At 37.2% G+C, this 576716-nt stretch overlaps 4 protein-coding genes across 23 annotated transcripts; 1 reads left to right on the top strand and 3 right to left on the bottom strand.

The window, feature by feature from the left end:
* Window positions 1-435: 435 nt before the first annotated feature.
* Window positions 436-16245, top strand: Satl1 (spermidine/spermine N1-acetyl transferase-like 1). 4 transcript variants are annotated; one of them, NM_001163543.1, is made up of 6 exons: window positions 782-2611; window positions 6317-6368; window positions 13659-13739; window positions 14182-14283; window positions 15148-15188; window positions 15941-16241. In NM_001163543.1, exons 1-6 carry the CDS (start codon window positions 782-784, stop codon window positions 16109-16111), a joined length of 2277 nt encoding a protein of 758 aa, NP_001157015.1. In that variant the 3' UTR covers window positions 16112-16241. The 4 variants fall into 4 exon arrangements, with proteins under 4 accessions (XP_063135960.1, XP_038955510.2, XP_063135959.1 ...); XM_039099582.2 differs by lacking the exon at window positions 13659-13739 and having other exon boundaries at window positions 440-2611; window positions 15941-16245; XM_063279889.1 differs by lacking the exon at window positions 15148-15188 and having other exon boundaries at window positions 440-2611; window positions 15941-16245.
* Window positions 16246-25922: 9677 nt separating this feature from the next.
* Window positions 25923-91869, bottom strand: Apool (apolipoprotein O-like). Of its 2 annotated transcripts, none has more exons than NM_001393716.1 (9): window positions 91758-91869; window positions 68576-68680; window positions 57481-57600; window positions 53817-53871; window positions 50237-50335; window positions 47194-47285; window positions 39303-39416; window positions 39006-39114; window positions 25923-26485 (listed from the first exon to the last, which is right to left on the bottom strand). In NM_001393716.1, the coding sequence occupies exons 1-9, from the start codon at window positions 91770-91772 to the stop codon at window positions 26397-26399; spliced, it is 798 nt and encodes a 265-aa protein (NP_001380645.1). In that variant the 5' UTR covers window positions 91773-91869; the 3' UTR covers window positions 25923-26396. The 2 variants fall into 2 exon arrangements, with proteins under 2 accessions (NP_001380645.1, NP_001014127.2); NM_001014105.2 differs by having other exon boundaries at window positions 91633-91794.
* A 60912-nt stretch (window positions 91870-152781) lies between these two features.
* On the bottom strand, window positions 152782-529209 carry Tex16 (testis expressed gene 16). 16 transcript variants are annotated; one of them, XM_063279700.1, is made up of 26 exons: window positions 525668-525776; window positions 523924-524002; window positions 522145-522254; window positions 472830-472993; window positions 457635-457673; window positions 444879-445078; window positions 440746-440833; window positions 400488-400529; window positions 390944-391063; window positions 352777-352857; window positions 318329-318438; window positions 316519-317915; window positions 313026-313115; window positions 295358-297807; window positions 241768-242222; window positions 238273-238399; window positions 236648-236696; window positions 228314-228385; window positions 225917-226140; window positions 222740-222813; window positions 204760-204831; window positions 182958-183022; window positions 181579-181679; window positions 162763-162919; window positions 161965-162426; window positions 152782-158842 (listed from the first exon to the last, which is right to left on the bottom strand). In XM_063279700.1, the coding sequence occupies exons 3-26, from the start codon at window positions 522221-522223 to the stop codon at window positions 158478-158480; spliced, it is 7083 nt and encodes a 2360-aa protein (XP_063135770.1). In that variant the 5' UTR covers window positions 522224-522254; window positions 523924-524002; window positions 525668-525776; the 3' UTR covers window positions 152782-158477. The 16 variants fall into 16 exon arrangements, with proteins under 16 accessions (XP_063135770.1, XP_063135768.1, NP_001404217.1 ...); XM_063279698.1 differs by lacking the exon at window positions 525668-525776 and adding an exon at window positions 529078-529203 and having other exon boundaries at window positions 161965-162919; NM_001417288.1 differs by lacking the exon at window positions 228314-228385 and having other exon boundaries at window positions 525668-525777.
* Window positions 190306-191237, bottom strand: Ube2d4l1 (ubiquitin-conjugating enzyme E2D 4 like 1). Its single transcript, NM_001408906.1, has 2 exons — window positions 191051-191237; window positions 190306-190837 (listed from the first exon to the last, which is right to left on the bottom strand). Exon 2 carries the CDS (start codon window positions 190796-190798, stop codon window positions 190355-190357), a length of 444 nt encoding a protein of 147 aa, NP_001395835.1. The 5' UTR covers window positions 190799-190837; window positions 191051-191237; the 3' UTR covers window positions 190306-190354.
* Window positions 529210-576716: the final 47507 nt, after the last annotated feature.

Raw genomic sequence — 576716 nt, 5'->3', positions numbered from 1 at the left:
TGCACCAGGTTGAGAGCAAATAGCCAGAAACTGGAAACAACCAAGGTGTCCCTCAACTGAAGAACGGATAGAAAAAATGTGGTTCATTTAAAAATGGAATGTTATTTGGCTATTAAAAACAAGGACATAGTGAATTTTGCAGGAAAATCAGTGGAACTAGAAAATACCATTCTGAGTAAGGTAACTCAGACTCTAAAATACATGCACTTACCTCACTGATAAGTGTATATTTGCAAAAAGTATAGAAAATCCATGATATACCCCACAAACTGTAAGAAGTTTAACAAAAAGAAAAGCCCAAGTGAGAATGCTCCAATCTCACTTAGAAGGGATAACAAAATAATCATGGGAGGCAGTGTGATGGAGAGACTTAGGCCAGAGAGAGGAGGGGAATCTGGCATTGTGACTTCAACATTATGATGCAGTTCTGTGTGGTGGGGGGAGGGGTAATGTGGTAACACTCTCCCAGGATCATTTTGTTCTTCTTCTTCTGGCCTGTTGGCAGGGAAAGACCAGATGGCAGGCTGAAATCCAGCGAAGCTTGTAGCTGTGGTATCTGGTGAAGTCACCTCCAGTGAATCAGAGGCTTTAATCCTTCTTCAGGTAATCATCTTTGTTTCTCATTCCCATCATGACAGAGGACTATCTCCAAGTCTGAGGTGAGACCAACTGGAAACATCTGAAAGCTTCCCATCACAGTGCTGTAGTCAAAGTATCCTGTTCTATCAAGACTCTTACAAGCCAATCAGTTGTTTACCAGCCGATCATTTGTCAGTCAGTCATGGATCCATCAGGCAAGAACCAATCAGGTATGACTCAGTCAGGTTTAAGCCAACCAGTTATGAGCCCACCAGGCCCAGGCCCATACAACATGCAACAACCAGGGCCAAGCCAACCATACACGAGCCAGCCAAGCATGAACCAACCAAGCACGAACAAACCAGGTGTGACAAGACCAGTCTCATGCCAACTAGATATAAACCAACCAGGCCTGGGCCAATCAAATATAAAACAATCATGGACAAGCACAAACCAACCAGGCATATACAAAACAGACCTGAGCCAACAAAGTATGAGAGAGTCAGACCCAAGACAAGTGGGTATGAAACAATTAAATTCAAGTCAACCAGCAGCCATGAACCAAACAGGTCTATGGCAACCAGGCCCACCTACTCCCAATATGAAACAAATAAACACATGGCAATGGGACCCAGAGTATTCAGGCAGGGGACCACCAGACATGTGGCAAATAACCCAAAATAATCAGGGAACAAAGCAATCAGATACAGTGCAACAAGACCCAAGCTATGCAGGACAGAAACAACCAGACACATGGAAACAGGATCCAGGAATGAAAGAAACAGATTTATGGCAATGGGGGCCAAGCCCCCCAAGTATGAGACAAACAGATGCATGGCAATGGGACCCAGACCACCCAGGCAGCAAACAATCAAATTCATGGCAACCACAACTAAATCCCTCATCTCCCAGACAATTCAACTTGAGACAAGCAAGTCCCACTGATCAAGGTATGAAGCAATCTGATATGTGTCAACCAGGCCCTAGTCAACAAGGCAACAGACAATCAAGCACAGGGCAACAGAGCCCTGGCCAACAATGTACAAGACATTCAGTCACATGGCAAGCAGGTCCTAGCGAAGAAGGAAAGAAACTGTCAGGTGCGTGGCAAGTGGGCCTCAATCATTCAGGTATGGAGCAGTTTAACACATGTCAAACAGGCTTCAGCCAACCGTACAACATGTGTCAATTAGGACCCAGCCAATCAAGCATGAAAGAATTGGACATGTGGCAATCAGGCAGCAGCCAACCAGACATGAAAGATCTGGATGTATGGCAATCAGGCACCAGCCAACCAGGCATGAAACAGATGGATCCATGGCAATGGAATCCCAACTACCTAGTCAAGACACAATCAGACAAATGGCCACCAGGCCCCAGCCCTCTGGATATAAGACAATTGGATTCATGGCAACCAGGTCAATCTGGCATGAAATATTCAGACTCAGGGCCATGGGATCCAAGCCGGCCAGGTATGATACACTCAGATTTATGGCACCCAAGTCTCAGCCAATTAGGCACAAGACAATTTGATACATGGCCACAAAATTACAACATGCCTGGTGTAAGACAATTATACACATGGCATCCAACGCCAAGTTACTCAAGCACAAGACAATCAGAAAAATGGCAAATCTACCCTGGCAACACAAACATGAAACAATCAGATAATTGGGAAACAGTGCCAAGGCAATCAGGAACCACTCAATTAGGGACAAATCAATTAGATACAAACCAACCTGATGGCACCAAATCAAACCAAGGAGTAAAGACACACTCAGTTAAATCTGAACCAAGTCCAAGCAAACCAGAGTTGACAGGTAGTTCATTAGACACTAGCCAATCAGACTTAAGTCAACTAGGCATAAGCCAACCCGGTAAAAGTCAATTAGAGCCAGGTGAATCAAGCATGAGTGAATTAAGTGAACGTCAACAAGGAGTGACACAATCAGTCCGGAAAAAAGATTCTTGTGCTTTCTACATAAGACCTGCTGAGCCTCAAGACTGCCCAGATATCCTGAGACTGATTAAAGTAAGCCTGTATCTTCTTATTACTTGGAAGTTAGTGATGGGCTGAAAGAACAACAGAAATGCATAGTCTAGATTTGGATAATAATAATAATAATAATAATAATAATAATAATAATAATAATAATAATAACTCTGTTCATTATGACACATATACATAATGTTGTCAAATCCTCTAAACCCCTTTAATCATCATTTTCAATAAAAAGCAAGATTATAGTAATTGCTATACCAAAAGACAGTTGTAGTGTTTTCTTTTATATGCAGAATATAAATTGTTTTAAAAAATATATGAGACATTGAGAAGGGAGATAGCTCAGTTGGCAAAGCTTATCTAGAAGACTGTTAACATGTACATGCCGTGAGTCTAAGGAACTGAGTGAATATTTTCTTATGTAATGTTTATTTTAATACCTTTCCTAGAAATCACACCAGTGCAGTGAAGTTGACAATGTAGTAACTATAGTTACAGTGATGGAATTTTGATGCATTGATGGCTATCATTCATGTGATACACAGATGTGTATATAGTGGTTTGCTTTGCGTTTTATGTTCATTTTTTCCAACACATGATTATTTATAAGTTTATAAAAATACTCTTTGAAAATTAATTTATTAGCTTGCCATCAAAATTCCTTAGCTAAAAGGCATCACTAAGAGGCATTGTGTAGCTTTGCATCAACATCATTGTAGCAGAATATAAATCTTTTCCTATGCCTGATCTTAAATATTATAATGTTTTTATGCTTAGAATGTTTTGCAGATACATACCAGACTAAATGACAGCTCCCTCATGGGAAATGTATGATCTTTCCAAGTTTGTACACATATGTTTACATTAAAAATCCAGAATACACTCAGAATATAGTAGTATTAAAGTAGGTGAAGCAAAGCAGTTACTTTTCTCAACAATAATTCTGCAAAATAAAAGTGCTACAACCAGAGTATTTAAATGTAATTTGAAAATTACTAGTATACTCACTGAAAATTTGTTCTGTTTGGGACTAAGCAAACAGATAGATTTAAGTGACTTGTTAATGCTGTGAGACTATTATAAGTTTACCCCATAATTCATTAATCACAATCTAGTGTTTGTGTTTTTACATATGAATTTATATACATGTGACCATTGTGTTACATAAGAGAGTTCTAATTTTCTCCCCTCAAGAAACAAACAGAGGTTCTTTCTTGAATTTCTATAGCAAAACAAATACTGTCTTTGTAGCATCAAAACTTGTCAATATATACCATAACTTGACATTTCGAATCACAGACCTAAGGTGTTTCAAATCTAAGTAATTTCAAAAGAAACCAACCATTACTTACATATTTCAAATAACTTTATCTTAGTCCAAATTTAGACTGTATCAGAATCTTCAATTCTGGGCAAAATTCTGTGGTTTTAAAAAGTTAAATAAAATTGTGGCAAGTTCATAAATACTAAAGATTGGTTTTAAAATGTAACGATTGTTTTTGTTTGTTTGTTTGAGACAAGGTATCTCTTCGTACCTGTAGTTGTCCTAGAACTCACTATGTAGACAAGGCTGACCTTGAACTCATAGAGATCCACCTGCCTCTGCTTCCCAAGTGCAAAGATTAAAAGTGTATACCCTATATCTGGTGTTAAAATCTAATTTTTAAAACAAATCTTATAGCAAAGTTTAAATTTATTTATACTTTCTGTACATGTGTTTGCTTGCAGCCAAGTATTGTAATAAGTAACCAGTTATAAACCTTTTTATTTGAGATTATTATTTATGTTAAATAATTCAAAAATTAGTCTTCTTTGCACACATTAAATAACAATTATTTGATTTAAAAATATTGAAATATCCAAAGTACTAGTGAAATTTTTAATATGGATTTATGGGAAATATACATTTATTAGAACTCTTATACATTAGTGGTGCTATATATAATGTAGTTACCACATAGTTGAATATGTTGTAAAAGTATGGTTATTCATGAACTCTGCTTTTCCTGCTGAGTTCCAACCAACCAATTCCATATGAAGAGCACATCTTTATAAAATGAGTGCTAACTGATATGGAAATAATGTAGTATGTACTGACTATGATATTAATAATGAAGACATGCTTATGCGTAGATTTTTTAGCACCTGGTATTCCCAGGCGGTCTCCCATCCAAGTACTAACCAGGCCTGACCCTGCTTAGCTTCTGAGATCAGACGAGATCAGTGTAGATTTTTTTAAATGAGCAGTTGTTTTGTCTTAGTTATATTTGCTGCTGCTGTGATGAAACACCATGACCAAAAGCAACTTGGGGAGGAAAGGTTGTATTTGGATTACATACCCTACATCACAGTCCACTGAAGGAAATCAGGCCAGAAACTCAAATAGGGCAGGAACTGGAAGCGTGCAGAGGCCATGAAGGGATGCTTGATTACTGCCTTGCTCCTGACTTGTTCAGCCTGCTTTTTGTGTAGGACACACAGCCCAGTGGTGGTAGCACGCCAGTGGTCGCCAACCCTCAACTCCCCACCCCAATCAATTAGTAATTAAGGCCTGAGAGGCTTGCCTACAGACTGATCTTATGAATGCATTGTCTCAATTGAAGTTCTGTCTTCTCAAATAACGCTAATCTGTGTCAAATCAACATAATAACAATATTAGAAGAAAAGTTTTTTAACTATTTAAAGGATATGAAATATGTATTTTCATGTGAATGACATGATTGCTTTTGCTATAGTAGATAGGAAATTGATTCATGAAGAAATTAAGATTTGATTGTTGTCTTTGTTCAGCTCATGTTTAGGCAGTCATTTTGGTGAGACTTCTTGGGTGTAACTTCTTACATTGCAAGAGACAAGCATTATATGGGAAGGTTTGGAGAGAGAAGTGATGTAATTATATTTTAATCTCAAAAGTAAATGAAAAAAAGTTTTCATAAAATTTCCAGCACTAGCAAAATGAAACTTAATCAAGAGTCCAGAAGTTCTCTAAAGTGCATGTAAGAATATCATGTTTGTTTTAAGGGATATTTCGAATCACTGAGCAAAAGATGAGTTATTCAATTAATGGCCCTGAGATGACAGGGTTTGGTGTAATGGTGACATTCTACCTCAGTATTTACACACAGGAATAAGCAGGCAAACAAAGCAAGTATTAAGAATGTAAGAGGAAAAACGTATGATTAATATCCTTACCAAAAACAAAGATACCAAAGGAGAAAAACAATAAATATGTTATAAGTCTACAAACATGAGATACGCACCAAAAAAGAAGGAATTAGGATGTACAAAAATAATAAAGACCACAATTTTAAAAAATACTTTTAAAGTTATACTAGCAAAATCCCAAGCAAACATGTTTCACAATTTTTTTCTGTAAAGTCATAATAAATAAATACTGTGACTGCCCAGAAACAAGTTTTTATTTTTACTTTCCAGGTTCCTGCTGAATTTAAAGCTACTAATCCAGAAAGTTAACATTCACATGACAGAGATATCAAATCTACCATCTGTCTGTCATTTCCCTACAATATGCCTTTCTATAATCTAGCTACCAACTACTTATCTACCTATTTTGCATTACATCATTTCAGATTTTAAATTTCTTCATAATGGAAATCAGATCTGACTTCTTTTTAGCACAACCTAGCATTCCTGTGCATGTAAATGTTCAATAAATACTTCAATGATTATATTTACCAAATCATCAGCTGAAACTTTTTTTTTCTGCTTTGACAGGAACTGGCTACCTATGAAGGCACGCAAGAAAAGGTGTCATTAACAGAACTGGGTAAGATGTTTTGTGTTAATCTTCATGCAGGCAAAAGCAGTGTGGGTGCATGCACACAGGGTGAATACCTAGGCATACAGAAGCAGCTGTCCTTGTTACAAAAGGTGTTCTTATTATTAATATGGATATATATAAGACACAAATTCCATAGCCTTTTCAGTGTTCCAATAATTTTCATTTTGCTTCTTTTTAACATGAAACAGTGCATGCCTTTACAGATGCAGTAGACTGCAAATGCATTTCAAAACAGATAATAAGAGGTTTGGCTTGTCTAAAGTGTTCCTTACATGCACTATATTGGTAGAAGCGTCAAAAAGGTTATTTCATTACATTTGGTAGCTAAAATATTAATGGAGAACGTAGAAAATTGTTATGAATTAGAATTTTTACACAGTAATAGAAGGCTAAAAGATGGTGAAAAATCATGATTGGCAAACACCACATAAAGAGAGTTACTTATTAAACTTTAGAAGAATAAGTGAAGGATAACCATTTAAAGTTGAATACTTAAGAATGTATGTAATCAACTAAGAACATTCTGAAAAATAATTTCTTATGCTCTGTGGAGACTTTTTACTCTTTTTATAGTGGGATATTGTGTTGAAGTTCAGTTTTTCTTATTTTTTTTTTACTACCTGTGCTTTTGTTTTCAACTAGATCTACAAACCAGGGCCACATGTAATGTCTTGAAGGGTTTATTTTTTCATTTTCTTCTAAGAGTTTTCTACTTTTAACATCTACCTTGAGGTCTTTGATCTCTTTCGAGGTATATTTTGAATATGGCAAAAGGTGAGGGTTCAACTTTTTTATTTTATAAATAGAAATAAAGTTTTCACAAAAGAATTTATTGGAAAGTCAGTCTTAATGGTTTTGGCACCCTATATAAGTTTGTGAGTATTTATTTTATAGCCCTGTTTATGTTTGGCTTGTCTACATATTAGGCCTCTTTCCAGTATCACACTGTTTTAATTACTGTAACATTATAGTAAATCTCAAAATTAAGCAACAAGCATCCTCTGACTTTATTCTTCTGTTTTAAAGTTGTTTGGAATATTTTGAGTCCTTTGGAATCTGTACGAAGTTTTTAAAAAGGATGGTAGGTGTGGTGGTTTAAATGAGAATGGCCCCTAGTTTGTGGACTACTGAGGAAGGATTAGGAGGTGTGGTCTTATTGGAGGAAGTATGTCACTGGTGATGGGCTTTGAGGTTTAAAAAGCCTATATCAGGACTGGAGAGATGGCTCAGTGGTTAAGAGGACCCGACTACTCTTCCAGAGGTCCTGAGTTCAATTTCCAGCAACCACATGGTGGCTCACAACCATCTGTAAAGAGATCCGATGCCCTCTTCTGGTGTGTCTGAAGACAGCTACAGTGTACTTATATATAATAAATGAATAAATCTTTAAAAAATAAAATAAAATAAAAAGCCTATATCAGGCCCAGTGACACACACACACACACACACACACACACATTCTCTCCCTCTCCCCCTCCCCCTCCCTCTCCCTCTCAGCATGAGGATCAGGATGTAGTTCTCAGCTACTGCCCCAGTGCCATCCATGCCATGAACCGTGCTCTCTACCATGATGATAATGGACTAAACCTCTGAAACTGTAAATAAGCCCCAATTAAATATTTCCTGTTGTAAGAGTTGCATTGGTCATTGCGTCTCTTTGTACCCATGGATCAATGACTAAAACAGGGGCCTAATAGGCCATTATAGTAGGAAGAGTGTACTGCTGAGAGTGATTTAGACTACGTGAGCCATGATCAAGAGCTGTCAGAGGGAAAGAATAATTGGCCCAGAAACTATTTTGGGGGTATTTTGACAAAGAATATGGGTGCTTGTCCTTTGTCCTAAGAATCTACCTAAGGCTAAGTTGATGAGTTGTGGATTAATGGCCTTGGAAGAGATTTCAAAAGAGCCTAATATTGACTGTGTCACATGGTTATTGGTGATCACTTTTATCTAGATCTGCAATGAAAAGAGTTTAGTAAGGCAAAGAGAAATACAAAATGTGTAGTTTAAAGAGAAAAGGCTCACCAAGAAATATAATGATGGAGTCATGTCTTGTGCTCAAAGAGATGTGAAATTTAAAGAAAGGCATGATTTGAAATGAAATAAAGGAAGTAGTATCCCCACAAGCCAAGTTTCTAACTTTTGCGTAGAAATTAAAGAAAAACTGAAGTTTAAGCAGTCAAAATAATCCATCAAAGCAGTGCAGATATAAATGAATGAGGGGGTGGGTTCCAGCATAGTAAGCAGAAATAGAAATAGGTTCTTGGAGTCAAGAAGAATATAGGAGGACTGTCCATGGTGGTGCATATCTTTAATCCCAGCATCTGGGAGGCAGATGCATGTAGATCTCTGTGAGTTCAAGGCCAGCCTGGTCTACATAGTGAATTCCAGGACAGCCAGGGCTACATAGGAGGCTCTGTTCATAAAGGTAAAAATCTCACAAAATTATAGGAAATGATTATGGAATCTCCCTCTGTGACTAAGGAAAGCTACTGAGAGGCCAGACATGTGGTAGGGGCAGAGAGTGGGAAGGTGTGTCCTGCATTGTGACCTGGAGAGTCCATTGTATGAGGTTGTGAAAGTGAAGCCTGGAATTTAAGACCCCAAGATGTTGGAAATCCCAGAGTCATAAGATACCTACCAAGGAGAGCTGCAAACAGAATGTAGAACCAACCAAAGAGGAAAAGATGCTACAGACAACAAAGTTGAAAGGAGTTGGAGGTTTAACCAGTGCTCTGACATCAGTCATGGAAATGCAGAATTGGAAGTTTGCCCTGCTAGTTTTCAGGCTTGCTTTGGTCCAGCAGGTCCTCCCTATTTTCCCTTTCCTCCCTCTTACAATAATGGACCAATCCTCTAAAACTCTAAGTCTGCAATTAAATGCTTTCTTTTATGAGTTACCTTTGCCCATGATATCTCTTCACGACAATAGAACAATAACTATGACAGTGGACTTTAATGAGCTGCATTGAATATGTAAATAAATTATGTTAATATCAATATCATAACAATGCTAAATCTTATTACTCATAACAGTCCTTCAACTAACTTAAGTCTACTGAAATTTATTTTAGTAATACTTTATATTTTTGAATAGATAATATTACCCCTTTATCCACAGTGATAGGTTCCAAGGACCATGGATGCCTGACATGCAGATAGTACCAAACATCACAAATATACAATAAATTTCCTTAGGTGGACTTAAAAGAAAATTTAATGAAAATTAGATATTGAAAAAAATGATATGTAATAGGACAAACATAATTGACTAGTAGGTCAATATCATTTAAACCATGGGTATGTTCTGACTTTCAGATAGTAAGAGCCCCATTTTCATTTCTGATCTTAATATTTGTACCCTTTCTTGTTCTTTTTCAGTCTAGCCATCAGTTCTGTTGGCTTATTCAAATAGCCAGTTTGGGGGTCCTTAAGTTTTTTTCTATTTTTCTCAACTTATTTATATCTGTTAAAATTGATTGTCTTCCATAGGAAACATCAGGGCTTACGTAGCTTTGTTTACCTCTTTAAGGCATTTATTAAGTTCTTTTCTGAGATTTCATTCTTTCTACAATATAGGAATTTGCAACTACTCATTTCTGTGAGCACTACTATCACTCTATCACTGCATTCAATAAGCTTTTTTGTGATGTTTTCATTTTCAAGTATTTCTAATTATTGTTAGAATGTCATTTTTATGATTTATATCTTCTTCCTGTAGGCATACTTTACCACATCAATGGTTTCAACAAAATTGCATCTTGACTATTTTAAAGTTATTTACGGCAGCAATACTTCCTGGTATTTATTCATTAACTGATCGTCAAGCTAGGAACAGAACCTAGGATCTTTTGCATGTTAGGAAAGTGCTCCATAATTGAGTCACATTTCAAGCCCTTTGATTAAGTTCTTCACTCATTGTTTAAATGTATGAATGATTTAGTTTTCACATATTTCTGAACGTGTGTGTGTGTGTGTGTGTGTGTGTGTGTGTGTGTGTGTGTGTGTGTGTAAAACATACCTGCATTATTTTAGTCTTTTAACTTTTATATCCTAGACACTTGGGAAAAAGTTTGTCTCCATGAACATTGTTTTATTCATGTACATGGTGGCTTGAATGCGAATGGTCTCCATTGGCTCATATGTTTAAATATTTGGTCCTCAGTTGGTAGAACTGTTTGGGAAGGATTGGAGGTATGGTCCTATTGGAGGACCTGTGCCACTTGGGGCAAGCTTTAGGGTTTCAAAAGATTCATACCATTCCCAGTGTATTGTCTCTGTCTCCTGCTTATGGATTAAGATGTGAGCTCTCATGTGCCATGCCACTATGCTTTTTGTTTTGTCATCATTGACTCCAACCCTCCAAAACTTTCAGCTGAATTAAATGCTTTCCTTTTTAAGTTGTTTAGTAATGGTGCTTTAATACAGCAAGAGAAAAGTGACCAAGACAGAAGTCCAGTTGGTCTCTAATATTACCCAGTAATCCATGTCCTTAGTTTCAATCATGTTGCATTATATATTATTTAAATTAGAATATTAAAGTCTCATACTATTATTATATTGCTATGCATTTCTTCCTTCAGTTATATCAATGTTTGTCTCTTGGATATCAGAGTTGTAATTTTTTTACAAATATACATATACATATATATTTTTATAGATCTCTCCCTATACACACACACACACACACACATACACACACACTGTCTTCTTAGTGACTAGATATTTTTATAATATTGCAATGCCATTCTCTCCTCCAGTAATCTGTGATCTTATAATAATATAGCTACCCCTGATCACTTTTACCTACATTTGTATGCTATCTTTTTCCATCATTCCATTTTAATCCTTGTTTCTTTGAATCCAGAGGGTGTTTTTTGCAGAAAATAGCTTGTTGAATCTCTCAATCTCTCTCTCCTGGGTCAGGAATATGGCGCTGTGAGTAAAGATCTGATAACTTGAGTTTGATCCCTAAAACCTAGCATATGGGAAAGAAAGAACTTAGTTTTAGAAGTTATCCTCTGACTACCACTACCTCCACACAAACACACACTCACACACACACACACACACACACACACACACACACACATAAAAATGTAAAAAATAGTATCCGTTATGATCATCATTGTATTTAAACTGAGTGATATTTTTATACTTAATTATTCAAGAGTCACTTTCTGACATTTTTATCATTTTACTCATTTACATTTCAAATTATATCCCCCTTCCTGGTTACCCCTTCACAAACTCCCCCCCCCATCCCTTCTCTCCCCTCCCCTTTCCCTCTATGATAGTGTTCCTCCACCCACTCACCCACTCCCACCTCACCACTTTAGCATCCCTCTACACTGTGGCATCAAGCCTCCAGAGGACTAAGGGCCTCCCTTCCCATTGATGTCAGATAAAGCCATACTCTGCCATATATGCAGCTGGAGCCATGGGTCTCTCCGTGTGTACTCTTTGGTTAGTGGTTTAATCCCTGTGTGCTCTGTGTGGTCTGGTTGGTTGATATTTTTGTTCTTCCTATGGGGTTGCAAACCCCTTCAGCTCCTTCAGTCCTTTCTCTAACTCCTCCATTGGGGACCCCTTGCTCAGTTCAATGGTTGGTTGTCAGTATCTGCACTTGTATTGGTCAGTTGATGGTAGAATGTCTCAGGGAACAGCCATACCAGGTTCTACTTGGCATCAGCAATAGAGTTGGGGTTGGTGTCTGCAGGTGGGATGGATCCCTATGTGGGGCAGTCTCTGGATGACCTTTCCTTCAGTCTCTGTTCCATGTTTTGTCTTTCATTTGGACAGGAACATTTCTGGTTTAACAATTTTGAGATAGGTAGGTGGCCCCATCCCTCAACTTCTGATAGAATCACCATCCCTGACAGCAAGCTACACTACAAAGCAATAGTGGTAAAAACTGCATGGTATTAGCACACTCCTTAATCTCCTTCAATCCTTTCTCTAATTCCTCCAATGGGGACCCCGTTCTCAGTTCAGTCCTTTGCTGCTAGCATGCACCTCTGTATTTGACATGCTCTGGCTGACATTCTCTCTCAGGAGACAGCTATATCAGGTTCCTGTCAGCATGCACTTCTTGGCTTCATCAATATTACCTAGTTTCGGTGGCTGTATCCCCGGTTGGGGTAGGCTCTGAATGGACATTCCTTCAGTATCTGTTCCAAACTATGTCTCTATATCTCCACCTATGAATATTTTGTTCCACCCCTTTTAAGAAGGACTGAAGCTTCTGCACTTTGGTCGTCCTTCTTCTTGAGCTTCATGTAGTCTGTGGATTGTATCTTAGGTAATGTGAGCTTTTGGGCTAATATCCACTTATCAGTGAGTGAATACCATGTATGTTTTTTGTGATTAGGTTACCTCACTCAGGATGATATTTTCTAGTTCCATCCATTTGCCTATGAATTTCATGAAGTCATTGTTTTTGATAGCTGAGTAGTACTCCATTGTGTAGATGTACCACATTTTCTATATCCATTCCTCTGTTGAAGGGCATCTGATAACCCCCTTACTTTAAAGCCCCATTGTGTAATTTCACTTACCTCCACCTATGAGATCAGTGATCACACCCAAGAACTGCCTCCTAATAAACCTGCTTTTATCTACTTTTAATCTGTTCTATATCTGGCATTCCTGAGGGAAAGCAAATGTCTATCATGTGTGTTCCCATAGAAACACAAAGCAGGAGTAGGGTGAGGGCAAAGGGAGGGATGGCTGGAGAGAGGAAGGGAGGGAAGAGAGAGAGTGAGTGAGAGAGAGAGAGAGAGAGAGAGAGAGAGAGAGATTTTCCATACAAGAAGTACAAGCAGGAGTAGATCCATTTAATTTAATTTTAATTTCCTGGATGTCACTTCAGTTGATGGTGGTTGGAATAATGGTTGTCAGCCCCTATGCTTTCATCTGAACAATCTGAATGGAAGTCTAGTTAGAACATAAAAACCTACATTAAGGACGAGATCAAGCAGGCTTCAACAATCTACTCCAGAAATACAAGCTGTCATTCTTTCAGATACCTGCTAGAAAACTCAAAGGGAGATAGGGCAGATATGTGATATCACACTTATGCTACATTTAGGCAAAATAACTGCAGATACTAGCCAGACTCCTAAAAGTTGTAAATGTTAAAACAGTCACTTCCGACAGTTGCTCCTAGCATTGGTGCTGTGCATGCAGGAAGAAGTGGTGCTGCTCCTTGCTATTTTGTCATCTTTGCTCACTTATAAACTTTGATATATTGTATGTGACTTGGAATTTCAGATTTATTCAAGGATGGTTTTGGGGAAAAACCACTTTTCTACTGCCTGGTTGCTGAAGCGCCCAGTAAACAAGCAGAATCAGGTAAAATAAACCTTTTGTCTCTTAGTCTGTAACATATTTTCTGTATCCAAAAACAGAGCTAACAGTTAACAAGTGGAGATTTTGTAAATAGTATTAAGCAGAGGACTACAATGTACAAAACTAGAGTACTTTAAAATAATACTACGTTGTCACTCTAATTATAAAAGTATTAAAATTGTGAGAACAAGTATCAAGGTACAGACTTTTTTTTTTCCTGGAAGTACATAGAGTTTTTTTTCAGACTTTCTTTTAAAGGCTTTATTAGAAGAAATGTGAACTTTCTGTCTATTATGTATTTACGCACTGACTTTGTCCAGCAACCACCTACTGCTTTAACAGTTAAAGCAGCAAAAAATAAACACCCTTTTGTTTTCTATTTGGAAACATGTATTCTTACAACTAAAATTATCAGCCTCTTTGTCCACACTCTTCTCTCTTCCAGGAGTAAAAATTATTGGATTTGCCATGTACTACTTCACTTACGACCCACGGATTGGCAAACTGCTTCACCTGGAGGATTTTTATATCACTGAAGATTATCAAGGTAAACCTACAATCATATTACTTGCAAACAAGAAAAATTTTCTAAGTTACATTCTAATGTAAGGGCTACAGATAAGCCTTTTCACTAGAGTTATGAGTTTTAACTTATTTGGATAACTCATTTCCATTTCTTAAGCATGATCAGGATCCTAGTGCCGTGAAGACAAAATCACAAGTTAGAAAATATTTCATCAATATACTCAAGCAAGCTATGCAGTTCCAACTAATAATTTTTAGATATATTAATTATATGTATATAAGTACACTATATTTGTCTTCAGACACACCAGAAGAGGGCATTGGATCCCATTACAGATGGCTGTGAGCCACCACATGGTTGCTGGGAATTGAATTCAGAACCTCTGAATGAAAATTCAGTGCTCTTAACCACTAAGCCATCTCTCCAGCCCAACTAATTTTGTTATCTGTAAAATAATTTTATGTTTTAGTTTGTTTTTAGTAGACATAGATAAGAAATATGCCCTGTTGTAAGAAAACAGTGAAGGCCAGCATAATGACACACACGTTTAATTCCAGTACTTGGGATGCAGAGGCGGGTGGATCTCAGTGAGTTCGAGTTCTAAGCCATCCAACAAATGATGGTCAGACCCTTTCTCAAGAAAAAGAAAGAATATAGTGACACTCATTTTATTCAGCACAGATTTTTAACATAAAACCAATCTCTTTTGTACTTGCATTGTTGCCAGGCTCCAGTAAAATAAAAGACAATTTAAAGCATATATTTAGAATATATGACAACCATAAACAAAGTTTGATCTTATATTGCTTTAAAATCGAAGTAAATCACAAGTTAAGTAAAAATTCTCAACATAATAGCCTTTCTTTGACCATATCCATTTAACAGGTCTAGGTATTGGGGCTGACATGCTGAAGAAGCTAAGTCAGGTATGTATTATAGTTAGTATTGATAGTCTATATATTATCCTTTTCTTCATGAAGAACTATTTAATGGGCCATATATTAGGTAATTAATCTTATTAATTAAATATACCAAGACTGGTTTAGTCTTGGTATATTTATTGTTGGTAAAATGCTTGCCTTGCAAACACCAAGAGTTAAATTTAATCCCCAGACCCCACAAAAAAGCCAGGAGTGGCAGCACACACTTTTTATGTGGCAAGGTGAGAGGTACACTTGTGTCTCTGGCTGCCACCCTAACCTACTTGGTGAAACTTTAGGCCAGTGAAAGACTTTTTCTCAAACAAAAAGTGGGTAGCACCTGAGAGGTAACATCCAAAGTTGTCCTCTGACAACCACTGCAGGCAGACACATGCACTCCAAATTCCCATCACTATATGCATTCACATGCACAAAACATTTTCATAATGTACTTCCAAAATTTATTAAAGTGGATTTTCAGGCTGAATGCTCAGATTCTATGTTATATTTAATTAATTGTATTCATATATAATGTATAAGCACACTATGTATGTTTTTATCATCAAGGATAAGGTGATTTTAAAATAAAATAGACACACAGTGTGATTTTCAATAATATAAGAGATACTTTTTTGCCCAAAAATACCCATTTCAAAATTGTTATACATATATAATATTATATATAATAAATCTTTAGTAAAATGTGAATGATTACACTGTCGAATAAGGACAATATCTACTTGTTTGTTTTAAAACAGATAGCCATAAACACCGGATGTAGTGGCATGCAGTTTCTTGTCATCATTTGGAATCAGGATTCTGTTGAGTATTACACTCGCCTAGGGGCTTTAGACCTTTCCTGCGAGGAAGGCTGGCATTTGTTCAGATTTAACATGGAAGATCTCCTGGAACTTGCCGAGGAAGAATGAAAATGAAGACTAACAAACAACAGCAACAACAAAAACAGTAACAATTCATCCTAACGTAGGCATCAACATTTGAACGTCACCTGAGAAACAGCACTTTGATATCAAATGTTGTAAAATAAAGCAAGTGAACATAATACTCTTGTAGATATTTTACTTCTAAACAGACTTTTCAAGATACAGTCAATTCTCCACCATTCAAACTAAATACTAATGGCTAGTAAAAGTTCTGATAATCTGCTTGATTGCATCCTTTGAAACCCACTTATATTGGGCTTGGAGTTTTTAGTTACTGTATGTCATCAAATGTACAATGGTGATATTTTCACATTTTCACATGGCTGTAATTAAGCACAATGCTCAAATGGCATTTTCTTAAGGATTTATATTTTATATATGATGAAATACAGCTATTTAAGTAGAAAGAGGTAGGTATGGGGTTTAAAATTTATTTCCTACAGTGAGGCTAATTTCTGAAGACCTTCCTTGTGAAAAACTAGTGATTGCTTATCTTGAACATTCAGTCCCATTGCCTCTTCACTATTGTCCCCTAAGCACATTCTATCTCTGAACATCTAGAGCTCTTTGGGTATACTTAGAGCAGATAGCACATTCAACACTGCTATTGTATTTGTGTGTATCCTGTCTGGTACAGTCACTTTATAGAAGTCCAATTATTTTGGAATAATAGAACCATATAGAACAATCATAAACATGTGATATATGTGTGTGTGTGCGTGCGTGTGCGTGTGCATGTGCGTGTGTGTGTGTGTGTGTGTGTGTGTGTGTGTGTGTGTGTGTGTTATACCCACCAAGGATTTTTATTGGCAAGAAATTACTTATTAAAAGAAATTGTGTGGGTTAAAATACTTATAGATTCTAAGGATAAGGGAATATAATAAATTAATAAATCTTATTTTGGAGAATTGGAAAAAGGTGACACTCAAATTATATTCAAAGTTTGGGTAGGAAACAAGAATGTGGAGTGAAACAAGACAATGGGATATACTGAAAGGAAGCAGCATAGGCAGTAAATATCATAAATGTACATTTCAATGAAGGTGCAGAAGAAGAAACATTAGAATATAAGATAGACTGCTACAAGAGACTTATGTGCTGGCCGCACATTGCATGGAGAGATGACTTCCTTCTCTGGTTCTCTGTCATTGGCTGCTTGCTTCAGTTGTCTTCCTGTTTTCTACAGTCATTCATGTTGACATTTGTTTTAAGTCTGGGTATTTCAGAGACCTCGAAGGATGCTGACATGTGGGAAAGATGCCATATAGAATAAAAAGGAATAAATTCTGATACAAATTTAAAAAAAGAATATAAGATAGAAGTTTTGATTTGATTCTATAAGCAACAGTGAACTACTGAAGTTTCCATTAAGACACCTACAGTTGTTGAATAAAGATCGTGTCTCTATAGGTTCTGGTATAGATATACACACAAATCTTCTGAGGAGACTCTAAGAAAGCAATTACTCTTCCAATGAAAAGGATTTAGGGATTATCCTTTGCACATTGTAGACTTGTACCTACATCTTCCTACTTTAAATAGGCTGCATGCTCCCTGGAGGTACAATAATCAACTTATGACTGAGATGTGCTAGAGATCATTGTGGAAAGTGTAGGTCTTGAAGTCACTAATGAAACACTGTGCTAACCATAGTCCATCTTATTTCTGGCTTTAAATATATTCTTATTGATGAAGATACCTGGTTCATATGCAAACAAAATACATTATGAAGTAAGAGAGAGCAGGATTGATGGTATGCCAGGAAGTTATTTTAACGCCAGGACAGTGATGATGAAGGTATCATAGAATGATGGGATTAGCAAATGGAAAACAATAGATTTGAGAAACAAGAAATAAGGGAAGTAGACAGTGAGTTTTAGGCACAATGACATTGAGATACTTTTCAAATGTCAAATCAATAAAAATGTTCATTAGAGGTGTAGGTTTGCCTAAAACATTGGGGAAAAACTGAGGCTATAATATGAATAATAACAAAGAAGTGGCTGCTCAAGTCAGAAGCTCATTGAATAAAAATGAAAGCATATAGCAGCAAACCATTGAACTGAGAACTGGGTCCCCATTGGAGGAGTTAGAGAAAGGACTGAAGGAGCTGATGGAGTTGCAACCCCATAAGAACAACAATACCAACCAACCAGAGCTCCCAGGAACTAAACCACCATCCAAAGAGTACATACACATGGACAGACCCATGGCTTCAGCTGCATATGTAGCAGATGATTGGCCTTGTTGGGTACCAATGGGAGGAGAAGCCCTTGGTCCTGCCAACCCTCAATACCCACCCCAGTGTAGGGGAATGTCACGGTAGAGAGGCGGGAAGGGGTGCGTTGTTGGGGAACACCCTCATAGAAGAAGGGGGATGGAGGATGGGATAGGGGGCTTATGGCCAGGAAACTGGGAAAGGGGATAACATTTGAAATGTAAATAAAAAATCCAATAAAAATTAAATTAAACTTAAAAAATGAAAGCATATGAAGACTGAGAAGAGATCATAAAGAGTGGAAGCTGAGAAGTCTCATACTTTAAGAGACAGAGCAACAGAAGCATGAAGAGTGACAAGAAATACAGGAGTCAGAGAAACAAAGGCATCAGTGAGTTTCAAGGAGGGAGTGCTGAACAGTGATTAATTACCTAAGAATTCAAGTAGGAATAGAAGCCAAGGTGCTGCAAGATTAAGAAAAGTTAAAACACAGAAAGATAGATAGGGGATTGATTATCTTTTTTAAATTTAAAAACTAAAATTTTCATTATAATAGTAAAGTCAAAATGACAGCATAGAAGTAGTTGGGTATTTAATACTATACCTGAAAACCTAATGCATCAAAGTAGCTCCACTCCTCAGTGAGTTCTCAGATGCTCAGAAAGCATCTTGGTTTTAATGTTATTTTATTGCTGTTGTACTACTACTACTACTACTACTACTACTACTACTACTACTACTACTACTATTATTATTATTATTATTATTATTAACTTTCTTTTTTTTTACACTCCAGATTTTATTCCCTCCTGGTCCACCTTCCGACTGTTTCATATCCCATACCTCTTCCCAACCCCATCTCCATAAGGATGTCCCCACCCACCGACCTCAGAACTCCCTAGGGCCTACAATCTCTTGAGGGTTAGGTGCATTTTCTCTGACTGAACCCAGACCTGGCAGTCCTCTGCTGTATATGTGTTGGAGGCCTCATCTCAGCTGGTGTATGCTGCCTGGTTAGTGATACAGGGTCTGACAGATCTCAGGTTAACTGAGACTGCTGGTCCCCCTAAATGGTTGCCCCCCTCCTCAGCTTCTTCCAGCTTTTCCCTAAATCAACCACAGGGGTCAGCAGCTTCTGTTCATTGGTTGGGTATAAATATCCGTATCTGACTCTTTCAGCTGCTTGTTGCTTCTTTTGGAGGGCAGTTATGATAGGTCCCTTTTTGTGAGCACTCCACAGCCTCAGCAATAGTGTCAGGCCTTGGGGTCTCCCCCTGAGTTGCACCCCACTTTGGGCCTGTCGCTAGACCTCTTTTTCCTCAGTCTCTTCTCCATTTTTGTGCCTGCAGTTCTTTCAGACAGGAACAATTATGGATCAGTTTTTTACTGTGGGGTGGCAGCCTCATCCCTCACTTGATGCCCTGTCTTTCTACTGGAGGTGAGCTCTACAAGTTCCCTCTCCCCACTGTAGGGCATTTCATCTAAAGTCCCCTTTGAGTCCTGAGAGTCTCTCACCTCCCAGGTCTCTGTTACATACTGGAGGGTCCTCCCAACCCCCTTCCTCCAGAGTTCACTTCCTCCAGAATGTTTTCATTCTTCTGCTGGCCCTCAGGGCTTTGGTCCTTTTCCCCCCCACCCAATATCAGATTACGTTCCCCTCCCCCACCCATTCCCTCCCAGATCCCTCCCTCCCTCCCCTATTGTGGTTGATTTCTTCTCCCTCTTAAGTGAGACTGAGGTGTTTACCTGAGGTTTTGATCTTAGCCATTGTGACTGGTGTAAGGGGGAATCTCATGGTCATTTTGATTTCCATTTCTCTGATCACTAAGAACTTTGAACATTTCTTTAGGTGCTTTGCTTCTCAGCCATTAGATTCCTCTGTTGTGAATTAGTTCTATACTCCATTTTTTCATTGGTTTGTTTGGTGTTTTGGTGGTTAACTTCTTGAGTTCTTTATATATTTTGGATATTAGCCCGCTATCAGATGTGGGGTTAGTGAAGATCTTTTCCCAATCTGTAGGTTGCTGATTTGTCCTATTGACTATGTCCTTTGCATTTCAGAAGCTTTCCAGTTTCATGAGGCCCCATTTATCAACTCTTGATCTCAGAGCATGAGTCAATAGAGCTCTCTTTAGGAAATTCCCCCCTGTGCCAATGAGTTCAAGGCTCTTTCCCACTTTCTCTTCTATTAGATTCAGTGTATCTGGTTTTATGTTGAGGTCCTTGATCCATTTGGACTTGAGCTTTGGGCAAGATGACAAATACAGGTCTATTTTCATTTTCCATATACAGACAGCCAGCTGGACCAGCACCATTTAGTGAAGATGCTTTCTTTTGTCCATTGTATGTTTTTAGTTTCTTTGTCAGAGATCAAGTGTGCATAGGTATGTGGTTTTATTTCTGGGTCTTCACTTCTATTCCATCAATCTGTCTGTTTCTGTACCAAGACCATAAGGTTTTATTGTTATTTTTTGGATATTTTTTATTTACATTTCAAATGTTATTTCCTTTCCCGGTCTCCTGGCCATAAGCCCCCAATCACATCCCCCTCCCCATCCTATAAAGGGTATTCCCCAGATATGGATGTCTCCTGAGAGTCAGAGCCAGAACATGTCAAATACAGAGGTGAAACCTCTTGAACTGAGAATGAGACCCCGGTTGGGAAAATTAGAGAAAGGATTGAAAGAGCTGAAGGGGTTTGCAACCCCATAAAAAAACAACAATGCCAACCAACCAGAGCTCCCAGAGACTAAACCACTACCCAAAGTCTATACATGGACTGACCCACATGGCTCCAGCTGCATATGTAGAGATGATTGGCCTTGTTGGGCACCAATGGAAGGAGAAGCCCTTGGTCCTACCAAGGTTGGACTCCCAGTGCAGGGAAATGTTGGGGAGGGGCAGGAAGGGGGGTGGATGAAAGGGGAACACACTTATATAAGAAGGGGAGGGTTGGGGAGGGGTATGGGATAGGGGGCTTATGTCAGGGAATTGTAATATAATTATATCAGTCCCTCTTTCCTTTCCTCCCTCAAAGTTCTCCAATATACCACTCTTTGCTCTTTTTAAAAATGTATGGCCTCTTTTATTAATTGTTAAATTCACATATACATACATATTCCTAAATGCATCAATACAACCTGTCCAGTCTATACCGTTACTGGTTTTCTGGACTGACCACTTGCTATTGGATAACCAGTTGGTGTGCTCTTCCCTGGGAAAGACTTTCTCCAGCTGTCAGCATTCCTTAGTTCCCTGTAGTTCTTTGGATTGCGTTGGTGCCTCCTGGCTTTTTCCTATCTACATTTAGCATGTCTATTGCTGTTGTCCACATTCCACATATCTCTATAATGTATTCTGATCATCTTTATCCACAACTTCCTCCAACTCTTTTGTGCTCCCTACTCAATCTGCCCCCTAATTTCATGCCATGTTTTTTTCTTATTTTGTATTTAACACTGAGTCTACTTAATTCTGCCTATATGCACATGAGTATAGGCAATCCAGTGGGGTATGGACATTCTACCACAGGCCACATGCCAAAGAAAAAAAAAATGACTCTCCCTCTGATAGCACCAATCAATCAGTGGACCATAGATCCTTGAATAGGAGGTAGGACCTCAGCATGGAGGGGAAGGGTTCCCCTATCTATGCTGGAATTTTGACTGACTTGATCTTGTACATGATACTGTCCATTTTAATATTTAAAACACCTGTAGATATGATGTGTATAGGTGTACTGTATCTCTGTTTGTATAGTAATACGTCAGTATAGGTACATTCATGCTACAAGTACATTTCGTGATTAAAACTTGTTTGAGGTATTTCTTATCCTCACTCTTGCATACACCAGGCTAGCCAACACTACACCCCATCTTCCTGTAAGATAGGAGCATTGAGATTGCAGAGGTGCACTGCTGTACTTGATATTACTTGGTTTCTGGGCATTTAGACTCAGTTCTTCATGCATTCATGGCAAGCCTTGGATCCACTAGACCATCTCTCTACCCCATTTTTAATGGTTTTGCACACAAAATATCTTGGTATGCTATGTAATGACATTTTATCCAATGTGAACTTGGGGAAGCACTTTCATTGTCTTGTGTTAACTTTACAAATCCCTGTCTTTTATCGACCACTCCTGAGATGCTGTTACTAACTATACTAGATATGTTGACATTGGATAAGGAAAATTGTTTTAACATGTATTACTGCTTCATAAAGTCTCTTGGTTTAGCAGCACCCTTTAATGGCATTAAATAAGTCATTTCCTAAGTAACAAATTTCTAATTAATTCTACCATTAAAATATCAAATTCAACCATATTTGTAGCATCTGAGCTGTCATCTATCCCCAAAGCATAAAACTTTAAATAAGTGGTTCCACACCCAATTTACGATTTCGCAAATTTGTTTCACTGTTCTCTTATTAGAAACAACTAATTTTAGAACTAGCTCTCCTTTTAAGGTTGTTATATTTGTCATAATCTCTATGTATTAAGAGACTCATTATAAATGAATGGTTTTAATTTGCTAGTAAATAATCTATCACAGAACTACAAGCTACTGCAATACAATAATTCATATGAGTTTGTTGAAAATCCAGACATTTTGGTTCTGCTGTATTGTCCTTACTAGAAGACCTTTGATATGCACCCAATTTTTAAGCATGGTTTTGGATATACAACCTTTTGAGATTATAATCTTTCAAAATTTACACAAATTTCCTACAAATTATGCAGAATGCTTTACTATTCATCTCAACAAAAAATGTTTTATTTTTCATTAACAATCTTCCTTCACTTGTACTTTTTCTATTTGTACTGTCTTCTTTTGAGATATTGTAGAAACCATGATAGAATTAAGAGAGTATGTTTACTACATGTTGACCTCCAGTTGAACCAGCACCATTTGCTGAAAATGCTATCTTTTTTCCATTGGATGGTTTTGGCTCCTTTGTCAAAAATCAAGTGCCCATAGGGGTGTGGGTTCATTTCTGGGTCTTCAATTCTATTCCATTGGTCAATCTGTCTGTCTCTGTACCAATACCATGCAGTTTTTATCACTATTGCTCAGTAATACTGCTTGAGTTCAGGGATAGTGATTTCCCCTGAAGCTCTTTTATTGTTGAGGATAGTTTTAGCTATCCTGCGTTTTTTGCTATTCCGGATGAATTTGTAAATTGTTCTGTGTAACTCTTTGAAGAATTGGATTGGTATTTTGATGGGGATTGCATTGAATCTGTAGATCGCTTTTGGTAAAATGGCCATTTTTACTATATTAATCCTGCCAATCCATGAGCATGGGAAATCTTTCCATCTTCTGAGGTCTTCTTCAATTTCTTTCTTCAGAGTCTTGAAGTTCTTATTGTACAGATCTTTTACTTGCTTGGTTAAAGTCACACCGAGGTACTTTATATTATTTGGGTCTATTATGAAGGGTGGATGTGGAGAAAGAGGAACATCCCTCCATTGTTGGTGGGATTGCAGACTGGCAAAACCATTCTGGAAATCAGTCTGGAGGTCCCTCAGAAAATTGGACATTGAACTGCCTGAGGATCCAGCTATACCTCTCTTGGGCATATACCCAAAAGATGCCCCAACATATAAAAAAGACACGTGCTCCACTATGTTCATAGCAGCCTTATTTATAATAGCCAGAAGCTGGAAAGAACCCAGATGCCCTTCAACAGAGGAATGGATACAGACAATGTGGTACATCTACACAATGGAATATTACTCAGCTATCAAAAACAATGCCTTTATGAAATTCATAGGCAAATGGTTGGAACTGGAAAATATCATTCTGAGTGAGGTAACCCAATCACAGAAAAACACACATGGTATGCACTCATTGATAAGTGGCTATTAGCCCAAATGCTTGAATTACCCTAGATGCCTAGAACAAATGAAACTCAAGACGGATGATCAAAATGTGAATGCTTCACTCCTTCTTTAAAAGGGGAACAAGAATAACCTTGGCAGGGAACAGAGAGGCAAAGATTAAAACAGAGACAGAAGGAACACCCATTCAGAGCCTGCCCCACATGTGGCCCATACATATACAGCCACCCATTAGACAAGATGGATGAAGCAAAGAAGTGCAGGCCGACAGGAGCCGGATGTAGATCTCTCCTGAGAGACACAGCCAGAATACAGCAAATACAGAGGCGAATGCCAGCAGCAAACCACTGAACTGAGAATAGGACCCCCGTTGAAGGAATCAGAGAAAGAACTGGAAGAGCTTGAAGTGGCTCGAGACCCCTTATGAACAACAATGCCAAGCAACCAGAGCTTCCAGGGACTAAGCCACTACCTAAAGACTATACATGGACTGACCCTGGACTCTGACCTCATAGGTAGCAATGAATATCCTAGTAAGAGCACCAGTGGAAGGAGAAGCCCTGGGTCCTGCTAAGTCTGAACCCCCAGTGAATGTGATTGTTGGGGGGAGGGTGGCAATGGGGGGAGGATGGGGAGGGGAACACCCATAGAGAAGGGGAGGGGTTAGGGGGATGTTGGCCCGGAAACCAGGAAAGTGAATAACACTCGAAATGTAAATAAGAAATACTTAAGTTAATAAAAAAATTAATATAAAAAAATAGACACATTAAAGAAAAAAAAGAGAGTATGTTTACTTTAAAACGTTTATCATGTATAAACATGCTTGTGCATGTCATTCACTGCCTTTGTATGCAGGCCACAGGATAACCTGTTAGACTTAGCTCTCTCATGTGAGTCTGAGGGCTCTAACTTGGGTCATCAGGCTTTGGGGAAAATATTTTTACTTGCTGAGCTATCTCTCCAGCTTTTCGTTTATCTGGTTATGAAATTTAACTGACACTGAAGTAGAAAACAAGGTCCTAGCTCATCAACATGTCAGACGCTAATCAGTGAAAAGCAGTGTGTCCATTGTAAAGCATTAAAGGCAGTGTGTTAGGTCTGAAGCATCCTTAATAATCTAACAGTACTTACCCGTCTCCTAAATAGCTGACAGCTAATGGTTGGAATGCTCGTTAAAACATTATCAATAATCAAGGTACTTCACTTCACTTACACATAATACCTTTAGAAAGATGACAGAAGTCTTAGGAAGAAGCTCAAAAGAAAAGGCTGGGTTAGGCTTTGTCTTTTTTTATGCTTTTTGATTGTTTCAAGGTAAATGAGGAAGAGAACTAATCACTAATCACTAAGTGAGGAAGAGAACTGAATGAAGAGAAAGCAAAGACTGAAGGTTAAACGGGATGAAACACCATCCTAAAAAGATGGCAGTCAGGACCCTAAGAGGAAACATTATTCTTAGGAAAGGGTGCAAAGAATGACTGCAAGGAGTAACTTGGAAGTTAGATGGCTGGTTGGGAATGGTTGTATCAGCAATTTTATATCTTTGCTCTATGAAATAGAACACAAAAACAGGGAAGTTTGATGGGTTTAAGGCCTGAGTGGAGTGAAACAGAAAAACACAGCACACAGAAAGCAGTAGCAAAATTGCTACTCAGCACTAAGATTACATTAGTGTACGGTCCACTAAGATGTTTTCCAGCATTCAAGAGTAGTCAAAACAAATAAAACAAAGCTCATGTGCCATAAAATATGGATATTTTATTCCAGCACTAAAAAAAAGTCAAGTGAAAAACATATTGTTCTAGACCCCATTCTAAGTTAACTGGCAATAATTGGGAAAACTGAAGCAGATACATAAATACATACATATATACATACATATATTTTTATATGCATGTTTTTAGAATTCAGTCTTACTGACATTTATATCTTCACTTCATTTTGCTTTCTAATAAATTCTATTACAAGTCATAGAATATACTCCTAGTATTTCTACTACTTCAGTTCCCTCATCAATCAGTTAATATTATTTGTGTTGTATTCATTAATTTATGTTTTTACCATTTGTCTCATTGACCAAACTGTTTATTTGAAAATGTCATGGAAAAATTTCAAGTCACATTCTGTCAGTTACCCGTTCATTATGTGATTTTTTTTTCATCATTGTTTGCAACGTAGTACATCTTGCAGTTCTCTATGTAGCTTCAAGTTCAGCTTCTAGTGCTGTACATATCTTTATCATCTGGATGAGACTGCCCATGGTCCATGAGCTTGGGGTCAGGTATAAACTGTGTAGTACCTATAAAGTATTAAAGTGAAAAAGAAGGTATTTATATTTTGTACTGGGAATATAGCAGTGAACAAAACAATATGAGCCTAACATGGGTGAAATAGACAACAAGGTAAGTAAAATACATAGCAAATCCTTTGATAGTTATATGCTTCACAGAATAAGAAATCATGGAGAGACACATAAAGTATTTGGGTAATTTCCAAGTTTAAATAAGGTGGCTTAGATAAGATTCCTAGAAAGAGGATATTTGAGGAAAGAATTGAGGAAGATGCAGGCATCTATTCTGTAAATAGGTATTGTGGGAAATGGCTTCCAGGATGAGATGGCCACACATGTGAGGATCTGATCCAATATGGCTGGAATACAGTAGAAAAATGGATGTTAATGAGAGACAGGAGAAGACATCAGGCTAGTTTAGAGTCATGGTTAAGATCTAGCCTTTAGTTTAAGTTGATGTGCAATTTTTAAGTAGATGTGTGACATAGTTATACTTAATAAGAGAACAATTTTAAGTAAAAGAGACCATAGAAGAACAAACACAGAAGCATGAATAGCAGGTAAGAAGCCACTGCATTATTCCCTGAAGTACTGAGGGCTTCATGGTGACGACTGTGAGAATGGTAACAAAATAATTCTGCAGGTAAAATAAACAGAATTTCCTAAAGAGACTGACTATTTAACTTGAGAAACCAGAACAAAGGAGCTGACAGTTATTGACATAGGACAACATGTGATACAAGTAGATTTGGGAGAAAGCAAATAAAATGTTAAATTTTGGCTATGTGGAATCTTAATTATGTATTCTACATATGAGTAGAAATATTGGTTATTCAGTACATTTCATAAGAGGCCCCAACTGGTTTATTACAGTTTCAGCCAGATGGACAAGATAGCATTATCTATAGTCAGATAAGTACAAGAAGGGAACTCTTTGGAATACTGTACCCGTTCAGGTTAAGATTAAGACAGAGATATGAACAACAAGAACCAAGAGTAAGTGATAGCATACAGACCAAGTGAGTATGTGGCAGTTTAACCTGTATTCATGGTTATGGATGGATTTCATGGATTTGAGATTGAAAACTGATTTTTAGATTTGGTAATGTGACTTAATAGTTAGCTTGACAGGTTAGTTATGTGCCAGGAAGGTGTAGCTCAGTGCATCACACATGTTTGGGATTAGGTTGATAATATAACCCATACTGCATACTGACCTATGCCAACTAGTTGTGTACACATAGTGAGTGATGTTTCTACAATGGTGAAATCACCTAATGGCAAATTCATCAGAATTTATCCCTGTCGTTAAGCAATGCATGCCTGCATTGTTCACATTTGACAAATAAGGAGATTAATTTATTAATTAATTTAGATATTAATTTGACCAATATTAACTGCTAAGTGGGGGAGCCGGACTGAATGTAGGCATGTTCAATTCCTACAGAGAACTGTATTTTCTGAAAATGGAAGTTAATATAGTAACAATATCACATACTTCCTTTTAGCATTAGGTAAGATGATGGGTTCAGCATGATGCATATACTACCTTGTGCATGGTAAGTAGGCAAGGAACAATCAAATAGTAAAAACATTTCTTTTATTGTTTAGAAAAGGAAGCTTACCTTAGCAACTCAAGGAATGGCCATCCAGTCACCAAAACTAGATAAGATTGATGAAGCTAAAAATGCATGCTGACAGGAACCGGATACAGATCTCTCCCGAGAGACACATCCAGAGCATGTGCAATACAGAGGTCAATGCTAGCAGCAAACCACTGAACTGAGAACAGGACCCCCTTGGGGGGAATTAGAGGAAGGATTGAAAGAGCTGAAGGAGCTTGCAACCCTATAAGAACAACAATGCCAACCAACCAGAGTTTCCAGGGACTAAACTACTACCCAAAGTCTATACATGGACTGACCCTGGGCTCCAACTGCATATGTAGCAGAGAATAGCCTTGTTGGAGCATCAGGGAAAAGGGAAGCCCTTGGTCCTGCCAAGGTTGGACCCCCAGTGCAAAGGAGTATGGTGGGCGCAGTAAGGGAGATGTATGGGGGAATACCCGTATGGTGGATGGGGGGGGAGGGAATGGGGGCTTATGGACAGGAAACTGACAAGGGGGATAACACTTAAAATGTAAGTAAAGAAGTATATCTCATAAAAAATTTTAGAAAAAGAACAAGTTAGGGGTTAGGCTACCTTGTCTTAAGATATCCAAAGTTTAGTCAACAATTACGGGTTAAATTTTCTAGTCTCTTTAAAGTACATGCACCAATTGTTTTAATTTTTAATTTTTTCAATGTCTGAATTATTTTTAAATGATTTTATAATTTTGGGGAGCTATACATTTTTCCCACAGAAGAATTTATTTTCAGTTTTATGATTAAAACAAAGGAGAAATTTTGAACATAATGATTTATAATTTTTACAAGTATTTTCTACTTTATGAAGTGTGACATTTCTATACGGTATCAGGACCAAAGTCTTAATCAGGCCATAAACACTATCCTTGATATTAATACTATTATCCACATAATTGAAATTTTTAATTTGAGGTCCCTTCAGAGGCTTATGATAAAATTCATGACCTATTAAGTAAGACTCAGGAAAGCTGTCATACAGTTACTAATCTCTAAAACTGGAAATCTTATTCAGTCCTAAATCTAGGTGACAAACCTCAAGAACATTATGTTTACATTTTTTATTGCCAACAGAAATCGCAGGTGTTTTCATATTACCTTACAGATTATCTTAAGATTTTCAACTGGTACTATTTAAAAATTATAGTAGGTATTAAATATATTGCTAGATATTATTTTGACATCTATAATAATGTATCAGCACTATTTAATTGTTAATTAGAAAACCCTTTGAAAAGGATGTAAAAAGCAGGGTAAAGAAATGCTAGTTCAGTGCTTGTCAGCCTTGCTTATATGCAGCTTCACTGCCACCTGGTGGCAGCCACTGCTCAACAATGTAAAAAGGGTTGCTGAGCTGTTTGGAATTCTTCGAAAATTTCTTTCAACTTTTATTTTTGAGAATTTTTACTCAAATTTTATCTTTTGAGAATTTCATATATAAGTACTGTATTTCTATCGTTTTCACTCCTTACCCTCTAACTCCTTCCATGTAAACCCCACTCTTAATTCATGACTTCTGTATTGTTACATACACATGAATTTTTGAGTGAAAATTGTGGCTATAGAAATTCTGCCTCCCATCCGTAAACACATCATAGCTCCACTCTTCCATGAGCTGAATCCCAAGTTGGGCCTGTCACTGGACCTCCTTTCACTCAGTCTCTTCTCCATTTTTCTCCCTGTAGTTCTTTTAGATAGGGACAATTCTGGGGCAGAAATTTTAACTACAGGTTAGTAACCCTGTTCCTCTACTTGAGACCAGCAGTCTCAACTAACCCGGACCCCAGAGAGCTCCCAGAGACTAAATTACCAACCAGGAAGGATACAGGCCCCTAGCACATATATAGCAGAGGACTGCCTGGCTTGGCCTCAGTGGGAGAAGACACACTTAATCCATGAAAGATTTGAGGTCCCAGAGAAGGGACCTGGTTGGGGACAGGGAAAGCACCCTCCTTAGAAGCAAGGAGGAGGGGTAATGGGATGAGGAATTGTGGGAGGGAGAACTTGAGTGGGGGCAATGGCTAGAATGTAAATAAAAAAGTTCCGGATTAAATAGACACAGAAATCTAAAGAGACTCTAGGAAGGCAATTACTCTCATTAAACTTCAAACACACACACATGCACACACGCGCACACAAATATACACACACACAAATATACACACACACAAATATACACACACAGCGTAGTCCATTATTGCTCATATGTACACATGCTTAGGGCTGACTCCAAGGGATTAAATAACTTGCCGTGAGGTTTGTCCCTAGAGAAAATAGATTTTAACCTTCTCAGTTGACACTGATTGGCTATTGCTCTCCATCTAGGATGGGGAGAATCTCATTCATGTGCACAATGATATATGATTTTATCTACCTCCATATCTTTCCAAATACGTCCTTTCCCAACTTCGTTATTATTACAAAAGCCAGAAGAGGACATGAGATGACCTGGAAATTAAGTTAACAGTCATGAGCTGCCATATGGGTGCTGGGGAATCAAGCTTGGGTACATTGGAAGAACAATCAGTGCTCTTAACTGCTGAGCCATCCTCCAGCCCCTTTTTTTATTTTTGATAATACACTATGTCCTGTTACTGCTGCCCATATATGCATGTGTTTGGGGCCATCTACTTGAATATAAGAAACTGATCAATAACCTTCATGAATATAGACAATGGATCCTAATCATACCCACTCCCCACTCTCTCCATTCACCTTTTCCTGCTGGCCCCTCTCCTGATATTACCTCTTTCTTTCTTTCTTTGACTCTCTTCTCTCTCTCTCTCTCTCTCTCTCTCTCTCTCTCTCTCTCTCTCTCTCTCTCTCTCTCCCTCTCCCTCTCCCTCTCCCTCTCCCTCTCCCTCTCCCTCTCCCTCTCCTTCTCCGTCTCCCTCTCCCTCGCTCTCACTCTCGCTCTTACCTCCTCTGCCACTGTCTCCTTTAAATAATCCAATCCCATTAATGCTGCCCATGTGGTCATGTCTATGGGGTTATCCACTGGAGTAATGGCAATCTGTGACTAGCCATTCCTCTAACAAAAGTGTTACACAGAAGTATTAGTAGGGATGTGACAAATAATTGTGTCTTTTGCTTCAGATTTACTTAAAGGTATATAGAAATTTCCTAAGGCCTCTAACACCTCTACCTAAGCCCAGGATTTATATTCTTCTTTAGTTTTTAATTAACTGGTTATTTTTTACTTACATTTCAAATGTTATCCCCTTTCCCAGTTTCATGTCCATAACCCCCCTATTCCATTCCCCTCCCCCTGCTTCTGAGGGTGTTCCCCCACCCACGCACCCCTTCCAGCCACCCTCCTTGACATTCCCCTACAATGGGGCATTGAGCCTTAGCAGAACCAAGGGCTACTCCTCTCATTGATGCCCAACAAGGCCATCCTCTGCTACATATGCAGCTGGAGCCATGGGTCTGTCCACGTGTACTGTTTGGATGGTGGTTTATGGGAGCTCTTGGTTGGTTGGTATTGCTGTTCTTATGGGGTTGCAAACCTCCTTCAGCTCCTTCAATCCTTTCTCTAACTACTCCATTGGGGATCCCATTCTCAGGTCAATGGTAGGCTGTGAGTATTCGCCTCTGTATTTGTCAAGCTCTGGCAGAGACTCAGGAGACAGCTATATCAGGTTTCTGTTAGCATGCACTTCTTGGCATCAGCAATAGTGTCTGGGTTTGGTGGCTGTATGTATATGGGCTAGATCCCCAGGTGGGGCAGTCTCTGGATGGCCTTTCCTTCAGTCTCTACTCCATACTTTCTCTCTGTAATTCCTAGGAATAGTTTTGTTCCCCCGTCTAAGAAAAACTGAAGCATAGACACTTTGGTCATCCTTCTTGAGCTTCATGTGGTCTGTGGATTGTAGCTTGGGTAATCTGAGCTTTTGGGCTAATAATCACTTATCAGTGAGTGCATACCATGTGTGTGTTTTTTTGTGATCGGGTTACCTCTCTCAGCATATTTTCTACTTCCATCCGTTTGCCTATGAATTTCATGAATTCATTGTTTTTAATAGCCAAGTAGTACTCCATTGTGTAGATGGACCACATTTTCTGTACCCATTCCTCTGTTAAAGGACATATGGGTTCTTTCCAGCTTCTGGCTATTATAAATAAGGCTTCTATGAACATAGTGGAACATGTGACCTTGTTATAAGTTGGAGCATCTTTTGGGTATGTGCCTAGGAGTGGTGTAGCTGGATCCTCAGGTAGGACTATGTACAGTTTTCTGAGGAACCTCCAGACTGATTTCCAGAATGGTTGTACCAGCTTGCAATCTCACCAACAGTGGAGGAGTGTTCCTCTTTCTCCACATCCTTGGCAACATCTGCTGTCACCTGATATTTTTATCTTATCTATTCTGACTGGTGTGAGGAGGAATCTCAGGGTTGTTTTGACTTGCATTTCCCTGATGACTAAAGATTTTGAACATTTGTTTAAGTGTTTCTCAGCCATTCGATATTCCACAGCTGAGAATTCTTTTTTTAGTTCTGTACCCCATTTTAATAGGGCTATTTGATTCTTTTGAGTAAAAACTTCTTGAGTTCTCTGCATATATTGGATATTAGCCCTCTATAAGATATAGGATTGGTAAAGATCTTTTTACAATCTGTTGGTTGCCCCTTTGTCTTAATGACAGAGTCCTTTGGCTTACAGAAGCTTTGCAGTTTTATGAGATCCCCATTTATCGGTTCTTGATAGAGCATAAGCCATCGTTGTTCTGTTCAGGAAAATTTCCCCAGTGACTATGTGTTTGAGGCTCTTCCCAGCTTTTTCTTCTATTAGTTTCAATGTATCTGATTTTATGTGTTGGTCCTTGATCCACCTGGATTTGAGCTTGGTATAAGGCAGTAAGAATGGATCAATTTGCATTCTTCTACATGCTGACCTCCAGTTGAATCAGCAAGATTTCTAGAAAATGCTGTCTTTTTACCACTGGATGGTTTTAGCTCCTTTGTCAAAGATCAAGTGACCATAGGTGTGTGGGTTCTTTTCTGGGTCTTTAATTCTATTCCATTGATGTACAAGCTGGTCTCTGAACCAATACACTATTTTTTATCACTATTGCTCTGTAACATAGTTTGAGGTCAGGGATAGTGATTCCCACAGAAGTTCTTTTATTGTTGAGGATAGTTTTCATTATCCTGGGTTTTTTGTTATTCCAAATGAACTTGCAAATTACTCTAACTCTATGAAGAATTAAGTTGGAATCTTGATGAGGATTGCATTGAATCTGTAGATTGCTTTTGGAAAAATGGTCATTTTTTACTATATTAATCCTGCTAATCAATAAGCATAGGAGATTTTTCCATCTTCAGAGGTCTTCAATTTCTTTCTTCAGAGACTTTAAGTTTTTTTCATACAGATCTTTCACTTGCTTGGTTAGAGTCACACCAAGGTATTTTATGTTATTTAGGACTATTGTGAAGGGTGTCATTTCCCTAAATTCTTTCTCAGTCTGTTTATCCCTTGAGTAGAGGAAAGCTACTGATTTGAGTTAATTTTATATCCAGCCACTTTGCTGAAGTTGTTTATCAGGTTTAGCAGTTCTTTGGTGCAGTTCTGCGGGTAACTTAAGTATACAATCATATATCATCTGCAAATAGTAATATTTTGACTTCTTCCTTTCCGATTTGTATCCCCTTGACCTCCTTTTGTTGTCTGATTGCTCTGGCTAGGACTTCGAGTACTATATTCTATAGGTAGGAAGAGAGTGGGCAGCCTTGTCTAATCCCTGATTTTAGTGATTGCTTCAAGTTTCTCTCCACTTAGCTTGATGTTGGCTATTGATCTGTGGTATATGGCTTTTACTACGTTTATGTATGGGCCTTGAATTCCTGATATTTCCAAGACTTTTATCATGAAGGGGTATTGAATTTTGTCAAATGCTTTCTCAGCATCAAATGAGATGTACTTTTTTTCCCTTTGAGTTTGTTTGTGTAATGGATTACTTTGAGGGATTTCCTTATATTGAACCATCCGTGCATCCCTGGGGTGAAGCCTACTTGATCATGATGGATGTGTTTTGATGTGTTCTTGGATTCGGTTTGTGAGAATTTTATTGAGTATTCTGCATTGATTCATTTCTTAAGTTTTCTTTTTTGTTGGGTCTTTGTGTTGTTTAGACATAAGTGTAATTATGGCTTCATAGAAGTAATTGGGTAGTGTTCCTTTTCTTTCTATTTTGTGGAATAGTTTGGACGGTATAGGTATGAGTTTTTCTATGAAGGTGTGATAGAATTCTCAACTAAACCCATCTGGTCCTTTATTTTATTTATTTATTTTTTGGTTGGGAGACTTTTACTATGTGCTTCTATTTATGGAACTGTTTAGATAGTTTATCGGGTCCTGATTTAACTTTGATACCTGGAATCTGTCTAGATAATTTTCCATTTCATCCAGATTTTCCAGTTTTATTGTGTATAGGCTTTCATAGTAAGATCTGATGATTTCTTGAATGTCTCAGTTTCTGTTATGTGTCCCTTTTCATTTCTGATTTTCTTAATTTGTTTATTCTCTCTGTACCCTTGGGTTAGGGTGGCTAAGGGTTTATCTATCTTGTTGATTTTCTCAAAGAATCAGCTCTTGGTTTTGTTGATTCTTTCCATAGTTCTTTTTTTTTCTACTTGTTTGATTTCATCCCTGAGTTTGATTATTTGCTGCCATCTAATCCTCTTGGGCATATTTCTTTCTTTTTGTTCTAGAGCTTTTAGGTGTGCTGTCAAGCTGCTGACATATGCTCTCTTCCTGTTTCTTTTTGGAGGCCCTCAGAGCTATGAGTCTTCCTCTTAGCACAGCTTTCATTGTGTCCCATAAATCTGGCTGAGTTGTGCCTTCATTTTCATTAAATTCTAAAAAGTCTTTAATTTCTTTATTTCTTCCTTGACCAGGTTATCATTGAGTAGAGCATTGTTCAATTTCCACGTATATGTGGGCATTCTTCCCTTATTGTTATTGAAGACCAGTTTTAGGCCGTGGTGGTCTGATAGCACGCATGGGATTATTTCTATCTTTCTGTACCTGTTGAGGCCTGTTTTGTGATTTGTTTTATGATATGGTCAATTCTGGCAAAGTTACCATGAGGTGCTGAGAAGAAAGTATATTGTTTTGTTTTAGAATGAAATGTTCTATAGATATGTTAAATCCATTTGGTTCATGGCTTCTTAGTTTCATTGTGTCTGTGTTTAGTTTCCATTTCCATGATCTGTCCATTGATGAGAGTGGGGTGTTGAAATCTCCTACTATCATTGTATGAGGTACAATGTGTGCTTTGAGCTTTATTATGGTTTCTTTTATTCATGTAGATGCTCTTGCATTTGGAGCACAGATGTTTAGAATTGAGAGTTCATCTTTGATTTTTTTTTCCTTCAATGAATATGAAGTGCACTTCTTTATCTTTTTTGATAACTTTTGCTTGAAAGTCCATTTTATTCGATATTAGAATGGCTACTCAAGCTTGTTTCTTGAACTCATTTGCTTGGAAATTTTTTTCCAGCCTTTTACTCTGAGGTAGTGTCTGTCTTTTTCAATGAGGTGGTTTTCCTATATGTAGCAAAATGCTGGGTCCATTTTGTATCCAGTCTGTTAGTCTATGTCTTTTTATTGGGGAATTGAGTCCATCAATGTTGAGAGATATTAGGGACCAATGATTGTTGTTTCCTGTTATTTTTGTTGTTAGAGGTGGAATTACATTTGTGTGGCTATCTTCTTTTGGGTTAGCTGAATTTAGATTACTTTCTTGCTTTTTCTAGGGTATAGTTTCCCTCCTTGTGTTGGAGCTTTCCATCTACTATCATTTGTAAGACTGGATTTGTGTAAAGATATTGTGTAAATTTGGTTTTGTAATTGAACATCTTGGTTTCTCTATCTATTTTTATTGAGAGGTTTGCTGGATATAGTAGCCTAGGCTGGCATTTGTGTTCTCTTGGTCTGTATGACATCTGTCCAGGATCTTCTGGCTTTCATAGTCTCTGGTGAGAAGTGTGGTGTAATTCTGATAGGTCCGCCTTAATATGTTACTTGACCTTTTTTCCTTACTGCTTTTAATATTCTTTCTTTGGGGTATCCAAGGCTTGCTCTGGTGGGGGAATTGGGTTCTGATGATGCCAAATGGCATTGGTTTCTGTTTATTAGGATCTTGCCCTTGCTTCTAGCCATTTGCTTATCTCTTGTGTCAGCTGGTCTTACTGTCTCTGACAGTGGCTTGACCCTCATGTAAGCCTGTGTGTTAGCATTACTGGGAGATCAGCTCTCTCCCAGGGGGATCTGGGTATAGAGCTGTGGCACAAGGTCAGCTCTGGGTGTAGGCAGAGTCCAGAAGGATCCTCTCACTGACTGCCCTTTAGTTTCTGTGTCTTGAGGGCTCTAGGCAGGTTCCTCTTGGGGCATGAATGTGAGAGAAGTGGTGGTCTCACCTGTGCTCTTAGGAGTGTCAGCACTTCTGAGAATCCAGCTCTCTCACAGCGGGATCTGGGTACAGAGAGCTGTAGCACAGGGTCAGCTCCAGGCCCAGGCAGAAACTGGGATTCATATTCTTGTCCACTGTCTGATTAAAGGCTTGCTTTACTCCAATTTCCTAAATTGGCAAGGTCTTCCTATCTTTAGAACACTAATCTTCTGAAATTCTTAAAATATGGAAAGCCCAGAATTTTCTGTGGAATTTTCTGATAATCTGTGGGGTTTGAAGCCTTACTCAGCACTCAAGAGACCTTACTATAAGGCAGGAGGACTGGCGGCAGTTCAAGAATATTGTGGAATGCATATTGAGACCCTGTGTCAGGGGATATGTGTGTGTTCCTGCGAGAGTGAGTGTGTGAGTGAATGTGAGTGTGTTTCTGTGTCAGAGGCAGAGAGAGAGAGAGAAAGAGAGGGAGAGAGGGAAAGAGGAAGAGAGGGAGAACGAGAGAGAGAGACAGAGACAGAGACAGGTAGAGAGAGAGAGAAAGTGAGAGATTAAGACTTAACCCTAACAGCAAATGTGAGAAGTCTTTTCTTTCTTGTGGATGAGGAACCTCAGTTGTGGGTGGGGAAACAAACCTATGTTGATTGGCATCTTGCCCCATGTAATAGAACTATTCAAATACTGAGTGTGGTATTCAGCTTCGGGTCTTCTCCTAAAACCTGTCGTCATAATCACTATTTCCCCTGTCATGGAACTTTGTTTACATGTGAAATGGACAAATGCTAAGTTCTAAAGGTGAGACAATTAACCCTCAAAACTACAGTTACACTGAAATCCTAACCACCAATGTTATTATGGTAATTCGAGGCAAGGGGGGTAATCAGGATTACATGAGGTGAAGGTACAGGCCTTGTGAATGGAATTTGTACCATACGAAGTGTCCTGACAATATGTTTCGTGAGTATATTGTGAGTATACAAGACCTCAACTGCCCAGGAGACAGAAGAATGTGATCACCCTATGTTAAATTGCTCTTTAGTTAGCAGTATCAATCAAGATGGTACCTAAAATACCCTTAAAGCTCTCAATTCAATTAATGTCCCTTAACCATCATGTCCAATTTAAGAAAAATGTTCTGAATACCATAGACTACATTGCTTTCATTTAAGATTAGGAAAGATTGAGCATGGCCAGGTTCTTATAAAGGAATTCTTCTGTCTTCTACGACTCCCCCTTCATTGCTTCATCTGATCCTGATTATCTTCCTGCCTCCTAAGGTTTTGCCATTTGGTAACAGATTTTCTTGGACTAATATTACTGTTACTACTATCTTGCTCTTTTGAGACAGGGTGTTGGTATGTATCTCAAGCTAATCTAGGAACTCACTAAATAATTAAGACCCCACACTAGCCTTCAGTGCACAAACCTTCTTTTTAGCTTCCCAACTGCTTGAATTACAGGCATGACCACCATGCCCTACCACCAGATAGAGATTGAGAGGGGAGTAGGAAGAAGAGGAAATTAGAGAGGAAATTCTGGTTTTGAATTAGAAGAACTATATACAGTGGAAAGAGTTTAGTCTTTGGCATTAGGAAGATGAGAAATACAGCTTTGCTATTGATGAGTTCTATGATTTGAAAGAAGCTGTTTAAGCTCCTGGAGGGAAATGGGAATTATTATCAATACATCAGCAGTGGGATTTTGTTTTGCTTTGTATTGTTGGTTGAATAACAATATTCATAAGTAATCTATATCACAGTGCATGCTTTATAAAGGGTAGATAACAGGACCATTTCCAACTTTCCACCTCTGAATGTGTCATACTTGTTTTGCAATGAAGCAGCTATGCAAATCTGAGACAGACAGGTTTATGTGAATAGACTGCCAAAGTGGTTTTAAACATTTGGCCCCATTCTTTGATCATGATAGGAATTCTTTAGAAAGCATAACTATCACTTGTTGGTCCCACAAAGTATTGATTGCCAATACTGAATTACTGGCAAGGTTGTAATAGTGTTATATGTACTACTTAAAGCTGCAATTTCTCCTGGTACCCGAATTTAATAAAAGCATAGATAGTAAAAACTAAGACTGACAGGAGACTGACAGGTAAATAGCATGAGAAAAGGAAGCCGAAATGCTTTATGCAGGTGAGGCCCATACCTGCCAGTTGACAGAATCCTGAAAGGTACACTTTCCTCCTTCTGATAAAATAACTTTCATTTATAAAGTGATATTAAATGTTTCACTCAATCATACTGACAGTACTGTACCTGCACACATGGATTATTGCTATGTGGTGACTTAAAAAGAAAAATCTCAGGAATCTAGATCCCTCATAACCAAAAATGAAATTAAAAGCAAACATATGAGACAGAAAAAAACATTTGGGAAAACATGTAAGTTCAAAGCATTGACTATAATGCTTTTAAATTATTTAATAAAAATAAAACAAAATTAAAAATTCCAAACCAACCTGAGGTGGATTCTGATTTAATCTTTGTTGCAGAGGCAAGTTCTTTTAGCAAAAACACCGAATGTTCCAGGTCAGGCGTTTTGGCATGGATTTCATCAGGCCTTCCTTCCTGTTTATTAAAAACAGATATTTTGTTCAGAGGTAAATCATTTTAAAGAACATAAACTTATGCTATACCAAGTTACTTTGAGTCTTTCATTTGTTTCCTTTTTATTTCTGATCTATCTGGAGTATCAGTAGGAGCCAAAGCTTACTCAAACAAAGCTTCAATGACAGTCTTGTTTATTTAAACCCTACCTTGGTTTCTTCCTTTGGTTCAGGGAGTAATTCTTTTTCACTGCTTTGTGTCCACATTGACTTAATGGCTTGAAAAATTTGATGGCTTGTAGCGTATGCCTTTTTCCCAGTTATCTAACAAAGAAAAAGTGAGTTAAGTAACATGTTTTTAAAAGCTAAAATAAAACCTTTTAAAATCTGATAAAGTTTATATGAACTCCTAAGTCATAATCAACAATAAAAACATAAATATCTAGTTCACATAAAATAAATCAGTATTTTCAAAATCGTATATGAAAAATGACTAACTCCATGTAAGTGGCTAATAAATATATAATTTCATCTACAATATAACATCAATTTAAAATTATACCTATTTATTTGAACATAATTTTTAGTGTTAGGGATAGAACCCTAGGCCTTGAATATAGCTCTCTGCCAGGGAACCAAACCTCAGCTCTTAATATTTTAAAATTTATTTCTTCAGTGTTGTAGAGGCACTGTTACTAAAAGTTGGATCTGTTTAAGATGAACAACAAAGGGCTTTGGCATAAGTGTACTTTTTGTATTAATTCCTGTAGTCAGCTTGCCAACATAGATATGAGCTCATGTAGTTTCCTCCCTGCCATATGCCCAGGATGAAAACAAAAGCAACTCCCTCTCAAATTTCAAGGACTCAGTATAAGCTTATTTACTACGAGTGCCTTTCTAGAGATAGATCTCATCAACTTTTTTGTCGCCTAACATTTGCCCTGTATCTTTCAGTATATACAAACAGCTCCCCTCCCCATTTCCTTCCATCGCCAGCTCCCACCAATCACTATTCTGTAATTTGCTTCTCTGGGTTTTAACCTCACTCCACTAAGTGACATCATTCAAATTTTGTCATTCTGTATCAAGGCATTACTGATCTGGCCAGGTAGTTTCTATTACAAGACTTCATATTAAGTGAAATTTACATCCACAAAACTCTAGGAAAAAATATTTTGAGTAACTAGATCACTGAGAATGTGATCTAGTTACTCAAAATATGGTTACAGTATACAACAATTAAGGCTTAATAAAGAACTTTACAAGATTATACTTTTGATAAACTTGTTTAAACAATATTTTGTTCTTCAAATTAAAAAGTTTTATTGATTTTACTATATACCTACACTTAAAAAAATGACACAACATGGGTCCCTACATTCACTGCCCAGTATAGAAAAAAAAGAAAGCAGAGTGAGACAGGGACCTAGTATAACTATCCTCTGAGAGGCTCTAACCAGCAGTCAATGGAAACAGATGCAGAGACTCATCCCCAAACATTAGATGGAGCTCAGGGAGTCTTACTGAAGAGTTGAGAGAAAGGTTGAGGGATCCAAAGAGGACAGGGATACCACAGGAAGACCAACAGAGTCAACTAATCTGGACCCTTGGGAGCTCCCAGAGAATGTGTATAAACAGTCTGGACCTAGGCCCCCTAAACATATGTAGCAGACGTGCAGCTTGACCACCATGCAAGTCTCCCAACAAATGGAGCAGGGGCTATCCTTGAACCTGCTGCCTGCCTGCCTGACTGCCTGCAGATCATATGACCCTAAATGAGGTCAGACCTAGTTGGCCTCAGTGGGAGAGAATGTGCCTAGTCCTGCAGTGACTTAATATGTGTGTGTGGGTGAGGTGGGGGTTAGGGGAATGGTGGGGTTGAGGGGGTGGGTAAGAGGGTAGTGTTAGTGTAGGGGGTGACATCCAGAGAGGGGCATTCCCTTAGAATGTGGGAGGACTTGCCTGAAGGGATACTGGGAGGAGAGGAAGGGCTGATGCTGTGTTATAAAGTGAGTAAATAAATAAATAAATTTAAAAATCACACAACATGAGGCCCTACACTCCCTCCCACGTACAGAAAAATAAATAATAGACCATGAAAGTAGGTATAAACAATGATAAAATTAGTATCCTATTTCTTATACACACATACAACTGAAATCATACATAGTTGCAGTGTTTTCGTAGAACACATTCCTAGACATGAAATTTCTGGATTAATAATCATATTAATTTTGATTTAAAAATACTATCATATTGCTCTTCAAAAAGCTAGCAATGTACTTCAGCAATTTACACTTCCACCAAAAACATACTTCTGTCTTCCTACTCTTTTAACCAACAGAAGAATTATGATTCCTTTTGTAAAGTCTTTATGAAGTTGAAAGACAAAAAAATGACTGCTTTAATTTGCTGAATTATTGGCTCTTGAAAATAAAATGTGAAATTTAAGGTATAATTAGCACATCTGCACGCATGTATGCTCAGTTGAAGGAATGTTTATCTAAATTGCATATAAAACCATAATACTACAGTTCTTAGTCCATTTATACATCTTATTCTGTGTACTGCCTTCTCTGCATACCTTTTCTACTTTTCTGACTAGTACTCGTCTCTTATTTATTTATAAGTTCTTAATATATTAAGAATGTTAACTTTTGTTGTATATATTATAGTTTCCCAAGATTTTTCATTTATCTATTAACCTTTGTATAGTATTGTGCTTATTTTTTATTTTATTTTTTTACATATTCACTTTATATCCTGCTCCCTGCGCTCTCCTAGTCATTCACTTCCACAATCCTTCCTCCCACACCCACCCCTTCCCCTCTTAGTAAGTGGAGCCCCCTGGGTATCCCCCACCCTGGCACTTGAAGTCTGCAGAGCTAGGAGCATATTCTCCCACTGAGATCAGACAAGGAAGCCCAACCAGAGGAGCATATCCCATAGATAGGCAAAAGCTTTTGGAATAGCCCCCTTTCCGGTGGTTCAGGATCCTCATGAAGACTAAGCTGCCTATTTGCTAAATATGTGCAGGGAGGCCTAGGTCCAGCCTGATTATGTTCTTCCTGTGGAGTTCCTATCCCCTTTGGATAGGAACCTTCCCTCTACTCTTGATAACAGTCCCCAAGCTCCCTTCACTATTTGGCTGTGGGTCTCTGCATCTGTCTGAGTCAGCTGCTGGGTGGAGCCTCTCAGAGAACAACATGCAAGCCTGATAGTGTTAGGGATTGATGCTTGCCTATTGGATGGGTCTCAATTTGGGCTGGTTATTAGTTGGCCATTACCTCAGTTTCTCTTCCATTCCCTGTGCCTGCATTTCTTATAGACAGTATAAATTCTAGGTGGAAAGTTTTGTGGGTGGGTGGGTGTCTCTATTGCTCCAGTGGAGTTCCTGCCTGGCTACAGGAGGTGGCCTCTTCAGGTTCCATATCCCCAATACTGTGAGTCACAGCCAAGGTCACCCCCACTGATGCTTGGGTTCCTCCTTTATCCCAGGCCTCTGTCTCATCCCATAGATGCTCCCACTTCCCCACCCCTGTAAGTTGCAGATTTCCATTCATTGTCCTGCTCATATTTATATAGTCAAATACATCATTTTTCATCTAATGGCTTCAAGATTGGGGTTCACTTAAGATCTAATTTATTTCAAAATAATTAAAACACACCTCCCTTTTTCCTCTTATGTTTTAAAATAGCATTTTATTTTATGAGTACATCTTTATCCCAGCTTGAATTTATTTATACTTGGTACCTAGTAAAGCTATTTAGTATGACACCACAATTTTAAAGTTTTCCTTTGTATACTAATGTGAAGTATGACCATTATCATATAGAAATTGTTAGTCATATGCATATAATATGTATGTAACAGAATTTAAGGGCATTTTCTTTTATCTTTTGACCTATTTTATTATCTGTACTATAGATTAAAATAGTAACCAACACGTAGTAGGTAGACAAAAACAAACAAAAACCAAAAAGGGGGGGGTTGTTGACTGAACTTCACATTCTACCCACACCTAAGACTTCTGAAAGAACTGAATGTCTGCCATCAGCTAATAATCTTTTCATATAAAAACAGGCTATCTCTGTAAACATATTCAATCAAGGTTTGTATAAAATCCATTCAACATAATTGAGATCAGGTGGCAGTTTTTTTTGTGCACCAAGCTGGGCTCATCTATGTTGTAAGAAATACTTTATGGCTGGATAACATTTCACTGAATATATGTGCCACCATTTCTCTAACCGGTCATCTACTAATACACACTGAGTTTTTTTTTTTCCAATTTGGGATATTATGAATACTGCTACAATGTACATAAAGGTAAAAATCTTATGAAGACATTAATTTCCTTTAAGTATAAACTATTATAAAGAGAAAAGAGAAGCGATTCTAAGAGGCTGGAAGAAATAAAGGAAATATTCGTCAAAGGGAATGAACATTTAACTATAAGACTAAGCAATTGTGGGAGTCTAGTGTATAGCATGGTTACTAACAGATGTGCAAGTTTGATTGTACTAATCACAAAATTAGTAAAGCCCATTACTTGCTTATTTTAATTATTATTAACAATGTGTTTGAATATTTTGCCTGCATATAATTATATGCACTGTGTGCATGTCTGATTCTTGTGACAAAGGGTACATCAGCTCCCCTAGAACCAGAGTAACAAATGACTGTTGGCTGCCACCATGTATGTGGAGGCTGAACCTGGGTCCTCTGTAAGAGCATTCTTAACCACCAAGGTATCTCTCTAGCCAAAATGAAATAATTTTTATAGTAAAAGATACTCATAGAATTTTGAATACCAATTGCTAGCAGTTACTCTTTAATATAAAATACATCTTTTCAAAGTTTTATTGTTAAAATGTCTTCCATAAGAACTTTCATAAAGACAGTTTCATGTACTAGGACTATATTCATTTTTATTGCCTTCCCTTTCCCTCACCCCTTCTTTGAGCCTTCTTCCCTTAGATTCTCTTCTGCTTTCATGTCATACACGTGTGTGCATACACATATCTACATGTCATATATATGAATATATATGTGCTTTTATGCATCAATATACAAATTAGGAGCCAGAAATGAGCGAAAACACTCAATATTTGTCTTTCTTTTGTGTTTGATTTTTGCTTTGTTTTTGTTAGTTAGTTTGTTTGTTTGTCTGTTTGTTTTTGAGACAGGGTTTCTCTGTGTAGCTCTGACTTTCCTGGAACTCACTTTGTAGGCAAGGCTAGCCTTGAACTTATAGATCTGCTTTCATCTGCCTCCCAGGTGATGGGATTAAAACTGTGCACCACCACTGGCTGGCCAATATTTGTCTTTCTGAGTCCAGTTCATTTCACTGAATATGATGACTTATGTCATAATATGACTTTGTAAATTGATTCATAGCCTTAAGTTTGCTTTTTCTCTGCAAAATTCTACATTAATTTCATTTGAAACTAAACAATTAAGTACAACAAAATATGATAAAATATGAGCTAAAATTGTTTCTAGAAAACTTGGATTAAAATGCCTTATAAAGTTTTGAAGCTGAATGCTTAAATATGTTTAACTTCTTTGAGATTCGCAGTTAAAAAGCTGGGAGACATAAATAAAAAATCTAGGTGGATTCTGCAACCATGTTTTTTCAATGATTTAAAATAATTTCACCCTATCTGAAAGAAACTTAATAGGAAATTGAAATGTAATAAGACAGATGTCAAAAAATCTGAACAAAAAAGGTAATACTCAGTGAACAATCTTTCTTTACAATAGAGAAAAGTGAGTGGGGCTAGAGGAAATGGTCCAGCTAGTAAAGTGCTCGCTTTTCAAGCATGAGAACCTTAGTTCAATGCCCAGAACTAACATAAAATGTAGGTGTGATGGTGTCTACTTGTAATCCCCTGGAGAAGCAGAAACATGACAATCCCAAGAACAAACTGACAAGCCTATCTAGCCTAATTGGTGAGCTTCTGGGCAATGAGACATCCTGCCTCAAAGGAAGTGGACAGTGTTCCTGGGGATGGTACTCAAGGTTGTCCTCCAGTCTCCACATGCATGTAAACATATATGCATTATAGATATATACTGCTTTCAATGTTTCAGGTAATTGCTAGGTATCAGTCCTAGAAATATAAAATAAGCAGGGTTTTATTATATACACACATTTTCACACAATTTTAGACAGTGTAAGGGTCAAAGACCTTCTGAATACTATCATGGATCTAATATTAAGAAGCCACATTGTATCTACTTACCTACCTATCTATCTATCTTTCTATCTATCTATCTATCTATCTATCTATCTATCTATCTATCTATCTATCTATGTATATGTATACTCTAATCTAACAAAAATTATATACACAATATATTTAAGAGTCAAAAAATAAGGGATTCAATGCTAGAAATTTTAGTGATTTATTGTAGATTAAATTTAGAATTTATATTAAAATTCAACATTTATTTTCCTTTTTTAAAGTAAAAATGTAAAGTTTTTTCCATTGTTAAAGTAAAATTAAGTTTAGCACTTTTTAATTTAAAATGATATATTCTATACCGTTTGAGCATATTTTCCCACTAAGAATTATTCTTAACTATAATTTACTTATATATTTTTCTAACTATATAATCATGCAAAGATACTAGAAGACTATTCCAACAGATTTGACACTGATATTTGTATTGATGGGAGTAATTTCAGTGGCTACATTTCTTATACCTTTCTTTAATGCTTATATTTAAGAATGAATTGGCATTGTTTATGGAAACACATACACACATCCCCCCCTCCCTTCCTCCCTCCCTCCCTCTCTCTCTCTCTCTCTCTCTCTCTCTCTCTCTCTCTCTCTCTCTCTCCCTCTTTCTCCCTCTTCCTCCCTCTCCCACATACACACACAGAGAAATCACTGTAGAAAGAAGAGTAGAATCAGAGGCTGTAGTATCCAGTGGGAACAGTAACAGAAAAGTAGGGCACCTAAAGCTGAGTATGACTAGATAAGGCAGTCCCTGAGAAGCCTCCTTGGGCCACTGCTTGCTTATCAGAAATGAGAACAATATAAAGGTTAAGCAAAATGAGCTCAAGTTTTCTTTCAGTATCAACATTAATTTGAGAGGCCAATTCTCATGTAAATTCATAGGAAGGAATCTTTTAAAACAAATTCATCACTTTATTCAGCAATTTTCTCAAGTATAACTGGATTTAATGAAGAATGTTCTTTCCCTGTTATAAGCTTTTACAGCCTCATCACATTACAAACTGCAGAGTTCATAATATCCTTGACATTCTCAAAATATTGAATAATGCAGTTTTATCTACATCAACAATTAAAGAGATGTAGTAGTGAGATACAAGTACAGGAAGCCCTTCTCATAACAACATTTAAGTATGAATGGGAATACTAAATGTTGGTAACTAAGGGTAGAAACCAGAAAAGCTGGCATACTACAAAACTCTGCTTCTGAATCTCAATGTGTGATACAAGATACAAGACCTGAGGACCTAGCATTGTGTCTGCGGCTCTGGGACTATCATTGCAAAAAGAAAAGAAATCAATAGAAATTGTTCAAATTATTAGGAAAATTTTAAATTTGCAGCAATTACAATGGCTGGAAGTTGATTTTTGGTTCCAATGGTTTCAAAATTCACTTTTTGTGTGTATTTTTTAATCTCAGAAGTCTTTGCAATCTATTATTTGGATGTTTGTTGTATTGTGTTAATTTTCTTTCTAAACTGAGCAGCTGTCAGCAGGCATAATTTTCTGCTATTAAAAAACAAAAATTTCCTGAATTTTATATAGTTGAACTATGCAGCAGTATTTATCCCCATAAATTCTACTTCTGCCACTAAACTTCATCCATCAACCTGCTTTTATATTACTAAACTACAACTACACAAATTTATCCTATTTATTTGTGATCATCACAAAATTAAGAATAGCATTTTTCCATGTCAAAATGCTAATGTAATTTTGCTAACCCAAGTGTCGATTCCAGCTACATGGCTCTGAAAATCAAATGTTTAAGATGCTGTATTACATTTAAATATGGTCACAATTTAAATATGGCAATTTAAACACTGAAACAGTCTTTTCATTTAAAAGAACTTACCTTTGCAATTATTACTGACTGAGCAGGGTAGCAAACAGTTGCTCCTAATGTGGCCAGTCCCAGTGGATAAGCAATCTTCTTAAACCTAGAACCTATGAAATTTGAACAAATTATTCACTTGAAATACATGCCACCAGAGATTTGGTGTATAAAACTGTAGTTTTTTCTTTGCTCCTCTTTAAGTTACGACCCTATGTTAAATTGCTCTTTAGTTAGCAGTATCAATCAAGATGGTTCCTAAAATGCCCTTAAGGCTCTCAATTCAATTAATGTCCTTTAGCCATCATGTCCAATTTAAGAAAAATGTTCTGAATCTAATACTAATAATTATCTACACAAAGGAATTAGTAATTATCTTCTTTTTTAAAAGATTATTTTTCATGTCCTAAGAAACTTAAAATTATAATTACATTTTTTCAAATATCTAACAAAGCATGATAGCAGAGAATTAATCAGCTACTGTGTTCATCAAAGCAGGTTAAAGTGAAATGGACTCTCTTCTATGTGCCCTTTCTGATTAACACTTAGAAAGGTGAAGGACCCAACTAACCAATCAGCTAAGGACCTCAGAAGGTACATAGCTCCTTCATGTCACTGATTCAGAATACTGAAGTAATACTAATTGCAATTAGCTTGACATAATTAATTCATTTTCAAAAGCATCTTGACTAAGCATCTAAGAGTCATTTTCATATCATTTTTTGACAGCAAAATCTCTTTTAAAAAATTCCAAAGAGAATCTTACTAGGAACTTACTAGGTTCTCACTAGGAGCCTGTCAATTTGAAATTGCTCTGATTAACCTGGGCATAAGGAGTTCTGTATCAAGCCCTGTCACATAGTTTCATCCTCATAGTCATTCGCCCTGAACATTTCCACAAATCCAGCACAATTCTGTATAGCAGTGGGGGACACGGCACTCTTACCTAACTAATGCTTAGCCCCACGAGAACACTGATCCAAAACAATATGCATCTTAGATACCTGTCTGGGTATTCTGGACTCTGAATGAAACCAAGAAATCAGATATATTTTCCTGCCAACGGGAATAAGAACTGTTAACTTTTCAAACAGCTTTTTGACCCCTAGTTTAAAAAGGAAATAGGAATAGATTACGGTGAAAAAATACCTGATAATGTTTGCTAGTGACCTTGCAGTTGGTGATATGTTACATACCTTGGGTTTTTTTTTGTTTTATATTTTTTTCTGTCTGGTTTAATTATTTGTAAAGGAGTCTGTTAAATTCCGGTCTACAATAGACTGAACGTGGGGAAGATAGGTAAGAAGACTGCTTTATGTGGTATGGGAAAGAAAATCTGGGCTAATTAAAGCATATCCAAAACTGAATCTCAGCTCTGTTCCTTCCTCGCTATTTTTGTTTAGTTCTTTTTGTTTATTTGTTTGTTTGTTTTCTTGGTTTTGGGACGGGGTTTCTTTTCTCTGTGTAGTCCTGCCTATCCTGGAATTCACTCTGTTGACCAGACTTGCCTCAAATTCACAGAGCTCCACTTGCCCTTGTCTCCTGAGTGCTGTGATTAAACGTGTGCACCACTATCACCTGGCTCTTTATTTAGTTCTTGGTTTAACAACCCCAAAATGTCAGGATTAGAATCTCTTAACTCATCAATAATTCCCAGAATTATGGTGATATATGACATCTTTCCTTGATGGAAGATTAAAAAATAATATTCACCCTTTCCTTAACTGTATATTAAAAAATCGTTCTGAAAACACCATTCCTATCTGATGAATGTTGATTTCAACTACTTTGGTCAGGTTGAAACCAGAAGTTAACCAGATTTTATCTGAGATACATATTGTATGTCTTCTTCAAATCCTTAACATTGCATACAGTGTTAGTGTAGCACGAGTAAGGAAAACAGTTTTGAGTTAATGTATATCTTTATATTAACATACAATTCTTTAGATTCTTTTGGTAGTATGAATTTCACAACCAATGTTACACGTGCCAATAGCTCAAATTATGACACTGAATAGTGTTCCTTTGTGGGGCTGTGCACTGATTCATTTATCCACTTGGAGGAATACTTAGCCTGTTTCCAGCTTTTTATGATTATTTACAATTGCTGTAAGCATTTGTGTATGGGTGTTTCATTTCTCTAGACTCTTAGGGTTACTATTGCTGCAGCAAAACACCATGACCAAACAGCAAGTTGGGGTGGAAAGGGTTTATTTGCCTTACACTTCCAAATCATTGGTCATCATTGAAGGAAGTCAGGGCAGGAACTCAAACAGGGCAGGGACCTGGAGGCAGGAGTTGATGTCTTGGGGGCTGGGGGGTGGGAGAGTGGTTGCTGCTTATTCTTGTTCTATATGGCTTGTCTGGCCTGCTTTCTTACAGAACCCAGGACTACCAGCCCAGGGGATGGCACAACCTACAATGTGCTGTCAATCACTTGTTAAGAAAATTCCTTTAAGTTCGATCTTAAATGGAGGTATTTTCTCAACTAAGGTTCCCTCCTTTCAGATAACTCTAGCTTTTGTCAAGTTGACAAAACATTAGCCAGCACATCTAGGGTAAGTAAATGCTCTGAAATGTCACTCCTAATTTGCTTGACGAGTATATACTTAACTTTATGAGAATTTGTCAAACTCTTTTCCAGAATTCTTATATTGCTTTGCATTTTACCAACAGAACAAAAGAATTTGAGTAATTCTCCATTCTTTTTTTAAGATTTATTTATTAAATATAGGTACACTGCAGCTGTCTTCAGACACATCAGAAGAGGACATCAGATCCCATTATAGATGGTTGAGCCACCATGTGGTTGCTGGGATTTGAACTCAGGACCTCTGGAAGAACAGTCAATGCTCTTAACCTCTAGGCCACCTCTCCAGCCCCATTATTCTTCATTCTTTACTATAGTTAGTATAGTCAAGTTAAACATTTAAATATAAATATGGTAGAGTCAAGAATCAAAACATTTTACAATAATTTAATCTGATATTATGCAATAAATGTAATGAAGGTAAAATTTAGAATATAATAGCATTGAAAAAGAAAATATATCTTAAAAGCATACCTTTTCTTGCTGAAAGCAAACCTGCCAATCCTGAAGCTGTAATCACTCCCATTTTGGGAAGAAAATCTTGAGGAGGATTCTTCAGATAGACATATGCATCTGAAGATAGCAGGTAAGAACAAATAAGAATGACTATAATTGGACCCTCTATATAGTGTAATACAAGCTAGAGATCGGTATATTAATAGTAGACAATATGATAATAGTAAGTAGTTTACTCTTAAAATAAGTAATACAAAAATTGATATGGACAGCAATTTAAAACCATTCTTATAATACTAACTACAAAATCAAATGTACCTTCCACAGGTCATTTAATACTTATATTCTTTGTGATATACTATTATTATTAGTTATTATCATTGTTAACAGAGCTATGGTGCTAGAAGGTACAACTTAAATATGATTACCATAAAATAAAGTCCTAATTGTTTATGTTTTACATCCCTACAATAAGCAGGTTTCTACTGTTACCTGTTTAAACATTGGTAAAAATCCAGCAAGAATTAAGGATATAAAATTTGAAATTAGATACTTCTTGTCACTATCTACCCAAAACCTCACATTAGACATTGGTTACAAACAAGGTCCAGATGAGAGATGAAATTAGTCAAAAACTACATAAAGTGTAATCAAAAGTCCAGATGCTTCAGTGTTTTATACATTTAAATTGTTTCCAGCTCTCAAAATATACTTTTCTACCATAGTTATTGATGAAAGTCACATACATAATTATGGTCCTCAAGACTGATAAGGGATAGATGGGTATATTGGTGCATATATCAACCCAGCACTTAGGATGATAAGATAGGAAGATGAAGGCAGAAATCAGAGTTCCAGGTGCAACTAAGCTAAGAAATGTTAATTAATATGTTAAATCTTAGTGTACATTAAATAATATTTCAAATAAACTATATTAAGTTTATGATGATTGCTAAAATTTTAGCTCATTTTTCTTTCTGTTGTCCATACATGTTTATTTTGCCAACTGCTCTAGGCAAGGACTATCAGGAAGCTATGTCTGCTGCCAAATGCCATTAAGAAGCTAAAATGCAATAACTTTGCACCATTAGCTTAGACAGTTCAAGATGTGTGCTTCTATGTCATTTCCCAGCAACTGATAGAAAAGCATAATGTATTTTAACAGATAATAACACTTATTTAGACCAATTAGCAAAAGAGGATAAATCTTTACCTTATAAATTTTAAATATACAATGTGGACTTTCAGTTAAAAGTGGTTTGAGTTCATCTGGAATAACAAAAAACCCAGGATAGCTAAAACTATCCTCAACAATAAAAGGACTTCAGGGGGAATCACTATCCCTGAACTCAAGCAGTATTACAGAGCAATAGTGATAAAAACTGCATGGTATTGGTACAGAGACAGACAGATAGACCAATGGAATAGAATTGAAGACCCAGAAATGAACCCACACACCTATGCTCACTTGATTTTTGACAAAGGAGCCAAAACCATCCAATGGAAAAACGATAGCATTTTCAGCAAATGGTGCTGGTTCAACTGGAGGGCAACATGTAGAAGAATGCAGATCGATCCATGCTTATCACCCTGTACAAAGCTTAAGTCCAAGTGGATCAAGGACCTCCACATCAAACCAGACACACTCAAACTACTAGAAGAAAAACTAGGGAAGCATCTGGAACACATGGGCACTGGAAAAAATTTCCTGAACAAAACACCAATGGCTTATGCTCTAAGATCAAGAATCGACAAATGGGATCTCATAAAACTGCAAAGCTTCTGTAAGTCAAAGGACACTGTGGTTAGGACAAAACGGCAACCAACAGATTGGGAAAAGATCTTTACCAATCCTACAACAGATAGAGGCCTTATATCCAAAATATACAAAGAACTCAAGAAGTTAGACCGCAGGGAGACAAATAACCCTATTAAAAAATGGGGTTCAGAGCTAAACAAACAATTCACAGCTGAGGAATGCCGAATGGCTGAGAAACACCTAAAGAAATGTTCAACATCTTTAGTCATAAGGGAAATGCAAATCAAAACAACCCTGAGATTTCACCTCACACCAGTGAGAATGGCTAAGATCAAAAACTCAGGTGACAGCAGATGCTGGCGAGGATGCGGAGAAAGAAGAACACTCCTCCATTGTTGGTGGGATTGCAGACTGGTACAACCATTCTGGAAATCAGTCTGGAGGTTCCTCAGAAAATTGGACATTGAACTGCCTGAGGATCCAGCTATACCTCTCTTGGGCATATACCCAAAAGATGCCCCAACATATAAAAAAGACACGTGCTCCACTATGTTCATAGCAGCCTTATTTATAATAGCCAGAAGCTGGAAAGAACCCAGATGCCCTTCAACAGAGGAATGGATACAGAAAATGTGGTACATCTACACAATGGAATATTACTCAGCTATCAAAAACAACGACTTTATGAAATTCATAGGCAAATGTTTGGACCTGGAAAATATCATCCTGTGTGAGCTAACCCAATCACAGAAAGACATACATGGTATGCACTCATTGATAAGTGGCTATTAGCCCAAATGCTTGAATTACCCTAGATGCCTAGAACAAATGAATCTCAAGACGGATGATCAAAATGTGAATGCTTCACTCCTTCTTTAAAAGGGGAACAAGAATACCCTTGGCAGGGAAGAGAGAGGCAAAGATTAAAACAGACACAGAAGGAACACCCATTCAGAGCCTGCCCCACATGTGGCCCATACATATACAGCCACCCAATTAGACAAGATGGATGAAGCAAAGAAGTGCAGACAGACAGGAGCCGGATGTAGATCTCTCCTGAGAGACACAGCCAGAATACAGCAAATACAGAGGCAAATGCCAGCAGCAAACCACTGAACTGAGAATAGGACCCCCGTTGAAGGAATCAGAGAAAGAACTGGAAGAGCTTGAAGGGGCTCGAGACCCCATATGTACAACAATGCCAAGCAACCAGAGCTTCCAGGGACTAAGCCATTACCTAAAGACTATACATGGACTGACCCTGGACTCTGACCTCATAGGTAGCAATGAATATCCTAGTAAGAGCACCAGTGGAAGGGGAAGCCCTGGGTCCTGCTAAGACTGAACCCCCAGTGAACTAGTCTGTTGGGGGGAGGGTGGCAATGGGGGGAGGATGGGGAGGGGATCACCCATAAGGAAGGGGAGGGGGGAGGGGGATGTTTGCCCGGAAACCGGGAAAGGGAATAACACTCGAAATGTATATAAGAAATACTCAAGTTAACAAAAAAAAAAAAAAAAGTGGTTTGAGTTTGAATCTGGGCATTGCTTCCTAGTAACCTTGGGAACCCAGTTAAACTTTCTAAACCTTAGTTTCCTAATCTGTCAGAGAGAAATCTGTCCTTCCAATAGCAACACTAAGCAGTGTGACAAAGGCTTAGCATAAAATACAGTGTGAAAGAAACAGTAATTGCTTTGTTATCATTAAAAATAAAGTACAGAATCTATCTTCTACACCAGTATAATCAAAATAATGTGGAATATGCTATATTTATATTTTTAAATTTCATACCAAGACAACTTAAAACCATATTTCTAATTATAGATGGTTTACTCACCTACCTTTTCCAATTTGTACTGTATCCATGACCCCATTTTTCATAAAGAGATAAATGCCCTATGCAAAAAGGGTGGTATACAAAAAAAGTTGTGAATTTTGGAAGGGGTTAATCAGTACAACTCTAAGATTACATGTATGTGTTGATTCAGTATTATATTAAAATCTAAGTCCAGACTTTCCTGTGTATTCACTAGGAGTACACTTGCTTACTGCATCGTCCCTTCCTCTCTTGTTTTTCATTTCACTTAACATAGTAATGCTGGTATATTATTTTCATCATAGAAGTGGGTGATATAATACTTTTAAAATAATCAGCGATTTCACAGAAAAGATCCTGAAAATTTTTATAAAGATTTTCATCTTACTTTATAATGGCCTGGAAAAAAAGGGAAGGGACCCTGAATAAATCATGAAATGAAGTATATCTCAGCACGCGCGCGCGCGCACGCACACAGACACACACACTAAACCATCTGACTAATAAGAATGCACTAGCCAGGGCATGATGATTTATAGAGAAAAAACAAACACAGGAAACCTAATGCAGAGCGCTTTATCTCTTCCCTTCATCTTAGTGTGCAATTAGAATGAGAAAAAAATAAATGAGCCATTTATTCCTAAATAGGAACATAAATTCTCCATAAATCAAGCTTATATTAACCCACTGTAGGGATTAACACTTTAAAGCAATGCTTTTTTCTGTTTACCTGTTTCTAACATTCTTGAATGCCAAGATACTATTGTATTCATTGAATATTGGGTGTTATCTCACTTGTATTAGAGGAAATATGAGTGATTTTCTCAGAATCTTGCTGATTATCCCATGCTGAATATTCTATTGTACAAGCTAGGAAACACAATCTAAACATATGACATCCTTATGCATGAAATCATGGGGTGGAAACAAAGTAACAGACATTTTCAATGCAGAAAAACAGAAACAAGTATATTAGATGGGAATGAAAGTAAATTATTAAAATGTCTTAATCTACTAATGTTGTCTCAGTTTAAGAGTGAGCAGATGTTTACCATGGCTTAAATCTCTACAAACTTGCATAAAACAAAGTGCCACTGGGACATTTCTCTTGGGGGACTGTCTTAAATATCACCTGCAAGTGGGCTGTTTAAACCATTTAAGGATTAAGGAAGAAAACTAATTTGTGTTTGGGAAATGTTCCCAAACTGTATTTAAGAATTCCTTTTTACCACTTGGGGGCACTGCTACATCAATTTCTGCTAAAGCAAAGCACAGGTTAGCAGCTTGTATTGAATTCACACTCCATGAAACTACTTTTCACAAAGAAGTCATTTAAATCAGGCTTTTTTGAGGAATAGATTGCGTATTTAGGAGAAAATTAGAGAGGAAAAGTTGTTTACATTGAAGATGAAATGCATTTGAAAGTGCCCTTCATCAACCTATTTGCTTCAGCATATTAACAGAATAAAATGTTCTTTCAGTCTTAAATTGGGTGATAGTTACAATAGCAATTTAAAGATCTCTCAGGAACAATTACCTCACTGAAGACACATCTGAGTACACTATAGAAAATGAGGTCTCAAGAGACCTAAGTCTGAATCATCTAGCTCTTGTCATGTAGCCTGAGGGGCATGACTCAGACCATAATTAAGATATTTCCCACAGAGATCACATTAAGGGTGACTAGTACAACTTGTACCCTGAAAGTGTATGACAAACACAAACTTTCAAAAATAACTCCGCATCAAATGTTTGAAATATCACACGGATTGATCAGAGTTCACTGATTAGATATTTCACCTAAGGATGCTATTTTTTATAAATTTATTGAAACTATTCTTGATGATGATGATTACTGTGCATGCGTGCATATGTGCGCATGAGCATGTGTGTGTGCGTGTGTGTGAAGTCAATCAGAGAACAACATTGTGAAGTCATTTCTTTCTTTCCTCCTTTTATAGGTTCTAGGGATAAAACTCAGGTGACCAGGCTTGCATTGCAAGTGTCTTTATGCACTGAGCCATCTCACCAGCTGCAGCAAATTCTTTTTAAGATGAATACATTAGAATTATATATAATAGAGAATCTGCATCTCCAACATGGTTGTCAAAACAAGATCTTTACAATGATGAAATCTCACAAAGCCCAATCTTAGATAAAGAGCCACGGGTAATTCATTAATGGTTTCTAAGAGAAGGGGAATTAGTGATTTCTAGCAACAAACCCCCTGATAGTTTATTCAGTGCCAAGTAGTCAACCCTAAACACATATACATATAAACAACACTAAATGGACTCAGCAGTGTGAGTGAGTGTGAGTGTGAGTGTGTGTGAGTGTGTGAGTGAATGTGTGTGAGTGTGAGTGTGTGTGTGCATAAGTGTGTGTGTGTGTGTGTGTGTGTGTGTGTGTGTGTGTGTGTCAATAATAAATAAGGGGCCATGAAATTGAGAGGCAACGATGGGAACACAGGAGGAGATGGAGGATGGGAGAGGTTGGGGTGGAAATGATGTCAATACAATATTCGTGTAGTGGTGTAAATATGGTTGGTGCTCATGTATAAAATCATCAGAAAATATTAAAATAAATGTCAAAATTACACAAAGGTTTATAATCAGGCTACATTTGTTGGTAGAGTGAAGCTGATTATTACTTCAGTATTAGAAAAATATTGGTACCACTATTACTAAGACACTCACAGTGGGGATGTTGATTACACAAAACTAAATCTATATGGTGATGCTAATAAAACATCAGTGTGCTATCAGCTTTCATCCCAGCCAACAATTTCTGCTGGGTCTAGTCATCCAGTCACCCTTGACAAGATACACATTAAGCTGTTTTGACCTCCCTATTACATCTCATTTGCCTGATGAATGCCACAGAGTAGCCTCAGACAGTATCACATGAACAGAAGAATCACCTGTTTGAATTCTCGTCACATTCCTAGCCTGAAAATAATGGGTATATACAATGCTACATATTTTAAGCCACTAAATTTTGAGGTAGTTTCTTCTCTTTTCAAAAAAATGCATATATGAATCAAGGCCTAGTCCAAATGTCATCATAGAGGCATCATCCAGCAACCAGGGTAGCAGATGCAGAGACCCACATCCAGGCACTGTAGGAGACAGAGGGGTCAAGTATACCACAAGAACAGGTCCCACAGAATCAACTAACCAAGGCTCATTGGGGCCCACAGAGCTGAACTGACAATGAGGGAGCCTGTATGGGTCTGATCAAGGTTCTCTGCATTTTTGTTATGGTTGCGTAGCTTGGTGTTGTTATGGGACTCCTAACATTGAGAGTTAGGGTTATCTCTGATTCTTAGGCCTGACCCTTTTCCTCCTACTTTACTGCCTAGTCCAGCAATATCAGGGTGTATGCCCAGTCTTATTGTATCTATGTTCAGTGACCGTCCCTGAGAGGCCTGCTGCTTTCTGTTTGTTTGTTTGTTTGTTTGTTTGTTTGTTTGTCTGTTTGTTTGTTTGTTTGTTGGAGACAGAGAAGTTGATCTGGGGTGGAGGGGATGTAGGGAAAGGAGAAACTAGGAGAAACAGAGGGAAGGGAAACTGCAGTTAGAATACAATATATAAGAGAAGAATAAAAGTTCTTTTTAAAAACCCAATCTATGAATAACTGAAACAATTAATAAAAACCTGATATTTAACTACTGCCAAAAATAGACTTACCTTGCACCAGCCAATATAATAAGCAGTTGTAGTACGGATGGAAGTAAATCCCCTTTGTAAATAACCAGGCTGTTCTTCAACATATTTAGAATGGAGAGGTGGTGCAGTATATATGGGGAGCTGGGGGTAGAAAAAAAGTTCATGTAAAAAACTGAGCTGCCTCTTCCACCAGTGTCAAAATAGGAATCATCCTTGACTTTCCTTCTAAAAACAGCTAAAATTGTATATAGATTCTAAACTACAGATACAATATGATAAACAACATAAAAACTTTTAGGAGAACAGAATCAAGTGATATCACATATATGACCCAGTGGGTTGTTTTGTATTTTGTTTATATGACATGGCTTCACTATATAGTCCAAGCTACTATCTAGCTCAAGATACTAAAATGGCCTCCAACTCGTGATCTTGACCCTCTTCTCCCTGAGTCCTAGTATGACAAATATGGGTCTGTACATATTAGTTCTAATCCTAAAAGCTTTAATTAAATTTCGATTACCTGTGTGTTTGCATGCAAAATTATGCACATATATGCAATGGTGTGCATGTGGAGGTCAGAGGACAACTTGTAGGGGTTGGTTTTCTCTATTCACCATGTGGCTTCTGGTGACCTGTCAGTGGCTTGGTGGTAAGGACCTTATCATAGCATTTCTATTGCTGGGATAAATCACCATGACCAAAAGCAATGAGGGAAGGATTTATTTGGCTTAAGCTTCTAGATTGTAGTATTTCACTAAAGGAAGTCAAGACAGGAAATCAACCAGAAAAGGAACCTGGAGGCAGATGATATATAGGCCATGGAAAGGTGCTGCTTACTGGTTTGCTCTTCATGCTTTACTCAGTCTGCTTTCTTACAGAACCCAGAACCACCAGCCCAGGGATGGCACCACCCACAATGGGCTAGTCTATCCCCTATCTATTGCTAATTAAGAAAATGCCTTACAGCCTGATCTTATGAGGACAATTTTTTTCAGTCGAGGTTCCCCCTTTACAAATAACTCTAGTTTGTACCAAGTTGACATAAAACTAGTCAGTACAGACCTTTAGCTGCTAAGCCACCTCACCAGTCCTTAATTCTATGAAAAATTTAACTGTAAAAATCTAGAAACAATTCAAATATTCATCAAGGGAAGAGTAAACAATTAAAATTCATGCAACAAAATATTATAAATTAATGCTAAGTACAAAAAAGTATAATCACATTACTGGGAATGATAGTATATTATATGCCTTTAATCTCCCCACTCAGGAGAGGAGCAGGCAGACCTCTGCTAGGCTGAAGCCGATGTAATCTACACAGTGAGTTCCAAGGCAGCTGGAACTATATAGTGAGACCTTGCCTCAGTAAAATACAAAGTAAAAATCAACTACAGCCACATACGAAACTCAGGATGAATTTAAAAAGCTACTACTAAGCAAAAAGGCAAAAATGTAGAAAATCACATACAAGTATGTCCCATATATATGCAATTCAAATGTGTGTAAACAACAAAAATGCTTAACAAAACAGATAAGGTATCAAAGTGTTTTTGTTTGTTTTGTTTTTTAATTAGTAATTTCATCCCAATTGTTGCCCCCCTTCCTGATCCTCCCCTGCAGAGTTCCTTCCCCTCTCCCTTTCACCTCTAAGAGTACAGGCCTCCCCATATACCTCCCCCAAAACCCTACCCCCAGTATTCCCCTACCCTGGTGCATCAAGTCTCTGCAGGATTAGGCACATCGCCTTCCACTGAGGCCAAAAATGGTAACCCTGTACTACCACTATATGTGCCAGGAGCCTACAATCAGCCTGGGAGCTCTCAGGGTTCAGGTTAGTTGACTAGCCTGTTTTGTTTTGTTTAGGAAATTATGGAGCTGGAGAAATATCTCAGCAGTTAAAGAGCACTGGCTGCTCTTCCAGAGCATACAAGTTCAAATCCCAAAAGCTACATGGTAGCTCACAACTGTCTGTAACTACAGTTCCAAGGAGGATCCAACACCTCCTCTGGCCTCTGTGGGCAAAAGGCACACATCTGGTGCACATACATACATTGAGGCAAATCATCCATATTTACATTTAATAAAATTCAAGAATAAAAATCAAGAGGAAATGATACAAAGACTGAGAATAAAAACAGGAAATCATACTCAGTGGAATCGTGGTTATATCTCCATACAAATTGATAAAAATATGGAGATTTTACCTTTCCTCTAAACTAAGTGGCAAGGATATGGTTTTCCATAATGGTTTTATATTATTGTTATTTATACCTTTCAAAAATCTACCACACTCTAACCAATGTTTAATAAAAATAAATAGAATATAAAAATTATGAAAATAACCAGGTATAAACTTATTTAGGAAAAAAATGGTTTCATACTCAAGATGTAGTAGTACTTTTTGATAGAGGTTGATGAGGAGACTCAAGGTTCCAGAATAACAGAGAAGAAACTATATGACTAATGGTTTTGGATATGATTTACCAAGAACAAACATCAGATAATATGCTAAAAGAGTAGATATAAGAGATACTTATGAAATATAATGCATATGTTAACTAGCTAGAGTTTGGCCCTTCATAATGTATATATGCCTTAAAACATCAGTCTTGTTTTATAATTAAATAGTTCTTTTCGACCCACACCAAGATTAAGGAACTTCTCTTTCTCCTTTCAAACTAAGGCTTGAGTTTAAATTCATCATATTAGCACCTATGTCAGGCATATTATAGAAAGTCCACCCACACAAAAGACCTACATGTGGTAAAATAAGTAAAACTACTAATTTAAATGTTTGCTCATTATAAACGTGTTGTTGTTGTTGTTGTTGTTTTGTTGTTGTTGTTTTTTTTTAAAGGAAATCATGGAGCTGGAGATATGGCTCACAGTTAGGAGCAAGGGCTGCTGTTCCAAAGAATGCAAGTTCAATTGCCAGCAGCCACACAGAAGCTTACAACTGCCTCTCCCCTGTTCTGCCCCCCACAAATGATAATAAAGTATGTCATATTTATGACATCAAGAAATTTAGAAAGTTCCAGGGATATGACTTAAACATGCTGTCTGCTCATTATACTCCCCAATTTCCAATTTTATTAAACATTGATTTTAGTTTTGTGAGGTAGGAGATGAAATTTAGGTTTCTACATGTGCTCTACCACTGAGGAATGTCCCCAGCAGTTATTTAAGGGTTGCATCCTGTGAGCAGGCTAGCTTAGGAATCAGGATCTTCCTGTCTCTGTCTTCTAGGTCAGCTCATTAAATATTCTAGTTCTGTCCACCAGCCACACTAAAATTTGATTATAATTTTATACACCAATATATTAGACTAACAGTTTAAAATGTCTTCATTTGTAATCTACTATAAGCAAAATTTTATGCCCACATTTTCTTAGGTTATAACTAGTGTTTAAAATTATTTACCTTATTAGGCATGAATATTCAATAACAACTAAAAGAATATAATAGAATTGCAACTCTATTGTATAAATTTTAAAGGCCAGCAAATAGGATATTACTGTATATCTTATGGCAAGAACATTCTACCCATGCATTGGAGGCCTTGGACTTAAATACCACTTATTATATTCAATGTGTTTGTATCTAGTTAGAAATTATGGTTAACTAAGCTTAAAAATAACTTTTAAAATAAAATTGAAGGAACTAGAAGTCTCAAATCTGTATTTTTTCTTGCAATTTCTTGGTTAAAATTATGCAAATTGACAATAAAATAAGTAGAATTCATGATATTCAGGAATTTAGAGAAGAAATTTCCAGGGACATTTATGGTTTGGACAGTCATTATAGTGCTCCACAAGTTTCTTGGTTAAAGACAGTTATCTCATGGCCCTGAAAAGTTTTCTATTAAAGAAGGCTTTAATTATGTTCACTAAATAGCACTCAATAAAGCAAGTGCATATTGATCCTTTTGAAACAGATGTTTAACAAGAAAAAGTTAAACCAAGGATTTTTATTCAGCTATAAACTTAACAAAATTAAAATAACCAAAATACCTCATTCACAAAGTATGCTGATATGGTAGAAATTGTATTAATAAATAGATTTAAACAGAGGTTATTGTTCACATTACACAATAAAGTACACTGACATTCTACATGTATATTACATTCTCATCCTTTTGTCATTTGAAATTCCTCAAAAGTAGTACCTGAGTTTTTTTAATATTTCCCAGCATACAACTAGCAAGCTGACTTAACAAATAATTAAATTAATTCTAGTCAAAACAGGCTTGGGAATTCTGTATGCTCTATAACATAGTAAAAACATACCAATTAATTTCAAAACTCAAAAGTATGAGTACTTGTAGATAAGGTGACACACTGGAAAATGCTGCTCTTAGACATCATAAACGATAAGAGTCAGAATAAGAAAAGGCAGACTAAAATTTCAAACAAATAAAGGAAGGCAGAGCATTAGAAATTCTCAAAGTCACATACTGGTTAGTTTTTTCTCAACTTGACACATACTAGAATCATCAGAGATGTGGTGCTTTGAATATGTTTGGCTCAGGGAGTGGCACTATTTGGAGGTATAGCCTTAGAATAGGTGTGCTACTGTGGGCATGGGCTTTAATAGCCTCTTCCTACCTGCCTGAAAGCTAGTCTTTTCCTGTCTGCCTTTAGATGAAGATGTAGAACCCTCAGTTCCGGCTGCACCATGCCTGGACTCTGCCAAGCTCCTACCTTGACAATAATGGACTGAACCTCTGAACCTGTAAGCCAGCCCCAATTAAATACTGTCCTTATAAGAGTTGCCTTGGTCATAGTGTCTGTTCACAGCAGTAAAACCCTAAATAAGACAGAAGTTGGTACCAGGGACTGCGGTATTGCTATGATAGGCCTGACCATGCTTTTGTTTGGCAGAATGTGGATTTGGGGACTTTGGATTTGGAAAGTCATGGAATACTTTAAGTGGGACTTAATGGGTCATCCTAGTAGGAATATGGAAGACTTTGTTGTGAAAGGCCAAACCTACTCCATCTTGGATCCAGCCTCTATCTTGAACAACAACAAAAAAGCCTAAGAAACTGACCTACAGTAGAACCCAAGCTGCACCTAAGTACCAGGAAGGACCCCACAGCTTGTCCTTGGCCAGAGTCACTTCCTAGCTACTTCCTAGCAACAGTTGATCAAAGATGAGTCTGACTGTTTCAGATGTACTTTCAGAATGTTTGTGATTATATACAGTCTTGCTTCAGAGCACCGACCTATTGGCTTATAGTCATTCTATTAGATGCTTGTCAAACTGAACACCTGCTCCCTCATCCCTTCACTGCTCCTGATTTCCTATAAAATCTTGTCCAGCTAAGGGTTTGAAGCTGCTCTGCCTTCCCTTCCTGTCCTGCTATGTCAGATTTGGGTTGGAGGAGAGGCCAAGCCCGAGTTTGTAATAAAAAGACCCTAACGTTATTACAACATAAACAGCTCCTTAGTGGTCTTTTGGGGTTCACTAACAATTCCTGGCACAACATTTTGGTGCATTGGCCAGGAATTCCAAGACCACCAGGATCCAACCCAGATGGATTAATACCTGGAACGTCTGAGTCTGTGAGTGTCTGTCCATGTGTTTATGTCGTCTATGTCTGTCTGTGTGCTTGTGCAGTACCACAATCATTCTGTTCTGAATAATTCTGTAATTCTGTTCTGAAAAGTCCTAAACATCTGTATTTCATGGCAAAAAATGGCAAAAGTGGATGTGGAATCTTCCTGCAATGGATATGCTGGTATGTCATGGCCACAGGGGCTTAGGAGACATTTCAAAGCCCCTGGGGACAAAGTGCCACTGGAGGTAATTTTTCGGAAAGATGGAACAGATGAGGAACCCTGCTAGGGGATGTGGAACCCATAAAGAACTGTGGTCCATCCTGTTTTCTGTTTCCTGTTATGGAAATTGGATTTATGGATGAATTGAATTTAACGGACTGACCATCTTAGCTCTTGAGGACCCACTCTCTTGGCTTAAATGTTTTCTCCCCAGACAATGAGCACAAGTGTTTGCACTATCCCTCTCCTGGTCCTCCAAGAAGTGGAGGAAGATGTTATTTTTCTACCCCCATATTATTCAATCCCTCAGGTGAAATGGCAGCAGCCCCAGGCAGCCCTGCCTTCTGAGGCTGAGTCTGCCATCCTGCCCTAGAGTGCAGCAGGGCTAGTTGGTGAGCAAGGACACCAACCTCATCACCATTGGTCTTTTGCCACTAGTAACCTTTATTTATTGGAGAACACAGAATTCCCCCTTTTCAGACACTCCTTGAGATTTAATTAATCTCTTAGAGACAGTCCTTTTCACCCACCAGCCCACTTGAGATGATTGTGAAGAGCTCTTGCTAGTTCTCTTCACCACAGACAAAGGCCAGAAAACTGGTTCCTGGCCCCACGGGGAAATCCACCCAGATTAGGACTCCAACACTGCTAAAGGTAAGGAGAGGCTAAGTCTTAGCACCAGGCTCTGATTGGCAGGTCTCAAAGCGGCTATGAGACAGCCACTAATTTGACTAAAGATAAGCGAAAGCAGTAGTAGCTCTAGCCTTTATTAACCAGGCAGCACCAGGTATCAGGGAACTACAAAGGGTTCAAGGACTAAAAGAAAGAGCTTAAAAGATAATGGTAGAAAAGTATTTAATAAAGATAGAAAAATAGAAAAAAGACAAGTACAATAATAGAAGACTCTCAATCTGGCAAAGATCCTGTTGGCAGCCATGGCCAAACCAGAGGACTGTAGGAGATGGTCTGAAACAAATGGCTTCTAGAAACTAAAGTGCTTATCAGGCCCTGGCACAGGATCAGTGGCCTACCTGTGTAGGAAACATCTAAAACAACTGGCTTCTACAAAAAGGGGGTAACTAGGGCCCCAAGAACCAAAAACCAATGTAAGAACCAATGTACTTATTGCTAAGAGGAGGGCCACTGGGCCAGGGAATGCCCCAAAAGAAAAAGCATATTCAAGCCATGGCCTTAAAAGATGCCCAGAGTTGGGGCTGGGGATTTAGCTCAGTGGTAGAGCGCTTACCTAGGAAGCGCAAGGCCCTGGGTTTGGTCCCCAGCTCCGAAAAAAAGAACCCAAAAAAAAAAGGAAGATGCCCAGAGTAACCCTAAAAATAAAAGAGAAACCCACCAACTTCCTTGATGCTAATAAAGCTTAACATTCTGTCTTGCTAAAACCTAAAAGATAAAGTCCTTCACCAGTATATAAATGACCTCCTGGTGACAGCAGAAATGAAACAAGAATGTCTTAAAAGACCTAAGACCTCTTGGAGGCCCTGAGAAATTTAGACTACTGAGCCTCTGTTAAGAAGACCCTACTCTGCCAACCATAGGTGACCTCCCTAGGTCCAGGGGATACATATGAAAAGGTCAGAGGTGGCTCTCTGAGGCAAAAAAAATTTTTTTCTACATCAGCTTTTGGGTTGCCAGAAGTGACTAAGCCTTTCCATCTCTTCATGGATAAGAGATCTGAGATAGCAAAAGGAGTATTGACTCAGGTTCTGGGCCCAAGTGCCAGGCAGTGGCCTACCTGTCAAAGAAATCAGACTTAGTTGCCAGAAGCTGCCCTCCACCCCTGTTTAAACATCATTGCAATAACTGCCTCCTGATTAACGGTGCTGACAAACTGTCACTGGGCCAAAGCCTGACCATCACCAGTGCCAGAATGACTCATTTCCATCCTCTCTTTCTAAATGCCCACCCAGAATAACCTTTCAGGCCCCAAACTGGCCTGAACCTAGCTACTCTGCTGCCTGACTCAGATCTCAACAGGTCACTGCATGACTGTGCAGACATTTCGGCTCACATCCATGTTTCATTCAGGATGGACAGAGGTATGCTGGAGCTGCAGCGGTCTCAAACATCAAGATCATATGGGTAGAGCCCAGAAAGTTGAACTGGTAGCTCTAATCAAGACATTAGAGCTGAGAAAAGACAAGAGAGAGACACAGGTAGCCAGTGTGTCTTTGCTACCACTCATGTCCATGGAGCTATTTATAAGGAGAGAGAACTTCTGACAGCAGAAGAAAAGACTATCAAAAACAAAGAGGAAATCCTCTCCCTACTAAGGGCTCTATGGGGGCCTAAAAAGTTGGCCCATCCATTGCTCGGGACACCAGAGAGGAAAGGACCCAGTTTCGGAGGGCAACAATAGGGCAGATCAAGCATTCCATCATGCTGCCCTAGAAATCAGACCACTCTTGCCCTTGACTTCCCTAGATCTGGGGGATCCTATACCTCTTGACCACCCTAAGTATTAAAAAGATGACATAATCTGGGCTAGGAATTTACCCATGTTCAAACATTATAACAGATGGTAGAAAACAGCAGATTACAAGCCCATTGTGCCAGAAGAAATGGGACTACACATTCTTCAGAAGATTCACTGTTCTTCCCACGTGGGCATCCAGAAAATACAAGATTTGCTAATATCAGGATTAGAAAGCTAAGACTGTAACTAATTCAGTGGCTAATGAGAAGAACCCCAGTAATAGGTTCAGAGGCACAAAGCCCAGTCTTTTTCGAGACAGACTCCACAGAGGAAACAGAAGAAAATTTAGATATAAATATTTACTGATGCTTACTGATACCTTTTCAGGTTGGACTGGGGCTTTCTTCACTAAACCTAAAACTAAAATATCCATGGTGACAAAGAAGCTCTTAGAGGACATATTGCCAAACTATGGGCTTCGTCAGATGATAGGGTCATACAGCTTTTGTATCCCAGGTAAGTCAGAGACTAGACAGTATTCTGGGAATTGACTGGAAACTTTATTATGCATATAGACACCAGAGTTCAGGACAGGTAGAGAGAATAAACAAAACCCTAAAAGAGACCATAACTAAGTTGGCCTAAGAGACTGGCAATCACTGAGTTATTTCTCATACCCTTCCCTCTCTATCTGGTATGAAACTCCCCTCACCACCTTTGAAATCGTGTTCAAGATACCCCTCCCCACCCTCATTGTTCTTAACATACAGGCAGAGGTCATCGCTAAATTTGAGGATCGCCAACTATTGGATGACCTCAAAGGTGTCCAATGGGCTCATGAATATGTTTGGCATAAACTTTGTGTTCTTGAGACTCCTAACAGTGGCAGTGGGTGCTAACTCTAATTCTTTAGCCTGTTCTTGGGACCCTTTTCCTCCTACTGTGTTGCTTCATACATCCTTGATATGAGGGTTTGTGCCTAGTCCTATTGTATATTGTTATGCTGTGTTCAATTTATATACCTGAGAGGCCTGCTCATTCTGAAGGGAAACAGAGGAGGCATGGATCTGGGAGAGAGGAGAAGCGTTGGTGGTTGGGTGGCAGGGGTGCTAGGAGGAGTGGAGGGTGGAAAAATGTAGTCAGGATGTAATTCATGAGGGAAGGAAGGAAGGAATGGAGGAAGGGATGGAGGGAGGGAGGGAGGGAGGGAGGGAGGGAGGGAGGGAGGAGAAAATGAACTCAGGATGTAATGCATGAGGGAAGGAAGGAAGGAAGGAAGGAAGGAAGGAAGGAAGGAAGGAAGGAAGGAAGGAAGGAAGGAAGCTAGCTAGCTAAACAAGCCAGGAGGAGCAGGCCAGTATCATTCCCCACAGCTCCTGCTTCAGTTCCTGCCTTGGGTTTCTACCATGAGTTTTCTTCATGTTAGACAGTAAGTTATAAGAATGAAATACACCATTCACTTCCCAAGTTGCTTTTGGTCATTGTGTTTATCACAGCAACGGAGAAAGCAAAATAGGGCAGGGAGTGAGAAGATACCTAAAAAGTATGGAGGGACAGACTCATGGAAAAGAAGCCAAGCTGAATACAGCTCCATGTGCATGGCTTACTGGTACTGGATGAGAAGCAATAGATGCCTCCAAAAAGTAAGCCAGACAATCCTGGTGAAAGAGAAGGAATGCCCTACTTCTAGGATAATCCTAAAAACCTTACATGTCTTTAACACCAGAGGCTCTGATGAGCAATTGACTCCTCCAGTACACAAGACAGCAGTGGAGAAGAATCCCATATGCCACGCTAAGGGCAGGAGTCCGCCACTCTCATAATAAAGAATTCATTGTTTAAAACTGAGCTACCTTAAGCCTGAAAAAAGGGATCAACCATAAATCAGAGAGCTTAGATTTTGTCTGCCATGGCCCTGGGATGAGAGATTGCCCTGGGAAACAGTTGTAGAGAGAAGGCGGTAGTACCAGACACTAGCAATCAGAGGAGTGAAGATGAGAAGAGGCCTAGCTCAGGCTATAAAGTTCACAAAGAGAAGGAAAACCAACCGTCAGCTGCTGGGAACAAATCTCATCAACTGGGAATGACACTGGGGTTTGATAGCTCTGGGCCTAAGTTTAGCAGGTAAATCCATCACTGGAGCCACCACCTATCAGTTATGCCCTGCTATAGACATCAAGAACTGTGAAGCTCCAGTGGTTTACTTGATACCCTAAACAGCATCTCTCCAGCTGAGTAACGAATACTCAGATTTGAATGTACAAAAACAGGCCCTCTGTACAAATTGCAATGCTATGGTTGCTTCTCATATGTAATTGGGAGATACTACCTAACTATGAAATGAGCCACCACAGAGGGTACAAACTGAGTATTTATTGTGGGTCAGGTAAAAACCTGTCAGGCACACAGATTGCAAAGGTAAATGCAGACAGCAGAGCCCCTGTAACGGGAATAAGGACAACTACTTAAATGAAAGCAGATCTGGCAGACAGCAGACGCTTGTCCAATTAAAGCTCCAAGCCAGCATAAATCAGGGAAAAGACAAGAGTGTGCCCATTCAAGAGCTTCCCCCACCTAATGCATATAAGCAGTAGCATCCAATTAAGAGGAGCCTAGAAACAAAGGTGTTCTAACACATAAATGCTATTTTTCAATGTGCTTCTCATTTTCTAAGGCCCCATTCTTAATGATTTCCCATTAAAAAAATCACCATTTTGAAGTAAAAATTCTGTATTTCTCTCTACATATTGTATAATTTAGATACCTCATAACTATTTCTTTAAGCTTATAAAATATGTAAGTGACTTTAAAGATATTTATGATAGATGAAGCAAAAATACTGACATAGTTTTCCATTAAGTTTATATTATGCAAAATTCAGGAACTTTTGTAGACCAATTACCTGTTCTGGTCTCACTAGCTGCTTTTTGGGTTCCTCTTCTTTGGCCAGATGCACATTTATAGATGCATATATCAGACCTGCAGGCATGGTTGTCAACTTTCTCATCTGAAAAAGACATTATCAAAAGACCACTGTAAGTGAAAAGATTCTGTTTTCAATTCCTGGTAAGTATTGTGGGGATTTTGGGAAATACATTAAATATTCAACTATTTCAAATTTATACATTTACACAAAGCCCTTGTATTGCCCCAACTACTGTAGAGTGCAAAGATCTCATTGTCTTCTTCAAAGTCTGATTTTAAATAAATATACACGAACTCTTAATTACAGTCTCCTAAAAGTGGGAACACCACTTGCCTAGTATGTGCAAAGTCCTGGAGTCTAATTCCCTACTACATAAGGTAGCACATGCTTGGAATATTAGCCCTCAGAAGTTAGAGAAGAAAAATGCAGAGCTCAAGGTGATACTTAGTTATATAACAATATATAACAAGTTCAAGGCCAGCATCCAGCATGAGCAACATAAAACAACCTACCTCCCACCTCTCTCTCTCTCTCTCTCTCTCTCTCTCTCTCTTTCTCTCTCTCTCTCTCTCTCTCTTTCTCTCTCTCTCTCTCTCTCTCTCTCTCTCTCTCACACATACACACACACACACACACACACACACACACACACACACATACACTCCTGCACACCTGAGAGGGCAGTGAGATGGTTCAGCAGCTAAAAGCATGTGCAAGTCTGATGACCCTGAATTCAATTCCTGCTACTCATATAATGAAAAGTCAGATGCAGCGGCACACACCTGAAATCCAGCCTGTGGGGAAATGGAAGGTGGAGACAGGAACATTTGCTAGAAGCTCTTAGGCCAGTTAAACCCAGAGTATGCCATGCCTCAGAATCAAGAGAATCCCTGCCTGGAAAAGGCAAAGGAGCATACCAACTCCCACCAGTTGTTGTCCTCTAACCTCCACAATTACACCATGACACATGCATGCCATGGCACACAAATGGCTGCACTAACACACATATACCACACAAGCACACAAACAATCAAAAAGAAAAGAGCAGGTGAGATGGCTCAGCTAGTAAGCATGTCTGCCACCAATCCCTAGGACTCAGACCGTAAAAGAAAAGAACCACTTCCTACAAGTTGTCCTCTGACTTCCACATGAACACAGTGACACATGTAAACTCTGACACACACACAAAATAAAGAAAATGTAACGTAAAACCATGGAAGATTTTGAGCTACCTTGTTAATATTATGCTTTCCTGAATCTTATAGTTTCTTGCAAATTTCCTATGGCTATAAATGTCAGTAAAGCCTACAATACTAGAAAGAGAACAAGAGAGGCAAAAGCAGACTCCAGGGAAGGCCAAGGGTGGGCAAAGGCACAGGTGAGACTTAAGAAATTTGATACAGGAAAGGACTGGAAGTCAGGAGAGAATAGTGGAATAAGTGAAAGGAGCAGGAAATCTACTAAAACACATGCTGTTTGAAAATGGCATGCTATCGAATACCCTGTATGTGAACTTAAAAACATAAAAGAAACACTGGGTCTAGAAAGATGGCTCAGCAGTCAAGAGTACATACTGCTCTTACAGAGGATATGAGTTCGGTTCCCAACTCCCACAGAGGCAGCTCACAACTTCCTGTAACTCAACACCACGGGATGCAGTGCCTGTGGCCTCCTTGAAGACATATACTGATACCCATACCTCATCCCTGCATATATACAATTTAAATTTTAGATGAAGAATCAAAATATCACTTACTTCAGGGCGGCTGTAAAACTAGTTTTTACTTCAAAGCACAGCAGCAAACAATATATAATTTAAGTTAACATATTAAGTATAATTTTGAAGAAAATAAAAAGAATATTAGTTAATATGAAAGAAAATTAACAAGTATAATTCATTTGATTTCTTTCTGTTTAGCATATTTTTTATAAATAACAAAAATATTTTTGTAAAAAATTAATGGGTGGCTGGGAAATGGCTCAGTGGATAAAGCAGTTTATATACAAATATAAAGACTCTATTGCACACATAAAGTAGCTTCAAGAGCCTGAGAGCCAGCATATAATTCCAGCACTCACGACACAAAGTCAGAAGTCTGTAAGAAGAGCTACCTAAATAGATTAGCCAAGATAGTAAGCTCTGGAGCTCTGACTTCAGTAAGATCCTACCTCAGTGAATTAAACATGGAAAGTGATCAGGAAGATACTTGATATCAACCTCTGGCCTACACACACAATGTTTAATGCCACAACTTCTAAGTAACAAACAGTTATATTCCCAGCACATAACAAAAACCTTCAGACTCATGTCTCTTGCTAATTCTGCTATTGTTCCTAGATGTACAATGTACTTCATAATCACCAAGATCACTAAAAATTACATCACAAAGATACTTTATTAAAATTAAGCACGCTTACCTATAAACCTATGGAATTTTGTTACTAAAGCCCTAAGATGATTATTTGAAATAGGCCAAGTCTTATGCTATATAAAAACTATTTTTAAATATCTACCTAGATGTATGTTTTTCCTAAGATAGTAATCCCTAGATATATAGAAAGAGTTTTGAAGTATAATACATGAACACTTTTCTAAAACGAATATTCTTAGAGTAGTTGCATTAATTCATACAATGCAATAATATCATCTAGAATTTAAAATAAATTTATATGAACGGATAATTATGATTTAATACAAAAAATAGATCAGCATACTTCATCCTTTCTGAGCACAAGTTAAAACAGTGAAAAGGGTGTTACTCTATAAAAAAGAGTGGCTGACGGCATAGCACACTGAAACATTAGAACAAAGGTTGGCAAACCTCAACACTGGGACAATTCTGGACTGAGCTCTGAGCTACAAATGACTGTAAAGCATACTGGAAGGTTTATAAAAGGAAGGGAAGCATATGTGACTAGAAACCTTACATATTCCACAAAGCCAAAAGTATTATCTGACCCTTAAATGAAATACTACAGTAATAACAAACACTGTCAATTCCTACTTTTAAAAAAAGACTCGATTTTTAAGTACCGGAAGAATTTAAGTACACTATAAAACTTTATAAGGGAAGGCTGTCATTAAACAAAGAGCATTAAAATTAAAAAGAGGTGCTTTGGCTTTCACAAGAATGAAAGAACTTGAGTTAAAACTATTTGTATCTGCAAAAATAACAATTTGTCAGAGGCAAATTATAAATGATTTTTAAAAAGCTAATGAGAATTAAAACCAGTTTTTCCCTAAAGAGAACAGGCCTTAGGATTATAAATAGCAAAGATAAACAGCATTTAACTCTCTCATTCTGGTACAACTCATCCCTTGGCAGAATTTTGATAACGAAAATAATTGATTCTTGTTATTTGTGATTGTTCTGTTCTATAAAGTAACTAGGAACCGTTGCTTCTAGGGAAAATGCAGGGTTAGCTTCCCATGATTCACCAGTTTCATTTTCATCAATATATAACCTTGTTTCACATTCATTTCTAACTCAAGGCATTTTATTAATAGATTTTATTGACTCATTAAGACTGCCCTCAAAGCCAACAGCACTGTAACTCGACCTTGGATAAAGCTAATCAGCATACATGGAGGAAGAGGAAGCAGGAAACAAGGAAGAATGAAGAGGCAAACCTTATCAAGTAGACACTGTAATGAACATGTACTGGAGTTAAAAGGTGTGATCTGCAATCTCAGTCGTCTCAGTTTAATAATAGGAGAAGCAGTAGATAATACAACAGCTTATGCCAATGGATCTTATAATAGAGGTATACACAAGTGAGATAGGAATCACCAATCTAGACTAGGCCCTATCATCTACTTGGTAAAGTAGTGAAAAAGAGGACAGACTTTAGAGTCAAATTTGAATGTAAATTCGGTCTTTACTCTTTATTCATGATGTGGCTCTGAGAAAGTGAAACTCTGTGTCAATGTCCATATGTCTAATGTCACCTATCACAAAGGAACTAACACAGAGAAAAGGTTCAGTATATATTAGCTCTTGCCATCATCATCATCATCATTGCTGTCATCCTTAGTCTCCTAGCCCATGGCCATGACTCTATAGTCTCATCTAACTCCAGCCAAGTGTAATTGCCTCTGTCAAGTCAAGATAATTTTATTGTCAATCAGATCGCTATCCTGCTTCAAAAAAAAATAAATTGGCTTCCTCTTTGCTAACACACTGCTTAAAACCATTTTTTACCTTTCATGTTCTCTGCACTCTATCTCCAATCTACATAGATAGTCTTCTTTCTCCTAACTCTTATCCTGAGCTTTTTATTGCATGTGTCACTGCGATGACCATTTACTCTCCAAGGAGACTAATAATTCCTTAGGGAGTGATGACAGCTATAGCTAGATAGCTATGACAATTCAAGTAGAAAAGATGTGGGCACAAGTAGGAAATCTGTGAGTTAATTGTTTATCATCTACTTTTGAATGCTTCTCAGCCTTTTGGCTAAAATCAAGTGTATCTTTCACTTGTGGAGAATTTTGCTCATGAAATCCACCATGACATTTTAAAATGTCAGATCTAATAGCACCAGCAAATGCTGTGGGCAGGTTAGAATAGTCTCACTGTTGGAGAAAACTGAAGCTAGCCTGCATTATAATCCGTCCTCGCAGAATTACAAGCACAATATTTAGCCTTTTGATCAATACAATTCAGAGAAGTCATTGGACCTTCCCTTCCTTGCACAATGAAAGAGAAATCATATTTTACACACCTGAGGAAACATGCCTCACTAAGTGCTGGTACCCTAGAATATAGTTATGCAACAAGTACCTCATGCAAACAGCCAGCTGGACCTTCAAATTGAGATTTGTAAAATTCAATTGTGCTTGCAATATTGCAGGTATAAAATGCTTTTAAATATTTGGCTCAGGAACTTAGTGAGTCTATTTCCAGTACCTAATGAGCTGTGACAAGTTGAGATTAGTCATCAAAATACAGGACAGCCATTAGCAGCTTAATAGAATTTTGTACTTTACAGTGCCCTGGGGCTGGTTCACTTGTGAAGGTCTAAAAGGCAAAGGTAAAAATGGTATCATTGAAGGAACATACTGCTGTGAAATAGAAAAATTGTGTTCTAGCCTCAGCTCAGCTCCTAATTTGCTACGAGACCTTTTGTGTCTCAGATTCCCCACTTTTGAAAGGAGGTTGCACTACGAAACATCTTGAGTCTCTCCTAATTATGACACTACATGATGATAAACGACAGTGATAATTTCCAAGTATATAATTTTGCAGCAAATAAGCTATTGTCATACTTTTCCTCAAAAAATAAAAGCCACCAGAAAGTAATTACATTTAGTGATGTTGTACTAATTATATCATAAATTTTATTCAAATAAACATTGAGAATACAGAAGCTAAAGGGTAATTTTAATAATTTAGGAATAAAGGTTACTATTAAAAGAGGTGCCCTGGGAACAAGTATGGGCGGAACAGCAAAAAGACTCACAGAGGGGAGAATACACAGGAACAGCAGGCAAAGAAGGGGGAATGGAAAATGGGAGAAGAATCAACTATAACACACTTTATTTTAAAAGGCACGGTAGTGTTTAATAGCTGTGTGCTAACTTAAAAAATTAAATTAAGGGCCAGAGAGATGGCTCAGGGATTAGACCCAGGTTCAATTCCCAGCACAGACACAGCAGCTTACAACCACTTGTAATTCCACCTCCATGTTTTCTATTGGCCTCTGTGGGTACAAGACACACAAGTACTATACATACATACACACACAAGCAAAATACCCATATATAAAATAAAGAATACTAATATTAAATTATATACACATGCCAAATAAGAACTATTCCCCAAAGTTAATTAGAAAACTTCATTCTGAAGTCCTATTTTCTTTTAAAATTACACATATTTATTTCGTGTGTGTTGTGGGAATGAGTACATGACATGCATATATGTGAAGATCAGAGGATAACTTGTGGAAGACAGTTCTCTCCTACCACGTGAGCCCTGGGGATTGAACTTGGATCTGTAGGTATGAAAGGCAAGTGCTTGGAGCCACTGAGCCACCTTGCTGGACCTTCTATTTTCAGTTTTGATGAGGACAGTAGAGTTTATATGGCAAGAAAAGAAGCAATACAAAGTATCACTTGTATGGACAGAATAGAAATACTCCTCATGACTTGATCAGCAACCTAAAAGTTTTGAAGCATTCAGATCTAGAAGTAGCAATATCTACTACTCACAGCATAACTATTTTAGTTCCAGAACTGTGCCTGAACAAGTATTAGAAGACTTGTTATTCATATCTTATATGTAAAAAGAACTCTCTAGAGCAGATATTTAGGGCACTGGGCACTATAATGAGTTAAAATTAAAATTACTTTAGAAACCAGCTTCTCTGTCCCACTAAGCATCCTTTTAAGATTAATTAAAATATGTCCCTGGTGCTATTTTACTTGGTACCATAGCTTTAGATAGTTTCTGTTACTGAAGACAATTTTATTAAACAGTGCAACTTTAGAGCTACAACAATTAATAACTTGTGATTCTTTCAGAAAGAGATTAAACTATTTTCATATCAATTTTAACTCTATATCCATCCATTCAGAACATGTGTGCATATATATGTATACGTAATACATGCATATTATATACACTATCTCACACACACACACACACACACACACACACACACACACACACACATTGAAAGAGCCAACAGAGCTAGTCATAGTCACTGCAAACAAATATAATGCTGTTATTCTTCTAAAAAGGATGAAGGCAAATATTAAAGATGAGATATTTTATCCTTATATATGAGGGGCTTTCCTAAAAGATGATATATATTTCAGAAAATGGTGATCAGAACAAAAGCAAACATGTATTTTATTTACATTTCTCAGTCTTAAACAAAACTCGGATGCTGTTCTGGGCTGTAAACATAAAAAACAAACTGTCTCCTCCTCCCTCAGAACCTATGTCTGAGGAAACATGCCATCCATTATTTTCTCAGCTTTGAGTCTCCTTTAGTGCTTTCCTTTAGGATTCTTCTGACTGAACTCTGCATCATTATCCCCAAAAGTATCATTTTGAGCACAGATCACTCTTTGTTTTTATTTTAATTTGAGAAAAAGAGAGAAGAGTAGTGCAGGTGCCACAGTGCACACATTGCCTGCCAGAGGACAAGTCTGCAATCTGTTCTCTCCTTCCACCTACGTGGGTTCTGGGATGAAACTCAGGTCAGCAGACTTGCTCTACAAGATTTTTTACCAGATAACTCAATCAACAGACCCCAGAACTGCTAGATAAGGGCGCACAGTGACGCTTTGCACAGCACTTTAATTAGATTTGCTTTTGCATGCTACTCTGAACCTTGTCATTTCCATCTTACATTGAAGCAAATAAATCTTAGAGGCTTTATTGACAATTTATCCCTGGGCTTGTATTAAGGACATGTTTTAGTATGAATTAATGGAAGAAAAGCATTAATTTATTTCATACAAATGTAAGAACCAATATCTAAACTATAAAGCAATTATATCATTTTATCCAGTCTTTGGACATTTAACAATAAATGTCGTTTTCTATGGTAATGATTCACTACTACCTAGCATGTATTTTTTAGAAGACATATGAACCTACATTGTGTTTCTCCCCTAACAATGTTACAGGGACACATAAGCAATTACAATCCTAATCATCTGAAATAAGGAAGGAGAAAATGGGACTTCAAGAAAAAATATTTTCCTTTACTGATATAAAACTTGACCAATACATTTGTTGGATTTTTTTAAATTTTTTTATTTATTCATTTATTCTATATAAGTACACTGTAGCTGTCTTCAGACACACCAGAAGAGGACATCAGATCTCTTTACAGATGGTTGTGAGCCACCATGTGGTTGCTGGGAATTGAACTCAGGACCTCTGGAAGAACAGTCAGTGCTCTTAACCTCTGAGCCATCCCTCCAGCCCCATTTGTTGGATTTTTAGAAAAAAGTCAAAGAGTATGATTACAAAGGAGAGTCATTTTCCTGTTCAGACACCTTGGAAAATATCTTCTTTATAAATATCATTTAAACAAGCATTAAGGAACAGTAACAGCAAGTAGTGACCCAAGACACATGTGTGGAAGTAACATATTTGGAACACAGCAGCTATCTAGAACTTTTAGGCAGAGAAATCCTAAAATCATGAGAACGAGAAAGGAAACAGGACTACATAATTTAAAATATGTTGGCCAAAGAGCTTTCTCTTAAATAATATATTAGTCAAGAAGTGAAAGAAATAACAATAGAAGAACTGACACAGAGCAAATGATGGTTGTGGAGGCACAAAGCAGTGAGAAAATTAAAAAAACAAAAAAACAAACTGCAGTGAGTTAAAATTGGATATGGAATGGCTCTGCTCTCTGGCAGAAGTATGATACTGTGCCATACCTTACTACGACACCTCTAGGCACATAAAGGTTCTCTGAAGATACTATGTTCTGTGTCTGAAGAACACTTAGCATGTTACAGGAAGTTTACATACACTGATTTTATAAATCTTCATGATAATCTAATATAGTTAGTATCATTTAAGGTGCTGCTGGTAAAAGGTTTGGAATTAGAAGTTAAACTGACTTAACAACAACAACCAAAACTTATTCTCCATTACAGCTGGAAGTATAGAAATGGTCAGACTTTTATAACTCATTGGTTCAGGGGCTTATGAAGGACTCAGATTCTGGGATATGAATTTTGGTGAGTTCACTGGATCTCTTTGTCCCTCTTCCCAATGTGGTCACACTGAATAAATCTCCCTTTTCTGCTTTCTACTATTAATGTGACTCTCCTAGTTCATTGAGGACAGGTAGCTGTACCTGGAAACAGAATATGGACTCCCAAACTTCAATAACAAAGCAAAAACTAAAGTGGAACTACAACACATTTTGGGGGTGTCTGTCACTCACAGTACACTGGTCCTAACAGGAGAGGAAAGATGGAAATGCCCAGCAGTTGCAGAGTCATTTTACTGCAAGGACATTTTCCTATCTTTTACTTCAGCCAGCACCTGCTGCTTTTTACCTCCACTTGGTCCAGCAGAAAAACATGGGCTGGAGCCATAGCACAGTGGTTTAAAGTTAAGTCCTGGGGCTGGAGAGATGGTTCAGTGGTTAAGAGCACTGTCTGCTCTTCTAGAGGTCCTGAGTTCAATTCCCAGCAACAACAGGGAGCTTCATAACCATATATAATGAGATCTGGTGCCCTCTTCTGGCCTGCAGGAATACATGCAGGCAGAACACTGTATACATAATAAACTTTAAAGTTAAGTCCTGCTTTTCTTCCAGAGGACTAGAGTTAAGTTCATAGCACCCACATCAAGCAGCTCAAAATGGCCTATAATTCTAGCTCCAAGGAACTGGATGGTACCTTCTAGTCTCCACAGACAACCCACACATGTGTGGTATATACAAATACATATATTTTTTCAATTCCTGACAATTTAAAACTTTGATAATATTGGATATTTGTATTTATTTTTGAAATCATATCTCTCTTTACCACAGATTTATCCAAAAGCTAAAAAATACAAAATAAAAATTGATATCTCACTGCAATTATAAAATCCCCAGTTTGAGAATAAGATTCATATATTTCAAAAATGTTAATGCTTTAATATAAAGGTATTGATATAGAACTAGAATCTAATTCTTGTGTCTAAATCAACAAAAAGTCATCAAACGGATTGTTTTGCTCTTTGTGATGAACTTAAGGCAAGATTTTAAGTTTTGTTAAAATTGTTTTGTTTTCTGCTGTTTGTGTTTCAGACTTGTGACTACTTAGAAAGTGTCTTATGAAAGTCAAAGTCCATTTCAGGATCAACTTATGTCTTTTAAAATGACTACTTTGTAAGCAAAAATTTAAATTGACTCTACTATTGATGCCTAATGTTATCTGTGACTAGAGCACATATACTGTATATCTAAGCTCTATAGTACATAAAATATACAAAGTTAAAAGCATGCAAGGTTCATACATACAAAATAACAGGTGTTATTGCTCAGCACAGTGCCTTATAAACAGTCAAATAAGGGAGGAGAGACAGTAACAGGCTGTAGGCAGCCAGAGCCATTCTGAGCAATGGGCCCAGCAGGCTAGAACATGCACAGCTTTTCCTTGGCCATGAGTCAAGAAATTATCCTGAATAAGAATGAGAGAAAACACATACAGATTATGGTGGAATAACAAGGATATCCTTTCTAACCCTTTCTTTCATTCTGAAAGACTCCTCTGACTAGATAACATAACCCTAAAATGTGTCCTCTACACACCCTGCACTTTTGAACTTAGAAAAATATCTTTTGTTTCTTTCCAGTATCTAATAACTAACAAAGCTTATAATTGACTTGGTCTTTGGCACATATAGCAATAAGCATGATGTGTGTATTTAATAAACATGAATAAATTACTTGATTGGTAGGTAGATGGGCTGTTCCAAATGTCAAAAAATGTCTTCCTATCCACATAGCTTCACTTGTGTTCTAAAGAAATAATCTATACAAACACTGGAATCTTTTCTTGCTGAATTCGGCCTTGCTAATGTTTTTGTCTTCAGTACCATTAGTTGCTGACTCTTGAAACCAACTGGCATGTCTTTAAAATAGATAATGGTGAGCCTTCAGAGATCCTCCCACTCTGGATACAACAGTTTCCTTATGCGTATGGTAGAATGCTAACCTCTTAGTGTCTTACAAATTTAAAAAGGCATCAAAATAGCCATCTGGACAATCTTCCTAATTAAAACACAGAAAAAATTATATATACACTCTGATGATTGGTATTTTGCTATTGTATATGAGGTATACTTGTATATAACCTATCTGTAATAACTAGCACTGTTCCCCAAATTATATGAGATTTTGCATGATTGTCACTGCTATATACTTATTCAAGTAAACCAAAGGCTCTATATTTTGGTTTAAAAATAACTTCTATATAGTGCTTCTGTATAATTATGTTAATTATTGCTGACTGTTTTAAATGTAGCTATCTCATATACATCTTATAAAGATTAACATGCATTAGATATTTGTAAAACTATTGACAATTAATTTTCAAAATAGTTTTACTCTTGATGGTTGTGTTTTCATAAAGCCTAATAGTTAATTAGGGATGTTTACTTGATAGTCATTTTTCTGGAAAGCCATATTAAGCTATTAACATTCTACAGAAGTAAGCTGTGCCAAACGACCCTGAACAGTTTTGAAATGCTAGAACATTACTTGCAAGATAAAGAGAATAACCTTCAAGTATGCCAGAAAGCAGAGCCGCCTCCTCTACTCCAGGTACTTCAAACTGAGCTGAAAGGGTTATTGGCACTAATTCTTTGACATCTGTCACTTACAATTGATGTGGGTGGCATCAATTCAGACAAACCAGAACAATTTTTCCTCTGATTTCATGGGGCAATGGAGAACAAACCACCAGAAGGATAATCAGCAACATCTTCTGAGAATATTATTCAGAAACAAAAAGGAAGCTATAGATACTGAAATAAAGTCACCTTGGCCATGGTAGCACTTTCCCATAATTCCACCATTTGGGAAACTGAAACTGGAGGCCCTTAAGTTTCAGACCAGTCTAAGCCTCATGATGGCACCCTGTCTTAAATGAACAAAATGAAGGTGTTCTGTCAGTCTTCTAAGAGTAACTAAAAGCAAAAAGGTTATTTAAAAATGGTTCTCATGTACTGCTAACCTCCTGACACTAAGTGTGTTTTAAAGCTGCTCCTTACTTACATTCTTTTATTACACTTGTTTCAAAGAGACAAACTCCAAGATGTTAAAACAGAGAGTGAGAAATTTCGACCAGCATGACAGAAGTGAATATATTCTAGAGAAACTTATGTTTCTCAATCTGACTTTCAGAAAACTGAAGCGATGGGCCCCAAAGAAATGGGAATTTCCCTTAGAATCTCATACTAGAAGGAATAAGCCCGTTAGAGGGAGAATTTGTGTCTTGGAAAAAGATTACAAATGTTGTTGGACTACCTTAAATGATAAGAGACTGAAGCCCAGGCAAAAACAGGTCAATGGTGGGCAGGGCCACACCTTCTCTGGAATTGCTCAGATGTGCAAATCCTTGGCCTTCTATTTAAACTTTAATCTCACTTCAGGCCCCCAATACAAACCTTGGGGTTTCTAAGGATCAACATGTAGAGTTTCCCTGGATTTATTTGTCCCTCTTTTTTTTAGATGATAAATACATATAAATAAAGCTTTAATATATGACTTTGCATACAGCTCAAGAGTAGAGAAAATGAAAATTAATAGTAAAGACACATTGAAGAAATCCTTTTTCTGTTTTCCACTATGAGAGACGGGGGGAGGGGGAGAGAGCGCTCATTAGTGAGCTTAGATTCTTGCATCTCTCTGCTTTCTTGCCTACATTTAAATGCCATTTAGAATGTGCACAGAAGCTCTTATTTTCTTGAGATCAAAATATTAGAGGGCATTAACAGTAAGTAGTGATGTGCAGCACATCTTAGGATGAGCATGCTTACAAAACAGTAACTGTGGTCTAATAAATATATTGTGAGGGAAAAGTGGTATATAATTAACATTTTTGAATGCCAACTGTGCATAATAAAATATGTTAATAGTGCAGAAAGTATATATACTATTCTGAAAGGGTCAAATAAGTAAATAGATATAAGCACTCAGTAAGATCCTTTAAAGACTTAAAAAAAAAACACTGTGAAAAGGCTGTCTTTTTTTCCATTAATTTATTTATTTACTCACTAACATTCCAGTTGCAGGCCCCCTCCCTTCTCTCCTCCCAGTCCCACCCTCAAAACCTCCCTCTCTTCCTTTACCCCTTCCTCTTTTTCTCAAAGAAGGGGAAGCCCCCCATAAGTACCGACCCAGAAAAGACTGTCTTTTATTCACTAAGCACATCACTCAGCCAGCCTGTAAAGCCAACAAGTTGTGTATACATTCATTTCACATTTATGGAGGAAAAAGCAAACAACATCAAAACACTTTTCAAGATAGCAATTTCTAAGGTTCTTTCTGAGCTCAATTATCTGTTCGAGCCTACTTCATTTAAATATTCTAACAGCCACAACATAGTTCAATTAGCAAAACTGAAAACCAGAAGAGTGAGTGATGAAGAATGGATTTAACTCCCTAGTCTAAGATGGGTGGGAATTACATGGTACATATGAGATATAATTTGCATAAAAATTAAAGCTCTAGCACTTAAGGCCAATCATAAGATAACCAGAATAAACAACCTAGCTTAATGTGGCTGTATAATTCAATAATAGGACCAGAATAACATATTTTAAACACTGAATATTTTAATTAAAATATTACATAAAAGTACTAAATTATTTTGGAATTTCTAAACATTTTTATGACTGTAAATGGTGGCACAGTAATTACTGCATGGCACTTGAAAATTTATCCTAGATAAATAAGAATCCAAGAAGTACAAAAATAAATATAACAAAATACATACTTGATATACTTGGAATCCTTCAGAAATGGCACATGATTGGCATAACTCAACTTTATTCAGTTTATCATCAAGGTCAGACAAATACTATATACTGTCAAAACCGGCAATTTTATTTTAAGGTCCTGAAGGCCATATTTCACACATATATATAAATGTATGTATTATATGCAGGAAAAAATGTAGGCTCTGCACAGCTCATAGAGATGTAGCAATTGAACACTGGAAGCATTCTGTTTATCTGAATAGACAGTAACACTCAAAGAGATGACTTTTAAGTTGTTGTCAGTTTAGGGTTCATACGTTACAAAATTTCAAAACAATTAAATAAGCAGTATAGGATTGCTAAATTAGTCTTTCTAAACCACTATTTCATTCTCTTGTCACAACAATTATATTCATCTGTGTCCATATACCCTTTGACTATAGCTATATAAATCCTTCCAGGCCTCAAAGACATAAAGCATACTCTTTTCTCAGTGCATAGACTCCCTTCATAGTCCCTACTAGAATGACCCCCAAATCCTACAGCTACTCAACAGAAAATAGATTGCATGCATTTAAAAAGAATAATATAACATTATATTTGTAAGAACAAGATTATTGCTTCACACAAATAGACATTATTCAGTGAGTAGTGGAATATGAGCTAGTCTATCAGAGCAGGATAGAGTTTAGTAAGTGTATCAGCAATGGTGCTTTTGGAGTACCTGCTGGTGCCAAAAGTCAATGACTATTTACTAAAGACAGAATTCACCTTTGCATATAACATGAAAAAGTTCTTGGTAAAATTAATTATACTGTATCAAAATCAAATACATACTTTAATAGACAGTATTTTCTATACAGGCCAATGTACTTTTAGCTAAATCACCAATAATATTTTCATTACTGGGTTTCCTAGGGAAATATACTTATAATATAACTGCTTAAATATTAAATATTGTTTAAATGGATCATATTTTGTGTAGGCCAAAAGAACAGTAGTGAAAGGAGACTGTTGTAACCACTCTAGAAGAAATGAAGATACCTCTCAACTTAAAGATAAAACTACTGAATCAATGAACTCCAAAGAAATGGTAATTTCCCCCAGGAAATCTCATGTTCAAAAAGAAAGAGGCCACAGTCAGGTGGGATACTTGTCACCTAGAAAAAAATTTCACACAGTACTAACAACTTGCTGAAACCACCTTACATAAGACTGAAGGCCAGGCAACAATGAATGAGTCAGTGGTGGGCAGGACCACACCTGGACTGAGCCTGCTTACGTGTGCCTATCCCTTGCCCTATGTTTAAACTTTACCTCACTTCAGGATCCTAAAAAGGGACTCCAGGGAATAACTGGGTGTATTTGTCCCTCTCTTTAATGTGGACTGTGGATACATTGAATAAATCTCCTTTATCTGCCTTCTACTTTTCATTTGTCTAATTTTGATGTTTCCACTTACTCTTTGGGAAATATATCACCACAAAGCTATATATAAACTCTGTATCCGTAGATCTGATTAGAGAACAATGCAGAGTTGTAATTCACCAACCTAGCTCAAGGAAAAGACAGACTCCTCACCTCTTATTAAATGTTGTTCTTCTCCTTTATAACCAATCACTTCCTCTACTCTTTACCTTCCCACTATCATTTGTGCCAAACTGTATTTTTGTCAATTCTTTTTTTAAAACTCTATTTACTAGTTCTTTCTTTCCCAATATCTATCTGTCTTTAAAATAAAGAAGGGAGAACTGTGATTCATTCTGGGTAATTTCTCTACAGGAGTAGTGTGTACGGTCCAGAGGGAAACAAGTGCAGAGGCATACAGGACTGTGGAAATAAGAGGGAGGAGTTGGAACAGGAACAGAAGCTGACTTGAAAAATCAAAAGCTGCTCAGGAATAAACTAATGATTATTAGATATAGATACAATACAAAATGCTAAGTGATTGGTCTTATAAGCAATGGACCTGTAACAGATGTATCAGCGTTTTAAGTATGAGAATTTATATCTCAAAATATAAGATCTCCACAGTATATCTTCTGGTCTGGCTATTCCTATAGCAAAATCCTTCCTAAAACTCATTACTGAGCAACCCTAACCAGTGTATTTGTGACCTAATAAAATGAAATGAGGCAAATACAGTATCGTTCCCACGAAACTTTTTTAAAAAATATCATCTTTCCAGAGAACTACTAAAGCTGATAAACAACTACAGCAAAGTGGCTAGGTATAAAATTAACTCAAATAAATCAGTAACCTTCCTCTACACAAAAGAGAAACAAGCCAAGAAAGAAATTAGGGAAATGACACCCTTCATAATAGTCCCAAATAATATAAAGTACCTCGGAGTGACTTTAACCAAGCAAGTTAAAGATCTGTACAATAAGAACTTCAAGACTCTGAAGAAAGAAATTGAAGACCTCAGAAGATGGAAAGATCTCCCATGCTCATGGATTGGCAGGATTAATATAGTAAAAATGGCCATTTTACCAAAAGCGATCTACAGATTCAATGCAATCCCCATCAAAATACCAATCCAATTCTTCAAAGAGTTACACAGAACAATTTACAAATTCATCTGGAATAACAAAAAACCCAGGATAGCTAAAACTATCCTCAACAATAAAAGGGCTGCAGGGGTAATCACTATCCCTGAACTCAAGCAGTATTACAGAGCAATAGTGATAAAAACTGCATGGTATTGGTACAGAGACAGACAGATAGACCAATGGAATAGAATTGAAGACCCAGAAATGAACCCACACACCTATGGTCACTTGATTTTTGACAAAGGAGCCAAAACCATCCAATGGAAAAAAGATAGCATTTTCAGCAAATGGTGCTGGTTCAACTGGAGGTCAACATGTAGAAGAATGCAGATCGATCCATGCTTATCACCCTGTACAAAGCTTAAGTCCAAGTGGATCAAGGACCTCCACATCAAACCAGACACACTCAAACTAATAGAAGAAAAAGTGGGGAAGCAACTCGAACACATGGGCACTGGAAAAAATTTCCTGAACAAAACACCAATGGCTTACGCTCTAAGATCAAGAATCGACAAATGGGATCTCATAAAACTGCAAAGCTTCTGTAAGGCAAAGGACACTGTGGTTAGGACAAAACGGCAACCAACAGATTGGGAAAAGATCTTTACCAATCCTACAACAGATAGAGGCCTTATATCCAAAATATACAAAGAACTCAAGAAGTTAGACCTCAGGGAGTCAAATAACCCTATTAAAAATGGGGTTCAGAGCTAAACAAAGAATTCTTAGCTGAGGAATGTCGAATGGCTGAGAAACACCTAAAGAAATGTTCAACATCTTTAGTCATAAGGGAAATGCAAATCAAAACAACCCTGAGATTTCACCTCACACCAGTGAGAATGGCTAAGATCAAAAACTCAGGTAACAGCAGATGCTGGCGAGGATGTGGAGAAAGAGGAACACTCCTCCATTGTTGGTGGGATTGCAGACTGGTACAACCATTCTGGAAATCAGTCTGGAGGTTCCTCAGAAAATTGGACATTGCACTACCTGAGGACCCAGCTATACCTCTCTTGGGCATATACCCAAAAGATGCCCCAACATATAAAAGAGACATGTGCTCCACTATGTTCATAGCAGCCTTATTTATAATAGCCAGAAGCTGGAAAGAACCCAGATGCCCTTCAACAGAGGAATGGATACAGAAAATTTGGTACATCTACACAATGGAATATTACTCAGCTATCAAAAACAATGACTTTATGAAATTCATAAGCAAATGGATGGAACTGGAAAATATCATCCTGAGTGAGGTAACCCAATCACAGAAAGACATACATGGTATGCACTCATTGATAAGTGGCTATTAGCCCAAATGCTTGAATTGCCCTAGATGCACAGAACACATGAAACTCAAGAAGGATGATCAAAATGCGAATGCTTCACTCCTTCTTTAGAAGGGGAACAAGAATACCCTTGGCAGGGAATAGGGAGGCAAAGATTAAAACAGAGGCAGAAGGAACACTCATTCAGGATCTGTCCCATATGTGGCCCATACATATACAGCCACCCAATTAGACAAGATGGATGAAGCAAAGAAGTGCAGGCCAACAGGAACCGGATGTAGATCTCTCCTGAGAGACACAGCCAGAATACAGCAAATACATAGGCGAATGCCAGCAGCAAACCACTGAACTGAGAACGGGACCCCCGTTGAAGGAATCAGAGAAAGGACTGAAAGAGCTTGAAGGGGTTTGAGACCCCTTATGAACAACAATGCCAACCAACCAGAGCTTCCTGGGACTAAGCCACTACCTAAAGACTATACATGGACTGACCCTGGACTCTGACCTCATAGGTAGCAATGAATGGCCTAGTAAGAGCACCAGTGGAAGGGGAAGCCCTTGGTCCTGCCAAGACTGAACCCCAAGTGAACGGGATTGTTGGGGGGGAGGGCGGTAATGGGGGGAGGATGAGGAGGGGAACACCCATAGAGAAGGGGAGGGGGAGGGGTTAGGGGGATGTTTGCCCGGAAACTGGGAAAGGGAATAACATTCGAAATGTAAATAAGAAATACTCAAGTTAATAAAAATAAAATAAAATATCATATTTGTGAGAAAGTTCTTCAGCACACCGAGTTAATGATCTATGTATATAGATGGGTTATAAAGAAGAGACTCAGCCTATCTTTCCTATCCATCAAAGAACATCTTACTTCTTTTTTCTGAATTCTGGACTATATCCCTATGTATGCTAGACTATTATCCAGGGATAATAAAGTCTGTGATAATAACAAGTGCCACTAAACTCATCTTCGACTTTAACAGATACACTACTATTTTCTCTAGCTGAAACTGACAAGAAAAAAAGGTAGTAATGCTTCATCTTGGAGATACAGTCTAAGAGCTATTTCTTGGCAGCAACATAAAAGTCTCAGACAAGAGTGCCCTGTTTTAGAGTAATCACCAGTGAGTCACTAACAGAGGACCTGATATATCAGGATGCTTATCAGGATGCTTATTTTCTTCTGGAAATAGTGGGTAAGTGAATCATCTCTAAAACAATAAAATATCATTAAATCTACTAAATGAGAGTCTTTCAGCCACAGTATCATTTATTATACTAGAATATGAAAAGCAATACTAAAGCAATACTTGACTGAAAAAGGAAATCACACACACACACACACACACACACACACACACACACACACACACACACACGTGTATTTTCCTGCAAAACTCAAACTCTTAGAAAAAACTATGGTAACTAAAAAAAACCAAACAACCCAATACAATAAACAGCAGAAATGTACTTGTACAATCTGGCCCTTGTTCATCAGCATTTCAAAGAGTTGAAATTAAAAATAAAAGCCTGTGGAGAAACTATGAGAATGTGCTCTGGCATCTGGGGCAAATGCTGTGTTGGTTTTTATACTGTATGTGTTTTCCCAATAAGACCTGGACAGCTGGAGTTAGGGTGTTTGTCATGACTTTTGATGTGTGTATTCTATCTACCAGGCCAATGCACACCTAAGCTGTAGACTGAAAAACTTCTGGGACTCCAGAATATACAAACAGCCCAACATAGCCCATTTAAAATATGCCCTATGGAACAGAGCAGAGTTCTCTAAAGAAATACAGATAGCCAGAGAGCATTTTTAATTGTTAAGTACCCCCAGCCATCATAAAAATGCAGATTTAAACCACTCTGTAATTTCACCTCACTCCAATCAGAGTGGTCATCATCCAGGGGTGACAGCAAATACTGCTGTGGATGTGAGGGGAAAGGACTCTTACACAGTGCTGGTGGGAGTATAAACTACTTTAGCCTCTTTGAAAACTGGTCTCATGTTCCTCAAAAAAAAAGTAGAAAAAAAATACAAATAGATCTACCACATGAGAAAAAGAAGTATCTATGAAGTGTTCTGCCCCAAGAGTGGTTTCTACATCACACCCACTATCCCCTATGGCTCAAAAACTTCACGAAGGACTGCAAGGTGGGACTATAAAAACCAGAAGACAACTAACCACTAGGAAACATCTTCTGAAGCATATCATAGTACTCATGAATTCAAAAATCCTGTTAGCCCATCTAAGATCAAGCCAGTCAAAATTCCAATAAGGATCAGAGAGAGTCTCCTCAGCCCTAAGGAGGATCCATGGAGAGTTTATGACAGCAGGGAAGGGGAGAGTCAGTTTTCCTCAGCAGTCTAATCCCAAGTATGGAGACCAAACTCCAATTTATAACTCTACACCTATACCCATACTTAATTGAATAGCCTTTATTTCTCTGGGTTATTTAAAAATAAGGCAGAAGGCAGGAGAGCAAGGAAGAGAAGGATGTGATGAAGTTGATGATGATGTTTCCTAACACAGGGCAGAGATGGAGCAGGGGTAGAAGGATAGTTTTTCTTTTCCTTTTTCTTTTATGGAAAAGCTCCCTTTGTATACCAGGCAGGCCTTGAACTCAGTGATCTATCTACCTCTGCTTCCTGAGTGCTGGGATAACAGACATGAGACAGCACATGTGGCTAGGGCAGCTTTTGTTAATCCATGCCATCTATTTTTATACTTGAAAGGGAATTCTCTACAAAAACATCTGCATTCAGATTTTGAGCTTCCTGCTTGAAGGATAATGTAAGACAACATATGAAAGCTCACAAGGGATTTCTTCAGAGGAACTTTTCCTTAGCAAAAGGAAAAGAGTAAAGATTCATGTCATAACCAAATGTCACTGCCAGAGAAGCCTTTCCTTCTACTTCACAGTGGCCTAGTAACACCATGTGTTGCAACACCAACTAACTATTGCATACCAAAAGCACCAGAGCAGTTTCCCATAGAGCACCACAATCCACCAGGCCACTGCTATGGGGTACCAAGCCACCACAGACCACCAAGGCTGAGAGGATAACCAAGAGACAGACATCTTTTGGCTAGTGGCCACACCTCAAATCCCAATGACTCTGGACCTCAGGTGACTTAGACCAATATTGGACTCTGTTTTGTGCTGACCCTCTCTATGGCTAACTCCAATGATTACTGCTGGTGCTGCTGGGCACAACTGATAACTTGCAGGAGACACTGTAGAAGCAATTCAGAGCCTGGACTTGGCACTAACACTGCAAAATACTTATGAAAGAATGGATACCAGGCCATAAGGAAAAACAGCAGCTTAAGGTAATAAGTCTTTCAGAGGTCAATAAGCAAATTCTAATATACTAAGTTGCGGGTGCGTTGAGAACTGACCTGGAACCAAAACCAGAAGTGACAATGCTCAGTCCATGAGGGTAGCCCAGTATCGGGAATCTGAAATACACCTTAACCCTAAATCAGTTTCCTTATGAAATCTAAACAATTATTTGGAGAAATCACCTAGAGCATGTATCCTACCTTGCTAATAGCACTTGAGCAGACAGTCTAATCCTGTCCTTGGCATTGAGCACCACTGGGAATATATGCCAACCAGCGGTACAGGGAGGCTGCCCTCTCTGTTTTCCAATGATGATAGATACTACTGCCTTGACCATTATGACTCTAATCAGGAAAAAGAGTGAGCCTACAACAGATAATTTGTCAAACAAAGAGACATCAGGTACCTTCAGATTCTCCTTTGATACATGCCATGATTGGATAGTCTCTGATAGAAACAGTTCTCTAAAACAGGAAAGGTTGTATGACAGTATGAAAGACTTGTTGCTTCTGAGCTAACAAATCAAACATTATCACTTAAGAAAAAAAAACTTTACAAAAAGTTAAAATAACTTACATCAAAAATATTAATGAAAAATAATTTCTGGTACCAGAAAATGGCTCACAATACTTTTCATTGTCTTACCTGGCCTCTTACTCCCCATTATTATGAGACTTGGTATAGGGCCTTATATAATAAATTGTCTTTTAAAGTTTATCAGATAGAAAATTGGCCTCAGTTAGGCTAATGATACTCAGGAACTAGTATTTACCCCTTAGCCAAGATCCAAAATTTAACAATAACTTTTAAAAAATGGGGAATGAAAGAACTAAGGTAATGCTATCCTGTTCTAACTTCATTTATGTTCACTGAGATAATTCTCAGTCCTTTACCTGATTCACCCAGTGGTCACATCTGTCTTGGCAACACATGTGAGACTTCCAATGGCCTTGACCAGATGGTCCAGATGTATTAGCCAAAATAATTGGCAAGATATATCTAAAATAACTACTATGCTCTGCCATAAGGAATAAATGTTTCAAGGTTATTCTGACCTTCACCTAACTTTCATGTATTGTTCTGGGTTTTGCTTTTAAAATTGTGTATCCCTGAAATTGGGCACCAAGAAACTTTTTCAGAACCACAGCCTGCTCATGGTTTAGCCACCAAGAAAGGATTTAAAAGTTTTAATTAACTTACCAATATGGTTGTCAATAACTATCTCATGTGGATCATTACAGCTGTCAAGGACACTCACTTAGATGTGGCATTTTGTGTTTTCCAAAGGGAGCAAGCATGTCCTACTTGTAGCCTATACACCACAACCTACCCAATACAGAATCGTAAACTATTTAAACACTGTAAAATTATTATGTTGGGCTTTTTTGCGATTTTTCCGGTAACGTGATTCTCCAGGATAAACTTCGCAGAGACAGACAGTATGGGTTGCATTATCAAAAGGTTGGTCAGACATGCCTGCTAGAAAATAAATAAGAATGGACAAGGGCACTTTAGGAATTGTGGAAAGAGCAGGTAAATGGGGCATGGAGAGATAAAGTAAGAAGTTAAGTACCGAGGAGAGGATTCTTGGGTGAAAGCAGAGGAAGCTGGAGAGCAGAGGCTAGGTGAAGTGTTGTTATCTAGAAGGGTAACCTGACCCCTGAGAGCTGATAATGGAATGCCTATAAAGGTTTTAAAGTAGCGGGGCAGAGTCTCATTTTGATGTAAGTACTATGGCAGCACAGGAGAAAATGGATTCCATCAGAGGAATGGAGGGAGTAGAGTCCAGTTATGAGAGTGGTCCATAGTTCAAAAGAATGTATGAGGTCCCAAACTACAGAAATGCAGTTAAGACTGGGAAATATTAAAATCAATGTCCGCTCATTGAATTACGCACACTCTTATAGCCTTCAAGCCTAACAGAGTTATTATACACCTAAAAAAATCATACATGTGTTAAATATTTGTAAACCGATGTTGAAACCCGAGTCAGCTGGCTTGCTTCTTTTACCGCGATTTCTACACAAAATCACCTTTTCTCATTAAATTCCAAAGAAAGTGGTTATTCGACAGGGAATAACACTATGTATAATCCCACACACAGCACAGACTCTGGGACATCTCTGCTCTTGTCTGTTTTGCCCACAGATAATTGTTGAAGGAAGTCCTATTTTCCAGTCTTGGAGCCCCGCCCCGCGCACCACTACAAAAGCCAAAGTTTTGTCTTGTTTTGTTGGAGCGGCTAGTTGCCCCGGCCTTCTCCTCACTCAGCGGGTTACTGGACTAAAGCCCCTGAGGTATAAACAATTAACTGCAGGGGATTAAGGAGGAGGCTAGGCAGGTTTGTTGAGGCTGCAAAGATTAAAGATTCTGATTCTCACAGTCTCACCTCCAGGCCGCCACTTGCTGAGGGGCTCCCTTCATGAGTTACGATAGACGATCCCTTCTACAATTACTGTAATGCTGTGGGCTCAAGCGAGCCGGCAGTGGAAAACTAAGTTTCTTTTCACTTACCCTAAAGGCCGCCATACCTATGACCCTCTCGGTTCAAGTTTTCCAACGGAGAGCGCAGAGGGACAAAGCCGTTCAATATGCCTTGCGTCACCATAGCCCCGCCTTTTTACGCTGGGAGCCGCGGCTCCTGCCCCCGCCCCGCCCTCCTGCTGCTGCTTCGTGGTAGGCGCCAGAGTCTATTAGTAAGCAGTTGTTCAGAGAAAAGGGCTTATCTTTCTGATTGACATTCCAGTCCTCCTTACGTCTAACCTCTCAGAATATTCTCCACACTCCAACTAGAACTTTTTTCCTTAGGTGAATGACTTTTCGTTTATAGGATGTGTCTAGATAAGAACTTAAAACACAAGTTACTGCCTTAATAAACAACCATACAGTCAGTCACAAGAGCATGTCACCACTGCAATCCTTGGGACAATTCAGTTACATTCATTCTAGACTGTCACTAAGCAACAAATCTGTCAGGAAGTTGGTCAGAGTACACTGCAAAACCGAGTGGCATATCATAGAGCACCAGGAGAAAATGACAGAATTTTAGAAAGGCCTAAATGTTATTCAAGAAAATAGAACACAGACTGGCAAGAGAGCTCAGTGTGTCATAGGTACCTACATGCTGCCAAGCCTGACACACTTGGCACAAATTTGGCCCGCAAACACACTCACAATAAATAATATTTATTAAGAGTTTAAAAATAGATGGTATCTGTTGAGAAGGAATGGAGTTTACTAGTTCATGAAGATTGGAGGTGCTGATAGGTTGATTTGAGAAAAGTCATAAGGATTATAGGCAAGCGGTCTATGCAAAAACAATATCAGGGACAGAGAGTGGTAGGTCACAGCAATGAAAAAAACATTGGTTGGTTTTATTCTGTTTTATTGTTTTGTTTTGTTGTTTTTTTTTTTTTTTAGTTGCCTGTATGTTTTCCAAAGGGAGGCAAAGAAGTCATGCAGTGGGGGACAGAGGTAGGGAGAATCTGGGAGGACATGAGAGAGGTAAATTGTGATCACAATATTATAGGTGGAAATTTTTCATTAAAAAAAAGGAACAAAAAGAGAAGTACTTGGAAAGGTTTTAGCATTGCTGTGAATTGATCTAAAATACATTGTAAGATGATGATTCTGATGCTCTCAGGAGACTATATTGTGAGGAGATATATTATTCTCTGTAAGGGCAGAGGCTGCCTGAGGCCTCTGTAAATAATTCTGAGAAAAAGAGTGTCCATAATGTGCCCATTAACTTCATAGTATTATGTAACTTCATTCACTCATTCATTCAATAAGTAAAGTATAAACTATATACTAAGCATTAATGATATACTAAACATATTTGATACTTAAAGAAGATCCCTTTTAATGAATATACAATGAAATATTTTATTAAATGAATAACAATGGTCATGAATAAAAGAATAATTTTTTTGTTTTACACCTAAAGTGAAGGATAGTATTTATATAAAATCAAGTAAATTCTATTACACAAACTATAAAAGAAAAATAAATAATATTAAAATTTTTCATGAATTTATTTTTCTGATGAGAATACAGCTATCTACATATTAGTAAACACAATGAGGACTAGCAAATATTTCAGTTTCTGGTTTTGAGGTTTAACCTATTTTTAATTATGTTATCAGAATCTAATATTTGTGAATATTCAATGGGTTTTAAGTGATTTTCTTTGTTCATAGTTAATTGAGTATACTTGTCAATAATTAATATTAACAAAATTTTCACAATTAACAGTAAAAATGCAGTTTGGAGAAATTGTGAATAAGCATTATAAAATTAGAGAACTTTGTTTTGCTCAAAACTTCAGAAATTGGGGTGGGGGGCAACATCCTTTTGGAGACAGGGGTGGGGTGAAGGGAAGGAATGGGATGGGCAGACCAGGAAAGATCTAACAACTGGGCTGTAAAAAAGATTACAGATAAAAAAAAAAAGACAGCACCAATTTTTAGCAATAGAACTGTGTGGGGGTGGGAATCATTACAGAGCAGAGAGAAAACATATTCTCAGTCTTTAGGGGCTCACAATCAAGCTGAAAAAAAAAAGCAGGTGAATAAGTGCGATATATTCTCAAGCATATGTAACAACACTATCTAAATCCACTTTCCATGGGAATGGCATGCTGCTGAGATGGGCTCTTTGGAAAAACTGCTTTCCTTCCAACCCATCTGGTGTGATTTTGAGGCGGATTTTGAGGAATGCCATTGTTTAGTCTGATGGGAGTCAAAGAGAATGAAGTCTGGAATTTTAATGGGGATTGCATTGAATCTGTAGATTTGCTTCTGGCAAGGTGGCCATTTTTACAATATTAATCCATGAGCATGGGAGATCTTTCCATCTTCTGAGATCTTCCTCAATTTCTTTCTTCAGAGACTTGAAGTTCTTGTCATACAGATCTTTCACTTGCTTGGTTAGAGTCACACCAAGATATTTTATGATATTTGTGGTTATTTCCAGAATTCCCTCAATTTGATTTTTCATTATAAGATTATATTTCTATTTTCAGGTCTTGGAAATTTTTGTTTATTTTCATACACTGTAGGGGTTTCTTTGTGGATGTCTTTAAGGGATTTATTCATTTACTCTTTAACAACGTATATCATCTTCATAACACTGTTTAAGGTTTTTTCCTGTGCTTCATCTATGTTAGAATATTGAAGGCTTGCTGTAGTAGGATTGCTGAGCCCTAGTGGAGACATTTTGTCTTCTTGTTAATTGTCTTTTTATGTTGGTGTCTAGGCATCTGGAATTGTGATGATTATAGGCCTAAGTGCTAATACCTGGTTTTGTCTTTTTTAGGTGGGTGTTTACTTTTTCTTGGTTTCTGCTTGTTTCCTCTCTGTTTTTTAGGAGTGTCTGTTGTCTGGTAGAAAATTCTCTGTGGATGAAATTGGGGAGGGTGTGTGGATCTGGAGGATCAGAAGGAGTGGTGATGATCTGCTGTCACTCTACTCACTTTCCAGGCAAGGGTGGCCTTTGGTTGGCAGGAAGTGACTTCCTGGGGTTGGGTCTTAGGTAAAGAAATGAGTTGGGGAAAAGAGGTTAGAAGGTCAAAATCTATGGGATCCACAGGAGATGTGCACAGGGGGCATAGAAGGCTGGAGCAGATTTTCTGTTGCAGAACTGGGGTTGAGACTGGAGGATTGAGTCTGGAGGACAGAAGTAAAGGTGACGATTTGCAGTCAGTCTACCTGCTTCCTTGGCAGAAGTGAACTATGGATTAGTAAGGAATGCCAGTTGGAGTTGGAGGCTGGGATAAAGCACTTGAGGGAAGTAGATCTACTGGAGATGGAGTAAGGGGAGGCTCCCATGTGCTCAGCTGCAGAACTAGGGGTGAGACCACCTAGGGATTGGATCTGGAGGAGCAAACAGAGAGGTGAAGACCTGTAGTCAGCCTACCTGGTGGTTCCCTGTCAGGATTGTGCCTCTGTTTATTTCCAGTGCCTCCTAAAATACAATCTGCTGCTTATGAGGTCATACAATAGTGTGATAGAAGCTTGCTCCCTGAAGCACACCTGGCATGATATGAAGTCCATATTAAAACAGATTTCTTTAGGCAAATGCTAAGAGGGCCAGTTTGCTAGTATCTACCTTTTTAATCACATGTGAACTGCTTTGTAAAATTTGGAGTACTATAATATTGGAGTACATAATTATCAGGATATGGCCATTACCATGGATGACTGAAGGAAAGTTTGAGTAAACTATCACTGAAGATAAGGATTAGGAGGACTAATAACTAAAATTTTAAATTCAGATACTCTTCTGTCACCTCAATTGTTATCCTTTGAAATCTTTGACTTATACTCACTTTCCGGACTCTCGAAATCCTTAGGCCTTAATATTTACACTAGCTATTTATAGCCTCAGAGTTTATCACAAATATAGCAATTTGAAATAGAAACATTTGTTATCTTATAATTTCTATGTGTCAGGAATTGGAAGTAACATAACGGGATAATTTTGCCTCCCGATGCCCCATGAGGTGGTAGTCAAGTGGGTAGAGCTGAAGTTATCAGAAGACTTGATTGAAGCTGTATTGTCTGATGAGTCACTAAATGGTTGCAAGGAGCTATGAATTATTTGCCATTTCAATTTCTCCATCAAGTTTTTGAGTATTCCCATGTCATGACAACTAGCTTCTCACAGAATAAGTTGTACAAGAGAAAGTGCAAGGAGGAAGTTATAGTGCCTTTTATGTACCAATCATGAATGTCACTCTCTGTCACTTCAACTACATTCTTCGATTTATTAGAAATGAGTCACTAAGTAAAACACCTACACCAGGATAGGGGAATCATATTCTAGCTTTAGATGGGTATAAACACATTATGTTTTGTGTATTTCAAAGGTACCAAAGTTTCTTTTCTTTTTTTATTATCTGTTAGCAACACTGATATAATTTTGTCTTCTAAGTAGCATAGATTCCATGCTATATATCTTCAACAACTTTGTTTGCGATGAACTCAAATATTAAGGCTCCTTGATAGTAGAAAATACTACATACCAATAATGATGATAAATTATTTACTTTCTTCTCTTACAAACCACTCAGTCCAGGCCTGATTTGTAGCTCAACTGTTTTCAGGAACTGAGGCCCCCTTTATCATGTTCAAGCATCCCAAAATACAAACCCATTTTCTGGTTCAAAATAGATTCTCCACTTTCAGCCATTATAATGGATTCCTATTAAGAGACAGTAGAAAATGTGGGAAAATAGAGGACACACCCTCACATTAAGAACATATCTTAGATGTATATAAATCATGTTGTTTCTCCTTAGATTCTACTGTTCATAAACTAGTTCCATGACTGTACTTAACAGATTCTAGCTACGAACGTAAGTCTATATTCTGAACAGGAATACGTTGGCGAAACATTATTATTATTATTACTATTATTATTATCATTATCATTGTTATTATTATTGAAGGGAAAACTAACGACTGAAGTCCTTTCCCAGTGCTTTGTCCTTTTAAGTTGGACATTCAACATAAAATCATCTTCTTCATGAACACAGCTACTGACTTTTTATTGGGTATTTTATGTATTTACATTTCAAATGTTACCCCCTTTCCCTCCTTTCAAATCTCCCTCCCTCCTCCCCTTGCTTCTATGAAGATGCTGCTACACCCACTCACCCACTCCAACCTCAACACCCTGGCATTCACCTACACTGAGAAAATGAGCCATCACGGGACCAAGGGCTTCTCCTATTGATGTCAGACAATGCCATCCTCTGCTACATATGAGGCTGAAGTCATGGGTCCCTCCATGTGTATTCATTGTTTGGTGATTTAGTCCCTGGAAGCTCTGGTGGGGTCTGATTGGTTGATGTTGTTGTTCTTCCTATGGGGTTGCAAACTCCTTCAGCTCCTTCATTCCTTTCTCTAACTCCACTGGGGTCCCCGTGCTCAGTCTGATGGTAGCTGCAAGAATCCTCATCTGTATCAGTAGGGCTCTGGCCTAGAATCTCAGGAGATACCCATGTGAATCTCCATTCAGCAAGCACTTCTTGGCATCAGCAATAGTCACTGGGTTTGGTGGTCGAAACAGATTGGAAAAATATCTTTACTAATCCTATATCTGATAGAGGGCTAATATCTAATATGTACAAAGAACACAAGAAGGTAGACTCCAAAGAAACAAATAATTCTATTTAAAAATGGAGTACAGAGCTAAACAAAGAATTCTTAGCTGAGGAATATCGAGTTGCTGAGAAACAGCTAAAGAAATGTTCAACATCCTTAATCATCAGAGAAATTCAAATCAAAACAACACTAAGATTCCACCTCACACCAGTCAGAATGGCTAAGGTAAAAAACTCATGTGACAGCAGATGCTGACTAGGATGTGGAGAAAGAGGAACACTCCTCCATTGTTGGTGGAACTGCAGACTGGTACAACCATTCTGGAAATCAGTCTGGAGGTTCCTCAGAAAAATGGACACTGAACTCCCTGAGGATCCAGCTATACCTCTCTTGGGCATATACCCAAAAGATGCCCCAACATATAAAAAAGACACGTGCTCCACTATGTTCATAGCAGCCTTATTTATAATAGCCAGAAGCTGGAAAGAACCCAGATGCCCTTCAACAGAGGAATGGATACAGAAAATGTGGTACATTTACACAATGGAATATTACTCAGCTATCAAAAAAATGCCTTTATGAAATTCATAGGCAAATGGATTGAATTAGAAAATGTCATCCTGAGTGATGTAACCCAATCACAAAAGAATGCCCATGGTATGCACTCACTGATAATTGAATATTAGCTCAAAATCTTGGAATGCCCAAGAAACAATATAGAGATTTTATGAAGCTCAAGAAGAAAGTAGAACAGCTACTAAATTTATAGAGTCTCTCTCTCTCTCTCTCTCTCTCTCTCTCTCTCTCTCTCTCTCCCTCTCTCTCTCTCTCTCTCTCTCTCTCTCTCTCTCACACACACACATACACACGCTCAACTTGAACAGATCCCTAATATTTAAAATTAAATGTGACCTAATACAATCTTATTTAATATTTATTATTTTTACATTCTTTTTTTTCCGGAGCTGGGTACAGAACCCAGAGCCTTGTGCTTGCTGGGCAAGTGCTCTACCACTGAGCTAAATCCCCAACCAATATTTATTATTTTTATGTACCTCTTTTTTGCTTTGATTGAACCTAGGCCATAATGCATGCTAGGAAGATACAACTACCACTGAGAAATACTACATCACCACTTTTATTCAATTTTTAATTTTAATGTATTCATATGTTTTAATAAATGATCTATTACTGTTAAGAGATACCATGAATGGAATATTACTCAGCTATCAAAAACAATGACTTTATGAAATTCGTAGGCAAATGGTTGGAACTGGAAAATATCATCCTGAGTGAGGTAAACCAATCACAGAAAAACACACATGGTATGCACTCATTGATAAGTGGCTATTAGCCCAAATGCTTGAATTACCCTAGATGCCTAGAACAAATGAAACTCAAGACGGATGATCAAAATGTGAATGCTTCACTCCTTCTTTAAAAGGGGAACAAGAATACCCTTGGCAGGGAATAGAGAGGCAAAGATTAAAACAGACACAGAAGGAACACCCATTCAGAGCCTGCCCCACATGTGGCCCATACATATACAGCCATCCAATTAGACAAAATGGATGAAGCAAAGAAGTGCAGGCCGACAGGAGCCGAATGTAGATCACTCCTGAGAGACACAGCCAGAATACAGCAAATACAGAGGCGTATGCCAGCAGCAAACCACTGAACTGAGAACGGGACCCCCGTTGAAGGAATCAGAGAAAGAACTCGAAGAGCTTGAAGGAGCTTGAGACCCTTTATGAACAACAATGCCAAGCAACCAGAGCTTCCAGCGACTAAGCCACTATCTAAGGACTATACATGGACTGACCCTGGACTCTGACCTCATAGGTAGCAATGAATATTCTAGTAAGCTCACCAGTGGAAGGGGAAGCCCTTGGTCCTGCTAAGACTGAACCCCCAGTGAACGGGATTGTTGGGGGGAGGACGGCAATGGGGGGAGGATGGGGAGGGGAATACCCATAAAGAAGGGGAGGGGGAGGGATTAGGGGGTTGTTTGCCCAGAAACCGGGAAAGGGAATAACACTCGAAATGTAAATAAGAGACACTGAAGTTAATAAAAATAAATAAATAAATAAATAAATAAATAAATAAATAAATAAATAAATAAATAAAAAGAGAGAGAGAGAGATACCATGACCATGGCAACTCTTATATAGTGAAGTATTTCATTTAATTGGAGCTTGCTTACAGTTTAGAGGTTTAGTGCCCTGTTGTCATGGCAGGGTAATTGGTGGCAAGCAAGCAGACATAGTGCTGGAAGAGATGAGAGTTCTACATCAGATCCTCAAGCAACAGGGGGCTCTGGAGTTGAATAGGCTTTTTGAAACCTCACAACCTTCTTACCAGAGACCTGGGGAGTGAGAGACTCTCAGGACTCCGGGTACAGGGGAGGGGGCAGACTAGATGAAATGCCCTACAATGGGGAGAGGGAATTTATTGACTCCACCTCTAGCAGAAAGACAGGACATCAAGTGAGGGATGGGGTTGCCATCCCACAGTCAAAGCTCTGACCCATAATTCTTCCTGTCTGAAAGAAATGCAGGGATGGAAATGGAGAAAAGCCCGAGGAAAAGAAGGTCCAGTGGCAGGCCTAAAATGGTATCCAGCTCAAGGGGAGGCCCCAAGACCTGACACCATTACTGAAGCTATGGGGCATTCACAAAAAGGGGCCTATCATGACTGCCCTCCAAAAAGCCAACAAGCAGCTGAGTCAGATGCAGATGCGTGCACCCAACCAATGGACAGAAGCTGCTGACCCCTCTGGTTGGATTAGGGAAAAGCTGGAGGAAGCTGAGGAAGAGGGCGACCCTGTAGGAGGACCAGCAGTCTTAACTAACCTGGACCCCTGAGATCTCTTAGTCACTAGATCACCAATAGGGCAGCATACACCAGCTAAGATGAGGCCTCCAACACATATACAGAAGAGGAATCCTGGGTCTGGGGTCAGTCAGAGAAGATGCACCTCCCCACTGTAGGACATTTCATCTAAGTTTCCTCCCTTTAAGTCCTTAGAATCTCTCACCTCCCAGGTTTCTAGTACATTCTAGAGGGTCTCCCTACATCCTACCTCCTAGGTTGTGGGTTTCCATTCTTTCTGCTGGCACTCGGGGATTCACTCCTGCCCTCTCACCCCCAATGCATGATCATGTTCCCCCTTTTAAAATAGAACTTCTGCTGAGGGAAAATGAACTTGCTTTTCATGTATTCCAAAATGAAAAACTACTCCCAAAATCTAGCTAATATCTATACATGTACTAATAATCTTAACTTTTGCTCAGTGACGAGCCTGGGTTGGTGCCTGAGTTCTTCCACATAAGACTTTCTCATTAGTAAGTTTTCAAATTCAAAATAAAGCATGAGATAGTTACAGCATATCATGAGTGATATTTCACTTTCAGGTTTAATGTATGATTCGTTGGCTGTAAAGAATAAATTTCCTATGGTGGTATCTAATAAGTCTAGTGAGGTTTATGGAACTTCTTCAGCATATAGAAGCGTAGCATCATTAAGTTACTATGATAAACATGGCAGAACTGAAATAAAGAAATAGGATTTTATAAGTGGTAAAGGTACTTACTGGTGTGTGTGTGTGTGTGTGTGTGTGTGTGTGTGTGTGTGTGTGTGTACATGCTTGCCACAAGATGCATGTGGAGATGAGATGATGACTTTCAGGCACTGATTCTCTTCTTCCAGGATAAGTGTACTAGTGTATAAATGTAGGTCATCTACTTGGCAGAAAGTGCCTTTACCCACTAAACCATCCTACCAGCCCTTAGCCTCAATTTTTTTTAAGAATTGGTTCATTGAGTGTGAAAATCACTGATTCAACAATGCTGTATGGTTTGAGTTCTTGTTTATATTTTGTGGGAAGATATTTGTTTACTTAAAATGTGACCAGGTCTTACCTTTTTGGTTACTTCAAAAAACTTGTTTTCCCAATATTTGAAATGGCAAAGGGGACCCAGGAATTCTTTTAATTGTCTCTTGGCTTAAAAATGTTTTCTTTTCCTTCTTCCATTCTTCGAAGTCTGTTGTAAGTAAAAGATTTGTCTCCTAAGAATAAATCACAGCCTAGATAACACATTATCTACTGCCAGAATTGTAACTTCCCTTTGTAAGATTTATCTGAGCTAAAATGCTGAATGGGTGTTTGTAATCAGTCTGCAAAGTCGCCTCATCTTTTAAGCATAAGAGAAGATCATACACATATTGGATTGGAAGATTTATACAGATATTTAAAATCTTGAGGTTCATAAAAAATTTAGAAGTATGCCTCAGTAAACCCTTGATGTACTGTTAACTTCCTTTGTTTTTTTCCTAAGGTGAGCACATCAGAAGCTGCCAGAAGTGGAGTCTAAATAGATCATAATTGAAGAAAGTTTTATTGTCAATGAAAGGTACAATTTTCACACTGAAAATAATCTAGAGAGTTGAAATACATACAGGTATGGATTCCAAGGACCAGAGTAGTGTGATGGAATCAAGTGATCTGAACTTCAAAAGGTGCCAGCAGTGGCAGGAACTGCAGAGTCTTTTAAAAAGAGCTAAGATTTTGAGCAAACAGTGCTGGTTCAACTGGAGGTCAGCATGTAGAAGAATGCAGATCAATCCATTCTTATCACCTTGTACAAAGCTTAAGTTCAAGTGGATCAAGGACCTCCACATCAAACCAGATACACTCAAACTAATAGAAGAAAAAGTGGGGAAGAATCTCAAACACAAGGGCACTGGAGAAAATTTCTGAACAAAACACTAATGGCTTATACTCTAAGATCAAGAGTTGATAAATGGGATCTCATAAAACTACAAAGCTTCTGTAAGACAAAGGACACTGTTAGGACAAAACGGCAACCAACAGATTGGGAAAAGATCTTTACCAATCCTACAACTGATAGAGGGCTTATATCCAAAATATACAAAGAACTCACGAAGTTAGACTCCAGGGACACAAATAACCCTATTAAAAATGGGGTTCAGAGCTATACAAAGAATTTACAGCTGAGGAAAGCTGAATGGCTGAGAAACACCTAAAGAAATGTTCAACATCTTTAATCATAAGGGAAATGCAAATCAAAACAACCCTGAGATTTCACCTCACACCAGTCAGAATGGGTAAGATCAAAAACTCTGGTGACAGCAGATGCTGTCGAGGATGTGGAGAAAAAGGAACACTTCTCCATTGTTGGTGGGATTGCAGCCTGGTACAACCATTCTGGAAATCAGTCTGGAGGTTGCTCAGAAAATCAGACATTGCACTACCTAAGGACCCAGCTATACCTCTCTTGGGCATATACCCAAAAGATGCCCCAACATATAACAAAGACACATGCTCCACCATGTTCATAGCAGCCTTATTTATAATAACCAGAAGCTGGAAAGAACCCATATGCCCTTCAACAGAGGAATGGATACAGAAAATGTGGTACATTTACACAATGGAATATTACTCAGCTATCAAAAACAATGACTTTATGAAATTCATAGGCAAATGGATGGAACTGGAAAATATCATCGTGAGTGAAGTAACCCAATCACAGAAAAACACACCTGGTATGCACTCATTGATAAGTGGATATTAGCCCAAATGCTTGAATTACCCTAGATGCATAGAACACGTGAAACTCAAGACGGATGATAAAAATGTGAATGCTTCACTCTTTCTTTACAAGGGGAACAAGAATACACTTGGCAGGGAATAGAGAGGCAAAGATTAAAACAGAGACAGAAGGAACACCCATTCAGAGCCTGCCCCACATGCGGCCCATAAATATACAGCCACCCAATTAGACAAGATGTTTGAAGCAAAGAAGTGCAGACCGACAGGAGCCGGATGTAGATCGCTCCTGAGAGACACAGCCAGAATACAGCAAACACAGAGGCGAATGCCAGCAGCAAACCACTGAACTGAGAATAGGACCCCCGTTGAAGGAATCAGAGAAAGAACTGGAAGAGCTTGAATGGGCTCGAGACCCCATATGTACAACAATGCCAAGCAACCAGAGCTTCCAGGGACTAAGCCACTACCTAAAGACTATTACATGGACTGACCCTGGACTCTGACCTCATAGGTAGCAATGAATAGCCTAGTAAGAGCACCAGTGGAAGGGGAAGCCCTGGGTCCTGCTAAGACTGAACCCCCAGTGAACTAGACTGTTGGGGGGAGGGCGGCAATGGGGGGAGGGTTGGGAGAGGAACACCCATAAAGAAGGGGAAGGGTTAGGGGGATGTTTGCCCGGAAACCGGGAAAGGGAATAACATTAGAAATGTAAATAAGAAATACTCAAGTTAATAAAAAAAGAAAAAGAAAAAGAAAAAGAAAACCATTTGGGGTGCAAAATTTAAAAAAAAAAGGTGTCTGTTCTTGTGTTGAAGAGAACTATTTAAAAATGAGTCCTAATCCTCCTTACAAAGCTCCAATATACTGTTTTTCCCCGAATGTGATTAATATCAAAGGTGAGCCAATGGATCAGGGAGAACAAAGAATGTTCTTTTCAGAGGTAATCAAGATGCACACACTTTCTATTTCAAGCAGTTGTCAGAATACAAAATTCCAACAAATTTAGTTAGAGATAGCATTGATTCTGAGTTACAGTTTGTGAGTACCTCAATTGCACAAAACACAATGCGAATGCACACTGAGCAGTAGCAGAACAGTGGGTTATGGAACAAGGAAACAGAGCAGAACAAAGCTGATTGATTAATGTCAGTGCACTTTAAGGTACTTCTTTAAGAGTTAATAAGCCCGGCCCGCAGCAGCTCTCTGCTCCCAGACCCCGTGGGAAAGAGACCTCACCGCCTGGTCAGGTGGGCACTCCTAAGGCTGCAGAGCAGAAGAGACCACCAACACTGCCCACCCCTGCCCACATCCCTGGCCCAAGAGGAAAATGTATAAGGCCTCTGGGCTCCCGTGGGGGAGGGCCCAGGAGCGGCAGGACCCCTGCCTGAGACACCGCCGGAAACTGAAGGAAACAGACTGGATAAACAGTTCTCTGCACCCAAATCCCGTGGGAGGGAGAGCTAAACCTTCAGAGAGGCAGACAAGCCTGGGAAACCAGAAGAGACTGCTCTCTGTACATACATCTCGGACGCCAGAAGAAAACACCAAAGGCCATCTGGAACCCTGGTGCACTGAAGCTCCCGGAAGGGGCAGCACAGGTCTTCCTGGTTGCTGCCGCCACAGAGAGCCCGTGGGCAGCACCCCGCGAGCAAACTTGAGCCTCGGGACCACAGGTAAGACCAACTTTTCTGCTGCAAGAAAGCTGCCTGGTGAACTCAAGACACAGGCCCACAGGAACAGCTGAAGACCTGTAGAGAGGAAAAACTACACGCCCGAAAGCAGAACACTCTGTCCCCATAACTGACTGAAAGAGAGGAAAACAGGTCTACAGCACTCCTGACACACAGGCTTATAGGACAGTCTAGCCACTGTCTGAAATAGCAGAACAAAGTAACACTAGAGATAATCTGATGGCGAGAGGCAAGCGCAGGAACCCAAGCAACAGAAACCAAGACTACATGGCATCATCGGAGGCCAATTCTTCCACCAAAACAAACATGGAATATCCAAACACACCAGAAAAGCAAGATCTAGTTTCAAAATCATATTTGATCATGATGCTGGAGGACTTCAAGAAAGACGTGAAGAACTCCCTTAGGGAAACACAGGAAAACATTAATAAACAAGTAGAAGCCTACAGAGAGGAATCGAAAACTCCCTGAAAGAATCGAAAAAATCCCTGAATGAATTCCAGGAAAACACAATCAAACAGTTGAAGGAATTAAAAATGGAAATAGAAGCAATCAAGAAAGAACACATGGAAACAACCCTGGATATAGAAAACCAAAAGAAGAGACAAGGAGCTGTAGATACAAGCTTCACCAACAGAATACAAGAGATGGAAGAGAGAATCTCAGGAGCAGAAGATTCCATAGAAATCATTGACTCAACTGTCAAAGATAATGTAAAGCAGAAAAAGCTACTGGTCCAAAACATACAGGAAATCCAGGACTCAATGAGAAGATCAAAGCTAAGGATAATAGGTATAGAAGAGAGTGAAGACTCCCAGCTCAAAGGACCAGTAAATATCTTCAACAAAATCATAGAAGAAAACTTCCCTAACCTAAAAAAAGAGATACCCATAGGCATACAAGAAGCCTACAGAACTCCAAATAGATTGGACCAGAAAAGAAACACCTCCCGTCACATAATAGTCAAAACACCAAACCCACAAAATAAAGAAAGAATATTAAAAGCAGTAAGGGAAAAAGGTCAAGTAACATATAAAGGCAGACCTATCAGAATCACACCAGACTTCTCGCCAGAAACTATGAAAGCCAGAAGATCCTGGACTGATGTCATACGGACCCTAAGAGAACACAAATGCCAGCCCAGGTTACTGTATCCTGCAAAACTCTCAATTAACATAGATGGAGAAACCAAGATATTCCATGACAAAAACAAATTTACACAATATCTTTCTACAAATCCAGCACTACAAAGGATAATAAATGGTAAAGCCCAACATAAGGAGGCAAGCTATACCCTGGAAGAAGCAAGAAACTAATCGTCTTGGCAACAAAACAAAGAGAATGAAAGCACACAAACATAACCTCACATCCAAATACGAATATAACGGGAAGCAATAATCACTATTCCTTAATATCTCTCAACATCAATGGCCTCAACTCCCCCAATAAAAAGACATAGATTAACAAACTGGATACGCAATGAGGACCCTGCATTCTGCTGCCTACAGGAAACACACCTCAGAGACAAAGACAGACATTACCTCAGAGTGAAAGGCTGGAAAACAATTTTCCAAGCAAATGGTCAGAAGAAGCAAGCTGGAGTAGCCATTCTAATATCAAATAAAATCAATTTTCAACTAAAATTCATCAAAAATATAAGGAAGGACACTGCATATTCATCAAAGGAAAAATCCACCAAGATGAACTCTCAATCCTAAATATCTATGCCCCAAATACAAGGGCACCTACATATGTAAAAGAAACCTTACTAAAGCTCATAACACACATTGCACCTCACACAATAATAGTTGGAGATTTCAACACCCCACTCTCATCAATGGACAGATCATGGAAACAGAAATTAAACAGAGATGTAGACAGACTAAGAGAAGTCATGAGCCAAATGGACTTAACCCATATTTATAGAACATTCTATCCTAAAGCAAAAGGATATACTTTCTTCTCAGCTCCTCATGGTACTTTCTCCAAAATTGACCATATAATTGGTCAAAAAACGGGCCTCAACAGGTACAGAAAGATAGAAATAATCCCATTCGTGCTATCGGACCACCACGGCCTAAAACTGGTCTTCAATAACAATCAAGGAAGAATGCCCACATATACTTGGAAATTGAACAATGCTCTACTCAATGATAACCTGGTCAAGGAAGAAATAAACAAAGAAATTAAAAACTTTTTAGAATTTAATGAAAATGAAGGTACAACATACCCAAACTTATGGGACACAATGAAAGCTGTGCTAAGAGGAAAACTCATAGCGCTGAGTGCCTGCAGAAAGAAACAGGAAAGAGCATATGTCAGCAGCTTGACAGCACACCTAAAAGCTCTAGAACAAAAAGAAGCAAATACACCCAGGAGGAGTAGAAGGCAGGAAATAAACTCAGAGCAGAAATCAACCAAGTAGAAACAAAAAGGACCATAGAAAGAATCAACAGAACCAAAAGTTGGTTCTTTGAGAAAATCAACAAGATAGATAAACCCTTAGCCAGACTAACGAGAGGACACAGAGAGGGCATCCAAATTAACAAAATCAGAAATGAAAAGGGAGACATAACAACAGATTCAGAGGAAATTCAAAAAATCATCAGATCTTACTATAAAAACCTATATTCAACAAAACTTGAAAATCTTCAGGAAATGGACAATTTCCTAGCAGATACCAGGTACCGAAGTTAAATCAGGAACAGATAAACCAGTTAAACAACCCCATAACTCCTAAGGAAATAGAAGCAGTCATTAAAGGTCTCCCAACCAAAAAGAGCCCAGGTCCAGACGGGTTTAGTGCAGAATTCTATCAAACCTTCATAGAAGACCTCATACCAATATTATCCAAACTATTCCACAAAATTGAAACAGATGGATCACTACCGAATACCTTCTACAAAGCCACAATTACTCTTATACCTAAACCACACAAAGACACAACAAAGAAAGAGAACTTCAGACCAATTTCCCTTATGAATATCGACGCAAAAATACTCAACAAAGTTCTGGCAAACCGAATCCAAGAGCACATCAAAACAATCATCCACCATGACCAAGTAGGCTTCATTTCAGGCATGCAGGGATGGTTTAATATACGGAAAACCATCAACGTGATCCATTATATAAACAAACTGAAAGAACAAAACCACATGATCATTTCATTAGACGCTGAGAAAGCATTTGACAAAATTCAACACCCCTTCATGATAAAAGTCCTGGAAAGAATAGGAATTTAAGGCCCATACCTGAACATAGTAAAAGCCAAATACAGCAAACCAGTTGCTAACATTAAACTAAATGGAGAGAAACTTGAAGCAATCCCACTAAAATCAGGGACTAGACAAGGCTGCCCACTCTCTCCCTACTTATTCAATATAGTTCTTGAAGTTCTAGCCAGAGCAATCAGACAACAAAAGGAGGTCAAGGGGATACAGATCGGAAAAGAAGAAGTCAAAATATCACTATTTGCAGATGATATGATAGTATATTTAAGTGATCCCAAAAGTTCCACCAGAGAACTACTACAGCTGATAAACAACTTCAGCAAAGTGGCTGGGTATAAAATTAACTCAAATAAATCAGTTGCCTTCCTCTCTACAAAAGAGAAACAAGCCGAGAAAGAAATTAGGGAAACGACACCCTTCATAATAGACCCAAATAATATAAAGTACCTCGGTGTGACTTTAACAAAGCAAGTAAAAGATCTGTACAATAAGAACTTCAAGACACTGAAGAAGGAAATTGAAGAAGACCTCAGAAGATGGAAAGATCTCCCATGCTCATGGATTGGCAGGATTAACATAGTAAAAATGGCCATTTTACCAAAAGCAATCTACAGATTCAATGCAATCCCCATCAAAATACCAATCCAATTCTTCAAAGAGTTAGACAGAACAATTTGCAAATTCATCTGGAATAACAAAAAACCCAGGATAGCTAAAGCTATCCTCAACAATAAAAGGACTTCAGGGGGAATCACTATTCCTGAACTCAAGCAGTATTACAGAGCAATAGTGATAAAAACTGCATGGTATTGGTACAGAGACAGACAGATAGACCAATGGAATAGAATTGAAGACCCAGAAATGAACCCACACACCTATGCTCACTTGATTTTTGACAAAGGAGCCAAAACCATCAAATGGAAAAAAGAAAGCATTTTCAGCAAATGGTGCTGGTTCAACTGGAGGTCAACATGTAGAAGAATGCAGATCGATCCATGCTTATCACCCTGTACAAAGCTTAAGTCCAAGTGGATCAAGGACCTCCACATCAAACCAGACACACTCAAACTAATAGAAGAAAAACTAGGGAAGCATCTGGAACACATGGGCACTGGAAAAAATTTCCTAAACAAAACACCAATGGCTTACGCTCTAAGATCAAGAATCGACAAATGGGATCTCATAAAACTGCAAAGCTTCTGTAAGGCAAAGGACACTGTGGTTAGGACAAAATGACAACCAACAGATTGGGAAAAGATCTTTACCAATCCTACAACAGATAGAGGCCTTATACCCAAAATATACAAAGAACTCAAGAAGTTAGACCGCAGGGAAATAAATAACCCTATTAAAAAATGGGGTTCAGAGCTAAACAAAGAATTCACAGCTGAGGAATGCCGAATGGCTGAGAAACACCTAAAGAAATGTTCAACATCTTTAGTCATAAGGGAAATGAAAATCAAATCAACCCTGAGTTTTCACCTCACACCAGTGAGAATGGCTTAGATCAAAAACTCAGGGGACAACAGATGCTGGCAAGGATGTGGAGAAAGAGGAACACTCCTCCATTGTTGGTGGGATTGCAAACTGGTACAATCATTCTGGAAATCAGTCTGGAGGATCTTCAGAAAATTGGACATTGAACTGCCTGAGGATCCAGCTATACCTCTCTTGGGCATATACCCAAAAGATGCCCCAACATATAAAAAAGACACGTGCTCCACTATGCTCATTGCAGCCTTATTTATAATAGCCAGAAGCTGGAAAGAACCCAGATGCCCTTCAACAGAGGAATGGATACAGAAAATGTGGTACATCTACACAATGGAATATTACTCAGCTATCCAAAACAACGACTTTATGAAATTCGTAGGCAAATGGTTGGAACTGGAAAACATCATCCTGAGTGAGCTAACCCAATCACAGAAAGACATACATGGTATGCACTCATTGATAAGTGGCTATTAGCCCAAATGCTTGAATTACCCTAGATGCCTAGAACAAATGAAACTCAAGACGGATGATCAAAATGTGAATGCTTCACTCCTTCTTTAAAAGGGGAACAAGAATACCCTTGGCAGGGAAGAGAGAGGCAAAGATTAAAACAGAGACTGAAGGAACACCCATTCAGAGCCTGCCCCACATGTGGCCCATACATATACAGCCACCCAATTAGACAAAATGGATGAAGCAAAGAAGTGCAGGCTGACAGGAGCCGGATGTAGATCACTCCTGAGAGACACAGCCAGAATACAGCAAATACAGAGGCAAATGCCAGCAGCAAACCACTGAACTGAGAATAGGACCCCCGTTGAAGGAATCAGAGAAAGAACTGGAAGAGCTTGAAGGGGCTCGAGACCCCATATGAACAACAATGCCAACAGCCAGAGCTTCCAGGGACTAAGCCACTACCTAAAGACTATACATGGACTGACCCTGGACTCTGACCTCATAGGTAGCAATGAATATCCTAGTAAGAGCACCAGTGTAAGGGGAAGCCCTGGGTCCTGCTAAGACTGAAACCCCAGTGAACTAGACTGGTGGGGGGAGGGCGGCAATGGGGGGAGGGTTGGGAGGGGAACACCCATAAGGAAGGGGAGTGGGGAGGGGGATGTTTGCCCAGATACCGGGAAAGGGAATAACACTCGAAATGTATTTAAGAAATACTCAAGTTAATAAAAAAAAAAAACAAAACAAAAACAAAAAAAAAACAAAAACAAAAAAAAAAAACAAAAAAAAACAAAAAAAAAGAGTTAATGAAGATGATCATTCTTTATTATAAGGCATACCAGAATCTCCTGTTGGAGAAAAAGAACTAGTTTACTTGGGAAATCTGTCCGATTCTTTAGTGTGCGACTACACGTTGTTTTGGATTTGATCTGCTGGGTTTTAGACAGCCTCCCACAAAGCCGATTCAAGAGCTGCTCACAGTTTTCATTAATTAATATCAAGTGCTTTGATCAATTTCATATTGTAGATCACTTCTAGGTGTTCGTTGGCTTTTTGCACCCCTATAGAAAGAGACCGAAGAACAAATAAAAGTATTTTCAGGTTTCTTGTCCACCCTACCACATTATTCACAGCCTGATGAGTACAGTAGCAAGGCCAGCAGAGAGTTTTAATCCATGGATTCTGCCACAATTTAACAAAATCACTCTGCTCTGAATACTGTTAGGTCTAATCTTCAATCTGAGTTCACAAATGACTGGAGAGCTCTTACACTTGTCTACTGCAGTATGACATTTCCTTGTCAGCAACGCATCCTTGCTGCTAAAACTTTCAAGAGCTGTGAAGAGTCTGAAATTACACCATACTTATCGCTTAATAAGTGAGCTTGCTATAATTTCATAGATGTTGGGAGAAAATATGAGATTCCTGTTTCAGAGGAAAAAAAATCCTGCTCATGCTGCAGCAGGCAGCGTGAGCTTCATGTTCATGTTCAGTTTCTATTGCCCTCTGGACCCACTAAGATGCAGAGGTAAGCTTAGGTTGATCTGTGTCACAGCTGAACAGACCTGCAATCTTGAAAAGATGTCCTAGCTGGGCCTGGTGGCATACATTTCATTCCAGCAAGGAGTGGATCTCTGTGATTTCAAGACTAGTCTGGTCTGCAAAGAGTTTCTGGCCAGCATGGGTTACACAGTGAGACTTTGTCTTAAAACACATATGCTCGCGTGCGCACACATGCACACACACACACACACACACACACACACACACACACACAAAACCCATCAAACAAAAAGCAACTCCCAGAAAATCTGTAAAATCTTTCAAGAATTACCATTATCCTAGTCAAGAAAGAAAGCTACCATTTTCCACAAATGATATATAGTAAGTTTCTGTACACATTTATCCTTGTAAATATAATGTAGAAAAAAGGTTTTCCAACACCTATAGACATATCATAGAGAATTATACCCTAAAAATGGATAAAATGTAAGATTGGTTATTTAACTCTTTCTGGGAGCACCTTCATGGATAACTTTTCCAGTTTTTTCTGTTGGTTGTTTATTATTGCCTTGGCTTTTATGCCTGTAGTGGGAAGGGATCGTTTCTGATTTATTTTTTTAGACAGAGTATCACTATGTAGTTCTGGATGTTCTGGAACTTACTATGTAAACCAGGCTGGTCATAAACACAAGGAGTCCTTTGCCTCTGTCTCTCAAGTGCTGGTGTTAAAGGCATGTGCCACTAAGTCTGACTTTGGTTTTGAGTTAATGAAGAACAACACTTTTCCCAATGTCCTTTCTAGTCATAGTATTTTAGTCATCTTTATTAAGAGATTCTTATTCCGCTCTTAATTATACGGTAGAAATATCTAATTGCTCTATAGCTAATGACATCAATTAATTCTGAATCTTATTTTGATTTGTCTGAAGTTTTTTTGAAATTTTTGTCATGCTGTTAGAGTTTTGATAATGAGCCTTCTACCCATGCTGAAGTTTGCTAACACACAACATCACGACTTTGAGGGCATCTATTTTTGCAGGGAAGAAGTTTGAGGCTTGCCAAACCTAGGTATTTGTTTGTTTACTTTTTCAGATACTCTTCACAAGGTAGGTGATGATATGCATGGAGTTGCCTCTTATAGCATCTCTTTGTGTGATAAGATGAAGGAAAGTGAACAGAAGTGTAGATAAACTACTACCCTATTTTGTTTTGGACTTATTCTGAAACAACATAAAATAGTTAATAAATGAATGATATATATATATATATATATATATATACACACATATTTGAAAGATCTCTTAAGAAATAACTGAGTGAAATTGTATGTGGTAGAATATATATTTGGTAGTCTTTCATATGTAGTAGAAAAGGCAAAGAAACACATCAAGTATCTCCACCAATATTTTTCTTCTGGATCTGAAACTTACATATTCTAATTTGTGTAACTGTGAACTGGGAAGAAAAAAGTAACTGTGGCAAAGAGACTGATGTACAATGCCATCTATAACTGAGATGTTTTTCTAAAACACATCTTCACTGAAAATTTACTATCCATTCGTGGGAGATTTTCAAACAAGGGATCTTACCAAGCAAAAATCTGAGAAATGTGAAATAGTAAAAGAGAATGCTATGGTACTTTCACAATAACATTCAAATTTCTCTGGCACACAGGGCAATTAAAACATGACAAAAGATAATTTGATAGACAAGAAAAATAGAAGAGTGTGTCAACAGAAGACAATAAACATTGGGTCAATTAGTAAGTGACAATTGGTGACACTAGTTGTCTAATTACATTAAAGGGACCAAAATAGATGGCTTTGAGAGTGAGTAGGAAGCAAGAAAATAAAAATTGACTATGGATTGCCTCTTTAAGCTGTTGGGCTCTGAAGAAGAAAGAAAATGACATTAAAATAAATGTTTCAGTTAAAGTAAGTTTTGAAAGCTTTCATCACATTTATGTGAAATAGATTGAATTAAGAGATAAGAGAAGGTAGAAATAAAAAGAAAATTCTTATAGAAAACACAGGGAGACTCTAGGTCTGTTTTATATATGTTAAAATAAATTAAATTTAAATGACTTTAAAACTACTAAAACAAAGACAGTAATGGCGTCCTTTTAGGAGAGATCCATTATCACATTGTGTAATGTTTCTCATTCAGTTTTCCAGTTCAAGCATTACAAACGAATGCGAAGAACATACCCCAGAGGTGGCTCTGATTATATTTCCTATTTTGGAAGTGATTTCATTTTTGAACAAGATTAATATGATGTCTTGAATTTAAAATGCAGCTATTAATCTAGATGATTCTTTTTTTTTCTGTCTTTACTCACTACATTATCGTTGGAAGCAATTCATCTTCACTCAACGGTGCTTATAGTGCATCTTCTCTAGTTTGTCCATGGAGTAGGCCAATTATCTGACTACAAGACACAAATTATTTCTCAAAGACACTGGCTTACGATGTTAAGGCACTGACAATCTTATTATCCCCCCAAGCCATCACCCAATGCCCTATATTTTTATGGCACATGTAAAGGTGATACTGTGTTAATTGTCCTTATGTACCTGGACAGCAAGTAATGGGAGTTGAGAGTATTAAAAAGATACTTTTACTTGCTTCTTCAGTAGATTATTTTACTAGCAGATGCTATGGCCAGAGGTGTATGACATGTCATAACAATGTGAAAATCAACCTCTGCATCTTGAATTCCCGGCCACTAAGAACAAGATAAAATATGACAAAAGACTTTCCATTTGGGCATCAATAAGAAATGTATACACATCTTTTTCTATTTAGTTACTGGACAATGGAAAAACAATATTTGTTTTTGCTGTGAGAATAAAATAAGGGGCAACTCTTGAACTAATCCAGGAGGAGGTACATAAGTCTCTAGCCACTGGTCCTCAAAATTTCACAAGGCCATTTGTGCTTGAATGGCTATAAAACTCTGAGGTAAGGCTATTCTGTTTGCAGACATGTTTTCCAGATGGAGGCTCTCTTTAAGAGGGCTGTGAAATACTTAGAGCTGAGCTGTATTGGTTAAAGTGGATCAGTGGAGCAGGGTCTTGAGGTTTCATTCCGTAGCTCCACTTCGTGATTAGTCAGCATCCTACACCTGTGACAATGCCTGTCTTGCCTGCTGCCATACATTCTGCACCACAATTGTATCCCTGTGGCACTGTAAAATAAACCCTTTTTCCCAGGGTGTTCTATCAATACAACAGGAAAAGAAACTGAGACAGAAATTCATACTGAAAAGTGATCGTATTGCTGTGATAAACTTGACTGCGTGGTTTTAGGTATTTGGAAGTAGACATGGGGTGAATGTGGAAGAGTTTGTAACTAGGAAAGTCCTAGCATGCTATGAGCAGAATGAAATAGGCAGCTCTGGTGAGAAATTTGGAAAACTAGAGGGCAAAGAAAAGTGTGCATCATGAATTTTCATCCCAAGTTTTAGTGGGAAACTAATAGAAACTGGATTAAAGACCATTCAGGTAATTGGTATTCCACTCATGTTCTAAAAATTTGCATGAGGGTGAATCAAAAGTAAAGGACTGATGTATTTGAAGTATGAAATATCCATAAGATCACATTTGGTCTTTATTGCTTAGGGTTCTTTAAAGGAGCAGTTCTGATAGAATGAAACACACGCGCGCACGCGCGCGCACGCGCACACACGCGCGCACGCGCGCGCACGCGCGCACACACACACACACACACACGCACACACAAACACACACACACACTTTATTAGCTTGACATAAAGGCTTTGGACTGAGCAACAACAATGATTGTTGTATTAGTTTTTGTTTTTGTTTTATTTCATTTTGCTTTGTCAGCTTGTCACAAACCTAGACATGTATGGGAAGAGGCATGTAGACAAGTTTGAATCATTTTCTTTCTTTTTTAGTTTGACCTTACAAAAATAACATTTTATATTATGTTTTCCTTTTATTGGAAATTTTCTTCATTTACATTTCAAATTTTGTCTCTTTTCCAGGTTTCCCCTCCAGAAACCCCCTATTCCATCTCCTCCCCTGCTTCTATAAGGGTGCTCCAACACTCACCCACCCACTCCCTCCCTCCTCCCATCCTGGAATTCCCCTACACTGGGACATCAAGCCTTATAGGATCAAGGGCCTCTCTTCCCATTGATGCCCAACAAGGCCATCCTCTGCTACATATGCAGCTGGAGCCATGGGTCACTCCATGTGCACTCTTTGGGTGGTGGTTTAGTCTCTGGGAGCTCTGGGAGGTCTGGTTGGTTGATACTGTTGTTCTTCTTATGGGGTTATAAACCACTTCAGCTCCTTTAGTCCTTTCTCTAACTCCTCCATTGGGAACCCCGTGCTCAGTTTCATGGTTGGCTACGAGCATCTGCTCTGTATTTGTCAGGCTCTAGCAGAGCCTCTCAGGAGACAGATATATCAGGCCCCTGTCAGTATGCACTTCTTGGCATTTGCAATAGTGTCTGGGTTTGGTGACTTTATATGGGATGGACCACCAGGTGGGGCAGTCTCTGGGTGGCTTTTTCTTCAGTTTCTGCTCCACACTTTGTCTCCTTATTTCCTCCTGTGAGTATTTTATCCCCCCCTCCAAGAAGGACTGATGCATTCACGTTTTGGTTTCCTTCTTGAGCTTCATGTGGTCTGCAAATTGTATCTTGGGTATTCTGAGCTTTTGGTCTAATATCCAATTATCATGGAGTGCATAGCATGTGTGTTCTTTTGTGATTGGGTTACCTCACTAAAAATGACAGTTTCCAGTTCCATCCATTTGCTTAAGAATTTCATGAAAACATTATTTTAATAGTTGAGTAGTACTCCATTGTATAAATATACCACATTTTCTGTATTTATTCCTCTGTTGAAGGACATCTGTGTTCTTTCCAGCTTCTGGCTATTATAAATAAGGCTGCTATGAATGTAGTGGAGGATGTGTCCTTGTTATATGTTGGAGCATCTTTTGGGTATATGCCCACAAGTGGTATAGCTTGGTCCTCAGGTAGTATTATGTCCAATTTTTTGAGAAGCCACCAGACTGATTTCCAGAGTGGTTGTACCAGTCTGTAATCCCACCAACAATGGAGGAGTGTTCCTCTTTCTCCACATCCTTGCCAGCATCTGCTGTCACCTGAGTTTTTTATCTTAACCATTCTGACTGGTGTGAGGTGAAATCTCAGAGTTGTTTTGATTTGCATTTCCCTGATGACTAAGGATGTTGAACATTTTGTTAGGTGCTTCTCAGCTGTTTGATATTCCTCAGCTGAGAATTCTTTGGTTAGCTCTGTACCCTATTTTTAATAGAGTTATTTGATTCTCTGGAGTCTAACTTCTTGAGTTCTTTGTATATATTAGATATTAGCCCTCTATCAGTTATAGGATTGATAAAGATCTTTTCCCAATCTCTTGGTTGCCATTTTGTCCTAACAACAGTGTCCTTTGCCTTACAGAAGCTTTGCAGTTTTATGAGATCCCATTTGTCGATTCTTGATCTTAGAGCATAAGCCATTGGTGTTTTGTTCAGGAAAATTTCCCCTGTGCCCATGTTTAAGAGGCTTTTCCCCACTTTCTCTTCTATTAGTTTGAGTATATGTGGTTTTATGTGTAGGTCCTTGATCCACTTGGACTTGAGCTTTGTACAAGGCAATTAATGATTGGTGAGGTAGGGCAGAACTCATTGTGGGCAGTACTAACACTCAACATGTAGTCCTGGAAAGCATAGAATGCAAGTTCAGCAAACTGTGAGGAAGCAGCCAGTAAGTAGCATTACTCCATTGCTTCTTCACCAACTACTGCCTCCACGTTCCTACCTTGAAATCCTGCCCTTATTTCTCTCATTACCTGAGTTGTCATGTGAAATAAACCCCTTCCTCTCCAAGTTGCTCTTGGTAACGGTGTTCTGTCACAGCAGTACTAAAGTAACTAACATAGTTGCCTCAAACTATAGGGGATAAGGATTTGGTACTCACTTAGTTCATTAAACTGGAGGTCTCTACAACCCCAACATGGCACTTCAGGCTTGGAGACTTTCTGGAGAGCTGCTAGTCTTCAGTCTTAGTTAAAACCCAGAAGTTGGTTCTCATCAATAAAGGAATGTGCAGTAACAGGACAGTAACAGGACAGATTAACTTGGTAGTTAGAGTGAAAGCAAGCAGGTAAGAGGTAACCTCACCTTTCCATGCTATTTCATTTGGCCTGCCACCTGAAGATATGGCCCAGATTTAAGGCGGGTCTCCTTGTCTCAATAATCTGATCAAGAAAAGCCCTCAAAGGAGTGACAAGCACTTCGTGTTTTAGTAGAAGAATGTTCTGATGTTCTATGGTACTGTCTTGAGGGAAGCTCTATAAGGACCTTCATAAGGGAGGGATTTCTACAAGAGAACACGTGTTATAGCTCTAACGGGAAAGTTTTCCCCAATACGAGTGTTGCAACTCTGGAGGAAAAGGTATCCTGCCAGTTGGGAGCCAAGGAATACCACAAAGTCGCAATACACAACAAACTTCACACAAGAGATTCATTTGGAAATATAAAAGAGGTTATCTGCCTCTGCTTCAGAGAGAAGCAGCAGAGAACTGAGTGGGAGACAGGCTTATATAGGGTTTCCTGGGGGTGGAGTTTCCCAGGATGGAGGTTGGTGGTATTTCAAGTCCTGAGCTTGGGGTGCGGTCAGGGATTGGTGGGTTTTTTGAGCTCAGGGTGGGATTTCAAAACTTTGAAGTGTGCTTGGACTTTTTACCCTAAATTCCCCTTTTGTGTTTGTTATTAATAATAATAGGGTTGGGAACGTGAGCGACATTATCATTAAACTATTTCTTCTTGTATGTGGGCATCAAGGATCATGGGAAAAGTTTGATCTTCACCTTCAGGGTATAATCAGGAGTTGCAGGTCTCTGGCTCCTTAGCTGGGGGATGGTAATCCTGTAAAAGCGACTGCTTAAAAGTTTGTTTAGATATCTTTTGGATCTGCTGAAAAAATTCAGACATGAAGTTTATAAGACAGAGCGAAATCAGTAGGATTAGAAAAAGATGGAGAAAAGGGTTAAGAAATACAGTATCCAATTCCATACTGGACTATCAAGGATCCACTGGCCAGGGGCATCAAGCTGTTTCTTAGATTTTTGGAGATCCATCTGGAGTTGTTGAATCTCTTATTATACCCAACTGTTTAACATAAAAGCAACATTCCTCCTAAGGAAGATGCAAAGCTTACCTGTTTCTGCTCCTAGTAAATATAATGAATAATCATGGATTTTGTAGTTCCATGGCAACCATGGATACAATGGACCATATTTGACCCTGGAGTGTAAGGATGGTCTAAGCCATCTTTTGGAGATCCTGGATGAACTGAAAGAAAAACTGATAGTAGATTGTTAGGGAAGTAGTTAGTCCCAATGTTCCAATGGCAACACCAGTGGTACTATCCAGGAGAACTGCAAGAAAGGATGGGCACTGGACCATTCATTTCTCATGTTGTGCCACTATAAACTCTGTGGGAACCAGCAAGGGCTCTTCACTGAGTACCACCTCCAATTTTTGGGGAAAAAACCCATCAGGGCACAAATCTTTGACTAGTCAGTGGGTAGGCAGTGGTAAATAAGTGTCCTGAAGAGAACTGAGGCATTGTGAATATTCAGACATAGGAGCCGATTACTAGTGCTCAGGAGCAGGGTATTATTACAGTCTGAAGAATCCAGTGTACCCATAAGTGTGTCCCAGAGGAGTTAAAATAGTCTGTAATACTAAAGAGAGGGATATGGCATATATAAGGAGTAGCAGTGATATTTTGGCTCAGAGCAGTTAAAGAGTAGCAAGAAGAGTGACTCTAATAGTCCAATGGATGAAACTACAAATGGTGGTCCTGGGTTTGACACAGGAGAGACATACAACCAACATTCTTTAAAGTTGCTAGGCAGTGTTATTCAGTAGCTGATCTGCAATTAGAATGGCCCAGATTTGTCCATTGGTATTTGCAGGACCAATATGGATGACCTGTTTTAAGTCTCTGGGCAGTTTTTACAGGAATTTTCCTGATGGTCATAGAGAAAATAGGCATGGGGGTAAGCTCCAGTGAAAGAAAGGTAGAAAAAGGAGTTATAGGGAACTGAACTGGCCTTTGACAGCTAAACATAGACCAATTTCCTGACCCTGTTAGGACAGGCTGTTGGCTAGAAGTAGGGATCTTTTGGACATTAAATATTTGTATATAAGAGTTACCCTGAACTGTTGTAGAGGAAAAATAGAGAGAACAAGTTTAAATATAATTTTTTTTAATATTTTAGTTTGTTAGTTTGTTCAGAGGCAGAAAGTAGCACCACTGAAAGTCATGCATGCCAATTTTGGCCATTGAATTGCACAGAAGCTAAGCTGTTTATAGTAACAGAGCAATGCATTAATAAAATCTGAGTTCATGGAAGAGAGGAAGGGTCGAAAAATGAACACTGCTAGATGGAGTTTCTATAAACTTTACATGGGAGCTAACAGCCACCAAACTAGATAAGATGGATGAAGCAAAGAAGTGCAGGCCGACAGGAACCTGATGTAGATCTCTCCTGAGAGACACAGCCAGAATACAGCAAATACATAGGCAAATGTCATCATTGAACCACTGAACTGAGAACAGGACCCCCGTTGAAGGAATCAGAAAGGACTGAAAGAGCTTGAAGGGGCTCGAGACCCCATATGAACAACAATGCCAACCAACCTGAGCTTCCAGGGACTAAGCCACTATCCAAAGATTGTACATGGACTGACCCTGGACTCCAACTGCATAGGTAGCAATGAATAGCCTAGTAAGAGCACCAGTGGAAGGGGAAGCCCTTGGTCCTGCCAAGACTGAACCCCCAGTGAACGGGATTGTTGGGGGGAGGGCGGTAATGGGGGGAGGATGGGGAGGGGAACAGCCATAGAGAAGGGGAGGGGGAGGGGTTGGGGATGTTGGCCAGGAAACTGGGAAGGGGAATAACAATTGAAATGTAAATAAGAAATACTCAAGTTAATAAAAATGGGGGAAAAAAAGAGGCAAAAGAGAAGCCCAGGAGGGAATAGAGAAGCTGTGTGGGGCTGAGAGACTGGAGAAACAAGGTCACAGTGGCCTGGAAGAGATTAAGGAAGTTGCATGGCAGGAAGCTCTTAGGGAAATGAGGCAAGGAAAGGGGGAAGGTTCCAATAGAGACCCTGGAAGCTATAGCAGGCTTGAGGAACCAGAGAGAGGACCCTTACCAAATAGGTACGAAGAGATAGATGGTTAGAGCAAGTGAAAGGAAGAAGACCCTGAAGAAGTGAACTCTAGAATTTGGAATCAAATATGATGATATGATGGGTGACAGAAACCAGCATAAACAAATGATCTGAACACATATTAAGAGGGTCAAATCTGCAACTAGGATCAGTTTGAAATGTGGAGATTTTGGCATGGCTGAAAGGTAAGAGTGGCATCCTATACCAATGCTACCCAAAGAGAGAGAACTCAGGAAGGGAGTAGTGTTTGGTAACCATTGTGTGCTAGGAGATGGGCTAGCTTGTGAAAAGACAATGGTGGGTGAGGAAAGGTTAACAATTTTTATTCATGCATAAGAAGTTCAGTTGTAACCAGAGCATGCAGGAAAGGTGCATATCTTTGAATGGTAGAATCTAATTTTTTCAATAAGCATGCAGCATGTGCAAAAGAAGGTCCCAGTTGGTGACCTAGGATCCAGAGGACATATCCTTTCTTTTCTGGAACATAGAAAAGGGATGAGTTAAGACTGGAAAATGTAGGAATAGGGCCTAGACCTTGTTGAACCTTACAAAAAGGCTTGGCAATGGGTACAAATAGGGGTTTGTATGAGGGGCTAAGGGCTGTCTCATACAAGGAATAGGCATGAAGAGAAAAAGAGGAATCCAAGAATATAAGAAACCAGCCAACCCTAGAAAGGATTGAATTTGATCTTTTGTTATAGGGACTAAAAATGACTGAGTTAAGTGTCTTGTGAGTTGGAGTAATAACTAGTCCCAGATAAGTAACCTGAGGTATAAACAGTTGGACTTTAGCAAGTGAAACTTTGCCTCCCTGGATGGACAGAAAGTTTGATATGGTAGCGGTGTTGGTTTGACTAATTTGGAAGGATGAACTACAAAGATCATCATGTTATATAAGCTTGGACTTAGGAAGAATCAAAAAGAATACGTAAGAAACTAGAGCCTGGCCAAAGAGATAGGAACTGTCCCTGAACCTCTGAGAAGTGAGTTTGGGTAGAAAGATAAGTATCAGGGTCAGTCCAAGTCAAGGCAAAGATATTTTGTGAATGGGGGTCCAGAGAAAAGAAGATATTCTTGACGTTTAGGACAGAAAAAAGAGAGGTGCCTGAGGGGATGGTGAAAGACCCCCCGCCATGAGTCTTAACTCAGAGCTGCAACAGGCTTGAATGAGCCCAGGCACGCCCAGATACCTAGGGCCCAGTCACCTTTAAAACTAACAGACCATAAAAGGAAAGGAATACAGAACAGACTAGGAGTACCGGATCTGACTCACAGGCCACCTGGCAGGAAGGGATAAGCCCCTAGCCCCACCCCCCCCCCCCCCCCGACATTCACGACGTCCCAGTCCGCACGTACTCTCTTACCACGTTACAACCTCATTCGAATATGATTCAAACCTGCCAATGTGTGTAGCTATACCTTATTACCTCATCATGTGAAATAACCAATCATATGTGAACATGTCTATATGCCTCGTTTAAATCCACCAATCCCCGTAACTATGCATCTGCTTCTGTAAGCCCGCTTCTGCTTCCCCAAACCCTATAAAAGCCCCATGCTGGAGCTGCTGGGCGCGCAAGTCCTCCGAAGAGACTGTGTGCTCGCAGGTACCTGTGTTTTCCAATAAACACCTCTTGCTGATTGCATCCGAGTGGACTCGGCTTGGTCATTGGGCGCTTGGGTCTCCTCCTGAGGGAAAGGTCCTCTCCGGGAGTCTTCCAATGGTTGAGAGGAAGATATAGGAGATTGGTACTATGGGGTGAAGGTGAATCACTGAAGAGTTGATGTCAGAGATTCTGAGCCAAGCAGTTGGTTGCATTAGGGTTTTTAACCTTGGGATGGCAGTGTTAAACAGAGAAGACATGGGGCAAAGACTTTTTGTTTTGTTTTGTTTTGTTAATGGTCAGAGATAAGAGGGTTAAGTCCCTGGAGGCTTCCGCAGGGACAGTAATTGAGGCTGGGTGAGATATTTGGTGGGGTTTTGTAATTGAATGATGGGGAGGATGGTGTTTACTATAGAGGAGTTTTGAGTGTTCTACACCCTGTGGATCCAACTGGGAAGTCAGTAAAGGAAAAGGGTGTGTCCAATTGTGTGGATTAGAGGAGAGGGAGGAAGGGAATGTTTGGTGAGCCTGGGGACAAGTGGGTGGAAGGAACAAAACAAATAGAGAAACCCATTTTGGCTAGTGTTGTAGTCTGACCACCCCCTAAAATACCTGTAGCCATTTTGTTCCGTGCCTGCCAGCTATTTCATATTATTGCTGTAACTTGGCAACTAATTGAGCCTGACACAGAGAAGTGTGTTGACTCAAGGACATACTGACCCACATGCCCTTTTTTGTTCTTTATGTTCTAGATGTTCTATATCAGGTTTACTAATCTTATATTTTTCCACAAAGCTTTACATAGGAACCATCAACCCAAAGGTCAATATAAACTGTTACATCTAAAATGGCTTAAGTCAGAGCAGACCATCGGGCAGCACTATGAGCTCACTATGCTTTTTTGTGGCTGATATTTAAAAATGCTACTAATAACCCAAAAGCATATGATAATACTCATGCTCTGATCTCAATGTTCTGAAATTCCCCTCTTCACCACCATCCACCACCCCCTTATCTTACTCAGGACCAATCAGCTTAAAGGTTGGCTGATGATGCTTTGCCTAGTGAGCTAACTGCTCCCCTCCTTGCCCTTTAAACTTTTAACCTGGTTTTTCCTATAAAAATTCTACTCTGAGAGCAGACTAACACTGCAATTAGATTCCTGCAGTCCTGAACATCCAATATTCAGGTGTATGTTTAATAAACTATTCTTGCGTAACTAAAATAGAGTACTTACAGTTCGAGCGACAACTCCTGAACCCCAACATATGGTACATTGGCCAGGAATGCCCCTTACCCTCAGACACTCCTCATTTATTGCTAATGAATGACACTAAGACAGCTCCCTCTGTGAGGAGTTCAGTTTCTTGTACCTGTGCAGTTTTTTTTCTTGTTTTGGTTGTTTCTGGTTTGATCTAGCCTTTCAGAAACCCAAAGGAGTAGAGCTGGACTCAGCAATATTTCCAAGGTTCAGAGGATGTCAAGAGATATCCTGCTTCCTCTCTTGTTCCCACTAGGGGAATGCCTGGTTCTGCTTCTGGGTCCTTTTGGTGGGACATCTAGTTCTCTTCCCTTTCTGATATTTGCCCAGTTCTATTTGTCTTTGGTGCTCTGGTCTGTCCATGTCTGTCAGTTTATTTCTGTTGTTTTCTTTTGTTGCTTGATGGTTGCTCTGTGTTTCATATTTTTAAAAAAAGGTAAAACTTTATCTTCTGACAATTCATCCCTTCATTTAGTTTTAGCTCATTTCAAAGATTCAAAAAAAGTCTAAAATGTCACAACAAAACTGATGAACTGCCCTTGGAGCCCTGCAACTATAGCTAGGCATCTAGCACTGCTGGAGAAGTCCTGCTAGGGCTTGATTTGTCTGTACAAATTGCTCCTAAAGGGGCCAGCAGCTTCTTGACTTCTCCTAAAAGAAAGCTAAGGTCTGATTGGTTGGTATTTTTGTTCTTCCTATGGGGTTGCAAACCCCTTAAGCTCCTTCAGTCCTTTACCTAACTCCTTCATTGGGGTCCCTGTGTTCAGTCCAATGGTTGATGGGAACATCTTTATAGAAGCAGGGGGAGAGGGAAGGTGGAATGGGAGAGGGGAGAAAGAAGATAAAATTTGAAATGCAAATACATAAAATATCCAATAAAAAAATTAGATTGCCGGGACCCAATAGTGATGACAGTAGCTGAAATACCCAACAAAGGGGAGAGAGAACCTGTAAAGATCATATCCAGAGGTTAGACATGGCCCCCAGTTGAGGGATGGGACCACCCACTCTTCTCAAAAATTTAACCCAGAATGGCGGCTCCTGTCTAAAAAAAAAAACAGGGACAAAGAGTGGATCAGAGACTGAAGGAAAGGCCATCCAGAGACTGCCCAACTTGGGGATCTATCCCACATACAGTCATCAAACCTAGACACTATTGTGAATGCTGAAAAGTGGATGCTGACAGGAGTCTGATATAGCTGTCTTCTGAGAGGCTCTGCCAGAGCATGACAAATACAGAGGTGGATGCTCGAAGCCAACCATTGAACTGAGCACGGGATCCCCAGTGGAAGAGTTAGAGAAAGGACTAAAGGAGCTGAAGTGCTTTGTAACCCCATAGAAAGAACAAGAATATCAACCAACCAGAGCTCTCAGTGACTAAACCACCATCCAAGGAGTACACATGTAAGGATCATGGCTCCAGCTGCATATGTGACAGAGGATGGCCTTGTTTGGCATCAAAAGGAGGAAAAGCCCTTGGTCCTGTAAAGGCTCTTTCCCCCAGTGTAGGCGACTACCACGGTGTTGAGGCAGGAGTGGGCAGATAGGTGGGGGAGCACTCTCATAGAAGCAGGAGGAGAGGCCATTATGGTGGGTTTTCAGAGGGGAAACTAGGAAGGGGAGGGATACCATTTGAGATGTAAATAAACAAAATAACCAATAAAAAGTTTAAAAAAAGAAAGCTGATAACAGTTTCTTCTACAAAAATCTCTATAACTGTAAAAATTGTGTTTAGCAGGTGACAAGGTGCTCCTCCCTTAAAATTACAATTAGAAAAAAATTAGTTTTGTCTGTCTATACTAAATACATAAATGTGTGTGGGTGACCACTCCATGTTTATTTCTGGCTGGTCTTAAATATATAAAAATATCCACATGTCTTAGTTATAGATTATTGGCTTATAAGTTACTAGCTATAGTTAAAAATCTGTAGCATCAGTAACAAAAAGTAGGCTTAAAACTGGTAACTCATGGTTAGAGTCATTCTAGACAACATGTGACCTGAGCCCAGCCAAGGGAACAGGTCTCTAAAGATACCTTTAAATTGGGATAGTATTTTAGTACAGTATCTGTCCTAAAAACCAGACTTACAAAAGATAAGATTTAAAAACTGTTTCTTTAATAGGATGTTAAAACTACCCCTTCATAGTTCATATGTAAGTACTTTCCTGGTGCCAAACTTTATAACATAACAATAATATACTTGGTATTAATTTTAAAAACACTAAATTATTTCAATTTTTAAAAATTAAAAATTGTTTTTTCTTCTAAAAATTATGATTATACTGTTACAACTGGTTTTGCTTTCCAAAATTATAGTTATGATCTATGACTTATTTTTAAAAGATACTTTATTTTGATATTACAAAAAAACTTTAAAAATTATAGTTAAAGCCGGAAGGGGCGGCACAGGTCTTCCTGGTTGCTGCCGCTGCAGAGAGCCCGTGGGGAGCACCCCACGAGCGAACCTGAGCCTCAGGACCACAGGTAAGACCAAATTTTCTGCTGCAAGAAAGCTGCCTGGTGAGCTTGGGACACAAAAAAGCAGAATTTCTCTAGGACCGGGCACTTTCTGTGTTTACCGGAAGTCCCACACCCGCGGATCCCGGCCCGCAGCAGCTCTCTGCTCCCAGACCCGGTGAGAGAGAGACCCAACCGCCTGGTCAGGTGGGCACTCCTGAGGCTGCAGAGCGGAAGAGACCACCAACTCTGCTCACCCCTGCCCACATCCCTGGCCCAAGAGGAAACTGTATAAGGCCTCTGGGCTCCCGTGGGGAAGGGCCCAGGAGCGGCAGGACCCCTGTGCCTGAGACACCGCCGGAACCTGAAAGAAACAGACCGGATAAACAGTTCTCTGCACCCAAATCCCGTGGGAGGGAGAGCTAAACCTTCAGAGAGGCAGACAAGCCTGGGAAACCAGAAGTGACTGCTCCCTGCACACACATCACGGACGCCAGAGGAAAAAGCCAAAGACCATCTGCAACCCTGGTGCACTGAAGTTCCCGGAAGGGGCGGCACAGGTCTTCCTGGTTGCTGCCGCTGCAGAGAGCCCGTGGGGAGCACCCCACGAGCGAACCTGAGCCTCGGGACCACAGGTAAGACCAAATTTTCTGCTGCAAGAAAGCTGCCTGGTGAACTCAAGACACAGACCCACAGGAACAGCTGAAGACCTGTAGAGAGGAAAAACTACACGCCGGAAAGCAGAACACTCTGTCCCCATAAATGACTGAAAGAGAGGAAAACAGGTCTACAGCACTCCTGTCACACAGGCTTATAGGACAGTCTAGCCACTGTCAGAAATAGCAGAACAAAGTAACACTAGAGATAATCTGATGGCGAGAGGCAAGCGCAGGAACCCAAGCAACAGAAACCAAGACTACATGCCATCATCGGAGCCCAATTCTCCCACCAAAACAAACATGGAATATCCAAACACACCAGAAAAGCAAGATCTAGTTACAAAATCATATTTGATCATGATGCTGGAGGACTTCAAGAAAGACATGAACACACTTAGGGAAGCACAGGAAAACATTAATAAACAAGTAAAAGCCTACAGAGAGGAATCGCAAAAATCCCTGAAAGAATTCCAGGAAAACACAATCAAACAGTTGAAGGAATTAAAAATGGAAATAGAAGCAATCAAGAAAGAACACATGGAAACAACCCTGGATATAGAAAACCAAAAGAAGAGACAAGGAGCTGTAGATACAAGCCTCACCAACAGAATTCAAGAGATGGAAGAGAGAATCTCAGGAGCAGAAGATTCCATAGAAATCATTGACTCAACTGTCAAAGATAATGTAAAGCGGAAAAAGCTACTGGTCCAAAACATACAGGAAATCCAGGACTCAATGAGAAGATCAAACCTAAGGATAATAGGTATAGAAGAGAGTGAAGACTCCCAGCTCAAAGGACCAGTAAATATCTTCAACAAAATCATAGAAGAAAACTTCCCTAACCTAAAAAAAGAGATACCCATAGACATACAAGAAGCCTACAGAACTCCAAATAGATTGGACCAGAAAAGAAACACCTCCCGTCACATAATTGTCAAAACACCAAACGCACAAAATAAAGAAAGAATATTAAAAGCAGTAAGGGAAAAAGGTCAAGTAACATATAAAGGGAGACCTATCAGAATCACACCAGACTTCTCGCCAGAAACTATGAAGGCCAGAAGATCCTGGACTGATGTCATACAGACCCTAAGAGAACACAAATGCCAGCCCAGGGTACTGTATCCAGCAAAACTCTCAATTAACATTGATGGAGAAACCAAGATATTCCATGACAAAACCAAATTTACACAATATCTTTCTACAAATCCAGCACTACAAAGGATAATAAATGGTAAAGCCCAACATAAGGAGGCAAGCTATACCCTAGAAGAAGCAAGAAACTAATCGTCTTGGCAACAAAACAAAGAGAATGAAAGCACACAAACATAACCTCACATCCAAATATGAATATAAAGGGAAGCAATAATCACTATTCCTTAATATCTCTCAATATCAATGGCCTCAACTCCCCAATAAAAAGACATAGATTAACAAACTGGATACTCAATGAGGACCCTGCATTCTGCTGCCTACAGGAAACACACCTCAGAGACAAAGACAGACACTACCTCAGAGTGAAAGGCTGGAAAACAACTTTCCAAGCAAATGGTCAGAAGAAGCAAGCTGGAGTAGACATTCTAATATCAAATAAAATCAATTTCCAACTAAAAGTCATCAAAAAAGATAAGGAAGGACACTTCATATTCATCAAAGGAAAAATCCACCAAGATGAACTCTCAATCCTAAATATCTATGCCCCAAATACAAGGGCACCTACATACGTAAAAGAAACCTTACTAAAGCTCAAAACACACATTGCACCTCACACAATAATAGTGGGAGACTTCAACACCCCACTCTCATCAATGGACAGATCATGGAAACAGAAATTAAACAGTGATGTCGACAGACTAAGAGAAGTCATGAGCCAAATGGACTTAATGGATATTTATAGAACATTCTATCCTAAAGCAAAAGGATATACCTTCTTCTCAGCTCCTCATGGTACTTTCTCCAAAATTGACCATATAATTGGTCAAAAAACGGGCCTCAACAGGTACAGAAAGATAGAGATAATCCCATGCATGCTATCGGACCACCACGGCCTAAAACTGGTCTTCAATAACAATAAGGGAAGAATGCCCGCATATACGTGGAAATTGAACAATGCTCTACTCAATGATAACCTGGTCAAGGAAGAAATAAAGAAAGAAATTAAAAACTTTTTAGAATTTAATGAAAATGAAGATACAACATACCCAAACTTATGGGACACAATGAAAGCTGTGCTAAGAGGAAAACTCATAGCGCTGAGTGCCTGCAGAAAGAAACAGGAAAGAGCATATGTCAGCAGCTTGACAGCACACCTAAAAGCTCTAGAACAAAAAGAAGCAAATACACCCAGGAGGAGTAGAAGGCAGGAAATAATCAAACTCAGAGCTGAAATCAACCAAGTAGAAACAAAAAGGACCATAGAAAGAATCAACAGAACCAAAAGTTGGTTCTTTGAGAAAATCAACAAGATAGATAAACCCTTAGCCAGACTAACGAGAGGACACAGAGAGTGCGTCCAAATTAAGAAAATTAGAAATGAAAAGGGAGACATAACTACAGATTCAGAGGAAATTCAAAAAATCATCAGATCTTACTATAAAAACCTATATTCAACAAAATTTGAAAATCTTCAGGAAATGGACAATTTCCTAGACAGATACCAGGTATCGAAGTTAAATCAGGAACAGATAAACCAGTTAAACAACCCCATAACTCCTAAGGAAATAGAAGCAGTCATTAAAGGTCTTCCAACCAAAAAGAGCCCAGGTCCAGACGGGTTTAGTGCAGAATTCTATCAAACCTTCATAGAAGACCTCATACCAATATTATCCAAACTATTCCACAAAATTGAAACAGATGGAGCACTACCGAATTCCTTCTGCGAAGCCACAATTACTCTTATACCTAAACCACACAAAGACACAACAAAGAAAGAGAACTTCAGACCAATTTCCCTTATGAATATCAACGCAAAAATACTCAATAAAATTCTGGCAAACCGAATTCAAGAGCACATCAAAACAATCATCCACCATGATCAAGTAGGCTTCATCCCAGGCATGCAGGGATGGTTTAATATAAGGAAAACCATCAACGTGATCCATCATATAAACAAACTGAAAGAACAAAACCACATGATCATTTCATTAGATGCTGAGAAAGCATTTGACAAAATTCAACACCCCTTCATGATAAAAGTCCTGGAAAGAATAGGAATTCAAGGCCCATACCTAAACATAGTAAAAGCCATATACAGCAAACCAGTTGCTAACATTAAACTAAATGGAGAGAAACTCGAAGCAATCCCACTAAAATCAGGGACTAGACAAGGCTGCCCACTCTCTCCCTACTTATTCAATATAGTTCTTGAAGTTCTAGCCAGAGCAATCAGACAACAAAAGGAGATCAAGGGGATACAGATCTGAAAAGAAGAAGTCAAAATATCACTATTTGCAGATGACATGATAGTATATTTAAGTGATCCCAAAAGTTCCACCAGAGAACTACTAAAGCTGATAAACAACTTCAGCAAAGTGGCTGGGTATAAAATTAACTCAAATAAATCAGTTGCCTTCCTCTCTACAAAAGAGAAACAAGCCGAGAAAGAAATTAGGGAAACGACACCCTTCATAATAGACCCAAACAATATAAAGTACCTCGGTGTGACTTTAACCAAGCAAGTAAAAGATCTGTACAATAAGAACTTCAAGACACTGAGGAAAGAAATTGAAGAAGACCTCAGAAGATGGAAAGATTTCCCATGCTCATGGATTGGCAGGATTAATATAGTAAAAATGGCCATTCTACCAAAAGCAATCTACAGATTCAATGCAATCCCCATCAAAATACCAATCCAATTCTTCAAAGAGTTAGACAGAACAATTTGCAAATTCATCTGGAATAACAAAAAACCCAGGATAGCTGAAGCTATCCTCAACAATAAAAGGACTTCAGGGGGAATCACTATCCCTGAACTCAAGCAGTATTACAGAGCAATAGTGATAAAAACTGCATGGTATTGGTACAGAGACAGACAGATAGACCAATGGAATAGAATTGAAGACCCAGAAATGAACCCACACACCTATGCTCACTTGATTTTTGACAAAGGAGCCAAAACCATCCAATAGAAAAACGATAGCATTTTCAGCAAATGGTGCTGGTTCAACTGGAGGGCAACATGTAGAAGAATGCAGATCGATCCATGCTTATCACCCTGTACAAAGCTTAAGTCCAAGTGGATCAAGGACCTCCACATCAAACCAGACACACTCAAACTAATAGAAGAAAAACTAGGGAAGCATCTGGAACACATGGGCACTGGAAAAAATTTCCTGAACAAAACACCAATGGCTTATGCTCTAAGATCAAGAATCGACAAATGGGATCTCATAAAACTGCAAAGCTTCTGTAAGGCAAAGGACACGGTGGTTAGGACAAAACGGCCACCAACAGATTGGGAAAAGATCTTTACCAATCCTACAACAGATAGAGGCCTTATATCCAAAATATACAAAGAACTCAACAAGTTAGACCGCAGGGAAACAAATAACCCTATTAAAAAATGGGGTTCAGAGCTAAACAAAGAATTCACAGCTGAGGAATGCCGAATGGCTGAGAAACACCTAAAGAAATGTTCAACATCTTTAGTCATAAGGGAAATGCAAATCAAAACAACCCTGAGATTTCACCTCACACCAGTGAGAATGGCTAAGATCAAAAACTCAGGTGACAGCAGATGCTGGCGAGGATGTGGAGAAAGAGGAACACTCCTCCATTGTTGGTGGGATTGCAGACTGGTAAAACCATTCTGGAAATCAGTCTGGAGGTTCCTCAGAAAATTGGACATTGAACTGCCTGAGGATCCAGCTATACCTCTCTTGGGCATATACCCAAAAGATGCCTCAACATATAAAAGAGACACGTGCTCCACTATGTTCATCGCAGCCTTATTTATAATAGCCAGAAAATGGAAAGAACCGAGATGCCCTTCAACAGAGGAATGGATACAGAAAATGTGGTACATCTACACAATGGAATATTACTCAGCTATCAAAAACAACGAGTCTATGAAATTCGTAGGCAAATGGTTGGAACTGGAAAATATCATCCTGAGTGAGCTAACCCAATCACAGAAAGACATACATGGTATGCACTCATTGATAAGTGGCTATTAGCCCAAATGCTTGAATTACCCTAGATCCCTAGAACAAACCGAAACTCAAGACGGATGATCAAAATGTGAATGCTTCACTCCTTCTTTAAATGAGGAAAAAGAATACCCTTGGCTGGGAAGGGAGAGGCAAAGATTAAAACAGAGACTGAAGGAACACCCATTCAGAGCCTGCCCCACAGGTGGCCCATACATATACAGCCACCCAATTGGACAAGATGGATATGAAGCAAAGAAGTGCAGACCGACAGGAGCCGGATGTAGATCGCTCCTGAGAGACACAGCCAGAATTCAGTAAATACAGAGGCGAATGCCAGCAGCAAACCACTGAGCTGAGAATAGGTCCCCCGTTGAAGGAATCAGAGAAAGAACTGGAAGAGCTTGAAGGGGCTCGAGACCCCAAAAGTACAACAATGTCAAGCAACCAGAGCTTCCAGGGACTAAGCCACTACCTAAAGACTATATATGGACTGACCCTGGACTCTGACCCCATAGGTAGCAATGAATATCCTAGTAAGAGCACCAGTGGAAGGGGAAGCCCTGGGTCCTGCTAAGACTGAACCCCCAGTGAACTAGACTATGGGGGGAGGGCGGCAATGGGGGGAGGGTTGGGAGGGGAACACCCATAAGGAAGGGGAGGGGGGAGGGGGATTTTGCCCGGAAACCGGGAAAGGGAATAACACTTGAAATGTATATAAGAAATACTCAAGTTAATAAATAAAAAAATAAAAAAAAATTAATGAAAAAAAATTATAGTTAAATATATATATATATAAAGTTATGAGGCATTTTAAATTTTATTAAGTATTTTAATGGAATTTCTGTTGATATATGATGGATACAATAAAAGAAAAAAATTTAATACGATCCTTAGTGATCTTAAAAATTGTAATAGACAACAACAATCAAAGTATGGACCCACACAGGGGGACAATTTTGGTAAAAAAAAAAAGTAAACAGTCTCTATGATGGTAAAATAGAACTAATGATAAATATGGTAACAAAAAGTTTCAAAATAAAACAGAAACAGGCTACAGTTCTTAACAGGAGAGAGAACAAGAGGTTGTCAGGAAAACTGTATGTTGAGACAGTCATCCCAAATACTTTTAAAAAGTATAAATATCTGCCACAGAAAAAATGAGGATGCAAAATCCAAAGAGTTCCTGCAGCTTAAACAGAAAACCCTTCTTGTTCATGACTGTCATAGCCACAGTTTACAGAAATTACAGCTACTGATCAATGCAATAAGACATCAATTACATGTATATTCCTGAGTCTTTTTGTCTGTTATATTTTTGTATTTTTCCTATCATCCCTCAGGTATACATTGCTCTATAAATCATGGTAAAGATACCAAGAATAAAGAATTTAAAAAATTGTTAATTAAAATTTTTTAGAGGTTTACAGTATCAAAAGGGTTAAAAATCACTAGCTCTTGCATTTGCCTGAGCTCTGACAAAGCTCCAACAAACCCATGGAACATATAAGAACCCTTTCAGACAAGGTCTTTGCTGTTTTTCCCAACGGGTTAACTTTTTCTTGCCCTGGCTTCAGCTTAAACCAAATCATATGGGAAATTACTATGTTCTTTGAGGATATACTAGAAAAGGTCAAAAGAAGTCCCTAGTCTCTTTATAGAATATGTTCATGGGTTAATTATTTTTAATACTAGAATAACTTCAATTCAAAATTGTAACATTTACAGTTCAAGACTAACAGGGATTGATAGTCACTAACCTTAAAGATGATCAAATCCTTTAATATATTCAAAAATATATTTAAAGTTGTGCTAAGTACTGATGCAGTTAATTTCAAGATTAAGCTTTAGTTAGTTTCCTATTTTGTGTTTGAAAGATACAAGTTAAAACAGATAACTAAGAATAGATGAAGGTGGTTTAATTCAGATATGCTCGGTAGGTAATACAGGTAGCCCTCAGGCCAATCAGAGATCTGCTAAATATGACATGTAACATGTTTAAACTTACCATCACAGACAGAAACTCATGATCCCTATCAGTGACCCCCCCTCCCAAGGTCTCCACGAAGATATGGGTGCAAAGACAAAGGGCACCACTGGGATTGTGGTCTGATAACCACTGAGCATAACTGTCCCAATGCCTTGCTTCTGTGAGAGCCTGCCCTAAACTGTGGACAAACAGAGAACAACTAGAAATGTGATTGCCAGCAGCAGCAAACCACTGAACTGAGAATAGGACCCCCGTTGAAGGAATCAGGGAAAGGACTGAAAGAGCTTGAAGGAGCTCGAGACCCCATATGAACGACAATGCCAACCAACCAGAGCTTCCAGGGACTAAGCCACTACCTAAAGACTATACATGGACTGACCCTGGGCTCCAACCTCATAGGTAGCAATGAATAGCCTAGTAAGAGCACCAGTGGAAGGGGAAGCCCTTGGTCCTGCCAAGACTTAACCACCAGTGAACGGGATTGTTGGGGGGGAGGGCGGTAATGGGGGGAGGATGAGGAGGGGAACACCCATAGAGAAGGGGAGGGCTTAGGGGGATGTTGGCCTGGAAACCGGGAAAGGTAGTAACAATCGAAATGTAAATAAGAAATACTCAAGTTAATAAAGAAAAAAAAAAGAAATATGATTGCCACATATTGCCATGACAGAGTGAGGTCAGTCTCTCCCATGTTCCTCATCCACAGGAAAAAGATTCTTTGCTCTCTGGACCTGATTGTCAAAGACTGCCTCTGCCCTCGGTGCCACAGACACAGGAGCCTGAGACAACTGTCTAAGTAATAAGCTATAGACTAGTCTCTGTCATTTTAATTGATATACAGGTCATTTAAATTACAATTTATCCTTCTTCGGATCTCTGGTCACATTAATGGCTAAATTACTTATAACAACACTGAAAAGCAAAGCAACAGCAAAAGCACAGGCAACTAACTCCTTTCCTCAAGATAAACTGTTATTAAAAGGGACAAACAGGTTCGTCTTACTCACAGGCTTCAAATTAAATGACTGCTCTCAATGATCAGCTGTCTATGTCTCATAATAAATAATTAGATTAAAAATACAAAATTTCAACTTTATCTAAGGTCTAAAAATTAAATATAGATTTAAAAATATCTAAGATTAATAACTGCAAATGATAAAGGTTAAAAGATATAAAAGAAATTAGATGAAAATAATAGTAAACATTTAAAATAAAAATTCTTCACATTTAGTTAGTAAACCCAAATTAAGATTTAAAAGTCTAAAAAAGTTTTAAGATATATAAATACAAATTATAAAAATATGAAAAACAATTTAAGACATAAGAAACAAAAATATTTTATATTCCCCCTGCATGTTAATTGTTATTTCAAAGTTCAAAATTTTAATACTGATAGAGTTCTGATAATCTAATAAAACACTGACAGTACTGGAACTGAGCTTCGAAAATTAAAGACTTACGACATTTGAGTTTGCTCTCTTTCTGATGCTTGTGGTTCAAGATGTGAGCTCTTAGCTTTTTACTCTACCTTCCAGTCATGATGGATTCTTACCACTCTGAAAAAATACTCTAAACAAACTCCTCCTGTTATAAAAAAAAACCAAAAAAACAAAACACTGACAGTTTACAACTCAGCCAATTCAAAGTTTAAATTCCCTTTACTTGTGTTTTAAATATAAACTCAAAGATACTTGTCATTGTACTAAAAATATCTGTGCTCTATCTATATATCTAGCCCTCAAAAGAAAAAAAAATGTTCTGTTCCTTTAAACCCAAACCTATAACTTTTACTAGGTCTCAAATGATTCTACTCCTGTTGTCTAGCAGACACCTCTTAACTACTTTTTCTAAAATATAGATTTCAGCACTAATATATATCGTTTTGTAAACTAAAGTTTATATAAACTTCATGAAGAGTCCTAAGACTTACATATGTCTGCCACAGGTCAAATGGACTCCAGGTAAGTACACCTGCCCTGTTTTTAAAAATGAGAGTGTTTCCTTGGTCTTGGGATTCCTTAACCATCCCCAACTACTGGACACTTTTAATTTCTGTCCCTAGTCTATATTCGTCTCAGCAGACTTTGACCTGCTGACAGACTCCATCCAGGGATCACCGATATAGCTGCTGAACTTCGGACTCGCTAAAGCTGATGTTAACCAGTCCAGCCAATGTGATTGCTCCCTGTCTTTCATCTGGATCAGCTAATCAGATACTTCTGATAAGTGTCTTTCTGCCTAGCCTTTGCCTAGTACTTCAGCCTTCCTGGGTCCTTTTTCAACGTCCTAATGTTCACAGGAGGCAGTTATGAAAGAGAAATACGTCCCACTTTACAGGCTAAAATACTAGGTCAAAATGGAAACCCCCTGGACACATTCTGAAAAGGACTCCACTTCATGAGCCTGACCACTCTGACGGCCATAAAAATAGATGAGATCCAATCATAAATTCATCACACTCATCTAAAGTTCACCTCCTAGAAATGTCAGGACCCAGACCAGCAATGAGTCATCAAATAACACCCACAGGATCCATTAAAAATCAGACTAATAAAAGACTCTAGAGACTAGTGAATTTCCCTTTTGTGTTGCCTCGAGCTGCTGAGTCACAGGCTGCAGTACAACACATATGAACTTTGATTAAAACTATAGAAAAGAGTCTAATTACTAATATTCTTATGGTTTCTCAACCCTCACCTTTAACTTAAATAAGTTATTTGGACCAAAATAAAATAGGTAGCCAAGGACTTCAAACATGTATCTTCCCCATTCTCTAGGTCTTTTAGATATAAGATCCAAAATATAAAAAATAATTTAGCCACCTTTTAGATATATGCCTGTCCCTCAAATAGAGACCCTGATTGTAGGGGACAAGATATATATTTTTCTGATATATGGTGCTATAAAACATTAGCTCCCTAGATAAGTGATGAAAACAGTTATACTCAGTTACAAAAAGTTAAGAGCCAGTCTAAAAACCCTAAAAAACAACCCCATTTAAATAAAAATAAAAACAATATAAATAATATAAAACAGAGTACAGGAAAACAGAGGATGTATTTTAGATAGGACCACCTGTTAAGAAAAACTATAGCCCTTTTAGACATAGTCATTACATCTACCTAAAAAATGTCCTGTGCTCACTTAGACAAAGGACAAATGACACAATAAACACTTTTGGTCTGAGAGTGCCAGAAAGGGGCACTCATTGATACAGTAAAGGGCAACGAGCCCTCATCTGCCAGACATGGGCTTGGTTACCTCACTGGCCACCACAGCCTACTCTAGGTCTCTTCACCACTGCCTCTGCCATTCCTGCCCAAGTACAAGCTCTGTTGGTGACTGACACTGCCAGCCAGACTCTAATATGAGCAAGGGCCCTGAGCTGCGGGGTTCTGCTTCTGACACAGGACCTACCAATGGCCATATTCAGCTTGTTTCCAATATATGAGATAATATATAAATACAGAAAAGACTCGGGGGCTCTGCCTTTTTACATCTGCCAGTGACCCTGAGATGATGTTCACCAGCCAGAGATTCCAGGCCACTAATTACAAAGTCCCTACTTATACACAGACTCATGTAAAACATGAAGTCTTGATACCTTCAGCACTGTAATGTAATGTGTTAACTACACAGATTTCCCCTTACTGTTTAGTACCTCCAAAAGGCACTTGATTTACTTGTGCCTTAAGAATAACTCTCTATATCAGGCACTTTATCCTCAGTAAAACTTCTGACTCTTACTTACTTGTCCATCTGTGGCCTCTGATATACTATTATTTTAGAAAAGGAGAGTGAGAACCCTTGGACTTCTACACTGATCCTGGATGGCCAGGGCAGCTCCAATACTAGTAACCCTCTTAATCGGCATGAACAGCATAAGAGGTCTGCCAGCATAAGAACACCACTTGTTAATGGAGATCAAAATTTCTAATATTTAAGACAACAAAGGCTGATATAAAATTCTGTCCTACTGGCCTCAGAAAATAAAATTGAGCCAATGATTTGACTCATTGGGACAACTCAAAAATTGGGGCATTTTATGGTTACACACCCCCCCACTTAGAATAGCTACAGCCATTTTGTTCCATGACTGCCAGCGATTCCTTGTCACTGCTGTAACATGCCTGCCAGTTATTGATGCAGAGTAGTGATTTGGACTGCTGACCACACACCCTGTTTTGATCTTTATGTTCTAGATGTTCTATAGCAGGTTTACTAATCTTAAAATTTTCCACAAAGCTTTATGTAGGAACCATCAAATCAAAGGTCAATATAAACTGTTAGGTCTAAAATGGCTTAAGTCAGAGCTGACCATTGGGCACCTGTGCCTACACCTATTTATGATCTCACTATGCTTTTTTTGGCTGACACTAAAAAATGCTACTAATAAGCCCAAAGGGTTACAATATTCAAGCTATGTTATCTCAATGTTCTGAAACTCCCCTGTTTACCACCCATACATACCTCCCTTACTTTACTCAGGACCAATCAGCTTAAAGGTTAGCTGTTAATACTTTGCCTAGTAAGCCAACTGCTCCCCTCCTTGCCCTTTAAACTTTTGAACCTGGTTTTCCTTTAAAAAGTCTACTCTGAGAGCAGTCCTCTTTACAGTCCTGGGCATCCAATATTCAGGTTGCTTAATCGAGATGGTATATTTATGGTTCAAGTACTGACTCCTAAACCACAACAGCTAGAGAGTCCCTTGTCAAAAGGGGATGGTGCAGATTGGCACCACTAGAAGGAGAAGGGAAGGGAAATATTCCTAGAGATAACAGCTAACTGGGGTTTGATGAGGTTTGTAATTCTGCCCCCCTACTCCAATAAGAGAGGAACAAGAAGGAGATTGGGTCACCAAAACTCCATCCGGACTGAAAAAGTCGCCTTGGTGTCCAGAAGGAAGAAGATGGATAGCCCTGATCCTGTGGTTACTATCCAAGGCTCCCTGTCAGAGATGGCAGTGGTTGGGCGAAGGGAGCCTGGGTCCTTTCAGTTGTCCATGGCTAGACTTCGGTCACTTGGAAGGTGAAGTATACTTAATATCTCCATGCCATGAGGGACATGTGGACAGTCAGCACCCCAATGTCCCCTTTGATGGCACCATAGGCATGGTTGGAATTGTTTGCTAGGGTTTGGACAGCCCATGACCCTCCTGATCTAATTTGAAGCAGGGACCAGGAAGTTTTTGTGCTTTGGAGCCTGGGAAGCTGCTATAGCCAACTAAAAGGCCTTAGCCAGCATCAGGTATTTTAGTTTTCTAGCTTTTTACCTCCCCCGTGGTATACCATGAAGAGCACAGCTAAGACTTCTGCCTATGGAGTCAAGAATTTATTCTCTATACATTCAAGTTTGACCCCAATATCAGGGAAACTCTGAGTAGGTCATAAGGAGTTGTTTTCCATTTGGGGTCTCAGAGTACAAATAGGTATATCGTAAGAGGGACTTTGTAAGGCCTTCTAGGAATTAAGATGGGTTTTCATGTTTGTCCTATATGGCCTCTTGGATGTTTTCATAATTTACAGCTTTAAGGGTGGCCTGTGGAGACTGACCAGAAGGCAAGTTCTAAATTGATCCCTAGGTAGGATGCTCCCTGGGGTATCATAATTCCTTTCTAGGTCCTGATTGGTGACTGACTCAGCCACAGCTAAGGGTGGCATTAGTTTGGTAGATTTTGTCTGCATGGGCTGTAGCTTGTTCCCAGATTCACCTGCACTCCTTGGAGAAGATTGTTGCCGAGAATCATATAAACATTATGAAGTGAGGTTGTAAGATTGGATAACATACTGGAATTCTGCAATAAAGGTGGAAGCATTAGCAGTGTTGAACTCCTATCTCTTTTCTATTTGGGAAGGTTCACTTAATGAGAAGGAAACATTGTAATGGCTATTCCTGGTTGTCAACTTGACTATATCTGGAATAAACTATAATCCAGAATTGGAAGCCACACCTGTGATCCAGATCTTGAGGCTAGAAGACACAGGCATCTGACCCAGATTTTGATATAGGATGACACATGCTTTTGGTCCAGATCCTGAGGTGTAGTATCTATGAAATGTTTAGGCCCCAAGCAAGATGGTACATACCTTTAATCCCAGGAGACTGAGGCAAGCATTTTTCTGAGATCAAAGGCAGCCTAGGACAGAACAAAAGGAGTGGTAGTATACACCTTTAATCTGGGTCATACCTTCTGCTGGAGACCTATAACGATGATGAGAGGAGGAAGACTCACTCTTCTTCACCTGCTTGCACTTACTTTCTAGCAAACTGTAGGAACCTACTTCTTCAAGATTCCAGTTTATACAGAAGGCCAGCTGAAACAACCTCATGGGACTAAGCAGCTACTAGAACCTTGAACTTCCCATCCACAGTTCCCCATTGATAGCTTAGTTGAACTCCACATTGTAGGTCATTACAGTATATTCCCTTTTTTTCATCTTTATTAAATTGGGTATTTCTTATTTACATTTCAAATGTTATTTCCTTTCCCAGTTTCCAGGCCAACATTCCCCTAACCCCTCCCTCTCCCCTTCTATGTGGGTGTTCCCCTCCCCATCTTCCCCCCATTGCCACCCTCCCCTTAATATGTAGAGACATTCCGTAAGTTCTGTAACTCTAGAGAACCCTGACTAATATAGATGTGCACGCTGACCAAGGTGAACACTATGGTCAGTTTAGTTTGAGTAGGGGAGGTAAATTGGACCCGATGAAGGACTGCGAGTAGTAGGTGGAATAAGGACTGATATGGACTGAAAGCGGATACACAAGAGGGTTGATTTGAGCAGTTGAGGAGGGAAAAAGGGAGAGCAAACTGGCTGGAGAGGGAAAGAAGGGACTGGGCTGACGCCGGTAAGGGGGAGGGTTGTTAGTATGATCAAAAATAGTGGAGGCATCATGTGGTTTTGGCTTCATTGCTTGGAGGAGTTCTTATCATTGGTTTATGCCTTGTGGTGACTTAATCAAGATGGGAGTGAAGTCACATGGCAAAATCCATTCTTTCCAACCTAGCAAAGATGGCTGTCAGCCACAGGGCTGCCTCCATCCTGGTGGAGGGGCAGGAACTAAGATGGTGACTAGTCATGATTCCTTTAAGATTACCTATGTTTATTTTTAACTATCAACTCTGCTGTTATGGACTTTAACTTAACCCTTTTGTTACAGATTTTACAGGTTTTTTTTTCTTTAATTCATTTATTTATTCACTTCACATCCCAATCACAGCTCCCTCTTCCACTCCTCCCAGTCCCATCCTTACAAATCCTTTCCCCACTACACCCTCACTCAGAGAAGGGGAGGCCTCCACCGGGTATCACCGCACTCTGTGACATTCAGTCCCAGCAGGATTAAGCATATGTTCTTCCACTGAGACTCAGCCTGGAAGTCTAGTTAGGGGAAGACGATCCAATGGCAGACAGCAGAATCAGAGAGAGTCCCCATTGCAGTTGTTAGGGAACCCATGTGAAGACAAAGTTACACATCTGCCACAAATGTGTCCAGCCCCTATATGCTCTCTGCTTGGTGGTTCAGCCTCTGACGGTCCTCATGGGCCCAGGTTAGTTGACCCTGTAGGTCTTCTTGTGGAATTCTTGACTCCTCCAGCATGCTCAATATTAACCCTCACCCTTCCAGAAGACTCCACGATTTTACCTGATGTTTGGTTGTGAGTCTCTTCATCTGTTTCCATTCACTACAGAATGGAACCTCTCAGGCGACAGTTTTGCTAGGTTCTTGTTTGCGAGTATAGCAGAGAACCATTAATAGTATTCGGGGTTAGCTCTCTCCCATGGGATATGCCTCAAGTTGGGGCAGTCATTGCTTGGCCATTCCCTCAGTCTCTGCTCCATCCTTTTTCGTGCAGATCTTGTAGGCAGGGAAATGTGGGGGTTGAAGGTTTTGTGACTTGGTTGATGTCTCCCTCCCTCCAGGGGAAGTCTCACCTGGCTACTGAAGGTGGACACTTTAGTCTTCATAATTCCTGGTGGTAGAAATCCCATCTAGAGTCACCCCATAGACTCTGGAGCCTCCCCTGTCCCAGGCCTCTTGTTAATCTGAGAGATGCTTCCTTCTTATTTCCGTCCTCACTCCCAGCACTCTCCTACGCCCTAGTTCCCACACCTATTCTGAAGCCCTTTTCTCTGCTCACCACAACTCCCATGCAGTTCTCTCTCTGATGACTGTTCCATTTTCTCTTGTGAGTGAGAATCACACATCCTCCCGTGGGCCTCCTTATTATTTAGTTTCTCTGGCTCTGGAATGCTGCATGGTTGTCCTCTGCTTCATGGCTAATGTCCACTTACACTTGAGTACACACCATGCATGTCCTTTTGGGACTGGGGTACCTCACTCAGGATATTTTCTAATCCATCTATTTGCTTGCAAACTTCATAATGTCTTTGTTTTTAATGTCTGAGTAGTATTCTACTGTGCAAATGAATCACATTTTCTGTATCCATTCTTCCATTGTGGGACATTTGAGTTGTTTCTAGCTTCTGGCTATCACAGATAAGGCTGCTATGCACATTGTAGAGCAGGTGCCCCTGTGCTGTGTGGTGGGGCATCTTTTGGGCATATGCCCAGGAGCTGTCTAGCTCAGTAGAATTACTTCTAGTATTCTGAAGAACCGCCAGACTGGTTTCCAGGGTGGTTGTACAACTTTGCAATCCCACCAGCAATGGAGGAGTGTTCCCCTTTCTCCACATCCTCACCAATTAATTGGGAGACATTCTCATTCAAACCACCATATTAACAGAGTGCGGTGCCCTCTCAGACCCTAGATTAGGCACAAGCCACGCCCAAACACCTGTTTTTACAGAGAGATCCTTTATTAAGCAGGGAGAAAAAGTTAAAGTGTCTACTTTCAGACTCAGAACAATGACCTTGCTCGCATAATATTTTAAGAAGATAAAAGAGGGAGGATGCTATCAGAAAGGGAAAGGATGAGGTGGAATATTTTGATTGGGAATGTTAATTAGATGTACCAAAAGGGGATTTTGATTGGTAGACTTTCGTAGTCAGTCTCAGGAGGAGGAAGTGTCCAAATAAGGGAACAGACCTTGGTGGCTAGCTTTAGAAAAGTAATCTAACCGTTTTTGGCAAGGCATAGGGAATGGGGGAGAAAGGTAAGGCCTGCCCAGAGCCGTGCTTGCCAGGCAGGGCTGTCTGGGTCCCTTCACTATGTATATTATGTATACTATGGGTTTATACATTTCACAAACACTGTCATCCTGTCCTAGATTACACTTTGAACAATTTAAGACAAGAGACTGCAAGTTTTCACTTTGGCAGATGGGAGATTTACACAGCAAAGATATTGCACATTGTCAGAATTGAGTACAACAGGATTCTTCCATTTCAAATACTTGCTATCCAGGGTCATCTTGCCCACTTAGCAGAGTTGTGCTTTGCTTAAGAAGAGAACTTAGAGTGAGGTAACCCAATCACAGAAAAACACACATGGTATGCACTCATTGATAAGTGGCTATTAGCCCAAATGCTTGAATTACCCTAGATGCCTAGAACAAATGAAACTCAAGATGGATGATCAAAATGTGAATGCTTCACTCCTTCTTTAAAAGGGGAACAAGAGTACCCTTGGGAGGGAATAGGGAGGCAAAGTTTAGAACAGAGGCTGAAGGAACGCCCATTCAGAGCCTGCCCCACATGTGGTCCATACATATATAGCCACCAAAACTAGATAAAATGGATGAAGCAAAGAAGTGCAGGCTGACAGGAACCGGATATAGATCTCTCCTGAGAGACACAGCCAGAATACGTCAAATATATAGGCGAATGCCAGCAGCAAACCACTGAACTGAGAACAGGACCCCCGTTGAAGGAATCAGAGAAAGGACTGAAAGAGCTTGAAGGAGCTCGAGACCCCATATGAACAACAATGCCAATCAACCAGAGCTTCCAGGGACTAAGCCACTACCCAAAGACTATACGTGAACTGACCCTGGGCTCCAACCTCATAGGTAGCAATGGATAGCCTAGTAAGAACACCAGTGGGAGGGGAAGCCCTTGGTCCTGCCAAGACTTAACCCCCAGTGAACGGGATTGTTGGGGGGGAGGGCAGTAATGGGGGGAGGATGAGGAGGGGAACACCCATAGAGAAGGGGAGGGGGAGGGGTTAGGGGGATGTTGGCCTGGAAACCGGGAAAGGGAATAACAATTGAAATGTAAATAAGAAATACTCAATTTAATAAAGATTTAAAAAAAAGAGAACTTAGAGTCTTATGGCAGGGCAGGACTTATGCATGATTGTCACACTGTGTTGCCCCCTTTAAGCTGCCTGTTAGAGGCATTTTCTCTGACAGAGAAATAGGCCAATTGACTGATGATAGGTCAAGGTTGTTTCCTTTGTTATGGGCATGGAGGTAAGGCCTGCTCAATCCTGGTGAACAACCATTTATATCCAAGAATTCTCAATTTGCTTATCTATGATAGGTCTGGTTAGCAAGTATTTATATTCAGGTTGTTGTGTTCCTGTGCTAAATTCTATCTTTGTGACGCAATGTCTTCTAATCAACTCTATTAGTAAAATCATATAGCATAAATTATATCACTTTGAGTTTCTTCTATATCAACTTGAGGTCTGATGTTTTAGTCATTCCAAATCTGTTTATTTTCATTCACAGTCATAATAAAAATCTTTATAAATTTAACTTCATTTTGTCCTACACTACTCAGAAGTCTCCAATTAATAAATTTCTATTAACAATTCATCTATAGGTATTTAGTGTGCTGAACAAGGAAATATATACATACAGAGGTAGTAAAGTGGGACATGACACATATGTCCAGGGAATAAATAGAAGAATACTGGACAACAGATATCAGGTGAGTGATGCTTGATTAGCCTTTGCTTTTATGAAAAATAATGTATGAATTTTACAAAGCTGGAGAAAAAATTCTCAATCAATATTAGTGGGATTGGCTTGATTTGGAGAGTTCTCCATTTTTACTGAGAAAGTGGATACCAATACAGACCAGTGGAGGCCATGGATTCACACACACAGGCTCAGAAAAATCTCATTGTAGTTTTGGTCGTGGAGATTTTAAATAGCAGAAGAAGATAGGGAACCAGACAGAAAGCGTGTAAGAGCAGCCCTAGAGGAGGAAGGAATGGTGCCAGGAAAATCCTTTGTACTTGGTATGCATAAGAGCAGCTGCAGAATACCATTTTTAAAATATCTCTGCTGAGTCAGTTGCTAGACATTCACATCCCCTCTGTTTAGAGGACACATTCATGAAACTCTGAGAGAATGTCCCAGAAGTAGATATTTAACATGGTCAGCAAAATACTGCTAAGCAACAAGCAAAACCCTTTGAATCAGAACCATACAACAATCAGTAAGTTTGGATACTAGTTGGAATCAGAATCTTCTGAAAAAAAAATATGTTCCAGTGGGGTGCCAGACTTACAAGAAGAATTCCACAGGAGTGGGGACATTTTTAACCCAACCCATGAAGACAGGACATACCATACATAGTACTGCCTTGGGTGGGCCCATTTGTCTTCTAAAGCACTGCCCAGAATGTGACCAGCATTGGAATCCAAATAACTTAAAGCGCAAGCCTGTAGGCAGGCAAGACAACATTCATACTTTGATTTCAATTTCTCTCTTTTTTCTTCTTTATTCCTCTTTAATTTATTTCCCAGGGTCAACTGAGCAAACCAACTCTGTTCTGTATTCTGGCCCTCTCATCTCATTTTCTCCCTTATTGATTCTTTTGTTGGTTTTGGATTTTTTTGTTTTGTTTTGTTTTCTATTATGTAAACTTCCCAACAAACTTTGCCTAGATTCATTTACTGACTCTCTTTGTCCTAGCCCTGTGACTTGGGACAGCTATGACTCTCTAATTGTGTTAATTTACTTGTCATTTTCATTCCAACTTTAGTCAAATCTGCCTTATCCATCTATCCCAGTTTGTTGTAACTGTTTCACCATTTACACTTCTGTCCTACTCATAAGTAACAAATAAATTAATGCATACAGTATTATCAGTACTTCCTTAGTTTTTGAAATAATTAGTGCTTATGAGGTGAATGGTCTTTAACTATTATTGTACCTTCACAATAGGATAGTATTTTGATAATGATTATTTTAAAGACAATATCCTAATTTCGGGGGTTGAGGTTCAATTTCTCCTGGTGCCCTAACCACCAGTCTAGATAAAAGAGCAAACATCTAACTAAATTGGGTTCTTCTTGAACATTGCAAATATTCTTCTTAAAGAATAAGGATAACTGAAAAATGAAAGCTAAAATAAATTCAACGTTTTCATCTTATTTTTGCTTTTCATAATGCAAAAATAGAAGAAACATACTTTTAGGAAAAATCAAGTCAATATGACTCCTCCAAAAATCACTAATCTCGCAGTAACATCTGCCAATGACATTGAGATTAAATCCCAGAAAAATAATTCAAAAAGAATTATTGTAAATTTAAAAATGAATCACAGAGAACACAAATCAATTATTGAATTCAAGAATGAGAAAAATATATCAATATGGGATATGAGGAAAAGGAAGAAAGTCAATAAAAGAACACACTAAAGGAAAACTAGATTGAAACACTACAAATGAAAAACACAACCCAAATGAAAATTTATGTAGAAAGTGTAACCAGTAGAATAGATCAGGAGTTTTGGGTGTGAGGGAAGAAGATTGACTCTGAGACCACCATGGTTCATGGGAGTCAAGAAGGTAGTTTGGTTCAATGAGATTTCATACCACTGTTGGCTCACACTTCAAGAGTCTGACACCGAGTCCTTTATTTTAGGCATATTTAAGTTCAGAACAATTTGATGAGAAGTTTCCTGGTGATAAATCAATCCTCTATATATAATGAAGCTTAGGAATACATGTCCATAAGCCCCTCAAGGCAAGTGAGTGTCCAAGCCCTACCCCTGATGATCTCCAATAGTCAGACTCCACCCACAGAACATTCTAAAGGCTATAAAGGCCAGATCCAAAACCTTGAGGTGCAAGTGGCCAAGCTCCTCCCTACACAATAAAAAGTCCAACCTTAGAACTTAAAAACCCACCAAACTGAACTCAAAATCCCACCATTCCACGAGCTATTCCCAAGATTGGAACTTGAAATCCTACCAATCTTCATCTTGGAAATCTCCATCCTGAAAAAGCCGGAGAATCAGGGGGAAAGACTTTGATAAAATACTTAAAGAGTTTAAAAAAAAGAGTTTTACTGTTTGCTTTTTCCAGTCCTTTCCCAGAGGTACCTACAGTCTTTTCTCAAGGATAATTATACACTGGGGGAAAGGAAACAATCAGACTTTCTGGAGTCTATTTGTTACTGGTTCTGAACTGACACTGGTTCCCAGAGAACCCAAGAAATACCATGGCCTCCACTTTAAGTCGGGGTTTTTATATATATCAGATGATTAATAGTTTTTTTCTGAATTCCAGCTCACAGTAGGTTCCATGGTTTCTCAAATTTATCTTGTGGTTATTTCCTCAGTTACAGTTACACACACACACACACACACACACACACACACACACATACACACACACACACACACACACACACACACACACACACACACACACACACACACAGAATTCTCACTCTGGTTCCCTGACCTGTGGAGGAAATGTTGAAAAGGCCAAATGGGAGTGATTGGACATGCCTCTACCAGGGAAAATAGTGAAGCACAAAACATCATCGCATACATGGAGAAATTGCAGGCATTAGTACCACTATCAAGGAGAGATAAGCAGAACTTGTGGTTCCCTTTAAGTTTCTTATCTGGCCATTGCAAAAGACAGATGGATTGTGGAGAATAACAGACTAATGGAAACTTGATCAGGTAGTGACTCTGATAGCAGCTGCTGTATCTGGTGTGGTGTCCTTACTTGAGAAAATGAACACATGTCCTGGCACATGGTATGCAACTGTTCATCTATTAAACGCTCTTTTCTTTGTATCTATCTATTAGGACCACCAGAAGGAATTTGCTTTCAGTTATGAAGACCTGCAATTTACAGTTTTACCTCAAGGGCTGTATTAACACTCCAGCCCTTGTGATAACTTAGAAGTCTCTTCCATAAAATATCACATTGGTCCACTCTATTGGCAACATTATGCTGATTGGACCAAGGGAACAGAAGGTAGCAACAACCACTTTGAACTTATTGGTAGCACAGTAACAATAGAAGATGGGAAATAAATCCAACCAGAATTCAAGGGCCTTTTACTTAGGTGAAATTTTTAGGAGCCTTTTGGTGTGGGACATGCCAAAATATTTATTTTAATGTGAAGGATAAGTTATTTCACTTGACTCCTCCCATGACCAAGAAAGAAGTATATTTCCTGGACCCATTTAGACTCTGGAGGTAGCGCATTCTTCTGTGTACTCTAGCTCATATACCAAGCCAGTAGGAAAGCTGCTAGCTTTGACAGGGCCTGGAATAGAGGGCATTTCAACAGGTCCAGGATACTGTAAAGGATACTTTACTACTTAGCCCATTGATCCAGTGTACATGATGGTATTTGAAGTCGCAATGGCAGATAGAGATCATGTTGGGGGCTTTGGCAGGCCTGATGTAGGTAATCAGAGGATATCTTTGGACCAAGGCTCTACCATAATTTGCATACAACTATACTCCTTTTGAGAGATAGCTCTGGCCTGCTTTTGGACCTCAGGAGAAATTGAATGCTTGACAGTGGGCCACTGTGTTGGCTACTTTCATGTCAACTTAACACAAACTACAGTCATTAGAGAGGAAAGAGCCTAAATTGAGAAAATGCCTCTGTATGAACCAACTGTAGGCAAGTTTGTAGAACATTTTAATTACTGACTGATGGGAGAAGGGCCAGACCATTGTAGGAGCCATTCCTGGTCCTTGATTCTATAAGAAAGCAAGCTGAACAAACTCTGGAGAGCAAGCCAGTGAGCAGCACTCCTCCATGTCCTCTGCATCAGCTCCTGCCTCCAGGTTCCCACCCTGGAAGAATTCCTGTCCTGACCTCTGCCAGTGATGAATAGTGATGGAATCATAAGCAAAGTAAAGCCTTCCCTCCTCGGGTTGCTTCGTCATGGGTTTTCATCACTGTAATAACCCTAACTAGGACAGTCAGCAAGCGTTTTGTTTTCTTTTTTAATACTTTTGGGTCCTTACTCTTTCTCTAAAGCTCACTCTCCCAGCATGTGGTTATCTGGCGCCTTGTGGGGACCTCCATGCTGGTATGTCAAATGGCATGGCTTTTTCCCTTTACTTCATCCTCAGGGCAGCTGCTGAGATGTACAGCTTTTCTGTCCTATTTTTTGTTTTTAAACTAATAAAAATGTCAAGCTAGAAAATAAATAACTCCAATAAAATTCATAAAATGTCATATAGGTCTTGATATAAAAACTGAACTTAGATGCATATTAAATCTGATATTCATTGTACTAGGAAAACCTCGGCCTCATTGAAAGGTTAAATAGAAACAAAAATGTGACTTGATTCTTCTCTATGATTTTATATTAGAATTTCATACTGTGAAATTTTCTGGTTTTCTCCAAGAAACATTCTTCTGTATCCCTTGTACTAACAGGCCTTTCTGTGTCAATATTTATTCATGAGTAACTTTGATATTCACATGTTCTAAAAATGAATGAATCGTGTTTACTAATGACTGGCAGAGTAACTTTTCATGAACACTTTTCTTACTCCATTTTTCAACTACACTCTAACTACAAAAGTTTATGGACAGAAATTGCTGAGCACAGAAGAAAGAACTATAGTAAAGTTATAGCTGGGTAAGGTAGGAGTTTGTGTTTGCATAAATTATGAGGTTTAGGTTGCACATGAATAGGTTGAGTAATAGGCTACTCAATATTTAAATTTCTTTAACAAACTTAATTGTTGCTGTTTTAATTTTCTCTGTTTTGTGGGGTATGGAGTAAGTTCTCAAATTTTCAAGTCACTGTATTCATATTTTCTTGTCTTTATTCATTTTTCTATTTGCTTCCAGGAAAGTGATTTGAGATAGCACCTCACTATGCCATCTTAGCTAGCCTGGGACTCACCGTGGAGACCATCAGGCTGGCCTCAAATTCACAGGGGTCCTCCTCCTCTCCCTCCCACATGCTGAGATCAAAGTGCACCACAATGCCCAGCTTCTTTTTTCTTTAATTTTAAGTTATGTTTTAGTTCTGTTTCTAAAGGAAATGTATTTTTTAATTTAATTAAAAAAATTTAAAACTTACCCACTTCATATCCCCTCACTGTTCCCCTCCTGGTCACCCCTCCCACAATCCTTCCCCTCTCCCCCTCCCCTTCTCCAACCAAAGAACATACATGGGCTGGACCTGGGCCTCCTTGCTCATATGCAGTACATATGTAGCTCTACTTTCATGTGGGTACTGAACAACTAACTGGAGCAGGGGCTGTCCCAAAAGCCGTTACCTGTCCATGGGATATGTTCTACTAGCTGGGCTGCCTTGTCTGGCCTCTGTGGGATGGGAAGCACCTAGCCTCTCAGAGACCTTGGAGAGAAAAAGTGCCAGGGTTGGGGGGATACTCAGGAGGAGGGAGCAGGGGATAGAAACTCCACAGGAAGGCCAACAGAGTCAACAAACTTGGACCCCTGGGGCTCTCAGAGTCTTATTTTCCCTTCCCTTTCTTCCTTCCAACCCTACCCCTGTCAGCTCTCCTTGCCTCCTTTTAACTTTATGACCTCTTTTTATCTAACTCTCTCCCTCCCTCCTTCCCTCCCTCCCTCCCTCCCTCCCTCCCTCTTTCCCTCTCTCTCTCCCTCCCTCCTTCCCCCCCCCCTATGTGTGTGTGTGTGTGTGTGTGTGTGTGTGTGTGTGTGTGTGTGTAGTCTGTTTAGTGTTACCTGTATGTATGTTTCAGGGATGAGCACTTGGTATTGTAAACAATTAGGGCTCCCAAGGGTGGAAATTAGTAAAACTGAAAGTAAATACTTTCTATCTTCATATTGAGAACAAGGCAAGGATGTGTGCTTTTACCACTTCTAGTCAATGTTTTATGGGCTGCTCACAATCCAAACAGAAAAGAGGTGATTCTGTAAAACTAATGAAAACTACATGAGCTGATAACTAACACAGTATATGATACTTATGGGAAAAGTCAATTCTATTTCTCTATCCCAGCCACAGGCAATTAAAATTTAAATAAAAACTAATATCATTTACTATAAGCACAAAAGCCATGTGATGTGTGGTGATGCCTAATTTAGCTTAACAACGTATATGTACGACTCATATGTAAAGTTTTGCAAACCTTAGGTAAAGGAAAATGAATTTTTTTCAACTTTTATTGGTTCTTTGTGACTTTCACATCATGCATCTCAATCCCATTCATCTTCCACTTTCCTTGAACCTGCCCGCCATCCTTGCAACGTCCCCCAAACATAGGAAAATCTCATTGTGCAAGCTGTAGTGTGTCACAGTGTGTCCCGTGTATACCCTGTCTATTTATACTTTGCTTGCAATGAGTCATTGGTCTGGTATGAGTGCTATGGCTTCTGCTACTCTATCAATACTAGAACCTCAGTGGGTTGTGTGCCATGGAGATTCTATAGTTTTGGATGTGTAACAATAGCCTCTGCATACATCCCAGCTTCACCAGTGGGGTAGAATGTGGTGGGTCAACAAAGCCCTGGATCTCGGCCTGAGAGATATCTGACTTGGTCAGCCCACCAGCTGTCCTGCTCTCCCACTCTCAGAGCCTATTCACCCATAACCTCAGCAACCAGGGCCTGCTCTACCTGCTGCCCACTCAAGGTCCACGGCCTGTTCTCCCACGTGTTGCAGCTGTTTAGGGAACATGTTCTCCCATTCTCATGATCCCAGAGGCAGCTCTGTCACGGGTGAGTGAAGGATGGCAGAAGGGAGGAGGGCATCTTTCCCTCATCAGCACCACCTCCCAGCAGACAAGAAGCAGGGCCAGCTCTCCTGCCCTCACTCTCTTGGGGCTGACTCACCTGCAACCCCCATGTCCAGGGACAGCTTGACTACCAAGTGACATGCTGGGCCTGCTCTCCAAGTGCTGCAGCAGGTGAGCAACAGAGCCAGCTTTCTTGTTCTCATGACCCCATCAGGGCCAGCTCTCCCACCTGCCACAGGTGGCAAAAGGGAGGGGAGGGCATCTCTCCCTCACCAATGTCACTGCAGAGCAGACAAGAGGCAGGGCCAGCTCTCCTGCACTCATGCCATCGAGGCTGGCTCATCCACAACCCCCACATCCAGGACTAGCTGTATTACTGAGTAGAGTTGCAGTATGTGAGGAGCAGAGCCTGATGACCTCAGGGCCAGCTCTCCTGCCCACCATAGGTGAGCATTTGTCCGTCATCCATGTCGAGACACAGCAGAAAAGCAGCAGAGCCACTTCTCCCCTACTTATACCTTCAGGGTCAGCTCGCATGCACCCCTCCGCCAGGATCAGCTCTACTGTGCTGTCCAGGCAAGGTGCAGGGCCCTCTCTCCCAGGTGCTGATGAAGAACCAGGCAACTCTCATGTTCTCATGATCCCAGGGTCAGATCGTCCACCTGCCACAGGGGGCAAGGGGCAAGTGCAGAGGAGGGCATCTCTCCTTCATCCATGCCGCAGCATGAGTGGTAGGGCCTGATCTCCCACACTATACTCCGAGGGGAGGAGCACCTACACCTCCCGCAGTGTGCAGTGCTCGATGTCTGGAGTACTGCAGCTGGCTAGGGGTGGGGTCACCTCTCCTGATCTCACACCCTAGGGCAATGTCTCCCACAATGTTCAGGTGAGTGGTGGGGTCTCACCCTCACACATTAACTTGTCCCCAGGCAGTAGCCCAGACCAAAGATGGCCATCTAACAGATCCCTGCTGCTGCAGGGCCACAGACCCAGACATGATCCCCAGTGGCAGCACAGACCAGGATCCCACTATGGTCCCAGGTGGTGATCATCTCGGGCTAGCTCCCTGTCTGGGTCCCATGGAGCAGCTCTGGTAGTCATCTCAAGTCTGCTCCTCAACCTGACCCACCCGAGTGGCCTCATGCAAGGGTCATCTCTCTTGGGCTCATTCAGACCTAGGGCCCACAGTCCAGGGATGCTTCTTCTGTCTCAGGAAATGTTCTTAAGAGAAATAAAAACAGAAAACAAAATATTTGAATGCAGATGACACCATTTATTGAAATATCAATTTACATATGAAGTATTTAAAGCAAAAGACAATTTCAATTCAGGAAGAAATATATTACTTTCACAATTATGTCAAATACTTTTCTAGCAGATTCACTAGAAAAAAGAGCAAATTGCAACACTTTTGCAATGCACCTTACACATCATTGTTCTGGATTGGAAATCATGAGGACAGCACAATGGCAGTAACCATCAATAAAGTTTACCAGACACAAAATATTAACAAGGCAGTTGGCAGAAATATAGTATAAGAAAGTGACATCAATCACAATTAGTATCACAATTTACTTGAGAAGAAAGAGAAACAGCTGACACTTATAGATTACATAATTTAGAGTACAAGTCTCAACAAGATACAAATAGAAAATTGAAAATACTTAGGCAAAAACACCATTATCCAAGAGTTGAACTTTAGTTTTAAGATGTAAGAGGGGGAGTGAGTTGATATTTTTATTTCTGTAGCATCAAACACTTCTGGGGTTCTAGTTAATAAGATTTGTGCAACGAATATTACAGAAGAGTCTATAGTTGCATCAAGATAAACTGGATTTTAATGAGATTTTGAACATAAATGAAACAGGCAAAATACTTATACGAACCAAAGATTTCAATGTGTAAAGTTGAAGATTAGCTGTCTTGTTTTTATTCTCAACTGATTCAGACATTAAAATCAATGCCTGAAATCTCCATATCCATGTTTACCAAACTATCAGAGCGAAGGTTAGGTATATATGACAGGTACAGATTAAATAATATTGGAGTTGAAATAAAATATAAAATCATCCTTTCAGGGTTAGTTAAGGAAAAAAATTATGGCAGCAAAAATTGTCAGTGATTAAATAAAAGTGCTGCTGCTGCTGTTGCTGCTGCTGTATAGATTTCTTTCCAGATATTCTGTGTTTCAAATACAAGCAGAGCAATACTGGAAAACAAAAGTGCCCACATAATGTCACTATATTTGGACAAAAGGCTATGTAATAGAAGTAACAGCTACTTCAAAGGGTATAGAATTAATATTGTTTTTAGTTTTTAACATTGTCCCAATAAATATATGGTGAGTTATGCTACAGAAATAAGATAGATTTAGCAATTTACTTTTTAAATGGATACCACCCCTCTGTAATATTCTTTATTTGAATTTTAAATTAGTAAGATATTAAAATACCTGTTGTGAATTTTACAAGATTAGCATAATCGTATAGAATGAGCACCAGGCGTTCTACACTCTAGTGCTGCAATAATTCAACCCCTGAATAAATGAAAAGATCACATCAATCTACACCACAGTTTGTTTAAAGATACAATACAGGCCAATTCACACACATTACATATATATAACGATATCACCTTGAATGGTATTTTGTTCAAACATATCACAATAAATATTTAGTAAACAAGAGAGAAGTCAAATGGCCAGCAAATAAAGGCAGTACACAGTTCACGAACTTAAATACAGCAGTAGTGTAAAATGGACAATGTCTCACCATACTAGTGCACTTCACTGTCCTGATTTTCTTTGAAAATAAAATCCAGTTGTTTCCTTCACTTTCAAAAGGTGGAAATTTACACTCATAATAAATATTAAAGTTATAAGCATCATATAGCTTTTGCTGCTTTTAGACAGATTTGTTCTCTAGTCACTGGTGATAGGTGTAGAAAATGAGAAATAAAGAGCTACTAACTTGAAACAGAATGAATGTATTAAGAATAAACTGAAACACTTGGTCGGCGTGTCTGATGAGTGTGAAGACTGGGGAGGTATAATGTGTAGAGGTGGTTTGATTTTTTTACTAAATTTTGATAATAGTCAGGTGTTTCCAAATTGATACTACTTAATGAAAGTTTTCTTGTCTTCAAATCCTACTCTGCACTGCAGATATATTGGTATTATGTTGTACTAAAATGTTAGGTTTTAAGAAAGAAACTTTAGAACCTATTATTTTATAACTTTAGAATCCTCAAATATATGTGTGTTCATCTTTGAATGACTAGGTATATTTATGGAGAAATTATGAAAAATAGTTAATATCATCATGATGATCTTCAAAAACATTGAGCATCCGGGTAATAACTTGCTATTTTTATCATAATTTAGAATTAACTGTAAGTTAAATGTCACTGCATTTTATAGAGAATTTTATTTGAAGATGATCTTTTATCTTACTCTAATATATGTATAAGAATAAAGAAGTTGGTTTGTAGGTGAATATTAGATGTTTAAGATAATGGAAATCTACTAAAGGTGAGTCATTTTAAAAATAAACTCTTAAAATATTATTTTAATAGCAAAAATATGCTCTAGGTAAATTCACAAAGTGCATCTTTTACTGTTTTCCATCAACATATTTTACAATTTAGATGAAGTTGGTATTGTATGTCCATTTATTTTTCTCAAAGAGCCTAAAATAGAATGTTTTTATAATATATAATAAAAGGAAAAATTGGAGACTTTCAAAGTCATTCTGTATATGCTTTCATCATTTTTGAAAATCGGGCATAAGCCATCTCATTTTAAATATCAAGGACTTTTGGTTGGGGGAGTACATGGTATTCTGTCCCCTACATTTTGGCATCATCATTCCTACCAGGATGTCTTAATACTATAGATTTTTATCTTTATAAATCAAAAAAGGTATTAAATAAATATTTTTACTCCATGGTCTTTACCTTTACCTTAATCTTTATTCCATCATTGATTCCTGAAGGTCAAAATGTGGGGAGAATTCAAGATTACTGGATTACTGCTGGATTGGAGTTTAATGGTTTAGGTGGGGGGTTTGAGAGAGTGGAGGGGGATAATGGTATGGCAGGAATTGGAAGGAATCTTGGGAATAGGCTGAGAGAAATGATGATAAAAAGGGTGCAGAGAACATGCAGAGAATATCACTGTGGAGTCAGATGGGGAAAGGGAGAAAGTAGAGATGATTCTGAGAACAGTGTAGGGGTGGGGACAGAGCTAAAGTCGTGATGTGGTATGGAGGGTATGGAAAAGGGCTGGGTTGGGGTTAAGTAAGGTAAAGGATGTACTGGGTTGAAGAACACTTCTAGAGGATTAGTGTATCTCAGAACAGTATAAACTTTAGGGCTATTTGTTCATTTTATCAATTAATGAAAAAAGTTTCAAAACAGCAGGAAATAAAAAAATCCTTTTAAATAATAACTTAGAACTTTATTTAATTTAAAGCTATACTTTTATTCTAATTTTGTTTTCTGAGATTTCCTTTCATTTTCCACAAAAATTTGTCTTCCACATTAGTGAGGCTCTCTGCTCTTGAAATATTTACTGAAAAAGGCACATGTACTTTGTTAAAAGCACTTTGCTGTATTTTGGATTTTTACTTCTAAAACATACTTAAAACATAATGATTAGATGGAGATATCTTATGTAATTAATGAACATTTCCTGAAAGTTATATTAATTTTTGTTATGAAGTATTTTTATTGAAAAAAACTATGGATTTTACTTTTTTGTATAATTCTGATATTTTTGAGTGACTTAGAGAATTAATTTGATATGGAGAACCCTAAGAAGATAGAGAAAAATCTTGGAAAATAATGATATGCTACTGAACATTTGCACTGCTCAGTTCGATAGGTACTAACAGTAATCAGAAGAATAAAACCACTCTAAAGAATAGTTACAGGATTGAGAATCATCTTCTTAGACCATCTTCACGTTTGATTCTTTACTTGACAGTTTCATTTAATTTCTTAAAAATTGAGAGAGAAGCAGCTGGCCACTGTACACATATTATTATTTAAATTTTAAGCCACTAATCACAACATCCAAAATTATATAGATCATGAGGAATAACACTCACATAGCAGGGTTTAGTTTATAATGAAGTTGGTGTTTTCATGACTGTCTTCAATTATATATTTGTGTTATATATAATTGAACCAAATTTTGTTTACTGTCTTTCTTTCTACTTGTTTATGATAAACATTAGTTCCTCGTAAGTTATTTCTCAGTTTTACTGACTTATTGGGTGTTTTTCACCCACAAGATGGTTTCCTCTGACATTTAGAATGCAATAGCGCTGTTTCCTAAAGTCAGTATTACAAGATAGCATATAGAGTAGACTATCTGTTAAGCAAGGTGATCTGTCAGTTTAGTTTTTTATTTTATTCTCAGTCAATATTGGCAGTAACTTAAGTAAAGTAGCCTGTATCCTTCTGTGATTTCTGTGGTTTTGCCACCCTGTGAAAAACTCAGGTGACTCAAGACTGAAATGGTATCCCATCTTCTGGGTTGGTAAGAAGTAGGAGAAAACCTCTCACTACCTTTCCTTATTTTCTGAGGCCAAAACCCTGGTTCATAAAGCACATGCTGAACCATGGGGAGTGGAGGGAGGGAGGCTAGCCAGCCTCTTTACCTCCTTCTTCAGAGGCCAAATAAATCTTCTAAAAAGGCAAGTTTGCCTTCAGACCCAAGATTATCACCCCTTGCACTATGTGTTAAGGCACATAATAAGGGGTTAGGTGGTAACCTATTCTTTAAATTGCCCTTGGTATTGTAAAAACAACAGCAACCGTTATTCAGGAAAGTTGAAATTTTAAATATACAAATTGAATAGTGGCCCAAGTGCCCTAAAACACAGCACAGGATTTATTTTAGGTATGAATAGAAATATAATAGCAGGGTTTTGTTTGTAATGAGATTACCTTCCCAAGCAATTTATCAGTTAATCTCATTACCTTCTGGTAATATTTTATCTATCTTACAAAATTGGTGAAATAAATGTTCCACAAAGCCATGTTGTATAGATAAACCAGGTTGGATAATTTTAATCCTGGGCTGCTCATCTGGGCCAATGCCTTCTTCATTTCTCTAGGAAGAACATCCTACTCATTCATCTCATAAAGTAGTTCAAGAATCCCTATCTTCTATCCTGAATCCTCTTATGCAAGTCGACAAGAGTGGTTGGGAAAGGTTAAAAAAATGACTTCCAAACTAAAACCCCTGTTTTAGCATGCAGTATTTTAGGCATCATGTGGTGCTGTTACTGTTGTCTCAGATTAACCTCACAACAACATACGCTATTTACAGTTCTACAGTTAGTTGTCTCCTTGTACTTTTAAGGCTTACTATAAATATTTACAATTTTTCTGTATTTATGTCAGAAAACAAATAGGTATTTAAATACTTTTGTTAGTGAACATTTTTCCAGATGTCTTTTAAAAATAGTTCACAAAAGAATTGTATTCAAGAATCTTTTGGCAAATTTCCTGGATTCTTAGCTTTCAGTCAATAAACATCTTGGACATTAAGCTAGACCCATTAAAATAAATGTCACTATGTCTGAAATGATTTTTATTTGCCTATCAAAGTATCCAAGAAGATCTGAAATTACCAGGACACATTGTCATTTTAAAATTACTTAGTATTTTGCTCAATGAAGAAGTACACATCTACAACACATTTCTACCAACAGATTACTCTGTATGAATTGAGGACTGCATACAGAATAAACCAGATAGGTACAATCTAGTATATCCAATCTAATAAACAATTATCTCGGTTTGGTAATTAAGTTCTTTGTGTATTCAGAATTTAGATGTCCCATTTAGCATTTTGAGCTGTCAAGTTTGTACATGTCTGTTTTGATGTTAAGTGTCTCTGTTTGTTTCAACTATCATGATAGCTTTGTAATGTCAGTTTTATAACTGGTGTTCACCTATCTTTGAGAGCTCAGTAAGTGGAGAAGATACCATAGGTCTGGAAGCTCTACCACTGCTGCCCACATAAACTCTGAAACCACTGCCCCTGGGAACTTCAGTATTTCCTCCAAGAACTGGAGGATTATCTACGGGAACGCCGACATTAACCATGGGGATAGTATTGACATTACTCTGGGGAATTCTAATATCGCCTCTGGGACGTGCAGAATTATCCTCGGGAATTCCAAAGTTTCCTTGAATTGCAGAATTGTCAAATCTTGGCATAATGGGAAGTTGTTCTCCAGAATGTGATGGAATTGCTCTTTGCCAGTCTCCCTCCATGTTGTATCTTTTCTTGATATTTTCTAAAACACAAAACAAGAAGTTTTAAGTGACTATAGGATTGGCTTCAATTTTGAGAACAAGCTAAGTTTAGGAATGAGAATTAATATTTCTAAATTTGTTGTCAATTCGATTACCTCAAAATGACATGGTGATTATACCACTGTATAAAACTATTATTTAGTAATTACACTTTGGGATGCAAAAGATGGACAAAGGAGGGGTTGGGGATTTAGCTCAGTGGTAGAGCGTTTGCCTAGCAAGCACAAGGCCCTGGGTTCGGTCCCCAGCTCCAAAAAAAAGATGGACAAAGGAACAAAGTGAGTAAATACTTATATACCGGAAGTTTAGGTGGACTAGAAAGTAGAGGTGGTGAAAGAGGAGGAACTAGAGTATAGTGAGAAAGGAGCTACAGGCTGAAGGGCTTTTAGGAATGAAGGTTTTTAGTATGCCATTTTATTTCTTTGGTAGTATGAAAAATTAATGCAATTAGGAATTTAATGCGAACAAGAAATTAGATAAGGGGTAACCATGAAAACTAGACACACTCAGGAATTAATTTATTAATTAATTTATTTCTTCAGTGGTGTGTATGTGTGTGTGTGCGCGCACGTGCACCTGTGTACAAGTGAACATGAAGGCCATAAAACAACCTAGAGTCTTATTCATCAGGAGTTGCTCATTTTTTCATTTTTTTAAAAAATTTTTTGAGGCAGTCTCTCCCTGGCCTGGAATTTCCTAAATTGTCCAGGGAGGCTACCAGCAAACTTCATTTCTAGGATAACAAACACACACTATTAAATATCTTTTCTTTTCAATCTGAACTTTAAAATCAAACTTGTAAAGCAAGCTCTTTACTGACTAAGCAGTGTCTTGCTGCTAACCTTCTAGCACTCTTAAGGATTTTCAATTTAAGAATAAGTTTGAATCAACTTTACCTTTCAAAGGATAATGTTATCTGAACTGACCTTAGAATAAATTCTAATTTCTTCATTTGATAACTAACTTCTTAGAGTCCCACATAGAAATATTACAGAATGGGCTAAATTTTGATTTCCAAATAAACTTTGGGGTAGATTTCAGACTTTTCATTGAAACCATCTTTAGTAGTTTGGTGATGCTACTTTTAAAGAAATATTTCTATTGGGCATAATTTTCAAGAATTTGGTTTCTAAGAGAAGTTAGGCATGAAAACTCCTAATACTATCCAGCATGTATAGGATCATTTTTGGATAGGCTTACATAGATATGATGATAATTCAAAAGGGTTATTATATAATTAGTAGTAAATTTTAATCTAGTATTTAAAATGTTATAAGTTATGTTAATATTACTTTTAGTCAACTATGGGTTAAGAAATTAGTTGTTGATTTGCTGAGTCATCCTCTCTTGTCAATAGGTGCTCAAATAGAAGAGGAAATATTTGTTTGTTTTTTTACCAGTTTGCTTAGCAATGTCCATTTGTTCATTCTTTGTTCTTATCTACTACTTAATTATTAGCGAATGAATGTGTTAGGGGTTTTGCCCCCTGAATCTATGGTTAAGACAGAATGAGTAAAGATTAGTCATTTTCTCATGCTTTTAGGTTCTTTTTAAAAGGTGAACTTTAATTCCAAATTTGAAGTCTTAAAAAGTTTGTATAGTCTAAAATGCCTGCCTCCTCCCGCCACACACACACACACACACACACACACACACACACACACACACACACACACACCATGATTAGGTGTGTGATTGAATTAAACCAACTTAGCATTAGGCTTTAATCAACAAATGTGAATATAATGGTTAAATTTATAGAACAGTAATTAATGCCATCATAAAAATGGTTTATGATATAGAAATAAACAGATAATGTAGGTGGAATATAAGTTGATTTACTAGTGAAAGTCTACTTATATGAAAAAATTTATTTAAGTTACAAACATAGTGAAAGCAACTTAAGAAAAAAATCTTCATTCCTTTCTCTAATTCCTCCAACGGGGACTCTGTCCTCAGTTCAATGGTTTACTGCTAGCATCCAGGGCTTGCATCCCCATAAGAACAATAATAGCAACCAACAAGAGCTCCCAGGGACTAAACCACCATCCAAAGAGTGCACATGTACAGACCCGTGGCTTCAGTTGCATATGTAGCACAGTATGGTCTTGTTGGGCACCAATGGAAGAAGAAACCCTTGGTTCTGCCAAGGCTGAACCCCCAGTGTAGGGGAATGTCGGGGGTGTGTGGTTGGGGAGGGGGAGCACCCTTATAGAAGAAGGGGGAGGGGGAGGGGATAGGGGGGCTTATGGCCAAGAAACCGGGAAAGGGAATAACATTTGAAATGTAAATAAAAATATTCAATAACAGTACAAAAATTGAAATGTAAATAAATAATATATATAGCCACCAATACTCGATAAGATTGATGAAGTTAAAAAATGCATGCTGAAAGGGACCGAATATAGATCTCTCCTGAGAGACACATCCAGAGCATGTGCAATACAGAGGTCAATGCTAGCAGCAAACCACTGAACTGAGAACTGGACCCCCTTGGGGGGGAATTAGAGGAAGGATTGAAAGAGCTGAAGGAGCTTGCAACCCTATAAGAACAACAATGCCAACCAACCAGAGCTTCCAGGGACTAAACTACTACCCAAAAACTATACATGGACTGACCCTCGGCTCCAACTGCATATGTAGCAGAGAATAGCCTTGTTGGAGCATCAGGGAAAAGGGAAGCCCTTGGTCCTGCCAAGGTTGGACACCCCCAGTGCAGGGGAATATGGGGGGGTTGTAAGGGGGATGGATGGGGGAAAACCCGTATGGAGGAGGGAGAAGGGATGGGGGTTTATGGACAGGAAACCGGGAAATGGAATAACATTTGAAATGTAAGTAAAGTAATATATCTAATTTAAAAAAAGAATATGTACTTATGGTGGGTGGTTGGGTGTGGGGAAGGGAATAACATTTGAAATATAAATAAAAAATATCCAATAAAAAGTTATAAAATACCTCACTTGCCATACAAGATGACTAGTAATGAAACCCTTTGTATTTTGCCTTGTTATATGTAATTAATACAAAAACCATTAAAGTCTACATATCAGATTGTCATTAAAAAAAAAAAGAATACCCAATAAACAAAAAAGAAAAATCTTACCTTCTGTTAGTAAACTACGATCACCAGTGAAGAAGAGAGTTTCTTCTGCGTTTGCTTTGAATTCAGGTGTATTTAAATACTGGCCTCTGACTTCACTGTATCTTGGTAAGCTTCTACTACGCTGCCTCTGGAGCTTAGGGCGCTCGGGCAACAAGGGGAAAGGGCCTTGCAAAGCCTGGAAATGCTGATCCTTGGGATAGGGAATTCCTTGACTCTCTTCCTGTGGTGTTAGTTTGTTCCAACCCATATCTGTGTTTTCTTCATTGTGAACAGTTTGGAGAATATGGAGCCCCTCACTGTTTAGTGGTGCCTCTAAGAGCTCTGCCCAGGAACGCCGAAAGATGGATCTTTCTCTAAAAGGATACATGCTTCTCGCTACTTCCATATCATCACTTCCTGGGGACTCTGCATTTTCTGGAGATTCCATCCACAGATTTCCTGGGGTTCCTGGGCGACTGTATTCTGAGGATGGTGAACATTTATTTATTAACACTTCCAGGTGTACAAACCCAGTGAAGTGCAAAGTTGGAATTTCTGTATCATCTAGCTCTTCCTTTCCAGGAACACCCGCAACAAGTATTGCGGTGCCTTTCCCCCTTTCCTCTGGACTGGCAATTCCTGTAACGTCTAAGCGTTGAAATTCTAGGACCCATGTAGACTTAACTGGTATTTTCTCTAAGCGAAGAAGCCCTGAAGTTTTTGGTTTTACAAGGGCAGCGCTTTCTAACTCCTTAGCTGGTGGGGGGGTGGTAACTGTCACCACCTGATTCATAAGCCCCAAGTCCCTCTGATGGATACCTTCAGGGGTGGGCTGCTGGGAGGCCAAAGATGGATTCTGTTGTTTTTGTTTTCTGGCCCTTTCCTGATTTTCCGCATTAATAGGACGGAAATAAATGAACTCATCAGAAATATTTTGAGTGCGTCTGTATTCGAAGTTTGGATTCACAGAAACAATCTGAAAGAAAATTCAAGTTCAAAGGTACAGTTTATTATGTAAACATTTTGAATAATATTCTTGATTCTAATATATCTTTTATTATAAGGACAGAATAATACTAACAAAGACACTACAGACATGCATTAATTACTCCAAAGTGAGAAATATGAAAGATTTCCACTAAAGTGAACTATTTCTTTCAGGCATAGATTATTTTAGTCTAGTGTTTTCCAAGTTTATTTTCTAATAACCTAATCAAAAACTCTTTGCTATCCTCTGAAAACATACATTATCTATGGCTAATAGTTTGGAAAATAATTTATAAATCTAACTTCCTAATATGTAGTAGAACTCATTTAAATGTTCCTAGAAATGATTTAAAATGGTTGTTTCTATTTTTGTATGTATGTCCACGTGCTTTCCATGTTGCATCTGTGTGTGTGTGTGTGTGTGTGTGTGTGTGTGTGCGCGCGCGCGCGTGAGCGCAAGAACATTCAGGCCATAGCAGCTGTGTGGAGAACAGATAAAACTTCCTGTAAATCAGTTCTCTCCTTCCTCTTTTGTTTCTGAGGCAATCTTTCTTATTCTTTATGTTCCTTAGATATGTGCACAAAAGTGCTGGAATTACAGGAGCAAGCAACCATATCTGGCATTTTTTTAAGAGTACTGGGGGTCAAACTCAGTTTATTAGGGATGTGTGATAAGAGCATTTACTTGATGAATCATTTTTCTGGTTTATAAATATATTGCTATTATTTATTACTGGTTTAGAAATATAATTGTTATATTGCTTATCTTGACGGTACTGACCCCTCAAGGTGGCTAGTTCTTAGAGACAGTAAACAAGTTGTCTTTGAGAGTACTTTTCAAATGCAAGTCAACCAAGCTACAGTCCATACTTTCAATCGCCTCAGTCTCCAGGCCACTATCACATGAATAGCTATTTTAGGGACAGGCATTGGGCAACTAGAGACAGCTCCTAAGTTCCTGAATCCACAGAAAAAATTTCAAGCATCTGTTTTCCTTGGTGTGTTATTACTGATTTTGGTGTTTTCAGTGTGTCTCCTACCTAATATCACCTCTCTTGAGGTGTGTGAGTATAGCAAACTATATTTTTAGTGGCTGTCATATACTGATATGTTTGTTAACATCATAATATATAATGATATATGAAAAATAAATTTATACTAAACATCTACTTTTGCATATGATAACCACTTTTAAACTCTGTACTTTGATCTTTGACCTATCGCCATTATATAATCCTGGAATATTTTTAAAACCTCTGGGAAAAATCCTAAGACATCAGCAAAAGTGGTAGAAAAAAGACATAAAAGTTCTTCCAAATTATTAAACTCTCTCTCTCTCTCTCTCTCTCTCTCTCTCTCTCTCTCTCTCTCTCTCTCTCTTTCTCTCTCTCGCATGTGCCACTTGTGTATGGCAGCCAGAAAATAAGTGTCAGATACCCTAGAGCTGGAGTTGTAGGTGGTTGTGAGCGCCCTATATGAGTGGTGGGGGACAGAGTTGAATTCTTTAGAAGAACAGCAATTTTGATGGACTGCTGAGCCATCTCTCCAACCAATGAGCAGCATTTGTTTTAGTATAGTCTTATGAGCCATTTGTGTGTTTTTACTCCTATTGGGGAAGAATCTGGAGGTGTGGCCTTGTTGCAGGAGGTACATTACTAGGGGTGGGCATTGAGGCCATTCCTGGCTCCATTCCTGATTATCTCTCTCTGCCTCATGCTTGCGGATTAAATGCAAGCTCTAAGCTACTGCTCCAGTGCCATGCTTGCTTGCCTGCTGCCATATTTCCTACCATGGACTTATCTTCTGAAATTATAAGTCCTCAATAAACTCTTTCTACTGTATATAAAAGTTCTTCTAATAAATTTAGCACTGAAAAAAACCTGGCAGAAAAATAAGAATGAACTTTCAAAAGTCTAGAAATTAGCCAAAGGCTTGGAGTAATTTCTGGTCATTTGTTCAATGTGAGTGGCTGAATTGAAATAGTGGGCTTCTTGTGTGTTCATTTTCCCTGTCCCAACATCACTGTCTCCTCCAGCTTTACAAATCAAAAATGTAGGATCATGGTGGAACCTCAGGACCTAGCAAACACTGAAGGAGATGAAATAGAATTAAAGGAGCTTCAAATACTCATTCTCACAGAGTTAGTATTAATTGACTTGCCTGGCAACTACTTCATATTGCATTCTAATAAAAAAAAAAACAAGAAAAAAAACAAGAAAAAGCAAAGCAGATACACACTTGCACACACCCAAGCAATCTATGGTAAAGTTCATCACATTCACTATCTCTGGGTAACATTTGATGATGAGGCTACTGGCCTTTTAGTTTTTTCTCTACCTTCCACCATATGTAGTTGTATAAACGAAATCAAAGAAAAGAGTGACATTGAAGACAAAGTATTATATCGAAAACTTGTAGCTAGCATTTATCAGTTACTTGCTGTATTAATAACATGAATAGGAGTTAATTTTTTCATCTTCAAACTCTGTAGTATTTACTAATTTAGTTTTGAATAAATCATGCGTGTATGTGATAATTTTCCTATTTTGTTAATTGGGGTGTTAATATGAAGAGCTCTTTGTTATTTGATTAGAAACACTTTCTCCCAGGATATTTACATGTGATAGTTCTAAAACAATATAAGTGTTTCTATACAATTGTTACATATTAAGCTATATTTTGGAAAAAAACTAAATTAAATGCAATTTTAGAAGACTTTCCTGGTTTATACTGCCATCAGTTGTAAATAATGATTCCTCTCAGGCACACATATCCTTACCAGCATTTGCGATTATTTTTGTTTCTTGATAATAGCCACTATAATTTGGGTGAGATAGAGTTTCAAAGTATTTTTATTGTTAAATTCCACTATAGTTCAGGGTATAGGGTATAGAATATTCTGGAGTATTTATTGGCCATTTGTGTTTCTAATTTTGAGAACTGCCTCAGGTGTTCATTGGCTGATTTAGTGACTGCCAGGTCATACATTCTACATATTAGTTCCTTGTCTGAGCTATACCTGGTGAAGACCTTCTCCCATTCCATACCATTTCTCTCTATTCTGTTGAAAAATTCTTTTGCTGTGCAGGTTTTAAATTTTGTGTAATCCTGTCAATTCTTGAGTCTATTTAGTGTGTTATTGCGGCTCTAGTCAGAAAGCTGTTGCTGTACCTATGTCTCAAGGATTGCCTTATGTCTCACATCAACAGTTTCAGTATTTCCAAGTTCAAATTAAGGATTTTGATCCATTTTGGATTTTCCAGGGTTGATATAACTTAATTTTTTGTAGTTGGGTGTTCAGTTTTGCTGCTACTATTTACTGAATAAGACACCTTTTTTCAGTAATGTTTTGATATGTCTGTGAATAATTAGATGTACATGGTTATATAGATATACTTTGGGATTACCTATGATGTTGCATTGGTCTACACTGCTTTTTTAAATATTACCATGCTTTCTGTGTCACTCTATTTCTGACATATATTTTGAGGACAGGTCATCTTATAATTCTGACTGTGCCTTTTTTGCTTCAATTTTTTGTCTCTATATTGCATTTTGTGTTTCCATATGAATTTTAAGATTACTTTCTTTTTTAGTTTTGTGAAGGATGTCATTGAAATTTTGAATGGGATTGCACTGAGTCTACAGCTTACTTTTGATAGTATAATCATTTTTAAAATATTAATTACTTCAATCCAGGGAATGTAGAAAGTCCACTATATAAAATCCTCAAAAATTTTTCAGCATCTTAAAATTTCCTTGTAGAGGTCTTTTACCTTATTCATTAGTTTGATTTTTGTTTATTTTTAGTTATATTATGAATGGAAAGTTTTTCCAAATTTCATTTTTTTTATTATTATTAACTTGAGTATTTCTTATATACATTTCGAGTGTTATTCCCTTTCCGGTTTCCGGGCAAACATCCCCCTAATCCCTCCTCCTGCCCTTCTGTGTGGGTGTTCCCCTTCCCATCCTCCCCCATTGCCGCCCTCCCCTCAACAATCACGTTCACTGGGGGTTCAGTCTTAGCAGGACTCAGGGCTTCCCCTTCCACTGGTGCTCTTACTAGGATATTCATTGCTACCTATGAGGTCAGAGTCCAGGGTCAGTCCACATATAGTCTTTAGGTAGTGGCTTAGTCCCTGGAAGCTCTGGTTGCTTGGCATTGTTGTACATATGGGGTCTCAAGCCCCTTCAAGCTCTTCCAGTTCTTTCTCTGATTCCTTCAACGGGGGTCCTATTCTCATAAAGTTCAGTGGTTTGCTCTTGGCATTTGCCTCTGTATTTGCTGAATTCTGGCTGTGTCTCTCAGGAGCGATCTACATCCAGCTCCTATCGGCCTGCACTTCTTGCTTCATCCATCTTGTCTAATTGGATGGCTGTTTATGTATGGGCCACATGTGGGACAGGCTCTGAATGGGTGTTCCTTCTCTGTCTGTTTTAATCTTTGCCTCTCTATTCCCTGCCAAGGGTATTCTTGTTCCCCTTTTAAAGAAGGAGTGAAGCATTCATATTTTGATCATCTGTCTTGAGTTTCATGTGCTCTAGGCATCTAGGGTAATTCAAGCATTTGAGCTAATAGCCACTTATCAATGAGTGCATACCATGTGTGTTTTTCTGTGATTGTGTTACCTCACTCAGGATGATATTTTCCAATTCCATCCATTTGCCTATGAATTTCATAAAGTCATTGTTTTTGAGAGCTGAGTAATATTCCATTGTGTAGATGTACCACATTTTCTGGATCCATTCCTCTGTTGAAGGGCATCTGGGTTCTTTCCAGCTTCTGGCTATTATAAATAAGGCTGCTATGAACATAGTGGAGCACGTGTCTTTTTTATATGTTGGGGCATCTTGTGGGTATATGCCCAAGAGAGGTATAGCTGGATCCTCAGGCAGTTCAATGTCCAATTTTCTGAGGAACCTCCAGACTGATTTCCAGAATGGTTGTACCAGTCGGCAATCCCACCAACAATGGAGGAGTGTTCCTCTTTCTCCACATCCTCGCCAGCATCTGCTGTCACATGAGTTTTTGATCTTAGCCATTCTCACTGGTGTGAGGTGAAATCTCAGGGTGGTTTTGATTTGCATTTCCCTTATGACTAAAGATGTTGAACATTTCTTTAGGTGTTTCTCAGCCATTCGGCATTCCTCAGCTGTGAATTCTTTGTTTAGCTCTGAACCCCATTTTTTAATAGGGTTATTTGTCGTCCTGCGGTCTAACTTCTTGAGTTCTTTGTATATTTTGGATATAAGGCCTCTATCTGTTGTAGGATTGGTAAAGGTCTTTTCCCAATCTGTTGGTTGCCGTTTTGTCCTAACCACAGTGTCCTTTGCCTTACAGAAGCTTTGCAGTTTTATGTGATCCCATTTGTCGATTCTTGATCTTAGAGCATAAGCCATTGGTGTTTTGTTCAGGAAATGTTTTCCAGTGCCCATGTGTTCCAGATGCTTCCCTAGTTTTTCTTCTATTAGTTTGAGTGTGTCTGGTTTGATGTGGAGGTCCTTGATCCACTTGGACTTAAGCTTTGTACAGGGTGATAAGCATGGGTCAATCTGCATTCTTCTACATGTTGACCTCCAGTTGGACCAGCACCATTTGCTGAAAATGCTATCTTTTTTCCATTTGATGGTTTTGGCTCCTTTGTCAAAAATCAAGTGCCCATAGGTGTGTGGGTTCATTTCTGGGTCTTCAATTCTGTTCCATTGGTCTATCTGTCTGTCTCTGTACCAATACCTTGCAGTTTTTATCACTATTGCTCTGTAATACTGCTTGAGTTCAGGAATAGTGATTCCCCCTGAAGTCCTTTTATTGTTGAGGACAGTTTTAACTATCCTGGGTTTTTTGTTATTCCAGATGAATTTGCAAATTGTTCTGTCTAACTCTTTGAAGAATTGGATTGGTATTTTGATGGGGATTGCATTGAATCTGTAGATCGCTTTTGGTAAAATGGCCGTTTTTACTATATTAATCCTGCCAATCCATGAGCATGGGAGATCTTTCCATCTTCTGTGGTCTTCTTCAATTACTTTCTTCAGAGTCTTGAAGTTCTTATTGTACAAATCTTTTAGTTGCTTGGTTAAAGTCACACCGAGGTACTTTATATTATTGGGATCTATTTTGAAGGATGTCGTTTCCCTAATTTCTTTCTCGGCTTGTTTCTCTTTTGTCTAGAGAAAGGCTACTGATTTATTTGAGTTAATTTTATACCCAGCCACTTTGCTGAAGTTGTTTATCAGCTTTAGTAGTTCTCTGGTGGAAATTTCGGTATCACTTAAATATACTATCATATCATCTGTAAATAGTGATATTTTGACTTCTTCTTTGCCGATCTATATCCCCTTGACCTACTTTTGTTGTCTGATTGCTCTGGCTAGAACTTCAAGAACTATATTGAATAAGTAGGGAGAGAGTGGGCAGCCTTGTCTAGTCCCTGATTTTAGTGGGATTGCTTCAAGTTTCTCTCCATTTAGTTTAATGTTAGCAACTGGTTTGCTGTATATGGCTTTTACTATGTTTAGGTATGGGCCTTGAATTCCTATTATTTCCGGGACTTTTAACATGAAGGGGTGTTGAATTTTGTCAAATGCTTTCCCAGCATCTAATGAAATTATCATGTGTTTTGTTCTTTCAGTTTGTTTATATAATGGATCACATTGATGGTTTTCCATTTATTAAACCATCACTGCATGCCTGGGATGAAGCCTACTTGATCATGGTGGATGATTGTTTTGATGTGCTCTTGGATTCGGTTTGCCAGAATTTTATTGAGTATTTTTGCGTTGATATTCATAAGGGAAATTGGTCTGAAGTTCTCTTTCTTTGTTGGTTCTTTTTGTGGTTTAGGTATAAGAGTAAATGTGGCTTCATAGAAGGAATTTGGTAGTGCTCCATCTGTTTCAATTTTGTGGAATAGTTTGGATAATATTGGTATGAGGTCTTCTATGAAGGTCTGATAGAATTCTGCACTAAACCAATCTGGACCTGGGCTCTTTTTGGTTGGGAGACCTTTAATGACTGCTTCTATTTCCTTAGGAGTTATGGGGTTGTTTAAATGGTTTATCTGTTCCTGATTTAACATCGGTACTTGGTATCTGTCTAGGAAATTGTCCATTTCCTGCAGATTTTCAAGTTTTGTTGAATATAGGCTTTTATAGTAAGATCTGATGATTTTTTGAATTTCCTCTGAATCTGTAGTTATGTCTCCCTTTTCATTTCTGATTTTGTTAATTTGGACACACACTCTGTGTCCTCTCATCAGTCTGGCTAAGGGTTTATCTATCTTGTTGATTTTCTCAAAGAACCAACTTTTGGTTCTGTTGATTCTCTCTATGGTCCTTTTTGTTTCTACTTGGTTGATTTCAGCTCTGAGTTTGATTATTTCCTGCCTTCTACTCCTCCTGGGTGTATTTGCTTCTTTTTGTTCTAGAGCTTTTAGGTGTGCTGTCAAGCTGCTGACATATGATCTTTCCTGTTTCTTTCTGCAGGCACTCAGCGCTATGAGTTTTCCTCTTAGCACAGCTTTCATTGTGTCCCACAAGTATGGGTATGTTGTGCCTTCATTTTCATTAAATTCTAAGAAGTCTTTAATTTCTTTCTTTATTTCTTCCTTGACCAGGTTATCATTGAGTAGAGCATTTTTCAATTTCCACGTATATGTGGGCATTCTTCCCTTATTTTTATTGAAGACCAGTTTTAGGCCGTGGTGGTCTGATAGCACGCATGGGACTATTTCTATCTTTCTGTACCTGTTGAGGCCCGTTTTTTGACCAATTATATGGTCAATTTTGGAGAAAGTACCATGAAGAGCTGAGAAGAAGGTATATCCTTTTGCTTTAGGATAGAATGTTCTATAAATATTTGTTAAGTCCATTTGGCTCATGACTTCTCTTAGTCTGTCTATGTCTCTGTTTAATTTCTGTTTCCATGATCTGTCCATTGATGAGAGTGGGGTGTTGAAATCTCCTACTATTATTGTGTGAGGTACAATGTGTATTTTGAGCTTTAGTAAGGTTTCTTTTACTTATGTAGGTGCCCTTGTATTTGGGGCATAGATATTTAGGATTGAGAGTTCATCTTGGTGGATTTTTCCTTTGATGAATATGAAGTGTCCTTACTTATCTTTTCTGATGAATTTTAGTTGAAAATTGATTTTATGTGATATTAGAATGGCTACTCCAGCTTGCTTCTTCTGACCATTTGCTTGGAAAAATGTTTTCCAGCCTTTCACTCTGAGGTAGTGTCTGTCTTTGTCTCTGAGGTGTGTTTCCTGTAGGCAGCAGAATGCAGGGTCCTCGTTGCGTATCCAGTTTGTTAATCTATGTCTTTTTATTGGGGAGTTGAGGCCATTGATGTTGAGAGATATTAAGGAATAGTGATTATTGCTTCCCGTTATATTCATATTTGGATATGAGGTTATGTTTGTGTGCTTTCATTCTCTTTGTTTTGTTGCCAAGACGATTAGTTTCTCGCTTCTTCTAGGGTATAGCTTGCCTCCTTATGTTGGGCTTTACCATTTATTATCCTTTCTAGTGCTGGATTTGTAGAAAGATATTGTGTAAATTTGGTTTTGTCATGGAATATCTTGGTTTCTCCATCTATGTTAATTGAGAGTTTTGCAGGATACCGTAACCTGGGCTGGCATTTGTGTTCTCTTAGGGTCTGTATGACATCAGTCCAGGATCTTCTGGCTTTCATAGTTTCTGGCGAGAAGTCTGGTGTGATTCTGATTGGTCTGCCTTTATATGTTACTTGACCTTTTCCCCTTACTGCTTTTAGTATTCTTTCTTTATTTTGTGCGTTTGGTGTTTTGACTATTATGTGACAGTAGGTGTTTCTTTTCTGGTCCAATCTATTTGGAGTTCTGTAGGCTTCTTGTATGCCTATGGGTATCTCTTTTTGTAGGTTAGGGAAGTTTTCTTCTATGATTTTGTTGAAGATATTTACTGGTCCTTTGAGCTGGGAGTCTTCACTCTCTTCTATACCTATTATCCTTAGGTTTGATCTTCTCATTGAGTCCTGGATTTCCTGTATGTTTTGGATCAGTAGCTTTTTCCGTTTTACATTATCTTTGACAGTTGAGTCGAGGATTTCTATGGAATCTTCTGCTCCTGAGATTCTCTCTTCCATCTCTTGTATTCTGTTGGTGAAGCTCGTATCTACAGCTCCTTGTCTCTTCTTTTGCTTTTCTATATCCAGGGTTGTTTCCATGTGTTCTTTCTTGATTGCTTCTATTTCCATTTTTAATTCCTTCAACTGTTTGATTGTGTTTTCCTGGAATTCTTTCAGGGATTTTTGTGACTCCTCTCTATGGGCTTCTACTTGTTTATTTATGTTTTCCAAGAATTCTTTCAGGGATTTCTGTGATTCCTCTCTGTAGGCTTCTACTTATTTATTAATGTTTTCCTGTGTTTCTCTAAGGGAGTTCTTCATGTCTTTCTTGAAGTCCTCCAGCATCACAATCAAATATGATTTTGAAACTAGATCTTGCTTTTCTGGTGTGTTTGGATATTCCGTGTTTGCTTTGGTGGGAGAATTGGGCTTCGATGATGCCATGTAGTCTTGGTTTCTGTTGCTTGGGTTCCTGCGCTTGCCTCTCGACATCAGATTATCTCTAGTGTTACTTTGTTCTGCTATTTCTGACAGTGGCTAGACTGTCCTATAAGCCTGTGTGTCAGGAGTGCTGTAGACTTGTTTTCCTGTTTTCTTTGAGCCAGTTTTGGGGACAGAGTATTCTGCTTTCGGGCATGTAGTTTTTCCTATCCACAGGTCTTCAGCTGTTCCTGTCGGCCTGTGTCTTGAGTTCACCAGGCAGGTCGCTTGCAGTAGAAAAGTTAGTCTTACCTGTGGTCCCGAGGCTCAAGTTTGCTCGTGGGGTGTTGCTTATGAGCTCTCTGAGGCTGCAGCAACCAGGAAGATCTGTGCCGCCCTTTCCGGGAGCTTCCGTGCACCAGGGTTCCAGATGGCGTTTGGTGTTTTCCTCTGGCTTCAGAGATGTGTGCAGAGTGCAGTCTCTTCTGGTTTCCCAGGCGTGTCTGCCTCTCTGAAGGTTTAGCTCTCCCTCCCATGGGATTTGGGTGCAGAGAACTGTTTATCCGGTCGGTCCCTTCAGGTTCTGGCGGTGTCTCAGAAGCAGCGGACCTGCTGCTCCTGGGCCCTCCTCTACGGGAACCCAGAGGCCGTATACAGTTTCCTCTTTGGCCAGGGATGTGGGCATGGGTGGGCAGTGTTGGTGGTCTCTTCCGCTCTGCATCCTCAGGAGTGCCCACCTGACCAGGCAGTGAGGTCTCTCTGCCACGGGGTTTGGGAGCAGAGAGCTGCTGTGGGCAGGGATCCGCGGGTCTGGGACTCCCGCTAGCCACCGGAAATGCCCAGTCCTAGAGGAATTTTGCCTCTGTGTGTCCTGAGTTCACCAGGCAGGTCTCTTGCAGCAGAAAAGTTGGTCTTACCTGCGGTCCCGAGGCTCAAGTTTGCTCGTGGGGTGCTGCCTACGAGCTCTCCGCGGCGGCAGCAACCAGGAAGATCTGCGCTGCCCTTTCCGGGAGCTTCCAAATTTCATTCTTAATGTTTGTTATTGGCATGTATAAAATCTACTGATTTTTGTATGTTTAGTGTGTGTCCTTTAACATTACAGATCGTGTTTATTGTTGAGTCCTTGGGTCTTTTAATAGTATCACGTTTTCTGTAAATAGGGATAGTCTAACATCTTCCTTCCCAACAGTGTCTGCTTTACATCTATGTTTTGTTTTAATTTCTCTAGCTAAGATTTTAATCTCTATATTGAATCAAAATGGAGAGTAGGAGCACTTCATATCAATCTGGATTTCGATTGAAATGCTTTTAATTTTTCCTGTTATAATATAATGTGAACTATAGGTTTATTATATACAGCTTTTATGCTGAAATATGTTGTAGTTTATTCAGGGCTTTTATCATGAAGGCATATTGAGAATTTTCAAATGCCTCTTCTCAATTAAGAAGATTAAATGATTTCTATTTCATAACAATTAATATGTTGCATTATATTTATTGATTTGTGCATTTTTATATTTTGGGTGAAACTAACTTTGTCAAGATGTATCACCTTTTTAACTCAATTTTGAAGTAAATTGGTCAGTAATTTTTTGAGATGTTTTATGTTTATGTTAATCAGATTATATTGTAATAACTCCCCTTTCATCTCTAATTTTATTAATTTGGGCTTTTCTCTATATATTTGGTTTGGCTTGCCAGTCTTCTAAATCTTTCCATAGGACCAACACTGCTTGACTTTTTATTTCTCTAGAGCCTTGAGTTCTATCACTAGGTCATTTATTTGAGGTCTTTTGTCTTTTGTAAAATGTGAACACTTATAATGTTAATCTTTCTTCTTAGAACTATGTTGGCAGCATGCCAGAGATTATGATAGACTGTGTTCTCATCTTCATTTGATTTTATGATTTCTTTAAACTCCCCTTTTAATTTCTTCTGTAGTATATTATTTGGTCTCCAAGTATTTTATAATTTCTGAGGTTAATCTTACAATTTATTTTAAGTTTAATTCCATTGTGGTTTGATAAGAGGCAAGGAATTATTTTATTTTTTGCATTTGTTAAGGCTTTCTTTATAATATGTATATTATATTTATATAATATAATATGTACACACAAATATACACATATACAGTTTTCTGTGTTTCAATGAACATTAACACAGAGAGTCCTTAAGTGGTCAAAGTCCAGAAAATAAGAGAATGTGGTATGCTCAGCCCTGAATGGGTTTTAGTCCTATCCCCAAGGCTCAGGAATATTTGAAAAAGAGGGGGAAGAGTATTTTAAGAGCTAAAAGTGGTGGATACCTGTAGAGAAATTTTAATCCAGCAACATGGCTGCTCTGATAAGGGATTGCATCCAAAGATTCGATCTGGCCCAAATGCAGACAAGCTCTGGATTATAGTATGATCCGGCTCAAACACAAACATGCCCATTATACACACCTTCAATTCCAAGCAATGAAGAAAAGGTTAGCTTGTATAATGAAGCAGGAATGTTTGAAAGTGAGAGGTGTGGAAAGGGGATAACATTTTAAATGTAAATACATAAAATATCCAAGAAAAAAATTATTAAAAAAGAATATTGATAGGCATTGACAACTTATCACCCAGAAAAAAAAAGAGAGTAGGATCTAATTGAGGAGCAGACAATGTGATGAATCAGAGAAAGACTTGACAGAATGAGTCAGAGCTAGGATACATCCAACTCACTTGAGAACAGCACAGGAAATAGAGACGATTTAAGAGAGAAACAGTTAGCGAGGAAGGGAGAGAAGGAAGGACACAGAGAAAGACAGTGAGATAAACAGAGAAAGATACACTCAGAGAGACACAAAATATACAATGAAAATGAAAGCATCTTCAATAAATGGTACTGGTCTAACTGGCTGTCTGTATGTAGAAAATGAAAATAGACCACATTTGTCACTATGTACAAAGCTCAAGTCCAAGTGGATCAAGAACCTCAACATAAAACCAGATACACTCAAACTAATAGAAGAGAAAGTGGAGAAGAGCCTTGAATTCATTGGCACAGGAGGAAATTTTCTAAACAGAACTCCAATGGCTCATGCTTTAAGATCAAGAATTTATAACTGGGACCTCATGAAACAAGAAGAAAGCCTCTGTACAGCAAAGGATATAGTTAATAAGACAAATTGGCAACCTACAGATTGGGAAAAAAATCTTCACTAACTCCACATCTGATAGAAGGCTAATACCCAAAATATATAAAAAACTCAAGAAGCTACCCCCCCACCTCAAAAAAAAAACAAAACAAAACAAGACAAAACAAACAAACAAACAAAAAACCAAACAACCCAATCAAAGAAAACGGGGCATAGAACTAAACTGAGAATTCACAACAGAGGAATCTTGAGTGGCTCAGAAGCACGTAAAGAAATGATCAAAGTCCTTAGAAATGCAAATCAAAATCACCCTTCGATTTCACCATACACTAGTCAGAAGGGCTAAGATCAAAACCTCATGTGATAATACATGTTGGTGAGGATGTGGAGAAAGAGGAACACTCTTCCATTGCTGTGAGATTGCAAAGTGCTACAACCACTTTGGAAATCAGTCTGGAGGTTCCTCAGAAAATTGGAAATAGACCTACCTAAAGATCCAGCAATACCACTCTTGGAAATATACCCCAAAGATGCTTCACCATGCCACAGGTTCACATGTTCCACTATGTTCTTACAGCCTCATTTGTGATGGCCAGAAGTTGGAAACAACCCAGATGTCCAACAACAGAGGAATGGATACAGAAAATGTGGTTCATTTACACAATGGAATACTATTCAGCTATTAAGAATGAGGACATCCTGAGTTTTGCAGGCAAATGGATGGAACTAGTACATGTCATCCTGAGTGAAGTAACACAGACTCAAAAGGACATGCATGGTATGTAAAGGACATGCATGGTATGTTCTCACTAATAAGTAGATGTTAGCCAAAAAAAGTACAGAATAGCCAAGATACAGTCCACAGAACTCAAAAAGGTCAACAAGCTGAAGGGCCCAAGTGAGGACACTTCAGTCCCACTTGGTAGGCAGAGAAAGCAACCACAGTGAGGGAGGGAGGGAGGGACAGAGGAATGAAAAGGGATATTTTAATGAAATTAGGGACTCTTGAGACTTGGTACATAAACATTTACAGTAGTTATATCCCTTGGGGTTGAAGTCTACATTATGATATATGAAAACTATTATTCTAATTTGTAACTTTCATTTGTTTGTTAGACTGATTTTTATACATTTTTCCTGTTTATGTGTTTTGTTTTGTTTTTTAGACAAAGGACAGCAGAAACTTATTATAATCCATTTACTTCTGTGTTTTTATTTGGTGAGTTGAGGCCATTTTCATTCAAGACTATTTATTGTTGAGAAGTGTTTGCTATTATAAATGCTTTTGCTGGCTGTTCAAGTTGGGTGGTTTATTGGTAGGCTTTTCATCCTGTCCTGGTACTATTGGATGTTTGCTAATTTGCTGTTTTGATCATGATTAATTTCTTCCTGGTTCATTTCTCTCACCCATTGCTTTCATGAATTGTATTCAATTCTGTGTGCGGGTCATGGATTAGCATAACTTAAGCCAGTATTGAAATATTCTTATTTCTCCATCAATTTTTTTTCTTTTTTCTTTTTCTCTTTTTTCTTTTTTTTCGGAGCTGGGGACCGAACCCAGGGCCTTGCGCTTGCTAGGCAAGCGCTCTACCACTGAGCTAAATCCCCAACCACTCCATCAATTTTAATAGATAACTTTGACGGGTATAATTGTCTTTGTTGACAATTATTTATGTTCAGGTCTTGAAATGTATCATTGTTCCTTATTTTATGGTTACTGATGTCTCTGCCTGTATGAACTGGCACTTTTCACTAATAGCTTCAAGTTCTATGTCTTTACACTGTAGTTTTGACATCTCGACTATGCTATGATATGCTATAGAGTATATGCTATGGAGTAGCTTCTCTAATCATGTTTATTTGGGGGTTTAAATACTTAGATATTTATTTTGTTCTCTAGATTTGTGAAATTCTCTGGTATAGTTCACTGACTAAGTTGTCCAAAAACTCTTAACTCAGATACTTCTAGCCTATGGATTCTTAGATTCAGTCTCTGGAATGTATGTCAGAATTTTTGGAAGTTTTGGTCATATTTAATTGTTTCCTTTATATGTGTGTATATTGTCTTGATATTGTCCTCCATTAAAATTCATTATTTGTCCCTTGATCTTATCTGTTAATGGGGGTTTTGCTGGTGGGATGACTGTTCTTGGTTGTCAATTTGGCTATATCTTGAATTAGCTAAGACCGAATCTCGATTAGGTACACTTATGAGGGATGTTTTCCTAATCACTTGAAGTGATTTTTTTTCTCCAGATCTTTCGAGGTGGGAAGATCCACCTTTAATCTGGGCCATACATTTTTTTGGTACCCTATATAATAGGAAGTTTTTGCTCTTTGCCTGTTTTCCATCATTCTTGTTGGCAAGTTAATTTATTTTTACTGGCATTAGAGCCTACTTCTGGTTTCTGTTGTATACTGAAGAACAGCTGAGAAATCTAGTCATGTGAACTGAACAACTTCTAGATTTTTGGACTTTTCATTGCCAGACAGTAATTTTAGCTGGATAACAGCCTGTAAGCCACTGTAATAAATCCTTTTTACAATATACCCATGCACCCGCACACACACACACACACACCTACAATATAACATACATGTGCACATACACACATACACACACATACATGCATGCATCTATGCATACATATATATACAAATACATACATACATACATACATACATATCCATTCCACCAGTTATATTTCTTTTTTTTTTTTGTTCTTTTTTTCAGAGCTGGGGACCGAACCCAGGGCCTTGCGCTTCGTAGGCAAGCGCTCTACCACTGAGCTAAATCCCCAACCCCAGTTATATTTCTCTAGAGAATCCTGACTAGTGCAGATAGGTTTTTTTAATTTGGTTAATTGATTCATTTTGTGAATTTTTTCCTTTTTTCTCCCAGCATTTCTGGTTCCTTGCTGAATCTTCCCCTCCTTTGTTTATTTGAGTCTCCTGTTTGGTTATTAAGATGGTTATTATCAATTGTAAACTTGAGAAAGTCTAAAATCACCTGAAAGGTTGGTCTCTGGGCATCCCTATGGGTGGTTTCTTGGGTTAACTGAAGTGGAAAGGTCAACCATCAACTGAGGATGACACTATTTCCTGGGATAGGATTTTGGACTGTGAGCTGAGCGCACATATTCATCCCTTTCTGCTTTGTGATTAGAGACGTGAAGAGATGTGATGTGACAAGCTGTGTCAAGTTTCTGCTGTTGTGGGTTCCACAGCACAGTGGAGAGTAAACTTGAATTGTGAGCCTTTTCCCCAAGGTTTTGTTTTTATTGTTTTTAGTGGTGGTCAGGGTACTTTCATTAAACCAACAGGAAGAGCGATTAAGACAGGTTATTGATATCAGAAATGGAGGTACTGCTGACATAATTCTGTTGTCCCTATCCTTTTTAAACTAGTTTTTGGGAACCATGTGGAAGGGTTTGAAGGCCCTTGGAATGATATTAGTAGAGCTTAATGGAACATTGTAATGGGATCTTGAAAGACAAAAAAATGCTGAGAGAAGTATGGCCAATGAAGGCCCTGCTCACAAAGTTTCAGAAGAGAACAAGGACTCCATCAAAGTTTAGCTTATTCATGTGATAATTTAAGAAAATATCTGGTTTCATTCTTCTCTAATCTTAAGAAGTTCAATGAAGTTACATTTGAATATAATAAATGAATTTGTTTGGCAGAAGAAATTTTAATCCATCAAACCTTCAGGCTGGTACAAGAAAGCAACTTTAATGTTAAAGAGATAGGAACCATCAAAGAGAAACATTCTATGATAAACTGAGACAATAGGAAAGGTATCCTGAGGACAAAATCCGTATCAAGGGAGGTTCCATCTTGTGAAGAGTCGAATTCATTTAAAGAAGGAAAGCCTGAATTGAAGGGGTGTCTTGCTCATCAAAGGCATAAGGAATTGTTTTCCCAAGGTCAGCACAGAGAAGCTCTGGCTCAAGGAGACTAGCCTGCATCTCAAGGGCGAAGAATAACTTGGCAACAACATCTACATAGTTGCAGGAATTGGGAGATAAAGGACTGAAAGGATCAACATGTGGCAATATTGAAATTCTTCCAAGTAGTAGTCTCTGAGAAGCCATTGTGTGATTCTATAAAGGTGAAACTTAAGTTGCAATAGAGAACTCAGGATACTGTATCTTATAGGACCGTGGGATGGATGTCTGTCTGTTAAGGAAAGCTGGGGAATGGTGTAGAGCTAGACTGAAAGAGAGGCTGTAGCAGATCTAGAGTCACAGGGTTGCTTAAGCTCTTTGTACCCCAGCCAATTTCATTATATGGTCCATATGCCTGGCATGGAGCTATGGGACTTGATATTTGAAGTGCTGAGCTTTCTTGTTTTGTTTTGGTTTTTTTTTTTTATTCTGTGCCATTGTACATTGGAGGAATGTGACTTTTTTTTCATATAAAGCTTATAGTTAAAAGTTTGCTTTGTGTCTAAGGTGAGATATCAATTAGGTATTTTTAAACTGTTGTAATTGTTAAAAGACTGGAGACTTTTAAAGTTGGGTTGTATTTTATATTAGGAAATTTTATGTGTATGCATATGTATATTTATATGCCTGCTGCCTGTGAAAGCCAGAAGGGAGTATTGAATGCCCTGGAAATAGATTAACAAATGGTTGTGAACCAGCAAGTGTGTGTTGTGAACTGAGCCAGGTCCTCTGCAAGAGTAATAAGTGTTCTTAACCACTGAGTAATATGTCTAGAACAGTGAAGGAAGGTTATAATCTAAAGGTTTGTATTTGTACTAATATCAACTGTCAATTTGGTTAAATCTATAATCAGGTGGGAGGTGGGTCTCTGCAGCTGCCTGTGGGTGAGATGATCTTTATTAGGTTAATCGAAGTGGGAAGACCCACCCATGGTGAGTTGCACAATTGCTGTTGCTGTGGACTTGAACCAATTATTTGGGGTTATAGCTCAATGCTGTTTTGATAGTGCCATCTATTCACAATTAACTCATTCATTCATTCATTCATTCATTCATTCATTCATTTCTTTTTCCCCTCACCCCCTATTTCTTTCTTCCTTCACTTCTTTCCTTCCTTCCTTCTCTTTATTTCACTCTTCTATCCCCTTCCCTCTTTCCTTCTGTTTTGCCTTCCTTCCTTTCTCTCTCTTTTCTTCTTTCTTGCTTGCCTACCTCCATCTGTCTCCCTACTTCCCCCCTTCCTTTCTCTCTCCCCACACTCTCTCTCATTCCATGGTCTTACAATATATCCCAGCTAACCTGGAACTTACCATGTATCCCAGGGTGAACTTATGGCAATCCTCCTGCTTCCACTTTCCAAATGGTGGGATTATAGTCATGAGCTCCTGTACCTAGCTTACTGTAGTTGTTCCCTCTAAATTCTGTATTGTATACCAACTGTGAAGGAAGGGCTCCAGAGATGGCTCAGTATGGAAAGGTACATGACACCAAGCCTAACGACCTATAGTTCTGGAACTCACATGGTAGAAATTATTCTCTGATGTCAATACAAACACTGTGGAGTATGTACAAACACACACACACGCATGCACGCACGCACACATGCACTCACGCAAAGTAAAAAGTCATCAAGAAAATAAAAAAGAAACGTACTTGAAACTATAAGACTTCTGAAATTGTTTTGTAAACTAAAAAGAAATGTTATAATAAGAACTTTATTATGTGAAAGTATATTTGCTATACTCAACTTAGCTTGACACCATCCTTTTAATAGTCAAATAATAAAAATCTGTATCTTAAATGGCCCAACTATTAGACCATTGTTAATTAACCAGGACACAAAAGTGAAGGCACTTTACTTTGTTATTTTTTCTCTATGAATTCTTGTAGTATTAGAAAGAAATTCATATTTCACACTAAGGATGTTTTATATATAATCTCTGAATTATGACACAAATATAGTTTTTTACACTGCTGACTATAAAGTATGAGTTCAGTGCATTTGACTGCTATTGATGAGTATATAAATAGTGATATTACTTACGGTAGTTGCTTCTTGGCAGTAGTTACACCAAATCACAGGGAAGTTTCTCTTCAAGTCCACAAGACATTTTGCGTAAGTTGAAGCACTTGCAAGTCTGTATTCTGTAATAAAACATGGCCCTCTGAATTGGAAGACTCTTATAAACAGTAAAGTTGGAATCTCACAAATTTTGTAGTAATATTATCTATATACTAGATATTGAACAATGGCAATATAACACATTTGAAAATAAACATTGTTATTGTCTTCCCTTCTATCACATAGCCTATTTAGTGTGTACACAGGCCGCTGTATTCAACTACCCTTGATATTTTAATTGCTATTGCTTTTGCTGTAGCCAGAGTTTTTAACTATATGATGATATTGCTTGCTGGTGCTATTTTAAGACAATTGAATTGAACTCAACAATGCAAGCAGTAGTGAGTAGCAAGTGAGTATAGTTGGAAGAGATTGTGCTTTCCCACGCTTCAGTATTGAGTATGTGTGTGTTTCTGTGTGTTGGGAGAATAGCCCTCTAAAAAAATTAACTATTATAAATAACTCTAAGCATTTTTTATTCACTCCTATTAATGAACTCTGCTCTAAGCCTGAAATAATAATGCTCTAATTCTGCAATAAAAGTTTAGTGTAACTTATTATCAACAAATATTACAATTTTGTAAGTAATTTTAAATTTCTTCTTGATGAATATGCAAAGGATTAGAAATGCATTTACTTCCCCCATTAGCCTTTCCAACCTTCATTCTTTTTCTTTTAATTTCTAGATCAGATTACATGAGTGAATTTTAAAAATTATTGAAAAAGTACATTACAATATTTTATAAAATTATTAGTTTCATTGATCTCAAGGAAATTTTAAGTGATTCTATGACTGAAAGTGATCAAATAATATTTACTCAATTTGAAAGGAACAAGTATCTCCAGGTACTTTTTCCTGTTCTCAAATTTTTATCTAGAAAGAATATAATTATATTAAGTATTACAAAAGGGCACAGACATGATTATACACTATATTCATGATCATGAAATCATTAGCAAAGACATCAGACATTTATTTGTTCTTATGTGGCATTCAAGAAAGTAATAATATTTGAATGTAACTGTTTTGTATTTGATAAATACATTATAGCAAAATTTCTGGGCAACTTCAAATGGTATAATGTTTTGAAAGCTATAATAATGATAAATTTATACTTAAACCATTTTTTAAAATATTCAAGACAGGGTTTTTCTGCATAGCCCTGGCACTCACATGGCCATGTTGTCCTTGAACTTAGAGAACCACCTATGCCTTGCTGGGATTAATGTTATGCCTGCCACTGCCTGGCTTATTTCTGCATTTTAAATGTCATAAATATTTGGAACTGTGGAATAATTACCTGCATTAGCAGCTATATCTCCGAAGGAGGAACCAAATGCTAACTGTATTGTCTGACAAACCCAACTGAAAAATAAAAGGGGAGAGCATTAGTTAGTAGAAGAGCTAATAAGTATTGAGTATAATATTACAAGATTTAAAAACTGTTGTTATTATCATTGAAACATTAAAATTTAAAAGGAAAAAGCCTTCACATCAAATGTCAATTATGCCTTTAATGATACTACTTCTACTGCTAATAATAACAATAATAATATAGTAACAACTAGAATAAAAACAAATGAAGATCATAATGTAAGGTAAGTACAGTAATTATAAAAGAAGCATCTTTAAGTATAAGAGAAAGCTGCATGATTGAAAGTCAAATCTTCTAAGCTACGTTATCAATAAGGAAATAAATGGCTGATATAACAATAATTATATTTATGGCCAAATTTTCACAGTGAGTTAGAAGTAGTATGATGGTATACAAAAATAAAAAAAAACTATGTCATGATTTCTTATTCCTAATATACATGAATCATAGTTGTTTTGTCTTGCTTTGTTTTTCTTTTTTGAGACAGATTTCTGTGTGCAACAAAGCACTGACTGTCATGGACTCACTCTGTAGACCAAGCATGCCTTAAATCACAGATATCTGTCTGCCTCTTTTTTCCATGTGCTGGCATTAAAGATGTGAGTTATGGAACTAATTATTATTCATAATACTATGAATCATAGTATTAAAATCAGGATAAATACTAATAAGCTGAAAGTATGTAATGATACATTGGCTGATTTAGTCAGACAGTATCTGTGACAAATTGTTGCCAGGCAAAAGGCATGTTTTAGATGCCTACACTAAGAACAGAATAAGACAATCACTCCTTCTACTCATGTAAATACTGTTATTGATTTCATTGAAATTCAAGAATCTGTATGTGAGTACTAACAAAGAAAGGTAGAAGTTACCTGTCTGAATTGTAAAGAATATTAAGCACCTTTACCAGAAATATTGTTGCCTTCATAATGTAGCATTTATAATGTTAATTATGAATAGCTCAAAATTTCATATTTAGTTTTCTTTGTCCAGCCCCAAATATTTACTATCATGTGAACTGACATTGAAAATAGAGATTTTGAAATAAAATAACATAATTAGTTACTATGAATTGGATTATAACAGTAAAAATTATGATACTAAAGGTTCTTATTATTATTGATGAGATACATATACAATACAGATTTCTGTTTCTTTTTTTCATTTTTTATTGGGCATTTTCTTTATCAACATTTCAAACATTATCCTCCTTCCTGGTTTCCTCTCTGGAAATCCCCCAACCCATCCCTCTACCAACTGCCTCCATGAAGGTGCTCCCCGAACTAAACATATACACAGTCCCTCCCACTTCCCTTCCCTGGCATTCCCCTACACTGGTGAATGAAGCCTTCACAGGACCAAGGGCCTCTCCTCCCACTGATGCCTGACAAGACCATCCTCTGTTACATATGCAGCTGGAGCCATGGGTCGGCTCCATGTGTACTCTTTGGGTGGTGGTTTAGTCCCTGGGCGCTCTGGTAAGGTCTTGTTGATTGACATTGTTGTTCTTCCTATGTTTCTTAGTGACAGACTATAATTTAAAAATTTATGGCCAGAATAATTTTTAACTTATAGTATTTAATCCCTTAGAAATATAAAACACATTCTTCACAGGCCTATTAAATCAATAATCAATAGTAATGAGGCTAGAAATTTCATTCATATTTTAGACACATCCTAATATCATTCTATTAGAATTTTCAGCTAATATGAAAAATAATATAGTATTTTAAGTTATTTTATGGACCCATGCATACAGAAAACCAGATAAAGTTGGAATTCTTGTTTCTTTTCTTAATTTCTAGTATTTGACATTTGTGACTAGTGGTTATATATTGTAGTTTGTAAGTGAAATGATCCTATAGGTTCATGGATTTGAACATTTGATCCCTAGCCGTCAGCACTATTTTGGAAGTTTCAGGAGGCAAAAATTGGCTTGACAAAGTGAGTTTCTGAGACAGCTCTTGGTTTGTGATATCCAAGCTCCATGCCTTGTCTATTCTGATTCCTGACTTTGAGTACAATGTGACAAGATTCACATGTTCTTCCTGAAATGCCTTTCAACCCTGATAGACTGTATAATTTTAAACTGTTCCCAAAATAAAGCTTTCTTCCTTTTAGTTGCTTCTTGTTATATATTTGGTCTCAGCAATGAGAAAAACAATACCAACTTTTGATATTGAGGAATGCAGATATTGTCATGGTAAAGTTGATCATGTGGCCTGTAGGTCTTTGGAAATAAATGTTCTGTTGGAGGAAAGTGAAAGAACTTGGAGTTATGTGATACAGAATCCCTACCATGCTGTAAACATAACTTGAGCTATAACTTAGGAGTTCTGAATACCAGGAGAAACAGGGACAGTGGAGGCCCAGTTCTTGAGGTTTCAGAAAGAAAAAGGACTCTATCAGAAACTGTGAGAGAGGACATTCATGTTACATTTGGTCATTTTTCTGGCTTCATTCTGCCTGTGCATTGAAAGGTAATAAATTAATTTATTAGGCAGAGAAAATTTCCAGATAGGATAGCATTCAGGCTATACCATGATCACTCTTTATCTAGGTCTACTATGAGAGAAGGCAACAAGTAAAGTAAAACAAAATATATATGCAATTTAGTGATGTAAGGTATATAAATGGGGTTGGGGATTTGGCTCCGTGGTAGAGTGCTTGCCTAGCAAGCGCAAGGCCCTGGGTTCGGTCCCCAGCTCCGGAAAAAAAAAAAGAAATTGATCAACTAAGGTATATAAATAAGTTTAAAGTTTCAGATAAGGCAGGAATGAAAATAATTTTGTTACAGTGATTGACACAATAAAAAGAAACTCTAGCCAGAGTATGGTGGCATAAGCCTTTAATCCCAGCAGCCGAGAACCAAAGACAGTAGGTGGACCTCTGTTCTAGGCCACTCTGTTCTACATAGTGAGTTCCAGGCCAGCCAGGGCTACAGAGGGAGACACCATTTCATAGGCAAAAGCACTGTGGAAGAGATAGAGAGCTAGAGCCAGAGCTATTGATAGAGATAGAGAGGGAGAGAGGAAGGGAGGAAGAGGAGAGGAAAGAGGGAGGGAGGGATGAGTGGTACTCTTTACTGAAATAGAAAAGTGAGCAAGACCTCACCTATTAAAGTTGCCAACTTATAAAATGCAAATTCATTTGAAAGGAATGGGCTTGAATTGAGAATGCTACTGAAGGGGTTCCTTGTACAAAAATAACTGCTTATGGAAATATTTTTTTCTCAGATTCAGTCAACATTGCCTACTACAAGGGGCTAGACTACATCTTGAGTTGTCATTAGAATTTGACAGCATTATTGGTACTAGTTTTGCAGATATGGAAGCTATGAATGAGAGGGTAATCAAGTCTGTTACCAAGGACATAGGAAGACATGATGCCAGGAGTTGCATAAAATGGCCATATTCCCTGCAAGAACACTGGGTGAAGCCCAAGTTCCAGTAGAGACCCCAGGATGCTGGAGATACCAGAAATATGCTGATATTTCTTCAGCATATATCATATGTCATATGATATATGCTGAAGAAAGTTGCAGGCATGGAGTGAAGCTGGTCTTACCTAGAAGTTATGTGTGCTTCAGGTGTCATTATTTGGGGGGCCACAGCTACTGGAACACATTTGAGCCAAGATAAAAATATCACGAGCTCCAGATGCTGGACAAGGACTCTACAATTTGATAATTTCCCTGTGAGGTTTCTTTCTTTTGTCCAATATTTCTTTGTTATGTCCCCATTCTTACTTTTTGAGATGGTGACATTTAATCTATGGCTTTATAAGATGAAATATGTAACTTAATTTATATAACTTATAAGAGATCACAGTAAAAAAAAATAAGGCTTCAGGCACTTCTGAAGTTGAAACAATATGTTTTGCATTATCAGATGGCATCAGCCTATAGGGATTAGAGGCAGAAGATTTGGATTTGAATTTGGGTGTATCTATATGCTAATATATTTGAATATTTGGTACCCAAATAGTGTTGCTATTTTGGATGGTTTTGGAACTTTTAGGAAATAGAGATTTTGAGAACAACTAAATTACTAAAGATCACCTTAAAATTTAATAGCTGAGACCCACTTCCTGTCTGGTCTCTGCATCTTGACTATAAATACAACAAAACCAGTCACTTCTATTCCTGTTAACTTGCTTACACTGCCATAATGGATTATATCACTTCTTATACCATAAGTCAAAATAAATATCTCCTCCCAGAAGTTGTTTATTGTCAGGCCTTTAGGTATCTCATCATAATGAAGATCTGTCTTGAGCCCATGTGACAACAGGTTGTGTCCTCTATATTTAGAGGGGCTTGGGGTATTGCCTTAATGTAACTGATGGCCTCAAATCTATGGAGGACTGTGGCTAGTTACAGGCCTGGTTCCCTGGGAGTCAGGCGAAACACCTACTGTCCCTTCAGGGTCACCAGGGTTTCTAGCCTTAGGTCAACCAGGAACCAGACTGCCTTTCTCAGTCCCACAAATACCCAGGATACAGTCCACAGAACTGAAGAAGGTTAATAAGCCAAAGGGTCAAAAAGAGGATGCTTCAGTTCCATTTGGGAGAGAGAAGAAAGCAATCACAGGAGGCAGATGAAGGGAGGAACATGGTGGGAGAAGAAAGAGGGGACATGATCTAATATTGGGGGGAGTGAAGCCCTGAGGACCAGAAAGAAGAATGGAAACAGGCAACCTTGGGATGTAGGAGTTGGGAAGACCCTCCAGAATGTAACAGAAACCTGGGAGGTGAGAGATTCTCAGGATTCAAAGGGAGGGACCTTAAATGAAATGCCCAACAGTGGAGGAGAGGGAACTTGTAGAGTCCACCTACAGTAGAAGGACAGGACATCAAGTGAAGAGATGGGGTTGCTATCCCACAGTCAAAAATTATGACCCATAATTGTTCCTGTCTGAAAGAACTGCAGAAATGGAGAAGAGACTGAGGAAAAGAAGGCTCAGTGACAGGCCCAGAGTGTGGTCTAGCTCAAGGGGAGTCCCTAAGACCTAACGCTATTACTCCCCTCCAAAAGATCCAACAAGCAGTTGAAAGAATCAGATGCAGATATTTACACCCAACCAATGGACAGAAGCTCTGACCCCTCTGGTTGAACTAGGGAAAAGCTGGAGGAAGCTGAGGAGGAGGGCAGCCCTGTAGGAGGACCAGCACTCTCAATTAACCTGGACCACTGAGATCTCTCAGACACTAAGCCACCAACTAGGCAGCATACACCAGCTGATATCAGGCCCTTGACACATATACAGCAGAGGACTCCCGGGTCTGGGTTCAGTCAGAGAAGATGCACTTAACCCTCAAAAGACTGGAGGCCCCAGGGAGTTTAGAGATCTGGTGGGGTAGGGTTTGGGGGGCAAAATCCTCTTGGAGACAAGGGAGGAGAAATAGGATGTGGAACTGTGGGAGGGCAGACTAGGAGGGGGATACTGACTGGACTGTAAAAAAATAAAATAATAAATAACCTCTTAGAACATTTTTGATCCTTACTGATTGATATTAATTCATATGAATATATTACTTTTAGAAAATATTTCTAAAATTGGATTTGAGATATTCTAAAGATAATATATTTGCACTCATTTCATAAACTAAATCAGTATTGAAATCATTTCAGTGCGTTTATTCATTGCAAACGGCTGTTACGTTTAGACATAGACAAATTATTACCAATAATTAACATGTGAATTTGCTTACACTGTTAGTAGGTTTGCTTATAAAATGTATATTATAGTTCCATCTGTAAGAATTGGTGCTTCTGTAGATTTTGCAATAATAGTAGATCAATAAATGGGAATAAAATATTTGAAATAACTGACCTCTCTCATTCTTCTTTGTCAATTGAAAGGAACTAAACTATGCAAGCAATTTCAAAAAAGAAACAATGACAACAAAATGTCCTCTTTAAATGCTTCCATTAAAAAATGGAACTAGAAAATATCATCCTGAGTGAGGTAACCCAATCTCAGAAAAATACACATGGTTTGCAATCACTGATAAGTGGATATTAGTCCAAAAGCTTGAATTACCCAAGATAAAATCCACAGACTACATGAAGCTCAAGGAGAAGAACAAAGTGTGGATGCTTCAGTCCTTATTAAAAGGTGGAACAAAAATATTCATAGGAAGAGGTATGGAGACAAAGTTTGTAGTAGAGACTGAAGGAATGGCCATTCAGAACCTGGTCCACCTGGGGATCTAGCTCATATACATACAACCACCAAACCCAGTCACTATTGGGGATGCCAAGAGGTACATGCTGACAGGAGAAAGCCTGATATAGCTGCCTCCTGAGAGGCTCTGCCAGAGCATGACAAATACAGAGGCGAATGCTCACAGCCAACCACTGAACTGAGAATGGGGTCCCCATTGGAGGAGTTAGAGAAAGGATCGAAGGAGCTGAAGGGGCTTGCAACCCCATAAGAACAACAATGCCAACCAACCAGAGCTCCCAGGAACTAAACCACCATCCAAAGAGTACACATGGACAGACCCATGGCTCCAGCTGCATATGTAGCAGAGGATGGCCTTGTTGGGCACCAATGGGAGGAGAAGCCCTGGGTCTTGCTGTGGCTGAACTCCCTAGTGTAGGGGAATGTCAGGGTGGGGAGGGGGTAAGGAATGAGTAGTTGGGTAGGGGAACATCGTCATAGAAGAAGGGGAAGGAGAAATGGGATAGAAGGTTTATGGACGGGAAACCGGGAAAGGGGATAGCATTTGAAATGTAAATAAAAAAATCCAATAAAAAAATCTTAAAATATCTTCCCAGTGGGTCTTGGAGCTGTGGCAAAAGCCTGGAATCTCAGAAGTTGTGAGACTGAGGCATGAATATGGGTTATTTGAGGTGAACATGGAAAGCTATCTTCTGAGAGCACAGCCAGTATAAACTACATAGTGAGATTCTGTTTCAAAATGTTTCCCCCACTGGTTGGTTGAACTGATGTTCTCATCTAAAGCAGTTACCTTGTTCTTCTTATATTTTCCAACCTTGAATCAATAAGGAAATTTTTTTAGTCAAATACAAATTGAATCTGGTCTTCCTGTACCACTCTTTCCCATATCTCCTCTCTACTGCTCCCTATCTTCCACCAACTCCTTTCCCCATTCCCTCCCTCCAGCCCCCACTACCTTCTCTATAGGCCACTGTTTCTCCCTTTTCCACTTTAGTCTGTTCAAAAGATGTCCATTGTGTTCTCAAAAGAATGACAAATATTTCACACCATAGAAAATAAGCAAGAGACATCTAATAAACTGAACCACCAGCATTGCTTTTATTATTACGGCCATGAGATTACATGTTGACATCACATAGCGAATTTCTCAGTCCACTCTCGAGCCAGTCTATCATATTTTTTCTTGTCTTTGCGGTAGATTTTTGCAATTTCAGGAACCAGTGGATCATCTGGGTTAGGATCACACAATAGAGAGCAGATAGACAGGAGAACTTTAGATACTGTCAGTGCTGGTGACCACTCAGATCTCAGGATGTCTAGACAAATGCTTCCCTTACGGTTGATATTTGGATGGTAAATTCTTGTGGTGAATGTAATCTTGGGTGGTTTGAATGGATAATCTGTTGGGAAATGGATGGCCAGGAAAAAGACCCCGCCTTGGTAGGGGCTGTCATCAGGCCCCATTATGGTCGCTTGCCAATGAAACATATCTTCCCCCACAGGGCCTGCAGAGCACTGGGTTGGAGGATCACGAGCCAGGTCCAGGAGCTCCTTTTCAATACGCTTTAGAGCCATGGTCCCCAAGAAGAAATAGACAAATTCTTCGTACTGGGTCTAGGAAGTGGTAGATGGCTTTGGTGATACAGGACCCAGTTATGAGAAGCCAGAGTGGTAGGTGGTTGGAGCAAGGGCTGGGTTTCGGTGAGGAGTAGGTAGGCTGGGTTGGGGTGATGGGTGGGCTGGGTTTAGGTAAGGAGTGAGCTGGGTTCTTAAGGATATGTTCAGGGAGGTGGATAGGAGTAGAGAGTACCAAGGGCTTAATTGTACCTGAAGGGCTACACAACTCCTGGGACTTGGACTTTTGGCTGATGTGCTGTCTGTAGCTAGAGAATCCGCTGTTGTGGGGAGGCTGTTAAGCCCCAAGGCCGCACAACTGCTGTCAGACACCGCTGCCTGGAGAGGCCAGAGCTCCTGCTCCGGGCAGCCTGCTAATGGCTCTAGACCTGGATGGGCACCTCCGTTGCCTAGGCAACAAGCAGGGGCCTATTGTGAAGTCACAGAGGATGCAATAACAGTGCATGTGCCATAGGAATGAGGGGAATGTGGGCCCAGTTGAACATGGGTAGCAAATATTAGAACAGTGGAAAGTGGCAGAAGGCACCACTGGATGTACACCTTTTCTAGCACTTATTCTTTGGCCTGGCAAATAAGAACACAATGCACTCTTTCAACCAATTATTAGAAAAATAAGATTAATGAATTTTCTACTCATTATAATGACTTTATCATACTCCCTTTCCACATTATATGCTTACATTACATAGACGCTTACTTCCATGTGTATTTTTTAAGAATATTCTCTAATTTAAACAACTTAGCAAGTTTAATATTTATATATCTGGGAAATATTTTGGTATTATTATCATCCTGAAGATTTTAAAATCAAAATTTTAACATTCTAAGAATGTTGTACAGAATAGGGTAGTGAAAGAATAAAAAAGGGAGGAAAATAGCTAAACATTATTTCTATCTTGTATATAAGGGCTTTAGTAGTGCTTTATAAAACCAATTATATTTGTTTACAATTACTGTCCTAATACAAACATAGTCACACAACACCGTATGCCCTTCCTGGGGGCTTCACAATTACATGTATAGAAATATAAAGACAAATAATTACCAGGAAATATGTTGGTGTGCAGGTATATAAATTCATTTTGGTTAATTAAGCACAGTAATTTAATAAAACAATTTGTAATTTTTGTTAAGTTATACACATCAGGTCACAGTGGTACTTATCCTTGATAGTCTTCAGTTATGAAAATCTCCTTTTGTAGATCTAGTCATCTAATGTATCTATCATCATAACTTAGGTGGGCCCTAGTTTGACAATACTTTACAAAGCAGAGGGTAAGATGTCAAAATGGGTCTTCCACTATTAAGATAAAGATATCCTCACTGAAAGGAACTTCTCAAAATTTCTTGTTATATGGTTTGTGAACATAGTGTATGTGCTTCTGAATGAGCTGTTTAAATTATTGTGGTAAATATTAAATTTTAAAGGCTAGTGGTATTTTAGATAAGATGTATATATATAGCATTGAAAGTTTTGAAGTAAACTTCCAAAGTTTTTTCTTTTTCTGATGAGGATCAGATTAAAATCAAAGATTAGATGTCATAAATTCTAATATGTTTTTTGGGTAGGATACTAAGAAAGTCAATTTTGAGTTCTCTAAAGGAGAAAATGTGATCATGCTTTCCAGATCCTTTTTTGTGATTATGTCCTATGGAATGTTCATTTCTATATCCAACAGTATTTCATTTTCAGTGTGGCAGACTTCAGTTACAATAGAAACATTTGCTATCTGGCTCCAATTATATGTTTTTCAGTCAAAATATTGTTAAATTGCCTATACAGTCCAGGCTGGCCTTATCTCAAACTCATATTTTTTCTTCACTCTCCCTAGTGGCTAGAACTGTAATTGCATCCCACCATTTCCAGTTACAACTTTATGTAGATATTTCATTCCCTTTGACTCAGCCTCCTGAGTACTGGGTTTATGGGCATGAATCATGACACTCACCTAAGATTTTTTTTTTTCCGGAGCTGGGGACCGAACCCAGGGCCTTGCGCTTGTTAGGCAAGCGCTCTACCACTGAGCTAAATCCCCAACCCCCACCTAAGATATTTTTAATGATCATGTATGCTGCCAATTTTCCACTATTAAATCTGTCTTCCATAATATTATACAGTATGATCTCCTTTAAACATAAATCAATCACTACCATAGTTGATGGTTATGAGTTTTCAGTAGCTTTCAATCTCTTTCAGGGTAAATTCAAAATTTCAGTGCTGCCTCACATAAGTCCTCTGCAGGGAGAACTATCTAAATCTCTATAACAGCATATATTATACTGCTTCACCATTTTCTTTTAAATATTCATCCCCTTATCCTATCTCATGGCATGTTGACAAGAGGAGGTGGCCCTCATTTTTGTCCTCTTACTACATCTATATATTATACACTCAGAATGTTCTGGGTGAATGCATGCACTTATTAAAAGCTGAGTGGTATAATTTATAAAAACACAAATTCTAGTCTTCTATAAATGGTGCTGGTCTAACTGGTATGTTGGGCAATAAAAGTAGATCCGTATTTGTCACCTTGCACAAAGCTCAAGTTCAAGTGGATCAAGGACCTCAACATAAAACCATATACATTGAATATAATAGAGGAGAAAGTGGGAAAGAGACTTGAACACACAGCAGAAAAAATTTGAACACAACACCAATGGCTAAAGCTTTAAGATCAAAAAATTGATAAATGGAATCACATGAAACTGAAAAGCTTCCATAAGGCAAAAGACACGATCAATAGAACAAATTGGCAACCTACAGATTGGGAAAAAATATTCATTAACTCTACATGTGACAGAGGACTAATATCCAAAATGTATAAAGAACTCAAGAAAACCTCCGAGAACCCAAATAACTCAATTAAAAAGTGGGGTATATGGGGCTGGGGATTTAGCTCAGTGGTAGAACGCTTACCTAGGAAACGCAAGGCCCTGGGTTCGGTCCCCAGCTCCGAAAAAAAGAACCAAAAAAAAAAAAAAAAGCCTCTATCTCTCTAAATTTTTTGGGGTTGGGGATTTGGCTCAGTGGTAGAGCGCTTGCCTAGGAAGCGCAAGGCCCTGGGTTCGGTTCCCAGCTCCGAAAACAAAAACAAACAAAAAACAAAAAACAAAAACAAAAAGTGGGGTATACATATAGAAGGGGAGGGGGAGGGTTAGGGGGATGTTGGGCCGGAAACTGGGAAGGGGAATAACAATCGAAATGTAAATAAGAAATACTCAAGTTAATAAAGATAAAAAAGTGGGGTATAGATCTAAAGAGATAATTCACAACAGAAGAAAATAGAATGGCTGAGAAGCACTTAAAGACATGTTCAAACCTTAGTCATTCAGGAAATTCAAATCAAAACCATCCTGAGATTCCACCTCATAACAATCAGAATGGGTAAGATTAAAGTCTCAGGTAACAGCATGTTTGTGAGGATGTGGAGAAAGAGGAACACTCCTCCACTGCTGATGGGAATCCAAACTGGGTATACCAGACAATTGGAAATAGTTCTACCTGAAGATGCAGCTTTACCACTCTTGGGCATATACCCAAAAGATGCTCCACCATACCACAAGGACAAGTGCTTCACCATGTTGATAGCAGCCTTATTTGTAATAGCCAGAAACTGGAAACAACCAAGATGTCTCTTAACTGACAAATGTGGTTCATTTACACAACATCATGAGTTTTTGAGGCGAATGGATGGAATTAGGAAATATCATCCTGAGAGAGGTATGTCAGACCTAAAATGACATGCACGGTATGTACTCACTTATAAGTGGATATTAGCCAAAATACATAGAATACCTAGGATAAAACCGATCTTAAGAAGAGTAATAAGCAGAAATGCCCAAGTGAGGAGGCTTCAACCCCACTTAGAAGGGGGAGGGAAATGTTCATGGGTGGTGGAGGGAGGGAGGGAGGGAGGGAGGGATATGGGATGAGAGGGGAGGAAGAGGGAAAGGAGAAAAGGAGAACAGGATCTGAGAGAACCAAGAGAATGAATGGAGATAAGCAGCCTCAGGGACTGTGGAGTTGGGAGGACCACTAAGAGAGTGCCAGAGATCCAGGAGGTGAGAGACTCTCAGGATTCATTGCAGGTGACCTTAGACAAAATGCCCAACATTGGAGAAAGGGAACTTGAAGAGTCCACCTCCAGTAGGTAGACAGGTCCTAAAGCAGAGGGACAAGGTTACTAACACACAGTCAAAATCTCTGACTCAGAATTGTTCCTGCCGGAAAGAACTGTACAGACAACAATGGAGAAGAGATTGAAGGAAAGGTCCAGTGACAGGCCCAACTTGGGATCCAGCTCAAGAGGAGGCTCCAAGGCCTGACACTATTATTGAAGCTATGATGTGTTTACAGACAGACAGGAGCCTAGCATGGCTGTCCTCAAGGGAGGTCTAATTGGCAGCTGACTGAGGCAGATGCAGATACCTACACCCAACGATTGGACTGATGTCAGGGGCCCCTATGGTTGAATTATGGGAAAGATTAAAGAAGCTGAAGGGGGAAGTAACCCCATAGGAAGTCCAACAGTCTCAACTTGCCCAGACCCCAGGGAGCTCCCAGAGACTGAGCCACCAACCAGGAGCACACACAAGCTGTGCGGAGGCCCTGGTATATATGTAGCAGAGATCTACATGTATCCAAGCTGGCACCAAACATGTTCTACAAAGGATGACTTTAACACGATCTTCCTGTGTTTGCCTCTAAGTCCAGGCATTAGAGGGAAGAGAAACCGTACCTGGTTTATATAGTGCTGAGGATGAAATCAGGTGCTTTTTGTGCTTTATGCATTACTAAACAATCACTCAACCAACTGAGTTACATCCTCAGCCCTGATTAATACGACACTGCCTTTATTTATTAGTTTTATATAGAGGTCATGGTAGATATAAAATTTTGTTTTATCTTAATTTAAAATAATAATATTAATAATAATATAGATGTTATAATATAATAAATTATAGCATTAAAATATATGTAATATATAAATTTTTGCCATCCCTTATAATACTTAGATTCAGTTTGCCATCTTCTATTTTAAAGGCTATTAAAATTTTGGCTTGATTTACAATAAAAACAATAAATAGCTTTAGAAAGTAAAACTGTCTTAGTATTACTGAGCCTTTGAACCACGTAATGGCATGCTTTCCCCTTAAGTGTATTTTAAATACTTTAGCAATGTTTTTCATTTTCTAATGTATACTTTTTACACATATTTTTCATGGAAATCTCTAAAGAGCTAAAATATTTTAAAAGTGATTACCTTTTAATTATTTTGAGTGTGTATATGCATGTGTGGAGGTCTGAGGACAACTTGCAGGAATTGGTCCCTTCCTTCAACCATGTCTGTCTTGAGGATGAAACTCAGGTCTGGCAGTAAGTACCCTTATCTGCTGAGCCTTCTTGATGAATTATTCAAGTATTTAATATGTCTGGATACTATTTCAAATGGAATTTTAGAATTTTAATTTCTGATTGCTTGTGGTTGAAATAAAAACAAATGATTTCATACATTGCTTTTTAACTAGAATCTTGCTCATTTCATTTATTACACATATTTTCAAAATGACTTAGATCAATTTTCTGTATAGATAATCATGTTACCTGTGATTAAAAATCCTCCCACTTACCTCCACATCAAACCAGATACACTCAAACTAATAGAAGAAAAACTAGGGCAGCATCTCGAACACATGGGCACTGGAAAAAATTTCCTGAACAAAACACCAATGGCTTATGCTCTAAGATCAAGAATCGACAAATGTGATCTCATAAAACTGCAAAGATTCTGAAAGGCAAAGGACACTGTGATTGGGACAAAACGGCAACCAACAGATTGGGAAAAGATCTTTACCAATCCTACAACTGATAGAAGGCTTATATCCAAAATATACAAAGAACTCAAGAAGTTAGACTGCAGGGAGACAAATAATCCTATTAAAAATGGGGTTCAGAGCTAAACAAAGAATTCACAGCTGAGGAATGCCGAATGGCTGAGAAACACCTAAAGAAATGTTCAACATCTTTAGTCATAAGGGAAATGCAAATCAAAACAACCCTGAGATTTCACCTCACACCAGTGAGAATGGCTAAGATCAAAAACTCAGGTGACAGCAGATGCTGGCCAGGATGTGGAGAAAGAGGAACACTCCTCCATTGTTGGTGGGATTGCAGACTGGTACAATCATTCTGGAAATCAGTCTGGAGGTTCCTCAGAAAATTGGACATTGAACTGCCTGAGGATCCAACTATACCTCTCTTGGGCATATACCCACAAGATGCCCCAACATATAAAAAAGACACGTGCTCCACTATGTTCATAGCAGCCTTATTTATAATAGCCAGAATCTGGAAAGAACCCAGACGCCCTTCAACAGAGGAATGGATACAGAAAATGTGGTACATCTACGCAATGGAATATTACTCAGCTATCAAAAACAATGCCTTTATGAAATTCGTAGACAAATGGATGGAACTGGAAAATATCATCCTGAGTGAGGTAACCCAATCACAGAAAAACACACATGGTATGCACTCATTGATAAGTGGCTACTAGCCCAAATGCTTGAATTACCCTAGATGCATAGAACACATGAAACTCAAGATGGATGATCAAAATGTGAATGCTTCACTCCTTCTTTAAAAGGGGGAACAAGAATACCCTTGGCAGGGAATAGAGAGGCAAAGTTTAAAACAGAGACAGGAGGAACACCCATTCAGAGCCTGCCCCACATGTGGCCCATACATATACAGCCACCCAATTAGACAAGATGGATGAAGCAAAGAAGTGCAGACTGACAGGAGCCGGATGTAGATCTCTCCTGAGAGACACAGCCAGAATACAGCAAATACAGAGGCGAATGCCAGCAGCAAACCACTGAACTGAGAATAGGACCCCCGTTGAAGGAATCAGAGAAAGAACTGGAAGAGCTTGAAGGGGCTCGAGACCCCTTATGAACAACAATGCCAAGCAACCAGAGCTTCCAGGGACTAAGCCACTACCTAAAGACTATACATGGACTGACCCTGGACTCTGACCTCATAGGTAGCAATGAATATCCTAGTAAGAGCACCAGTGGAAGGGGAAGCCCTGGGTCCTGCTAAGACTGAACCCCCAGTGAACTAGTCTATGGGGGGAGGGCGGCAATGGGGGGAGGGTGGGGAAGGGAACACCCATAAAGAAGGGGAGGGGGAGGGATTAGGAGGATGTTTGCCCGGAAACCGGGAAAGGGAATAGCATTCGAAATGTAAATAAGTAATACTCAAGTTAATAATAATAATAATAATAATAATAATAATGAAGGATCCAGAAAAAAATCCTCCCATTTATTCACCTTTCTCGTTTGACAATAGAAAATAAAAATCTCAAGTATAATATTGAATATATAATAAGAATAGACACTTCAACTTTCTTCCTGACCTTAGAATGAAATACTTATTTCGAGATTAATTCTAATTTTAAATATATTTTATTTATGGCTACTTTTATCAAATTAAGATACATTTTTCCATTCTTTGTATGATGTGAGTCCTCATGGGTAATTGATATTGTCATAGGTGATTTTTGTTTCTACTGAACTAGGGTAATTTTTAATGTATTTACGTGGCATAATTATATGGAATATTTTTCACACTGCTGTAGTTAAAGAAGCCACAATAAAATTTATCATTTGAATTATTTTCCTATAAAGTTCATTGTGCTAAGTTTTATATATATCAGAAGTTTTAAATCATGTGGAATTGAAATGTATCTCCACTAAATGTCACACACTTGTTGTGCTTCCATCGTTCAATTTTCTATTATTTGTGAATTTAATTAATTTAGGAATTTTGTAGTATTATTACTTTTATGGCTGCCCTGTGTGGGTACTGGGAACAAAACTCATTAAGATTGGTTCTATCAAGAACATGCCCTTCCTTCTTCTAGATTTAGGGTTACTTTGTTTCACTGTTCTTACAAGGGTGAATTATAGTTGTTAATTTGTGATCATTCTTTTTTGTACATGTGCTCATTTGTGTTGATTGGATTTTATTTTTGGTTTTTCAACTTGAAACAAATGAGAAACACTGGGGAACAAGGAATCTTAATCCAGAAGATGGCTTCATATGCTTCACCTACACGGAGGTCTATTGGGCATTGTGTTGCTTAATGAATAATGCAGGAGGTGCCTCCTAGGTTGGTGATTCTGGAGTACATGGTAAGCACTCTGAGCCATCCATGAGGAATAAGCCAGTATGCAGTATTTCACTATGGTCTCTACTCAAGGTCATGCCTCCACGTTCTAGCCTTGAGTTCCTGCTCTAATTTCTCTTGTCATTGGTGGGGATGTGAAAGCCAAATAAACGCTTGCTTTGCCAAGTTGCTTTTGATATGGGTTGTATTACAGCAGCACAAAACAAAATACCACAGTTTATGGTTATAACTTCCTTCTTAGCCCTGGTTTTGTTGCATCTTATAAGTTTTTGGTATATTTTATATTCTTTATTTTTATCTTTTTCTACATCAAAGTATTTTTAAGTTTCTCAATTGACTTCTTTGATTCATGTGTTTAATTCCAAAATATTTGTGGATTATTTATTTTTCATAAAATAATTGAGAGTTGAAGTATTATTTTGAACAAACATGAAACACAGAAACTAGAAATAACAATTCAATTACATTTCTAACCTCTATTCCCACCAGACAGAACTTAAATAAGGTTGAATTTGACATATATTCACTGGAGAACAAGAATTTATGATGCCTAAAATCTGTGATCAAAAAATTTGTCAGTCCTTTATACATGTGTACTCTTGGGAAATTTTCTATATAGAACTTTTAGCCTTGTCTTTTTGCTTGTCTAATATGTCTCTTAACTTACCTAGATATCATGGTGATACCTATTATAAAATGAATAAGCAAGTAGTAATCATAAAAACACCACATACTGCAATTTTTTTGCTGCATTAGGGACTTGTAAATTCAGTCAGGTTTAAGAACAATGAAAACCCAGCCTTACTTTAGTTGTAATATGGGTGTGTTTACTAGAGTCATCTGTACAGTTAGCATGACATGCATTTCTATATACTTCATCAGATAATAGCCACCATTTTGAATTTTCAGTTTATAATTCCATTACTGGCTTTTCCAATACTGTTTATGAGTATTGAATGAATTTACTGTTTTTTAAGCTTTTTGGTCGCAAATGCTATGGTCCTTCTCTAGTGAGATGAAAAGAGTGAGTGAATTAACTTTCAGTGGTTTAGGAATGACCAAATTGAAAACAATATTGACCTCAAAGTTTTAATTCTCTTACTCTTTTGATTTAAAAAAGTAGATTAACATATATATTTTTAATAGTAGAAATTAATGTGTTGAGTGTTTTTATATCAAATTAAAGATTCTGAATTATTTGTAAGGATTTTTATTTTTCTTTCCTTTAGTTAAGGAAAGACACTTGTAAACTTTAATCCTTTTAAAATATACTAAACCTTATTTTATGATCAACTTAGTGGTCTAACTTAGAGAATTTCCCATGATTACTTAAGAATGTGTTTCTGTTTATTTTTCTGTATTTGCATTTGTTTGTGTGTACATGCTTTCATGCTTGTATAGTATATGTGACACAAGGCATGTATGTCACATGCATGTGGAGGTCAGAGGAAAACCTGCATATTTGGGAGTCCGCATGTTCCTTTCATCATGTACATCCAGTTCCAGTGATATACTTCAGATCACCAATAATGACAACAACTATCTTCACCTTGCTCTTATTTTTTTTTAAAAAGCAATTCTTGACTTAAAGTTCATATTTTTCCTGATTAAATTTGGGCATTTTTGCATTCAATTAGTTTCCACTTTCTACCACTGTGCTATATACAGCCCCAGCACAGTTTTCATTTTCAAGGGAAATTTTTCATCCTTTCATTTTCTACATGCACTTATATAATATGGTTTAAATCTGCTAGTTTTTAAAAATAAATTGAGATGATCTGTCCTTTGACTGTAGAATACATTCCATTTAAATATAATTTCTGATATCGAAGGACTCACTATTGACAGTTGTGTGTTTTATTTTCCTCCGGGTATTGTGGGTCTTGTTCTTCTCTTCCTTTCCTCTGAGTTTCATTCACTTTTTATAATTATATTCAGTGACATCTATTTCTTTTGTATATGTCCAAAGATACTTTGTTTCTGGTTACCATTTCAGTTGCATAACATATATTAAAGTTACAACCTTATATTTTAAATTGACAATTATTTCCATCAAGTTGAACAACTCTACTGATGGAGTTTTCTTCTGCATTTTGTCACTAAAACAAATACATATATTAATTTTATATACTATGAATATAGATTATTAATTTTAATAATTGTTTTAACATAAGATCTCACAATGTAGTTGAGGTGCCCTTGAGAACCTACTGCCTGAGCAGAAGCATTTGGATTATAGATTTGTGTTAATAGACCACTTAAAATATTGTATTTAAATTATATATAAAAATTAGAATTTAATTGGTAGACAAAATTATACTAATGTAGGCTACTCTTTTTGTCTATGTGTCTAATATTACCCAAAATGTGATTTTACATTAATGCAAAATCAAATTTATGTTAGAAGTTTTTGTTATTACATGTTTTTGATATTAGATTCACAACTTCGATCAGTGAAACTATACTGAGTTAGGTGACATTTTAGTCAACTCCTGAACTCAGTGTTTTTTTTTTTTTTTTTTTTGTTAAGTAGTTAATTCTGTTTTCGAAGTATGAAAGTATCTCTTTCCATAATAAAAAGGAAAAAATACTTATTATTTGTTAAAACTGCTTCCCATCCAAGTACTATCAAGGTTACACCCTACTTAGCATCAGAGAGCAAGCGAGATAGGTGAATTAAAGGTGGTATAGCCATATATGACTTTCAATGTTTTAATTTTCACTTTCCAAGTATATATGTGAAGGCAATTATATTTCAATGTATTTATCTTAATTGAAACAGTTTTAGGTATCCTTTCTTTCACTTCTATGATTTTGAGGGAAAAATAATAGTAAATACTGAAGATGAAAATAATTATTGGCTAGCTTTAATTACTTCTTTCTCAATAAATGAGACTTGTTAAATTTTTACATTACATACAATTCCTGCAAAAAAGTAATGAAGATTTATGGGTTCTTACTGCACATTATGACATAGTAATATGAATATTTTACATTTAACCAACAAAGACTTATCACAGAGTACTTTTAGCATTTGTAGACTAGAAAAGATTGTTATGGAGAGAATGCCATGGAATACATTCACTTAGAAAGCACTTGAACATTAAAAGATAAGGAGAATGAGTCATATGTTAATTGCCAGGGTTAAAACACTTTTGCTTTGAAACAGTTGAATTGTTTTGATGTTATTTAAGCAGCCAAATGTCTAAGATTTGTTTCTTCTAGTCATTTTGTATCTAATGACACATTGTAACTCTTTTGTAAGCCATTTAACGAACATGTAATGGATTTAACTCTTTTGAAGCACCACAACTTCTTCTTCATGAAGACAAGAGGCCAAGAGGCATGATTATACTTAAACACTGCCCTTATTCTCTATTTTCTTCCAAATGCCAATCTTCTCTTACTTTCTGTCTTGACAGCATAAAATGTACTTATTTAGGTATATTTTTGGCGCCCTTTCATGAGGATTCTAGCTATTCTAATTAGAATTCCTTTTTCTGAGAAAGCTCATATAACATCTCTGATAATTGTTAGAATTTGATTTTCTTCTTATAACAAGTTATTAGTTAAGTGCTGTCAAGAAGGAGGTTATTTTTTTTCCTCCAGACAATAAGAAAGTTGTGCTTGGGTCTCTAAGGCATAAATTATAGACAGTAGCAATGTACCAGTATTAAATTAAACATAATTAAAATTGAGATTGGGATATAATAAACTCACTAAAGAAAGAACAACCCTTCCTTCCGGCATGTTGAATACAAATGTTAGCAATATTTTCTGAAATTAAGGGTAATTTAATTTAATTTTAATTAAACATGAATATAGAGCATGCTATAGACGAAAATTCATTGTTAATGTTAGTTAACTCGCCTTAAATTTTGTAGGATGTAGCTTAAAATACCAAAAAGCTTTTTTAATTTGAAATTAATGTCTGGCAGGGCATATTTTATTCACATGAGTTTTTTGTTACAACTGTAAAATTGCATCCATCTACTTCTATAGGCATGGTGTTTAATATACACAGATTAAAGGTGATATACTTGAAAGAATAATAAATTTTCAACTAATTTGTGGCCAGAGGTATAGTCAATTCATGGACAGCAGAATAATGAAGATAAATAAGAAATGATTTGTCAATTGTATTGTGTAGTATTTCAAAGATCCTAGCAAATTAATGTAAAAGTAATTGAATAGCACATATTTCTTCATTATACAAAACAATATCAGCCTGCAAAAGGCAGCTGAACAACCACTTCGATAAAGTTATTTTCAACAATTCTCCAAAGATTTTCCAAAGCACCAACAATAGTACGTAGAATATCCTATTTGTTTTGTAGTTGCCAATGCCAGTGAAAACACTGTGATTATTGATGAATGTTGAATGAAACTATTGTATAAGTTATCTAAAGGTATTTTTGGTTTTAGTTTTACAATGAGAAAACAAAGTAACGTAAATATTAGACAGCTCTGATTAAAATCATTTGATTTTTGAATTTAGGCATATTTTTAGATAATTTAGGATAGGGGAAATGGGCATTTATGCCTGTATCTATAGATAATTACACATTAACTTCTGAGGCAAATATCATAAATACAAATAAATTGTAGTTGGAAAAAGCATTCAGTTAGAAAGTATAATCATTTTTTCTTCTTTAGGGCATAATACTGTCTCTGCTACAGAATCTCAGAGTATATAAAATAATTATGTTTAGAATCATTGCAATTATGCCTGTATTCCTGAAATTTTTATTTTACAGGCTATACTCAGGTATTAAATGTTTAATTGTCCAGAGGTCCCTTTTTGCTCTTATTTTTCTTATGTCCTCTTTCTAGATCAGTGTTTCTCAGAGCCCTAGAATCATCAAAATCCTCATCATTACCCAGAGGCTTGTTAAATGATTAAGTTGTATGAGTTAAATATAGGCCCCAGAAATATGTGTTTTAATAATATCTATGGTATATTCTGACCTTGTGAACCACTGTACAGATTGTTCTCAAGTATTCCTATGGCTTCAAGTATTATTATCACTGTAGATGATATCTCCATTTGAATCTTTTACTCTGAGATCTACTCAAAAGCACTGTTCACTTTAAATTCCATAGGATATATAAAGATACCCTACATGCTCTCAGTCAAAACTCATACACTTGTCCCAGAAATATGTTCCACTATTCCCCATATTATTGAAAATTATGATGAAATCTATCTTGGTTTATGCATCAGATATCTAGTCATCCTTGACACTTTCTACATTGTCTGGTCCCGTAGAAAACTGAGTTGATTTTCCCTCCTAAAGTTTTCTTAAGTATATCTACTGGTTTTCAACTTCATTGCCACCATTATAGTCCAAGTAATTCTTTTTACCTATCTCACTGTAAGGCCTTTAATCTTTTTTCCCCAAGCTTCTTCTCCAAATGACCTTACCTATTTCTGAAATGTGTTTAACTATTTCTTTGTCTCTTGAAATAGTTATTTATTTGATTCTTCATAAACATTTCAAGTACCAATGTACCTTACCTGTAAATCTTATCTGGTCTTATTTACTTCCTCACACTGGCGCCCTGAACTTATACTACACTATATCACAATAGAATGAAAATGAAATATCTTTTACAATGACGTTATTTTCTTTATTGAAGGATATACCTGTAACATAATTATTCTTCAATATACATTAAGTGAATAAATTAACATAAACTACTTACTAATTCATCTCATCCAAGCATGAACCAGCAAAGTAGAAATCCTTGATTCTTGCATGGGTGGCTTGGAACGCACTATGGGAAAAAGACAAAAAGCAGAGAATTCATTTTTTTCTAACAATGATTGGAACACTTAATGCTATAACACTCTGAAAATATTGAAGTGGTTATATAGTAAAATATCTAATATAGTGGCTTTCAAACTGCGGGTTGCATACCCATTGGGGGTTGAATGTTCCTTTCACAGGGTTCATCTAAGACTATCAGAAAATACAGTATTTATATTATGATTTGTAACAGTGGCAAAGTTACAGTTATAAATTAGGAATGAAGGTAATTTTATGATTGGGGGGGGTCACCATAACATGAAGCGCTATATTAAGTATTAGGAAGGCGAGAACCAGACTATTCGTATATATATATATTATATATAATTAATATATATAATTAATTCTTTAAAGGTTTAAATTGACTTGCCAAAGGTAATATGTTAGCAACTGAATCTCAAGGAGGACACTGCTTCTTTATCAGGTACTCTGAGAATATTCTGGTTATTGAAAGGTTTAAAGTACTATTATTTTTTAAGCAAGCTGATACACTAGGATGGTTTAAAATAACTGAGTTATTAATCAGAATCTATGCTTCTGAAAAATAATGGAATTTCTCTCAGACAGTTCCAGTAGGCATTTTTCTATAGATATATAGAAACAAATAAATATGACCATCTTCTTTCTTTTGATCTATGTCTTACCAATAATGAATGAGGTATCTGTACCTAGGAAGTAATTTATATCTATCCATCCATCTATCTCTTATCTATTTGGCATATATATATATATACATATATATATATACATATATATATATATATACTTATATATTATATAGCTGCCCAGAAAGAAAGATGGCACTCAAATACTAGTATCAACTTAGCAATAATATACATTATGCTTTAGTGGAATAAACAAATTTTCTGAGGATCCTACTTTGTTTAACTAACTCATTAATATCACTAGCAATTATATATGAATATAATCCCAACTCTAATCTTTTGCTTGCATGCTAGTTTTACATGTATTTAAAAGTTATTAGAACCAAAAGAAATTTTCTATGTACCTCTTATTCATTAATTAATATATTTCATGGTTTATATTTCCACGCATAAAATATATGCTTTCTAGAAGTAAATTATGGAAATAAAGACAAAACAATGAACATTTTAAAAATGTTCTGTTAAAACAGAGCCCTTAGAGCATCAAATTAAAAATAATTGATGTAATATAGAACACTCTGTAATATTACAGGGTATTTATAACACCAAGTTTCTTTCGGTCAAAATCAAACTATTGTATGATTCCTATCACAGCATTTTCTAGTCAATGCAATATAATTTGATAATATCCCTAGTAATTGAAGCTGTGATTGCTCTCTTGGAGATTTTATAAGTTTCTCCACAAGGCTGAGTTTTCTGACATCAACTTTTAGACAGAAATTTTTTTCTATAATCACCTTGATTCTACACATTTGTCCTACTCTAGCAAGAAAGGATCACCCTCATACTGCTTCATTATTAGAACATTATTTTCCATTACTATAAATTTTATAGTTAGGTAAATTCTTTTCTATTCATTATATGTGTTAAAAGGTTACTTGGTGCCAGACAATGTTCTTAGGAACTGGTAGAAAACATCTACTCTTACTTATCTCTAAAATAGGGATGCTGGCTTTGATTAAGAAAATATCTATAGGAATTTTTAAAAATTATTTTTAAGTAAGTCTGGAAATACACATAAAATCTTAAATCCAAATGAACTATTTTAAGGGAAGCCTTCATTTTTGAAAAACATTTTAAACCTTTGGCAGTATGATAATGAATTAAGAGTTCAAACTTGCTGTGGCTATAGCTTAGCAGTAGAGTACATGCACAGTGCGTTCAAAACACTTAGGTCTATGAAAAATGGTCAGCTTTCCTTAAATCCACCAGACTGCCAGTTGTGAAATGAGTTTGGACAAGTACATTTAATCCCTCACTCATCTCATCTGTTGAAGCAGGACTATACCCCTTGAGAGATGCATTACATTACACAACGTACGCAAACTGCTTTGCACACAGAAGTTGGTAGAAAGTGTGTACTGAACAGCTAATAAATAATCAGGAATTTCATAGGAACAGACTTTTTCAAATATTTTTAAGGATAGCAACAGGAACATTGTGTGTCAAATGGATTCATTGTGAGAGTTGAGACTACATTTGGCTTTTCAAGTTTTATTGTAGCAATAACTATAGATGAAGCATGTTTGATATTGCTTTACATGGATATACATGTACAGTGGACTTTTTACTTTCTCTTACCAATTCAGGTCTATAACTTACTAAATTCCACCAGTTATGGTTTGTATATACAATAAAGTTTATATTGAGATGTTAATTCCAATAACTGACAAATATTCAAATTCAGATATAAAATTCCAATTCAAGAATGAAACCTCAAGAAGGAAAAGCCAATTTTTCAACTGTCATTTACCCATGACATGGTTTTTCGTTTTATGGTTCATAGCTTACAATTTCCTGTACTGCTGCCTTAATTTGTGATACCCTCTTTAGTAACCTAGCAACCAATGTATTACATACTTGCCTACTTCCTGCTACTCCCTGGGCTATGTCATATATTTAGATCAGTGCTACTATTTTTCAATCAGATTTGTAGTTATAGGTTATGTTCCTATAGTAAATCTCTCAAAATACCTTAGCTTGTTTCTTTTATGAAAGGAGAAGATGGCTTTGAAATAACCCCTCCCTTTCTTGGCATTTTAAAAGAAGGTTACAGTAGAGCTTTGTCAATAAAATTTTGTTTTTAATTTTCTAGATAACCAAAAATAGTGTTTTTAGATTCTATACATCAGTTTATACAAATTTTCATTAACTTGACTTGTAGAAAATATTGTGTTTTACAAGTTTTTAGTTTATCCAAGTCCAAGCAGAGAGAAGGTGACTAGTCATCTTCAGAAAGACCACTTTTAATAATTTGGCAAGGAATTAAGACACTTGGTTTTAATATGAACCAGTCACTGATCTAGTCTTTTTCACTTTTGAATAATAGCACTTCTGTAGAATAGCTTCATAAAGGATAATGCAAAACTTACATAGAGATAAACAATATTATCAAAAATTTCAGTAGTCTGTGTTTATTTAGAAAATTACTGTATGTATAAATTTCCAAAAAACAGCATTCTCAAGAATTGGATATTCACATGAACAGATACTGATGATACCAGGCATGGTCATGACAGGATGGCTATAGACCATACAGTCATGGTCAGCCTTATTTTACCTAGTTCTAGAAATATTAAAGAAATAAAGGTAAAGTTCATTTGCTGCATCAAGAACCACACACTTATGGTCACTTGATATTTGACAAAGGAGCCAAAACAATCCAATGGAAAAAAGACAGCATTATCAGCAAATGGTGCTGGTTCAACTGGAGGTCAACATGTAGAAGAATGCAAATCGATCCATGCTTATCACCCTGTACAAAGCTCAAGTTCACGTGGATCAAGGACCACCACATCAAACCAGACACACTCAAACTAACAGAAGAAAAAGTGGGGAAGAATCTTGAACACATGGGCAATGGAGAAAATTTCCTGAACAAAACACCAATGGCTTATGCTCTAAGATCAAGAATCGACAAATGGGATCTCATAAAACTGCAAAGCTTCTGAAAGGCAAAGGACACTGTTGTTAGGACAAAACAGCAACCAACAGATTGGGAAAAGATCTTTACCAATCCTAAAACTGATAGAGGGCTTATATCCAAAATATACAAAGAACTCATGAAATTAGACTTCAGGGAGACAAATAACCCTATTAAAAATGGGGTTCAGAGCTAAACAAAGAATTCACAGCTGAGGAATGCCGAATGGCTGAGAAGCACCTAAAGAAATGTTCAACATCCTTAGTCATAAGGGAAATGCAATTCAAAACAACCCTGAGATTTCACCTCACACCAGTGAGAATGGCTAAGATCAAAAACTCAGGTGACAGCAAATGCTGGCAAGGATGTGGAGAAAAAGGAACATTCCTCCATTGTTGGTGGGATTGCAGACTGGTACAACCATTCTGGAAATCAGTCTGGAGGTTCCTCAGAAAATTGGACATTGCACTACCTGAGGACCCAGCTATACCTCTCTTGGGCATATACCCAAAAGATGCTGCAACATACAACAAAGACACGTGCTCCACTATGTTCATAGCAGCCTTATTTATAATAGTCAGAAGCTGGAAAGAACCCAATCACAGAAAAACACACATGGTATGCACTCATTGATAAGTGGGTTATTAGCCCAAATGCTCGAATTACCCTAGATGCACAGCACACATGAAACTCAAGAAGGATGGCCAAAATGTGAATGCTCCACTCCTTTAAAAGGGTAACAAGAATACCCTTGGCATGGAATAGGGAGGCAAAGTTTAGAACAGAGGCAGAAGGAACACCCATTCAGAGCCTGCCCCACATATGGCCCATACATATACAGCCACCAAACTAGATAAGATGGATGAAGCAAAGAAGTGCAGACTGACAGGAACTGGATGTAGATCTCTCCTGAGAGACACAGCCAGAATACAGCAAATACAGAGGCGAATGCCAGCAGCAAACCACTGAACTGAGAATAGGACCCCCGTTGAAGGAATCAGAGAAAGAACTGGAAGAGCTTAAGGGGCTCGAGACCCCATATGAACAACAATGCCAAGCAACCAGAGCTTCCAGGGACTAAGCCACTACCCAAAGACTATACATGGACTGACCCTGGACTCTGACCTCATAGGTAGCAATGAATAGCCTAGTAAGATCACCAGTGGAAGGGGAAGCCCTTGGTCCTGCCAAGACTGAACATCCAGTGAACGGGATTGTTGGGGGAGGACGGTAATGGGGGGAGGATGGGGAGGGGAACAGCCATATAGAAGGGGCGGGGGAGGGGTTAGGGGGATGTTGGCCTGGATACCAGGAAAGGGAATAATAATTGAAATGTAAATAAGAAATACCTAATTTAATAAAGATAGAGAAAAAATAAAAGAACAGATGTCCTTATTACACAGCAATTTCCTCCCTGTGTATCATGATCGGTTATGTCAAACATTTGATTCTTGGTATGATGGTTTTCATGCTTGATGTTATTTAAAAAATAAAGCATTCAGTGGCTCTCATACGGACATACCCTGTTTGTCATTCAACCTTTTTAGTTGATCAAATTTAGTGAACAGCCTTTGCACATCAATGGTAAAAGATTTATCATAGTCAAACCCTTTTATGTTTCAGTGTTCTTTGTTCCCAATTAAAACCTAAAAATAATAGGAATAGAAGAAGATGAATAAATGGAACTAGAAAATATCATCTTGAGTAAGGTAACTCAGATCCAAAAGAACATGCAAGGTATGTACTCACTAATAATTGAATATTAAGCAAAAAGTACAGAATACTCAAGATCCACAGAGCTCAAGAAGGTTAACAAGCCAAAGGGCCCAAGTGAGGATGCCTGAATCCCATTTGGGAAGGAGAAGAAAACAGTAACAGGAGGGGGGAGGGACAGAGGGAGGGACCTAGGTGGGAAAGGGAACAGGGAGGAAAGGAGGGGAACATGTTCAGGTATTGGGTAGGGGGAACAGGACTGAAGCCCTGATGGTCAGAGGAAAGAAAGGAACATTGGAAGGTGGGAGGTTAGGGAACGCTTTAGAGTGTACCAGAGCCCTAGAGTCCTAGGACATCCTTTAAGAGACAAGGGTAGGGAGGAGAAATGGGATTAGGAACTGTCACAGGGCAGACCAAGAAGGGGATAATGAGTTAACTGCTCAAAAGATTAAAGATAATTTAAAAAGAAGGAGGTAGAAAAGGAAGAGGAGGAGGGGGAGGGAGAGGGAGAAGGAGAGGAATAGGGAGAGGTAGAGGGAGAAGGAAGAAGGTGACAACTACTTTGTTTTGTCGACTTTCTGGCTCCAAGGACAAGAAAATGTTGTCAACAAAATTAAAGAAGAAAACTTTTAAAACCTAAAGAAAGAGACACCTATAAACACACAGGAAGCTTATAGAAGAACAATTAGACTGGAGCAGAAAAGAATATCCTCTTGCCACATAATAGTCAAAATACAAAATCCACAGAATAAGGAATATTAAAAGTTCAAATGGAAAAAGACCAAGTAACATACAAAGGCATACCTATCATACGTAAGTTCTCAACAGAGACTCAATGCTAGAAGGGCCTGAACAGATATTCTGCAACATCTAAAAATTAATAGGTGCCAACCCACACTATGATACTGAGCAAAATTCTCAATCACCATAGATAGGGAAAACAAGATATTTCAAGACAAATCCAAATTTAAACAAAATCTATCCATAAGTCCAGGCCTATAGAAAATAGGACAACTTCAACCCAAGGAGGATATCTACATCCATGAAAACACAGGAAATAAATAATCCATACCAGCAAAAACAAGGGAATTGTGTGTGTGTGTGTGTGTGTGTGTGTGTGTGTGTGCATGTCACAGGTGCACATGCATGCACACACACATACACATACACATACACATACACATACACATACACATACACATACACATACACATACACATACACATACACATACACACACACACACCACCACCACCACCACAATTAAAACAAAAGGAATCAACAATCACTGGTCATTAGTATCTCTTGACATCATTGAACTCAATTCCCAAATAAAAAGATACAGGCAAACAGAATGGATGTGAAAATAGGATTCATCATTCTGCTGCAAACAGGAAACATGATTCAGCAACAAAGATAGACATTACCTGAGAATAAGTGGCTAGGAAAACATTTTCCAAGCATATGGACTCAAGAAGCAAGCAGGAGTAGCAATTCTAATGTCTAATAAAATAGATTTTTCAGGCAAAATTGTTCAAAAGAGACAGGGAAGAACACTTCATATGCATCAAAAGAAAAATCTACCAAGATGATATCTCAGTTCTGAATATCTATGACCCAAACACAAGGGCATTCATATTTGTAAAAGAAATATTGTTCAAACTTAAGTTGTACATTGAATCCCACACATTAATAGTGGGTGTCTTTGACATCCAAATCTTACCAACTGACTGGTTATCTGAACAAAACCTAAATAGATAAATAATTAAGCTAACAGACATTATGAATGAATTCTCCAAATTTGACCATATAGTCAGTCAGAAAGAAAGCCTCAACAGATATAAGAAAGTTTATGGGGCACATTTCAAAATGAAAGAATGCCTTAGATCTTATCAGACCACCATCGATTAAAGCTGGACTTCAACAACAATAGAAACAACAGAAAGCCTGTACACTCAATGGAAACTGGACAACTCTACTCATTGATCTATGTTTCATGGAAGAAATGAAGAAACTAAAACTTTCTAGGATTTAATGAAAATGAGGGCAAAACATATCCAAACTTATGGGACACAATGAAAACAGTACTAAGAGATAAGTTCACAGCACTAAGGAGAGCATAGCTAAGAGAAAAGTTCATAGAAAGTAAAAGAAATTACAAAGTTCTCATACCAGAACATTTTTTAAGTACACCTTCTGAAAGCTCCAGGAAAATGAAGTAGCCAGCACAACAAAGGGGAGTAGAAGGCAGGAAATAATCAAAATCATGGCTGAAATCAATCAGTTAGAAACAAACCAAACACCAAACCAAGAGCTGGTTCTTTGAGAAGATAGAAAACTCTTAGAAAAACTAACCAAAAAACAGAGTGGCAGTATCCAAATAAGTAAAAACAGAAATGAAGAGAGAAACATAACAACAGACATGGAGGAAATTCAAAGAATCATTAGGTCTTAATTAAAAAAGTTGAAAAATCTTAATGAAATGGACAGTTTCTATTTAGATACCAAAGTTAAATCAAGATCTAGCAAGCTATATAAATAGCCCTATAACCCCTAAAAAATGGAAATTGTCATCAAAAGTCTCCCAACCAAAAAAAATAAAAAAGGCAAGGGCCACATGGTTTTATTGCAGTATTCTACCAGACTTTCAAAGAAGAGCTAATACCAATATCCTTCAAACTATTCCAGAAAATAAAAAAAGAAGGCACACTGCCAAACTCATTTTATGAAGCTATAATCACCATGATACAAAAATAACACAAAGACTCAACTAAGAAAGAGAACTTCAGACTGACTTATGGAAATTTATGCAAAATACTCAATAAAATACTTGCAAATGGAATCTAGGAATACATTAAAGACATCATCCACTATGATTAATAGGCTTCATCCCAGGGATACAGGGATGGTACAGTATATGAAAATCCACTAATGTAATCCACCATAGAAATGAACTGAAAAAAAAATCCCATCATCATCGCATAAGATGCTGAAAAGGCCTTTGATAAACACAATTCCATGTTAAATGTCTTAGAGAGATCAGGTATACAGGAAACATTCCTAAACATAAAGCAATATACAGCAATACAGTTATCAACAATAAACTAAATGGAGAGAAACTTAAAGCAATTCCACTAAAATCAGGGACAAGACAAGGCTATCCACTCTCCCTTTCTATATAGTATTTGAAGTTCTAGCAGAGCAATCAGACAACTAAAGGAGATCAAGGGGATACAATTGGAACGGAAGAAGTCAAATTATCACTATTTGTGGATGAGATGATAGTATATGTAAGTGACTCCAAAAATTCTACCAGAAAATTCCTACAGTTGATAATCACCCCCATAAAAATGGCTGAATAAAAAATGAACTAAAAAAAATCAGTAGCCCTCATCTATACAAGTGATAAACAGCTTGAAAATAAAATTAGGCAAACAAAACCCTTTATAATAGCCACAAATAATATAAAATATCCTGGTGTAACTCTAACCAAGCAAGGGAAACAGCTATATGACAAGAAATTCCAGTTCTTGAAGAACGAAACTGAAGAAATGTCAGAATATATCCATGCTCATGGATAGGTAGGATCAACATAGTAAGAAAACAGCCATCTAACCAAAAGCAATCTACATATTTAATGAAATTCCCATCAAAATTCTTTTTTTTTTTATTAACTTGAGTATTTCTTATATACATTTCGAGTGTTATTCCCTTTCCCGGTTTCCCATCAAAATTCTAACACATTTTTTAAAATAGAACTTGAAAGAGCAATTCTAAACTTAATATGTAAAAACAAAAACCCAGGACAGCCAAATAATTCTGCACAGTAAAACTACTTCTGGAGGAATCACAATCCTTGATTTCAAGTTCTATTAAGAGCAGTATTAATAAAAATTGTGTGAAATTGTACAGAAATAGACATGTTAACCAATGGAATTGAACAGAAGACCCAGAAACAAACCACACATCCATGGACACTTTACTTTGGACAAGAAGCAAAAACTATATTAATGGGGAAAGAGTTATCTTCAACAAATAGTGCTGAGCTAACTAGATTTCTGCATGGAGAAGAATGAAAATAGATCCGTATTTATCACCATGCACAAAACTCAAGTTCTAGTGGATCAAGGACCTCAATATAAAACTAGATATACTAAATCTAATAGAAGAGTAAGTGGGGAATAGCCTTGAAAACATTGGTTAAAGAGCCAGTTTCCTGAACAGAATACCAATGGTTCAGGCCCTAAGATAATAATTGATAAATGGAACCTCATGAAACTGCAAATCTTCTGTAAGGTAAAGGACATTGTCAATAGGATAAAACAATAGTCCATCTATTGGGAATGGAGCTTCACAAACCTACATCTGACAGAGGGCTACTATCCAAAATTTATAAAGGTCTCAAGGAGTTCAACACCCAAATAACCTAAATTTAAAGATGGGGTATAGAACTAAATAAAAAGAATCCTAAACAGAGGACTCTCAGATGGCAGAGAAGCACTTAAAGAAGTGTTCAAAATCCTTAGTCACTAGGGAAGTGTAAATCAAAACAACTCTGAGATTCCATCTTACCCTGGTCAGCATGACTAAGATCAAAACCTTGATAGCACATGCTACCAAGCATGTGGAGCTAGGGGAACATTCCTCCATTGCTGGTGGGAATGAAAAGTTGTATAATCGATTTGTTGGTTTCTCAGAAAACTAGGAATAGTTCTACCTGAAAACTAAGCTATACCACTCCTGGGCATATACCCAAATGATGCTCCACCCTCCCACAAAGACACTTGCTTACCTTTGTTCATAACAGCGTCAGTCACAATAGCCAGAAACTGGAAACAACCTACATGTCCAAATGAAGAGTGGACAGAGAAAATATGGTACACCTACACAATGGGATACTATTGAGCTATTAAAAACAGACATCATGAGTTTTGCAGGCAAATGTATAGAATTTGATAATATCATCCTGAGTGAGGTAACCCAGCCCCCAAAGGACATGCATGGTATGTACCACTTATATATGGATATTAGCCATAAATTCCAGGATACCTATGCTATACTCCACCAACTCAAAGATGCTAATGAAAAAGGAAGGTACAATCAAGGATGCTTGAATCTCACTAAAACGGGACACTAAAACAATCATATGAGGCAGATGGAGGGAGGGAACTGGATGGGAGACAAGAGTGGGAAGGGATCAAGTGTGGGGAAGGTCAAGAACACTGGCTAGGTAGCTTTGAGAAAAAATGGAAATCTGAATATGATGGGGGTGGGTTGGTGGGGACATCACCAGAGTGTGATGAAGACATGGGATAAAGAAGGTACCCAGGAATCAATGGAGGTGACTCACAGCACTGGGGACATAGAACCTGAAGAGGCCACCACCTATAGCCAGAAGGAACCCCAGTGAAGCAACAGAGACACAAACCCACTCACAAAACTTTGGACTCCAAATTTTTATCCAGTATACAAGAAATGTAGTAATGGGGGATGGAGCAGAGACTGAGGGAATGGGCAACCAATAAACAACCCAACTTGTCACCCACCCTACGGACAAACACCAATTCCTACCACTATTAATGATCCAGACAGAGTCTAGCATGGCTGTCCTCTGAGAGGCTCCACACATCAGTTGACCTAGACGGATGCAGACACCCATGGCCAAAGATTGGATGGAGCTTGGTGACTCAAGGAAGAAAGAGTGGGGTGGGGGGCAGAGTTTGCAGTCCCTGAAGGGAATAGGAACTCTACAGGAAGACCAACAGTCAACTAACCTGGCCCCTAGGACTCACAGAGACTGAACCACCAACAAAAGAACATACACAGGCTAGACCTAAGCCTCCCCATACATATGTAGCAGATGTACAGCTTGGTCTTCATGTGTGTCCAGAACACCTAGAGCAGAGGTTATATCAGAAACTTTTGCCTGTTTGTAGGAGATGTACTTCCAGCTGGACTGCCTTGTATGGGCTCTGAGGGAGAGAATGTGCCTATCTCTGCAGACTTGATATGCCAGGGTACTGGAATACCCAGGGGACCACACCCTCTCAGAGAAGAAGGGGAGTGAGGAATGGTAGAAGGATTGTGGGAGGCGATGACTTGGAGGGCTGTCAGTGGGCAGGATATAAAGTGGATAAATAAAATTATTGAAAAAAATTGAAAAACTTCAACAATTGAGCCTATCAGTGTATATTTAACATGTCTCTTAGAGCCTAAGGCATTTCTCCAAGTCAAAGTAAATTGTTTTTTTTTCTTTTTTTGCTTTTATTGGATATTTTCTTTATTTGCATTTCAAATGTTATCACCTTTCCTCCAGCAACCCCTTATATCATCTCCCCTTCCCCTGCTTCTATGAGGGTACTCCCTCACCCAACCAACCATTCCCTCCCTCCTTCCCACGCAGATATTTCCCTATACTGGGGCATTGAGCTTTCACAGGAACAAAGGGCCTCACCTTCCATTGACAAGGCCATCATCGGCTATATATGCAGTTAGAGCCATCAGTCACTCCATGTGCACTCTTTTGTTGGTGGTTTAGTCCCTAGGAGCTCTGGGGTATCTGGTTGGTTGATATTATTGTTCTTCCTGTGTAACCGGTTGGAAAACCTTTCAGTTCTTGGCATCCATAATAGTGTCTGGATTTGTGTCTGTATATGGGATGGGGCAGTCTCTGGATGGTCTTTCCTTCAGTCTCTGCTCTACATTTTGACTCCATATATCCTACTGTGAGTATTTTGTTTCCCCCTCTAAATAGGACTGAAGGATCAACACTTTGGTCTTCATCTTGAGCTTCATGTGGTCTATGGATTATATCTTGGGTATTCCAAGCTTTTGGGCTAATATCCACTTATCAGTGAGTACATACAATGTTTGTTCTTTTGTAATTGGGTTGCCTCACTCAGAATTATATTTTCTAGTTCCATTCATTTTTCTAAAAACTTCATGATGTCTTTGTTTTTAATAGCTGAACAGTACTCCATTAAGTAAATGTACCACATTTTCTATATCCATTCATCTATTGAGGGACATCTGGGTTCTTTCCAGCTTCTGGCTATTATAAATAAGGCTGTTACAAACATAATGGAGCATGTGTCTTTGTTGTATGTTGGAACATCTTTTGGGTAAATGCCCAGGAGAGGTGTAGATGGGTCCTCAGGTAATAGAATGTCTAATTTTGTCTAATTTTCCAGACTGATTTCCAGAATGGTTGTACCAGTCTGCAATCCCAACCAATAATGGAGGAGTGTTCCTCTTTCTCCACATCCTCGCCAGCATCTGCTGTCACCTGAGTTTTTGATCTTAGCCATTCTGACTGGTGTGAGGCAGAACCTAAGGGTTGTTTTGTTATACATTTCTTTGGGTGCTTCTCAGGCATTCGATATTCTTCAGCTGAGAATTCATTGTTTTGCTCTGTACTCCATTTTTAATTTGGTTATTTGATTCTCTGGAGTCTTAACTCCTTAAGTTCCTTGTATATATTAGATATTATCCTTCTATCGGACGTAGGATTGCTAAAGATTTTTCCCAATACTTCGGTTGTCATTTTGTCCTAATGGCAGTGTCCTTTGCTTTACAGAAGCTTTGCAATTTTATAAGGTCCCATTTGTCGATTCTTGATCTTAGATCATAAGCCATTGGCATTCCATTCAGGAAATGTCCCCTGTGCCCATGTGTTCAAGGCTCTTCCTCACTTTTTCTTATATTAGTTTCAGTGTATTGGGTTTTATGTGGAGATCCTCTATCCACTTGTACTTGAGCTTTGTACAGGGTAATAAGAATGAATTGATTTGCATTCTTCTACGTGCTGACCTCCAGTTGAACCAGCACCATTTGTTGAAAATGCTATCTTTTTCCCACTGGATTGTTTTAGCTACTTTGTCATCAAGTGACCATAGGTGTGTGGGTTCATCTCTGGGTCTTCAATTCTATTCCATTGATCTACCTGCCTCTCTGTACCAATACCATACAGTTTTTTTTTATCACTATTGCTCTATAATACAGCTGGAGGTGAGGAATGGTTTTCTCCCCATAAGTTCTTTTAATGTTGAGAATAGTTTTCACTATCCTGGGTATTTTTTTTATTCCAAATGAATTTGCAAATTGCTCTATCTCTGTGAAGAATTGAGTTGGAATTTTGACAGGGATTTCACTGAATCTGTAGATTGCTTTTGGCAAGATGGCCATTTTTACCATATTAATATTGCCAATACCTGAGCATGGGAGATCTTTTCAGCTTCTGATATCTTTATAAATTTCTTTTTTTCAGAGACTTGAAGTCCTTGTCATACAAATCTTTCACTTGCTTGGTTAGAGTCACCACAAGTATTTTATTATTTGTGACTATTATGAAGGGTGTCAATTCCATAATTTTTTTTCTCAGCTTATTTATCTTTTGAGTAGAAGTCTACTGATTTGAGTTAATTTTATATTCAGCCAATTTGCTGAAGGTGTTTATCAGGTTTGGGAGTTCTCTGGTGGAACTTTTGGGATCACTTAAGTATACTATCATATCATCTGCAAATAGTGATATTTTGATTTTTTCCTTTCCAATTTGTATCCCTTTGACCTCCTTTTGTTGTCTAATTGCTCTGGCTTGAACATTAAGTACTATATTGAATAAGTAGGGAGAGAGGGGGCAGCCTTGTCTAGTCCCTGATTTTAGTGGGATTGCTTCAAGTTTCTCTCCATTTAGCTTGATGTGGGGTACTGGTTTGCTGTATATTGCTTTTACTATGTTTAGGTATGGGCCTTGAGTTCCTATTCTTTCCAGGACTTTTATCATGAAGGGGTGTTGAATTTTGTCAAATGCTTTCTCAGCATATAATGTGATGATCATGTGGTTTTTTTTCTTTGAGTTTGTTATATAGTGGATTACATTGATGGATTTCCATATATCAAACCATCGCTGCTTCCCTGGGATGAAGTCTACTTGATCATAATGGATGATCGTTCAAAGCAAATTGTGATGTACAAATTAACTGTTTTATCTTACTCTATGTTGAGAATATATTTTGTCTAAAAAAGAGAGTTGGAGAAGAAGAAAATAACAATCATGGTGAAAAACGAAATATCCCTTACTGTTTATACAAGTCGTCAGTTTAAAGTATAACATTCTTTCAAAAATAAACAGATTTTTAATTTTTGGGTCTTATTCCTTTTCATTTCAAAGTCATATGTTTTCACTGAAAAACATTTTTAAACATCTAAAAATAAGCTTTTATTTTAGAAGCTCAGGTACATTTTGAAGTAAAGATTATTTCACAATGTGTCTTGTGTATCCTTTATTAATCCTTTTTAAAGTAGCAAAGTTTTATTAATAATTATACATATAAAACATTAAAACCTGATAAAATTCTCTTTCTCTAGAGTTGTATAAAAACATACAATTAGTCTTGACATCTTTCTACTAGCAAAACAATTTACTTTTAGAGAACTTACTTAATAATTATATATCAGTCTAAAAACTATTTAGGTCACATAACTTGATTTAGCAGTAGAGAAAAAACTCACTGGAAATTGTTAGAATTCACTTATATTCGGCAATGTTGTATATTTACAATACATATTTATGTAAGTATATAAAAAAAATTTACAATAGTATCTGGCCTCCCGTTCCACAGGCCATAGAAACTTTGGGCCTCCCTTGCTTTTCTCAAAGCACCAAGTTACTTTACTTTTTCATAAGCAAACCCAAGAGCTCACAGGGAATAAATACATCATGAGAAATAATGAAATGAAGGGACAAGAAAACATTAAAAATATAATATAGAAATAATATATCTCTCATTGTAGGAGTTTTTTTTTTCTTTTTCTTTTTTGGCTTATGGACCAGTGTTGTACATTTTCTTCCTGAAGTGGTTATCAGTTGTTAAGTTCTTTGATTTGATAGTACCTTAAACTATAAGCTAACCTGATTTTGAAATTTGAATTTCCTTAAATAACTATTCAGAAATTTATGTCTTTTCAACTATAAAAGATTTCTAATTTTTGGTACATAAAATATATATTTCTAGCATTTAGTTTACTGTATTTATACCTAAATTTACACTTAACTATGTAAATGACATAGAAAAAAATGAATCAAAATTAGAAGATGCAAATGCATTAGAATTTACCTTCATGTATTTTTGTAGGGCATCAACTGAAATACTCAGGGGATATTTGAGAATTACAATGTGAAGAACTTGGTCTACATATATGGATGTAGTTCATTTTCTTTTGGTATACTTAAATATAGTCAACTAAGACAAGCTGTTTCGATATTTGACTGCTGATGATTTTTAATTTCTATTTTCCTGTTTGGCTGGACCCTTAAACTTTGAAGCCACTGATGACCACAAGAAAATAATCAAGTTAATCTCCCTGTTCAAATTATTTTATATAGTTTGAAATAGCTATATAAAATAGGGGAGCTTGTTATTATGTTCTCCTCAGAAAGCCTCATTCTGTAAGTAAATATTTTCTTTGTAGTTTCTTGATGGGTGACGTATTAACATCTGCACCAAATCCGGAAGTAGTGGGGTTGGTTATTTGTTTCCTTTCTTCAGGGATTATTATCAAATTAAGAAAAAAATACTTGTACTATGAATTATTTGTCATTACATTGATTGGTTTGTGTTTTCCAAATGAAAAGATCATGAAAATATTATAAAGAACATAATAAAAATGAGAGAAATAAATATAAACTCAAGGTTGGGGGATATATTTTTAAAGAGACTGGATCCATATAATTTTATATTTATATGTTTATTCTCATAATTTAATCATTTATTTGGATGTACAAGTGCTTTTCTACTTTTAAATTAACACTGGTTTTTTGATGATGGACAGGCAAGGCCTCAAATGGAAGGACTGGGACACCAACCCAGCTACAAAAGTTTGACCTACAGTTTGTCCTGCCTGCAGGCTATTCTGGGAGCAGAGCCTAGGATAATTATCAAGGAGAGCAGAGAGACTTCATCCAGCAAATGATGGGAGCAGATGCACAGTCTCATAGCCAATCACGGGCAGAGTTCTTGGATAGACCTTCATAGGAGGGTGAGGAAGGATCAGAGGAACCAGAGGTGTCAGGGACATCATGAGAACATAGCTCACAGAAACAACTGACTTAGACTCATGGGTGCTTTCAGAGATCAGGGATACTGAAGGTGTTCTGCATGTGTGTTATGGCTGAGTGGCTTTGGGTTCTTGTGGAAATTCTAGCAGTGGGAATGAGTGTTGTCCCTGACTCTTTTGCTTGCTTTCGGGACTCTTTTACTCCTATTGAGTTGCCTCCTCCAGCCTTAAAATGAGGGTGATGCCTATTCTTATTGTAGCTTTTTATGCTGTTGATCTCCCTGGGAAGCCTGCTCTTTACTCAGAGGGGGTAATTAGAGGGGGCATAGATCTGGGGTAAAGAAGAGGTGGAGTGAGAAGACTGGAGGAAGGGGAGGGAAGGGAAACTGGTCAGCATGTAATATATGAGAGAGAAATAAAACAGGAAAGAAAAAGAGAGATTTGTTTTCCTCCTTAACTCTGTCATTGGTAGATAAATCACACATGTTCATCATAGGCCAGATATCAAAATATAATGTAAGTTGAAATACTAACAACACAAGTAAATATTGTCTAACAACATTCTCATATCTACACTAATTGAAGCACCGCCTTTATAGATGGAAGACTACATCCTAGAACCTTTCCTCCATGCCTTACTTTAATCACGAATTCTTAAATACTTTAGCAGACATTGTAAGATATAAAATGATTGAAACATTTTAATAGTTATTTGTTTAATATTTTGATACATACTTCTTTAATGTAATGTTCTGTAATTTCTTTCTAAGTTTTCCTGTCTTTTAATGTAATTAAGAAATAATAAATTAATCACATCACTATCACTACCACTAATGTACACCAGTTACTGTCTTTGCACCAAGTAACCTATTTTTATATCTTTTAAATATCTCCTCAGTTGAATTTATTATCTCTTCCTTGGACTCTTGAAGTCTCTTCATGTCTTCTGAATTCTGGTAAATCCAATATTCTATAATAATATTATGACTTACATAATAAAAGGTACCCATTCATTTATTTCTAAACAGTTATCTGACTATTTATATAGCATTTTATATATGTAATTAATATATTATATTTTTATAATATTTCAACAATTAGCATATAGTTTTGTAATTATATATTGACACCCCATTACATGTAAATTTTACACTTATATAATACCCAGATAGAACAGCATTGACTTATACAATTATCACTATGATAAATTTTAGAAAGACTTGTGAAAATAAATATATATTATGATCATTACATGAAATATTCCTATTTTAAAATAGTTTATAATTAAATGAAGGTAATTAATGAATTAGAGTGGTATCATAGCTTGAGAATATTTTAACTATTAGGTTAATCCTATGGACTCTATTAACTATAAGTTCTACTCACAGTCTAATCCTCAAATATTACTAGTCTTGGAATGAACTATAAGAAGAATTTAAAAGTATAAAATGGACTCCTGCTTTAGCTTTATTTTAGAGTATTAATTTGAACTCTGAATTTAAGAGTTCATTATTACTTACTGGTTTCTTCTGCAATGTGGAGCTAAGTCAATTCGGAATTCTGGTAGGTATATGAAACCATCAGCCTTGGTGTCCTAGGAAAGAATGAAAAATTATAAGCAGAAACATTAAGATTTAAGAGAGAGCACTACAACTTGAAGTGGAGAAGCAAGAGCCAGATCACCAGTTTTGTAACAAACATTTTTTTTCTAGAATGCTTATTAAAGAATGCTGTTTGCTTAGCATGCACTTGAAATAGCTTTCTGCAAAGCAAATGGACCATGCATTTATTAAACCAGCGATGGTAACAACAGACTCTTAAGTTAATGATTATACAGAATTATTTGTAAATATGCAAACAGCTCTTGTCATCATTGAGGCAAAGCAGAAAAAAATATATATCAATGAAGGCTAGCAAGGCAATCAGCCATAGCAGCATTTAGCATGTTACTAAACCTTCAGTTGTCTCACACAGAACGATGATTACATGTATCAATCATTTTCAACTTCAAAGCTTCTAAAACATCAAATAGTGAAACATCTAAGGATGAAATTGTTTAGCATATGAACATCACAAAGCAGATTTTGAAATATAATCTTCTATTCCTTGTGTTTTTATATCATATAAGTAGCTCATCAAATTTGTAAGGCACTGTCATGAATTGAAACAAGGTTGAACACCTTCCAACATGTTTATAGATCATTATAAATAAGTTCTAGTCATTATAAATTTGCCCAGGTTTACCAAATCACTTTTTTTTTCTGAATCACAGTTTCTTCAAGGCTGAAATGGGGATCATATTATTGCTAAGTTGTAATATTTTTAACTTACAAAGAAAAGTATAAGTATTAAAGATATGAGAAAATAGGAGCCTAGTAATCTTGAAGTTAAAAGTCAAAATTTATACATTTGATAACAATCTGATAAAAAGTCACTCTCAAATTTGGAACCATTGATAAAGGTGCCATAATATTGATTCATCTTATATCAAGTAAATTGTGAGAACATTCTTCAAATGAAAAAAGAAAACATGGTAGATAGAATGTACTATTTTTTTCTGTTTAATTTCATCAGAATTATTTCAATATTCATCATGTTTCATCAGAATGTAAAATCATTTGGTATTTCATATTTGCTCTTGAAAACAAATTTGAAAATAGAATATTTCTATATTATTTGAGAAAGGGGGAATAGGAGAATGTGATAAGATATAATATTTATTAAATAATTATGTGACCAATATTATGCAACTCTTCTTTACGTGTTAACTCTACTATCACAAGTACTCATGGATTCAATGATTATATATGGAATACATATATAGTGCTCCATATGGGAGATAAACTGATGGGTTGGTGAGGTTGATACAAGGGAAGACAAATATAGTACTTGTGAAAGCTTATGAGCCAAGAGAAAAATTTTAATATAAAAACAATAAAGTAAAATGACAAGGAGCCAAATCTGTTATCACAATTATATAATGATATGACAGATCATGAGATCTGAACAGGTGGAGTAGGATCAAGAAGGGCTTCCCTAAAGAAATGATGTATTGAAGTGAGATTTGAAGGAATGTTGTTAATGAAGTTAACAATTGGTATTATGAAATATTGCAAGAAGAAGGAAGACACAAGAATGCATGGAGCACAGCACAATAGAGAAAACTGAAGTGGCCAGTGTAGCTGGAATATACAAATCACAGGATGGCTAGTTCAAGATATAAAAGAAGATTCATGTAAAGGCTGATGTTTCATGTTAAGGACATTTTTGTGTAAGAGTAATAATGGAAAGTTGTTGAAGGATTTCATTAAAGAAGAAAAAATTTTAAAAATGTGGTGAGGTGAGGTAAAATGGATATGCAAATTTATATTTTAAAAGATCTGCTAATTTGAGTGGTAAACTAAATTAGAGGAAGGCTAAAGTGAACAGGACAAGACAGACTGGGGCTGTCTTGAAATTATTTGAAAGCTAACAATGGCTTGGACTAGAAAGTGAAAATGATGAATTTGATAAATACTTAGGGGATAATTTCCTTTAAACTCAATATGGATAAACAGTAGGAAGCAACATAGTACAGCGTTTGAGGATAGCTCCTTAGCAGACAACCACAGCAATGAGATCATTTTAAGGATAGTATCATAAGAAACTGTGCTTTGTACATGCTGAATGGGGAAAATCTTGATATAGCCTCATGGAGAGATCATTGAATTATGAGTCCTAAATTCAAGAAGAGAAATTTAGGGTGTAGATATAAATGTGTGTGAACCATGTATACATCTAGTAATTGAGGGTGCATACATGGGTAAACTTGTTATTGATACGTATGGATAACAATAAGAAAACTTAGAGCTGATTCCTGAATAACTGAAACAAGTCACTTGAAAATATGATAATTTTGAAAAATGTTAAACAATTGTGGCAGGATGTAAATGAGAAAAAGTCAAGTAAAATGAAGTCTGCAAGTATTGGACTTAGCAATATCAAAATGTCAGGGTTATTTGCCTCCACCGTTTGTGGGAGGGAACATTTTAAGTGAGTTAATGAAAACAGAAATCATAAATAATATTATCAAGAAGCCTGGCTCTACATGTCAGCACATTAAGGTAAATGCTCAAGCTTAAATGAAATATCTGGATTCCTTTCCACACTGGGAATACTTTCTGAGTATCTTATAGTCGGTACATTCCAAACAAACTTATGGGCTTGTCAATTCTGTACTGTAAAATGGTATTTGTTGGGCTTTACAACCAGTGAGATGCACCCAATTTATTTCGCTTTTATCTAAATGAAAGGATTCTAACACTTAAAATAAAAGTTTGTGAGATGAATCGGGTTGAGAGGGAAAGGATCAATACGTAAGAGAAAGCAGGATAAAAATTTTTGGTAAGCATTAGGACTAGTTTTAAAGAAAATGGGCTTCAAAGAAGATAAGTAACTTGTTTGGCCTCTTGAAGTGAAAGTGAAAGGGCTTGGCGTAAAAGCAGGTATTTTTGATTTCAAAGCATTGATTAAGGTACCCTTACTGGACATATTAGACAGCTTAGACAGCCTTTTTTAAAAGCATGAAATAGCATCAGTTGCTCATCCCTGACATTAGGTCTTATGAGCATCTTTTCATTTTCCAGAAGTCTGTACCCTTACTGCTAAGATAAAAGACTATTTTCAGCAACTGAATCTTTCCTCTCTGGTGCACTTACATTCAGATGTGAGAACCAGTAGAGGGTTGAATGTTTCAAAATAAACCAGTATTTTTTCCAACTAAAGAGGGAGATTCCTCTAGATGCTCTTTTATGCCAAAGCCATCCCTCGCATTTTCCATGGCCCAGTTCAGTACAGGCAATTGCACAAAATTGATTTTTAGACCAAGAATGACGGTCTTCCTCAGAGAAAAATGTGGGCAAGAGCCTTTTAAACCAGGACCCTGCAAAAACAAACAGGAGAAAATGTTAGTTTGGAAATCATAACAATGTACACTTCAAATTATCATAACATTTTCATTTTCACAAGTTTGCAGTAAACTAACAGCTTACCAATATTAGGAAGTTTTTCTTCCCACTACAAATGCCAATATTTTAATTTTTATTTACTTATAACCACTTGTATTTCTTATTTTGTCAATAGTCATTTCAGCAATTCTTTTGCTTTTGCCTTATTCTGTTAATTTTTAACTTTACTTATTGATATATTAGAGAGATTAACACTTTATTAGTCATATATATTTGAAATCTCTTTGGTTTATGACATTATGGTATGTACATGGCTTTTCATTAGTTAGCCACAAATATGAAAAGTATATATTTTCTGCTTTTATTGTTAGAAGTTTTATTAATTTTTACATTTCAATCATGTATATATCTTAATTTCTGTGTATTACATACAACAGAAATCTAAGGGTGTTTCTTCTTTCCAAAGATTCTGAGAGTTGCTTTGAACTATCTATTGAATAATTTTTTCTTTACGAATTTCAAATATTATAATTATTGTACCCTTGAATTATTTTGTATATTTAATCTATACCTGTAATTATCATTTTATCATTAAAATATCAAAATATTTTATCTTTTCTGGACAATATTATCATGTACTAATTTTTATGATTTATTAATGTATATTTATTTTCTATGAATCATATAATTTGTTTTTGCATTTTTCTCATACTACTTCCCCTGTATGAACTTTTAAAGCAGTGTTAGTTTCCAAATACATCCTACTAGAATTCTGATTGAAAAGTTTAAGATGAATTAAAGAAACATAATATTTTTTACTACTAAATTCTGGGCCTTATACATGGTCATGTAACTCAAAATTTACTAAGACTTTTCTGAAGATATTCTATATTTTGAGTATCTTTTATACATTTTCTCTTCTTTGGCCTTATGTATTTTGTAGTTTTTGTTGCAATATTTGGTTAAAATTCCATCTACTTGTTAGTATTTTACTGTTAAGCAATGGGTGATATAAAAGGTTTTAACCTTAGCACTGTAATGTCTCAGATTCTACCTGTTGGTAAATAGCCTAAATCTGTAAGGGTAGATCTAAAATTTTAATAAATTACAGTTTTAATTATAGTAACCTAATGGATTTAAATCAAAGCTTATTCATATAAGTGTAAATGAGATTAAGAATGCCATCGAGGAAATAATTTGGCTCTTTTAGAAAATACTTCTAGGCTCCTCAGAAGACCCGACCATCCGAAGACCCCCCAGGAGGTATGTTACAACCATGGCCATAGGTAAGGGATGCTCCCAAATGACCTCAGCAGCTGGGAACCCCCAGGAGTCCAGCAGACTTGGGAACCATCTCTTCACCAAACCCCATGCCCTGTATGAACCCCACTCACTTTCTGGGCTGTAATTTCTGCCTGGACAGACCATCAGTCTTTCTGCTCTTCTGAGGACCCCACAGTCTAAAGGACCCCCAAGGAAGTCTGCTACAGACAGGGCCACATATTGCTGATGCTAAGAAGTGCATGCTGTCAGTAACCTCTCAGGAGACAGGCTCTGCCAGAGCCTGACAAATACAGAGGCAAATGCTTGAAGCCAACAACTTAACTGAGAAAGGGGTCCCCAATGGAGGAGTTAGAGAAAGGATTGAAGGAGCTAAAGAGTTTTGCAACCCCATAAGAAAAACAATAGTAACCAAAAAGAGCTCCCAGGGACTAAACCACCGTACAAAAAGTACACATGGACAAAACTATGGCTCCAGCTGCATATGTAGCAGAGGATGGCCTTGTTGGGCACCAATGGGAGAAGCCTTGGTCCTGACAAGGCTGGACCCTCCAGTATGGGGAAATGTCATGGCAGGGAGGCAGGAAGGAGGCAGTTTGGGTGGGAGAAAGGGGATAACATTTCAAATGTAAATTAAAAAATATCGAAATCCCATGGAGGAGTGAGATGGACCCTCAGAAGTGTGGACATTCCTGAGAATTCAGGGAAGACAAATACTTTCTGCCCACATTCCTGACCCAAGACAGAATTGCCTAGTGCCATCTGTGCCCTCTGAGCACAGGGACCTAGGAGCAGTCAGGGGCAGGACCCTCCTGGATTCTGCCTGTGCCAACAGTTGAAACCCAGTCTCCAGGTGTGCCTACATACCTGAGAGCAGAGTTCTCTGTGCCCAGTTCCGGCTGAAAGAAAACAGGTCTACCGGAGTGTTGACACACAGACCTATAGGAGGGACATGCCACTTTCAGAGACAGCAAGACAAGCTAACATCAGAAACAACCTGATGGCAAGAGGCAAGCACAGGAACCTAAGCAACAGAAACAAGACTACTTGGCATCATCAGAGCCCAGTTCTCCCACCAAAGCAAATACTGGATATCCAAACAAACCTGAAAAGAAAGATTTGCATTTAAAAATCACATTTTATGATGATGATGAAGGACATTGAGAAGGACATAAATAATTTCCTTAAAGAAATACAGGACAACACAAGTAAATAAATAGAAGCCCTTAAAGAGGAAACACAAAAATCCCTTAAAGAATCCCTTAAAGAATTACAGGAAAACCCAAACAAACAGGAGAAGGAGTTGAACAAAACTGTACAAGATTTAAAATGGAAAGAGAAACAATAAAGAAAGCACAAAGGGAGACAATCCTGGATATAGAAAACCAAAGGAAGAGACCAGGAGCCATAGATATAAGCATCACCAACAGAATACAAGAGATAGAAAACAGAATCTCAGGAGCAGAAGATTTCATAGAAATCATCAACACAACTATTAAAGATAATGTAAAACGGAAAAAGCTACTGGCCCAAAACATACAGGAAATCCAGGAAACAATGAGAAGATCAAACCTAAGGATAATAGGTATAGAAGAGAGTGAAGACTCCCAGCTCAAAGGACCAGTAAATATCTTCAACAAAATCATAGAAGAAAACTTCCCTAACCTAAAGAAAGAGATGCCCATAAACATACAAGAAGCCTACAGAACTCCAAATAGATTGGACCAGAAAAGAAACTCTTCCCGTCACATAATAGTCAAAACACCAAATGCACAAAACAAAGAAAGAATATTAAAAGCAGTAAGGGAAAAAGGTCAAGTAACATATAAAGGCAGACCTAGCAGAATTAGACCAGACTTCTCACCAGAGACTATGAAAGCCAGAAGATCCTGGACAGATGTAATACAGACCCTAAGAGAACACAAATGCTAGCCCAGGCTACTATATCCAGCAAAACTTTCAGTTAACATAGATGGAGAAACCAAGATATGCTATGACAAAACCAAATTTACACAATATCTTTGTACAAATCCAGCCCTAAAATTATAACAAATGGAAAACTCCAACACAAGGAGGGAAACTACCCTGTAGAAAAAAGCAAGAAAAAAATCTCCTTGCAATGAAACCAAAAGAAGAGAGACACAGAAACATAATTCCACCTCTAATGAAAATAACAGGAAGCAACAATCATTATTTCTTAGTATCTCTTTCTATGTATGAACTAAATTCCCCAATAAAAAGACATAAACAAACTGACAGGATATGTAAAGAGGACCCAGCATTTTGCTGCATAAAGGAAACACACTTCAGAGACACAGACAGATACTACCTGAGAGTAAAGGGTCGGAAAAGAATTTTCCAAGACAATGGTCCAAAGAAACAAGCTGGAGTAGCCATTCTAATATTAAAAACATTGACTTTCAACCAAAAGTTATCAAAAAAGATAAGGAAGGACACTTCATATTCATCAAAGGAAAAATCCACCAAGATGAACTCTCAATCCTAAATATCTATTCTCCAAATACAAGGGCACCAAAATTCATAAAAGAAACCTTATTAAAACACAAAGCACACATTGCACCTCAAACAATAATGGTAGGAGACTTCAACACCTCACTCTCATCAATGGATAAATCATGGAAACAGAAATTAAACACAGACATAGATAAGCTAATAGAAGTTATGAACCAAATGGATTTAACAGATATTTATATTACATTTCATCTTAAAACAAAAGCATATATCTTTTTCTTGGCACCACATGGTACCTTCTCCAAAACTGACCATATACTCGGTCACAAAACAGGCCTCAACACATACAGTAACATTGAAATAATCGCATGCATGCTATCAGATCACCATGGGCTATGACTGGTGTTAAGGAACAACAAAAACAACAGAAAGCCCACATACTCATGGATGTTTAACAAGGCTCTACTCGATGACAAATTTGTCAAGGAAGAAATAAAGAAAGAAATTGAAGACTTTTCAGAATTTAATGAAAATGAAGGCACTAATACCTAACATATGGGACACAATGAAATCAGTGCTAAGAGGAAAACTCATAGCTCGGAGTGCCTCCAAAAGGAAACAGGAGAGAGCATATGTCACCAGCTTGACAGCACACCTAAAAGCTCTAGAACAAAAAGAAGCAAATACACCCAAGAGGAGTAGAAGGCAGGAAATAATCAAACTCAGAGCTGAAATCAACCAAGTAGAAACAAAAAGGACTATGCAAAGAATCAACAGAACCAAAAACTGGTTCTTTGAGAAAATCAACAAGATATATAAACCCTTAGCCAGAGTAACCAGAGGACACATATAGTGTGTCCAAATTAACAAAATCAGAAATGAAAATGGAGTCATAACAACAGAATCTGAGGAAATTAAAAAAATCATCAGATCATACTACAAAAACCTTTATTAAACAAAACTGGAAAATCTGGAGGAAATGGACAATTTTCTAGACAAATACCAGGTCCATCTAAACCACCCTATAACTCCTAAAGAAACTGAAGCAGTTATTAAAAATCTTCCAACCAAAAAGGGCCCAGGACCAGATGGGTTTAGTGCAGAATTCTCAGACCTTCATAGAACACCTCATACCAATACTCTCCAAACTATTCCACAAAATAGAAATACACAGTGTCCTGCCTAATTCCTCCTGTGAAACCATAATTAAGCTTATACCTAAACTACACAAAGACCCAACAATGAAAGAGAACTTCAGACCAATTTCCCTTATGAATATCGACGCAAAAATACTCAATAAAATTCTCACAAATTGAATTCAAGAACACATCAAAATGATCATCCATCATGATCAAGTAGGCTTCATCCCAGGAATGCAGGGATGGTTCAATATATGGAAATCCATAAATGTAATCCACTATATAAACCAAATCAAAGAAAAAAACCACATGATCATCTATTAGATGATAAGAAAGGATTAGGCATGATTCAACACCCCTTCATGATAAAAGTCCTGGAAAAATCAGGAATTCAAGGCCCATACCTAAACACAGTAAAAGCAAAATGCAGCAAACCAATAGCCAACAACAAACTAAATGAAGAGAAACTTGAAGAAATCCCACTAAAATCAGGGACTAGACAAGGCTGTGAACTCTCTTTCTACCTATTCAATATAGTATTGGAAGTCCTAGCCAGAGCAATCAGACAACAGAAGGAGGTCAAAAGGATAGAAATTATAAAGGAAGAAGTCAAAATATCACTATTTGCAGATGATATGATATTATACTTATGTGACCCCGAATTTCCACCAGAGCACTACTAAGTCTGATAAAAAACTTCAGCAAAGTGGCTGGATATAAAATTATCTCAAACAAATCAGTAGCCTTCCTCTACTCAAAGTTTAAACAGACTGAGAAAGAAATTATGGAAATGACGCCATTCACAATAGTCACAAATAACATAAAAAACCTTTCTGTGACTTTAAGTGAGCAATTGAAAGGTCTGTATAACAAGAACTTCAAGTCTCTGAAAAAAGAAATTTACAAAGATAGCAGAAGGTAAAAAGATCTCCCATGCTCAGGGATTTTCAGGATTAATATAGTAAAAATGGCTATTTTGTCAAAATTAATTTACAGATTCAATGCAATCCCCATCAAAATTTGAAATCAATTCTTTATAGAGTTAGGGAGGGCAATTTGGAATAACAAAAAAACCCAGCATAGCAAAAACTATCATCAACATTAAAAGAACTTCTGGGGGAAACACCATCCCTGACCTCAATCTGTATTACAGAGCAATGGTGATAAAAACTGTATGGTATTGGTACAGAGACAGGCAGGTAGATCAATGGAATAGAATTAAAGACCCAGAAATGAACCCACACACCTATGGTCACTTGATATTTGACAAAGGAGCTAAACCATCCAATGGAAAAAAGATAGCATTTTCAACAAATGGTGCTGGTTCAACTGGAGGTCAACATGTAGAAGAATGCAGATCGATCCATGCTTATCACCCTGTACAAAGCTTAGGTCCAAGTGGATCAAGGACCTCCACATCAAACCAGACACACTCAAACTAATAGAAGAAAAACTAGGGAAGCATCTGGAACACATGGGCACTGGAAAAAATTTCCTGAACAAAACACCAATGGCTTATGCTCTAAGATCAAGAATCGACAAATGGGATCTCATAAAACTGCAAAGCTTCTGTAAGTCAAAGGACACTGTGGTTAGGACAAAACGGCAACCAACAGATTGGGAAAAGATCTTTACCAATCCTACAACAGATAGAGGCCTTATATCCAAAATATACAAAGAACTCAAGAAGTTAGACCGCAGGGAAACAAATAACCCTATTAAAAAATGGGGTTCAGAGCTGAACAAAGAATTCACAGCTGAGGAATGCCGAATGGCTGAGAAACACCTAAAGAAATGTTCAACATCTTTAGTCATAAGGGAAATGCAAATCAAAACAACCCTGAGATTTCACCTCACACCAGTGAGAATGGCTAAGATCAAAAACTCAGGTGACAGCAGATGCTGGCGAGGATGTGGAGAAAGAGGAACACTCCTCCATTGTTGGTGGGATTGCAGACTGGTAAAACAATTCTGGAAATCAGTCTGGAGGTTCCTCAGAAAATTGGACATTGAACTGCCTGAGGATCCAGCCATACCTCTCTTGGGCATATACCCAAAAGATGCCTCAACATATAAAAGAGACACGTGCTCCACTATGTTCATCGCAGCCTTATTTATAATAGCCAGAAACTGGAAAGAACCCAGATGCCCTTCAACAGAGGAATGGATACAGAAAATGTGGTACATCTACACAATGGAATATTACTCAGTTATCAAAAACAACGAGTTTATGAAATTCGTAGGCAAATGGTTGGAACTGGAAAATATCATCCTGAGTGAGCTAACCCACTCACAGAAAGACATACATGGTATGCACTCATTGATAAGTGGCTATTAGCCCAAATGCTTGAATTACCCTAGATCCCTAGAACAAAGGAAACTCAAGACGGATGATCAAAATGTGAATGCTTCACTCCTTCTTTAAATGAGGAAAAAGAATACCCTTGGCAGGGAAGGGAGAGGCAAAGATTAAAACAGAGACTGAAGGAACACCCATTCAGAGCCTGCCCCACAGGTGGCCCATACATATACAGCCACCCAATTAGACAAGATGGATGAAGCAAAGAAGTGCAGACCGACAGGAGCCGGATGTAGATCGCTCCTGAGAGACACAGCCAGAATACAGCAAATACAGAGGCGAATGCCAGCAGCAAACCACTGAACTGAGAATAGGTCCCCCGTTGAAGGAATCAGAGAAAGAACTGGAAGAGCTTGAAGGTGCTCGAGACCCCAAAAGTACAACAATGTCAAGCAACCAGAGCTTCCAGGGACTAAGCCACTACCTAAAGACTATACATGGACTGACCCTGGACTCTCTCCCCATAGGTAGCAATGAATATCCTAGTAAGAGCACCAGTGGAAGGGGAAGCCCTGGGTCCTGCTAAGACTGAACCCCCAGTGAACTAGACTATGCGGGGAGGGTGGCAATGGGGGGAGGTTTGGGAGGGGAACACCCACAAGGAAGGGGAGGGGGGAGGGTGATGTCTGTCCGGAAACCGGGAAAGGTAATAACACTTGAAATGTATATAAGAAATACTCAAGATAATAAAAAAAAAATAAAATAAAAAAAAAGAATTGATAAATGGGACCTCATGAAACTGATAAGCTTTGGTAAGGCAAAGGACATAGTTAATAGCGAGAATGACAACCTACAGATTGGGGAAAAAGTCTTCACTTCCCCCAAATCTGATAGAGAGGTAATATACAAAGTATATAAAGAATTCAAGATGCTAACCTCCAAAAACCTAAACAACCCAATCAAAATAAATGGGGTATAGAACTGAACAGAGAATTTACAACAATGGAATCTTGAATTGCTGAGAATCATGTAAATGTTAAAAGCCCTTAGTGAGCAGGGAAATGCAAATTAAAACAACCCTGAGATCCCAAGAATGCCTAAGATAAAAAACTCAGGTAAAAGGAACACTTCTCCATTGCTAGTGAGATAACAAACTGGTACAACCACTCTGGAAATCAATCTGTTGGTTCTTCAAAAAATTGAAAATAAATCTCTCTGAAGACCCAGCTATATCTCTCTTGGGCATATACCCAAAAGATGTCCCAACATGCCACAGGTCCACTATTTTCATAAGACCCAAGTGAGGATGCTTCAATTCCAGTTGGGAGGGAGAAGAAAGCAGAGGGCAGAGGGAGAGAGAACTGGGTGGGAGAGGGAAGGGGGAGATACAAGGGAAAAAAGGGAACATGATCAGGTATTATGTAGGGGAACCAGGAATGAAGTCCCTAAGGTCAGCAGAATGAATGGAAATAAATAACCTTTAGAATGTACCAGAGACCTAGGAGGTGAGAGAATCTCAAGACTCAAAGTGAGGGACCTTAGATGAAATGCCCAACACTGTGGAGAGGGAACGTGTAGAGTCGACCTCCAGTAAAAAGACATGGCATCAAGTGGAGGGATGGTGTTGCCATACCACAGTCAAAGTCTCTGGCTCAGAATTGTCCCTGTCTGAAAGAACTGCAGAGACAAAAATGGAGAAGAGACTGAAAGGAGGTCCAGTGACAGATCCAAATTGGGACCCATCTCTAGGGGAGGCTCCAAGGCCTTACACAATTACTGATGCTATGGTGTAATTAATGACAGGAACCTAGCATGGCTGTCCTCTGGGATGCCCAACAAGCAGCTGGCTGAGACAGAAGCAGATACTTACACCCAACCAATGGATAGAAGCTGTTGAGCAATGTAGTCGAACTAGGGAAAGATTGGAAGAAGCTAAGGAGGAGAGTGAACTCATAGGTAGATCAGCAATCTCAACTAAACTTGACCCATGAGATCTCTCAAATACTGAGCCACAAACCAAGCAATACATACTAGCTGGCTGGAGGCCCCAGACACATACACAGCAGAGAACTACCTGATCTGGCCTCAGTGAAAGAAGAGGAATCTAACCCTTGAGAGCCTTGGGGTCCCATGGAATGGGAAGGCCAGATGGGATGTGGGGGATGTGGGGGATGTGGGGGATGTGGGGGATGTGGGGGATGTGGGGGATGTGGGGGATGTGGGGGATGTGGGGGATGGGGACATCTTGTTGGAGATGGGGGAGGAGGAATGGGAAGAGAAATTGTAGGAGGGCAGAACAGGAGGGGGATAATGACTGAACTGTAAAAACAATTAAAGATAATAAAAAATTTCTACTAAAGTATCTCAATATATTAAAGATGAAAGTTTTTTCTTGGCTTACTTTTATGTATTGAGCTTATCACCCACTGCTTTGAAAAAGGTCAAAACAAGACTATGTTTATTATTCAAATTTAAAATCCGTTCATATTTTATTAATTATAACTGTTTTCCATGTTTCTATAAGTTTACAATCCAGAGTACAGCCTGCAACAATCACTCTATTTAGCAATACACTCTTCTCTTGGGATTCTACTAACAAGAACAATTTTTCCAGCAGGTTTAAGTTGAATAGCTGCTCATATTAGGTTACGTTATTTGAAAAGTTTATGGCAAAATGTGTTAAGTCTCTTCACGAAGCTATACAAAGTTGCACATTTTTCTTATGCTCAGCTATTTCTTAGAGCTCATTACCCAAAAGAACAGTTTAACAGAGAATTATAAAGCCCTAGTATTGCTTGCACAATGGTTTAATTTTGTTACAAAATTAAATAAACATATCTTTAAAGACATCATCCCTTTTTAACAAAGAGTAAACAAAGTAGTTTTTTCTATTTTATGAATTTTCTTAAAGGTAAAAAGTAAAAGATCATGAAAAGGAATCCCTCAATGTATAGAATGCAGTTTCATATATGAAAAGGGTAATTTGTAGAATAACTGACAAAAGGAAAATTCATACAGTCAGTGATATTTTGAGTCAGGTGTAATTCTTAGAATATATGTGCTTCTATTCCTTTGGACAAACCATTGCTATTTGGATATTTTCATGTGGCATGCATACACTATCAAATGTCCATCCTACGATTTTTAAAATGACCTATAACAAAAATGTTCTATAACAACTCTTGGAATTATAGTGCTAACATTATGTTTTAGCTCTTCAATATAAGCAGCAATTGAGATAAATGCATTTATTAGAATAGAAGGAAACAAAGCCAACAAAAAGAAACTTACAGTCAATCCAGTTTTGGGCTTTTGCCTTCATGAAACAATTTATAATACTCTACAAAAAAAAAAAAAGAAAAGGCAAATTAACTTATCCATCCACTTAAATGGCTATAGTAATTTTCTTTCTTCATTTGATCAGGTAATGGTAACACTTCATCTTCATTAGTAGATGTAATATAGAAATACTTTAAAAAATTAAAAGTACAAAAGTATCTTAGTATAATCAGGAAATGCTACTTATTTTCTTGTAGAAGAGAAATTAATTAGAATCTTAGAGCTGTAGGATAGGCATTACTGATGTGAAAGGCTGACTTCTGAATATGACATGTCTACTGCACACACAAACCCACAGCATCTGTGGTTATTACAGAAGACCTTCACAATATCAAGTGAATTTAATATTCATCTTGGAGGAGGGACGGTCTCTTGATGCTCTATCCCTAGCTGAGGAACTAAAGTCAATTAATGGCTACTAAAGAAGGTTGTAGCACTTTTCATTGTGTATGAGCAGGTAAGGGAGCAATTGGTAGGTACTCCAAGAATAAGTGGATGACCCTACACTTCTGTACACGTAGGAATCACTAAATGGATTTAGTCAGTTATAAATTAACAACAGTAATAAATAAACAAAGCCATGAACTTGGGAGGGGAGTGTGAATATGTTTGGAAGTTGTGGAGTACTTAACTAGAAGGAAAGTATAGAGGACATATTGGAGAGGTTATAGGGAGAGCTAGAGGAAGGTAGTAGGAGATGGATATTACCAAGAACCATCTTATATATGTAGGAAAATTAAAAAAAATTATTTTAGTTGGATCAATATCCTCCTTTATATTAAATTCTGCTTGAACTTCTAGAGTTAGTCTTAGTTTTACCTGTTATATTATTTTTAATACATGGTGGGATAAATTTGTAATTAGCTGTTTCAATATTTTACATTTATATTCATTACTGACTATTCTGATACTTTATTATTTTTTGATAATAAGTTTATGATAGTTCAAAAAACATGGAATTAGATTGAGCAATTGAAGTATAACAAAATAAGTTTCATAATACTGTGCCAGCCATCTTTGTAGTAGGCAATTTGTGATTATACTGTGTATGCTAATTTCAGTGTTTATGTATCATAAAATACTTAATGAGTAAATGTATAAGCAAATAAAGTAAACCCAGGTCATTGTTGTCTAGCCATACTTTGTGAGTCTAATATTTATCTGTAGCATTAAGTTTCTCCTTAGGAATGTAAAAGAAATATGATTGAGTCATTGTATTCTCAGAGCTTATGATATACATGTTTTCAAACATTTATTTCATAAGATACCTGTTTATTTTTAAATTATGAATATACTAAAAGGACAAAGTTAAATATTATAAAAATTATTCAAACAAAATACAAGTATGAGGTGTAAATAGTAATACTGTGTTTCTATTCCTCTTGCCTATTAACAATAATTTTATTTGCTTCCTTCCAAAATTATTCAATATATACATACAGCTACATTTAATACATTTAATAGCATCCATCAAATAGAAAGAATAAAATGAATCTATATGAATTGACATGGAAGGATGACTTCAATGTTAGAGAAATATAACTTTCAAACAATACTGATACTTGTGTAAATTTTACCCTTATGATTGAGGATCCATTTTCATTTTCCTCTTCTTCTTCTTCTTCTTCTTCTTCTTCTTCTTCTTCTTCTTCTTCTTCTTCTTCTTCTTCTTCTTCTTCTTCTTCATCATCATCAGAAATATTCCTAAAGAAAAGAAAAATGCAGGTTTTTAAATCACACTAAAAATAATTCAGAAATAAGCAATGAAATAGTACATATAACTTTAAAAGAGAATACTCTTACGGTTTCAAAGTTGGAAACATTTAACCCTTTCTTTCCTATTAAATGTTCAAGTGACAATAGAAAAATATTGTGCAATATTTAAAAGACCAACAAGAACTTGGAAATAATCCTGGAAACAGCTTCATGGGCAATTTCTAATAAATCAAAATAGAAAAAAAATATATGTAGAAAATTCCAGTGTGTTGAAATGTTAGTAAATATTTATGCATGTATGTATATATGTACTTACATATGTACACACATATAATAAGAATTCACAAATTTTATTGTTCACATGATATTGGAATATCTTTTAGTTCTTTATCAGAAAATTATTTATTAAAATTGATTTAACACAAAAATAAACAATAAAGTAATATGTATGAACAGCTATATTGAAATCGCTATAAACAGATGCATTTGAACTTGTTTCTAAGATGACTTCTAATGAATCAAAGTTTATATATTGTATATAAGTAAAATTAATTAAGCAATGGAGCTTATTAAATATAGTCAATGGAGCAATGTAAAATAATTTAGAAATGGCCACTGAAATGCATATCAATTGCTGTAGATTATTTCATATTTTTTAACAGATATGTTTAATTACCAGCTTAATATTAGACAATATTATTTACCAAGAACTTCCTGAAATTTGAAAAAGTAACAACATTGTCATTTGTATTTAAAATATGTTCATTTCATAAGATACCTGTTTATTTTTAAATTATGAAGGTACTAAAAAATACTTGTTGCAGTGTTTTTATCCAGTAATGACATAGAACAATCTCATAAAGAAAAGTGAAAATCAAGTCATATTTAGAGCTAGTGTGTAGCTATTATTGAATTAAGGTTGCCCAGTGTGGTAGAATTTATGATTTAGCAAGTACTCCTCTCTTCTTTCCTTTATAGGTCAAGTCAATCTGGTTTTGGCTTGTTAGGTTTGGTCGTGTTATTTTCTTTGGTTAGTGAAAAGTGGGTAGAGGTCTAGGCAAAAATTATAAATATAAAGTTTAGCTTGGTTTATGTTCCTAGCATCAGCCATGAGAATATTATAACTTCATCACCATGGGTCTTGCAGTGTTAATAATGTGGGGCAGAATTGAACACATCTCACTTCAGCTGACTTGTGAATAAGAATGACAGTGTGATGACATATATCTTTTGCTTTAAGAGGGAGATTTATACGTAAGGCTGGCTCAACAGGAGCAAAATTATGCCTGGTACTAGAAAGCTGGTTAAATATTTGGTGTTGGTGAATTCATGGATTTTTGAGGAGAGCCTATCTACAACCACCGTTTTCCTAAAACAACACTATCTCTTACTACATTTTTGTAGCGTGAAATATTTAAAAAAGCAACCCACACTGCTATAGACAGGCCAGTCTGTTCTCAGCCCTGCAGATTCTCTGACCTAGAGTTCTGAATTCTCTCCACCTGGCTCACTAAGCTTCCATGGTGGGTCGCTGCCACCTAAAGATTGGCCTCCCCTATCTACATGGTATCCTCCATGATCTTTCTGGTCCAAAAGGTTTATCTTTTCTCCTGCTTCCCCTCTTTTTCTCTCAACAACTATATATTCAACAACTATATATATTCAACAACTACAAAATAAATGCAGGCCACTAATTTGAGTGAAAGAAAAAACGAGTGCATAGGAAGAGAGAGAAGGACAATAGGGGAGAGAATGCATAATTATATTTTAATTAAATAATAATAAAGATAAAAAGATGTAAAAAAAATATGAAGCTTTGTCAATCACAGGCTATTTATCTTTATCATAGTGAATACCTAGTACTTAATCCAAAATGTCAAAGTTTGTGAGGTTTTAGTTAATGTTCATGAAGTTCTGAAGGAAAGGGTAAGTCAATATTTCTGAATTGACTATATTGAAAAGCTGATTTCAGCATATCCTCTAGCCATTTACTTTGAATATGTAGTTTCATGAACAGTTAAAACACTCATATTGCACCAATAAATATGTTAACAAGGAAAGACAACAAGTGTCAGAATCATAAACCTGGACAAGGAACTACAGGGAAGTCATGACAGATGAGAAATGGAGAAAGTAACCTCTCCCAGGGATCAGTCCTTAAGTGGTTATCTAATTCAAAATGGTCATCCCTGAAACAATACACACATAATCCATAAAAACGAACTCAGTAAGTTGTATCTCTATTATTTGTGTGCATATGGACAAACACAAATAGAAAATGCTATCAACATATGGATGGAATAGTAGGAAGGAGACTTGGAAGGGGATGGAGTGAGCAAAAAGAAAAGAAAAGTTGATATAATTACATTTTAATTAAAGATGATGTGCAAAAAATAAAAGCAAAAAGATTCACTTTGCTAAAAATAATTTTTAAAGTCAATGCAACATGAAAAAAATGACTTCTGCAAACTGGAAGGATCTTCTATTATTATACTCCTGAAGAAATAAATGATTTTAATTCAGAATATATTTTCCAGTTTTAAAGTAGGTATAAATGATATTCCAAAGAGTATTTTTATTTAAATTGATAACTATTCAGTAAAGCACATACTAAAAACTGACAATATGCAGGAAGAGGAAAATAAATGTTTCTATCCTTTTAGAGCTAGATTATTTAGAAAACTGTCCGGGGGTGTGGCATTTGATACCAAGTATTTTTTATGTAAGGAAACTATAAATAAAACATTGATTTTAAAGTAGTCAAACACACTGACTTATGTTATACAATTTAGCACCCTATATATAGGCTATTACTATATGGAGGAAAACAAAACCCTTAGAGACACTTGATAGTTTGGGTGACTCTTGAAGCTATAGAATATTGTTCAAGTGATAATAAAGTAAAGAATAACTTGACATCATCATTTCAAGTAACACTATAAGGTTTTCTTTGCTACTGTCTTACCATTTTATGTATGATCATTTTTGCCTTTTGAATATTAAGAGAGTAAAATTATTTTATTGCTTATTGTTTGTGGAGATATATAAAAATCACTATGTTTCTAAAAGGTAGATTTATCTTTTTTAAATGTTTTGTCACTTTCTTGAAATATCTAATACAGTATTTTTTTACTTCATAAATTATCCTCCAATAAACGAGATGAGAATATATACCAGTTTTCCATTGAACTATTTCTCTTTATTGAATTCTTTTCTTTAAATTCTTAAAACAACTCGTATATAATGTATCTTTATACTTAGAGTAATAAATGAATGCATATGAAAAATCCAATTTTACTTTAGAGATATAATATATAGTGAGCAGGTTATTGTAAAGCCATGTGGTAAAAACTTACTCGGGAGATGGTGTGGCAGATTTAGAAGTTTCTTCATCATATCCTTCTGCTGGTTTTACAGTAAGTCCCACTGCAGCTCCCAGAAGAAATTCCTCTTCATGTCTCATTGGAGGTCTTCGTGCTGCTTGCAGAGCGATTTCCTGTGTAGAACTGACAGCATGCATACTGAAAGGACTCAGGCTTCTTGGCCTTGCTTGTCTCTCAGTGTATCCTCTTGAAAGACTGACAGCCCGTTTTCTACCACATCTCTCAGAATACCCTCTTGCAGGGCTCACAGAACGGCCCCTTGCGGGAATCATTGTGCGTCCTTGTTCAGGCCTCACAGCAAGATCTTTAGCAGGATTTACAGCATAGCTTCTTTCAAATCCAACATATCTTCCTCCTTCAGGTCCCCATGTAGGTGCTGCCAAAGATGCCCCCTCAGCTCTTAAACCACCATCATAGTTATCAGACAACTGAAGAATACAAAGAGAAAACAAAGGGTTAGCTGTTCAAATATTAAAATTCGGAGAGGTAGCGAAGATGTTAAGATTCCTAAAATAGATAAAAAATTAATGTCGTATTTCAAAATGGTTAGATTTGATATTATTTATACAACTTGTTTCAAACCAAGTTTGAAAGTAAAAAAAAATAACCTTATATATCTTTTCTTTCTGTAAAGAAATCATACAAAATTTTAGACAGAAAACAGCTATTAAGAACTTGGAACCTGTTCAGGAATAAATTTCAAAATTTTTAAACATAAAGTCAGCTATGTTACAACTTATTATTCAAACATTTTAAACAATTCTTTACAAAACAGAGTTTTGGACCTGGAGGGGAATTAAATTTTGAGGATAAAAAAAGATTAAACAAAATTAAAAAAAGAATATGTACATATTTGTTCATATTCTCAAAAGAGAAATGGAAGAGTGGAAAAGGTCAGGTATGGTCTTAGGGCAAACACTTACAGAAGAGTAATAATGAAGCACAGGTAATCAAGAGGAAATTGATGATATTTGAGCAAATTTCTTTATAAACTTTTGTTTCTAAATTAAGTAATAACTTATATATAAGTAAAATTAAGTAATTATATTTAAAAAAGCAAAAGCTCTGAAACTGATTTCAAGAAGAAACAACCAAGATATTACTTTCATTAATAACACAATCATGAAGACATAAAACATGACAAAATTTTGGTGACTATACTCTATGAAGATTGATAGACAGACAGACAGACAGAAAGACAGTTTTTTTTCTCATTTGGATTTTATTGGCATAACAATTTTGCTACTAATATTTATTAAAGGCTATAGTTTTGCAAGCATTGTGTGAGAAGATATGCTGACAGTTTTGAAAATTATAGTTACTTTATGATAACTGGTTATAGAGAACCAAGTATAGAGTAGACATCATGAAAAGGGGTTCTTTGTTACTTACTAACTTGAATAATGTTCTGCTTCAATATTAGTCTCTCTTTCTATTGGGGTTCCAGGTGGTATGAAGGGAGAAATGGAAATAATGAAATATGAATGGATCTAGGTGGCAGATAGGAATACAGGGTATAGGAGGAGTGTGGAAAGATAACTAACATTGAAGACCTTTGAAAATGCCATAGAGAAACCTACTGCTATGGAAGTTTCCTATAATATATGCATATTTACACATAAGATGAGTTTAAATGGAATTTCCCTCTAACAGCAGAGGGGCATAGGTTATTTAAAAACAAAAAAACAAAACAAAACAAAAAAACCCCTCCAGTGACAGGTATTCTCTTTTCAATTTGTTTGTAAATAAGCTTCCTCTAACAAATTACAAACTATTAAATTGTGCTTGATTACCCTCCAGAACTTTTCTGTATGATCTTATTACTGAAGACACCATATACCTGAGGCATAGGTCATGGAGACTACCCCAGGAATTTCAGTCCTACTAGCTATCTTTTACAATTCTTAAGGTTCTATACATGTTACTTGGAGAGAAAATCACCAAAGGTCTTACCAAGCTATGAATCCTGTAAGCAACATCTCCCTGGTTAGAAACACCCACTGGTTCAGTAGTGCAAATGTACGGAAATAACAATCACGCTCTGGCTGGATTTAAAGCCCACTCCACCCATGACTGATATCATTAACTGGAACAAAAATCTATGGCTAGCTCTAGGTTATAGGCCCTAGGGAAGAACCATGCCTATTATTCTGATAAATGGATATAATATAAAACCTCTTGTATGTTCTTAACGTTATACCCATATATTAGTAGTGTATCAACTTTCTTTAGAGAAACTTCCTTAGCAGTAGTTGGCAATTGGTACAGGAATCCATAAGTAGTTAACATGCAGAGGATGAGATACTGTAGACTGCTTAGCCCTATATGTGGCATCTATATCACTCCATCTTCCTCAACGGCTTAGGAATCATCATCGAAGAGGAGTTAAACATATTATAGAAGTCAGATGGAATGGATTTCTGTTATCAACAGTTTTTGCTGGCCATGCGAGGACAACTGCACACACAAACTCAAAGAGTAATTGGGACTGCAAGCACACGACTTGCATGAAATCAAGCCAGTTAATATCACAACATGGTGAAAAATGTACAATAGAGACTAGATAATATATAACCAGAATTGAGTGGCAGCTGCTCAAGTGCTTTATACATGTCGACTCATTCAATCCTAATAGCATTTCTATTAAGTAGATACTATTATTATACTCATGCTATAGGCAAGCAAATTAAAAGTGATTACTAACTTGTTCATGGTAGCAAGGTAGTAAGTGATGAAAGTGGAATAGAAACCCTAGCATTCTGATTCTGAAAGTCTGAATTTTCAGTGGTATAGAGTGCCCTTTAAAAAAGACATTAAATGAAAGTTGGTCATTCCAGGTTGTGTTGTATCTCCCATTCTGAGCTGAATTAAAAAGGAATAAGTTATGTACAAAATTATTTTTACATAGCATACTAAATTCTAGGTTTTATTATGGGATTTTTCTCTTTTAAAAATGTATTAATTTAGACCAGGAAGAAGGAGGGATTCTTCCATGAGGATAGGACTGACCACACATGAGAGGAAGGCAGGAAGGGAGTCTGCTGGGATTGTGATGTACTGTTAAAAATCCATGGCTACTTTCTGCCTTGTCCTTTCTGCTGGGGCAGAATGCTAGCTAGTCTGCTCCCTGGCAGAGGTTATATCCTGAGACATACCACATGATCCACTGCATTCAGCATTTGATAAGAACTACCCCCTAAAGTCCCACAGCAACTGCTGGGCCAGTAGACTCAGGGACTCACCATCTCCCCCAAACCCCCACCCACCAAATGCCAATCCCTACTGCTTGGGCCTTTCTGCTGGGACAGACTGATAGTTAGTCTGCTCCCTGGAAGAGGCTATACCCTGAGACATACCAGAGGATCCGCTGTATTCAGCATTTGGTAAGACCCCCCCCAGAAGTCCCACAGCAGCTGGGGGTCAGTGGAGTCAGGGACCCACCATCTCCCCAAACCCCCCACCCACCAAATATCAATCCCCTTCTGCCTGGTCTTTTCTGCTGGTTCAGAGTGCTAGCTAGTTTGCTTCCTGGAAGATGCTCTATCCTGTGGTTTACCAGAGGATCTGCTGCACTCAGAACATCTGACATCATATAGTGAAGCAGTATACAAGAAGAAACACTGCACTCAAAACATTCCATACCACACCTGGAGACATACACCCAAGAGACCTGCTTCCCCCAGGACACCACAGCTTGAAGGCATCCAAAAAGTTCTTCTGTACACAGGACAATTGTACACACCACAGTCTGAAGACATTCCAGGGGCTCTGTGGCATGCAAGGCAACAGACCCAAAAGGCTGAAAGTCTCTCTGGAGTGTAGCTGAACACAGGGAAACAGAAACCACAGTCCATTGCATCTTCACCAGAGAACAGCTCACACAGGACAACAGTGTGACTGTTCCTCTGAAGACCCAAACGTCTGAAGGCCTTCCAGGAGATTTACTGCAGCCAAGGCAACAAATCAGCAGCTTCTCTGCCCCTCTGAATACCCTCCAGTTGGCAGGCCCCACAAGAGGTCTGTTACAGCCAGGGCCACAGGCCTACCGAGAGACCTGAAGCAACCCAGAGACAAAAGAGGTATACTCCAGACAGAGACACCCAGACCAGCAAACACCAGGGATAACCAGATGGTGAGAGGCAAGTGCATGACCATAAGCAACAGAAGCCAATATATGTGGCCATCATCAGAATCCAGTTCTCATACTATAGCAAACCCTGAATACACCAACACACCTAAAAACCAGGAAACTGACATAAAATCCTATCTTATGAAGATAATAGAGTCCATTAGGGAGGCTATAAATACTCAATGGAAGAAATACAGGAAAACACAGGTTAAGAAGTAGAGGCCTTTAAAGAGGAAACAAATAAATCCCTTAAAGTAATACAGGAAAACACAATCAAACAGGTGAAGGAATTGCATAAAGCAGTCCAAGACCTAAAAGTGGAAGTAGAGACAATAATGAAAACACAAATGGAGGCAAACCTGCAAATGGTAAAACTAGGAAAGAGGTGAGGAATTACAGAATACAAGAGATAAAAGAGAGATAGAAGAAGAGATAGAAGAGAGAATCTCAGGTGTAGAAGATACTGTAGAAGAGACTGACCATCAAAGAAAATTCAAACATAAAAAAACTCCTAACCCAAAACATCCAGGAAATTCAAGACACAATGAAAAGACCAAATCTAACAATAATTGGAATACAGAAAAATGAAGACTTCCAGCTCAAAGGACCTGAACATGTCTTCAACGAAATCATAGAAGAAAACGTCCACAACCTAAAGAAAGAAATTGCCATTAAGGTACAAAAAGTCTACAGAACACCAAACAAATGGGACCAAAAAAGAAAATTCTCTAGTCACATAATAGTCAAATCACTAAATGCACAGAACAAAGAAAGAATATTAAAAGCTGCAAGGGAAAATGGCCAAGTAACATACAAAGGCAGACACATCAGAATTACACCAGACTTCTTAACAAAGGCTATAAAGCCAGAAGAGCCTGGTCAGAGTTCATGCAGACTCTAAGAGAACACTAATGCCAGCCTAGGCTACTATACTCAGCAAAACTCTCAATTAATACAGATGGAGAAACCAAAATATTCCAGGACAAAACCAAGATCAAGCATTATTTATCAACCAATCCAGTCCTACAGAGGATCCTAGAAGAAAAATTCCAATACAAGGAAGATAGCTATACCAAAGAAAAGACAAGATATTAAGCATCTTATGAAAAATCCCCAAAGGGAAAAAAAACACAAGCACATAAAGCTACTGACAAAAAAAGTTACAGGAACCAACAGCCATTTGTCTTTAATATCTCTCAATATTAGTGGACTTAACTCATCTATAAAAAGACATAAGCTAACAGATACACAAACAAGATACTGATATACCCCAACCCCTCTTCTTATTATGAAAATATACTCACCATTACCAAGAGAGTGTGAGAACCGCTTTCACAGAAACAGGACACAGCAGAACATAGGTTAAGACCAAGTGAGAAAAACATTTTCTTCTCAAGGGTGGCATTTCAGCCCCTATTTGCACCTGTCATCAGTCCTTACTTGACCCTACCTGGGAGCTGCATCTCTATTGGATGAGTTTGCTTCTTTTTGTTCTAGAGTGCTCAGGTGTGTTGTTAAGTTGCTAGTGTAGGATATAAGAAGAGTGAAATAATCCCATACATCCTATCAGACAACCATGGTCTAAAGCTGGTCATGAAAACAGTAAAAGGAACAGAAAACCCACATACATGTGGAAACTGAACAACTCTGTACTAAATAACAATTTGGTCAGGGATGAAATACAGAAAGAAATTAAAGATTTTCTGGAATTTTATTGAAAATGTTGACACATCATACCCAAGCTTATGGGACATAATGAAATCAGTGCTAACAGGAAAATTAATAGCACTAAGTGCACTTGTAAAGAAACTGGAGGGATCCTACATGGGACCTCACGAAACTGGAAGAAAGCTTCTGTATGGCAAAGGACAGTCAATAAGACAAATTGCCACCCAGAGATTGGGAAAAATCTTCACTAACCCCACATCTGATAAAGGGCTAATATCCAAAAAATATAAAGAATTCAAGAAGCTAACCACCAAAAAACCAAACAACCCAATCAAAAAGGGAGGTATAGAGCTAAACTGAGAATTCACAACAGAGGAGTCTTGAATGGCTGAGAAGCAAATTAAGAAATGTTCAAAGTCTTTAGTGATCAGAGAAATGCAAATCAAAGCAACTCTGAGATTCCACCTTATACCAGTCAGAAACACTAAGATCAAAACCTCAGGTTTAACACATGTTGGCGAGGATGTGGAGATAGAGGAGCACTTCTCCATTGCTGGTGAGATTACAAACTGGTACAACCACTCTGGAAATCAATTTGAAGGTTCCTCAGAAAACTGGAAACAGACCTACCAGAAATACCATTCTTTGGAATATACCCAAAAGATGCCCCACCATGCCATAGGGGCACATGTTCCACTATGTTCATAGCAGACTTTATTGTGATAGCCAGAAGCTGCAAACAACCCAGATGTCAGATGACAGAAGAATGGATACAGAGAATGTGGTTCATGTACACAATGGAATACTACTCAGCTATTAAGAATGAGGACATCCTGTCTTCCTGGTTGCTGCCCCTGCAGAGAGCCCCTGGGCAGCACCCCACGAGCAAACCTGAGCCTCGGGACCACAGGTAAGACCAACTTTTCTGCTGCAAGAAAGCTGCCTGGTGAACTCAAGACACAGGCCCACAGGAACAGCTGAAGACCTGTAGAGAGGAAAAACTACACGCCCAAAAGCAGAACACTCTGTCCCCATAACTGACTGAAAGAGAGGAAAACAGGTCGACAGCACTCCTGACACACAGGCTTATAGGACAGTCTAGCCACTGTCAGAAATAGCAGAACAAAGTAACACTAGAGATAATCTGATGGCGAGAGGCAAGCGCAGGAACCCAAGCAACAGAAACCAAGACTACATGCCATCATCGGAGCCCAATTCTCCCAACAAAACAAACATGGAATATCCAAACACACCAGAAAAGCAAGATCTAGTTTCAAAATCATATTTGATCATGATGCTGGAGGACTTCAAGAAAGACATGAACACACTTAGGGAAGCACAGGAAAACATTAATAAACAAGTAAAAGCCTACAGAGAGGAATCGCAAAAATCCCTGAAAGAATTCCAGGAAAACACAATCAAACAGTTGAAGGAATTAAAAATGGAAATAGAAGCAATCAAGAAAGAACACATGGAAACAACCCTGGATATAGAAAACCAAAAGAAGAGACAAGGAGCTGTAGATACAAGCTTCACCAACAGAATACAAGAGATGGAAGAGAGAATCTCAGGAGCAGAAGATTCCATAGAAATCATTGACTCAACTGTCAAAGATAATGTAAAGCGGAAAAAGCTACTGGTCCAAAACATACAGGAAATCCAGGACTCAATGAGAAGATCAAACCTAAGGATAATAGGTATAGAAGAGAGTGAAGACTCCCAGCTCAAAGGACCAGTAAATATCTTCAACAAAATCATAGAAGAAAACTTCCCTAACCTAAAAAAAGAGATACCCATAGACATACAAGAAGCCTACAGAACTCCAAATAGATTGGACCAGAAAAGAAACACCTCCCGTCACATAATTGTCAAAACACCAAACGCACAAAATAAAGAAAGAATATTAAAAGCAGTAAGGGAAAAAGGTCAAGTAACATATAAAGGCAGACCTATCAGAATCACACCAGACTTCTCGCCAGAAACTATGAAGGCCAGAAGATCCTGGACTGATGTCATACAGACCCTAAGAGAACACAAATGCCAGCCCAGGTTACTGTATCCAGCAAAACTCTCAATTAACATTGATGGAGAAACCAAGATATTCCATGACAAAACCAAATTTACACAATATCTTTCTACAAATCCAGCACTACAAAGGATAATAAATGGTAAAGCCCAACATAAGGAGGCAAGCTATACCCTAGAAGAAGCAAGAAACTAATCGTCTTGGCAACAAAACAAAGAGAATGAAAGCACACAAACATAACCTCACATCCAAATATGAATATAACGGGAAGCAATAATCACTATTCCTTAATATCTCTCAATATCAATGGCCTCAACTCCCCAATAAAAAGACATAGATTAACAAACTGGATACGCAACGAGGACCCTGCATTCTGCTGCCTACAGGAAACACACCTCAGACACAAAGACAGACACTACCTCAGAGTGAAAGGCTGGAAAACAACTTTCCAAGCAAATGGTCAGAAGAAGCAAGCTCGAGTAGCCATTCTAATATCAAATAAAATCAATTTCCAACTAAAATTCATCAAAAAAGATAAGGAAGGACACTTCATATTCATCAAAGGAAAAATCAACCAAGATGAACTCTCAATCCTAAATATCTATGCCCCAAATACAAGGGCACCTACATACGTAAAAGAAACCTTACTAAAGCTCAAAACACACATTGCACCTCACACAATAATAGTGGGAGATTTCAACACCCCACTCTCATCAATGGACAGATCATGGAAACAGAAATTAAACAGTGATGTAGACAGACTAAGAGAAGTCATGAGCCAAATGGACTTAACGGATATTTATAGAACATTCTATCCTAAAGCAGAAGGATATACCTTCTTCTCAGCTCCTCATGGTACTTTCTCCAAAATTGACCATATAATTGGTCAAAAAACGGGCCTCAACAGGTACAGAAAGATAGAAATAATCCCATGCGTGCTATCGGACCACCACGGCCTAAAACTGGTCTTCAATAACAATAAGGGAAGAATGCCCACATATACGTGGAAATTGAACAATGCTCTACTCAATGATAACCTGGTCACGGAAGAAATAAAGAAAGAAATTAAAAACTTTTTAGAATTTAATGAAAATGAAGATACAACATACTCAAAATTATGGGACACAATGAAAGCTGTGCTAAGAGGAAAACTCATAGCGCTGAGTGCCTGCAGAAAGAAACAGGAAAGAGCATATGTCAGCAGCTTGACAGCACACCTAAAAGCTCTAGAAGAAAAAGAAGCAAATACACCCAGGAGGAGTAGAAGGCAGGAAATAATCAAACTCAGAGCTGAAATCAACCAAGTAGAAACAAAAAGGACCATAGAAAGAATCAACAGAACCAAAAGTTGGTTCTTTGAGAAAATCAACAAGATAGATAAACCCTTAGCCAGACTAACGAGAGGACACAGAGAGTGTGTACAAATTAACAAAATCAGAAATGAAAAGGGAGACATAACTACAGATTCAGAGGAAATTCAAAAAATCATCAGATCTTACTATAAAAACCTATATTCAACAAAATTTGAAAATCTTCAGGAAATGGACAATTTCCTAGACAGATACCAGGTATCGAAGTTAAATCAGGAACAGATAAACCAGTTAAACAACCCCATAACTCCTAAGGAAATAGAAGCAGTCATTAAAGGTCTCCCAACCAAAAAGAGCCCAGGTCCAGACGGGTTTAGTGCAGAATTCTATCAAACCTTCATAGAAGACCTCATACCAATATTATCCAAAATATTCCACAAAATTGAAACAGATGGAGCACTACCGAATTCCTTCTACGAAGCCACAATTACTCTTATACCTAAACCACACAAAGACACAACAAAGAAAGAGAACTTCAGACAAATTTCCCTTATGAATATCGACGCAAAAATACTCAATAAAATTCTGGCAAACCGAATTCAAGAACACATCAAAACAATCATCCACCATGATCAAGTAGGCTTCATCCCAGGCATGCAGGGATGGTTTAATATACGGAAATCCATCAACGTGATCCATTATATAAACAAACTGAAAGAACAGAACCACATGATCATTTCATTAGATGCTGAGAAAGCATTTGACAAAATTCAACACCCCTTCATGATAAAAGTCCTGGAAAGAATAGGAATTCAAGGCCCATACCTAAACATAGTAAAAGCCATATACAGCAAACCAGTTGCTAACATTAAACTAAATGGAGAGAAACTTGAAGCAATCCCACTAAAATCAGGGACTAGACAAGGCTGCCCACTCTCTCCCTACTTATTCAATATAGTTCTTGAAGTTCTAGCCAGAGCAATCAGACAACAAAAGGAGATCAAAGGGATACAGATCGGAAAAGAAGAGGTCAAAATATCACTATTTGCAGATGACATGATAGTATATTTAAGTGATCCCAAAAGTTCCACCAGAGAACTACTAAAGCTGATAAACAACTTTAGCAAAGTGGCTGGGTATAAAATTAACTCAAATAAATCAGTTGCCTTCCTCTATACAAAAGAGAAACAAGCCGAGAAAGAAATTAGGGAAACGACACCCTTCATAATAGACCCAAATAATATAAAGTACCTCGGTGTGACTTTAACCAAGCAAGTAAAGATCTGTACAATAAGAACTTCAAGACACTGAGGAAAGAAATTGAAGAAGACCTCAGAAGATGGAAAGATCTCCCATTCTCATGGATTGGCAGGATTAATATAGTAAAAATGGCCATTTTACCAAAAGCAATCTACAGATTCAATGCAATCCCCATCAAAACCCCAATCCAATTCTTCAAAGAGTTAGACAGAACAATTTGCAAATTCATCTGGAATAACAAAAAACCCAGGATAGCTAAAGCTATCCTCAACAATAAAAGGACTTCAGGGGGAATCACTATCCCTGAACTCAAGCAGTATTACAGAGCAATAGTGATAAAAACTGCATGGTATTGGTACAGAGACAGACAGATAGACCAATGGAATAGAATTGAAGACCCAGAAATGAACCCACACACCTATGGTCACTTGATTTTTGACAAAGGAGCCAAAACCATCCAATGGAAAAAAGATAGCATTTTCAGCAAATGGTGCTGGTTCAACTGGAGGGCAACATGTAGAAGAATGCAGATCGATCCATGCTTATCACCCTGTACAAAGCTTAAGTCCAAGTGGATCAAGGACCTCCACATCAAACCAGACACACTCAAACTAATAGAAGAAAAACTAGGGAAGCATCTGGAACACATGGGCACTGGAAAAAATTTCCTGAACAAAACACCAATGGCTTATGCTCTAAGATCAAGAATCGACAAATGGGATCTCATAAAACTGCAAAGCTTCTGTAAGGCAAAGGACACTGTGGTTAGGACAAAACGGCAACCAACAGATTGGGAAAAGATCTTTACCAATCCTACAACAGATAGAGGCCTTATATCCAAAATATACAAAGAACTCAAGAAGTTAGACCGCAGGGAAACAAATAACCCTATTAAAAAATGGGGTTCAGAGCTAAACAAAGAATTCACATCTGAGGAATGCCGAATGGCTGAGAAACACCTAAAGAAATGTTCAACATCTTTAGTCATAAGGGAAATGCAAATCAAAACAACCCTGAGATTTCACCTCACACCAGTGCGATTGGCTAAGATCAAAAACTCAGGTGACAGCAGATGCTGGCGAGGATGTTGAGAAACAGGAACACTCCTCCATTGTTGGTGGGATTGCAGACTGGTAAAACCATTCTGGAAATCAGTCTGGAGGTTCCTCAGAAAATTGGACATTGAACTGCCTGAGGATCCAGCTATACCTCTCTTGGGCATATACCCAAAAGATGCCTCAACATATAAAAGAGACACGTGCTCCACTATGTTCATCGCAGCCTTATTTATAATAGCCAGAAACTGGAAAGAACCCAGATGCCCTTCAACAGAGGAATGGATACAGAAAATGTGGTACATCTACACAATGGAATATTACTCAGCTATCAAAAACAACGAGTTTATGAAATTCGTAGGCAAATGGTTGGAACTGGAAAATATCATCCTGAGTGAGCTAACCCAATCACAGAAAGACATACATGGTATACACTCATTGATAAGTGGCTATTAGCCCAAATGCTTGAATTACCCTAGATCCCTAGAACAAAGGAAACTCAAGACGGATGATCAAAATGTGAATGCTTCACTCCTTCTTTAAATGAGGAAAAAGAATACCCTTGGCAGGGAAGGGAGAGGCAAAGATTAAAACAGAGACTGAAGGAACACCCATTCAGAGCCTGCCCCACATGTGGCCCATACATATACAGCCACCCAATTAGACAAGATGGATGAAGCAAAGAAGTGCAGACCGACAGGAGCCGGATGTAGATCTCTCCTGAGAGACACAGCCAGAATACAGCAAATACAGAGGCGAATGCCAGCAGCAAACCACTGAACTGAGAATAGGTCCCCCGTTGAAGGAATCAGAGAAAGAACTGGAAGAGCTTGAAGTGGCTCGAGACCCCAAAAGTACAACAATGCCAAGCAACCAGAGCTTCCAGGGACTAAGCCACTACCTAAAGACTATACATGGACTGACCCTGGACTCTGACCACATAGGTAGCAATGAATATCCTAGTAAGAGCACCAGTGGAAGGGGAAGCCCTGGGTCCTGCTAAGACTGAACCCCCAGTGTACTAGTCTATGGGGGGAGGGCGGCAATGGGGGAGGGTTGGGAGGGGAACACCCATAAGGAAGGGGAGGGGGGAGGGGGATGTTTGCCCGGAAACCGGGAAAGGGAATAACACTCGAAATGTATATAAGAAATACTCAAGTTAATAAAAAAAAAAAAAGAAAAAAAAAAGAATGAGGACATCCTGAGTTTTGCAGGCAAATGGATGGAACTAGAGAATGTCATACAGAGTGACGTAACTCAGATCCAAGAAGACATGCATGGTATGTTCTCACTAATAAGTGGATCCTAGCAAAAATAGAAGTACAGAATACCCCAGATGCAGTCCACAGAACTCAAAAAGGTCAATAAGCTTAAGGGCCCAAGTGAGGATGCCTCGGTCCCACTTTGGAGGGAAAAGAAAGCAACCACAAGGGGGAAGGGAGGTAGGACAGGGAGAGGAAAGGGGATGGGGTTGTGGGAGAGGATAACGTGATCTGGTATTGGGTTGGGGGTGAAGGATTGATGCTCTGAGGGCCAGCAGAAAGAATGGGAACAGGCGACCTTGGGAAAAAGTAGGTTGTGAAGACCCTCTAGAATGTACCAGAGACCTGGGAAGTGAGAGACTTTCAGGAACAAAGAGGGGATCCTAGGTGAAGTGCAGTGGGGAGAGTGAACTTACTGAACCTACCTCCAGCAGAAATATAGGATCAAGTGAGGGATGGGGTTGCTATCCCACAGTCAAAGCTCTGACCCATAATTCTTCCTGTCTGAAAGATATGCAGGAATGGAAATGGAGAAGAGCCTGAGGAAAAGAAGGTCCAGCAACAGGCCCAGAGGGTGTTCCAGCTCAAGGGGAGGCCCCAAGACCTGACACCATTACTGAGGCTATGGGGCATTCACAAAAAGGGACCTATCATGACTGCCCTCCAAATGACCCAACAAGCAGCTGAAAGTCAGAAGCAGATATGTGCACCAACCAATGAACAGAAGTTGCTGACCCCTCTGGCTGAATAAGGAAAAAGCTGGAAGAAGTTGAGGAGGAGGGCGATTCTATAGGAGGACCAGCAGTGCCAATTAACCTGGATCCCCAAGATCTCTCAGATACTGGATCACCAACCAGCAAGCATACACCAGCTCATATGAGGCCTCCAACACATATACAGCAGAGGACTCCTGGATCTGGGTTCAGTCAGAGACGATGAACCTAACCCTCAAGAGACTGTTGGCCCTAGGAAGTTTTGAGGTCTGATGGGGTGGGGCGTCCTATAGAGACACCATGGGGGCGTGTCAGTGAGGAGGCATGTGATGTGGAAATGTCGGTGGGTGGACTGGGAGGGGAATAAAATCTGGAGTATAAAAATAAGTGAATACTTAATTTAAAATATTATTTATTTATTTATTTATTTATATTCCAAATGCTGTTTCCCTTCCAGGTTCCCCATCACAGAGTTCCTCTCCCTCCCCTTCTCTTTTGAGAGAATGGGGCCTCCCCTGTGTATCCCTTTACCCTGGCATATCAATTCTCTGCCAGATTAGTTAACAAAATTATTTAACCCTCATTTCTTTAGAAGTTAGTCTACAGGCACAGGTCTTCCTGGTTGCTGCCGCTGCAGAGAGCCCGTGGGCAGCACCCCACGAGCGAACTTGAGCCCCGGGACCACAGGTAAGACCAACTTTTCTGCTGCAAGAAAGCTGCCTGGTGAGCTTGGGACACACGGAAGCGGAAGCAGATTTCCTCTAGGACCAGGCACGTTCTGTGTTTACCAGAAGTCCCACACCCGCGGACCCCGGCCCGCAGCAGCTCTCTGCCCCCAGACCCTGTGAGAGAGAGACCCAACCGCCTGGTCAGGTGGGCACTCCTGAGGCTGCAGAGCGGAAGAGACCACCAACACTGCTCACCCCTGCCCACATCCCTGGCCCAAGAGGAAACTGTATAAGGCCTCTGGGCTCCCGTGGGGGAGGGCCCAGGAGCGGCAGGACCCCTGCCTGAGACACCACCGGAACCTGAGGGAAACAGACCTGATAAACAGTTATCTGCACCGAAATCACGTGGGAGGGAGAGCTGAACCTTCAGAGAGGCAGACAAGCCTGGGAAACCAGAAGAGACTGCTCCCTGCACACACATCTCGGACACCAGAGGAAAAAGCCAAAGACCATCTGGAACCCTGGTGCACTGAAGCTCCCGGAAGGGGCGGCACAGGTCTTCCTGGTTGCTGCCGCTGCAGAGAGCCCCTGGGCAGCACCCCACGAGCAAACCTGAGCCTCGGGACCACAGGTAAGACCAACTTTTCTGCTGCAAGAAAGCTGCCTGGTGAACTCAAGACACAGGCCCACAGGAACAGCTGAAGACCTGTAGAGAGGAAAAACTACACGCCCAAAAGCAGAACACTCTGTCCCCATAACTGACTGAAAGAGAGGAAAACAGGTCTACAGCACTCCTGACACACAGGCTTATAGGACAGTCTAGCCACTGTCAGAAATGGCAGAACAAAGTAACACTAGAGATAATCTGATGGCGAGAGGCAAGCGCAGGAACAAAAGCAACAGAAACCAAGACTGCATGGCACCATCGGAGCCCAATTCTCCCATCAAAACAAACATGGAATATCCAAACACACCAGAAAAGCAAGATCTAGTTTCAAAATCATATTTGATCATGATGCTGGAGGACTTCCAGAAAGACGTGAAGAACTCCCTTAGAGAACAAGTAGAAGCCTACAGAGAGGAATCGCAAAAATCCATGAAAGAATCACAAAAATCCCTGAAAGAATTCCAGGAAAACATAAATAAACAAGTAGAAGCCCATAGAGAGGAGACACAAAAATCCCTGAAAGAATTCCAGGAAAACACAATCAAACAGTTGAAGGAATTAAAAATGGAAATAGAAGCAATCAAGAAAGAACACATGGAAACAACCCTGGATATAGAAAACCAAAAGAAGAGACAAGGAGCTGTAGATACAAGCTTCACCAACAGAATACAAGAGATGGAAGAGAGAATCTCAGAAGCAGAAGATTCCATAGAAATCATTGACTCAACTGTCAAAGATAATGTAAAGCGGAAAAAGCTACTGGTCCAAAACATACAGGAAATCCAGGACTCAATGAGAAGATCAAACCTAAGGATAATAGGTATAGAAGAGAGTGAAGACTCCCAGCTCAAAGGACCAGTAAATATCTTCAACAAAATCATAGAAGAAAACTTCCCTAACCTAAAAAAAGAGATACCCATAGACATACAAGAAGCCTACAGAACTCCAAATAGATTGGACCAGAAAAGAAACACCTCCCGTCACATAATAGTCAAAACAACAAACGCACAAAATAAAGAAAGAATATTAAAAGCAGTAAGGGAAAAAGGTCAAGTAACATATAAAGGGAGACCTATCAGAATCACACCAGACTTCTCGCCAGAAACTATGAAGGCCAGAAGATCCTGGACTGATGTCATACAGACCCTAAGAGAACACAAATGCCAGCCCAGGATACTGTATCCAGCAAAACTCTCAATTAACATTGATGGAGAAACCAAGATATTCCATGACAAAACCAAATTTACACAATATCTTTCTACAAATCCAGCACTACAAAGGATAATAAATGGTAAAGCCCAACATAAGGAGGCAAGCTATACCCTAGAAGAAGCAAGAAACTAATCGTCTTGGCAACAAAACAAAGAGAATGAAAGCACACAAACATAACCTCACATCCAAATATGAATATAACGGGAAGCAATAATCACTATTCCTTAATATCTCTCAATATCAATGGCCTCAACTCCCCAATAAAAAGACATAGATTAACAAACTGGATACGCAACGAGGACCCTGCATTCTGCTGCCTACAGGAAACACACCTCAGAGACAAAGACAGACACTACCTCAGAGTGAAAGGCTGGAAAACAACTTTCCAAGCAAATGGTCAGAAGAAGCAAGCTGGAGTAGACATTCTAATATCAAATAAAATCAATTTCCAATTAAAAGTCATCAAAAAAGATAAGGAAGGACACTTCATATTCATCAAAGGAAAAATCAACCAAGATGAACTCTCAATCCTAAATATCTATGCCCCAAATACAAGGGCACCTACATACGTAAAAGAAACCTTACTAAAGCTCAAAACACACATTGCACCTCACACAATAATAGTGGGAGATTTCAACACCCCACTCTCATCAATGGACAGATCATGGAAACAGAAATTAAACAGTGATGTCGACAGACTAAGAGAAGTCATGAGCCAAATGGACTTAACGGATATTTATAGAACATTCTATCCTAAAGCAAAAGGATATACCTTCTTCTCAGCTCCTCATGGTACTTTCTCCAAAATTGACCATATAACTGGTCAAAAAACGGGCCTCAACAGGTACAGAAAGATAGAAATAATCCCATGCGTGCTATCGGACCACCACGGCCTAAAACTGGTCTTCAATAACAATAAGGGAAGAATGCCCACATATACGTGGAAATTGAACAATGCTCTAATCAATGATAACCTGGTCAAGGAAGAAATAAAGAAAGAAATTAAAAACTTTTTAGAATTTAATGAAAATGAAGATACAACATACTCAAAATTATGGGACACAATGAAAGCTGTGCTAAGAGGAAAACTCATAGCGCTGAGTGCCTGCAGAAAGAAACAGGAAAGAGCATATGTCAGCAGCTTGACAGCACACCTAAAAGCTCTAGAACAAAAAGAAGCAAATACACCCAGGAGGAGTAGAAGGCAGGAAATAATCAAACTCAGAGCTGAAATCAACCAAGTAGAAACAAAAAGGACCATAGAAAGAATCAACAGAACCAAAAGTTGGTTCTTTGAGAAAATCAACAAGATAGATAAACCCTTAGCCAGACTAACGAGAGGACACAGAGAATGCGTCCAAATTAACAAAATCAGAAATGAAAAGGGAGACATAACTACAGATTCGGAGGAAATTCAAAAAATCATCAGTTCTTACTATAAAAAACTATATTCAACAAAATTTGAAAATCTTCAGGAAATGGACAATTTCCTAGACAGATACCAGGTATCGAAGTTAAATCAGGAACAGATAAACCAGTTAAACAACCCCATAACTCCTAAGGAAATAGAAGCAGTCATTAAAGGTCTCCCAACCAAAAAGAGCCCAGGTCCAGACGGGTTTAGTGCAGAATTCTATCAAACCTTCATAGAAGACCTCATACCAATATTATCCAAACTATTCCACAAAATTGAAACAGATGGAGCCCTACCGAATTCCTTCTACGAAGCCACAATTACTCTTATACCTAAACCACACAAAGACACAACAAAGAAAGAGAACTTCAGACCAATTTCCCTTATGAATATCGACGCAAAAATACTCAATAAAATTCTGGCAAACAGAATTCAAGAGCACATCAAAACAATCATCCACCATGATCAAGTAGGCTTCATCCCAGGCATGCAGGGATGGTTTAATATACGGAAAACCATCAACGTGATCCATTATATAAACAAACTGAAAGAACAGAACCACATGATCATTTCATTAGATGCTGAGAAAGCATTTGACAAAATTCAACACCCCTTCATGATAAAAGTCCTGGAAAGAATAGGAATTCAAGGCCCATACCTAAACATAGTAAAAGCCATATACAGCAAACCAGTTGCTAACATTAAACTAAATGGAGAGAAACTTGAAGCAATCCCACTAAAATCAGGGACTAGACAAGGCTGCCCACTCTCTCCCTACTTATTCAATATAGTTCTTGAAGTTCTAGCCAGAGCAATCAGACAACAAAAGGAGATCAAAGGGATACAGATCGGAAAAGAAGAGGTCAAAATATCACTATTTGCAGATGACATGATAGTATATTTAAGTGATCCCAAAAGTTCCACCAGAGAACTACTAAAGCTGATAAACAACTTTAGCAAAGTGGCTGGGTATAAAATTAACTCAAATAAATCAGTTGCCTTCCTCTATACAAAAGAGAAACAAGCCGAGAAAGAAATTAGGGAAACGACACCCTTCATAATAGACCCAAATAATATAAAGTACCTCGGTGTGACTTTAACCAAGCAAGTAAAAGATCTGTACAATAAGAACTTCAAGACACTGAGGAAAGAAATTGAAGAAGACCTCAGAAGATGGAAAGATCTCCCATGCTCGTGGATTGGCAGGATTAATATAGTAAAAATGGCCATTTTACCAAAAGCAATTTACAGATTCAATGCAATCCCCATCAAAATACCAATCCAATTCTTCAAAGAGTTAGACAGAACAATTTGCAAATTCATCTGGAATAACAAAAAACCCAGGATAGCTAAAGCTATCCTCAACAATAAAAGGACTTCAGGGGGAATCACTATCCCTGAACTCAAGCAGTATTACAGAGCAATAGTGATAAAAACTGCATGGTATTGGTACAGAGACAGACAGATAGACCAATGGAATAGAATTGAAGACCCAGAAATGAACCCACACACCTATGGTCACTTGATTTTTGACAAAGGAGCCAAAACCATCCAATGGAAAAAAGATAGCATTTTCAGCAAATGGTGCTGGTTCAACTGGAGGGCAACATGTAGAAGAATGCAGATCGATCCATGCTTATCACCCTGTACAAAGCTTAAGTCCAAGTGGATCAAGGACCTCCACATCAAACCAGACACACTCAAACTAATAGAAGAAAAACTAGGGAAGCATCTGGAACACATGGGCACTGGAAAAAATTTCCTGAACAAAACACCAATGGCTTATGCTCTAAGATCAAGAATCGACAAATGGGATCTCATAAAACTGCAAAGCTTCTGTAAGGCAAAGGACACTGTGGTTAGGACAAAACGGCAACCAACAGATTGGGAAAAGATCTTTACCAATCCTACAACAGATAGAGGCCTTATACCCAAAATATACAAAGAACTCAAGAAGTTAGACCGCAGGGAAATAAATAACCCTATTAAAAAATGGGGTTCAGAGCTAAACAAAGAATTCACAGCTGAGGAATGCCGAATGGCTGAGAAACACCTAAAGAAATGTTCGACATCTTTAGTCATAAGGGAAATGCAAATCAAAACAACCCTGAGATTTCACCTCACACCAGTGCGATTGGCTAAGATCAAAAACTCAGGTGACAGCAGATGCTGGCGAGGATGTGGAGAAAGAGGAACACTCCTCCATTGTTGGTGGGATTGCAGACTTGTAAAACCATTCTGGAAATCAGTCTGGAGGTTCCTCAGAAAATTGGACATTGAACTGCCTGAGGATCCAGCTATACCTCTCTTGGGCATATACCCAAAAGATGCCTCAACATATAAAAGAGACACGTGCTCCACTATGTTCATCGCAGCCTTATTTATAATAGCCAGAAACTGGAAAGAACCCAGATGCCCTTCAACAGAGGAATGGATACAGAAAATGTGGTACATCTACACAATGGAATATTACTCAGCTATCCAAAACAACGAGTTTATGAAATTCGTAGGCAAATGGTTGGAACTGGAAAATATCATCCTGAGTGAGCTAACCCAATCACAGAAAGACATACATGGTATGCACTCATTGATAAGTGGCTATTAGCCCAAATGCTTGAATTACCCTAGATCCCTAGAACAAACGAAACTCAAGACGGATGATCAAAATGTGAATGCTTCACTCCTTCTTTAAATGAGGAAAAAGAATACCCTTGGCAGGGAAGGGAGAGGCAAAGATTAAAACAGAGACTGAAGGAACACCCATTCAGAGCCTGCCCCACATGTGGCCCATACATATACAGCCACCCAATTAGACAAGATGGATGAAGCAAAGAAGTGCAGACCGACAGGAGCCGGATGTAGATCGCTCCTGAGAGACACAGCCAGAATACAGCAAATACAGAGGCGAATGCCAGCAGCAAACCACTGAACTGAGAATAGGTCCCCTGTTGAAGGAATCAGAGAAAGAACTGGAAGAGCTTGAAGGGGCTCGAGACCCCAAAAGTACAACAATGCCAAGCAACCAGAGCTTCCAGGGACTAAGCCACTACCTAAAGACTATACATGGACTGACCCTGGACTCTGACCACATAGGTAGCAATGAATATCCTAGTAAGAGCACCAGTGGAAGGGGAAGCCCTGGGTCCTGCTAAGACTGAACCCCCAGTGAACTAGACTATGGGGGGAGGGCGGCAATGGGGGGAGGGTTGGGAGGGGAACACCCATAAGGAAGGGGAGCGGGGGAGGGGGATGTTTGCCCGGAAACCGGGAAAGGGAATAACACTCGAAATGTATATAAGAAATACTCAAGTTAATAAAAAAAAAAAGAAGTTAGTCTACATACAACTCTGTATCAAATATTTCTATGAATTCGAGTAAATTCAACTCCTATAAACCACTGCAAAATAAGTGCTATATGTGTATTTTTATAGCTCTATTAATATTTTAACTACCTTAATTACTGAAAAAATAATTGAATATTTAGACTAAAATGTTCCTGGATGGCAATTATTAAGTTGAGATATCAAGATTGTAGTCAGAACATCCAGTGTATTGTAGTTATAAAATACCATTTTAAGATTCTTTGTCAAGAGGCATTTATCAATGGATCACAGTGAATAATACCATTCTTTTAATATGATCCTAGAATTTAAATCACATAATGCAACATATTTTTTAAAATGGAGCAAATGATATCCATTTTCAAAATATAAAGTAAAAATACAGAAAATATAATCAATGACTGATTAATGCACAAATAACATGCATTATTAAGGAAGTTTATATCAATCCCCCAAATGGCCAAACACATGTTATGATGGAAATTCTCAGGCATGTAGAAAAATTTCATAACATAGTCTATTAATCCCTATGGAGCTAGAATTATAGGATTTAAACTTGGAAGTAAGAAATATTAAAATAAAAATATGAGATGATGTTATTATAATGCTCAAGCAAACTTTGTGTGATCTCATTCTTTCCTATTATCGCCTACACCAGAGTTAGGAGATTATGACCTATTACAAGGTGCTTATGACCTATTTGTCTATCATTATCCATTTACAGACATTCAGATTATTATTTTTATTGAACTTTTATTATTTCTAAAGAGGATAAACTATCAAGGCCTGTTGTGGATTTTAAGTGGTGATTTTTTTTCTGAAAAAGTCTTGATTACCTACAAAAAATTCTGACAGTCCCCTGGAACTTGTGATAGCCTGCATATAACATGTGTGGCTGCTAGTGATCTTTAGTCTTCAAACAATATTACGGGGATAGTTAAGTTTTATTTAAATACCCATTTTTCCATTAGCAGTATAATCAAATATGTAGGGTTCCTTGGAAACTCTGATTTTTCATTCCTGAAAGACAGTAATGTGTATGATGATTATATTAATTCTCCCCTTGTGGAATGGATTAAATTTAATTTAATTTATAATACACATATATTAAAATGGCTTAAAATAGTTAAGAAGAAATCAAGTTTCCATATTTCTTTTAAAATATTGCATTTTAAATATTATATTAAGGAGATCACCAAGGAGAGTTTACAATTGGCAGGTGTCTTTTTCTCCATCTCAGACTATTCTTTTTTAATTTTGATGTATTCTATTTGTTTGTTTCAGTGATATAATCAATTTTTCTACAGACAAACTGGAAGAGTCATATAAAACCATGGCAGTTGCATGTTACCATTTGTGATGAGCACATGAAGAATTATGTTGAAACATTATATAGTATACTGTTAAAAACTAAAGTTGTCTAGAAAATGTGGAATACAAGGGAAGATTCCACAACATCTGCTAGTAAGAATGTAGAACCAAGTCCCACACCCGCGGATCCCGGCCCGCAGCAGCTCTCTGCTCCCAGACCCGGTGAGAGAGAGACCCAACCGCCTGGTCAGGTGGGCACTCCTGAGGCTGCAGAGCGGAAGAGACCACCAACACTGCTCACCCCTGCCCACATCCCTGGCCCAAGAGGAAACTGTATAAGGCCTCTGGGCTCCCGTGGGGGAGGGCCCAGGAGCGGCAGGACCCCTGCCAGAGACACCACCGGAACCTGAAAGAAACAGACCGGATAAACAGTTCTCTGCACCCAAATCCCGTGGGAGGGAGAGCTAAACCTTCAGAGAGGCAGACAAGCCTGGGAAACCAGAAGAGACTGCTCCCTGCACACACATCTCGGACGCCAGAGGAAAAAGCCAAAGACCATCTGGAACCCTGGTGCACTGAAGCTCCCGGAAGGGGCGGCACAGGTCTTCCTGGTTGCTGCCGCTGCAGAGAGCCCCTGGGCAGCACCCCACGAGCGAACCTGAGCCTCGGGACCACAGGTAAGACCAAATTTTATGCTGCAAGAAAGCTGCCTGGTGAACTCAAGACACAGGCCCACAGGAACAGCTGAAGACCTGTAGAGAGGAAAAACTACACGCCCAAAAGCAGAACACTCTGTCCCCATAACTGACTGAAAGAGAGGAAAACAGGTCTACAGCACTCCTGACACACAGGCTTATAGGACAGTCTAGCCACTGTCAGAAATAGCAGAACAAAGTAACACTAGAGATAATCTGATGGCGAGAGGCAAGCGCAGGAACCCAAGCAACAGAAACCAAGACTACATGCCATCATCGGAGCCCAATTCTCCCACCAAAACAAACATGGAATATCCAAACACACCAGAAAAGCAAGATCTAGTTTCAAAATCATATTTGATCATGATGCTGGAGGACTTCAAGAAAGACATGAACACACTTAGGGAAGCACAGGAAAACATTAATAAACAAGTAGAAGCCTACAGAGAGGAATCGCAAAAATCCCTGAAAGAATTCCAGGAAAACACAATCAAACAGTTGAAGGAATTAAAAATGGAAATAGAAGCAATCAAGAAAGAACACATGGAAACAACCCTGGATATAGAAAACCAAAAGAAGAGACAAGGAGCTGTAGATACAAGCTTCACCAACAGAATACAAGAGATGGAAGAGAGAATCTCAGGAGCAGAAGATTCCATAGAAATCATTGACTCAATTGTCAAAGATAATGTAAAGCGGAAAAAGCTACTGGTCCAAAACATACAGGAAATCCAGGACTCAATGAGAAGATCAAACCTAAGGATAATAGGTATAGAAGAGAGTGAAGACTCCCAGCTCAAAGGACCAGTAAATATCTTCAACAAAATCATAGAAGAAAACTTCCCTAACCTAAAAAAAGAGATACCCATAGACATACAAGAAGCCTACAGAACTCCAAATAGATTGGACCAGAAAAGAAACACCTCCTGTCACATAATTGTCAAAACACCAAACGTACAAAATAAAGAAAGAATATTAAAAGCAGTAAGGGAAAAAGGTCAAGTAACATATAAAGGGAGACCTATCAGAATCACACCAGACTTCTCGCCAGAAACTATGAAGGCCAGAAGATCCTGGACTGATGTTATACAGACCCTAAGAGAACACAAATGCCAGCCCAGGTTACTGTATCCAGCAAAACTCTCAATTAACATTGATGGAGAAACCAAGATATTCCATGACAAAACCAAATTTACACAATATCTTTCTACAAATCCAGCACTACAAAGGATAATAAATGGTAAAGCCCAACATAAGGAGGCAAGCTATACCCTAGAAGAAGCAAGAAACTAATCGTCTTGGCAACAAAACAAAGAGAATGAAAGCACACAAACATAACCTCACATCCAAATATGAATATAACGGGAAGCAATAATCACTATTCCTTAATATCTCTCAATATCAATGGCCTCAACTCCCCAATAAAAAGACATAGATTAACAAACTGGATACGCAACGAGGACCCTGCATTCTGCTGCCTACAGGAAACACACCTCAGAGACAAAGACAGACACTACCTCAGAGTGAAAGGCTGGAAAACAACTTTCCAAGCAAATGGTCAGAAGAAGCAAGCTGGAGTAGCCATTCTAATATCAAATAAAATCAATTTTCAATTAAAAGTCATCAAAAAAGATAAGGAAGGACACTTCATATTCATCAAAGGAAAAATCAACCAAGATGAACTCTCAATCCTAAATATCTATGCCCCAAATACAAGGGCACCTACATACGTAAAAGAAACCTTACTAAAGCTCAAAACACACATTGCACCTCACACAATAATAGTGGGAGATTTCAACACCCCACTCTCATCAATGGACAGATCATGGAAACAGAAATTAAACAGTGATGTCGACAGACTAAGAGAAGTCATGAGCCAAATGGACTTAACGGATATTTATAGAACATTCTATCCTAAAGCAAAAGGATATACCTTCTTCTCAGCTCCTCATGGTACTTTCTCCAAAATTGACCATATAATTGGTCAAAAAACGGGCCTCAACAGGTACAGAAAGATAGAAATAATCCCATGCGTGCTATCGGACCACCACGGCCTAAAACTGGTCTTCAATAACAATAAGGGAAGAATGCCCACATATACGTGGAAATTGAACAATGCTCTAATCAATGATAACCTGGTCAAGGAAGAAATAAAGAAAGAAATTAAAAACTTTTTAGAATTTAATGAAAATGAAGATACAACATACTCAAAATTATGGGACACAATGAAAGCTGTGCTAAGAGGAAAACTCATAGCGCTGAGTGCCTGCAGAAAGAAACAGGAAAGAGCATATGTCAGCAGCTTGACAGCACACCTAAAAGCTCTAGAACAAAAAGAAGCAAATACACCCAGGAGGAGTAGAAGGCAGGAAATAATCAAACTCAGAGCTGAAATCAACCAAGTAGAAACAAAAAGGACCATAGAAAGAATCAACAGAACCAAAAGTTGGTTCTTTGAGAAAATCAACAAGATAGATAAACCCTTAGCCAGACTAACGAGAGGACACAGAGAATGCGTCCAAATTAACAAAATCAGAAATGAAAAGGGAGACATAACTACAGATTCGGAGGAAATTCAAAAAATCATCAGTTCTTACTATAAAAAACTATATTCAACAAAATTTGAAAATCTTCAGGAAATGGACAATTTCCTAGACAGATACCAGGTATCGAAGTTAAATCAGGAACAGATAAACCAGTTAAACAACCCCATAACTCCTAAGGAAATAGAAGCAGTCATTAAAGGTCTCCCAACCAAAAAGAGCCCAGGTCCAGACGGGTTTAGTGCAGAATTCTATCAAACCTTCATAGAAGACCTCATACCAATATTATCCAAACTATTCCACAAAATTGAAACAGATGGAGCCCTACCGAATTCCTTCTACGAAGCCACAATTACTCTTATACCTAAACCACACAAAGACACAACAAAGAAAGAGAACTTCAGACCAATTTCCCTTATGAATATCGACGCAAAAATACTCAATAAAATTCTGGCAAACAGAATTCAAGAGCACATCAAAACAATCATCCACCATGATCAAGTAGGCTTCATCCCAGGCATGCAGGGATGGTTTAATATACGGAAAACCATCAACGTGATCCATTATATAAACAAACTGAAAGAACAGAACCACATGATCATTTCATTAGATGCTGAGAAAGCATTTGACAAAATTCAACACCCCTTCATGATAAAAGTCCTGGAAAGAATAGGAATTCAAGGCCCATACCTAAACATAGTAAAAGCCATATACAGCAAACCAGTTGCTAACATTAAACTAAATGGAGAGAAACTTGAAGCAATCCCACTAAAATCAGGGACTAGACAAGGCTGCCCACTCTCTCCCTACTTATTCAATATAGTTCTTGAAGTTCTAGCCAGAGCAATCAGACAACAAAAGGAGATCAAAGGGATACAGATCGGAAAAGAAGAGGTCAAAATATCACTATTTGCAGATGACATGATAGTATATTTAAGTGATCCCAAAAGTTCCACCAGAGAACTACTAAAGCTGATAAACAACTTTAGCAAAGTGGCTGGGTATAAAATTAACTCAAATAAATCAGTTGCCTTCCTCTATACAAAAGAGAAACAAGCCGAGAAAGAAATTAGGGAAACGACACCCTTCATAATAGACCCAAATAATATAAAGTACCTCGGTGTGACTTTAACCAAGCAAGTAAAGATCTGTACAATAAGAACTTCAAGACACTGAGGAAAGAAATTGAAGAAGACCTCAGAAGATGGAAAGATCTCCCATGCTCGTGGATTGGCAGGATTAATATAGTAAAAATGGCCATTTTACCAAAAGCAATCTACAGATTCAATGCAATCCCCATCAAAACCCCAATCCAATTCTTCAAAGAGTTAGACAGAACAATTTGCAAATTCATCTGGAATAACAAAAAACCCAGGATAGCTAAAGCTATCCTCAACAATAAAAGGACTTCAGGGGCAATCACTATCCCTGAACTCAAGCAGTATTACAAAGCAATAGTGATAAAAACTGCATGGTATTGGTACAGAGACAGACAGATAGACCAATGGAATAGAATTGAAGACCCAGAAATGAACCCACACACCTATGGTCACTTGATTTTTGACAAAGGAGCCAAAACCATCCAATGGAAAAAAGATAGCATTTTCAGCAAATGGTGCTGGTTCAACTGGAGGGCAACATGTAGAAGAATGCAGATCGATCCATGCTTATCACCCTGTACAAAGCTTAAGTCCAAGTGGATCAAGGACCTCCACATCAAACCAGACACACTCAAACTAATAGAAGAAAAAATAGGGAAGCATCTGGAACACATGGGCACTGGAAAAAATTTCCTGAACAAAACACCAATGGCTTATGCTCTAAGATCAAGAATCGACAAATGGGATCTCATAAAACTGCAAAGCTTCTGTAAGGCAAAGGACACTGTGGTTAGGACAAAACGGCAACCAACAGATTGGGAAAAGATCTTTACCAATCCTACAACAGATAGAGGCCTTATATCCAAAATATACAAAGAACTCAAGAAGTTAGACCGCAGGGAAACAAATAACCCTATTAAAAAATGGGGTTCAGAGCTAAACAAAGAATTCACAGCTGAGGAATGCCGAATGGCTGAGAAACACCTAAAGAAATGTTCAACATCTTTAGTCATAAGGGAAATGCAAATCAAAACAACCCTGAGATTTCACCTCACACCAGTGCGATTGGCTAAGATCAAAAACTCAGGTGACAGCAGATGCTGGCGAGGATGTGGAGAAAGAGGAACACTCCTCCATTGTTGGTGGGATTGCAGACTTGTAAAACCATTCTGGAAATCAGTCTGGAGGTTCCTCAGAAAATTGGACATTGAACTGCCTGAGGATCCAGCTATACCTCTCTTGGGCATATACCCAAAAGATGCCTCAACATATAAAAGAGACACGTGCTCCACTATGTTCATCGCAGCCTTATTTATAATAGCCAGAAAATGGAAAGAACCCAGATGCCCTTCAACAGAGGAATGGATACAGAAAATGTGGTACATCTACACAATGGAATATTACTCAGCTATCAAAAACAATGAGTTTATGAAATTCGTAGGCAAATGGTTGGAACTGGAAAATATCATCCTGAGTGAGCTAACCCAATCACAGAAAGACATACATCGTATGCACTCATTGATAAGTGGCTATTAGCCCAAATGCTTGAATTACCCTAGATCCCTAGAACAAACGAAACTCAAGACAGATGATCAAAATGTGAATGCTTCACTCCTTCTTTAAATGAGGAAAAAGAATACCCTTGGCAGGGAAGGGAGAGGCAAAGATTAAAACAGAGACTGAAGGAACACCCATTCAGAGCCTGCCCCACATGTGGCCCATACATATACAGCCACCCAATTAGACAAGATGGATGAAGCAAAGAAGTGCAGACCGACAGGAGCCGGATGTAGATCGCTCCTGAGAGACACAGCCAGAATACAGCAAATACAGAGGCGAATGCCAGCAGCAAACCACTGAACTGAGAATAGGTCCCCTATTGAAGGAATCAGAGAAAGCTTGGAAAAGCTTGAAGGGGCTCGAGACCGCAAAAGTACAACAATGCCAAGCAACCAGAGCTTCCAGAGACTAAGCCACTACCTAAAGACTATACATGGACTGACCCTGGACTCTGACCCCATAGGTAGCAATGAATATCCTAGTAAGAGCACCAGTGGAAGGGGAAGCCCTGGGTCCTGCTAAGACTGAACCCCCAGTGAACTAGTCTATGGGGGGAGGGCGGCAATGGGGGGAGGGTTGGGAGGGGAACACCCATAAGGAAGGGGAGGGGGGAGGGGGATGTTTGCCCGGAAAGCGGGAAAGGGAATAACACTCGAAATGTATATAAGAAATACTCAAGTTAATAAAAAAAAAGTTAAAGTTTAAAAAAAAAAAAAGAATGTAGAACCAAGGGCAATATTTGTGCGGAGTAGTTAAGTGTTAATATTGATAATATTTCTGTATTTTAATTACTTCAGAATAATTACAAGAAATAACTGAATAGTGTAAATTGTCTTTTTGTTGTTTCGGTTAATACATTTTTTTCTTAAGTATAAAAACTACTACAAGGGGCTCTAAAGTTTAGAAATAAGAAACATAGTAAATAACATGTTCAAGATGTCAAAACTACTTGTGGACAATGCAAGACAAAAAATAAAGTCAGCTCAATCCCAGCCCAGTACTCACTTTACTATACCTCTGCATCGTGCTTTCTCATATCTAAATAAATGTTATGTAAATACATTTGGGCATTACTTTACTGACAGTGTAAGACAGAATTATTTTGACTTACAGCCTCAGATAACTCAGGCTGACTCTTCAGTGTCTACATAGCTAAGGATGATCCTAAATTTCTGACTCTACAGTTTCTACCCACTAAAATGTGGGATTACCTGTATGTGCCACTACATTAGGTTATACAGTGTTGAGGATTGAACTCAAGGTTTTGTGCATAATATGTAAATAATCTACCAATTGAACTACTGCATTTCTGAACTAGATTTTTTGGGAAGATGTATTTATATTTATTTTATATCTATTAGTGTTTTGTTTACCTATATGTATGTATGCCATTGTATTCCTGGTGCTCAGGGTGGTCAGAAGAGGGTTTCTGATTCCCTGAAAGTGGGGTTATATAGATGGTTATGAGCCACCATTTGTATGCTGGGGAGTGATTCTAGGTCTTTTGCAACAGCAGTAAGTACTCTTACCACTGAGCTATCTCTCAGGCATAACTATATTTTCTGAAATAACTTTAAGTGCATTTGGGGATGGGTTGTCATTGATGGCTTGAAACTTGGAGAGTTGCTGTGAAATAGGTTTCCTAATATGAAGTCTATTTACCTATAGGAACTAACCCTTTTTTAAAATAGTGTTAAGATAAGATTTAGGTCAATCCATTCTGAATTATCATAAATTACTAATTATCTGAATTTAAAATAATGAAAACTAATCATACTGAGGTTTAATGACATAATCACTGACAAAAATAAATTGGCATCTATTATACTTTGCATATTTTTTGATTATTAAGAAAGGCTCTTTGTAATTGAGTTTGCTACAAAATAGTTAAAAGTATATGTATTTTTTAAAAAGTTCTAGTATGAGTTTTATTATTTAAAATCATGTACTATTATAAATTGTCATAAATATGTCATTTCAAGGCAATATAAGTGAGAAAATATTTTTGGTAGTTCCATATGTTATCTATGTTTTAAATGACAAACCATGTAACATTTAGAGATTATAAAAGTAACATGATATAATTTGTATATAAAATACAATATTTAGTTTTAAAGGCTTATTTTCTGACTGGAAAGCATACACACACACACACACACACACACACACGGGTGGGAGAGGAAGGAAGGGATGGAGGGGAGAGGGAGGGAGGGAGGAAGGGAGGAAGGGATGTAGGGAGGGAGGGAGGGAGGGAGGGAGAGAGAGAGAGAGAGAGAGAGAGAGAGAGAGAGAGAGAGAGCGCACACAACTCAAAATCTGTCACAATTTAAACTCTTTCCTGTAAGTCTATCTAGTTGTCATACGAGATTTTCCTTCTCATAAAAATAAGGTGAATGGTTTCTGATGTATGAAAAAAAAGATTCTTAATTATTTCTGCTGTTGTGGCAATAACAGATTTTAACAAAGAAACTGCCTTTCTATCCTCTAAAAAGAAAGTATGACTACAATGCTGTAATAATTGTCTTCAGCAATGATAAGCACAATGTCAACACTGAAATAGCCAATGCCTATTGAAATATTATCATATAGACCTTTTCCTGTTTGTTACTTGTGTTCTGAAGGAAACTCTAACAAGTAATTGGTTGGAAGAAGATAATCTTTAAACCTAAGAAAACTGTGGTATGCACCTTATCCTGTAGAGACTAGATACCCCAAGAAAGGGGGTGCTCAGGGTAGGGGGAGAGGGAACACCCTTTCAGGGGCAAAGGAGAAGGGTAATGGGATGAAGAATTCTGGGAAGGGAGACAGGGAAGGGGGCAATATCTGTAATATAACTAAATAAAATGATAATGAAAAATCCAATAGTAACTTCTTAAAGCATTATTATCCTGAGGGAAGTGTTCAAGGTACATTTTAGGGAAAAAAGATACATAAGGCTTCTATGAAGACTATTGATTGTCAACTGGCTTCCTTTTTACAGCAAAATAGGTAAATTATCTGTACAACAATATATAATGAATGTTTAGATTCTTTTTTAAAAGATTCTTAAAATGTTTAAACACTATATATAAAAATAATTCATAGTGCTGAAATTTCTTATCTTCTTTGTTTGCTATACATATCAAAGTAGGCAACAGTAAAAAAATTGACAACAGGGAAACATTAATTTCATGAATATGATACTACTGTACTGTGGCATTTATTGACTGATAATGATAACACATGCATTGTCTCCCATCTTTTCATTTAGGCTATTGGCTAAGTAATATTGATAATGTGGCCAATATGTTTTTCTTTGCAGAAATATTTACTAGTATAGACATTTACGTTTGAGACACTGAAATTGATTTTTGTGATTACCTATTTCTATCTCTTCTTTAGACTTCTGCTCAAATGCCACAGTAGAAGAGAGAACTTCCTTGGTCACTATATCTAAATCAGCTTATCATTTATTATTTTACTTTTGAAGAAGTACTTGTGGAATATCTATGAAACTTTAAACTCATTCCACTTGAGAAGAAACAGACCCACAGGCTTAAAGTTCCATTTTATCAAAAGACACTCTTATTGTTTATAAAAAAAAAAAACTATGACAGGATTAAATTCTAGACATTTCATCTGTTTATCTAATGACATCTACAGTACAGACTACTACATTCTGATCTTAGAGATGAAATTTCTGGTCGCACATCTTCATGAAATCCTTTTTATGAATACAGTCTTTAAGTTTTTACCAGTGGAAAGTTTTACAATCTAATTTTAATGGGTGGGGAGTTATGTAGAATATACTGATTGATCAGTGAAGACATGGTAGTTGCTGAAATATTGCTATATGAAAAGTCTAATCAGTAAGTTAAAAAAGTGACTTTCATAATTCTATGAATGTCCTGTTTCTAATATGATCCATATTAGCATAGGAACTAAGCTATTTCAGGCATGTATCAAAATGTCTCAGGTAGGATTCCAATAATTATGAAGGTGAAATATGGAACTGAATTACAGCATTGCTCCATTTATTTAATTTTAAATTCATATAATACAGTCAAAACAAAACTGTAGCTGATATCTATTCTAATCTTTATATTGATTTTCAAGTTATCAAACGAAGCCAGTCATTAAAAACATGAGGTAAAACTAGAGCGGAACAAAAGCATATTGAGTCTAAAGGGATTTTTCAAGACTCAGTCAGTTCCAAATGATGCTGACATCCATTGTGAAATTTAGAAGCTCACCAAAAAGATGTAGTGCCTTATACATGAGAATTTTTATGTACAAGAAATTATGAGAGCCAATCTATTTTCTAAGTATTTTGGAAAGCATAACCAACTCTGAAGTTCTTAAGCTGTTACTTGTATGTGCAATATGATTTTCTAACTGGACTGCCTTGTCTGGTCTCAGTGGGAGAAGTGCCTAAGCCTGGAGACTTGGAATGCCAGGGTTGGGTGATACACAGGGGGACACCCACCCAGAGAAAGGGATGGCGATGGGAGGATTATGGGAGGAGGTGACATGTAAGGGGGCAGTGAACAGGATATAAAGTAAATATGTAAATAAAAATAAAAATTTAAAATTCTCAACAAATTTAATTTTTTTCATGATAAAGCTGAAAAACCTATAAAGTGTGTCATGTTTGTGAAATGGTTTTAGTTAATTTTGGGGTTGGCTCAAAACAGACTATTACACATACAAAATGATTTTTGATAGTGGAGCTTTCACACATTTAAGTTTAGCCTTTGTAATAAACAAAAAAATGAAATCATTCTTTAAGAAAACACCCATCAAAAGGGAATATATTTTATTCTAGTTTTTTCAAAAGTATGGTTTGTTTCTTCCTGTAAGAGAGTATGATGAAACAAGAATATACTTGAACTATACCAGGGTTCATCAAAAATAGTCTCTAAGAGATTTTCTACAGTGGGATAACTGTACGAGGGCCATCTAGTTACTTTTAATATTAAAATACTTTGATCCTAAAAGAAGACTTACTGAATGAAGATATTTGAGAAGTGGAATGGAGCTCAAAAATATTCTTTTAAAAAGTGCCTTAGCGAATGTTGGATATGTTAGGGTTTAGAGATAATATTAGATACTATTTATTGGCTTGTGTATAACATGTAGAAGTTCAGTAAGGGGAACCAAGAGTATGCTGTAATGAAAGTTTTATACAGAGCAAAGTAGTCTTTCTCTATAATCAAAAGCTCAAAAATTGGTTAGGTAATAATTTCAAATCCCTTAAATATTAATGAAAATATTAGTTTCCAGAACTGTGCAATAAAATAAAACTTTTGTGAATGAAGTATTTTATGAATTGTAAAAACTTTTAAAAAATCACCATATATTATCAGTGACAACAACAAACCAACAGCCACCCACATACATGTAGTATTAGGCATACTGGTACCTTACTGTAATGCCTTTATGTTCTTTCTTTGTAGGAAAGAAGAAATGGGGTCCATTTCAGCATACTAGGTACTGAAATCTTTCAAGGTTGCATAAAAATTTTAATGTAGAATTCCAGTAACTACATCAAGTAATTATGAGTTAGCAATATAGAACTGATTACAGCACTGCTCCATTTAATTAACTTTATTTTTTATTTTAATTTTCTTGGATATTTTCTTTATTTACATTTCAAATGTTATCCCCTTTCCCCTCTCTCCCATACCACCTCCCCCTCCTCATGCTTCTATGAGGGTGCTGCCACTCCCACTCACCCACTTCAAACTCAATGCCCTAGCATTACCCTGTATTGGGGAAATGAGCCTTCATATTCTATATGTGCTTCATATGTGCTATATATTGCCACATATATAGCAGAGGATGGTATTGTTTGGCATCAATGGGAGAAGGCGGCTTTGGTCGTGTGAAGGCTCATTTCCTCAGTGTAGGGAAATGCCAGGGTGTTGAGGTGGGAGTGGGTTTGTGGGAGTGGGAGCATCTTCATAGAAGCTGGGGGAGGAGAGAGAGGAGAGAAAAGGGATAACATTTGAAATGTAAATACACAAAATATGTAATAAAAACGATTTGGTGATAAGAACCTATACCCACAAAGCCATCATAAGAACAACATATTATAAATTTATATGTGACTTTCAGAATGGTAGAGATCTGGTAAAATTCAGTTTAGTTGAAAAAGAATGGGGTACAGAGCTAAGCAGAGAATTCTCTACAGAAGAATCTCAAATGGCCAATAAGCACTTAAAGAAAATTCAGCATCCTTAGTCATTAGGGAAATGCAAATCAAAATGTTCCTGAGATTCCCACCTTACAGCAATCAGAATGGCAAAGGCTAAAGATCTCAAGTAACGGCACATGCTGATGAGGATGTGGAGAAAGGGGAATACTCCTCCATTACTGGGAGTATTGCAAACTTGTATAGCTTCTCTGGAAATTAATCTGGCATTTTCTCAAAAAAAATTGGAAATAGTTTTACTGGAGACCCAGCTATACTGCTTTTGGGCATAGACCTAAAACATGCTCTGCCAATCCATAAGGACACATGCTCCACTATGTTCACAGAAGCTTTATTGTCCCAGGAATCAATAGAGGCGATCTTAGCCAAAATGCCTTAACAGTGGGGACATGAAACCAGAAAAGGTCACCTCCTGTAGCCAGGTTGGACTCCCAGTGGACGGATATGGATGCTGAATTATCCACAAAACTTTTGACCCAAAATGTGTCCTGTCTAAAAGCAATACAGGTACAAAAATGGAACAGAGAATGAATGGTCAACCAATAATGGGTCCAACTTGAGACCTATCCCATAAGCAAGTACCAATCCCTGACAATATTAATGATACTCTGTTATGCTTGCAGACAGGCACCTAGCATAACTGTCTTCTCAGAAGGTATACCAAGAAGCTGACTGAAGATGCAGATAATCACAGCTAACCTTTGGTCAGAGGAAGGGAACTCTTATGGAAGTATAGGAGGAAGGATTGTGGGCATTGAAAGGGATGGGAACTCCACAGGAGGACCAACAGAGTCAACTAACCTGGAACCTTGACAGCTATCAAAGACTGAGCCACCAACCAAAAAGCATGCAGGGGCTGGACATGCAGGGGACACCCTTTCAGAGGAGAAGGGGTGGGCATATGGGAGAGAGGGAACTGGAAGTGGGAACTGGGAGGAGTACAGCATTTGGAATGTAAATAAGTAAATTAATTAATTAATTAATTTTTAAAAGCCCAGATCTAAATGGAATCACAGCAGATTTTTTATCTGACTTATAAAGATCTAAAGCTGTTCTTGACTAAATTATTAAAACAAACACAGAAATAGAAGGACAGCTTCTAAATTCCTTCCATGGGCCAGTATTACTCTAGTACTCAAACCAGATAGACATAACAAAAACCAAGGACTACAGGTACAATATTCCTGATGAACAGATTTTTAAAAGAAAAAATCAATAAAATACTTGGAAAAATATAGGCACATATCAAAAAAGATTACTTACTTTTACCAAGTTGGCTTCATCCCAGAGATGCCAGGATGATACAATAGATGAAAATAATTATATATAAAAAATTACAAAGATGGCCTTAAAGAAAAAAATCATGTTTTTTTCAATAGTTGCAGAAAAGGCTTTTGACAAAATCTATTATATTTTTATAATAAATGTCCTAGAGATTATCCGACTAGAGGAAACATACTTTAATTTAAGAGATACCCACAGACAATGTCATCCTAAATGAAGAAAAACTATAAGCAATCCCATTGAACCCAGGGAGAAAACAAGGAGTTTGACTATCGTCATTGTTTTTCAATAGAATAGTCAAAGTACTAGCTCGAGCAATGAGGAAAGAAAAGGAAATTAAAGTGTTACAAAGAGGAAAAGAGGGGGGATCAAACTATTCATATTTGAAGATGATAAAATATTATACATAAGAGATGCCAAAAAAGTTTACCAGAAAACATCTAAAAATGAGTAACATTTTCAGCAAACTGTCAAGATACAGAGTCAAGTTGAAAATTCAATCTCAATTCTTTCTGTGATACACCAATGACAAATACTGAGAAAAGAATCATGGACAAACTTCCACCCACAATATCCTCAAATAAAGTAAAATAACTAGGAATAAACTTAACAACTGAAGTAAAAATCCTTTATAAAACTTTAAATCTTTGAAGAAAGATTGAGAAAGATATTAGGAAATGGAAAGATATTAATGTTCAAAAATTGGTAGAATTAACATTATGGAAATGATTATTGTACTTTTAGTACTATTCATAGTCTCAATGCAACCCAATAAAATATTTTCTAACCGAATTTTATATAGAAATAAAAAAAACTTTTCTAATATTCATTTAGAAACACAAGTCTTCAGACAGCCAAAACAATTATGAATAAATTGAACAATTCTGTAGGAATTACCATTCCAGTTTCAAAGATGTATTGCAGTGTTACAGTAATAAAAACTGTATGGTACTGGCACAAAAGCAGACATATAGACCAACACAACAAAACCAAATATGCAAAATAAATTATCACTACAGCCATCTAATATTTGACAAAGCTGCCAAAAACATATACTGGAGAAAAGTCATCTTCAATAAATGTTATGAAGGAGAGGGCGAGAAGTCATGGTAGGTGATGTTAAGATTATGCTTGGTGTATTTACAGGTTATTATTAATGTTCCTAAGAGATGGATGGTACCAGGCTTTGTATGTTTAAGTGGGCAATTATAGCTTATCAATTGGATCTAAGATTATTGTGTTTTGTGTTCTTTGATGTGACCGTTTGAGTGTAGGAAAGTGTGCATCAGCAGGAGACAATGGGCCGCCGCAGAGTTGGGATGTGATTCTGCCAAGATATCTAGCAGATGTCTTGGGGTACCGTGGTGCGGACCAAGCAGGGTAAAAGACAACCCATAACTTTTTATTTTTATACTTTTACAACAACAGATGGCGAGCCAATGTGATGGGCAAAAATCCACTAGTAATCCTAAGGGTTGAGAGAAAGTTTTTATTTTCTAAGTAAGAGGAGGCTGGTGCCATGTTAAGTTATGTGATATGTTAAGGGCGGGAATTCAAACAAAGAAACTGGGAAGCCACCTGGGCTGGCAGGCTGTAGGTCCCCTGCTGTGTGATAAGTAATGGCAACTCAGAGAGTTAGAGATTAAAAGTTGCTTTTTAAAGAAATTTGTTTAGAAACTCTTTCAGGATACTCATATTCTTTTTAACGTGGGCTCCATGGGAATTTTGGGTTGAAATCCTAGTTAGACAAGCTACTTCTTCATTACAGGTATTAAAAGGTGATTGAGTTTGTTTTTAGAAAGAATACTAGTAAAGAGATTATCTGAATCAGGTGGGGATTTTCATCCACGGTTCAGAACTTAGAGAAAAATTAGTCACTACCTCCAAGTAGAGAGTTGTGATGAAATGTCTGTAACACCAGAGAGAGTGAATGCAGGCATATATTATAGAAGTTATTAAGGTTAAATAAAAATCTGTGGCTCCGGGTAGAGAGCTTAACAGATTGGGATATTTTGGGCAAAAGTCCTGGTTTGATACGTTGCTTATTGATATTGGAATGATAGAAGGTATTTGATTTGTTTTATGAATTACCCTGCTAAAGGCCATATGGCTCGTTGATGCCGGCTAGTGAGGGTTTGTGGTTACTTTTGATATTTACCACAACAGGAAGCTCGAATTCTCTTAATGTGGGCTCCACGGAAATTTTGGGTTAATTTCCTCATATCATAGAGTGTTGGGGACCGGGAGCGGACTGCTGGACTAGGCAAAGATAGAGACCTGCCCTGAGCAGATTCCTGAGAAGGGCTTGACCTTTTCAAAGAAAGAACAAGTTTCAGGAAGACTGTTGCCTCATTGTCTAAGAAGAATATCTTGCAGTTTAGAGATTCTCCTTATGTCCTTGGGCACTTCCCAGTACTCCCCCCACCCTAAGCTTCTGTTCCTGCTTCAATTCCTGCTTCAGAGCTTTAAAAGCTGTATATTCCTCTCAATAAACAGACCTTGACAAGGACACTGCTTGGTCTTGCTCCTCTTTCTCACCTGTTCTCCCGCAGGTATGGGTCCCCCTGGACCCCCACAAATAACTGAGTCCCCACTGGCAGGGGCAAGTGATGCCCAACATGCGGCTCGAGGTACGGACCCTCACCGGACAGAAAAAGAAGTTGAAGACCCCAGGTATTTGTCCGGAAACCGACGCAGATAAAGTGAAAGCAGCTGTGCAGATCTGGTGTGTTCATGGCCGCGTGCTCTCACCGCTCATGAGAGAAAGGCATAGCAGGTAAGAGTTTCCTGTCTAATTGAGAATGGGCAAAAAATGTCTAAGAAAGCGGTCTTTATCAAAGACCTTAAGTCTTCTTTCAGGGAAAGGGGAGTAAGAGTTAAGAAAAAGGATCTGGTTAAATTTTTTTTTGTCTTTGTGTCAGAAACTTGTCCTTGGTTTATTACTGAAGGACCAGAAATTAGCTCCTATAGTCGGGACAAGGTTGGAAAGTGTTTGACTTATTGTAAGAAAAAGGATCCGAGGCAGTTCCGATTCAGGAGAAAATGGACAGATTCTGGTTGGGAAGGAGGAGTGATGTGGAATCCGCTCCCCCTCCATCTGTCTTTGGTGAGCTCATGGAAGCTCCCATCTGAATCAGTTCGGTTTTGTGGCAATCTTGCGGCCGCTTGTTTTTTGTTTTTGTGTGCACTTTTGTTTTTGGTTTTTTTTTGTTTGTTTGTTTTTTGTCTGTTAATCTTTTGATTGTCTTTCTGTGTGACTAAATGCTATTTGCCCTCTTCAGCGGACTTCTATTTTATGGATTCTCTTCTTGTTTTCTCACCATCCCACTTGAGACGCTTGCTAGTAGCTGTTACAGGAAATCTATAATGCTCACTTGAGGAGTGTGCTTTAGAAACAAGAATTTCATGTTTACCCTGGGTTCCATTGGGATAGGTGTGGGGATAGGCTTGATTTCTATTGCAAATGATGTAACATTGCATATGTTAGTACTCCTAACACTTCTTGGGACTGTGTCTCTGGGATCACAACCTGTATAAGTTTAGAAGTTCTAAAAGGCAGTCATGACCTTTGTGTGTAGGTTCAGATAGTGTCCAGATTGGAATCCTTATCCTAAAGGCTTAGTAAGACACAAAAGAGAGTTGAGAATTACTTAGGGCTATCTTAAGGCTGAGTCTAGGTGCTGCAAGGGCAGCTACAAGGACATCTGCTGTTGCCCTGCAACACAAGGCTTATGGAGAATTCAGAACTGCTATTAACTTAGATATAAAAAGAGTAAAAAAGACTTTTTAAGCTGACCTCCAAGAATCCCTAACATCCCTCTCAGAGGTAGTCCTTCAGAATAAGAGAAGATTAGACCTGATATTCCTTAAAGAAGGAGGTCTGTGTGCTACACTAAAAGAAGAATGTGACTTCTATGTAGACCATTCAGGAATAATTAAAGACTCCATGAGTAAACTTAAAAAACAAAACAAAACAAAACAAAACAAAACAAAGGTTAGACAAAAGACAGAGAGACTGAGAAGCACATCAGGGATAGTTCAAGAGCTGGTTTAGTAGATCTCCTTGGATGACTACTCTGATATCTTCCCTTATGGGACCCTTCTTAGTTTTGCTTCTGTTTCTGATTATAGGTCCGTGTGTGTTAAACTAGTTACCTTCATTAGAGAAAGAGTGAGTACTGTTCAGATTTTGATGTTATGTCAACATTATCATGCTTTAGGAGGACAATAAAACCAATATTATAAAGATACAAAGATTTAGTTCTATGATTAGAACTAGCCACTAGAAGAAGTGGGGAATGAAAGAACAAAAAAATGCAGCTAAGAAGTCAGAAGTTTAAAAATGCTAGCTCACCCCTAAGAAGCCCTAAATACCTCAAATTCCAGACCCTGCCCTCTACTTGAAAGTAGGTACAAGGTCACATTTCTTGAACCTGCTCTCCCAGGAACTAGATGAAAGGACTTAAGATAAGGCCCTTAGATATGTGATTCCCGACCTAGTAAAGATAACAGAAAGCTTCTCCCAGGAACTAGCTGACCATAAAGTTAGATTAAAACCTTAGAGAACAATCTTGAGAAGCAGGAAGCTTCTGCCAGGAACTAGTGGACCATAAAGTTAAACAATCTTGAGAAGCAGGAAGCTCTTTCTTGTGATTTTTCACTGGTATTCTCGACATTTTCCAATGGTGTCCTTCCTACCTCCCCTTTTCCCAACAGCAGTTTTTTGGGCAGCAATATCCTCTTTACTGGATACATTTACCCTCCTCCTCAACTAGGGTCCTTCCCACCTATCCCTTGCTGGTGGCACAAATCATACGTCTTGGAAGAGAACAGTCCCATAAGCTCTTTGGAAGGGACCCTGATGCTTTAATGTTACCCTATAGCCCCTCCCAGGTCTCTTGGCTCAGTCAACATGTAGATGAATGGACAATTAGCTGCATTGCCTTTCAGGGTAAGATAGATAATCATTACCCCTCAGATAAGTTGATAGTTTTTTCACAAAATTACAGTCCCAGTGGTCTTTCCAAAGGTAACACGTGTTTGCCCTATGTCGGGAGTCCACCTTGTCTTTATAGACAGCTCCTCTAATGTACAAGCCACATTTTCCATTGATGGTCAAATACAACAGTTCTCTACCCCTTTAGATTCCGCTCAGCTGGTAGAGCTTCAAACCATCCTTGCAGTATTTCATGCGCTGCCTGATGTACCCTTTAACCTATATATAGATAGCCCATATCTTGCCTTTTCTATCCCCCTGTTAGAAACAGTGCCCTATATTTGGCCTACCACCAATGCTGCCCCCGTTTGCCACCTTACAAAAGTATATTCAGCGGCATTCTTGCCCCTTCTTTGTGGGACACATCCGAGCACATACCAGATTGCAAGCCCCTTGCCCGATGGTAATGATGCTGTTGATCACCTCACCCAGCTCGTGACCTTGGCTCAGGGGGCCTTCTCTATGCCCCTTACACTTGCCCAAGAAGCACATTAAGGTGATGTACCTTAATGCACAAACCCTTAGGATTAAATATAAGATCACTCGTGAACAGGCTCACCAAATAGTCCATAATTGCAAAGGCTGCATAACTCTACTGCCTGACCCTCACCTAGGGGTCAACCTCTGTGGGCTGGTTCCTGGAGAGCTCTGGCAAATGGATGTCACCCATCTTCCCTCCTTTGGTAAATTAAAATATATTCATGTCACCATTGATACCCTTAGCGGCTTTATCTATGCATCCCTGCAGACAGGGGAGGCCACCAAACATGTTATAAGTCATGTTCTGGCTTGCCTCAAAGTTTTACCTCAACCTAAGACTGTTAAAACAGATAATGGACCTGGATATACTAGCTCTAATTTTAAAGACCTTTGTTCCCAACTCAGAATTAAACATGTCACGGGTATTCCTTATAATCCTCAGGGACATGGTATAGTTGAAAGAGCTCACCAAACCCTTAAAAATATGATCCATAAATTACAGTCAAATGGGGAAATATTATTCCCCCTCCCTGGTAATCACAAAAATTTAATAAATCATGCACTCTTTGTCCTTAACTACCTTGTCATGGACAAGGATGGAAAAACTGCAGCAGACCGCCTGTGGCACCCCCATACTTCTTATGATTATGCACCAGTCCTATGGAAGGACCCATTAACATCCCAACGGTATGGCCCCGATCAGCCTGCATTTATGATTCAAAGACTGGGGGTGCCCGTTGGCTACCTGAGCGCCTTGTTAAGGCCTTTAACCCACCCAGGGACAACCCTGAGGAAAAGTCTAACTATGCTTAATTACAGATCACGCTGACCATGTTCCCCTTCATCTGGATCCCTGGAAGCATCATCAAGTCTGCCCTTGCTACATCGCCTCACCAGATCTTCAACTATATCTGGGTGATTTTTTTTTTTTTTTTGGTTCTTTTTTCTTTTCGGAGCTGGGGACCGAACCCAGGGCCTTGCGCTTCCTAGGCAAGCGCTCTACCACTGAGCTAAATCCCCAACCCCCTATCTGGGTGATTCTTAATGGCGCCAGAGATGTGGTGTCTGCCAACTCCACCACTGCTGCAGGAGTTCCCTGGCCCAATCTTGAGTTCCTGTAGTTCTGGGAAAGAGGCACTTCCACGTGTACAAAGAGAGAACCCATCGCTGCCATAACTCTTGCAGTACTCCTAGGCCTGTCAGCTGTGGGGACAGGAACTGGGGTTGCCTCCCTGATCACCTCCCAACAGAGTTATCAGCTCAGTGCCGCCATAGACAGGGACATCAGTGAGCTTCAACAAGGAATAACCTATTTTAAAGATTCAGTCCCTTCCTTGGCTGAGGCTGTTCTACAAAATAGAAGGGGATTAGATCTTCTCTTTCTCCAACAGGGAGATCCCTCAAGGAGGAGTGTTGCTTTTATGCTGATAAGACAGGATTAGTAGAAAACAGCCTAAAAAAGTAAGAGAAAGTCTACAAAAGAGACAAAGAGAAAGAGAAAAGAGTGAAGCCTGGTATAAAAACTGGTTTTCTGCCTCTCCCCTGCTCACCACTCTTCTACCCAGTATCCTGGGTCCCTTTATAGGATTCCTGCTACTTGTCTCCTTTGGCCCATGGGTGCTTGGAAAGTTAACTGATTTTATCAAGGCCCAGGTAGATTTAGCTACCAAGCAGGTCTCGGTCCATTACCACCACCTCCATTGTGAAGAGGCTGAGACAACGGGGGAGTGTGATACTCCCCTTGGGTTGCCCACAGCTGGCCTCGACTTCTCCACCCTAAATACAGCCTGTAACTCAGGCTGGAAAATCAGTCGTTGGTGGAAGTGTCAATGACAGGAATATTACGGTGCCACATACCAGGCGCACACCTCACTACTGTGAAGTAACCCTATGACGGGATTAGCACCGGTCCATGATCTGGGTTGCCCACTCTCACAAAACACACACGTATAGCCCAGAACTGTGTGTTAAAGCATAAGATCATTCCTAGCCATTGGGGTGCAGTCCTAACTGCAAGAGTGGCTCGCCATGGCCAAACTGGGCACTCTGTGAGGCATGTCTGATCTATCTCAGACCACTACTTCCACCCTGGCGGAAATAATGGAACTTAAGTTAGAGTGCCAGACATGGGAGCAACCTGTGTAGCCTAAGACACGGGGGTTCACCAACCAGGTGCTGGTTGTGGATGCACACCATATAGACAGACCTTCCTCCCACTGATAGTTAAGGAAAGGGGGAGATGTTGGGGACCGGGACCGGACTGCCAGACTAGGCAAAGATAGAGCCCTGCCCTGTGCAGATTCCTGAGAAGGGCTTGACCTTTTCAAAGAAAGAACAAGTTCCTGGAAGACTGTCGCCTCATTGTCTGAGAAGAATATCTTGCAGTTTAGAGATTCTCCTTATGTCCTTGGGCACTTCCCAGTACTCCTCCCACCCTAAGCTTCAGTTCCTGCTTCAGAGCTTTAAATGCTGTATATTCCTCTCAATAAACAGACCTTGACAAGGACACTGCTTGGTCTCGCTCCTCTCTCTCGCCCATTCTCCCGCAGGTATGGGTCCCCCTGGACCCCCACAAATAACTCAGTCCCTGCTGGCTGGGGTAATAAAGTACAAAAGCCTATCAGGCTCATTGTTTAGCTTACTTCCTTTTTAAAAAATTGTTTATTCTTCATGATGGGTACGACTTTGAGTTTTATGGTTATATTATTACTCTGGGAGAGAGTGCAAGATATAAGCTTTTCTGGTTTCAGACCAAGGAACACAGTATTTTGGAAGAAAGATTTTGTCTTTGTGCTTTTAAAAAGTGTGATTAGGCTCTGGAAACCTCACAGAGTCATACTGATCAGATTTGATAAGAGTAGACCACCTGAAAAAATTAATGCAGGAGAATCAAACAAAAAGATATCTCAATTCTAAACTTCTGTCTTGAGAGTTGTGTTTTTGCAGAGTATGCCTACTTTGAATCCTGGTCTCAAGGACTTTCAGCTCGGTCCAGTCAGGACACATCGGCTACAGAATTTGCTTCATTCTTCCTACCCCCCCTACCCCCAAGGATATCTCAATGCCCATGTACAGCTTGAAGAAGTTATAGAGGAGTTGTCGCCCCAATTCCCTGGACTTTGAGGGCTGGATGTGGTTATTCTAAAGTTGTTTTTATGAGGAATTTAGAAATGGTTGTAATTTAACAGGGAATTAACCAGATTGAATTGTACAGTCATAATCTCATTTGGTAAATAAGCTTAAATCATATCTTTGTTTTGGTATAGAATTTATTTGTCAAAAAAGTTTAAAAGTACAAGGTTTAGACCAAGTCCTTCTATTGTTGTCATTACAAACTTCTGAGCTGATTACCCCTGTGAGTTAAGATTCAAATAGCAAACATATTGCTGACTTTGTGAGAGTACTTTCAAGATATTATTAAGATATAAAGACAATAGTACAGATTGTCTTATATAGGTAGATGGTTTTCAAAAACATCAGAAATCCACAAAATTTGAGATTTAAAGTTATTTATCTTTTGCTCCTAACAGTTCCCCTTTGGTGGATTTAACAAAGAATTTGAACATCTCTACCTCCAGGTGAGGCAATACTTTGTGACTAGGCAGCCACTAGACAAAACTGCCTGTTTCATCTGCAGACTAGTACTGTCCAGAAAAGGACAAATTATGCAGAATAGTTGACTGATAAACTCTGCCAAGACAGGGTGATCAGCCCTTCAAAATCTGCATTTCAAGAGTCTGTCAGTTGATTTTGGGCCAGTAGGCTGAAGACTTGCACTCACATGTTGCTAACAGGGGAATGTGCTAGTGGAGATTTGTCTCTACAACCTCTCAGTTCTAGAAGTCGTGTTAGGCTTCCTATGTGTATAGATATTTGGTCATTCTCAGATTTCTGACGGGGTTGAAGACTGATTATAGTCTCATAGCCTATCAGGCTGTTTAATTCTGAATATACATTTTATTGGATAGTTATCAGATAGTATACAAGCTAGCCAAGATATAATATAGATTTTAAGTCTTTCTTAAGCTGGAGTGGATAACTAAATGTTCTGTTTTAATTGATATAGTGATGGACTGGGTGTTGAGTATATCATATGCTTTATAAATTGTAGAATGGTAATAATTGTACTCAATTTATATATAAGTGAAAAGGTTTTTTAACTGGACAAAAAGGGGTAAATGTTGTGGTGTGCCCTAAAGTTATCTGTATTTTGATGCTAATTCCACTGCCCCAAGGACAGCTGCCTAGTCACATACTCAGGAATCAGGTGACTTCACCAGAGCCTCCCCATTGAATTTGTACAGTACAGGTGAAGGGCAGGTACAGGATAGAAGGAGGCCTGTCACTGGAGGAGAAGGAAGGATGGGCGGGAGAGAAGTTTGAAGGAAGAGGAGGAGACTAGAGGAGAAAGAAAGAGAGAGGAGACAGGAGAGAGGAGAGGTGAGAAGCCATGGCAGGTGATGTTAAGATTCTGCTGTGTATTTACAGGTTGTTATTAATGTTCCTAAGGGATGGATGGTACCAGGCTTTGTATGTTTAAGTGGGCAATTATATCTTATCAATTGGATCTAAAAAATAAATGTTATGAAACTAGTTGTCCATATGTAGAAGAATAAAATTATACATACATTATCCTTAATATCAATTAACTCAAAAGACATCAATGTTCACCTGGACATACAAGATATAAGGGAAGAAATGGCTTCCAAAAAGGTCTATATCCTCAGGAATTGAGACCAAGAACTGACAAGCAGGACCTCATAAAATTAAAAGCTTCTGGACAGAGGGAGTTGAATGGGCTTGCAACCCCATCAGAAGAACAATATGAATCAAGGAGACTCCCCAGGACTTTTACAGACTAAACCACCAACCAAAGAGTAAATATGGAGTGACCCAAGGCTCCAGCTGCATATGTAGCAGAGGATGGCTTTATCTCGCATCAATGGGGTGGGGGTGGGTGCTTGGTCCTTTGAAGGCTCTGTACATAGGGGTATGCCAAGAAGGTGAGGCAGGAGTGGATGGGTGGGTGAGGGAGCGCCCTAATAGAAACAGGTTGGAGGGGGTAAGGGACAGGGTATTTGTGAAGAGGAAACCAGGAAAGGGATAACATTTGAAATGTAAGTAAATAAAATATCCAATAAAATGTAAAAGCTACTAAACAGCTATGGAAATGATTGAAGAGGAGAATCTTTATCAGCTAAGCATCTGAGAGAAGACAAATATTCAAGATATATAAAGAACTTTAAAAATACCCTTCACAACAAAACAACAAAAAAACCCCATTCAATAAATGGGCTATGGACCTAATAAATTAAAAAAAAGAGCTAAAAAATATCTCAAAAATGTTTATCCTCCTTAGCAATTAGGGAAATGCAAATCATAATAGCTTGATTATATCTTACCTCAATCAGAATGTCCAAGTGTAATGAAACAATCATTGTTTTATAGGACATGGGGACCGCCACCATTTACTATTGGTAGTCTAAATTGGTGCAGCTATTCTGCAAATCAGTGTGAAGAATTCCCCAAAAGCTAATAAGAAGTTTACTATATGACACAACTATTCTACTTCTTAGAAAGTGCCCAAATGAATCAACATCCTACTCCACACATAATTATTTAGCAATGTGCATTGCTGCTCTATTCACAATATAGGAATGTTCTTTATATAGATAAGGAAAATATGGCAATATACACTATGGAACAGTATTCAGCAGTAAGAAGAGTAATAATGAAATTTGCAGAAAATATTCGAATGAGGTAACCCAGATACAGAAAGACAAATACCAAATGTTTTCTCTTATCTGTGGACCTAGCTCCAAATCTTCACATGTAAATATAGAGCTCGAGGCAACTTCAGAAACCAGGGAACCAAGTTACAAAGGACCACAAGGAAGTTCCAGAGAGGACATTAGAGCTTTAAGCCATATTTTTCTTACATATGGGCAACTTTGTTGGTTTATTTTACAGAATAAATAGCATCTTCAAGGAGACCAAGTTGAGTAACTCAGAAAACTTGCTTTGTACAATGTACTGAATTTTTAAAAATCTATATATTCAGGGTGCAGTTTGTTATTAAAAACTAGAGGAAACACATATACTCCTTGCTCTCTATTTTCTAATAATCATACCACAATATCATTTACATTAGAAAGCTGAGTTCCCCTTAAGTATTTCCTTCTTTCTTCCTGTAGCCAACTATTCAGCAATTTTAATGTTTCTTTTTATATTTTTGTGTCTTATTTTGTTTATTTTACATACTAATCACAGCTTACCCTCCCTCCTATCTTTGAAGTCACTCCCTCTCATCTCACCTCCCTGCCATCCTCCTATTCTCCCTTTCTCTTCAGAAAAAGCTCTGAAAAAGGCCTCCCATGGATATCAACCTGCCTTGTTTCTTCAAGTTGCAGCAGGACTAGGAGCATTTTCTTCTATAGTGGTTAGGTAAGACAGTCAAGTTAAAGGAAAGAGATCCAAAGGTAGGCAAGGGAGTCAGATACATCTTCTGCAACTGGTATTAGGAGCCTATGTTGTTCTTATTTTAATATCTCAAGCATACTTTTTTTCTTCTCCATTTTTACTGCTTACTGCTTAATTTCAAGACCATCTGAATTAGAGTCTAGAATAATTCAGGGAGATACATAATAGATAGTTATCTAGTATCCTTCACTCTCAGCTTTCTCTAAACCTATCCTCTACATCAATAAACTGCTATATTTGTAGCCTAATCAGAATACATTGTTACACTGCTTTAAGTTCTTAACAGTTACCTGTTTTCTGAGAGAGGTCTTATTTTTCTATTATGATAAACAAGGTCCTTGTATCTGTTTCACTGTGTGTTAAAATCATTACCTTATCTACACCATGAACTCTGCATATTAAACTATTGGTGATTCCTCAAATGTACTAACATCTAAATTGGATGACCTATGACTGGATAGAGTAATTTAATATTGTTTATATGAAGCATATGAAGAAAGTAAGGTTTATGTTGAGGGAAGCTTTATGTTGAAGAAGAACATGGTGTGCGTATATACACATAGATACACACACACACACACACACACACACACACACACACACACACACAAAGTAAGGAACAGAAAATCTGGGACACTTAAGCTAGCTGGAGAAGACAATTTAAGTAAGGAATAGAGTACAAGTTTCTTCACTGTATCTTATATAAAGGTTTGGGAAATTAGCATGGCTTGATTGCCTATATATGTAGTGCACCTGGAAGTCCAAAGTCAAAATGAAGTGTTTATTTAAGTATGCTTATAAAACTAGCCATGCCTTCTAACTGCAAAGGAAATAAAATTTCTTCTATTTTGATTGATATTTTTCAGCTCTCTTGTGAAGTTCTACACAATATGCTGTTTCTTTCAGGAGGATACATAGATAGGTTCACTTGAATGAGATGAAGTTAAACACTGCACAATACTGATGAGTCTTAACTATTTTAATTTTGAGCTCCACACTCACAAAACAGTAACAACAATTAAAATTAACAGTAAATTACATATCTGGTATGGGTTCTTTGAACTGTCACCACAATACCAAAAAAATTATATCTGTCTTAAATTTTTAAAAAGTTAAAGTCCTCTTCTTCAAAATACAAAGAATACAAGTAAGAATTGGTTTGAAAACCTTATCTACATTATGAAAACATAGTAGTAAAATTTAGTTTTGTATGCTGTCTAGAAAAGGACTACAGTGTGTCCTTTTCCTAATTCCATACTCTGCCACATGTAACTAATATGGATGGGGTAATTGTCACATGGTACTTTGAAGTATCTGTAGTCACAATAGACAATAGAAGCATGGACATATAATGGAGTGAATATCTTAGGATAAACATAAAATAAACACTGTTCAGGGAACATTGTAGCTCTTTTGAAGTTATTTGCTCATATCCTCAGAACCTTCTTGGTTGTGCTTTTGTCTTTTCCATCACAAGGTATTCTTTTCATTAATCAAAGGTCAACATTTTGTCTGCTACCTGTTTGGAGTCTGAGCTGCAACAATAGGATAAAAAGAAACTAGGGAGTTATAAGTGATAGTGAAATAAAATATATTTCCTTATAATACTTTACTTTATTTAATAGAATATGTTAAATATCACAACTATTTAAAGGTTCAAGTCCTTGCCTAAAAAACTGCTATGATTACCTCACAATAGCAGGGATAATACTATTTCTTAAACTACTAAGATGGGCCACAATGATGTTTACTTTATAACCTCCATATTTACTATAGTGGATCAATTTTATGATTACCATATTTGAACTGTTACCTTAATCATGTTACATCTAATACATGAATTAACTCTATATGCTAATTATAGGCTCTTTCATTTTATAACTTTTTAGCCATGGAAACATTTCTTAATTATACTATGTTTTTAATCCCTCATTTGGAAAATGGGGATAATAGTAATATGAATATTTATAATTTTAAGTAGTTAGAAATGCTTGAATAATCCCAAATTTTATATATCTTCTCATTTCATCATAGATTTCTCAACCTTTTGTTATATAATGTCATAAATGATTCATAATTTGTACTGGAGAATATTTTGAAGGAGTTAAATATTCAATTTTTCTGAAGCTTTGTATAAAACTCTCACAATTAACAATTTTAGTCTTTTCCAGTTGAGAACCTTATATAATTGTCTAGAAATAGACATTTCAGGGAACATAACTCAACTTTTCTTTCTATGGTTATATATTTTATTTATCTGTTAAGTTTCTAATGGTAATATACAATTTATTAGATGAAGAAATGTAGCTCTAGTGCTATAATAAAGATGATTCTTAATTACCTAAAGGAAGGTCACAGGCATTGATTTGTCTATACACTGGAACAGTAACAAATGTATTCTTACTTAGAACTTGAAACATCTGGTTCATTTTGGATTCCTCACCTATGTTTGTGTAGGTTTGTATTTCACTAAGAAAACTGCACATCACAAAAATATAGACTGAAATTTAAAACAAAATTTGAACCATTTTTCTTTCTGAGACAGTTTTGTTCTGTAGCCTTAGCTTGACTATCTGGAACTTGCTATATAGACAAGGCTATGCTGAATTTACAGAGATTTGCTTGCCTCTACCTCTGGAATACTAGAATCAAGACAACAACATTATCTCGTATAAGATTAATAATGATTTTCTACCACATTATCTAGAGAATAATTAAAAGATTTTCATTTTTGAAGGAGCTCTTTTTCTAATTGCTCATGTTTTCTCTCAGAATTATTGTATATATCTTATATGTATGTATATATATATCCTATATATCTTGGATATATAATATATAACATATTATGTGTTATATATTACATATAATTTTATATTCGATCAAGATCTATAAATATATCAAAAGGAAAATACAATTCAGCTTACTATATCTCAACTGAATACTTTCAAGTTCCCATCTTAGTTTTAGGAGTAGTTAAATGGTCAATCACTTGCTAATACAACATGGTCCTGGTTCAATAACTCAGCACTATAAAAATTATGGAAGATTAAAATCTTTATCTGATAAGTACTAGAATACTGAGATACCATCAAAGCACTTTAGTTATAGGAAATATATTAAATTGACATATAAAATAGCTATTTTATGGGAATATCTGGTACACTGATGGTGCTCTTAGTAAAGAAGTTGAACAATTAACTGACCTGGAGAAAGTTGCCTTTATCTTTGAATAAAATATCTGTGGTGTTACTTCAGACTGAAAATTTCTAAGAAATATATCTTCCACTGTGAGAAAATATAGCATACTTGCAAAAAGCCAGGAGGGGACAAATTGATTATGTCAAAATAAATATAAGTATTGAGTCTTTTATTTTTAGAAGGACATTGCATTCTCTGGACTGTGTAAATTTAACATTTGTTTTAAGATCTATTAACCACACTAATTAAGCTTATAAATATCCCTCCATGGTGGACTTGTTATACTATAGATAGCACTTGAGTACAAATCTTACTTTTGTCCACTTCAGATTATCTTCCTTTTTACACTGATTATATGTTTGAATATACATGTGTATGTGTGTGTGTGTGTGTGTGTGTGTGTGTTTCCAAAGCAAAATCCTTATCTGTTCTATCTTAATAAAAAACTTATAAATTTTAATAATATATTTTCTGAAGCATCTTTTAAAGGTATTACATGAACTGCAGTACAATAAGAGCACATTTTTTTATGTGCAGACATTTATTAAATGTAATGCCTATGCCATATTTATGTTTCTAATTTTAATAGATTATATGAAAATATTGAATTGCTCCATGTTATCATTTTGTATTTCAAACATTCTACTGAAAATACGAAATGGCTTTCTCTGGATGGTTCCAATAAGTTCTTATAAGTCATTCAAATTTCATCAGATGTGGAGTTAATACTACTTCTAATTTTACAATCTAACTTTTAGATAATTTAAGTGATACTAGTCAGTAACATAGCATTAGTTCTACTTTAGACAAAATTAACCATTACCATAAAAGAGATGACTTTGGGAATTGAGAGCTCATTAGTTATTTTTAAAACTTGGAGCATAAAATGATAACCTAAACATACACTTCAACTAACTTAAATACATTGGCAGCATTGCCAGCCACTCTGGAAACTCAGCCACTATTAAATTTGTTTTTATTTACCTGCTATTTCAAATGTCTACTTGTTTTTTATGAAAATTAGTATGAGTTCTTCAGGGGTCATTTGCTATGTTTTTCACTTAGTTACCATTTTTTTAAGTTTACAGTATTGGTCAAATATTAAATGTCTATTAAACAATTGAATAAGAAAATGAAAGTGGCTTAACTATGTATGCTAGAGCGTGATTGGTTGTTTTAGTACATTTCTGATTGGTAGAAAAAAATTGAGTTCTTTAGAGTGAGATTTTCTCATTTCATTAATTGTATGAATAAAAAACAGCCATGTTCTCCTAATAATTGTTTTGAATGGGCAAATATGAATATGGATGTATAAATCAGGTAAATATGGAAACATCAAATGTCTAAAGGAAGACAATCACTCATTCTTATGGATAATACTTTGTTTTGGAAGGCATATAAAAATGCATTGTTTCTAAAGCTATTCATAATTTACGGTGAAATCTTCATCTCCAATGAAAATACTATAATCGATTGTAAGTATTTTAGTTGTTTAGTCCTGGTATAAATATTAGAAAAATATTACCAGGTATAGTACTTGTTTTGATATAGTTCATTAATAGGTCATATTTTATTTTATTTGATAAAAATCAGGGTCTTGCAATTAAAAATTTATTTTCTATGTTAGTACAGTCTATTTTGTAGGCCTATTTGTTCTTGTCATTCTTAGCTAGGAAATGATTTTAATTATAAAACACAATATGATAACTGCATTCATCAAAATTTGTAAACTTTAATAAAAACATGTTTTCATTTGGCCATAAATATCAAAAGAATAAAACATATTTAAATTTTTCATACTAATGAAAAGATTTACTTGAGAGAAATAACTGAAAAATAGAAAAGACAAGGCAAGCTTTTAATTTTAAAGATTTTATCTCAGGAAGACACTTTTTATTATTTATAACGAGCCAATATTACCTTTAAGTTTATACAAGGAAGACATAGAAACCATACTTGCTGTTTCTAGAAAGATCATGTCTCTTGGGGAAAAAAAAACATAAAATTGCTCTCTATCATAGTAAAAGCACAAAGAAGGTAAGTTTGTACTTCTATTTTGTCTATTTAAATCTGGCTACTCTAAATTTATCATAATATTTATTTGCTTATTTTATGAAAAACAAATGAGAGAAAAAATGTTTATATACAAATATTAAAATAAAATTTAAGTTTATTTACCTTGTCTAATGTATAAAAGGGCTAAAATTCAATGCATATAAATTTAATTATGCTAATTGACAATGTTTTCATAGTTTTGTAAAACCTAACAGTACTTTACAATTGTCAAAAATAGGTTTCCAAATGCCACAGCAATCATAATTTATGTACATAATTCAGACTATTATTTTCCTTTATAAAGAAAAATAAGATGAATAGGTTTTAAATTTAAAGTTGAAAAGCTACTAGTGGGGAACTTTGGTTTCTGATATGTCACCAAAATAACTCAAGTTCTATTATTATTTCAAAATAATTCAGTTTAGAATGTCATGGCTACTTCAGATACCCATTTTTAAAACATGAATGTTTTCAAGGTTGGTTTTGGTTAAATGGTTTCATTTATAAAACTTAAGATTAATTTAGATCAATCTCTTTTGTCTTCCTTTCTTCTGTCCTTTTCCTCTACCCCTCCCTTCACATTTCCTCTAACACTGAAGAGGAACATAACTAAAACAAGGGTACATGTTTACTAGCTTTCCTGTGACTAGGCTTATGTTTATGAACTATTCAAACATTGTTACGAAAAAAGTAGGAATATGTTTTATAGCCTAGTCAATGCTATTTTTCTAGTCACAAAATGAATAGAAGTTGGATATTTCCTATTGAAAATTATACTCTTGATATTGAGGTATCAAATAAGTAACAATGGATAACTTATCTTCTCTATTCCAAAGTTTATGTATCAACTAAATAAAATAATTTCAAACTATGTTCAACACACTAACATTAAAATTACAAGAAATGGAGAATAAATTTGAAAAGTATACTTAAGTAAACTTACCTTAAATAACTGGTTCACAGCACCTGATGATATAGCAAACTTCACAATATTTGGCAGTTCAGCTTCTACTATAACATCAAAACTAGGGGGTGGAATATTTTGATTGGAAAGAACCTTGAAAGTGGAAGGAGGATACTTGATGCCAATTGTATTCTGGATCCTAGAAAAATCTTTTAAAAAGCCAGATTCTTTGGCATCAAGGGCATCCATGGACCCAGTGGGATACTTAGAATTATGAGAGTCCATGTATCCAGGAGAGACTTGGAATGGAGCACCAATATTTTGGTTATCAAAAACTTTATAAGCTCTACCAAGCTCAACGGGCTCATAAAATTCCGAGGTAATAAAAATATCAGGATAGTTTGTGCCAGCAATAAAATGTGAGATATTTTTATAAATGGTTTTAAGAACAGATAATATGGAATTTGTTTCTAATTCAGTGGCAGGTAGATTGTTATTAATGATGACAATAGAATTATTAACATTCTGAATATTTTCATCATTATAATTTGGGTTGATGATAATGTTGAAACTCTTGAAATGACTCAATCTAGGGAAATATTCAGTGTCTAGAGCATAGATCTTTTCAGCAGTAAACTGAGAGCTAATGGCAGTAGTACGGGTGGTAATGTTACTATTATCAATGGCAGTGATAGTGCTAAGTGCAAAACTAGGTCTCACAGCATATTTCTTTCTGTCAAAATACTTTGAGTTGACTACAAAACTTGACCTTATTTTGTATGTAAACCCTGTGACATCATTAACATCTGAATAATAGTTTAGGGCAGATCTATGTCTGTAAATAGCAGTGCTAGTAAGTTTTGTGCCATAGTTAGGGTTAGCAATACTGTTAGTAGCATTACTGGGTGTGATATTAGTGTTAAACTCAAGGGCTTTAGGGAGCCCATAGCTGTTTTGGGGGCTGGGGTTACTGCTTGGGTCACTCTCAGTTTTAATGGCATTATTTTGATGACTGTTGGAAAGCAATCTAATATTCTCAGAATAAACAATATTTTCTTGTATGGTAGTATTTCTAGGGCCTGTGTCCTCATTGATGGAACCAGAAGTAAAGTCCAGTACGGTTCTAGTTTTGTTTCCAGAGGCTGGATTTGTGCTACTCTTGAAATCAGCATTATTGTGGTGATCGAAACATTCTGCCAGATCTGAAGCATTGCCTAAATTGTTGGTATATAGATCATCAGTGCTGTATTTCAAGTTAATGTCACTGTTGTTGGCATTATCAATGGTAGGGTCAGATTCACTCTTGTGATCAGTTACATATTTAGAGTCACCATCATTGCTGGAATCAGGTTCACCCATATGTCCAGAAGAACCACTAGAATGAGACCCATTGTTGCCATCCGTATTATTCTCAGAGTTGCCATCTTTGGGATCATTGCCATCAGGGTCAGATTTATCTTTAGGATCTTTCTTATCTTTGGTATCATCTTCATCTTCAGTGTCTGTTTCATCATCTCTTTCATCTTCAGTATTGGTCTCATCGTCATGGTCTGTCTCATCTTTGTAAGGAAGTTTATCTTCAACATTAGCCTCACCTTTGATATTTCTAGCACTGATAAATCGAATGTCACTGTCATCAGGAGTATCCTTATTTTGAGGTTGGGTACTAAGGTTGAATTTGCTTTCACTTTGAGGAAATCTTATAGGTGCTGACATGTGGCCATGGGTGCTATGTTGGCCCATGATTTTTTTAGTGTTCTTAGAAATGGTATGTGTAACAGAAGACCCCTTAAGGTTTTGGAGAGCTGAACAACTTTCACAATGTAAATAAGAGGTGGAATCTATAGAATATTTAGAATCTTCTCCATGTAGAGAGCAGCGGGTGACCACAGGATGCTGAGGATCCAGGGATCGGGATAAAGGGCGATTTCGAGCTGTCTTGAAGTGTCTGGTGGTTTTAGAGTGCAGAGAATACTTAGAATATGATGAAATCTGGCCATGTAATGGAGAGTCGGAGTCAGAATCATCAGAATTCACAGTGCATTTATGAGAAGAAGAGTTACTGATTTCCACAAAACATCTAGTACATTTTTGAGTTTTCACATCCGGAGAATATGTAATACTTCTTCGAGTCTTCTTTCTTGTGACAGACTTAGGACTTTCAGAAGTTGGATTGCCAGCAAATGATGATACATTAGAGGTGCAAGTCTCAAAACTTAGAGGAATAGGACTGATTTGATACTTCAGACTCTCGCAGCTATGGGAATATCTATACTCCTTGCAATGGCGCTTATAGACAGATAGTTTCCGGCTAGCTTTTCTGGGATGCCTTTCACCTGTAAATGTGTGAGAGTCTGGAGAAAAGCTATAGCTGTGCTTCTTCTGTAACTTTTCTTGTGAGAGTTGCTTGTCACTGAGACTTGAAGATGCCTCTTTGAATCTCACATTTTTGTCTTCACTCTTGTATCTTGTTAGCTGAATTCTAGAAACTAAGAGAGAAGAATATAGTAAGAGCAAAAGTAGGCAAAGTATAGTGAATCTAACTTTAATTTTCACATTATAGTAGAAATCTGTGCAAACGAAATATAATTTCCTTCTAAGTATTATGGTGAATTTTATTTGATTTTTCAAGGGGAAACAATGACCCTAAATTTTTGCTTAATTAAATTTCAGTTTCATCCTTTCAAGATATAAATGAAAAATGGCCATTTACTTCAGATAGTCATTCTCTTACGTTGATAAAGCTTACTTTTTACAACAGAAACCATTATATAAGATTTCAAAGAACAATGTGAGAAATATAAAACTATGGCGTTACAAACCCACGATAAAACTCACAGACCATAGGAAGCTTAAAAAGAAGGAAGGCCAAAGGATTGATGCTTCAATCCCACTTAGAAGGGGGAACAAAATAATTATATGAGGCAGAGGGAGAAATGAACTTGAGTGGGAGAGGAGAGGGAGAGGGGAAAAGGAGAGGCAGGATCAGGTGGATTAGGTATGGGAAGACATAGAAGAGAAGTCCAGAGGATCAGGAGAATGAATATTAATATTTAGTGGTGGTGGTGGGAAACAGGAGAACCACTAGAAAGTTCCAGAAACCAGGGATAGGAGAGGGTCCCAGGACCCAGTGGAGATGACATTAGCCAAAATGCCCAACAGCAGGGAGAGAGAACCTAAAAAATTCGGGAACTATGTACATGGATGCAAAAGAAAAAAAAAAGAGTGTTGAATTTATAAGGAAGGTGTAAGACAGCAACAAAAATATGCATTTTAGAAAACTGAAGAAGGATATATAGAGATCAAGGAAAAATTATTATTTGAACAAATATGGATAAAAAGTCCCTAAATCTAGGGAATAAAGTGATCTATGAAGTCACACAAATCTAATATAAATCATACAACAAAACTAAATAAAGAAATATCAAGCAAATATAAGTCAAATGAAATCCATACAAAGATACATAATCAAAATAGCAAATAGAAGAAAATTTAAAACAGTAAGGAAAGCATTTAATGCATACAGCATTCCCCTACGTTGGGGCATCAAGCCTACACAGGACCAAGAGCCTCTCCTCCTACTGATGCCAGACAAGGCCATCCTCTGCTACATATGCAGCTAGAGCCATGGGTCCCTCCACGTATAGTCTTTGGTTGTTGGTTTAGTCCCTTGGAGCTCTGGGGTATTTGGTTGGTTGATATTGTTGTTCTTATGGGGTTGCAAATTCCTTCAGCTCCTTTAATCCTTTCTCTTAACACTTCCATTGGGGTCCCTGTGCTCAGTCCAATGGTTGGCTGTGAGCATCTGCCTCTGTATTTGGCAGGCTCTAACAAACAAAAGCAAAATCTGCCTCTCAGGGGACAGCCATACCAGACTCCTGACAGCAAACACTATTTGGTATCAGCAACAGTGTCTAGGTTTGGTGTTTGCAGATGAGATAGATCCCTAGGTGAGGTAGTCTCTGGATGACTTTTACTTCAGTCTCTGCTCCACACTTTGTCCCTGCATTTCCTTTAGACAGGAGTCATTCTGGGTTAAAAATTTGGAGTTGAGTGGGTGGCACCATCCCCCAACCAGGGGCCTTGCCTAACCTCTGGATATGGTTTCTACAGGTTCTCCCTCCCCTCTGATGGGCATTTTAGCTAATCTCATCCCTGTTGGGTCATGGGAGCTTCTTGCTTCCCTGGCAACTGGGATTTGGAGGTGGTGACCCCAAGTTTACCTTCCTCCATTGCTACACACCTCTGTTCGAATTCTTGATGCTCTGTATATCTTCCCTATTTTCTCCCATACCTGATCCGGCCCTTTTTTTCCCCTTCTTCATCCCAAGCCCCTCCCACCCTCTACCTCCCTAAGAGTATTTTATTCTGTAAGCATACCAAAGCATCAGTATATTGTCAGTCCTTGGGGCCTCCCCTTGAGCTGGGTCCCAAGTTGGGCCTGTCACTGAACCACCTTTCCCTTGGTCAATCATTTCCATTTTTGCCCTTCTAGTACATTTAGACAGTAACAAATCTGGGTCACATTTTTGACGGTATGATGGCAACCCCATTCTTGCACTTGATACCCTAGGGGTCTTTCTATCTGAGGTGGACTCTACGAATTCCCTCAAATCTCTCAAAAATACAGAAAAATACAATTGAACAGTGGAAGAAATAAAACTGTTCTATTTCTGAAAGTAGACATATATCAGCAGCTTGACAGCACACCTAAAAGCTCTAGAACAAAAAGAAGCAAATACACCCAGGAGGAGGAGAAGGCAGGAAATAATCAAACTCAGAGCTGAAATCAACCAAGTAGAAACAAAAAGGACCATAGAAAGAATCAACAGAACCAAAAGTTGGTTCTTTGAGAAAATCAACAAGATAGATAAACCCTTAGCCAGACTAACGAGAGGACACAGAGAGTGTGTACAAATTAGCAAAATCAGAAATGAAAAGGGAGACATAACAACAGATTCAGAGGAAATTCAAAAAATCATCAGATCTTACTATAAAAGCCTATATTCAACAAAACTTGAAAATCTGCAGGAAATGGACAATTTCCTAGACAGATACCAGGTACCAAAGTTAAATCAGGAACAGATAAACCAGTTAAACAACCCCATAACTCCTAAGAAAATAGAAGCAGTCATTAAAGGTCTCCCAACCAAAAAGAGCCCAGGTCCAGACGGGTTTAGTGCAGAATTCTATCAGACCTTCATAGAAGACCTCATACCAATATTATCCAAACTATTCCACAAAATTGAAACAGATGGAGCACTACCGAATTCCTTCTATGAAGCCACAATTAATCTTATACCTAAACCACACAAAGACCCAACAAAGAAAGAGAACTTCAGACCAATTTCCCTTATGAATACCGATGCAAAAATACTCAATAAAATTCTGGCAAACCGAATCCAAGAGCACATCAAAACAATCATCCACCATTATCAAGTAGGTTTCATCCCAGGCATGCAGGGATGGTTTAATATACGGAAAACCATTAACGTGATCCAATATATAAACAAACTGAAAGAACAAAACCACATGATCATTTCATTAGATGCTGAGAAAGCATTTGACAAAATTCAACACCCCTTCATGATAAAAGTCCTGGAAAGAACTGGAATTCAAGGCCCATACCTAAACATAGTAAAAGCCATATACAGCAAACCAGTTGCTAGCATTAAACTAAATGGAGAGAAAATTGAAGCAATCCCACTAAAATCAGTGACTAGACAAGGCTGCCCACTCTCTCCCTACTTATTCAATATAGTTCTTGAAGTTTTAGCCAGAGCAATCAGACAACAAAAGTAGGTCAAGGGGATACAGATCGGAAAAGAAGAGGTCAAAATATCACTATTTGCAGATGATATGATAGTATATTTAAGTGATCCCAAAAGTTCCACCAGAGAACTACTAAAGCTGATAAACAACTTCAGCAAAGTGGCTGGGTATAAAATTAACTCAAATAAATCAGTAGCCTTCCTCTACACAAAAGAGAAACAAACCGAGAAAGAAATTAGGGAAACGACACCCTTCATAATAGACCCAAATAATATAAAGTACCTCGGTGTAACTTTAACCAAGCAACTAAAAGATTTGTACAATAAGAACTTCAAGACTCTGAAGAAAGAAATTGAAGAAGACCTCAGAAGATGGAAAGATCTTCCATGCTCATGGATTGGCAGGATTAATATAGTAAAAACGGCCATTTTACCAAAAGCGATCTACAGATTCAATGCAATCCCCATCAAAATACCAATCCAATTCTTCAAAGAGTTAGACAGAACAATTTGCAAATTCATCTGGAATAACAAAAAACCCAGGGTAGCTAAAACTATCCTCAACAATAAAAGGACTTCAGGGGGAATCACTCTCCCTGAACTCAAGCAGTATTACAGAGCAATAGTGATAAAAACTGCGTGGTATTGGTACAGAGACAGACAGATAGATCAATGGTACAGAATTGAAGACCCAGAAATGAACCCACACACCTATGGGCACTTGATTTTTGACAAAGGAGCCAAAACCATCCAATGGAAAAAAGATAGCATTTTCAGCAAATGGTGCTGGTTCAACTGGAGGTCAATATGTAGAAGAATGCAGATCGATCCATGCTTATCACCCTGTACAAAGCTTAGGTCCAAGTGGATCAAGAACTTCCACATCAAACCAGATACACTCAAACTAATAGAAGAAAAACAGGGGAAGCATCTGGAACACATGGGCACTGGAATACATTTCCTGAACAAAACAGCAATGGCTTATGCTCTAAGATCAACAAATGGGATCTCATAAAACTGCAAAGCTTCTGTAAGGCAAAGGACACTGTGGTTAGGACAAAATGGCAACCAACAGATTGGGAAAAGATTTTTACCAAACCTACATCTGATAGAGGGCTAATATCCAAAATGTACAAGGAACTCAAGAAGTTAGACTCCAGGGAGACAAATAATCCTATTAAAAAATGGGGTTCAGAGCTAAACAAAGAATTCACAGCTGAGGAATGCCGAATGGCTGAGAAACACCTAAAGAAATGTTCAACATCTTTAGTCATAAGGGAAATGCAAATCAAATCAACCCTGAGTTTTCACCTCACACCAGTGAGAATGGCTTAGATCAAAAACTCAGGGGACAACAGATGCTGGCGAGGATGTGGAGAAAGAGGAACACTCCTCCATTGTTGGTGGGATTGCAAACTGGTACAATCATTCTGGAAATCAGTCTGGAGGATCCTCAGAAAATTGGACATTGAACTGCCTGAGGATCCAGCCATACCTCTCTTGGGCATATACCCAAAAGATGCCTCAACATATAAAAGAGACACGTGCTCCACTATGTTCATCGCAGCCTTATTTATAATAGCCAGAAACTGGAAAGAACCCAGATGCCCTTCAACAGAGGAATGGATACAGAAAATGTGGTACATCTACACAATGGAATATTATTCAGCTATCAAAAACAACGAGTTTATGAAATTCGTAGGCAAATGGTTGGAACTGGAAAATATCATCCTGAGTGAGCTAACCCACTCACAGAAAGACATACATGGTATGCACTCATTGATAAGTGGCTATTAGCCCAAATGCTTGAATTACCCTAGATCCCTAGAACAAAGGAAACTCAAGACGGATGATCAAAATGTGAATGCTTCACTCCTTCTTTAAATGAGGAAAAAGAATACCCTTGGCAGGGAAGGGAGAGGCAAAGATTAAAACAGAGACGGAAGGAACACCCATTCAGAGCCTGCCCCACAGGTGGCCCATACATATACAGCCACCCAATTAGACAAGATGGATGAAGCAAAGAAGTGCAGACCGACAGGAGCCGGATGTAGATCGCTCCTGAGAGACACAGCCAGAATACAGCAAATACAGAGGCGAATGCCAGCAGCAAACCACTGAACTGAGAATAGGTCCCCCGTTGAAGGAATCAGAGAAAGAACTGGAAGAGCTTGAAGGTGCTCGAGACCCCAAAAGTACAACAATGTCAAGCAACCAGAGCTTCCAGGGACTAAGCCACTACCTAAAGACTATACATGGACTGACCCTGGACTCTGTCCCCATAGGTAGCAATGAATATCCTAGTAAGAGCACCAGTGGAAGGGGAAGCCCTGGGTCCTGCTAAGACTGAACCCCCAGTGAACTAGACTATGCGGGGAGGGTGGCAATGGGGGGAGGTTTGGGAGGGGAACACCCACAAGGAAGGGGAGGGGGGAGGGTGATGTCTGTCCGGAAACCGGGAAAGGGAATAACACTTGAAATGTATATAAGAAATACTCAAGATAATAAAAAAAATAAAATAAAATAAAAAAAAAGAACCCTGATGGGTGTACCAAATAAAATGGAAGATGAAAAATATTAAAAGAGAAAAAAAAAAAAAAAGAAATGCTCAACATCCTTAGTCATCAGGGAAATGCCAATCAAAACAACCCTGAGATCCCACCTCACACCAGTCAGAATGGCTAAGATAAAAAACTCAGGTGACAGCAGATGCTGGCGAGGATGTGGAGAAAGAGGAATACTCCTCCACTGTTGGTGGGATTGCAGACTGGTACAACCATTCTGGAAATCAGTCTGGAGGTTCCTCAGAAAATTGGACATTACATTACCTGAGGACCCAGCAATACCACTCTTGGTCATATACCCAAAAGATGCTCCAACATACAACAAAGACACATGCTCCACTATGTTCATAGCAGTCTTATTTATAATAGCCAGAAGTTGGAAAGAACCCAGATGCCCTTCAGCAGAGGAATGGATTGAAAAAATGTGGTACGTCTAATCAATGGACTACTTCTCAGCTATCAAAAACAATGACTTTATGAAATTCATAGGCAAATGGAATGAACTAGAAAAGATCATCCTGGGGGTTGAGGATTTAGCTCAGTGGTAGAGCGCTTGCCTAGCAAGCGCAAGGTCCTGGGTTTGGTCCCCAGCTCCAGAAAAAAAAAATTAAAAAAGAAAAGAAAAGAAAAGATCATCCTAAGTGAGGTTACTCAATCACAGAAAAACACACTTGGCATGCATTCATTAACAAGTGGATATTAGCCAAAAAGCTCAAATTACCCAAGATGCAATCTACAGACCACAGGAAGCTCAAGAAGAAGGATGACCAAAATTCAGATGCTCCCACTCCTTTTTAAAAGGAAGAAAAATATTCATTGGAGGGGATATGGAAGCAAAGTTTAGAAAAGCGACTCAAGGAATGGCCATTCAGAGCCTGACACACATGTATATGTGTGTGTGTGTGTGTGTGTGTGTGTGTGTGTGTGTGTGTGTGTGTGTGTGTGTATCTATCCACCAAAACTAGATAAGATTGATGAAGCTAAAAAATGCATGCAGAAAGGGACTGGATATAGATCTCTCCTGAGAGACACATCCAGATCATGTCCAATACAGAGGTCAATGCTAGCAGCAAAGCACCAAACTGAGAAGTGGACCCCCTTGGGGGGAATTAGAGGAAGTATTGAAAGAGTTGAAGGAGCTTACAATCCCATAAAACAACAATGCCAACCAACCAGAGCTTCCAGGGAGTAAACCACTACTGAAAGACTATACATGGACTGACCCAGGGCTCCAACTGCATATGTAGCAGAGAACAGTCTTGTTGGGGCAGCAGTTGAAGGGAAAGCCCTTGGTCTTGCCAAGTTTGGACCCCCAGTGCAGAGGAATATGGGGGAGGGCAATAAGGGGGATGTGTAGGGGTAAAAGCAGTATGGGGGAGGGAAAAGGGAGGGAATAGGGAATTGTGGACAGGAAACGGAGACGGGGTATAACCTTTGAAATGTCAGTAAAGAAATATATAATAAAAATTTTTTAAAAGAAAATAAATAAATAGATAATAAAAAAAACACTAATGGAAGCAACCCTGGAAAAGGAAAACCTAAATACGAAGCCAGGAAATAAAAATCAACAACAGACTAAAGAGATAGAAGAGAGATTTTCAGTCTTACAAGTTACCTTAGAAGATATCGACATAATGGCCAAAGAAAATTCAAAACAGAAAAAGAAATCTCCTAACCCAAAGTATCCAGGAAATCCATGACACAATGAAAAGACCAAACCTAAGGATATGTATAGAAGAGTGAAGACTATCAGAAAACTTTGTCAACATAATCATAGAAGAAAACTTCCCCAACCTAAAGAAAGAGATGCCTACAAACGTACAGGAAGCCTACAGAACTCCAAATATATTGGACCAGAAAAGAAAATACTCCCATCATATAATGATTAAAACACTAAATGCACAGAAAAAAAGAAAGACATTAAAGGCCGTTAGAGAAAAAGGCGAAGTAACATATAAAGGCAGATCTATAAGAATTACACCAGACTTCTCAACAGAGACCCTAAAAGCCAGAAGATCATGGAGAGGTCATGCAGACCCTAAGAGAACACAAATGCCAATGCAGGCTACTATACCCTGCAAAACTCTCAATCATCATAGAGAGAAAAAAAAACAAAATATTACATGACAAAACAAAATTTAAACAATGTCTATCTAACAATCCAGCCCTAAAGAAGATTCTGGAAGAAAAGTTCCAACACAAGGAAGGTACATACACCAAGGTAAAAACAATATATTAACCATCTCACAACAAAAACAAAAGGTGAGAATCACATAGATGTAATGCCACCTACAACAAGAAACATAACAGGAACTAAAAATATCTGTCTCTACTATCTCTCAATATCAGTGGACTCAATTACCCAATTAAAAACCATAGATTAACAGACTGGATACATAAACAGGACCCAGCATTTTGCAGCATACAGGAAACATACTTCAGAGACAAAGACAGACACTGCCTCAGAGTAAAAGGCTGGGAAACAATTTCAAAGAAATGATCCCAAGAAATATCTTGGAGTAGCCATTCTAATATCAAATAAAATGAACTTTCAACAAAAAGTTATTTTAAAAGATGAGTAAGGGCACTTCATACCCATCAAAGGAAATATCTACCAAGATAAACTCTCATTCTGAACATCTATGCTTGAAATGCAAGGACACCCACATTCATAAAAGAAACTATGCTAAACTCAAAGCAAAAAATGCACCTCACATAATAATAGTGGGAGACTTCAACACCCCACTCCCACCAATGGACAGATCATGGAAATAGAAACTAAACCGAAAAACAGTGAAAATAACAGAGATCATGAACATAATGAATTTAACAGATATCTACAGAACATTTCATCCTAAAACAAATATAAACAAAGGAATATACCTTCTCAGGATCACACGGTACATTCTCCAAAATTGACTATGTAATTGGACACAAAACAAGCCTTAACAAATACAAGATTGAAATAATCGCATACATCATATCAGATCACCAGGCACTAAAGCTGGTCTTCAATCGAAGAAAACAAGAGAAATCTCGCATACTCAGGGAAAGTTAATAACTGTGTTCTCAATGATAACTTGGTCAAGGAAGAAATAAAGAAATAAATAAAAAACTTAAAATTTAATGAAAATGCAGGCACAACATACTCAAATTTATGGGACACAATGAAAGCAGTGCTAAGAGAAAAACTCATAGCTCTGAGTGCCTCCATAAAGAAATTGGAGAACTGGTGTGCAGATCTAAACTCTCAAACCAACTCCAAGTGATGTTATATCCTTCAGCTGGGCATCATTTCTTAAATCTTTCCCTGGAAATTAATACCAACTGAGCAGCTTTGATTTCTCTGGCTTCATGCCTATGTGCTTGCTTTCTATTACTAGTCATGACGAAGAAAATCTAGGTAACCTTTTAGGTGCACTAACACCTGAATTAAAGAAATAAATGCTTATATAAGAAAAACATTAATGAGTAAAAATTGTTTAAAAAATTAGAGAGACTGTACACTAACAACTTAATAATACACCTGAAAGCCCTAGAAGAAAAGGAAGCAAAAATAAACAAGAGAAGGAAAAGGCAGGGAACAGTTAATCTCAGGGCTGAAATCAACCACATAGAAACAAAAAGAACTATACAAAGAATCAATAAAACTAAAAGCTGGTTAGAAAATCCACAAGATAGATAAACTCTTAGCTAGACTAACCAGAGGGCACAGAGACAGTACCAAAATTAATAAAATCAGAAGTTAAAAGGGAGACATAACAACAGAAGCTGATAAAATTAAAAAAAATATCAGGGCCTATTACAAAGGCCTATACTCAACAAAACTGGAAAGTCTAGAAGAAGTGGATGATTTTCTAGGCAGATATAAGGTACCAAATTTAAATCAGGATTAGATAAACAATCTAAACAGTCCCGTATTCCTACAGAAATAGAAGCAGTCATTAAACTGGAAAATATCATCCTGAGTGAGCTAACCCAATCACAGAAAGACATACATGGTATGCACTCATTGATAAGTGGCTAGAAGCCCAAATGCTTGAATTACCCTAGATGCCTAGAACAAATGAAATTCAAGACGGATGATCAAAATGTGAATGCTTCACTCCTTTAAAAGGGGAACAAGAATATCCTTGGCAGGGAAGAGAGAGGCAAAGATTAAAACAGAGACTGAAGGAACACCCATTCAGAGCCTGCCCCACATGTGGCCCACACATATACAGCCACCCAATTAGACAAGATGGATGAAGCAAAGAAGTGCAGACCGACAGGAGCCGGATGTAGATCGCTCCTGAGAGACACAGCCAGAATACAGCAAATACAGAGGCGAATGCCAGCAGCAAACCACTGAACTGAGAATAGGACCCCCTTTGAAGGAATCAGAGAAAGAACTGGAAGAGCTTGAAGTGGCTAGAGACCCCATATGTACAACAATGCCAAGCAACCAGAGCTTCCAGGGACTAAGCCACTACCTAAAGACTATACATGGACTGACCCTGGACTCTGACCTCATAGGTAGCAATGAATAGCCTAGTAAGAGCACCAGTGGAAGGGGAAGCCCTGGGTCCTGCTAAGACTGAACCCCCAGTGAACTAGACTGGTGGGGGGAGGGCGGCAATGGGGGGAGGGTGGGGAGGGGAACACCCATAAGGAAGGGGAGGAGGGAGGGGGATGTTTGCCCGGAAACCGGGAAAGGGAATAACACTCGAAATGTATACAAGAAATACTCAAGTTAATTTTAAAAAAGACTGAATTGGCAAGCACAGGTATACATGGATCTGTACCAGGTTCTATGCATGTATGTTATGTCTGTCAGCTTAGTGTGTTTTGGTAAAACTCCTAGTAGTAGGATTGAGAATGTGTCTCTGACTCTTTTGACTGCTCTTAAGACTCCTATCCTCCTATTAGATTGCCTGCTCAGACTCTAAATAAGGGCTTTTGCCTTGTCTTATTGTATCATCCTTTGTCAGATTTGATTGTTGTCTCTTAGAGATCCACTGTTTTCTGAGAGGAAGCAGGTGAGGAGTAGATCTGAGGGAAGAGGAGGTGGGGGTGAGCTGGGAGGGGTGGGAGGAGGGGAAACTGTGGTTGGGATGTACTGTACAAGAAAAGAATATATGGTCAATAATAAAAAAGAACACTCAAAAAAAAAGTATCCCAACCAAAACAACAAAAAACCCAAAAACCTACAACCAGAGGGTTTTAGAAAAGAATTCTATCAGACCTTCAAAGAAGACTTAATACAAACACTTCAAATTATTCCACAAACTAGACACAGAAGGACTACTACCTAATTCATTTTTTGAAGTCACAGTTATGCTGTTATTTAAACCACACAAAGACCCAACAAAGAAATAGGACTTCAGAAGAATTTTTCTTATGAATATTGATACAAAAATACTCCATAAAATTCTCACAAACCAAATCCTAGAACTCCTCAAAATGATCGTTCAACATGATCAAGTAGGCTCCATTTCAGGGATGTAGCGATGGTCCAATATATGAAAATCCATCTATGTAATCCAGGATATAAACAAACTCAAAGTAAAAAAACCCACAAGATTGTCTCATTAGATACTGAAAAAGAATTTGAAAACACATAACACCACTTCATGTTAAAAGTCTTGGAAATATCAGGAATTCAAGGCCCATACCTAAACATAATAAAAGCGAATATACAGCAAACCAGTAGCCAACATACAATTAAATGGAGAGAAACTTGAAGCAATCTCACTAAAATCAGGGACCAGGAGAGGCTGCCCACTCTCTCTCTCTAACTATTCAGTATAGTACTCAAACCTCTAACCAGAGCAATTAGAGAATAAAAGGAGATCAAAGGGTACAAAATGGGAAGGGGAACATCAAAATACCAGATGATATGCTAGTATATGTAAGTGACACCAAAAATTATACCAGAGAGCTACTACAGGTGACAAACATCTTCAGCAAAGTGTCTGGATATAAACTTCACTCAAACAAATCAGTAGCATTCCTCTACTCAAAGGATAAATAGGGTGAGAAAGAAATTATCGAAACAACATCCTCCACAACAGTCACAAATAATACAAAATATCTTGCCCATGACTCTATCCAAGCAAGTGAAAGAACTGTAACAAGAACCTCAAGTCCCCGAAGGAAGAAATCAAAGGAGACCTCAGAAGATGGAAAGATCTCTTATGTTCATGGATAGGCAGGATTAATATAGGAAGAATGGCCATCCTCCAAAAGCAATCTACACATTCAATGAAATCTCCATCAAAATTTCAGCTCAATTATTCAGAAACAGAAAGAGAAATTCTCAAATTCATGTGGAATAACAAACAACCCAGGATAGTCAAAACTATACTCAACAATAAAAGAACTTTTGGGGGAATCACCACCCCCCTGACCTCCTGCAGTATTACAGAGCAATAGTGATTAAAAACTCTATGGTATTGGTACAGAGACAGGCAGGTTAATCAGTGGAATAGAATTGATGACCCAGAATTAAATCCACACACCTATGGTCACCTGATCTTTGAAAATGAAGGCAAAACCATCCAGTGGATAAAAAGCATATTCAACAAATGGTGATGGTTCTAGTGGTGATAGACATGTAGAAGAGTGTAAATTGATCAATTCTTATCTCCTTGTACAAAAGCAAGTCCAGTGGATTTGAGGACCTCCACATAAAACCAGATACACTGAATCTAATAGAAGGAAAAGTGGGGAAGAGTATCAAACACATGAGCGCAGGGGAAAATTTTCTCAATAGATTATTAATGGCTCAGGCTCTAAGATCAACTATATATAAATGAGATCTCATAAAATGAAAACCTTCTGCAAGGAAAAGGATACTGTCAATAGGACAAAACAGCAACCATAGAATGGGAAAAGATCTTTACCAACCCTCCATCTGATAGAGGGCAAATATCCAATATACACAAAGAACTCATGAAGTTAGATGCCAGAGAACCAAATAAATCCTACTAAAAATGGGGTACAGAGCTAAACTAAGAATTCTCACCTGAGAAAGCTCAAATGGCTGAAAGGTATGTGAAGAAATGTTTAACATTCTTGGTCATTAGAGAAATGCAAATCAAACCAACTCTGAGATTCAACTTCACACTAAGATCAAACACTCAGGTGATAGCAGATGCTGGCAAGGATGTGGAGGAAGAAGCACATTTCTCCATTGCTAGTAGGATTACAAGCCGGTACAACCACTCTGGAAATCAGTCTGGCTGTTCCTCAGAAAATTGGACATAGTGCTACCTGAGGACTCAGCTATACCACTCCTGAGCATATACCCCAAAAATGCTCCAACATAACAAGGACACATGCTCCACTATGTTCAAAGCAGCCTGATTTATAATAGCCAGAAGCTGGAAAGAACTCAGATGTCCTTCAAGAGAGGAATGGATACAGAAAATGTGGTACATTTACACAATGGAGTACTACTCAGCTATTAAAAACAATGGCTTCATGAAATTCTTAGGCAAATGGATGGAACTAGAAAATATCATCCTGAATGAGGTAACCCAGTCACAAAAGAACAAACATGGTATGTTCTCACTAACAGGTAGATATTAGGCAAAACACTTGGAATTCCCACAATACAAGTCACAGACCATAAGAAGCTCAAGAAGAAGGAAGACCAAAGTGTGGATGATCATTCCTACTTAGAAGGGAAAAGAAAATAATCACAGGGCGTAGGGGAGGGAGGTACGGGGGATGGAAAAGGGGGGGCATGGTCAGGTATGGGAAGAGATGTGGGATATGTACAAAGGGTCAGGAATTAAATGGAAGTGTGTAGCAGTGGAGGATGGGGAACTGCAGGTAGCCACTAGAAAGTCCCAGATCCTAGGAAAGCAAGAGTCTCCCAGGACCCAATGGGGATGACATTAGCTGAAATAGCCAACAATAGGGAGAGAGAACCTGTAGAGACCTTATCCAGAAGTTAATCATGGCCTCAAGTTGAGCAGTAGGACCACCCACCCCTCTCCAAAATTTTAACCTAGAATTGCTCTTGTCTAAATGAAATACAGGGACAAAGAATGGAGAAGAGACTGCCACCTAGGGATCCATCCCATCTGTAGACACCAAACCCAGACACTATTGCTGTTACCTAGTAGTGCTTGCTGTCAGGAGCCTGGTATGGCTGTCCCCTGAGAGGCTCTGTCAGAGCCTGACAAATACTGAGGCAGATGCTCACAGTCAACCATTGGACTGAGCATGAGGATCCCAATAAAGGGTTAGGGGATGGACTGAAGGAGCTGAAGAGGTTTGCAACACCATAGGAAAAACAACAGTATCAACCAACCAGATCCCCCACAGCTCCCTGGGACTAAACCACAAACCAAAAAATACATATTGAGGGACCCATGGCTCAGCTGCATATGTAGCAGAGGATGGCCTTGTCAGGCATCAATGGAATGGGAGGCCCTTTGTCCTGTGGGGACTCAATGCCCCGATGTAGGGGAATGTTAGTGCAATGAGGCAGAACTAAGTGGGTGGGTGGGGAGCTCCCTTATAGAAGCAGGGAGAAAGGGGAGAGGGGATAGGTGGTTTGTGTGTGGGGGAACCAGGAAGGGGTGTAACATTTGAAATGTAAATAAATAACATAACTAATAAAATATTTAAAGTAGTCTTATCATTGCATCTAAATTTGAATGAAAGTAAATGCCCATAAATTGATAGGTTTATACATAAAATGAGATAATACCTAATATTGAATATCATTCAATCATAAAAGGTACGACATACACTATAACATAGAGCAATCTTGAAGGCATTATACTAATTCAATAGTTACAAAGTAACATTATTTTTATGATTCAATTATTGTGCAATAAATAAAATAGGGAAACTGACAGGAAGTAGATTCGTTGTTTCTTAGTGAAAGTTTGGGTAGGAGTTTGTGTGTGTGTGTGTGTGTGTGTGTGTGTGTGTGTGTGTGTGTGTGTGTGAAGTAATTGTAGAATTGTCACTGTACTGTTTAAAGTGTTCTAATTTAACTGAGTTGATAGTTGTATATATCTGTGAATATACTAAAAACACTCAGTTTCATATCTGGGTAAATTATATCAAAAACATTTAGAAAGATGTTTATAGCCACTGGGAATCTATTATTGAAGGTAAATACCACACATGTTATCAAAACATTGTTTCAGGATGTATATTTATACCTCATGTGCCTTTTCTTGTGATTTCTTCTTTGTAGTAAATTATAAACTATAATAGTATGTATTGTGTCAAATGAATCTTCCTACATCACTGTATTTGGATATTATGTCAGAATAGTTCTAGCACTTCCCATTCTGAATTAATTTTCCACAACATTAACAAATAACATCGTTAAAATTTTAGACAATTTCTACTGAATATACTCACATCTGTCATCTTTTTGCTGTACAGACTTTTGCTCTTCAGTTTTCTTTTCCTGGGCAAGCTTAGGAGGCAAGATAATGGGCCTCCAAAACCCTAGAATCATATTAAATGGATCCAGTTACTTTTAATTATTACTAAAATGATATTTTGCAAAAGAATGTTTACTATATAATTCCACAATAAAAATCTTGTTTGATACTGTAAAATCTTTTTCAAAATGTATGTTTGTAATGGTGCTCCTATTTCCAAATTTCACAAATTGTACTAAAACCATATTAAAATGAATTTTAAATTGCTATGACATGCCTAACTCTGGATAACAATTAAAACATAGTCATCTCAAAAAAATTTGCAGGAAGTTCATAATAATTGACTAGTTAGATAAAACAATAACAATCTACTTAGTGTGCACACTCTCAGAAGGCAAGTAACTGTAGTTTTAGGTATTGGAGATAAGCAAACTCTTTTCCTTACATCTCTTTGTTGTTATAATGAGAATGGCTACATGTGGTAAATGCCTCCTGTAAGAATTATTGCTCATTTTGAAATGAACAGCAGATGAGTAGCACAAAGAACAAATTTTCTGTCTGTGTTATAAACATATTTTACTTATTAATAAAAAGGGAAATGTCAGATATATAAAACCAGCAAATTTATCAATAGACATTTTGTTAAAGAAGACATACAAGTGACTAAGAACACTTTCCTTATATTTTGAAATTTCAATTTTCATTGTTGGTTTAAAAAATCACATTTGCAGTATCAATTTATATTTTAAATGTAAACATTGATAAACATTGAGTGATGAATCCAAGATATTCCAAAACCCCCCACCCAAAATGACTTTTGACTATTTTTTGAACTTTTAGTGCATGTTATCTTAACTAAGTAAACTGAAAAGTTTATCATTATCAAAATAAGTTGAGAGATAACAAATTGTGATTAAGCATTCCAGTGGCAACATGTATGGTATTTGTAAAATCAAAGAATATTTTTATAAAGTTCCAAAATTTACATAGATTTCTAGACCATAAGATTTGAAAGTTTTGAGACTTTGTAAATTGTTTATATATAAAGCAAAGCAGAAAACATACTGAGAAAGGATTATATTTAGAGAAGAAAGGACTTTAATATACCACATTTCCTAAATGTTAGAATACATTTTCTTTTAAAAAACTGTTGATATGTTGCTACTAATATTTACACAAAAATACTTTTTGTGTAAATATAATAAAAGTAAGTAACAAGCATTCCAAAACTTTAAATAAATGTTTGAAAGTGTTTCTGTCTTCTGATTAGACATACACCAACATGTGCTTTATGCTAATTATTAAGATATTTGACAAGTATATTTTATCTTAGTTTGATATGAGCATACTAAGAGAAAACATACTTAACTGATCAGTTTCAGAGCAAATAATATTTTCTCAGTGTGGTGGTTTGAGTGAGAATGGCCCCTGTAGGCTCATATGTTTAAATGCTTGGTCCCCAGTAAGAGGAACTGTTTGAGAAGGATTATGAGATATGGCCTTGTTGGAGTAGGTTTGACATTTTTGGAGGATGTGTATCATCACTAGGGGTGTGCTTTGAGCTCCAAAACACCCACAAGAGGCCGATTTCATTCTCCTTCTCAACCTGCAAACTTTGGATCAGATGTGAGCTCTCAGGTAGTAACTGAGTATTATGCTTGCCTGCCTACCTCTTGCCATGCTCCTCAACATAACAGACAAACCTGCTGAAAATGTTAAGTAAGCCCAAATTAAATGCTTCCTACTATAAGTTACCTTATTAGTGGTGTTTTGTCAAAGCAATAGTGACACTAAGGTATTCCTAAGCTTTCTAAATTCACAGATGTATTTAAGAAAACACTAGACTAGGAGTTTCTGTACTCTATTTAGCTTGGTCACTAATTACCTATGTGACAAATGAAGATGTCTATTTTGAGCTAGAGTTCTCTCATGTTTGTAGAACACACATACATACTATATTGCTATTGCTGTTTATTTTGTACACACTCATGTGTGCTTGCTTACAGATATGGGTGCACATATATGTGCAGATAGATGTGCATTTGTGTATGCATATTGGTAGAGGTCACAGGTCAACATCAAGTGTCTTGCCTTAGAAGATTTTCATGTTTTTAAAACAGAGCCACTCAACTAGAACTATAGCTTTCTGATTATCTTAGACTAATTGGTTGCCCATGGAGCCTTAGTAATGTTTCTATGTCTACCACCCCAACACTAGGATTAGAAGCATGTGGTAACATTCAGATTTTTAAAATCTGTTTTTATAAACTAGAAAACCCTGAGGATAAAAATGTGAAAATGCATTTACCACAATTGTGCTTGTAAACTAAGGCACTATATTCAGACAAGCCTAAGTTCAGAGTACCAGACAAATAACTTGTACTTATTATTACCATGGTTCTCAATGGGAAATACCTCTTGATGTTGACTGAAATTGCATCTTCATGATCAACAACATAAACATTGAAGTATGAGTTCACATTCTATTATTTACTGTGCTACTTATTTGTGCCTCAGTTTCTCCAAACTAAAATAAAGACGATGATAGTAACCTAACTTCTAGTATTGGGAGGACTTAATAAATTTGTATATATAAAACCTATGAGAATTAATTAACTAGCAATACTGAATCAATACTAATCAATACATATAAAATGTTTAGAGTAGTTTATAGTACCTATATCTAAAGCATATACATTTGTTTTAATGAGTTAATTAAATTGTGTAGGGCAGTAGTTCTCAGCCCTCCTAATACTGTGATGCTTCAGTATAGTTCTTCATGTTGTGGGGACTCAGAATCATAAAATTACTTTACTTGCTACATCATAACTGTAACTTTGCTACTGTTATGAATTTTAATTTAAGTATTTGATATGCAAGATATCTGATATGTGACCTTTGTGAAATGTCATTTGACCCCAAAAAGGGTCGCAACCCACAAGATAAGAACCACTTGTCTAGGGAATTGAGGATTATAGTGGTATATTATGATAAAATAAATGTGAGTAACAAGTAAGTGAAAACTATGCATTGATAACTATGTAACTTGAGGAAAGCCTTTATGAGAAATGAAAGATACTTTGAAAGCTGATATGCTTACACTTCTGTATTTAAATATTTTTACAATAACTAAATAGCAAAACTCTCCTTTTACCTGTTACAGAATGATGGGAGCTAAATTTAATAGTGTTTCACAGGCCACTATACATATTGTTTCTATACACATTTTCACTTTACTTCTTTTAAAACAAAGAGATAAAAAAATCACCTAAAGCAAGGCGATATTCCTAATTTTAAAAGTGAAATAAAAATCTGGGATTAAGATATTTAGTCTATGAAACACTTATGGGTTTTCTTAAGTGGTTTCAGCACCAAATCTATTAATGCTATTGCCATTTTTGAAAATGCCATGATGTTATTAATAAAATGTGTAATATATTTTAGAGGTCACATACACTATACCTTACCTGGAGGACGATTCTCCTTTCTACGAGCACCAAGCCGATGTGCTTCTAGGAGGTGTGTCTCATTTTCTGAATCACGGTGGTCAGACTCCACAAGATATCCTTCTCTTTCCTTATCCATTTGAAAGCCCTCATTGTCTAATCCTTTCTCTGCCTTTCTCAGGTATCTTTTACTTTCAGGTTCATTTTGATCTCTTTCGTTTCCAAATTGTGTCTGATGTTTATCAGAACTGGAGCCTACTTCATTTTTTTCAGTGATACTCTGAAATGTTTGAAGGTCACCCTGACATTTTCCAAAGCTCTCTTGAGGTACTATAGACGTAAACTGATATTTTCCGGAGCTATCCCAGTATCCAGCATGAGCAGATTCTAATTGTTTTCTTTTAGCATCTAACCAGCTCTGTAGAGACTCAGACTTGTGAACCACCTTTAGTCTTTCCAAATTGCAGGTACTTTTGCATGTTTCAGCCTTCTTCATGTATTTCATAGAATCAGAGGACATGACAGGGCTTTCAGAATCTGAATTTACCGTTCTACTTTCAGACCACGAATCCTTTGGGAACTGGTTGCTAGTACTGCTGTGGTGAAATGTTTGTGTATCCATGAAATATTTCACAGCTGCTGAGGCTAGTTCACATCTTTCTGAATCTGAGTCTGTCTCACTTGGTTCAGAATCAGAGTCCACCATATATCTCTTAGTTCTTGGTTTTTCTGTTTCATCACCCTGTATCAGATGTACTTTAGATATTGGTGTTCTATCTTTTTCTGTGTGTGAGTCCACTGAATAACTCTCAGAATCAGGGATCATCCACAAATTTTCATTCTCCATCTTTGTTTCTTCAGATTCTATCAGACGTTTTATAGAAGCTGAAGCCATTTGGAATTTTTCTTCTTTCTTCCTTTCATTGTCAGAGTCAGAGAATCTTTCAGAGTTAGACTCTTCCAGGGACTTTTCTGATCCTGAAGGCATCCAATGTTCCAGAGATCCAGATTCCATCTGGCACTGTTCAATTCTCACCAGGTGCTCCCCAGTCTTGGTCAAGTCTTCAATGGAGATTGAATCCAGCTGACAAGTTTCTGCTTTAAAGAAGCGTTTTCTAGAGTGTGAATCCCTTGGAGACTTTTCTGTGTCAGAATCCAGTCCCCACATTACGGATCCAGAGGCTTTAGATTGTTCTTCTAACTCAAAATCTGAGACAACACCTCTGTCGGAGTCTGAATCAATCACACACTTTTCAGAACCAGAGTCCACAAGAGGAGTATCACTTTCAATTATTGTTAGGTCTTGGAGAGTTTTATAATAAAAAGAACCCCCTAAAGTTTCAAATGAATCTGTATTCTGGATTTCTGTTTCAGATTTGTATCCTTTGTCACATTCCAGTGTAAATGCTCCTTCATCACTTAAAGAAAAAAAAACATGAATACATGTTTAAATATTTACCAGTTGGTATCATTATGGCTCTAATTTAATTCTTCCATAAGACCATACAATGGAGCACATTGTCCTTCTGTTGATATGAACCAAAAGACAATACTAAGCATTTTAAAAAAAAACATTAATGTGTTGATTTAACAACCACTAGCATCTTTTCCTTAGAATAACTATTTTCCAATACACCTAAACTTATTTCTCAGAATAGAATACTTTCTTGTCAATATGTGATTTTCTTGTCTCTATCTAGTCAATATACCAGTATTTAGGGATCAAGTAACATATTTAAAGTGTAGTATAAAATGAAAGAAGATGTATTTTTTTCTTTCAAGTCTAGGTGAAAATTGTACATAGGTAGATCTGATTATTAATGAGATTTACCTTGGAGAGTCAACTCTTTGTGAAGATGAATAACTCTCAGATACTCCTTGATTTGGAACAGATGTACATTGCACAGGAGGGTCACATGATAAAATAGATGAAGTCGCTGGCTGAAAAAGAAATAAATCATAAAGTATATTTTTTAATTAAACACAAAATACAGCAAATTAAACATTTAGACTACAAAGGATATTAACATGGTTAGCTATAAACTTGTGATTGATAGGCTTTGTAGAATATTTATGGGTAAAACCTCAGAATTAATATTGAGCATAAGGGTAAAGCATGGGATGTTTGTTCATCATCTATGTTCCTATAAACTAGGTTCCACTCCTAAATACAAGAAGAATTCTATGAAACTCAGTCTTTGGATTGCACGTAAGTAGCATTTGATTCAAAAGGGAGTAAGCAAGTTCTCTTTGTTAAATATTTCAAGTTAGTATTCAGAAAAAATCTCCCTGCTGCTTGTTATGAATGTGAGTAGGCCACCTCAGTCTCCATACAAAAGCTAATTTAACATGTGCTTAGAAAAAAATATAACAAACAACACTTAGAGAACAGTTACAGATGAGGAAGTACATGCAAATGATCATATGCTTCTAGAAAAACAGAGATGGAAATATTTTATATCAAGTGACAATTTATCAGTTCCTAATTCAAGATTCTTCCTTGATTATTAACTCTAAATTCTCCCATTGAATATTTTAAAGTGATAATAGATTATTCAATTAAGTCAACACAACCTGTTTATTTCTCCTTCCTCAAGGTTAAGTAAAGTTTTGTTCAAGTACAATGACTTCTGTTAAGAATGTATAGGTAAACAAGATCCATCATTTTGCTGCATACAAAAAACACACTTCAACAACAACAACAGCCACTACCTCAGAGTATGGGGCTGGAAAACTTTTTTCCAAGCAAATGGTCCCAAGAAAATAGTCATTCTAATATCCAATAAAATCTACCTTCAAACAAAAATATTCAAAAGAGATGGGGAAGGACACTTCATACGCATCAAAGGAAAAATCCACCAAGATGAATTCTTGATTCCAAACATCTATTCTCCAAGCGCAAGGGTACCCACATTTGTAAATGAAACTTTATTAAAGCTCAAAACACACATTGCACCACACACAATAATAGTGGGAGATTTCAACCTCCCACACTCACCAATGTACAGGTCATTGAAACAGAAACTGAACAGAGACACAGTGAAACTAATAGAGGTTATGAAGCAAATGGACTTAACAGATATATGTACAAAACACTTCACCCTAAAACAAAAGAATACATCTTCTTCTCAGCGCCTCATAGAACTGTCTCTAAAACTGATCATATAATTGGACAGGAAACAACCCTCAAAAGATACATTAAGATTGAAATAATCCCATGAATCCTGTCATATCGCCACAGACCAAGGCTGGACTTCAATAACAACAAAAACAAGAGAAAGTACACATACACATGGAAGTTAAACAACACTCTACTCAATAACTTGTTCAAGGAAGAAATAAAGAAAGAAATTAAAGACTTTCTAGAATTCAAAAAAAAAAAAACTGAAGGCACACAGCATACCCAAACTTATGGGACACAATGAAAGCAGTGCTAAGAGAAAAATTCATAGTACTAAATGTCTTCATAAAGAAATTGGAGAGATCCTACAGTAACAACAGCACACCTGAAAGCCCAAGAAGCAAAAGAAGCAAACACATTCAAGAAGAGTAGATGGCAGGAAACAGCCAAACTCAGGGTTGAAATCAACCAATTAGAAAGAAAAAGAACAATACAAGGAATCCACAAAACCAAGAACTGTTTCTTTGAGAAAATCAACAAGATAGGTAAACAATTAGCCAAATTAACTAAAGGGTATGGAGTTAGTATCCAAATTAACAAAATAGAAATGAAAATGGATAAATAGCAAAATAAACTGAAGAAATTTTAAAAAATCATCAGACCTTACTACAAAAGCCTATACTTGACAAAACTGGAAAATCTTGATGAGATGGATGAATGGACAATTTTCTAGACAGATACCACCTACCAAAGTTAAATAAAAATCTGGTAAACTGTCTAGACAGTTGGATAAATCCTTAGGAAAAAGAAGGACTCATGAACAACCTCTCAACCAAAATAAACAAAAAACAAAAAACAAACAACAACAGCAACAAAACAAAAAACAAACAAACCACCAAAAACCAGAACCAGAACATTTCAGTGCAGAATTCTACCAGACCTTCAAAGAATAGCTAATACCAATACTTCTCAAACTGTTCCACAAAAGAGAAATTGAAGGAAAAGGAACACTACCTTATTTGTTCTCTGAAGCTACAGGTACACTGATACCTAACCCACATAAAGGCCCAAACAAAGAGAAATTCAGACCAATATTGCTTAAAATTTGATGCAAAAATACTCAGTAGAATTCTTGCAAACCAAATCCCCCAGTGGAGGGATGTTGGTCATCAACCCACCTCAAAATTTTTGACCCAGAAGAGATCCTGTCTAAAAGAAATGCAGGAACAAAACTAGAGCAGAGACTGAAGAAAAGGCCATCTGGTGACTGGCCTAAACTTGGGATATGACCCATAGCCACGCATCAAATCCTGACACTATAACTGATGCTGTGGTGTGCTTACATATATAGCTGAGCATGGCTGTCCTATGAGAGTCTCTACTAGCAGCTGACTGAAGAAAGATGCAGATAATTACAGTCCACCACTGAACTGAAGTTGGGGACATTCTCTGCAAGAGTTAGGAGAAGGATTAAAGTATCAGAAGGGGATGGCAACCCCATAGGAAGACTAACAGTCTCAACTAATCCAGACCCCTGGGATCTCTTGAGGCAGTGACCCCCAGCACATATGTAGCAGAGCACTGCCTTGTCTGGCTTCAATGGGAGAGGATTTACCTAATCCTGCAGAGCCTGGACATCCAAAGGAGGAGCGATTCCTTGGGCTGGGTGTGTGTGTGGGTTGTGCATGTTGGGTGGTTGTCAGAAAGTACCCTCTTTGAGGCAAAATGGGAGGGGGGATTAAGTGAAAAACTCTGGGAGAAGTGAGTGGAAGAGGAACAACATTTAGAATGTACATAAATAAAATAATTTAAAATAGAAATCAGAATTAATGCAAGTGATTTAATAGAAACCTTAAAGTAAAAATGCCTAACAAATGTGACTTTTAGACATGTAGAAAATACACGAAGAGAAAAGAATATTTAAGAATGTCCAAAATTAATTTTATCTATGTGAAGAGATTTCTTTCTTTAATGTAACTTGAATGAGACATAATAATATACATAAACTATAATGTGTTCTTTAGGTAGGATACCAGAAAATTTCCATACTATTCTTTTTCAAAATTGATGTTAATACATGAAAGGTTTGAGATATAGTTTCTCAGAAGAAAGCATGAGTTTCAAGATGTTTAAAGAAACCTTTATGTCATCTCATACAGTATTATAAAAGGTAAACGATGAAGAAATTAAAGATAACATATATTCCTTTAAACATCTATCTAAAAAGTATAAGAACTCAAAAGTTTTCTGACTCTTATTCTCAAGTTTTATATAGTAAAGACTATTAAACCCCAATTCTTCAGTTGCTAGTTTTTATTATTTTGTTTTGTTATTTTTCTGTTCTAAATTTTTTATTATATAGTCAATGTACACAATGAAAAAGTTCAAATTGCATTTTCCTTTAAGTACTTTGACTATATTCACTGCATCCCACTCTCCTGTCCCATTTTCAACTGACCATCTTACCAATTTGTCTCCCTTTAATTTCATATTAGGTATGTATGTGTATGCATATTTTTCTAGGGAAAAATGTGATGTTTGTGTGAGGCTCCTTACTTCACTTAATATGATTATCTCTAGTTCCATCCATTTTATTGCAAATTATATAGTTCCATTCTTCTACATGGGTGAATGAAATTCCATTGTTCATCTATACAACATTTTCTTTATCCATTCTTCTAATGAGGAACACCTAGGATGAACCTATAATTTGGATATTATGAATAGTGTCATAAGAGTGATATGTCTGGGATATGTGCCATTTCTAGGTTTAGGTTTTTGTTTATACTTTGAACTTGCTAGCAGAAAATACAGTATAGGCATGCACTTCAACTCATAGGCAGGCGTAAGTGTCAACTTTCTGAACATGACTCTTATATTTCAGAAAATGACAGCAAGAAGTGATCATGACATAGTAACAGTAAGTCCAAAGCCAACATCGTCCTTGATGGAGAGAATCTCAAAACATTGTCACTAAAATCAGGACTAGAGTAAGGAAATATGTTCTCCATACCAACTTAATGCAGCATTTAGCTAGAGTAGTAAGAAACCTGAAGGAGATCAAGTGGATACAAATCAGAAAGGATGAAGGCCAAGTGTCTCCATTTGAAGATAATAGAATTTATATACACAAAGACCCTTGAAACCTACAGGAATCTTCGACAACTAATAAATGCTTTCAGCATACTAAGACAGAAAATTAACACAAAAATAATGGCTTTCCTATAATCAAATGGAAAAGAGAGAGAAAAAAGAAACAAGGAAATAATGACTTTCACAACAGCCTCAAAAAATATCCTGGCATAAATTTAAGAATGTAAATAAAAGACTCATGTAATAAAAGGCTTATGACATGGAAGGAAGAGGAAACTGAAGAAGATATTAGAAGATGGAAATATATTCCTTGCTTATGGATCAATAAAATTAATTTTGTTATAATCGGCATCTACCAAAAGCAGCCTACAGAATCAGTCCAATCTGTATCAAAATACCAACACAATTCTTCACAGAAAAACCCAAACAAGCAAAAACAAGAACAAAACCATCTACAACTTCATATGAAAACATAAAAATCTAGGAGAGCTAAAAATAATCCTGAATAATAAAAGATTTATTAGAGGCATCATCAGTTCAGTCCAGATTTCAACATGTGTTATAGAGCTACAGTAATACAAAAAGCATGGTCCTAGCATTGAGAAAGAGAGATACAGAGAGAGGTGGAGAGGGATGTGGGGGCAGAGATAGAGAGACAGACGGAGACAGATAGGCAGACAGGTGGGCAAACATTAATGAACAGAATCTAACTGAAGAATTCTACATAATTCCCCAAACCTACAGATACCCAATTTGAATAAAGAAACAAAAAATACACTAGAGGAAGGATAGCATCTTCAAGAAATGTGCTGGTCATCCTGGATAGCCACATGTAGAAGAATAAAAGTAGATCTATAACTATCTCCCTGCACAAAACTCGACAGTAAATAGATCAATGACCTAAACCTAAAAACAAATCTCTGAATCTTATAGAAAGGAAAAGTAGAGAATAGGTTTGACCTCACTGGAACAGGAAAAGAATTTCTTAAAAAGACACATGTTACAGGCATTATGACTAACAGTTAATAAATGTGACCTCATGAAGCTATACATTTCAGTATAGCAAAGGACACTTATTTAAGCAAAGTGACAGTCGACATAATGAGAAAAGGCTTTACCAAATATATGTCTTAGAATATTAATATAGAGGATTAGTATCTAGAATATATGAACAACTAAAAGAGCCTACCACCTCCTCTAGCACTGTAGCCAACATCTAGGCTACAGGACCCACTATACTACCAGAACACACCCACAAGACTTTTAGCAGCGTTTACTCATTCATATTATAAACTTACTTTCTACATCCTCCTTCAGGGTCTAGCTTGGTGAGTATCCCCAACCTTTCCTTCTTTTTATTACGTTTATTTTTTACTGTCCAGATGTTTCTATCCTGCTGGTGCACCCTCCCACAGTTCCTCATCCCATTCCTCCTTCCCCCTGTCTCTAAGAGGATGCCTCCCAGCAGACATCCCAAACCCCTGGAGGGCCTCAAGTCTCTTGAGGGTTAAGGTGTATCATCTCCCACTGAGGTCAGACCAGGAAGTCCTCTACTGTATATGTTTTGGGGCCTTGGAACAGCTGCTTGGATGATGGTTGAGTGTCTGAGAAATCTCAATATCCTTGACCTTTTTGTCCATGACATTTTCCAAAACATACCAGATTTAGTCTGAGTACCACACCTAGTACACCAGCCTAGGGTAGACTTCTCTGTCTTCACTTCAGAGGAGCTGTAGGCTTTGCCACTATCTCCCCTAACTTTCCTCTATACCACAGGCCTCTCAAATATCATAGCAACTTTTCTACTCAGTATTATCTATGCCTATATTGTCAGTATAGAACAGAAAGCACATATTTTATATAATGCTAATCCTATCTGCTAAAACGACTTCATTCCATGCAAATCATTTCAACCTCGAGACCTAACCTTCTCCCACACTTTCTCCTTTCAAAATCAAAACTAATGAAGTCTACATGTTCATATCACATCACAAGCATAAGAACAATATTAAAAGATCAAGTCAATATGCTCTTGTTAAATCCTACTACTACTATAGAAATGCTTGCCACAGCAATTACCTAGATGAACTTCATGACATAAACTTAAAGAAGAACAATAAGCATCCTCCAAATATTCAGGTTTAAAGAGAAAACAAGGAAGATCCACATGCCTTCTGGTTCCCACTTGTGTCAGGAGCAGAGCCCTACTGCTGCACATGATACAACATGGCCCATACCCAGTTGCAGCTCAATTCCCCAGGTATTCTGACACATCCAGGATCATAGGATCACAGGATCACAAGCTCACAGGAAGGACAAGCTCGAGTCACAGACAGGGAAGCCAGACATCACCAAAGATAATCAGATGGTGTGAGGCAGGAACAAGAATATAAGCAACAGAAACCAATTTGATTTGACAACAACAGAACCCAGTTCTTCCATAACACCAAGTCCTGGATAGCACAACACACTTATAAAGCAGGATTCAGTTCTAAATTCTCATTTTATGAAAATGATAGAAGATTTTAACTCCTTTAAAGAATTATAGGAGAATACAAGTAAACAAGTAGAAGCCCTTAAAGAGGAAACACATAAATTCCTTAAAGAAATAGAGAACACAATCAAACAGGTGAAGGAATTAAACAAAACTGTCCAGAATCTAAAAGTGGAAATGGAATCATTAAGGAAAACTCAAAGGGATTCAGTCCTGGAGATGGAAAACCTAGGAAAAAAACAGGAGTCATAGATGCAAGCATCACCAACAGAATACAAGAGATAGAAGAGAGAATCTCAACATCAAAAGATAAAATAGAAGACATCAAGACAACAGTCAAGGAAAATACAAAAAACAAAAGCCCCAATTTTAAAACAAATCCAGGACACAATGAAAAGACCAAAGCTGAGTGTAATAGATATAGAAGAGAGTTAAGATTTCCAATTCAAAGGGGCAGCATATATCTTCAACAAAATTACAGAAGAAAACTTTTCTAACCTAAAGAAAGAAATGCCCATAAACATAAATGAAGCCTACAGAACAAATAACAGATTGGACCAGAAAAGAAATTCTTCTCATCACATAATATTTAAAACACCAAATTAACAGAACAAAGAATATTGAAACCAGTAAAGGAAAAAGGTCAAATGACATATAAAGGCAGTCCTATCAGAATTATACCAAACTTCTCAACAGAGACTATGAAAGCCAGAAGATCCTGGGCAGATGTCATACAGACCCTAAGGGAACACAAATGCCAGCCCAGGCTAATATATCCAGCAAAACTCTTGATTAACATAGATGGAGAAACCAAGATATTCCATGACAAAATCAACTTTACACAGTATCTTTCCACAAATCAAGCCCTACAAAGGATAACAGATGGAAAGCCCAACAAAATAAGGGAAACTACACCCAAGAAAAAGCAAGAAATTAATCTTTTCACAACAAGCCCAATAGAAGAGAAACACACACACCAAAAAACATAATTCCACCTATAACATTATCAACAACAACAACAACAACAACAACAACAACAACAACAAAACAGGAAGCAACAATCATTGGTCCCTAATGTCTCTCAACATCAATGGATTCAATTCCCCAATAAAAGACATAGGGTAACAAACTGGATACTTAAAACAGTATCCAGCATTTTGCTGAATACAGGAAAAACACCTCAGAGTTAAAGGCAGACACTACCTCAAGGTAAAAGGATGGGAAAATATTTTCCAAGCAAATGGTTCCCAAGAAACAAGCTGCAGTAGGCATTCTAGTATCCAATAAAATAGACTTTTGTTGAAAGTTATCAAAAAAGATGGTGAAGGACATGGCATACCTATCATAGAAAAAATTCATGAAGATTAACTCTTAATTCTGAACATCTCTGCCCCAAATACAAGGGTGCCCACATTTGTAAAAGAAATGTTACTAAAGGTCAAAGCACACAGTGACCCTCACGCAATAATAGTGGGAAGCTTCAAAACTCCACTCTCACAATGGACAGATCATGGAAACAGAAACTAAATAGAGATACAGTGAAACTAACAGAAGTTATGAGCCAGATGTATTTAACAGATATCTACTGAACATTTCACTCTAAAACAAAATAATATACCTTCTCAGCACCACATGGCACCTTATCAAAAGTTGACTCAGACACAAAACAAACCTCAACAGATACAAGAATTTTGAATTAATCCCATGTATTCTATCAGACCTCCATGGACTAATCCTGGTCTTCAATAAAAACAAAAACAAAAGAAAGCCCACATAAACATGGAAGCCGAACAACTATCTACTCAATTATAATTTGGTCAGGGAAGAAATAAAGAAAAAAATTAAAGACTTTTTAGAATTCAATGAAAATGTGAGCATAACATATCCAAACTTATAGACACACTGAAAGCTGTGCTAAGAGGAAAACGCATAGCTCTGAGTACCTCCATAAAAAATTGGAGAGATCATACACCAGAAACTTAAGAGCTCAACTGAAAGCTCTAGAACAAAAAGAAAAGAAAGAAATATCAAATTCAGGGCTGAAATCAACCAAGTAGAAACAAACAGAACTATACAAAGAATCAAAAAAACTAGGACCTGGTTCTTTGACAAAATCAACAAGATAGATAAATCCTTAGACAAACTAACTACAGGGCAGAGTCAGTATCCAAATACACAAATTCAGGAATGAAAAGGGAGACAGAACAACAGAATATAAGGAAATTAAAAAAATAATGAGAACCCTCTATAAAAGTCTATACTCAACAAAACTGGAAAGCCTGGATGAAATAGATGATTTTCTAGACAGATACCAGGTACTAAAATTAATCAGGACCAGATAAACCATCTAAACTGCCCCATAGCCCCGAAGGTAATAGAAGCACTCAGTAGAAGTCTCCCAAACAAATAAAGCCAAGGGACACACAGTTTCAGTGCAGAATTCTATCACTCCTTCAAAGAATAACTAATACCAATAATCTTCAAACTATTCCATAAAATAGAAACAGAAGGAACACTACTCAGTTATTTCTATTTCTATAAAGCCCCAGTTACATTGATACCTAAACCACAAAAAGAACCAACATAGAAATATTGCTACAGACAATTTCCCTTATGAATATCGATGCAAAAATACACAATAAAATTCTCACAAACTGACTCCAAGAACACATCAAAATGACCATCCATCATCAATATAAACAAACTCAAGGAAAAACACATGATCACCACATTAGATAATGAAAAAGCCTTTGACAAAATACAACACCAATTTGTGTTAAAGGTATTGGAGAGATCATGAATCCAAGGCCCATACCTAACTATAATAAAAGCAATAAACAGCAAGCCAATAGCCAACATCAAACAAAATGGAGAGAATCTCAAAGCAATCCTATTAAAACCAGGGACAAGACAAGGATGCCCACTATCTCCCTATCTATTCAATATTGTAATCAAAGTTCTAGCAGAGTAATTAGACAAGAAAAAGAAATCAAAGAAATACAAATTGGGAGGGAGAAAGTGAAGATAAAACTATTTGCAGATGATGTTATAAAATACATAAGCGACCCCAAAAATTCAACCAGAGAGCTGATAAATAAGTTCTCTGGGCATAAAATTAACTCTAACAAATCAGTAGCCTTCCAATGCTCAAAGAATAAAAAGGCAGAGAAAGAAATGAAGGAAACAACACCTTTCACAATAGTCACGAATAATATGAAATATCTTGGTTTGACTCTAACCAAGCAAGTGAATGATCTGTATGACAAGTACTTCAAATCCCCGAAGAAAGAAATCAAAGAAGACCTCAGAAGAGGGAAAGATATCCCATGCTCATTGAATGGCAGGATTAATACTGTAAAACAGGTCATTTTGCCAAAAGCAATCTACAGATTCTATGCAATTCCCATCAAAATTCCAACTCAATTCTTCATAGAGTTACAAAGAGAAATTCTCAAATTAATTTGGAATAGTAAACAACTAGGATAGCAAAAACTATTTTCCACAATAAAAGAGGTCACCTCCCTATCCTCAAGATGTACTATAGAGCAATAGTGATTAAAAACTGCATGGCATTGGTACAGACACAGGCAAGTAGATCAATGGAATAAAATTAAAGACCCAGTAATGAGCCCACACACATATGGTCACATGATCTTTGATAAAGAAGCTAAAACCATGTAGTAGAAAAAAGAGCATTTTCAACAAATGGCCCTGTCTCCACGTAGAAGAATGCAAATTGACCCATTCTTTTTATGAATTTTTAATATAATTACATCATTTCCCCTTTCACCTTTTCATTTTTCTTTATTGGCCTTAACAGAGGAATAGTTTCAGAAAATGTGGTACAAATGAAATGAGTAATAAAAAATTTATAAAAGAAAAAAAGAAATATATCTCAATGAAATCAAGATGAGTTTAAAGAAAATAAACAAGCGGTGCTCCCCCCCCCAAAAAAAAACCACACATAAGGATCATAGAAATAAAAAAAGTTCATGATATAAGAATGGAATCCAATCAGGAGATAGAAAGATTGAAGATTTAATTTGAAGTGATGTCATAGTTGAAAAAAAGAACAACACCCAAACTGAAAATTGAAAGGAGGCAGAGTATGAGGCCTCAAAGTTATAATAGAGGATCAAGATAAAATAATCAAGGAACATGAAAATTAAAAACAAAAACCAGGAACGGAATATACAGGGAATGTGGGACACCATGAAAAAGAAACCTTTTGAATTACAAGCATAGACAAGAGAAAAGAAATCTAAATTAATGGGATATCACATGCCTCCAACAGGATCATTGAAATAAACTTCTCTGAAATAAGAAATAACCATACAAATAAAAGAAGTATACAGAACACCAAAGAGACACAATTGGAAAAGAAAATATGCACAGCATATCATATAGAATACATTAAACATACATGACAAAGAAAGTATAATAAAACCTGAAAGAGAAAAACAATGTAAATCTCATATAAAAGAAACCCCATTTTTTAAAAAAAATTGATTTCTCAGTGGAAACACTGAAATGTAGAAGAGGCCGGAGCAATAAATGCCAAGTCCCAAAAGACAGCCAAGACAGCCAACCTAAAATAATATATCAATCAAAACTATCAACCATGATTAAAGGAGAAAGAAAAATTTTCTAGGACAGAAACAAGGCATGTACACACACACACACACACACACACACACACACACACACAGGCACAGGCACAGGCACAGGCACAGGCACAGGCACAGGCACAGGCACAGGCACAGGCACAACACATCACAAACCAAACCAAGGAAAATATAAGGAATACACATATTTAGTGCTGAGGAAAGGAATGGGCATAGCAGACTATGAAAGGAACTAAGAAGTTATAATTATTAAGACACAATGAACCACTGAGAACACAAACAACAAAAATAAACAGCACTATGATGCTCACAACACATATTCAATAACTTTAAATATCAATAGCATCAATTCTTTAATCAAAAGACAGACAAAATTAATCAAGACAAAAAATTTATCTATCTGCTTCCTATATGCAACATATGTTAGGTTTAAAAATGGGTAACATCTAAAAAGTAAAATGATGGATAAAAGTACTACAATTAAACGGGATTATGAGGTAAGGAGATGTCACTATACTAATATCTGACAAAAATACACTTCAAACTAAAACTCATCAGAATATATAAAGAGGGATATATCATTCTAATCAAGAAAACATTTAACAAAGAGGAGTTTACTCAGGGGTACACAATTTTATAAAAATATACTGCTGGTATTAGGCACAGATTAACAACAATCCCTTCATAGTAGGTGACTTCAACACAACACTTTCTCAAAAAATGTATGTCATCAAGACAAAACAACAAAAGAAAACAAAACATCAGAATTGATACAGCACATGGACTTAACAGATATCCACAGAATATTCCAACAGAACACCAAAGAATTCACTCAGTACCAGTTGGAAACTTTTCTAAAATAGAACATATCCTGAATCTCAGAACAAATCATTTCAAAATCAAAATGATTGAAGTCATTGAAGCCTATCTGACCAAAATGCAATAATACTGGAAACTGCCTTGGCAGCAAACAGATTACTTGAAAATCCACAAACTCAGCAACACTACACTACTCATTACTGGATTATTTTGAAGTCACAGAAAAAAATCAAAGAAAGAAATTACTGGCACGAAATGAAAATAAAAAACACATACCACAAAATCTTTTGGACATAATGAAAGCACTTTCTGTGAGAGAAATGTATAGCTCTAAGTGCCTATATTTAAAAAAAATCATAAAGTGTTCAAATAAATGACTCAATAATACACCATATCCAGTAGATGACAAGAAATGATAAAAATCAGAGAAGAGGTCAATGGAACAAAGAAATGCAAAGAATTATTAAATCTAAGAGCTACTTCTTTGAAAACGTAAACAATATGGACAGATCTACAACACAACTAACCAAAAGAAGGAGAGAACCCAAATTAAAAGAATCAAAAATGATCAGAGAAACATAATAAGAGACATCAAAGAAATTCAGAAAGCAATAAAGAAATATAAAAATCTATATTGCTGAAAAATACAAAATAAATGGATGATTTCCTAAATCAGTCCAAACCCCCAAAAAATTAAATCAAGAAGTCCATAATCTAACAGATGTTTACAAATAAGGAGACTGAAATACCAATAAAAAGCCTTCTCACACACACAAAAAAAAATCATGCCCAGATGGATTGGATTTACAGTAGAAGCTTTCCAATCATTCAAAGAAGATCTACATCAAGTCCTTAATTTATTTAAAAAATGAAATAAGGTGAAGGAGTATGAGGAAGAGGAGAAGAAGACAATGACAATGACGATGACGATGATGATGATAGCTGGAGAAATCAAGGCAAAAGAAAGAAATTAAAGGGATACAAAGAGTGAAAGAAGGCAAATTATCCCTACTTGCAGATATTATTAGAGATCATGCATTATAGATCCCAAAATTCTACCAGAAAACTTTTAGAAATGATAATTTATCAGTGTGTCAGGTTTCAGAATCAACATACACAGCTCAATTGGTTTCCTATACACGAAAAACAAACACATATTGAAGGAGAGCATGGAAACACTCCCATTTTAGCCTCAGAGAAAATATATCTAGAAATGAACCTACTAAGGAAGTGAATGATCTCTCTAAAGAAAACTTTAGAGAACTGCAGAAACTCCTGATACCTCAGAGGAAACAACTACTTTCTCCCCACATTCTTGACTTAAGAGGAAATCACCTACTGCCATCTGTGCCCACAGGGCACAGGGAACTAGGAGCAGTCAGGGGCAGGACAATTTGGGATTCTGCCTGCACTGAGAGCTGAATGTCAGTCTCCAGGAGCTCCTACACACCTGAAAGCAGGACTCTTTTTTCCCAGTTTCAAAGAAAACAGGTCTATAGGAGGGCTGACAGGCAGACCTACAGGAGGCTCAAGCCGCTGTCAGAGACAGCAAAACAAACTAAACTCTCGATTAACATAGATGGAGAAACCAAGATATTCCATGACAAAACCAACTTTACACAATATCTTTCCACAAATCAAGCCCTACAAAGGATAACAGATGGAAAGCCCAACAAAATAAAGGAAACTACACCCAAGAAAAAGCAAGAAATTAATCTTTTCACAACAAACCCAATAGAAGAGAAACACAAAAAACATAATTCTACCTCTAACATTATCAACAACAACAACCACAAAACAGGAAGCAACAATCATTGGTCCCTAATGTCTCTCAACATCAATGGATTCAATTCCCCAATAAAAAGACTTTTCTTCAGAAAAAAAAAAAAACCTGTCCTAAAATTCCTATGAAACCACAAAGGTCCCAGATTAGGTAGCACAGTCATGAGTAACAGCAACTCTAACTTAGACAATTTGGTACCAGAATTTTGGTATTGCTGTAACAGACCTTATCATGTTGTTTTGCGGGCGATTGTGGAAGGTCTTTGGAGCTTTGTTCAGGAAGTCATTGAGGTTGGTGGGCTCTTTCGGAGCTCTTAAATTAAGAATGTTGAGAGCAGTATAGACAATGGAGGCCTGGCTTGTTAAGTTTCAAACAGAGGCAAAGACCCTAATGGGCCCTTTTTGTTAAGTATCTGTGGTGTCTGATTATCTAGAACTGAAGAATCAGCAGCAATTTGACAAGAGACCAGAACCTCTGTCTTCTTGGAACAATGGATGCTGGTCAACTGGTGCTGAAAAATTAGCAAGGATTAAGAAGAGTCCAGTATCACTGAAGTGAAATCTGGGAAATGTTTCCCCAGGGTCTACACACAGAAACTGTGCTGCCAAGGCAACCAAGGGTATACTTTGTGCTAGCAGCCAAACTTGGTAGTGTAAGGGTCACCTACATGTACTGGCATTGAAGAGGTCATATAGAATAGCAGAGGCTTGGCACTGTTTGAGGACTATAGTTTCTGAAGAAAGCCAGTTAGAAGTTACCGGTAAAAGTGTATCCAAGTTGAAGGAAAAGACCCCAGAATTTTTGGAGATGCAAATACCATGATCACCAAGAGTAGCAACAACAATGCAATGGAGCCACCCAGAGCCCCAAAGACATAGCTTGTATATAATATGGCAGAGCCAGAGAAGTGACCCAAGCCCTCTGGAGATACCAAAAGTTTGTGAGTTAATCCCAGATACTGGACACTGAGTTATTTGCACTGCTCTAGTCCGGCTTTGCTTTATTCAGATTGTGACTGTCCTGACTCTTGAAGTGAGAAGGTATTTAATTTTCATTTTATATGAGCCTACATATAGGAAGTTTAAACTTTTAAAGAGGTATTAGACTTTCACAAAGACATTTTATTTTAAAGAGACTAAATTTTCAGTGTTTGAAATGTTAAAGAGTATGGGATGTTTATATTTATATCCATATACACATACATATATAAAGGTGCATCCAAAAACACATATGCTTACATCCATTCATAAAACCCAAACTTGTAAATAAATATACATAAAGAGGTGAAAGACCTCTACAACAAAAATTTAAGATACTTAATAAGTAAAGAACTAGAAGATGAAAAGACATTTCATAGTCATTCATAGAGAAATCACTCTTGTGAAAAGGGTCAACCTACAAAAGGCAATGTATGGATTCAATACAATCTCAATCAAAATTCCCATGATGTTCTTCATAGACATAATTCAAAAAATTAATTCAGAGACACAAAAGAAAAAGGATAACCAAAAAACAATCGTTGTACAAAAATAGCAATATAGATTAACGGAATAGAATTCAGAATCCAGAAATATTATTCCATGCAATTACAGTTGTGTGAAATTTGCCAAAAACACCAAAAATATACATTGGAAAAAAGCCAAAATCTTAAACAAATACTGCTAAGAAAACTTGGTTTTAAAAAGCATAACCACACAATTTAATCCTTATCTCTTACTATTATAAAACTCATCTCCCAAGGATTCAACATCCTTAGCCTAAGATATGATACCCTGCAACTACTACTGGAAGGATGATTATGCTTCAAATTTGTCACAGGAAAGGGACTTCTAAGTAAGATCTTGGTAATAAAGGAAATGAGAGCAGTCACTGACAAATGAAATCTCAGAAAACTGGAACAGCAAAAGAAACTAACAAAATGAATAGGCAGGTCAAACAATGAAGAATATATCTTTGCTAGCTACACATGCAACAGAAAGAGCATGACTATTTAGAACATAGAAAAATCTAAAAAGCTAAACTTTAAGAAAATAATGCCACAAAAAAGTGGGATACAAAACTCGTCTAGTTTGTTTTTCTGTTGCTATGATAAATACCACGATTAAAATCAACATGGGGCTACGGAGAGAAAGCTCAGTAGTTAAGAGCACTGAATCTTCTTAAAAAGGTTCTAAGTTCAAATCCCAGTAAACACATAGTGTCTCACAACCATCTGTAATGAGATCTGATGCTCTCTTCTGGTGTGTCTGGTGATGCTACAGTGTACTTATATAGAATAAATAAATAAAACAATTTTTAAAAGAATATTAAACTTGGAGAGAAAAATACTTATTTAGTTTGTAGGCCATAATCCATTATTGGGTAAATTTGGGGCAGAAAATGAGTCAAAAACCATGGAGGAATGTTGGTTACGTGTTTATTGGCTCCTTCTCATACATACACACACACACGCACACACACACACACACACACACACACACACACACACACACACACGCACACACGCACACACGCACACACGCACGAACAACTTTTTCTAAAGATGGTGCAGCCTACAGTGGGCTGAGCTCTCTCACATCAAAACAGTCACTAACAGACATGGCCATAAATCGACATTATTGAGGAAATTCTTTAATGGAAGTTCTTTACCTTTACCAGATGATCCAATGTTGTGTGAAATTAAGAATATAAACTAACTCAGTATGGTGGTTTGAATGAGAAATATTCCTCATAGTCTCAGGTATTAGAACACATAGTCTTCCGGTGATAGCACTGTTTTGGAGGAGTTTCAGTTGGTGCAAACTTGTTGGAGGAGTATGTGACTGGGGCCAGCTTTGAAATGAAAATACTTCTCTTTTAATTTTATCTCTATGCTTCCTGTTTGTAGCTTCCTGTTCCTAATACCATGCTCATTGTCACATTGTCCCTGACATTATCCCCTGTAAGTATAAGCTAGAATAAACTCTTCTGAGTTGTCTTCGTCATGGTGTTTTATAAGAACCACACAAAATCAACTAATATCAGGGCAGGATCTGAACAGAAAACTTTTTTAAACATTTATTTTTATATATGTGAATACACTGTTACTGTCTTCAGCCATGCCAGAAGAAGGCATCAGATATCATTACAAATGGTTGTGAGTCACCATGTGGTTGCTGGGAATTGAACTCAGGACCTCTGGAAGAGCAGTCAGTGCTCTTAAATGCTGAGCCATCTCTCCAGCCTAAGAAAACTCTTGAAAGTTAAGAGATAGTTTAAAACTGATCAACACCCTTAGATAGCAGTAAATTAAAATTAAAACTACTGTAAGATTCTATCTCACCCAATTCAGAATGGTAATCATTAGGAAAATAAATGAGAGCAAATGCTGGCTTGGCTGTTGCAAGAGGGGAACTACTATCCACTGTTATTGGGGACTGTAAACTATTTTAGCCACTTTAGAAATAACTCTGGGGGCTTCTTAATCTAGCTATACCACTGATGGGCATACACTTGATGTTCTTCTGCAGAAGACACTTGCGCATCCATGTTCACAGGCACTCTAGACACATTAGAGAATGTTGTCAAAGTAAATGTCAACCAACAGATGAGTGGTTGAGAAAAATATAATATGTATACACCACAGAATATTACTCAGCTAAAAAAAATTAAATTAGCAGGTGAATGTATGGAACTGGAAAAATAAAAAGTGAGGTAACTCATGTCCAGAAACACATGTCATACGTTCTTTCTTCCACGTATATCCCAGCATCAAACGGTTTGCTCTGTGTGTTTAACTTGGAATACAATTGGAAGCTAGAAAACTACAAAGGGAACTTTAGAGTGGCACATTAAGAGGGGCATAGTAGATGTGCATTATAAATGAAATGAAAGTATTGAGTTGCAAAACTGGGCATGGACAAAAAGAAAGTGAAGGGCTGAAAAAATAGAGAGATTTAGGTCAGGAGGGCTAATTCAAGGAAAGGTGTATATAAACCTATTATCTTACAACCTACTTAATATATATATATATATATATATATATATATATATACTGAAATTTACATATAATACATACATATATGAAGATAGGAGTTGAAACTGACTTAAAAGCCTTATCTTTAAGGACTCACTTTCATGGAACTGAAAGTTGATAGCAAACTGTTAAGGGAAGAAAGCAACCAATTCTACCAATCTGTCATGCCTGTGAACTATATAACAAGTACTAACATAGCAAGGTATCTATCTGTACAGGTGCAATAGTGACACATATCTTGGCATTAACTGCAACTATCTAATTGCAGTCCAGGCTCACTTAACATGAGGCAATGCCTAGTACCATAAACATAGCCAACTACTTGTGCCTGGAGAATTCAAAACTTGAAAGGAGAACCTCGTATCTCCACTTTTCTAAAACAGTGTAATTTCTGGTTCTGTTTTCTCAATACATATATCAACAGAGAAGTGTAGGTTTCACCATCAAAGAAGCTTCTTTCTACATCACCAGGAAAATAAAGGACATGAATTAAAAATAGAAGGGAGAGTAGAATACATGTGGTAGGAAAGAATACAGAAAATACTAGGAGTTAAAAGACTTTATGATGCTGAATTTCAGGAGATAGAACAGGTTCATGGCTGCTGCAGAATCTTCTTGAGGGATGAGGAACTCCCTTAGTAACAATAACCCTTACCTCATTGTTTAGAAGTAGATCATACCTTGAGTCATCAATTTTCTATTCAATATAGTGCTTGAAGTCTTAAGACAAGAGATGATGGGGATACCAATTGGAAATGATGAAGTCAAATATACTTATTTGCAGATAATGTCTTTCTACATAAAAGACTCTAAAGACTCCTAAAACTCTTATAAGTTGGAAAACACATTCAGCAAAGTGACAGAATGTAAAATTAACAAACAAAAAATTAATAGGATTCCTAATATAGCATGCCAGTAAGGAGGGGAACAATTGGTATTCTACTACAGATACTTGCAATGAACAAGCCCAAGAAAGTATTCTAAATACTTAGAAAGTCGAAACAACCTTTATATCCTTCAACTGCTGAATAGTTAATGAAAATGTGGTTCACATACAAAATGAAATAGTATTCAAGTATAAGAAAGATCAAACTATGAATTTCACAGGAACTGAAAATAATTGTCCCATGTGAGTTATTCCAGATGCAGGAAGACAAAAGCTGCATTTCCTCCATCAACTGTAGTTACTAGCTTTGAATCTTTAGATATGTGTGATTTAAATGGAGTAACCATAAAATTGAGAAATTAGTAATGTGTCAACTGATTTTCTTTAAGAATGCAGTCCGTAAGAGACTTCCCATTTTTCTATACGTTGCTAAAATTCATGCACATAGTAAGAAGCTTAACTGAACAGGTTATGCTTTAAAGGGGGGGGGGGATGGAGGTCATGATAGGAGAGGAGAGAGTGTGCTGGATTTGATCAAAACATAGTGATCACTTGTACAAATTTCTCAAAGACTAAAAACTACATGAATAATAAAAAGGGACATTAGCATAGAAACAAATGTCCTCTGGAGTTAGCATCATAAAAAGTTTAGGTGCATTACAAATCAGGTAGATGTCACAGAACATTAGTGAACTTCATTTTTTTTCTATTTTTTTATTAATTTGACTATTTCTTATATACATTTCAAGTGTTATTCCCTTTCCCAGTTTCGGGCAAACATCCCCCTCCCCCGTCCCTTTATTTATGGGTGTTCCCCTCCCCATCATCCCCCCATTGCCACCCTCCCCCCAACAATCATGTTCACTGGGGGTTCAGTCTTAGCAGGACCCAGGGCTTCCCCTTCCACTGGTGCTCTTACTAGGATATTCATTGCTACCTATGAGGTCAGAGTCCAGGGACAGTCCATGTATAGTCTTTAGGTAGTGGCATAGTCCCTGGAAGCTCTGGTTGCTTGGCATTGTTGTACATATGGTGTCTTGAGCCGCTTCAAGCTCTTCCAGTTCTTTCTCTGATTCCTTCAACGGGGGTCCTATTCTCAATTCAGTGGTTTGCTGCTGGCATACGCCTCTGTGTTTGCTGTATTCTGGCTGTGTCTCTCAGGAGCGATCTACATCCGGCTCCTGTCTGCCTGCACTTCTTTGCTTCATCCATCTTGTCTAATTGGATGGCAGTATATGCATGGGCCACATGTGGGGCAGGCTCTGAATGGGTGTTCCTTCTGTGTCTGTTTTAATCTTTGCCTCTCTATTCCCTGCCAAGGGTATTCTTGTTCCCCTTTTAAAGAAGGAGTGAAGTATTCACATTTTGATCATCCGTCTTGAGTTTCATTTGTTCTAGGCATCTAGGGTAATTCAAGCATTTGGGCTAATAGCCACTTATCAAGGACTGCAAACCATGTGTGTTTTTCTGTGATTGGGTTACCTCACTCAGGATGATATTTTCCAGTTCCGACCATTTGCCTACGAATTTCATAAAGTCATTGTTTTTGATAGCTGAGTAATATTCAATTGTGTAGATGTACAATATTTTCTGTATCCATTCCTCTGTTGAAGGGCATCTGGGTTCTTTCCAGCTTCTGGCTATTATAAATAAGGCTGCTATGAACATAGTGGAGCACATGACTTTTTTATATGTTAGGGCATCTTTTGGGTACATGCCCAAGAGAGGTATAGCTGGATCGTCAGGCAGTTCAATGTCCAATTTTCTGAGGAACCTCCAGACTGATTTCCACAATGGTTGTACCAGTCTGCAATCCCACCAACAATGGAGGAGTGTTCCTCTTTCTCCGCAACCTCGCCAGCATCTGCTGTCACCTGAGTTTTTGATCTTAGCCATTCTCACTGGTGTGAGGTGAAATCTCAGGGTTGTTTTGATTTGAATTTCCCTTATGACTAAAGATGTTGAACATTTCTTTAGGTGTTTCTCAGCCATTCAGCATTCCTCAGCTGTGAATTCTTTGTTTAGCTCTGAACCCCATTTTTTAATAGGGTTATTTGTCTCCCTGCGGTCTAACTTCTTGAGTTCTTTGTATATTTTGGTTATAAGGCCTCTATCTGTTGTATGATTGGTAAAGATCTTTCCCCAATCTGTTGGTTGCCATTTTGTCCTAACCACAGTGTCCTTTGCCTTACAGAAGCTTTGCAGTTTTATGAGATCCCATTTGTCGATTCTTGATCTTAGAGCATAAGCCATTGGTGTTTTGTTCAGGAAATTTTTTCCAGTGCCCATGTGTTCCAGATGCTTCCCTAGTTTTTCTTCTATTAGTTTGAGTGTGTCTGGTTTGATGTGGAGGTCCTTGATCCACTTGGACTTAAGCTTTGTACAGGGTGATAAGCATGGATCGATCTGCATTCTTCTACATGTTGACCTCCAGTTGAACCAGCACCATTTGCTGAAAATGCTATCTTTTTTCCATTGGATGGTTTTGGCTCCTTTGTCAAAAATCAAGTGACCATAGGTGTGTGGGTTCATTTCTGGGTCTTCAATTCTGTTCCATTGGTCTATCTGTCTGTCTCTGTACCAATACCATGCAGTTTTTATCACTATTGCTCTGCAATACTGCTTGAGTTCAGGGATAGTGATTCCCCCTGAAGTCCTTTTATTGTTGAGGATAGTTTTAGCTATCCTGGGTTTTTTGTTATTCCAGATGAATTTGCAAATTGTTCTGTCTAACTCTTTGAAGAATTGGATTGGTATTTTGATGGGGATTGCATTGAATGTATAGATCGCTTTTGGTAAAATGGCCATTTTTACTATATTAATCCTGCCAATCCATGAGCATGGGAGATCTTTCCATCTTCTGAGGACTTCTTCAATTTCTTTCTTAAGTGTCTTGAAGTTCTTATTGTACAAATCTTTTAGTTGCTTGGTTAAAGTCACACCGAGGTACTTTATATTATTTGGGTCTATTATGAAGGGTGTCGTTTCCCTAATTTCTTTCTCGGCTTGTTTCTCTTTTGTGTAGAGGAAGGGTACTGATTTATTTGAGTTAATTTTATACCCAGCCACTTTGCTGAAGTTGTTTATCAGCTTTAGTAGTTCTCTGGTGGAACTTTTGGGCTCACTTAAATATACTATCATATCATCTGCAAATAGTGATATTTTGACTTCTTCTTTTCCGATCTGTATCCCCTTGACCTCTTTTTGTTGTCTGATTGCTCTGGCTAGAACTTCAAGAACTATATTGAATAAGTAGGGAGAGAGTGGGCAGCCTTATCTAGTCCATGATTTTAGTGGGATTGCTTCAATTTTCTCTCCATTTAGTTTAATGCTAGCAACTGGTTTGCTGTATATGGCTTTTACTATGTTTAGGTATGGGCCTTAAATTCCTATTCTTTCCAGGACTTTTATCATGAAGGGGTGTTGAATTTTGTCAAATGCTTTCTCAGCATCTAATGAAATGATCATGTGGTTTTGTTCTTTCAGTTTGTTTATATAATGGATCACATTGATGGTTTTCCGTATATTAAACCATCCCTGCATGCCTGGGATGAAGCCTACTTGATCATGGTGGATGATTGTTTTGATGTGCTCTTGGATTCGGTTTGCCAGAATTTTATTGAGTATTTTTGCGTCGATATTCATAAGGGAAATTGGTCTGAAGTTCTCTTTCTTTGTTGGGTCTTTGTGTGGTTTAGGTATAAGATTAATTGTGGCTTCATAGAAGGAATTCGGTAGTGCTCCATCTGTTTCAATTTTGTGGAATAGTTTGGATAATATTGGTACGAGGTCTTCTATGAAGGTCTGATAGAATTCTGCACTAAACCCGTCTGGACCGGGGCTCTTTTTGGTTGGGAGACCTTTAATGATTGCTTCTATTTCCTTAGGATTTATGGGGTTGTTTAACTGGTTTATCTGTTCCTGATTTAACTTCGGTACCTGGTATCTGTCTAGGAAATTGTCCATTTCCTGCAGATTTTCAAGTTTTGTTGAATATAGGTTTTTATAGTAAGAACTGATGATTTTTTGAATTTCCTCTGAATCTGTTGTTATGTCTCCCTTTTCATTTCTGATTTTGTTAATTTGTACACACTCTCTGTGTCCTCTCGTTAGTCTGGCTAAGGGTTTATCTATCTTGTTGATTTTCTCAAAGAACCAACTTTTGGTTCTGTTGATTCTTTCTATGGTCATTTTTGTTTCTACTTGGTTGATTTCAGCTCTGAGTTTGATTATTTCCTGCCTTCTACTCCTCCTGGGTGTATTTGCTTCGTTTTGTTCTAGAGCTTTTAGGTGTGCTGTCAAGCTGCTGACATATGCTCTTTCCTGTTTCTTTCTGCAGGCACTCAGCGCTATGAGTTTTCCTCTTAGCCCAGTTTTCATTGTGTCCCATAAGTTTGGATATGTTGTACCATCATTTTCATTAAATTCTAAAAAGTCTTTAATTTCTTTCTTTATTTCTTCCTTGACCAGGTTATCATTGAGTAGAGCATTGTTCAATTTCCACGTATCTGTAGGCATTCTTCCCTTATTTTTATTGAAGACCAGTTTTAGGCCGTGGTGGTCTGATAGCACGCATGGGACAATTTCTATCTTTTTGTACCTGTTGAGGCCCGTTTTTGACCAATTATCTGGTCAATTTTGGGGAAAGTACCATGAGGAGCTGAGAAGAAGGTATATCCTTTTGCTTTAGGATAGAATGTTCTATAAATACCTGTTAAGTCCATTTGGCTCATGACTTCTCTTAGTCTGTCTACGTCTCTGTTTAATTTCTGTTTCCATGATCTGTCCATTGATGAGAGTGGGGTGTTGAAATCTCCCACTACTATTGTGTGAGGTCCAATGTGTGTTTTGAGCTTTAGTAAGGTTTCTTTTACATATGTAGGTGCCCTTGTATTTGGGGCATCGATATTTAGGATTGAGAGTTCATCTTGGTGGATTTTTCCTTTGATGAATATGAAGTGTCCTTCCTTATCTTTTTTGATGACTTTTAGTTGAAAATTGATTTTATTTGATATTAGAATGGCTACTCCAGCTTGCTTCTTCCGACCATTTGCTTGGAAAGTCGTTTTCCAGCCTTTCACTCTGAGGTAGTGTCTGTCTTTGTCTCTGAGGTGTGTTTCCTATAGGCAGCAGAATGCAGGATCCTCGTTGCGTATCCAGTTTGTTAATCGATGTCTTTTATTGGGGAGTTGAGGCCATTGATGTTGAGAGATATTAATGAATAGTGATTATTGCTTCCTGTTATATTCATATTTGGATATGAGGTTATGTTTGTGTGCTTTTCTTCTCTTTGTTTTGTTGCCAAGACGATTAGTTTCTTGCTTCTTCTAGGGTATAGCTTGCCTCCTTATGTTGGGCTTTACCATTTATTATCCTTTGTAGTGCTGGATTTGTAGAAAGATACTGTGTAAATTTGGTTTTGTCATGGAATATCTTGGTTTCTCCATCTATGTTAATTGAAGTTTTGCAGGATGCAGTAACCTGTGTTGGCATTTGTGTTCTCTTAGGGTCTGTATGACATCTGTCCAGGATCTTCTGGCTTTCATAGTTCCTGGCGAAAAGTCTGGTGTAATTCTGATAGGTCTGCCTTTATATGTTACTTGACCTTTTTCCCTTACTGCTTTTAATATTCTTTCTTTATTTTGTGCGTTTGGTGTTTTGACTCTTATGTGACGGGAGGTGTTTCCTTTCTGGTCCAATCAATTTGGAGTTCTGTAGGCTTCTTGTATGCCTATGGGTATCTCTTTTTGTAGGTTATGGAAGTTTTCTTCTATGATTTTGTTGAAGATATTTACTGGTCCTTTGAGCTGGGAGTCTTCACTCTCTTCTATACCTATTATCCTTAGGTTTGATCTTCTCATTGAGTCCTGGATTTCCTGTATGTTTTGGACCAGTAGCTTTTTCCGTTTTACATTATCCTTGACAGTTGAGTCAATGATTTCTATAGAATCTTCTGCTCCTGAGATTCTCTCTTCCATCTCTTGTATTCTGTTGGTGAAGCTCGTATCTACAGCTCCTTGTCTCTTCTTTTGGTTTTCTATATCCAGGGTTGTTTCCAAGTGTTCTTTCTTGATTGCTTCTATTTCCATTTTTAATTCCTTCAACTGTTTGATTGTGTTTTCCTGGAATTCTTTCAGGGATTTTTGTGACTCCTCTCTATGTGCATCTACTTGTTTATTTATGATTTCCTGGAATTCTTTCAGGGATTTTTGCGATTCCTCTGTGTAAGCTTCTACTTGTTCTCTAAGGGAGTTCTTCACGTCTTTCTTGAAGTCCTCCAGCATCATGATCACATATGATTTTGAAACTATATCTTGCTTTTCTGGTGTGTTTGGATATTCCGTGTTTGCTTTGGTGGGAGAATTGGGCTCCGATGATGCCATGTAGTCTTGGTTTCTGTTGCTTGTGTTCCTGCGCTTGCCTCTCGCCATCAGATTATCTCTAGTGTTACTTTGTTCTGCTATTTCTGACAGTGGCTAGACTGTCCTATAAGCCTGTGTGTCAGGAGTGCTGTAGACCTGTTTTCCTGTTTTCTTTCAGCCAGTTATGGGGACAGAGTGTTCTGCTTTCGGGCGTGTAGTTTTTCCTATCTACAGGCCTCCAGCTGTTCCTGTGGGCCTGTGTCTGGTGTTCACCAGGCAGGTCACTTGCAGCAGAAAAGTTGGTCTTACCTGTGGTCCCGAGGCTCAAGTTTGCTCGTGGGGTGCTGCCTACAAGCTCTCCGCGGTGGCAGCAACCAGGAAGATCTGCGCCATCGTTTCCAGGATCCTCCGTGCATCAGGGTTCCAGATGGCGTTTGGTGTTTTCTTCTGGCGTCAGAGATGTGTGCAGAGTGCAGTCTCTTCTGGTTTCCCAGGCGTGTCTGCCTCTCTGTAGGTTTAGCTCTCCCTCCCATGGGATTTGGGTGCAGAGAACTGTTTATCTGGTCTGTCCCTTCAGGTTCCGGCGGTGTCTCAGGCACAGGGGTCCTGCCGCTCCTGGGCCCTCTCCCACGGGAACCCAGAGGCCGTATACAGTTTCCTCTTGGGCCAGGGATGTGGGCAGGGGTGGGCAATGTTGGTGCTCTCTTCTGCTCTTCAGCCTCAGGAGTGCCCACCTGACCAGGCGGTGAGGTCTCTCTCCCACGGGGTTTGGGAGCAGAGAGCTGCTGCAGGCCAGGATCTGCGGGTTTGGGACTCCAGGTAAACACTGGAAGTGCCCGGTCCTAGTGGAATTTTGCCTCTGTGTGTCCTGAGTTCACCAGGCAGGTCTCTTGCAGCAGAAAAGTTGGTCTTACCTGTGGACCCAAGGCTCAAGTTTGCTCGTGGGGTGCTACCTACGAGCTCTCCGTGGCGGCAGCAACCAGGAAGATCTGCGCCGCCCTTTCCGGGAGCCTCCGTGCACCAGGGTTCTAGATGGCGTTTGGTGTTTTCCTCTGGCGTCCCATTTGTGAATTTCAGTGATATAATGTAGTATGTAATTTGATTTGTACTTGGTTAAAATTTTAGATTTAAAGTCTCCATGCTATAGATCAAAGTGAAAAAGTCTGAAAGTAATGAACCATTCATTGTATTAAGCTTTTTTAAAAAGTATTAAATATTCGATAAATCATTTACTAGTATAAGAATGACATTTTTACCATGTGGGGAGTGTTGATTCTTAAGTTGATCTCACTAAAGTGACTTAATAGGGACATTTTTCTAGTGGTAAGACACATCAAACTTAGGTGAAAGATGTTGAGCTAATATAGTAATGTATTAACAAACAGGCTTTAATCTCATTTAAATACTCAAATATGTGGGGTTACTATTACTAGTCTGCTTAAGGCACCCAAATGTACATCTCAAAAACTTTAACGGTAAAGTTATTAAGAATACAAGTCTACGGGTTAGGGATTTAGCTCAGTGGTAGAGCACTTGCCTAGCAAGCGCAAAGCCCTTGGTTCAGTCCCCAGCTCTGAAAAAAAGAAAAGAAAAGAAAAAGAATACAAGTCTAGTCAAATTGTAGCAAACAATAGTATAGGGTACACTAGGGTTTTGTTAATGGTGTTAATATGTGACCTGAATGCATATGCTTCATCTCATTTTCTGAATGTATTCTATTTATGAAGCAATGCAGAAGTAACTTTTGGGAAACAATTTAGATACAATCTGTTTCAGGCAAAAAGTGTTTTGTAAAATATTACTATCACATACATAATTTACATATTATTTATAGACTGAAAGAAAATTTTTGATTGTTTAGTTTTTAATTAGAATCAAACCACATGTATGCTATAAAAATTCTAGGCTAAAATTTCTTAGATGTTTTTAAGGAAGATATTCCCAAGGCCAAATAGCTAGTTAAAACTTTTATATTTCCTTTATATTCTACTAATGATTTTTATCTCACAAAGCTCTAAAAGTAAAACTATCGTTTATCGCATTTTGGATTTTATATTACATATGATTTTGTGCCAATATTTTTAAGAAAATTTCTATGTAAAAGCATATTATACTAAAACTTTTTAGTTACTGAAAATATCTCAGTTAAAAGTATGTTCTCACAATTTTAAACATACTAGGAGATTTTCTTATTTTTACAGGAAAAAAAATTAAAATTTAAACACCAGTTGGGTTTTAAACATAATTCTGTTGATAAATCCTTTCAATGTATATTATATTAATGGAATTTTAAAACTTAAACTATATTACTGGAAAACTGCAATGCTGAAAATGATTAAACAATAAAATTTTAAAGTGTTCTTAGTGAGCAATACTGTATTTTATTTATTATGAATTGCTGTACTAAAATACAATTTAGTAATAATAATAAATCCTATGTTTACAAAGTTAATATATTTAAGCTATGCCAATTAAATATAGCTTCTAGTTACTGGATTTCATACTTATCAAGACTTTTAACCCAACTGCTCTTTCTATTAAGTGTGCATTTTATAAGTTAGTTTGTATAGTGTAAAGGTACTTCTCTCCCTAAGGATAGAATTAGTAAGATTATCATAAAAGTGTGACGATCAGTATAGATAATTTACCATCTACCTATGATAGTGAACTTCGGGTACAAAAGTGTTAATACATATATAACAATGTACAAAGGTAGTATGTAATTAATTATTAGTAGAAAAAGAGTTTTGAAGTCTTTTCTCAAAAATTGGTATAATTTCTCACAAATTGGTGACGTTTTTATTTTTAACTCTTGCTTCCCGAAAACAACTGAAAATATTTAAATATCAAACAATCTGTTGTGTTTATAAAAAGTAAAGGAACCTGGACCATGTAAGAAAGAATTGTGAAACTGGCTTAAATAAATTTATTGCATAATAATAATAAAGAATAGTTTCAATAAAAATCTTCCCTTTGCAGTCGGGTATGCCTGGGACACAGTCAGCCTAATAAAACTGTCCTCTGAGAGGCTCCATTCAGCAGCTAATTGAAACAAAGGCAGAGACCAACAGCCAAAGATTAAATGAAGCTCAAGAAGTTGTGTGGAAGAGTTTGGGGAAGAATTGAGAAGCCCAAACAGGATATGAACTCCACAGGAAGACCAACATTTTCAACTAAACTAGACCCTTGGTGGCTCCCAGAGACTGAACCATCAACCAACAAGCATACATAGGTTGGACCTATATTCCACCCCACATATATGTCGTAAATGTGCAGCTCTCTTTTCATGTGGGGTCCCCCCAATAACTGTACCGGGAGCTTACCCTGACTATTGCCTGTCTGTGGATCCTACTCTCCTAACTGGGCTATCTTGTCTGGACTCAGTGGGAGGATATACCTAGTCCTGCAGTGACTTGAAGTGACAAAATAGGTTTATACCCAGTGAAGAACACCCCATTCTTAGAGATGAAATGGAGGAGACATGGGGAAAAGGCCATGTGAAATGGGGACTGAGAGGAGAGAAACTAGGATTGGGATGTAAAGAGAATCAATGGAGAAAAATCTTCCTTTCTTCCTTTTTAAGATAAATTACTGAAATTCACAAGATAACCATGCTTTAACTGAGAATCAAACTAAAGACTAACTGAAACATTCATTAAGCTTTTCAAAATATTATTCTTTTTGAAAAAATAAAACACCTTTTAAAAATAAAAGTTGTTCTATATTAAGATTTAGTGTGTGTGTTGGGGTGTGTGTGTGTGTGTGTGTGTGTGTGTGTGTGTGTGTGTGTGTGTCTAAGTCATAGAACCACTTTCAAGAATAGGTGCTCTACCTTTACCATGTGGGCCCTGGAATTGAACTCAGTTTGTCAGTCCTGGCTGCAAATGACTTTACCTGCTAAGCCAGCTCACTAGCCTTTTATTCTGAATTTCAATTAGGTCTCTGGATATTAAAAGGATCATTAGTTAAGAAACTCAGAATGGAAAAGTTTTATATGTTCAGTTATGTTCTGTTCATTTTTTAGAAAGCACCTCTCTATGTAGTCCAGGCTAAATTGTTAGAAGTATGAGCATGTAACAGCATGCCTAGATTGGTTATATTTTCAAAGTGTGCATTATTATATTCATAAAATCCAAAATAAGGAAACAGATGAACCAACGTGGGAACTCCAGATCTTGGTGAGAGTACTGATTAAGATGGAACCAGGCTGAATCTATAACAGGCTGCAAACTGACAGTTTGGGGAGACTAGGTCTAAGTTTCTGTTTCTCAGAAATGAGAACCCAGATCACCTGGATCAAGGAACCCTTGGTCAGCCAACCATATCCACAGGCAGCCAATCCAAGGACACCTTGTCATCTGGCCTGAAGAATAGGTACCTAGAATGAGAAAGCAACCCGCTGTGGAGTCTCCAGAGCCTAGCCAATTATATAATCAATCAGCCTCCTAGAAATAGAGCTAACCAATCAAGGAAAAAGGACACTTACCCCTCCCTGGAATTCCCCTAACTGACAATAAAAGTTGAGCCTTCATGTCCATTAGGGGAGACCCCTGCATGCAGAAAATTCAGCTGAATAAACATGTTCTTTTGCATACTCTTGAGTACTATTCTTTGGAGATTGTTGGGCCCTGACATTGGGAAACTAAGGCAAAATGATCCTAAGTCTCAAGTCAGCCTAAGTTAAAAGAGAACCTATGTATAAAGAGAGTTCTTGCTCTTTTTAACATATTATACATATTATATATACATACTAAATACACATATTGTATATTATATATACATATGTATGTACATATACAAACACACACACACAGACACACACACACACACACACACACACACACACACACACACACGGGCACGGGCACGGACACGGACACGGACATGTACACACGAAAGGGGGAAAACTACAACAAAGAAGATGAGATGACAGCCATGTCAAGAAGAAACATGTATTATCATAACTGAAATAATTCCAGTATAATAAGGAAATAATTAAAGTTTAAATTGTGAATTATGTTGAGATCCTCAAGTATAAAACTATTCACTGCCACAAAGAAATAGGAAAATCAAAAGAAATCCTAGATCGTTCTAGTAAAGGCACGCTTTTTATAAAGACTGAAAAATATGTCTTCACTCTCTTTATAAAATGTCTTTTAACATAGGAATGGATACAGGAAATGTGGTACATTTATACAATGGAGTACTACTCAGCTATTACAAACAATGTCTTCATGTAATTCTGAGGCAAATGGATGGAACTAGAAAATATCCTGAGTGAGGTAACCCAATCACAAAAGAACACACATGGTATATACTCACTGATAAGTGGATATAGAACACACACGGTATATACTCACTGATAAGTGGATATTAACTCCAAAGCTCCGAATATCCAACATAAAATTCACAGACCATATGAAGCTCAAGAAAAAGGAAGATCAAAGTATGGATGCTCCAGTCCTTACTAGAAAGGGGAACAAACTATTCACAGGAGAAAATACAGAGACAAAATGTATAGCAGAGACTGAAGGAAGGGCCATCCAGAGACTGCCCCACCTGGGGATCCATCACATATGCAGTCACTAAACCCAGACACTATTGCGGTTGCCAAGAAGTACATGCTGACATGAGCCTGATATGGATGTCTCCTGAGAAGCTCTGCCAGATCCTGAGAAATACAGAAGTGAATTCTCACAGGCAACCATTGGAGTGAGCACTGGGTCCACAAGGGAGGAGTTAGAGAATGAACTGAAGGCATGCTTTCAAACTATGAACAGTAAAGATCGGTGGTTGATGATATAAATAAGAAAACACAGGAGAATACACTGATTGAATATGAAAAACATTTTGACAACTTGAAAGCTTTTTCTCTTAACTAGTATAATGGTGTTTGCTGCCATTTTTCTATGTCATTACATATTCATATATCTAAAAAGGCAAAATCATGTAGCAACATGCTTCTAAATTAATACAACAGGGACACATACCAGTATAATTTCTACAAAATATCACTTTTGTTAGGAGTAGAATGTTAAAAGGTCAATGTTTTTCAATATGGAGACTGTAAAATTATCTCTGAGAATGCAGACTACTGAGATGGTTTTGTAGGTGAAGGACCTCACTGCTAAGCTTGATGACCTGAGTTTAATCTAATCAGTTGAAGGAGAGAACCAACTTCCTTAAGGGATCCTTTGATTACCATTCACACACTGTGGTATGCCTCTCCTCCCAAAGAAATAAAGAAACACCAAAAAAATAAAAGATTTATTATTTTACTACTATACATCACCTGTTCAGAAATATAGCTAGCAAATACCATAAAATGGTATTGATTCTTTTTGAAACAGATATTTATTATCAGTGTGTTTAGTCCAAAACATTTAATTTTTTAAGATATATGAACCAAATTAGGACTGTTTAATTTCTAATTTTCTTTAAAGGTTTCTATTTGGCAGCATGACAAACACCCAATTAGAAATATAAAGCATGAAATGTATTTATGCTTCTTAAATACTTCATTATTTTGACACCATGGAGTTTGAGTAGAACTATGTTTTGCTATTTAATAAATATAAATCATATGATGACACAATTGAGACAATGTGATTTTATGATTATTCATTCAAGTCTAAAAGTGGCTAGACAATAATTTATTTCTTAGTGTTTGTTTAATGTTAGTTTACATAGGAATGCAAATAAGGTAACTATGTGATATCAGAAGTTGTTACTATATACACATCTAAACAATTCTTTAATTATGGTAAACATTTTATTTTACTTATGAGAACTGGAGGCTTGAATAATCTAATTAGTAGATGTATGCTCTTGTCAGAGTTGTCTGGAAGTATTTTAAATGTGTTCTTTCTGTGTTTGAAAACTGGAAGAGTAACTGATTTTATCTAAGATATAAGTCTAAAGTTTTGTTTCATGGATTACAAAGAATGCAGTTGTCTGAATAAAATAAGCATAATTCACTGTGCCTATCAGGGGATATTTTCTTATCTTGTAGGCCAATTAAGACATTTGATTTAGTCATACACGTTCTTAGATTTCTGTCTTGCCTACTGGAATTGATAATTTTAATATTATCCATTCACTCCCCCTAAACTGAACTTTTGGCTTGCCTCACAGCAAAGTTAATAACAAGCCTTGATCTAATTTTCAACTGTTAACTAACTTGTCATCCCACTGTGTACTCTATCTGTGTAAGTTTAACCTGACTTTAAAAAAAACAGCCAACAGTGTAACAGCCAACTTCACTTGCCTAGGATTTTCCCCGCAATAAGCTTTTGTAACCTACAATATAACAGAACTTTAATCTTTTGTTATGTACTTGTCCATTCCTTTGATCTAGAGTAGAGTGTGTGTGTGTGTGTGTGTGTGTGTGTGTGTGTGTGTGTGTGTGTGTGTGTGTGTGTTGTTAATCAGTTGCCAAAAACAGCCAACAGGTTATAAAACAAATATCTGCCACAAATATTGAGAGAAACCTTGGATATAACTTGCAGTACTGTTTAGTAATCTGGGTCAGTTATGTAATTAAAATGACTTCTTCTCATGTAAAACAGTTAAGAATTTCTATAAAGAATCTTTCATTCCTTTCCCATGCCATTTTTTCTGTGCTGTTCAATAAATGCATATCAAAACCCTTTGTTGGGGGCATACAGAGATGAGAAGTAGATTGTTCAAGTTTGGGCTCATTCTTGGTCACATTAATATAAGAAGAAGTTAGTATTTTTATTTCTTAATGAATTATCTATTTATTTTGATGTCCTAGAGAAGAAATAGTTGTTAAGTTAGTGAAGTTCCCATTTATAGAGAAATTTTAATCTAGTAACATTAGTGCTCTGGCAAGGAATCACATCCAAAGACCTTCTAGGTGTATGCAATCCAGGTGGAATTCAGGGACACCATCAGTACCCTTAATCCCTCTGGGTGGAATAGAGACCTTTAAACCCTTACGATGAAGTAAGTTAGTTTGTAGAAGAAAGAAGCCATGTTTGAAAGTGACATCTAGTTGAGGGGCAGACAAAGTAAGGAATAAGGGAAAGATTTGAGAGTCAGAGATAGAATATGCCCAACTCATGAGAACAGATCAGGAAAGAGATGTGACTTAAGAGATCAATGCAGAGAGAGTGGTGAGGGTAAGCAGACTTTTTTTTTAACCAGGATAGTGTAATATAGAGACAAATTGCAGAGAGAACAAACTAAACACAGATGAAGACACAAGAAGACAAAAATTAAATCTGGTGAATGAAAGTTTTACACCAATCCACCCACTCATCTACTCACCTTTTCATCTGTCTGACCTTCTTTCCTTCCCTCTACTCATCCATCTTTCCCTTCATCCATCCATCCATCCATCCATCCATCCATCCATCCATCCATCCAACCACCCACACATTCAACAAGCATTAATGTCCTACCTTGTAATACCATTACTAAATGTTAAAATTAGAGAAACTAATAGAAAAAAAGTCTCACCCTTAGGTGAACGCAGTGTGATGAGCTTATTATCAGTATTATTTATATAGTATTATGTGACTACAAAGAACAAATTGACTAATTCTTCCTAAGGTTTTGGGCAAAATTTCAGGAAAGAACCAGTATTTGAGATTCATGAATATTGGAGAGTGAAAAGTAACTAACAAAGCAGAGAAAGAAGAATAAGAAACCAAAATATAATAAAGGCCCAAAATGTTAGAACACATGGCATGTCAATGAATATGGGAGTATTTAAAGTATGGCTAGTAATTCCCAGACAGGCAATCATAGGAGTTGAGATTGAAAGATTGATAAAATTTCCACAAATGTGTATGTAATGCTAAGGCATTATACTTCTAAAATTAACTTATATACATAGAAGCAGGGTTGTTAAAGTGATTTCTTACTATAGACCATGGTAGTACTATGGTTTTTTAATTTATATCCAAAGAATACTATAAGACATATTTTTATCTAGGGATATACGTTCTAATAAGCAATATTTCTTAAGCTATTAAGTTTATCCCTCACAAATAGTACAATACCTACAATTAATTTATCCCTCTTCAATACCTGCAATTAATTTAAGTTACATACCATTGATAGATGTTGAATGGCTGGTGAATCTGCTTTGCGTTTCAGTGAAGAACTCATTGTTTCAGGTTCAGTTGTAATTGGCTAAAAGCAAAGGTAAAATAAGTTTAAATACAGACACAAATTTGATACAAAAAAGAAACCATATTATTTATAGGAGGCCCAGACAGCTCATTTTTTAATATTTCCATTAAACTGTCATATCATAAACACATATACTCGGGTATACATAAACAGTGCATGAAATAAGGAGAACTTATATGATAGGCATTATTCTGAGGGTTTAAGGGAATGTTAGCTCTTTAAATCCTTTTAACAACCTTATTATGTTGCAGGTACAATTATTATAGATATGAAGAAACCAAGACTTGGAGAAGTAATTTAATCTGGTCAGTAATTCAGTTATAGAATTGAGATTTGTCCAAAGATGCCTAAAAATGGAATCAAACCTTTTAACACTAAATCAATTTAATAAATTTAAAAGTCTAAATTTAACAGCATCATGTGAGTTGATTTATTTGAGAATTTTTCTATAAAACATAACAATTAGCAGTTTCTATTTTAATGCTTTAGAAATATTAACTTATTTAGCATGGCTTAGTGTTACATTTATTATACTTAAATGTATTAATGAGTATATTATACAAAATATAGTATATTGTCTTCCCTTGAACTTCTGAAAAATTGTTTAACTAGTATACTTAAAGTAGATTAGTAACTATATATCGAAGTATTTTATAACCAAGAAAAAAATTTATATCAAGACTTAATCATGCATAAATAAAAATTTAAATGACAAACGAATAATGTGTTTAAATGACTACTAAAATATTCAATCAAAGAACAGCTCAAAATCATAGTCTGACTGATGATTCCTATGAAACATATAGGGGGAAAATACCATAAATTTTATTAAAATTAATTTTTGAAACTGACCAAAAAGTAAGTTTTTCAAACTCATTCTACAAGGCCAGCTTTTCTATGAGACGAAACAATATAAAAGAAAGCTATGAACTACTATCCTTAACTAATGTATGCATCTTCAACAAAATATTACCAAACCAAATAAAAAAGTATGAAAAGTTATTCACTATGATCATGTAGAACTCTTCCTAATATCCAAAGGGAGTTTAAGATGAATGGATCAATGAGACACATAGCCAGAATAAATAATAAAACCATATAATCATCTCTGTAAGTACAAAATCAGTATTTAATAAAATTAAACATAAGGATGATGAAAAATTAGATACAGAAGAATATTTCAGTATAATAAAAACATTCAAACTTAAGAAAAGAAACATAACATTAAACTGAATGGAGGAAACCTAAAATCTTTCTGCCTTAAATCTGGTACAACCCAAGATGTATAAGTTCATCAATTTAATTCAATATACTACTGGAGTCTAGTTTGTATAGTTAAAACAAATAAACAAACAAATAAACAAACAAAAAAGACATAAAAATGGAATTCTTCCTAAGTCATATTGTCTCTATTTGTTGATGGACATGTATTTATATATTAAAAAGGCCAAAAAAGCATTAGAACTAATACATGTGTTCTTATTTCCAGTATTGGAGATTGATTATAGAGCCTCATACTGTTGAACAATCAGTCTACCATTGATCTACATTCCTGAACACTAAGATTAATAAATTAATTCATTAAGTTGCAACCTATATAACCAATACATAAAAATCAGTAGCATAACCATATGCAACTTACAATAATTACAAAAATTTAAATCATTTATGAATAGATTTAATGAAGGCACTGAAAGATTAGCAACATTAAAAATATGGTAGGTTGAGGAAAAGAACTGTGAAAAATGCAAAAAAAATGTTATTATATTAATAGATTTGTTTCTTTTTAACATGATGAAAAATATCCTAAAATTTTATTGGAACCACTTTAACTCTAAACAACTAAATAATCTTGAGAAAAATAGCAAAAAGGAGATATTACTACTTGCCACTATGGTAACCAAAACAGAATGATATGGACATAAAAATAACAGTAAATGGAATAAATAAGTAACTAAGAAGTGAGTCTGTATGTTTACAACCCAATGAATTTTGACAATCATAAAAACCCACATTATAAAAGTACAGTATTTTCCATATGTAGTAGAGGATGGGCCTTGTCCAGCATCAATGAGAGGGGAGGCCCTTTTTCCTTTGAAGGCTCAATTCCCCAGTGTAGGTGAATACCAGGTGAGGAGGTGGGGAGGGAGCATCCTCATGGAGGCACATAATGTGCGGGTGCGGGTATGGGATGGGGGTTTTCTGGAAGGGAAACCAGGAAAGGTGATAACATTTGAAATATAAATAAATAAAATATCAATTAAAAAAAGTATAGTATTTTCAGTAACTGATGAAAAATTTTATGTCTACATGTGGCTTAACATTACCCCACTCTTACTGCCTACTACTTCCAAAAACACGATCTAAAATAACTCAGTATCTTAAATGTAAGGCCAGAAATCCATGAAAATATGGGAAGAAAAATGTGAGAAACATTTCACACAATTATCAGGGCAAAACTTTTTGACTATACCTCAAAAGGATAGTAAATAAGGACTTCAAAAAGGCAAATGGTATTCTAGCATATAAAAAGCTGTTGCAAAGTAGTCTCTGGAGTAAAGAAATAACTTACAGAACTGAACTGGTAAATATTTGAAATTATTCATTCAACAAATGGTGATATTAAAAAATAAGGAGCTCAAAATCTTAGTCATATATAAACAAATAGCCCATTAAAAATGAGCATTTTCTCTCAAAAGTTACTTCATAAAAGACATTAACATGGAAATATGTATGAGAAAATATTCAATATTATTAATAATCAGAGAAATGAAAGTCAAGACCAAAATGAGATATCAATTCACTTCAAACAGGTTACTACTATCAGTGAGATAAATGACAACACATGAAAATGCATAAATGGAACCCTTGAACACAGTTAATGAAAATGTAAATTAGCAGAACTATTACAGAAAGACATATGGATGTTTGTAAAACATACACAACACAAAACAGAAAATAGAACTTTTTCAAGATCCATTCGTCCAATTCCTCATTGTATATCTAAAGCAATGGAAACCAGTACGGCAAAGATAAACCTTCATCCTTATTCACTGTAGCACTATTAACAAAAGCTAAGAAATGAAAATAACTAATATGACCATGAATGAGTGTAATATACATCCCCCCCACACACAAAATGGAATACTATTCTTTGGTAAAAAGAAGCTCTTATCATTTGTAACAACATGGTTATGAGTAAACATAATTATGTCAACTGAGATAAATCTAAACAAAGAATAACAAACATCTGATTTCACTCATAATTGAAATCCAAGAAGATGTATCATATGTAAAGAGAAAAAAAAACTTGTCAGCAGAGCTGATAAAAAAGAAGAGTTTAGAAGAGGATGACCAATGTGTACTAAGCTAATGTTAAATGGAAGTGGTTACTTGTGATGTGCAACTGCACATTAGGTACCATAGTGATTATGCAATAGTGACTACATAGTTACTTTATCCTGTTTGCTATACAATTTGTGATGAAAATATTTAAAATCTAGATTATCACACATTTTCAAATATATTAAAACGTTTTAACTCTAATCATCAAACCCTGCAATACATGAACAAAACATTTAATAGATGTATTCAGTTAGCATAAGGAATAGAGAAGTTCAATGCAAATAATTATAACCTGAAAAGTAGAGAAGATACTTGGGAGAACTTACTTCACTTACAAATAAAATGAACTGACTGTTGCATAATGTAAATGTTACTCAACTTTATCTGAGCCATAATTATATATGTAGTTTAAGACAATACAGAATTGAGGGACAATGGTTTTGAATTCTGTCATAATTTCAAAGAAGGTATGTTTTTACGAGTGAAACTCTACATCTTGGTTTCTTCATTAATAAGAGATGCTATTAATGTTTTCCTCACATGGTTGGTGTTATATATTGAATAAATATTATAAATAAAGTTTTTGGCATATAGGTACCACAAACTAACCTCTTTTTTTCATAATATCAAAAAAGAACATTATTTAATTTATGCTTTGATGTATATCTATTTTGGGAAAAAGACATAAAACTGTGCAATATAAACAATGTTGGTGGGGTCATTACTCTCAAAAATTCAAACATGCATTTAGAAGATTTAAACCCATTGTTTTAGGTGGATCAGTATAAATTTGACGGTAGTAGCATTGTAGTTAAGAATAACAAGGAAATGATGGGGATTAAGTTCATTGGTACAGTGCTCACTCAGCACACATAATTTTTTGGGTTTCACATCCAGAATCACCCAAACAATAACACTAATTGACTATTAGTTCCAGTGGTTTCATAGAACTGCTTTATTATTAACAGGAATTCTCAAGATAAAACTGAGTGTCGATTTATTAGAAACTATTGAAAAGTAAAATATCCTCTAATCAACAGAACATCTATTTTCTGATTACAATTTTAAACACATTTGATGAAATAGAAGTCTGGCACTAATAATATAGCTCAAAGTTTAAAGCCAATGAAAATAGTTCTCCATCGTGAAAATAGCATTCAGGAAACTAACCTATAAATACATCCAATTATATTATAGTGAGATATTTTTATATTACATGCTTTCTAAAATAAGTCTCTTATCCTTTCATTATTTTACCTTATCCCTATATTTAAGTTAATAATATAGTTTGCTGTTAACTGTTAGGCCTCTGCATATCTTGGAAGTATAAGTTCTGTTAATAACTTGGAAATATCACAAAAGATATGTATTAGATGTTCAAATGTGAATACATTTGGGCAAAAAAGAATATTTACTCTTTCATTATATAATCTAAAAACTACTGAAAACCTGAAGTCACTTCTATTTCATAAGAAAATTATTCAGACTTATGCTAGAAATATTTAAACATTGTTTACTATACTATATATACATAGTTTTATAAATTATATCCTGCATATTAAGGATATAGCTTATGGTTATGTAGTATTATCAGCATATAATGTATATACTATAGCCATATAACTACAAAATAGATAGATTTTTTTCATACCTTTATTGCCTCAAATATTTTTAAATTCACATAGTGTTTAACATAGTCACAGTTTTGACATAGCTAATATATTTTCAATTATGCATACATTTTCAATGTTATTCTTTTGCCTTAAACTTACTATACTTACAAATACACTATGCTATCAAAACACTCAAGGAAATTCAGTTTTTGTTCTTCTAGATAACTTTCCTACAAGGTGTTTTTCAATCTTAACAGATGTGTATAATAAGCTACCAAAACAAACTTAAAAGACACACTTTTGAAATTTACTTGTAGTTGGTGGTATTCAACATAAATAAGCAGAAACAGAAAACATTTTAAAGGATGAAGCCATTTCTTGACTAAATACATGCCAAGATTTTACAAATCAAGAAATAATTAGATGGCTAGCAGCTAGAAGCTAGAGAATATTTATTCTAGATTAGTACATAATGAGGATCCTATGTTTGCTGAACTAAGTTGATTATATAATTAAAGAACTGAATAAGCACTGAAGTAAAAAAGTTAAAACATAAGATTAAGTAATAGGGGAGGGAGAACGTATTGAATCCAACTCCAGCAGAAAGACATGGCATCAAGTGAGGGTTGGGGTTGCTATCCCACAGCAAATCTCTGACACATAATTATTCTTGTCTAAAAGAAATGCAGGGATAGAAATGGAGAAGAGCCTGAGGAAAGGTTCAGCTACAGGCCCAGAGTGGGATCCAGATCAAGGGGAGGCTCCAAGATCTGACATTATTATTGAGGCTATGGTATGCTTACAAACAGGAGCCTAGCATGACTGCCCTCTGAAAGGCCCAAAAAGCAGCTGAAAGAGTCAGATGCAGATATGTGCATTCGACCAATGAACAGAAGCTACTGACACCTCTGGTGGTATTAGGGAAAAGCTGGAGGAAGCTAAGAAGGAGGGCAACCCTGTAGGAGGACGAGCAGTCTCAATTAACCTGGACCCCTGAGATCTCTCAGACACTGGATCTCCACCCAGGCAGCATACACCAGCTGATATGAGGCCCCCAACACATATACAGCAGAGGACTCCTGGATATGGGTTCACTCAAAGAAGATGCACCTAACCCTCAACAGACTGGAGGCCCCAGGAAGTTCAGAGGTCTGGCAGGGTAGGTGGGATGGGGATATCCTTGTGAGGACCAGGGGTGGGGTGAGGAGGAAGTATGAAATGTGGAACAGTCAGGGGGTGGACCAGGAGGTAAACAAAATCTAGAGCTTAAAAATAAATACATTTTAAAAATTAAAAAAGAAAAGATAAAGGAATACTATAGGAGATATATTGATAATAGAAACATTTAAAAAAATCTTTTAGGGCCTGGTCAGGTGGGCACTCCTAAGCTGCAGAGCGGAAGAGACCACCAACACTGCACACCCCTGCCCACATCCCTGGCCCAAGAGGAAACTGTATAAGGCATCTGGGCTCCCGAGGGGGAGGGCCCAGGAGCGGCAGGACCCCTGCCTGAGACACCGCCGGAACCTGAAGGAAACAGACCGGATAAACAGTTCTCTGCACCCAAATCCTGTGGGAAGGAGAGCTAAACCTTCAGAGAGGCAGACAAGCCTGGGAAACCAGAAGAGACTGCTCTCTGCACACACATCTCGGACGCCAGAGGAAAACACCAAAGGCCATCTGGAACCCTGGTGCACTGAAGCTCCCAGAAGGGGCAGCACACGTCTTCCTGGTTCCTGCCGCCACAAAGAGCCCGTGGGCAGCACCCCTCGAGCAAACTTGAGCCTCGGGACCACAGGTAAGACCAACTTGTATGCTGCAAGTGACCTGCCTGGTGAACTCAAGACACAGGCCCACAGGAACAGCTGAAGACCTGTACAGAGGAAAAACTACACGCACGAAAGCAGAACACTCTGTCCCCATAACTAGCTGAAAGAAAACAGTAAAACAGGTATACAGCACTCCTGACACACAGGCTTATAGGACAGTCTAGCCACTGTCAGAAAGAGCAGAACAAAGTAACACTAGAGATAATCTGATGGCGAGAGGCAAGCGCAGGAACCCAAGCAACAGAAACCAAGACTACATGGCATCATCGGAGCCCAATTCTCCCACCAAAACAAACATGGAATGTCCAAACACACCAGAAAAGCAAGATCTAGTTTCAAAATCATATTTGATCATGATGCTGGAGGACTTCAAGAAAGACGTGAAGAACTCCCTTAGAGAAACACAGGAAAACATTAATAAACAAGTAGAAGCCTACAGAGAGGAATCGCAAAAATGCCTGAAAGAATTCCAGGAAAACATAAATAAACAAGTAGAAGCCCATAGAGAGGAGACACAAAAATCCCTGAAAGAATTCCAGGAAAACATAAATAAACAAGTAGAAGCCCATAGAGAGGAGTCACAAAAATCCCTGAAAGAATTCCAAGAAGACACAATCAAACAGTTGAAGGAATTAAAAATGGAAATAGAAGCAATCAAGAAAGAACACATGGAAACAACCCTGGATATAGAAAACCAAAAGAAGAGACAAGGAGCTGTAGATACAAGCTTCACCAAGAGAATACAAGAGATGGAAGAGAGAATCTCAGGAGCAGAAGATTCCATAGAAATCATTGACTCAACTGTCAAAGATAATGTAAAACAGAAAAAGCTACTGGTCCAAAACATACAGGAAATCCAGGACTCAATGAGAAGATCAAACCTAAGGATAATAGGTATAGAAGAGAGTGAAGACTCCCAGCTCAAAGGAGCAGTAAATATCTTCAACAAAATCATAGAAGAAAACTTCCCTAACCTAAAAAAAGAGATACCCATAGGCATACAAGAAGCCTACAGAACTCCAAATAGATTGGACCAGAAAAGAAACACCTCCCGTCACATAATAGTCAAAACAACAAACGCACAAAATAAAGAAAGAATATTAAAAGCAGTAAGGGAAAAAGGTCAAGTAACATATAAAGTCAGACCTATCAGAATCACACCAGACTTCTCGCCAGAAACTATGAAGGCCAGAAGATCCTGGACTGATGTCATACAGACCCTAAGAGAACACAAATGCCAGCCCAGGTTACTGTATCCTGCAAAACTCTCAATTAACATAGATGGTGAAACCAAGATATTCCATGACAAAAACAAATTTACACAATATCTTTCTACAAATCCAGCACTACAAAGGATAATAAATGGTAAAGCCCAACATAAGGAGGCAAGCTATACCCTAGAAGAAGCAAGAAACTAATCGTCTTGGCAATAAAACAAAGAGAATGAAAGCACACAAACATAACCTCACATCCAAATATGAATAACGGGAAGCAATAATCACTATTCCTTAATATCTCTCAACATCAATGGCCTCAACTCCACAATAAAAAGACATAGATTAACAAACTGGATACGCAACGAGGACCCTGCATTCTGCTGCATACAGGAAACACAACTCAGAGACAAAGACAGACATTACCTCAGAGTGAAAGGCTGGAAAACAATTTTCCAAGCAAATGGTCAAAAGAAGCAAGCTGGAGTAGCCATTCTAATATCAAATAAAATCAATTTTCAACTAAAAGTCATCAAAAAAGATAAGGAAGGACACTTCATATTCATCAAAGGAAAAATCCACCAAGATGAACTCTCAATCCTAAATATCTATGCCCCAAATAAAAAGGCACCTACATATGTAAAAGAAACCTTAATAAGCTCAAAACACACATTGCACCTCACACAATAATAGTGGGAGATTTCAACACCCCACTCTCATCAATGGACAGATCATGGAAACAGAAATTAAACAGAGAGGTAGACAGACTAAGAGAAGTCATGAGCCAAATGGACTTAACGGATATTTATAGAACATTCTATCCTAAAGCAAAAGGATATACCTTCTTCTCAGCTCCTCATGGTACTTTCTCCAAAATTGACCATATAATTGGTCAAAAAACGGGCCTCAACAGGTACAGAAAGATAGAAATAATCCCATGCGTGCTATCGGACCACCACGGCCTAAAACTGGTCTTCAATAACAATCAAGGAAGAATGCCCACACATACTTGGAAATTGAACAATGCTCTACTCAATGATAACCTGGTCAAGGAAGAAATAGAAAGAAATTAAAAACTTTTTAGAATTTAATGAAAATGAAGGTACAACATACCCAAACTTATGGGACACAATGAAAGCTGTGCTAAGAGGAAAACTCATAGCACTGAGTGCCTGCAGAAAGAAACAGGAAAGAGCATATGTCAGCAGCTTGACAGCACACCTAAAAGCTCTAGAACAAAAAGAAGCAAATACACCCAGGAGGAGAAGAAGGCAGGAAATAATCAAATTCAGAGCTGAAATCAACCAAGTAGAAACAAAAAGGACCATAGAAAGAATCAACAAACCAAAAGTTGGTTCTTTGAGAAAATCAACAAGATAGATAAACCCTTAGCCAGACTAACGAGAGGACACAGAGAGTGCGTCAAAATTAACAAAATCAGAAATGAAAAGGGAGACATAAGTACAGATTCAGAGGAAATTCAAAAAATCATCAGATCTTACTATAAAAACCTATATTCTACAAAACTTGAAAATCTTCAGGAAATGGATAATTTCCTAGACAGGTACCAGGTATGGAAGTTAAATCAGAAACAGATAAACCAGTTAAACAACCCCATAACTCCTAAGGAAATAGAAGCAGTCATTAAAGGTCTCCCAACCAAAAAGAGCCCAGGTCCAGATGGGTTTAGTGCAGAATTCTATCAAACCTTCATAGAAGACCTCATACCAATATTATCCAAACTATTCCACAAAATTGAAACAGATGGATCACTACCGAATACCTTCTACGAAGCCACAATTACTCTTATATCTAAACCACACAAAGACACAACAAAGAAAGAGAACTTCAGACCAATTTCCCTTATGAATAGCAACGCAAAAATACTCAACAAAATTCTAGCAAACCGAATCCAAGAGCACATCAAAACAATCATCCACCATGACCAAGTAGGCTTCATCCCAGGCATGCAGGGATGGTTTAATATACGGAAAACCATCAACGTGATCCAGTATATAAACAAACTGAAAGAACAAAACCACATGATCATGTCATTAGACGCTGAGAAAGCATTTGACAAAATTCAACAACCCTTCATGATAAAAGTCCTGGAAAGAATAGGAATTCAAGGCCCATAACTGAACATAGTAAAAGCCATATACAGCAAACCAGTTGCTAACATTAAACTAAATGGAGAGAAACTTGAAGCAATCCCACTAAAATCAGGGACTAGACAAGGCTGCCCACTCTCTCCCTACTTATTCAATATAGTTCTTGAAGTTCTAGCCAGAGCAATCAGACAATAAAAGGAGGTCAAGGGGATACAGATCGGAAAAGAAGAAGTCAAAATATCACTATTTGCAGATGATATGATAGTATATTTAAGTGAGCCCAAAAGTTCCACCAGAGAACTACTAAAGCTGATAAACAACTTCAGCAAAGTGGCTGGGTATAAAATTAACTCAAATAAATCAGTTGCCTTCCTCTCTACAAAAAAGAAACAAGCCGAGAAAGAAATTAGGGAAACGACACCCTTCATAATAGACCCAAATAATATAAAGTACCTCGGTGTGACTTTAACCAAGCAACTAAAAGATCTATACAATAAGAACTTCAAGACACTGAGGAAAGAAATTGAAGAAGACCTCAGAAGATGGAAAGATCTCCCATGCTCATGGATTGGCAGGATTAATATAGTAAAAATGGCCATTTTACCAAAAGCAATCTACAGATTCAATGCAATCCCCATCAAAATACCAATCCAATTCTTCAAAGAGTTAGACAGAACAATTTGCAAATTCATCTGGAATAACAAAAAACCCAGGATAGCTAAAGCTATCCTCAACAATAAAAGGACTTCAGGGGGAATCACTATCCCTGAACTCAAGCAGTATTCAGAGCAATAGTGATAAAAACTGCATGGTATTGGTACAGAGACAGACAGATAGACCAATGGAATAGAATTGAAGACCCAGAAATGAACCCATACACCTATGGTCACTTGATTTTTGACAAAGGAGCCAAAACCATCCAATGGAAAAAAGATAGCATTTTCAGCAAATGGTGCTGGTTCAACTGGAGGGCAACATGTAGAAGAATGCAGATCGATCCATGCTTATCACCCTGTACAAAGCTTAAGTCCAAGTGGATCAAGGACCTCCACATCAAACCAGACACACTCAAACTAATAGAAGAAAAAACTAGGGAAGCATCTGGAACACATGGGCACTGGAAAAAATTTCCTGAACAAAACACCAATGGCTTCTGTTCTAAGATCAAGAATCGACAAATGGGATCTCATAAAACTGCAAAGCTTCTGTAAGGCAAAGGACACTGTGGTTAGGAGAAAACGGCAACCAACAGATTGGGAAAAGATCTTTACCAATCCTACAACAGATTGAAGCCTTATATCCAAAATATACAAAGAACTCAAGAAGTTAGACCGCAGGGAAACAAATAACCCTATTAAATAATGGGGTTCAGAGCTAAACAAAGAATTCACAGCTGAGGAATGCTGAATGGCTGAGAAACACCTAAATAAATGTTCAACATCTTTAGTCATAAGGGAAATGCAAATAAAAACAACCCTGAGATTTCACCTCACACCAGTGAGAATGGCTAAGATCAAAAACTCAGGGGACAGCAGATGCTGGCGAGGATGTGTAGAAAGAGGAACACTCCTCCATTGTTGGTGGGATTGCATACTGGTACAACCATTCTGGAAATCAGTCTGGAGGATCCTCAGAAAATTGGACATTGAACTCCCTGAGGACCCAGCTATACCTCTCTTGGGCATATACCCAAAAGATGCCCCAACATATAAAAAAGACACGTGCTCCACTATGTTCATTGCAGCCTTATTTATAATAGCCAGAAGCTGGAAAGAACCCAGATGCCCTTCAACAGAGGAATGGATACAGAAAATGTGGTACATCTACACAATGGAATATTACTCAGCTATCAAAAACATGACTTGTGGTTGGGGATTTAGCTCAGCGGTAGAGAGCTTGCCTAGGAAGCGCAAGGCCCTGGGTTCGGTCCCCATCTCCGAAAAAAAGAACCAAAAAAAAAATGACTTTATGAAATTCGTAGGCAAATGGTTGGAACTGGAAAATATCATCCTGAGTGAGCTAACCCAATCACAGAAAGACATACATGGTATGCACTCATTGATAAGTGGCTATTAGCCCAAATGCTTGAATTACCCTAGATGCCTAGAACAAATGAAACTCAAGACGGATGATCAAAATGTGAATGCTTCACTCCTTCTTTAAAAGGGGAACAAGAATACCCTTGGCAGGGAAGAGAGAGGGAAAGATTAAAACAGAGACTGAAGGAACACCCATTCAGAGCCTGCCCCACATGTGGCCCATACATATACAGCCACCCAATTAGACAAGATGGATGAAGCAAAGAAGTGCAGGCAGACAGGAGCCGGATGTAGATCGCTCCTGAGAGACACAGCCAGAATACAGCAAATACAGAGGCGAATGCCAGCAGCAAACCACTGAACTGAGAATAGGTCCCCTATTGAAGGAATCAGAGAAAGAACTGGAAGAGCTTGAAGGGGCTCGAGACCCCAAAAGTACAACAATGCCAAGCAACCAGAGCTTCCAGGGACTAAGCCACTACCTAAAGACTATACATGGACTGACCCTGGACTCTGACCCCATAGGTAGCAATGAATATCCTAGTAAGAGCACCAGTGGAAGGGGAAGCCCTGGGTCCTGCTAAGACTGAACCCCCAGTGAACTAGTCTATGGGGGGAGGGCGGCAATGGTGGGAGGGTTGGGAGGGGAACACCCATAAGGAAGGGGAGGGGGGAGGGGGATGTTTGCCCGGAAACCGGGAAAGGGAATAACACTCGAAATGTATATAAGAAATACTCAAGTTAATAAAAAAAAAAAAAAAGAAATGTATATAAGAAACACTCAAGTTAATAAAAAAAAAATCTTTTAGGCGAGATCTACTTCCAGTTCCTATCAGCCTGGACTTCTTTGCTTCATCCCATATTTATCTAGTTTGGTGGCTGTTGAGAAACACAGCCAGAATATGGCAAATACATAGGCGAATGTCAGCAACAATCCACTGAGCTGAGAACGGGGACCCCCGTTGAAGGAATCAGAGAAAGGACTAAAAGAGCTTGAAGGGGCTCGAAACCCCATCTGAACAAAAATGCCAAGCAACCAGAGCTTCCAGGGACTAAGCCACTACCTAAAGACTATACATGGACTGACCCTGGGCTCTGACCTCATAGGTAGCAATGAATAGCCTAGTAAGGGCACCAGTGGAAGGGGAAGCCCTTGGTCCTGCCAAGGCTGGACCCCCAGTGAATGGGATTGTTGGTGGGGAGGGTGGTAATGGGGGGAGGGTGGGGAGGGGGAGGGGTTATGGGGATGTTTGCCTGGAAACCGGGAAAGGGAATAACATTTGAAATGTAAATAAGAAATACCCAATTTAATAAAGAGGAAAAAAAGAAAAAAAAGAAAAAAATCTTTCAGTGAAATGTGGAAAAAAACCATCAATGCTGCACACTGTGAGGCATAGAGATAGACTCTCAAATGTTAATATGAGGAAAGTATGCGATCCTATGGAAATTTAAGAACTGAAATATAAAGAAAGGACTTTAATCATTATCTTTATAAAGAATGTTAATATAGACAAATAGAAAGGAAACATTTTGTGTTCACACTTAAGGGATAGTCCAGAGATCAAAACTTTGGTTATTATACTTCTGAAACAATCGTCAGTCATTGTTTGATAAAGTATGAAGGGAAACTCTACAAATGATTTATGTGGTAAAGTAAGGGTAAGACCAATATAAAATAAAAGACAAGTTATATAATTTCACCTAGTAGATGTTTGCACTCAAATATTCAGGAGCAAGTCTTATGGTTACTAATGAGTAAGATTAAATAAATAAATGAAGATTTTTAAAAAATTTTTAAAAATCCACAAAAACATTCATGTTCAGTGTCAGTAGTTGAGAACTTTTAAAAAATATTACAGGATTTGGGAATTGGACATGATGCATACTCATGTGCCAACAACAAGAACAACAATATAGCAAGGTTTTTTTGAAATAAGATACTTTTTGAATTTTAATTTTAATGAGAAGAAAAGAGAAGTTGTCAGAAGTAAGCATCAAAGGGACAAATATCATTAAAGAGGAATAAAGTATAAGCCTAAGTAGGAGTTAAAGTAGACTGAGTGATACTAAATAGAATATGATAACTGAGCAATACTTGTTGTAATACTTTCTTTAGTATATTATTGCTATTGTTCACAGTATCATTACAAAGATTTGGGGTTTTCCATGCTCTATCTGAATCTCATTTCTCTCTATATTATTCATGTGAATAATTTTGTAAGCATGATCACCTTTCTAATCAAAACATAGATAATAAATATTATACTTACTTTAAGAAAGCTAGTTAATAAAGGTCTTATGAAGGAGATTGTCAATTAGCTTTCACCAGTAGTAAGAAATTGAAAGAAGCAGAAATCTTAACAACAGTAAAAGAGAAGAGCATGTACAACAACATAAGATACCAAGGGCAGTAGTATGCAAAAGATAGAAGTTTAATTTGCCTGAAAAACAAAATAGTTTCTGGATAAGGTTAAAACAGTCTGCTTTCAAGGCATATTCTGCTCTACTCTACACACAGGCAAAATGTCTGGAGTCCTTTTTAAAAGTACTACTTTTCAATCATGTCAAGATTTAGACTTCAAGATTGTAAAAATAAAAATAAGTTATCTGTTAAAATGCATTCTTTAAATTTACAAATATTAAGCTTCACCGAATTGATAAAACTAAAACAACCAACCTATACAGAAATTAGAGGGGAAACTTTAGGGTACTTACAAGCTGAAGCAAAATTAACAAATAATACAGTACAGGCCAATAAATTTAAGAGGTTCACTTATTGTGCATATATTGACTGAGTATATAAATAGCGATAATTCAAAATTTTTGAATAGTTTGAAAAAGAAATTTATGGTTACCTTAAATGCATACAGTAATTCTGGGTACTATCAAAACACAAATTATTTAAATTTTCCATAGAAATTTGTTCTCAAGCCATTGATGATTCACTATCTTTAATTTTCTTAACAAAGAAATCTGAAGCTAAGGTAAACTGATAGAAAGCATGTTTTTGACCTCCTAGGTTAATGATGAAAAACAAATGAACTTTGACTTTAAACTTGCTGAAATAAATGTATCATAGGACATTTTCACAAATAAATGCAATGAATCAAGAATACAAACTTGTTGGCTGGAGAGATGGCTCAGTGGTTAAGAGCACTGACTGCTCTTCCAGAGGTCCTGAGTTCAATTCCCAGCAACCACATGGTGGCTCACAACCACCTGTAATGAGATCTGATACTCTGAAGACAGTGACAGCGTGCTCATATAGATAAAACAAACTTGTTTAAAATATTTTTCAAATGTAAAATAAGTTAGAAAATCATTATTTTATAAACAAATTGATAGTTTAAATAAAATCCCTATGCCAATATTTTATGAAGATTCAAAACTATTGGACATAATATGTAAGTGGTAATAAGTATTAGATGAATATAGGCAAAAATCTAAAATGGACATACTCTGAAAAGAGATTTATAATCAGTAAATTTCTGAACTAATTTGAATGGATTCAAACCAGAGTTATAATCGGTGGGTTTTGATTTTGTTAAAAACAAATAAATGACACACAAAACACATTTTTATAAACATGTGGTAAAATTATGATTTTAATAATGTATCTATCACATATTCTATGTATATTCTGCATAAGAATAAGAATTTCCTAAAATTTCAAAATGTGGTATTAAAAACAGCCTTATTTTATACATAAGTATGTCAAATTTATCCTCTGTGATGGCTAGTTTTATGTTAACTTGACAAAAACCAGAGTAATTTTAGAAAGGGAACTTCAACTGAGAAAATGCCTTCACTTGTGGTTTGTGTACACAGGTTCTGTGTAAGCCTATACTGCATTTCTGATTTTTACAGATTTATTTATTCATTCATTCATTTTATGTATACTCAAGTATACTGCTGCTTTCTTCAGACACATCAGAAAGGGGCATTGAATCCCATTACAGATGGTTGTGAGCTACCATATAGTTGGTGGGAACTGAATTCAGGACCTCTGGAAGAGCACTCAGTGCTCTTAACCACTGAGCCATCATTTATCATTGATGTGATAGATCCTATTTCACTGTGGATTGTAGCACACCTGAGCTGGCAATAAAGGGTACTATAAAAAGACAGGCTGAGGAAGCCATGAAGGGCAAGTCATTAAGTGGCATACCTCCCTGGTTTCAGCATCCAGGATCCTGGCTTTAGTTCCTTCCCTGACTTCAGTGGATGATGATTTACAAATGAAACAAAACAAAATGAAATAGGCAAAGTGAAATAAATTTAACAAATTAAACAAAACGAATCTAAACCCTTTCTTCTTCAAATCCCTTTTGGTTGTGGGTTTTATAACTGATACTTTAAGAAAGACAATTGCACAATTGTATTTTTGAAGTGCTTCTCTCCATATCCACCTCATCACTGACTTTAGGTAAGCACCATTTTACTTTGATTTTACTTACTAGTATAATATCATCTTGAGTGAGATAACTGAGACTCAAAAGGATATGCATGGTATGTACTCACTAATAAGTGGATATTAGCCAAAGAAAGAAAGAGAGGGAGGGAGGGAGGGAGGGAGGGAGGGAGGGAGGGAGGGAGGGAGGGAGGGAGGGAAGGAAGGAAGGAAGGAAGGAAGGAAGGAAGGAAGGAAGGAAGGAAGGAAGGAAGGACGGGCAGACCGACCCAGGATACAGTTCACAGAACTCAGGAAGGCTAACAAGCTGAAGGGCCCAAGTGACGATGCCCCAATCCCACCTGGGAGGGAGAAGAAAGCAATAACAGGAAGAAGGAAGGGACTTGGGTGGGAAAGGGGACAGGGAGGGCAAGAAGGGAACATGTTCAGGTGCTGGGATTGGGGAACAGGACTGAAGCCCTGGAGGGTCAGCAGAAAGATTGGAAAAAGGTAAAGTCCGGAAGTGGGAGGTAGGGGAACCCACTAGAGACCCGGGAGGTGAGAGAATCTCAGGACTCAAAGAGAGGGGATCTTAGATGAAATGCCCAACAGCGGGGAGAGGGAAATCATAGAGTCCACATCCAGCAGAAAGACAGGTCATTAAGTGAGGGATAGGGTTGTTATCACACAGTCATAAATTCTGACCCAGAATTGTTCCTGTCTAAAAGAACTGCAGGGACAAAAATGGAGAAGCAACTGAGGGAAAGGAGGTCCAGTGATAGGTCCAAAGTGGGATTCAGTTCAAGGGGAGGCTCCAAGGCCTGATACTACTACTGATGCTATGGTGTGCTTACAGACAGGAGGCTAGCATGGCTGCCCTCTGAGAGACCCAACAAGCAGATGACTGAGACAGATGCAGATAATTATATCCAACCAATGAACAGAAGCTGGGATCCCCTCTGGTTGAATTAGGGAAAAGCTGGAAGAAGCTGAGGAAGAGGGCAACCCCACAGGAAAACCAGTACTCCCAACTAACCAGGACCCCTGAGATCTCTCAGACACTGAGTCACCAACCAGGCAGCATAGACCAGCTGAGATGAGGCCCCCACCACATACACAGCAGAAGACTGCAGAGTCTGGCCTCAGTGAGAGAAGATGCACCTAACCCTAGAGAGACTTGAGGCTCCAGGGAGTGGGGAGGTCTAGTGGAAAAAGGGTGGGATGGTGGGATTGGGACATCCTCTTGGATACTGGGGAGGAGGTCCGGGATGAGGAATAATCAAAGGGTGGACTGGGAAGGGTTTAAAGACTGGACTGTGAAAAAAGATTAAAGAAGAATAATAAAAATAATCTAACATATACATGAGTTCAAATAGTGTTTTCTTGGAAAAACTTGTGTCTGTATTTTGATAATTTAACCTTGAGTATGACACATATTAAGCACATGTCCTATACCTGAGTCATTTCCTCAGAAATTTTAATTATTTTGGACATGTTTGTGGAGGGAGCAAATTGTTAAAATACATGACTGTATTAAGTCAGAGAAGTTTCATAAATTCTAATGATGTTAATCATGGTCTGTTGTTCACTAAATTAAAAAAATAAGAAATCCCACTAACAACACATTAAAGAGATCATCATCACTTCATTCTTATTTTGTACTGGAACTAATTTTTAATGTAAAGTTCATCTTTATATAGCCATAGCAACCATGAGTATAATATTCTATGTCATATTGTATGTAGCAGAATATTAAGATGTTTGTTCTGATATTAGTTGATATTTAGGTAAGTACTCATCAAATTCAGATTCAAAATGCAACTGAATAGAACACCAGAAAGCACTCAGGTTATTTTTATGTTCTTCTAAAAAGTACTTCTTTCTTTTGGGGATTATAATTTTATCATGTTCCCTTTCCTTCCCTCCCTCCAAATCTTCTCATAGATTGCTCTTTACACGTGTTTAAACTCAGAGCTTCATTTTTCATTAATTGCTGTTACATGCATGTAGGTATATGTGCACACACATATTCCTAAGTATAGCCTGCTAAGTCTGTATAATGTACTTGTATGTATGGTTTTTATGGGCTGAGTATTTGTTATTGGATTCCCAATTATTATGGATTCCCAATTACTGCTCTTAGCATGCCTTAACTGCCTGTAGTTAATATAAGTAGTGTGAGACCTCCTCGGCTCCCTCTCATCCTCTTTTGCCCATGTTCCATTTTCTATTGTTCTCCATGTTCAGGTCATCTTTAGGCAGTCATGTTGAGAAGACTTTATGGGTGTAGCTTCTGACATTACTAAGAGACATAATGCCACCACAAACTCCCAGTCTTTCCCTGGGCACTCTGTCTATTCAGCTGACAGTAGACTCATCAGCTGTCTCTTCTAAAAGATTTAGCTTCTACACTGGAATAGCAAACCAGAGCCTCAGCCTGGAAATTTTAAATAAGACAAATCTAGTAATTCAATAAAAGTGTTAAACAAGATTAGACATGTAGTTGCTTTTCCCCCTTTGTTTGATATAAAATATGAAAATATCTTTTTCTGGATCAGAATGGAGGAAAATACACTTACTCATATCCAACTATTGCAACATATTTTTTCTTAGTTCTACTCTTTAGAATATAAACTCCTCACTTTTCTCTATTTTTTAAATACATGGTGGCACACAAACCTTTATTCCTAGCACTAGGAAGCAGAGACAGGTTTAAGGACAGCCTGATCTACAGAGTGAGTTCTAGGAAAGGCGTGGCAACACAGAAAAATCCTATCTAAAATAAAAGGTAAAAGTAAAATATAAAACCACTCTAGTCTCTTTACTTTAACTTGTTGTACATAGTGGTATACTTCCAGGCATTTAATGACACAGAGCAATTAAATAATTTCCTCTTTGAAAATCAGCGTTATTCAATCTATAAGATGGTATTGGTTTTTGGTATCTTTGAAAAAGTCAATATAAGGATTAAAACCACACAACATCAGTGTAAAAAAGAATCACATTCCTGGAAGGTTTTCATTATACCCCAAACCTGAAATGAAAACTGTATGTTTATGTCAAACTGTCTAAATTCTTTTAGGGAGAACCTAGAAGAATCGTTAATTTTTTAATGATTTTTTCATTTTGCAAACAAACACATTGTATTAATATTATCTTCTAATGTGAAAATATTTTTAAAAGTCATAATAATATAGCTTTTACTTTCAAGGACTATTCAAAGTAACCATATAACTCAATGCAAAAAAGCCTTATATTATTGATTTGAAAATCTAGAACAGAATTCAAGAATATTTTGACATTATGCTTAGCCCTGTCATATCAAAAATTGTAGGAGTTGAGGAAGGACTTCTAATCATTTTAATCCTAGTGCAGTTCAATGCAGATTTTCTGAATATGGACTCTACCGTAATACTGTTTAACTTTTTTTAACTAGCCCTGTTACCTTTACATGTCTTTAAATTCAAATGTGGACTGAACTGTGTTCATTAAAATATATATTACTGTTATAAAACTTGATACCTATAAAAGTGACTTCATTCAGAAACAGAGTATCTACAGAATTCATTAAGTTAGTTGATGTCATCCTGGATTTGGGTGCTTCTAAATCCATTGGTTTCTATCTTAATGATGATAGAAGTGTTTGGGAACATAAACAGAAAGAAAATAAGGTCAATAACTATACCAATGATCAATCATGAATGGTGGGTGACAATTGCCAGAAGCTGAAAGGGCTAGGAAAGATATTTTTCTCATGACTTTTAGAAGAACATGACCTTAATGGCACACTGATTTCGGAATTTCAGACTAATAATCTACAGAACTGTAAGAAAGTAAACATCTACTTGTTTAAGCCACTTGACCTGTGATAATTTGCTACAGATGCACAAGGAAAATTTCTAATTTTCCATTACCTTACCTGTATTCTTAAGTTTCACTTAATTGTTGTGAGGATCAAACTGTAGTGAACATGGAATATGTATTATATAAACCATTTTTGCTGGTTCAAACATTTGTAAGTGGAATAATAATTTGGGCTCTAGCTACTTAATCCTATTGTAATAAGGACCAAGGAAGAGACTATATTAAATGATAAACCACTGGGAGTGGTAATGTGCTCCACAAGATTTACAATTTTTTTTGTAATTTTATTTACATTGGATACTAACAGGATTTTAATTATAGAAAAATTAAAACTAAATTCTACCAAAGTCAGAAAGAATTACTGTTTGTGCTCTCTTATACAATATTTGGGAAAATCTCAATCTTTATTGAAAACATGTATATAAAATTCCAGACATTCATAAAATAAATTAGATACTGAACAAAAGGGATAGGACTTGAAGATCAATGTGTCCAAAACTCCTTTAACAAAATAAACAAAATGAATAAATCTGGTTAAAATACTAAGTGTTAGATTAATTCTACCTAATACCATCTCTTCTCTAAGTTTGAGGAGTATATGGAACACTTTTTTGGGTCTTCATTTTATTATTTTGCTGTCTTTTCCCCATATTTTCCCTTTTATTTATTTATTTTTTTGTTCTTCTTTTGTCTTGAGAAGAAGCCATATTATACAGCCCAGACTGGCGTTGGGCTCCTTAGCTTCAGGAACCCTCCTAGTCTTCAGGCTTGCTGGGAATACAGGAGCACTCAACTGTCTCCAGCTTATCCACCTACTTTATAAAAAAAAAGCCCCAGGGTTTCACTGAGATCTTTTAATAGGGAAAAAAATCCTACAAGTTTTCTTTTCACTAAGAAAAAGACACTTTATATAATGATATCAAATGGAGTTTGATAGATACCCTAGTACTAAAGTATTCATCTGTACTTTTATTGTTAATTGAGACACACTAAGTTTTTTTTTGTTTTCTTGTCCTTTATCTTTTGATTACTAAAATAAGCAAATGAAAACATGCAAAGTGTCAGGTTTAGGAAGATACCAAAACAGTTTCAGAGTAAAACATGTATATAAGCACCAAACTCTAATATGATTAATTTTCCATTTCTTTAAGAAACATCCTTATGTAACTAATGTTTCAAAAGACAAAATCAAACATTTTATAGATTATGTTAATGACTGGTAACAATTTTAAATTTGATTATTTATTACCATTGATTTCACCAGATGTAGATAAAAAGGATGAAAAGGCTATATTATTTGATACCTGCTTAAAAGTCATCTTGACTTGGCTCCTAGAAATTTCTATGAAATAGTACCAAAGACAGTTTCTTTCTTATTTTTTCTGTACTGTCATGTTTTCATTAGCTTGCTGTGTGTAATAAAAAAAGAATACGTATTGGTCTCACATAACAAAAAATTCATTTTCTCTAGCCAAAAACTACTGCTATTAGTAATTTAATATGCCATTTACACCTACATTTGGGCTTTCAAATTGAGCATCTTATCATCAAATGTAATTTCCTGGATGAATTAATGATACTTTCATTCTTTGACAATGAGTATGTTTGTGTTAAAACTATATATCTAGGTATACAGTGGAAGAGAATTTTCTCTACCTGAAAATTATAAATAATGAACACACATAAGCTAGTGATTAGACATACTTCTATACATAATAGTTTTTTGTGTTTCCAACCAAACACAATTTCAAAAAGCAAGAATAAAATCATCAAAGTGCTACTGAACACTGCAAAGGACATAAGAATGTAGTATCATTATGCTTCCATTAAATTTGTTCCTAGTAGCCTAAGGAGCCCTAGTTCAGCTCTTTTGACCACATGTTTTTCTGAACAGCCTTGAAAAACACATCCTCTCCAAAATGAAATTTACTTCAGCTGTGTTAGTCATTTAATGGTCGAGGTGCTACTTAGCTGCAAAGTGGATCAAAAATAAATACCCTTTTGCATTTCTTAGTCTAGAATGGCACAGAAACAAGACAAATTTTAAGTCATAAAGATATTATTCTCCAACTTCGAGACTGCAAAGTACAATTTTGATTAATTATTCTTAGAAGCAATGTGTAGCAACCTCTGCCCACTTCCCAAAACACCAAGCCCAGCCTTAAATTTTGTCACTAAGTCTAAGTTAGCTTTTGTAATTTTAAGAACAGTATAAACCTGAGATACCACATCACACCAATCAGAATGGCTAAGATCAAACACTTAGGTGACAGTAGATGCTGGCGAGGATGTAAAAAAAGAGGAACACTCCTCCATTGTTAGTAGGATTGCAAGTTAGTATAACCACTCTGAAAATCAGTTTGGCAGTTCCTCAGAAAATTGGACATAGTACTACCTGAGGACCCAGCTACACCACTCCTGGGCATACACCCAACATATGCTCCAACATATAACAAGGACATATGCTCCACTATGTTCATAGCAGCCTCATTTATAATAACCAGAAGCTGGAAAGAACCCAGATTTCCTTCAAGAGAGGAATGGATACAGAAAATGTGGAACATTTAGGCAATGGAGTACTACTCAGTTATTAAAAACAATGACTTCATGAAATTCTTAGGCAAATGAATGGAACTAGAAAATATCATGCTGAGTGAGGTAACCCAGTCACAAAAGAACACATATGGTATGCACTCACTGATAAGTGGATATTAGCCCAAAAGTTTGGAATACCTGAGAAAATATTCTCAGATCATCTGAAATCCAAGAAGAAGGAAGGCCAAAATGTGGATGCTTCATTCCTTCTTAGAAGGGAGAACCAAATACTCACAGGATGAAATACAGGGACAAAGAGTGGAGCAGGGCCTGAAGGAAAGGTCATCCAGAGACTGCTCCACCTGGGGAACCATCCCATATGCAGCTCCCAAACCCAGTCAATATTGCTGATGCCAAGAAGTGCTTGCTGACAGGAACCAGATATAGGTGTCCCCATTGGACTAAACAAGGTGACCCCAATGGAGGAATTAGAGAAAAGACTGAAGGAGCTGAAGGGGTTTACAACCTCATAGGGAGAACAGCAATATCAACCAAACAAACCCCACTAGAGCTCCCAGCAAATAAACCATCAACCAATGAGTACACATGGAGAGACCCATGCCTCCAGTCACGTATGTGGCAGAGGATGGCATTGTCCAGCATCAATAGGAGGAAAAGCCCTCGGTCCTGTGAAGACTCATTGCTCCAATGTAAGGTAATGCTGAGGCGTTGAGGTGGGAGTGGGTTGGTGGTAATGGGAGCATCCTCATAGAATCAAGGGGAGGCGGAAGGGGTATGGGAGAAGGGGGAACGGGGATAACATTTGAAATGTAAATAAATAAAATGTCCAAGAAAAATAAAATTATTTAAAAAGTAGAAAAAAGATCAGTATGATGAGAAAATAACAAAAGCATATTAGCTAATGAAAATAAACTCAGAGGACTTTGGCAAGGCCTGCAAATTCAGCTCTTTTTTTTTTTTTTTTTTTTTGCATATGGCAGGGCCTTCTAGGACAACGAAATTACAATATGCCTTCAATGTAAGTAGGTCAAAAGATTCTTTTATTTCCATACTCTAGGGGAGAAATGTAAAGAGCCAGAGAGTGACCTTCTCTTTAATTTTCTCTCTCCTTCTGTTGAAAATACACAGTGTGACAAGAGGGTGTTATGAGCCCCACCTGATGACTATTTTGGAAATGCAAGACACCTCTCCTTTCTTCCCTGCCTCCAGAAGGGGACTATGAGATACCCTAACCTCTCCCTTCTGAGACCTTAAAGAAGGGGGCCTCCATTTAACTCTTCTCAGAGTTTCTACTATGTCACTTTCTATGTGTCCATTGTATCTATAAATCACCCAATAAAATCTAAAAAATTTCACCTCAGTGTCTACTTTGATGCTAAAGAGAAACACTGAATAGAAATATTAACATTAGTGTCTAGAAAATATTTCTATAAACATATGTGATTCTAGAACAGATTGCTCTTTCAAAAAATACTCTATCTCTACACTTGAACTTTCTAACTTGTAGTCAATTGTAGCTTTTTGATATCTGGCATGCTTTGAGAGTTTGGGTTATCAAAGCTGTGGGACAGTAACTAGTATCCAGTGGTTAGAGTAAATGGATCATTAAATATTCCACAGTTACAAGCACTATTACGTGACCCCCTCCAAAATATTATTGAATCACAATTAATAATGTTACTAACAATAAAAATTATGTTCTACCATTCCAAAATATGATTGTTTATCAGAAGATACAATATGGACTTATCTATAAATTCTGTTTTTATTGACCTTTTACATTATATAAGAACCTCAGTTTCTATGTCTGCAATATAACAAACATAGCTGTTCTTTCATTATACATTTGACATAACAATAGGCTACTAAATTCCAGAATGTTGTGTAAACATAAAAGGTCTAAAAAATATGAAGAATGAAGATTCTGATAGTAAAAATTATGGCTTATATTGAAAACCCTTCATAACTCTAAATCTATCTAAAGGGAACTATATAAGAAAAGATAGAAATACATTGCTTTGGATAAACCAAAAGAGAAAAGATAAATTCACTTTAAGGGTTAAATTAACTATAGGTATGTATGTATAAATAATTCAGATGAACATAGATATATATGGTTGTATATGAAATCAGAATATAGCTTTTGAGAAATGTTTACCTGTAAAACAAATGTTGATAAATGCTTTAAAATATGTATCTTTTCTCCTTTCTTTTATGTTCATTTTAAATCAGCATATAAAATAATGTGGTTCATTATGGCATTTTCAAATATAGTTTTATTGCTAATCCTTTCCATTACTCCTTCCCCATAAACTGTCCAATCTGTTACCATTTTTACCTTAGTAGTCATCCATTCACCTTCACCTCATGAATATTTATATGACTCCTTTTTTATTAATCTTCACTTCTCTTAAAAACCTTTTCCCTTATTATCCCAATCTCTTATTTCATGACTTATACCCAAACAAATATACATAGATATAAAAGTTAATTTCTAGGAACTATACATCAGATAGAACATAAAGCATTGGTCTTTCCAAAGCCTGAGTTAATTTATCTTAATATAATAATCTCCAGATTCATGAATTTTCCTACAAATTTAATGATTCCATTATTATTTTGGCTGCATGTACTCCCATTCTGCATAATACTATATCCTCATCAATTCATATACTAATGAAGATATAGGCTTCCTTATTTTCCCTACTAAAATGGTATTTAGACATCAGATCTTTTTTTCCTAGAAATATAACATTACTGTGATGTAAAAACCAATTTATTTGCATTTAAATTCACATTTGTACATAGCTTAGTTTCTCTCTCTCTCTCACAAACACACACACACACACACACACACACACACACACACACACACACACACACTCCTGAGTTTTACCAACACCACCATCACCTGTTCCATGCACAGTAATCACATTTATTTAAATGTATCCAGTAGACAGATCATCTTCCTTGCCTTTGTAAAAGAGATTTTTGGAACGGGATAGGTACCAGGTCACAAACAGAGGCTCCATTATGGGTAACTAGTCTGGGACCAAGGCTCACTCAATCTGCCAGATGCTGCATTTACCAGACTGATAGTAATCAGATTCCATACCCGCTCTTTGAATGTTGACCATCTTATTGTATTTTCCATATTAGTAAAGAACGAACCTCAAACAAGTTCCAAATTTACTTTGCTTTCAGACTGGTTCTTCTAAAACTAATAGGCTTTGTGTGATGTAATTGCTGACCTACATAAGTAAGATCCAAAATATAAAAGAATAACTATTTTGCACTGCATAAGCACAGTGGATATTTGTTAACACTCTCTACATTCATGCTCTACCAATCAATAATAAGCAACAGGTATGTGAGTTTTATTAATCCTCAAATCCATATTTATTATATGAAAATAATCCAGATATTTCTAAACTTTTAAGCAAAGCATTCTACCAAAATTGTAATAATAAATTTCCTATATGCTGTATAAATGTTACTAATAGTTATCCTAGAAAAACTATCTCATTTCTCCACTAGATTATAGTAACTTCAATGAAAAATTGATAGTTACAGTTTTATTATATATTTTATTATTTGGTAACTTCATGCTTCTACAAAATTTAGTATAATAACACCCATTCCCAATTTATCCCATTAAACCACCCCAACATCTCCCTCTCCCTACTTGATGTCTTCTTTGTTTTCTCCTTCTATTTAAACAATTAAGTACTGAAAAATTACTGAAAGTTGTTGACAACTGCTGGAGAAAAGTGGTGTGACAATGGACAGTTACTTCTAAGAGCTACAAAACAATCTATATCTGACTCTATCTAAATCCCTTGACTATTAGACTCAAGGAAACCCTACTGTCTGTGACCTTAAGATAATATTCTTAGGATAAACCCAGTCATCTTTATAATATCTGTCTAAGAAATTTTAAACTTCAGGAAAATTTACTATTTGCTGGGAACAAAAACCTAATCATAAGTCAAAAGGGCACTATGAAAGAGATCAGTCACATATGTAGCAGAGGATGGTATTGTTTGGCATCAAGAAAAGGAGAAGCCCTTGGTCCTGTGAAAGCTTGATGCTCCTGTGTAGTACAATGTCAGGCATGGGAGGTGAAAATGGGAATGCCCTCATAGAAGCAGGGGGAAGAAGATGGGATGGGGGTTTCTGGAGGAGAAACTGGGAAGGGGGATAACATTTAAAATGTAGATAAAGAAAATATCTGATAAAAAATGAAATAAAATAATTTAAAAATGTACTGTCTATTTAAAATAACCTATTTTTAGAGGAAATACTATAGCTGACATACTGAGTGTCTACAATGTAGTTCAGTATATAGCTGTCTCCTGAGAGGCTCTGCCAGAGCCTGACAAATACAGAGGCAGAGGCTCACAGACAACCATTGGACTGAGAATGGGAGGAGTTAGAGAAAGGACTGAGGTAGCTGAAGGGGTTTGCAGTTCCATAGGAAGAACAACAATATCAACCAGCCAGACCTCCGCTCCAGAGCTCCCAGGGACTAAATCACCAACCAAAGAGTACACATGAGAGACCCATGGCTCCATTCACATATGTAGCAGAGGTTGGCCTTGTCTGACATCAATGGGAGGACAGGGTCTTGGTTCTGTGAAGGCTGAATGCCCCAGTGTGGGGAATGTCAGGGTGTTGAGGTTAAAGGGTGGGAGGGAGAGCATCCTCATAGAAGCAGGAATAAGGAGTAGGGGAGAGGGGGAAACTGGGAAAGGGGGATAACATTTGAAATGTATAATCATAAAATATTATTTACCACCAAAAATTTTCGTGTCAGCTCTTAAATATACTCAAAGAAGTAACTTTTTCCTAGTACAAGTGAGAATAGTAGCCAAACTATGATGATCACTTAGTTCCTACTTGTACCTGTACCTCCTGCAACAAATATAGTACTGTCTTTCCCTCTATAAGTATCAGTTATAAAAGCCAAACAGCCTACCCATGTGTAGCAATACCCCTTCCTAAGGCTATTTTGTATATTCTCTTTAGCATATCCAAGAATCTATAAAAGGTTTTCTGCCTTTTGCTTTTGTTAAACTAAAAACTCCCTGAGGTTTCTTCACTATTCCATGGTTATTGAGTAAAATCAGTTTGTTTGTTTTGCATCATTAACAAGTATCTGACATGGACATTTTCTTGAAAAAATACAGCTAAACCCTTTAATTCCAAATTTATTATCTGAAGGAACAATTTAAATTATAATTAGCTTCTAAACCACTTGTATTTTTAAAAAACACTAGCAAGAACTTAAGTTTATACCCTTATATAGACAGATTATTTTCCGACAATTCAGGTATATATAATATAAATGAGGCATGGAATAATTTGAACATGAAAGTCTGTCAATAATAAACTTAACAATTGTCTGCTACTTCCCCATGATATTTAATAAAACATTTCTTCTTGTATAAAATCATTTGTAGCAGGTTCAGCACTTGTAAAATACATTATGTACCCTGTGCCCCATTTCCTGACCCACAACTCTGCCTGCTTTCCTGAAGGAATGCCCTTTCCAGGGGACACCAATAAGCTCTCCCCAAGCCCTTGGCCTACATATTGCCCCCAAATACACACATCAGACACACCCCGATCCCTTGGACTCCATTTTCCAATACACATTCCAATCCTACCTGCTTTCCTGGAGGTCCACCTGCACCTGGAACCATAATCAACGCTGGTTCTAGGCAAGGGTAGTACCTGAAACCCCACAGGCCACAGAGGCTATAAAACCACAAAGGGACACCCTACTAAACCTGAAGAATAGCTAGTCACCAGAACCCCAGGCCACTCAAGCCAGTAGACAGAGAAGAAACATAAAACAAGGGAAAAACGTCAAACAACCAACCAAAACAAACCAAAGCAAACCAAAAAACAAAAATACCCACTCATCCAAAAAAGATAAACTTAGAAATCAGCAGCTACAACTATAATAACAGCAAAAGCCAGATGTCATGCTCATAGTTCAGTATGATCAAAATAGTAAAAAAAAAAGCCTTCTCAAAATCACTCTACATAATTTTCAGAAAACTCACACACACACACACACACACACACACACACACACACACACACACGATAACTAGAGCAATCCTGTACAATAAAAGAAATTCTGGAGGTTTCACCATCCCTTATCTCAAGCTTACTATAAAGCAATAATAAAAATTGCATCTTACTGACATAAAAACAGACAGATTGATCAGTGGAATCAAATCGAAGACCCAGAGATAATCCAAAATACCTACGGACACTTGATTTTTACAAAGATTATAAAATTCAACAATGGAAAGAAACAGCATCTTCAACAAATGGTGCTAATTGGATGCCTGCGTGTAGATGAATGCAAATAGCTCCATATTTATGACTTTGCATAAAACTTAAATCTGAGTGTATCAAAGATCTCAACATACAACCAGATGCACTAAATCTGATAGAAGAAAAAGTGGGGCCTAATCTTGAACATATTGGCAGAGAAGACAACTTTCTGAACAGAACACCAATAGCTCAGGCACCAAGATCAACAATTAATAAATGTAATATGAAATGGACAATTTTCTATAATGCAAAGGACACCATCAATAGGACAAAACAGCAGCCTACAGAATGGGCAAATATCTTCAAAGATCCTACATCCAAAAGAGGGATGATATAAAAAATATATAAAGTACGCAAGAAACTAGACATCAACAAACCATGCAACTAAAATAGGGTACAGGGTACAGATATAAACAAAGTGTCCTTTATGGAGGAATCTCTAATGGCTGAGAAGAAATGTTCAACATCCTTAGTCATCAGGAAAATGTAAATCAAAGTACTCTGAGATTCCTTCAAGTGACAGCTCATGTTGGAGGGGATGCTAAGCAAGGGAAACACTCCTATATTGATGGTGGGACTACAAATTTATACAACCATTGAGGAAATCAATTTAGCCATTTCTCAAAAAATATTGAAAATATTTTACCTCAAGGTCAAGCTATACCACTTCTATGTAAATCCCCAAAAGATGTTCCACTATTCCACAGAGATGCTTGCTCAACTATGTTCATAGCAACTTTATTCATAATATCCAGAAACTGTAAACAACCAAGGTGAACTTCAAATGAAAAACGGATTTTAAAAAAGTGGTACTTTTATAAAGTGAAATATTACTTAGCTATTAAAAAATGACATTATGAAATTTGCAAGGAAATGGAACTAGAAAAGATCTTCTTGAGTGAAGAAACCCAGACCCAAAAGAACAAGCATGGTATGTACTCACTTATAGGTGCATATTAGCCATAAAGTGCAGAATAACTATGCTACAATCCACAGACCCAAAAGAAGCCAACTAATAAAGAGGGTCCTATGGTGAATGTTTCATTCTCACTGAGAATGAGATGTAGAATATACATCTGGAGTAAGTGGAGCAAAGGAACTGGGTGGGGGGAAGTGAGCAAGAATGATAAAGCAGGGGGAAGATGAAGAGAGAGAGTATGGAGAGAAAGAGCTGGAATTAATAGGGTGCATCTCTGGAATGATCAAGAAACCCCAGCACAATGTAAACTCATAGGAATTTATTAGAGTTACCTTAGCTAAGACTCCTAGCATTGGGGAAATATAGAACCTGAAATGTCCATCTCCAGTAACTAGGGAAGGCTTCAAATGGGACACCAACCTAAGGTCAAAACCTTTGATCTACCATTTGTCCTGCCTACACGATGTATAAGGGTAAAGATGGAGCAGATAGTGAGGGAGTAGCCAACCAATGACTAGCCCAACTTGAGACCTATGCAATGTGAGATCCCACTTCTGACACTGTTAATGATATGCTATAATTAAATAAAAGTACCTAGCATAACTTTCATCGGAGAGGCTTCACCCAGCAACTGATGGAAACAGATGTGATGATCCACAGCCAAACTTTAGGCAGAGATTGGGGAATCCAATGGAAGAAGAGGACAGAGGATTAAAGGAGTCAGAGAGGCCACCGAAACCACAAGAAAACACAGATCCACTAACCTGGGCCCATGAAGGTCCACAGAGACTGAATGGCCAGAAAGCATGCATGGGACAGACCTAGGCCTTCTGTGTATATGTAACAGTTGTGAAGTTGGAGCCTCATGTCGAGAGCCCTAACAGCAGGAGCAGGGGCTGTTTCTGAACCTGTTGCCTGCCTCTGTTGTCTCCCCTAACTGGGCTTCCTTGCTTTGCCACAATAGGAGAAGATATGCCTAGCCAAAGTGCAACTTGATATGCCAAGATAGGTTAATAGTCATGGTGGGAAGCCTCCCCCTTTCCTTAGGAGAAAGGGGAAATGAAGGATGGGAGGATGGGAGGATGGGAGAATGGGGATGAGATGTAGTGAGGGGATGGGGACTGGGGGGAGAAACAGGAGGGGAAGCTGCAATTGGGATGTAAATAAATAAGTTGATTAATAATAATCATTCAGAGTATAAATTCATTAAAATTAAGAGTATTGTAAATGCTCAGTTATTAATGAAAATATCTTTTTAAAATTGTCTTGAGTGAGATGTTGCAATATGTAAGCAGAGAAAAGGTGAGGAAGATAAAAATTAGAATGAAAATTGGTAAGATTATTTGACAATTGGCCTGCAAAGTACATTTACTTAAGTACTTAGTGATGTAACAGGTCACCTATTTTACTTCATTTCTGTGTAACTCATAGGCAAGGAAAATAAACCTTTTAGTATATGATATTGCGCTTTGTCTATTATAATGATAATGGTGATAGTGGTAGTGCTCATTTGTTAATTTTTAATGGTGTTGAGCTAGGTAAGTGTGAAATTATATATCCCATCCAACATTTAAAAACTATCTTTGGTTATCATGTGTATAAAAAACATTAATATTTCAAAAATACTTATTTTATATATTTATAAGTAGACTATGTTTAAATCTAAGAAAATAAATGACATTAATTTGTCTAAAGTCATGAAGAAAGAATGAAAATTGCATTTATTTTTGTATCTGTATTGTTTTTCAAAACTTTGGAGGTGTTTTGTAAGTCAAACATTTAAAAATCAATTAAATAACAAGTATCAATACTAAAACAAGAATGTGATTTTTATTATTTCCTTATTCTGTAAAACATGTATTAACCAGAATCACCAATTATTTGTTATAAATTATAAATTTTGATCCCTATCCTTTCACATTCTGATTTAGATAGGGTGAAAAGTCTAGGAATATTCATTTAACAAATGTCTTTACTGATTCTGATTACACAGTCAAAACTCTGTGCCTTGAAACATAATAATGTAGGTGGATCAAGGGTAAAACAAATAACCCAGGACAAACTGCAAGAGGAATCTAACATTTATACTTAAAACCAGTGAGATCCAGTAAGTATAACTAAGAAAAATGGCCAGATAATATTTAGAAAAATTTATTCTACAGCCTTACAAAACTGGTATAATAGAATTTTAAAACATACTGATCAACTTCATTGAAAAATAAAGAGGCCTACTGAAGTTGAACAGTTTGCAGAACAGTTGTTTCAGGAACCTGACTTCTGTGCAATGAGCATTTCGAGTCATATCAGATTGTCAGTCTAGAAATCTTAGCTTAAATTTAAAGGAAAAGAGTGAGTACACAGTCAGAAGAAGCAGAACCAAGGGCTATTTCAGTTTGGAGAAAGGCAAAAAATAAGTATATTTATAGAGTAGAATTCAAGGAACAGGTAAATTCTAAGAGTCCAACTGGTAATCAAAAAAACAAAAAACAGAAAAAAAGAAAGGAAGGAAGGAAAAGGAAAGGAATGAAAGGAAAGGAAATGAAATGAAACGAAAGTAAAAAAAGACTGGCAGACATGAAAGATTTAAAGAATTATATTTAGAAATGAGAAAAAGTATCCTCCTTAGTAACAAAAAGATAAAGTAATGTTTGTGCCTATGTATAATTTTGTAATTTTGAAGTGAAGAGATTTACTTTTAAAATTATGCCTATATTATATTCAAATACATTAGAATTGTTTTAAGTTTCTGATGAATAGAACATATAATAATCTTAATTTCCATTGATCTTATTTTCAATCTATGTATTTGATATGCCAACCTTATGAGCATTAACACAATTTTCTTACCATTTTTCTTTTAAAAATAGCATAATTTAAAGTGTGTCTCTTTTAAGTAGGTTTTGTCCAACCAAGTGTGAATTTCTTTACTTAATTAGACCATTTCACTCTTTTACATTTAAGGTCATATTTAGTACATCTGAGGTTCAGTTTAACACCTTAATAACTGTTTTCAAATTTTCTTGTCTTGCCACTACTATTACGTATAAAGCACTTTCTGTTTCTTTTAGTGATTATTGCAAGCATCCCTTGGCTTCATTTCTTGGATAATTCAAACCTAATAGAACACTTACACTCCACTCATCTGTCTCCCATCCTTTTTAGCTGGTACTGTAATATACTTGATCTTTAAAACTTTTCAGACCCATTAATTATTATCATTTTACATAGAAAATAATAATTTATATTTACATAAATATTTACCAGTTTTGCTGCTCTTGATTCCTTTCTGCGTCCCTGGGGATTCCCATCTGAGATCACTCTCTTCTGTTGAAGAACAACCTTTACTTTGGGTGTGCTTGTAATAAATTCTCAGCATTTTTTTGTCCAAAATGTTTTTATTCACTTTCAGTCTGTAGGATATTTTTTAAAGATGATGGAATTCTATGTTTGAAGTTATTTTCTTTCAGTACTTCCAGTCCATTTTTTTTGTTTTGTTTTATAAACAGCATTGCATCACTTCTGCCATTACTGTCTTCTGGCTTGCATTGCTTTACAGTCTAGGTTTCCTTTCCTTCAAGGTATTGGTCCCATGTTTTTTAAAAGCCTGTTAGATCTCCAATGCCTCTGTAGATTTTCATTTTGTCAAGCTTTTCTGGTTGTTCTCAGTCAAATGTTTGACAATCAACACGATGCTCATCATTATTGGAAGCATTCTGAAAACTTCATTTATGGCCAAATATTTTGGATGAAGAGGGAAGGAAGGCGATATGCTGATATTGAATTAATTTCTGGAGTTGGGTAGGGGGCCATTTTTCAAGAGTGGTTAAATTTTAGATTAAATACCGAGACAAGACAACTGATTACATGTGATTACATGGATCAACATGAAATGGATGATTCAATGGAACTTGATGGGTATTAGCCATAAAAAGGTACAGAAGGGCATATTTTATATCTATTTTTCAATTTAAAACTATTTTAAGTAGGTAGAATAATCATTCCTATCATAATCATACCTATCACAGAGTCATTTTGAGGACAAAAATTAAAATGATGGCTGAAAATGCAAGCTGCTTTGTCATGCAAATATTTATATATTACCACATGCAGACTTTAACATTAACCAAGATGTGAAATGAAGGATCTTCTCTTACTGAGAAAAAAAGCTATATGGGATTGTCTTTAGGATTGTGATTTTTTTAAAAAAAATTTTGCCCATATAATTGGCATTTACTGGTAATTCTCATTGAACTAGAAGAAATATTTGTAGTGGTGAGGTAAGAAGGCAAGTCACTGGTTATAAAATCTACCTGAAGTGAAGACATGAGAGCATGAAGTAAAATACCTGAGACTGAGTAGGAAGGGAATTTAAAAATGAGAAGCTACTCTGTAGATTCCAAATATGAATTTTAAAAGATAAATCTGACACTTAATCTTTTTTGCCCCCTTGTGCTTTGCTCCCTGAGCCATAGGTACAGGAGTTGTAGATATATCAGCTAGGGTTGGACATCATATGGTCACTTGTTCCTCAGAGACTAAGGGGTAGCACTGATTATAGAATTAGAATATTTATGAGAGGTTATACAAGAAAATGGCAAAAATGCCTTACCTGGGTGGTAAGAGAAATAAAGGAGATTTTTCAGTGTAAAATAATAACCTGGGCTATCATATAACATTATCTAATGAGAATAATTTAGAACAGTTTATTATGTAGCTACTGCTGTGAATATTTCAGGTTTATTCATCCTACAGTTATTTCCATTTACAACTCAGAAAATCTAGTATATGATAGTAGGCTCCTTCCTACTTCATCTCCTGAATCTTTCCACTTGAATCAGACAGGATGTCAACTAAGTATTTCTCTGAGCAGCAATAACTATTTAAATTCAAAAGGTTTGTAACATAGTTCATTACCTGCCATTCTAATATAAGAGAATCTGAAATAAAAAAGCAGGGTTCCTTCTGAGGCTAGATTTTAGATTTCCACATGTACTGTGACGACAACTTATAGAGTCAAAAAACATTCTTACTTTAGATGACGCATTTTACTTGAAAAAAAAATCTTATACTCATGCAGAATTTCAAAATTTTACCACACATTTTATTAACCTGGAAATCTACTCACTGCTGGACTTCATAATAGAGTTCATGGGGTATCCTACTGAATTTTTGAATGTTAAAAATTACTGGATTTGCTATTTGTTTACTTAATTAATTTGTTTGTGCCTTAAATTTTGTTTTGTTTGTTGGGGAGTAAACTTTAAACTTCCCTGCTATCTAATCATTTTTAGGCAATCCTTTTTTTTTAAGTTGTAAGCCAGATTCTTCAAAAAATCAAGTTGCTTTATAGCCACATTTGTGATTAAAAAGTTGCATATAAATTTCAAAACAGTTAATCTTTTGCCTCTAATGTTTTTGGGTTACTGATGTTGAGAATCAACATATTTTCTCAGAATATAGTTCATAATTTACTATAGTATCATTGTTGACTCAAAAAATTGCAGTGGTCACCAAAGACCCGAGAAATCTTTGGAGAAAATTATCATAGAAAACAAACCTAAGACTGTGTAAAATTTTATAATATCATAATAAATATTTTGCCCTTTATAATTCTTGAATAAGTAGTCACAGCTACCTATACATCAAATTGCTAAAGTATATGAAACAAGACATCTTAAAGGAAAGATGAGTTTGATGAGATGTTGGAACACATAATGCCAAAGCATCAGTACATTTTCTTGAATATAAAATAACATTCCCAGACAAAGTTGAAAGTATATTACTTATCCTATAAAGTGCCTAGAAATGTCCATATTTGTGGTTCGGTTTCTTTAGCCATCAGATTATAAGAATTCAAGCCAGACTTGGTAACATACATCTAAAATCCCAGCACTTGGAAAGTGGAAACAGGAAGATGAGAAGAAGTTCAAGACCAGCCTATGGTACATAAAATATTCAAAGCCCAGCATAGGTTACATGAGAACACATCACACAGATAAACAGACAGACAGACAGACAGACAAACCAAACAACAAAAAAGGCATGAAACAATTTTCTAATTTTTAACCACATATTAGAAATTTTAAAAGAGTGCTTAATGAGATATAGCAAGAATAATTCATATTGCTGATATAGAGGGAACCAGGCTAGCTTAATATAGTTCTTGTCAACACAAAAGCCTTATTACCTATGCAGTATTTACGTTTGACTTCCAGAGTTGGTTTCTTCCTTCAGGATACTTATGTCCATGAAAATAGAAGAACTGTTAAGATAAGGAGTGGAGCCAGAGAAAAGTAGGAAGAGCGAAAACCAAACCTAATTTCAGAGATGAAATTACCATTATTTCTAATAAAGGTTAAGTTTTAGAACCCTATCTTTAACAGGCCACCTTCAATGCCTTGAGAGTATTTTGTGTGCAATATTTGTCAATAGGCCAGTTTCAAGACCCTAAGAGTATTTTATGTGTAATATTTGGCAACTATAAATTTAAATTTTTATTTCTCATTATGAATATCCAACATGTATGTTATTTTTATTTTGTAAAGTGTAGGTTAAAACCTGTATCAAACCTTGTTGTGTACACTTCATTAATAGTTATTATAAATTGATTTTATATATGCAAGATTCTGATCATCCTCTTCTTAACTCTGATATAGAAAAAAACTTTATCTATAGAAGAAACAAATTAATTAAAATAAACCAAATCTATTTCAATGCTAGGAATTAATCACTAAACACAATATATGTAATAATTTGTTTTAGAGGTCACTATGGAAAAAGACAAACTTACATAAGTGTAAGTGACCCGTTTTCATTATCAATTCCTAAATTTGGTATATAAGAATAGTAAGGATTGGGCTGGAGAGATGGCTCAGCAGTTAAGAGCACTGACTGCTCTTCCTGAGGTCTGGAGTTCAATTCTCAGCAACCACATGGTGGCTCACAACCATCTGTAATGAGATCTGGATGCCCTCATCTGGTGTGTCTGAAGACAGCTATATTATACACACACACACACACACACACACACACACACACACACATATGTGTGTGTGTGTGTGTGTGTATTTTTTTTTAAAAAAGAATAGTAAGGATGAGGGATGAATTACTTCTCTCTCTCTATATATATATATGATATATTTATATATATGTTATATTCATATATATAACATAAAATTAAAATTTTCTGTAACTGATATTTATATTAATAACCAATCTTTAAATGTTACTCTATATTATATGCACTTTTCTAAAATGAAATTTAACATTTTAAAATTAGAAAAATTTTAATAATGACAAAATTTTAAAAATGAAGATAACAGACACAATATAGCATATATAAGAAAGCAGCTATTAAAGTAAATTTTTTCTATGATTCTATCAGGAACAGGAACAAGAAAAACTCATTTTAAACATAAACACAACACACATGTACACACACACATACACAAAACAAATACTGGTAGGAATATAAAATTTAATTAGTTATAAATCATCTGTAATTTAAAAATAGCACTATTTTTACAGAATTGCTCCTTGTCACCATAACCAGAATTTTAAGAAAATTATATCCTTTTACTTTCAATACCTGAAATCTTGTGACCATCCAAATCCAACAATATCTGAATGGTAATAATACTGGATTTAAATTCATAGTTATATAATGAATTCATTAAAAATTAATAAAATGATGACATTAATATTGAGTATTATATTCTGCATAGTATGTTTAGTAAAAATATTAGAAGAAATAAAAATACCCATGTGATCTTTCATAGAGAAAATATTATAGACATTTTAAAACTTTTTATTACTACTTTATATTACTGGCAAATCTTTGTTTAAAATTGCTTACCACTTGCACCCTAGGTGGTCTATCTTCACCAGGAGAAGGTCTTGGCATTTGTTTTTCTGGTTTAGGAAGATCAGGTGGCAGAGAAATTATGTAGTGACACATCTTAGTCACACCCTTGCACTAGGAAAAGAAACAGAAAGAGATCCATGATACACAAACATCTATAACCCAGTGTTATTATGGAATTTTCATAATTTTCATTAAAACAACTATAAAACAAGAATTAACTGCAAGATTCATAAACTGGAAAACATTTTTTGGTAAAATGAGTATTCTTTCAAAATCTAGGTTATATTTCTGAGATACTCTCAGTTATGATATGGGAAATAAGCATGTGAGTAGAATGGCTAAAATATATTATAAATGTTGACTCACTTTAAATAATGGCTCCCAAAAGTTCTTATATTTGAATGTTTGGTCCAAATTCAATTAAACTGCTTAAGAAGGATTATGAGATATGGCCCAGTTGAAGAAGGTGTGATCGATCGATCTATCTATCTATCTATCTATCTATCTATCTATCTATCTATCTATCTATCTATATCTATATCTATATCTATATCTATACTCATCATCCTTACTCCTGCTCCAGCATCATGTCTGCATACCTACTGCCATGCTCTGCACCATGATGGTCATGAACTCACCCTTCTGTAAAACCCTAACAAATTACTTCTATAAATTACCATGGTCACAGTCTTATCATAATTAAAAAAATAACAAAAACATATTACATCTCTTTATCCATTCACTACACCTTGCATTTAAAACACATTTTATGCAAAGTTTTTATATGCTTTTACAAGTATGCATTTAAGGTGCAGTAATATTCTCTAAATATTCACTTAAACAATTAAACAATACATGTTAATCTTTCAAGATCATATAATTAATAGAATTGGATGATTCAATGAGAGTTAAGAACATTAACTTTTTGTTTGATCAATTACTCCTCCAGGTGACATGCTTTTTTTGAAGGAGCATGAATGTTTAGGAGGTAGAACTTTGTTGGAGAAATGAATCACTGGGCTGTGTGATTGAAGGTAGTCCTAAAAACTTCATTTACACTTTTGGCTTCCTCACTATGAACACAGTGTAAACTGCAACTATGCCCTCTCCATCATGATGGATTGCTTTCCTTTTTAAACTGTAAAACAAAACAAACCCTTTCTTAAGTCATGTATTTATCAGGAATTTGGTTGCAGCAACAAAAGTATTATTGGACAAAAAATGTGCCTGCAGACAGCTGGTCAGTCATGAGCAATCTCCCTCCACAGCCCACAGCCCACAGCCCACAGCCCACAGCCCACAGCCCACAGCCCACAGCCCACAGCCCACAGCCCACAGCCCACAGCCCACAGCCCACAGCCCACAGCCCACAGCCCACAGCCCACAGCCCACAGCCCACAGCCCACAGCCCACAGCCCACAGCCCACGGGTAGGACTCCACTTTCTCTCTACTGACAGTCCAAATAGAGACCTGCTTGGAGTGCCCAGGACTCTGGAGCCACAGGGCAGCCTAGGACAGAACCTTTCCAGTCACCACCTGCGCACCGTCCCACAGCTCTCAAACACAAACCTGGCTGCAGAGAGCTGGTCTGTCAGGAACACTCTCCCTCTTCAGCCCACAGCCCAGAGGTGGGACCCCACTTTCTCTTCATTGACTGTTTAAGGAGAAACATGCCAGGAGCACACAGGGCTCATGAGCCAGAGGGCAGCCTAGGACAGGAACCTTCCCGTCTCAATTTGCACCCAGAGCTGTGGCTGTCCAACAAACCTCAGACCCAAAACCTGCTAGCAGACTGCTGGTCTCTCAAGATCTTTCTCACTCCAAAGATCACAGGCTCACAGGCCCACAGAAGGTACAAGCTCCAGTCAGAGAGAACAAGACCAACTAACATCAAAGGTAACCATATGGTGAGAGGCAGGTACAAGAACCTAAGCAACAGAAACCAAGACTACTTGGCATCATCAGAACCCAGTTCTCCAAATACTGGATACCCCAACACAAGGGAAAAGCAATATTTGAATTTAAAATCGCATCTCATGATTATGATAGAGAACTTTAAGAAGGACATAAAGAAATAAAGGACAACACCAGGTAAACAAATAAAAGCAGTTAAAGAGGAAACACAAAAATCCCTGAAAGAATTACAGAAAAACACAACCAAACAGGTGAAGGAATTGAACCAAACTATCCAGGACATAACAATGGAAACAGAAACAATAAAGAAATCGCAAAGGGAGACAACCCTGGAGATAGAAAACCTAAGAAAGAGATCAGGAGTCATAGACGCAAGCATCACCAACACAATACAAGGGATTGAAGAGAGAATCTCGGAGGCAGAAGATACCATAAAAAACATTGACAAAACAATCAAAGAAAATGTAAAACACAAAAATCCTCTAACCCAACACATCCAGGAAATCCAGGACACAATGAGAAGATCAAACCTAAAGATGATAGGTATGGAAAAGAGAAGACTCCCAAATTAAAGGGCCAGAAATATCTTTAACAAAATTATAGAAGAAAATGCCCCTAATCTAAAGAAAGAGATGCCCATAAACATACAAGAAGCATACAGAACTCCAAATAGAATGGACCAGAAAAGAAACACCTCCCGTCACATAATAGTCAAAACACCAAACGCACAAAATAAGGAAAGAATACTAAAATCAGTAAGGGAAAAAGGTCAAGTAACATATAAAGGCAGACCTATCAGAATTACACCAAACTTCTCACCAGAGACTATGAAAGCCAGAAGATCCTGGGCAGATGTCATACAGACCCTAAGAGAACACATATGCCTACTGGATAGGATCAGGCTATGGATCAGGCTACTGTATCCAGCAAAACTCTCAATTAACATAGATGGAGAAACCAAGATATTCCATGACAAAACCAAATTTACACATTATGTTTCCAAAAATCCAGCCCTACAAAGGATAATAGATGGAAAACTAACACCAAGAGGGAAACTACCTGCTAAAAAAGCAAAAAAGTAATCTTCTTGCTACAACCCCCCCCAAAAAAAGAGAGACACACAAACATAATTCCACCTCTAACAATAAAAGTTATAGGAAACGACAATCATTGATCCCTAATATCTCTCAAAATCAATGGACTGAATTCCCCAATAAAAAGACATAAACAAACAGACTGGATATGTAAAGAGGAACCAGCATTTTGCTGCATACAGAAAACACACCTCAGTGACAAAGACAGACACTACCTCAGAATAAAAGGCTGGAAAACAATTTTCCAAACAAATGGTCCCTAGAAATGAGCTTGAGTAGCCATTCCAATATTGAATAAAATTAATTTAAACCAAAAGTTATCAAAAATGATAAGGAAGGACACTTCATATACATCAAAGGAAAAATCTACCAAGATATGCTCTTAATCCTGAATATCTATGCTCCAAATGCAAGGGCAACCACATTGATAAAAGAAATTTTATTAAAGTTCAAACATACATTGTACCACAGGTAATAATAGTAGGAGACTTCAACATACCACTCACATCAATGGACAGAAATGGTTAGTTGCAGCTAACCATTGGACTGAACAGGGTGACCCCAATGGAGGAGTTAGAGAAAAGACTGAGAGAGCTGAATTGGTTTGTGACACCATAGGAAGAAAAAACAATATCAACCAACCAGATCCCACCAGAGCTTCCAGAGACTAAACCACCAACCGATGAGTACACATGGATGGACTCATGATTTCAGGCACATGTGCAGCAGAGGATATCATTGTCTAGCATCAATAGGAGGAAAAGCCCTTGGTCCTGTGAAGGCTCATTTCCCCAATGTAGGGAAATTCCAGGGCATTGAGTTTGAAGTGGTTTGGTGGGAGTAGGAGCAGCCTCACAGAAGCATCGGGAGGGGATGGTAGTATGGGAAAGAGGGGAAAGGGGATAACACTTGAAATGTAAATACATAAAATATCCAAGAAAACTAAAATAAAAAAGATAAATAGATAAAAATAAAAGTATTATAGTTACACTGAAAACAACTGTCTTGTATGGTATATAAAATATGAATTAACAAATAAATTAACTTTAAAATAAGTAAATTTCAGAATTTTATATTGACAAATGATGATGCAATTAACTACCCAGTTATCTGGTACAACCACACTAGAAATCAGTTTGGGGTCCCTCAGAAACTTGGACATCCCTCTAGCTGAGGACCCAGCTATATCACTCCTGGGCATATACCCAAATGTTGCTTCAAAATACAACAAAGACACATGCTCCAGTATTTTCATAGCAGCCTGATTTATAATACCCAGAAGCTGGAAAGAACCCAGATGCCCCTCAACAGAGGAATTGAAAGAGAAAATGTGGTACATTTACACAATGGAGTACTACTCAGCTATCAAAAACAATGACTTCATGAAATTCATAGGCAAATAGATTGAGTTAGAAAACATCCTGAGTGAGGTAACCCAATCTCAGAAAAACACACATGGTATGCACTCACTGATAAATAGATATTAGCCCAAAAGCTCAAATTACCCAACATACAATCCACAGACCATATGAAGCTCAAGAAGAAGGACCACCAAAGTGCGAATGCTTCACTCCTTCTTAAAAGGGGGAACAAAAATATTCATAGGAGGGGATATGGAGGCAGAGTTTGGAGCAGAGACTGAAGAAACACCCATTCAGAGCCTGCCTCACATGTGGCCCATATATATACAGACACCAAAACTAGATAAGATGGATGAAGCTAAGAAGTGCATGCTGACAGAAACTAGATATAAATGTCTCCTGAGAGACATAGCCGGAGCTTGTCAAACACAGAGGTGAATGCTAGCAGCAAACCATTGAACTGAAAACAGGGTCCCCATTGGAGTAATTAGCGAAAGGATGGAAAGAGCTGAAGGGGCTTGCAACACCATAAGAACAACAGCAACCAACCAGAGCTCCCAGGGACTAAACCATACCCAAAGACTATACATGGACTGAGCCATGGCTGCATATTTAGCAGAGGATGGCCGTGTTGGGCACCAATGGAAGGAGAATGCAATGGTTGGATCCCCAGTGTAGGGAAATGTCGGGGGCGGTAAGGGGGATGAATGGGGAGGGGAACATCTTTATAGAAGAAGGGGTGAACAAGGGGACAGCGGGTTTATGGACAGGAAACTGGGAAAGTGAGTACCATTTGAAATGTAAATAAAGAAATATTCAATTAAAAAAGGAAAAACTATCTGAGACAAAAAAGTTTTAAAAAACTAAAAAGTTCAATGTATCTTGAGACATAGAGAGTTCTAGATAGGTTAAATGAATTACACTCCATTTAATCCAGTTAGAAATACAATTAGCTTTGGGATATTTCGTTTCATCCTTCCCAGAAAACACGCAACAAATTACTTTCCAAAGACCACAACATTCATTTTTTATGAGATGGTTCTGGATTGAATATATATTGTATCTCATAGTAAAATAGGAGAGGATTAAGCAATATTCATATTTTACAATTCAAAGGAAATGGACAATATCACAGTGACTCCTATCACAGTAAGCACCCTCGTAGAGGCAGAGGGGTTGGTGGATATGATGGGGGTTTTGCTGAAGGGAAACTGGGAAGGGGGTTATCATTTGAAATGTAAATGATTAAAATGACTAAAATAATACAGATTCATTAAATGATACTATTTAATGTCAGAATATTATAAACATAATACTTAGTGATAATTCAATTAGTGATCAACTTGCTCAAATTAGAACTTCATGTGTCATAATTCATACACAGAATATACCACATGAAACACTAAAATTATCAAGTACATTTAATCATGTAGTAGGTAGGTAGAACAACGAGTTATGTTCCCTTTGGAATGCTACAAGAACTGTTGTATAGCAAGCCTATATAAATTCCTATATTTAAGTCTCCATCTTAGATTTCAATATAATATGTATGAATTCAGTACTTTAAGACATGTGAAAAATCCATTGTTTAACATTTTTAGAATGAAATCAAACTGAAAACATATGTTCACTTCAAAACTTGATAAACTTTTTTGATAAACTTTTTCTTAAAGAGTATAGTGATATATTTTAGGACTTTCAGCTGTAACTTGGCTATAATCACTAAGATTTGCCCTTTTGTGATTTCAATTAAAGTAACATTAGTTTTAAAAGACAATCTATATTGACCATTATATTTCAGATTATTAATGAATTTTAACCTCCTCATTCAAAGGCATAGTTTTCTTGTTCCATACGTACAACATGTGGTAGAACTGAATGTTTATATGAGGAAAGAAATATCATTGTATTGAAAGATCTGTAACACATGTAGAAAAGTAATAGTTTTGTCATTGTCCATGAAACAAAATAAGAACAATACATTTATGAATAATGAATGGATTTTATAGCATCCTGTGGTGGGATGATCTGACACTAAGAACTATCAACATATACAATAAAAGTGTCTCAAATTACAGAATTTCCTAAAACTACAAGTAAATTGTAATATCCACAGCAAAATAGAAATTTTTTTGTGATAATTTACATTCAAACTCCATATGTACAATTAAGTTGGTGTATGTCTATTACAGATGTATATTAAAGTCTATAAAGTGTAGTTTTTCATCTTTAAAATCAATCTTAATTGTATAGGAATAATGGAACTGATTAAATGTTAAGATTTTTATCTGTAAACTCACACATATGAACAGCGATTAAATGTTGGAGTATGTTGCTGGACAAAAACTAAAATGTCTTCAATGTCAAAGATTATGTTATTATTCCACAATACTGTTAATTTTATCAGAGGTAGTCCAAAACTTGAACTCTAGAGATGACATCTGAATCTAGTATGTTTCAATTTACACTTTTCTAAGAAGAAATATAAAATAACTAAGTACATTAAAACAGAAGATGAGGGGTGGTTTTGTATTGCTGAGATTTCAATCTAGGTCCTTGTATGTGTATGATGGGCAAGTATTCTAATATGAAAATATTCCTAGCCCTAGGAGATTATTCCATAAGTACAAATGAAGATGCTTCTTCTGCTCTGATCTCTATGTCTTCATGACTCATTTAATCTTGTACTTTACAAAATCTGTCTTTAAGAAGGACCCTAAATTTGGCACACGATGGTCACAAAAATAGTCATAATGCACAGAATGACCAGTGCCACAATAATGAAGCTATAGATCTTACATGCCCAGAAAGCCATGAAGATTAGATACATTTCAATAAAAATTGAGCCAAAAGGTAAAATTTCTTCCTAGACAAAAACAAAAAAAAAAAAAACAACTGCAGGCTCTATAAACTGTTTATTTCTTTTCTGGGATAGGATGAGGCACAGCATTGAAATGATAAGGTAAGTTGGGCTGACCTGAGAGATTTTGGACAAATACTGTATCAACAAGATTTAGAGAAAGAATAACCACAAAGAAAAATGAAACAAAACCAAAACACACTAACCAAACAAAAAAACAGAAGCAGCAAATAGCCACCATTGTTCCAAAAAATGGCTCTAGAAGCATAGTAATAAATGACTGTAAGTTGATAAAGAATGCAGGGTCACACACCATAGTTGGGATAAGGAATGCCCAAGTCAACACCTGCTTTATTCATCTCCTTCCTCTCATTCTGGCATACAGATTTCCTCCAAAATACCCATTCATTTGGAGATGTAGTAGCACAGACAAATATGACTGTACTGAGAACTGAACCCCCCATTTGTATATAAATTCTCTATCATGGCAACAATAATAACAATGAGAGGCACAACAAAGATCTGACATCCAGAACCAACAAGAGTAGAAAATATCAGAGGGTGACTTAATGTACTAAACATATGTCGATAAACTTGCTTCCATCTATATTCACCAGTTTTTAGTCATCCCTCCATTCAAATTCATCTTTTTAAAGAAAATTAAAAACTATTAAATTTTGCACAGACTATATTGGGTGTTGCCTAATTTTTAGTTGGATTAACCTAATTTATTTATCTTAAAATCAACCAGTTACCACGATTTCATACAAAAAAAGATTCTGTATGAAAGTAGAGGTCTACTCTATAGTGCAATTTATGGTACAGTATTAAATGGAGCAGAGTATTAAATGAAGAAGATACTCGTTTTTATTAAACATTTAGAGATTTAGATAAATTTACATTTTAACTGAGTTTCTAAACTGATTATATTTCCCTCTCTCCCCCAAGTTAGTCTTATATCTTTTGGGAATTCAATGAAGGCTTTACATCAGAAATTATTAAAGAAAACCAAGGGAAGTAATAAATATGCATAACGTTAATATGTTGTATAGGTATAAGATACTGGAAGTATTTAGATGTACAGATTATCTGGGAAACTTTCTGGAGGATGATTATTAGTGTAAAAATATTTTGGTTTCAATGGCTTGATACATCTTGTCTACCACTGCTTGAAACACTGAGATCTTTTCAAAATGTGTGTAACATACTTCTTTTGGGAGGGAGTTATTTTTTCTTTTACAAAACTCCTACTGTAGATAAATTTGTAATTTAGAAACATTTAATTTTGTTAATCCTGTCTGGGATATTTAAGTAACACCTAAATCATTATTGTCTTAGAATGTTCAAGTAAAATATTTCCTGACCTGCAAAAAGGGGGCCCCTAAAACATTTTAAATCTTTACAGAAAAATATATTTAACATTTTAATATAGTACCAGGACATTTTCATTTACTCAAGAAATAAGTCTTAAAGTCAAACAAATTGAAAAAAAGAAAGAACTTAAAAACAATTTTGTCTATTTCTATACTGGATAGTATGTTAAGAATGTAATTGCTATTAGGTGATTATGTTTGGCCTAAAAGGATTGCCAAGCAATGTGGTGGGGGTGAATCTGTTAAGTCATTTAAAAATCATGTGTCTTTGAAACTCTTAAAAACTTCCTCGAAATTAATAATAGCTTGATTTTAGAAATAAGAAAGATTAAATTTTCTATTTATTTGAACTATAGATATATCTCAAACAATACACCTATAATTAATTTTTCAAAAAATGAGCATATGTATTTAAATGGATATAGAATAAAAATGCTCTTTAGTGGAACTAAATAAGAAAAGTTTCATAACAGTGAGTGAATCTTTTATGCTGTACACCTTCACAACAATATTTGCTATAAGTAATTTTACATAAAATATATTAACATTGACTTATATAGGTGACTTCACAACCTTCTAAAAAACAGAATCTCTGATATAGACACTTTTATGCAATGAAGCTATTAAGCTACAGTCAGAAATATTAATAAATAAATCTCAGTTTCAGAATGAGGTAAGAATTTTTACTATTCAATCTTCACTATAGTTATAGTTTTGCCTAACAACCTAGACTATTTTGTGTAAAATATTTAATTATACCCAACTGCATTTGTATGTCACAAATCAAAATATATTTTAAATATTAACTATATATAAATAATTCATTATTATACACAGTAGTAAAGGAGGTAAATGTATGTACTACAAAAGTATGATGAACAATAATGTAAATAAGAAATACTTGTTTTTAAAAGGCTTAAAAGTGCACTTACCATGTCAATTATATCAGATTCATTTTCATGGTTAAGATCAGACTACAAAAAAAAGAGAAAAAGTAAATTAGTGTTTACTGTTGTTATAAAACTTATTTATTTAATGGAACAGAATAAATATCAATAGGACCTTATCTCCACTGTTTTCATTCCTTAATGAAGGAAATGTATTCTGAACCTGAGGAACAGTCTGTATTTATCTTTTAACAGTTTGCATTTATCTATGCACATTTATAAGTGATTCCAATGCACTACGACTAAATCTGTCAGTTTATTTTTCTTTTCTGTACCAAGGTTAAGGTTTCATTTTCTTAGACCCATGCTTCAATTCTTTGAATTCTATTGATTAAAATTTTTACTTTAATCCAGACATTATATAGTCTCTTAATGCTATCCTTAAAATATGTTTTAACATCGATATTAGACTTAAATCTACTTAAAACAAATTTCATTTTCCAGTAAGACAATGACTTTTAAACTTTTCTTCCCTTTTTATTAAATATTTTAGTATTTGCATTTCAAATGTTATTCCCTTTCCCAGTTTCCTGTCCAGAAACCACCGATCCTCTGCCCCTCCCCCTTCGTCTATGAGGGTGCTCTCCCACCCATCTACCCACCCCTTGCCACCTCCCCACTCTGACATTCTCCTATAATTGGGGGTCCAACCTCGGCAGGACCAAGGGCTTCTCCTACCATTGGTGCCCAACAAGGCCATCCTCTGCTACATATGCAGCTGGAGCCATGGGTCTTCCATGTGTACTCTTTGGGTAGTGGTTAAGTCCCTGGGAGCTCTGGTTGGTTGGTATTGTTGTTCTTATGGGGTTGCAACCCCATCAGCTCCTTCAGTCTTTTCTCTAACTTCTCCAACAGGGACCCCATTCTCAGTCCAATGGTTTGCTGTGAGCATTCGCCTCTCTATTTGTCAGGCTCTGGCAGAGCCTCTCAGGAGAGAGTTATATCAGGCTCCTGTCAGCACGCACTTCTTGGCATCAGCAATATTGTCTGGGGTTATGTATATGGGCTGGATCCCCAGGTGGGGCAGGCTCTGAATGGCCATTCCTTCAGGCTCTGCTCCAAACTTTGTCTCCATATCTATTATGAGTATTTTTGTTCCTCTTTTAAGAAGGACTGAAGCGTCCGTCCCATATTTTCTATCATACTTGTTTCTTCAACTGTCAATATTTAAAAATATAAACATTCCCATGATTTTTCTGCTCACTGCAGATATTTTAAAATGGCTTAATTTTATAATACAAAAGCATACCCTGGATAAATATGTAGCTTAATGATATTTTACACATGAATATGCCTACACAATTACAAACATAAACTGTGGTATAATATTATAAAATATAGAATATTTCTAGCAACACAGAATATTCCCTTCATGTTCATGTCCCAGACTATACTCTGAGTAATGACCAATGCTTTCAATTGTCTCATAATTAATTTTCTGCTTGGTATTTCATGTAAATGAAATCAAATGGCATATATATTCTTTTTACCCCGACTTTCTCACCATACAATTGATATGAAACATGTAAGTTAAAATATCACATAATTTAAGTTTTTACGATTCAACCTTTCCCATTTTTGGCTTGAATATTTCATTATACTTATATTTAGATTGTAACTTTTAAAATTTATTTTTCACATATATATACATGCATATATATACATATATACACACACATATATATATACATACATATAATATATATATATATACTTTCCTCATACACACAGTATCTTCAACACAGTTTCCCTTCATTCCTCTCATCCCAATCCCTCACTTCTCTCCCAGATCCACTCATCTTCCACTTCCTTTAAAAATATAAAGCAGACCTCCCAAGGACATCAACTGAACATTGTATAACAAGTTACAATAAGATTAGGCACAAATCCTAAAATTGAGGCTGGATGAGGCAACCCAGAAGGAGTTAAAGAGTCTCAAGTACAGGCAGAACAATCAGAAACATCCCCATTCCCACTGTTGGGAGTCCTACTAAAATACCAAGCTATACAACCATAATGTAATGCAGAGAGCCTAGTTCAGGCCTATCCAGACTCCATGACTGTTGCTTCAATCTGTGAGTCCCCTACGTGCACTGAGTAGTTGATTATGTGGATCATATTCTTGTGCTATCATCTACACCTCTGGCTCCAACAATCTTCACCTCCACTCTTCTGCAGGGGTCCCATTTCCCCCCTAGTCGCTAGATCTGCTCAAAGTCTTAAAGTCACTTAGATACATTTTAATCCATCTATAAGGCCTTTTTAAAAATTAAGTATTAAACTTTTTAAATAATTATCTTATGTCATTTAGAGTATTTTCTCTTTTTTCTTTATCTTATTTGGTTTTTCATTTTCTATTAATGTGCTTATTGAATATTTAGATTAGCCAAGTTCTATTAAGTCTTTATATATGCCATCTTCTATCATTATTTTCATGGTTACTAAACAACATGTTTAAGGGGAGTATGGGAAAATTCTATGTGTTCTCAAGATCGTTCACAAGATTCATAAAGTCTAAACTTTTCATGGTATTACTAAAGTACATTAAGGATTTATTTCACTTACAGTTTTCATGAGTAGATTAGAAATGTGATATACCTTTAGTCATAAGGGAAATGCAAATCAAAACAACCCTGAGATTTCACCTCACACCAGTGAGAATGGCTAAGATCAAAAACTCAGGTAACAGCAAATGCTGGCGAGGATGTGAAGAAAGAGGAACACTCCTCCATTTTTGGTGGGATTGCAGACTGGTACAACCATTCGGGAAATCAGTCTGGAGGTTCCTCAGAAAATTGGACATTGAACTACCTGAGGATCCAACTGTACCTCTCTTGGGCATATACCCAAAAGATGCCCCAACATATAAAAAAGACACATGCTCCACTATGTTCATAGCAGCCTTATTTATAATAGCCAGAAGCTGGAAAGAACCCAGATGCCCTTCAACAGAGAAATGGATACAGAAAATGTGGTACATCTGCACAATGGAATATTACTCAGCTATCAACAACAATGACTTTATGAAATTCATAGGCAAATGGAGGGAACTGGAAAATATCATCGTGAATGAGGTAACCCAATCACAGAAAAATACACATGGTATGAACTCATTGATAAGTGGCTATTAGCCCAAATGCTTGAATTACCCTAGATGCACAGAACACATGAAACTCAATACGGATGATCAAAATTCGAATGCTTCACTCCTTCTTTAAAAGGGGAACAAGAATACCCTTGGCAGGGAATAGGGAGGCAAAGATTAAAACAGAGGCAGAAGGAACACCCATTCAGAGTCTGCCCCACAGGTGGCCAATACATATACAGCCACACAATTAGACAAGATGGATGAAGCAAATAAGTGCAGGCCGACAGGAACCAGATGTAGATCTCTCCTGAAAGACAGAGCCAGAATACAGCGAATGCTAACATTAAACCACTGAACTGAGAACAGGACCCCCGTTGAAGGAATCAGAGAAAGGACTGGAAGAGCTTGAAGGGGCTCGAGACCCCATATGAACAACAATGCCAACCAACCAGAGCTTCCAGGGACTAAGCCACTACCCAAAGACTATACATGGACTAACCCTGGGCTCCAACCTCATAGGTAGCAATGAATACCCTAGTAAGAGCACCAGTGGAAGGGGAAGCCCTTGGTCCTGCAAAGACTGAACCCCCAGTGAACGTGATTATTGGGGGGAGGGCGGTAATGGGGGGAGGGTGGGGAAGGGAACACCCATATAGAAGGGGAGGGGAAGGAGTTAGAGGGATGTTGGCCCAGAAACCGGGAAATGGAATAACAATTGAAATGTAAATAAGAAATACTCAAGTTAATAAAGAAAAAAATATTTTAAAAAATGTGATATACAAGCAAATGCAAATGTTCAGTTTCATCCACTAATGAGAATTAAACTGTTTCAAATTATAAAACAAATAAACTTTATTTTGTGTTTAGATGTGTTATTTATGATGGTATATAATGAATTCATTATTATTATATCTAAATGAATTAATTCATTTATTTTAATGAGACAATATGTAGTGATATGTTTTTATAAATATATGTTGACTCCAGAAAGAGTGAACTTTTATCATACCACACATTTAAGTAAATAAAATATATTGAAATATTGCTGTCCTACTGTGTACTTAGGCTGTTTACGTTCACATGTCTATAAGCGAACTATGCTACTAAGGTTATTATGGCTTGGATTTCCCATACAATCAACTTTTACAACCACAAATACTCCTGAATTATGTACTCTTGCATGCCCGTGAATAAAAGTAATATTTGTGTATGTTGTGGCTATCATTCACTAAAAGTAACCTTCTGGTCTCCATCTGTATCCAGAGGTAAATAAGGCTATCCCACAGCCCTCCGGACTCAAAACCTGACTGGAGAAATTTGGTCTTCCAGGAGTGCTCTCACTCGTAAGCTCACAGGTGAGACCCTACGTTTCCTCCACTAACTTGTCCAAAGAGAGACTCATCAGGAGAGTATTGGGCACAGGAAATGCTGAGCAGGCTGGGACAGGATCCTTCTGGTCTCCATCTACGCCCAGAGCTAAGGCTATCCCACACAGCCTTCCAGACCCAAAGCCTGCCTGGAGAGAGCTGGTCTCCCAGGAATGTTCTTACTCCCTAATATTACAGGCTCACGGGCCCACAGGAGGGAGAAGCTCCAGTCAGAGATAGCAAGACCAACTAACATTGGAGATAATAAGAAGGCGAGAGGCAAGTACAAGAACCTAAAAAACAGAAACAAGACTACTTTGCATCATCAGAACCCAGTTCTCCCACCACAGCAAACACTGGATACCCCAACACACTGTAAAAGCAAGATTTGGATTTAAAATCAAATATCAGGATGATGATAAAAGGACTTTAAGAAGGACATAAATAACTCACTTAAAGAAATACAGGGGAACACAGGCAAACAAGTAGAAGCCATTAAAGAAGAAACACAAAAATCCTTTAAATAGTTACAAGAAAACACAGACAAAGAAGTGAAGGAATCTAACAAAACTATTCAGAATCTAAAAAGGGAAATAGAATCAATAAAGAAATCATTAAGAGTGGATACCCTGATGATATAAAACCTGGGAAAGAGATCAGGAGTCATTGATGCAAGCATCACCAAAATAAGTGAGAATCTCAGGAATAGAAGATACCATAGAAAACATTGATTCAATAATTAAAGTAAATGCAAAAAGAAAAAAGCTCCTAACTCAAAACATCCAGGAAACCCAGGACACAATGAAAAGATCAAACCTAAAGATAATAGGTATAGAAGAGAGTGAAGACTCCCAACTCAAAGGACCAGTAAATATCTTCAACAAAATCATAGAAGAAAACTTCCCTAACCTAAAGAAAGAGATACCCATAAACAGAAGCCTACAGAACTCCAAATAGATTGGACCAGAAAAGAAACTCCTCCCGTCACATAACTGTCAAAACACCAAATGCACAAAACAAAGAAATAAAATTAAAAGCAATAAGGGAAAAAAGTCAAGTGACATATAAAGGTAGACCTATCAGAATTACACCAGACTTCTCACCAGAGACAAAGAAAGTTGGGAGATCCTGGACAGATGTCATACAGACCCTAAGAGAACACAAATGCCAGCCCAGGCTACTGTATCCAGCAAAACTCTCAATTAACTTAGATGGAAAAACCAAGATGTTCCATGACAAAACCGGGACAGATTAGACACACAAAACAGATGGGCTAGAGGACAGGCCAAGCCACAAACAACCAACTACAGACAGATGGAAGACAGCAGAAGTTGAGAATTCAAATTCTGGATTTCTCTTGGTGAAATTGATCAAACAAGAAGTTGTTTTATATTCATCCATATGTTATATTGATACATTTTCTGAGGTTATCTTTACTTTGATAAGGGATAGAACATAACATATAGAGTAGTGTAAACAAATGAAACCACCCATATAACATGCCTCAGATCAAACATACTTCTAATACATAGGAGTCTTTCTCTGGCTCCCTTCCAGTACAGTTTCTCTGTCTAAAGATATACCATGAAGAAACTTTTGCTTGCTTTTGAAGTTCATGTATATAGAAACTATAGACTTGTCTGTACAGTATGTGCTATATTGGTGTCTTATTTCAGCATACTATATGAAAATCTGTTAGGTTGTGTAGTAGTAGTTCATACCACAGATATGATATTCAACTACATCCTAATTTAGTTGCCATTTCAGGTTTTGACATACCTTCCTCACTAAACCTAATTAATATCATCATCATCATCAACATCATCATCATCGCCATCATCATTTTATTCATAGCAGACATAAAATGATGAATGTTCAAACCTCAACACTGGCATAGATTTTCATAAAACTTGCTATGTATTGGCCTCAAACTCTTGATTCTTCAGCATCAACTTCCTGAAGGCTGAGATTAAAAGCATTCATCCCAATACCAGTTAAATTTTTATCTTTTTATATACAAAACTTTCTAAAGCATTTTCTCTTTAAATATTTTAATATGCACTTAAATCACCCCATAAAGAAATATTTCAATAGTTAAATTAACTATTATCATAATTCTTGGTTAGTTTTCTAATCTAATCTCTTTCTTGTGCTCTTATCATATAGTTTCTCCTTACTTAAAATATTTAGAAATTTCTTTGTCTTTAATAGTGAAAAAGAAGTTCATTTATATTTGCTTTTATATTCTATTATTGTACACTACAGAAATGAGAATTATTGGTCGATAGTTATCCATGGATATATCTTACTTCTGCATTTCTTTATTGGCTATTTTATTTATTTACATGTCAAATGTTGTCCCCCTTCCTGGTCTCCCCTCTTCGAACACTCCATCCATACCCCCTCCCCTTTGTCTCTAAGAGGGTGCTCTTACACCCACCATTCTGGCTTCACCACTCTAGTATGCATCTCTGCTGGGGTATCAAAGCTCCACAGGACCAAGGGCTTCTCCTCCCATTGATGCCAGATAAGGCCATCCTCTTCTACATGTGTATCTAGAGTCATGGGTTCCTCCATGTATACTCTTTGGTTTGTGATTTAGTCCCGGAGAGCTCTGAGTGGACTGATTAATTAATGTTGTTGTTCTTCCTATGGGGTTGCAATCCCCTTCAGGTCTTTCAGTCCCTCCCCCAACCCTTCCATTGGGGTCCCTGGGCTCAGTCCAGTGGTTGGGTGGTTGTATCTGTATCTGTATTAGTCAGGTGCTGGTGGCAGAGCCTCTCAGGGACAACTATACCAGGCTCCTGTCAGCAAGTCTTTCTTGGCATCAGCAATAGTTTTGAACAGAAGGTCTGTATTGGCTTACTGTGATGTTCATTGGAGACTAGTAAAACAAACAGCCTTTTAAAACAAAAACAGCCAAATAGATATTGAGAGAGTAGGCAGTCTCTTCTTATCCCTGATTTAGTGGAATTGCTTTAATTTTCTCTCCATTTAATTTGATGTTGGCTATTGGCTTGCTATATATTGCCTTTATACTGTTTAGTAGGCACATTGTATCCCTGACCTCTCCAAGACTTCTAAGAAGGGGTGTTGGATTTTGTCAATGCCTTTTTCAGCATATAATGCGATGAATATGTGGGATTTTTTCTTGCAGTTTTTTTTAATAAGGTGGATTAGTGATGGATTTTTGTATATTGAACCATTCCCGCATCCCTGGGATGAAGCCTACTTGATCATGGCGGATGATGTCTTTGATGCGTTCTTAGATTTGGTTTGAGAGTATTTTACTGAGTAATTTTTCATTAAATGTTCATAAGAGAAATTTGGCTGAAATTAAGATAGTCAAAAGAATAGGAGGAATTCTGCCAGCTCTGTATCTGAAAGCAGATTAATATCTATTAATACCTAAAATCTCAAAAATCACAACACAAAATAACTGAAAATGCTCCAATCAATAAATGATCAAATGAATAGTTTTCAATAGAAAGATTAATAGCTAATATTTATATGAAATTTGTTTCACATTCTTACTAATTATAGAACTGATTTTCTATTACTGCAGCCTAAATGGATATAATCAAGAAAACAGATGGTAAGGCCTATTGCTGAAGATACCATTTACTTATGTCATCAAAAACGGAAAAATTTATATGGCTGCCAAGTACAAGCTTCACACCCTCTAATTAGCACTCACAGTGCCAGAAAGTACTATATACATTTCTGAATGACAAAAGTAATTGTCATTCTCATCCAGCTTTGAGCCCTGCTGCCTATAATAGTTAATACCCTACAAGATATCTTGCTACAATAGTGGCACTAATGGGATTAACTAACCACTTTTTGATTGAATGTAAGACCAGGACTATGAAACAGAACCCACACCTGATATTGTTAGTGATGTCAAGAGCCTGAGGCAAGATATGTCATAGGCTAAAGGGAAAATATATATTTATTTTTTGACAAAGGAATATTTCAATAAAGCAACTCCAGATGGCAGATTGCTACATCCATAAATCAGTGTACTATGCAAATCTCATCAGAAAAATTTCTTGCAGTAGATGGTAATACATGATAATTATCATAGAGTCACACAACTGGACAATGTATATAGACAGTGAGAGAACTTGATACACTTAATCCTTAGTGGGACAATCTTTATCAACTTCCACTTCTCAAGGCTCAAGGATCTATGTGCAAGATGAGTCAGAAAGAGCCAGATGTGGGTCACTCCAAGGAAACAGTGTCTTCTAACACAGCTGACACACATAAACTCACAGCAACTGTGACAGGATGCACAAGAATTGCAAAATTCAAGCCAGACAAATAACAGCAAAAAGAGAGTGAAACAGGAAAAAAAATACCCTCCTAACCAAGAAACTATTTACAACTGATATTTGCTGAAAGAAGGAGAAAGTAACAGTGGCATTGCGTGCTGTGGATTTGGTATAATGCTTCGATTATGTTAATTGGTTCCCAAAATTAAAAGGTAATCTGCATACCTGTACATAAGACATTGACAATCCCTTACTCCAGCTGGTTTTGATTGATAAATAAAGTTGCTGATGGTCAATAGCTTGGCAGAGAGACCAAAGCAAGACGTTTAGGATTTTGGGGCAAGGGATCAAGGGAGGAGGTAGGGATAGCCACCAGCCCACAAATGGAGTAGCTGCCAAGCCTGAGAATTGCAAGCTAGAAAGACAGCCAAGGTGTAAGAGCTGGGATCATGGCCCGGGAAGGTTGCAGGTCTGGGTCTGGGGCAGCCAAGATGAACTATAGGTTTTAATAAGTGATGAGTTCGGATTATCTGAATGTATATCAACCAGGAGGAGCTTAGGAATTGGCCCAGTCATAAAGCTGTTTAAGGCATATTAAAATATGAGGCTTTGTGTATATGTCAGGAACCCAGAACACTAGGGCAGGTAGCAAGGACCGTGTGGTGCCACAGCTGTGACAATTTGAGTAGAGATTAACTGGCTACTACAACAACTGGGTGTATCAATCACAGTCCAGGACAATATTTTTTTCTGTGTGTGTGTGTGTGTGTGTGTGTTTGTAAGTTTTATTTTGTTTTTGAAAGAGCAGAAAGGAGTAGGTAAGGAGGTGGGTAGGATAGGATATGGGAAGTTCTGGGATGGTGAATGAATATGATCAAAACATATTGTATATAAAAATGTAAAAAATAATAAAATTGTAGGAATGTAAATTACTTCAGCTTTATTGTGAAAACAAGTACCAAGATTCCTTGGAAAATTAAATACATAACTACCATATTACCTAGCATGTAAATCCAGGAAGATTATAATCTTAGTAAATATCAGTAAATCTACATATCACAGAGATACAGGCATATAAATGTTTATTGTAGCTCTACTCATAATAACTAAATTGTGGTATAAACCTGAGTTCATAAATAAAAGATTGTTCAACCATAAGCATCCAATATTTTGATGCTTATAGGAAAGTGGATTCAATTGGAGTACTGTGATTTGGGAATCAAAAGTCAAAATGACAAATATTATATTACATTTTATTTATGAATCTTAAAATTACACAAATACATATAATTAAAGATATACCTAAGACATAACAGTTGAAGCGAAACTGTCTAAGGGATTAATTGGCAGATCTAAGAAAAAAATAGAAAATAAGGGATAGGGGAGAAAATGTTCTAAATAGGAAATGGTATTTTGAAACCCAATGCTATTTACAAAGATTATACCCAGATACAAAAAAAAATACTAAAATAGAATTAAATATGAGAAAGGCTATAATAATGAAATACTAAAAGTATAGAAATAACAGTTGGAAGTTAAAAACCTTATCACTTAAAGAATCTAAAAATTTCAAGTAGTCTGTCTCTGTTACCTAATATTTAATTCTCACAATAAATATTAATAGGATGAAAGGGAAAACCGTATGTTGTAATCTACAAAACATTAGCACTGTATTACTTTTTTTCCACTGTTGACTTTTATGTATAGGTATTGTTAACACAGAACTAATAGAAGTATCTTCCAAACATAAAGAGACGATGCATATCCAATGTGCATTTTTAAACACAAAAACAAAAAGAGAATTTGAACCCTGGTATTAGTTTGTAAGGTAATACCTTGAATCTTTAAGCAATTCCTAAGTCTGGATAATTTTTGTAGATTCCAAAGCTAGTATGTAATTTTGATATTGATATTCTTTCCATCTTAAAAGAAGTGATTAACTTTAAACTGTTTACTATGTTAAATGATTTTTTAAGCTAAAAATTTTTATCTGAATAGGTGATCTCTAAGTAATCTTAATAAAAGTAAAATATTAATAAGTACTCTTAATAAAAGATTTAAAATATATTTGATGGAAATGTTAGTAAAAATTATACATAGGTATACAAAACATCAGAATAAACAGGTAAAAGATTTCATTACCCAAAAGAAGAACTGAAAAGTATGCATAACCACAAGAACACTGGAAAACAATAAAGAACAAAGTTAAAAAATTATGCCTCCCTATATTTTGAAATGGAATGTCTGCAAGGTCTGTTTATTCAAAGGGATAGTTTCAAGACCACTGAACTATTGTGAGGAATCAGAACTTGTGAGACGGAACCAAATAGAATGTCTTAAGTCACTGTAGAAAACATCTTCAAACATGTTTTAAGAAAGAGGAACACTTTTACATTGCTGATGGGATTTTAAACTAACCTTCCAGTATCTTTAAATATTACTTGTTTTTTTTTCTGTTAACCAGGTTCTTTATTTGTTTTTAAAATGAGAAGTGATAAACTCGATCCAGTACTTTAGATATATCCCAAATATCCTAACACAATAATAATTTATGGTTAAAATCTACCATCCTACTTTCGGTTCATGAGTGAGGATGTCAAATTTGAAATACAACTTGCCACTTTCAAATAACACTACAATGAAGAAGGGTGGAGGACAAAACAATTAAAATTACCACAGTTTCAGTATTCCTTTAATTGATTCAGTGTTGAATTAATCAGTTTCCCATTAGTGCAATTAATACCTGAAAGAGTCAGATTATAAAGGAAAACTTTATTTTGCCTCCCGGTGTTGGAGATTTAAGTGCATGCATAAATGACCGAATTGATTTTGGTTCTATAAAAATGTGACACATGGTGACAGAGTGTGCAGAGTGAAACTCCTCAATGTGAGGAAGAGAAAAAACTAAGGAGTTTGGATCTCTCTTTTTTCTTACATTTTCATTTATTTTTTGAAAAACATAGTTATATTCAATATTTATAAATTAAGTGATATTTAAATATATTTTCATAAATATATTGTTTAAATTATGATTATTCTAATTTAGAGAATTTTTTTATTAACTTGAGTATTTTTTACATTTCGAGTGTTATTCCCTTTCCCGGGCAAACATCCCCCTCCCCCTCCCCTTCTTTATGGGTGTTCCCCTCCCCATCCTCCCCCCATTGCCACCCTCCCCCCAACAATCACGTTCACTGGGGGTTCAGTCTTAGCAGGACCCAGGGCTTCCCCTTCCACTGATGATCTTACTAGGATATTCACTGCTACCTATGAGGTCAGAGTCCAGGGTCAGTCCATGTATAGTCCTTAGGTAGTGGCTTAGTCCCTGGAAGCTCTAGTTGCTTGGCATTGTTGTTCATAAGGGGTCTCGAGCCCCTTCAAGCTCTTCCAGTTCTTTCTCTGATTCCTTCAACGGGGGTCCTATTGTCAGTTCAGTGGTTTGCTGCTGGCATTCGCCTCTGTATTTGCTGTATTCTGGCTGTGTCTCTCAGGAGACTGTTTTCTTTTTTAAATATTTTTATTTTATTTTTAATTTACATTTCAAATGTTATTCCCTTTTCCGGTTTCTCATCTATACCTCCTATCCCATCCCAATTCTCCTTCCTCTATGATGGGGTTCTCTCTCCACCCACACCCCCTTCCTGACTCTCTGCCATGACATTACCCTACACTGGAGAGTCCAGACTTGTCAGAACCAAGGGCTTCTCCTCCCACTGGTGCCCAACAACACCATCCTCTGCTACATGTGCAGCTGGAGCCATGGGTCTGTCCATGTGTACTCTTTGGGTAGTGGTTTAGTCCCTGGGAGCTCTGGTTGGTTGGTATGGTTGTTCTTATGAGGTTGCAAGGCATGTCAGCTCCTTCAATCCTTTCTCTAACTCCTCTAAAGAGGACCCTGTTCTCAATTCAATGGTTTACTGCTAGCATTCACCTCTATATTTGTCATGTTCTGGCAGAGCCTCTCAGGAAACAGCTTTATCAGGCTCCCGTCAGCATGCACATCTTTGTTTCATCAATATTATCTAGGTTTGGTATCTGTAAATATATGGGCTGGGTATTAACCTTCTATCAGACACATGATAGGTAAAGAACTTTTCCGAATCTGTTAGTTGCCAGTTTGTTCTAATGACAGTGTCCTTTGCCTTTCAGAAGCTTTGCAATTTTATGAAGTCCCATTTGTCGATTCTTGATCTTAGAGCATAAGCCATTGGTGTTCTATTCAAGAAATTTTACCCAGTGCCTATGGGGTAGAGGCTCTTCCCCACTTTTTTTTTCTTTTTTTCGGAGCTGGGGATCGAACCCAGGGCCTTGCGCTTCCTAGGCAAGCGCTCTACCACTGAGCTAAATCCCCAACCCCCCACTTTCTTTTCTATTAGTTTTAGTGTATCTTCTTTTATGTGGAGGTCTTTTATCCACTTGGACTTGAGCTTTATACAAGACTATAAGAATGGATCGATTTGCATTCTTCCTCATGATGACAGCCACTAGAACCAGCATCATTTGTTGAACATGCTGCCTTTTTTCCACTGGATGGTTTTGGCTCCTTTGTGTAAGATCAAGTGAGCATAGGTGTGTGGGTTGATTTCAGGGTCTTCGATTCCATTCCATTGTTCTATCTACCTGCCCGTCTCCGTACCAATACCATACAGTTTTTAACACTACTACTCTAATACAGCAGGAGGTTAGGGATGGTGATTCCCCCATGAGTTTTTTATTGTTGAGAGTTATTTTCACTATCCTGTGTTTTTTGTAATTCCAAATATATTCCACCAAGAATCACTTTTCCCATCTATAAACCACCCCATCTTTAAAAATGTTCAACATCTTTAGTCATCAGCGATATGCAAATAAAAACAACTATGAGGTTCCACCTCACACCAGTTAGAATGGCTAAGATCAAAAACTGAGGTAACAGCAGAGGCTGACAAGGATGTGGAAAAAGAGCAGCACTCCTTCATTATTCCTGGGACTGCAAGCTCTTAACAACCACTCTGGAAATCAGTCTGGAGGTTCCTCAGAAAATTGGGCATTGCACTACCTGAGGACACAGCTATACCTCTCTTGGGCATATAACCAAAAGATGCTCCAAGATATAACAAAGAAACATGCTCCACTATGTTCATAGCAGCCTTATTTATAATAGACAGAAGCTAGAATGAACCCAGATGCCCTTCAACAAAGGAATGGATACAGAAAATGTGGTACATCTACACAATAGAATACTACTCAGCTATTAAAAACAATGACTTTATGAAATTCTTAGGCAAATGGGTAAAACTAGGAAAAACCATCATGAGTATAAAAAAAAAACAGGAGCAAAAGTAAATAGGCCAGTCTAGGCAACAGACAGGATGAGAAAGGCTGTATGGGGGTGGGGAGGGTTTACTCAAATAGTAAGGTAATAGTACCACTAGTGGGTAAGGAGCAGGTTAGATATTTTGGTAGGCAGGTTGTGAGGGCCAATGAGCCAAAGGTCCATGGAGCTGGAACAGGTAATTATTTCCTTCTCCCCTTCTCAAATAAGTCCCATATAATATAAAATACCTTGGTGTGACTTTAACCAAGCAAGTGAAAGATCTGTATGATAAAAATTAATGTCTCGGGGTTGGGGATTTAGCTCAGCGGTAGAGCGCTTGCCTAGCAAGCGCAAGGCCCTGGGTTCAGTCCCCAGCTCCGAAAAAAAGAAAAGAAAAAAATTAATGTCTCTGAAGAAAGAAATTGAAGATCTCAGAAGATGGAAAGACCTCCCATGCTCATGGATTGGCAAGATTAATATAGTAAAAAATGGCCATTTTACCGAAAGCAATCTACAGATTCAATGCAAGCCCCATCAAAATTCCAATTCAATTCTTCATAGAGTTAGAAAGAACAATTTGCAAATTCATTTGGAGTAACAAAAATCCCAGGATAGCTAAAACTATTCTCAACAATAAAGGGACTTCCAGGGGAATCACTATCCCTGAACTCACGCATCACGAAGTATTACAGAGCAATGGTCATAAAAACTGTATGGTGTTGGTACAGAGACAGGCAGATACGATTGAAGACCCAGAAATGAACCCACACACCTATGGTCACTTGATTTTTGACAAAGGATCCAAAACCATCCAATGGAAAAAGGGTAGCATTTTCAACAAATCGTGCTGGTTCACATGGTGGTCAGCATGTAGAAGAAGGCAAATCGATCCATTCTTATTGCCCTGTACAAAGCTTAAGTCCAATTAGATCAAGGACCTCCACATCAAACTAGATACACTCAAACTAATAGAAGAAAAAGTGGGGAAGAGTCTCGAACACATGGACACTTGGGAAATTTTCCTGAACAGAACACCAATGGCTTATTTCTATGATCAAGAAGCAAGAAATGGGACCTCATAAAACTGCAAAGCTTCTATAAGGCAAAAGACACTGTCATTAGAACAAAACGGTAGCCAACAGATTGGGAAAAGATCTTTACCAATCCTACATCCAATAGAGGGCTAATATCCAAAATATACAAAGAACTCACGAAGCTAGACACCAGAGAGCCAAATGACCCTATTAAAAATGGGGTACAGAGCTAAACAAAGAATTGACAGCTGAGGAATATTGAATGGCTGAGAAGTGCCTAAAGAAATGTTCAATATCCTTAGTCATCAGGGAAATGCAAATCAAAACAACCCTGAGATTCCACCTCACACCAGTCAGAATGGCTAAGATCAAAAAGTCAGGTGACAGCAGATGCTGGCGAGGATGTGGAAAAAGAGGAACTCTCCTTCACTGTTGGTGGAATTGCAAACGGGTACGACCTCTCTGGAAATCAGTCTGAAGGTTCCTCAGAAAATTGGACATTGCACTACCTGAGGACCCAGTTATATCTCTCCTGGGCATATACCCAAAAGATGCCCCAACATATAAAAAAGACACATGCTCCACTAAGTTCATATCAGCCTTATTTATAATGGCCAGAAGCTCGAAAGAACCCAGATGCCCTTCAACAGAGGAATGCATACAAAAAATGTGGTACATCTACATAATGGAGTATTACTCAGCTATCAAAAATAATGTCATGGAATTCATATGCAAATGGATTGAATTAGAAAATATCATCTTGAGTGAGGTAACACAATCAAAGAGAAACATACATGGTATGCACTCATTGATAAGTGGATATTAGCTCAAATGCTCGATTTACCCAAGATGCAATGCACGGACCACATAAAACTCAAGAAGGGTGACCAAAATGCAGATGTTTCACTCCTTCTTTAAAAGGGGAACAATAATATCCATAGGGAGGCAAAATTTAGAGCAGAGACTGAAGGAACGGCCATTCAGAGCCTACACCATATGTGGCCCATACATATACTGGCACCAAAAGTAGAGTCAGACTCCTGCCCAAATACTCACTCCAGCAGGGACACCTACAGAGAGCCAAACTAATGCTGGATGAACCCAACTGATTTGGAACCCCTTACCCGAGTTGCATCTTCCTTCTGGTCTACTTTTCTACTGGAGACAGATCTGCTGCCATATACCCTCTCACATCCCACAGACTGCCTGTCTTCCAGGAGGTTTTCAGTAACCAGAGACAAAGGAAGTCTGCCTTAACCAGGGACACAGTCCTTCCAGACTGCCCTTCCATCTGCAACTGGGGCAGATCCTGTCCCTGGAACCCAAAGTTTGCCTGTCTTCCAGGAGGTCCTCCCTAACCAGGGACATAAGAGACATAGGAGGCCCTGTCTAACCAGAGACCGAACTGCCTGCCTCACAGGAGACTGGCTCTAAACCAGGTCACAGACCCCTACCTGCCTCCAAGTAGCCTGGTTCCAGTCAGAAACGCCCATGCTACTTAACACCAGAGATAATCAGATGAGAGGCAAGCTCAAGAACATGAGCAATAGAAACCAATGCAATTTGCCACCATCAGAAACCAGTTCTCCCACCACAGTAATCCCTGGATACCCTAACATACTTGAGAAGCAAGATTCTAACCTGAAATCCCATCTCATCAAGATGATAGAGGCCTTTACGGAGGATATAAATAATTCCCTTAAAGAAATACAGGTAAACACAGGCAAACAGGTAAAAGCCCTTTAAGAGGAAACAAATAAATCCCATAAAGAAATACAAGAAAGTACAATCAAATAGGTGAAGGAACTGAACAAAACTTTCTAAGACCTAAAAATGGAAACGAAACAATGAAGAAAACACAAATGTAGGCAGCACTGGAGGTGGACAAATTAGGAAAGAGATCGGGAGCTCCAGATACAAGCATCACCAAGAGAACACAAGAGATAAAAGAATCTCAGGCATAACAGACACCTGAGGAGATACTGACACAACAGTCAAAGAAAATACAAAATGTAAAAAGCTCCTAACCCAAAATATCCAGGAAACTGAGGACACAATGAAAAGATCAAACCTGAGAATGATAGGACTAAAAGAGGGTGAATATGCCCAGCTCAATGGCCCAGAAAACATCTTCAAAATCATAGAAGTAAACCTCCCAAACCTAAAGAACAACATGGCCATAAATGTACAGAAAGTCTACAGGACACCAAATAGATTGGACCAGAAAAGAAAATCCACTTCCCACATAATAATCAAAACAATACATGTACAGAACAAAGGAAGAATACTAAAATTTGTAAGTAAAAAGGTCAATTAACATAAAAGAAAACCTATCAGAAATACACATGACTTCTCAACAAAGAATCCAAAAGCCAGAAGATCCTGGAAAGATGCAATCTAGATATTAAGAGATCACAGATGCCAGCCCAGGATACTATAGGCAGCAAACCTCTTTCAACATCACCACAGATGGAGAAACCAAGATGTTCCATGAAAAAAAATTAAACAATATCTTTCTACTAATCCAGGCTTACAGTATTTAATTAAGATTAAATATGTAAAGTATCTAATCCATTATAATTCCCTTCCATGAAACTATAATGTAATGTGGAGGTTCATCCATGACCTGCATAGCTGGAGTTGCTAAATCAGCTATGTTTGCTACTATCACAGCACTTGGTGGAATTTGCCAGCCTAATAAGAGAGTCTTGTGCTAAGAAATGGAAACCTATGCCATTGACTGTCTGCATGAGGTGATTTACATCATCAGTCACGTCTAAGGGTAGGGCTTATGGTTTTTTTTTTTTTTTTTGCCTTTATAAGCCTGCTGCTTTGCAATAAAGTTGAGCCTTGATCAGAACTTTGTCTCAGCTCCATTTTTTCTCATTCTTATCCTTTAATTCCCAGACTCCCATTAGAGGTACCTACATTGAATGGGGGTCACTGGTCTACTACAATGTAACTTGAAGAACTTCAAATGTTCCCAGAGAAGCAAAAGTGAATCCCTTAAAAATTATATATTCAGGAAAACAATGTTCAACCTCAATTAAATACTTTATTAAAAAGCTAAGTATGAGATTAACTTTCCTTTCTGGAATATTCTTTTTATCGGAGCATATAATATTAGATATCTGCAATTCAAAGTTTTCTGATCGTTTTCTTTGTCCTTGAATGATGGACTAGGTCCACCAACACAGGTAAAGTCATCACTTTTTTATTGCCTAGTACTAATGGCACAAATAACCATGCCATTCATTATTTAATAGAAAAAAATCCCACCTCTGATATCAAAACAATATGTGTGTATTTAGTGCATGTCACATAACGTATAATAAAACATATTATTAGATAGCATAATTATTAAAAATAAAATATTATGGAGTGATGAATGATTTTTAAAACTTTTATTACTCTCTCATACATGATATATTATGACCACAATTTCCCACATCTCCACTCCTCCCATTCCCTCTGTGCATCTGGCCTCTCCCTCAGATCAAGTCCTCCTCTGTTTCCCTTTTTAAAACTCATATAATGGTCAGTCATGCAACTCAGTAAGAGGAAAGGGTCCTAAGCACAGGCAAAAGAGAAAGAGACAGTCCACATACACTCTCACTGTTCGGAGTCTCACAAGAACACTAAGCTACACAACCATAACATATACGGAGAGGACCTATCTCAGCCCCATGCACACTCCATGATTGTTGCTTCAGACTCTGTTGGCCTCTTTGACCTCTATTTGATTATGTTGGCCATGGTCTTGTGGCTTTCTCAACCACTCTGACTTCTACAATCCTTCCTCCCCCTCTTCTGTGTGATTCCCCAGGCCGTTCCTAATGTTTGGCTGTGGGTCTCTACATCTGCTCCCAACCATTGATGAATGATAATAACTTGACTAGGAACTGATCTATAAGTGATTTTGACAATGAATATAGTTTTGGATCACTATGACAACTAGAAGTTAGAGGAAGAGTAAAGAGAAAGTACCTTGTTTGAAAGGAACAAACCACAGAACATAGCACAAATATGCTACTAGGAGCTAGTGTACCTTCTGCCAAGTCCCATACCTTGACTTTGATCATATGTGGAACCTATATGTGGAAGTTAAGAACCAACTATCAGGGTTGACCTTACATCTCTTCTGGCACACATATACCAAATAAACAAAGTAAAAATTGTGATACTTGAAACAACTTATTTGGTATATGCTAGATACACATAATTGCCTAATTTTATACCAAGTATAGCTGATACATGAAATTCACTTGGAGGATGCTCAATATTCATCACTTTTACCTTCTTTTTATTGAATATTTATGTATTTACATTTCAAATATTATCCTCTTACCTGGTTTCCCCATCTCCCATCCACCCTCCCCCTCCTTTTATGAGGGTGCTCCTCTTCCCAACCACCCACTCCCACCTCACCACCCTGTCATTCCCCTGGGGAAATGAGCTTCACAGGACCAAGAGCTTCTCCTCTTATTGATGCCACACAATGCCATCCTCTGCTACACATGTGGCTAGAGCCATGGGTCCACCCATGTGTATTCTTTGTTTTGTGGTTTTAGTCCCTGGGAGCTCTAGAGCGGGGGTCTGGCTGATTGATATTGTTGCTCTTCCTATGGGGTTGCAAACCCCTTCAGCTCTTTCAGCTCTTTCCCTAATTCCTCCATTGGGGTTACCATGCTCAGTCCAATGGCCAGCTGCTAGCATCCTCATCTGTATCAGTAAGGTTCTGGCAGAGCCTCTCAGGAGATTCGTATCTGACTCCTGTCAGCAAGCACTTCTTGGCATCAGCAGTAGTGACTGGGTTTGGTGGCTACATATGGGATGGATCCCCAGGTGGAGCAATCTCTGGATGGCCTTTCCTTTAGTCTCTGCTGCACTCTTTGTCTCTGTATTTCCTCCTGTGAGAATTTTGTTCTCCCTTCTAAGAAGGACCGAAGCATTCACATTTTGGTCTTCCTTCTTCTTGAGCTTCATATGGTCTGTGAATTTTATCTTGGGTATTCTGAGCTTTGGGGCTAATATCCACTTATCAGTGAATGCATACCATGTGCGTTCTTTTGTCACTAGGATACCACACTCAGGATATTTTCTAGGTCCATCTCTTTGCTTAAGAATTTCATGCAGTCACCGTTTTTTAAGAGCTGAGTAGTAAAGTACTCCATTGTGTAAATGGGCCCCATTTTCTGGACCACTCAGTCAGCCTGCTCTTCTCAAACTGGCCAACTCTAAATTGGTAAAATAAGACACCTAAAGACCTTTAAAAGACTCTAGCCTTCAAGGAAAGAATAGGCTTTTGTTTCCCTAGGGCTGCCCTCCATTTTGTAGATCTCTTTCTTGTTTATTTTTGTGATTATAACTACAAAAGTCCCCTTCCCTATAGTCTCTCCGAAATTTAATCTTTTATCCCCCCTTGCTTTCTTCCAAATTTATGACCTGTTTTGCTATTACATATGTGAATGTGTATGTATCTTTATATGTGTATAAACATATATCCCTAAATATTAACTACTCTGTATAATGTTACTTGCACGTATTTTTTCAAGGCTGGCCACTTGGTATTGGATAACCAATTGGTGTGCTCTTCACTGAAGGAGAATACTTTCCTGTCCTCAGTATTCCCTAGTTGCTTGTGGTTCCTTCATGGGTTCTGGCCTATACAAAATCCTATGTACTTTTTCATGTGTATTAGTGTCATCTTGTACAGCTCATGTTTGAATAGCCATATTAGTGAAATTTTATTGGTGTAGCTTTTAATTGCTTGGAGATGCAATGTCATGCCAGTTCCCTAATAATCATCTTCTTAGAGTTTTTCTTCCCCATTTTTCACAATGTTCCCTGAGCTTTATGTGTGGACTATGATCCTATTGAACCACATCAATAACTAGCATGGTACTATAACCCTGAGTGTACAGTAGTAGCACAAATATCTTGGTGGAAATGAACAGCTCTGTAATTGGACTGAGGACACTCTCAATAAGAGTGAAATCATTCCAGATACTAGAAATCTAACTACTCAGAACTATTGAAGTAATCTGTATTGGAGGAGAATCTACAACTACTATTTTACTAAAACAACCTAATACCCAAACTACCAAATGAATGTAGTTTTTAATCCTCATCAAGGGAACTTTGCTACAGATGGAGACCACTATAGAGAACCACAATCAACCAAATGAAGAATTGTGAAGCCCAGTCTTTTCTCTGTGTTTTTGCTCTACAAGTATGTTTTTTTCAGCATAATCAACGTCTGTTTTACTTGGTAAATAAATGAAAAGTAAATAAGTAAATTCTATTTGAAAGTAGCATCTAAGAGCCTGATTCTCATAGCTGTATGTGTATTATAATTACTTAGGGAACTTAGGGGAAATGAAAATGACCAAGTTTTATTTCATACTAATTGAACATAAAATATCTAGGGCTAGGGATGATTGTCACTATTCTTTTTTTAAAGATTCCCAGGTAACTGTTATATGCAATTAGGAATGAAATCAGAATTTGGCTTAAATCTTAGGACTTAAAGTTATATTAATATATAATAAAGTTATATTAAGTCCTTGATGTGATACGTTTCATGCAAACCATGGGTCCCTCCATGTGTACTCTTTGGTTGGTGGCTTAGGCCCATGAGCTCTGGGGGTGGGTTGTCTGGTTGGTTGATATTGTTGTTCTTCCTATGGGGTTGCAAACCCCTTCAGCTCCTTCAGTCCTTTCTCTAACTCTTCCATTGGGGACTCTGTTCTAAGTTCAATGGTTGGCTGCAAGCATTTGTCTCTGTATTTGTCATGTTCTGGCAGAGCATCTCAGGAGACAGTTATATCAGGCTCCTGTCACCACGCACTTTTTGGCATCCACAATAGTGTCTGGGACTGGTGACTATAAAGGGTTGGGTCCCCAGGTGGGGCAGTCTCTGTATGGCCTTTCCTTCAGTCTCTGCTCCACACTTTGTCTCCATATTTCCTCCTGTGAATATTTTTGTTCCCCCTTGTAAGAAGAACTGAAGCATCTGCACTTTGGTCATCCTTCTTGAGCTTCCTATGGTGTGTGGATTGTATCTTGAGTGTTCTAAGCTTTTTGGCTAATATCCACTTATCAGTGAGTACATACCATATGTGTTCTTTTGTGACTGAGTTGCCTAACTCAGGATGGTATTTTCTAGTTCCATCCATTTGCCTAAGAATTTCATGAAGTCACTGTTTTTAATATCTGATTTGTACTCCATTGTGTAAATGTGCCACATTTTCTGTATCCAATCCAGATATTATTATCATACTACAATACCAAAACAACAATTTCCCCACAACAGAATACGTTTAGACCCAAAATGCCAATAGTGGTGAAACTGCAAAGCCCTGTCATACAGTAAAGCAATCTGGTTTCAAAATATTGGTTGGTCTTGCTACCTAGTACATCTTTTATGACTGACTTTCCTCCAAGTCACACAATTCCTACCTTGGCGAGTCTAGCTGTGCCATTAACAAGATAAACTTGTTAATGTTTTGTTTTGGCAAATACAGTGGAAGAGTAGGGCATTAAATTATTTCCTAAATATGCAGCTGTTCCCTAATTCTTGGTAACTCTTCATGTCTACGTGGGGAGGACCTAGAGAATTTAGAGGTCAGGTAATATTAGCAAGGTACTGGAATATGTACAGACCAGGGAAAAGAGAAGGGGTTCCATCTATACTGCTACCGGGTGCCCCTCATCTTTGTAGGGTAAGGATTTTCAGGTATGACTGGTTTGGAAGGAATGCCCATACCCCTGAAAATAACCTCTCATTTAGGTTCTTTTCTGTAAGGAAGCCTGATAAATTCACTGAATACCCTAGAATAACCTTTGGCAGAATCATGCCTTGGTTTAAGAAAAGAGATAGACATTGCTTTACTTCTCCCCCCTGGGAAAGAATTTTAGCATTGGCATCTTATCATTGACTAGTCTTTTAGAACTGTTATTAAACAAATGCTAGTTTTCTTCAACCACAAATTAGTACTAAAGGGGCAGGTATTAAGGAAAGTGATAATTTAATGTTCTGAGAGCTTAATCTCAGGCAAATCAACTCCTTCTACCTTCGTTTCTTCCCTTGTACAATAAGAATAGTAAACATGTCTTATAGAGCTGTAATAGACTGACTGAATTAATATACACAAAGTGGTTGAACGTAGTAAGTACAATATAATATTTATGTAAATATCAGTTGATTGGCGAACTGGACCATGATCATTATTGCTTACCTTGCAAACAAAAAGAACAGAGTAAAGAGCAAAGTCAAAAAATTTTCAGAATTTATGTGTGTCTCCATATTACTAATATCTTTGGAATGGGATCTGCAAAACCTAGGATATAGGGTGCTATTTTTGTGTAATGTTCCAAAATGAAAAGATAAGTTACCATTGTCTTGTGGATATTATTTGATTATATATAAGTACTGGTATGAGAGTTAATACTTTATAACATTTGAAATAACAATCATGGCTAAGTAATCTTCAGAATATGACTTCCTTTCCACATGCTTCTGTTCTTTTATATGTTAACTGAGGCAGATAGACTACATATTCTTTAGGAAAGTTTTCAGATAAGACTCACTGGACCAAACATATGAAGTTTGTCTTTAGTGTATTTGAACCTGTACTTTTTAAATCTCCCTTTCAAAATGTAATGATATTCTCATTTTAGAGAAGGTATCTGACCAAGTTGTAGAGCAGAGATTTCATGTTTGTTTCCTGAATATATGACAGTACCTAGCATATGGTAAGTTTTAGTAATTCTTTAAGGTTTGTTGTATGAGGGGTTGGGGATTTAGCTCAGTGGTAGAGCGCTTGCCTAGGAAGCGCAAGGCCCTGGGTTTGGTCCCCAGCTCCGAAAAAAAGAACCAAAAAAAAAAAAAAAGGTTTGTTGTATGAGCTCATAGAAATGATATGTGATGCTGGGTCTAGTTTAAGGAATGATTTAAATACCAATGGGATTGAATGGGGTATGAGAGTGGGAGACAGTGTAAAGGAAGGATTACAGGGAGGGATAAGTTACACTAAAGACAATTTTAGGTTACATGGAAATCAATAACATTAGAAGCTTATATACACACACTAAAAAACTTATAATGACATAACTCTAAAATCAACAAACACCCTAGCACACACTCCCATTTACAATGGAGACTTAAAATAAAAAGCTCAGTACCAGAAACATTAACTTCCAGTATTTTGGAAGTTGTTACCCGTGACTTCTCACAGACACCCAAATATTACAGGATATCACTATTGCTCTTGGTTGTCCTCCAGAACTTGACAGTAAGACCCTCTTCCTAAAATTACCACATACCTGGACCATAGAATATATAAAGAACAAGACGGTTCAGACTTGGAGGATTCACCCTTACTGGCTACTTTTCATAATGTTGAAAGCTTCTTCTCATGCTATCTAAACATAAAAATAATCACAAGTCATACATATCTATATTATGCAGCTACAATAATGAACAGCCTGATGAAAATGCCCACTGGTACAAATGTTACATGAGCAACATAGGAATAACCAAACACTTTCTGATTGGGCTAAAGTCACATTTTACAAGATAAAACCACCCCTGGCATTACTACTGAGCCAGGAACATATAAATATAACACATAACATAACAGGTTATGGCTTCTAGGGAAGATCCCACTACTATTATGCTACAAAATGGAAATAGTATTAAACTGACCCCTAATGTCTCATTGTTATACCAGGGATCAATGCATTTTCTGGTGCTCATATGAGAGGCTTCTATTTGCAACAGAGGGTGTTTATCCAATAGACCCCCAGTTATTCAAGATATAGACAATAAAAGACCTCAGAGTGTTCAATCTAGACAAAATAAACACGCTGTAATCCAGTCACCAGGGCCCAGGGAACATTACAGAGGAATGGGTGGGAAGAGTGTTAAGAACTATAAGTGGTAGATGCCTACAGGGGACACAGAGGGTCAGTCACACATATAAACTTAAGAACAGTTATTGCAGAATGTACAAGACTTGTGAAAGCTTAAGACAGTCCAAATCATAGAATGGAGAGAAATTGGGCATAAAACCCAAGGCTTAGTGATGGTATCATTGGTAACTCTTAGATGCTGAGAGAGAAAGTTTTCTCTGAGAATGTACCCTAGTAAGTCAGCTATAACTTCAGTGGAAGACTAAACATCCAAGGACATCTGGATAGCTCAAAATTATTTTAATAAGCAAAAATAAAGATATAAATTGTTAAGCAGGAAAGTGGTTAGATCTGGGAAGAGTTGTATTTCTGCTTGTCACATTAAAATGATACTGTTACATATTGACAGTATTTCAGGTACAACATTATCATGATATTCTATCATAATAATGTATTTCATTAATTTTACTAATGCATACCCTCATTTCAGAAAGTGAAAAAAATATACTCGGATACATTTGATCAAAAATTAAGAAAATTGGGAGAAATGGCAATAGCTAACAAAGATATAAGTATAGTCATTTCCAGTATTTTTCCTGGCTCCTAATGAGTTAATAGATATTACAAAACAGTGCAGTTGTTGGAATTTATATAACGAGTCAAAGCAGAGTTTAAAGTGAAGGAAAATTACATGAAACAACAGGAGAGGTTCTCAAATTAAGACTAATTCAATAAGGCTTAAAATGGAATTAACTCAAATGTGTTAAAATGGAGTTAGCAAAAAATTCTGTGGGCAGAAAACAGTTTAATTAGATAAATTTAGCAAGCTTAGGAAAACACAGGCTATTAAAAAACCTTTGATCTTTATGTTTTTATTCATCCCGAGGTACTTATTACAGAAAATATTTGCATTTATCACATATTATAAATCCAGGAGAATCATCAATTATAGTTATTCACTTTAGGACAATTAACATTGCATTCATCTTTTTCTTGACTAAACCACCGTCCCAAGAATACACATGGACATACCCATAGCTCCAGATGCATATGAAGCAGAGAATGGCCTTGTTGGGCACCAATGGGAAGAGAAGCCCTTGGTCCTGCCAGTGGACCCCCCAGTGCAGGGGAATGTCAGGGCAGTGAGCTAGGAAGGGGTGGGGGAGCACCCTTATAGAATCAGGGTAAGGGGGGGATAGGATAGGGGGTTTCTTCAGGGGAAATGGGGAAAGGGATAACATTTGAAATGTAAACAAAATATCCAATAAAAGAAAAATGTAAGAAAGAAAGAAAGAAAGAAAGAAAGAAAGAAAGAAAGAAAGAAAGAGAGAGAGAGAAAGAGAGAGAGAAAGAGAGAGAGAAAGAGAGAACGAACGGACAGAATACCATGCACAAGCAAAAACATCTATCTTAGTGCCTGAATTTCTATAACATAGCATTATGAGAGATCAGCAGTAGTAAAGTTTAATTGTATGTTTTTTAAACTCAATGCCAATATTGTTTTTCTGAATAGAAAGAACTATTTACAAAACTGTTATCAGGCAGTGACTTGGAATTAACTTTTACTTCAGATACTGAAATGCATAATGAATTTAATCCAAATTACAAAGGAATATTTTTGGAGAAACATAGTGTTAAAGACATCTCAATGATTAATACTGTTTGATTCACAAGCAATGTGAAGTTTGCTCACATACACTCATTGACCAAATGAAAAGTAGCAAGGTAAGTATTCCATCACAAACTTGAAGATATATTTTCTGTGCCCAATCTACAAAACTAGAAGCACTCACAGACTTTCATGTACTTGAGAAAATATCAATTTTCCAAAACTTATTTAATTATGAAGTAATGAGATTTCATCTAATGTTTATTTAGAAGTGATTATTTTACACTGTAATTTAATGCTAAAATGGCTATCAATTGTAAAATCTAATCAAGTTCTGGAAATTTATTTCCAGTTATTAATATACTTAATTAAAATCTTTGGCTTTTGGAATAATAATACTTCATAGAATCTTTGTGATAAAAAATTTATAGTTAATCTATGTAATGATTGTATGTTAGAAGAAAAGAATGCTATCAATTTTGATGATAAATAAAACTAACTTTGAATTGCAATTAAGTTAAATGTGAATATATTAAAATTTTAGTTCTATTTTACTTATATCACAAAATAATGGAATCAAATATTTTAATTTGACAATAAAATTATGAAATGTGTTGTTCTATTTTTATATAAGTACTTATGAGAAACTTGAAATTATGACTCTTGCATGATAGATTCTTGTCTATTTACTAACTGGAAATTTTCAGAAATATTTTATGACAGATTGCTTAAAAAATGAGATTTTTAGTGATGAGATGTATCTAATCATAGCAGTACTAGAAAGCTTCTTGAAAGTATCAAAATTTAATTTACAGTTATGTCTCCTATAGTAATTGATTACAGTAGGTACCCAATATTAATTAAATATATTAATAGAACTAAAGGACAGAACTAAAAAATTTACTTCCCCAATTTGAACATAATGAAAATTTTAAAATTTTGATGAAAATATATTTCATGAAGGATATAAAGAGACCAATTTTATAAGAAAAAGAAGTAAATAGATTGGACATGAAAAATTAAAACTATTTCTACATCCCAGTATCCATTAAAAACCTATTTGAACTAATATTTTTGTTAATGTTACAAAATAAAATTGATATAGAAAATTGATTCTGTTGCTATATACCAGAAATGAACACTCTGAGTGTTCATTTGAGTTAAAAAAACTATTCCATTTAATCTAGCTTTAGAAAAAATACTTAGAAATAAGTATAATGAAGAAGTATATTAAGATATGTGCAACAGGCACTGCAAACATCATGGGAAGACATTTCATAAGATCTACAATAATGGAAAAGTCTGTCTTATTGAAATGGACAGAAGGATTAAGGAAACTTAGTCAAAGACCCAGAAATGAACCCATACACTTAATTTTTGACAAAGAAACCAAAAAATATATTGTGGAAAAATGAAGGCATCTTCAACAAATGGTGGTGAGATAACTGGTAGTCTGCATGTAGAAGAATGAAAATTGAAGCATATTCAGCACCCTGCATAAAGCTCAAGTCCAAGTGAATCAAGGATGTGAACATAAAATTTACACTGAATTCAATAGAAGACAAAGTGGGAAATAGCCTTGAATTCATTGGCACAGGAAAAAATTTCCTGAACAGAACACAAATGGCTCAGGCTCAAAGATCAATAATTGATAAATAAGACCTCTTAAAAGTGAAAAGCTATATAAGGCAAAGAACAATGACAACAGGACAAAACAACAGGTTACAGATTGAGAAAAGATCTTCACTAACCCTACATCTGACAGAGGGCTAATATCCCAAATATTATTCTAATTATTCTAATACTTTGTCTTCTTCAAATTTGTCTCATGAGAATTGAGTGTACTGCTAGTATTCAGACTAATAGAAACTTCAGACAACACTTTATCTTTTGGTACTGTGACTTAGATCAATTTTCTTTAACAATAATGTAAAACAAATTGGAATCCTCCTATGGCTAAGACTACTATATCTCCTTTTACTCTTTCTTACTCTACTATTCCTTTTCCTTCTCCTCTGTTCTCTAGCTCAGCATTCTGCCTGCTCTATATCTTCTCACTGCTCTTAAAAGTTCATTCCTAGTTACTTTCTCTGAAATAGCTGTTCCTAGCTCCTCCTATGGTATGAACACACATCTTTTGCTATTTTATAACTCATAATTTAATCATTACTGCAAGCATAAATGCTGCATTTTTTTTCTTTGAGAACATAAGGACTGCTTCTTTCAGTTGTTGCTTGAATGATATCCACTGAAAACTTTTTAAAAAGCCTAATCTTGACTTCTTTTACAATGAATTCTGTCTGAAACCCTTTTGTATCTTCATTCATGTCTTGGATGGACATTGTGTGCCCCACCCCAAACAAACTATTTTGCAAGTGGCCTTAGCTACTACATAGAAAAGTTCTACAATTTCTCAGAGTATATTTCTGATGATTTTTATTTTCAGGTCTGTAGAATACCTACTCTCCAATTTAACCCAGGAAATCTTTCATTGTGAAATCTGGCATCTTGCAGGTTATTGTAGGGTTAGAACTTCTCCCTGATCAAGCAATTAGATATAAAAATACTTGCCCTATTTCCTGGATCCTCTAAAAGTTCTGCATGAACTCCAGACCCCTGAAGAAGGAAAGAACTTAAGGAAATTTAGGAGTGATGACTCATGTCTCTGGGTCGTACCTGTTACTAGATGCCAAGTTGTCAAAACCTTAGTACTAGCCAGGATTACATTTATATCACCCAATAATGGACACACAATTTAAGACAGAAATTTCCAAGTCTACATCTTACATTAAGCAGAAACAATACATGTCTGGGATAACAGCACACATAAGAAGTTAAGAGAAACAGAAAACAGAGGCATCCAACAGGGATGACATTAAACCTAATCGCTATTAGATCACAGGTATGGAAACTGTGTGTACACTTGGGGGGTTCTGGGCTATCCTGCTAGAAAAAAGACCATACACAGAGGAATATGTACCCAACCATGGTTAAAGTGTAGCCTAAAAGGCATGAGGGATATCTGACCTCATGGACTGCCTACTTTACTGATTCATTTCCATTCCTCTTGTACATAGGTACATGGGTTTGGTCCTATTCCTACCAATATCTACTTAAGCTCTATCCAAAGAAGTGCGATAAGTTGGCAGTCAGCAGCAGGAACCTCCTGGGTCCCACCTGTGCATAGAACTGACCTGAATCTGTCACAAAGCTTTCTGTACCCAAATCCCATGGGGGAGAGAACTGGAACCTCAGAAGTGCGGAAACTCCTAAGAACTCAGAGGAGACTACTCTCTGCCCACATTACTGACCCAAAAAGAAATGGCCTAGTGCCATCTGTGCACTCTGGGCACAGGGACCTATGAACAGTCAGGGGCAGGACCATTCAGGTTTCTGCCTGCACCAAGAACCGAAAGCCAGTCACCAGGAGTGCCTACACACCTGAGATCAGAGCACCTGATCCCAGATACAGCTGAAAGAAAACAGGTCTATAGGAGTGCTGACACACAGGCTTACAGGAGGGGCAAGCCACTGTCAGAGACAGCAAGACAGGCTAACACCAGAGACAACCTGATGGCAAGATGCAAGTGCAGGAACCTAATCAACAGAAACCAAGACTACATGGCATTATCAGAGCCCAGCTCTTCCCCACCAAAGCAAATATTTGATACCAAACATACCGGAAAAGCAAGATTTAGATATATATCACATTTTATGATGATGATAGAGGACCTTAAGAAGGACATAAATAACTCCCTTAAAGAAATACAGGACAACACAAGTAAACAAATAGAAGCACTTAAAGAGGAAACACAAAAACCCCTTAAAGAAATACAGGAAAACACAACCAAGCAGGTGAAGGAATCGTACAAAACTGTGCAGGATTTAAAAATGTAAATAGAAACAATAAAGAAAGCAAAAGCGAGAAAACCCTGGAGATAGAAAACCTAGGGAAGAGATAAGGAGTCATAGATTCAAGCATCACAAACAGAATAAAAGAGAAAGAGGAGAGAATATCAGGAGCAGAAGATACCATGGAAAACATTGACACAACTGTCAAATATAATGTAAAACACAAAAAGCTCCTAGTCCAAAGCATCTAGGAAATCCAGGACACAATGAGCAGATCAAACCTAAGGATGATGGGTATAGAAGACAGTGAAGACTCCCAAATTAAAGGGCCACTAAATATCTTCAACAAAATTATAGAAGAAAACTTCCCTAAAGAAAGAGATGCCCATAAACATACAAGAAGCCTACAGAACTCCTAATATATTGAACCAGAAAAGAAATTCCTCCTGTCACATAATAGTCAAATTACCAAGTGCACAAAACAAAGAAAGAATATTAAAAGCAGTTCAGAAAAAAGGTCAAGGAACATATAAAGACAGACCTATAAGTATTACACCAGACTTCTCACAAGAGACTATGAAAGGCAGAAGATGCTGGGCAGATGTCATACAGATCATAAGAGAACACAAATGCCAGCACAGGCTACTATATGCAGCAAAACTCTGAATTAACATGAATGAAGAAACCAAGATATTCCATGACAAAACCAAATTTACACAATATCTTTCTACAAATGCAGACCTACAAAGGATAATAGATGGAAAAACCGAACACAAGGAGGGAAACTTCACCCTAGAAAAAGCAAGAAAGTAATCTCCTTGGAAAAACCAAAAGAAGAGAGACACACAAGCATAATCCCACTTCTAAATATGAAAATATCAGGAAGCAATAATCACTTTTCCTTAAAATATCTCAACATCAATGGAATCAATTCCACAATAAAAAGACATAGACTAACAGACTGGATATGAAAAGAAGACCCAGCATTTTGCTACAGGAAACACACCTCAGAGACAAGGACAGACACTGCCTCAGAGTAAAAGGCTAGAAAACAACTTTCCAAGCAAATGGTCTGAAGAAACAAGTTGGAGGAGCCATTCTAATATCAAATAAAATCAACTTTCAGAAAAAGGTCATCAAAAAAGATAAGAAAGGACATTTAATATTCATCAAAGGAAAAATCCACCAAGATGAACTCTCAATCTATGCTCCAAATGCAAGGGCACCTAAATTCATAAAAGAAACCTTACTGAAGCTCAAAGCACACAATATACCTCACACAATAACAGAGGAGATTTCAAAACCCCACTCTCATTAATAGTCAGATCATGGAAACAGAAATTAAACAGAGACATAGAGAAACCAACAGAAGTTACGAACCAAATGGATTTAACAGATATTTATAGAACATTTCATCCTAAAACAAAAGGATATACCTTCTTCTCAGCACTTCATGGTATCTTGTCCAAAATTGACCATATAATCAGTTGCAAAACAGGCCTCAACAGATACAGGAAGATAGAAATAATCCCATGCGTCCTATTAGATCAGCATGGACAAAGGCTGGTCGTCAATAACAATAAAAACTACAGAGGGGGTTGGGGATTTAGCTGGGGGTTGGGGATTTAGCTCAGCGGTAGAGCGCTTGCCTAGCGAGCGCAAGGCCCTGGGTTCGGTCCCCAGCTCCGGAAAAAAAAAAAAAAAAGAAAAGAAAAACTACAGAAAGCACACATGGACATGTAAGTTGAACAACGCTCTAGTCAATGATAAATTGGTCAAAGAAGAAATAAAGAAAAAAATTAAAGACTTTTTAGAATTTAACGAAAATGAAGGCACAGCATACCCAAACTTATGGAACACAATAAAAGCACTGCTAAGAGGAAAGTTCACAGCTCTGAGTGACTGCAAAAAGAAACAGGAGATAGCATACATTAGAAGTTTGACAGCACACCTAAAAGCTCTTGTACAAAAGAAGCAAAGACAAACAAGAGAAGTAGAAGGCAGGAAATAATCAAACTTGTGGCTGAAATTAACCAAAAGGACAATAAAAGAATCAACAAAACCAGGTGATGTTTCTTTGAGAAAATCAACAATATAGATAAACCCTTATCCAGACTAACCAGAGGGAACATAAAGTGCATCTAAATTAACAAAATCAGATAGGAAAATGGAGACATAACAAAAGAAAGTGAGGACATCTAAAACATCATCAGATCCTACTACAAAAGCCTATATTCAACAAAACTGGAAAATCTGGAGGAAATGGACAATTTTCTAGACAAATAAAAGGTACCAAAGTTAAATCAGGAACAGAAAAAAAAACATAAAAAACTCCATAACTCCTAAAAAAATAGAAGCAGGTATTAAAAGCCTCCCAACCAAAAAGAGCCCAGGACCAGATGGGTTTAGTGCAGAATTCTATCAGACCTTCATAGAAGACCTCATACCAATACTGTCCAAACTGTTCTACAAAATATAAACAGACAGAACACTACCAAATTCCTTCTATGAAGTCACAATTACACTTATAACTAAACCACACAATGACCCAACAAAGAAAGAGAACTTCAGACCAATTTCCCTTATGAACATTGATGCAAAAATACTCAATAAAATTCTTGCAAACCAAATCCAAGAACACATAAAAATGATCACCCATCATGATCAAGTAGGCTTTATCCCAGGGATGCAGGTCTGGTTTAATATATGGAAATCCATCAACATAATCTACTATAGAACAAACTCAAGGAAGAAAACTGAAAGCAAAAAGTTTAAAATTGCCCCCTAGAAGACCTTGATCCTGCCAAGACTGAACCCCCAGTGAACATGATTGTTGGGGGGAGGGCGGTAATGGGGGGAGGATGGGGGGGAACACCCATAGAGAAGCAGAAGGGGAGGAGTTGGGGGATGTTGGCCCAGAAACCGGGAAAGGGAATAACAATCGAAATGTAAATAAGAAATACCCAAGTTAATAAAGATGAAAAAAATTTTGCCCCCTAGACAAAAGTTGAAGCCAAAAGCGGACCCTGGAACTGCTTGTTCCAGAAGCTAGCCGATCACAGAAAAAGTAATTGCACCAGCTGGTTCAGTCACTTTGTTCCAGAAACTAGCTAACCATAATAGCAGCTGACCATAATAGCAGCTGACCATACTAGCAGGAACTGGTTAACCATAAAGTTAGATTAAAATCTTAAAGAACAATCATGAGAAACAGGAGGTTCTTCCTTGTGATTCGGTATGGTTTTTCCTTTAAATACCCCTTCTCCCAACCATTCGAGGTCGAACTCCTCTACCCCTGTGTGGGATACCAGTCTCAACCCCAGTGCACTGGTTTCTGTCGTCCCTATCAATAAACCTCTTGTTGATTGCATCAAGATAGGTCTTTGTGAGTTCTTGGGGGGTCGAGTCATCCCGAGACTTGAGTGAGGGTCTCCCCACTCCAGGGGTCTTTGAAAAGCCCCACATGATCATTTTATTAGGTGCTGAGAAAGCATTTGACAAATTCAAAACCCATTCAAGATCAAAGTCCTGGAAAAAACAGGAATTCAAAGCCCATACCTAAACATAGTAAAAGCAATATATAGGAACCAGTAGATAACATTAAACAAAATGGAGAGAAACTTGAAGCAATCCCACTAAAATCAAGGACTATACAGAGCTGACCACTGTCTCCCTACTTAATCAATATAGTACTCAAAGCCCTAGCCAGAGTAATCAGACAATGAAAGTAGATCAAAGGGATACAAGTTGGAAAGGAAGAAGTCAAAATATCACTATTTGGAGATGATATGATAGTATACTTAAGTGACCCCAAAAGTTCCACCAGAGATCTACTAAGCCTGATAAACAACTTTAGAAAACTGGCTGAGTATAAAATTAATTCAAACAAATCAGTAGCCTTCCTCTACTCAAAGAATGAATAGGCTGAGAAATAAATTATGGAAATGAAACGCTTCACAATAGTCCTAAATAATATTAAATACCTTGGTGTGACTTAAACCAAGCAAGTGAAAGGTCTGTATGACAAGAACTTCATGTCTATGAAGAAAGAAATTGAAGATCTGAGAAGATGGAAAGAACTCTCATGCTCATGGATTGACAGGATTAATATAATAAAAATGGCCATTTTGCCAAAAGCAATCTACAGATTCAATGTAATCCCCATCAAAATTCCAACTCAATTCTTCATACAGTTAGAAAGAACAATTTGCAAATTCATTTTGAATAACAAAAAACCCATGATAGCAAAACTATCCTCAACAATAAAAGAAGTTCTGAGGGAATCACCATCTCTGACCTCAAGTAGTATTATGGAGCAATAGTGATAAGAACTGTATGGTATTGGCACAGAGACAGGCAGGTAGATCAGTGGAATATAATTGAAGACCCAGAAATGAACCCATACACCAATGGTCCCTTGATCATTGATAAAGGAGCTAAAACCATCCAATGGAATAAAAAGATAGCATTTTCAATAGATGGTGCTGGTTCAACTGGAGGTCAGCATGTAGAGGAATGCAAATCAATCCATTCTGAATGGTCTGTACGTAGCTTAAGCCCAAGTGGATCAAGGACCTCCACATCAAACCAGATACACTCTAATAGGAGAAAAAGTGAAGAAGAGTCTTGATCACATGGGCACTGGGGAAAATTTCCTGAACAAAATGACAATGGCTTATGCTCCAAGATCAAGAATCTACAAATGGGACCTCATAAAACTGCAAATCTTCTGTAAGGCAAAGGACACTATCATTCGGACAAAACAGAAACCAACAAATATGAAAAGATATTGACCAATCCTACATCTGATAGAGGGCTAATATCCAAAATATAGAAAGAACTGGAGAAATTTGACTCCAGAGAGCCAAATAATCCATTAAAAATGGGGTAGGTACAGAGCTAAACAAAGAATTCTCGAAGCGCAAGGCCCTGGGTTCGGTCCCCAGCTCCGAAAAAAGAACCAAAAAAAAAAAAAAAAAAAAAAAAGAATTCTCAGCTGAGGAATATCGAATGGCTGAGAAGTACCTAAAGAAATGCTCAACATCCTTAGTCATCAGGGAAATGCAAATAAAATAACACTGAGATTCCACCTCACACCAGTCACAATGGCTAAGATCAAAAAACTCAGGTGACAACAGATGCTGACAAGGATGTAGAGAAAGAGGAACACTCTTCCATTGTTGGTGGGATTGCAGACCGGTACAACCATTCTGGAAATCAGTCTGGAGGTTCCTCAGAAAATTGGACATTGAACTACCTGAGGATCCAGCTATACCTCTCTTGGGCATATATCCAAAAGATGCTCTGACATATAACAAAGACTCATGCTCCACTATGGTCTTAGCAGGCTTATTTATAATAGCCAGAAGCTGGAAAGAACCCAGATGCCCTTCAAAAGAGGAATGGATACAGAAAATGTGATACATCTAAACAATGGAGTACTACTCAGCTATCAAAAACAATGACTCCATGAAATTCATAGGCAAATGGACTGAACAGAAAATACCATCCAGGGTGATGTAACCCAATTACAGAAAAACGCACATATGCACTCACTGATAAATGTATATTAGCCTCAAAATTCGAATCACTCAAGATACAATCCACAGACCACATGAAGCTCAAGAAGGATGACCTAAGTGCAGATGTTTCACTCTTTCTTAAAAGGGGGAATAAAAATATTCATAGGAGGGAATATGTTTGCAGAGTTTAGAGCAGCAACTGAAGGAATGGCCAGTCAGAGCCTGCCCCACATGTGCCATATATATATGGCACACACACACACACACACACACACACACACACACACACACACACACACACAGTCACCAGGACTAGATAAGATTGATGAAGCTAACAAGGGCATGCTGACAGGAACCAGATATAGATGTCTCCTGAGAGACACAGCCAGAGCATATCAAATACAGAGGTGAATGCTAGCAGCAAACCATTGAACTGAGAACAGGACCCCCACTGGAGGAATTAGGGAAACGATTGAAAGAGCTAAAGGGGCTTGCAACACTATAAGAACAACAATGTCAACCAACCAGAGCTCCCAGGGACTAAACTACTACCCAAAAACTATACATGGACTGACCCATGGTTCCAACTACCTATGTAGCAGAGGAAAGCCTTGTTAGGAACCAATGGAAAGAGAAGCCCTTGGTCCTGTCAAGGTTGGACCCCTCCAGTGTAGGGGACTATAGGGGGGGATGTAAGTGGGGGTGGATGGTGAGTGGAACACCCTTATAAAAGAATGGGAGTGGGAGGGGATAGGGCCTTATGTACAGGAAACTGGCAAAGGGAATAACATTCCAAATGTAAATAAAGAAATATCCAATAAAAAATGAGGAAAAGTAAAAAGTAAAGAAACAAAAAGATGGAAAATTTAAATATAAAAAAGAAGTGCAATAATTTTGACATAAATATATTCAAAAGGAGGTATTGTTTTCTTTTTCCCATATAGTATGTTCCTAGTACCAGCTAACAGTGAAGAAACTTGGCCTCTGGTTGGCCAATATCACTTTACAGCTAGATCTGCTTTGCAAATTAAAAAAGAAAAAAGAAAGGAAATGAGAAAAACTCTCTATGTCTAGATTTTCTTCTTAAAAGACAGCCTAAACACCTTGAAAGCTACTAACTAGATTGCCATGCATAAAGTTTCTTCCTGCGGACACATTTGCCTTAACACATCCTTGACATTAACTCAAATTCTGTGGGAAATGAAACTAAGTATGATTGAATCTTATCAAAGGTCTATTAAATAATTTTGAAATTTAAAAAGTCAGCTGGTGGATCTTGAAACTAAGAGATCCTCCTCTAATTACTTTTTAAATAATTGTCCTCTCCATTTTCATTGTTTATCTCAAAAAACTTCATTTTAATTAGTTGATTTCCTTTTATTTTCTATTTTATCTTTATTTAAGACGGGCTATTGTATATGAAAAGTTCTGGAGATAAATTGAGGCTCATATTGATGCTATCTTCCTTTGGAGAGATACTTCTGGTTTTATTCATTGACACAGAGGCGGATCAGGTTAATATAATGAATGATAACACGAATTAAAGCTGACCTTTGATTTTGGTACCAGCTAGTTCTTTTATGATTTAGCTAGCATGTAGACCATTACTGCTCCCATCTAAAAAATTAGGTAACCAATAAAATCCATTTTTCACTTAGTTATATAAGACTAAATAAAACCTTAGTCAAACCAGAGGTTCTCAACAATTTCTTCTTTGCCTCATTTACTTGGCCTTTTATTTGGAGTGGAAAATCTCATAAGATAAAAGGAGCATCAAATATGGGGTCTATCCCTCTTAGTTTTCCTTATCTATGACATTTCAGACTATAAACTATACTCTGCTTTAATACAGTTCTAACACACAAGGATTTTTCTCTAGAAGTTATAGTTTTCCTTGTTGGGTTCCATTCCTAGCAACTGCATCATGTAAGCACACAACCACCTACAACCCTAGCTCCAACTGGATCTGACATCTCTGGCCTCTGAGTACTGGGGTCTGTGTGTATATATGTATGTATGTATATATGTATGTATGTATGTATGTATGTATATATGTATGTATGTATGTATGTATGTATGTGTGTGTATAAATGTATATATGACTAAAAATAAATATTGTTAATAAAGAAAAATTAGTTGTCCCTTAGTGATATACTTAATGATCTTTTCTTTACTCTCATCTGAAGAAGAAACTTCATCTTTACAAAACAAAAAGTTTATAAGAAGCATGAGGAATGGATGTGAGTTTTATTTGTACCATAGAAAAGAATTTGCCAAACATTAATTATAATGCATATATGAGCTACAATTATTGAAAATTCTCTTGTGTAACAAACCTTTTAACTTACTTCTAAGAAACAAATAAAATACATATGGGAAACATACCAGTGTTAATGAGGCTTTCTAGCATGTTCAGCTCCACCTCCCCCCAATAACACACACAAGGGATCGCACCAAGTTATTAAACTTGGCTTTAAACTCCTGAGCTCAAGTGTTCCTCTTGTCTTAGTCTGACAAATAACTAGATCCATAAGAACAGATCACCATATGCTTCACTCCTTCTTTAAAAGGGGAACAAGAATACCCTTGGCAGGGAATAGAGAGGCAAAGATTAAAACAGACAGAAGGAACACCCATTCAGAACCTGCCCCACATGTGGCCCATACATATACAGCCACCAAACTAGACAAGATGGATAAAGCGTGCTGGCTGATAGGAATCGGATGTAGATCTCTCCTGAGAGACACAGCCAGAATACAGCAAATACAGAGGCAAATGCCAGCAGCAAACCACTGAACTGAAAATGGGACCCCTTTTTGAAGGAATCAGAGAAAGGACTGAAAGAGCTTGAAGGGGCTGGAGACCCCATATGTAAAACAATGCCAAGCAACCAGAGCTTCCAGGGACTAAGCCACTACCTAAAGACTATACATGGACTGACCCTGGACTCTGACCTCATAGGTAGCATTGAATATTCTAGTAAGATCACCAGTGTTAGGGGAAGCCCTGGGTCCTGCTAAGACTGAACCCCCAGTGAATGTGACTGTTGGGGGGAGGGTGGCAATGGGGGAAGGATGGGAGGGGAACACCCATAAAGAAGGGGAGGGGAAGGGGTTAGGGGGATGTTGGCCCGGAAACCGGGAAAGGGAATAACACTCGAAATGTAAATAAGAAATACTCAAGTCAATAAAAAAAAAGAGGAAAAAGAATAGATCACCATGTTGACATCACAGCCAAACATTAATATAACACAGAATATGTATGAGCATTATACTAACAGTCTTAATATAAACTGACATCCAATACAACTTGGCCTTGGGAGGTTTAAAATCTAGTTAATATATCAGAGAAACTTTGTAATTGGCACATTTTACTTAAATATCTCATTGTTTTATTAAACCTTGAATGAAATAATTCTGTCTTAGTTGTTTCTATTTTTTGAATCCTAGATTTTTTACATGTAAGGTTTAAATTATTATGAAATTAAAATAACCTAACAAACCATAGTATACCAATTCATTGTCCATCTTCCACAAATTAATTTTAAATTAATTCATTCACCTTTGCTTCCTTTTCATCTATACTAAATACTGGCCCCAATGTACATGTTTTAGTGGTTAATGTAACGAAAAGAGAAGTTGACTTGTTTGATGGACTCCTGGAGAGATGGATGGATGAATGAAAGTGTTTAAATTATTATAAAAAGGATAAAGGTTGAGTTGGTTATCTTTTAATATTTCATTTCTCTTAATTTATTATACAAATGATCAATTACGTAAAAAATAAAAGGAGGAAAGGATTAAATATAAACTAACTATATTATCCATAAGTAGATGAACCTTGAATACAAAATGAGTGAATTCCATATTCATTTTTGGACAAAAATGAAGAATTACTTAATATAATGTAAGAGATGATAGCTAAATACATATTGTGTGAAGAGATATACTTTTTGACTGAATGATACTTAATACTAGATTATCAAGTTTCTATGATTCTTAGTAGAGAAAAGTAACCTTTTGAAGTATTCATGTAAGCTCAGTTATTATTTTGAACAATCCAGAAATGAGGATAAATGCTGATACAATGGAAAAGGAATTTGAGGTGACAACTCAATGTGATTACCAAATATTCTATCTATAACAAAATATAGGCCTTTATCTCATGAGGAGTAGTTTTTTAAAAAAGGACAGTTTTTCCAGGTGTTAGTGAAGTAATGCTAGTTTGGTAAGTAAATACACAGGAATATGAATGGAGAACAGCACAACAAAACTATGTCTTACCTGTTCAGAGAAATATTTCAGTAATGTGATATGGTTAATGAGATGATTTTTCAGACTGGAAAATTCTGACATGCAATCAAATGGTGGCCTGCCAGGGAAGGGTGATAAAGAGATTCCATCAATCTGAGTTTCTTTGAATACAGTGTCTTTATTCCTCGGGAAATTGAAAGTTACAATTTAAAATATAGCAAGTTTAGATAAAAGGTGCAAATAGCTAAATTCTAGGAATATCACAATATGATATGAAGCATGTAAGAAATTTAAGTAGATACTAATAAATGTGATATTTCTATGACACCAAAAGGGGAAAAGATGATACAAATACAGTTTGTTATAGTTATTCCTGTGTTCAAATTATTAAAATAAATGTTAAAGGCTGAGTAGGTTGTCTTTTAATATTTCATTTCTCTTAACTTACTTATTATACAAATGACTGTTAATATAATAAAAAGTGAAAGGAGAAAAGGGTGAAGAAAAAATAACTTTATTATCTAGAAGTAGCTGAACCTTAAAAATAAAAATGACTGCAATTTGGTATTCATTTTTAACATAAATGAAAAAAGAATTTAAGTTAATTAAGATATCATAACTTAATGAAAAGTTTGGGTCTTCTTATTTATATCTAATATAGCTTTTAACCTTCTGCTATTGGTACGCCTCCATAAGATGAGCAAAAGGAAAAAGAAAAAAATACTGTTTAGGGGATGGTGGGAATTATCCTCTACTTTATCTGAATAATAGGCATAATAAGTTGTGGTATAATTCATTGGTAGATTGGTTTCCTTTGAAATGTAAGCCTTTGTATTCAAAAGTTCTTCAACAAATATCTTTCAACATAGACAATAATTTTAGGTTGTCTCTGAAGTACAAAACATGAAGCACTGTAGTGATGAATTTATTTGTCTTCTAGCTAGGGACTTAGTATTATTTTTATAAATCAACAAGAAAAAGGAATTTATAATCTCCTCTAAATTTTGAGATTAAAATGACTGGTGTTTGAACACATGACATTTGTGAGACCTACTTCTAAAGACTAACATGAGCAGAGACTCAAATTATCTCTTTACTTAAAAGCTGTAGTAAAGTTTATTTAAAATCCTTAACTACAGCTATAATTGAGCGTATAAACTTATGTGATAAATGTGTTTTGTGAGGATCTATAGGGTCATGCACTATAACTCTCTTCAGGATACGATAAATATGGTCAAAATTCTTGAACCATTTCATCTATTTTTAGAGCCAAAACGTTTGAACAAGTGGAAACAACTCTGTAATTCTTTTGCACATCTTAATCTTCACCATAAACATGGTAAATTTATATTTACTTAAAAGTAGAATGTAGGGTAGTTGTACTTAGATAAGTGGACCTCAATTAGTATTTTTCCTCAAGATGAACTTTTATAATTTTTCGGACATCAAGTCAGTGAAACTACTAACATTTTAAATGTCAAATAGAAACATAATGACGTAAGTGTCACCAAAATCAGAATTTCCAATTAATATCATAATGAAAATAGCTTTTAAAAGCTGAAAACTTAAAATAATCTTTAAAATGTATCTTGTTACTAATAATGTATCATTAAAATGATGCACTCACTATCTTATAAGATTATGATACTTGTGGCATCAACATTTCATACACTGTAGGTCATTTGAGATTATTCAAATAATTTATTATTAAATAAATTCACATTTCACAAATAATCGATAAGGAATTATTTATAGGAAGAAGTCAGAGAACCAGATTTTATTCTTTGGTTCATAATCATGTCATAATTTTAAACTCCTGAATTGACTTTAGTTGTCATAAAAGTGCTGTCTCTATTATCAAAATGATTAATGAGTTGTAAATCCTTGTTAAAGTTGAAATAATTATCAGATCTAATTCACTGAACTGATTTTAAGAGGCTGAGCCAGGTCAAAAGTAGCATGGATCACATTTTTAAAACATAATAATGAAATTACTTTCTAATTACATAATTCATGTTTTGTTTTAGAATCATAGAAAGGAACAATTTATAATAAATCACAGTAATTATTTCAATCAGGATTTAATAATTACATTCCTCTAGCTGACAATCTGACCGTATATTTTGCAAGCAAATACTATTCAATTGGCTTAAGACCTTTTGTTTGTTTGGCTTTTTTTTGTTTGTTTTATAAAGCCAATGTAGGCCTAGGAGGCCTGGAATCTGATATATGAGGTGAGCCTCTGTTTCCCCAGTGCTGGAATTAAAGGCATGCATCACCATGGATGGACCAAGCCCTAATTATTCGTTAGAAAATGTTATCTTCTAAAAAGTCAGACAAGGACTGGAGAGATGGCTCAGTGGTTAAGAGCATTGACTGCTCTTCCAGAGGTCCTGAGTTCAATTCCCAGCAACCACAGGGTGGCTCACAACCATTTGTAATGGGATCTGGTGCCCTGTTCTGCTGTGTCTGAAGATGACTACAGTGTACTCATATACATAAAATAAATTTTAAAAAAAGTCAGACAAGGTCTTGATAAAAACTCTAAAGCATATTTACTTTGTGAGAAAACCTGATATTTTATAATTTAAGACAAAGAAGCTTTAAAATACTTAGATTAACACAGCTTTAAAATACAAATGTTTTATAAAATACTCAGATTAACACATATCCCTGTGATCTTTGAGATTTTCATTTATAGAAATTTTGATATACAAATATTATATTTTGGAATATTTAGTCTTGGGTTTAGGAAAATATATAATTGTTCAACATGAATATCTCCTATTTCATCATTACTAGTCATTAAGACGGAGTCTTAGAATCTGCCATGGTATAAAACCTTTAATATTTTCAGATAGAATAGAGAGAGCACTAAAATGACTTCCTACATTTTGAAAATGTTGCTTTAATATTACTTATTCCACTGTTGAAAGTAAATAAGCCCTTAAAATGGGAAATTCACTGAAAGAAGTGTCTTTATACTGATTCTATAATATGAACACTGTGGTGATACTATTTTGACAAAATGGGCAAATTGAATGTAGTGAATTATCAAAGGTTTATTAAGCAGATTATATGCATTTGGGATATCTTTTGTGATTACTCCATATTATAGCTATCTTTGCTTTATGGTTAATGAAATTTTCTAAAATTTTCTCTTTAAATTCAGCTTATGGCAGAATGTATCTTTTATGTATGCTTCTGGCATTTGCTTTCAGCTGTTTCATAAATAGTTGCTCATAATAAACTCAAATGTAAAAAGAGAAAAGAAACTGCTGAATTTGTCAAATTTCCCATTACGTTATTTAAAATTTCTTTGAATTACTATGAAGATTTTGTCTTTATTCCTTTTTTGTCTTTATTCCTTATTTATGTGAATAAGTTTGTTTTTCAATCAAATATTAGTTACAAAAGAGAAATAATTAAGCAAAAGAGCATACAATATGAATTGTAGAAAAGTAGAAAAGTTCTTCCTGGTTTAGCTCTTTGTTAATCAAAACACAGGACCCTTTTCTCTCTCTCTTTTTTTCTCTTATCTGAAACAATATAATACTTAGTGGAAGCAAATGACTAGGAATCTGTGAGATGAACTTTCTGTAAATAAAACAGATAATTGATTATAGTTGTTATATAGAAACCTACATACTAATATTTTAACTACATTACTACCTAAACAAAATTAGAAATCATCAGTATTATTTGATGAGCCATTTCTTATTAACACAGGATTTTAGAAGAAATAGGACTAACTCATGTTAACTAAAAGTTCAGTTTAATTAATACACAAAGAAGGACTACTTTGCTTCAAAAAGGCCAGATATTATCCTTTACAATTTTGATTTAGTGTCTAAGAGGCTGCTTTTTTTGAAAGTGTGAGTGTAATTTTATCTACAAAGAGAACTCAATGAGAATCCTCCTTAAAAAATACTACTATTGTTGAACAAGTTGTAAAAGTCAGATGGTAAAATACTGATTTAAAGGGAACCATGCACCTATTTTGTAGGTCCTACAGAGATAATCATGGTATCAATAAAATGTCTTTAAACATCTTTGAAAGGAAACATGGAAATAGTATCCATTCCACACCTAAGATTTCTGAGGAGAATGAAGGGGAAATACAACTTGTCTTATGGCTTTAAATATCATGTATTAGAAATTACCTTTCCAGAATGTTTAATATCGTGTTGACAATATTAACCAGTTCAAGGGTAGCTGTAAGAATGCTATGAGGTGGCTGTTCAATAGTGCCATGTAGACTACGTGCCAATCTTCTTTCCGAAATTGTGACAAGAACACGATCAATAGCATGCTCAAGTTGTTCACTTTCTTTTCCAAATCTGGTAGGCATCTTTTTGATATTCTGAAATTAAAGTGGGAATTTGGGCACAAGAAATGAAGCAGTACTTTTCTAGCATATCATAAAAATGTAATAGGTCCAATATCAATATCATTTAGCCAAAATAATATATGAAGGATGCAAAATTACCATCAAGCACCTTTCATTCTTTAGACATTTTCTAATAATAGACATATAATTAATGGCAGATATCACTAAAAGAGAGTGAATGTAATAATGTTCAGCCATTGGAATGCTGATGTAGTTTTAGAATGTGGCAAAAATTATTTATATATAATTAATGCTTCCTAATTCTCCTATGAAGTAGTACATCCAATTCATTTTTGATAATATATAATCTCATAAGGGGATAAGGCATACAACAATATGTTATACTTTATATTGATTTGGTACAGATTCAATATACAAAAAAAGGCATATTTAATTTCTATTTATGTTAAAGCATTAGTAATTATGTGTAGACTATTATGAGAATTGATAATTTAAACATACACAGACTAAAAGATTCCATATTTGGTTTTGGTACTTTTATGCATCACATAAATGTGATTTGAGTTAGTATCAATACACCTGTTATCCATCACATTTTTATACAGAGCATCATCAAGCAGCTATCAGAAACAATCACAGAGTTAAAATAATGGCTCCATGTGCCTTCCACTTTAGAAAACAACTCAATTTCTACAGATAACATCTAAGTAATAAAAAATACTTTACTAAATATGCTGACAGGATCCATTTAAAGTCTGGGGATCAGGGATCTTTTATTATTTAAGAAACAAGTTTATGAGGGGTTTAGTACTGGGTTCAATATCGATTACATGCAATTCATATTTTCAGGACTGCCAAGAAACCAAATAATTGGGTACAAATCTCTTTGGTTGTTGCTTTGACAAACATACCATGTATCATGTGACACATACAAATTTTCACTTTAGCAATCCAATTTAATATGTATCCCCTTTAAAATTCCTTTTATACATCAAGCAGTATTTATCTCATACAAATGAGTTTCCTTTACATGAGCAGATTAAAATTTGCAGGCAAATGGATGAAACTAGAAAATATCATCCTGAATGAGGCAACCGAAACCCAAAAGGACATGCAGGATACGTACTCATTGATAAGTAGATATTAGCCATAAAACACAGAATACCCATGTTACACACCACAGACCAAACAAAAAATTAAACAAGGAAGGCCCAAGCAAGGATATTTAATCACACTTAGAAGGGGGTAACAAAATAGTCATAGGAGGCAGAGGGAGGAAGGGAAGTAGGTGTGAGAGGGGAAAGCAAGGGGAGTGGAGGGGCAGGTGTTGGGAGATACAGGAGAGAGACCCAGAAGGCAAGGAGAATGAATGGAAATCTATAAAATCCCAGCGTGGAGGGTGGGAGGAATCTTTAGGAAGTCCCAGATACCTGGGATGCGGGAGGCTCCCAGGATACAATGAGGACGACCTTATCCCAGATGCTTAACAGTTGGAACATGGAACCTGAAGAGGCCACCTCTTGTAGCCAAGCAGGAACCCCAGGGGAAGGATGGGGACACCAACCGACTCACAACACATTTGACCCAAAATTTGTCTTCTCCAAAAGAATCAAAGGGACAAAGATGGAGCAGAGACTGAAGGGAACGGTCAACCAATAACCAGCTGAGCTTAAAGTCATCCCATGGGTAAGCACCAATCCCTGACACAATTAGTGGTACTCTTTTGTGCTTGCAGACAGGAGCCTGCTATGGCTGTCCTCTGAGAGGCTCTATCCAGCAGCTGACTGAAACAGATGCAGATACCCACAGCCAAACGTTGAACAGAGGTCAGGAACTCAGTATGAAAGAACTAGGGGAAGGACTGAAGGGCCTGAAGAGGACAGGACCCACAGGAAGACTAACAGAGTCAAATAACCTAGACCCTTGGTAGTCTCAGAAAATAAGCCACCAACCAAAGAACACTTTTTCAACTATGTTCACTGCACCTTTATTTATAATATCCAGAAACTGGGAACAACCTAGATGTCAATGGAGTATTACTCAGCTGCTATAAACGATATCAAAAAATTCAAAGGCAAATGGGAAAACTTAGGAAAGATCATTCTGATTGAGGTAACCCAGAACTAGAAAGGCAAATATGGTTATGTGTGGACACTATCATTTAAATAAATGATAATCATGCTAGAATCCACACACACACACACACAGAGGCTAATTAACAAGGAAGCCTCAATGAGGGACATGTGGAATTCCCTGGGAAGGGGAAACAGTAGATTTTATGGGCAGACTGGAGCCAGGTGGGTATGAGAAGAGGAAGGATCGTGTGGTGGTATGGGAGAAAAAGAGGGAGATAATACTGGTAGAAAATGAATTGAGGAGCAAGTGGGAGACAGTGTAGAAAAATAGTAGAGTGGAAACTCCCTGGAACCCATAGAGTGGACCTAGCAAAGTCTCCTAGTACTGGAGAATATAGATTCTGAACTGGATATACTCTATAACCAGCAAGGTTCCTAGCAGTGAGATTGGGCCATCAACCTAGCACAAATTTTGCAACCTACAATCTCTTCTGCCTGCAACATATGCTGGGATAATAATGTTGCAGAACTTATGGGAGTGGTCAACCAATGACTGCTCTAACTCTATTCTAACTCCACAAGAGGGATCCCATAGCCTATGCCTCACATTGCCTGGATTAAAAAAAAAAACCAGAAACAGGATATCCCAGAAACTCTGGATAGAATCAAAATCAACTGAATAAAATCAATGAAATGATTCCTAATGAGATTCTGATATACTCTTACTTTGGTACCTAGCCCAATTGTCATCAGCAGCTGATTTGAGCAGATGCAGAGACACACATCTTAAACCACTGGAACCCTATATGAGAGGGAAAGGATGAACTCTATGTAGGAGCCAGAGAGTTCAAGGACACCACAAAAACATGGCCTACAGAATCAACCAAGCAGGACTCTCATAAGGGCTCACAGGAACTGAAATGATGAACACAGACCCTGTATGACAGGGTCTGAGCTAGGTCCTCTACACAGACATGCTGTTTGACGTTCTGGGTGATGTGGGACACCCAGTTTGCCGGGGGAGGCTGTCAATGACTGTTGCCTATGCTTGGGACCCTTTTCCTCCTACTGGTTTTCCTCACACTGCCTTGATGTGAGGATTTGTGCCTATTTGTACTGTAACTTGTTAGTCCATGTTTGATTGATATGCCTGGGAGGCCTGTTTTGTTTTGTTTTGTTTTTTTTCTGAAGGGAAATGGAAGAGAAATGGATCTGAGGGAGAGTGGATTTCAGAGGAGGGATTGGAAGGAGTACAGTGAAAGGAAACTGACGATGAAATATATAAAAGAAGAATAAAAAAATTGTGTGTGTGTATGTGTGTCTGTGTGGAAAAAAGTCTTGACAAAGCATTATGAGATAATGAGCCAAAGAACCTCTAAAAATGAAGGCTCCTATTCTAGAAACTGCTTTAAATTTATTTGAACTATTAGGCAATGAGGCCGATAGAGACCCCCAAACAACCCCATCTATTTCCAAGCCTCTTTACAAACTGATGGTAATAATGCACTATTGTAGAAGACCACATCTGCAAAATTTATTGAACTAGTATTCAAGGAACTAGAAGGTACAGTGCACACACTACAAAAGGAAAAAGAAAAAAAAACACTAACCTGGTTATAAACACTTTGATCTACAAAGGTTAACTGCCTGCAAGATATGATAGTACAAAAGAAGCAAAAATTTTGTGGGACTAACCAACCAGTAGCTGATCTGATTGGGTTTAAAGTGCCCTCCAAGATGGTAGGCATAACTGACACTTATTAGGTGGCCAAGAATCTAAGACTAGACAGGCCAGGAATCTAGGAGAATACCAAATAATTCTGCTCTGCTTAAGTTAATATAGAAAGAAAATTATTATTATTAACAACAAAAAAAGAATAATAATCATATAAAGCAATCAAATAACAAGACTTGATACATAATTGCCAATAATCTCTCTTCATGGTAATGGTTTTAATTTTCCAATTTAAAAAGTAGACTAACAATTAGGAAATATGGATTAAGGAAGGTGGTTAAACATAATCAAAATAAATTTTATTAAATTCCCCAAGAATTAATGAAAATGTTACTAAAAACATTTGATGACAAATACTGGGAAAAACATAGAGAAACAAGAACCATTACTGTTGGTGGAATTGTAAACTTGTGCGGCCACTAGGAAATCAATGTGGAGAGCTCAAACAAGCTAAAAGGAGATCTATCATGATGTAAACCAGCTATACTACTCTGGCATATACCTAAAGAACTTAATATCCTATGCCTAGCCATATTCATCCCCACTCCATTCATAGTAGATAGGAAATGGAAACAACCTAAATGTTTTTCAGATGATGAATAGATAATGAAAATGTGGTAAAATACACAATGGAATGCTATCTGAGTGTAAGGAAAAATGAAGTCAGGTAATTTTCAGGTAAGTGGATGGAACTAGAACATAGAAGACTAAGTTGATCCAGATCAAGAAAACCAAAGTCCACATGTTCACTTCTATTTGTAGAGCCTAGCTCTCAATCTTTATATTTGAGTATATAACCTGAAGCAATTGAAAAAGACCAGAAAGTAAAAAGGTAATTATTATAGTAAAGTAGAAAATAATAAACTCTATAGAGGGATATAGTAAGATACAGTGCTACTGAAAGGGGAACTGGAAAAAACTAGGCAGGGACTTTAACTGGGGAGAGAGAGTTATACGAAGGAGAAAAGAGATAATAAGTAACAGTCAAGATGCCTATAAACACATAAGGAGACATTATTTTATATGCTTATAAAAACATGAAATATATGTGTGCATATATATACACATATACATCTGTTTGAAATTATTTTACTTTTAAAAATAATAGATGATCTAAAAAAAAACTATGCCACATGAGATGATAATACTGCCCCCAAGAGCCATATACTATATAACAGGCATCAGAAAACTCTTTCCAGGGATGTTCAAGAGACTCTCAAAGCAATATAGGCTACTGACATTGCCCTTGGTTGCCTCTAGAACATGAAGATGCGACCCAACTGCTGAAGATACCACACACTTAGGAAACAACACTTGAATGAATCTAGTTTTAAATAGCCTGAAATCCTCCTCTCTGAGGACTAGCTCTCATAGTACCAGAAGCTGATATGCAAGCTGCCAGAGGAGACCATTTAGCACAGCTCAATATATATGTAAAACCTATAAACTACACTAGCTCAGCACGGTATCTCCAATGCTATAAAGGTGGCATTCATGATTAACTAAGGGCAGTTGAACTGGACTTAAGTTCACTAGGGAATTCATGTCTGGTGCTATAAATCTAACCAACTATTTATCCATGGCTAGAGAAGTCATAGACCCTAGAGGAGACACTGCTGCAATTTTCATAAACTGATAAAACTTCTAATTGTACCTACATACCTATTGTTCTCACCCTTCATCAATGAAGTGTCTTTTTCCAGTAGGCTGGGGCTACTACAGATATCCACAAAATGAAAAGAATAAGTGACCATGGAATGCTAATAGAATTAAGGGTACGGATCAGCTGACATTAAAATGTAAAGATTATATTCTATTGTGTAAGTGGCTCCAGGCCAAATAGCACAGACCTTTAAACACACTACTAGAAGGCAAAAACCAAATAGTTCAAAGAACTTTCAAAAAACTGAAAAAGTCTTAAAAGAGACTCAAAAATAGGAGAAACAAGCTATTGCTGCCTTTGAAGATAAAGGAAGGAAGCTATGAAGCAAATAATGTGCAGAGCATTCAGCATCTGGGAATGGTTTTCACTGACAACCAACAAGGAAAAAGTACTCTAATCCCTGTAAGCGCAAGGAACTTGATTCTCCCACAATCTGAATAAACAAAGCAATAATTATCTCAAAGCACTTTGAGATTATCCTACTAAGAGTCATACTAAATGTCTGCATTACAGGGCTCTAAGTAATAAATTAATATTGTTGTAAGCCCCGAGCTTGTTATTAAACTATAAAAATAATATACTTGGAGATAACTGTTTCAGAGTTACTACTGAGTTAGATTGTTTGCCATCATATCCATATACCAATCCCCTCTGTCCTACACTCTACTTTTCTTCATTTGTTAATTTGCTTGATATTCCTAACTTCCATAATATTACAAGAAATACAAGTTTCCCAGGGAGAAATGCTAACCAATGTCACAAATAACCAACATTAAACATACAATCCAACACTGGCAGCATAACTGTTACAACTGCCTTTCTCTACTGATGACTTATGTATGATTTATCATTTAATACCTTAATATATTTAGTAACTCCCAGTACTGGTTACAGATTCTTATTTAATCAATGAAACTAATAACTTCCTAGAAAATTCTAAAGTAGACTTTTATAGGCTAGCTAGAGGCAAATTTTGAAATTGTAGGTTCTACAAACAATTTCTTAAATTATTAAAAATAAACTCAGGGTCTACGAAGATAGTTCAGTCAGCACAATACTTTTCTTGAAAACACAAGGATTTGAATTTGAGCCTCAGAATACACATAAAAATAAAATAAAATAAAATAAAATAATATAAAATAAAATAAAATATGGGTGAGTGACATGATCTTTAAATCCAAGATCTGGGGAGGCAGAGACAGATGGATCTTTGGGGCATAAACTACAGCTTGTGAGAGACATTGTCCCAAACAAAATGGGGATGGCACTTGAGGAATGACACCTGAGGTTATTCTCTGGCATCCTTATGCATACACACATATGTGCCACCCATCTGTGTAAACATGAACATACACACACACACACACACACACACACACAAACACAAACACAAACACATATACGTGCACATACACAAAATAAATGTAATTAGATCATACAAAAATAAAGGTATTAATATTATCAAAACCTATCGATTCTTTGTTGTTTTTAAGCTATTTTGTTGTTTTAAGATAATCTCCACAAGAGAGGAGGGGATGTTAATGCACTCATAAAACCTTCAACCCAAAATTTGTCTTGCCTACAAGATGTCCAGGGATAAAGATGGAGCAGAGATTGTGGGAACAACCAACCAATGATTGCCCCAACTTGAAACCCATTCTATGAGAGAGCCAAACAGATGACACTTTTAGTGATACTCTGCTGTACTTGCAAAACAGGAACCTAGCATATCTGTCTCCTAACAGTCTTCATCGATCAGTGAATGGAAGCAGATGCAGAGACCCACAGCTGTGCATCAGGCAGAACCCTGGTAATCTTGTGGAAGAGTTGGGGATAGAAGTGAGCAAGTTGGAGGGGTCAAGGACACCACAAGAAGACCCACAAAGTCAACTACTTGGGACCATTGGGGCTCACAGAGACTTGTTAACTAGCCAGGAACCATACAGGGTGTGGACCTAGGCCCCTGACACACCAGCAGAAAATGTACAGCTTGGTATTCATGTGGGTCCTCTAACAAGCAGAACTAGACTGTCTTGATCTCTGTTCCTTACTATTGGATCCCCTTCCCATCTACTTGGACTGCCTAGATGAACCTCATTTAAAGAGGATGTGTCTAGACCTGGTGGGATTAGATGTTCCCAGTTGGAGTGGCACCCAAGGGAGAGAAGAAGAGGAGAGGGCAATGAGGAGATGGGATGGGGTGGGGAGAGGGATGGAGGCTGTGAGATGGATGTAAAGTGAATTTTTTAAAAAGACAGAAGACAGATTAAAAAACAAACATAAAAACAACAAAAAGGTATTTTCATCTATTATACTAATATGATGGTATATTATTCTACATTCATTCCCAAGTTGATCAAGGAGGTAGCTTTAATTCACACATAAAAGTATTTATATAGAATTAAGAAGTGTGACAAATTGAATTGTTATTATTTTGTTAGTTATTTAGATTTATGAAAATGATCGATATTAATGATATATATAATTTCAAAATGTAACATTTCTATTATGAATAGCAAAAAGTGAATCATTATTCTGAATTTAAAAACAATTTTTGATTAAAAATTTGATTGACATTATTAGTGATCAAGTAAATTTTCATCTCACCTATTTATGACTTCACTTTTTTGCTCATTAATTAGATCAAAAGCTCACTAAAATTCATGATATTACAGTCACTCATTATTAAGTATAGCTGGCTTCATTTGGACAAAATCAATGAAAATATTTCCACAGCATTGGTTGGGTATAAAAATTTACTGTAAATAATACTGTATATTTCACTATTATTTGTAAATTTTATGTTATACTTCCTTAGTAATAGTAGCATGTATATTTACCAGTTGTCTACACATGTATGCATTCGTGTGCGTGTGCATGCACACACACACACACACACATACACACACACACACACACACACACACACACACACACTGTGCATGCTATTTCCAGGTGTGTAATTCTTACACCACAACCAATACAACACTGATTTATATATTAACTCTTGATTTATTTTTTAATAAATGTATGTATGTGTGTGTGTTGTGCAGTGGTATATGTATATGCATGAGCACTCACCTATGTAGATGACAGAAGTTGATGTCACTTCATTTTCTTTTTTGAGCCAAGGACTCTTAAATCACCTTGAAGCTCAACAATTTGACTATACTGACTGGCTGGCGAGTGAATTTCTAAGCCATCCTCCCAGTCTTTCACTCAGGTTTTATAATTCATATCATGCAATAAAAATAAACAAAATAAGGGACTGGAGAGATGGCTTAGTGGTTAAGAGCACTGACAGCTCTTCCAGAGGTCCTGAGTTCAAATCCCAGCACCCACATGGTGGCTCACAACCATCTGTAATGAGATCTGATGCCCTCTTCTGGAGTGTCTGAAGACAGCAACAGTGTACTTATATATAATAAATAAATAAATCTTAAAAAAATAAACAAAATATTTCTGCCATATAAAAACTGTTTGTATTTGTCACAAAATTAACAAGACTGCTTAAATTTCTTTTCTATAAGTGTGAAAATAGCCAAAACATGAAAGAAAAATGATATACATAATGATTTATAGATATGACCAACAATCATTTTTCTTTTGACTAAAGACTAAAGAATTGAAAAGTTAGAAAACTATATTAAAACTTAAAAATAGACTTCTCCACAACTTCAATTCTTGGAGCTACAAAGCATTACCCATATCCACAAAGATTCCCCAACTAATCTTCCCTTGCATATGTATAGCTAAGGGTATAATGTTACACAATGTGCCAAACATACGTGGCTTTTAACCTCTGCTTTTTTGCTCATGTTTTATTTCTTTTTAATTTGGATGGTCCATCTCACAAATTACTTTTTGACGGGTCTTATTCACATATTATTCTACAAAATAGATTTAATTTAATAACATCTTCTCTAGGGATGTTTTTTTAATTTTATTTGACTGTTTTACTTGATTTTCTATCTCAAAAATAAATAGGTATAAATATACAGATATACAAAGATAAAAATATAGATATATATGTATGTGTATGTTGTGTACATATTTTCACTGCTCCAGGGAAACATTTTTTATAAGAGAGCAGCATATCATAAGGAATCTCCAAACAAAATTTTAAGCCTGAAATTATGAGTGTGTGGTGATGTAGGTTTCATTTATATAATAGTATTTTACAGTAATAAAGCTATAGACAAATATAAACTATTAATAGTTTGCTTTTATTTTTGCCATTGTAGGTTTTACTATGGTTTGCTTCATTTCATCTTGATTCACACAATCTGATGCTCTTAGCAAACAATAGAGGATTTCATTGTCTGAAGTGAAGTAAAATGAATGCACAAAAAAAATAAATAAGGAGCTAGCATTAAGGATAGGCACTAAACCCAGGAGGGTTCTTTAATCATCAGTTGGGCAGTCTGAGAGTTATCTGCTAGGATTCTGAGGAAAAGACTGGCATGAGAAGGTTAAAAGCAAGAAGAGAGTATGCTAGATCAATGGATCTCATTTTGTGAGTCACACCTTTCATAGTGGTCGCATATCAGATATCCTGCAGATCAGATATTTACATTACAATTCATAACAGTAGCAAAGGAACAGTTATAAAGTAGAAATTAAAATAATTTTATAGTTGTGGTAATAACCTCAATGTAAGAAACTGTTTTAAAGTGTTGCAGCACCTGAAAAGTTTTGAACCACTGCTGTAGATTATGTAGGGTAAATACCTTTATGTAACACTAACAAAAATGATAATTAAGGAGTAGGAGTAGGAAGAAAGGAAGGTAAAATGTGAAAGGAAGTAAAGGTGGACAGAGAGAAATAGCAAATATAGCAAACATTTATTTAGTACCATGAGAAAAAACAATCCTAATGTTAATGATTTCATATCAGGCACTATCATCTACATTTGCAGATAAAGCTACATAAACTCTGAGACACAATTGTGTACAAGGTCACAGAACAGTAACTGTCATCTGGAATTTAAACACCTGTAGCTTAAGTCCAGGACATACATTCTGAAACTCCGTGCTGAATAATTTAGAGTCATAATGTATTTGATATTGCCACATACTAAACTAATTTCACGTCCCTAATAGCATCCCTATATTAAAATTAGATAATGAACAAAATAATAAGATAATTTCAAATAAAATGTGTGTACAACGTATTCTGGCAAAATTTCACTTGATGTTCCTAATATGTCATTTAGTTTTTTCCACGAGAAACTACCATAGACATTTAAGAGTAAGCAGTAATAGCAGGTTAAAGGTGACAACATCCATAGAAGGTGTCAATCTCCCAGACATGTGACATTAAGACAAAGTGATCAAGCATGAAACTCTTCTTAAGATAGGCTATATGAAGATACTGGCCTTATTAACATTTTCTAATTGAACACTTACATATCTAAAATACATGGGTGACCTGGAAATACATTTTTAACCCAAAAACTTTGAATTACTGCATCTTATAAGTATTCTATACTAAGTTGATTGTCTTTAAATATTATTGCAATCTTCAAGGCTCATATAATTGCTTTGGTTATTCATATTTAATGATTTTTTCTATTAAGTACAGTAGTAGAAATGGATTGAGCAACAACCTTTTGATGTGATATATTCATGTTTATCAATCCCTCTATTTTTACTTGATATACATAGATGTGTGTCTGTGCTCACACGTGCGCACATGTGCATATGTGATGTGTGCACACACACACACACATGTATTTAATATAAGATCATTTTAATGATAAAAGTTAACCAGTAAACATACAGTGCATACCAAAAATAGAGCCAAATTTTCCATGGCAAAAAAAGGGCAAAATAGTATATGTTGTCCAGAAAACACTTAAACAATTTTGCATGCTATAATACCATAACACATTCCATGCTGCCTCCTCCCTCCCCCTTCACACAAACACACACACACATGCATGAACGAGTGGAAGCCCAAGCATGCCAGCATGTATGTATGCACACATATTACACAGACAGGTAGAATGTCTGTTCAGTACAGAAAAGAATCATTGAAATAATATTGCATGCTATAATTACATAACTCTGTCTCTCTGTGTCTCTATCTATGTCTCTCTCTGTGTGTCTCTCTGTGTCTCTCTCTGTGTCTCTGTCTCTCTGTGTCTCTCTCTCTAGGTCTCTCTCTCTCTCACACACACACACACACACACACACACACACACACACACACACACTTCCTTCCTCTCTGCCTTCCTTCTAAGCTGAGCAAACACTTACTTCTACTTGGGACAATTTAACTAGTCTTAAACCTGAAGAATTAGCAATAGCATGGCCATGAATACTTCCGTGGTAGGAATCCTTTCTGATAAAATAAATATTTGAAAAACACATTCACAAATGTACAATAAAATTAAAGGTCCACAGCATTTGAGATTAAGAAAAACCCTAGAAAGACATTCCTTAAAATAAGTTGCATTTAGTAAATGCTTATCACTTGGGGAGAATAGTCAGCATTTTGGCACTGCTCACTTTAAGTAGAAGCCTTTGCTGAAGTTTTTGTGCCTCAGATGTTAATGAAACCCCCTCCTTCTCTCTCCCCCTCTCTTTCTTCCTCCCTCCCTCTCTTATGCATACACATATAAATATGCATCACACACACACACACACACACACACACACACACACCAGAAAGGGGGGGGAGAGGGAGGGATGGAGGAAGGGAGGAACTACTTAATCAGTACAGAAAAGAAGAAAGAGCACTATACTAAACTGCCACAACATACAAAATCCCAGGATTAAAATAGATGAGGTGCTAGAAGTTTTAGAGAGACAGGATTAACTAGTATTCATGCAACATGAACCACTTAGTCATCCAGATGTTTCCCTTATGGATATCTGACATACTGAAAAGATCCAATTTGACTCACATTTTTCCACATTATAAGCAGCTGTTAATAGTAAAGATCCTGAAACATCTTATTAGCTATATTTTAACCATGAAATTACAAAGCAAATTATATCCATATCATTATAATTAATCCTTTACATTGTAAAAAATATTCTGCTTCACATAATAGACTTGCTTTTATAGTTGTCACCACTGCTTTCTTACCTGGTCTTCTCTGTGCATAGCTTGCTCTTCAATTTTACCCTAAAGGTGTGGGGAGGGGAGAAACAAGACAACTTATTAGGAAAGCAAACAGAAGAATAAAAAATATAATTTTAAAAGATGTTAACAATAAAAATAGCATGAAATGTGGCAATCTATTTCAGTTCTATTTCCATTATACATATATATTAATATTTTAGTACATGTAATCAGTGAAAACTGAGTCTATGCTCATATTCAATCAGCATTTTAAATATTAAAAATTTTATACTCAGAAAGAAAAGTTAAAATATTCTTAATTGACAAAATTTCCAGTCCCAGATTTTGACCTCTCTTTTGCTTAAGAGTTTACCACTCCTGCTCCTGAAATGCCATATCTATGTTTTAGTTCCCATTTCCATAGCTAGAGATAAAATTCACCTGAGTCTGGAGACTTGAACCTTTGATAATCTTATTTCTAAGAAAAGAAAACCATTATGATTGTGTTTCAGATCCAAATATAAGAAAAACTATTTGCAAGTAACAGGGAGCTTTGGGAGACTGACCATGTCATCTTATAGTTAGCAAGTAGTACTGAAAGAAGGGAATAGTAGGCATAGTCAAGCACATGTCTTGCTATTAATAGAATGACATTTCCAGCAGCTGTCCAAATAGTTCAAGTCCCCCATCACAACTGTAACTTACCTCAGAGTCTATAAAATTAACCAGCCATCAATTCTGGAATTTAAATAGCTATGAATCAATTTGGAAAAGTTTCTACTTTACAGGCGGTATAAGTAATAAATTACCTAGTAAGATAATAATATATTTTCTTTGCTTTCAATACAATCTTTTACTTGGAGCCAGATTTTTATTCAAATACTTAGTCATGTATTCAGAACTTAGTTTTGGCTATCACACATCTTTGGTCTTTAAATTAGAATTTAATTTCTATTAATAGAACTAGAAAAGTTAGATTTAGATTAAAGGCCAAAATAAAGGGTGATTCCAACGTTATATAATGCTTTCAGAATTTTTTCTCAAACAATGTTAAAGACAAGAATAGGAAAATTAAGGGTCATCACGAAGATAAAAAGGTACTAAGACACAATAATAATATGGAAATAAATAAACCAAGTACGTAAAATGTATATGTGAAAATGTTACATTGAAATTGATCATTTTGTGTAACTATCATATACAATTTTTAAGAAGGAAGGAAGGAAGGAACAAAATGAAATTAAGTTGCTTTGGGAGAGAAGGCTTAAGTACTCAGAAGCAAACATTAAATATTTGAATAAAAAATTCAAATATTTCAATATAATGACAAAGAATAAAAAGATTAATATGCAAAATGAGTAATGTTTTACAACACGACATTAGTCATTACAGTAGTATCGAAGCACACACAGTAACACTATGTATGCTAAGTAATTTTATCAAATTGATTTTCATCTGTAGTTACTTCTTCCTACTACACCTAAAGATGTTTCACTCATTATAATGTTTGCATCTCAAAATTATTCATTCATTAAAATATTGCTATGGGATACTCAGTAACTAAATAACATTAGGCTATATTTTCTATGAAATATTTTTGGAGCAATTGAAATCTAACTCCACTGTGCTTGGAAATTAAAAATATCAAATGGCATTTCAATGAAAACTGCATATGACAGGAAAGGTTCAGAAGTTAGATGTGGAAAATACTTTTAACTGGGTTATTAGAAAATTTTCAATGCTAAGCTAATAAGGTCAATTAACCAAAATGAAGTTAAATCTTAAGATCAAGTCAGCTACTAATCTTTTCTTCTGTCCACTTGCTGAGCAGTAAACCATCTGCTTTGCCATTATCTAAATCACATTGCATTCTTCTAAAATACTTAAAATTGCTAACCATTTGTCATAGCTACTTGGGAGTTAGGCAACAGAATATGTTTTAAAGAACATTGTGTAGTAATCTCCACATTTCACAGTGTTGAGTGGGAAAGAATAGACTCAGTATCAGAAAATACTTCTCTGACTTAACAGGAAATTTTTAGTGTGCTTTATCTTTATGGAATAGATCTACCATGAAAGTAAATGAAGAAAGTTTTTCATCCTTTTACCTAATAATTCAAGATGGGTAATACACCAAAATGTTTTTAAATGTCTATTGTTTTATTTAAAACTTCCAAATTTATGAGACATCATACAAAACTTGCTATTAGTGGCATGATAAAAGCAATGAATTATTCTATTTTTATATTTTCCAGAATTTTTCAACAATATAAAAATCTATACAAAACTAGTAACATATCTTATAACACATTCTGTACTGTAAAGCAGGATAGAAATAACAAAAATGATGAATTTTGCCTCATATTTGAGCATTACTACATTTGTGGATAGATACAGAAATGAATATAGAAATACATTAATAAACAATAATAGAAAATTCAACAATTTTCTATCACAATGTAGGTGTTTTAAAATATTATTTTCATCATTTCCTATATTTTTCTGGCATTGAGGAACATTTCTTATTGTTTATATGCCAAGAATTACTTTTATTAAAAACTTATGATCAATTAAGATTTTTGAAAAGGTTACACATACTTTCTAATTCCAGTGATAGTAACTGTGGTGATACAGGGAGATATTTTGTCCTACTTTTCCATTGGAGAAAAAGAAACTTTACTTCTGAGATAAGACCTTGTTATAGAGCCATATTCATATTTGTAATAATATTAGCATATACTTTTTTGTAATTATTTTCAAAAGAATTAAAATTTAGTTACATTACAAGTAATTATCTTTAACTAAATAATATAAAACTGAAATGAAAACCCATTAATGCATATCTAAATAAATTTGCTGTGTTCCCACCAACATCACTTATCTATTATTGGTTTTGATGCTGTTTTAGCCTAAGACTGTCCCTATCAATTAATGTAAATGAAAAACTCAGGGATTAAAGTGGCAAACTCAATAAAAACATATTTCCTACTTTATGCTTCAATAGCAAAAACACTAAGTATTTCCTGATGACTTGCAATTAAATAGTGGAAAAGTGATTATACTACACCATGTATCACAAAATGTTCTTTATCTTTTTAAAAATAAATTACTTTTTAATCAGTATCTAAATGTTCACTAATGTTTTTAATAAGTACTACTACTTTTTAAATTTTTTATACTTTTAAATTATAATTAGGTGGACATTTCCATGTGGGTATGTACAAGTGAGTGTGGGTAGCCCTGGAGGCCAGAAACATCTAACCTCCCTGGAACTGGAGTTACAGGCAGTTGTGAGTTGACTGATCTGGGAACTAGGAAGCAAACTTGGGTACTCTGCAAGAACATCACTAGCTTATAACCACTTAGATATCTCTCCAGCCCTGTTGTGACTTTCTCCATCAATGAAGGAAGAATGTGAGAGTAAAAATATCTCACATTTAGGGGGCTGGGGATTTAGCTCAGTGGTAGAGCGCTTACCTAGGAAGCGCAAGGCCCTGGGTTCGGTCCCCAGCTCCGAAAAAAAGAACCAAAAAAAAAAATATTTCACATTTAGCTAAACTTGAAAAACAAATTCAGCAAAGTGTCAGGGTATAAAATTAACTCAAACAAATCAGTAGCCTTCCTCTACTCAAACGATAAACAGGATGAGAAAGAAATTAGGGAAATGACACCCTTCACAATAGTCCCAAATAATATAAAATAGTTTGGTGTGACTTTAACCAAGCAAGGGAAAGATCTGTATGACAAGAACCTCAAGTCTCTGAAGAAAGAAATTGAAGAAGACAACAGAAGATGGAAAGATTTCCCATGTTCATGGATAGGCAAAATTAAAACAGTAAAAATGGCCACTTTGCCAAAAGCAATCGAGATTCAATGTAATCCCCATCAAAATTCCAATTTAACTGTTCATAGAGATAGAAAGAGCAAAATGAGGGGTTGGGGATTTAGCTCAGTGGTAGAGCGCTTGCCTAGGAAGCGCAAGGCCCTGGGTTCCGTCCCCAGCTCCGGAAAAAAAGAAAAAAAAAGAGCAATATGCAAATTCATTTGGAATAACAAAAAACCCAGGATAGCAAAAAATATACTCAACAATAAAAGAAGTTCTGGGGGGAATCACCATCCCTGACCTCAAGCAGTATTACAGAGCATTAGTGAAAAAACTGAATGATATTGGTACAGAGACAGGCAGATACACCAGTGGAATAGAATTGAAGATCCAGAAATGAACCCACATACCTATGGTCACTTGATTTTTGACAAAGGAGCCAAAACCATCCAATGGAAAAAAGATAACATTTTCAGCAAATGGTGCTGGTTCAACTAAAGGTCAGCATGTCAAAGAATGCAAATCGATCCTTTTTTATCACACTGTACAAAGCTTAAGTCCATGTGGATCAAGGACCTCCATATCAAGCCAGATACACTCAAACTAATAGAAGAAAAAGTGAGGAACAGCCTCAAACACATGGACACTGGGGAAAATTTCCTGAACAGAACACCGATGGCTTAGGCTCTAAGATCAAGAATTGACAAATGGCACCTCATAAAACTTCAAAGCTTCTGTAAGGCAAAGGACACTGTCATTAGGACAAAATGGGAACCAACAGATTGGGAAAAGATCTTTACCAATCCTACAACAGATAGAGGGCTTGTATCCAAAATATACAAAGAACTCATGAAGTTTAGACTCCAGAGAACCAAATAACACTATTAAAAATGGGGTACAGAGCTAAAGAAAGAATTCTCAGCTAAAGAATGTCGAATAGCTGAGAAGCACCTAAAGAAATGTTCAACATCCCTTAATCATCAGAGAAACGCAAATCAGAACAACACTGACATTCCACCTCACACCAGTCATAATGGCTAAGATAAAAATACTCAGGTGACAGCAAATGCTGGTGAGGATGTGGAGAAAGAGGAACACTCCTCCATTGTTGGTGGGATTGCAGACTGGTATAACCATTCTGGAAATCAGTCTGGAGGTTCCCTAGAAAATTGGACATTGAACTACCTGAGGACCTAGCTATACTACTCCTGGGCATATACCCACAAGATGCCCCAACATATAAAAAAGACACGTGCTCCACTATGTTCATAGCAGCCTTATTTATAATAGCCAGAAGCTGGAAAGAACCCAGATGCCCTTCAACAGAGGAATGGATACAGAAAATGTGATACATCTACACAATGGAATATTACTCAGCTATCAACAACAACGAGTTTATGAAATTCATAGGCCAATGGTTGGAACTGGAAAATATCATCCTGAGTGAGGTAACCCAATCAGAGAAAAACACACATGGTATGCACTCACTGGTAAGTGTATAGTAGCCCAAAAGCTCAAATTACTGAAGATACAGTCCACAGACCACATGAATCTCAAAAAGAAGGATGACCAAATTGCAGGTGCTTCCACTCCTTCTTAAAAGGGGGAACAAAAACGTCCATAGGAGGGGATATGGAGGCCAAGTTTAGAGCAGAGACTGAAGGAATGACCATTCAGAGCCTGCCACACATATGTGCCATATATATATGTATATATATATATATATATATATATATATATATATATATATATATATATATATATATCCACCAAAATTAAAGAAGATTGATGAAGCAAAGAAGTGCAGGCTGAAGGAACTGGATATAGATCTCTCCTGAGAGACACAGCCAGACCATGTCAAATACAGAAGTGAACATCAGCAGCAAACTACTGAACTGAGAACGGGACCCCCGTTGAAGGAATCAGAGAAAGGAGTGAAAGAGCTGAAGGGGCTTAAAACCCCATAAGAGCAACAATGCCAACGAACCAGAGCTTCCAGGGACTAAGCCACTACCCAAAGACTATGTATGGACTGACCCAGGGCTCCAACTGCATAGGTAGCAATGAATAGCCTAGTAATAGCACCAGTGGAAGGGGAAGCCCTTGGTCCTGCCAAGGTTGGACACGCCCAGTGCAGGGGGAGTTGTAAAGAAGGGTTGATGGGGGAAACACCCTTATGGGATAGGTAAAGGGGATAAGGGGATGATGGACAGGAAACCAGGTAAGGGAATAATATTTGAAATGTAAATAAAGAAATATATCCAATAAAAAAAGTCAAAAATATGTCAATAGGCTTGCTGAGTTGATTTTAAAGTTCAAACATGATTATAGTGACAGTCTATAAATTAATAACCTGTTTAACAAAATTGAGCAAAAGTAATAGAAGTCATGGCTTTTTATCATTCTTACCCCTGCTCTAATAGTAAACTTTTATGTACAGAAACATATTACCTCAGAATTGTGATAAAAATGTTGCCTTTTATGTTCAACCTTACTGAAAATGTCCATCCTCACAGATATATGTTTCTAATTTTACCAGTCTCCCCTCTCTATGTCATATAACCTCTACCCCCTTCTTTTTTTTTCTTTTTTTTAACCTTAATTGTATAAAATTATTTCTGATTTTATTTTTTATTTTTTATTAACTTGAATATTTCTTATTTACATTTCAAGTGTTATTGCCTTTCCCGGTTTACGGGCCAACATCCGCCTAACCCCTTCCCCTCTCGTTCTTTATGGGTGTTCCCCTCCCCATCCTCCCCCATCCTCCCCCCATTGCCGCCCTCCCCCCAACAATCACGTTCACTAGGGGTTCAGTCTTAGCAGGACCAAGGGCTTCCCCTAACACTGGTGATCTTACTACAATATTCAATGCTACCTATGAGGTCAGAGTCCAGGGTCAGTCCATGTACAGTCTTTAGGTAGTGGCTTAGTCCCTGGAAGCTCTAGTTGCTTGGCACTGTTGTTCATATGGGGTCTCAAGCCCCTTCAAGCTCTTCCAGCTTCAACGGGGGTCCTGTTCTCAGTTCAGTGCTTTGCTGCTGGCATTAGCCTCTGTGTTTGCTGTATTCTGGCTGTGTCTCTCAGGAGTGATCTACATCCGGCTCCTGTCGGCCTGCACTTCTTTGCTTCATCCATCTTGTCTAATTGGGTGGCTGTATATGTATGGGCCACATGTAAGGCAGGCTCTGAATGGGTGTACCTTCTGTCTCTGTTTTAATCTTTGCCTCTCTATTCCCTGCCATGGGTATTCTTGGTCCCCTTTTAAAGAAGGAGTGAAGCATTCACATTTTGATCATCCGTCTTGAGTTTGATGTGTTCTATGCATCTAGGGTAATTCAAGCATTTGGGCTAATAGCCACTTATCAATGAGTGCATACCATGTGTGTTTTTCTGTGATTGGGTTACCTCACTCAGGATGATATTTTCCAGTTCCAACCATTTGCCTACGAATTTCATACAGTCATTGTTTTTGATAGCTGAGTAATATTCCATTGTGTAGATGTACCACATTTTCTGTATCCATTCCTCTGTTGAAGGGCATCTGGGTTCTTTCCAGCTTCTGGCTATTATAAATAAGGCTGCTATGAACATAGTGGAGCACGTGTCTTTTTTATATGTTGGGGCATCTTGTGGGTATATGCCCAAGAGAGGTATAGCTGGGCCCTCAGGCAGTTCAATGTCCAATTTTCTGAGGAACCTCTAGACTGATTTCCAGAATGGTTGTACCAGTCTGCAATCCCACCAACAATGGAGGAGTGTTCCTCTTTCTCCGCATCCTCGCCAGCATCTGCTGTCACCTGAGTTTTTGATCTTAGCCATTCTCACTGGTGTGAGGTGAAATCTCAGGGTTGTTTGGATTTGCATTTTCCTTATGACTAAAGATGTTGAACATTTCTTTAGGTGTTTCTCAGCCATTCGGCATTCCTCAGCTGTGTATTCTTTGTTTAGCTCTGAACCCCATTTTTAATAGGGTTATTTGTCTCCCTGCGGTCTAACTTCTTGAGTTCTTTGTGTATTTTGGATATAAGGCCTCTATCTGTTGTAGGAATGGTAAAGATCTTTTCCCAATCTGTTGCTCTACCCCCTTCTTTTTTTTTTTTATTAACTGGAGTATTTCTTATATACATTTCGAGTGTTATTCCCTTTCCCGGTATCCGGGCAAACATCCCCCTCCCCCCTCCCCTTCCTTATGGGTGTTCCCCTCCCAAACCTCCCCCCATTGCCACCCTCCCCCCACCAGTCTAGTTCACTGGGGGTTCAGTCTTAGCTGGACCCAGGGCTTCCCCTTCCACTGGTGCTCTTACTAGGATATTCATTGCTACCTATGAGGTCAGAGTCCAGGGTCAGTCCATGTATAGTCTTTGGGTAGTGGCTTAGTCCCTGGAAGCTCTGGTTGCTTGACATTGTTGTACATATGGGGTCTCGAGCCCCTTCAAGCTCTTCCAGTTCTTTCTCTGATTCCTTTAACGGGGGTCCTATTCTCAGTTCAGTGGTTTGCTGCTGGCATTCGCCTCTGTATTTGCTGTATTCTGGCTGTGTCTCTCAGGAGTGATCTACCTCCGGCTCCTGTCGGTCTGCACTTCTTTGCTTCATCCATCTTGTCTAATTGGGTGGCTGTATATGTATGGGCCACATGTGGGGCAGACTCTGAATGGCTCTACCCCCTTCTTAACAATTGTCCCTTCACTCCTATTCTTTCATTTTGTTTCTTGTTTTGGTTCATTCAAAAGATTTCTCACTCAAAAAAATCTAAACCCCTCTTTATTTATTCATCAAGCAAACATATAGAAAGGTAACTAGGTTATAATTGTAAAATGGGCATGACAATATTAATCTCTTATATTTCTTTTTTGTAACTCAGTGTTTTAAAAACTCAGACTATCTCATAGTGTATCAGGCTATTTAACTCTGAATATACATATTTTATTGGATGGTTATCAGATAGTATCCAAGCTAGCCAAGATATAATATAGATTTCAAGACTTTCTTAAGCTGGAATGGATAACTAAATGTTCTGTTTAGCTGATATAGTGATGGACTGGGTCTTGAGTATATTATATGTTTTTATAAATTGTAGAATGGTAATAATTGTACTCAATTTATATATAAGTGAAAAGGCTTTATAACTGGACAAAAAGGGGGAAATGTTGTGGTTTGCCCTGGAGTAATCTGTACTTTGATGCTAATTCCACTGCCCTGAGGACAGCTGCCTAGTCACATACTCAGGAATCAGCTGACTTCACCAAAACCTCCCATTGAATTTGTAAAATACAGGTGAGGGGCAGGTATAAGATAGAAGGAGGCCTGTCACTGGAGGAGAAGGAAGGATGGGTGGGAGAGAAAATTGAAGGAAGAGGAGGAGACTGGAATGAAAAGGAAGGGAGACAGGAGGGAGAGAGAGAAGCTGTGGCAGGACAGTGGAGGCTGACGTAAAGATCCCGCTCTGTGTATTTACAGGTTGTAATCAAAGTTCTTAAGGGATGGATGGTACCGGACTTTGTATGTTTAAGTGGGCAATTATATCTTATCAATTGAATCTAAAAAAAAAAAACTCAGACTATACTATAAGACAAAACTTTGTATCTCAGTCCCTGCTACATAACTCCAAGCAGTATTCTTACAATGCTGCCTCAAAATCTGTAACGTTTTTTGATATTCTCCATTAACGTTGGCTACGAGAAAGCTTATTTACCGACTTAAGGTTTTCATTTACTATTAGTATATACAAAAAAATCTTATCACTGAACCTGGTCTTCCACTCTCCAAAAACACAGAAATCATATCTTCCATATTTGTATAATTTTTCCTATCAGTGCAGTTTTATTTTATTGTCTGTGAGCTATTTAATATGTGCATATATTTATTCCATTTATCTACTTTCCAATTGACACTGAAGAAATTATGATGGATTTTTATCTCTTCAACATATGTCAATTAGCACAGCTATTTTTCATAATGGCTGATAAATTATCTCTCTCATTTTTTAGGTTTCACCCTTCCTTGTCAGTAAAAATCCCTAAGGTCTGGAGAAATGGTGCTTAGTTTTCTTTCTATTTTCATAACAAAATGCCATAATCAAAATCAACTTGGGGAAAAAAGGGTTAATTATTCTTCCAGGTTATAGTCCATCATAAACCCAATCTAAGGCAGGAACTTGGATCCAAGAACTGAAGGAGGGACCACGGAGGAATGCTGATTACTGGCTTGCTCCCCATGGCTTATTCAGCCTGCTTTCTTAATACAACTCAGGACCACATACCCACCAGAACTACCACTGTAGGATGGAAATACCCTAAAGAGATGGGTCCTCCCATATCATTGCCAAAAGACCAATTTGATAGACACATTTTCTCAACTGACTTTCCTCTTCCAGAATAACTCTAGTTGTGTTTAGTTGACAAAAGAAAATACAAACAAAACAACAAAAACAAAATAACCATCACTTGTTTCCTGCAATTCCAGAGGATATAACTTTAGTTCCTGCACCCAATTCAGACAACTCACAACCACCTGTAACTCTAATTCAGAGGGCATGAACTTGTGGTGTCCATGGGCTCAGGAATACAAACAGTATACACTCACACAGAGAGAAGTATATACGCATCATTTAAAATAATAGTTAAAAATGAATTCCTAAGAAGTCAATTGAAAAAACCTACACCATGATCTTTTCTATTCTTTTTTTGCACACATCCTCCTTGAACACTATCTTCTTTTTTATTTTCTTCTTGCTGTACAACTTCTGACTGTTTGGTTTTATTTTTCTTTTTCTCCATCTTTATTAACTTGGGTATTTCTTATTTACATTTCAATTGTTATTCCCTTTCCCGGTTTCTCCGCCAACATACCCCTAACCTCTCCCCCTCTCCTTCTATATGGGTGTTCCCCTCCCCATCCTCCCACCATTGCAACCCTCCCCCCAACAATCTAGTTCACTGGGGGTTCAGTCTTAGCAGGACCCAGGGCTTCCCCTTCCACTGGTGCTCTTACTAGGATATTCATTGCTACCTATGAGGTCAGAGTCCTGGGTCAGTCCATGTATAGTCTTTAGGTAGTGGCTTAGTCCCTGGAAGCTCTGGTTGCTTGGCATTGTTGTTCATATGGGGTCTCGAGCCCCTTCAGGCTCTTTCAGTCCTTTCTATGATTCCTTCAACGGGGGTCCTGTTCTCAGTTCAGTGCTTTGCTGCTGGCATTCGCCTATGTATTTGACGTATTCTGCCTGTGTCTCTCAGGAGGGATCTACATCCGGTTCCTGTCAGCCTGCACTTCTTTGCTTCATCCATCTTATCTAGTTTGGTGACTGTATATGTATGGGCCACATGTGAGGCAGGCTCTGAATGGGTGTTATTTCTGCCTCTGTTTTAAACTTTGCCTCCCAATTCCCTCCCAAGGATATTCTTGTTCCCCTTTTAAAGAAGGAGTGAAGCATTCGAATTTTGATCATTCGTCTTGAGTTTCACGTGTACTGTGCATCTAGGGTAATTCACGCGTTTGGGCTAATAGCCACTTATCAATGAGTGCATACCATGTATGTTTTTCTGTGATTGGGTTACCTCACTCAGGATATTTTCCAGTTCCATCCATTTACCTATGAATTTCATAAAGTCATTGTTTTTGATAGCTGAGTAATATTCCACTGTGTAGATGTACCACATTTTCTGTATCCATTCCTCTGTTGAAGGGCATCTGGGTTCTTTCCAGCTTCTGGCTATTGTAAGTAAGGCTGCTATAAACATAGTGGAGCACGTGTCTCTGTTATATGTTGGGGCATCTTTTGGGTATATGCCCAAGAGAGCTATAGCTGATGGATTACTACTCTTCCAACCTGAAAACCCCAGATGTCCAGTTAAAACATGATATGATATTTGGCTCATTTTTAGAATATGAGTCAGAAATAGTCTTACTATAAGTCTTACCATAGAAAAAACTCTTTTTTCTATTTTTCCATAACCTCTTGGTACATGCATACAGTTATGATTAATTGTCCAAAATATTATTAAAGACAGTCCTTCTGGTTACATAATTATAGACTTAGAGGATTCTATATTGCATGATTACAGAGGCAGGACATTTTACAAATTGTTGCTTGTTTGTTTTCTAAGTTTATTGTTGAAACTAGGTCAAACATATCCCATGCTGACCTTCATCCTTTGATGCAGACAGGACTGGTTTTGAATTCCCCATCCTCTTACACTAGTATCAATATTGTAAGATTTATAAGTATGAATAACAATACTCAGCTTACATTTTAAAAATCTTTAAAATAGCATATTATTTCTTATTTATGTTGTAATCAAGTAGTAGTACAATACAAATGACATTTTTCTTTGTTACTGTTAAATTATTAACACTAGTGATCAATGGAGAAAATTTATTTCAATGGTAGTATTTTAAGTTCAATTAAACTATGATCTATACTCCTGAACAGCCATACAAAGTACCTTTACTAAGACAAATCCCTGACAAGATAAACAAACATGAAAAATTTAGAATTCATAAAATTATTAATATTCAGGATCCTAAATAGTTCAATAAAGTTGAAGAAAGGATGACTTTCTGCTTTGCAATAATGTCTTTTTCTCTTTAATCAAAAATAACTGCTCTGGAATATACACACAATGCTAGGGATGATTAGTACCCTATTTATAAGTTTGGTTTGAGACTGAGGAACTACAGAATTTCACTACTAAGTTACTTTAAGTAATCATTAATTTCAATAGAAAAAAATAATTGTGTCAATATTTAGCACCAGAAAATACTTTACTTTGTAGGAAACAATATAATCAATAGTCTCTGTTATAAATTTTACATAGAAAGATTAATTACTGCCATTAGAACACTGTATTACAAAGACCTCTATGATTGACCAAATCATATGCAGGCAGTGTACAAGGATTCACCAAATTTTGGCTGATGATGTCTCATATGACCAAATAACTAAATGAGATACAATATGTAGTTAATTTATACATACTATTATATTCACAATTTTCCATATTGAATGTGAAATTATAAATAATAAGAGTTTATATTTAGGTAAAATAATTATTCATAAGTCATTGCATATTCAAATACATTTAGAATTAAATCTATTAAGAGTCAAAATATTTTAAGCCTGTTCAATGAAAAATTAGGCAACCAAGATTATGCATGTGATAATTTAAACTATTAAAGTAAAGAAAGGTTCTTAATAAATACTTGCTGATAGAAAAATTTTACCATGAAAGAAATTCTCTATTAATAAAAGAATCCATAGTTTTTACCTTTTTAAGCAGTACTAAGAGTGCTTTTATACTTTTTAAGTTGTCATTATAAAATGATAATTCTAATTCTAGGTGAGGAGACAGCTATCTAAACCACCATGTGCAATTTTGCAATTTGGAATGAGATGTTGCACATGGGCATATGAGAATGCTCCTAGGAGACATGGGTTATTAAGTGACAACCTCAGTGCCAAGCACAGCTTACCTTCCTGTAAGTTACAGGTCAGTGAAGCCTCAGAAAGTACCTTGCTACTATTCATTGTTGCCATCATAATTAGCTGGTAAGACTCTACTGGTGAAGATACACTGCACTTGGGTGGCAGAACAAAGATATCAGTGTGAAATTGAACAGAAATGTATGTCCTTGATGGCTAGCTTTCACAGTACTGAGAAGTGTTATTGAGAGTTTCTAGGGTAGAAAAACATCTCTGGTCTTATCCACAACTGGATACTATATGCTGCAACAAGAACCTTCCAAGTAAGGCATCCCCATTGATCCAACAGTAGTAAACATTTTTATAGAATTAGCCAGTTGCTCTTTATTTTATTTGATACTTAGTCCCCAGGAAGGAATCCATAACTGGTATTACAAAAAAATGATCAAAAAGTATGACTAGGCAAATCATAGTCCCTAGGGGAAAAGCTATTGATTTTGTTCTACTAAAAGGTCATAATGTCAAATACCTTCCTAAATATGCATGTTCATATCCAGATCTTTATGCTACTCTCACCCTTCATCAGACAATTTTTTATTGTAGAACGTAGTGGTTAATACAAAGACTCCTAACTGTTAAAAAAATATTGTGAATAAGTGACTATGAAATGCTCAGATTATGGGCTGCCTTGTCTGGCCTCATTGGGAGAAGATTTGCCTATCCTTGCAGAGAATAGATGTGCTAGACTGTGGGGATACCCAGGGGAGAACTCCACCCTCTTAGCCAAGAAGCAGAGGGGAATGGGAATGAATGAGTAATTTTAAAAAGTAAAGAAATGCTCAGACAAAATGGAAAATCTAAATTAACCTGCCATCAAGGCTCTGGTAACATGACAAAAGAAGAGTAGAAAGAATATAAGAGCCAGGAAATATGGAGAAATGATGTGAAAAACTGACCTCTAGATATGACATGGCTGATGCATACATAAATTCACAGCAGCTAATGCTTACCTGCACAAGATATCTAAAATATTAAAATGGACAATGGGTTCCTCATGCAACATTCCTAATGGAGGAGCTAATGATACTTGATGGATGGTAAGGAATGGAGAATCACTTTTCTTTTGGAGCATGTGGCCATTAGTTGGTTGTTTAGGCTACAGTGGATAACTCAACACACACACACATATATATAGTAAGAAATAACTGGAATTTGTTAGCTATGCAAGTAAAAGAGACATGAATTTGAAAGAGATGAAAGATATTTCGGTGGAATGGTGGGAGCAGGTAGAGGGAAGAAGCAATAGATCGATATAATCAAACTGCATTACTTATAAGTACAAAATTTTCAAAAAAATAAGAAAATGGCAATTACTTCAAACACAACCATAAGTCAAATACAGGAAGAAAACTGTCACTACTTAAACACAACAGTCAGAGAACATAGCAATCAAAACTTAAAACTAAGAACAGGGTCCCCATTGGAGGAGTTAGAGAAAGGATTGAAGGAGCTGAAGGGGTTTGCAACCCCATAAAAAAAACAATGCCAACCAACCAGAGCTTCCAGGGACTAAACCACTACCCAAAGAGTACACATGGACAGACCCATGGCTCCAACTGCATATGTAGCAGAGGATGGCCTTGTTGGGCACCAATGGGAGGAGAAGCCCTTGGTTCTACCAAGGATGGACCTCCCAGTGTAGGGGAATGTCAGGGTGGGAAGGGGGCTGTTTGGGGAGGGTGAACACCCTCATCGAGAAAGGGGGAAAGGGCATGGGATAGGAGGCTTATGGACAGGAAACCGGGAAAAGACATAACATTTGAAATGTAAATAAAAATCCAATAAAAAAATAAAATAAAATAAAGGCACAAAATGGAGATTCATTTTAGATCATGTACAAAATGAACATATTCCTTCCTTCTATCTCATCTTTGTTTAGTAGAAAGAATTATAAAACAGAAACCACACAACTCACCTTTTTACGAATACGAGCAACTGCTTGTAGGAGTATATCCTGATGGTCAGTGCTGACTATCCCAAGTTCATTAAGTTGCTTCCTGGTGATGTTTAATAACCTTTCTCCGTTGATTTCTGCACTTTCAAAGATTTCTCCATATGAGAGAAAACTAAAATCCAATTCTGTAGAAGAAAAGAGGTATAGATATTGAGAAAACTTATCCTTGTAAAGTAACTATACAGTTCTACTAACAAATTGATTGCATTTTTTCATTGTGAGTGAATCATTTATACTTTGCATTGCAAGAATCTAACTATGGCAATTTTACTCTGGAAGATTAAGATTTTTGTAGATGCTTACAGAAATATTTAAATACAAAACCTAATTTAAAAGAGACGTGTCAAATATATAAGTATAATCAGATTATAGAGACCCCGTGAGAGAGAGACCCAACCACCTGGTCAGGTGGGCACTCCTGAGGCTGCAGAGCGGAAGAGACCACCAACACTGCCCACCCCTGCCCACATCCCTGGCCCAAGAGGAAACTATATAAGGCCTCTGGGCTCCCGTGGGGGAGGGCCCAGGAGCGGCAGGACCCCTGCCTAAGACATCGCCGGAACCTGAAGGAAACAGACCAGATAAACAGTTCTCTGCACCCAAATCCCATGGGAGGGAGAGCTAAACCTTCAGAGAGACAGACAAGCCTGGGAAACCAGAAGAGACTGCTATCTGCACACACATCTCGGACGCCAGAGGAAAACACCAAAGGCCATCTGGAACCCTGGTGCACTGAAGCTCCCAGAAGGGGCGGCACATATCTTCCTGGTTGCTGCCGCCGCAGAGAGCCCGTGGGCAGTACCCCACGAGCAAACTTGAGCCTCGGGACCACAGGTAAGACCAAATTTTCTGCTGCAAGAAAGCTGCCTGGTGAACTCAAGACACAGGCCCACAGGAATAGCTGAAGACCTGTTGAGAGGAAAAACTACACGCCCGAAAGCAGAACACTCTGTCCCCATAACTGACTGACAGAGAGAAAAACAGGTCTACAGCACTCCTGACACACAGGCTGATAGGACAGTCTAGCCACTGTCAGAAATAGCAGAACAAAGTAACACTAGAGATAATCTGATGGCAAGAGGCAAGCGCAGGAATCCAAGCAACAGAAACCAAGACTACATGGCATCATCGGAGCCCAATTCCCCCACCAAAACAAACATGGAATATCCAAACACACCAGAAAAGCAAGATCTAGTTTCAAAATCATATTTGATCATGATGCTGGAGGACTTCAAGAAAGACGTGAAGAACTCCCTTTGGGAAACACAGGAAAACATTAAAAAACAAGTAGAAGCCTACAGAGAGGAATCGCAAAAATCCCTGAAAGAATCGCAAAAATCCCTGAAAGAATTCCAGGAAAACACAATCAAACAGTTGAAGGAATTAAAAATGGAAACAGAAGCAATCAAGAAAGAACACATGGAAACAACCCTGGATATAGAAAACAAAAAGAAGAGACAAGGAGCTGTAGATACAAGCTTCACCAACAGAATACAAGAGATGGAAGAGAGAATCTCAGGAGCAGAAGATTCCATAGAAATCATTGACTCAACTGTCAAGGATAATGTAAAGCGGAAAAAGCTACTGGTCCAAAACATACAGGAAATCCAGGACTCAATGAGAAGATCAAACCTAAGGATAATAGGTATAGAAGAGAGTGAAGACTCCCAGCTCAAAGGAGCAGTAAATATCTTCAACAAAATCATAGAAGAAAACTTCCCTAACCTAAAAAAAGAGATACCCATAAACATACAAGAAGCCTACAGAACTCCAAATAGATTGGACCAGAAAAGAAACACCTCCCGTCACATAATTGTCAAAACAACAAACGCACAAAATAAAGAAAGAATATTAAAAGCAGTAAGGGAAAAAGGTCAAGTAACATATAAAGTCAGACCAATCAGAATCACACCAGACTTCTCGCCAGAAACTATGAAGGCCAGAAGATCCTGGACGGATGTCATACAGACCATAAGAGAACACAAATGCCAGCCCAGGTTACTGTATCCAGCAAAACTCTCAATTAACATTGATGGAGAAACCAAGATATTCCATGACAAAAACAAATTTACACAATATCTTTCTACAAATCCAGCACTACAAAGGATAATAAATGGTAAAGCCCAACATAAGGAGGCAAGCTATACCCTAAAAGAAGCAAGAAACTAATCGTCTTGGCAACAAAACAAAGAGAATGAAAGCACACAAACATAACCTCACATCCAAATATGAATATAACGGGAAGCAATAATCACTATTCCTTAATATCTCTCAATATCAATGGCCTCAACTCCCCAATAAAAAGATATACATTAACAAACTGGATACGCAACGAGGACCCTGCATTCTGCTGCCTACAAGAAACACACCTCAGAGACAAAGACAGACACTACCTCAGAGTGAAAGGCTGGAAAACAACTTTCCAAGCAAATGGTCAGAAGAAGCAAGCTGGAGTAGCCATTCTAATATCAAATAAAATCAATTTCCAACTAAAAGTCATCAAAAAAGATAAGGACACTTCATATTCATCAAAGGAAAAATCCACCAAGATGAACTCTCAATCCTAAATATCTATGCCCCAAATACAAGGGCACTTACATACGTAAAAGAAACCTTACTAAAGCTCAAAACACACATTGCACCTCACACAATAATAGTGGGAGATTTCAACACCCCACTCTCATCAATGGACAGATCATGGAAACAGAAATTACACAGTGATGTCGACAACTAAGAGAAGTCATGAGCCAAATGGACTTAACAGATATTTATAGAACATTCTATCCTAAAGCAACAGGATATACCTTCTTCTCAGCTCCTCGTGGTACTTTCTCCAAAATTGACCATATAATTGGTCAAAAAACGGGCCTCAACAGGTACGGAAAGATAGAAATAATCCCATGCGTGCTATCGGACCACCACGGCCTAAAACTGGTCTTCAATAACAATAAGGGAAGAATGCCCACATATACGTGGAAATTGAACAATGCTCTACTCAATGATAACCTGGTCAAGGAAGAAATAAAGAAAGAAATTAAAAACTATTTAGAATTTAATGAAAATGAAGGTACAACATACCCAAACTTATGGGACACAATGAAAGCTGTGCTAAGAGGAAAACTCATAGCGCTGAGTGCCTGCAGAAAGAATCAGGAAAGAGCATATGTCAGCAGCTTGACAGCACACCTTAAAGCTCTAGAACAAAAAGAAGCCAATACACCCAGGAGGAGTAGAAGGCAGGAAATAATCAAACTCAGAGCTGAAATCAACCAAGTAGAAACAAAAAGGACCATAGAAAGAATCAACAGAACCAAAAGTTGGTTCTTTGAGAAAATCAACAAGATAGATAAACCCTTAGCCAGACTAACGAGAGGACACAGAGAGTGCGTCCAAATTAACAAAATCAGAAATGAAAAGGGAGACATAACTACAGATTCAGAGGAAATTCAAAAAATCATCAGATCTTACTATAAAAACCTATATTCAACAAAACTTGAAAATCTTCAGGAAATGGACAATTTCCTAGACAGATACCAGGTATCGAAGTTAAATCAGGAACAGATAGATAAACCAGTTAAATAACCCCATAACTCCTAAGGAAATAGAAGCAGTCATTAAAGGTCTCCCAACCAATAAGAGCTCAGGTCCAGACAGGTTTAGTGCAGAATTCTATCAAACCTTCATAGAAGACCTCATACCAATATTATCCAAACTATTCCACAAAATTGAAACAGATGGAGCCCTACCGAATTCCTTCTACGAAGCCACAATTACTCTTATACCTAAACCACATAAAGACACAACAAAGAAAGAGAACTTCAGACCAATTTCTCTTATGAATATCGACACAAAAATACTCAATAAAATTCTGGCAAACTGAATTCAAGAGCACATCAAAACAATCATCCACCATGATCAAGTAGGCTTCATCCCAGGCATGCAGGGATGGTTTAATATACGGAAAACCATCAACGTGATCCATTATATAAACAAACTGAAAGAACAGAACCACATGATCATTTCATTAGATGCTGAGAAAGCATTTGACAAAATTCAACACCCCTTCATGATAAAAGTCCTGGAAAGAATAGGAATTCAAGGCCCATACCTAAACATAGTAAAAGCCATATACAGCAAACCAGTTGCTAACATTAAACTAAATGGAGAGAAACTTGAAGCAATCCCACTAAAATCAGGGACTAGACAAGGCTGCCCACTCTCTCCCTACTTATTCAATATAGTTCTTGAAGTTCTAGCCAGAGCAATCAGACAACAAAAGGAGATCAAAGGGATACAGATCGGAAAAGAAGAGGTCAAAATATCACTATTTGCAGATGACATGATAGTATATTTAAGTGATCCCAAAAGTTCCACCAGAGAACTACTAAAGCTGATAAACAACTTCATCAAAGTGGCTGGGTATAAAATTAACTCAAAGAAATCAGTTGCCTTCCTCTATACAAAAGAGAAACAAGCCGAGAAAGAAATTAGGGAAACGACACCCTTCATAATAGACCCAAATAATATAAAGTACCTCGGTGTGACTTTAACAAAGGAAGTAAAAGATCTGTACAATAAGAACTTCAAGACACTGAGGAAAGAAATTGAAGAAGACCTCAGAAGATGGAAAGATCTCCCATGCTCATGGATTGGCAGGATTAATATAGTAAAAATGGCCATTTTACCAAAAGCGATCTACAGATTCAATGCAATCCCCATCAAAATACCAATCCAATTCTTCAAAGAGTTAGACAGAACAATTTGCAAATTCATCTGGAATAACAAAAAACCCAGGATAGCTAAAACTATCCTCAACAATAAAAGGACTTCAGGGGGAATCACTATCCCTGAACTCAAGCAGTATTACAGAGCAATAGTGATAAAAACTGCATGGTATTGGTACAGAGACAGACAGATAGACAAATGGAATAGAATTGAAGACTCAGAAATGAACCCACACACCTATGGTCACTTGATTTTTGATAAAGGAGCCAAAACCATCCAATGGAAAAAAGATAGCATTTTCAGCAAATGGTGCTGGTTCAACTGGAGGGCAACATGTAGAAGAATGCAGATCGATCCATGCTTATCACCCTGTACAAACTTAAGTCCAAGTGGATCAAGGACCTCCACATCAAACCAGACACACTCAAACTAATAGAAGAAAAACTAGGGAAGCATCTGGAACACATGGGCACTGGAAAAAATTTCCTGAACAAAACACCAATGGCTTATGCTCTAAGATCAAGAATCGACAAATGGGATCTCATAAAACTGCAAAGCTTCTGTAAGGCAAAGGACACTGTGGTTAGGACAAAACGGCAACCAACAGATTGGGAAAAGATCTTTACCAATCCTACAACAGATAGAGGCCCTATATCCAAAATATAAAAAAAAAAAACTCAAGAAGTTAGACCGCAGGGAAACAAATAACCCTATTAAAAAATGGGGTTCAGAGCTAAACAAAGAATTCACAGCTGAGGAATGCCGAATGGCTGAGAAACACCTAAAGAAATGTTCAACATCTTTAGTCATAAGGGAAATGCAAATCAAAACAACCCTGAGATTTCACCTCACACCAGTGAGAATGGCTAAGATCAAAAACTCAGGTGACAGCAGATGCTGGCGAGGATGTGGAGAAAGAGGAACACTCCTCCATTGTTGGTGGGATTGCAGACTGGTAAAACCATTCTGGAAATCAGTCTGGAGGTTCCTCAGAAAATTGGACATTGAACTGCCTGAGGATCCAGCTATACCTCTCTTGGGCATATACCCAAAAGATGCCTCAACATATAAAAGAGACATGTGCTCCATTATGTTCATCGCAGCCTTATTTATAATAGCCAGAAACTGGAAAAAACCCAGGTGCCCTTCAACAGAGGAATGGATACAGAAAATATGGTACATCTACACAATGGAGTATTACTCAGCTATCAAAAACAACGACTTTATGAAATTCGTAGGCAAATGGTTGGAACTGGAAAATATCATCCTGAGTGAGCTAACCCAATCACAGAAAGACATACATGGTATGCACTCATTGATAAGTGGCTATTAGCCCAAATGCCTGAATACCCTAGATCCCTAGAACAAACGAAACTCAAGACCGATGATCAAAATGTGAATGCTTCACTCCTTCTTTAAATGAGGAAAAAGAATACCCTTGGCAGGGAAGGGAGAGGCAAAGATTAAAGCAGAGACTGAAGGAACACCCATTCAGAGCCTGCCCCACATGTGGCCCATACATATATAGCCACCCAATTAGACAAGATGGATGAAGCAAAGAAGTGCAGACCGACAGGAGCCGGATGTAGATCGCTCCTGAGAGACACAGCCAGAATACAGCAAATACAGAGGCGAATGCCAGCAGCAAACCACTGAACTGAGAATAGGTCCCCTGTTGAAGGAATCAGAGAAAGAACTGGAAGAGCTTAAAGGGGCTCGAGACGCCATATGTACAACAATGTCAAGCAACCAGAGCTTCCAGGGACTAAGCCACTACCTAAAGACTATACATGGACTGACCCTGGACTCTGACCCCATAGGTAGCAATGAATATCCTAGTAATAGCACCAGTGGAAGGGGAAGCCCTGGGTCCTGCTAAGACTGAACCCCCAGTGAACTAGACTATGGGGGGGAGGGCGGCAATGGGGGGAGGTTTGGGAGGGGAACACCCATAAGGAAGGGGAGGGGGGAGGGGGATTTTTGCCCGGAAACCGGGAAAGGGAATAACACTCGAAATGTATATAAGAAATACTCAAGTTAATAAAAAATAATAATAATCAGATTATAAACTCAGTAGATTTATAATCTATTAAATAATGTATAACGCTTAATGAATTAACACAAAATGTGTTTCTAGTTGGAAGCCCACTAATGCATGGAATAATATAAACTATAATTTTTAGAGTTTATTAACATTATTTACCTTTTAGAGATATATACTATGTGTCATATTGTAAATATAATTTTATATTCTCAAAAATAATAGAAAAATAAAATCTTGAATCTTTAAAAATAAAAATATAGTTAACAAAAATAAATTATTTAAGAAAAGTATTTCTTAGACAATCTGCTTCAAAATAATACTGAAAAAATTCTAAAATTTCTTATACACAATTAGTGAAGTATTGCTACCATGTTGTTAATCTACAATGTAAACAGAAGCAATATGATGATACATAAATAAAGATTAATATGTAGAATGTGAAGGAGCCAATAACTTAAGATGTCAGAACAAGTAAAGTTTCTGAACTGAATGGGTGAAAACATGAGAAGCCTAAGTAAATTATACAATTAGGCATCTTTAACCATATAAGAAATTATAATGTAAAATTTCAACTTATAATTTGTTTAAAATTTAATGCTGAACTTTTCTTTGAATTAGTATGGCTAGAATTCTGGGAACTAATAATGCACCATGGTTAATACAGGCTCTACTTATTTGCTTCTTACAAAACAATTAGGCCAGGCAAACATTTACATTCATATTTTAAGTGATTTACTATTTGTATAATATGAATAAGATTTTATGAAAAATATTTAAATTGCTTGGCAAAACTTGTTAGGTAGTTTCCAAGTATGTATTTTATTGTACTGATATATTAATTAAAATCATGTTTGCATTCTTAAATACTGAATGGAATCACCTTACACGCTCTATTAGTTTATTATATTTAATTTTTATTTCAATATGTATTTTAAATATATATATTATTTTGAGGTTTTATGATAATATTATTGCATATTCAGTACACAGTCTTGATTAGTCAAAAATTAGTATTGGTTGTATATACAATTCAACTCCAAATAGTGAAACTACCTATTAAAAGTCAACATCCCTAAGGGTGGACATTCATATCTCCTTTTTCCCACCTTTGTACTTGATGTTACAAAAAATTTATTTGTTCTATGCTAGAAAATAATCAGTAGTAGTATTCAGTTATATGTAATGTAACCACTTAAAGTTGATGGTCACTGAACTCAGCAAATTTATAAGCTTATGTTCTTTAATTAAGGGTTGATAGCTATTAGATTTGGAAGACTGTATAGTATATAAAATTCTAAAACAAATTAGAAATATCAGGAACAAGTTATAAAACTGTTTAAAGATAAACTATCAGCGAAATCTTTTTCATAAATTATAAATGATTTCTAAATACTTATTTCATTATGGTAACTAAGTATGATTAAAAAAAGATAAAAATAATGTTATTTTGATGTTATCAACTGAGTAGAAAAAAACATGAAAATACATATTACTTTGGTGTTCATATAAAATTGAAATTGTGCTCAGCAGTCTAGAACATTAAACTCTTATCTGGAATGATTTTTGTTTTCCTTTATTCTTGATGAAAATTACTGAGAACTATAATTGTGAAGCCATTGTAGATATTTGTATTGGAATATAATATACTACCAACAAAATTATCAGAATAAAGAAATTATACCATGTATGTTTAATAATTTATATATGAGTAAATATTTGTATATATGGTAAAGTTTAAATTTTCTACAATTGAATTGTTAACCTTTCCTTATACAAACTATTCTATTTAAGTTTTCTAAGACAGTATATAAATAAGAAAGCATATGAACTTAATAATGTGATCAACAAATTTATCCAGAAACAACCTATACAGCTGGATCACAATTTTAACAATGAAAATATGTACTATTTTGGTCTTCCTTTGTGTAATTAATCAATTAATTACACTAATTAACATATTTCTAATTAACATTTCTAGCTATGGCTATTTCTTTAAGGAAGCAAGAAGACTGAAGAAAAAACATCCCAAATATCCAAGGACAGATTTAACATGAAGAAAACATCTTTAAATTTCCACAGTGAATTGGTATACCACTTCAAAGCAGTAATATCTATTAAAGGCAGAAAGTCCACCCATAGTATCTGACATGTAAGGTTCCAGATGCAAAACTACAGCATTTTGATATGCTTTCTTATAGTCATATTTTCGGTGCTTAAATTATTAACAATGAAAATTATAATCAAGTATAATGCTAGCAGTATAAATATTTGTTTTTCAATATGATTCTTAAGGTATAAGCACCTTAAGAACACTCAGTTTGCATTTATATCACATATGTCACTTAGCCAAAAAGAGCTTTCTATCAATATAATACTTATTCACAAATTACATACATGATCAGTATTGACTTTTAAAATTATTCTTTTGTGTATATGTGTACATGTGTACACATATGTATGTACACATGACTGTGGGTCGCCATGGAAGCACAAAGACAGTGTTAGATCCTTTGGAGCTGGAGTTACAGGTTGCTGTGTGCCACTCAGTATAACTTCTGGGAACTAAACTCTAATTCTTTTAAGTCTTCTACAAAAGGCGCAAGTGCTCTTTACTGCCAACAAAACATTTAAAACAGTACGAAACTATAAACATGTCTCAGCAGTAAAGAACACTTGCGCAATTTTACATATTTGGTTACATATCACTGTGCACATGTGTTTGTGTAAATTTTAATTCTAGTTTCCTAAATTGCAAAGTAATTTATGTAGCTGTGAACTCACTGTATATGCATAAGGATTTAAAAATAAGTCACCAAGACTTAGCTGGATGCTTTGTCTATAAACAAAAATGATCAGAGGGCGTGTGTGTGTGTGTGTGTGTGTGTGTGTGTGTGTGTGTGTGTGTGTGTGTTCACGCGCACGCGCACGCATGTGTGTGTGTGTTTTATATTTAAAAAGAAACAAAACTTGCTCTTTTAAATGTCAATGTTATTGCTACCATTTTATACACACTTTTCATACAATTACCTTACACTGTCACAACTCTTCAGCAGAAGAGTAATTTACAGATGTAAACTGACTCGTATAGAAATAATTCACTTACATAAGGACACATCTAATAAGTAAATAAATCATGTTTTCAATTGAATTATTCTTTCTGTTTATTTTTGTTTTCTGTGTGTTTGTTTGAGACAGAAGTTTGCACAGCTTAGCCTGGCCGTGAATTTAGTATGTAGCTTTGATTTGACTTTAGACCTGATCTTTTTATCTCAGGCTCATATGGGCTTGGATTTCAGGTATGGATTTCCATATCTGGCCAAATAAACTGAAGCACTTGGACTCCTAATCTCATCTCCTTAGCCGCTCTGCTATGATACTTGTAATTGAACTATTTTGAGTTTATAAATGCCTTCAATGACACAAAGCAATAATTTATTATGTCATATTTGAAGATAGAAAAAAAATCACAATCTCAACCAGGAAAGTATATCCACACCTTTGAATGATTGGAAAGAGCATAGTCCATTCGTGTAACTCATCATTCTTTCATTTCATTAATTTAGTTATCCTGCAGATGTGTATTGCTACAAATTGTAGAGGACAGGAAGAAGCACAACAAAATCTACATTTAAGGAATTTATAACTTAGTTTCATGTACTTAGGAATAGAATCATATAAAAAGGTAATAAAATCTATCATAGTAAAAATGGTTTACATGGGTGGAAAAAATATAAATGGTTAGAAAACATAAGATAAAATGCATCTAATGAATGCCTTTAGTAATCTTTTCATGTAAATATTTCATAAAATGAAATCATAATTCTATACTTCGTATCATGGTAAGTTGAATATAAATTTAAATATTAATTAGTGCTTTATGTTCCTATAACAAACCATACTGTATGTTACTCTGTTGTTATATACATTTATGAAACACATGGTTATCTTTAGATGTATACATTAGGTCAAATTATTTAGCACATCATTATTTCAAGTACTTATTTTTTGTTTTGGAAACATTTAAAATTATTCTTAGAGATCAATCCAAATATCTATCAATGAACAAATGAATAAAGAAAATACAGCATATACAAGTAACAAAGAATGATTTAGCCTAAATAGAAAATATTGTCGGGGTTGGGGATTTAGCTCAGTGGTAGAGTGCTTGCCTAGCAAACACAAGGCCCTGGGTTCAGTCCCCAGCTCCGAAAACAAAAAAGAAGAAGAAGAAGAAGAAGAAGAAAGAAGAAGAAAGAAGAAGAAAGAAGAAGAAGAAGAAGAAGAAGAAGAAGAAGAAGAAGAAGAAGAAGAAGAAGAAGAAGAAGAAGAAGAAGAAGAAGAAGAAGAAGAAGAAGAAAATATTGTCATTTGGCACAACACAAATTACCATGAGAAAAAAAATGTTATCTGAAATACACAGGACCTAAATATAAAACAGAATGTTGTTTTGAGCTTATGTTCTATTTTTATTTGTACATGTAATCTGATTTTACTTGAAGAGATGAAAACATTGCAAATAATTTGATGGAAAAAGTACCTATTTATGGGGTGTATTAATAAGAACATAACAAAAATTTTAATCAGCACTATAATTATACAGACATATATCTAAAGCCAAACATAATTCAATTTTTATGAAATGCATCAAAAATTATAGTTTTAAGAGTGTGTGTGTTTTATAAAAGGTGGAAGGCAAAAATTATCAAATATGTTTATAAACCTCTTTATTGACTGATTTTCAAGAAGTACATGTTTATCAACATTTTAGTCAAAAATTTTGTTAAATTAGTAAGTCACTAAAACTTACACAATGGAGTATGAACATCTGTATAATTGGATATAAGATCAGATCAGCAGTTGTGAAATCATATCTGGTACTACAAACTTAGTTAACTAACTACCTATGGGAGGTATTTAGAATGCAGGTACTACTTTAGGAAAGTGATAGTTTAGGGTCTATGACCTCAAGGGTGTTAGTTAACTAAGTTTATAGTACCAGATATGATTCCCCTCCTGCTGATCTGAGGACCATGACATTTCCTATGAAGTAGTGTCATAATAATATGACTATAAATGGCAGGACCCTGTCACTAAATGAAGATTGACAGGCAATTAACAGCTGCTAAAACTAAGAGAATCAGTTAAGTAACTCTAACATTTTAGATGCATTAGAAATTTATTTAGTAAATCATAAAGTAGACATTACAAATTGTAAACTGTCTCATCGATAATAGAACTAAGTCTTTAAGTGAAGAAAAATATTGAATGTGTCCTCACAATGAAGAAGTTAAATAACTCAGTGATATAGTCACTTGGTATATACAGTTCATATTTTCAATGTTAGCTCTATATATTTATTTTAAAGATAGAATACCATAGTAAATGTGACATTTTATACAGATTACTGAAAACAGTTTTACCAATGTATTTGTAATATCTGTATAATATTGTCTATAACTTGAACAGTGGCCCATATTGCTTCTGTTACTGAATGCTGTTTTCTAGATTCTTATTTTCTCTGAATGCTTTGTTCAGAGGTATGGATGGCAAATACATGACAACTTTCTTTTTCTGTCTCATTCCTATGTTAGATATTATTAACTTACCATAACATTTCTTAAGATTCACCCAAAAATCATTTCTGAAAGTCTAAATTTAAAGAAAGTTATATTTTACTCCTTGTATTTGTAGCTCAGTGGTAGAGTGCTTGCCTAGCAAGCGCAAGGCCCTGGGTTCGGTCCCCAGCTCCGAAAAAAAGAAAAAAAAACCGCATTTCTCTTTATCTACTGTACCAATTAAATTTATTATCTCTACATCTAGTAGACAATAGACCTGGTTCCTTAATAATTACCCAAGTGTTACTCATTTACCTTCTTCTACTAAACAGATTTCAATGGCTGTGTTCTACTTCCTATAACTAAATTTGTATTGTTTGATCTTAAAGACTTTCATAATCTAGTTCCACTTAAAATTACTCCCACACAGAAATTATATCCCAAATAAGCCAAACTCTTAATATTCTCAAAGATTCCTTAACTGTCCTATGTCTATGGCTTTATTATTTCTTTCACCACTCCAGAAATCGTCTCTATCTTCTCACTAGTAGGTTGAGATCCTACTACTTTTATTAATAAACTCCTTCGTTTGTATTTTCCTAATGCTATTCACTTACTATAAATGACTGACATACTTATTTACTGTTATGTCCTGTTTTACTACTAATCAAAAAGGTGCTAAAATTAAGGTATATATTAATGTATTTTTTAATTTCTTTTCGCCTAGAGTTGAACATGGAACATAGTAAACATTCCTACAGATTGAAATTGAGCATGTTAATATTGAGTCCCTGAATCAGGCACCCAAGACAGAGAGAGCCTCCACTTTCTCTTGTTTTATATGAAAATGTTCATGGGTAACTTTCTTTGCTTATCACATAATTAGATGGCAATTGTGATGTTATGCTATGAACAGGAACCAGGCAAACTCAACATTCTCAATTGTTTGTGAAAATCTCTCACAAGAATAATTGTATGTCATGTCAATGTTAAATGCACAACTTTCCTCTTGAGAAAGATTAATTTGACTCATAAATATTTTAGATGATGCAATTGTTGTAAAATTGCATATTTCAATGTTAAAAAGTTAAAAGTGAATGTGGCATCAGCTAGGGAAATAGCTCAGTGAAACAAATGTTGCGGTGAAACAAATGTTCTAATTGTAAATCTCCAAGAATAAACTCAGGGAATGGCTATTCCTATGCCTTTAACCCAAATGTTGTGGAGTAGAGACTGGTAGATCCTACGAACCTGTTGGTTAGCTACCTTAACTGAAATGGGAAGCTTCTGGTGGACAGATAGAAGATAACTGATGTCCTCTTTAGGCCTGTGCATATACAATCACAAGTATTTATTTTCCAAACTACAAGTAATGTATTGCCATTACTGGTATACATATATGTAATTACTGGTAGTATTCTAATGAGCCAATTTACTGGTACTGTTTTCAATATTATACCTTACACTTACAACTTAATGCCATTGTTCTCAAACTTTAACATATCAGAATTCCTCAAAGACTGGGTATTCTAGCATGATATAATTCAGCAACAGAGGCAGTAGGATCATGAGTTCATGACAGACCTGTGCTTCATAGTATCTACAGACTATCTGGGGAAATGAAAAAACTGTATCAAAAATAACTAGCTAAAAGTCATGAAAGTTATCTGAAATGATGGACTATTTTCTACTTCTGCTTAAATGTGTTTCCCTTTGTTAATATGCCCATCTACATAAACTGACTTATCAAGGACCATGTTGTTTTAAGTATTGATACATAGAAGAAAAAGAAAATGATAATCCTTAAAAATTAGAGAACTGTCTAAAGAAAGGTAACATAAACACTAATAATCTAACAGTATAAATAAAAAATCGACAGATGCCACATCCCAGATGAAACTTGAAGTACTTGCAAACCATAGATCTTTCAAAATTTTTGCTTGAATGAGACATATTTATGTAATGAAGGTGAGAAGATAAAAAAATCTTTCATATACATGTCATTTTTTTGCAATGAAGAAATACCATAAAGCAGTATGAGAAACAATAGATACTACCTGGTAACAGTAGTAGTGATTGCTTACCTTATGAGGATGAATTACAATAATTCTTTCAGAATGTCATTACAAGTATAGAAGTAGAACTTTATGCATTAATTCAGTTGAGTTTAATTCATCTTAAGCTGGCAATATGAAATTGCCACTACATATCTGCTATGAGCCACTACAACCAACAAATTCTGACAATTCAGCTGTCAGTATGGAATCTAGGGATTCATCAAAAAAATTACTCATTATATTTCCTGAATTGAAATAGAACAAATTGAGATGACTATCAAGATGTTCTCAGTGAATTCTGGCAGTCTCAATACAGTAGTCAGGCTACAAAGTAATTCATTTAAAAGGAGAGCTATTATCCCAGTTTCAACAACATAAATAAGCATTTATCCTCAATTTCCATTCAGCACTTTATATAAACTCATAAAACAGAAAATTTGGTATGGTTTTGTATAACTGAAATTAATTCAATTGTGAAAATATTTATGTGTACTTTTGTTATTTTGTCTTTTTCTTTTTTTCGGAGCTGAGGACCGAACCCAGGGCCTTGTGCTTGCTAGGCAAGTGCTCTACCGCTGAGCTAAATCCCTAACCCCTTATGTGTACTTTAAAACCATAGACCTCTGACCACTTTCAAAAGAAAACAGAAAAAAACTTCTTTTTCTAAGTACTGTAAAAGTGACAAAGCAAAAAGTTTTTAACTTCTGCCTAATTTATAAGCAGATTTAATTTATTCTTGGCTCTAATACATTGGCATGGGTAATATTCTAATCACACTTTACCCTGAAGCTTCTATCATTAACCAAGTAAATTTTTTATTTTGTCTCAATTATTTTTGCTTTTCCCTTAATTTCTTAGTAAAGATTAAAAAGAAAACAAACTAAGCTTCCTTCATTATTCTAAACACTCAGCAGTCTAAAAGCTTAATAGATGTGTACATTTATTCTTTTATGTTCAGAACTCATGAGCTTAAGTGAGAGACAGAACAGGGGCTAAAATCTATCTATATTCAGCTTGCAGAGAGAGGAGGCCTGATGTGGAACTATAATCTCTCTAAAGCAACTATGACATTTTTCTTTATCTAAGGGCATATTTAATGCTCTAGAAAATCCTCCCAAGGGACCTAACAATGCTAAAAAATAGAGCTATATATTTAATTTACTTTACAAACAGAGGTGCATGATAGGCTGGCAGCAATTTGCAGAGAAAGCTTTTTCTCAATATTGTAGTATTATTCGGCTACAATGACCAACCACTTATTTTGTATACATCTTTTAGCCATTATAAACTAGCTTCATTTTCTTCCTTGTATGTTTTACCTACTGAGATCATATGCACTATTAAAAAGATTGGGATCTGCATACTTATAGAATCAGAACTATAGACAATTACTATTTAACAAATTTTTGTTGGTTATGCATCATGAGCTCAAGGCAAACCTGAGCTATACCTTAGGATTGGGGATGGCTAGGAGGGAAAAGTGATGACTGTATGTAAGAACGCATTTCTATGTTCAGCTTTCCAGAATTCAGGTAAAAACAGGATGCCATAACATGTGTATCTGATTCAAGTACTCCTACTGAAATATAGGAGGAGAGAGAAAAATCACAAAAAGCGCCATTGCTAACTATACACATAGTAAACAAGAGACCGTCTCTGAAATAAAATGTAAGGCATAGATTGGCGCATGAATTCCTGAATCTCATACTTGTAGCATGGTATGTGTGTATTAACATTCTCATAAGCACACAAAAACTTTAAAAATACTAAGTAATAGAGAAACAGACCGGATAAACAGTTCTCTGCACCCAAAACCCGTGGGAGGAAGAGCTAAACCTTCAGAGAGGCAGACAAGCCTGGGAAACCAGAAGAGACTGCTCCCTGCACACACATCTCTGACGCCAGAGGAAAAAGCCAAAGACCATCTGGAACCCTGGTGCACTGAAGCTCCCAGAAGGGGCGGCACAGGTCTTCCTGGTTGCTGCCGCTGCAGAGAGCCCCTGGGCAGCACCCCACGAGCGAACCTGAGCCTCGGGACCACAGGTAAGACCAAATTTTCTGCTGCAAGAAAGCTGCCTGGTGAACTCAAGACACAGGCCCACAGGAAGAGCTGAAGACCTGTAGAGAGGAAAAACTACACGCCCAAAAGCAGAACACTCTGTCCCCATAACTGACTGAAAGAGAGGAAAACAGGTCTACAGCACTCCTGACACACAGGCTTATAGGACAGTCTAGCCACTGTCAGAAATAGCAGAACAATGTAACACTAGAGATAATCTGATGGCGAGAGGCAAGCGCAGGAACCCAAGCAACAGAAACCAAGACTACATGCCATCATCGGAGCCCAATTCTCCCACCAAAACAAACATGGAATATTCAAACACACCAGAAAAGCAAGATCTAGTTTCAAAATCATATTTGATCATGATGCTGGAGGACTTCAAGAAAGACATGAACACACTTAGGGAAGCACAGGAAAACATTAATAAACAAGTAGAAGCCTACAGAGAGGAATCGCAAAAATCCCTGAAAGAATTCCAGGAAAACACAATCAAACAGTTGAAGGAATTAAAAATGGAAATAGAAGCAATCAAGAAAGAACACATGGAAACAACCCTGGATATAGAAAACCAAAAGAAGAGACAAGGAGCTGTAGATAAAAGCTTCACCAACAGAATACAAGAGATGGAAGAGAGAATCTCAGGAGCAGAAGATTCCATAGAAATCATTGACTCAACTGTCAAAGATAATGTAAAGCGGAAAAAGCTACTGGTCCAAAACATACAGGAAATCCAGGACTCAATGAGAAGATCAAACCTAAGGATAATAGGTATAGAAGAGAGTGAAGACTCCCAGCTCAAAGGACCAGTAAATATCTTCAACAAAATCATAGAAGAAAACTTCCCTAACCTAAAAAAAGAGATACCCATAGACATACAAGAAGCCTACAGAACTCCAAATAGATTGGACCAGAAAAGAAACACCTCCCGTCACATAATTGTCAAAACACCAAACGCACAAAATAAAGAAAGAATATTAAAAGCAGTAAGGGAAAAAGGTCAAGTAACATATAAAGGCAGACCTATCAGAATCACACCAGACTTCTCGCCAGAAACTATGAAGGCCAGAAGATCCTGGACTGATGTCATACAGACCCTAAGAGAACACAAATGCCAGCCCAGGTTACTGTATCCTGCAAAACTCTCAATTAACATAGATGGAGAAACCAAGATATTCCATGACAAAACCAAATTTACACAATATCTTTCTACAAATCCAGCACTACAAAGGATAATAAATGGTAAAGCCCAACATAAGGAGGCAAGCTATACCCTAGAAGAAGCAAGAAACTAATCGTCTTGGCAACAAAACAAAGAGAATGAAAGCACACAAACATAACCTCACATCCAAATATGAATATAAAGGGAAACAATAATCACTATTCCTTAATATCTCTCAATATCAATGGCCTGAACTCCCCAATAAAAAGACATAGATTAACAAACTGGATACGCAACGAGGACCCTGCATTCTGCTGCCTACAGGAAACACACCTCAGAGACAAAGACAGACACTACCTCAGAGTGAAAGGCTGGAAAACAACTTTCCAAGCAAATGGTCAGAAGAAGCAAGCTGGAGTAGCCATTCTAATATCAAATAAAATCAATTTCCAACTAAAAGTCATCAAAAAAGATAAGGAAGGACACTTCATATTCATCAAAGGAAAAATCCACCAAGATGAACTCTCAATCCTAAATATCTATGCCCCAAATACAAGGGCACCTACATACGTAAAAGAAACCTTACTAAAGCTCAAAACACACATTGCACCTCACACAATAATAGTGGGAGATTTCAACACCCCACTCTCATCAATGGACAGATCATGGAAACAGAAATTGAACAGTGATGTCGACAGACTAAGAGAAGTCATGAGCCAAATGGACTTAACAGATATTTATAGAACATTCTATCCTAAAGCAAAAGGATATACCTTCTTCTCAGCTCCTCATGGTACTTTCTCCAAAATTGACCATATAGTTGGTCAAAAAACGGGCCTCAACAGGTACAGAAAGATAGAAATAATCCCATGCGTGCTATCGGACCACCACGGCCTAAAACTGGTCTTCAATAACAATAAGGGAAGAATGCCCACATATACGTGGAAATTGAACAATGCTCTACTCAATGATAACCTGGTCAAGGAAGAAATAAAGAAAGAAATTAAAAACTTTTTAGAATTTAATGAAAATGAAGATACAACATACCCAAACTTATGGGACACAATGAAAGCTGTGCTAAGAGGAAAACTCATAGCGCTGAGTGCCTGCAGAAAGAATCAGGAAAGAGCATATGTCAGCAGCTTGACAGCACACCTTAAAGCTCTAGAACAAAAAGAAGCCAATACACCCAGGAGGAGTAGAAGGCAGGAAATAATCAAACTCAGAGCTGAAATCAACCAAGTAGAAACAAAAAGGACCATAGAAAGAATCAACAGAACCAAAAGTTGGTTCTTTGAGAAAATCAACAAGATATATAAACCCTTAGCCAGACTAACAAGAGGACACAGAGAGTGCGTCCAAATTAACAAAATCAGAAATGAAAAGGGAGACATAACTACAGATTCAGAGGAAATTCAAAAAATCATCAGATCTTACTATAAAAACCTATATTCAACAAAATTTGAAAATCTTCAGGAAATGGACAATTTCCTAGACAGATACCAGGTATCGAAGTTAAATCAGGAACAGATAAACCAGTTAAACAACCCCATAACTCCTAAGGAAATAGAAGCAGTCATTAAAGGTCTCCCAACCAAAAAGAGCCCAGGTCCAGACGGGTTTAGTGCAGAATTCTATCAAACCTTCATAGAAGACCTCATACCAATATTATCCAAACTATTCCACAAAATTGAAACAGATGGAGCCCTACCGAATTCCTTCTACGAAGCCACAATTACTCTTATACCTAAACCACACAAAGACACAACAAAGAAAGAGAACTTCAGACCAATTTCCCTTATGAATATCGACGCAAAAATACTCAATAAAATTCTGGCAAACCGAATTCAAGAGCACATCAAAACAATCATCCACCATGATCAAGTAGGCTTCATCCCAGGCATGCAGGGATGGTTTAATATACGGAAAACCATCAACGTGATCCATTATATAAACAAACTGAAAGAACAGAACCACATGATCATTTCATTAGATGCTGAGGAAGCATTTGACAAAATTCAACACCCCTTCATGATAAAAGTCCTGGAAAGAATAGGAATTCAAGGCCCATACCTAAACATAGTAAAAGCCATATACAGCAAACCAGTTGCTAACATTAAACTAAATGGAGAGAAACTCGAAGCAATCCCACTAAAATCAGGGACTAGACAAGGCTGCCCACTCTCTCCCTACTTATTCAATATAGTTCTTGAAGTTCTAGCCAGAGCAATCAGACAACAAAAGGAGATCAAGGGGATACAGATCGGAAAAGAAGAAGTCAAAATATCACTATTTGCAGATGACATGATAGTATATTTAAGTGATCCCAAAAGTTCCACCAGACAACTACTAAAGCTGATAAGCAACTTCAGCAAAGTGGCTGGGTATAAAATTAACTCAAATAAATCAGTTGCCTTCCTCTATACAAAAGAGAAACAAGCCAAGAAAGAAATTAGGGAAACGACACCCTTCATAATAGACCCAAATAATATAAAGTACCTCGGTGTTACTTTAACCAAGCAAGTAAAAGATCTGTACAATAAGAACTTCAAGACACTGAGGAAAGAAATTGAAGAAGACCTCAGAAGATGAAAGATCTCCCATGCTCATGGATTGGCAGGATTAATATAGTAAAAATGGCCATTTTACCAAAAGCAATCTACAGATTCAATGCAATCCCCATCAAAATACCAATCCAATTCTTCAAAGAGTTAGACAGAACAATCTGCAAATTCATCTGGAATAACAAAAAACCCAGGATAGCTAAAACTATCCTCAACAATAAAAGGACTCAGGGGGAATCACCATCCCTGACCTCAAGCAGTATTACAGAGCAATAGTGATAAAAACTGCATGGTATTGGTACAGAGACAGACAGATAGACCAATGGAATAGAATTGAAGACCCAGAAATGAACCCACACACCTATGGTCACTTGATTTTTGACAAAGAAGCCAAAACCATCCAATGGAAAAAAGATAGCATTTTCAGCAAATGGTGCTGGTTCAACTGGAGGTCAACATGTAGAAGAATGCAGATCGATCCATGCTTATCACCCTGTACAAAGCTTAAGTCCAAGTGGATCAAGGACCTCCACATCAAACCAGACACACTCAAACTAATTAAAGAAAAACTAGGGAAGCATCTGGAACACATGGGCACTGGAAAAAATTTCCTGAACAAAACACCAATGGCTTACGCTCTAAGATCAAGAATCGACAAATGGGATCTCATAAAACTGCAAAGCTTCTGTAAGGCAAAGGACACTGTGGTTAGGACAAAACGGCAACCAACAGATTGGGAAAAGATCTTTACCAATCCTACAACAGATAGAGGCCTTATATCCAAAATATACAAAGAACTCAAGAAGTTAGACCGCAGGGAAACAAATAACCCTATTAAAAAATGGGGTTCAGAGCTAAACAAAGAATTCACAGCTGAGGAATGCCGAATGGCTGAGAAACACCTAAAGAAATGTTCAACATCTTTAGTCATAAGGGAAATGCAAATCAAAACAACCCTGAGATTTCACCTCACACCAGTGCGATTGGCTAAGATCAAAAACTCAGGTGACAGCAGATGCTGGCGAGGATGTGGAGAAAGAGGAACACTCCTCCATTGTTGGTGGGATTGCAGACTGGTAAAACCATTCTGGAAATCAGTCTGGAGGTTCCTCAGAAAATTGGACATTGAACTGCCTGAGGATCCAGCTATACCTCTCTTGGGCATATACCCAAAAGATGCCTCAACATATAAAAGAGACACGTGCTCCACTATGTTCATCGCAGCCTTATTTATAATAGCCAGAAAATGGAAAGAACCCAGATGCCCTTCAACAGAGGAATGGATACAGAAAATGTGGTACATCTACACAATGGAATATTACTCAGCTATCAAAAACAACGAGTTTATGAAATTCGTAGGCAAATGGTTGGAACTGGAAAATATCATCCTGAGTGAGCTAACCCAATCACAGAAAGACATACATAGTATGCACTCATTGATAAGTGGCTATTAGCCCAAATGCTTGAATTACCCTAGATCCCTAGAACAAACGAAACTCAAGACGGATGATCAAAATGTGAATGCTTCACTCCTTCTTTAAATGAGGAAAAAGAATATCCTTGGCAGGGAAGGGAGAGGCAAAGATTAAAACAGAGACTTAAGGAACACCCATTTAGAGCCTGCCCTACATGTGGCCCATACATATACAGCCACCCAATTAGACAAGATGGATGAAGCAAAGAAGTGCAGACCGACAGGAGCCGGATGTAGATCTCTCCTGAGAGATACAGCCAGAATACAGCAAATACAGAGGCGAATGCCAGCAGCAAACCACTGAACTGAGAATAGGTCCACTATTGAAGGAATCAGAGAAAGAACTGGAAGAGCTTGAAGGGGCTCGAGACCCCAAAAGTACAACAATGTCAAGCAACCAGAGCTTCCAGGGACTAAGCCACTACCTAAAGACTATACATGGACTGACCCTGGACTCTGACCCCATAGGTAGCAATGAATATCCTAGTAAGAGCACCAGTGGAAGGGGAAGCCCTGGGTCCTGCTAAGACTGAACCCCCAGTGAACTAGTCTATGGGGGGAGGGCGGCAATGGGGGGAGGGTTGGGAGGGGAACACCCATAAGGAAGGGGAGGGGGGAGGGGGATGTTTGCCCGGAAACCCTGAAAGGGAATAACACTCGAAATGTATATAAGAAATACTCAAGTTAATAAAAAAAAATACTAAGTAATAAAATAATAATAATGAAGCAAAATATAATTATTGCAGTTTTTAAAATGGACAATGACTTAAACAGTTTTCAATATAAGATGCAGGCAACAAAGCTGCCTGCTATCCCAGAGGGACCTCCATTCTCCTGCCACCTCTCCACCCACCTTCACTGGATTTGTATGCAAGTACACAGGACTGGATACAGCCCAAGGATATCCATCAAAGGCCTACTACACCAGGAACATCAAGGTTTAGCCCCCTCTCAATAACTACTACAATAAGAACATCCAGGGACCAAAACCATTCAGATGATTAAGGGTCCTGGAAAGAATACAATTAACAAAATTCAGCAAAATTTGACACGTCCAAAGCACAATTTTCCCACTACTGCAATCTCTGGATACTCTAACACAACCAAAACACAAGTAAAGGACCTTTAATCCAATCTTATAAGGATGATAGAGTGCGTTAAATAGGAAATGAATAAGTCCCTCACAGAAACACAGGAAAATAAAAATCACACAGACAGAGGTCTTTAAAGAGGAAACGAATAAATCCCTTGAAGACATAGAAGAAAATACAATTAAGCAGTTGAAGGAAATAAATAAAACTGTGTGAGACCTGAAAGTGGAAATAGAAGCAATAAAGAAATCACAAACTGAAGAAATCTTGGAGATGAAAAAACTAGGGTAGAGAAGAGGAACAACAGAATCACCAACAGAATATAGGAGATGGAAGACGAATCTCAGGCATAGAAGATACAACAGAAGAAATTGATACACCAGTCAAAGAAAATGTTAAATCTAAAAAAAAAGAATCCTGAAACAAAAGATCCAGGAACTACAGGATTCAATGAAAGGACCTAACCTAAGAATGATAGGAATAGAAGATGAAAAGTGCTGGCTCCAAGGCCCAACAAAATCATAGAAGAAAAATTTCCCAACCTAAAGAAAGAGATGCACATAAACACACAAAAAGCTTATGAAACACCAATTAGACCAGACCAGAAAAGAAATCATCCTGCCAAATAATAAAGAAAACACAAAAATCTACAGAACAAAGAAAGAATATTGAAAGCCTCAAGGTGAAAAAGCCAGGTAATATACAAAAGCAGACATATTGGAACTATACTCAACTACCCAACTTCTCAACAAAGACTCTAAGGGCAAAAGGGGCCTGAAAAGGTATCTTGCAACTTCTAAAATAAAAAACCAGAGATGCCAACCTAGACCACTAAACACAGAAAAATTAACCATCACAATAAATGGAGAAAAAAGATGTTTCAAGGCAAATCCAAGTTCAGACAATATCAATCCACAAATACAGCCCTACACAAAATTATAGAAGGAAAACTCGAGCCCAAGAAGGATAACAACATTCAAGAACACACAGAAAATAATAATCACTGGTAATTAATATCTCAAAATTAATGGACTAATTTCCTCAAAAAAAAAGGCACTGGCTAACAGAATAGATGTAAAAACAGGATACTTTCTACTGCATATAACCAACACACATCACAATAAATGTAGACATTATCTCAGAGCAAAGGGCTGGGGAAAAAAGTTTTTCAAGCAAACAGACCTAAGAAGAAACCTGGACTAGCCATTCTAATATCCAATAAAATTGACTTTCAACCAAAATTAATCAAAAAAAAAAAACACAGGGAAGGATATTTCATATTAATGAAAATAAAAAATATACCAAAATGATATCTCAATTCTGAACATCTATAACCCAAAAAGGGGGCACCCAAATTTGTAAAAGTAACATTGCAAAAGCTTAAATAGCACATCAAACCCCACACATTGATGGTGGGAAACTTCAACACCCCATTTTTACCAATTGACACATTATCCAGACAAAAACTAAAACAGAAAAATAATGAAACTAACAATCACTGTGAATCAAATGGGTCTAGGACATTTATAGAATATCTCACCGAAACACAAAATAATATAACTTATTGTACCTCATGAATCCTTCTCCAAAATTGAAAATGCAGTAAGTTGCAAAGCAAGTAACAAAAGATACAAGAGAATTGAAATAATGCCTTGAATCTTATCACACTACCATGGATTAAAGCTAGATTTCAACAGCAACAGAAACACCAGAAAGTCTATACACACTCATGGAAATTGAACAATTCTCTACTCCACCATCTCTGGGTCAGGGAAGAAATAAAGAAATGAAAAACTTTCTGGAATTTGATGAAAATGAAGGTATAACATATCCAAATCGATGGGACACAATGAAAGCAGTGATAAGTGCTCTACATACAGAAATTAGAAAGTTCTCCTAAAATTTAAAGTACACCTGAAAGCTCTAGAAAATGAAGAAAAGAAGCAGGCAACTCAAGGAAGAATAGAACCCAGCAAATAATCAAAATCAGGACAGAAATCAATCAGTTATGAAACAGTCAAACTCAGGCCAACAAACAAAAAGAACAATACAAAGAATTAGCAAAACTTAAAGCTGATTCTTTGAGAAAAATCAACAAGATACATAAACCCCTAGCCAAACTAACTAAAGAGCACAGAGACAGTATCAAAATTAACAAAATCAGAAATAAAAAGGGAGACATAACAACAGAAAGGGAAGAAATCCAAAAGATCATCAGATCCTACTACAAAAGCCTACACTCAAAAAAAAAACTGGAAAATCTAGTTGAAATTGATGATATTTTTAAACAGATACAACATACCAAAGTTAAATCAAGAGCAGGTAAACTATCTAAACAGGCCCACATCCCCTAAAGAAATAGAAGTAATTTAAAAGTTTCTAATCAAAAAAGCCCAGGGCCAGACCAGGTGGCTTCAGTACATAACTCTAGTAGACCTTCAAAGAAGAGCTAATACAAACACTCCTCAAAATACTCTATAAAACAGAAAGAGAAGGAATACTACCTAATTCATTCTAAGAAGCCACAATTACCCTGATACTTAAACCACATAAGGATCCCCCAAAGAAGAGAACTTCAGACCAAATAGCTTATGAATATGGATGCAAAAATACTCAATAAAATTCTAGCAAACTGAATCCAAGAACACATCAAAACCATCATTCACCGTGATGAAGCAGGGTTCCCCCAAGGGATACAGGGCTGGTTCAATGTAAGAAAATCCATTAATATAATCAACTATATAAACAAACAAAGAAAAGAATCACATGATCATCTCATTAGATACTGAAAAAGCAATTGACAAAATACAATTACCCTTCATGTTAGAAGTATGGGAGAGATCAGGAACTCAAGGCCCATACCTAAACATAATAAAAGCAGTATATAGAAAACCAATAGCCATAATCAAATTAAAGAGAGAGGTACTTGAAGCAATTCCACTAAAACCAGGAACAAGACAAGGATGCCCACTCTCCCCTTATCTACTCAATATAGTAGTCCTCAAAGTTCTAGCTAGAGCAGTAAGACAACAAAAAGAGATCAAAGGGATACAAATTGGCAAAGAAAAAGTCAAGGTATCACTATTTGCATATGATAAGATAATATACATAAGCAACTCTCAAAATTCTTCAGCAGATAAACTACTTCAGCAAAATTGCCAGATAAAAATTATCTGAAACAAATAAGTAGCTTTCCTTTACACAAATAATAAATGGGCTAAGAAAGAAAATAGGGAAACAACATCCTTCACGATAGTCACAAACCAAACAAGTGAAAGATGTATATGATAAGAACTTCAAGTTCCTGAGGAAGGAATGTGAAGAAGACCTCAGAACATAGAAAGACCTCCCATGCTCACTGATTGGCTGGATTAATATAATTAAAATGGCCATCTTGTCTAAAGCAATCTATACATTCAATGCAATCCCCAACTCAATTCTTCATAGAGTTAGAAAGAGCAATTTGCAAATTCATTTTGAATAACAAAAAACCCAGGATAGCAAAAACTATACTCAAAAATAAAAGAACTTCTGGGGGAATCACCATCCCTGACTTCAAGCAGTATTACAGAGCAATAGAGATAAAAACTGTATAGTATTGGTACAGAGACAGACAGATAGATCAATGGAATAGAATTGAAAAGCCAAAAGAAAAACCACAGTAATGGACACTTGATCTTTGACAAAGGAGCCAAAACTATACAATGGAAAAAAAAGAAAGCATCTTCAATAAATGGTGCTGGTCTAACTGGCTGTCTACATGTAGAAAAATGAAAATAGACACATATTGGTCACCTTCCACAAAGCTCAAGTCCAAGTCTACCAAGGACCTCAATATAGAACCCAATACATTGAATATAATAGAAGAAAAAGTGGGAGAGTCACTTTCACTGAGCTGCAGTGGTAGCTGGGTCTTCCTGCTCCTGCCATGCAGCCAGGAGCCCTGCTGGTAGCCACCCCCGCATCCTTGATATCCCCCAAAAAACAGGCTCTGACCCATGGTGACAAGTAGGCAGTACAGAAGAAAAAGGAAAATGTCAAGGACAAAACTTTTGGACTAAAGATTAAGAAAGGAGGAAAGCAACAGAACTTTATTAATGCTGTCACTCATCAAGTGAAATTTGGTCAACAGAATCCATGTAAGGTAGAACAAAGTGAAGCTGAAAAGAAATTTAAGAAAGATGAAAAGAAAAAATAACTACAAGGGGCTGGAGAGATGGTTCGGTGGTTAAGAGCACTGACTACTCTTCCAGAGGTCCTGAGTTCAAATCCCAGCAACCAAATGGTGGCTCACAACCATCTATAATGAGATCTGATGCGCTCTTCTGTTGTGTTATGAAGACAGCTGCAGTGTATTTATATATAGTAAATAAATCTTAAAAAAACACTAAGAATTGAATTGCAATTTTGATGGGGATTGCATAGAATCTGTAGATTGCTTTTGGCAAAATGGCCATTTTTACTATATTAATCCTGCCAATCCATGAGCATGGGAGATCTTTCCATCTTCTGAGATTTTCTTCAATTTCTTTCCTCAGAGACTTGAAGTTCTTATCATACAGATCTTTCACTTGCTGGGGTATTTTATTTTATTTGGTATCACATCGAGGTATTTTATGCTATTTGGGACTATTATGAGGGTTGTCATTTCCCTAGTTTCTTTTTTCAGTCTGTTTATGCTTTGAGTAGAAAAAGGCTACTGATTTGTTTGAGTTAATTTTATATCCAGCCACTTTCCTGAAGCTGTTTATCAGGTTTAGGAGTTCTCTGGTGGAACTTTTGGGATCACTTAAGTATACTGTCATATCATCTGCAAATAGTGATATTTTGACTTTTTCCTTTCCAATTGACCTCCTTTTGCTATCTGATTGCAATGGCTAGGACTATGAGTACTATATTGAATAAGTAGGGAGAGAGTGGGCAGCCTTGTCTAGTCCCTGCATTTAATGGAATTGCTTCAAGTTTCTCTCCATTTAGTTTGATGCTGGCTACTGGTTTGCTGTATATTGCCTTTACTATGTTTAGGTATTCGCCTTGAATTCCTGATCTTTCCAAGACTTTTAACATGAAGGAGTGTTGAATTGTGTCAAATGCTTTCTCAGCATTTAATGAGATAATCATGTGGGTTTTTTTCTTTGAGTTTGTTTACAAAGTGGATTATATTGATGGATTTCCATATGTTGAACCAACCCTGCATCCCTGGGATGAAGCCTACTTGATCATGATGGATGATTGTTTTGATGTGTTCTTGGATTCAGTTTACAAGAATTTTTGTGTAGATATTCTTAAAAGAAATAGGTCTGATGTTCTCTTCTTTTTTGGGTCTTTGTGTGGTTTAGATATAACCATAATTGTGGCTTCATAGAAAAAAAAATGGGTAATGTTCCTTCTGTTTCTATTTTGTGGAATAGTTTGGACATTATTGCTATGAGGTCTTCTATGAAGGTCTGATAGAATTCTGCACTAAACCCATCTGGTCCTGGACTTTTACTGGTGGAGAGATTTTAATAAGTGCTTTTTTTGAGGAGTTATGGGACTGTTTAGATTCTGATTCTGAATTAAATTTGGTACCTGGTATCTGTCTAAAAAAACTATCCATTTCATCCAGATTTTCCAATTTTGTTGAACATAGGCTTTTATAGTAGGATTTGATGATTTTCTGACTTTCCTCAGATTCTGTTGCTATGTCTCCATTTTCATTGCTGATTTCGTTAATTTGAATACTCTCTCTGTGCCCTCTGGTTAGTCTGTCAAAGGGTTTATCTATCTTGTTGATTTTCTCAAAGCACCAGCTCCTGGTTTTGTTGATCCTTTGTATAGTTCTTTTTGTTTCTACTTGGTTGATTTCACCCCTGAGTCTGAGTATTTTCTGCTGTCTACTCCTCTCTTCATAGGGCTAGAAAGAGCAATTTGAAAATTCATAAAACTGCAAAGCTTTTGTAAAGCAAAAGACACTGTCATTAGGACAAAACGGAAACCAACAGATTGGGAAAAGATCTTTACCAATCCTACATCTGATAGAGGTCTAATATCCAAAATATACAAAAAACACAAGAAGTTAGACTCCAGAGAGTCAAATCACCCTATTAAAAATGGGTACAGAGCTAAACAAAACATTCTCAGCTGAGGATTATCAAGTGGCCAAAAAGCACCTAAAGAAATGTTCAACATCCTTAGTCATCAGGGAAGCACAAATCAAAACAACCCTGAGATTCCACCTCACACCAGTCAGAAAGGCTAGGATAAAAAACTCAGGTGACAGCAGATGCTGGCAAGAATGGGGAGAAAGAGGAACACTCCTCCACTGTTGGTGGGATAGAAAACTGATACAATCACTCTGGAAATCAGTCTGGAGGTTCCTCAGAAAAGTGGACATTACACTATACCACTATACCCAGCTATACCACTCTTGGGCATATACCCAAAAGATGCCCCAACATACAGAAAAGACACATGCTCCACTATGTTCATAGCAGCCTTATTTATAATAGCCAGAAGTTGGAAAGAACCCAGATGTCCTTCAACAGAGGAATGGATACAGAAAATGTGGTACATTTACACAGTGGAGTACTGAACAATGACTTCATGGAATTCCCAGGCAAATGGATGGAACTAGAAAATATCATCCCCAGTGAGGTAACTAACTCAGTCATAAAAGAAGACATATGGTATGTACTCACTGATAAGTGATTAGGCAAAGAGCTTGGAATACCTACTATTTAACTCACAGACCACATGAAGATCAAGAGGAAGAAAAACCAAAGAGTGGATGCTTCAGTCCTACTTAGAAGGGGGAACAAAATAATCAAGGGTAGTAGAGGATGGGAGGGACTTGGGAGGAAGAGAGAAGAGGGAGGAGAAAAGAGGGACAGAATCAGGTATGGGAGGAGTTGGAGGAAATGTACAGAGGGTCAAGAAATTAAGCAGAGGTGTGTAGCAATGGGGATGGGGAACTGGGCATAGCAACCAGAAAGTCCCAGATTCCAGGAAAGCAAGAGCCTCCCAGGGCTCCACAGGGATGACATTAGCTGAAATAGCCCACAAAGGGGAGGGAGAACCTGTCAAGACCATATCCAGAGATTAGGCATGCCCCGCCCCAGTTGAAGGATGAGGCCACCCACCAATATCCAAAATTTTAACTCGGAATTGCTCCTGTCTAAAGGAAATACAGGGTAATAAAAGAGTAGAGCAGAGACTGAAGGAAAGGCCATCCAGAGACTGCTCCCCGCCTAGGAATCCATTCTACATGCAGACAACAAATCAAAATCCTGATGCCAAGAAGTGCTTGGTGACAGGAGCCTGATTTAGCTGTCTTCTGAGAGGTTCTGCCAGATCCTGACCAATACAGAAGCGGAAGCTCAAAGCCAACCATCAGACTGATCACAGGAACTCCAATGTAGGAGTTAGGGGAAGGACTGAAGGAGCTGAAAGGTCCCTATGTGGCATCGTTGAGAGGAGAGGCCCTTGGTCTTGTGCAGGCTTGATGCACCAGTGTAGAGGAATGCTAGGGTGGTTAGGCAGGAGTGGGTGGGTGGGAGAGCACCCTCATAGAAGCAGGGTGGGGACTGGATAGGGGGTTTGCAGAGGGGAAACAGGGAAAAGGGGATAACATTTGAATTGTAAATAAATAAAATATCCGATTTAAAAATATTTAAATAAAATTAGAATTACCTACACAAAATAACATTCAAAGTCTTCAGTCATCTGTGAAATGAACTCCAAACCACTTTGACGTTCCATCCTACACCCTTCAAAATTGTAGGGTCAAAGACTGAAGAGAGAGCACACGCTTGCAAGCATGCAGAGCAAAGCAAACATTTCTGGTGGGAATGCAAACTTTTACAAGCACTATGGAAATCAACATGGCAGTTTCCCAGAAAACTTGGGATAGGTCTACCTCAAGACCCAGCAGATGCCTCAATGCCCAAAAGATCCTCCAACATTCCATAAAGATGCTTGCTCAGCTATGTTCATAGCAGCTTTATTTGTAATAGCCAGAAACCTGAAACAACCTAGATGCCCCTCAAAGGATAAAGAAAATGTGGTGCATCTACACAATGGAATACTATGCAGCTATTACAAACAAAGACAACATGAATTTTGAAGGCAAATGGATGAAACTTTAGACTATCATCTTGAGTAAAATAACCCAGTCTCAAAAGACATGCCTGGTATGTACTCATAAGTAGATATTAACCATAAAATACAGGTACCAGGCTATATGCTACAGAACCCAAAAAGCTAAACAAGAAGGAAAGTCCAACTGAGGAAGCCTGAATCTCACTTAGAATGGGAAATAAAATAGTAATAAGAGGCAGCTGGAGGGAGGAAACTGGGATGGAGAGGAATAGAAAGAGGAACATGGGATTCAGGATCAGGTGAGGAAGGACAGAAGAGATGGCTAGATGTCCATGAAAATGAATGGAAATCTGAAAACTAATGGGGGTGGGGAGGTGGGAAGCATCTCCAGGACATGAAAGAGACATGGGATAAGGGAGGCACCCAAGAATCAATGGGAGGCTGACCTTAGCTGTGACTCACTACATTGGAGATATGAAACCTGAAGAGGCCATCTCCTATAGCCAGGTAGGAATCCAGTGGAACATTAGAGAAACCAACCCACCCACAAAATTTTCAACCCAAAATTTATCCTGTTTACATGAAATACAGTTACAGTGGATAGAGCAGAGACTGAGGGAATGATCAACTAATAAATAACCTGCCCAATATGACCCATCCCATGGACAACCACTAATCCCTAACACTATTAATGATACTCTGTCATACTTGCAAACAGGAGTGTCTAAGCGGCTGACTCAGAAGACACAAACAACCACAGCCAAACAGTGGATAGTACTTAGGACTCTTTTTAAAGAATAGAAGGATTGTAGGCCTCAAAAGGGACAGGAAATCTATAGGAAAACTAACAGAATCAACTAACCTGGACCCTTAGGACTCTCAACATTCTGAACCATCAACCAAGGAATAGATCTAGACCTCTCTGCACATATATAGCAGATGTGCACCTAGGTCTTTCTGTGTGTCCTGAACAACTGAAAAGTAGGCTATCTCAAAAGCTGCTGCCTGTACTCGGGATCTGTTCTACTAGCTGGGCTGCTTGTCTGGCCTCAGTGTGAGATGAAGTGCCTAGACTTGCAGAGACTTGAAATGCCAGCACAGGGGAATACCCAGGAGGACCCTACCCTCTCAGAAAAGAAGGGGATTGGGGGATGGGGAAGGATTGTAGGTGACTGGAAGGGGGCAGTGACCTGGATATAAAGTGAATAAGTAAAGAAATAAAATTAAATTTTAAAAAGATATGGGCAATATTTAAATAAAAAATGTTCAAGTTATTACTAGTCAGGAAATATAATGCAAATTGCTGAGGAGATACCACTCCATACACAGTAGTTTAGGTATGTTTTAAAAGACAATCATTAAATTCTGTAATCAACAAGATTTTATTCTTCATTTATAATGACTATTTTCTCTTTTAATAAATATTTGTCATCAAATTCTCATTATTATAAATAATATAAAACAACTAACTTGTCAAAGAGAACCCACAACACATTGCATTCACTGCCAAGCCTTAGGGTTGTTCAGATCACACCCATGACAGAAGTATAACTGTAAAAAATTAAAATGTCCCCTTGAAACTTGTAAAACAGGTACAAGACTAAAAATCATGAAAAACTAAGAACCAGTATTTGAAGAAAAAGAAGGGGTTCTGGCCTTAACTTTACTTATTTTCTTTCTTATGATTGCTTTTATTCATGCCCCAATTAGATATAACAAGTATAGCCTTCGTTTGTACATCCTCATTAAGCTGATAATTACCTCAAATTTTTTACTTAATCATTATGTCAAACCACTCAGTTCTCTACTCAGATGCCTGATAAAATGTCCTTTTCTTTTTGTTTGTGGAGGTTTCCCCAAATGTTAACCAGCTCAAGTGACCATCACAGACCTTAAAATAAGACAGAAGCACGAGCTATGTATTTTTTTATTTTCTGTATTTGTATGCAAGTCTGTACATATCTAAAAGTCAGTTATATGAATTTTCTCCTTTTTATATGTCAAATAATGACAAGAAAAGATAGTCTGCTTCTTAGAATAATGAAGTCAAGGACAATTTAGTCCCTCTTTACAGAAAAATGCTTAGTCTCTACTAAAGAGAATGCTTAATTCCAAAGGTTAAACAGGACAAAGTTTAAAAATAAAATAATTGTTGTGCAAGGTGATCTATTAAATGTTGCTGAAATATATTTCTTCCAGAACAAAAATTGGTGGATTAGATATGTTTTTATTCATTATAGATTTTCATCTCTGTATTTTCTCTTGATATAATCAAACAATTCTGTTAGGCTCAGAATAACTGAATATAATTTTAACCATCTGTCAAGAGCACTTGTATATTTCTCATTTTAAAATGGCTTCATACAAGATAGACTGATGTTTTTTAATATAATACTCATGCACCATTTGTAAGCTCCAGCATATATTACTACTATTATGAAAGGGAGTCAAAGATTCAAACTATCCCTGATAGTTTCTCAGGAAATGAAATAGCCCTATCTCAAGATACAGCTAAACTGCTCCTGGGCATATACCCAAAAGATACTCTACCATATTAACAAGGACACGTGCTCCACTATGTTCAAGCTAAACTGCTCCTGGGCATATACCCAAAAGATACTCTACCATATAACAAGGACACGTGCTCCACTATGTTCACAGCCACTTTAGTCTTAAAAACCAGAAACTGGAAACAACCCAGATGTCCCTCAACTAAAGAATGGATACAGAAAATGTGGTTCATTTACACAGTGGAATACTATTTAGCTATTAAAAACAAGGACAGCATGAATTCACAGGCAAATGGATGGAACTAGAAAATATTATTTTGAGTGAGGTAACCCAGACCCAAAAGGACATGGATGGTATATACTCACTGCTAAGTGGATATTACTGAATACCCATGATACATTCCACAGATCCAAAGAACTTAAATAAGAAGGAAGACCCAAATGAGAATGCTTAAATCCTACTTAGAAGCAGGAACAAAATAATCATGGGAGGCAGAAGGAGGGAGAATACTGGGTGGGAGAGGGGAGGGTGAGGGGAATAGGAGGAAAGGATCAGGCATGGGAAGAGACAGGAGAAAGGCCCAGAGGGCCAGGAGAATGAATGGAAATCTGTGGCTGCTGAGGTAGGGGATAGGGGGATTCTCCAGGTAATCACAGAGACCCTATATGAGAGAGGAGCCCAAGAGTCAATGCAGGTGACCTTAGTTGGGATATGGAACCTGAAGAGACCACATCCATTAGCCAAAGAGCACCCCCAGTGGGGACTTGGGGACACCAACTCACCTACAAAATTTTTGACCCAAAACTGGTCCTGTCTAAAAGAAATACATGGACAAAGATGGAGCAGAGAGTTAAGGAATGGCTGACTAGTGAGTAGCCCATTTTGAGACCTGTTCCATTGTCAGGCACCAATCCTTCACACTAGTAATAATGCTATTGTGTACTTTCAGAGAGGATCCCAGCATGGCTGTCCTTGGAGAGGCTCTACTAGCAGCTGAGACAGATGCAAATATTTAGAGCCAACTATATCAAAGACCTCCTATGGAAGAGTTAAGAGAAGGATTAAAGGAACAGAAGAGGATGGCAACCCCACAGGAAGACCAACAGTATCAACTAACCTGGGCCCCTGGAAGTTCCCAGAGACTAAGCCACCAACCAAAGAGCATATTTGGGCTAGTTTGAGGCCCCTGGCACTTACATAGCAGGGGCCACCGTGTCTGGCCTCAATGGGTGACGATATGCCTAATCCTGCAGAAACTTGATGCACCAGGGTAGAAGGATACCCAGGAGAGCTTGCAGAGGCTAAATCACTAACCAAACAACACACACATACTAGAATGAGGGCCCTGGCACATATGTAGTGGACCAGAATCTCAGTCTCTATGAGGGTCTGTGCAACAACTGTAGCATAGGCTGTCCCTAAAGCTGTAGCTTTATTGTGGTATCCATTCACCAACAGGGCTGCGTTGCCTGGCCTCAGTGGGAAAGGATGAACCTAATACTGCAGAGACTTGATGTACCATGGTGGGAAGATAAGAATGGGGTTTGGGGGTTGAGGAACTCTGCAATGGGGAGACAAGAAAGGGGGCAGAATTTTGGATGTAAATAAATTCAAAAAAATCAAATTAACTAATACAATGCATCTTTTAGTGTTTTTAAAAAAAGACATGTATTAACAAAAAATACCCATTATTAGAATTTGAACTTTTCTTCTTAAGGTTTTATAAAGCTTCACTAAGAAATTGTAGCATATCACATGTATCTCTATGGATACAGATAGTATTATGTTTCATAAATGGCACTTTAAAGTCAATGTGCCAGCAACATTAACTGATTTTGACTTTGCACTCAACGAAGTCACACAACAATGGAAAGACAACAGAAAAATTATGAAACATCAAATAACATAAAATGCTAGTAATTTAAAGAGAATGAGAATAGATTATAATAAGTCAGAGAGAATAGTTTTTACTCATGAAGTGTAACAATGTTAGTATTATTTTCATTAGAGAAGGTATGGGACTTATTTTAACTCATTGATACAGAAAAAGATACTCTGTCCATGACCCTGATAGCTTAAACATTAAGACTGGCTAGCTTTCACAGTACTGGAAGATGCTATGCACGATACAAGAAGAAAAAAGTAAGCATAATGATCCCTGTAATGATTACCCAATGATCCCTGTAAATGACAATAATGACTGGCTTGGTGCAATAGTGGAATGGATGTCATGGAAATAACTAACCTGAAACTAGAATCATTATGAGCCAAGTACCTATGGCCAAACAAATCATAGCACCTGGGAGAGAACTTAGTATTATTATCTGCTAAACGTATAAAGTATTAAACTACATCTCTTAATCTCCACAGATAAGCCACTATTAGCTGTATATGATAACTAACAGAGACCCACAACTTGCTAACATGAAGAAAATAAGATTTCATAATGCTTAGCCCCAAATAAAACTTAGATGGCACTTCTCCAAAGACTCGGGTTCATGGAGGAAGAAGGGGCAGAATGTGAAATCTAAAGATGATAGATGACTGCAAGGAAACTGGAATCTGGACACAGCAGGGCAAGTAAATCCATATGAACTCATAAAAGACCTGAACAATTCCAAGTCTGTCCAAATTCCAGCATGAAGAATGGAGTTAGTCATGAGGTTACACCCCTAGTAGGGGATCTATTGACAACTGTCACTTGCTAGAATGGGAAGGGTCATTTTCTCTAAGAAAGTAGTCCCTGAGAAGTGGCCTGCACTCAGGTGGAATGGCATACATCCAATAATATATGTGCCTCAAAAGTTGGATTTAGTGGGGAATAAAAATGATACAACATTGAATGGATAGGGAAGAGGAATGGATCTGAAGACAGCTGAAGGAAGGATAATGAATATAACCAAGATACTACAAAATTCTCAATGAATAAAACTATATTTAAAGAAAATATTGGCTTATGATACTGTAGTAAAACAATTGGTCAAGCTGCTTTTATTTCCCCCCATATTTAACAACAAGGTACTTATGTTTCTAACAGAACGACCCAGAAATTACAATTTTACCACATACGGCAATAAACAGCTAAATTGGATTTGATAAAATAATTGATAATTTTTAAGAAAACTGTAAAACAGTGTTTTCTTGGTAACAAAGCTGTTGTATTCACTTATTAATTCATTAATCCCAGGATTCCAAAAATGGAAGGAAATATAGACGAGTGAAAGAAAGAAGGTCAAGCAAACATTACATAATCAAGAAAAAGGAAATGCTTACCTCTTGCAGTATTTCACCAATTAATTATAACTAACCACAATTTAACATCAGATAATTTTATTAAAAATATGATTAAGTGTTAATAGAAGAGGATCATCCAGCCATTGTTGGACTACAAAATCTGTGTTGTATAAACCAATGTAATAGATCTCTTGTATAGTAATGAAAAAGTGTTTGGGGAAGCAAAGGGGGGGGATCCAGTAATATAACTCAGTAGGTAAAATTATATGCTCCTAATCCTAAAGATCTGAGTTTGATGCCCAGTAACTACAGTGTGGAATGAGAGAAGCAGTTTCCAAAAGTTTCCTTTGACTTCTACGCATGCAACATGGTACACATGTGCACATATGCAGGTACACACAAAAATATATTATAATCAATAATAATTGTTTTAGATTATTTTAGCTATGTGCATGTAATAAATGCACCCACATGAATTACATTGCTTTTATCACTACATAACATGGATTAAGGGATAATTTAACATGTAAGTGTGTGACATATTTAATGCATAACAATTCACTAGGACTTTTCACAAATAAAACAATTTTCATAGACTATGTAATAAAAACAAGAATTTTATCTTGAGTAAAATACCTATTGTTCTACCTTTCTAAAATGACTCATTAACCCTAATACTTACTATCACTCTAGCCAGGGAAGAAGGTAGACTTAGCTACAGATTTTCTCTTCTCCCTCAGCTCCTCCAAAACCTTAGTCTTATAACAGCTCCTGCTGCAGCCTCCCTCCTGTCCTATCTCCTATCTCCAATGGGCTACACTACTTCTCCAAATTTCCTTCCCACAAAATATTGTTTTATTCCAGCCCCAAACTCAAACATATTCTCTGCAAACCCACAGGCCGCTCCAGCCACCAAAGCAGATAGACTAACTGCAGATCTTAGCTTTTCTCTAAACTCCTCCAAGTTCAACTGCTCAATATCACTTCAAGCTCTGGAGAAGACCACTTGCTCTGGTCTCTAAACAGTCTCTGCCCTCATTCCCAGGGGACTAGGCAGATCCTGGTAGAACATCCGGCTTTCTTCCTTCAACCCCCACAGTCTATCCAATGCCCATTCTTAAGTGTAAGCTCCCAATACCTAAAGCACACTTTACCTAAAACTTCCGATGATCAAACCTATCAGGATCCAGGATTGTCTACCAGCTACAACACTCTCCTAAGAACCAAAGAGAACAACAGAAACCAAAAAAAAAAAAACATGAAATCATAAATAAACAAGTAGAAGCCCATAGAGAGGAGTCACAAACATCCCTGAAAGAATTCCAGGAAAACATAAATAAACAAGTAGAAGCCCATAGAGAGGAGTCACAAAAATCCCTGAAAGAATTCCAGGAAAACACAAACAAACAGTTGAAGGAATTAAAAATGGAAATAGAAGCAATCAAGAAAGAACACATGGAAACAACCCTGGATATAGAAAACCAAAAGAAGAGACAAGGAACTGTAGATACAAGCTTCACCAACAGAATAGAAGAGATGGAAGAGAGAATCTCAGGAGCAGAAGATTCCATAGAAATCATTGACTCAACTGTCAAAGATAATGTAAAGCAGAAAAAACTACTGGTCCAAAACATACAGGAAGTCCAGGACTCAATGAGAAGATCAAACCTACGGATAATAGATATAGAAGAGAGTGAAGACTCCCAGGTCAAAAGACCAGTAAATATCCTCCACAAAATCATAGAAGAAAACTTCCCTAACCTAAAGAAAGAGATACCCATAGGCATACAAGAAGCCTACAGAACTCCAAATAGATTGGACCAGAAAAGAAACACCTCCCATCACATAATAGTCAAAACACCAAATGTACAAAATAAAGAAAGAATGTTAAAAGCAGTAAGGGGAAAAGGTCAAGTAACATATAAAGGCAGACCTATCAGAATCACACCAGACTTTTCGCCAGAAACTATGAAAGCCAGAAGATCCTGGACAGATGTCATACAGACCCTAAGAGAACACAAATGCCAGCCCAGGTTACTGTATCCAGCAAAACTCTCAATTAACATGGATGGAGAAACCAAGATATTACATGACAAAACCAAATTTACACAATATCTTTCTACAAATTCAGCACTACAAAGGATAATAAATGGTAAAGCCCAACATAAGGAGGCAAGCTATACCTTAGAAGAAGCAAAAAGAATCGTCTTGGCAACAAAACAGAGAGAAGAAAAGCACACAAACATAATCTCACATCCAAATATGAATATAACAGGAAGTAATAATCACTATTCCTTAATATCTCTCAACATCAATGGCCTCAACTCCCCAATAAAAAGACATAGATTAACAAACTGGATACGCAACGAGGACCCTGCATTCTACTGCCTACAGGAAACACATCTCAGAGACAAAGACAGACACTACCTCAGAGTGAAAGGCTGGAAAACAACTTTGCAAGCAAATGGTCAGACGAAGCAAGCTGGAGTAGCCATTCTAATATCAAATAAAATCAATTTTCAATTAAAAGTCATCAAAAAAGATAAGGAAGGACACTTCATATTCATCAAAGGAAAAATCCACCAAGATGAACTCTCAATCCTAAATATCTATGCCCCAAATACAAGGGCACTTACATACGTAAAAGAAACCTTAGTAAAGCTCAAAACACACATTGCACCTCACACAATAATAGTAGGAGATTTCAACACCCCACTCTCATCAATGGACAGATCATGGAAACAGAAACTAAACAGAGATGTAGACAGACTAAGAGAAGTCATGAGCCAAATGGACTTAACAGATATTTATAGAACATTCTATCCTAAAGCAAAAGGATATACCTTCTTCTCAGCTCCTCATGGTACTTTCTCCAAAATTGACCATATAATTGGTCAAAAAACGGGCCTCAAAAGGTACATAAAGATAGAAATAATCCCATGCATGCTATCGGACCACCACGGCCTAAAACTGGTCTTCAATAACAATAAGAGAAGAATGCCCACATATACGTCGAAATTGAACAATGCTCTACTCAATGATAACCTGGTCAAGGAAGAAATAAAGAAAGAAATTAAAAACGTTTTAGAATTTAAAGAAAATGAAGGTACAACATACCCAAACTTATGGGACACAATGAAAGCTATGCTAAGAGGAAAACTCATAGCGCTGAGTGCCTGCAGAAAGAAACAGGAAAGAGCATATGTCAGCAGCTTGACATCACACCTAAAAGCTCTAGAACAAAAAGAAGCAAATACACCCAGGAGGAGTAGAAGGCAGGAAATAATCAAACTCAGAGCTGAAATCAACCAAGTAGAAACAAAAAGGACCATAGAAAGAATCAACAGAACCAAAAGTTGGTTCTTTGAGAAAATCAACAAGATAGATAAACCCTCAGCCAGACTAACGAGAGGACACAGAGAGTGTGTCCAAATTAACAAAATCAGAAATGAAAAGGGAGACAAAACTACAGATTCAGAGGAAATTCAAAAAATCATCAGATCTTACTATAAAAGCCTATATTCAACAAAACTTGAAAATCTGCAGGAAATGGACAATTTCCTAGACAGATACCAGGTATCGAAGTTAAATCAGGAACAGATAAACCAGTTAAACAACCCCATAACTCCTAAGGAAATAGAAGCAGTCATTAAAGGTCTCCCAACGAAAAAGAGCCAAGGTCCAGAAGGGTTCAGTGCAGAATTCTAGCAGACCTTCATAGAAGACCTCATACCAATATTATCCAAACTATTCCACAAAATTGAAACAGATGGAGCACTACCGAATTCCTTCTATGAAGACACAATTACTCTTACACCTAAACCACACAAAGACCCAACAAAGAAAGAGAACTTCAGACCAATTTCCCTTATGAATATCGACACAAAAATACTCAATAAAATTCTGGCAAACCGGGCTGGAGAGATGGCTCAGCGGTTAAGAGCACCCGACTGCTCTTCCAGAGGTCATGAGTTCAATTCCCAGCAACCACATGGTGGCTCACAACCATCTGTAAAGAGATCCGATGCCCTCTTCTGGTGTATCTGAAGACAGCTACAGTGTACTTATATATAATAAATAAATAAATCTTAAAAAAAAAAATAGCATTTAAAAAAAAAAAATTCTGGCAAACCGAATCCAAGAGCACATCAAACAATCATCCACCATGATCAAGTAGGCTTCATCCCAGGCATGCAGGGATGGTTTAATATACGGAAAACCATCAACGTGATCCATTATATAAACAAACTGAAAGAACATAACCACATGATCATTTCATTAGATGCTGAGAAAGCATTTGACAAAATTCAACACCCCTTCATGATAAAAGTCCTGGAAAGAATAGGAATTCAAGGCCCATACCTAAACATAGTAAAAGCCATATACAGCAAACCAGTTGCTAACATTAAACTAAATGGAGAGAAACTTGAAGCAATCCCACTAAAATCAGGGACTAGACAAGGCTGCCCACTCTCTCCCTACTTATTCAATATAGTTCTTGAAGTTCTAGCCAGAGCAATCAGACAATAAAAGGAGGTCAAGGGGATAGAGATCGGAAAAGAAGAAGTCAAAATATCACTATTTGCAGATGATATGATAGTAGATTTAAGTGATCCCAAAAGTTCCACCAGAGAACTACTAAAGCTGATAAACAACTTCAGCAAAGTGGCTGAGTATAAAATTAACTCAAATGAATCAGTAGCCTTCCTCTACACAAAAGAGAAACAAGCCGAGAAAGAAATTAGGGAAACGACACCCTTCATAATAGACCCAAATAATATAAAGTACCTCGGTGTGACTTTAACCAAGCAAGTAAAAGATTTGTACAATAAGAACTTCAAGACACTGAAGAAAGAAATTGAAGAAGACCTCAGAAGATAGAAAGATCTCCCATGCTCATGGATTGGCAGGATTAATATAGTAAAAATGGCCATTTTACCAAAAGCGATCTACAGATTCAATGCAATCCCCATCAAAATACCAATCCAATTCTTCAAAGAGTTAGACAGAACAATCTGCAAATTCATCTGGAATAACAAAAAACCCAGGATAGCTAAAACTATCCTCAACAATAAAAGGACTTCAGGGGGAATCACCATCCCTGACCTCAAGCAGTATTACAGAGCAATAGTGATAAAAACTGCATGGTATTGGTACAGAGACAGACAGATAGACCAATGGAATAGAATTGAAGACCCAGAAATGAACCCACACACCTATGGTCACTTGATTTTTGACAAAGAAGCCAAAACCATCCAATGGAAAAAAGATAGCATTTTCAGCAAATGGTGCTGGTTCAACTGGAGGTCAACATGTAGAAGAATGCAGATCGATCCATGCTTATCACCCTGTACAAAGCTTAAGTCCAAGTGGATCAAGGACCTCCACATCAAACCAGACACACTCAAACTAATTAAAGAAAAACTAGGGAAGCATCTGGAACACATGGGCACTGGAAAAAATTTCCTGAACAAAACACCAATGGCTTACGCTCTAAGATCAAGAATCGACAAATGGGATCTCATAAAACTGCAAAGCTTCTGTAAGGCAAAGGACACTGTGGTTAGGAGAAAACGGCAACCAACAGATTGGGAAAAGATCTTTACCAATCCTACAACAGATAGAGGCCTTATATCCAAAATATACAAAGAACTCAAGAAGTTAGACCGCAGGGAGACAAATAACCCTATTAAAAAATGGGGTTCAGAGCTAAACAAAGAATTCACAGCTGAGGAATGCCGAATGGCTGAGAAACACCTAAAGAAATGTTCAACATCTTTAGTCATAAGGGAAATGCAAATCAAAACAACCCTGAGATTTCACCTCACACCAGTGAGAATGGCTAAGATCAAAAACTCAGGTGACAGCAAATGCTGGCGAGGATTCGGAGAAAGAGGAACACTCCTCCATTGTTGGTGGGATTGCAGACTGGTACAACCATTCTGGAAATCAGTCTGGAGGTTCCTCAGAAAATTGGACATTGAACTGCCTGAGGATCCAGCTATACCTCTCTTGGGCATATACCCAAAAGATGCCCCAACATATAAAAAAGACACTTGCTCCACTATGTTCATCGCAGCCTTATTTATAATAGCCAGAAGCTGGAAAGAACCCAGATGCCCTTCAACAGAGGAATGGATACAGAAAATGTGGTACATCTACACAATGGAATATTACTCAGCTATCAAAAACAACGGTTTTATGAAATTCGTAGGCAAATGGTTGGAACTGGAAAATATCATTCTGAGTGAGCTAACCCAATCACAGAAAGACATACATGGTATGCATTCATTGATAAGTGGCCATTAGCCCAAATGCTTGAATTACCCTAGATGCCTAGAACAAATGAAACTCAAGACGGATGATCAAAATGTGAATGTTTCACGCCTTCTTTAAAAGGGGAACAAGAATACCCTTGGCAGGGAAGAGAGAGGCAAAGATTAAAACAGAGACTGAAGTAACACCCATTCAGAGCCTGTCCCACATGTGGCCCATACATATACAGCCACCCAATTAGACAAGATGGATGAAGCAAGAAGTGCAGGCCAACAGGAGCCAGATGTAGATCGCTCCTGAGAGACACAGCCAGAGTACAGCAAATACAGTGGCAAAGCCAGCAGCAAACACTGAACTGAGAATAGGACCCCCGTTGAAGGAATCAGAGAAGAACTGGAAGAGCTTGAAGGGGCTCGAGACCCCATATGTACAACAATGCCAAGCAACAAGAGCTTCCAGGGACTAAGCCACTACCTAAAGACTATACATGGACTGACCCTGGACTCTGACCCCATAGGTAGCAATGAATATCGTAGTAAGAGCACCAGTAGAAGGGGAAGCCCTGGGTCCTGCTAAGACTGAACCCCCAGTGAACTAGACTGTTGGGGGGAGGGCGGCCATGGGGGGAGGGTGGGGAGGGGAACACCCATAAGGAAGGGGAGGGGGGAGGGGGATGTTTGCCGGGTAACCGGGAAAGGGAATAACACTCGAAATGTATATAAGAAATACTCAAGTTAATAATAATAATAAAAAAAAAACCTCCCAACTATAAAAGTCCAGGGCCATATGTATTTAGCCCAGAATTCTACCAGAACTTCAAAGAAAAGCTAGTCCCTACACTCTTCAAACTTTTTCATAAAATAGAAGGAACACTACCTAATTCATTCTATGAACCCCAGTTACTCATACCTAAATCACTCAAAAATCCAACAAAGAAAGAGAGCTTGAGAGCAATTTCCCTTATGAATATTGATGCAAAAATAAATCTGAATCCGAGAGCACATCACAACCATCATTCACCAAGATCAAGTAGGCTTCATCCCAGGGACACAGGATTGGTTCAATGTACGAAAATCCATTAACACAATCTACTGTATAAACAAACTTGAGGTAAAATGTCACATGATCACCTCATTAGATTCTGAAAACTCCTTCAACAAAATATAACACCTCTTAATGTTAAAAGTATTGGAGAGAACAGGAATTCAAGGCCCATAACTATATATAATAAAGACAATATACAGAAAACCAACAGTCAATACCAAATGAGATGGAGAAATACTTGAAGCAGGTCCACTAAAATCAAGGACAAGGATGTCCACTCTCCTGGGATCTATTCAATATAGATCCATAATTGTCAACTTGAACAAAACTCAAGTCCAAGTTGATAAAACTAGATACACTCAATATAATAGAAGAGAAAGTGTTAGAGTTTCAAATTCATTGGCACGGTGTGGGGGGAGGATTTCCTGAACAGAACTCTAATGGCTCAAGCTCTAAGATCAAGAATTGATGAATGGAGCCTCATGAAACTGAAAAATTCTTCACTAATCCCACATCTGATAAGGGTGATGTCCAAAATATATAACGAATGCAAGAAGCTAAACTCAAACAAACAAACAAACAACCCAATCAAAAATTGGGGTATAGATCTAAACCGAGTATTCACAACAGCAGAATCTCTAATTGCTGAGAAACACTTAAAGAAATTTTCAAAGTCCTTAATCATCAGGGAAACGCAAATGAAAACAACCCTGAGATTCTAAGATATAACAATCAGAATGGCTAAGATCAAAACTCAGGTGACAGCACATGTTGGCAAGAATGTGGAGAAAGAGGAACACTCCTCCATTGCTGTTAGGATTGCAAACCTGTGCAGCCACTCTGGAAAATCAATCTGGTGGTTCCTCAGAGAATTGGGAATAGCTCCTGGACATATACCCAAATGATGCTTCATGATACACCAAGGAAATGTGTTAGGATTAAAGGTGTATGACCCAGCTAAACCACTCCTGGTCATATATCCAAAAGTTTTGCCACCATGCTAGGAGCACATGCTCCAATAGGTTCATATCAGCCTTATTTGGGTTAGCCAGATGATGGAAAGAACCCAGATGTCCCATGACAGGAGAATGGATACAGAAAATGTGTTTCATTTACACAATGGAATACTACTAAGCTATTAAGAACAAGGATGTCCTGAGTTTTGCAGGCAAACAGATGGAACTAGAAAATCTCATTCTGAGTGAGGTAACTCAGACCCAAAAGGACATGCATGGTATGTTCTCGCTAAGTGTATATTAACCATAAAAGTACAGAATACCTAGGATACAATCCACAGAACTCAAGAAGATTAATAAGCAGAAGGGCCCAAGTTAGTACACACAGGCACGTCCACACACAAAATTAGGAAGCATGTAAGAACAACTAAAGAAAAAATTTCATGAATATGGGGGTAGTTGGATGGAAAATGATCCTATAATATTTTAATTTTATAGATTAAAATAGCAATAAAATTTAAAAATAAAGAATATTAAAACTAGGTGTTATGGAACTGCACAGAGTTCTAAAACAAATTAAAATTTGAGGTAATAAATAGCTCAAAAAGTGTTTGCATCCCTAATAATTAGAAAAATGCAAATTAAAACTACTTTAAATTATCATCTTACTCCAGTCAGAAAACAACTAACCACAAATAAGAGAGGATATGGGGGAAAGGGAGCCCTTGTTCACTGGTTTTTAGACTGTCAACTGTTATATCCACTCTGGAAATCATTGTAAGGAATTCTCAAATAAGTAAAAGTCAATCTACCATATGACCCAGCTTGCATATGGTGAAAGGAATTGACACCCTGACTCACTGATACTTGTGCAGCTATGTTCATTGCTGCACTATTCACAAGATGTCCTTCACCTGATGAATGCATAATGAAAATGTGCCACATGTATTCTAGCAAATATATTCATCTGTAAAGAAAAATAAAATCATGAAATTTTCGGGTTGAAATGAAACTACAAAATATTTTGTTGGGTATTGTATTCACAACCTACCAAGAAAATCTTATGTGTTCTCCCGCATTTATGACTCCTAGATGCAAATCTTTTTATGTGAATATATAACTTGGAATAACCACAGAAACAAGTAAAAAAAAAAACCATGTGGAGCAAGGGGCTTTAGAGAGGGAATAGGATATATAGACGATAAGAAGGGATTAATGTGAAAATAAAAGAATTAGTTGAGGTAAAGAAGAGAGATAAATGACACTAAAATATTTGAAAATGCATAGGGAATCATATTTCATATTTACCTAAAGTTATGCTAATGCATATAAGCATATAGGTATACATACACACATAGTTTAAATAAATGTACTTATGCAACTTATGATAATAATGTTTTCCTGAAGAGCCACAGACAAGTTTCCATACCAAGGACCAGAGACCTCTTTTCCAGTTGTTTGTCAGGGTAGTCCAACATGCTTCCAAAACAATATATCCTATTTCTGTTGCCCTTGGTTGTCTCCTAGAAACTGAAGGTAAGCCCTTATTGCTGAAAACATCATTCAGACACTGTGTGAACTCTCATATTATCAGAAGCAACTATGCAAGCTACAAGGAACAGGAAGTAATCAATAGTCCTATCTAGTTGTGATGCCTATGACACAATAGTGACCAATGGGGCAAGAAAACCTTAAAGGTCTAGTAGTGGCACCTATCTTCATGGTAGCTTTTGGCTACCACGGACTTATTGGACTTAAGATCTGCTCAAAATTAGGTAAAACATGCCTAATAACGTAAGCATAGCTAACTACCCATGGTTAGTGAGTTCATGAACCCTAGAAGACAACCCAGTATGGCTACTTTCTTAAATCAGTATAATTCCTAAATGTATTCTAAATTTTGATCCCTATACTCACACAGAAGTGTAGCTCTTACACCTAACTTTAAAAGCTTCTTTTTGCAGTAAATGAAGATCACAGAAAGTCACATCTATTCAAAATATGGAAGACAACTGTGATACAGGTGATACACCTACAACATACTCCTTACACATACTTCCCTACAAGGAACATTGTAGAAAGGGTGTAAGAAGACTGTAAGAGCAGGAGAAACAATAAGTTTCTAATATGATTATGTGTTCTAGATATGACAGACAAGTTACAATCATGAAATCTCAACAACATGGCTGCCTAAACTAGACCTCAACCATGACAATACCAGTTAGCATATCAATATAGAAAAGTGAAATCTCACCATACACTGCCCCCTTGACCCTGAGATAAAGAGCTACAGGTAATTAATGACTGATAAAAGAGGGAGAATTAAGTCATCCCCAGGGAGCAAAGCCATAAATGGTTATCTAATACCAAGTGATTAGCGCCCCCCCCAAATCAAAAAGAATCTCAAGCAGGACTAAAGGGACTCAACAAGTTGTTTTTATATATTTGCATATGTATGTTCATAAACATATATGCTGTAATAATTAAAGGAAAAGAGGCAATAAATTTAAGAGAGAACATGTGGAAGGAGATCTGAAATGAGAAGAAAGTGAGGAATTACCTAATTGTATTTTAGTTTTAAAGTGTGGCACTTAATTATGCAGCACTATGTATAAAAATCTCAGACCATACAATTTAAAAATAAGATATTGGGACATTCTAACATAATTGTTACCTGTAACCAACCATGTCTTTTCAGAGTTGTGTGAGAAAAGTCTTCAATAAGTCCAATTGGTTTTAACATATTTCGTTTTCTCTTCATATAACAGGAATCATGAAAAGCAGTAAGGTCAGGTATCTATAATTAATTATCTACTTATTTAAACTGCTTTCTTTAACAAGTACTTTTATAAAATATGCCCATACCACCAAAAAATGGTTAACTAAGAGTGCAACCTTAAACATTTCTTACTTTAAGGATATTGCAGAAAAATTGAGATAGAAATATTAAAGTCATTATATTGTCAGTAAATTACTTAATGAGCAATACTATTTATAAGGAATTTTTATACATATTGTTATAAACAAAAGTGGAAAATATCATTTAATAACTTCAAAATGTGAATTCATACGCAAATAAACATTGAGCCAATATTAGAATGACTGACCAAAAGTGTACTGAGAAAAAAAGGAAATGGAATAGGACCACAAGGAAGTATGAAATTTCTCCTTACATTAGCACTATTGTCATTAGTTTATAAATTCAAAGTTTGAAAACTAAAAGAAGATAATTCACAGAAACAAAGATAGAAGTAGCAATTGAGATATCAGAACGTCATTTCAAACGTAGAAACCAAGTTGTTATTTCCTAAAATACAGAAATATATTGGCTTTAAGGAATGTCAATTTTCAGAGATTAAAATTTTTAAACATGAATATTAAATGTGAACAAATAAATAGAATGCTATGTTTACTTGAAGTGGTTCTACATTAAACTAATTTGATACGATTTAAATTGTTTATTATATAATTTGCTTGCTAGATAAATGTACCTTTTTAACAAAATATGAGAATATATAAAAGCTAATTTATAGATGTAAGTTTTAAAGAATTTAATATTTATAAATATTTCATTTTCATCTATGCATTACCTGATCCAATTTGCTAACATAGAATATTCTAAACCATTATTACTAGTAACTATGCAAAAAGAGCTCTCCAATATCTCAATGATACACATTATCTTTAAGAGGAGTAGTTCAATAGTTAAAAAAATGCTAAGGACTGCAATTTTCCCAGCGTATTTTTTGCTTTGGTAGTAATAAAGAAAATTAAAGAATATCTTATTTTTGGTTTTCCCCTTATCAATAAATTATTCACTAAATATCTGTTAATCTGAGCATCATGTGATGATTTAAACTTAACCTCATCTCTCAAAGGTTAAACATAATAACTAAACCTAATTAGTAATAAAATTAATTACATTTAACTCTCCTTTCATTGTGCTCATTTCCCTACATTGCCCATCACTCTTTCTGTAAAAAAATACATATCTACTAGTGTTCTTTATTTATATGTTGTCATTAATTCTGAATGTTTTGGGAGATTCTAATAATTAATACATTAGTTTAATTCTAATTCTAATATCCACACAAGGAAGTATAAATTTAGACAAGGAAAATATTCTTTTTTTTACATGTGAATGTAATCATGTGTATTGCTTAAAATTAAACCCTGGCACTTGCACATGCTAAGCAAGTTTTCTAACACTAAGCCATATTCATGCCACAATTATGAAATTATTCTTGTAATTTACATAAAATATAATGGTGTGAACTGAAATTTACAGACTTCGGGTGTAACCTTTAAATTTTGAAACATCTTTGAAAGACTTAAAAGTGCTATTTTTATGTACCATAAGTCTATAAAATATGGTCCACTGACATATAAAGAGATGAAGTGTGGCATGGAAAGACAAGACTAAAAAATGTTTCAAAATATATTACCTTCTACCCACATACGAACTTCAGTGGGAGAGGATGTTGCAACAGGATCTCCCTGGAAATAACGAAACAATTGTGCCATCTCTCAGAATGGACAGTGAAAATCTTAATACCTAAGAATAAAAAAAAAAGAACTTAATAAGGTTGATACTTTATTCATTCATACACTCTACATTTAATTATCATATATTATAAGGTATGATGGTTTGGAGGAAAATACTTAACCATTAGTAATGGTCACATTGTTAGCAGTTAGTAACTGTAATTTAGAGAAGCAGATATTTAGGATAATAAAAAATTTAAATATGAATTCCAAGTGATTTCTGTTTTGTAGGAGAAGGAGTTGAAGGACTCCACTAAGATGAAGAAGAAAATACAGAAACCTTTTAACTTTAATAGTACTATACAAAGAAAAAGTTAAGTTCATGCTTATCTGTACAGAAAACAGCTTCATGCAGCAGGTGGCATCTGAGTCAAACCAAAGAAAATGAGACAAACATGAGCCATAGACGCAAAATTATAAAATCTGCCCCACCTACAGCAAAAATTGGATATAAAATGCTTTCTGGAATCAAAATATTCATTCTGAAAATGTGAATCATTATTAGTCTTGATGATCTTGAAGGCCCTATTTTTTGTTTTTTGCAGCTTTCAGGATCCATGCTGTATCACTCAACTCTTAACCACTACATTAAGCAAAATAGAAGCCAGAGAAGGTGGCACAGTCCTACAATTTCAGTACTTGAGAGACAAATGCAGAAGGATCAGGAATTCAAGCTCATTCTTTTGGCTAGGTTGAGAATTCGAGGTCAACCTGGGCTATGTGAGACCATGTTTCAAAGGACAAAAAAAAATTAGAACAAGAGAAAACAAAAGATGGCATATAATAGTGCAATAGCAAAGACACTCTAAACCTGTTTTCCCTTTTAGTTCTACCGTTTAACAAATTGTATTGCTAAATAGTAATACTTTACAAAATATAAACAACAAGGATTCATATTTTAAAAGATGCTCTAAAGTAACAAAGCAATTGTCTAACAAATATTAAATGTAGGCCTCACATTCTCAGCCTTAATAACGATGATCACATTAGATTAATTCTACCACCATTCTTTCCCTCCTCACGTAGCCCAATTTATTCAGACCCTTATTTCCATAATCTTTTCTTAGATTACTGCCAAGTATTTTGTTTACCTGAACAAAATGCTTTTAAATAAAACAAAGTTTGAATTTCACTCACAAATTCAAGAAATGGCATGGGCTAACAGGATTCCTCTAGAGTGTCTAATAATGCATTCAACAATGTCAAAATCTTCTACATTAGCATTGTTCAGTATGGTAGTTATTAGCCATATCTGGTTATTAAATAGGTAAAATTGTGGATAATGAGGATTGTGAGCACAATACTTTTGTTAATATTTAGTTCTTGAGAATGTCATACATATTTATATTGCATTCTGGCTATTTTCCACAACATTTCTAATCTCTTGCCCTGCCTCCTTAGCCCCTGCCCCTCCCTGCCTGTCTCTTACCCAGATACATAACTTCTTTTGTTTTGTGACCCATTTTCTTAACCATTTACTTTAACCAGAGCCACCTGTCCATTGGTCCAGTCCACTGGAGTTTGGTAGGGTAACTGTAGTCAACTTTCATTGTAATTACTTTTAATTTATTGAAAACTAATAATTATTACATTGGCAACAGAAGGTTAAATTTTTTTGTTAATTGCCAAAGCTACTAATGAAACATATCTGAAAAAAAAAAAAAAAACGTGATACTTACTGTCAGATCGTCAGCTGTCTTAAAAAACGGATGAAAGCAGCAAGGCATCCACCAGCAGGAAATGTGAGAATAGCAGAAACTATATAGAACAGGGAGGGTGGGAGATAAAATAAAGGAGATTTAGGTAAGCACTGCGGTGAACTGTGAAGGCTTTCTTCAGTTACTATGAAGAGAAAAAATTAAAGCAATATGACACGTATAAACTGCTGACATTCAACAGAAAGTTTGTTCCAAGAAGACGGAAAATATTTCATGTCATTCAAGTACATACGTACACTCAATAAGCAAGTGATGTGTGCTCGATATATGCCCAGCATGAGGAAATTCACTAGTTTAAAACATGTAGTACTGCTGTGTTTTCATAGCATCATCAAAGGCCTTTAATTTCAAAGAAATGGGTCTTCAGTATGCAATGAGGATAATTTTCTCCATTCTTTTCTCTAATCTACTCAAATGATTTGATTTTTGCCTTTCTGGCACCCACTGCTTTTTCTTTTAACTGTAGATAAGAGGACTGTGGCCTGTTTTCTCAGACTGCTGCAAATCCATATGTCTGTTTATACAAAACATTCATCCAGGGTTTTTATCTCAGCTCTTAAGAATGAAAATAAAAGAAAGAAAACAAAAACTGGTAAAAATAATTTTTAGAAGTAAAATATTTATGGTCTAAAATAGTGGAAAATGTCTTCTTAAGACCCTAGAGTCTATTCTTATGAATGCTGTCTAGCTTTGAAAAGAGCTAATTAACCTTGCTTTATGCTGAAGGGCTTGGGTCTACAGCCTATGTAGGATGTTACGCTGGAAACTGGAGGGCCCCTAATTATTAGCATTCTAATTAAGCCCTATGTAGTTTAAATACACAATAGATGTCCTATTACCACATCCAAGACATTAAGGCATTAAAATTTAAAGCAAACCAAATTCTACAACAGCAGCTGAACTGACCACGGTTATTTCTGTAAGAGAATTATATAAATAATGCTGACAAGGATCATAAAAGGTGAATCATGGGCTCTGGGGATTTAGACATTTAAAGGGCCATTGGACTGCTATCTAATCAAAAGCCATCCAGGTCGCAGCGGAAGCACGCAGGGGGCGAGCGGGGTGTGGGGGGCGAGCAGGCCAACATCCTAAGGTTGGAATGGCCAGCATGACACCCCGAGGCTTGCCAACAGAGAAATTTTGTGGGAATTTTTCCTAAAGCTGAGCTGAAGTCCGCAATCCCAGAACCCACGCCCCCTTTCCTGCCTTTACCTCCCCACTGTGCCCAGAGCCTAACCACGGAGAGAAATCTGGGCTTTTCACCTCAGAGACAGCCAGTCAAACTCCCAGCCGCGGGGGCCCAAAGAGTCAGAGGACCAACCTGGCGCCGCTGCGCTCCCTTTTCCCGCCCTCGCCTTCTTCCCCTCAAGACTCTTTCGCAGCTCCAGTCCTCAGCCGAAGTTCCGCCTTGGCTCTCTGCCTCGCCCTCTTCACGCCCGCTGGAAGCGCGAAGCGGGGCGACGACGTCAAGGCAGTGTCCCTGTCAGGAGGCCACCCCGGGGGGCCCCCCAGCGGCCTGCGGGCGCTCGCTGCCTCCCTCCGCCCACACAGCGCCTCGCGCCAGCTCCCGCGCGCCTCTCCCCTCACGGAACACGCGCGCTCCGGCCAGCCCGCGAGGTGGCTTTTCCTCAGAGGGCGAACTGCAGCCCCGCCGCCGCCCCAGCCCCTCGGCGGACCCCAGCGGGGCCCCTCTGTTACTCGCCTCTTCCCCTAGCGCAGCCTTCGCCAAGGGGCCGCCTTGCCCCCTCAGCGGCCGGAGCCGGCCACGGAGTCTCCGCCGCGTCGCGCCCCTGGCCGTGCTCACAGTCAACTGCCGGCGCGTGCTGGGGAAACCTCCGCTTGCCGTCGACGTGACGTAGCGGCTGCTCCGCGGAGGGGCGCGGGGGCGTGCGCAGCGCGGAGGCTCCGGCCCCCGGCTTGACCCTTGCCCCCTGCAGGCGCGGAGGAGCCTGCCTTCAAAGTTTGCCGTCCCTCCCGAACTGTCGGAAAAGCTGACAGAGCGCCTGAGGGAATCTCACGACAATAAACACACGCCCACGGCACTTGCCGAGGGAGCGTGAAGCCAGCGGAGGAAGAAAACTTAAGTCGAAAGCAACAGGTGGCCCCAGATACTCGAATAAAAGGGAACGTTCCGTGGGACCCGAGTCAAAGGGAGGACTTGCCCCTTCCTAAAGGCTGTGGGAAACCTACTTCTCCTCTTCCTAATCTTTACAGACCATAAAATCAAGGTCCTGACTTCAGGGTGAGGGCGGAGGAGTCGGAAAAGGCTAGAACTAAGGTCTTTTGTAGTTACCCAATGTTCCGCGGATGCTTCGGATTAGTTCAAGTAGTTCCCCCGTGGTACGTGCGCTGGACAGAGGTGCTGTGGGTTTACAAGAGACCCACGGAAGTGCCCTGTTTTCACACTGCGAGATAAATCATTGTGTTTCCTAGGAGTATAGGTGGTCACAAAAACAAAAGCAAGCAAGCAAACAAAACTCACATCCCTTGACCCCTGGACGCTGTGAATCTGAATCTGTGGCCTCCATTTCACACAAAGCTGAAATTATACTCTTATGTATGGTCTTACAGCCCTCGATGTCGTATCTGAAAATCCCTTTTTCCTGCATCAAGTGTTATCGAAGCTGTGGGCGACAGACGTGTAATAGTGGGTAATGCACATTTTTTTTAATCCTTTATGAAAGGAAACATCTAAAAGTGACAAGCTTTCTATTAATACCCACATTCACTGGGAAAAAAAAGCGGTTCCCCAGGGATTTCTTGCCCCCCCCCCCAAGGGCCGTCTGGTCCAATGAAGAGAATTAATGAATTCTGAACATAGCTGAAATTAATCTGGAAAAGAATGGGATTCATTTCTTTCATTGTACAGGTGGGGAAACTGAGGCCCACATATAGAAACAATTGTTTCAAATTACATGTGGGGGTAGGGGGAATAAGGGCTGATCATCTATACCCCATTGTAGTACTTCCATAAATACATCACACATACCATATTTTTAAAGCACTCAAAAGAGGTGAGAATTTTGTAAAGTCACGAATAGGCTTGTCTTTCAGGATCTAGGTACAAAGATTGGGCAGGGAGGGGGACATTCAAACACTAATGATGAACGAGGGAAAGCAAATGGTGATGAGTGGGCAGAAGAGATGCAACGCAGAAAAAATGCATTTTACACGCATGAATATACATGAATCACTTCAGACCAAATGAAATTATTAGAGCCAGTTACATGCTGGCTCGTGTCCATCTTTACAGAGGTAGATGTTTGATACCTTTATCAGATGTCTCAAAGTAGCTTCTCTCCTGCCTGCTCATTCTATGTATGTCGACGGTACGCATGTGAATTGTTGTTATTATTACTGACATAACTTTGGGATGCTTGCAGTGAAATTATCTTAGGTTTCTGTATTTGAATACATACATCATAGAGGCTAGATTAGGGTTGGCACATTTGAATTGTTGAAATCTTACTTTTTGCTATTTAATCAAAGGGGCATTTTTATTTCGATTTTTTTGTTGAGAGTTATGGCATACTGCTTAGTTTGTTTTTATTACCAAGGTTTCGGCATCCTGCAAGTTAATCTGATAAACTAATGTGTGCTAATTTGTTAATAATTATCGCCAACCTCCCTCTTAAGATATGTGTAATTTAACAATAGCTTTGTGTAATGTCAATCACTAAGACCTGGCAAGGTTTAATTACACCTCCTACCCCACTGTGTTTATCCTTTCAAATGCTATATCACACACACACACACACACACACACACACACACACACACACACCGAAAATAATATGGTTTTTATGTAAAAAAGCAAACAAACTAAGAACAAAACATTGCAGATATAAAAAATAACCTAAAATCCTTTAATTTTAACTAAAGGGATTTGAGTAAACAATGTGGGGATAATAGTATTGCTGCTTATGAATATTGCGTCACAGATTTCAAAGGAGTTTTACATGCACCGTTTTGTTTTTCCCAACAAATGGTATACCATTTGCAGAACGCAAACATGAATTCTGAGGAGGACAAACCACCATCATATAAGTTAGCTTCACAGTAATTACAAACCAAAACTTAATAAAAATTCAATAGCTCATTGTGATAAAAAATAAAAACTATGTTGTAATAGTGGTCCTATTACTGCCAGGGTAATATTTGCACAGAATCTCTGACACAATTTCCCCAATAACAACCAAGTCATATATTATTAAAACATTTGCACCTTCTCAAGCTATTCTGAATATGTTATAAAACATATCTCGTAAGATATCTCATAAAAGCACACATACGTGGACTCTCTCTTTCTCTCTCTCTCTGTCACACACACACACACACACACACACACACACACACACGCGCAATCCAAGCACACGAACATGAGTCTCCCTAGTCTCTTCTACCACATAGAAGCACAAGATAAAAGTGCTATAGCACATTCCTCTTCCTTATTATGATATAAATGAAATCATGAATTCAATTTAACTATGTAATCACAATTAATTCATATTCCCTTTCTCTTTCTTTGTAAGGTTCAAGTACCTCAGACAAGATAGACATCTGATTTGCATAAACAGAAACAACTCCATAAAAAAGCCTCTGCTAGCCTCACATTCAGCATGTGAATATAGTTAATAATGTATTGCTTGCTTCATATTTATTATCAGTAAAGCATCAGCGGCAGATCTTAAGTGTTCTCATTATAAAAGAGAAAAGACAACTGTGTCAGAAGTTACTAATCTCGATCACGATAATCATGTCACAATGTAAATGTCAGTCAAAACATCACACTGCACACCTTAGCCACATCTATTATTTTATTAGTCAATTATTCTACAATAAAGCCAAAGAAATATCAATTAAAGTCATTTTCCCAAACATCCCTGGAATTTACTCTTCCTAAGCAAAATGCAGTTTTGCATAGTAGAAATTCAGAAGTATGCTTCTGAAGATATACATAATACAATTTTAATTATTTTCTAAAATATCTAATAAAAGCAGTAACAACAAAAACAATCCACTTTTTCTCTTTCCTATTTTCTTCATTGCTACAGAACAGACACATTTGCTTAACATGATTCAACTATAAATTTATATGAAAAAGTGACTCACCTATAAATAAACAGCAGGTTGTCACATTCAGGAAAGAATTCAAACAACACCGACTCTCACAAGTCAGACACAGCTTGCCACCAGGTCTGTACTCTGAGAAATGCTTCCCAAATCAAATCTACTCCCCTAAGCAACAGCCTTCATCCGTTTACTGGTCATTGCTGTCTCTGACGTTCTGTGCTGTAGTGTAGTAGCATCCAGTCACATGGCAGCTGCATGGGAGGGCGGGGATATGTAACAAGTACCTTACAGATCATTCTCTGCATCTGTGTGGTGCCATGAGAGTTTCAGAGTATCTCTACGTATATTATCTTATTTGAGCCTGACAGCAAAGTTTGGAAAATGATTGGGAGGAGAGACTGTTAATATCTATCAGAAGATGAGGAAGCTGATGTTCAAGAAGATTAAATTATTTGCCCAATGCAGCGCTGTATGATAAGGAAAAAAGACTGAGACTTGAACCGTTTTTATACACTCTCACTTAGTGTTTTATCTATTACCGCTCCAATAAGAATATTAGAGAGTTAATGTTTTCATAATTTATTGCAATTAATTTCATCTCCTTCAGAGACTATTCTCCTTCAGAGATTAATGGAAATTGTATGCATATCACAGGCATAAGGTTTAGCTATCTGGACAGCAAACAATTCTGTCAAAAAAAAAAACTACCTCTTTACAAATTTCTCGTTTCCCCTATTCCTATTAGTGCTATTTCTCTGACAAATATACATGCCTCTAGGCACTGCCCTGACATCATTTACTTATTGGAATTAAACTATTGCTCAGTGATAGCAGTCCCCAAATCTTTCACCATCTATTGCTTTCAGTTCAAATTACCTTTCAAAACAACCTCCTTTAAGCCAATTTGGGCAATAATTATCTATAATCCCAGCACTTGGGAGGTAGAGGCAGGAGTTCTTGTCCAGTCTAAATTACAAATTGACATTTTATCTTAAAAATAAAAAGTTAAGAAAAACTCGTTCCTTTGGCTAATTTCTCGGTAAGTTGTCTTCCTACAAATACAGGGAAGAATGAAAAACACATCCACATAAACATATATGCAGACACACGAACAATTGTGCGCAGAAATTTATAAAATAAAAATCTGCTAAATAAAAAAAAAATCCTGGCTGCGTCAATTAGTATTTGAGTGGGATAATCCAGAAATATTGAAAAATTCAGTGAAAGAAAAAACATTCAAAATGATAATGCTGATTCTGCAAATATATTCTGGAATATATTTATTAAAGATCACTGATGAATATAGTGATATAAATAGAATCCAGTTTGCAAGAACTACTAATAAAAAAATGAACATTTGTTGCATACCAGAAACTTTGTTAATATTTATTTAGCAATTTTTTAAAACAAAAGACTTTTTGGCACATTTCATAAATGTAAATCTCAATGAATTTTTCCAAACTGATCATTTCTACATAAAAGGTCAAAAAGCAGAGCATTAAATGTACCATGCTCTTTGAAAATCCATTTTGCTCTTCTTACAGCACTTGTATTAGGTAGTTATTTTTATTCCCATTTCCTCACTGAAAAAAATATTTGAGATATGTTGACACATCTATTGTTGCACAGCTTGTAAATATCGTAGATAGGCTTGGAATATTTCTAAATTCAAGGTTCATGCCATACAATTACATTTACAGAGTTGGAAAATGAGGACCACAGAGATGGCTTAGTCATAAAATGCTTGCCAGACAAGCATGAGAAGCTGAGTTCAATCCTCAGCACTAATGAACAAAAGCATGTCATAGGATATGAATTTGTGGTTCTAGCATTGGGTATGGAGAGATACAAGGACCCCTTGGTCTTTCTGGCCAGCCAATCTAGTCAAATTGGAGAGGTCTGGGTTCAGTGAAAGATTCTGTCTCTAAAAAGTATACTGGTTGAGAAAGGCACCCAACATCAGCCTCTGGCTTCAACATATGTACACATAAACTCATCAACACACACACACACACACACACACACACACACACACACACTTGCTGGAATGCAGAGGGGGGTAGGGGGGAAGGGAGAGAGAGAGAATTGAAAAGTGCTATGAAAGCCAAAAATAAGGTTAAAAATCTAAGTAACTAATAGATCTGAAGGACAATTCAAATGAAAGAAATGATCTACTAAGGTAAGTGTAGACTATAACCAGTGGACAAAGAGACATCAGATACAGTAAAGACTTAGACTACTAAATATATGAAAGATAAAGACTTGATTGGAAAAAAGAATCTTATATAACAAGTGGAAAGGGGATTGAAAACATTAGGCACGTTGACATGGAGTGAAGATTGGTAGAGTCAAATAAGGTATCTATACTGAGACTGATAATCACAGCAATAGGACCAAATTTAAGTATCAATTGTGGTAATATCAATACTTTGAAATATTTTGGGGAAAAGATAATAAAATGTATATAAAGTCAACCCTAAAATATGTATTGAATACATAAACATACCAGGCAGTATTCTAAGTCATTTTCACATATTTGATAATACAAATTAAACAAAAGCCCTGTAAAATAGGAACTAGCTCTATTTCAACTCTATGGATCAAGATGCTAAGGTAAACCTTGAGAGTGGCAAGAAGGGATGCCTGACAAAACTAGGAAACTGTAAATATGTATGCATTATTAAAAAGGGCCACTCGGTGTGAAAACTGACAGTCCTACAGTATTAGTAACCCTTGAAGGCATCAACTAATTTTATAGACAAGCAAAGTAATGTTATTGATGCTTTTGTTGATGATGATGTTGAGGAGGCAGAGGAAGGGGATGTGGGGGGGGTGGTGGTGATGATGATGATGATGGTGGTGATGATGATGATGATGAACTAGCCAGGAAAGCAAATTCATATCCAATGAACACTGATTACGAAACAAAAATGTAAAACTCAAATGACCCTATTTAAAATTGGGGTACAGAGCTAAACAGAGAATTCTCAACAGAGGAATCTCTAATAACCAAGAAACATTTAAAGAACTATTATTTTTTTTCAGTCATCAAGGAAATGGAAATCAAAATGACTCTGATATTCCACCTTATAGCCATAGGAATGGCTAAGATCAAAAACTGAGGTGACAGCACATGCTGGGGAGGTTGCGGAGAAAGATGAACACTCCTCCATTGCAAGTGGTAGTGCAAACTTATACAACCACTCTGGAAATCAACTTGCCAGCTTCTCAGAAAATTTGGAATAGTTATACCTCAAGACCCAGCTATACCACTCCTGGGCCTATACCCAAAAAAGATGCTCCAATATCTCACAAGGACACTTGCTCAACTATGTTCATAGTAACTTTATTCATAATAATCAGAGGCTGAAAACAGCCTAGATGCCCCTCTATTGAAGAATGGATAAAGAAAATGTGGTACATCTACACAATGGAATACTACTCGGCTATTAAAAGCAATGACTTCACAAATTTTGCAGGCAAATGGATGGAACTAGAAAATAGCATCCTGACTGAGGTAACCCAGACACAAAAAAACATGCATTGTATGTACTAACTTCTGAGTGGATGTTAGCCATAAAGTACAAGGTAACTAATTTATAATCCACAGGCTCCCAGGAAGCCAAATAACAAAGAGGGCCCTAGGGAGGATAGTTGAATCTTTCTCAGAAAGGGAACAAAATAAAAGGTAGAAGGAGGGAGGAAACTGGGTGGGACAGGGGATAGGAAGAGGAGTGAGGCAAGGGAGTGATCAGGTATGGGGAGAGCATGGTAGAAAGAAATCTGCAGTTGGGGATAGGCAATCTCTAGGACATGCCAGAAACCTGAGGAGGAAGGGGAAAGACTACAGGGTATCTATGGGGGTGACTCTAACTGAGACTACTAGCAGTGGCTGATATGGATCCTGAAGTGGCTACTTTCTACAGCCAGGTAGGACTCCTGGTAAAGGGATAAACACAGCAACCCACCCACAAAACCTTCAACCCGAAATGTGTCCTGCCTACAAGATATGCAGGGACAAAGATAGAGCAAAGGTGGAAGGAATGGCCAACCAATGACTTGCCCAAATTTAGATCCATCCTGGGCAAGAACCAATCCCCAACACTATTAATCATACTCTGTTTTGCTTGCAGACAGGATCCTAGCATGGGTGTCCTCTGAGTGGCTCCACCCAATAGCTGATGGAAACAGATACAGACATTGACAACCATACATTAGGTGGAGTTCAAGAGTCTTGTGGAAGAGGTAGGGCAAGTATTGAGGGACAGGAAGTGGACTGTGACTCCATAGGAAGACAAAAGAGTCTACTAACCTGGGCCCCTGGGGGGTTCCCAGAGTCTGAACCACCAACTGAAGAGCAATCATGAACTGGATCTACCCACAGCCCCACCCCAACCCTGGCCCTGCACATTTGTAGCAGATGTGCAGTTAGATCTTCATGCAGGTTCCCCAAAAACTAGAGTAGGGGCTGTCCTTAAATCTGTTTCCTATCTGGCTGTGGGTCCTGTTTCCCTAACTGATCTGCCTTTTCTGGCCTCAGTGGAAGAGGATGTGCATAGTCCAGCAGTGACTTATTTGCTGTGGTGGATGGGAGGCAATGGGCTGGGTGTTAATGGAGGATAGGGAGGTGATATGGAGAAGGGGAAGGAAGAATGGAGGGAGGATATTGTGAGAGGGTACTGGGAGGAGAGGGAGGCACTAATGTTGGGAAGTAATCTGAATAAATAAATATCTTTTAAAAGAAGGGGAAAATATGGCTGTGAAACTTTTCCCCTTTCATGTGAGAAGGTTTTACTATTGTAATCCAGGGTATCCTGGAAGTACAGAACCTTGGCTACCTAAGTGCTGACATGATAGATGTATGCCATTACATCCCATTCGAAAGTTCATTAAATGACTTTAATCCAACATATTTATTCTAAAATTTTGTGTTATTATCTTAATGAAGTTAGAACACATACATAAAATTAAAATTATCTTAGCTTTTATTATTTAAATTGACTCATTTAACACATGTTCAAACTAGTTGGAGTACACACACACACACACACACACACACACACACACGAGTGGGGGGGAGGGCTCAATTATCAGAACAGGAACTGAGAATAAATCTTTTTTTTTTTGGTGTGGTTTTTTTTATCTCTCTTTTTTTTTTATTAACTTGAGTATTTCTTATATACATTTCGAGTGTTATTCCCTTTCCCGGTATCCGGGCAAACATCCCCCTCCCCCCTCCCCTTCCTTATGGGTGTTCCCCTCCCAACCCTCCCCCCATTGCCGCCCTCCCCCCCACAGTCTAGTTCACTGGGGGTTCAGTCTTAGCAGGGCCCAGGGCTTCCCCTTCCACTGGTGCTCTTACTAGGATATTCATTGCTACCTATGGGGTCAGAGTCCAGGGTCAGTCCATGTATAGTCTTTAGGTAGTGGCTTAGTCCCTGGAAGCTCTGGTTGCTTGACATTGTTGTACATATGAGAATAAATCTTTATAACCTCCATAGTAATGTCAAAATGAAATGCATGGGCTTGAATACAAAGTTTATATAAATAAGTAAAAGTGATTCATAAATTGAAGCAAAGCCATCTCCTTCCAGATTTCTTGCACACAGAAAGCTAGGTAAGTATTTATTCGTAAGAGAAGAAAAGTTTCAAGGTGTAAAATAAATAGATGGGATAACCAAAAAGGCAGATACATAGAGGGAGGTGGAAGAAGCAGCATGTGGACAAATAAAATTGAGTTCCATGGAATGAAAAGGATGGAAAAAAGAAGAAAGAGTGGATCAAACTTTTCATGGAAATTCTAACGTACTACAGTTGGATTGTTCATCTCTTCCACAAGAATTGATTTGGAATCTTAGTACATCACTTACTATATATTTACTAGTAAACAATGGAAAAATGTAAATTATCCCTGTGAGAACCATTATGCAGAGTTCTACATTCCACTAATTCTAGAACTCATTACTACAAACCTAAGTGTAGAACGTCTCATATTTTGAAATCAATATCATTGATTTGAACTACATCTCCCTCTTCCTCTGTCACATTAAACCTCTTAGCTTTTAATGTTTCTACTAAAATTTCCAGTATATATGCAGGCAACAACCACATCTATACAAAATGTTTTATACAGTGTTTTTAATACACAATACTTTTGAGAGTGATAAAAACACGTACACCAGCCCTCAAATTCTGTAGTAGCTAGAAGCATTTCACAATAGGTGACATATTGTACTCCCTCCTATGGTGTAATGCTTAAATCTGAAAGTACTAGAGAATTAAAGATTGAACCTCTTCTGTAGCTATCAACAATCCATTGGTGGTTCATCAGTTCTCTAGGCAAGATACTGAGGCAGAGATCATTTACGTTTCACGGTGATAAGTAGTTAAAGGGAAGAGATATCAGGAAGATAGAGTGCCTCAATGCTATTTGAGAAACAAAATAGGAAGTTGAGCTTAAGACAAGCATGTCCTACTTCATAATTTGACCAGAGGGGCAGTACTATACCAACAATGATTTTTTTTGCTCTTTTAAAATCTCAGTGCAATTCCTTCAAAGAAAGCTTAATATTTATGTTGGCTTCTTTCCTGAGTAAATCTTTTTACTATCAAACAAGCTAAATAGTATTCTCATCAAAGGGCATGCTGCAAAATAAATTAAACATTCAGACGCTAATGCCAAAATAGCAAGTACTAAAAATACCATCAATGTTATACATATAGTTTACTCTCATTTCTCTATTTTAAATCCTGTAAATTCTCTGCCTTCTATTTATTAAGAAAATCCCAAAAGCTTTTAATGATTTAATGTCATGAGAAGATAGTGTTCTCACCACAGAAAAGTAGTTACAAATAAGAGAAAACCAAATGCAATGTCAATAGTTCTTGTTCTTGAAAGAAATAACTTAATATTTGTAATAATGTCAAAACCTGTGAATGTGTATTCTCAAGGACAGTGGATTCTTTTTGAAATGTAATAACAACACTTTTGCCTATGGTAAAAGCCAAATTATTTCTGACCAAGAATGTGATTTCAGAAGAAAGCTGGAATATCAAGCTACATGATTTAAAATTATACTACAGATAGGTATAATGATTAATCACTACAGGAAGCTGAGGCAGGATTATTGCTATGAGTTCAAGGCCAGGTCCAGCTGCTTAAGTAACTTTCTTAGACTACATTGTAAGGTCCTGTCAAAAGAAAATCAATAAAATTGTACTACAATGCTTTAGCAATCACAGCACCATGAAGCAAGGATAAAATCAGATATATCAACCACACAAGAGAATACAAAGTTTAGGTGAAAGGCTCCTAAAATTTTGAGCAGTTGATCTTAAACAATGTTCTGAAGAACATACAATGGGAAAAGGACAATTTCTTCAATAAATAATGTTGATAATTCTGACTGCATAAAAATTATTACACACCATATCCAAAATCAAGCAAAATATACTAAGATTTAAACGTAAGATGTGAAACTATAAAATGACTACAAAAACACATAAGGAAAAATCTTCTTAATATTGGTTTTGTAAGTTACTTTTTTTAATCAACATTTGATATACTTTATTGAAAGGTGACAAGTAGAACAGATAAATACAATGGGAACTATGTGGGAAACATGCACAGAACAACTATACAGATGAGATGCAGAAATCCCCACTGGGAAATCTACTTCCTTAGGAACTGACAGTTTTTCTGGGTATTTACCAGCTCAACTGACATCAGTCAATAGGGAGCTAGATTCTGGATTACACAAAGTTTTGGGTTACTTTTTTAGGATATGAGTTTAAAAGCACCCCCCCCAAAAAAACAAGCACAAATAACAAAGGAATCAATACACAAACGTGATTGTGTGCAAATAAAATGCTTCCGTAGAGCAATGCCAAACACCAGAAACAGCAAAAGAGAACAAAAGATAAAGTCAGTCATAGGAAAATATATTTGCAAACCAAATATTTTCTGGGGAACTAATATCCAAAATATATAAAGAAATCAAGCAACCAATTTAAAAACAGAATAATAATCTGCTCAAAATCTGAAGAATGGACCTGCATAAAGAGTTATGAAAGAATAGCATACAAATGACTTATGGATATGGGAAAAATATCTCAGTATCAAAAAGAATTAGGGAAATAGAAATTAAAACACAATTTAACTCACAGCTGTTATAATCATATAAAGAAACAAATGTGTTGGAAGAGGTGTCTTCAAGAAGAACTCCTTGTGTACTGTTTGTAGCAATATTAGTATGACTATTATAGGAAACTGCGTGAAATTCCTCAAAACCTGAACACCTGAATCAGTCAAAAGTCTGTCTTAAGGATATATATCCAAAGGATAGCATATGCATTGTAGCAGTATTTTTAATAGTGAAAGTATGACATCAACTGAGGTTTCCAGCAACAGATGAATGGATGGATAAAGAAATATGTACATATATATATGATATACATATTTAAACTTTTTGACTATATCTTAATATATCTGGGGAAAACAATAATAAATTTATATTTACATTTTAAAAACAAATGCTACATCATCTTTTTCTTGCTTATGCAAAGTTATGATTTGCCTCCTTCAAATGAGATATTTCAAAAATGTATTAACATTCATTGATTCTGAATGGGTGTATTTAATATACTTAATTTTACCATCATTTTCCCTAGGTGTATTGTAACTGAATATTTAACTGTGCTGAATTAGACTTCATTGAAAACTCCCGCATTACATTGGCAAGAACACCAGGAGTCTCATAACCACTTACCTCTGGCATGACCAAATTAAATCTCAAGTCTCAGATGATATAAGTTATTTCTCCCATCTGAGTTTCTCAGGTTTTCTCTTTACTCAAAAATCAAACAGTCTTATTTCTGCAACTTGCTTAATTACCTTGAACACACTATCAAATATTTCTGGACCTCAATTGTTTCATTTGCAAAACAGAGTCAACAGCAACTCAAAGTGCTATTTGTAGATCAATTTATATATATATATATATATATATATATATATATATATATATACACACACACACATATATATACATATACATATACATATATATGTGCTCTGTAGCTTAAATGTAAGGTAATACTTTTTCTTTAAAATTAGTACATTTAAAGTAGGTAGTAATTCTTTCTTAACAACTTCAGAAAGTTGTAAGAGAAATCTGCCTTTCATTCCAAAAGGCACATCAAGTGTAATACCTCGAATGCTTTCCTTGTTTTTGTGTGCAAAGAGGCAATTGAATGGGAACATTTAAAAAGCCTCATCTTCTCTCCTGTGCAGAAGACCTTAAGAAGTCTCATTAGAGAAGAGAGTATAAGATCAAATTGCTTTTCATGCTCTAGTTTTTACATTGACAACCTTGTCTATGGTTTTCACAATCCTTTAACTTTTAAAAAATGGTAGTACTTAGTAGGAAAAATGCGTCTACCTAGGCACTTAACAGTGTCACTGGCTTCTGTGTTGAAATAAGAGTATATAAAATTACAAAACCATTTGAGTTTTCTAAGCACATGAAAAGGAAGAAATGAGTGTAGGAAATGAGAAGTTATAACATTTGTTTAATCATGACTGATCTTGGACCATATAATGTTTTTTTTTAAGTATCTCACCTGAGTCCTTGACAGGGACACAGCTGATATGAAGAATGGAATTCTCGCAATCCAAGGTATTAAAGGTTGTTGTTGACATTGCATTTGCTTTTATTCTATATATGTGGGTGCTTGCCTGGATCCATGTCTATGCACCTCATGCATTCAGATTCCACAAATTTCCCTGAGTCTGAACTTCTAGCCACTATGTGGATTTTGGGATTCAAACCTGTGTTCTCTAGGAGAGCAGACTCACTCTTAACTACTGAGTCATCTTTTTAGCCTCCAAAGGCTATTTTTAACTGTAATGGTAAATACCTCATTTTGAGTCATCCTTTTAGGCTCCCAAGGCTATTTTTAATTGTAATGATAAATACCTCATTTCGTTTCTCTAATTGACAGTAATAAACGTGTGATGAAAATGTGAAGTACCTATACAATGAGAATGTATTGCTAATTTTCTCTCCCTCTCTTCATCCAATCAAAGACTTTAAGTTACTCGTGAGTTTCAATTTACTACTGAGTCAAATCTATATTTTTTGTTTCTGGTATGACAGTCAGATATATTGTCTTATGCAAATTTTAGAATTCTAAAATATTATTTCCTACAGGGAAAGTTCAAATAGAATTTTGAGAGAAAGCTTAGCTCCAAAGTCTAGTAAAACATACATAAAATGGTTATTACATATATTTTTCATTATGTCTACAGTATAAATCACTGTTTAAAAATATAACATGAACTGGCTAGTTCACCATCCTGTAAGAACACAAAGCAAGTAGCTGATTTAATGAAAAGGAAAAAAAATGAAAGGGAGTCACAAGAGGCCTATGTGATCAGAATGCTAATAGGAACCACTAACGTCACTGATATCTCCGCTTGCTCTCGAGCCATTCCTCATTTATGAGTCACTTCGAAATCAAGGCTCTCCATGCTAAGAGAAACTATTTATTTAAACTTAATTTATCTGGGCAGGATCATCGCAGCACAGTTTGTCAGTATATGAGCTGGTTTTATTTTTTCGGAACCTGTGCCTCCGGATCACCTGTTAGGAATAAAAAGCTAAAGAAAATAACTAATAAATAATGTTTCTTTCTGAAATGAGTATTTATATATGAATAACCATTTTGGAACATGTCTTTATTCTAGTTGCTCTACAGATAATCTTTGGGATTAAATCAGCACTAAGTTGGAATTTATATGATGTTATTTCCAAATAAAACACAACTGAAGTGTAGCCCATTTTATTTTTTAAACTTAATATTGTGAGACATGCATGATCCAGTAAGTGTGTTAGTGTTGTGACTTTCAGGTTGAAATTGTCCAATCTGTAAACAGAATGACATACTTTCTTTCATTGCCTTGCAAAGCTATGAATATGATCAAACTGCAATGTATAAAACTCTTACATAGTTAATAAAATATTTTTAATAAGAATGTCTCTGCTTCTAGGTTAGTTTCTGGGTCATCAAGGTGATATTGACCTTTACTATTGTCAGTACTAGTTCTCACACTTTCTGTAGTGATTTAGTTTCCTTATAGAATTTTCCTAATTTGTCTCATTTAATTCTCACAAAATTGAACCAAGATACGTTTGCCACTGTTCTACTGACAAGAAAATTGATACTTGAAGAAGTTGTTTATTTCCTTCCTTTATTTATTTTTTTTTTTGTGAAGTGAATTTAACCTTGGACTGCACTCATGAAGAAACCACTTAACTACATTTGAAAACTACACAGAAAAGTTAATATCAGAAAACAAAAATGGGTGGAATCAGTATTTTATCGTACAGTTCCAAATCCAGAGCTGTCAACTATAGGCACTATGCCATATTTAATACCGAGTGTTTTGCTTAGCATTGTTTACCAGGCCTTAAGAATATAAAGACAGTAATATATGGAAAATTCAGTCACGCAGCAGATACTCTTGTCTATCTTCAGATAAGTCACTATGGGAAAAACAGCCTAATACTTTTAAAACTCCTTGACTTCAACATGACAAGATAGGACATGGAAAGGCTTACTGCTCCAGGATTAAAGAATTTCTGAGCCATAGCCACAAATTTTGTTCCTAGAATGAAATCTTCAGTTTTAGGTGGCCTCTTATGTGACCATAGCCAAGTGATAGGATGGAACAGGTCATAGGGTTTCTATTGCTACAAACAAACACCATGACCAAAGGCAAGTTGGAAAGGAAAATGTTTATTCAGTTTACACTTCCACATCACAGTTCATCATAAAAAGAAGTCAAGACCAGAATTTAAACAGGGCAGGAACCTGGAAGCAGGAGCTGATAGAGAAGCCATAGAGAAGTGCTGCTTTCTGGCTTGAAACCTCATGGTTTTTTCAACCCGCCTTCCTATAGAACCCAGGACTACCAGCCTAGGAATGGCACCATCCACAATGTGCTTGGCCTTCCCCCATCAGAAACTAAATAAGACAATTTCTTACCTGCTTGTCTACAGCCCAATCTTATGGAGGCATTTTCTTAACTAAGGTTCTCTTCTCACAGATGACTTTAGCTTGTGTCACATTATCATAAACCTATCTACTACAAAACCTCTAGTAAATCTGAAAGTTGTGCGTAGGACTTTAAGTTTCCTCCTTGAATAGTGAGGAGTCCTACTCTCTTCTTATCTCCAATCCTGAATAGTTGACTTACCACTCTGGTTGAGTTATCTGAGTCAAATCTTTGAGCCTATGTGGAGACATGAAATTCTAAACTGCTCAAAATATCATAGGGGTTATTATCTATCCAGAGCTTCCTAGTAAATAATGGAAAAAAATAGCATTTTCCCCTTCATAAGAATTAATCCAAGGGTGACTACATATATATGAACATAAAAATAATAAAGATCCATACTTGTCATTCTGTACAAAAATCAACTTCAAATAGATCAAAGATCTCAAACTGGAACCCAAAATACAGAAACTGCTAGAAGGAAAACATAGTAAGTACTTACAAGACATGGGTGCAGGAGAGGACTTCTTTTTTTTTTTATTTACTTACTTCATTTTATTTTTTTTTCCTTAAGAACTTGGTACATACACATAATGTGTTTGAGCAAATCCATCCCCATCCCCTCCCTTCAAATCCCTCCCCTTTCCTCCCTGCGAATTCCATCTGCATTTTTTTTAATTTAGAGAATACTTTATTAGTTTTTGTAATCAAACCCATGTATATAAGACCTTACATATTTAATACAGTGTGTTACCCCTGTACAAATGGAAAAAACTTAAGTTCAACATTTCTAGAAAATATGGCTGTTAATTTCTGTACAGTGCCAACTCAACACAGTAAACGGGGATACTTTTTTCGAAAGTTGACAGCACAGGTAAAGTTTCAAAAAATTCAAATTATATATCTGTATATATATATATATATATTTATATAAAAAGACCAATAATAGCAGTGTGTTATGCATCAACAGCAGCAACAGCTTTTCCAGGTTCTGCAGTCATCTGAACAACACTGTAGAGACATCCAGCACACTCCATTAAAAAAAAAAAAGTAAAAAAACAAAACCCGAGAAAACAGCACAGTTCTGTTACTCTTGTGGTACCTGGCACCATTTTTTTTTAAATTATCTTCTCAATCATCATCTGGAAAGAAAACATTCTGAGCAACATCATTAAAAACAGCTCTGATAAAGCACGGTCACTACTACGTATCATAAAGCAGGTACAAGCTATTTTACATCCACAGAGGTATGATACAGTACTGTCCTACATCTATAATACTAGAGGATACAATTTAAAAGGCATTATTTGAGACTTGATTCTACTTTTCCAGCAGAGGGCCCAAAGGATGGTGTGACACAGCTTTGTAAAGAAACATACTCTAGACAGGATTTCCTTTCACTAGTGGCACACTTCTAAGGATTCATTCTCTCCATGAATGTCAGCTAAAACCGTTATTAAAAAAATGAAATATCCCTAGAACAAAACCGTATAACCACCGGATTCACATGAAGATGACCTAGTGGAGACAAGCTGGACCTCACCTTACCAACAAGCTATCAAATCTGTTATGTTTAAACAGTGAGACCTCCAAGGAAGGAGATGCCAAGTAGTGCTTCAAAGCTTCGGACCACAATCAAACACAGCATCCTTTTCAACAGAAGCAGAAGCTCATCTGAATATGCTCATAGATGCTGACATCAACATTTAATCATCTCCTCACTCATCCAGGAAGAGGGGGAGATCAGTTACTACTGTACTTTATTGTGTTCAACCAAATCACCATGTTACAAAAATAGCAAGCTGCCATAATAAAAAATAAGGCTCCTCTATCCAGCACCAGATAGCATCATTTTACTTTCAAGCCTAGAAATTGCACACTTGTATATAAACCAATCGAAGATGAGGACTGAGAGTTCATCTTGGTGGATTTTTCCTTTGATGAATATGAAGTGTCCTTCCTTATCTTTTTTGATGATTTTTAATTGAAAATTGATTTTATTTGATATTAGAATGGTTACTCCAGCTTGCTTCTTCTGACCATTTGCTTGGAAAGTTGTTTTCCAGCCTTTCACTCTGAGGTAGTGTCTGTCTTTGTCTCTGAGGTGTGTTTCCTGTAGGCAGCAGAATGCAGAGTCCTCATTGCGTATCCAGTTTGTTAATCTATGTCTTTTTATTGGGGAGTTGAGGCCATTGATGTTGAGAGATATTAAGGAATAGTGATTATTGCTTCCTGTTATATTCATATATGGATGTGAGGTTATGTTTGTGTGCTTTCATTCTCTTTGTTTTGTTGCCAAGACGATTAGTTTCTTGCTTCTTCTAGGGTATAGCTTGCCTCCTTATGTTGGGCTTTACCCTTTATTATCTTTTGTAGTGCTGGATTTGAAGAAAGATATTGTGTAAATTTGTTTTTGTCATGGAATATCTTGGTTTCTCCATCTATGTTAATTGAGAGTTTTGCAGGATACAGTAACCTGGGCTGGCATTTGTGTTCTCTTAGGGTCTGTATGACATCTGTCCAGGATCTTCTGGCCTTCATAGTTTCTGGCGAAAAGTCTGGTGTGATTCTGATAGGTCTGCCTTTATATGTTACTTGACCTTTTTCCCTTACTGCTTTTAATATTCTTTCTTTATTTTGTGCGTTTGGTGTTTTGACAATTATGTGACGGGAGGTGTTTCTTTTCTGGTCCAATCTATTTGGAGTTCTGTAGGCTTCTTGTATGCCTATGGGTATCTCTTTTTTTAGGTTAGGGAAGTTTTCTTCTATGATTTTGTTGAAGATATTTACTGGTCCTTTGAGCTGGGAGTCTTCACTCTCTTCTATACCTATTATCCTTAGGTTTGATCTTCTCATTGAGTCCTGGATTTCCTGCATGTTTTGGACCAGTAGCCCTTTCCGCTTTACATTATCTTTGACAGTTGAGTCAATGATTTCTATGGAATCTTCTGCTCCCGAGATTCTCTCTTCCATCTCCTGTATTCTGTTGGTGAAGCTTGTATCTACAGCTCCTTGTCTTTTCTTTTGATTTTCTATGTCCAGGGTTGTTTCCATGTGTTCTTTCTTGATTGCTTCTATTTCCATATTTATTTCCTTCAACTGTTTGATTGTGTTTTCCTGGAATTCTTTCAGGGATTTTTGCGATTCCTCTCTGTAGGCTTCTACTTGTTCTCTAAGGGAGTTCTTTATGTCTTTCTTGAAGTCCTCCAGCATCATGATCAAATATGATTTTGAAACTAGATCTTGCTTTTCTGGTGTGTTTGGATATTCCGTGTTTGCTTTGGTGGGAGAATTGGGCTCCGATGATGCCATGTAGTCTTGGTTTCTGTTGCTTGGGTTCCTGCGCTTGCCTCTCGCCATCAGATTATCTCTAGTGTTACTTTGTTCTGCTATTTCTGACCGTGGCTAGACTGTCCTATAAGCCTGTGTGTCAGGAGTGCTATAGACCTGTTTTCCTGTTTTCTTTCAGCCAGTTATGGGGACAGAGTGTTCTGCTTTCGGGCGTGTAGTTTTTCCTCTCTACAGGTCTTCAGCTGTTCCTGTGGGCCTGTGTCTTGAGTTCACCAGGCAGGTCTCTTGCAGGGGAAAAGTTGGTCCTACCTGTGGTTCCAAGGCTCAAGTTTGCTCGTGGGGTACTGCCTAAGTCCTCTCCGCGGCGGCAGCAACTGGGAAGATCTGCGCCGCTCTTTCCGGGAGCCTCCGTGCACCAGGGTTCCAGATGACGTTTGGTGTTTTCCTCTGGCGTCTGGATGTGCACAGAGTGCAGTCTCTTCTGGTTTCCCAGGCGTGTCTGCCTCTCTGAAGGTTTAGCTCTCCCTCCCACGGGATTTGGGTGCAGAGAACTGTTTATCCGGTCTGTTTCCTTCAGGTTCCGGTGGTGTCTCAGGCGCAGGGATCCTGCTGCTCCTGGGCCCTCCCCTACGGGAACCCAGAGGCCTTATACAGTTGCCTCTTGGGCCAGGGATGTGGGCAGGGGTGGGCAGTGTTGGTGGTCTCCTCCGCTCTTCAGCCTCAGGAGTGCCCACCTGATCAGGCGGTGAGGTCTCTCTCCCACGGGGTTTGGGAGCAGAGAGCTGCTGCGGGCCGGGATCCGAGGGTGTCAGGAGAGGACTTCTAAATAAGACTCTTGGTTGCTCAGATATTGAATAGCCCAACAATTGACAAATTGAATCTCATAAAACTAAAAAGCTCTATACAGATGAGGAACCATCGACTGAGTGAAAAATAAGATCACACAGTGGGAGGGAGTCATATATATATATATATATATATATATATATATATATATATATATATATATATATATATATATAAATGTGCCAAAAGGGAAGAAAACAAACAACCAAATCTCAAAACAAGCTATGGATATGGGCAGAGTTCTCAGAAGAATAAATTAAAATAACTACAAATATCTTTTAAAATGCTCAACTACCTTAGCAATTAAGGAAATATGAGAAATAAACAAATAAATGGGTCAATTTTTAAAAACAATGTTTAATTGAAGTCAAGAATTGTGGCATACACCTTTAATCCCAGCACTTGGGAAGGCAGCAGAGGCTGCCAGCTCTGAGGCCAGCCTGGTCTACAAACTAAATTCCACGACAGCCAGGGCTACACAGAGAGACTCTGTTTCAAAAAACTCAAAATGAATTTAAATATAATAAATAATAATCAAAATATAAATACATTATTCCCCCTCTTCTCCCTCCTACCCATTCCATTTCCCTCCTTCTAAATCCACAACCTCTTTTTCTTTAACCATTGTTTTTGCATATACATATAAATGAACAAACATATAAATACAAACCAAGACTTAGAGTGTACACTCTTGTTTTAAAATTCACAGAAGGATAGAATTAGTATTTAGTCAGAAATAGAAATGTAAAGACAAGGTTTGTGAGCAAATTTCTGTCTTGAACATAGTCATCTCTCCTTTCATTGATTCGAATATCTGTTCTAGCTTCTAACCTAGATACAAAAAGGAAAGTGAATTTTCAAAAAACTTTTAACTAATAATGGTTTGCTTTAAGATATTTCTGTTTATGGGATACTTAAAATGTAATAAGTGAGTCTAAGACATTCAATTTGGAGCAGGTTCAAAGAAAATAACTTAAGTAATCTTTCATGGATGAATATTAGGCATCAAATTACTCTATATTACCCTTTTCTAAAGCTAATGCAATCAAAAGGCAAAAAAATCTGAAAAATATTTTATTGAAATGGAAAGACGTGTATCTCAGTACTGCTTCACATATAAACAAATTAACCAAAGACATTTTTAGTGGAAGTTAAAAACTAGACACAACATTATGCCTTATTTCATAAATTATGGATTGCTTTAGTTTCCTTATTAAATTATGTCAAATGACAACACAGAATTATTTAAAGCTAAATAATTAGCCCTGGTCTCAGAATTATTAAAAAAAAAAAAGAGGTATACTGTTTATGTTGACAGTAGTAAAAGGAAAGTACTGTTTGATCTAAAGCGCAAGTATAGATATACTAAAGATTTACAGACTTCCACACAGAGTTATGTAGACAGGAATTTTTACAGTTATGAACCATCTAAACTTAAGTAGGTCTTTATAATAAAAGAAGGAAAGTAATATAGATAGAAAGTCATTCTACTAAGATTTAAAAATCATGTTGACATAATATAGCAATGAACTATTAGCACTATTTAATTTGGGGGTCTTATTAAAAGTATAATTATTCTGTTACTTTTTCACTTGTGTTTTTAAATACTGAGGAAGTTGCCACATCATACCAAAAATAAACTTATCTTGGATTTGTCTATAAAAATGATGCCTTTAACTATTTGATTATTAAAATATTTAATAAACATATCCAGAAGATTAATTGTCTATCATTTCAACCTCCTGAAATTAGCCTATCTCTATTTTTCAATATGTCACATAAATAAATTCCTCCAGTAGAACAAGTAACTAGGCTTTTAATTTAATATGCATGTATTAATGGATTAATTGTTTCAATGAAAACTTTTTGATAAGTACTGAAACGGCTATCGTTTCAAGACTGCAGTGAGTATTAAAGGAACTAAAGGGCTGGAGATACAGCTCAGTGATGTAGACCTGCCTAGAATGTAAGAAGCCCTGAATTCATATAGCAAGCACCACAAGCAAAAACATAAGGTACAGAAATAGAAGAATTAGAAATGGTCTCACCTAGAACTAACAGGTAAGTTCTCATGTGGGGATTTTCCAGTCTTGGAATTTTAAAAACAAGACCCTTCTCATGGAGTCATGACAAAAGAATTATAGATTCCAAAGTATATTTTGAGTATAAATCACACTATAAATATTATCATGGGAGAAGATTAATTATGTCTGTGTACAACACTTCATTTCTTTCTCAATGCCCTTCAACTGCCACTACTGTCTCCTCAAGAATTCTAAAGTTCTATGATTGACATAAACTCTGGCAAATAAATCCTGATTTTTGTAACTGTAGTTCATAATTGACATATTTATACACAAAAGATGCCCCTACCATATCACCAGGACACATGTTCCACTATGTTCATAGCAGCCTTATTTGTAATAGTCAGAAGCTGGAAATGACCCAGATGTCCCTCAACAGAAGAATGGATACAGAAAATATGGTTCATTGGAATACTATTCAGCTATTAAAAACAAGGACATCATGAATTTTGCAGGCAAATAGATAGAACTAGAAAATACTATCCTAAGTGAGGTAACCCAGACCCGAAAGGACATACATAGTATTTACTCACTGATAAGTGAATATTATATAAAAAGTACAGAATATCCAGGGTGCAACTGACAAACGCTAAGAAGTTTAACAAGCTGGAAGGCCCAAGTGAAAATGCTTCAATTTCACTTAGAAGTGGGACCAAAATAATCACAGGAGACAGAGGGAAGGAGGGACCTGCATCAGAGAGAGTAGGAGGAAGGGAAAAGGAGAACAGGGTTATTTATGGGGCTGGAACAGAAGAGAAGCCAAGAGAGAGCCAGGACAATGAGTGGAAATAGGTAGCTTCTGGAGGTGGGAAGTATGGGGGAACCTCTAGAAAGTTCCAGAGACCTAGGAGGTTAGAAACTTTCAGGACTCAATGGGGGTGACCTTAGCCAAAATACCCAACAGTAGAGAGAGGGAACTCAAAGAGTCTACCTCCAGTAGATAGACAGGGCCTCAAGTGGAAGGCTGGGGTTACCAACCCACAGTCAAAATTTCTGACCCAGAATTGTGCCTGTCTAAAAGAACTACAAGGAAAAAAATTAAGAAAAGTCTAAATAAAAGGCAGTCCAGTGACCGGCTCAACTTGAGATCCATCTCATGGTAGGGCACTAAGGTCTGATACCATCACTGATACTATGATGTGCTTATATACAGGAGCCTGGTATGGCTGTCCTCTGAGAGACTCTCTCACAGATGACTGAGACAGATGCAGATATTTACACCCAACCACTGGAATGAAATTGGGGACCCCTATGGTTGAATTAGAGGAAGGATTGAAGAATCTGAAGGGGAGGATGACCCCATAGGAATACCAGCAGTCTCAACTTACTGGGACCTCTGAGAGCTCCCAGAGACTGAGCCACCAAGCAAAGAGCATACAGTGGCTCCAAGGTCAGGGCACATATAGAGCAAAGGACTGACTGGTCTGGTCTCCACGAGATGTGCCTAAACCTTCAGAGACTTGAGGCCCCAGGGAAGGGATCTCTCTCTCTCTCTCTCTCTCTCTCTCTCTCTCTCTCTCTCTCTCTCGCAAGTGGAGGAGGAATGAGATGAACTGGGGTTGGGGTGGGGGTCAACAGCTGGAATATAAATAAAAATAAATTAAAATACATAGTTCTTTCAGTGTATTAAAATTGAAACATCAAAGGGAAATATAGGGAAACTGCAAATATCAAAGCAAAACACCTTCTATCGTTATTCAGCAGATCACCATGCAAAATGTCAAAATAAAGAAGATAAATCTCAATTAGTTATATGTGGATGACCATCGTATTTTAAAAACTAAATGGGTTTCCTGTGAACTCTCTTCTCTCAGGTCTCTTCATACACCTAATACAATATGCAACTGGGTGATTAAATTCACCATCTCCACTCCAAAAAAATGTTTTATAATATATTAAGTAAAATTTTACTTAGAAAACAAGGAAAAAATTACTTAGGCATAGAGTTTCAAATATCCATATGACTTTGATTCCTCTATTTATGTAAACAATCAAGAACTCCTGTATGTTTAAAGTTGGTCTTAGTTAGGCAGCAGATTTTATTTCTTTTAGAAGGAGTAACTTCCTATCACCTGCGGATATCTCATCAACATGAATAATGTTCTATAGTCTTTCTATTTTCTTTGCCTGCATGCTGTATTTTTAAATTTTCTTTTCTTCAGTCAAAGGATTTTCTTCCATCCTCAGTAACAAGCCACAGGTCTAAATAGGACTTGAGGTTTCTTTTAATACACCTTTAGTGTCTACTGATAGGTTTAAAAAGAGAAGAAGGAATCCAAGCTTTCTACTAGTGGTAGCCCCACATAGTCTTAGACACATATCTAAAAGTAACTCCCAGATTCCAGGATGGGTACCATTTCTGTTACCTATTTTATAATCTCCTCACTGTATACAGAATTGCAAAGGGTAGTGCCATTCATTTCTGTTCTCTTAATGTTCCCCAGCTATTCCTTAATCTTCAACCACTCTGCACACTTAAAGCATTTGTATTAATTGTAAAACCAAATTAGACCTTTATAGAGAAGCAAATTATATTCTCTACTTTTCTTTTTACTTACATGTTTATAAATGTTCTAGTTAATTTGAAGTTATAACAAAATTACTAGATGTCACTAGTATACTGAGGTTATGTTTTGTTTTCCTAACTAAGTTCTAATTACTCTTGATAACAGCGAGTAAGATAGTGTAATTGAAATTGGCTCTCAAATCATCTCAGAACTCTATTCAAATGATCTCCATATCTTCGCTGAAGGAGATTAACAAGTGGAAACTTGAAATAAAAAAATGTTAGTTTTTTATCCAAGTGTGCACACACATACACACATTTTCTGGACGAAAAAAAGAAACACACACACACATATACACATACACAGGAGAAAAAAGAGAAAAGCCATAATTTGGATAATCTAGAAAGTCTATAATTAATCTTTAGCTGGAGTTGAATGTTGTTCCAACATTTAAAATTCTGTAAGTACTTATTAAGTGTATTTCCTATTATGCTAGGTATTTTATGATCAGCAGGTAAAAATTACCTTGACCACATATAGCCAAGGTTTCTAAATGCACCTTTGAAATAGTCTTAACATTTAGCTACAGCCTTTATTTAAACAATTAAGTAGCAATTTAACAGAATATAACACATGCGGTTTTATTCAACCTTTTTTATGTGTACCTGGCACACAGTAAACACTTAATAAATGCCTGTTGATTTGTTCAGTTGTCACAGTGATTAAAAATGGAACATTATGTAGTCTGTTAAAACCTTTTGGACTGGCTCTTCCTAATAAAGTGTCCCTTCATACTTTTAATACTAATATGATAAACAAATATAGCATAATTACATAAGAATATATTTATCATGGATGCTGTTAAAATTCTGTTTAATCCTCTAAATCATGTCGACACAAAAGATAAAATCCCATTGATAGAAAACAAACAATAGACACCCTGCTATCATTAGTTCTAGAACAAACTGAATTTAAAAGTCAAAATCTGTGTGAATTCCAGAGAATACCAGCCTTAAATACAGAATTAGATTACTTGTTATATATCTGCGACATTCTGAAAAATTATGGTTGCAACGTAGATCTTAAATAAATACATTAAACCCAAAGGTTTAGCTAGAATATGTCAGAGCATAACAAATGAGAGTTTCTAATTAGTCGTTGGCATTGTAATATTTTTAAAAGTTAAATACTAGCCAATGGTCAGTCCCAAGCAATTCCTTTGAAAATATTAGATACCATTGAGCGCCAGAACTACTCTAGAGTTTCATCTTGATTAGTAATGAAATAGCCATCTGCCAAATGCAGGCAGTAAAGTGGCACTAATCAAGAAAATGACAGGAAAGTTACTTCTAAACTAATTGCCCTTCTGTTAAATGAAAAAAGAAAAAGATAAAGAAACCTAAGCACTATGACACAGTTTGAGCTTTTATAAGCATTTCTTAGAATGGCATCGTGTATCTTACAACATAACACACACAGATACAATTTAAAAGAAGAGTTTTTGACATATGATTGGAGAGGAAAATATATGTAGAATAACACATACAGATCTGAACTCCAGTTACAGATCTGAAAAAAGGAATATAAATTCAGTAACAAAATACTACCTGTGAATTTATTTTTTTCACTGTTTAAAATAATACTGATTTACTACAGTAAGAAGATATCGAATTATGTTATTTAATAGGTGATTGATTTGCAATGAACATGCTAAAACACTGGAAATCCCAGAAGTCTTAGATTGCTCAGTTCCTTTCCCATTATTTATATTAAGAAAATATACAATTGAAGGATAATAAGATGAAAAATCAAATTCATGTTAATAAAAATATTTATTATGTATAGCTCTCAAACTAGAAATATATAAATAGCCCAAACGACAGGCAAATGCATTAGCCAAAATTTAATTAAATTTGTCTCAAAGGTGTCAATGCCTTTTCTGAAAGTAGCAACAAGTGTTGCTTAATTTGTCAATGGGATTTTATCACTGTAGGATTTAAAGTACTCTTTACTGTCATTATAAATTTTCTGTCTGCTCAGTCTCCTATAAAAATTTTTAAATTATAAATAATGACAAATTTTTACATTTGACACATCTCATCTTTTGACAGAGGCATATTTCTGTCTGAGTGTATATACACAGGTGTCTATCATCTAGTTACATAAAAATCATCCTGGATGAGATACTTGTGATAATTAGCCTCTCTAGTATTGTGTTGACAGCCGCAGTGCTCTGGAAACAAACGACACTATTTTCATTTTTCTGTAAGATCTAACCCTCAATGTCAGTATTGCCAAGCATCATGAGTACTGAGAAGCCACAATCCACCTGAGTCAGCTGGATTTTTTCCCACACTGTCTTCTAATAATTTTTTCATTATTCAAAAATGCAAACAACTTGAAATTTTAGGAGCAAAAATTAATGTAATCTTAATTATACCTGGATAGTATAAAATGACGCAGAATAAAATATCTTTTCCAATGTCATTTTACTCTCATATTCAAATACTGACTTCATTCATATCCAGAAAAAGATTTACCACATTAATTCTCTTGCACCTAGAATGTAACTTGAAGTACACTGTATACATGCATGGGAATGATACAGTGAAACCCATTAAGATTTAATTTCCACAAGTTTAAGTTTGAATTTTCTTGAATATAGAGGCACTAAATAATCAAAAGTCAAAAATACTTGAACCTATTAACAATTAGATAAATATTTCTTTTTTTAAAAGGCTCCCTGTCTTTCTACCTACATTATATGAGCTACAGATGCATAGAAAGACAACACTTTCTAAGTTTTCTTAAAGAATTCGCCTAGTGACAGTGTTCTTACAGAAAAGACAGGCTCTGTCATTTTCTAACATAATTCTTACACTGAGAAAATACTGTACTTTGCACTATAACAGAGATTGTGCTAAAACAGAGGCACTTTCAAAACAAACATACATTAAACAAGCAAGCTTGACAATTAACTAGGGTCACTGACATGAACAAGAGGTTTTATTTCAGACCTCAGCAGCCTTCCGGGGATCCTGACTGAAAACTCTTCACAAGTGCTGCAGACATGCATGATTTCCAACCACACGATATCATCTAATCTTAAAAGGAGAAAATGCATCTAATCTGAAAGATTGACAGCCATGCAAACATAAAACCAATACATCATTCTGAGCATAAAGAACTATATAGACTTGCCTGTGTTTGTCTACTGAAGCATTCAATTCTAACCGCACTTCTTACTAAGCAGATTCTGGCAGCGTGCTTGCTGTGAGACTCAATCAGCCCCGTTTAATCAGGCTTAAGGGAAACTACTGTATTACATAGCATGTGAATACATTCAAAGTGGACTCACAAGTGGCTATAACCAACAGGATTCACCATTCCGAACAAGATGCCAAATCAGAAAATTAGATTAGAAACAGGGAGTGCAAGCAAAATATATAGAAAACATCACCTTTTGTCCAAAGTATGCTGAGGTGCCTTGCTTGACAGTTTCAGTGATAACACTTTCTCCTTGCTACAAAAGAACAGGGGGAGATACCAGACAAGAAGAACCCAGGGAAGAGAAAAGGAGAAAAGGGAGGAAGAGAGGGGAGGGGAGGAAATGAGAGGAATGTTTTCTTCTTGCAGAGCATTTCAGGAAAGGGAATGCTCTGCCAGTTTACAAGGTAGCCTCACGATGAAACATGATCTGGGGTGAGTGAGTGTGTGTGTGTGTGTGTGTGTGTGTGCGTGCGTGCGTGCGTGCGTGTGTGTGTGTGTGTGTGTGTGTGTGTGTTTATTATGTTTGTACCAAACGCATTTAGCTCACCAGCTTCCTATCATATTCACCTACTATATAACACCTTCAAACAATTTCGAGCTTCCAGGTTATAATCAAAAGCATATATAATCTTTAGTGTCCCTACAATTAGTTTATATTCTTTATTAAATGCCCAGAAATAAAACAATAGGTCCCTTGAAATATTTAGGGTTTTGCCCTCTAGATTCAAACTTGTATTATGTTTTCTCATTCCAGTAAGCCTAAAATTTTTCTTCAATGGAAAGACAAAATGGAACTGTACCTCATTAGCTAATTGTTTTCCCTTTACTGAAACTAGCTGTCTTTCAAACTAAAGGAGTATGTAATAATTTAGGTGGTATTAATTGCAATGTTAGAAAATAGTCCAGCTATCTTTACCTGTATTTATAATTCAGAAAATGCATAAATTTAGGATATAGGACTTGCAGGTGAATTATAGAATATTAGGTTCCAAATTTGCAAATAAAAAGAACAAAAACAAATCATATGAAAACAACAATCTCTTGCTAATGTTTAAAAACACCTTCCTCCTTCCCAAATTCTTTGTACTTTGTATCCCGTACAGAAATTTTCATTTTTCTCTCAAAGGTAATTATGATAAATACTAACATATAAACAAATACAGAATATATACCACCCAAATTAAGAGCAATAGGCAAATATCTACCCTGAATAGCAGGAACTAAGATTAATTTACTCCAAATCATATTTTAATGAGATGTAAGAATAAAGGTTGTGTAATATATTATTGTACGTGATTTTTATAGAGGGCATATTATATTTAAAATTCCCCCTTGTATTTATAAAATATGTACATAATTTAGTAAGGAAACACTCATCTTAGAGATGTGCTAGTAGTTCTTTTGCACCTTTGCAGTTGTGATCCTAAATATTCTCTTTTGCTTGAAGGAATTTACAGCCAGCTCAGCGTTTGTTATCTCATTGCCTAAAGTGCTCTGTGAAGTTCCCATGCCCAGAAAGACATTAATCGGGGGCCATTTTAGGAGATATATCATTGTAGGCAATTTTCTGTCTGTGATGGCCAAGTTAGAGAAAAATCACTCATGCGGACTAATTTGTTGTATAACTGCAGTGACTTCAGCGACGAAGAACCTTCGGGAATGAGTCATTCCAATCACCATGGTTTTTCAGATAATTGAAGTTCCCAATCATCATTTCTCCTGAAAAATAAAACAGTCCCCATTTCTTCATTTTAAATAAGCTAATTTCCATAGAGGTAAAATAGTCTCATAAATGTCTATTTTCGTGTTATGACAAGTTTAAAATTTATTACTTGAGGATATTGTCACTTTAAAGATAAACACAGCATCTTTATAAACAGAGAACATAAGCTATAATTCTTCTTATTTCATTTGTATTTATTTTATGTTGAATTTATTACTGTGCCATGCGTTTGTGCTTTTCATTTCCTCCGTGGTGTCTTTTTCGTTCGCATAACCTCATCTCCTAGTTTAGGAACACTGTGTTCCTTTTCAGCAAGGACCATTTCAGTGAGGCACTGGGAGCTCATACAAGGATTAGTCTGAGCATGAGCTATTAGTGCAGCTGTGCATCTTGTATGCTTTGTTCACTTTTGAAATATTCAATGACCAGAGATTCTGTCTATACCCTTAATTTCAGCATGACTCTGAATTTAAAAAACACAGGCAGCAAAAATTTTGCACTCCTTTTATTTCCACTGACCCTGTGTCTTACAGCATTATTTTACCTGAGGCATATCTATCATTACCTCTATTGTACCATAGGACTGGAAAAATTTGCTTCTTTGAAATGACAGCTTTCAAATACGTGGTGTTTTTTCAAAGACACATAGCCTTGATGACCTTGACAGTCTCACAGGTGCTCTTAAAGTGAATATGAAGACTCGAAACTCTTAATTTGCATGATTTGATAGGAGGTTCCGGATTTAAAAAAAAAAACAGGCCTTTTTGTTGTTATTATTTTTCACATTACTTCAAGCTACTTAGCTATCCTTAAACTATCTTGTGATTAGGGTTTTAATAAGTTAAAGATATCTTTCAGAACCTGAATAATGTAGTGTGTTATTATAGAATGATGCTTCTGTGCTAAATTACTTTAGATTGCTGTTCATTGTGAGTTTGGTGTCTGAGCTTTATTGCTTTTCTGTCATTTCTCTGTCTCTATCAGACTGTCAGTTGTCAGTTTGGTTGTCAGCTTGCCTCTTGCAGCCCTCTATTCCCTTATAATTTGCTAAGTATTCGAGCACCATATATTCATCCTACTTGGAAGTGTGAAGAAAAAAAGCAAAGCACTGGCTTTTAATAATTTTTCTTACTTAGATCATTTTAAAGCAACTTTCTTCTTAATTCCAAATGTTATTTTAAAAGGTATGGCTACCCAATTGCCAGATCCAGTTAAGTAAAGGTAAAGGAAGACAGCTCTGAGCATGTTTGTCTCCGAGGTATATCTACTTCTTAGACACCTTGTATAAAGTAGGTAAGGGGAAAATATCATCACCGCATAGGTATTATTCAGCAATTTCACTGAAATAGTCACCTGGCTCTTGGGGGTACATTATCTATTGTAATGCAGACCAGATGATGGTTACTAGTCTCTGTGGCACATAACAAGTACTATATTTGAGGGAAAAATACTTGAAGAAAGTGACAGCTCCATCCTCTTAAAACTAATGAAGATAAGTCACCTTAAAAAGTAATGAAGTTTCAGGTGATAGGATTTTTAAGTGGAGTTTCTTCCAGCACACAGCCATATTACAGTAATTCATCTTTCTGTGTGGTTACACTGGAGTACAAGGCAGGAGACCTGGGTTCGCATTAGCTTCTGTCATTAATATGTTGTACGGTCGTAAAGAAGTTATTTAAGCTCTATATGCTTGTTGAATTTTCTTCACTGTATGTATCTTAGTGAATGATTATGAGGAAAATGTGAGATTATATACTTTTGCTTAAAAAGGTAGGAAAGACATTTGTAAACGTGAAATGTTACTTTTACTATCAGAAGCTAGAACAAGGAAAATATAACCCACAAAATATTGAAGAACAAACAGTAAGATTGCAAATGGCTCAAAGGACTCTCCCTTCAAGTTTGTAGAAACTGCTATTACCAATTCGAATTGACTTGTCTATATTAATCGATTTCATAACAAAATAAGCAAAAATGAATGAAGCTATCAATTCTATGAAAGCATTTATGTCTCCTTCCTATGCAGCCAGTGGATGCCAGAGTGTGACTATGGGCAGCTAAATAGTAAGTATGCTGTAAATGCCTAATTGACGAGCCCTGTGAAAGACTGTTCTGTGGGTTAATTTATATATCAAGTCAGGAGGAATAGCTAAGTGTTTCTTATAAAGAAACCACACAGAAACCTGGCTACCTTGGAGGATTTTTCTTTCATCACTAAGTCAATGCCTATGATTGAGATCAATGTGCAACGAGTAAACATTTTAATTAGTCTCTGGATCAACGGGGGTTTGCATAAAATCCACTGGATATCTTAAATCCTTGAGGAGGATTGTGGGTATTGTAGAATAAGTCAACAAGACAGAGGGAGCTACTGGGGTGAAGTACAGTTAAACATCCTTTATTCACCTATGCCAGGTTTACACTAAAGTGCTTGGGTTGAAGGGCATTAGGGAAGAAGGGAAGAAAATCAGATTCAGTGAAGTAAAGAAGAAAGCCAAGAATAGGAAAGAGAATTGTGACAGATGACGAACAATTTATATGTATTCTAGAGTTCTCACCTTCTAACAACTCATAATGTATTTTATCTATTTGAAATATAAAGTAATAGCAACATTTACTATGTCCCAGACAATATAAGAACTTAAAATGTATTTAATTCTTCTAACAACCGTAGAATTGCATTGTCAATCTCATAATAAAATATTTAAGAATCATATAATTTTATATTGTTACATTGCACAATTATATTATTTTATGGATAAAGACCAAGCTTCGAATCCTTAATCCACCCGAAGAGCAGTGTGTCCAAAGGTACTCCTCGAAAATAATAATGGCCTAAATTCAAACTTGGGTCTCATTCCAAGCTGCTCATCAAATTATTGAATTATGCTGTATCTTTTGATAATACTATGAACACGTGTATCTTTACTCTAGCAGAATATTTCACAGAGTTTTTCTCATAACATCTATATGGAAAATATGAAGAAATACAGATTTGATGGCAGCATAGTAAAGTAGATTAAATATGATTGGGCAGTTAATTCAATATAAGTCAATAATGTAGTTCTCTGGATGCAGAGAAGTCCTTGGACACTTTGTAATAGATTTCCTGAAACATATTTGATGCAAAACAAGTAAAATGTACTTGCATGAATACCCATGATAACTATTATCACTGCCAGTGTAAAGACAAATATGTGGTCTGTAAGGTGTTTGTTTTCCTTTGCTTTTTATGGTAAGAACATTAAACAGGGACCTCCTGTTAAACAAGCCTTAAGTACACAAACCAATATTGTTATTTTAGGGCCACATGCTGTTCAGCATTTCTCTGTAATCTACTAATCTTGTATATATTTAATTTATATCATTTGAATAACTATGTATAAAATATAATACCCCGAAGAAGAGAAATATATATTTGATATACAGATTATATTAAAAACGAGTGAAAAGGTAAAATGAAGAACCACTTGTTATCCATTCTCAGTCTGTGAAAAAGAATCCTGTTTTGTATCTCAACTTCACTATTTATTTTTTGAATGAATTTGACTCAGTATGCCTCTGTGAAAAATCCCACTTCAAAAATATTGTGACTGATGTCTTACAGTCAGAGGCAAGCTCATATGTTGGCACCAGGGGCAATAATATTTTAAATATTAAAATATAGAGTAGAATTATACATGTAGTCCAACTCTGAAACTTAGTGAGAGGAATATGCCTGGACGGCAACATGATAATGACGGTTCATATTTTGTGAACACTTACTATGGGCTAAGCCCTCTTCCAAGTAATATATTATCTTATATTATCCTCGTGACAATGCTGGAGTATAGGTGATGCTATTATTCTCTATATGGAAAATGAGATTCACGGAGGACTGATTAAAAAGTAGTTCTTATACGTAAAAAAATCGGATAAAGGCAAAATTCAGAATGTCTAGATTAAACTACTAACTTGTTTAATAACTTGAAAGATTTTAGCTGGTACTGCATCCTTTATCTTTGCATCAATTAAACTAAGAAAGTGGTATTCTAAAATAATCACTAAAAATAATGTATTGTCCTCAAGTCTTCAGCTCTGATTCCAAAAGCTCTTGACTAAGAGTAATCTCACTGAAACTCATGTTCCTACCTGCATGTGGAGGTTTTAATCTCCTTTAATACCAAAGTATATTGTGTACTTTGTATAAAGTAATTATTGGATTGTTTCCAAGGAAACCACTAGGCAGAGTAATAAATTTTATTCCCATTCCTATTCTGAAACCGGGTTTTGACTTTCCTTTTCCCTACACCATCCTTCCACAAGGCCCTTCTTGGAACATAAAAGGCTACTGCCTAATGGACGTCTTCACTGAAGATGGTCCAGTTTGAGTTCCTTGGTGAAATTGCTAATGCGGTCTTGATGTTCTCAGGAATGAATCTATGAATAAAGGAACACAAACCCATAGATTTCACGATTGTTAATAAAATTTCAGTTAAAAATTACGCCAGAACATATTAATTAAGATCATGCTGACAAGATTTATCTGTACTGCTTCATTAACTCACAGACCTTCCCTTCTAAAATTTCAGCAATGATTCAGAAAACTTACCTTGATTTTTTTTCCAGGAAGGAGTATATACCATGATTACAAAGTACTTAAAGAATGATAATGATAACATATTTTAGTAGCAATGAGGTACCTCTATTTTCTCTTTTTAAACAAAGACTGAGAGAGAGAGAGAGAAAGAGAGAGAGAGAGAGAGAGAGAGAGAGAGAGAGAGAGAGAGATATCCTGAGGATTTTTTATAACATGTAATATTGCATAGCTAACAAAATGAATATTTTCAAGAATTATAATTTTAAACCCACAGTCAATCCCTGTTCACTACTATTTCTCGGTACTATAAGTTTTAAGTTTTGAAAGAAACAAAATTGTAATCATGGCTTTCATACTCCATGGCTATATGACTTTAGTCATTAAAAATGTTTGTGCTTCAATTTCTTCATCTGTATAATAAGGTTGGATTAAATGTTCTCAACTGTCCTTCTGGGTTTTAATATTCCATGATTATGTGCACACACGTGCACACACAAAGGTTTTCCTGCAGAGTAGTCCTTCATTTGCATAGTAATTATCACAAGCACCAAGATAAGTACTGGCATTGCTTTCTCATAATTAAATCCTATAAGAGTACCTATATATCATCCGACCCCTTTCTGTCTGCATAGCTCATTATAAAGGGACAAGTAAACAAGAGGGGGTTGTAATTCACTGTGTTCAATTTCTATTTGTATTATTCTGAGAACCCTTCTGATAGAAATCATCATAGTTCAATCATAGCTATTATTTTGGTCCATTCACAATTCCACCTCTCTCCTGCCCTATTACATTCAAAGGCACAAATATTTGTTCTATCTTAAATAGACAGGGAAAAATAATTGTATGAGCTTCTTTCATAGTAATCTTTCTTAATTTTATTTCAATATTTAATCTCAAATGATCGAGCAGAAAAATACAAAGTATAAGTAATATGTCTAAATAATATATAATATATGTGCTATTTTCACTTGTTACTTTTATAAACCTATGAAACTGTAATTTTGTTTTGGGACCTTAATTTCCATGTATAAAATGATAGAGGTTGGTTTATCCTGGAACTAAAAATTCACTATAGGATGGTAAAAAATACTGCATGACTAATGTCTAACCCAATAATTTAAATGGGAAGACACCTTGTTCAAAAATGTGCTAAAATATAAATGGCTAATTTATTTGCATTGATGAATGTTTTATATATAATATATATAAATAATTTCTCTATAATCTGTTCTTCGATTTTAAAAGTAAAATTGATGAGAAAAGTTAATAAAACCTTGTTTAAGATCCAAAGAGTAACAAAATTGATTTGAAGGGCTCAAAAAGTCAAATATATAACCATCATTGGTTTTTAGGAATGCATAAAATTGTACATCATTCTTTTAGGTTGATTAAGATATGAGACACCTAAAGTAGGCAATACATTAGTTGTTTCTATTTCTTTTTTTAATTGTTTGTGGTCGGGCTCAATGTACTAAGTTACACAAAGTTCTGAGCACAACATTCTTTTATGTGGGTTCAGGAAGATGACATAGCCAGCTCCTTTACATACTAAGCCTTGCCACCATCTCCCAGTTAGTTGCCTTTCATTTTTATTGGTTATTTTATTTATTTACATTTCAAATGTTATACCCCCTTCCCAGTTTCCCCTCCACAAACCCCGTATCCCCTCCCCCCCTCTTTGCCTCTATAAGGGTGTTCCCCATCCACCAACACACTTCCTCCTCCCCACCCTGACATTTCCTCTACATTGGGGCATCAAGCCTTCACAGGACCAAGGGCCTCTTTTTTTTTTTTTTTTTTTTTTTTGATGCCTAAGGAGGCCAGAGCCAGGGTTGCTCCATGTGTTGGTTGGTGGTTTAGTCCCTGGGAGCTCTGGTACGGTCTGGCTGGTTGATATTGTTGTTCTTCCTATGGGGTGGTAAACCCCTTCAGCTCCTTCAGTCTTTCCCCTAACTCCTCCATTGGGGACCCTATTCTCAGTTCAATGGTTGTCTGTGAGCATCTGCCTCTGTATTTGTCAGGCTCTGATAAAGCCTCTTAGGAGACAGCTATATCAGGCTCCTTTGCTTTTCTAATGAAGCTAATCTGATTTTTTATATGCTTATTAAGTGTTTCCTTTTTTACTATACTGCTGGTGTTTCTAACTTGTTAAGAATAATAATCCCGGGCTGGAGAGATGGCTCAGCCATTAAAGGCTAGGCTCACAACCAAAAATGTACGAATAATAATCCCAATTTCTTCCCTCATCCCAAACCTACTTTCCTCTCACTTTTCTTATTTCTTTTATTTATTTCCGCTGCATTATACTTACCTAAGAACTGTAAAAGTATGCTGACTCACCTGTAAAAGTATGCTGACTCACCTTTCTCCATTTCCTCCTTTAAAGTTGATCAGTTGCAAAGGCATATTCATCATGTTTCTGCAATTCTAATCTATTGCTAAAATTTTCCTCACAGTATTTACAGTTTTAATTCTTACCTAGCCTTTATGGCCAAAAACAAATGTTCTTTATCATAAAGTCTGCTATGATTACTCTTACCCCAAGATCGCAATCAACTAGAGTAGAATAAGATTATATTTTCATTAGGCATCATTCCAAAGCTCACGACAAATAAAGCTCTCTACAGTAGAATAATCCTAATGGAGAGGTACAGTAAGCAAAGAAAAAGAAATAGCAGAATAGTGGATTATCAAATGAAAGATGCAAAAATACCTAGGATGATTGCTTACATTTATTCACTGACATTTATTCTCTGAATATTCTTAGAGAGGTGACTTTAGGTAACTTAACTTCAGTAAGCACGTTTTCCTCATGGTAAAAGTGCACACAATAACAGCAATGCCACCAATTTGCTATATGAAGGAAGATCAAATCAAATAGGCAAAACAGGCCTGACACAAACAAGATAATAATCAAATCTGAGAAAGCAGATACTTTTATTTTCTTTCATGAGAACTAGCTTCCAGAAACCTCTCAATCAAATGTTCTTTAAAAAATTCAATAATTGCTATTTTCTAAAATTTTCCTTTATACAATTTAGTTTTAAAGTTAGGATACCAAGTAATGTGTTTCATTATGACATTTTCATACATGGTGTGTTCTTATTCTTTTTTTTATTAACTTGAGTATTTCTTTTTTTTTTATTTTTTTATTAACTTGAGTATTTCTTATATACATTTCGAGTGTTATTCCCTTTCCCGGTTTCCGGGCAAACATCCCCCTCCCCCCTCCCCTTCCTTATGGGTGTTCCCCTCCCAACCCTCCCCCCATTGCCGCCCTCCCCCCATAGACTAGTTCACTGTGGGTTCAGTCTTAGCAGGACCCAGGGCTTCCCCTTCCACTGGTGCTCTTACTAGGATATTCATTGCTACCTATGGGGTCAGAGTCCAGGGTCAGTCCATGTATAGTCTTTAGGTAGTGGCTTAGTCCCTGGAAGCTCTGGTTGCTTGGCATTGTTGTACTTTTGGGGTCTCAAGCCCCTTCAAGCTCTTCCAGTTCTTTCTCTGATTCCTTCAATAGGGGACCTATTCTCAGTTCAGTGGTTTGCTGCTGGCATTCGCCTCTATATTTGCTGTATTCTGGCTGTGTCTCTCAGGAGCGATCTACATCCGGCTCCTGTCGGTCTGCACTTCTTTGCTTCATCCATCTTGTCTAATTGGGTGGCTGTATATGTATGGGCCACATGTGGGGCAGGCTCTGAATGGGTGTTCCTTCAGTCTCTGTTTTAATCTTTGCCTCTCCCTTCCCTGCCAAGGGTATTCTTTTTCCTCATTTAAAGAAGGAGTGAAGCATTCACATTTTGATCATCCGTCTTGAGTTTCGTTTGTTCTAGGGATCTAGGGTAATTCAAGCATTTGGGCTAATAGCCACTTATCAATGAGTGCATACCATGTAGGGAAACGACACCCTTCATAATAGACCCAAATAATATAAAGTACCTCGGTGTGACTTTAACCAAGCAAGTAAAAGATCTGTACAATAAGAACTTCAAGACACTGAGGAAAGAAATTGAAGAAGACCTCAGAAGATGGAAAGATCTCCCATGCTCATAGATTGGCAGGATTAATATGGTAAAAATGGCCATTTTACCAAAAGCAATCTACAGATTCAATGCAATCCCCATCAAAATACCAATCCAATTCTTCAAAGAGTTAGACAGAACAATTTGCAAATTCATCTGGAATAACAAAAAACCCAGGATAGCTAAAGCTATCCTCAACAATAAAAGGACTTCAGGGGGAATCACTATCCCTGAACTCAAGCAGTATTACAGAGCAATAGTGATAAAAACTGCATGGTATTGGTACAGAGACAGACAGATAGACCAATGGAATAGAATTGAAGACCCAGAAATGAACCCACACACCTATGGTCACTTGATTTTTGACAAAGGAGCCAAAACCATCCAATGGAAAAAAGATAGTATTTTCAGCAAATGGTGCTGGTTCAACTGGAGGGCAACATGTAGAAGAATGCAGATCGATCCATCCTTATCACCCTGTACAAAGCTTAAGTCCAAGTGGATCAAGGACCTCCACATCAAACCAGACACACTCAAACTAATAGAAGAAAACTAGGGAAGCATCTGGAACACATGGGCACTGGAAAAAATTTCCTGAACAAAACACCAATGGCTTAGGCTCTAAGATCAAGAATCGACAAATGGGATCTCATAAAACTGCAAAGCTTCTGTAAGGCAAAGGACACAGTGGTTAGGACAAAACGGCAACCAACAGATTGGGAAAAGATCTTTACCAATCCTACAACAGATAGAGGCCTTATTTCCAAAATATACAAAGAACTCAAGAAGTTAGACCGCAGGGAAACAAATAACCCTATTAAAAAATGGGGTTCAGAGCTAAACAAAGAATTCACAGCTGAGGAATGCCGAATGGCTGAGAAACACCTAAAGAAATGTTCAACATCTTTAGTCATAAGGGAAATGCAAATCAAAACAACCCTGAGATTTCACCTCACACCAGTGCGATTGGCTAAGATCAAAAACTCAGGTGACAGCAGATGCTGGCGAGGATGTGGAGAAAGAGGAACACTCCTCCATTGTTGGTGGGATTGCAGACTGGTAAAACCATTCTGGAAATCAGTCTGGAGGTTCCTCAGAAAATTGGACATTGAACTGCCTGAGGATCCAGCTATACCTCTCTTGGGCATATACCCAAAAGATGCCTCAACATATAAAAGAGACACGTGCTCCACTATGTTCATCGCAGCCTTATTTATAATAGCCAGAAGCTGGAAAGAACCCAGATGCCCTTCAACAGAGGAATGGATACAGAAAATGTGGTACATCTACACAATGGAATATTACTCAGCTATCAAAAACAACGAGTTTATGAAATTCGTAGGCAAATGGTTGGAACTGGAAAATATCATCCTGAGTGAGCTAACCCAATCACAACTTGAGTATTTCTTATATACATTTCGAGTGTTATTCATTTTCCCGGTTTACGGGCAAAAATCCCCCTCCCCCCTCCCCTTCCTTATGGGTATTCCCCTCCCAACCCTCCACCCATTGCCGCCCTCCCCCCAACAGTCTAGTTCTCTGGGGGTTCAGTCATAGCAGGACCCAGGGCTTCCCCTTCCACTGGTGCTCTTACTAGGATATTCATTGCTACCTATGGGGTCAGAGTCCAGGGTCAGTCCATGTATAGTCTTTAGGTAGTGGCTTAGTCACTGGAAGCTCTGGTTGCTTGGCATTGTTGTACTTTTGGGGTCTCGAGCCCCTTCAAGCTCTTCCAGTTCTTTCTCTGATTCCTTCAACAGGGGACCTATTCTCAGTTCAGTGGTTTGCTGCTGGCATTCGCCTCTGTATTTGCTGTATTCTGGCTGTGTCTCTCAGGAGCGATCTACATCCGGCTCCTGTCGGTCTGCATTTATTTGCTTCATCCATCTTGTCTAATTGGATGGCTGTATATGTATGGGCCACATGTGGGGCAGGCTCTGAATGGGTGTTATTCAGTCTCTATTTTAATCTTTGCCTCTCTCTTCCTTGCCAAGGGTATTCTTGTTCCCCTTTTAAAGAAGGCGTGAAACATTCACATTTTGATCATCCGTCTTGAGTTTCATTTGCTCTAGGCATGTAGGGTAATTCAAGCATTTGGCTAATAGCCACTTATCAATGAATGCATACCATGTATGTCTTTCTGTGATTGGGTTAGCTCACTCAGAATGATATTTTCCAGTTCCAACCATTTGCATACGAATTTCATAAAGCCGTTGTTTTTGATAGCTGAGTAATATTCCATTGTGTAGATGTACCACATTTTCTGTATCCATTCCTCTGTTGAAGAGCATCTGGGTTCTTTCCAGCTTCCGGCTATTATAAATAAGGCTGCGATGAACATAGTGGAGCACGTGTCTTTTTTATATGTTGGGGCATCTTTTGGGTATATGCCCAAAAGAGGTATAGCTGGATCCTCAGGCAGTTCAATGTCCAATTTTCTGAGGAACCTCCAGACTGATTTCCAGAATGGTTGTATCAGTCTGCAATCCCACCAACAATGGAGGAGTGTTCCTCTTTCTCCGGATCCTCGCCAGAATCTGCTGTCACCTGAGTTTTTGATCTTAGCCATTCTCACTGGTGTGAGGTGAAATCTCAGGGTTGTTTTCATTTGCATTTCCCTTATGACTAAAGATGTTGAACATTTCTTTAGGTGTTTCTCAGCCATTCGGCATTCCTCAGCTGTGAATTGTTTGTTTAGCTCCGAACCCCATTTTTTAATAGGGTTATTTGTCTCCCTGCAATCTAACTTCTTGAGTTCTTTGTATATTTTGGATATAAGGCCTCTATCTGTTGTAGGATTGGTAAAGATCTTTTCCCAATCTGTTGGTTGCCGTTTTGTCCTAACCACAGTGTCCTTTGCCTTACAGAAGCTTTACAGTTTTATGAGATCCCATTTGTTGATTCTTGATCTTAGAGCATAAGCCATTGGTGTTTTGTTCAGGAAATTTTTTCCAGTGTCCATGTGTTCCAGATGCTTCCCTAGTTTTTCTTCTATTAGTTTGAGTGTGTCTGGTTTGATGTGGAGGTCCTTGATCCACTTGGACTTAAGCTTTGTACAGGGTGATAAGCATGGATCGATCTGCATTCTTCTACATGTTGACCTCCAGTTGAACCAGCACCATTTGCTGAAAATGCTATCTTTTTTCCATTGGATGGTTTTGGCTCCTTTGTCAAAAATCAAGTGACCATAGGTGTGTGGGTTCATTTCTGAGTCTTCAATTCTACTCCATTGGTCTATCTGTCTGTCCCTGTACCAATACCATGCAGTTTTTATCACTATTGCTCTGTAATACTGCTTGAGTTCAGGGATAGTGATTCCCCCTGAAGTCCTTTTATTGTTGAGGATAGTTTTAGCTATCCTGGGTTTTTTGTTATTCCAGATGAATTTGCAAATTATTCTGTCTAACTCTTTGAAGAATTGGATTGGTATTTTGATGGGGATTGCATTGAATCTGTAGATTGCTTTTGGTAAAATGGCCATTTTTCCTATATTGATCCTGCCAATCCATGAGCATGGGAGATCTTTCCATCTTCTGAGGTCTTCTTCAATTTCTTTCTTCAGTGTCTTGAAGTTCTTATTGTACAGATCTTTTACTTGCTTGGTTAAAGTCACACCGAGGTACTTTATATTATTTGGGTCTATTATGAAGGGTGTCGTTTCCCTAATTTCTTTCTTGGCTTGTTTCTCTTTTGTGTAGAGGAAGGCTACTGATTTATTTGAGTTAATTTTATACCCAGCCACTTTGCTGAAGTTGTTTATCAGCTTTAGTAGTTCTCTGGTGGAACTTTTGGGATCACTTAAATATACTATCATGTCATCTGCAAATAGTGATATTTTGACCTCTTCTTTTCCGATCTGTATCCCTTGACCTCCTTTTGTTGTCTGATTGCTCTGGCTAGAACTTCAAGAACTATATTGAATAAGTAGGGAGAGAGTGGGCAGCCTTGTCTTGTCCCTGATTTTAGTGGGATTGCTTCAAGTTTCTCTCCATTTAGTTTAATGTTAGCAACTGGTTTGCTGTATATGGCTTTTACTATGTTTAGGTATGGGCCTTGAATTCCTATTCTTTCCAGGACTTTTATCATGAAGGGGTGTTGAATTTTGTCAAATGCTTTCTCAGCATCTAATGAAATGATCATGTGGTTCTGTTCTTTCAGTTTGTTTATATAATGGATCACGTTGATGGTTTTCCGTATATTAAACCATCCCTGCATGCCTGGGATGAAGCCTACTTGATCATGGTGGATGATTGTTTTGATGTGCTCTTGAATTCGGTTTGCCAGAATTTTATTGAGTATTTTTGCGTCAATATTCATAAGGGAAATTGGTCTGAAGTTCTCTTTCTTTGTTGGGTCTTTGTGTGGTTTAGGTATAAGAGTAATTGTGGCTTCATAGAAGGAATTCGGTACTGATCCATCTGTTTCAATTTTGTGGAATAGTTTGGATAATATTGTTATGAGGTCTTCTATGAAGGTCTGATAGAATTCTGCACTAAACCCGTCTGGACCTGGGCTCTTTTTGGTTGGGAGACCTTTAATGACTGCTTCTATTTCCTTAGTAGTTATGGGGTTGTTTAACTGGTTATCTGTTCCTGATTTAACTTCGGTACCTGGTATCTTTCTAGGAAATTGTCCATTTCCTGCAGATTTTCAAGTTTTGTTGAATATAGGCTTTTATAGTAAGATCTGATGATTTTTTTTAATTTCCTCTGATATTGTTGTTATGTCTCCCTTTTCATTTCTTATTTTATTAATTTGGACACACTCTCTGTGTCCTCTCATTAGTCTGGCTAAGGGTTTATCTATCTTATTGATTTTCTCAAAGAACCAAGTTTTGGTTCTGTTGATTCTTTCTATGGTCCTTTTTGATTCTATTTTGTTGATTTCAGCTCTGAGTTTGATTATTTCCTGCCTTCTACTCCTCCTGGGTGTATTTGCTTCTTTTTGTTCTAGAGCTTTTAGGTGTGCTGTCAAGCTGCTGACATATGCTCTTTCCTGTTTCTTTCTGCAGGCACTCAGCGCTATGAATTTTCCTCTTAGCATGGCTTTCATTGTGTCCCATAAGTTTGGGTATGTTTTACCTTCATTTTCATTAAATTCTAAAGAGTCTTTAATTTCTTTCTTTATTTCTTCCTTGACCAGGTTATCATTGAGTAGAGCATTGTTCAATTTCCACGTATATGTGGGCATTCTTCCCTTATTGTTATTGAAGACCAGTTTTAGGCCGTGGTGGTCCGATAGCACGCATGGGATTATTTCTATCTTTCTGTACCTGTTGAGGCCCGTTTTTTGACCGATTATATGGTCAATTTTGGAGAATGTACCATGAGGAGCTGAGAAGAAGGTATATCCTTTTGCTTTAGGATAGAATGTTCTATAAATATCCGTTAAGTCCATTTGGCTCATGACTTCTCTTAGTCTGTCTACGTCTCTTTTTAATTTCTGTTTCCATGAACTGTCCATTGATGAGAGTGGGGTGTTGAAATCTCCCACTATTATTGTATGAGGTACAATGTGTGTTTTGAACTTTAGTAAGGTTTCTTTTACATATATAGGTGCCCTTGTATTTGGGGCATAGATATTTAGGATTGAGAGTTCATCTTGGTGGATTTTTCCTTTGATGAATATGAAGTGTCCTTCCTTATCTTTTTTGATGACTTTTAGTTGAAAATTGATTTTATCTGATATTAGAATGGCAACTCCAGCTTGCTTCTTCTGACCATTTGCTTGGAAAGTTGTTTTCCAGCCTTTCACTCTGAGGCAGTGTCTGTCTTTGTCTCTGAGGTGTGTTTCCTGTAGGCAGCAGAATGCAGGGTCCTCGTTGCATATCCAGTTTGTTAATCTATGTCTCTTTATTGGGGAGTTGAGGCCATTGATGTTGAGAGATATTAAGGAATAGTGATTATTGCTTCCTGTCGTGTTCATATTTGGATGTGAGGTTATGTTTGTGTGCTTTTGTTCTCTTTGTTTTGTTGCCAAGACGATTAGTTTTTTGCTTCTTCTAGGGTATAGCTTGCCTCCTTATGTTGGGTGTTACTATTTATTATCCTTTGTAGTGCTGGATTTGTAGAAAGATATTGTGTAAATTTGTTTTTGTCATGGAATATCTTGGTTTCTCCATCTATGTTAATTGAGAATTTTGCAGGATACAGTATCCTGGGCTGGCATTTGTGTTCTCTTAGGGTCTGTATGACATCTGTCCAGGATCTTCTGGCCTTCATAGTTTCTGGCGAAAAGTCTGGTGTGATTCTGATAGGTCTGCCTTTATATGTTACTTGACCTTTTTCCCTTACTGCTTTTAATATTCTTTCTTTATTTTGTGCGTTTGGTGTTTTGACTATTATGTGATGGGAGGTGTTTCTTTTCTGGTCCTATCTATTTGGAGTTCTGTAGGCTTCTTGTATGCCTATGGGTATCTCTTTTTTTAGGTTAGGGAAGTTTTCTTCTATGATTTTGTTGAAGATATTTACTGGTCCTTTGACCTGGGATTCTTCACTCTCTTCTATACCTATTATCCTTAGGTTTGATCTTCTCATTGAGTCCTGGATTTCCTGTATGTTTTGGACCAGTAGCTTTTTCCACTTTACATTATCTTTGACAGTTGAGTCAATGATTTCTATGGAATCTTCTGCTCCTGAAATTCTCTCTTCCATCTCCTGTATTCTGTTGGTGAAGCTTGTATCTACAGCTCCTTGTCTCTTCTTTTGGTTTTCTATATCCAGGGTTGTTTCCATGTGTTCTTTCTTGATTGCTTCTATTTCCATTTTTAATTCCTTCAACTGTTTGATTGTGTTTTCCTGGAATTCTTTCAGGGATTTTTGTGACTCCTCTCTATGGGCTTCTACTTGTTTATTTATGATTTCCTGGAATTCTTTCAGGGATTTTTGTGACTCCTCTCTATGGGCTTCTACTTGTTTAATTATGTTTTCCTGGAATTCTTTCAGTTATTTTTGTTATTCCTCTCTGTAGCCTTCTACTTGTTCTCTAAGGGAGTTCTTCACGTCTTTCTTGAAGTCCTCCAGCATCATGATCAAATATGATTTTGAAACTAGATCTTGCTTTTCTGGTGTGTTTGGATATTCCATGTTTGTTTTGATGGGAGAATTGGGCTCCGATGGTGCCATGTAGTCTTGGTTTCTGTTGCTTGTGTTCCTGCGCTTGCCTCTCGCCATCAGATTATCTCTAGTGTTACTTTGTTCTGCTATTTCTGACAGTGGCTAGACTGCCCTATAAGCCTGTGTGTCTGCAGTGCTGTAGACCTGTTTTCCTGTTTTCTTTCAGCCTGTTATGGCGACAGAGTGTTCTGCTTTCGGGAGTATAGTTTTTCCTCTCTACAGGTCTTCAGCTGTTCCTGTGGGCCTGTGTCTTGAGTTCACCAGACAGGTCACTTGCAGCAGAAAAGTTGGTCTTACCTGTGGTCCCGAGGCTCAAGTTTGCTCGCAGGGTGCTGCCCAAGAGCTCTCCTCGGCAGCAGCAACCAGGAAGATCTGTGCTGCCGTTTCTGGGAGCTTCAGTGCACCAGGGTTCCAGATGGCGTTTGGTGTTTTCCTCTGCTGTCCGAGATGTGTATGCAGAGTGCAGTCTCTTCTGGTTTCCCAGGCGTGTCTGCCTCTCTGAAGGTTTAGATCTCCCTCCCACGGGATTTGGGTGCAGAGAACTGTTTATCCGGTCTGTTTCCTTCAGGTTCCGGCGGTGTCTCAGAGGCAGCGGTCCTGCCGCTCCTGGGCCCTCCTCCACGGGAACCCAGAGGCCTTATACAGTTTCCTCTTGGGCCAGGGATGTGGGCAGGGGTGAGCAGTGTTGGTGGTCTCTTCTGCTCTGCAGCCTCAGGAGTGCCCACCTGACCAGGCGGTCGGGTCTCTCTCCCACGGTGTCTCGTGTGTTCTTATTCTTTACCCTTCCACATTCCCATTTCTGAAGTCCAACCACTTCCTCCCTGCCCCCTTGAATAGCATTGATTCTATTATCAAGTCACATAAATTCCATTAACCTCTGTACCCCTCTTCCCCTAAGACACACACACACACACACACACACACACACACACACACACACACACACACACAAATACCCAGGATACACATATAAGAGAAAATGAGTCATATTTACCTGAGTGTGGTTTATTTTGCTTAACATAATAGTTTCTAATCTGATTAATTTTGCTTAAAAAGTAATGGTTTTAATTGTTTGTTTTTTCTTTACAGACCTGAATAAAATTCAATCATGTGCATGAACTGAAATGTTTTTATTGATTCATCTATTGATAAGAATGTGGATCAGTTTTATTTCTTTATTATTGTGAAAACTTAGGCAATGAATATGGATGTGAAAGTGTTTCTATGGTATGTAGACTTGGAATCCTTTGATTATATATCATGTAGCTGTGTCACAAGGTAGCTCTATTTTTAGTTTAGTTTTTTTTTTTTTTTTTTAAGAAACCTCTATTCAATCCTAGTAAGAGCACCAGTGGAAGGGGAAGCCCTGGGCCCTGCTAAGACTGAACCCCCAGTGAACTAGACTGTGGGGGGGAGGGCGGCAATGGGTGGAGGGTTGGGAGGGGAACACCCATAAGGAAGGGGAGGGGGGAGGGGGATGTTTGCCCGGAAACCGGGAAAGGGAATAACACTTGAAATGTATATAAGAAATACTCAAGTTAATAAAAAAAAAAAAGAAACCTCTATTCAGATTTCCATATCAGCTGAACCACTCTACTCCCCTACCAACAGTAAATAATAGTTATTCTTTACCCGTATTCTGCAAACATCTATAGTTATTTTTTTATGTTAGCCTTTCTGACTGTGTTGAAATAGAGCTTCAAAGTATTTTTAATTTGTGTTTCTCTGTTGGCTGAACACATTGAAGAATTTAAAAATTTGGCCACAAAAACCTTTATTGGCCATTTGTGTTGCAGTTTTATTTTGTTGTATTTTTTTTGAGATCTAACTTTTGCATTTGTTAGCACTTTTATTTATTTAAGGTTGGTACTTAATTCTTTGCCATTTTTTAATATACGCAGTATGTTAACTCATTGCTTTACCAAAATTGTTCTCTAATTTTGTAGGGATATCTCTTTGCTCTTGTAACTTTTATGATACAGTTTAATTTCATAATTTAACAAGTCAGGGTCATTTCTCGTACTCCTAGAGGTTTTTCTCCCAGACAGTTCTTCCATGTACCTTTAACTTAGGTTTTTAGTTAGCATTTTCAAGGTGAGAAATCTTATATTGCAGTCTCTATTAATTTTAAGTTAATTTTTTTGCATGACATGAGGTTCATATAAAATTTCATTCCTCTACATGTGCACACCTCTACATATGGATATGAGGCTGGATTCCTTAACAGTCTATATTAATATACATTTATTAAAAATTAAGTGGCTGCAACTATACTTCTAAAACTTGTATCCTATTCCACAAGTTTTTTGCCCATCTTAAGCCATCTCTGTGATCATGGCTATAGTACAATTTGAGATCATGTATTGGAATAAATCCATCACTGCTTATTCAGTTTCGTGTTGCTCTGGCTATTTGTGTTTTTCTTTTTCTTATTTTTTTTTCTGGAGACTATTTGTTTCCATATATGTATTTCGGGGATTTTTTTAAAGCTCTGTGAAGAATGTCACTAGAACTTTTATCAGGATTGTGTTAAACCTGTAAAACAATTTCAATAATATGACAAATATCAAGATATTAAATTCTGCCAACTCGTAAGCAGGCAAAATCTACCCACTGTAGTGTATTATTCAATATAGTTCTTCAAATATTAAACTTTTCATTTAGAGTTTAATACTTCCTTGGTTATGCTCATTCACAAAAATGTTTTCTCAATTTTCTGAAAAAATTTCCTCAAAATATATTTTCTCAATTATGTCCTAGGAGACACCATAATTGAAATATATAAAAGATACTTAATTTCTTATGTTGATTGACTTTTTATCCTGATACTTTGCTGATAGTGTTTGTCAGAATAAATATATTTTGGGTGGAGTCTTTAGGGTTCTATAAGATTGTGTCAAAGATAACTTAAATTTATGTTTTCTTATTTTTTAGCCTTTTCATTCCTTTCTCTTGATTAACTTGGTTATCTAAAACCTTCAACAATATATTAAAAATATAGACTAGGCCCTGTCACTTTCCAAGTTTTTGAGAATATTTTTTCATTTTCTCCACTTCAGTATAAGGTTGCTTATAGATTTCTCACAGATTTTATTACATTGAGATAAGTTTCTTCTACTCCAAAAGTTTTGAGATTTTTATCATGAAAGGATAGACATGGATGCTCAATTTTGCCATATAGCATTTCTACATCAATGGAGATGATCTTGTAGCATTTTGTTAAGTCTACTCACATACTATGTTACAAGTGTTGATTTATATATGTTAAACCAACCAAATACCTGGAATGAAAACAATTTGGATGTGATATATGATCATATTAATGCATTTCTATATTTATTTGTTTTTCACAATATTATCTATATATGTCTTAAGAATACACACACACACACACACACACACACACACACACACACACACAAAGTCCCACTATTATCCTTTGTTTTTTCTTTTTCTCTCCTACCAAGTAACTTCTTCTCAAATCACTATCGTTGTTTCATGTCTTTTTGCAGAACATCAAACATTTAATTGAGATTTCCTTCTTAAATATGGGCAATACAATATGCCAATTACTACCACTGGAGAATAAGATTCCCCATCTCCGTGTAGCCTCAATGTGCCTATAGTTCCTCTGGTCTAGGTGGCTCTTATTACATCTACCCTATCCATAATGGAAGAGTAGTTAGCCCAGTTTTGATTAATATGCACTGATGCTATGAATTCATAAGTGCAACAGCCATGCCATGTCCAGAAGATGGCAATTACAGCATTATTATCCAGCTTTTACAATTTTCTTTTTCTTACTGGATATTTCTTTATTTGCATTTCCCATGTTCCTTTTCCCAGTTTAATGTCCATAAGCCCCCTATTCCATACCACCTCCCCTTTCTTCTATGAAGGTGTACCCACTCCCCAACAACCCACTTCCTGCAATGCCATTCCCCTATACTGGGAGTGTTCCAGCCATGGACAGAACAGGGCTTTGCCTCTCATGGTGCCCCAACAAGGCCATCCTATGCTACATATGTAGCTGGAGCCCTGGGTCAGTCCATGTATAGTCTCTGGGTAGTGGTTTAGTCCCTGGAAGCTCTGGTTGGTTGGCATTGTTGTTCTTATGGTTTCGCAAGCACCTTCAACTCTTTCGATCCTTTCTCTAATTCCTCCAATGGGGTTCCCATTCTCAGTTCAGTGGTTTGCTGCTAGTGTTCGCCTATGTATTTGCTGTATACTGCTTTTAAAATTCTTTCTTTATTTTGTGCATTTGGTGTTTTGACTATTATGGGACAGGAGGGGTTTCTTTTCTTGTCCAATCTATTTAGCATTCTATAGGTCTCTTGTATGTTTATGGGCATCACTTTCTTTAGGGAAGTTTTCTTCTACAATGTTGTTGAAGATACTTACTGGCCCTTTAAGTAGGGAGTCTTCAATCTCTTCTATACCTATTATCCTTAGGTTTGATGTTTTCACTGTGTCCTCGATTTCCTGGATGTTTGGGGCTAGGAGCTTTTTTCCATTTTCCATTATCTTTAACAGTTGTTTAGATGTTTTCTATGGTATCTTCTGCCCCTGAGATTCTCTCTTATATCCCTTGTATTCTATTGGTAAGGCTTGCATCTATGACCTCTGATCTCTTCCCTAGGTTTTCTATCTCCAGGGTTGGGTCCCTCTCTGTTTTTTTTTTTTTTATTGTTTCTATTTCCACTTTTAAATCCTGGATGGTTTTGTCCATTTCCTTCACCGGTTTGATTGTGTTTTTCTGTAATTCTTTAAGGGATTTTTGTGTTTCCTCTTTAAGGGATTCCATTTACTTGTGTTGTCTTGTATTTCTTTAATGGACTTATTTATGTCCTTCTTAAAGTACTCTATTATCATCATAAAATGTGATTTTTAAGTCCAAATCTTGCTTTTCTGGTGTGTTTGGATATACAGTATTTGCTTTGGTAGGAGAACTGGGCTCTGACGATGACCAGTAGTCTTAGTTTCTTTTGCTTAGGTTCCTGTGCTTGCCTCTCACCATCAGGTTGTCTCTGGTGTTGGCTTGTCTTGCTGACTCTGAAACTGGCTTGGCCCTCCTGTTGGTCTATATGTCAGCACTCCTGTAGACCTGTTTTCTTTCTGCTGGATCTGGGAACAGAGAACTCTGCTCTTAGGTGTGTAGTCGCTCCTGGTAACTGGCTTTCAACTCTTGGTGGAGGTAGAAACCTGAAGGGTCCTGCCCCTGACTGCTCCTAGGTCCCTGTGCCCAGGGGGCACAGATGACACTAGGTGATTTCCTCTTTGGTCAGGAATGTAGGCAGAAAGTTTTTGTCAACTCTGGGTTTTCAGGAATATCCTCACTTCTGAGGGTCAAGCTCTCTCCCCCAAGGGATTTGGGTATAGGGAGCTGTGTGACGGGTTCAGTTCAGTTAAGGGTGCAGCCAGAAAACAACAGGTTCCTGTCACTGACTGCTCCTATTTTCCTGTATCCAAAGGTACTTTGCAGTTTCCTCTTGGTTGTAAATGTGGGCAGCAGTGGGCCACAGTGGGCAGAAGTGGGCAGAAGTGGTATTCTGTCTTGAAATCTCAGGATTGTCCACACTTCTGGGTGTTCAGCTCTTTCCCCCATGGGATTTGGGTACAATTACTACTACTTTTGAATAAGTCTTAAATGGTTTATCATTTTAAAAAATGAAATAACTATGCCATGTTTCTATGGTTTAGAAACTCAAATTTTTACATGTTGCTTCCCAAATCTTATAAATTCAGTTGTAGCTAAAGCCTCTTAGTTAATTTGCAGAACATTATACTGTTCAGAAAAAAATCAGGAGACACTGACAGTAAATGTGTCTTAAACAACTCTATCACACCCTAAAAACATTTTCTTCTGAGAAGCTCAACTTAGAACGTAGAGCCTTAGCGTATGAGAAAACTGGTAGTGCATTCATTTCCTTTCCATTCTCACACTTGAAGACTAGAAGTGAATCTACTCCATGCAAAGTTTGAATAAAACAAGACTTTTGGGGGATGTATCTGCCTCTGAACCATGAATGTCTGAATTTTCATCTATTCTCATTTTTTTGCTCTAATTGAAAAAGTAACTCATAGCTTCTATGATAAGAGGGAGATCAAGCTCTTACATTTTTAGAATTGTAAAAATCAGATTTAAATTATAAATTAATACAAAACATGTAGTTTTAAGTT

The sequence above is a fragment of the Rattus norvegicus genome, chromosome X (assembly GCF_036323735.1).
Source record: "Rattus norvegicus strain BN/NHsdMcwi chromosome X, GRCr8, whole genome shotgun sequence".
Taxonomy (NCBI): Eukaryota; Metazoa; Chordata; class Mammalia; order Rodentia; family Muridae; genus Rattus; species Rattus norvegicus.
The sequence above is the reverse complement of the archived record's forward strand: the minus strand, read 5'-3'. Positions and strand labels throughout refer to the sequence as shown.

Excerpts from the sequence above, each read along its gene's own strand:
- Satl1 (NM_001163543.1), top strand. The coding sequence starts at position 782 with ATGGATCCATCAGGCAAGAACCAATCAGGTATGACTCAGTCAGGTTTA. Across the intron at positions 2,612-6,316 it reads ATATCCTGAGACTGATTAAA|GAACTGGCTACCTATGAAGG; the intron begins GTAAGCCTGTAT and ends CTGCTTTGACAG. Across the intron at positions 15,189-15,940 it reads TGCTGAAGAAGCTAAGTCAG|ATAGCCATAAACACCGGATG; the intron begins GTATGTATTATA and ends GTTTTAAAACAG.
- Apool (NM_001393716.1), bottom strand. Across the intron at positions 57,601-68,575 it reads AGCTAGTGAGACCAGAACAG|CTCCCCATATATACTGCACC; the intron begins GTAATTGGTCTA and ends TTCTACCCCCAG. Across the intron at positions 53,872-57,480 it reads ATTATATTGGCTGGTGCAAG|GGCATTTATCTCTTTATGAA; the intron begins GTAAGTCTATTT and ends CTTTTTGCATAG.
- Ube2d4l1 (NM_001408906.1), bottom strand. The coding sequence starts at position 190,798 with ATGGCTCTAAAGCGTATTGAAAAGGAGCTCCTGGACCTGGCTCGTGAT.
- Tex16 (XM_063279698.1), bottom strand. The coding sequence starts at position 522,223 with ATGGCACAATTGTTTCGTTATTTCCAGGGAGATCCTGTTGCAACATCC. Across the intron at positions 238,400-241,767 it reads TCTGCCACACCATCTCCCGA|GAATATTTCTGATGATGATG; the intron begins GTAAGTTTTTAC and ends TCTTTTCTTTAG. Across the intron at positions 162,920-181,578 it reads ACTGCCAAGAAGCAACTACC|ATTGTTTCTGTGAATCCAAA; the intron begins GTAAGTAATATC and ends ATTTTCTTTCAG.